General features: G+C 43.7%; 65 protein-coding genes and 1 long non-coding RNA gene across 129 annotated transcripts; 29 read left to right on the top strand and 37 right to left on the bottom strand.

The window, feature by feature from the left end:
• The first annotated feature begins 534 nt into the window (after positions 1-534).
• Positions 535-2047, top strand: LOC122617432 (palmitoyltransferase ZDHHC6). Its single transcript, XM_043793286.1, has one exon. It carries the CDS (start codon positions 616-618, stop codon positions 1942-1944), a length of 1329 nt encoding a protein of 442 aa, XP_043649221.1. The 5' UTR covers positions 535-615; the 3' UTR covers positions 1945-2047.
• Positions 2048-21849: 19802 nt separating this feature from the next.
• On the bottom strand, positions 21850-25233 carry LOC122616377 (sodium-dependent nutrient amino acid transporter 1). The gene is made up of 6 exons (XM_043791813.1): positions 24909-25233; positions 24405-24479; positions 23925-24252; positions 22655-23719; positions 22351-22527; positions 21850-22285 (listed from the first exon to the last, which is right to left on the bottom strand). Exons 2-6 carry the CDS (start codon positions 24465-24467, stop codon positions 22029-22031), a joined length of 1890 nt encoding a protein of 629 aa, XP_043647748.1. The 5' UTR covers positions 24468-24479; positions 24909-25233; the 3' UTR covers positions 21850-22028.
• A 3213-nt stretch (positions 25234-28446) lies between these two features.
• LOC122616116 (proton-associated sugar transporter A) lies at positions 28447-34321 on the top strand. Of its 2 annotated transcripts, none has more exons than XM_043791422.1 (4): positions 28447-29320; positions 31897-33318; positions 33625-33799; positions 33862-34321. In XM_043791422.1, exons 2-4 carry the CDS (start codon positions 31916-31918, stop codon positions 34081-34083), a joined length of 1800 nt encoding a protein of 599 aa, XP_043647357.1. In that variant the 5' UTR covers positions 28447-29320; positions 31897-31915; the 3' UTR covers positions 34084-34321. The 2 variants fall into 2 exon arrangements, with proteins under 2 accessions (XP_043647357.1, XP_043647358.1); XM_043791423.1 differs by lacking the exon at positions 28447-29320 and adding an exon at positions 30731-31015.
• Positions 34322-56386: 22065 nt separating this feature from the next.
• Positions 56387-92461, top strand: LOC122617871 (gamma-aminobutyric acid receptor subunit beta). 4 transcript variants are annotated; one of them, XM_043793895.1, is made up of 11 exons: positions 58707-58861; positions 59704-61500; positions 68084-68181; positions 68499-68566; positions 74977-75203; positions 76602-76684; positions 79961-80098; positions 82685-82969; positions 86194-86495; positions 86580-86813; positions 86964-92461. In XM_043793895.1, the coding sequence occupies exons 2-11, from the start codon at positions 61361-61363 to the stop codon at positions 87123-87125; spliced, it is 1737 nt and encodes a 578-aa protein (XP_043649830.1). In that variant the 5' UTR covers positions 58707-58861; positions 59704-61360; the 3' UTR covers positions 87126-92461. The 4 variants fall into 4 exon arrangements, with proteins under 4 accessions (XP_043649826.1, XP_043649829.1, XP_043649830.1 ...); XM_043793891.1 differs by lacking the exon at positions 58707-58861 and adding an exon at positions 56387-56414 and having other exon boundaries at positions 86194-86813; XM_043793894.1 differs by lacking the exon at positions 58707-58861 and adding an exon at positions 56567-56584 and having other exon boundaries at positions 86194-86813.
• A 90-nt stretch (positions 92462-92551) lies between these two features.
• On the bottom strand, positions 92552-100565 carry LOC122617068 (protein nervous wreck). Of its 16 annotated transcripts, none has more exons than XM_043792749.1 (13): positions 100538-100556; positions 99706-99818; positions 99401-99630; positions 98807-99334; positions 97531-98419; positions 96802-97459; positions 96460-96516; positions 95633-95665; positions 94915-94940; positions 94568-94691; positions 94367-94492; positions 93939-94303; positions 92552-93839 (listed from the first exon to the last, which is right to left on the bottom strand). In XM_043792749.1, exons 2-13 carry the CDS (start codon positions 99727-99729, stop codon positions 93783-93785), a joined length of 3117 nt encoding a protein of 1038 aa, XP_043648684.1. In that variant the 5' UTR covers positions 99730-99818; positions 100538-100556; the 3' UTR covers positions 92552-93782. The 16 variants fall into 16 exon arrangements, 14 of the variants coding, with proteins under 14 accessions (XP_043648684.1, XP_043648686.1, XP_043648680.1 ...); XM_043792751.1 differs by lacking the exon at positions 95633-95665 and having other exon boundaries at positions 96802-97221; positions 97291-97459; XM_043792745.1 differs by having other exon boundaries at positions 94367-94691.
• A 708-nt stretch (positions 100566-101273) lies between these two features.
• Positions 101274-102752, top strand: LOC122617764 (vesicle transport protein USE1). The gene is made up of 3 exons (XM_043793744.1): positions 101274-101682; positions 101787-102143; positions 102558-102752. Exons 1-3 carry the CDS (start codon positions 101331-101333, stop codon positions 102599-102601), a joined length of 753 nt encoding a protein of 250 aa, XP_043649679.1. The 5' UTR covers positions 101274-101330; the 3' UTR covers positions 102602-102752.
• Positions 102723-103908, bottom strand: LOC122617765 (dihydropteridine reductase). Its single transcript, XM_043793745.1, has 2 exons — positions 103578-103908; positions 102723-103479 (listed from the first exon to the last, which is right to left on the bottom strand). Exons 1-2 carry the CDS (start codon positions 103659-103661, stop codon positions 102856-102858), a joined length of 708 nt encoding a protein of 235 aa, XP_043649680.1. The 5' UTR covers positions 103662-103908; the 3' UTR covers positions 102723-102855.
• Positions 103909-104407: 499 nt separating this feature from the next.
• Positions 104408-137913, top strand: LOC122617766 (protein boule). 7 transcript variants are annotated; one of them, XM_043793747.1, is made up of 9 exons: positions 109613-109744; positions 110952-111236; positions 121639-122082; positions 122351-122504; positions 126987-127046; positions 127110-127227; positions 127470-127561; positions 127805-127838; positions 132446-137913. In XM_043793747.1, the coding sequence occupies exons 3-9, from the start codon at positions 121961-121963 to the stop codon at positions 132565-132567; spliced, it is 702 nt and encodes a 233-aa protein (XP_043649682.1). In that variant the 5' UTR covers positions 109613-109744; positions 110952-111236; positions 121639-121960; the 3' UTR covers positions 132568-137913. The 7 variants fall into 7 exon arrangements, with proteins under 7 accessions (XP_043649684.1, XP_043649685.1, XP_043649681.1 ...); XM_043793749.1 differs by lacking the exons at positions 109613-109744; positions 110952-111236; positions 132446-137913 and adding exons at positions 104408-104879; positions 132402-132424; XM_043793750.1 differs by lacking the exons at positions 109613-109744; positions 110952-111236; positions 132446-137913 and adding exons at positions 104408-104879; positions 128026-132256.
• On the bottom strand, positions 122108-123730 carry LOC122617769. Its single transcript, XR_006325969.1, has 3 exons — positions 123529-123730; positions 122310-122540; positions 122108-122171 (listed from the first exon to the last, which is right to left on the bottom strand). It is a non-coding gene; the product is annotated as an uncharacterized LOC122617769 (long non-coding RNA).
• On the bottom strand, positions 137735-138339 carry LOC122617768. Its single transcript, XM_043793753.1, has one exon. It carries the CDS (start codon positions 138195-138197, stop codon positions 137988-137990), a length of 210 nt encoding a protein of 69 aa, XP_043649688.1. The 5' UTR covers positions 138198-138339; the 3' UTR covers positions 137735-137987.
• A 1956-nt stretch (positions 138340-140295) lies between these two features.
• Positions 140296-142140, bottom strand: LOC122616881. The gene is made up of 4 exons (XM_043792465.1): positions 141859-142140; positions 141437-141547; positions 140959-141372; positions 140296-140580 (listed from the first exon to the last, which is right to left on the bottom strand). The coding sequence occupies exons 1-4, from the start codon at positions 142036-142038 to the stop codon at positions 140425-140427; spliced, it is 861 nt and encodes a 286-aa protein (XP_043648400.1). The 5' UTR covers positions 142039-142140; the 3' UTR covers positions 140296-140424.
• A 997-nt stretch (positions 142141-143137) lies between these two features.
• LOC122618492 lies at positions 143138-152977 on the bottom strand. Of its 2 annotated transcripts, XM_043794958.1 has the most exons (17): positions 152834-152977; positions 152055-152625; positions 151811-152005; positions 151411-151656; positions 150881-151357; positions 150263-150817; positions 149880-150122; positions 149353-149817; positions 147980-149296; positions 147459-147923; positions 145296-147401; positions 144836-145227; positions 144623-144778; positions 143782-144562; positions 143623-143715; positions 143448-143531; positions 143138-143385 (listed from the first exon to the last, which is right to left on the bottom strand). In XM_043794958.1, the coding sequence occupies exons 1-17, from the start codon at positions 152879-152881 to the stop codon at positions 143249-143251; spliced, it is 8331 nt and encodes a 2776-aa protein (XP_043650893.1). In that variant the 5' UTR covers positions 152882-152977; the 3' UTR covers positions 143138-143248. The 2 variants fall into 2 exon arrangements, with proteins under 2 accessions (XP_043650893.1, XP_043650894.1); XM_043794959.1 differs by lacking the exons at positions 147459-147923; positions 147980-149296; positions 149353-149817; ... (3 more) ...; positions 151411-151656; positions 151811-152005.
• A 382-nt stretch (positions 152978-153359) lies between these two features.
• Positions 153360-154544, bottom strand: LOC122618493 (cytochrome c oxidase assembly protein COX18, mitochondrial). Its single transcript, XM_043794960.1, has 2 exons — positions 154005-154544; positions 153360-153950 (listed from the first exon to the last, which is right to left on the bottom strand). Exons 1-2 carry the CDS (start codon positions 154467-154469, stop codon positions 153360-153362), a joined length of 1056 nt encoding a protein of 351 aa, XP_043650895.1. The 5' UTR covers positions 154470-154544.
• A 299-nt stretch (positions 154545-154843) lies between these two features.
• LOC122617196 (F-box only protein 33) lies at positions 154844-160514 on the top strand. The gene is made up of 5 exons (XM_043792934.1): positions 154844-155222; positions 155813-155968; positions 156027-156131; positions 156190-157006; positions 157064-160514. The coding sequence occupies exons 1-5, from the start codon at positions 155080-155082 to the stop codon at positions 157193-157195; spliced, it is 1353 nt and encodes a 450-aa protein (XP_043648869.1). The 5' UTR covers positions 154844-155079; the 3' UTR covers positions 157196-160514.
• A 1376-nt stretch (positions 160515-161890) lies between these two features.
• Positions 161891-179169, top strand: LOC122617174 (arginine kinase). 2 transcript variants are annotated; one of them, XM_043792905.1, is made up of 4 exons: positions 161891-162036; positions 163167-163220; positions 165286-165840; positions 177580-179169. In XM_043792905.1, the coding sequence occupies exons 2-4, from the start codon at positions 163177-163179 to the stop codon at positions 178661-178663; spliced, it is 1683 nt and encodes a 560-aa protein (XP_043648840.1). In that variant the 5' UTR covers positions 161891-162036; positions 163167-163176; the 3' UTR covers positions 178664-179169. The 2 variants fall into 2 exon arrangements, with proteins under 2 accessions (XP_043648840.1, XP_043648841.1); XM_043792906.1 differs by lacking the exons at positions 161891-162036; positions 163167-163220; positions 165286-165840 and adding an exon at positions 176677-176804.
• Positions 179170-179260: 91 nt separating this feature from the next.
• Positions 179261-180562, bottom strand: LOC122617175 (arginine kinase). The gene has a single exon (XM_043792907.1). The coding sequence runs from the start codon at positions 180490-180492 to the stop codon at positions 179320-179322; it is 1173 nt and encodes a 390-aa protein (XP_043648842.1). The 5' UTR covers positions 180493-180562; the 3' UTR covers positions 179261-179319.
• A 2590-nt stretch (positions 180563-183152) lies between these two features.
• On the bottom strand, positions 183153-187118 carry LOC122617167 (T-box transcription factor TBX6). Its single transcript, XM_043792895.1, has 6 exons — positions 187069-187118; positions 186413-186813; positions 185931-186096; positions 184453-184720; positions 184249-184386; positions 183153-183872 (listed from the first exon to the last, which is right to left on the bottom strand). Exons 2-6 carry the CDS (start codon positions 186501-186503, stop codon positions 183354-183356), a joined length of 1182 nt encoding a protein of 393 aa, XP_043648830.1. The 5' UTR covers positions 186504-186813; positions 187069-187118; the 3' UTR covers positions 183153-183353.
• Positions 187119-210201: 23083 nt separating this feature from the next.
• Positions 210202-216631, top strand: LOC122617393 (T-box transcription factor TBX6). The gene is made up of 5 exons (XM_043793240.1): positions 210202-210318; positions 211139-211295; positions 214510-214777; positions 214858-214995; positions 215882-216631. Exons 1-5 carry the CDS (start codon positions 210228-210230, stop codon positions 216629-216631), a joined length of 1404 nt encoding a protein of 467 aa, XP_043649175.1. The 5' UTR covers positions 210202-210227.
• A 3046-nt stretch (positions 216632-219677) lies between these two features.
• LOC122617265 lies at positions 219678-221018 on the top strand. Its single transcript, XM_043793035.1, has 3 exons — positions 219678-219947; positions 220002-220523; positions 220580-221018. The coding sequence occupies exons 1-3, from the start codon at positions 219771-219773 to the stop codon at positions 220808-220810; spliced, it is 930 nt and encodes a 309-aa protein (XP_043648970.1). The 5' UTR covers positions 219678-219770; the 3' UTR covers positions 220811-221018.
• Positions 221019-222391: 1373 nt separating this feature from the next.
• LOC122616995 (T-box transcription factor TBX3) lies at positions 222392-225155 on the bottom strand. The gene is made up of 5 exons (XM_043792623.1): positions 224288-225155; positions 224048-224213; positions 223640-223907; positions 223361-223498; positions 222392-223294 (listed from the first exon to the last, which is right to left on the bottom strand). Exons 1-5 carry the CDS (start codon positions 224376-224378, stop codon positions 222659-222661), a joined length of 1299 nt encoding a protein of 432 aa, XP_043648558.1. The 5' UTR covers positions 224379-225155; the 3' UTR covers positions 222392-222658.
• Positions 225156-227229: 2074 nt separating this feature from the next.
• LOC122618178 (ubiquitin-protein ligase E3B) lies at positions 227230-231620 on the bottom strand. Of its 2 annotated transcripts, none has more exons than XM_043794398.1 (7): positions 231193-231620; positions 230647-231136; positions 230205-230585; positions 229524-230149; positions 229344-229462; positions 228020-229197; positions 227230-227961 (listed from the first exon to the last, which is right to left on the bottom strand). In XM_043794398.1, the coding sequence occupies exons 1-7, from the start codon at positions 231345-231347 to the stop codon at positions 227677-227679; spliced, it is 3234 nt and encodes a 1077-aa protein (XP_043650333.1). In that variant the 5' UTR covers positions 231348-231620; the 3' UTR covers positions 227230-227676. The 2 variants fall into 2 exon arrangements, with proteins under 2 accessions (XP_043650333.1, XP_043650332.1); XM_043794397.1 differs by having other exon boundaries at positions 227231-227961; positions 228020-229200.
• Positions 231621-231816: 196 nt separating this feature from the next.
• Positions 231817-239344, top strand: LOC122618177 (protein Smaug). 3 transcript variants are annotated; one of them, XM_043794395.1, is made up of 4 exons: positions 232869-233136; positions 234440-236900; positions 236963-237545; positions 238461-239344. In XM_043794395.1, the coding sequence occupies exons 2-4, from the start codon at positions 234538-234540 to the stop codon at positions 238500-238502; spliced, it is 2988 nt and encodes a 995-aa protein (XP_043650330.1). In that variant the 5' UTR covers positions 232869-233136; positions 234440-234537; the 3' UTR covers positions 238503-239344. The 3 variants fall into 3 exon arrangements, with proteins under 3 accessions (XP_043650329.1, XP_043650328.1, XP_043650330.1); XM_043794394.1 differs by lacking the exons at positions 232869-233136; positions 238461-239344 and adding an exon at positions 231817-232258 and having other exon boundaries at positions 236963-238424; XM_043794393.1 differs by lacking the exon at positions 238461-239344 and having other exon boundaries at positions 232842-233136; positions 236963-238423.
• A 421-nt stretch (positions 239345-239765) lies between these two features.
• Positions 239766-240824, top strand: LOC122618180 (UPF0193 protein EVG1 homolog). Its single transcript, XM_043794400.1, has 3 exons — positions 239766-240069; positions 240146-240517; positions 240580-240824. Exons 1-3 carry the CDS (start codon positions 239865-239867, stop codon positions 240753-240755), a joined length of 753 nt encoding a protein of 250 aa, XP_043650335.1. The 5' UTR covers positions 239766-239864; the 3' UTR covers positions 240756-240824.
• An 11-nt stretch (positions 240825-240835) lies between these two features.
• Positions 240836-243166, bottom strand: LOC122618179 (protein phosphatase methylesterase 1). Its single transcript, XM_043794399.1, has 6 exons — positions 242933-243166; positions 242655-242853; positions 242489-242598; positions 241902-242213; positions 241619-241843; positions 240836-241556 (listed from the first exon to the last, which is right to left on the bottom strand). Exons 1-6 carry the CDS (start codon positions 243004-243006, stop codon positions 241247-241249), a joined length of 1230 nt encoding a protein of 409 aa, XP_043650334.1. The 5' UTR covers positions 243007-243166; the 3' UTR covers positions 240836-241246.
• Positions 243167-243839: 673 nt separating this feature from the next.
• On the top strand, positions 243840-246940 carry LOC122616067 (N-acetylgalactosamine kinase). Of its 4 annotated transcripts, XM_043791333.1 has the most exons (8): positions 243879-243974; positions 244456-244541; positions 244651-244676; positions 244729-244907; positions 244973-245146; positions 245391-246124; positions 246330-246534; positions 246591-246940. In XM_043791333.1, exons 4-8 carry the CDS (start codon positions 244735-244737, stop codon positions 246775-246777), a joined length of 1473 nt encoding a protein of 490 aa, XP_043647268.1. In that variant the 5' UTR covers positions 243879-243974; positions 244456-244541; positions 244651-244676; positions 244729-244734; the 3' UTR covers positions 246778-246940. The 4 variants fall into 4 exon arrangements, with proteins under 4 accessions (XP_043647265.1, XP_043647268.1, XP_043647267.1 ...); XM_043791332.1 differs by lacking the exon at positions 244651-244676; XM_043791330.1 differs by lacking the exons at positions 244456-244541; positions 244651-244676 and having other exon boundaries at positions 243840-243974.
• Positions 246941-246953: 13 nt separating this feature from the next.
• Positions 246954-248259, bottom strand: LOC122616068. 2 transcript variants are annotated; one of them, XM_043791334.1, is made up of 2 exons: positions 248174-248259; positions 246954-247352 (listed from the first exon to the last, which is right to left on the bottom strand). In XM_043791334.1, exon 2 carries the CDS (start codon positions 247344-247346, stop codon positions 246966-246968), a length of 381 nt encoding a protein of 126 aa, XP_043647269.1. In that variant the 5' UTR covers positions 247347-247352; positions 248174-248259; the 3' UTR covers positions 246954-246965. The 2 variants fall into 2 exon arrangements, with proteins under 2 accessions (XP_043647269.1, XP_043647270.1); XM_043791335.1 differs by having other exon boundaries at positions 246954-247380; positions 248174-248194.
• A 1976-nt stretch (positions 248260-250235) lies between these two features.
• LOC122616034 lies at positions 250236-252655 on the top strand. Its single transcript, XM_043791274.1, has 3 exons — positions 250236-250755; positions 251443-251732; positions 251795-252655. The coding sequence occupies exons 1-3, from the start codon at positions 250467-250469 to the stop codon at positions 252593-252595; spliced, it is 1380 nt and encodes a 459-aa protein (XP_043647209.1). The 5' UTR covers positions 250236-250466; the 3' UTR covers positions 252596-252655.
• An 8-nt stretch (positions 252656-252663) lies between these two features.
• Positions 252664-255027, bottom strand: LOC122616032 (signal recognition particle subunit SRP68). Its single transcript, XM_043791273.1, has 4 exons — positions 254869-255027; positions 254411-254760; positions 253686-254348; positions 252664-253619 (listed from the first exon to the last, which is right to left on the bottom strand). The coding sequence occupies exons 1-4, from the start codon at positions 254966-254968 to the stop codon at positions 252915-252917; spliced, it is 1818 nt and encodes a 605-aa protein (XP_043647208.1). The 5' UTR covers positions 254969-255027; the 3' UTR covers positions 252664-252914.
• Positions 255028-255473: 446 nt separating this feature from the next.
• On the top strand, positions 255474-258213 carry LOC122616036 (protein Pixie). The gene is made up of 5 exons (XM_043791280.1): positions 255474-255597; positions 255909-256122; positions 256185-256795; positions 256851-257567; positions 257632-258213. Exons 2-5 carry the CDS (start codon positions 255910-255912, stop codon positions 257924-257926), a joined length of 1836 nt encoding a protein of 611 aa, XP_043647215.1. The 5' UTR covers positions 255474-255597; position 255909; the 3' UTR covers positions 257927-258213.
• A 299-nt stretch (positions 258214-258512) lies between these two features.
• On the bottom strand, positions 258513-261777 carry LOC122616372 (myotubularin-related protein 9). The gene is made up of 7 exons (XM_043791807.1): positions 261249-261777; positions 260894-261144; positions 260433-260823; positions 259895-260370; positions 259423-259835; positions 259272-259369; positions 258513-259215 (listed from the first exon to the last, which is right to left on the bottom strand). Exons 1-7 carry the CDS (start codon positions 261405-261407, stop codon positions 259138-259140), a joined length of 1866 nt encoding a protein of 621 aa, XP_043647742.1. The 5' UTR covers positions 261408-261777; the 3' UTR covers positions 258513-259137.
• Positions 261778-262197: 420 nt separating this feature from the next.
• LOC122617052 (uncharacterized Golgi apparatus membrane protein-like protein CG5021) lies at positions 262198-263487 on the bottom strand. Of its 4 annotated transcripts, none has more exons than XM_043792711.1 (4): positions 263329-263487; positions 263101-263183; positions 262800-263034; positions 262198-262750 (listed from the first exon to the last, which is right to left on the bottom strand). In XM_043792711.1, the coding sequence occupies exons 1-4, from the start codon at positions 263341-263343 to the stop codon at positions 262421-262423; spliced, it is 663 nt and encodes a 220-aa protein (XP_043648646.1). In that variant the 5' UTR covers positions 263344-263487; the 3' UTR covers positions 262198-262420. The 4 variants fall into 4 exon arrangements, with proteins under 4 accessions (XP_043648646.1, XP_043648648.1, XP_043648645.1 ...); XM_043792713.1 differs by having other exon boundaries at positions 262198-262735; XM_043792710.1 differs by having other exon boundaries at positions 263320-263477.
• Positions 263488-263922: 435 nt separating this feature from the next.
• Positions 263923-265447, top strand: LOC122617238 (spermine oxidase). The gene has a single exon (XM_043792998.1). The coding sequence runs from the start codon at positions 263965-263967 to the stop codon at positions 265393-265395; it is 1431 nt and encodes a 476-aa protein (XP_043648933.1). The 5' UTR covers positions 263923-263964; the 3' UTR covers positions 265396-265447.
• A 95-nt stretch (positions 265448-265542) lies between these two features.
• On the top strand, positions 265543-269060 carry LOC122616245 (valine--tRNA ligase). The gene is made up of 5 exons (XM_043791630.1): positions 265543-265825; positions 265894-267647; positions 267704-268153; positions 268213-268842; positions 268903-269060. The coding sequence occupies exons 1-5, from the start codon at positions 265732-265734 to the stop codon at positions 268957-268959; spliced, it is 2985 nt and encodes a 994-aa protein (XP_043647565.1). The 5' UTR covers positions 265543-265731; the 3' UTR covers positions 268960-269060.
• A 364-nt stretch (positions 269061-269424) lies between these two features.
• Positions 269425-271642, bottom strand: LOC122617179. Its single transcript, XM_043792911.1, has 3 exons — positions 271170-271642; positions 270397-270555; positions 269425-270339 (listed from the first exon to the last, which is right to left on the bottom strand). Exons 1-3 carry the CDS (start codon positions 271381-271383, stop codon positions 269465-269467), a joined length of 1248 nt encoding a protein of 415 aa, XP_043648846.1. The 5' UTR covers positions 271384-271642; the 3' UTR covers positions 269425-269464.
• A 1516-nt stretch (positions 271643-273158) lies between these two features.
• On the bottom strand, positions 273159-273983 carry LOC122617294 (54S ribosomal protein L12, mitochondrial). Of its 2 annotated transcripts, none has more exons than XM_043793093.1 (2): positions 273863-273983; positions 273159-273810 (listed from the first exon to the last, which is right to left on the bottom strand). In XM_043793093.1, the coding sequence occupies exon 2, from the start codon at positions 273797-273799 to the stop codon at positions 273251-273253; it is 549 nt and encodes a 182-aa protein (XP_043649028.1). In that variant the 5' UTR covers positions 273800-273810; positions 273863-273983; the 3' UTR covers positions 273159-273250. The 2 variants fall into 2 exon arrangements, with proteins under 2 accessions (XP_043649028.1, XP_043649029.1); XM_043793094.1 differs by having other exon boundaries at positions 273867-273969.
• Positions 273984-274220: 237 nt separating this feature from the next.
• Positions 274221-275800, bottom strand: LOC122615615 (gram-negative bacteria-binding protein 3). The gene has a single exon (XM_043790624.1). The coding sequence runs from the start codon at positions 275746-275748 to the stop codon at positions 274276-274278; it is 1473 nt and encodes a 490-aa protein (XP_043646559.1). The 5' UTR covers positions 275749-275800; the 3' UTR covers positions 274221-274275.
• Positions 275801-276542: 742 nt separating this feature from the next.
• LOC122618276 (translational regulator orb2) lies at positions 276543-297901 on the top strand. Of its 7 annotated transcripts, none has more exons than XM_043794583.1 (11): positions 276543-276820; positions 281032-281134; positions 281517-281926; positions 282756-282817; positions 294051-295568; positions 295630-295837; positions 295897-296169; positions 296232-296423; positions 296519-296599; positions 296690-297264; positions 297344-297901. In XM_043794583.1, exons 2-11 carry the CDS (start codon positions 281110-281112, stop codon positions 297768-297770), a joined length of 3771 nt encoding a protein of 1256 aa, XP_043650518.1. In that variant the 5' UTR covers positions 276543-276820; positions 281032-281109; the 3' UTR covers positions 297771-297901. The 7 variants fall into 7 exon arrangements, with proteins under 7 accessions (XP_043650518.1, XP_043650517.1, XP_043650519.1 ...); XM_043794582.1 differs by having other exon boundaries at positions 276543-276914; positions 281041-281134; XM_043794584.1 differs by having other exon boundaries at positions 276543-276914; positions 296522-296599.
• Positions 297902-298778: 877 nt separating this feature from the next.
• Positions 298779-318747, bottom strand: LOC122617511 (tetraspanin-18). 5 transcript variants are annotated; one of them, XM_043793401.1, is made up of 7 exons: positions 318502-318747; positions 318215-318298; positions 304702-304819; positions 304094-304192; positions 302716-302844; positions 300090-300449; positions 298779-300029 (listed from the first exon to the last, which is right to left on the bottom strand). In XM_043793401.1, exons 3-7 carry the CDS (start codon positions 304765-304767, stop codon positions 299880-299882), a joined length of 804 nt encoding a protein of 267 aa, XP_043649336.1. In that variant the 5' UTR covers positions 304768-304819; positions 318215-318298; positions 318502-318747; the 3' UTR covers positions 298779-299879. The 5 variants fall into 5 exon arrangements, with proteins under 5 accessions (XP_043649336.1, XP_043649335.1, XP_043649337.1 ...); XM_043793400.1 differs by having other exon boundaries at positions 318215-318309; positions 318528-318747; XM_043793402.1 differs by having other exon boundaries at positions 318528-318747.
• Positions 318748-319173: 426 nt separating this feature from the next.
• LOC122618549 (fer-1-like protein 6) lies at positions 319174-325370 on the top strand. Of its 7 annotated transcripts, none has more exons than XM_043795067.1 (14): positions 319174-319466; positions 319518-319876; positions 319929-320031; positions 320095-320293; positions 320343-320791; positions 320854-322106; positions 322160-322331; positions 322388-323594; positions 323659-323795; positions 324038-324219; positions 324323-324443; positions 324556-324846; positions 324905-325005; positions 325070-325370. In XM_043795067.1, exons 1-14 carry the CDS (start codon positions 319287-319289, stop codon positions 325245-325247), a joined length of 4932 nt encoding a protein of 1643 aa, XP_043651002.1. In that variant the 5' UTR covers positions 319174-319286; the 3' UTR covers positions 325248-325370. The 7 variants fall into 7 exon arrangements, with proteins under 7 accessions (XP_043651002.1, XP_043651001.1, XP_043651003.1 ...); XM_043795066.1 differs by having other exon boundaries at positions 319929-320052; positions 320116-320293; XM_043795068.1 differs by having other exon boundaries at positions 319929-320052; positions 320116-320293; positions 325073-325207.
• A 1040-nt stretch (positions 325371-326410) lies between these two features.
• On the top strand, positions 326411-336486 carry LOC122618550 (transient receptor potential cation channel subfamily A member 1). Of its 3 annotated transcripts, XM_043795074.1 has the most exons (18): positions 326411-326535; positions 327503-327731; positions 327896-328051; positions 329339-329530; positions 330181-330337; positions 330393-330483; positions 330569-330764; positions 331103-331210; positions 331967-332155; positions 332539-332767; positions 332832-333412; positions 333478-333792; positions 333892-334002; positions 334519-334739; positions 334794-335271; positions 335325-335487; positions 335546-335818; positions 335882-336424. In XM_043795074.1, the coding sequence occupies exons 2-18, from the start codon at positions 327597-327599 to the stop codon at positions 336175-336177; spliced, it is 3891 nt and encodes a 1296-aa protein (XP_043651009.1). In that variant the 5' UTR covers positions 326411-326535; positions 327503-327596; the 3' UTR covers positions 336178-336424. The 3 variants fall into 3 exon arrangements, with proteins under 3 accessions (XP_043651009.1, XP_043651011.1, XP_043651010.1); XM_043795076.1 differs by lacking the exons at positions 326411-326535; positions 329339-329530 and having other exon boundaries at positions 327582-327731; XM_043795075.1 differs by lacking the exons at positions 326411-326535; positions 327503-327731; positions 327896-328051; positions 333892-334002 and adding an exon at positions 334225-334332 and having other exon boundaries at positions 329345-329530; positions 335882-336486.
• A 68-nt stretch (positions 336487-336554) lies between these two features.
• Positions 336555-339253, bottom strand: LOC122618551 (DNA replication licensing factor Mcm7). Its single transcript, XM_043795077.1, has 5 exons — positions 339073-339253; positions 338640-339009; positions 338078-338579; positions 336953-338010; positions 336555-336892 (listed from the first exon to the last, which is right to left on the bottom strand). Exons 1-5 carry the CDS (start codon positions 339101-339103, stop codon positions 336691-336693), a joined length of 2163 nt encoding a protein of 720 aa, XP_043651012.1. The 5' UTR covers positions 339104-339253; the 3' UTR covers positions 336555-336690.
• A 404-nt stretch (positions 339254-339657) lies between these two features.
• Positions 339658-404311, bottom strand: LOC122615881 (division abnormally delayed protein). Its single transcript, XM_043791047.1, has 9 exons — positions 403294-404311; positions 353991-354134; positions 344528-344651; positions 343956-344429; positions 343654-343843; positions 342810-342985; positions 342097-342301; positions 341895-342033; positions 339658-341781 (listed from the first exon to the last, which is right to left on the bottom strand). Exons 1-9 carry the CDS (start codon positions 403568-403570, stop codon positions 341627-341629), a joined length of 1884 nt encoding a protein of 627 aa, XP_043646982.1. The 5' UTR covers positions 403571-404311; the 3' UTR covers positions 339658-341626.
• LOC122615882 lies at positions 342346-342802 on the top strand. Its single transcript, XM_043791048.1, has 2 exons — positions 342346-342505; positions 342568-342802. The coding sequence occupies exons 1-2, from the start codon at positions 342422-342424 to the stop codon at positions 342694-342696; spliced, it is 213 nt and encodes a 70-aa protein (XP_043646983.1). The 5' UTR covers positions 342346-342421; the 3' UTR covers positions 342697-342802.
• LOC122615880 (probable isocitrate dehydrogenase [NAD] subunit alpha, mitochondrial) lies at positions 393209-395557 on the bottom strand. The gene has a single exon (XM_043791046.1). The coding sequence runs from the start codon at positions 395462-395464 to the stop codon at positions 393308-393310; it is 2157 nt and encodes a 718-aa protein (XP_043646981.1). The 5' UTR covers positions 395465-395557; the 3' UTR covers positions 393209-393307.
• Positions 404312-421404: 17093 nt separating the features above from the next.
• On the bottom strand, positions 421405-422392 carry LOC122616503. The gene is made up of 2 exons (XM_043791978.1): positions 421829-422392; positions 421405-421760 (listed from the first exon to the last, which is right to left on the bottom strand). Exons 1-2 carry the CDS (start codon positions 422353-422355, stop codon positions 421595-421597), a joined length of 693 nt encoding a protein of 230 aa, XP_043647913.1. The 5' UTR covers positions 422356-422392; the 3' UTR covers positions 421405-421594.
• An 862-nt stretch (positions 422393-423254) lies between these two features.
• Positions 423255-424117, bottom strand: LOC122616535. The gene is made up of 2 exons (XM_043792018.1): positions 423474-424117; positions 423255-423411 (listed from the first exon to the last, which is right to left on the bottom strand). The coding sequence occupies exons 1-2, from the start codon at positions 424013-424015 to the stop codon at positions 423255-423257; spliced, it is 699 nt and encodes a 232-aa protein (XP_043647953.1). The 5' UTR covers positions 424016-424117.
• A 47-nt stretch (positions 424118-424164) lies between these two features.
• LOC122617422 lies at positions 424165-424924 on the bottom strand. The gene is made up of 2 exons (XM_043793273.1): positions 424410-424924; positions 424165-424352 (listed from the first exon to the last, which is right to left on the bottom strand). The coding sequence occupies exons 1-2, from the start codon at positions 424910-424912 to the stop codon at positions 424226-424228; spliced, it is 630 nt and encodes a 209-aa protein (XP_043649208.1). The 5' UTR covers positions 424913-424924; the 3' UTR covers positions 424165-424225.
• A 494-nt stretch (positions 424925-425418) lies between these two features.
• Positions 425419-426816, top strand: LOC122618037 (spore coat protein SP96). The gene is made up of 2 exons (XM_043794159.1): positions 425419-425868; positions 426232-426816. Exons 1-2 carry the CDS (start codon positions 425428-425430, stop codon positions 426814-426816), a joined length of 1026 nt encoding a protein of 341 aa, XP_043650094.1. The 5' UTR covers positions 425419-425427.
• A 55-nt stretch (positions 426817-426871) lies between these two features.
• Positions 426872-427918, bottom strand: LOC122617849. Its single transcript, XM_043793867.1, has 4 exons — positions 427837-427918; positions 427673-427778; positions 427065-427614; positions 426872-426998 (listed from the first exon to the last, which is right to left on the bottom strand). The coding sequence occupies exons 1-4, from the start codon at positions 427876-427878 to the stop codon at positions 426872-426874; spliced, it is 825 nt and encodes a 274-aa protein (XP_043649802.1). The 5' UTR covers positions 427879-427918.
• Positions 427919-428420: 502 nt separating this feature from the next.
• On the top strand, positions 428421-429140 carry LOC122617121. The gene is made up of 2 exons (XM_043792828.1): positions 428421-428496; positions 428552-429140. Exons 1-2 carry the CDS (start codon positions 428467-428469, stop codon positions 429005-429007), a joined length of 486 nt encoding a protein of 161 aa, XP_043648763.1. The 5' UTR covers positions 428421-428466; the 3' UTR covers positions 429008-429140.
• LOC122617119 (A-agglutinin anchorage subunit) lies at positions 429087-430162 on the bottom strand. The gene is made up of 3 exons (XM_043792827.1): positions 430027-430162; positions 429360-429975; positions 429087-429296 (listed from the first exon to the last, which is right to left on the bottom strand). The coding sequence occupies exons 1-3, from the start codon at positions 430154-430156 to the stop codon at positions 429155-429157; spliced, it is 888 nt and encodes a 295-aa protein (XP_043648762.1). The 5' UTR covers positions 430157-430162; the 3' UTR covers positions 429087-429154.
• A 310-nt stretch (positions 430163-430472) lies between these two features.
• On the top strand, positions 430473-431085 carry LOC122618308. Its single transcript, XM_043794663.1, has 2 exons — positions 430473-430517; positions 430574-431085. Exons 1-2 carry the CDS (start codon positions 430488-430490, stop codon positions 431006-431008), a joined length of 465 nt encoding a protein of 154 aa, XP_043650598.1. The 5' UTR covers positions 430473-430487; the 3' UTR covers positions 431009-431085.
• Positions 431086-432210: 1125 nt separating this feature from the next.
• Positions 432211-433926, top strand: LOC122618306. Its single transcript, XM_043794661.1, has 5 exons — positions 432211-432358; positions 432444-432596; positions 432658-432921; positions 433198-433719; positions 433808-433926. Exons 1-5 carry the CDS (start codon positions 432211-432213, stop codon positions 433924-433926), a joined length of 1206 nt encoding a protein of 401 aa, XP_043650596.1.
• A 139-nt stretch (positions 433927-434065) lies between these two features.
• On the bottom strand, positions 434066-473824 carry LOC122618304 (FH1/FH2 domain-containing protein 3). Of its 7 annotated transcripts, XR_006326016.1 has the most exons (20): positions 473711-473815; positions 468854-468904; positions 465299-468795; positions 464777-464852; positions 444812-444921; positions 442402-442460; positions 442154-442338; positions 441855-442078; positions 441570-441791; positions 441254-441513; positions 441057-441194; positions 440162-440872; positions 439786-439987; positions 438141-438507; positions 437929-438075; positions 436929-437267; positions 436137-436852; positions 435582-435808; positions 434973-435128; positions 434067-434654 (listed from the first exon to the last, which is right to left on the bottom strand). XR_006326016.1 is itself a non-coding variant. In XM_043794656.1 (19 exons), the coding sequence occupies exons 1-19, from the start codon at positions 473729-473731 to the stop codon at positions 434581-434583; spliced, it is 7626 nt and encodes a 2541-aa protein (XP_043650591.1). In that variant the 5' UTR covers positions 473732-473819; the 3' UTR covers positions 434066-434580. The 7 variants fall into 7 exon arrangements, 5 of the variants coding, with proteins under 5 accessions (XP_043650591.1, XP_043650593.1, XP_043650594.1 ...); XM_043794656.1 differs by lacking the exon at positions 434973-435128 and having other exon boundaries at positions 434066-434654; positions 473711-473819; XM_043794657.1 differs by lacking the exons at positions 434067-434654; positions 434973-435128 and adding an exon at positions 435151-435471 and having other exon boundaries at positions 436929-437269; positions 437928-438075; positions 473711-473820.
• LOC122618309 (acyl-CoA-binding protein) lies at positions 438840-439326 on the top strand. The gene is made up of 2 exons (XM_043794665.1): positions 438840-438966; positions 439028-439326. Exons 1-2 carry the CDS (start codon positions 438958-438960, stop codon positions 439265-439267), a joined length of 249 nt encoding a protein of 82 aa, XP_043650600.1. The 5' UTR covers positions 438840-438957; the 3' UTR covers positions 439268-439326.
• Positions 471081-472291, bottom strand: LOC122618307 (CCR4-NOT transcription complex subunit 2). The gene has a single exon (XM_043794662.1). It carries the CDS (start codon positions 472055-472057, stop codon positions 471257-471259), a length of 801 nt encoding a protein of 266 aa, XP_043650597.1. The 5' UTR covers positions 472058-472291; the 3' UTR covers positions 471081-471256.
• A 4498-nt stretch (positions 473825-478322) lies between the features above and the next one.
• On the top strand, positions 478323-479198 carry LOC122617729. The gene is made up of 2 exons (XM_043793699.1): positions 478323-478451; positions 478509-479198. Exon 2 carries the CDS (start codon positions 478528-478530, stop codon positions 478810-478812), a length of 285 nt encoding a protein of 94 aa, XP_043649634.1. The 5' UTR covers positions 478323-478451; positions 478509-478527; the 3' UTR covers positions 478813-479198.
• Positions 479199-482890: 3692 nt separating this feature from the next.
• Positions 482891-495377, top strand: LOC122617532 (paramyosin, long form). Of its 2 annotated transcripts, XM_043793426.1 has the most exons (9): positions 482891-483249; positions 483904-483960; positions 485843-485929; positions 485996-486162; positions 487864-488735; positions 488796-488923; positions 488993-489105; positions 493430-494045; positions 494157-495377. In XM_043793426.1, exons 1-9 carry the CDS (start codon positions 483127-483129, stop codon positions 494631-494633), a joined length of 2640 nt encoding a protein of 879 aa, XP_043649361.1. In that variant the 5' UTR covers positions 482891-483126; the 3' UTR covers positions 494634-495377. The 2 variants fall into 2 exon arrangements, with proteins under 2 accessions (XP_043649361.1, XP_043649362.1); XM_043793427.1 differs by lacking the exons at positions 482891-483249; positions 483904-483960; positions 485843-485929; ... (2 more) ...; positions 488796-488923; positions 488993-489105 and adding exons at positions 489340-489471; positions 489541-489648; positions 490196-491254.
• Positions 495378-495666: 289 nt separating this feature from the next.
• LOC122617536 (chorion protein S16) lies at positions 495667-496290 on the bottom strand. Its single transcript, XM_043793432.1, has 2 exons — positions 495914-496290; positions 495667-495813 (listed from the first exon to the last, which is right to left on the bottom strand). Exons 1-2 carry the CDS (start codon positions 496230-496232, stop codon positions 495728-495730), a joined length of 405 nt encoding a protein of 134 aa, XP_043649367.1. The 5' UTR covers positions 496233-496290; the 3' UTR covers positions 495667-495727.
• A 1339-nt stretch (positions 496291-497629) lies between these two features.
• On the bottom strand, positions 497630-498465 carry LOC122617535 (chorion protein S19). The gene is made up of 2 exons (XM_043793431.1): positions 498311-498465; positions 497630-498221 (listed from the first exon to the last, which is right to left on the bottom strand). The coding sequence occupies exons 1-2, from the start codon at positions 498323-498325 to the stop codon at positions 497715-497717; spliced, it is 522 nt and encodes a 173-aa protein (XP_043649366.1). The 5' UTR covers positions 498326-498465; the 3' UTR covers positions 497630-497714.
• Positions 498466-499236: 771 nt separating this feature from the next.
• On the bottom strand, positions 499237-499930 carry LOC122617537 (chorion protein S15). The gene is made up of 2 exons (XM_043793433.1): positions 499795-499930; positions 499237-499722 (listed from the first exon to the last, which is right to left on the bottom strand). The coding sequence occupies exons 1-2, from the start codon at positions 499804-499806 to the stop codon at positions 499366-499368; spliced, it is 369 nt and encodes a 122-aa protein (XP_043649368.1). The 5' UTR covers positions 499807-499930; the 3' UTR covers positions 499237-499365.
• A 797-nt stretch (positions 499931-500727) lies between these two features.
• LOC122617534 (chorion protein S18) lies at positions 500728-501669 on the bottom strand. Its single transcript, XM_043793430.1, has 2 exons — positions 501514-501669; positions 500728-501329 (listed from the first exon to the last, which is right to left on the bottom strand). The coding sequence occupies exons 1-2, from the start codon at positions 501526-501528 to the stop codon at positions 500817-500819; spliced, it is 528 nt and encodes a 175-aa protein (XP_043649365.1). The 5' UTR covers positions 501529-501669; the 3' UTR covers positions 500728-500816.
• A 576-nt stretch (positions 501670-502245) lies between these two features.
• On the bottom strand, positions 502246-507086 carry LOC122617531 (erythroid differentiation-related factor 1). The gene is made up of 6 exons (XM_043793425.1): positions 506761-507086; positions 504243-506709; positions 503937-504186; positions 503568-503879; positions 503311-503504; positions 502246-503247 (listed from the first exon to the last, which is right to left on the bottom strand). Exons 1-6 carry the CDS (start codon positions 506779-506781, stop codon positions 502862-502864), a joined length of 3630 nt encoding a protein of 1209 aa, XP_043649360.1. The 5' UTR covers positions 506782-507086; the 3' UTR covers positions 502246-502861.
• A 96-nt stretch (positions 507087-507182) lies between these two features.
• On the top strand, positions 507183-508044 carry LOC122617533 (guided entry of tail-anchored proteins factor 1). The gene is made up of 2 exons (XM_043793429.1): positions 507183-507367; positions 507423-508044. Exons 1-2 carry the CDS (start codon positions 507296-507298, stop codon positions 507885-507887), a joined length of 537 nt encoding a protein of 178 aa, XP_043649364.1. The 5' UTR covers positions 507183-507295; the 3' UTR covers positions 507888-508044.
• Positions 508045-508115: 71 nt separating this feature from the next.
• Positions 508116-509382, top strand: LOC122617284 (signal recognition particle receptor subunit beta). Its single transcript, XM_043793082.1, has 3 exons — positions 508116-508287; positions 508373-508679; positions 508737-509382. Exons 1-3 carry the CDS (start codon positions 508182-508184, stop codon positions 509056-509058), a joined length of 735 nt encoding a protein of 244 aa, XP_043649017.1. The 5' UTR covers positions 508116-508181; the 3' UTR covers positions 509059-509382.
• Positions 509383-550867: 41485 nt separating this feature from the next.
• LOC122615609 (protein hairy) lies at positions 550868-554445 on the bottom strand. The gene is made up of 3 exons (XM_043790619.1): positions 553853-554445; positions 552682-552777; positions 550868-552539 (listed from the first exon to the last, which is right to left on the bottom strand). The coding sequence occupies exons 1-3, from the start codon at positions 553949-553951 to the stop codon at positions 551718-551720; spliced, it is 1017 nt and encodes a 338-aa protein (XP_043646554.1). The 5' UTR covers positions 553952-554445; the 3' UTR covers positions 550868-551717.
• Positions 554446-557654: the final 3209 nt, after the last annotated feature.

Raw genomic sequence — 557654 nt, 5'->3', positions numbered from 1 at the left:
TTAAGCCACACGGCGTCAGCAAATATTGCTATTAATTCTTAATAATAATAATAGCAGCTACGGCAGTGCTCTGCAGTGGAGGAAACGTGAAAAAAGCGTCTGGTTGTGTGTCTGCCATGATGACGACTGTGGCTCACTAAGGCTGCATTTTATTTATGGCCTGCATTTTGCGCTTTTATTGTTTTTAAATTTATTTACACTTTTTTGTATGATTAAAATATTTTTCATTTGCGGCTTAAGAGCAAATTTATACTCGCACGACAGTTGCCCAGCCTGTTGCCTGTTGCCAGTTGCCAGTTGCCGATGCCTTAAATACGTTTTATAAATTATCCTGGAATGGCCGCGGAGTTTTAAATAGTTGTGCTTTATTTAATTACACGCAAACACCGCGGGCATTATATGAGCCCAACAACATGTGGCCGGCTCTTTTAATTAATCCTCCATTTGGCCAGAAGCATTTCGATTGGGTCAACTGGGCCCGTTTAAACACTTAACTACACTAAATGCGAGACTCAAACGATTTCCAGTGTCGAACGCAGTCAGCCCGGATTTTTTACTCACTGGATAATTGCAGAATTTACGGAATAATCTGAAAAGCGAGGAATTTTTACAAAAATGAGCAACGAACTAAAGGACGATCTGCGGCGCTTTCTGCACTGGGGTCCAATCACTCTACTAACCCTGACTCTGATTATCACCTGGACCGTCTTTCACATGAACTCGATGTGGTGGCCTCTGGGCCAGAGTCTTGGATCCGTGGTGAACTACACCCTCATCTGGGCTCACACCTTCGGCACCCTGTACAATTTCATCAGGTCCTTGATGGTTGGTCCTGGCTTCGTGCCACTCAAGTGGTATCCCATGGACATCAAGGATACGCAGTACTTGCAGTTCTGTACGCGCTGCGATGGCTACAAGGCGCCCAGATCGCATCACTGCCGGCGTTGCGATCGATGTGTGATGAAGATGGACCATCACTGTCCCTGGATCAACACCTGTGTGGGTTGGTCCAATCAGGATAGCTTTGTGTACTTCCTCCTCTGCTTCCTGTCGGCCAGCATTCACGGAGCCATCATAATAGTCGGCGCCGTCGTACAAGGAATACAGAAGCGTTGGTTGATCAGACAGGGATTGCGACACATGGCCAACGTGCATTTGACCCCCACAAATCTGATGGCCTGTGTATTTAGCCTGGGAGTGATCATGGGCACGGCTTTGGCCAGTGTGAAGCTGCTCTATATGCAAATGAAGGTGATATTCAGGAACCAGACTGAGATCGAGAGCTGGATTGTGAGGAAGGCGCTTTTTCGTCGCAATGCATATCCTGGAAACAGGATAAGGGCTTTCGTTTTCCCCTACAATCTGGGCTGGAAGGCAAATCTTTGTGAGGTTTTCCTAACCCCTGGCGATGGCATTTCCTGGCCCGTTCTACCGGGATGTAATGAATACAGTCTCACCTGTGAGCAATTGGAACAGAAGAAGGACAAAAGGGCTCGCACTCGGCTCTTTAGATGCATTCGTCCTGCCACGGGACACTGGGTGCCCATCTTCTCCCAAGGACTGTGGGTATCTCTGCAGATTCCCTGCACCGATGATCCTCGTATTGAGTTGAAGCCTGATGATATCATACGTGTGACTCGCATCCAGGAGTACTGGCATTATGGCGAAAGAGTGATCTCGAAGAAAATAGAAAAGAACAGGAGGAGAAGGGGTGCTATTAGGGGATGGTTTCCCAGCTGTTGTGCCGTGGAAATATGTGAAGATTCTGGCAGTGAAGATGATTTGGCTGGTGGGGAACCTGTGAGGACGCAGGACTCTCCAGCTAAAGAATCTCAAGAGACAGAATGGGATAAGTCTGGTAACGAAACTAGTAGCAAGCTCGAGATCTTAAGGGATTTTTCTTGCAACGATGTGAAGCATAGAAAAAGCCAGCTTGTTAACTAAAGTGTATGTGTCGGGGCGACTTAAATCCAGTAGAGAAATCCGTGGCTTTCGCCGCAATGAAATTGCCTTGGTCAACCAGCGCATTAATCTCTTAAAGCTTAATGCTTTTCAATAATGCATAAATAAATAAATCGCTGCGGCGTGAAGCCAAATGAGAATGTTAATGTTAATGCCGCCAGATCGGCGGCAGTCGATAGTCGATAGTCGGTAGTCGATTCTATGTCCCGTAATTGAGTTGCAGGCCCGATTTCACGGTACATTGGCTTTAAAGTGACGGCAGCAGCTGCTCTTAGCCAGTGGGATGTGTGTGCATCTGCTGGCAAGTAATTTGCAAAGCACCATTGTTTTTTTTACACATATTCCTTTTTTTTCTACATCCCCCCAGTTAGGTATCCGTGACAGGAAACAGGAACACACACGCTTTCGCACAGGACATAAAAAAATAGTGGCGGCAACGGCAACCAGGAGGAGCGGCATTGAATGCGCCGGCATTGGGAATCAATTGAAATGCACGACCTGAAAAAGTTTAGCCGAGTCGCGGATTTGCCATTGTACTATAAACACGGCCATGCAAATCAATACAACTCCTATATCCTATATCCTATGGATATCCTATGTATATCCTCAACCCTCTGAATCCGTATCTGCATAGTATTGTGTGGAGTAATGGTGTATGAGTAAGCAGACAAAAAGTGAATGCATTCCGTTGATTCATTAGCGTGGCGTCTATTAAATTTGTAAAGCCAGCCAGATCAAAGGGGTTTCTTCCATCGAACGCCATGCTACTGAGGCTTTGAATAATCACTTACAGAAATCCTCATCACTCCTGGCTTTTGCTCATGTTTGGCAACAGGATCGACAAACAAAGCGGACTCGCTGGGGGAAATAGATATTCCGAATGCCATGTTGTCCAAGTCCAAGGCTGCGACTGCGTGTTAAGCTCTAAATTAGATAAATGCAATTTGAATTTGCGTGTAAGTTGTAGGAAACAGGCCGCTGGGAAATCAGTTGTCGTTGTCATGAGTTAATAGGCGCTGGGAATTGACGCTCAAAATTGTGGCGATGCTGTACAGCAGGTCTCATATGACAGGCGGCGGTATGATAATTCAATGCAAAACAGCACTCAGTACTCAATAAATACAAGCAAGTGTTGGGACTTGGGGGAGCATGGGTTAGACTGTCCAGGATTTGTGTTTCAGATGCCATCAGGAAATTCCAGGATCCCCATCTAAGCACATCGTGCTGTTTTTTTTGGGGTCATTTGGGTGACGGTGTGGAAAATGCAAAACAAATAATCGCTTCTGGCCAGTGGGAAAATCAATAGAAAAAAGGATTTCATTTTTGTTCGCTCTCCCTCTCTCGGTGTCTGTGGGGAATTGAGGCTAGCTGTCGAGCAGCAGCTGAAAAGTATGCAGTAAAAATAGCCATAAATAAATCTGCGTAAAAATAAAGCATGTGCCAACAGCTATAAACATAAACAATGCAACTTTCTGCACCGCTTTCGCAGCTAGTTTCCTTGTTTTTTCTTATTTTTTCTTATTTTTTTTTTCTTCTTCGGTTTGCCAACACTCCGAATGGCTTTTATAAAGCGGAAACAAAATAAATTTTACATAAACATTTGCCACATAACAAAAGGGAACTTTAATGACTTTTGTCGTTGCAAAATAATTGTGCGTGAATTTTTCGCTGCCACACAAAAATCGTTTATTTTTTTTTGTTGGCTGGGGGTGGCGGAGATAGAGACTGGCAGGACTCAGGACTCGGCTTCAATGTCCTGCTAGCATTTAATTTCACGGACTGTCGTCCATTTTATGCTTTGGCAACACTTTTGACTTTTATTTTTGAGGCGCTTGGCACTGGCTCGTTTTTTTTTTGTGTTCAACTCCTATTCTGTGTATATAAATCCCCGGAGAATGCCGCCTCCTGCTTGTTGCCAGTTTAGGAGGGGCTGTCGTGATTGAAAGCTGATACCCTCGCTATGGAAGGCGCTTTAAGGACGCCGCTTTGTCCGCCCTGACAATTATGTGCACTATGACGACTCGGCATTTATCTGCTCGACAATGACAAGCCAAACAGGTGGGCTGGTGGGCAGCTGGGGGGTGGGGGGTGGCACTCGTATCACTTACAGTCTGGCAGGCAGAACAAAGGCAATTATGGCATCATTAGAGCCAGATGCAGCAGCAATTGCATCGGCAGGAAGCACTTATCCCATATCGGCAGCAACCAGAGTGCCAGAGTGGATAAAAGCACAGCAGCACTGCTCGGCTCATCAGTGGAAGCAGCAAAAGGACGAACAAGTGCCACATGCCCAACCACCTTGAGCAGGGAGGACCTTCTGGAAAAAAACCAAAACATATATACTTCGTTTTTAGGACGAACCACTAAGCCACTTAAGACTAAACAGCAAACAGCAGTTGTCATTTACTTATTATCTTTAAACATATCTTTAAGTAAAATAAAATCAAAGATAGTTCCCACATTTGAAGCAATAACTTAAAAAAATATATATTAGAAGGTAGAGCAAGGAAATAAAGTTACTTAAAGATCTCTATCGACTTTTCTAAAATACATGGCTTTTGGAACTTTGCTGCTCCATTCGCATCAGAAATGAACTCTGAGAAAGCTGCTTAGGTTAAGAGCCGCCTTGGAAATCAATGACGGCAATCGCAATCCAATCAGGAAGTTGTAAAAATGTAAAAATGATCAAATGCGCCGAGGCGCTGAAGCGTTTAGAATAAAACTTGGCGATGGAATTCAGCAGCCAGCAATGTAGCCACACATTCGAGACTTCAATTTAGTGCACACTCGCTTTTTGGCAAGCTATAAACTCCCAGAATTGAATTGAATGCCACCGCCTGCGCTACTCCAACCATCGTTCCTTCCATTCACCAATTTCCATTCACGTTCCGGATCGCATCGCTCATCCGGCCGTGCTTTCAATCAATTCAAATGCCAAACGTCTAACAAATTGTGCGATTTTCGCGAGGCACTGGGCTTTGGCTTTGGCTTGGGCTTGGGCATTTTGTTATTAATTTGTGCCCCCGGCGATTCGCAATTCCGCATGGATTAGCGCATCGCATCCTGGACGAAGGACCTTCTGGCCATTTCTGCTTCACTGGCGTCCCTGATCTGTTGTGGATCATTGAATGGACGCGTCGAACTCGAATGCTGTCGAATGTTGCAGTTGCAGGAAGTCTGCATTTGGCTCCTTCGCTTTGTGCACAAGTTCGCGTCCTGGTCGTCCTGTTCGTCCTGGTCGTCCTTGTTTATTTATGACGCTGGCCGAGAGCTAAAGCAAAGCAATTTTTCATTATTTAAAATGAAGTGAATTGCAGTCTGCAGTCGGTTGTTCCTGTTTTCGTTGGCCCCGTCTTGGCCGCGTCTTTTCATTCGTTCTTCATAAATAATTTATTAATTATAAAAGTTTCTGGCACTCTGGGCGCATGCAAATTCATCCTTCGTCCTGCCGAGTGGCAACAGTTGCAAGTGAAAGTTTTGGGCCAAATATAGCCAAAATATTACTTGCAATGTCATTTTGCGACTTGCCAGCAAAAACTTTTTATTAGTTGGCACTGCCACTGGGGCTCACTGGACTGTTTGTCCAGCACCAGTTTCAACTCCATCTCCATTTACATCTTCGTCCTTTGGACAGGCTGGCGTATTTTTCAGATTTTAATTGACAAAACTTTTGGCCAACTGAAGTGATGGGTTTTTGCTTAGTTTCTGTTACAGAAGTCTAATCAAACAGCACCTAGGAGCCCAAGAAACACATCTTCAATCAAGTTGCGTTTGCATTTAAAGTTCTCAGTTAATTTACAGGCAAGTTTACTAATCATGACAAAAATAAAAATATATATATAAATGAAAGTTAGTTAGTTTATTTTATCTGTAGGTTATCAAAGTGAGTCTGTGGCCAAACTCAGGGCTTTAAGTGTCTGCCATTTAATGGCGAATGGCGTGCCAGTCGACTGCATTTCTGAGTCATGTTTGATGCATGTGGCAACAGCCAGCGACCGACTACATTTCCATCATCACTCAGGCTCAGGCACCGGGCGCAAGGATTCAAGGCTCCATCTCCGAATCCTGTGGCAGTCGCGCACTCAAATTGTCGCAGTTTCTAGACCACCACCTCCTGCAAGGACCCCCTATGCCTGTGTGTGTTGTACTATATGCGTGTGTGTCAAGGTTTGTGTCTAAATATGCAAATACTGCAACATTAAGGGTGTCTCCCAGTGAATGTCTCATAAATTCGTGATTAATGTGGCGCACTTTGATGCCGTATGCCAAATCGGGTTTTAAGGCAGCTGCCACTTAGACATTGCATTTGGTAGTCTGGATCATGCAACTATAATACAAAGCCCGCAACACGGAGCGTACTATTATTGGCTTAGACTTCGTGTCCTTAATGTGTCAGCCTAACGAAATTAGCATTAAAATTTGCCAGATTCCATGTGTGACTAAGTTAATTTTCGTCACCCAGTCGAGGTATTTTGCGGGGGTGGACTGCTTTTAGTGGAACAAAGGACATTGATTGCCGACGACAGGCACCTTATGAGGTTCTCAGCTCACACACAGCTAGTTAATGGATATGGAAGAGCGATCCTTTTGGCCACGTTGCCCATTAGCCATTGCCCAAGATTACATCGTTAATGTGCTGTCAGCTGAGAGGTAAAGGATTGCGATTTCCCATGTTAATTAGTTGCGGCACTCGGGCTAAAAAATAAATAATAATAGCCATAACAGTTACCATGAATATTTATGAGATCGATGCCACAGTTTCCGTTGCGATTTCTTTCGTTCTTTCTGTATTCCATTTCCATTTGATTGAAAACAGTGCAGAAATCGATTAAATTAACTGCTCTATCAAATTACGCATACGCCGCATGGGCGGCTTTCATTAAATTGCATTTAATAGCCCATACTGAGTGGCGAGTCAATATTTATTAACGACATAATCAATAATTTTCTCTGCGCTCCCCTTAATGAGATTAAAGTGCAGGCTGGCGGCTAACAAAAAAATGAAAAAAAGTTAATGCATTTAGTTGTGTCACGCCCTCGCAACTTTTTTCCAGGCTTTTCCTTTTCCGCCTTTCTATTTTTTTAATATTTTTTTCCGCTTTGTTTTGCCCACTCTGAACTTTTCTGCACGATTGCGCCAACTTTCATTTCCTGCAGAACTTTTGAATTTTCAAGTAACCATAAACTGGCTAAGCTAAAAAATTGGTTATATACATATATATATATATATGTATGTGTGTGGAAATGTCTGGCTTTAGAAAATTTGTGTGTGTGCTACTGCATAATTAAGCTTCGCAGTTTGGTGACATTAAGCGACATTGAAGCGACAAACTCCGCTGGCAAAGAGGCTTTTCCAAGAATTCCGTATTTTTTTCCGGCTTGCCAACTTTTGGCCAATTGTTTTTGTAGTTCTGTTTGTTTGTTGGCTGCAAACTTAAGCCGTCTGTCTGTTTGGCATTTTGTGTGGGGGGCCACGAAAGTTAGCGCGACTTAATAAATTAATAAGCCCAGCCATAAAAACATAAGATGCGGCTGAGCCATCAGAGGCACCCAGTTCATCATCGGGATCCGCAGCATCTGGCCCGGCTAATTTGTCGCTTTTGCCTGCTGATAACCATCTGAGGATTAGGCCGCGCCCTTTTCTGTTTTTGTTTGCATATAATTACCGCGACTGCTATGTGAAAATACTGTTTCTGGCGGAACCCCCGGCTAACTGCTAAGCGACAAATGATATGCCAACCCGAAAAATGTGTGTGTACTTAAGGGTTATGGGGTGGAAGTAAATTATCATAAGCTCATTGCTTTTGATATGTGGTTTATGAGTTTTTGAGGTGTTTGTTGGCCAGATTCGGTTTATTAAATACTTCGAGTGCGCTTGTTCATGAAGAGAGACGCCATTTATGGCCCTCCTTTCGAATCATTTAAGTCTTAGGGGTTCCCAAACGCCAATTTGTGGCTTTGAGCCATTGAAAAAGAAGGGTGGTTGACTGACTGACTGACTGGCTGAATGATTGGTTGAATGACTGAGTGAGAAAACTGGGGTAGTGGCGAAATTGCTTGGCATTCAGACGCTGATTTGGCTGCGGCTTGCGGGCAGAAGAAGCCGGGAAAATCCTGCTTCACTCTTGGCCACAGTTGCGGTACTGAGGTCGAGGTCAATCACTGCAATTACTTTCGGGAATTCGGGCTGAGTTGATAAGCCAAAGAAAGTTGATTTCTGGCCAACCGACCAATTACAGTTTAAGGCGGATTACAATAGTTGCAATTACCATTCATTTAATCACCTGTCAACTGAGCACTTTAAAAACCCATTTACACTATTCTTATTTACACTATTCTTATGCGCAAAAATCCAGCTTGAGCACCTGTCAAGCAAATTTGCTGCGCATTAAAAGTTAACAATGCTGGAGGAGATATTTCAAATGTATTAAATGAATTCCAACACAAACAGCAACAAATGTGTCAAAACTTTTGGCAGTGTGCAAAATTTATGGCCATAGACTTGCACCCTCATTTCACAACTATGTATGCCGTACGAAATGTTGACAAACCAAATGAGTAAAATGAGCAAAAATCTGCCAAGTTTTTGGACACATACCACCACCGCCACCCCCACCCTGCAGTGGTACCCGGCCTATAAATAAATAATCCCAACATGGGTAACACATTTCCCTGGCAGCTGCCAACTGAAACCGACAAAAAACAAGGAGAACAAGAAAAACGAGAGAGGATGGGGAAAAAAGCCTCAACATTCTGTCTTCTGGTGTCCGGTGTCCGTTGTCCGCTGTCCGTTGTCCGCTGTCCGTTGTCCGGTGTTGGCCAAGTTCGAACATGGCCGCAATTGTTTGCACGTTACGTGGTCATGTAGCCCGGTCAATAATTGGTTTTTTCGATAGCAAACAAGTTGATTGTGATTGCCAAATGATTACACGAATCACACGGAGCGGAGCAAAGGCTCCTGGCCAATAGCCAGAACTGTAGCAAAACCGCAGTCGAAAATTGGCTCACAGCTGGATCCTCGAATAAGCCTTAATCTTTCAGTCGACTGTATCCTGTAAATTGCAATGTGTAATTATGTTAGCTTCCTTCTATCTGTGGCAATATTAAAATTTTGATAAATTGTTCAGAGGCAAAGTTGGCTCCATTCCCAGCGCTCTGTGTTTGAGAACCACAGTCTAATGAAGTTTGCATTCCTTCGGTGCAAATTGTGTGTATACCTTTTTGGCCGCTTTTCCGATTGTGATTGCTAAATCAGTAATATTCGAAAGGCAACTACTTTTCCATCATTGTCGAGCAATTTCAGCTCTAAACGGGGGCCAACTTTTGAAGTCCCACATAAAAGCCAATTGCTCAGGGGATAAGTTGGTGGGTCTTAACTGGAACTGCTGCACGGGCAAAATAACTGGGAGAAAAAGAGTTACGTTTCGGTTTTATTTCATGGCCATTTGACGGAAACAACAGCACTTTTTGACTATGTAATTTGGCTGACATCTTTACGAGCCGGAGCGCAACTTGAGCGACTTTAAACGACATCAATAAAACCTGCAGGCATTCAATAAAAATTTCTAGGCCGTAGCACATTTCGGCGCCCGTTTCCTGCCACTTGACATTCAAAAGAGTGCAAAAAACGAAAAAATGAAAAAAAAAAAAACCTGCAAAAGAAAAGTGAAAAGCGAAGGAAACGAGTTGCAAGCTGAGAGTTTCTTTCGGCGATTTTCTTCCTTTTTTTCTCCTGGTTCAACGTGAAAATGCTTTTTAGCCCAAACTTTCGATATGTGTGTGTTGCCGAGTGGCTTTTGCCTTTTGCCTTTCGCCACTCACATACTCATTCTCCAAAAGGCCAAGAGGTGTCAAAGTGCGTGTGCTCATCGGGTGACGTTTTCATTGGGAGTGTCTTTCGGCGTGTCCTTGGGGCTTTATTGCCCACGAAACCTGACTGAAATCGGAGCAGAGTCATAAATAGAACGGTGGAGATACTGACTGCGGCCACACATCTTTGTCAAAGGCTCATTATGCAAATTGCGCACCGACCACGCGCCAAGCTAATTTGTCACTGTCTTCAGTTGTCAAGCGTCACACTTTCCCACTTTTCCAGTTTCCCAGCCACGCCCACCTTTGACTGGCCAGTTGGCAATGGAGGCGGAGGGGAAGAAGGCACCATGTTAACCATGGCCCAGAGGCACTCACTCGACCGGTGGCTGCTGCTTTCAGCTCTATCACTTTCATTTCCTTCACCATAAATTAGCAACACGATGCGCCACCCACCCGAACTCAATGTATGTGTATCCCTTATAGTCCTTCGTCCTGGGAAGTTAGAAAAGGTAGCCCATATTTCCCAGCCAACTTCAACTGGCTTACGGACTGCCGACTCAGTCAGTCAACCGCTGACTGACTGACTGACTGACTGACACACTGTGCGAAATATTATGCCGTTTTGTCCAACTGCCGGAATGTGTGCGGAATTTATGATTACTTCCGGGTATAATGAAGCAGCCACGTGCGACCAACTCATCCCTTCCGGCTTGGAATAGTGGAGCAGTCCGCCCTCTAGGAGGAACTCTGTGTCCCCGCCAGACGCGTCTAAACAACTAATAGCTGCGAGTTCTCTCAAGATCTCCACTCCTATTTTTTTTCTCACTTTTTTCATCTTTTCTGCGATGAAAAAGTGCAGCTGCACCAGCATCTCAAGTGGCCGTGGCCCATGCACTGCACTGCACTTCACTTTACTTCGCTGAAGTCTGCTTTCCCGGCAGACCCTTCTGCTTTTCGCGCTTTTCCTTCTGGATGCTGCTACTGCTGCTGCTGCTGGTTTTCCCCGCTTTTCCGCTGCTGCTGCTGACAGCGGAGACAATTTTCAATTAAATAAATGGCTCGTTTTTTACGCCAGACGCACAATGGGACCAAACACTTCAAACCGCGGGTTAATTGGGTAACCACAATGCGGATTAAGTGGGTCGCCTTAAATATTTAATCGCTCGCTGTCGGCGATTACTAGTTTTATGAATATCGTTTAGTTGAACTCATACTTTGTTGGATTTAATTGGTTTTGGCTGCAAATTTTGTATGGTATTAATGAACATTTTTTGGTAGTCTAAGAAGTGATAGCTTTTACATAAACGAAAATCAACGTCGTAAAATATGCAAAACTTTCGGTATTTATTTATTACAGTTTTATACTTGTCAACAACTTTTCCAGTCACTGTGTCACTCTGTTAGCTTTCTGAAAGTTTAGGCCCAATGTCTGTTTTTCCTCTGACAAGGAATACAAGTTATAATTTTTAAGCAATTTTGCAGCTGGAATGTCTGTGAATTTTTGCATAGCCAGCGATCCCTCGGGCGAAACTCAATTAAAATGCGGCCGACTTGTGGTTTTATTGGGTGGCTCGGCTAGGTTTAAGGTCACGCTTAGTCGAGTACAAAATAATTAAAGTGCAGCACCTCTTAACGCAAAGTTATGGCATAAGAAAACCCATTGCTCACCGTCAACAGCCCAGCATCACCTCCACTGCTACTACTACTACTACTACTACTACTATAGTGACCGCCCACAGATACTCACTGATTGCCAACAGGAACTTACATGGGTTGGCCATTTACCGGCTCCAGTCATAAGCCGCATAATCTATGAAATCGAGTCCTGCGCGCAGGAAGGGATCAGAGGAGGAGCACGAGGAGGAGTCAGCGGAAGGAAGCTTAAACGGACGCTCCTGGCTGCTAAGTTAAAATTATTGTACATCGGCTTAAGCCCTTCGACGGAGCAGTTGGCTCTGTTTAATTGGGAATGCGGATGGGGGTCGTCAGCTGGAAGTGAAATGGAATGCTTTTAGCGCGCTCCATTAAAGTCCGACGACTGCATATGCCCAGATTGCCAGTGAGAGATAATGATATATGGACAGCAGCATGCTGGCCTCGACTAATGAGCCAAAATGAATTGTTGCCACATCAAAAATCAACGCAATTTGGCTGGCATTATGTAAAGACCCAGAACGCTGGCAGAAAGAAACGCTGGCAAAAGGAGAACGAAGGAGCCGAACGCAGCAGCATAGTCAAGCAGTCAGGAAAGTTAATTTCATTAAGGAAATGAAAAAGTCATATATCATTTTTACCATCGTCTAACATGTCCATTACAAAGGCAAACGCCCGGGACACATCCACATCCACATCCACCCACTGGCCCAGACTATCGTATCCCATCCACATCCACATCCACAGCAGCTTGTCGGCTAGGCATCTTGGGCTGGGCACTGGGGACTGAGGATTGGGGAAAAGAAATGGCCAAGAAGGAAATGCAGTGCCCGAAAGTTAAATTAAAGTGTTGAAAATAGCCAAACGCCGAGTAATAAATGTTCCATGCCCGTGCCTTTGACGTGCTGCCCCGAAATTAAAATGCATAATTCAATGGCCCAAAGTTCGGGGGTAAGTTCTTTCTGTTTTTTTTTTCCTTTTTGCAGGGATCTTAGCTTAGCCGGGCATTAGCAGCCATTTACATGTGAGTTTAGAAAAGCCAAAGACGCCGTGCCCCTGACTACGGGCAGATAGCTAAAAGTGTTTCACGTTTCACGGGCCATTAAACGCCGAGTTCGTCGAGTCATTTTGAGCGACTTATCGGTCGGTAGCTTGCCTGCATTGTGCCGCCTGATTGATTTCTTTATGCGTAGCCATCGCCATCGCCACTCGGATTGGGAATGGGAAATCGAGGGTCCCAGATCCCAGTTCACTCCCACTCACCCATTCTACAAAGCCCGCTTAAAGCGGCCTGCTGCTGACAGGCAAGGAATTTTTTAATAAGGCTCAAAAGGAATTTTTATATGGGTCTATGAGTGGATATTTTAAGCGAAAGGAGGGCTGGCAAAAACATAGGCGGAATAATAAAAAATTTTATATAAATAAATCCACACGTCCTGCTCAATGCGTTGATGCGTATTTCGAATTCAGATTGCCTCTCTCGATTATTATCCAGTTTTGAGTTATGAGCCCCAGAAATTCGCTATGCCCAGTGCGCTAGAATAGAACATCTAATTCCAATGGCAGCAACTCACTCTATTTCGCGATTCGACTATTTGGCATTTCCTGCATTTATTCAGCGTAATTAACAAAATTCCCAGGTGTATACCGGTTTTGGATCTCTCATTTTCAGATTCCTATCTGCGCACAGAGCTTGAGCTCTTGCCCAAATTTCGAGGGGCATTTAAAATTCAGGCTGCGTAAATCTTTTATTGGCACGAAATGCCTAGGCAAAAGGTCCGCCAAACAGAGTTGCATAATAAATTATCGATGCGCCGCTAGGAATTTTAAGTGCGGGTCCCTGTTCGGGCGCTAATCAGTGGTCCCTGTTCGGGCGCCAAGTCGAGACCAGTGGCCAGGCCATTTCAGCACTTCGACGAGAGCTCCTGTAATCCGGGGGACAAGCGGCAAAGTCAGTCCGCTATCCGGAATCCGGAATACGGATAGCTCGCAATCCGCTCTATATCTCCCCTCAGACATTTCACTCGACCCCACTTGTCGCTGGTCGCTTGTCAATACCCGCAGACAAATAAATTCTGCTTATCGCTCGACAAACCCTTTCTGCACTTTCTTTTATGCCGCCCGTTTTACAGCTCTCCTTACAAAGTGCACTTGGCGGTGCTTTTGTCCGCCCAAGAATCATCCTCCATCTCAAACTCCAACTCCATCGCCATCGCCATCTCCTCCGTTGGAGACTCTTTTGATGTTTTGCCTGCTCCTGCTGGTCACAGTTTACGGGAAGTACTATATAACAAGAAAAAGGTCGGGGAAAACGCAACGCGACGAGAGATAAAACTTTTGCGCACCTTGGCAGCTCTTAAAACGAGCATTTACTTTGAGTTTTCATTTTCTCTTTTTTGTTATTTATTTTTGCTTATTTTTTTTTTGTTTTCCTCGTTTTTTGTCTTCCTAGTGTCGTGGCAGCTTATTGTTTTTATTGTTTGATAATTATCGCAGGAATGCGAACTGCCATCGCCCCGGTCAGTGCAAAAAAAAAAAGAGAAGATGATATGCGGGCGGGCAGCAGGGGAATCCTCACAAAAGGACCTTTGTCTGATGACAAGAGATGAGCTTCAAATTCAGCATCCGCATCAGCGCCAACACCTTAATGTGCCTCAATCTGTACTGACATCTAAAATCTCAGTGAGCTGAAAAAAATATCCTTGAAATTGCGCAACAATTCTAGGGAATCCAATTTGTCTTGGGAAGAGACAGAAAATGTATATAAATACGGTTGACAGTTAATGAATGTGTCGCCATGCCTTCGACCGCCCATCAAATGTGGAGTGGGCCATGCGGAGCACATCTGCCACCCGGAGTGGGATAACTCTGCGTTTGATCTTCAAATCCCCCCGTGGGAAAACTGGGACCCTCCGCTGCTCACGTATGCAAATTCATTAGACTAAACATGTGTACGGCCCGTACTCAAGGACTGGTGGCATATTTAAATGCCGGCGAAAGTTACGCGGCGCCCTGACTTTTTTGGAGATACGTTTGATATGTACTCTTCTCAGTTGATTGATAGCTGTAGCTGGTAATGAATATTTGATTGTGGCAAGTGTTTTGATGGCGCTCTAGTTTCGCAAGCTGTCTGGCTCAATTGCAACCCAAATAGTTGACAGAACTGTCGGAAATTTGCCGCAACCAAGACAATGTATAAGTATCTCAAGCAGTGACATCTCACCCAAATAAATGACATAATTAGCCACAAAAGGCGAAGGGATATGGCCCAAAATCTCGAGATATTTTGTCAGGTAGCAGTTGAGAGATGGTAAAACAGCTTTCAATTTGCCCAAATGCACTCAAGTTTCTGCCTCAAGACAGGCAACTGGCAATTGCTAAGACTAGCAGACTGTCAGGCGACAGCTAGTGTATTGTCGTATTAGCCATATTGACGGGCTGCCAGTCTCTCTAGAGTTTGGCTTCTTATTGGACAGCAGCAGCCTGCAGCCGTTGGACAAATATTGTGCTTCTTGGTCTTAATTATTCACGAGTTCACAGATCCAGGGGACGAGAGGGAAACGCCCACTAATCAAGCCTTTGGATTTCCATTTGATTGAGTGCCCTGACAGGGGATATTCATACTAGAACAACTTATGCATTTGCAACTAATTTATTGATGTGCTGCATTTAATAACTGCAATTAAAGCAATCCGCATCCAAAGTTTCTGCTAATGAGTTTCGTTGCCATCACGTGCAGAAGGTGCCATTACATTTTTTCCTTTGAGCCAACTTCAATTAGCTGTTCAGTTGCAGTGTTGCAGTTGCAATCCTGGCGGCGCATACGTGACTCCAGGATTTGGCAAGCAGGATTTGCTGCAGCCCAATGTCGTTTGCCATATGAAGTGCTTATGCCGAATAATTTTCATGGCGCAGATAACACGGCTTACATGAAGTTCTGGCAACTCCACTTCTGCATTCACATTCAGCTAATCCAATCTATTAATTTGGCTTAACATCCGCAATTATGACAGAGAAAAAAAGGTGTAATTTGCCAGTCGGGAACGAACAAAAAAAAATGCTGGCCATTTGGCACGACACAATGATGTCGCCGGCTTTTGTTAATATTTATTATTTATGGCGACAATTTGCCAAACGTTTGGCCATGCTCGATAAGAATCGAGTGCTCTAACTGGGCGGCCAGAGAATGTTTTCAACTTTTCCGCAACGATCTTTCAGCGCAACGCGGTGCTGGAAAAAGTTTTTCCACACAAACTTCACTGTACTTTAAACAATTTCACGCCCTTCGTTGGCCTGGCTATAAAAGTGCAGCGTTAGCAGAGATATCGAGTCCGGTGCCGGAACAAATGGCCAACTTAAGGAATTCCTTTTCGCTGCCGCATTAAGTGCAGCCGGCGGGGACAGTGTATAAAAGGCAATAAAATGCAATTATCTCAAACGGCATAACTGTCCCGTTTTTGGCAACGCTTGCCGGCCCCATAAATTGTCAAAGCGCTTGCCAAAACTGAGAGTGGGAAAGCGGCGTGGAAAAGCGAGTGCAGCTTAAAGATGGGAAAATGCGTTTTAAAGCGGGACAAGTTGTGGCAACAACTCCTTTACAGCCCCACCCCCCACCATTCCGCCCCTTTTGGAAAATGTTTGCAAATGAGCACGCCGCCATTTTCCATTGCACGTTGCACACTTTATTAGTTTTCATACGCGCTTCGTTCGCTGCTGCCGCCCGTCGGCAAAGGTACAAAAGTTTTCCACCCGCTCCGCGAATTTTCCCGCCCCGCCTCCGTTACTCTACGTTTTCCCGCCCACCGACCGTGTCAACCGAGCGCAAGTCAAATGCAAAACATGTAACTTTGGGCCCATGAAAGTTTTGCAACAAAAGATGCAAATTTTGCCCCCCATTCTACCAAACGTGAATTTTCCGAAAGGGGAAATCGGGTGCTGGGTGGAAAATTCGCTGTGTGGCAGAGCTGTTTAACGGTTTAATTTTGCATGCAAATAATTAGTGAACCCAGCGTCGAGTGGGTGGCTTTAAGGCAATTGCATGGAGTGCAATTGTAAACTTTTTTTATAGCCATAAAGTGAATGCTCGGATCGGTTATAGTTGCCCAACCCAAGCAATTAGTTTTGATTTTCTTCGGGTTTTGCTGCCACGTGTGATTCCAACTTGGGGGCGAAACTCAAAAAGCGTTTTCCCCAAATAGACCCGCTTAGGTAGACCCAACATTGCGCATACGCCGCGTTGCCACGAAAGAAGTTTAATGCAGGCCATAAAAAAATGTAGAAGTTGGCCCCGAAGAATAGCCAGGGCTAACCCTGTGAACTTTCTGGTCCATTTAGCAGCTGCTAACTGGTGTTCCCCCTTACCAACCGAAATAATCAAGGGAAGTTGTTTATTGAAGCGCCGCGCCCAAAGGAATGGAAATGCCCAACTGGCGGCATGTAATGTTAGTTTTATGAGCACGTGTTGCCATTTTTATGGCTCACCCCAAATCCTATTGCTTTGGCAAGTAAACAATGTGGGCGGAAAGCCACAACAAAGTCCAAGACAAAGGCTCATTCAATTAGAAGGCTGTAGCAGCTCGTTCGGAAGTTGCAAAATTTAAATATTTTCAGCTCAGAGCAACCGCAGACGCAGCCATAAAGAAATTCTTTAATATTTTGATTAGAAGTGCTTGCGGTTTGCCGCTAAACGCAGTTCAGTTTTCCTTCTCTCCTCAGTTTTCTTCTTTTTTTTCCCCATTCGTATTTGTGCAATGCAAAATGATTTTATTTGACAGGCATTGTGCGGTGTTGCCACAGGAAGGGCAAATGGGGAAAGGGTTAGGCAAATGGGGTGGAAGTGCCCAAAAGTATGCAATGCATGTGCTGGGCGAAAATATAATTTTGACTCTGTGCCTGCCTGCCTGTGTGTGCATGTGTGTGTGTGTGTGAGTGCAGTTGACTGGGGAAAAGCGGAAACGTCTGTGCCACATCCGTTTCCGCCTTGATGGTTATAACTTCTTTTTCCGGCGCTGGCCAATCAACGTTTCTGTGGCCAGGATCACACAACCAGCAGCAACAGCAGCAGCAGAACACAAACGGGAACCAGCTGTTGCAGCTGCCCCAACGCTTTTCCCAGGCTTTTCCCTGGCTTTTTTTTCCCGCCCTTCCTCTTACACATTTGTTATTTCAGTGCGTTTGGACAGTATACTTCTTTCTGACAGCTGCACTTGTTGTCCTCCAGCTCGGGCTTAGCTGCTGAGCCTGAGACTCCCAGTGACTTCCAGTGACTCCCGGTGAAGCCAAAGCTGGACCCTGCAACTTGGTCTAACTGGTGACACAAACAATAACAGCACAAAGGTGCAAACAAAGCGTGCGGAAACGGAGTAAACAAGTGGCCACCTGGACAAGGATCGCATGTCCTATAGGACTCGGTGATATGGCTGGGCATTAAGCGATTGATAGAAGCCATATGTTGTCATCTGTAAGCTAGGAATCGGAACAACAAATTGGGCATTTGGCTGCTCAGACAGGTTATCAGCCCATCATTTAGAAAAGCTTTGCCGGAATGACACTGGCTGGCTTTCAATTTAGTAAACGAAGTCAATCCAATGTTAATAAAAGTTAAAGTTCGAACTGGATGTTCTTTTATTAGGAAAACAATTGTCAGTTTAGTGTTTGGAAATAATAAAAATAAATAATTGAAACCCAAAATATGTATTTAAATAAAAAGTATAAGAACTAGTAAAGAAAAATTCAAGAGCAGATCAAACTTTCAGTTCCGTCAGTTCTTTTGTAGTTTGTATTTGAATTATTCAATATGGAGCATTATTTATTTTCCTATTGCAAACTTACTTGCCAAGCAAAAGGCTTTAGTTTTCCTCAAGCATGTGTCGTTCACTAATATTGTTGATTTTTCACTTTCGTGTGCCGTCAACAGCATTCTTAAAAATAAACTCAAACTGGCAGGACTACGCACTCAACAGGATTTCTGGTCAGGCACTCAAATATATTTTTGGGACAGTGAAAATAAATTTCGGCACTTGCTTTTAAATGCCGGCAAACAATCAGCATTCAGTTGTGATGACGTCTGTTTGATCTATCCATTTGCATTTGCATACTGTGGCCTCACCTCCGATCCAACACCTTCCCCCTACATACATACAAATACGAGTATGTATGTATGTATATATATGCACATATATGCATTTCTTGTGGGCGTTGGGGGCGTGGCCGAGCTGCCTAGCCCGGCCAATTCATAACAATTGCGTTTCATGTGCCGGGAACTTGACACTCAAGTGCGGCATGCCAACATATTTGCACTTGAATTGCCGGGGAGCGAGTTGCAGTTTATATGGAAATTTTTACGTTCACGTTCATATTTGCATGCACTGGAAATGCTCCCCAAAAAAGAAAAAAATAAGAGAACAAAAAACTGAAGGAGGGATACAAAGGTCGGTGGAGTTGGAGGCGTTTTCAGGTCAAAGGCTGCATTGTATGGAAATGGCAATGGAATGGGGCAAAAGTGGGGGAAAAGCGGGCGAGTTACGACCCACAGATGGCAATCAATTTGCCGGATGCCGAAAGTAATTCGCTTGCAGTCTGAAATTCAGAATTACAGTTTGGCAGGCACTGTACGAGCGGTGCCCAGAACGGTTCTTAAAGTAGAAAAGCATCTTTAACTTTAAAGTTGGCCGAGATCCTTTGGGAATCCGTGGTGGGGAAAATTGCATCCGACCCTTATCTCGCCCATAAGCGTAACGAAAATAAAATTGTCTGGCAATTGCCGGCAAAACGGCAAAATGTGAAAATGGCAAACGGTGCTCGGCAATCGCGTCAAAGTTGCATATTAGCATTTCAAACGAGCGGCAGTTAGCCGAAAAATTGCTGCCAATGGTCGCCAAGAAAAGTGCGCCAAATTGGAAGGTGCAAAAGGTGCTAGAAAAGTAAAAAAAAAAGCAAAACCGGAAAAAAAAGTGAACAGAGCCACAAAAAACTAGTAAATTCCCCATACCCGCAAGGAGCACAAAAGAAAGCCACTTAAATGCAGATTACAATAAAAGGTTCAGCGTCAAGCTTTTGCCCGCTGACGACTTTGGATTTTGACTTTGGCATCGACTCCAGCTTTTGCCATTTGGTTTTGGCTCTTATTTTTCTTTTTTTAAGAGAGTTTGCATCACACTCAGTTTAGTGTGTGTGTTTGGCCTACAAATCAAATCGTCAGCGGCAGCTCCTTGAATGGCCGCCACATGCGAGGTCTCTAAAATAATTCCCTAATGCTTGTCACAGCCATTACCAGCAGCTAACAGCCAGCAGCAAGGACCTCCATGCAGCCTCGCCGCCATCAGGATCAGAAGTTGCTCCAGCATGCAAAATGCAAATGTCGGCGAGCAGCTGAATCACTCAAGCGGCTCACGTAGCCAGGTAGACGCTGTCTGCACTGCACCGCTCACGATGACGATGGCGATGAAGGTGACTATGGAGATGGAGGCCAAAGGAGGTGGAGGACAAAAAGGCGGAGAGGGAGGAGCAGGACGAGACGGGTACGGACGAAACCCTGAAGTTGGCAGAGTGTAAAACAAAAACGCTGAAAACGTCACAGAGCGATTCACGATGCCAGCACGCATGACGAGCAGCTTTCGCACTCCCGCCGTGAACAGCACTTCACCTCCTTTGGTCGCCTAAAAAAGCAGAAATCCTTTAACATAGTCCTGGGGACTTAAAGAATGCAAGCTGCGCACATGTACTTGTTTTTATGGCACAGAACCCAGTTCTTTTAACTTATTTCGCTTTTCTTTAATTTGTTTCTCTTTGAAACTTGTATTTTAATCTTTAATACAAATCTAAAAACTTTTGACAACTTACAAAATTATTTAAATATTAAGCAGCGTTACAAATTAAATCTTTTATTGCCGAAAAACTCAATGTTACAACGGGATGCAAACGTGGTTATAAGCTGTTTTAATCCATAGAAATAAAAGTGCGACCTTGGATTTCCATCTCAATTTGTATCATTACCAGCTGCTCTCAAAAACAATAATCAAATATTATTGTTCGGAATATTTAAAGCTCTGGCAGCTATCCCGCATACTCTGCCGCATTTCATTAAGTTTTATTAAAATATTCATAGTTGATAGTCTATGAAAATGAAAGTTTAAAGCATTGCTCTACATACCGCGTTTTTGTGTTCTCTTCTCTTTTGCGTAGATTTTTTCCGTACTCGTTTTGATGCCCCACAATGCCCCAATCCCCGATCCTCGATCCCCTATCCCCAACAACTGTCCGCTGCATGCTGCGCTGCATGCACCCGTTTAATAAATTGCCCTCAATTGTTTCCTCTTTTTCGGTTACGTGCATCACTGCACTGCACTGCAACACCAACAAGCCACGCACCGCACCATTGGGTTTTCGGCAAATTATTTTCGTTTATTGTAAATGATTTGCCAGCGCTTAAAGTCCGCCAAAGTTTATTTACCCCGTTTGCACTGCTTAAATATTTCGAAGCCTTTGATTGCCAGCGAGTATCTTGGCAATTTTATTTTATTTGCGCTTTAAGCAAATTCCGGCAAGGCAAAAGTTGCCACAAAGTTATTTCATTAGCTGCAGCCGTGCCGAGGAGCAACCTTCTCCTTAAAGGAGGATTTTATTAAACTTCAATGCTTGTTAGTCGCCTGTTGTTGCCAAGGTTTTTTTTTTTGTTTTTTATTTGCCCCCGTTGATATTGTTTCTTGCACCTTTTGCAGTGGAAATCGGAGCGCAAGCCATTTAGCGGGTAACTTTTTTAATTTCCTCGCCGTTGTCACTGTGCATTTTGTTTTCATTTTGTATAAGCAAACCACGCGGCGTATACGTAATGCGCCTGTCAGCGTTGAGCTCAAATGTCAAGCGAATGCAACGAGTGTCCTTGACAACACTATGTGCATTTCCTAAAAAGCATTTAGATTCCTGTTACTCCTTCCACCGCCCAACCAGCCCACCAGCCAGTTGGCAAAAATGGGAATAGCCAAAAATAACTTTTAATTACGACATTTTCAGGTCCAGAGAACCGACATATTAATTTGCAACTGCCGCAAACAAAACAGGCGAATGGAGATGGCCAGATGGACAGATGAACGGAGCAGCAAAAACAGCAACAATGGGGCCAAAACTATATGCAAAGTGTGTCAAACTTGCAAAGCAAATTGAAACTCAAATAAATGTCTGTGCAGTGAGAAGTGTGTTGAGAGGCGGAGACAAATGCAGCGAAGAGTGATGGGGCTGCCTTGCTAATTGTTAGTTTTAAATATTGAACATTTCTCAGATAAAGTTGTCTTACCTTCGGCCAGTCGAAGCAATTTGTTGCCGTCTGGCCAAGAGAAAAAAACTAAACCACTGACATCTGCAAATATGAGAAACCGAAACTTCAAACTGCCAGCAATTGTAGTGGCTTAAAAGTAAACTTTCGACTTAATTGATTTCTGTTTGATTTCATTTCGCATAAATGAAAATAAAAAAGTGTATATCAAATATATTAAGTACAACTAAACAAGTGCCAAGCAAGTTTCTAACTAGCAATAAATAATAAAAAACGCAATGCTTCAACGGCGACATAACACGATTTAAAAGTAAGTTTATACCATTTTTGGTTAGCCGAAAATGCGATCACCAGCTGTGTAGCAAACACATCGGCGATTGACATTTTTGGAACTTTCCTCCTCCTTGTTGCGCAGAAACATCTGGTAATCCATCAGCTTTTTAGGATCCAAAGGACCCCAATCGGAATGCGGCTTAAGGGAATTGCTAATGCGGCTCTTCAAAGATCCTTTTGGCTGCTTGCAGTTGGCATAAAATGCCCAGTAGAACAGCTGGCCAATAATGCAACCGGAGACACACCAACCAATAACTATAAGACAAATATTTGTGATATCATTTTCAACAGAAATTATTAAGCAATTTAACATTTCTCACCTCTGTATGCCAATGGAAACTCCTGACCATTGTAGCTGAGGGGACGCATGGTGAGCAGGCTGTACACCAGGATGACCAGCATGACCATGGGAGTGACAATGGACCAGCAGATCCGGTAGTAATTCGAAGTCTTGATGTTCAGCATGTACTCGGCATCTTGGCAGAGTCGCTTGGTGCCTTCAGGTAGAAAAACCATATTATACATACATATATCCAGTTTAATGTCACTTTGAACACATAGGTACTTTAATACTTTAGAGAGAAAGTACTAAGGCTCACATATGTATTTTCTTTCAATGCTCACCATAGATCCAGCCCACGGCAATGAGCTCAAAGATGGCCGAGACCAGGGAGACAAAGGTGACGCCGTGAAAGTCCATCAGCGTGATGATGTGCTGTCCACCGGGAGTGATGTAGATCAGTCCCACCAGAAACCCTATCACCGAAATGCTGACCACTATAATCCACAGCTTGACGTTCACGAACTGATCTTTCAGCACGGTCATTATGCAGCTGACCATGCCCACATTGCTGCCAACGCCCAGCATGAAGAGCATGGCGAAGAAGAGCAGCGAAAACACCTGAGGGAACATCTTGAACTTGGCAATGGCATCCGGATAGGAGATGAAGGCCAATCCAGGACCCGCCTTCACCACACTGGCTATGTCCTTGGTGCCCGACTCGTGCGCCAGGTTGCCCAGTATGCCAAAGATAATCACACCCGAGAGCAGTGACGTGAACGTGTCCAGGGTGGTGACTATGTGGGCATCCCGGTAGACATTATGGCCGAAACGGTTGTACGAGGAGTACATGATGATCACACCGAAGCAGACGGCCAGGGAGAAGAACACCTGGGTGACGGCATTGTACCACACCTGCGGCTCCAAAAGTTTCTCCCACTGCGGAGTCAGAAAGTACATCACTCCCTCGTAGGCGCCTGGTAGAGTGAGTGCTCTCACGAGCAGGATGAACATCACGATGTATGGAAAGAGGGCCAGGACATAGGACGCCTTTCCTGAACTCTTCACACCCCGAATGATGATCAGAGTTACGGTTAGCCAGGAAATGCCCAGCATTAAGGCCAAACTGCCACTGGGATATCCGATGCCCTGCTCCAGGGAGTCCGTCTCATTCAGCACGATGCGTTGCAAGTAGAGTTGCGTGGAGGAGCTGAAGTTCCGCGACAAGGATCCCTGAAGGGGCTGTGCTCCAGAGGCACTCACGCACCCGTCACCCCACTCCTCGCGACAGAAGCTCCAGGGCAACTCCGCTGCGAAGGAATCGAAGAAGTAGCGCAGGGTTAAGGCCATCACCGAGGCGTAATACGTGGCCAAAACGCCTAGGGCCAATAGCTGGGCATAGCCCACACCTGGAAAGGGGTAAAGTAACAAGAAGAGGAATTAGTTTCTTAATCAATGAAATGAGTTTTTAACAGGGTAACATTCTAGCTGGACTTAGCAAGTTAGGAAATATTTCACAACTTGATGGCAAAAGATGACTATTAAGATGAAAGAAGAAACCATATACAGTTTCAATTCCACTAAAGTATATGTCATATTCCTTAAACTTTTTACCTCGCATGAGGGGCGCAAAGTCAAAGACCTGCACGATGCCACGACTGGAAAACTGTCCCAGCAGCATCTCCATGTAGTAAATCGGCTTTCCCACCACAAACAGGACGACGAGGTAGGGAATTAGGAAGGCTCCTCCGCCGTTTTCCAGAGCCGTGAATGGGAAGCGCCACACGTTGCCTAATCCCACGCTCAGGGCGATGCAGGACATCAGGAACTCCAGCGAACTGCCCCAACTGTCGCGGGCTTTCCGATCCGGAGACAGCTCACACGATTCCAATGCCATGGGCAGCAAGGATGGCTTTAGCAGCGCCTCGCCACTGCCGGCACACTGAAAGAAACAATTACTCGCTTGCTAATTGAACTTAACACTGGGAAAGAAATTTAAATGTTACTGACTAGCACCGTAATAAAGAACATGTTTATATGTTGGCCCTTTAAAGAATCAAAACAATTGTGGGAAATCGTTTTTGAGCAACTTACCCTGCTGGTCTCCAGTTCCTGCAGGCCGCCGCTCACTAGGATCTCCGTTTTCGAATCTTTCATCGTAGTGCGTTGCTAGAAACAAGATAGGGCAACAATTTAAAGAAAAGGGGCAACAAATTCCCAGACGCTCCTCGAATTCAAATTGACGCCGCCGGCGCTCTGAATTATTGAAATCTGAAGCGCTGAATTGCAGGACTGAGTACAGTGGAATGTCGCTAAAGAGGGCGACACTTAATCACTCCAAACTGTTTACAATTTACGTGTAAATGGCTGGAAAAGGCACTTCGCAGTAAGTTATATTAAAAATAATACTATTTTATAAATTAATTGAAAACTTTTAAATTGGGAGTTCAAGTTGGCAAAGTTCCTCTGTAGATTTCTCAGCTTTCCAGCTGATGCAATCGCATATTACGATTTCAGCAAACTATATATTAATGTTTATCCAGCGGCAATTGAAGGGGCCAATTGTTTGCCAAGGCACAAATAATATAATATCACTACCTTTTAAGTATTTCTTGACGTGAATGAGGTAGACGTGATTTTGCAGAATGTTATCAACCGGCACCATGGACACACAAAATACACTTTCTGAACTCGCAAACAACGACTACGAAAGCACACACACTCTTCTTTAAAAACAAACAATCAAGTTTTTGCGAAACTTTGTAATATTCAACTGTTTAACTGTTTTACGCGAAATAAAATCACAGCAAGCCAAATGCACCGATCGAGAACCGTTCCATCAACATTTCCCTTCGAATCGATGTTTATCTAGGTTTGTTTATTCCCCTCGTTTGTTTGCCAGTCTGCTGCCTTTCCTGGGACACAAGATTCTGAGGTAAAGTGGAGAGCTGCGACCGGCTTTTATAGAGCCTCCTCACTGAAAACTCGGGCTTTGCTCAAAAGAGACTCAAGAAAAAGAGGGTCTTCAATCAGCCGTTCAATTTAGTTGATTGAAGTCCGAAGCGGATTTGGGCGGTCTGCATACTTTGATTTGTGCGTTCCGAGTGCTTAATTAAAATTCATTTTTGGCAATGTTTGCGTTTAAGGGAATTTTACTGGAACTTTACCTACAAGCAGAGGTTCAAGGCCCACGAATTAAAATGTCTGTCAATTTGAGCATAATTGATTCCAAATAAATCATATATCGAGCTCAGAAAATTCTTATGAGAAATCTCAAAATATGTTGCCTTCTTTTAGGCATTTCGCAACCGAATTCATTGGCAGCTCTAAAGCTGAGTGCTATAACAGACGCGATCGGTTATGAAGTTTTATATCAATCAGCTTTGTGTAGACCAACACATCTAACGGATTTCCCCAATTCAAAAAACCAAAATAATCTTCATTAATTTATTTATTTCCATACAAAGTGCTGGGGCTTAGAGCTTATCAAACGCTTTAAACTCTTTATTTATGCGCATCCGTTGCTGTGTACTTGCCTTAGACCAAATATAAACAAAACAAAAAGATTTATGGAGATAAGCGAACAAACGAGAAGTTTTGCTCGTGCTTATCGAAGATCCACTCGCAATGATAACCTTGCAAACAATGACGGGCTCCGTGCTATCAATTCTGCTCGACTTTCTGCAACGCCTATCGCAAATGGAAGCAGTTCATCCAAAATATTGCTTCCATAAAAGCACATATGACCCATAATTGTCATATCTCAAGAACACTTTTTACAGCGACTGATCAAACATGAATATGACATGCAAACATATCAATAAAAATTATCATAAATATCTTAGCTAAAGTTCATAAATAGCTATAATTATTTATGTGCTTTCAATTTGACTTATTTATTCCAAGATTTTGTTGCAAGACAGCGTAGATAGCGATAAATATAACACGAGCTCTATTCTCTAATTTTCCTCAAACAAACAAAACCTTTTTCTAGCTGTTGCATTTATTAAATGTTTGAGCAATGTAATATTTACCAAGAGACTTAGTTAAACACATTTTTTCTGTGTGCACCTAATGAGAGTAGGAGTTAGGTAAGTCAATGACCCAAAACCACTGTGACACCACTCAGTGGTTTTGATAAACGCACCGCCCGACTAGGCTTAACCACTATTTTTTTTACATAATTCGCTTCGCTTTATTTGATGCCACACACACGCTTCAATTGCAGATCTTGTCGCTGGCAAAAATCGCGCGTTTCCGCTAATAGTTCCTGTCAACGACTCATCCAGCATATAACAAACTAATGCAAACATAACCCTCGAAATCTGAGAATCCGAATCTAAACAATCCAGCTGGCACAATAAGTGAAGCATTGGGGCGGGGTAACAAGTTGCCCGTCATTCTGGGCGAATATTTTAGCATCTTGATGAGGCCGAAATGAGATGGAAAGTTTGTCATAAACGGTAGTCGAAACAAGAACAAATACTCGCGTGTTATACGTAAATAACTGCCTTGTATATATGGCTGATATTGCCATTTCAAGGCATCCAAATGTATAATTTGACTTGGAATATGTTTATTGTCTGGCAACAAGATATGCCGAACAAAACTTGTACCATTCCATCGTTGAATAGATTCTAAACGGTTGTTAAAATATTATAAAATCCGAGGTGAGATACGGGACATCGTCACTGTTACTACATCGAAGTGTTTCCTCCAAGTGCTACATAACAATTATCTTCTTTGGATGCGCAGTTATCTGGCTTCTGAACAAAGCTCCAAACTTGAGGAAAATTATAAAATAAGTCTGCAGCTGAACGACACTTAAGCGATCGATAAATTACTATTAAAGGATTTTATGGCCAATTAATTATAGTCACTTGACTAATTCGCCTTTCGAGTGCCGCAGACGGCTGAGATTTGATAACCGACACACACCGTCCACACACCGAACACCGAGTGTGATAACGTGAAGAGCTAAATAAATAAACCGAAGAACAAACATTCGAAATCAAGTGGAATTTCCCAGCATATGCGGGCAGTGTAATCTAGGATTTCAATCCACCCTCGGAAAATCACCCGAGAATCACTGTGCATATTACTACATCCATGAATGCCTATGCTTTGAAACCTGTCGCCTCTCTGTCGCCTGTGAAACAAGTTTCATGTGTGTTCACTGTTCACTGCTGTTCCCTGTGGCCTGAAATACAGGTAAGCAAGAGTGTTCCACTCAGGTGCCCAGAATCTACAGGCACCTGCAGCAGGGCTAGATCAAATCTCTTGAGATAGGTTGGCGCAAGAACCAAGAACCAGGAACTGTGCTAATGCTAATTAATAATTAACATAATTACACACAGATTGTGCTATGTCGTCAGATAAAATGCATTGCGAATGAGCTGAGGCGAGGCAAAAAAAATAACACCTAATATCAACATCAATATTTATGGCGAGATTTGTGTGCAGAGAAAAAAATGCAGACCATTTAATATCTATCTAATAATTACAATGTCGGGTACATGAATAAACATAAGCTTACACTCAGCTGAAGTTTTAGCTGCAGGCAAAAGTATCTTAGAACACGCATATGAATAAAAAACAAAATTGTAAAGTAATATGTTAAGTAGCATAATTAAACAATTTACTTACAAATAACAAGATAGTTTCCCATAATGAATAAGAAAAGATTAATTAGTAGTGCTAATGAAATCAAGCTATAAATGATATTAGCATTGTTTTTGAGTAACAAATTCAGTAACTAACTAGTGATAAGATATAAACAAAAATAGCATAACCCGACTTTTTATTAATATATTTAGACTAGAAACGATTGAAAAAGATACAGGTTCTTTGTGCATTTTGATAACTTGGCAGGGAAACGATACTTATCTTTTCTCTCCGTGTGGCCAGTGCTCCTAAGACAAAGAAAGGAAAGGCCCGACCGGACCCGATACGATAACACGTCGATCGGAGGGAGAGCCGGTCGGAATATAGAGGCCGCGATATAGAGGCCCGATCCGGTGAAGAGTAGACTGGGATGCGAGCGAGAGAGAGAGGCAGCGCTATGGGCACCCGAACTGCCACCGCCACTGCCGACACATATGCTGTATAAATTGGTGCGTCCAGAGGTCCACCACTCAGTCGCAGAGCGAACCAGAGCAGACCAAGATCACCACGAGTCGTCAGTCGTCAGATAGAATCGTTTGGGCCATCCAAAAATAGACCAAAGTCATCGGAAGTTGAAGGCAGCGCACGCAAAAAGTTCTGCAAAAAATAGAACATAAATTTTCCATTTTCCATTTGCTGCGTATCGATTTGGGGGACACAATTCGGAACTGCGTAGTTTGTCGGGAAATTGTGAGGAAAACTCTGCTTTCATGTCTTGCCAAAATCGTCGCAGCGTTCAGGCCAAAGGAGTAAATAGCTGCCGCGTTCGACAAGCGGCAATGTCAGCAGTTTAACAAGAAAGCAAACGTAATATAACCGAAACGAATAACAAATCCGTCGGGCATCGCGCACACATATAGGAGATATATCATTAAAATACATAATTCGCCAAAGTGCAAGTGCATCGATAGAGACACAACTTTCCGCAGGAAAACAAAAACAAAAATTGATTTCGTTAGCCTTTTGCCAGCACCAACTGCATGGGTAAAGTTATGAGAGTGAATTCATTACCGCCGCCCGCCCACAACTGCCACGCCCACGCCCGCTCCAAGCAACAACAGCAGACGCAATTGAAGTTGAAGAAAATCGAAATATATTTTATGTTCAACAATTTGTGCAAGAGAAAAACTTTAACGGAGTATAATTTATTGACACTAAAACAGAGCCGGGAGTACAGTGAGTGAAGCGAACCGCAAGCGCAGTGACAGTGATCGTTAAAATTTTAATCAACATAAAAAATATCACAAAAATAAATTAGTCGCATCTCGAAAGCACAATAAATAGTTAGAAAAAGAATTTGTGAGGAGCGTGGGCTGTCAGCAGATCAAGGATTGCCACACACAGAGGTGAGTTTGAGCCATTGCATTGGGTATTTGTGTATCACCCCATAATTTAGATGTCTTTATTTGGCTTTAATGGTTCTATGATTTGAGTTACAGCTACTTAAAACTATGTAGGTTGTTTCCTAGAATATTTTATTTAAACCTGTAGGGGGTTTTGCTTTGGAAATGCGAGACACTTAAAACTCCAATTTACGCTAGTTTCTAAGCTCATTAACTGTGGAAGTAATTGCAGACTCACTTTCAGACACTGTTTTTCCAACTAAAAATGAAATTACCAAAAAAAGTATAAATGTCTTAAATACTTTACAATCGAAACTAAGACGTCAATAAATGAATTGCCTGTCGCATACACAGTTTTACGCAATTAACTAAATTTCGTTAGAATTTCCTCCCATAATTAAGGGAGCCATAATAAAGTAATAATAACACAGTTCATGCCTCTCCACAATAAGAGGATCAATTACGCCTCGATTGTCGGTCAAATAAGCTGTCTATGTGCTGAAAGCTGAAACCTACCTTCATATGTACTTGTATATGAACAGCACAACCGGGTTCACACCCCCACAATAAAGTAATATGAATTTAAAGCAGCAGCAGTTTAATAATCATGTTAATTACAAAACGGTTTAATCGCCATGAAGTCAACTACGAAAGCAGCAACAATGGAATTCATCCGATTATTCCGACGAAGACGTGTGAATTTAACATTGTGATACTTTGCTAACGGATAGCTGTATGTTAATTATTTCCTCAATAATTCCCCGATATACATATGTGATGACCTTGACCCCTTTGTATTCTGATTTTTCCGAATGATTCACTCGCGAAGCCCCCGAAGAGTTGTCAACTGCGGAATGCTTATCAGGTGACTTCCTAATCGTAACCGGCAATTAAAGCCAGCGGCTACTTAATTAATGCCCCAAGCTCATCATTTTGTTGCTATTTTGTTTATTTAAACATTTATTGACCTAGTCTGCGCCGATTTAATTACCAGCCGCAGATTCGGTTTTTTTTTTTATTTTGCGAGAATATTTATACATATTCAAGAGCGGTCATCTAACCGGTGGCTCAGATGGGGCTTGGATTTGAGATTCCAGGAGAAAAAGATAGTATCCACACCCACATGACCTGCAACTTGTCTCAATTACCACGAAAATGTGACAATGTGAATGACACTCGAGCCGGCGGCGTACAAATTAGATGTTTTGTATTTTCAATTTATTCGAGCTTTTATTATGATTATTATTCTTGTTGTTAGTGTGCCTCACGTATGGAGCAGATAGGTTTTGGTCAATGGCTCAAAGACAGCGCTCGCCAGCCAGACTTGTGATTAAAGATAGAGAAACCCGGAGACTCGCCAATTCGAAGACCCAGACTCAGTTGCGATTTGGACACGCGACGTTTTGGTTGTAGAAAAGTTTTTGGTGCCGCCTCGCAAAAGCCGTTTAAAGATCACCCGCAAAGATACAATTGAACCCAATATAAACCGCTGATCCGATCCGATCCGATACGATCCGTCAATTTGCAAAAGTGTTCGCCTGCAATAGTTCGAAAATGTGGCTGATTGTCAAGTTCAAGCAAAAGAGAAATTGAGTGAAAGATATTTGCCAAGTGTGATAGTAGCTGAAGTACGAGAAAACCAAAAAGAGTGATTAAATAGTAAAACCAAATAGTGATATTAGACAATTAGGAAAATAAGTAAGTTTGGAAGCTTAAACGTTATGAACACGTTATTTATTAGTAGTGTCAGAATAATATCATGTATTTTTTGTGATAAACACCTACCTTCCACATAAGCAAAATTTGATATTAACCCGAATGTTAACGAATTGAATTCCAAACTGTACAATCTTTCGCAGAAAGTGTGTTTTATTTGTTTATTCCGATTACATGACTGGGTTTGTGAACCCATTTCGGGACTTCGATTTCGATTCCGCTAACCAGATAAGCCTTCGAATCACAATTCACTCTCGTTTGTCTTTCGCTGTGATTGAATTTGTTTGTAAACAAATGGCGGTCGCTCAGTGTTCGCACTCGATAGGCAGTGACACAAATTGCGAGCCTCAGTGCAATTGAATTGGAATTGAAATTCACATACATTTTCATATTCATTTTCATATTTATATTTCGCCACTGCCCCGTGGCCGCGCAGCTCAATTAATCAGAGATCTTTGACGCTTCTTTGCATCTTCGACGTGCCGCAGCAGATCCAGATGTTTCTACTTTAATCGGTTCAATGTCTCTGTTCCCGGGGTGCGATGGCAAACAGCACGATCGTCGTTTGGTAATTAAAGATTGAGATAGGGGAATTAAGCCCAGATGTGACCCAATCGATTCACATACATATGTGTGCTGCACCCCAGCCGTGGAAAGTTTTCGGGAAGTCGGCCAAATCTTACGACTCTGTAGAATCGGACTTGAGATTTTATTTCCCTAATGATTATTTTTAATGACGTACCCCGGCTTAGATTGAAATGATCCATAAAATGTTTAATATGTTTCGTTCTGTAATATACATATATTTCCTAGCATCTGCTTACATTTTACTTACATTTTATTTAATTTATTTTCTGTTACAGTCAGTAAGACCGAATCGAAATGGTTGGAGTTACTGCCGACGCCTCGCAGGCGAATCAGCTGTCCTCGGTGCGGAACCCGATGATCAAGTACATGCTGAAGACCCGGGAGAATCATGCACGGGATCAGGACCACGACTACTCCCATGTCTTTCGCCGGAAGACGCGGTTCGAGATGTTCCGCCTGTCCGCCATCGCCATGGCCATTGAGTTCGCCTACGCGGCGGAGACGAGTTTCGTCTCTCCGATTCTCCTGCAGATCGGTGTGGATCACAAGCACATGTCCATGACCTGGGGACTGTCGCCGCTGATTGGATTCTTTATGTCTCCGCTGCTGGGCAGTATTAGCGATCGCTGCAAACTTCGGTGGGGTCGCCGACGACCCATTATCTCGATTCTATCCTTTGGCATAATGTGCGGCTTGATCTTGGTGCCATATGGCAAGGATCTGGGTCTGCTTCTGGGCGATGCCGGGTATACTTATGCTGAGCCCGCCTTGAATTTCACATCTTCGTCAGCGGGAGCAGTGGCTGCTTTGGTTGCGGGTGAGACCGCGACTGGACCCTCTGCCTCCGATTTCAAGTTCGCAGTGATCCTTACGATTTTGGGCATGGTCCTGTTGGATTTCGATGCGGATACCTGCCAGACACCTGCTCGCACCTATTTGCTGGATATGTGTGTGCCAGAGGAGCAGCCAAAGGCCATGACCATGTTTGCGCTCTTCGCGGGCTTTGGCGGAACCATTGGATATGCCATTGGAGGTGTGGATTGGGAGACAACGCACATTGGCAGTTTCATGGGTGGAAACATACCCACGGTGTTCACCCTGGTCACCATCATATTTGCGGTGTGCTATGTGATCACGGTGACCACGTTCCGTGAAATTCCACTGCCCTTGATCGAGCAGGATGAGCTGCTGCGACCTCTGTCCGAACAGGCCATCAAGAAGGAGTTGAACAAGAAGAACAATACCATTTACTATATCCAGGAGACCACACAGCTGGAGCTGCAGATGGCCAGTGATGATCCCAAGCGAGTGGAGGCACTGCAGGGTAGCTACCAAAATGGCTACTCACCCGCTGTGGAGAAGCAAAGGAAGGCACAGGACCTGGAGACCCAGTCGGACTACGAGGCTCCCGTCTCCCTGAAGGCCTATCTCAAGAGCATCTTCATCATGCCCTACTCGATGCGCATGTTGGCCCTGACCAATCTCTTCTGCTGGATGGGCCACGTCACCTATTGCCTGTACTTCACGGACTTTGTGGGCGAGGCCGTTTTCCGCGGTGATCCCACGGCTGCTCCGAACTCGGAAGCGGCTCTCAACTACGAGGCTGGCGTGAGATTCGGCTGCTGGGGAATGTCCATATACGCGTTTTCCTGCTCCATTTACTCGCTGTCGGTGACCAAGCTAATGAAGTGGTTCGGGTAAGTCTGCCAACTTGAATACTTAATGCCATCGGAATTTGTTCAAGTGTAAGCATATATTTTACTTGCTTTGGTCAGCAAATTCAGATCTTGGTTTAACATTGACACATGGCCAACAGCGCTCATACTTCTCAGCCGCCAACTGTCTAGTTTACATTTTGAATTCTTAAAGACGGTGGCTTTGGTTAACCCTGAACTATAATATGCTTACGTCTGTTCTCTAATCAAATGTTAATAAGAAATCCAATTAAATTAAATATTTTTGAATTTTCTTACTTTTCTCATGATTATCTTGCCTCATTCTAGAACCAAGGCCGTCTACATCAGTGGAATGATTTACTACGGTATTGGAATGCTCGTCCTGGGCTTGTGGCCAACTAAATGGGGAGTTTTGGTATTCAGCACGTCAGCAGGTATTCTCTATGGAACCATTTTCACGGTGCCTTTCATATTGGTGGCCAGATATCACGCCAAAAATTGTGTAAGTAAACTGAAAGCATACTTTTTAAATATTACTTTTTAATTATTATATTTTCACTTCAGTTCTGCATAAAGAACGGTGAGACAGTGCCCCTGAAGCAGGCTCGTGGATTGGGCACTGATGTGGCCATCATCAGCAGTATGGTGTTTATTGCCCAGTTGATTGTATCCCTTTCCGTGGGTCCTTTGGTGTCCTGGATGGACACAACGTGTGCCGTGCTCTACGCCTCCACGTTTCTGTCCTTTTTGGCGGCCATTGCAGCCATGTTTGTGTTGTACGTCTAGGAATCTACGGATTTATGAACACAAATGTTACATGATTTTACGTAGCGTAAATGTATCTAGTTGAGTATCTTTGCCTACTTTCTGGCAGTATCTGCGACTGCACTCACAATGTTGTGGCATACTTTAAGGATGAAGCGTATATTGTACTTGTATTCATTTAAAACATTTAATTACCTTTTTTTTTTGTTAACTGCATGAATTATATGAATTTAAATTAGTAAAATACATTTATTTTCTACCCCAATTGACCCATTCTTGGCTCAAGAAAATTTATTTCTTCAAGCAAAACAATAAGCTGAAGGGCGGATATTAGTTTTTACGCTCGTGCGTGGCATTCAAATGCAATTTTTAATTTCCTCAAGTGCACTTTTTTTCCCAGATGCTGCCAATTTCCTTAGCAGCTGCACATGCCACGCCCCTGCCCTCCCCTCACCGCCCTTCCCAGGGCTCTCTTGTAAGTGTCAGAGACACATTTCCGTTGTCGCCTGAGTGATAAATAGCATTTAATAATTTCCCGTGCGCACATTTCAGGTTCTCTGCGCTACGAATAAAGCAATTAAATTCGCCTTTCTTGGCGGTGCTCGCTTCGTATTTCGAGTGGCGATGAAGGTGAAGGTGGTCGAAATATAAACAATAATTGGGGAATAAGAAGGTATATGGCATAAGCTAAGGGCGGGTCGTAAAAGAAGCTGTCTTAATAAAAGTAAAGAAAATACGGCAGAGCTCACATGCAGAAACAATCGCAATAGAAAAGACATGAACAGTGCAAATGGGCGACAAGAAGTGAAGTTCTCGTCAAATTGAAAATAAACTCTTTACGACAACTCGAGAGCGGCACTAGCGCATAAGTATCGGCTTTAAAAAACTTTGACAATCACCATCTGCGTGGGTAGGATGGCAAATCGGGAGTCACAACACGGCGTATGCGTAACGTGAGATCCTGTGAGCAATCCTCGTTTCAGTTTTCCACCCCCCTCAGCCCCCAGTCCACTCGCACTTAAGAGCAAACAAATTGAGTTTATCGGCGGCTACAAATCTACAGGAAGCTTACAATCATCCATCATAAGACCCAAGCCAAGGGACAACCCTCCCTAACCACGAAACTCGTCCCTTTTCCCGGGAAGCTCTGAAAAATATTTACATTTGTCTTGAGCTCATTTTGAAATCCGAGCGAGCAATCGCTAGGGGTTTGCCAGCAAATCAACAAGCCACGTTAGTAGTGTTTTTTGTTTTTTGTTTTCCGCCCCGCTGTGTGTATGTACTTATACTTATGCAATATACCAAATGCCGTCGCAAATCAACAAAGGTAAATTCATTTCAGATTTGATTTGGGGCGGCCTGAAAAGGGAAACACGTGCACCATTTATCCACCCCTTCCAGGCCTCCAAAATCTTAATCTCCATCTACATCTCCATCTGCTTGACGCTGACGAACTGTGACGTAAGAGCGCCATCTCAGCCGTGCCGGAAGTGCAGCTCCCACTCCGCCGGAAGCAATTCACCCGGATTCCAGCCAAAAGCATATGCATTAGCATTGTTTACCTGCTGCGCACGAGGATTGCCGATGAAATGGGATGCCCTGCTGCTGACAAGCGTACAGGATATTGCGGCGGCACTGCCAACACTTACGCGAAATTTGCAACATTACACGTTACTACAAAATAGGAATAATAGAAAAAAAAGGAATTAAAATATTGTTCATTAAAATATTTTATACCTGATATAAAGAGTCATGCCGTTTCAACTTTATTTGGACTTCATGTGGAAATTATGCAATTTCTAGCCATATCTAGCAATATCTACCAAATGATTTTCTGAGTGAAACTTGCTGCTGTTGCCGTGACATTTGTGGTCACAAGTCAGCGGATTCTGGGCGGGAAGTTGTTGAGATATTTATTGCTGTGCTCCCACAGCGGCGGATCAGCAGTTCACCAACCTGAGCTGCAGATGGGCAGCTATCACTATTTATTGGGATCTGGGATCGGGCGAGCGTTAAGACCGCTTCCGTGGAACTTCACTTCAGTCAACACGCTTGACAGTCAGCTTGACACCTTTGGCCCCGCACGCTTTCACTCATAATTTATATGCAAATTATTTTGGTATAATTTTTTCTCACCAGCGACGCTTAACTTGTAACTCTTTTGGCGATGCCCTTCCTTCCCTCTGCGATGTGGCTGCTTCTGCTGCCGGAAGCGGAGCGCCATTTTATAAACATTTCACAAAAATAAAAATGGCAGTCCAAGCAGCTGAGGAAGAAAATGGTTGGAGGGGGTGCAAAAAGAAAATGCCAGAGAAGGGTGCAAAAAATAAATGGTTTAAGGGTTTCCGCTTTTCCTCCTTACCCCCCTCCACGCAAGTGATGGGATGTCAAGTCGGGCGACATGTGCAATAAAAGGGAAATAATATGCAAATGCAATTATAAGCAACTGGCTGCGATATGAGCAAGACATCCGCATCAGCATCAGCATCCGCTTCAGCATCCGCATCAGGATCCGCATCAGCATCCGCATCCGCGTTGCCATCAAGTGAAGCTGACGCGGATGTTGGAGCGACGTCGCCTGCCAAGCACAAAAAACCGCAAAAAGTTTTGCATTTTTTTCAGTTTCAGTTTGGGGCGCACTTTCAGTAACTTAATTTTCATAGCATAAACAGGCTGTATAAAAAACTGCTCGAAAGTAATTTGATTGGAATTTGAATATATGAATTTGCACTGCATTGTTGGATAAACAAATGCGGGTGTGGGGAGGGGCGGGGCGGGGGACATCGATTAATCCTTGTAACAATTACATTTTTAAATTGCAAGTTGCAGGAGCAATATAATGCTTCGATAAACTTTTGCCTGGCAAATCAGAGAAACTAACACGAGCCATAAATTAAGAAGACGACAGTGTCGCCCGTTCAAGCATTTTCAGTTTTGTGTGGCCCGGTTGATGGGAAACTTTTGCTGACCCAAAAGCCGGACGTGGCCCAAACCAGGACTCGTTCCAGGACTCGTTTCAGGACTCGTTACAGGGACCAGAAGCAGGACTTTCGCCCGGCTGTCTGCCAGCCGGCCTGATACATGAAATGTAATAAATTTCGTTATCTATGCATTATTTATGTCGTAATTTGGTATTTTAGCCCCCAAAACAGAAAACAGAAAAATGAAAAGCGTCGAGCCATGGCTGGCAGGACATCCAGCAGCTCTAGCGCTGCTGGCCAGGACATCCCTGGCATCGGGTCAACATTACACATTTTCACTGGGCGAGTGTGTGAAGACGCATAAATTACACTTGCAGTCTGCCGCACTTGTGTGATGTGTGCAAAATATATATTTTAAATGAAATTTTTCGCCACGTCCAATGAAATTTGTCCAACTCACCCTGCCCCGTGTCCTGTGTCCTGTGGCTAAGCGCTGCTAAATTGGCCTGACCACCATTGCTCATTGCCTCCCCTTCGGAAAAAAAACCCGCTTCAATCAACTTTATAGCCAAAATCTTCATATGCGAGAAACTTCAAAATGTTAAATTTCACTACATGTTCGGGAAAAATCGTGCAGAGCCACGCAAATAGGGGAATAAATTAAATTGTATTTGATCCAAAATTAAAATTTATTCATTGCGCCATCAATCTGCATAAACATTACTCGGCATTTCAAAGGACGCAAAGTTTGTGCATCGATTTGGGGTAGCCAAAGGTTAGGTGAGCCACAATTAATTTGTTGTTTACACCAAAGAGTTCTCTATTTACTTGTGTCCTTGGCCCAGTTGATGGTCCAGTCCATGGGCGAAGTCCATCTTCGAGTTGAGTGCACTTCCACATTGCCTGACATTTAGAAAGCCAATTGATTTTGGCACTTTCTTGGTATTGTTTATTTTACTTATTGAGTGTCTTAGATATGCATTTGCCACAAACACACATGCCCGCCCACTCTCACATATTACAGTGTTAAAAGGGGTGGGCTGGGTTGAGGCGGCAGCATAAGCCATCAGTTGGCCAAAAGGAAAAGACCAAAAGAAGAAGAAGGAGAAGGAGAAGCGGGAGAAATTGAGGAGGCAGAACAGCTCACTCTGCATGTGAAAGCGGTGCGAGGAAAATTGCATGAAAATTTTATTGGAATTTCTAGATGTTTTATATGGCAACGCTCTTACATGACTGCCTGCCACCGCCTGAGCCTGAGCCTCAGCCTTATGGCCATGTGTCTACCAGCAGGGGCGTTGGCCTTTTACTACAAAGGGGGCTGATTTAAATTCTAAAATGTGTGAAATTAGTACAAGAATGATTAAAAAGAAATAAAGTATTTATTTTAAATATTTATATAATGAATATTTAAACCCCTTGAGGACACACTTGCAGCTACACTCCTGTGGGCTGCTGTGTCTGCCGTTGTCTTCTTTGCTGCAGGATGAGGGTGCTAGCAGGAGCTACTTGAATTTCGCCTCAGATGCACTTACGCAATGTTTTTCCAACATAAATTGCATTTTCTACTATTGTCAACGTGGCGTATGAATAACTTTTGCAAATAACAACAACACCAGCAGCAGCAGCAGCAGCGTGCAAAGTCGCAGGGTGGAAAGTCGGTTATTGGAGCCACATCGGGCCCAAAGACATGCAATCGAAGTGCATAAACACTTGCTGCTGTGTGTGTATCTGTGTATGGTGGGTATGTATGGTGTGTGTGCGGTGTAATTTTAGTAAGTACATGATCTTTAAATATATGTATGTAGAACTCGGGTCTGCGGCAGCATCAAAAGGGCAGATTGCCGCTCCAGATGCAGCTGGAGAAGCAGAGATGCAGAGATGCAGAGGATGCAGCTGCTCTTGGCCCTCTGACTCATTTTTTGCTCTGCGCTGGGGATTTTCTTTTCAGTTCGCAGGGCTGTGTTTGCCAGTGCCGAGAGTACTTCTCAAAATGCATTTAACTCACTTTGTCATAGCCCGTAAATTTGAAATGTCATGGCGACTGTCGACTGTCGACTGGCATACAACCTTGTGGCTTTCATATGACATGGATGTGCAAGTAAGTCCAGTCCTAGCTCCGATTCTCCGCCTGTTGCACTCCGTATTCCGTCTACCGTCTACCGTATACTGTATACCGCATACCATATTCCCTGTCTACTAAGTACATGAGGGGGGCGTGCCCCAAATCCGACGGACAAAAAAAGTATACACATATATAGAAAAGAAATAAAGCCAAGCTGAAAACGAAAACGAAAACGAAAAACCGGACAGTCAAAAGTCAGTCAGTGACAGCTACGTTGGGGACATTTAAAAGCCAAAAGGCTGATAAATGAAAAAGTTGAAAAGCGAAATGCAATGCGAAATGTGCTTGCCCTTAGACTATACCAACTGTACCTCCTCCTCCTTCTTTATTTTCAGTTTTACCCCCGCATTCCGCCATGCAAATGCTCTTTACGGTTTTTAAATCAGAGATGTAATTTAAACTTGCTGCCGGGCAACATGGGGCAGTGATAAAAAATAAAAATAAAATTATAATATGCGTTGTGGCTAAAGTGCAGTGCAGGAATTTAAATCGTTCCCACTTTGTTCAATACGACACTCAACATTTGCTTAAACGTATTTATTCTGCAGACCGCCTTTCAAGCTGATTTTCATATAAACATTTAAGTGTCCGGTTTAATTCTACTTAATTAAGCAAAACGGGCCAAAGTGCCTGACCTTTCATCACATTCAATTGGTCGCTTCCGATTATTTTTTTAAGTCCAATGCCAACCTGCTGGCTCACCTATGTATGTATGTAAGCAGCACTGACCGCAAATAAATTATTTCTTATCAAACCGAACTGGCCGCAAAAGTTTTTGTCTACCCGCTTTTCATTCCATCCATCTGTAGATTCTTGGCCACGTTCTTTTCCTTTTTTGTCACACGATAATTTGTAGAAGACTGTCGTCGTGGCCGTAAATTGTCTTTGGCAGGCGGGATGTCTGGTTTTCCCTTGGCCGGGGTCATTCTCAGTCTATGCCAAAAGTTTTAGGGCCATCGGACGTTGGCCAAATGCAGGGTGGGCAACTGGGCACTGGGCAATGGGCACTGGGCAATGGACACTGGGTTCGGGTCAAATCAACAAGCAATTGTTGCAGATAAAACACGTTCCTTGGGCTCTCCTGCTGTGCTGTGCTGCGTGGTCGAAGATTTCAGCAGTGGAAGTTTTAATTTTATAAAAACAAACTGCAGTCGAACTCAAACAAGGGACAAAGGTTGGATCCGGGCAGCTTAAAGGGCAGATCTGTGAAGCAAAGATTATAATGATGAACCGCTCGGGGAAAAGAAGAACAAAGGGAGTAGGATTATTAGCAGCAGTTTATATTCACATAAACTATTTTTCTTTTATATTTATAGTTGTGTATAAAGGCGTTTCAATTATTTAAATTCGTCACTTACCAATACAATTATGGCACCCGACACATATCATTTTTAATATGTTGATTTTTAAATTGCAAATTTTCTATTAAAGATTATATACATATAAAATATTTTAAGAAAAACATTGTAATGATCTGTTAAATTAATATTCATTCATTATGTTATTAACCATTTTTTATCATTTAGAATTTTAATGTTCGGTCGTTATTTTTAAAACATTTTAAAAAGCGTCACATTACTTAATGTTAAACAAAACACTTGTAAAGCTTTAACATATTAAATAGACAATTTCACAACAAATTGTCCTTTCAAGTTCATAATATCCTTGGAGCTTTTTGCAGCTTTTATCCAAAGCTCTTTGCTTTTCTCAGCAAAAAGCTTTTTCAGAGTCTTTGGTTGTGTAAAAGTCATGTAAATTTTGGCACAGCTAAGAAATATTAAACTTTTGATATTTTGTTGTATAATCTTGTAAGTAAAATTTGATTTAGTACAAATGTATGTACTTTGTAAACTTGAAGTCAAGAACATAAAAATTGTTTATAAAACAAAACAAGCTGTAAAATTGTGCAGAGAGCGTAAGATATGTTGTAGCTAAAATACCTGAAATGTGTCTGACATTTTCATAAAATAAAATTTAAGAAAAAGATAACTATTTTCCACATAAAATTTGAAACCCAAATTCCAGGGCATCAAGAATGCATTTCCGGAGAAAACATTTGCCCCTGCCCAAGGCGCGACTTTCAATGTGGAGAACCGCGCTGGAAAATCATTAGACGCGGCTGCCATTCGGGTTTTGCACGTTTTTTCCGCTGCTTGGTGTTGTTTTTGCCACTAATTGAAATGCTTCATTTATCAAGCTGCCATTGATGCCACAGCAAAAGCCGCAGTGCTGCACTGCCGTCTGCTGCATCTGCCAGTCAGCCGCCAGTCGCTCAAAATCCAAAAGCAAAAGCTGAAGGAGCAGCAGGAGCAGAAGGAGCAGAAGGAGCAGCAGGAGCAGGACCAACTCCCCATCTCGTTTAGCAGTTAGCAGTTTCATTTACTATTTGCTCGCTTTTTGTTTTTCAATAGCGGGGGCGCGAGGGGCGCTTTGCAATTTCCTCTCGCCACACGAGACAAAGGAAAAATTGTAATGAAATTCGAAACTGCAACAGCAAACAGCGCCGGAGACCCAGTGAAATAATAGATGAATGGGTGAATGGCTGAGAGGATGAGAGGGTTCGCATAGAAATGTCATCTAAAATTTAAGCGAGTGAAAAGCAAAATTGTCGTCAGCTCCCCGGCCATCATATATGATGATATGTTATAGTTTGCAGCATAGCCTTGATTTTGGCATATGCATCAACAATTTGCATTCGGATCTGTATCTCTGTATCGCTTTCAATCAGAAAATGACACCGAAATGCAGTCGCGATTTGCGGTGTGTGTGTTATTACTATGTATATACATATGTGGGAGAAATTTCCATTTGATTTCCATTTTAATGGAGATATTGATGTGTTACTGCCAAGCGGAATCTCTGTGTGGCAGTGCAAATAAATACGTTTTATTTTTAGCCCATGCAGAAATGTCATAAATTATCTGACACCAGCATTACACATCATCATTATCACTGGCGACAACCGAACATTCAAACAACCACACAACGCACTCTTAGCCAAAAAAGCCGTGTGAGTGGAGTGCTATCATTATAATCGTCAAATATTTGTGTATTTGCTTGAGCAATATCCTGTGAGAATGCAGAGAGCATGAAATTTAAATGGAAAAAGGCAGCTGGCTATGGCCTATGTGTGTATCGCTTGCCTTTATCCATTATATTGTGAGTATCTGTGTTTGCAGCAACTGTCAACCTTTGTCACTCAATTTACTTGTGAAATACTAATCCAGTTAGGGGCACTCAGCCCCCTTTGGCTGCTGGCTGCCTGGCTGCCTGGTTTAATCAGTGAAAATGAGCAGAGACAGCCAGCGGAAACGTGTGCGTGTGACTGCAAAATTCCATTTCCGGTTGCCCCATACACACACACATGGAAAGCACCCACGCAACACACACACACACAAACAGCACCCTTTCAACGAGCCCGCAATTAACAAAGCTAAGCTGCGCTAAAAAATAACAATAACAATCGCAAATATACGTTTGCCTATGAAGAGGATGTGGCCTCGTGAGTTTATGATGACTACGCAATGAAATGAGGCCAACCAGAAACTCATTCAGCCATCAATCAATCAAAGCGCGCGCCTTGCTTCGCAGCTTGCTTTTATTATCATCAGTGGGCTGGATCGCTGGCTTGGTGGGTCGGTGGCTCGGTGGGGTTTTTGGTTCACGAAGGTCCTGGTGCGTCCTGGAGCGTACTGGCTGGGGGGCAGGTGGGTACTGGTTGAGACCCCAGCTCGAGTCTCATCATCATCCCGCATAGGCAAATCCCCGCACGCTCGCAAAACTTGCCAAAGCAGCGCACAGTTTAATAAAATATTTATAAATTCTTCAAACGTAGCCCACGATATAACAACTCACTAGGGGATGAGCTGGGTTGGCTCTTTCCTTTTTCCTTTTTTTTTCTTTTTTCTGCCCCTTGTTTTTCCTCTTGATTTTCCTCTTTTTCCCCCATTTTTGTATTTTCCCTTTCTTTTTGTGTTGTGTTTGTTTGACCGCCGCCGCTTCTTGTTATTAAGCCCGCTTTTGTTGTTGGCCGCCGATATCGCTTAGGTGTCCGCCGATATCGGGAGTCGGTTCTCGGTTCTCGGTTCTCGTTTCTCGTCTATTTTTAATATTCCAGCAATGTGTCAGTTTCGCCGGGAAAACCAAACCAACGTTGGTCTCCACATAATTGAAAGTGATTAAACGCAAATGGATGCATTAAGGGCGCTGTGCATTAGGGAAATTGTTTTTAAAATTTGATTCGCCTATCTCGGTGATTTGAAAAGGATTTTCTTGTCGATGCTGATATTAGGGAAAATAGGGTTTTTATTCAAATAAGTAATGACCTATGAGGTCCGTACAAGGAAATTTTCTTCCGTAAAATAGCAATTAAGCAATTAAAATTGTTCCATTGGTATTTAAACTACTTACAAATTGCTTATTCTCAAAATGAAGCCCAAGGATATTTGTTACTTTAAACAAGGACCTGATTAAGTTAAAGTTTCATTCAATGATCCCTTTAAAGTGTATATGTGAAAAATGCAAAAAAAAAGGGTTAGTAAATATAATTTACCCAAGGTATATAAGAGCTTTTCAGATTGATTTAGGTATTCGGGTCTCCTAGGGGAAAACTTAAAGGACATTTCTGGACCGGCATCTGGCAACGCTGTCAACGGCCATAATCTGCAGAGATCCGCACTATACCACATGCGAGTATAGTAGCACGTGTGTACTGCCGTGTGTTTTGTGGCACACTCATGATGTGCGCTGCCTCATCATTTGCTCGTTTTATATTTCAACGCCAGGTCGGGTCTCCGTACCCGGGTCTCTTCCCGGACGAGGACCCGTACCCGTGTCCTTACCCGTAGCCGTAGCCGTAGCCGGAGCAGGCCCATTATGGCATTACGGCGTTACACACACGCCTCCACCGGCATACTAAGCAGCCGCATCATCATTAACACTACGCCAGCGAGGCGGCGACATTGGCCAACTATACAGCTGGCTGGCTGGCTGGCTGGCTGACTGGCTGGCTAACGCCTTACACCTTTGTTGCCGTCGCTGCCAGCGGCATAAATTAATAAAAATTTCATGTGCCAAATAATTACAATTAACATGAGTTCTTAATTAAGAGCTTGACGCAGCTTTGCCACCCCTCCCCCTTCACTTACCACCTCCATTACCTGATGTTGCTGGTTGCTGGTGGTTGTGGTTGTTGCTCTTGCTGTTGCTGTAATCATTTGCTGTCGTCCTTGTTGCCGTTAATAGGCTCGTTCATTTGCCGCCCCCGTCCCCGCCCCTGATGCCCCTGCTCTATCCTTGTCCTGGCCAGGACCTCAACTCACCTCACCTCACCGCACCGCACCTCAGCTCGCCCTACCTCACCTCACCTTAATGCAATACAACACACTCGGCTGCGCTCGGTGCGGTTCGTTAAATCGCCTCGGCTGATGTTGCTCCTGTCGGCTGCTTTATGGCCAGTGTTGTTCTTGTTGTTGCCAGGCATGGGCGTGGTCCGCTGAGGGGTTCCCCAAGGGGGTCAGTCAACATAATATCTCCGACTGATCAACAAATCAAAAGAATTGTAAAACATTTCTATTATCGGGCGAGCTATATTAACAACAGCACAAAGTCCCAATTTTTTGGGTTACATATAATTAATGGTAATTAGTAGATACTTTCCTCGATGAACCTAAAAGTTGATTATTTTAATATTTAAATTAAATAATCCCCTCTACACCTATGATTTGTTTTTGCTACTGGCTGCTTAATTTTCTGCCTGCCATCTTTTTTTTTTTGCAAATTAAGTGTCGATATTTTATGCCCTGTTCGTTTAATTAAAAATGCCAAAGGTTAACGCATGCGGCCCTCGACTCGTCGCCCTTCTAACCTCTACCCCTGCCCTTAGCCCCTGTCCCTGCCACTGCCTATCCCCCCCCTCTCGCCGAGGGTCCTGCCCCTTTGGCGACCCCATCACTCGATGCTGGCGTTTATGAATTTTATTTATTTTAAGCACATAACTTTGCTCGGCTTTGTGGAGTACAATCTTGTTACTGCTCTTGCTTTGGGGATTCGTTGTTGCTTTTGTTGCAGTTTTAAGCAGCTTTGGGAAAAGGGTTAATCAAAATCAGAGAAAAACGAGTACGAGAAAGTGGCACTCTGCAAATTAACCCATCACAGCAATGTATTTTTCTCCCCCTCAAATGGAAGACTGCACACATATTTGTAGAGCCCACAAAAATGTTAACTCCTACGAAAGGCCCTATCAACATGATGTGTTCACTTTTCTCTATACTCTATCCTCCTTTCTCATATTCATTTAATTTGACGCTTTGGTCAAGAGCAGGTTAATGGACGCCAAGCTGAGAGGCACCACAGTGCGGCTACTTGATTTTTAATGCAAAGTGAAAGAACGCTTACCAGCAGGGGAAAGCCCACAAAAGTTACGTTTTCGAGTTGAGTTCATAAAAGTTTGACACAGGTTTATTAATAGCTGCTGGTCGTTGAGCTATTCCATCCCATCCATCCATCCCCATTACCCCTCCTCACCTTTTGGGGCCAACTATTTTTGGGGTTTTCATCCTATGTAGGAGGATAGCTGGAAATGAGTTTTGACAACTGGCAACTGGCAACTGCTCCGTGTGGCCTAATGAAACCGGAAGTGAAGCCCGTGTATAATAAAGCAGTGCGCGGCGGGCAGAAATCAGTTTTATTAGAGACAAGCCCAGAAGTCAGACGGTGGTCGTGGCATCGGGAAGGCGGTGCAGAGTTCAGGTACATAATAAACTTTTTAGAGCGCACATGCGGGCCTATATAATGCACGTCCTTAATGGGCATATGTATGGATGTATGGATGTATGGCCACTCACATGTGTGTGTGATTCGCCCATAAAACTGTCCGTTGCTCGGACGCTTAACCAAAGACAGGACCTCAAGCTGATTCTGATGCTGATGCTGAAGTCGATTCGGTGGATCCTGGTGCTATATGCTGGCTGCTGGATACTGGTTACTGGAGATGGAGATGGAGATGGAGCTGACTCTGCCTCTGACGCTGACGATGATGAAAGATCAGACAACGCCCACACCTAACGCTGCCCGGCTCTGATGGCTGAAGTGCAGGCTGCAAAATAAAGCTGCCATGCGGGGTGTGAGATGCTCAGCGTGGTGATGATGATGGTGCACCAGCAGAAAAACCATCCTAAAACTATAATCTGTTTTTTAAGTCTTTAAGACCTTAGTTACTATCTAAGCTAGCTGCTATAATAAGCTAAGATTTTCGAAACCTATTTCTATTGTTTTATCATACCAACTCATTCTTAAAAAATTAAGGGAATAATTGAGATTATTAAATGAGATTTCAAGTCTGGAAGAAACCAAGATTGGGTGAGATATTTTCCTATTCCACTTAAGCGGTTGTGTTATTGAGCTAGTTTTCCTCCGTGTAGGCACCCCGAAGTGAGGCAAGGCAAACACAAAGGACCCAGGACCAACACCAGCCGTGGGACAAGGGACTAGAAGCAGGAGCAGGGAGCAGGAGCAAGAGCAGGAGCGTCAGGACCCAGTAAGGACAGCCAGCGGGCGAGAGTGAATGGCAGGCAAACACAGAAAAGGAAAAGCGGCGACTGCGAGATGTGAAATGAAGTGAACTGAAGCCAAAGCCAAAGCCACAGTGGGGAAAAGTGAGATGAAAACGGGAAGTGGTAGCGCGGAGAGGTTGGGATGCAGACTGGAGCTAGGCAACCTAGCGACCAACTGACTGACATAAATATGTAAACAAATGTCAAAACGAGAGACAGGAAAAGGGGCTGCGACCAGGACATGGAAGGGGACAGACACAGATACAGATACAAATACAGATAGATATAGGAGCGGAGAGAAGAGGCGAGGAGCGGAGCATAGAGGACATATTTGAATGGTGAATGGTGGTGTGGAGCTGTTATTGTTGTTCAAGTGGCGACGTTGACATTTTGTGTGCTCTGCTATGAAAAATGCATGACAAACGGTCCCAAGCACGCATGGCCCAAAAAGTGAGCTTAGGTTTTTGTGCTGCCAAAGTGATAAAATGCCAGGAAATATGAGTAAAAACGCGCAAATAATTCAGGCTCGCACACATGCTCAGGTATGAGTATCGGGTATATCCTATGTGGCTCTAGCATGCATAGTATGCCCATGCACGCTGGCTAACAAATAAAAACCTCGCAAACCTGGCATGGCAAACCATGCAAACCTGGCAACCAGCGGCGACATCTCACAGATGCCAGCAGGCAGGGTTTCCGAGGTTTCCATTTCGGCCGTGGCTGCTTGCTATTTCATATTTGAACAAGGTGAGGCTGTGCGTTTTAATGACGTCATAACTCAAACACAACATCGCGTGCAAGGGCCGCTAACCTGGCTACAAGGAGAGCACTTGCCTCTCTCTCCTTTCCTGGCTTTCTCTCTCTCCCTCGCTCCCGCTGGCTTGCAGCTATCAGTTTAACAAAGCTTCAATCTGATTATCTCGAATGCTGTGCAGCCTGCGAGAGAGCATCCTTCGCGCTCTCTCTCTCTCTCTCTCTCTCTGTCTTTTTCTCTCTCTCTCGCTCACTATCTCGCGTACTCTCCTTTTGCACCTGTACAACAATGCGTATGCTTGATATCTCGCCCGTATTCCAGCGTGTACGTGTGTTTGTTTACACAGCCATATATTAGTTTTTATTATGAGACACTTTTGATTTTTCACTTGATTTATTAATGAGAATTTATAGCCGACAGGCGGGAAAAGGTCGGATGCATCTAATGAAAGCAGCGCTTTTGCATATTTATGGTATGAATTTGGGTGCGCAAGAATTATGAGGCTGTCATGGATACGGCAAACGTCTGGCCAGCTGGTTTATAGTTTCCCTGGCTAGCAGTGATATATGTGAATTGGGTTTAATGTTTCCAACTTGGTGTTAGCTATAGTAAGCAATGCCAATCTTAAATAGAAGACATTAATAGACATTTGTGTTAATCAGCTTTTCTGCGTACATTTCACGTGAAATAGAATACAAGTTTGAGAGCACACTAAGTACGAACATTTCAGATAATATACAATGATTAAAATGATATCTTATTGCGCTTAGTAGTAAAGTAATTGGAAACCATAATAAATGTTATCCCAAGTTGCTACTTTTTTGAAGATTAAAATTTAAACTTTAATTGAAGTATAATTCACACAATGCCCTAAAATTGTGAAAATGGATAACAAATATCGAAATTTTGATGCCAAACAAATCATCAGCTTATCAGCAATCTTCCCCTCATTTCAATTTCGCTTTTTAATTTCGGAAATCAACTCAACGCTTGCGACCAAAAAAGAGACCGCATTAGACTAATTGAACTGCGGTCGACTCAATCGCAAATCAAAGCTCAAACATTTTGATTTTAATAAATTAAAATGCCACCCCCCACCACTCACCACCCACAGCGAACACACAACCCACAGACAGGAGTAAAGAAAATAAAAGCGTTTGCGGTGCCACATCCTGCGGCCCCAACTCACCTGGCCAATTAATTAAGCCCAATGATTAGGCAAATGTGAATGCATATCGTGATTAGGGCCGCAAAACCGCAAATTATATGGGCCAAAAGCAAAAGGGCGCTTTTCGGAATGCCGGTGTTGATTTTACAAAAGCCAAGGCGACGAAGGCGATTTTTGACAAAAAAAAAAAGAGACGAGAATCCATTATGCTAATTTGTATAAGATCTTTGCTTCAGCTTCTGCTTTTTGCTTTTGCCGCTTCAAAGACGCCAGAGATACAAAAGCAGATTTTGTGGTTCGCCTGCAATGAGGCGCAAAAAGGAAAATATTATTCTCACACACACACACACACAAGAAAACGCAGGAATAAGAAAGAAAAAAAAAAGAAAAAAAACAGAATACAAAACAGGAGAAACAACAATGCTGATGGCAAGTGAATGTAAAAATGAAAGAAAAGGTCACGCACTGAAAGCTAAGCAGCATATAAAATGAAAATGGCGCATACACGCACACACACTGGCACACTCGCGCACTCACACTTCTACACACTTGTGCAATAACAGTAAAAATAAAAATGGCAACCACAACAACAACAAGAACAACAGCCACCCCAACTAACACATGTATTTAACCTCAGATTAAGCAAAAATGGGCGAAAGGGGCGGTGGAGGTGGAGATGGCGGTGGGTGGTTGCCGCTCTTCACGGGTGGCACGAAAATATAATGTTGCAACAAAAATTAAGTTGAGTGCTTGGTGCGTGCGAAATTGTTTGGTCGCGAGGTGTGTAAGGAAAATGCACACAAACAAACACATGTACCGCCGAAGACAACAACAGCAACAATAATACGATTAACAACAAAAACAGGGAGATGGAAATCTACAAACCAAACAGAGAAGATGAAAAGCGAGGGGAAGTGACGATTTTGGGCAGACACAAAAGCGCCAAAACGCACAACAAAGAGACAGAGAGACAGAGAGAGAGAGCGAGAGGAAAACTCGAAAGTGAGCGCAGGGAAAACTCTGCTTCTGCAGCATCCTGCCAACAGGACTCTCCATCCATCTTACTCTCTCGTAGCTTTTCAGGAAATTCCCGGGCAAACGCTTGCGCTGTAAGCTCTCGCTGTGTTTCTTGTTGCTTTTGGCCTGCTCAAACATTAATAAGTGTTGCCATTTCTGTTTTACTTTTTGCCTCTTGGACTTCTTTTCTTTTTTTGTTTTTTGTTTTTTTTTTTTTGGGCTACCTGCGCTTGGGCGCTTCGCAGCTCGCTGGTTTAAAAATTCATGCAGCACAGACGAAATTATGTATACGACCCCTTGCCCACCGAACTTCCGCCCACTCAAAGTTTTCTGTTTTTTTTTTGGTTTTTTTTACTTTCTGGCTCGGACTGGCACAGGACTAGAGCCAATTTTCACGCTAATGGCTCGTCAGCTGTCCAACAAAAATAGGAACAGGGCCGCGCCCATAACGCGACTTGGGCAACCGGATGCGGATGCGGATGGGGATCTGAATGTAGATGTGGATGGATAAGTTGGCAGTGGGTTTTTAGAAATCTGGAATCTTTGGCGGTGTCGCGGCAACACTTTAAAAATGCAAAATGGCTGAAAGCGAAACTAGCGGAAAGTTCAGGCGCCATTTTGTACACGTTTTCCCCAACGCAACTTGTTTGTTTGCTTGCTTCTGTGTGTTTGGGTCACACTAATAATTTAGTAACAGGCAAGAAGGACGAAACATGCGAAAAGCGAAAGAAACATTTGCACTTCCTGCTCCTTTGCAAAAGGCAATTGCCATTTTTTTTTTTGCTTTTTTGTCGTTGTGCTCCACTCACTTCGAATATTGCTGGGCGGGTCGGTCAGCATCAGGAAAATGTGCCAGCTAAAATGATATTTTTTGCCATCGTTTTGTTTTGCTCTTTTCGCTCTTATGTTGCCCATCTTTTGCTCCATTGACAAAGCTAAAAAATGTTGTTGTCGCCTACATTTCGTGTGCTATTCTCCATTTTTTTCCAGGATTTTTTTTCTGGCTTTTTTTTGTTGGTGGTGCGCCTGTTTTTGTGCTGTGCACATGCATTTTTCACTATGTCCAGCTGCTAAGTGCGCGCAAAGGCGTTCATGTCCTTGCCACGCCCACCCATCAAGAGGCGGCAGCTGGCACTGGCAAATGCTGCTGCTGCTGCTGCTTCTGCTGATGACGATGATCATGATGACCATGCTGGGAATGGAACCCAGAATGGGATTCAGAATGCGAATGCGAATGGGATTGAGATGGGCTGGGATGGCATAGCAATGAAACGGGCCATGTCGGAGTTAGGTGTATGGCACATTAAAAGATGGCACAGAACCGGCAGCCAACACATGTTGGATATCTAGGTAAAGGAGGTTGGGCCTGGGAATAGGTATGGATGGGCATGGCACTGGCAAGGGGATAGGAATATAGGGATAGGGAGAGGGCTGGCATGTGGATGTGGTAAGTGGGAAGAAGAACGTTGGAAAACATCCTCTCAACGCCTTCCTATCCCATGCAGAGAGTTGGCACTCACATGGACACAGAGACACATTTATTGCTTATGCTGCACAGTGGACGAGAAAAATACAGAGCTTTGATTAATTTAAATCAGGATATCGTTTACGAAGTTCCCTTGGCCTTATCAACAGCTTAAATGGTAGTTTACAGAATAGGTTTAGCATTACCCAATATATTTTTAAGTTTCCAAATAGGTACATACATCTCTTATCATGGACCTTCCATTAAACTTCATACTTTTGCTTCTGAGAGTGTTAAGCACTTCAGAATCAGTTGTAAGATCTTTACAAATAACCCTTTCATATGCACTATTGTTTAAGTCCATTTAAATCTCGGCAAGTTAATCTAGATACTGTTTGTATGGAAATTTAATCCTTGCAGCACTTGCCGAATATTGTTCACTATTTAGATTTCGGCGAGTTAATCTTGATACTGTTTGTATGGATATTTAATCCTTGCAGCACTTGCCGAATATTCTCCTAATCAACTCACTTCATTTTGAGTTAAATCAATTACCTCCACAATGGTATAGTGGCGTAGAAATTTGTATTCCGATCAGAGGTCCACTGTTTCGGGGCTAACTGTGTCCTGTCGCAGGAGCTGCCGCTCCTGCTGTTTTACAAATGGAAATATGGCAGGGTCCCGCCCCTTTTGCCCATTACGAACACTGTTGCTGTTGCTGTTGGTGTTTTTGTTTCGCTTTTGTTTCGAACATTGTCGTTGTCGGTGTCGCTGTATTTGTATTTTTCGTTGTCGTTGTCGTTGTCGTCGTCATTGCCCCTACTGGCCCAGTCCCAGAAAAAGGCATTGTTGCGGGGCTGGCCCCGATTGTCGTTCTGCGAACGCCCCGAGCATAGACAACTTTAATGAATTTCCAGCGCTTCTCATGTGGCCTCCCTGCAGCATCCAACCTCGGAAAACCCCAAGCCCCACCTCCCCGCCCATCGCGCAGTAAGAGTAATCTGCCGCAGAACCAACAGCAGCAGCAGCAGGCGCAGGAGCAACGGCAATGGGGCCAACAGAAGGGTTAAATAAGCGGTTAATTATGTGTTTAAAATTTCTGACATGACGCAGTGCAAATTATTTATTCACATTTTATTTTTAGCGCACTCGTTGCGCGGCTGCCATTTTATTTGTGTTGTTGTCCGTGGCTCACCAGCGATTTATGGCCATGCAAAATGCTCCACACTGTTCCACAGCAATTTAGATACATAAATTCACAAAAAAAACAACACCAGCAACAATAGTAGCAATAACAAACAGAAAAGTAAAAAACTTTAAAGGGAGCAGCAACGCGACAAGAAAAACAACTGAAAACTGCCTGAAACTAGGCGGCGTATACGTAACGTGAACGCAGGCAATCGACCATGACGTATACGCAACGTGTGCTGCGCGCCACCTAAAATGAACAGGCGAGGTCCTGGCCAAAAACTTTCGCAAAAGTATTTATCTTTTTAGGTCAAATTTGTAGCTGGCATTACGTTTTATTTGTCGATGGCCAATGGCTACGGTCGCGGTCATTTTTCGGCCAGTTTTTCGACGTTTTTCAACTTTTGGCCCCCCTTTACACTGGTGACCACTTAATTTGTCCTTGGGCTGCAGCATCAGCATCGCCATCACCATCACCATCAGTCGCCCCAACTAGCGGCAAGTGTAATTAATAACTTTGTTTGCATAAGTGACCCGAAAAAAGAGCAGAGCAGAACAGAACAGAGCAAAGCAGAGCAAACGAGAGAATCCGCACTGCCCCCAAAAAGAGGAGAAAGTCAGATAAAACATATAAAAAATAAATGGAAATGGAAGTGGAAATGGAAAAGGAAGTCAGTGGGGAAACGAAATGAATTTTCTTCGGGCCACTCGCACAAAGTATTTCCAAAGACATACACAAGTATATGTAAAGTCACCCAATTAAGAATGACATTTTCAGGCGGCGACGGCAGCGGCGACTGAGGAAATATTAAATATTTGTTAGCGGCAATAGGTCTTTATCTCCGCGTCGGCCCAATTAGTATGCCATATGGGGGCACATCCGGCTGAGCTTCTTGCATAAACAATATGCCGGCAGAAGGAAACACCACAATTTCCCCACCAACTTGGCCATAACTCAGCTAAGAGTCTGAAGTTGCTGCTGCTGCTGCTGCGTCGCAATCGTCGATAATACAGATTATGGCGAAAATATGCAAAACAGCACCAAATATCGCTGCGAATGAAAACAAATGCCGAAGCGAAATCACACAGCATCCACAGGAGCTGGAGGAAAAAGGAGCTACCAAAAAAAAAAAATAAAGAAAAGAAAACCAGAGCAACTAACGCGCAGTATTCGAGGCGCATTCAAATGAGATAAGGCAGCATTTTTGGCAGCATCATGCATGAGTTCATGTGTGTTTGCTTGTGGTGGTGTGTGTGTGTGTGGGTGGTGCCTGCCTTGTGGATGTGTGCGTGCCCCATTAGACGGCAGCCAGCAATTGTACGCAGTTACGTTTCTATTAAGCCAAGCAACATTCACATCCCACTTTCCGTATCACTTCCCCACGCCACGCCACGCCACGCCATGCCACGCCCCCTCATCCTGCGCCTTCGTCCTTGTCGAAAAGCCAACATTTTTCGGGCGCATAAAAGCAAATGGAAACAAGCAACAATGCCACCAAACTGCCAAAAATCCAGCTTTAAGGGATATTTAGCTGGAAGAGGTTCTCTTGGGTACCGCTTGCTTCTTCGTATATTAAATTGATATTTTTGTATTTATAAAATACGAAGCGAAAGCAACAAGAAATCAAGAATGTTTAAATGAAATATTATCTTAATTTATTTCTGAAATTTGTAAAATGCATTACAATGGTGTTTAAGTGCAACATAATGTGAATTCCATTCACAGCTTGCTTTTGAAACTGTAAGAAGTGACTTAAAACATTCACGGAACAAAGGCAGAATGGTGTTTTAGATATTTTCATTTCTGGTTGAAGTCCTTTCTTAACCAATATCCCCTGCGATTTACGGATATGCATAATGCATACTGCTTCTCCCAGACGAGAGTGAAATAACACACACACACACACACACATCCATGAGGACGCGTAAATGGAAATTGTGAGCCTTGGCTGGCATTTTTCGGTTGGCAATATCATGCAGCGTCTTTAAAACGCCATCCATTCCAACGCCAGTCACATTTACATTCCCAGTAAGAGTCACAGTTACAGTCACAGTCACATTCTCCGTCACAGTTAAAGTCACAGTTGGAGTCACAGCACCCGCATTCGAGGCGAAGAGAAAATGACATAAATCGCGGCGTGAACATTTTGTTTGGCTGCCTGACGTTAAGATTTCCGTTTAAATAATTCAAAAATTTGTCGAAATGACAAATTACGCGACTCTGCATGTGTTTCATTAATTTGACACTGCCTTCAGCCTTACCGCACACACACACACACACACACCCACACACATTGAAACGGATATACAAACATACAGATTTCCACATACACACACGTGCCGAAAGCGGAAAAGCGGAAGAGCGGAAAAGCGCTGCGTGGCATTTCATTTTCATAAATTTTGGGACCGCCACAGCGACAAATGACAACGGCAGACTCAATCAATTTGCGCCCTTCGAGGGCAGGGGGGCGTGGCAAGTTGGGGAGGCGTTAGTACGGTTAGTAGGTTTGCTTTCCTATATGAGTGTGTGTGTGTGTGTGAGTGCGAGTGTGTGTCTGCGGCTTACCCATATTGCTTTACGTGCCAAAATTTATGCTTATTAAAAAAAATCAGCAGTGCGCATCGAAAAGTCAACTTGGTTGACATCGCCGGCAAAGGACTCGCTGGAAGCTCCCACATCGTTGTCCTGTGGCCACAAAATGGCCGCCTGGATGTCCATTTGCCAACCGGTTTTGTGTGCTAACTCTGTGTGTATAGCATGCATGAGGTCGGGGCCCCAAACGGAAATGTATTTAATGGCCGGCTATATATATTTTAAAAGCCATTACTGCATATGACAGCGGGAGATACATTGGGATTGCGGATAGCGCGACATTTAAATCTCTTTTTCGTAGCACACTTTAATCATTAATTGGCCTGCAAAAAAGTTGCATTTACCCTTCAGTAGGATGGTCTCGATTTAGCAAACGTTATACTTCAAAGTAAAAAGGTATGTTTTTTTACAAAAATATTTTACAGCATTGTCTTATTAAGTTTTGTTCAAATTTATGTATAAATGACTGGGAAATGTATTTATTTATTTTGCATTTACCAATCCGTTTTTGTTTTGTTCCTTAACAATTAATTGTCGCAGCTATAAATCAAAAAATTTATAATTTAAATGAGTATATGATAATAATAAATAGTGCCGATATGCCAAACTGTCATTCAGTGGGTTGAACAAATTACCAATTGCAGACGTTTTAATTAACGCTGAGCTCGCGATGAGATTATAATTTAATATTTCAATAAGGCCGGATTACACTTGCCAAACATCAAGTTCAATTTCAGGCTAAAATGAAGTTTGCCCAGTCAAAATTTGCTCAGTCATGGGTAAACAGATTTGCCCATCAACTGCATTACGCATACGCCATGAGATCCAGCCACTAGTCACTGCACTCTATGCAAACCAGCAAACCAGCCCTGTGCCTGCCGCTCAGCCTTCGTATGTTGCTACTAATACAGTGCTTTAGCGGCAGGACTACATGTGTGCGTATGTCTATGTATGTATTGGGCGTATGTGTGTGTGTGTGCGTGTGTGTACTTGTATCCTGACGATTTAGCTGATTTATGTTGATTTGTGTGCGAGAAAGTTGGCAGTGGGAGGCAAAACGATTCCCGGTTGTACACAAAGCGCACATATACAGCGAAACAGTTGCGTGTGCTTAAGGCCTGCACCAACAACAATCCCACACATACTCGTACGTATGTATATATGTATGTATGTGTATACGTATGTACATATAAATATAGGCTATATCTACAGGAGCAGAGCAACCAACTGAGACCTACAACAACTGTGCCAGCAGTGCGATGCCGAAAAGCTCTCACCTCGAAACGCGAAAGACGAAATGCGAAACCCCAAAGCCGAGCTCAATGTTCCCCAGCCGAGAGATCCTGTCGTATCCTGTCGGCTCCGCTCGGCCGACCGGTCGCACCCTGAATTTTCGCGGCTTCGTGATGTAAGTGCCACTGTGCCAGTCGGTCTCGGTCTCCGCAAAAAAATCAAACACGCCCGAGCTGAGTCCGTGAGCGAGTTGAGTCGAGTCGAGTCGTTAACGCCGAGCGGATAAAATTTTGTTAAAAAAGCCCAGATACATAGATACATTTTCCACATCTTTTTTGGTAACCGACAAAGCAATCAAAGCCACATTAAATCTCCTAAATATTCAACCATCCAGTGACCTCGATAACACCAAATACATCAAAGTCAATCGCGTTTTTGGCCAATATCGCGAAAAAAGGCGTAACTGCTGCAGTATTTGTGTAGGGAGAGAGCGCGAGTGTGTTCGTGTGTGAGTGTGCTTAAAAAATCAAAGCACGGAAAAGCGAGAGAAAACTAATGGATATGTTTCTAAAATACAACAAATACGTTTTGCGACAAATGCAGATAAATTATGAAAATTATAACCAAGTAAAGTCGTGCAAAGGCAAACTCAGGAATTAAGTTCGTCTGCTGTGAAATAAAGGCTAAGAACTTGAACCACCAACACGCACGTACGCACACATACACAGGCACACACAATTTGGCCGAGTTTGGCTCACACATACAGGCACACAAGCAAAGTCAAAGAAAAAAGCAGTAAATAAATACAAAAGGCAACGGCAAAAAGGAGTCTGTTCCTTCTGCTGCTGCAACGTGTGCTATATAGGTGTGTGTTTGTGTGTGTTGGTGAGTGGATTGGTGGGTGTAAGCATGTGAGGGTGAGCGAATTTCGCTGCCGTCTTTGTGTGTGTGCGTGTACTCGCTTGTTTGCTTGTGGTAGGCACTGTGCTTCGTCTTCGTGAGCTTCATCGTCTTGGCAGCTGCCACTCCCCCGCCGCCTTCCCCCCTTTCCGCCCCCACCCCGCCGCTCACGCCTTGCTCCTCCCTTTGCTTTGTTTAATTTTCAAGCAAATTGTTGGGGCGGCCTCGTTGATTAGCCCCGAGGAGGAGGCGGCCTAGCCCGCATATGCTTTTAATTGCCAAAAACGTGCCCAGCCACACATCAACAGGGCGTCAGAGTGAGACAGTGCCAGATGAGTGGGAGAGAGAGAGCACTGGGGGCACAGGCTGCTGCCGCTGCTCCTGCTGCTCCTTCGCCGCCACTGATGATGACAGCGGCCACGAGGTTAATGGCTTAAAGTCTTAGCCGATTCCAGTCCTGAACATGAATATTTCAATGGCAGTTGACTATGAAATCTGCCACTCGTCTCCGTTAAAAACACCGAAAGAATTTGGGAACGTTTTCTAACACGAATTTTCTCACTTCATTTATTTTAAACCAAATGTTTTTAATAATAATTATAATTATACAAAGCTAAGCAGTATTATATCAGCATATTTATCGGAAAAGTTATGATACTTTTTAAGATAATGATATACTTCATTGTTTTTTTTGCACTGTGAACATTCTGCTCAATTTGGTTCAGCTTTCTAAAGGAACCCAAATTTTCATTCCTGATGAACGTCGAAATTTTACATTTATTGAGCAGTTTGGGCTAACGAAGTAAAGTCCTCTAGTTTTATTGGCTGATACTGAATCACTTTTTAGAAAAGTATTTTCAAAATGCAAGGGACGAATGAAAATGCCCATGAAAACGTGGCCTGTAAAATCGGATTAAGTAATTAGAAAGTTGCCAAAGCATTTAATATGCAAGTTCAAGTTAGGGACTGCATATTTAAAAGCCCTGTTGTGGGCCATCAAATATGTAGTAGCGAAAAGAAGTGGAAGTGGAATGTAACTGGGGCCAAAACTCATTAATAACTGTCGTCGTTTCGTATACAATATGAAAGCATTTATGCACGCCAAACAAAAGCCGTTTTAAAAACATCGAGGGGCACGGCATAAATTTCCCAAGCTGCAAGTGAAATGTAAAATGTCGAATGTGAGCACCGCACACACGCAACTCTTGCCATTTTAATTAATGTCAAACTCTTATCATTGAATATAAAATATGCACACACACACAGGGGAGGGGAAAGAAAACGCGAAAGCGGTTCGCTCATATATGCATATGGAATTTACATACCAGCCCGCTTTTCTTTGTCAAGTTGAACAGGCTGAAGGAAACAATGCTCGTTTTCCCCTTCCCTACCCTTCGTCGCCATGACAAATCCTTTCTGTTTTTTTCTTTTTCCTTGGCTTGCCGCAAAAAGCAATCACAGCGAAGGCACAAGAAAATTCCCAGGAAAACGCATGCTTACCAATTAACGAGATATGTGCGAATGTGCAAGAAAGCGCGAGAAATTTAGCAAGAGGACAAAAACCCCAAAGAAAGAGAGCCCACAAAAAGTGGCATACAAATCAAATGTGCTTAGAGAAAAACGCATGCGAAAAAGTTTATAAAAACAAAAACCCAATACAAAGGCATGCCGACACACACACACAGCTAGCTGATAGACTAGGTTGGGGACAAATGTGAAAGAGGAGCAGAAGGAGAAGGAAAAAGGACGACTTTGGAGCCAAGTAGCAAGCGTTTATGCTAAACAGAGTGTAACTGCCGGGGTTGCCAAAGCTGAGAGTGCACGGTGACATTTCTGCAAAAAGCCCGAAAGGATAACAACAAGGCAACACCAGAGCATACAAAAGGTGCCAGCCGTCACACACACACACACACACTTGCACTCTAGGAGCTCCGAGAGCGAGAGAGCTCCTTGGCTCTTTGCAGAAAATGTAGCACACTTTCTCGGGCTCTGGCTCGGGCTATTTTTGGCCGAATCCCTCGCTCTCTCTTCGAGTCTTTTTCTCTCTGTCTCTCTCTCTCTCGTCCTGCAAGGCCTGCTCGGCTCCTAGCTGGCCAACTGACTGCTAGCCAACTGGCTGTCCTGCCAAACGGTTTTCAAACGCTCAGCTGAGAAAATGTAACGGACGAACGCGGCTGGCAAAACTCACAGACGGTACAGGAGAACCAGAAAAAAGGACTCCACAAGAAACGGCAACTCGACAAAATCTATACAAAAGTGTCTGCCTCGACTGTGTGTACGTGCATGTGTGTGCGCTTCTGAGTGAATGCCTGTGTATGCGTGTATAAATTAGTTTGGTTGTGTGAGTGCGAGGATGTTCTTTAGCAATAGCGTGAAATTTTCAAGTAAAACGCGACGCGCCCTGATTCCTGTTTTTGCACTTGACAAAAGAGAAAATATAAATTACTACAAAAAATTCTAAAAATGTGCAATCAATTTAAAAGCAAACTAATAAGTGAAATGGCGGAGAACTGAGGTTCCTAAAATATTAACTCAGAATAATAATTGAGGAAAACTACATAAATAATTAAATTATTAAAGAACAGACGGATAAAACTAACCCAACTCAACTGAAAATATAATTCGATCTCATATTCCAAATATCCATAATTAGACCATACTTGTGAAACAAATTTAAAAATCTAAAAAGTTAATTTAATTTTTTTCCATTCATTTAAATCCTTTCAGTGTTAGAGTCAAAGAACTAAGATAAGACTTTCAGATCTAGCAAATATGTCCCATAGTTCCCCGAGAAGCGTATCCACAGCTGTAGCCACTTAACGAACAATGCCCAAAGTTAAGGCGCTAGGAGTCTCTAACAATCGAAACCAATAAAATGAGCCCCGTTGCCTGCAACACCAACACTAACATCGGTCACATCGAGCAGGTTGCAGGCACTCAAAGGACAAATCTAGCTGGGATAAGATCAATCCGCATCGGAACAACCACAATCACAACGATATTGAACCAGCGATGAGATGGAGCGTCCGTTGGGATGACGAACTCAGAAACTCAGTAAGGGAGCTGCAACTGATACTGATACTGAAACTAACCAGAAACAGAAACAGAAGCCACAGCGGCACTCGGAATTTAGTGGCGACGAAAATAGAAAATCTGTGAAATTCAACCCAAAATAAACGGCAGAGGCAGCCATGAACAGTGCGGATATATTGTAATTATTAATGAGCGCATAGAGCGGGCAGAGTGAGCGGGGTGACGAAGCAGCAGCAGCAGCAGCAGCAGGAGCAGCAGCGACGAACAGAGCGATACGTAGCGGGATATCACGATGTACACTCTGCTGGAGCTCGACTAACACACTGACACACACACCCACCCCGGCCCAGGACCCCCAGGACCCCCAGTCCCGACAGATTCCCCACAGGACGTAAGGACGACGGCAGGCAGGAAAGGCAACGAAAGGCTCAATTTCAAGGAATTTGCAAAGCGCTCGCAGACAAGCTCACCAGTTCACCAGCTCACCCACACACACAGAGACACACACACACATGAGCGGGCATCTCTCTCGTCAGGATAGAAGTAATTAAAAGTAAATAAAGGAGGCAAGTGAAGACCAAAAAAAAAAAAAAAAGAAAAAGTCCCTAAAGCGTGAAGCGCTGGAAAGGCAGGAAGTAACCTGATTACGGGCAGAGAAGCAGCAGAAGCAGCAGCAGCAGCAATTAATGCCGCTGGAGGAAGGAATCCGATTCAGAACCAGAAGCAGAAGCAGAGGAAGCGCATCAGGATCTGCTGCCACTGGACTGAGCTCGACTCGATCTCCCATCACGCGGACGCGCACCGAGGATTGGAGAAAGGAACAGAAGAAGAGAAGAAAGGAACCACTCTCTAAGCTCTAAACACCTCCTCACTCAACCATACACATGCACTGAAGTACTGACTGAATGCCTCGCTGCCTAAACAACCAACTAACTCACTGACTGAGAGACTTCAACAAGCGGAGAAGTACGGAGAAAGCCCTGACTAGAAGCCCAAGTAGCCGAGCGGATAAGAAAACAAGAAAGAAAGGGGGAACCAGCTAGCAACTAAACTAAAGGAGCAACCTTGACTAATAACTGCAACCACAAGAACAGCAACAAAACAACTGCAACTTACTTTATACGCAACTAAACAAGAAACAAAACAAAAAAAGGAAAACAAACAAAAAAGAATAACCAAAAAACAAAGAAACTTCGATTTTTAATGCAAGACTACGAAAAGCCACGACAGCCGTTTTAAATAAGCAACTTTCGCACCCTCCCGAAATTTCAACTTCCAACACCTGCAACCAGAAACCAGAAACCAATCAACACACAAAACAAGCAAAAACAACCAAACACACAGCACCACCATGAGTGATTCAAAAATGGACAAGCTGGCCCGGATGGCGCCCCTGCCCCGCACACCGCTGCTGACCATCTGGCTGGCCATCAACATGGCCCTGATCGCACAGGAAACGGGCCACAAACGGATCCACACAGTGCAAGCGGCGTAAGTATCAGTATTATTCAGTCTGTAATTATGCGAAATCATCGGGATACCATCGTATACCATCGGTGCCGCACTCAATGGCATTTACTCAATTAGTGACATTTACAACTATCAATTAGGCTAATAACATCATAGAGGGCCGTGCTCGCCTCTAATTCGCATTAAATTATGGCCAAATAATGGTTAGCACGGCCGCATGGCACCTCCCCATTTTCGGAACAGAGCAGAGAACAAAGAAAAACTACGGTTTGGGGCAGTTTGGGTAGTTATAATAACAATAAATTTGCTTTCGCTTTCGGGCCTGACACTTTGCTGCAGTGACCAGCCCCCTTAGGTGCGACAGGTGCGTGCTATGCGAGTGTTTTTTGTTTTGTGGCGCCCAACGTGGGGCCCATAATTTATGGTAATTTATGATTATTCAAATCATTTTGCTGCAAAATGCGTTCGAATTTTCCCATTTTTTTTTTTTTTGGCTCTAAGCCCCAGCGCTAATTAGGCCGAATGACAGCCAGCTTGACCTGGCAGTGAATAAATGTTGAGCTACTAGACATTTTGACTAAGTGCAGGCAATTTATTAGGGCCCCCCGACTCCGTATCTACATCGACTACATCGTCATTGTCACATTTGCATGTGGCAGTCAGCAAAATGGCGGGTAGCGACTGAAAAATGACAACTGCCACTCGATGGTCTTGTAATTACTCACCCGTCAACGTTCGCGTTGCGATGTTTATGTTTGTTTTTGGAAACCCTTGTGCAAGGATTTGACCGTTGGGCCCTCACATACCCACAACCCAACTGACAGCTGTCAGCGTGGCAGCCGCTGAACCAATACACCCGCCGTTACCCTGGGGACAGTGCCATGGGGGCAAAAAGCCCACCGCAACCGCATACAACACACTCGGACAACGCAAAGAAATTGCCACAATTGTGGCATTAGTTGTCAGCTACTGTGGCGTTCTGTCAACTTAATCACACAAATTATGCAGAGCACAGCTCTGGTTGCCACTGCCTGCCCTTCCTCCCTCCCTCCTGCCTTCCTGGTTTTTTTCAGCTTTTTTGTTCCTTTTTGGGTTAGCGCTCATTAGTAAATATTTAGGCGGCTCTACAGAGCCACAAACATTTGCATAACATGGCAACCTGGCAAATTAGGCAAATCAAATGGGGTCTGCGAGACTCCCAAATCCGGATCCCAATCCGAATACGAGTCCAAATGCGACAACGACAGAGGCTACGAGAGCCGAGTACAAATGCACGTTTACAGGATTACAAGATCGCGTGCTGGGTACGTAGACGAGGACACGGAGATACACGCGACGTGGCATGATGTGGCTTACACTCGTATAGCGTAGTATAGCATAGTATAGCGTAACAAGAAGTCCAAAATCGAAAATGTCGTGGCGTTAAGAGAGACGGCAAAAGTCAAGCGACTCCAAGGCGGCACACAGCTGAGTTGTTCGTTTATTTGGGGCAAAATGGCAATGGCAAAGGCAAAGGAACGAGCCATGGCAAAGGAAAAGGCAAAGGCACATTCAGCGGAGCAAAGTTTACGCCACTTTTTCATGCAACATTGCACAGGCGCCGCCACAAAGTATGCAACACAAAATGACAGCCTTGCCGAGTCAAAGTTCCAGGGCGTCCAAGCCTCCAAGCCTCCAAGCCTCAAAGCCTCCTTCCTTACCCCCAATCCCAATCCCATTTCCAGTCCCAGTCGCAATCCCAGTCAGTCCCTGGCCCAGCAAAAGGTTAAAGGCCAGAGCGACACAGTTTGCTCACTTTACACGCTGCCACTTCCTGTGCGGCATGGGCTGCTGGGCTGTAGGGCTGTAGGGCTTTGGGGCTGCTAAGACCGCCCCCCGTTGGGCGTCCCGTTGTGCTCCACTTGCCACACAAGTGCCCACTTCACTGGGAATTTATTGATAGCAGATAATGCTAAAGTGGCAGCGACAAAAGCAAAGACCACCCGGGTTCGCGTCCAACAAGGAGACTGCCTGGCTGCCTCACTGCCTGACTGCCTTGCTGCCTGACTGCTTTGCTGCCTGGTTGCTTGAATGCCTGCCCCACTATTTGAGTTTGCCAGCTGCATCACTCGGGGGCAGGCAGCAGCGTCAACAGCTCGCCGTCGAGTGTCATTGAGCGTAAATTGTTGTTCCTTCACATTTTGAGTATGATTGAAAATATCTACAAACGGCAGACAGGCAGGCCAGCCTCCATTTTTTTTCCCCACCCAGCCTGTGTTATGTGTGTATGTATGCGAGTCTGTGTTTTGCCAATCGCCATTCCACTTGTGCTTCCATCTGCTTTTCAAATATTTAATAAAGCCCCGACACAAGGCAGGTCTAATTTTTTTCACATTTGCCCCGGCAACAAATACAACTCGAGCGGCCAACTATTTTTATTGGCAGGCCTGGAGGCGAGAGATATCCGCGCCTTGGCCATCTCCATCTCCATCGCCATCGGAGCCACCATCGGATTCACCATCGCCATCGCCTGCCAGCCTGCTGTTTATTTTGCAAAATGTCAAGGACTCGCCAATGCAATTCAATTTTTTATGCATTTACCTCGCCTCGTCCGCTCAGCTGGCGCATAAGCTCGAATTTGGTATAAGGATTGGGTTTAATTTAATCAAAGGCCAAACGAGTGCATGTTCTAAGAAAAAGTAGAAAAATATATTTGCAGCCGAACGGAAGAGACAGCTATTGATCTCGAAGGTTCAAGCTTAATTTAAGAAATAAATCGAAACCACATTCTGCTACTATTGAAATATGTGAGTTTAGGTGAATCAAAAAAACAAGTGCTCTTAATAGAAATCATCCACTAACTGATATATTCCACCTACAGAAATATACTCTTTTATAGTTCAAACATATAACATTTGCAAATTTAAACAATAACCAGCTTGCGAGCTAAGTGACTAGAGAAATACCTCTGATCATAGCACATAAAATATATGGGCCAATGGGCAGCAGCTATAAGCCATTGTGGGGATACTTTAGCAATTCCCAGTGTGTCTGAAATTGGCTTTAACAAGTCCATAAAGCGGGGCGTGGCCCAAACTGCTGGCCCACTGCTGGGCTAGCTCATAATAGTTAATGTTTCCATGTCCGAGCGGCTTTCCTGTGTGTCCCGGGAGCTGGCTGCTCACTGGCTGCTGGCTGCTGGCTTATTAAGCGGATGTGTTTATTTTTAGCGACTGTCAGGCGGCTGTCAGGCATCAAGTTATCACTTTATTAAAAAACGCTTACTCACACTTTGCCCCGGCGAAACCAGAAGGAGGCTGAAATCTGGAAGCTGGAATCTGGAGGCTGCAGGCTGTAGGCTGAAGGCTAAAGTATGGGCGACCCATAGACATTCGCTCGAGTTCTTTACTGCGCAGCAGAAAGGCCTAAACCAACTTTTGCTTATCTCGGCGTAGGCGTTTGCCTCAGTCCCTGCAGCTGTCAGGACGAAATGCTGGCTGGGAAAACGGGTGGGGGGGGGAAACAAGGAAATGCGGGGAAATGGGGAAAACGGAGACAGCGGAGATGAAGACAAAGACAGCGAAAACGCTAAGAGAAAGATAATATTTGCTAGTAGTTTTCGCATTTCCGCTTTGTTTTAACGTTTCACTTGAATTTATGCAATGGCGCGTGTCCAACGCAGCGTATACGTAATGGCTGGCACTCAAAGTGCCACTAAAAACGACAGCGACAGCGAGAACGACAACAAACAATAACGACAATATTTCCCACAGCTTTCCTTTTGCACACACACTCGCACACTGACCAGCCACACCCACCCACATATATACACGTACAGTACATACATATACACACCTCTATATATGTGGGTGTGTGTGTGTGTGGAAACGTGCAGTGCCTCAAGATAAGGCAACAAACTGTGGCCAGCGATAAGATGGCGTGGCACTTGAGGCGACACGTTTTGGGCTCGGCTGTCGTGCGCATGACTTTGCATTTCGGTTTTGTTACAGTTGGGGCTCTAGTTTTGAGTTTTGGTCCTGTTTCTGGTGCTGCTTGTGGTCCTGCCACTTTAGCTCCTTCAGCTCCCTCAGCTCCCTTAGCTCCCTTAGCTCCCTTAGCTCCTGGCACAGCCGTCTTCCCCAGTTGTTGCTCCTTTTTTGCTGTTTTCGTTGGCCAAGTCACTCTGCCGACGTCCTGAGAGCTGGCTGGAAAAACTCAAATTGTTAGCCACTTACGTGCAAGCGGCTAATTGCAAGCTACACAAATGTGCACTTACACAGTGAAAATGCACCGACAATTGGGTAATTTTCCTAACATGAATATTTTAAGACTGCTATTGACTTTGCCTGCCTTCGAGAGTTTTAAGACAATTGAAAAAGAAAATCAACTAAAGGGAGTGTTACCAAATCAAATATTAATTTCTTTGAAGGTGGCAATAAATGTAATGATTTGAAGCTTGATTCATTAACCTTGGTGTAATATTATAAAAAATAATATATTATATATATAATAGATTATATTATAATAGTTTAACTTTCTGTGTAGTCATATGAGCGGCGGCACATCTGGCAACCGCCAAGTCAACACGAGGTTCTTCTCATATTTTTGTGGTCTTTAGTTGCCCTCGATCAATAGGCAAATATTTGACGCTTCAAGTACGACCTATTGACATTTTCTAGTGCACTTAACGACAAGCATGCCACACACACACACCACATACACACACACACACCGACTAGGGCTGCATAAATTATTTGACAATACGTCGGGCATAATATTAGTTTCACTTAGCCGTGGCAGGAGCACATTTGCATATTACGTATACGCCACGTTCCGCTTTGGGAGTGGCATAAGCGGAGCAATCGGAAAGTTTTTGGCGCGTCCTTCAAGTAATTTTTATTGCAGGCTGTCAAAAACTTATTGACAGCACCTGCCAGCAAAAGTAGCAGCAGTGCATAAATTAAACTTTAATGGCTAGCGAGGCGAGAGGCGGAAAGTGTTGGAAGTTGCCAGTAACCGTAACTCGTAACCCGTAGCCCGTAACCCGTAACCCGTAACCCGTAACCCGTAACAATGAACATTGCGCATACGCAGCATTGTACTCGTAAGCAGCCCACTCACACTCACACTCACACACACATAAGCCCAATCAAAAACTCAAATCAAATAGCAATCAAAACTTTTTCATTATCAACATCAGACAAGAGAAGAAGCCCGAAATATAAAACCGCATAGAATGGGTGCGTACGGGTATTTTCATACATACTTATAAATAGGCTGCCATTTTTGCCGTCGGCTTTCGCTTTGATGCCCACGCTGCGTATACACAATGGGCCCGCCATCGACATGGCTTTAAGCTCGAGCGTGGCCAGAGAGGAAAACGAGGAAAACGGGGAAAAGGACGAGAGAAATTTTGGGTGGGGGGGAGTGGGGAGAGCGGTGAGAGAATGTGGGCCACGGCACGCCCAGGCTTGATTACAAAAAATTATGCCCAACTTTTGTGAGCTGCAAAATTAAAATCACATCAAATCAGCAAACCAGCCACAACAATTGACATGCGAATGTGCAAATTGGGCAAAATTCTCCCACATAAATAGATGTTCATATATAGATATATATATATATATATATATTTATATATTCCCGATACAAATGAAAGGCAAACAGGATATACGAAAGCCAAAAGAGACACTGAGCTCCGGAAAACGCGCAGGCGCACACCGAGAGACAAAGTCGGTTTTCTGTTTATTTGCAGGCGCAACTTTTATTAAATTGTGATTTTGCTCACCCCGGGTCCTGAGGCCCGTGTGCTGAGTCCTGAGTCCTGGGCACTGAGTTGTGAGTCCTGAGACCTGAAACCAGAGACCAGAGACCCAGAGCGCTGTGTATCCAATGGCTTTCGCAGAGCTGGAATAACAACAAACGCGCTTTAATAGCACAGTTTAGCGTAGAATAGTCGCAAATAAACAGGCATTGAAGTGCCTGGCGACTGCCAACTGGCAACTCGCAACTGGCAACTGGCGTATGTGTGTGCCTTCATTGCCAGGCACATGCAATAAATAATACATACATACAAGCGCTCGTGTTGTTGGGGGGCGCACTTGATGCCGCATAAAGCGAAAGTGGCACACCCACACAGAGTGCCACATGAACACTTAACCTGCAACGACCGCCGAACGCAATGTCTGTGTCGACTGTCAGTCGCTTTTCCAGGAAACACTGACGTCCCATATGGAAATGATGCACAGCAACAAATGCCACGAACAAATGGCCAATCGACCCCAATACATATTAACGCCGAATATCTATAATTTTGTTAAATATAGATGCACAAAGCAAAAGCTTCTTTAAATAAACGATTTCTGTCATGTGTAGAAATAAATTTCTTACTTTGATTTACTTTATAAAAATAGGTTAAGCTCCAAAATGTCTTACTAAAATGCCGAAGTACTAAAGTAATAGTAGTAAGGAAGTATTGAAAAATAATAGATATGAACTTTATATTTACATATATGTAACACCAATTTTGTTACACAATTAATAGAACTTACCTATTCCCTTTGTTGAGGGACTTAATTAACGTATAACTATTTCCAACTAAATGATACCCCTGTTCCCTTTTCAGGACTGGCGGTGGCAGCATGCTGGGTGACGTAAACATATCCGCTATACTCGACTCCTTTAGTGTTAGTTACGACAAAAGAGTAAGACCCAATTACGGTGGTAAGTAGACCAATCTCCGGACACCCCATCTCAATAGTTACACTTACCCAGCCAAAGGCGAAAGCTAAAGCTAAAGCTAAAGAGCAAACCCAAAACGCAACGCGACTTGAACGAAACGCAATTGGGGGCACAGCCCGGTATCCAAACTGTATCCAGTATATACATATATATATATAGGGAGGTTGAGGCGCAGTGGGATCTGAGATCTGGGATCTTGGATCTGGGATCCGGGATCTGAGAACTGTAACACTAGACTAACCCTTTAAACTTAACCGTACCTAGCTATATAACACCTACTATAACATACGTGTTTGCAGGACCTCCTGTCGAAGTCGGAGTCACCATGTATGTGCTATCGATCAGCTCGCTCTCAGAAGTGAAAATGGTACAAACTAATTGAACTTTGTACCTTTCTATTATCGTTAAGCGCTCTCTCGCATTCTATCTCTATCTATCTACTCCTAAATCTATCTCTCTGTCTTTGGTCTTTGTTGTTGGAGTTTTCTTTCGAATCTTTATTTCTTTTCGTACCACTAAACGCATTAGTTTGTTGCTCTCTCACACTCACACACACCGTAACACACACAAAGTCTTGATTTCCTGATTTCCGTGGTACTACCAACTACCAAATGTTTCAACTGTTTTGCTTTGTATGAACTCTCTCTCCGAACACTCTTTTATATTTACATATATATATATATAGATAGAACGATCTATTATTTCTAACCGTTGACCAAAGTACACCAGTTGAAAGCGTTATTTGCGAGTTTTATCCACACCCGTACCTATTGTGTTTCCTTCTATTTATATGGTTTGATTTCCTAATCAGTTACCCTTTTGGTACTAAATCTCTCAAAAACTCTAACTCTTCCGAAATGTTTAGTTCGTTTTATAGCCGCTGTGTTTTAGTGTTTTTCCCAACAATTTCGCATTCATTTCCTCAAATGAATACTTTAGCCAAGGTCTTTGTTAGGAGCTGACGAGCCATACGAACCCATAAGCCAGAGTAATAGGGCCAAATGTTATAGTACTTGCCACGATATTTCTCTCACATCGTCAACACATTGTAAACTAAATGTCAACTCTCAAATCCATCAAAACCAACGATTGGCAAAAAGCTTTTTATGTTCCTTAAGCTCTACAAAATGACTTCCTCCTGTGCTCACCGTTACTTTTAACTCTGTGTGTGTTTGTGTATGTCTAATTGGCCAAGCACATCGAAATTACCCCACAAAAAAAAAACAAAAAAATTCTAATGAAAATGAAAAACCTCACACATACAAACAACAGCCACAGTAACAAACAATCCATCAACATTGTAAACCTTCCGGATCTCGAAAACCCCTCACATTCCAAGCAAAACTCTTGCCTCTCACTTCATGCGTATTGTTTCGTCTTCTTCTTTTTTGTAGGCCCACATAACTCATAACAAGCTTCAAGATAAATTTCATTACCCAACTGCTGCCAAAAATCGCAATACCCACAATCCAAAAAATAAAAATCTCTTTCCAAATATGCAATGCAAAAGAAAATGGTGTGTGAATCCGCTATTCAAAACCAAATAATCCACTAGTTCAAATAAATATTTATTTACTAGGCGCCTTTGTTTTTTAAATACTTTCTTTTCGATTGAGCTACTGCAACTCCTATTCGTATAGCTGAAAATACATGCAAAAAATATACAACATTAATGTGAACCTCGAGTAGTCAACTGATTTGGTTTTCATTCGGCGCGTGCAACAAACAGAAGCAAAAGCAACAAACACAAATTTAGTTAGTCACCATAAAAAAACAGTACAACAGCAAAGCAATGCACATCGCTTGCCAATTTAAGTGTTAACCGTACCTTATATATTTAATTTTGCTAATGGAAATTAAACAGCACCCGACAAGCCCAAGGAAGGGCGCCCGAAAGTAGGCAGCGAAAATAAATTGTGTCAACGTACTGCGTCCATTGTTACTACTGCTCGTACCGCTGTGTGTGTGTTTCAGTTCTCATATTTTGGGTTTTAGCCACATCTAACATGAACAACTACAATAATAATAACAATAAGAACAACAACTACAACTACAACAACTACAGTATAACCATACCAAACGCAAAATGAAAATTCCATCAATCCGTGTGTGTGTATATGTTGCAGGTCCCCCTGTGGAGGTTGGCGTCACAATGTATGTCCTCAGTATCAGTTCGGTTTCGGAAGTTCTAATGGTACATACGTAAAAATATATGCCAAAAATACAAATAAAAAACCAAACTACAATTAACCACAGATACAAAACAAATGTTCATTATTTTTTTTTTGGTAAAAGCAAACAACAAAATTCATAAATCTACTCGTATACTTCTTAATTTCTCTCAGTCTCTACCTCTAACCTGTAACTATCTCTCGCTCTCTCTCTCTCTGTCTCTATAAATATCTCTGCCTCCTTTACTATGTGTTTCTATCTCTTTTTCTGTGTCTGTCTCTGTTGCTTAAAGCTCATTTTGTGTCTTTGCATTTGCTCTCCTTTTAATTTCGCTAATTGGCAACAGACATACAAATTTATTACAATTACTTTGATTCAGTTAAGATTGTGTTTGTTTTCGACCATTCAAAGCCAACTGCAAACCAATATCTATATACATATACCAATATATATATATATACAAAGTTCTGCCAATTAAATGTTGTGTGAAACGAATCGTTATTGCAATGCAATTGCCAACTATGAAATTCCAATGTTGCATAATCGTTTTGTGTTTATTGTTTCAATGTTAGCCAATAGGCCATGATGTTCGCAAATTGTTTGTTGTTCCGTTTCAAAAAGCTTCTCGGCCAGAACAATGCAAACCGAAATATATACAAACGTACTTACATTGAAATGACCCCAAATTATACACATTTTGAGCTAATTTTTGAGCCCAGACCAAGTGCTGCTCTCTCTTTCACCCACACTCGCGCTATCTCTATCTAATATTCAACTACGAGTATGACGCTTTGAAATGCCATTTCCATTTGTTCATCCTGAGTTTGTTGCCTTTTGCGTTTCTTTGTCTCCATCGCATCCATCCATTGCCTACTTCGGAATTTCATGGATAACATGGATAACTGCGATAAAGTCAATCAATCTAATTGCTGTATAAATCTTTATTTATCGCCCCATCGAGTACATTACGGCCAAAGTTCATCCATTCCCCCAACCCACATACACAGCGACACTATGATGGGTCCCCTACACCCTCCACCCCAGAGAAACGAACGAGAGATATTTATGCCATATTCATACATAAGTCCACCATACCTATACTCTCATATAACCTTTATTATCTTTGTTGTGATCTGGTCAAATGCAAAAACAAAAAAAAAACCAAAAATTAATTAAATAAAATTAATCACAGCGGCCGCATTGACAAAGGCTGCGCGCATGCGTATTTGTTAACAAGATGAATATGAATGAATATCATAATCCACACAGCATATAATCCATAGCATATACTCAAGCTCGGTGTCGATGTGTTCGTCAAACAAAATATATGGACTTAGCCATTCTCGTACAAGGGACTACGTATTTACGTATTTATGCCTGTTTCTGTGTTTTCGTTTTCCTTAATTTCTATCTCTCTCTATTCGCGAAGTAAATCGGGAAAGCCCTTACTACCACTATCAATCAATTTCGATTATATTCTAAAACTTCTTCCATAAAATATTATTGGATATTCCATTATTTTCTAAAATATTACCATAAAATTATACATTTCTTCTACGTTGCACGTTTTTATTGGTTGAGTCATTTCTTTCCAAGAATCTTTTCGAAATCATTTAACAAAATACAAGCCTCTGGGATAGGTTCACATTAATTACCAAATCTTAGGCCTCAGGAGACTCATTTGTTTGGTTTAATCCTTGTCATTATTTCTAGTATTGTATGTTTTTATCGTCTGACTTTCTCAACACATTTACATGTATCATTAAGTGTGACAAATAGAGAGCATCTGACAGATGGAAAATAATCACTTCAATTGGCACACAAGAAAATTCGCAGATACTAAAATACTTTCGTTGGAAAAGATACAAAAACCAAGTTGCAACAACTGCACTTAATAGGGCATAACTCACACGAACACAGAGTTTTTGCTGCACTTTTGCTGCATACACGTATAAATAAAACACACTCTCACTGTTTTACCTTAAGGAAATGTTCGTATGACACAAAACAACCAAGACAATCGCACAGTTTGGCTTTGGCAATCAATTTATGCGAAAATAACATGCCCAACAGGAACGTAAACACGAACATACTGCCGAAAACAATCTAGCACAGAAAACACGTTAACAAGGATAACAGCAACAACAAGAATGCAACAACAACATCAACAACAACATGTTCACTTCCAGCCCGATCATTTCTTACATGACAATTTTTCATTTCCACATTTTGCGAGCCGGTAACAAAACAGAATCGCTACGCTGCTAATGAAAATAATTCAAAAATAAACTGAGCCAATGCCAAACCGAAACAAGAACAACAACACGCGTACACACACATAGACACAGTAACAGATTCCCATGCAAATACACTGAGAATATCCTTACTGTCGAAAAAGGGACTTTAATTATAGCTAGAAATATTCTAAATTCGCCTGAGAAATATATCAGTTCAATGGATATGAAGCAATGCTAATAAAAAAAAGAACCGCCATAAAACTCATACGGACGGACAGACTAACGGACAGAAGTATAAAGCTACATATGAATAGTACAAGTATAACAATTTCTTAAATTAAATGGAAAAATATTTATTGGCAAAAATATTTGTAGATCCTGAACAGCTCGTACAATTTTCCATCTGTAGAATCTGTGACAAATTTACATAAGACAACGCGTCCAATTCACTCCAAACTCAGGCGAGCAGCGAGCCAGTTAAAATCAACATGACATGAGGTTACAAGCAACAAAAGCCAGCGAAAAAAATGGGAAAATACATACAGCACATACATGGGTATACATATGTAAATTGTAAATGGTATATTATAAAGAGATATATAAAATGAATACAAACAACTCGATAGACCCCCTCACGTTCTGGGTTAATTGTGAACCATCTATAAATACCGTCATGCACATAAGTATTCGTATTTAGAGTTGATTTTGTGTGTGCCCAGAATATAATAAAAGTTCGAAAATACAGGTTGACCCTTTTAGAACCCTTTTTGCAATGCAAAAACCCCACCAACCCAAAAACAGAGTTATGGAAATTGCTTAAACCACACGAAATTTTATTTTCCTTTTCGATTACGCTTGAGTTTTTGATTCGTTTTTAAGTTGAAATTGTGTTTGAGTTTTTGTTCTGGGCGCGCCAGAAGCCGAGTGGAAACCAAATCTGCTAGAATAAAGCCGGGAGAAGATTGCAGGCAACCCACGAGAACCGTGTGCAATTTTCACAGCATAAATAAAACACATAGCCATGTAGAAAATACGTATACGCCATGTAGACTCATATCAGCTAGCACCACTTAGCGTGCGTTAAAGTACTGGCAAAGTACCCAAAAAGCAAGCAGTGTGCGCGCCCTATAAATATTTATAACTACTTACAAATGTTATTACCTGCTACTACTACTACTACAACAGCAACAACTATTATTATTACATTTGCATTTGCATTTACCTTTAACATTTACATATACATTTACATGCTTTTCTGTTTAATTTTTGGTTCCTTGTCGGCCACGTGACACGCTTGAAGATAATGATATGCAAGACTGAGAGAAACAACTCGAGTAGTTGTCCTTTTCCACCCCAAAACCCCAAAAAACACTATCCATACACACACACACAGCCGCCCATCCACAGATACAAAGCACACGGATACAAACAGAGCAAACACAGCCAAATTGTTTGTCGTTTTACAATCCAATCCAATCCAATCCCCCTATCGACTCCGATTCTAAACAATCCAATCGTAGCCAAAAACGCTTAGCTTCCAGGCACAAAAAGCAGAACAAGAACAGCTGAAACAAAAGAGCCAAGCCAAAAAGCCAACGATTTACAACTACCGTAAACTGTATAAAGCGTACAAATAACAATCTGCCAGCCTGTTGCCATAGATGCCGTAGTAGTCTAGTAATAATAACCCAACAACCCCAGTTTTAGTAGCCAGAAACAAGCCAAGCTACTTCACAATCACAGCAACGAATCCATACGAATATTTGTGAGAGGTTTCTGTACTACTTATATGCTTTATCCGATCCCAAGACCCCTTTCCCTTTCTAATGTAAATAAGCTTAGTAATTTCATTTGATTCTGTTTCTCTTTAGTTTTATTAAAGATCTCAGAGCCGATCTCCCAAAAAACAAAACGCTGTATAAAGATTCAATTCGATGTTATTGCATGTTGTCTGAAGTCCCGCGTCCTTATGTCCCATCTTCCTGCATAATTAATTAATTGATAAATTAAAATTGTTGCACGTTATGAATTCTCCTCGTTTTCCATTTGACGCAAGTTCTATCCTCGCGTGTTTGTTAAGTGTATCTGTTGTGCCCAAAATGAATAAAACTTTCTGCCAAGTTTTCACAAATTCTGTCTATCGATTTCTCTATGAATTTTTTCTTTAGTTGATTGGAATATATTTTTAAACACACAAGATATTTAGTTAGTAGTCGTTTAGTTGACTAGTTACGTAAGTTCTCACTGCCAATGTTTACTAATATAAATTACCTCTCAATCTCTTTTTGCTACCTTTCCCCCAATTAACGAAAACCGTATCGTATCGTATCGAAACGAATCGAATTGAATCAAATTGTGAATTGAATAGGACTTCACATTGGATTTTTACTTTCGTCAATTTTGGACCGATCCTCGTTTAGCGTATAGAAAACGACCTGGTGTAGAAACACTATCGGTTGGATCAGAGTTCATTAAGAATATTTGGGTACCTGACACCTTTTTTGTAAATGAAAAACAATCATATTTTCACATTGCAACAACCAGTAATGAATTCATACGTGTGCATCATTCTGGATCGATAACAAGAAGTATTAGGTAAAAACCACCTCAACTACTGCAACTCCAAACTTTACTTTCTCAATGAAAGCGAACATTAACATTTTTAATTGTCTGTATATGTGTATGTGTATTTAACTATTTTACAACTAACCCTACATCCAACACAAAACCAAAACAAAAACCAAAACCGAAAAACTAACCTCAAACCTACAACCTACAACCAAAAAAAAAATACTTCAAACATTCTACTCTATCGTTAAAATTATCGTTTTTGGCCCTTTTTGCAACTAACTCTTTTTTTTCTGTGTGTGTATAAATCGATGTTGTAATTTACTAAATCTAATTGAAAATGGAAAATTTCTACAGAACGAAAAACAGTTTTCTTCCAAGCGATTAAGACTAATCAAGTGAGTTCAATTGGCAAGTGAAAGTGAAAGAAAGTTGGCACATTTCGAGCGAAGCAGCTCTTAATGATTTGTACATTTCATGAAAGTCATCGGTTAGAGGTGCAAACTGTGCGATTGTACTCTCGATGCTATCGATTTGATCGATTTTTCGTCTGGAAATCGTTTTGAAATTCTATTTTAATTTTTATTTTATGTGATGGTTCGAAAACTGCATCTGTCCATACTTGTACTCGATTGGCTGATGAAAACATAAATCACTTCATAACATCGATAGAATGGAACTATACTATCCATCACTTCGACATCCCCAATTGTGTGGCTCATGAAAGATACAAACGCATTTCCCCCATAACAATCACAAGAGTCTCAAGTTCAAGAATCGTTAGACGACAACCATCGAAATCCAGGGATTGCATGACTATCGACGGTACCTTCTTCTGTCTCACGTGTTTTTGACACCGCAAAAAGGTTTGACTGGCCGCAGTAGCTCGGCTACTGGGCTCTCTTTTTTCTACTACCTTTAAACAAGAATCTGTCCAAAATCGCCACAAAACCCCAGAAGCCGACCAAACAAAAAACCAAAATAAACCAAGCAACAGCCACAAAATAAGTATGAGTAGCGTTTAGTTTTCGTAGCTCTAAGCAACTCTAAGCAACTAAACCAACGACAACTAAGTAAGCCAATTAATGTTAAACCCTGCGTAAGAGCCAATCGCCTCACTATCTACAACCAAACTGCCACTCAAAGTATCTCTCACTTACCAAAAAAAAAAAAAACAGCAGCAAAAATATATATAACAAATAGCTCATATCCAATTGAACTCGCTCTGTATGTAATGACTTGAAACCCCTCAGTCCCCAGAACCTCGTAAATGTTGTGTGTATATAAAATAGTATGTAATTTTTTATGAAACCCTCTGCTCGTTTGTTTGTTGATGTACACCTGGTTACCCATGAATTCGCTACTAATCGTATAATCTCTCTTTCCCCAAAATCCCCAACAAAAAATGTGAAATAATCCACTTAGATTGACTATTACCGCATCGTGTCCGATGAATCTACAATATTTCCCCATGGATCGCCAGCTGTGCCACATTGAAATCGAAAGCTGTAAGTACATTGATCTGATTTAACTGATGAATTTAAAGCCAAGTAATAAACGAAAACAAATGATGATGATTAAGCTGTGAAAATTGTCAATAAACCATATGAAACAGAAATAACCAAAAATGTGAACAAGAAACCAACTCATTCAGAATGTCGGCAGGGGAGTGGCCAAAATAAAGTGATTTTTGGCCCAGAAAATTGCGCAATTATTCAGTGTTGTCGAGAGCTTTGCAATTACCTGTTATTTTAGCCAGTAGCCTGCACCTTTTAGCCACCATCTGCACTCCGTTTTGGCCACTCCAGAAAATGCCGAGCTCAACTCTCAAGCAAAGGCCGTGCGCTGTTTGTTCGGTGTGGGCAGAAAATCGAAAACAAGCTTATGTGAAAGAAACCAAACCGAAACAATTAAAATGCAAGCAAGTAAATTTTAAGTGCCACACATACAAAACACACATACACAGACACACTTACACGCCCGAAACAAAGTCGATTGAGGAGGAAAAAGCAATTAAGTCGCCTTTTGATACTCGTATGAACAATTGTGAACAGAGCAATTATGTTGCCACAAATAGCAGGAAATCGAATTGAATTAAAGTCATTTTAATTGTCCTTAGACAGAGGTTAGGCGCCAAGGAGTTTACTTTCAATCCTAGCTCTCAATAGATTTGATTTTGATTTCGATTTCGAATATCTATTTTAAGTTCATTGTGCATATTTTGTTCAATCAAAATTGTCCCCACGCCCCACCAACGAACCAACTCATGCAATTACTCAAATAGTTCAAGCCCCTTTCCACCCTCAGATACTTTTTGGTCATTTATGTTTGTTTTTTGAAACCACCGAAGAATAAAAGTTCAAGTGTCACATGCAAACCCAGTTCATGTGCATTGTAATCTGCATCTAGCATCTCTACCCGAATGTTCTACCCAACAGCTATCAACCAGTAACAGTAACTATAAAATATAAACTATCACTATCCACAGTTCACAATATCATGGCGCTAAAATCATGCAGAAGATTGGTTGGTTTTCGGTCGCCTTCTCAATTTCAGCAACCGCAGAAGGTTCCAGCGCATGAATAATAAAATGAAACCGAAAATAATACATATATTTTGCCTCTGTCTTTAACTTGAATTATGGTCCTTAAGCCCCTGTAAGCCTAAGTTAATTATTATACTACATATACTGTAAGTCAAAACCCATACACAGCACGCTTTTGCTTAAGATCTATCCATTGTATATACGTTCGATATAAATTTCGTTGTCAAAAAACTCGCCACAGAAATCGGTTTCGAGATATGGCACATCCACACTCACCCTATTTATAAGACTCTCTTTATTCCGAAGCAACATCGAGTGTGTGAGTTACATAAGTATTCTGTGTATAAGTCCCAGAAACCCAGACCCAGAAACCATCCAACCAACACCAAACCCAAAACAGAACAAACAAACAATAACATCAATTAATTAACTACTGAACCCCCTTTTTGCAACAACAACAACAACTACTACTACTACAACTCAACAACTCAACAACAACCCAACAACAATGTTCGCCAACAACATGCAGTCGGTTACACGATGCGAGATATCCGATATTTCTGGAGAGATGGACTGAGTAGTGTTGGCATGAGCAGTGAGGTCGAACTACCGCAGTTCCGAGTTTTGGGACACAGGCAGAGGGCGACCGAAATAAACCTAACCACAGGTACCCCCATACATTAAAAAATCATACCAAATCAAAAAAAAAAAAATCTATATCCATATATAAATATATATATGCAAAAAAAAAAAACCATGAATATAATCACATTACCATTTCCTTTGTTTTTGACAAGCATTTTTCAATGAACTTTTATCCGTTTTGCGTTTGTCGTAATGGATTTTCGTAATCGTATTTTGATTTTGTGTTTCCGATAAACGGGTTAGCGCATATCCAAGTACCGAAACACGCACCTCTAACCAAGTTTTCAAGTTTTTTGTTCATTTCCGTCTACTTCTACTGCTCCTTTCACCGATAAATATATTTACCTATACTCGTATCTCTATTTATCGAGTGCTAACTGTAACTTGTGCTACTAACCAGAAACAATCGAACCAACCAACCTCCCATCTAAACCACATATAAACATAAATATATATATGTATATTTTGTTTGAAGTGTCCTCTACTAACCTCTGTTGTGACTACTCGTTGATTTGTTGTTTATCCTCTATTCATCTATTGTTTGGCTTATACGTTCCTTTCGTTTGATTAACCGATCGATCAGTAAAGCAGCAGTTAGTGACGTAGTGAGCGTTAGCTAGGCCCAGCAGTTATGATTTCTGGTTCCCCATTTCCGTTTCCGTTTCGATTTCAGTTCGTTTCGAGTCGCAAGAGAGTCCAGTTTCGTTTGCTTGGGTAGGCAAAAGCAACTAAAACGCTAATAAAAGCTAAGAAACTACTTAAGTAAAGGCCTAAAAACCATGTAAAAGCCTTAGACTTAAAAAAAATGCAACAGAAGACACAAGAGCACCCATTTCTGACACCGAAACAATTAGATATGCTAAGCCATAAGTTTTCTAGTCTTAAGCAACTAAGCAACCCTACTACTGCCAATAAGAACAAACAGTAGCTGTAAGTCGTAATAACAGAGCGTGCCTACTGAAAGCTCATCAAACTTTATACCATAGTTACGCTTTGCCAATGAAAATCTAACAATTATAATGCATTTTTAGCGCAATTGTAATATACGAACAATCTTTAAATGCTCTTAGAGTTTCTTCTCGATGGAATAAATCAAAAAATATATTTTTGAACAACACTTAAAGCGACAAGTTCTGAATGAGACTATTAATGCAACCAAACCGAATCAAAAATGTTCCACCCAAAAAAAAAAAGGAAGACAAACCAAACAATGAGAAAAAAACAAAAATAAATGAAAACACACTGCGAATGAATTGTATTGAATTGTTTATGAAATTTTCTATGATAGAATAGAACTTATTAATAGTCTCACGAAATGTATTTTTTGTTTTATGCATATTTTTCGTCTACAACAACGACAACCTCACCACCGAACTGTGCCAACAACAACAACAACAACTGTAATATAAACTCGCCTAAACAAATACAAAAACCAAAAACCAAACACCAAACTGTACAAAATGCAACTTGCAAACATAACTACAACCTACAATCTACAACGAATACAACTACAACGAATACAACTACAACCACCAACTACAACAACCAACTACAACAACCAATTACAACAACCAACTATATACACCATATATAGTCGGCTACACGATGCGTGACATCCGCTATAAATGGAACGAAGGCCCCAACTCGGTCGGTGTCTCGAGTGAGGTTTCGCTGCCCCAATTTAAGGTCTTGGGTCATCGGCAAAGAGCTATGGAAATCAGTCTTACCACAGGTACCTGTAGACGGTTACCGATTTTCTTTCAAACTTTACTTTTACCTATATATATTTACGATAATACCGATGATGACTTATCTATATATATAACTACTATATATAAATATATCGTTTTGATTTTGCGTTTTCGATTCAATTCTAATCTTTAGGCTTTTCGTTTCAATGATTTCTTTTACTCCTTTCGTTTCTCAATTCGAATTGATTTTGAAGCAGCATTTTGTACAAAGTTCTCCAAATTCAAAAACTAGATAAAAAACAATCTTGGGCTAACTATCGGTGGAATTGAACCCAGCTTCAAGCACCCAATGATTGAATCAATCATATTGATTGTGCTTCAAGCAGGGTTGCTCTGCGATAGGGAAAATGCATGTTAAGCATCTTAAGATTTTTTACGTCATTTATTTTCCATTTTAGCTAGCGTTTGTTTCATCAACTAATCTAATCCATAGCATACCAAATACAAAAGCAATCAAGTTAAAAATAATATTATAATTATATCAACAAGTGCATTCAACATTAGCCCACTTCATAGTCTAGAGTTCAGACAGCCTGATATGGATTGAGACCACGTCTTAGTCTTTTCCCACTTTTACTCGTACTCGAACCTACCGGATACTGTTCATATATCTTTTAACGCAAATTCAACGCATGTTACAAGCTAGCAACAATTTTCCGATTTATTTCGTTCATCATATGAGTTTCCTTTGTGCTTTCTCTCCTTATTTTCAAAATCTCAGTTGATTGTGCCTTGATTTCAACGCTCATAAGTTCATACTTTACAGCGAACCATGACAAGAACCAAAAACAAGAAACCAAAAAAATATAAACGAAGCAAACAAACCCAATTTTAATCATTGGCAATGCCAAAAACAAAAAAAAAACAAAAATCGAACTAAATTAAAGAGAAATCAATATGAGATTGAAAAACCAATTCACCTAGCGACCTTTGTATTATAAAACCAAACAAGCAAAGTGAAAATCATATGCAAAAAACCGAGAACATAAAGTAATCGAACTGATATAGCAAAGCTTAACTGGATATGGCTTTTCCCTAGTAAATCATGCTTTTGATTTATGCCTGACATTATTACAACATAATCAACCAATTTTTTAAGCTGCCAAAACACCCAAACTCATACTCACACACACACACTCACACCCACACATGGTACACATAATTTTATTAACTAGTCACTGAAATTAGTTTTTACTACCAACTACAACAACAGCTATCTACAAACGTATTTACCAGTAATTTAAAACGCTATCGAAACTCATTAGCATAATCAAACAAAAACTAACAACAATCGACACCAAACATTCTGTATTGTAAATCAACAACAACTACAACAAAAGCATTAATATTTAAATCCAAAATCGAGAAAGTAATGCAACATAAATTCAAATTTCAATCAACTCCCATACGCAAAAAGCATTCAAACGTTTGCAAAATTAACGAAAAAGCGACAATGATAAGTTCAAATCCATTTATACATATTAAATATATATATATTTACATATGACCAGTTTAAAATATCCAACAAATATATATATATATAAATATATATCTCGAAAATACAAAACGCCCTCCCAAGCATGCTCTCATCTTACAAAGTTTCTTTTACCAAATAAATATAACTATAGACAAATAGCCACCAATTGCAGGCCATTCAAATGCTCCTAATTAGGTCTTAGACTAGCTGCCTCCATTTTGTATACTTTTATTTATCTATTTTCTGAGATCTGCGGTCAGTTTTAGTTATTTTAATGCAAGCCACTTCTATTCCTAAAGTATTTGTGACTAACCATCTACCTAATAAAACCTGAACTAATTTCCTAATAACAACGATTATTGCTTCGGTTAAGTCGAAGCGAGGACATCCTTGCAGAATAATCCTTAAAAACCCTAAAGTAAACTAAATATTTAAGCAACTCAATTTGAAATGCAATTTTAAATGTGGAACTTCTGCAAGGATAAATGTGGAATGCATAGAATGATACTTCAAGTTTAGTTCTTGACCTTAGCTTTGACTTGACAATTTGCCATTTCGTTTATAGCCCATATTTAAGTACTTAAATATATTTGTTTATGAAGTATTGCCTGCCTGATAACGAAGCGTCGCATAGATCGAAACTAACAATGTTTCCAGGAAGGTGCCAGCCAATCATGATTTCATATAAAAAGCGCTCATATATTTTAATTATCTATTTTATTTTCAAAGATTACATTACCTTTTTCTGGTTGAGTTTCAAGTTAATTTGTGTGTATTTTCTTTGGTGATGAATACCGATTTAATAGAGTCGACAAAGAATCAGAGGCTTTAACTTAAACTGCAAACTTAAAATCTAAATTTATAACAGAACCTCGAATGCCTTTGATTACTTGCCTGCTCTATTGCCAATATTGTTTGTAAATATTTGCAAATAGAATCAATTTCAGCGAACCTATTACTAATAAATTTGTATACATCTCTACTCTCTCTCTCTTTCCAAAAATACAAAAAACACGCTGATGCAACGAATCAAAAATCCAAATTGAAAATAACAAAATAAATCGAAAATAATCGCAATTGGCGCGGGCAGGCAACTATTCGCGTTTAGCCTGCGAAATACAGTTCGTGCGCTCGATGGGCTACTACCTTATACAAATCTACATACCCTCTGGACTGATCGTTATTATATCATGGGTATCATTTTGGCTCAATCGCAATGCAACGCCGGCGCGTGTGGCGCTCGGTGTGACAACCGTGTTGACAATGACCACTTTGATGTCGTCAACAAATGCAGCGCTGCCAAAGATTTCGTACGTCAAGTCGATTGACGTCTATCTGGGAACATGCTTCGTTATGGTCTTTGCCAGTCTACTGGGTAAACAAACAACTACCGATTCCCCCCAAAAACCAACCGATTCCAAAAACAACCGTATACCCGTTTACCCATTGAGCGAAAATCCAACCAGTAGCAAAACGATTTTCCCCATATATCTCTCTCTCTCTCTCTCACACACCAAACACACACTCACACTCACAGGCAGTGAATCCATAAATGGATTCCGAATTTATCATTTCTTATATAATTTTCATTTCAATATTACTGGCCAAGTTGAAGCGAGCCAGCTTTCAGTTTTTCGTTACTTCAACCACACTTTTGCCAGCTTTCTGTGCCACGCTTAGCGTTGAGCAAATCAATCTTGCAGATACATCCAAAAATGAAAACACACTAGTTTCCTTGGCAAAACGATCTGCGTTTTCGGAAATTGCGTTCTAAATATTCAACTCATTGGCTTAATGCGAAAACGCAGCTGAGTTTTGTCGCAAACCACAGTAGTTTAATATCTATTTAAACTTAAACTTAAAACTATTTCGCATTTCTTATGGAGCCAAAGGACCAGAAAAGTCCATCCATGGGGATGCTGAAATGCACTGCACCTGAGGCACTGTAAAGGGGTCAAACGCCTGAATAAAATGAAGCTTGATATATGTCTCCTTAAATTCTCCATCAATCAAATTTGTACAAAATTTGTATATTTGAACATTTCCATTGTATACATACGAGTATATGTATATATCTCAAGTTTCGGTGGTGACCTCGAGTAATGCTAACTTTAACTTTCTCTCTAACTATCTAACAACTAAAACAATTCTCAAGCAACAACTTACACCCACAACTACAACAACTCCAACAAACAGCAACAACAACAGCAAGAAAAGCAAAAAAGCAAAAAAATAAAACAGATGATAATAAGAATGAAAAGAAACTGCAAAGAAACAAATCTCTTTTTTCGTATTTGTATGTTCTTGTTAATTTTTCAATACAAAGAAATACTATCATCCAAAGAAAATGTATGCAAATTCATAGATACGCGCCTGCGAATCGAGCGTAAAGGCACGAAAATTTACCCCCAACGTCCCACCTGTCTCCCAAACTGTTTTGCACCTAGCACCTAGAATCGAAGCATGCTTCAGCCAAAGTAAAAAAAAAAAACAAAAAAAAAATGAAAAGATACACAAAAATAAACCGAAAACCATCCCACAAAAGCAAAGCCTCTCCATGTGTACGAGCTCGTACACATGCCCATCTATTTTAATAGCCGACTCAGGTTGAGTTTGTGTTCGAGCACCCGAGACGAAGAAATCGAACACACTTCAACCTGAAATGGTACCCAGATATCAATATACGCCCAGCTTCCGCCAAAATGCAAAAACTGCAAGCTGCATAAATCGCAAGCCGAAAAAAATGTACAAACAAAATAACAACGCACCTTAACCAAATCAAAAACCGAAACCAGGGTACGTGTAGAACGATCTAAAAAAAAATCAAATACATCTATCACCAAATAAAAATCATGAGAGGGAGCGCATCAAAAAAAAAGTAAAAACGAAACCAGCATGCCCTGCGCCACACCTGGCTTGACTCGCGATTGAATTGAATCAAAAAACAAGTACGAAAAAATATGAAACAGACACAAAACACTGTAAATATGGTTCAACAAGTCGTCGATCAACAGCCAGAAGACGCAGCCCCCGAAGAATCTGCAACACAACTGAGCCCCGGTAAAAAAATGCAAGCGACTCTAAGAAAGTGCGCCTAAAAGTATGACAAGAAAGTATCTTACAGATACAAGTATCTGCGATTTGGAGCCCTTAAGTTTGGGTCATTTAAAGGGGTGACCCAGACATGAGGGCTGCCAAGTTGCCAAAAAAAACCAATATATATATACAAAATAATCGCACCCGATAAAAAAACCTTCAGAGGTTAGGTAAGATATCATTCGTAGTCTGCTTTCTTTTTTGTTCTATTGGCTTTTTGCAGCGATTGGTTACCTTGTTACGCTGGTAAGTACTCTCGTTACTAGTTACTCGTTACTCGTTTCTGTTCCGCCTCTGTTCTATCTACCTCCATCGGCGAGTATGCGATTTCAAAGAACCCCTCTTTTGAAAATACCCTTCACAAAAAACACCGCTCAATTGAAATCTGAACCCGTAATTTCCGAATTCCCAAGGATAATGACAACTCGAGAGCAGCTGAAAACCAGGAACAAAGCAGCTCTACCTAAAAACAAAAAATCGAATAAAAAACGCTGGAAATTTTCGTGTCCTTTATAACTGGCGACCCTGTTCGATGAATTTGCATTTAAGGCACGCACATGAACATTTTCCTTGAATGATGGTCTCAACTGCAGGAATAAATGTGTACATAAATCGTTTGGCTTACAAATGACTTTTTCCACTCATTTCACAAAAACAACAAAACAACTACAACCAGAACAGCCTTAAACACGGACACTCACATTCTCACTCATATAGACACTCACACAGCAACAAACACACACATACACACACTTTGTCTCCTTCTCTGTCTCTCTAGAATATTGCTAACTCACTCACACACACAAGACTTGCTTTATTCGAATTTTCCTTTGCCTGGCTAAAATGGAGATACGAAAAGAAAATCACTTTCATTTTTGATTCCACTTACCCCAAATACCCAGAAACACTGCAATATTCGCCCTTCAAACGACTCTAAATGTTACTTATAGTCAGTCTATATAGTCCCCCGATAAGCCCCATCCTTAATCCACCCCCAATCTCTACCCCCCACCCCCCTCGCTCACCTCTTATAGACGTTGTGCAAAAATGAACTGAAAATTGATTGCGAAATTCTTGATGGAAATTAAATTTCTTTTGTTTTTCTATTTGTCTTTCCTTGTATCCGACATTAAATCGAAACCGTATACGAAAACCCACCCGCACCAAATTACCAAATATACAATGCTACAATCTATCCAACTATATATATATATCTGACAACTACTACAACAAAATATATCATCCGAACTTCATGCGGCAACCGACCACGACTCAAAATTCTTGAACTGCATCCGCATATCAACCTATTCTAACAATTCAAAAACCCCTCCTCCAAAAAACCACCAAATCGTATGCCAAACCGTCCATCACCAATCAAAAACTATCTATTCATCGACAAAATTCCAAAATCTGTACGAATATTCGAAATGCAATCTGTTCAATCAAAATCGAAATCAAATATCAACTATCAAAATCGTTATCGTATCGTATCGCAATCAATAGAATACGCCACGGTCGGCTACATGGCAAAACGAATTCAAATGCGAAAACAAAGATTTATGGCGATCCAAAAGATAGCCGAACAGAAAAAGCAACAGCTCGACGGAGCGAACCAGCAGCAGTCGAATCCCAATGCCAATGCAAATGTGGGCGGACCCGGAGGAGTGGGCGTTGGACCCGGCGGACCCGGAGGACCCGGTGGCGGGGTCAATGTGGGCGTCGGTATGGGCATGGGACCGGAGCATGGCCACGGGCATGGACACCACGCCCACAGCCATGGACATCCGCATGCGCCCAAGCAAACAGTGAGTAACCGCCCAATCGGCTTTTCCAATATCCAACAAAACGTTGGTACGCGCGGTTGCTCGATAGTGGGACCCTTGTTCCAGGAGGTGAGATTCAAGGTCCACGACCCGAAGGCCCACTCCAAGGGCGGAACGCTGGAGAATACGGTGAATGGCGGACGCGGCGGTCCGCAATCGCATGGACCGGGTCCGGGACAGGGCGGCGGACCGCCCGGCGGTGGCGGAGGCGGTGGAGGCGGGGGCGGACCGCCCGAGGGCGGTGGCGATCCGGAGGCAGCGGTTCCAGCCCATCTTCTGCATCCGGGAAAAGTAAAAAAGGTAAAGGTAAAGATCGTACATGATGCGGCGATTTTAAAAGGTTGATCCGCCCCAGCAACAGTTACTAATCTATTCCATTTTACCCCCAACCAACCAAACAACCTGATCGATCCTTGATACCCGCTTCCTGATCCTCGTTCCACAAAACAGGACATCAACAAGCTGCTGGGCATCACGCCCTCCGACATCGACAAGTACTCACGCATCGTGTTCCCCGTGTGCTTCGTGTGCTTCAACCTGATGTACTGGATCATCTACCTGCATGTCAGCGACGTGGTCGCCGATGATCTGGTGCTCCTGGGCGAGGAGTAGGGCGTCGTCCTCAAGCGCCGCAAGCGGACGAGGGCGTGGCCCAAGGACACAGGAGTGAACAGCGCACGAGAGAGTCAAACTTGGCAGGGCGCTGAAAAACCACACAAAAAATGCAAAAAAAAAAAAAAACGCAGAAACCAAAACCCGCGAAAAAATACAGAAAAATAGGCACAAAAAAATGAAGCGGAAACAAAACTAATTTTAACTAGCGATATGAAAATGCAGAGGCAAGAGTTTATTGTTTAATACAAATGCGGAAAGGACACACACACATATTACAAGGTCGAAAGCAAAGAATATTGTTAAATAGATTTACACAGAATATAAATGAAATGAAAAGATAAAACAACATTAGAATTAACAACCAAATGAGTATAAATGAATGAAGAATAATCAAAAGCAACAGATTAGCAAATTGTAGTGAAAATTATATAACGAAGGGCATAAGTGAAGGAGTTGAGGGGAATTATGAACCGACAACAAAACCATTTCAACCACAACAATTATAACGATCAAAAATCATCATACGCAACATAGGCATTAGACGGAAACGAACGATGACTTTGAGATACCCTCGAAATAGCGCAGTCGATAAGTTGATTTCAACACACCAAAATATTATACTAGACGTTAAATAATTTCCATTATCTTTGCGGCGTTTTGAGTTTAAGTTTAAGATACGAACGACCTTTGCTTCCCACTTCAAAAGCAAAACACCCGGAGAGTCTTCCTCTAATTTAAGTGCGTTCCCCTTTCAGCTGCACGCTCCCAGAAACCGAAATCCAAACAAACACCAAAACCAAACCTGAACTTAACCGATACTTAACCAGTACTTAACCGGAACTCACAATGCTGATCCATTGATTGCCCATTCAGTTGGTTGATTTGTTTATTCAGAACTGACTTAGCGCTTCCAAGTGAAATGGCCAAATTTATTAGAAATCAAAATGTAGTAAAAAAGGAACAATTTCGACAATTGCAAATCAGTTTGGCGAATTATTTCGTTAAGTTAACTTTAAATGTAAATCGAACACGAGGCAGTCACGTAAGATCGAGAGGTTTTTTAATCATTTGCACAAGACACAAAACCAAACAGACTCATTCATTCACACCAAACTCGACACGAATGTTATGAATTATGAATTACTTTGGAGCGCACCTTTTATAAGAAAGCATCGGAGATAAGTCATACAAATAGTTAGTGCAATTGACATAGCGAAATAATAGTATGAACGATAACGATTCATTTTAGTTACACCAATTTTTATATCAACTTTAAACTAACAACAAATTATTCAATATGCACTCACTCACTCACGAACACAAGAATCAAACTGAAACAAAAAACAAAAGCAAAAATAAAAACTTTTCGAAAACAACTTTGCGGCACCGTAAGAAATCAATCTAAAGTCTAAGTGAAATTTTCAAACGCAAGTAAGCCCAATAAATACCAGTTAATTAAAAAACGAATACAAATAGAACATAGAACATAAAGAGTACACAAGTATGAATGAAACTGCCTAAGAAAAATAGCATATAAGTATAACAAATAGTTGCTAAAAACATGCAAGAAAAACCAAAAACTTTAACGAAGACAATTGATTTTCAATTTGTAAATACAAACAGAACAGTCAGTCGGAACATTCTCAAAGCAAAGTAGGAGCAAAACTTCGCAATTAAACTTAGTTAATGTAATCGGATCCGATTAAGCGATTAACTCGGATGCGTTCAAGCAGTCAATAAAGCGATAAGCAAACAAAAGATAATTATACCTACGATGCACCGTCTTAAGTTAGCCTAATGTCACACACAGATACACACCAACACACCAACACACTGACAGGCGGACAATGAGACACAGATACTCGACGTATATATCGACATATACATACATATATATGTATACATATATATATATTTGAATTTTCGCTCAAGTTCCTCGATGAATCACAGACACAAAGAGAAAGAAACAAAAGAGTCAAGTTAATTCTAACACATAAATTAAAGGCAAGTGAGTTTAACTTTAAACGTAAAATAAAGAAATTAAAATACAATTTAGCACAATGGAGATAACTAAGCAAGCCATACCAAAATATCATCAATGAATTTTAATTTAGTGTTTATGATTAGTGCAAGTGCAGATCAGATCGTAAGGCTAAAGAATTTTGTACAGTTAGCTAAAGTTAAAGCTAGGATTTAGTTAAGAGCCATAATATGGCCAGACACACACACACACATCCACACACACACACACAACCACACGTATATGTACATAGAGTATGGCTTAAGGCGACACACGTATATGAGATATATATATATTCATATAACATATTTAGGCACCAACGTATATGTAGCACGAGTTTTTTATATGTAAACCAAACCAAACCAAATTGAACCCTATTCCAATGGAAAACGAGAAACAAAAACAATTAACTGTATATACGAAAAGTACTTATGAACGGAAGACAGGCCGCGTGGGCGAATGCCTACATAGGTGGTGATCACCTATGCTATGGATCAGCTATGGAACCCTAGATGTAGTTAAGATGAAACCTTTAACCCTTCTTAAGGACTACCTAACCAATTCAGCAATTCAGCAGGACGACTACAGAAGAGAACCCAAGGAAAATTACTTTATTAACGATCTAGACAGACACAAACACTCACTCACTAACACAAGCACAACACTTGAAACAATTATGAAATAACAGACAGAGTCGAGCCTCGACTATTCGATACCCTTTAGCCACATCCCCCATCGTCTGTCTGCTCTACGGAAAACGCCCCCACATAAGTCCCCTTACCCATTTTGTACCAACCGTTGGCTAAAGAGTATCCCAAATCCTAAATGGGAATCTGAGCGAAAGAAAGCAATATAAGGTTTACCAATTAATAATTGATTTACCAATTTCATTTATGATTTACTGAGCCAAGTGAAACGGATTTGAAGCAAACTGCAATTGATCTACGAGCCATACAAAACATTCCCCCAGAAAATAGTTATGACCCGAGAGACGCGGCAACATAAAAGTGAAATCGGTGATAAAGAACATAAATAATATATATATCTGCGCTTATATATAAAAACACAAAAAACAACAACGGTCACACACTTAAATATAGATATATTTTGTAGCTATACAAGTCATAAATCAATTATGTTACCGAAGACAGAAATCAAAATGTTTACAAATGGCTGAAGTTCATTCGTAAAAGCTCTATAAAATAAATAATCCCTATAAATGAGGTCAAATAAATTTTTGATGCGACAACAACAACAAGAAGGAGAACAACAACAAATAGCTGCTCAACGGTTTCGGAGCGTATTTCCAAAGAACGTAAATTAATGATGAAAAAACCATTTAGTTGTAAACAATGCAAAGGCGAAATAGTTGACAAACATTTTTAAAGAATAGAAAACAACACACTTAATGGCAAATCGATGCGTTTAATTTTTCATATGGAATTTTTTACTCTACAACCTAGTTTACAATATTATTTGTGGTAATGAAAAGCCAACAAATTTAGTTGCCCATAGTGAGGACTTTTTTATAAAAACAAAAAACAAAAGAACAAATTAACGACGCAAGACGATGATATGCATATGTACGTGCTGCGTATGCAAGAGCATTTAGGACAACAACAAAAACAATGAGGACGGAGCATTCAAAATAAAAACGAAATGATGAAAATATGAAAATATGTAAAATGTTAAATTATACACACAATGAAATGTTTGAAGCATTTTTGGTGTCGCTGTTTAGACGGCGGCACCAACACCAACGTTTTATAAAGCAACCGAAAGGGAGAAATAAATAAGTAAATCTATATTGGGGATCGATATATACGTGATGCGATGTAATAATTACGTATGTATGTATATGATGTATATTTAATTATATATTATATATGTATGGTGGTCTCAAAAACAAAACACGCAAAACCAAAAATGAAATTCTAAAGTATTTAGATAAGCAAACCAACAAGTTGAGAGCCCTAGATTAAGTTGAACCACACCACACACAGATGCTGATGCAGATGCAGAAGCAAATACAGATGCAGATACAGATACAATTACAGAAACTGATACAGATACAGAGACACTGACACACTGATAAAAAAAACCGGACCCCAGTTCATGCAGATTGCACCGAAAGCGTAATTAACAACATTTTTAAAGTGAATTCAAAGTTAATGCAAGTGAATATTATTATTGAGAAATAGTCTATAACCCTAGGCAGCAAGACGCGATATTGATTGAACCATGAATTGTTAGAATGATAAAACACACTAATCACACACCACAACACACACATACTTACGGTTGTACGTTGCATACTCTTAGTTTGTTATTACGGAGGGTTCATTTTGAAATCATTTTGAAAGTCCCCAAATCCGCATCATTATCCGTTGAATCCTTTGCTCAAGCAAATTAAAACAAAAAAGGCGAAAATTTGTTATTACATTTTAAGATGAGGGACGACACCAGCGCAACCCAATCCCCGAATAGAGAATACCCTTCCGCGGGCCCTGGCTACTGAAATATATATATATGTGTGTATGATTTGTCAGCCATCAACTTACCAGCTTTTCAAGTCTCATACTACCATCGTCAAGCAGTTGCAGCTTTCGAAAGCTGATCAAGGAAGTGGGGGGAGTATTTCTATATAATTTTTGGTTTTATCCGTCCATCAAAAAGAGTTCCTAAATGCAATAAATGAACATGTTTTATGATTACCAGCCAGCCGGCCTGCAATCTGTTAGATCCCCCGATTTCCCCAGTTCACATTGGTCTGCTGTCAATTATTGGTTCCACAGCCCCTCAGACGATTATTTCCGAATCCCAAAGTTTCGGTTGCTCAACCCATCCATCCATCAGCCTCAGAAACCCCGAAAATGAAACACCCACATAAGTATATAAGCAAGCTATGTTTGCTATGTTTGAGGAGCCTCGGATTGGGAGGCAGATGCAAGAGGAATAATTTAAAACGTAATGCGTATGTAATGATTGATCACTGATCACAAATTTTGACTGTGTTAATTTCGTTATATAAAATGAAAAACAAAATTAAAGATACAAAATACAAAAAAAGAAAAAGGAAAAGGAAAAGAATGAAGAAAAACTGAAATGAGAATAATTATCTATAGCATATAAATGATAAACACACACATAACAAACATAATTAAAAGGGAAAATAATAAGAGATGAGTGTTACAAGAACGTAAATGATAAAACCCAAGAAGGAACCTATATTATTAAGTTAAATACTAAAACTAAAAACATCCAAAGGGAAAAAATGCAAACCAAGAAGGAATATTATAATATTGCAATGAAGTGAATATAAATAAAGATATGTAAAAAAATTACAATCCCTGGAGTTTCATTTTAAATACCCTGAAGAAAACTCGGATCAATTTTTCTTGCTTTAAAGTGGAAATTTTATTTGTTAGTTGTTCGAACAGAAGGTTTTTAAACTATGACTTAAAACATTGATTAACTCACTGGGCGGGGTCAAAAATTACATACAATTACTTATATTGGGTTTTCATCATTGTTGTTGTTATCTATGTATGTTCGGTAATATCGGTTATGTGTATATGAAGTTATCCAATTGGTGAGTTATGAACTTTACTTTTTCTATTCGAGTATCGCAAACAAAGTATCGCATTGAGTAGGCTTTTAGGTATTACTAATTTCAAATATCTTCTTTCTGGCATCCAACATTAACTTAGACCATTTGACTAGACACGGAAAACATTTAACTAATTAGGCTAGTGTTTTGCATACAATTACAACAATATATATCTGCCGGATCCGCTCGTACGACTCGAATACATTCGTCATCGGCTTCGATTGATTGATTTACTATAATGTGCAGGGATCCTAAGACTAAGTGGAGCGAACAGAAGCGGTAAAGAAATCCAACTGAATTGACATTGAAGTTGATTGGCTTTTGTTGGCGGCAAGTTCAAGCGAATGGCTAACTTAATGCTGCTAAACTGGATTCTCTAATTTACTTAGATATATATACATATTATTGCTCGATTAGTTGTGGATGCTGATATTCGAAGACCCGTGTCTGAGTGCTACATAAGTAATTGTCTTTCAAAACGTTACAATATGCCATTTATATATACTCGTAATGTATTCCATACGCGTCTGAGGGTATAACACATTACAAACTAACATAATTATGTATATATTTATATAGTTATAATATATCGTATGGTGGTTTTTGTTTATGAAGGCCCAGTTGATGTCTAACTATAACCCCAGAGGCAGTCAGAAGAAGTGTTCAAATGGATGTACACAATTTGAGCGCTGTACGTGAAGTTGGGAGAGGGATCCCCACCTGAAATACTGAATTAAGTACATATATTCTATATCCTGCTATTGTGTCGTTGTATTTTAAATCGGGCGGCCGAAAGAAATCCCTTTTCCTTTGATAGGAATAGGGAATTCCAATTGGATAGGGTTTGCTACAATCTACATCCGCCACCCGATCGAGAAGTTGCTAGTCCGTCTGAGTCTGGCTATATCATCTGTGTGTTTGGATTTGTTGGATAGGTTGTGGGATGATGAGTGTGAGATCAAAATGCTTTCGAGTGTTGTGGGATTTGGTTGTGGTTGTGGCTGTGGTGTTCCGCTCATCCGCTCTATAACTGTCCGTGGCTATAGTCTACATAGTATATATCATGCTCATGGTAGTGTGCCTAAAAGAACAAAAGAAACAACATTCAAGTGCCGACCAAGAGGTAGAGACCGGAGCTCCGAATCTAAGCGTTCGACTCCTTCAGATTTTGTAAACGTGCCAATTGATTTGAGTCCAATTCCTCGGGTATGCTAGCTCGCCCACCGACCACCTGCTTGGGTGCCTCAATATCCTCCTCGCCAGCCGCAGATCCAGATCCTGCTTCTCCTGCTGCCTCTCCGTTGATGTCCAAGTCGTTGGACTGCTCCCCACCTCCGCCTCCACCGCCCCCACCTCCACCGTTTCCGGCAAAGGCGTCATCAAAGTTGGCATCGAAGTTGGCCTCAAAGTTGGCCTCAAATCCCGATTCGCCGCCGCCAGACTCGCCCTTGGCCTTCTCGTTGAATGGATCCTCCGCGTCCTGCAGGACCGGCACATCGGCCACCGAAGCCGAATCGGTGCCCTCCGAGAAGGACTGTTGGTCCTCTGCATCACAGGATGGATACTCGGTCAGTGTAATGCTCACCACGGGCCGCACTCCGGCATTACCTTCTTTGGCCGGCGCACTCTGTGGCGCCACCTTGGCCAGCGGCTTGGGCGCAATATCTGGCTTTTTGGCCACCTCCGCCGGCGGCTCCTTGGACACCTGCTCCTCCGGCTGCGCATCGCTCTCGCCTACTGGTGGGAAAGATTTATCGGCACCGTCTTCAACCATGGGGGTTGCAGCGGTAACAATTATTTGTGCCATACCTAAGTTCAGCGTGTTGGCGCCACCTGCCGCCGCCCCCTTTTCGACCTTGCTCCCAGCTCCAGGAGCGGATCCGCCCGCCTTCGCTAGTTGGGGCGGCGGCTGCCCATCGTCACTGAGATCGTCCTGGAAAAGTCCCAAAAATCATTAGCTGATAGGATAACAAAAACATGTTTAAATTAAAGGAAACTATAAATTGAAATTAAGTTTATCTTATGTTCATGTTATGTTAACAAGTTTAAAAAATATATTCATCAATAAAAATTAATAAATAATTAAATTTCATTTGATTTTCAATTACTTAGAAACAAAACAAAAAGTTTGGTATTTTATTATGTGAATATTTTACCTCCATGCCAGGCTCTTGGATGAGTACTGAGTATGCGTTAAAAATAAATGAGAGAAAATTCGTTGGCTTAGTAACAATCATATCTTCGGAATATCATATCTTATATGAATACATATTATAGATCCAAATGTTATAGAGCGGTGAGGAGGAAACTAAAAATATTGGGGATCAAGTCAAGGCAGCCTTGGAACAAAAACTATCTAAGTACACGATTAGGAAAGTGGATTGGGAAGTGGAAACTAAAAACACTGAAAACTATAGCCAAAGTAATAGTTTAAGTTACATTTATTCAAATTTGAGGCTGACAAGCATGCGGGAGATCGGTAGAAAACTAGGGTTTTATATAAAGTCTTTGGTTTCCAAATTCAGTCGGATAACTACTGAACTACAGGTGTAAACCGATAGGATTGAAATATATATAATACATAGAACAAGGGCTTTTCTTCATTAAAAAGTATGTATAGATTGTTATTAAAAAGAGTTTTGGGAAATAGTTGTAAACAGGCTGATAAGAACCTAATACTGAATATATATATATTTTTTGTCTATATACCAAGAAGAAAATCTCATTTTGAAAGTTTAACAATAGTTTAGAGGGGTTGGGACATGCTCTCAAACAGTGGAGTTGAAACAGATTTTCCTACACTAAGAAGTACTGAATCGGGAAAAGTTTCGGGTATAAGATAGTTAAGATATAAGAGCATATTTATCAAATTACCCTTCTTGGCAGTGGTTTGGCTTTCTTTCTGGCCTTAAATGACACAAAGACACAATTACACTGAGAGAAAAACAACGAATGCAAAACGGCAATAAAAGAAAAACGTGATATTCAGACAAATTAATAACCAATCAAAGCATTAAATGCAATTAAATTGAAATATCAGTGCCAGACACACACACATCACAGATATATCATCGTATATATAAGGATATATAAAGATAAAGAGAAGCTGCAAAAAGAAATAATCGAAGTTGGAGAAATAACGGTAACACGGCACGACACTTTCTGACACAAGCAGCCTAAGAATAACACTGTAAGAAATCGTAGGGCAATTCATCGGTTGATTTCGTCTCGGCTGCGGAGACTTGCGGAGACTTTTGGAGACGAGAGACAAAATAGCACATTAACGGAGAGTAGTGGAGAGTGGTTACAGTGAGTGATAAATGGTGGTAATTCGTGGTAATTTTGTGGGTAACTTTTGGTGACTTAGTGGTGGATTGGTGGTGGTAGTTAGTGGTGGTAGTTAGTGGTATAGGTGGTATAAGTGGTTAGTAGTTAGACGAGCTGCACTTTTGGAGAATAGGTTTACCTCTAGAGAATATAGAAGCAGGTATAACGGTACTTTTGATTGGAAATTTTAGGTTTTCATGTTCTTGCTTTTTTTTTTGATTTTTTTTTGATAGTGGAAAGTTGAAAATTATACAAATGTTCGGTACTATAGGAATCGATATCGAGTGACAGATACTGTATAGTTCAAAGAGAGATATAGATAGGGAAAACAAGAGACCAGGTGATAGGGTGATAGTGTGAGATGTGACATTTACCTGGCGGAGGCATACTCGGGGCAGCAGCGCCGTTGGGTATATAGCCGCTATCCTCATCTGTCGAAATCGGGGTAAACGATTAACACTCGGAATAACATTCAAAAATATGCCAGTTAAATGCGATTTTAAATACTATATAGTATGGTATATCCTTACAAAAATAAATACAAATGATAATGCCAAGGAGTTCTAACATTGAACATAAAATGTGTATAGACACTTAAGAACATTATAATTTCAGTAGCCCCATTGATAATCCCTTATCCTAACTATAAAATCTTATATGTTCCGATCTACTGGAGATGATACTTAGCAGTATTTGGAGAGTTTCCACAAGCTTACCTGCCGTGTCCTGAGAACCGAACATGTCCTCAGTGAGCTCCAGTTCCAGTTCGTGGGCGTACTCTGGCGGCAGGGCCGGAGCGGGGGGCAGTGCGAAAGTGGGCGCTGCGGTGGGCGGAGGTGACTCGTCGCCACCCTCGCTGAGCGGTTCGCCCAACTCGTCGCACTCCTCGACGACCAGCGAGGGGAAGTTGCCGAACTTGCCATCCAGCTCGCCCTCCCACCAGCCATCGTCGACGCCATGGGCGGTCTTGGTGATGATCTTGATCTTGTCGCCCTCCTCGAAGGTGAGCTCATCCTCGGCGGTGGCGTCGTAGTCGTACAGCGCGATGCACCACTCCACGTCCGATTTGACACGCTTCTGGGGCGCCATGATGACCGAGACCTGGTCGGGCGATTGCATCGAGTCCACTGTCTGATCTTCATTGTCAACGGTATAATCGACAGATGAGAATGAGATTTGAGAGCGCAATTGATTGCCTGAAGTACCATTAAAGGCGCTGCCCGCTGTCTCCTGGTCGATGTCCAGATAATTGTGCGGCACGTAGCCCTCCTCGCCGCGATAGTTGCGGGCCCTCAGCCAACCATCGCCGTCGCCCTCGCCAACCACCTCGAGTTGTTCATTTTCGACGATGGTGAGCTCGTCAGGATTCTGGGCCTGTGGAGAAAGCGCAGGATATTAGATTTTATGTTTAAGGAATCAACAGACCCCTCTAGAGATTTTCATACTGTATAGCTGTAGAGTGCAGTGCACTTGAAGATCGCCTCCTTGGGCTCCGGGACAATCGGTTCGTCCTTGTCCTCCTCCTCCTCGGCAGCGCCCCAGTTGACCTCAGTGGGATCATCCCAGCCACCAGCGCTACTGGCCATCATCGATGAGGAGGCAGCAGCTGCCGAAGAAGTGGCCGCAGTTGAAGTACGCACTTCGGGCTCGTCCTCACTGTCGCTGAAGGTGCGATCCCTGGATAGCTGCTGCTCCTGCTTGGGCTTCGTTTGGGCAGATGCCTGAGCCTGGGTCTCCTCCTTGTCGCTGTCGTAGAAGGAATCCGAACTGGGATTCTCGCCCTGGCCAGAGGCGTCGGTGCGCATCGAAATGGAACTGGCCGAACGCGTCAGCTCCTGCACCCCCATGATCTCGGCCTCCTGCACCCACTCGTCCACGTTGATGCCGCCATCGCGCAGGCACTGCAAGCATGCCTCCGCCTTTGTCTTCTCCGTCTCGGACCGACGGATTTGATCGCGGAACTCCTCGATCTTGGTGTCCAGATCCGGTCCATTGGGATCGTTGGGATCGGTGCGCTGGCCGGAGTCTCGCAGCGACTGGCACAGCGCCAGCTTCTTGGCATTCTCCCGGATCGAGGCATTCTCCTTGACCACTCTGCCGGCCAGATTCTTGGCCTCCTTGGTTAGCGTCTCGGCGGCGGACTCGTGCTCCGCGGTCACCTTGCGCACCGGATCGTTGTCGCACGCCTCGAAGTCGTATTGGATGTGCTGCTTCAGCACCGGATAGAACAGGTAGCAGCACTGCAGGTTGTACTCCCGGGTCAACTGCTGCGCCTGGTCGCGGATCTTCCCGAAGCTGTTCTGCGTAGCCGAGCAAGTCAACAGCTCTGTGCGGCTGGAAAACAAATGTTTATTTTTATTAATAGGCCAAATTATAGGAATATAATTTTATGCAGACTTCCAAAAACAGAAAAGTTATTTATATGACTCATGATTTAAATAAAATAAAATTATCTATATGATAAAATGTATAGTAACCATATCTAACTTTGTTATAATCCAGTTAAGTCCCTGTGCTACGTAAGCTAAGCTAACTTTATGAGCAATATCAGTGTCACCATTTTTATTATCAGAATGTAATTGCCGACATGAGCAAACATTGATTAGGAAATGGCATTGGGCTTGTAAAAATAATACGTGATTTACTGATTTTGCACTTATAGATGATTAATTAAATTTATGAGGCTCTTTGAAAACCTCTGCCACTGCATTACACACTTACCCCATCAACATCAGGTACTCGGCAACCCGCTCGAAGACATAGTTCTCCATGGTGGTCATCGTGGTCTGCAGATCGACGGTGAAGTAGCGATTCTGATGGGCGTTGGCCGCCGCCAAGCTGAGCACGTAGTCATTCCGGGCGCCGGAGGACTTCTCCTCCAGCAGCTCCTTGCGCGATGTGACCCGGGCGCTGTTCTTCTGCAGCGACGTGATTGATTGAAAGAAGGAGCCCTTCTTCTTCTTGAGCTTCTCCTCGATGTCGCGGGCTTTGTCCCGCACATCGTGGGCACAATGCTCTTCGTCAAAGTATGATTTCTTGGTCTTGTCCACATCACCCACGCTCAGGTGGAGTTCCTTCTGCACATTGACAATTCCGGATAGCGAGCGCTTGGCTATGGCCAACTTATAGTCCCGCAGAACCTTGGCCTCATCGGCGATTTGCTGTTGGAACACCTCTATAGCGGCCAATCTGGCGCGAGCCAGTTTCTCATTCTCCTCGAGCACAGTGCGCCAAACGCTCCACATGTTCCTATAAAGGTAGGTAGACAAGTTGGGTTTGTAAGTTCACGCTGGGAAGCTGGAGAGGAATACCCACCAGCGCTCCTCCATGCCATCCATCTTGATATCTGGTATATTGGGTATCTTCTTGTTGAGATACTGCGACGAGATCTTGAGCAGCGACTCACTGTACGACTTCTCGACGGCGGAGCGCTTGATGGTGAACTGCCGGATGTCCTCCAAGAGGTCGCACTCATGCTGGTTCTTCAGCTGCAGCTTGGCCACCTGCTCCGTGTGCAAATTCTTTAGGAACTTCACATAGTTTCCCTGGTGGAGCACAAGGTATCATACGATTGATTATTGGGGAACTATCTTATTCGATGGGGTTTATTCAAGCATTACCTTTCGCGGCGGCGGCTGCATCATGGGGCTTTTTCTACGGCAATCGGGTCACTCTACAAATTGCTTTTTTCTATTTTAGCTCCGAACTAATGGCGTTACATTACCTCTAGCAACTGTAAGTAGTATGATTTTATGATATGTTTTAATGGTTATTATAAATACATTCAAATATATCCTATCTACATTTTTTTCAAACGAATTTCTACATCTGGTGTGGTTTTTTCAGAGACCCGAAATGAGAGATTTATGTATATTTCATATTGCTATTTGGACAATTGCTTTGGGCAAGTTTTTAAATTGAATAACTTTTATCAAGGAATTTAACATTATCAAGTGAAAGATTAGATAAAATGCTGCCCCACTGATATTTATTGCACATATTTTCACATTATTTTTGGCTGTGTAGATGGGTGGTGGTACATGTGGGTGGTTGTGTGGTGCCTAAGCCGTTAATGGATTCGCTACGCAGCAACGGTTCTCAAAACTTATGTAACGAAAATGCAATGATAACGGACATCAAAACGTCAAGGAAAACAAGGCTTTTCTTCAAGCTCGAATGTAGTGCTATTTATAGCTGGAAATTTTCACTGGGCAGCCCACGCAGCAGCCCCCCTTTTCGGGTATCGTATCGATTTCTCAGGCCCCGGACTAGCTTATTTTTTTAGGCAATTCGACCACTACGATATTCAAATCACTTGGCTAACACTTTTTTTGGACATGGCCGGGTTAGTTGGTTGGTTTTCAGCTGGATTAGTACTTTTTGGGGCTCTTATCGCTGGGTTTTCACCGAAATTTGTGGACTTTTTCTGGGCAGCTAAAATCCGTTGCTTACTTATCGATTTCGATTTTCACGACGTTTGTGTGGGGACTTTTCAACATGCACCGTTAACTGCTGCTGCTGCTGCGCAGGAAGAGACCGCCAAAGAGAGCGGTGAGAGAAAGTCGAGAGAGAATGTGGACGCGTTTCATTCATGGCTTCAAGTACCGTTGACAAAGAGGGTGAGTTTTATTGTTTTTGCCCCGTCAGCTGTTTGATAACACCTCACTTTGCGTGTAACGGCACTTCAAGGGAGTTATCAAAAAAAAGCTATAGAAAATCAACCTTTAAATAGTTTGCCATTTGATCTTGACACCTGGCGTACGACAACTGCTAACCAAAATGTGCGTTTGCGTGAAAATACTCATATGCTGTGGCTATCAAAATCGGTTTAATTGATAACTTCAGATATTGGCCAAGAGGCTTGATAAGATTTTAGTGTCGCGCCCAGAAGTATGCATGAAAAAAATATAAATGAATTACTTTATTTTCAAACCTTACCCTTTTATTAAATACCGCTCTCAAAAGCTCATAAATAAAGCATATTGAACGAATTTGATTTTTTATTTAAAGATCTGTATAAATGTTATTTTTTTAGTAACAATAAATTTTCCCTGGATTTAAAGTTTTTTTTAATTTTGTTTTCTACGTTTAACTTACATTTGACATACATATTCCCAATATTTTACAATAACTGCTCACGACAAGCTATCGATAAGATTCTATCGCCACTATCGACGATAGAGTGCGACTTGGTATTTTAATTTAGGAATTTGTACTTTGTTGTTTTCATGTTTTCCCCTTGGAAATGGCCACGAAGCTAAATGTAAATATCCGCACCCTGCTGGCCAACTGCGAGGAACTGGCCAAAAGCGAGCAGAACTTCTGGCGGCTGCAGAAGTTCATCAAGTCCCTGGACACAATGCTCGCCGAGCTGGAGGCGATGGACGATCCGCCGAGTGCCACCCGTATCCCGGGCTACTTGGAGCGCCTAAAGGTCCTTAAATTATCCACCGGATACACAGAAGCCCCCAGTTCCACAACAAATACTCCCTCACAATCCGCGTCCGTCAGCGAAACAGGGGAAAATGCACTGAAAGAAATGAGGCAACTGCAAAACACCAAACATCACAACGAACTGCGAAAGGAACTGCTGCAGGGTAAATTAAGGATTCATTTGAGGATACTTTTACTATTGCATTATTCCTTCTGAGGGCTTGATAAATTTTAGAATCAACTTAAAGCTTAAAAACTCCTATTTTAGATGCTGATGCCCTGCGAAGACGTCGTGGAGCAGATGAGTCCTCCTCTAGTCCTGGAGGCTCAACCGTACAGGGAACTGCTGGGGAAAACATAAACGAGGCTGCCAAGTATTATACGAATGCCCAGGAGAAGATCACCGAGCACATGCTGTCGCTGACTCGGAACTTGAAGGAACAGACGGAGACTGCCAACAAGATTATCCGGAGAGATACGGAAGTTGTATCTCGCTCCGCCGGAATGGCGGATCGCAATATCAATTCCCTAGGAAAAGAGGCTGAGAAACTGGAGCAACATTCGAAAAAAGCGTACAAGTGCTGGCTCTGGCTGATGATTGTCTTTGTAATTGTCACCTTTATAGGTGAGTCATTGTGTGTTGTGGAAATTTTGTGCCAGCTGCAAGAAAAAGAACCCCCTTTGAAAAAAACCCAAATTAAACATACAAATTGTGTTTTCTACTTAAGAAATATAAGCTGAAAGTTTTCCACCTCAACAGTACAGATTTAAAACCGTTTATGGTAAAAGTTATTTGAGTATGTTAAACTCAAGATTATATATTCATTATTAGAACGAAAACAGATAATTTTGCTTTACATAAAAAATGTAAGACTTCATTAAAACAGTATCAGAAAACACTGCGAGTCACTCAACTTGATATAAGTAAACAAGTTTGCCGTGACTCAGTTTAAAATTACATTTCTTAATTGGTTCGATTTGTTGCAGTTCGACTGTTGCTTAATCATACTAATGAGTTTATTCCCCTTTCAATTCACAGGTATGGTGTTATTCATGAAGATTATGAAGAAGAAGAAGGCGTAGAAACTGTTTCCAAACAAATCAAACTAAAGATTGTACTCCAAGCAAGCTTTAAACGCTCGTTAAGCTCCCGAGTTCAGAAGGTTATCCCCAGAGCCCCCCAAATCGTGTATACAGAACCACATTAAACGATCGAAAGCCGCCCAGCGATTTATTTATGAATAGTTTATGTACAAGCGAAAGCGTTTAGATTATAGTTTTTGAGCATTCCTGTTCCATCAGTAAGTGTGTTTGGATCCGTATCCGTATCTCTAAACCTATTCGGCGGAGATAAGCTCCGTAACGCCGTTCTTGGTGATCAGCTGCAGCAGGGATCCAGTTTGGGGCCTCTCCTGAGCTTGGGTCCACTTAAGGAAAAGTCCAGCCACCTCGGTGAGTGGAGTCCAGGTGCCAAAGTCCGCATCAGGCATCCATTTGCGGTTCATGGGTGTATCCAGAGTTACGGGAAGTATGGACACAGCCAGGGAACCAGCTGGCAAACCGGATTTCTCAGCACCCAGCGATCGGGTCAGCTGGTGGACAGCTGCCTTGGCCATTCCATAGCCGATCATACCGGGGGTGCCCTCCAGAGCGGGCTTGGCTCCAGTGAGGGCCAGCACTCCACCTTCCTTCAAATGCTGGGCTGCCACAGCTGCCGAAATGGCTGAGGTCCACACGCTCTGCTTCCACATGAGATCGGCATTCTTTGCCAGATCCTTCTTGGCATTACCACCTGCCCAGCCGCCAGCCACGCAGATGACGGCATCCAGTTTCTCGCCGGCAAGGGATTCCCCGACCTTGGAGACCACCGTTTCCTCCTGTTCCGCCCACGCAGCATCGCGTGGCACCACGATGCTAACGTCGGCCTTCTCGTTCTCCGTCAGATCGATGCTGCCAACCCACTGATGGATTACCCAGGTGAAGGTCGTAGCCGCCGAAAAAGGGAAAACAATTATTAATGAGGCAATTGTATTTAACACTTAAGTGAAAGGTAACTCACATAATTGTTGGCTTTAAAGTGATCGACACAGGCGGAACCCAAGGCTCCCTTGCCGCCGTAAATAACCACTCGACCTGCGGACATAATGCGTGCTGCCAGTTTTGAAGCTTGAATTCAACTAAATGCGAAAAAACACGAGAACTCCGATTCTGGGTGAGTCAAAATCGAGCGGGAGCTTTGAACGCAGCTGGGGTTTTTAACCGCGAGACCAGTTCTACCGGTAATATAATCGGGAGAATAAATTCCAAGTCGGGTTTAAGCTTCGGCGTGCAGATATAGCTTTTTATTCGCTACACAAAGATACAGCGGCAGCAACAAGTGGAAAATCAATAAGATGGCCAGAGAACGTGCAGCAAGGTCACACTGGCGCGAGTAACGCGTTAGTTGGTATTTCTTTTGGTATCCAACAGCTGTTCGCCGCCAACAGCACCCGTCTCGCTCTCGCACTCGCACTGCTCGCTGCTCTTTTTTGAAAAGGGAAATGCGTTAAATTCGTGCGCCGCATTTCCACCAGACCAGAGTTACGCGCCGTAGCTGTGTTTTCCACTCAGTCCCACCAGTCGCCGTCGCGTTACGTCACGAGAGCAGTTGTAGAACTAAAGTTGTTGTACTATATCGCTAAACGGTGAACGGTAAATATTGGAAAGAGTTTTCCTGGCTTCAATTTTCCTTTGCAATCGCCCCCACCATCCTTGGATATTTGGGTTTTTCGGGAAAGAAAGAAAACACATGTGTGTGTCGCCACAGTGTGTTTTGGTTTTTCTCGGCCGCCCAAGTAGACGGCGCGTAGTTTTTCACTTTGACGGGAGTTTTCCTTTCGGTCGTCACCTCACACTCATTTCTAATTGTGATTCGTAGGAAGTAAGTTGTCTAGTGCAAAATATATATTCAAATAAAATAGTTATAAATCGGAACACACAACAATAAAATACAAGCAAACACCACCAAATATCGGAAAAGAAAAGAATAGAAAAGAGAGCAAATAATAAAATTACGAAAGAAACCAAGAGAATATCACGCTAAAACCCGTCATCCCATCGTATTTGGTCTTCTGGTTCTTGTTCATCACAAACGTCCGTTAAGAACCACGCATCGATATTGAATAATCTGTGGATATTGAGATACATATATACGTACGTATCGTATCTAGGATAAACGCTCACCAGCACGGATATTAATGATACGCAACGGATGTAACTGTAAACTGTGTCCCCTCTCACGTAAGAAGTAACGTAACGCAGCCTGTGGAAACAACGTAGCTTGGACGCATTCGGAAAATCTCCACGGAGGACGCAGCTAACGGTGAGTTCTCCTGATGACAGATGGAGTGGGGGTACTTTTAGTGGGGGGAATGTCACTCGCAGGGAAAATGAAAAATGCCAGGCGAAAATTCTTGGCCGTGCAACTCGTTTAGCCGCTCTCCCTCTTTCGCTCCCGTGTGCACTTATGTGTGTGTTTATGCAGCGGAAAACGTGTATTCTTGAGAAAAACCAGAAAATCGAAACCCGGAATTGGGTCAGTATGTCACACGCCGTCCCGCTCCCACCAATTCCAATTCCGATTCCGATTCGAGCTGCTAGTCTGGCTAAAAACTCTGGCTAAAACGTGTTTCGTGCTTAGTCAATTTGTTCTTTTTCATCTAGTCGCAGCTGCCTCTGGCTCAGCCGCAGCCGCAGTCGCTGCCTCAGTCGACGTCGCTGCTCGGCCACTTGACTAAAAGCGGCCTAAACAGCATCGCCTCCAGAATGCCTAAAAAACAAAACAACAAGCCAATGCACGTGTGCGAAAGAGAGGGCGGCGGAAGGTGGGAAAAAGACAGAATGTCTGTCACCCGCGCGGCCAACTTAAATACCCTGTACTTAAGTGGGGGATGTGATAGAACAGCTTATGAGTATATATAGTAATACAAAAAATATTTATTTAATCTACTATTTGTCCGCATAATAAATGGTGGATTTTTCGTAGGCTTTAGTTTGGAAATGTATGCTAAATGTAATTAAACGATTTTCCTCTAGAAGGGAACAAACAACTGTTTTATTATGGCAAACATTTATCTGAAATTGCTGCATTCTATCATACGTAATAACTTACTTTTTTAACATACATACATATGTAGGTGCACATGTACATCCATATATTTGTATGCTGAGTACCTTCTATTCGGGAGCTTATCTTTTTGTAATGTAAAAAAAAATGATAAATGGCCCGCTCTCTGGCTGTCGTTGTTAGTTTGCCTCTCTCTAGTTTTTCGGCCACTCGCTTCACTTGATCTTGCACTCGGATTTCGACCGAGGTGCAGTTGACAGCGCTGCCAGCGTCGACAGCGACTGTGGCAGCGGCACTTTTACCTTGAGCACGCCTGCACTTGTCGCAGCCCCTCCCCCCTTGGCCCTCCGCCCGCCCACCGCCTCACACGCCGTTTGAATTTGAACTTCTGAAAAAGCCAACACCTTTCGAAATTGTAGACACTTTTATTTCTTTTTCTTTTGCCTCCGAGCAGCGGCGTTTTTATACATATTTCTGATGTTTGCTAATAAAATTATTACGACTTGGCCGACAGCGGCTGCTAATGCGTTTTAAGGTCGCCGCCGCTGCTCTTGTTGATTTTGACCCAATAAAAAATATGATGAGATGGCTCGCTTAGATTTCGCGGTCCATTTAACATGTGTCCATTGGCCCAGGATCCGATTTGATTTATTTCAAAGTTATTTATTATACAGCCAGGCGGAAAACAAAACAAACGAACAAACATGAAAGGGGAAAATGGGCGGCGAATGGCAGACAGCTGGTGTTCATTTTCCGGGATGCGAAAAAGGGATACAAATGGGAAAGTGCACTGAGAAAATCATGTTGAAAGTAATGCTTGGAAAATGTTGGCTTAATAATATATAGTTTCATACATGATTTGTGATCATAATTATCTAGTAATTTACATGATACATATCTATCATGAATCACATTTCATCATATTCTTTAATACACATTTTTTTGCATCTTAAGAATCTTGTGCTACGATAAATTTTCGAGTAGAGTTCAAATGGAAAAGCAAAATATACTGCTTTTGTGCATGAGGTAAATGTAAAACTGCCTATAGGTGGAAATTTATTCTAGGCAAGGTGAAGAGCACCGCAAATACGTATCCAAAAGCAACTCCCCAGATGATCCATCATTACATCATAACCGTTGCGAATTCATGACTAATGGCCCATGATTTTTCTCTCTGTGGGGAATACGCGACGTGGGATAGGGATAACAACGCGGAAGAGGCTCCATTATAGGTTGCTGGTTTACTAGTTAACTGGGCCCCAGTCAAGGGAGCGAAAGGGAAAGGTGGCGAGTGGGAGAGGGAGAGGGATAGAGCGAGAGAGCCAGGGGGAATTGCGGTGAGTGGGCGGGGGGTGGTGACACTGACAGTGGAACACCTTCGTCATCGTCAAACATTCGGGCTGTATAAGAGCAATAAATAATGCACACGAAGAGCAGTGATGAGAGCCAAAGATATGGCAAAATATCGGGCGAGAGATGCGAGAGAGAAAGCGGAGAGAAATTGGGATTGGGGGAGTGCGAAAGAGATTCGCTTTGGGGGGTTGCTTGCTTGTGTTTGATTTTTGCACTTAAGAGCGCAAAAAGTGGCTTTGATTTTCCGCCTGCCCTTCTGCTCTTCTCACGCAGTTTGGGGCATGCCAACTTTGTTGGCCGACTTGACCAACCCCCAGGAGGGAATTCCCAACTTGGCTCATTAAATTGATAACGTTAAGTGTACGGTATTTAATTTGATTTTCGGCGGACTCAAACAAGGGAATGCGATATAACTGATACTAAATTGTATGAATTTCTCACTATAACTTAAATAGTTCCAGCTGTAATGATTGTTGATTCTTTTTGGAAACAAGTTAAAAATTTGTATTTAGTATAAAAGTAAAGTGCGTAATACCTAATACCTTTGCTAATTTTAGTTGTCGTGGGACTTAAATGTCATAAATAAGCACGACAATTTGTCAAAGTGCATATATTTCTTGTAGTGCATATATTTTTCCCGGAGACCATCCACTCAAAAATATTTCCTTTTTCTTGGCAACATTGTTGTTGTTGGTTGGCGGTGGGTGAGTGGGCGGAAAAGTGGGTGTTGCGTGGGCAGTCGCCCCACATTTGCATGTTCCCAACACACATTCACGGCACACATTTTCTCGCTTCTCTGCGCCTCTCACGCGCCTCTCTCTTGCCGCTTTTCCCTCTCTGGATGCTCTCTGGATGGATGCCCAAGTATATAGCCCGAGTTCCAATTGGGATAGGGATGCGAAGGCTATGGCGCTAACCTATATAATTTTTTTGTTCCGCTTCTAACAACAAGCACATCCTCTCGTGCTCCAACCAAAAAACAAAAAAAAAGGAAGGAAATCAAAACCTCTGGCAGTTGAAGGTTCTTTTTTTGCTACACACTTTTAAAGCAGTTGCTGATTTTCATATATATTTTTCCACGATTGTGGGGCAGAGCAGAGCGCAGCGTTTTTTGCTTTGCTTCTGGCTTTGAATTTAATGTTAAGTATACGCATCAGTGAACTCAATTTAATTATCATGATTGTTTCGTCCGCTGCCTGTCTTTGCTTTCGCTTTGCATCGCCGTTGATGAAATTCAAATTTTCCAACTTCACAAACAGACGCTTCTCGCAATTTTCCAACGTGTTTTCCGCTTTTTCTCAGCTTTGGTTCTTTTTTTTATTCAGCTTATGTAAGTGAAGCGCTGAGAGCTGATAAAAATGAAATGAAAAAAAATTACCTAGCCATAATTACGAGCTTTAGACTCGCTCGCCCTTCGCCCATTTTTTATCAGTGGCGTTATTTATGCGTCCTCCCACAATGACAAAGTTTCACGGAGTGGGTGGTGGTGTGGTGGTGTGGCGGGGGGGTGTAGCGGTGGCGGGGGCGGGGTGTGCGCCTTTGATAGACAACAATTGAGCATTTGAAGTGCAGCGTAGCGCAAAGAGAGCTCAAAAGTGGAAAATATATGGAAAAACAAAACTGAACCGAACAGAACTAAACTGAACGGGCTGCCATTCTCGTCGCAGCCGAAAACCCAAACGAAAAGCAATTAAGTTGCCTCGGATCATTGCACAATAAGTAAAGAATCAAAAAACTCGAAACATAACTGTGTTTGCCCGTCCAGCCAAAACCGTTGACGTCGCTGCCAACTTCGCAGTCGCTGCCGGCGCTGCACACTGCTTTCGGCCCATACATATGAATAACAATAGGGCCGGTTGGTTGATCGGCCAGAACCCACCGAATTCGGCTAATTAGTATTGGAACTAGAAGCCCCAAAAAAAAAGGTGTTGCTCACCACGCCTCTTGGCCTGGATTTTACACAAAGCAGATGCAAACAATTCGCAGTTTTATCGATTAAATGGCTTTATTTATGGTATTACGATTTAAATACGAATTTAGGAATTTTAAAAAGAGGGGTATATTTTCAAATTGAGTGAGATATGGAATATATTCTAAATCAATAGAAAGCACTTAGTTCCCAGCTGGACTTGTGCCCCCAAGCATTTCCAATTGGCATTTGCCGAAGCAAAGGCACAGTGCCAATCAGATAATCGCAACCTTAACCGTTATTAGATCACTGTACAGCTGCGTCGCAGTCGCTGTCTCTTTCTATGGCGACAGCAACTCTAATCGGAACGGGAGATTGTGCGATTGAGAGAGTGGGTTGTTGTGGGCGGTGGGCGGTTGTGGGCAGTGGGAGGTGTGTTTAATAAATAGGCCAAATATGTAATATTGCTAAAATGTGTTTATTGTAATCTTTTCCACCCACACCCACACACAAACACACACATCCACGCACACTTTAAACAACGCACGTGCATCATTGCATCCCTTGGATTTCGCTCAAAGAGAGCAAGCGCGCGGCAACAAAGAGCGCCAGAGAGAGTGTAGCGTACTGTGCTGTCGCAGCCGCTGCCGCCGTCGACGTCGACTGCGCAGTTGGGGGCCCCCAAATCGGGAAACTATATTCGTTCGACGCTGAGTCGTTGTTCTACCGTCGTTGAGATTGCAACACTTCTCGATTTCGGGCTTTCGGAATTACATATACAAAATAACAGAAATTCGCCGTTGCCGCCGCTCTCCGCTTATTTTCGGCCAAAATACACAACGCTCGCGTCGCACGTAAAGTAAAAAAACAAAAAAAGAGTTCTACATTTTATAACGCTGTGTGCATGTGTGTGTGCGTGTGCTAGTTTTTCATGCGTTTTCTGCCGCTGCAACAACAATTAACAACAATAACGACAACAAACAGTTACCACATCGCCTGCCATCTCTTTCTGCCACCACTCTCTCCCTGTCTCGCTCTCAAGCGCTTTTTAAACTGCTACCATGTATTTTTAAACTGCGTTTTTTTCGCCAAAAAACCCATAAAAAATATAAAAACAAAACAAGAGGGAAATGTAAAGAAGCCAGAGTTTTATGTGCTGGCCGCTGACAAAAGTCAACGACTACTACTATTTTGGCCCGAAACAAGGCAAAAGGTTGATGTGTTAGCCATAATAAAAGCTGTACGTTTGTATGTATCAAAAACTATGTGTGTGCGAGTGTGTGTGTGGAAAATCGTGTGAGAACGTACTTGATTTTGGGCTCACAAGGCGGCAGTTTGGATTTTTCGCCAGAAAAACAAATTATTATGGCCAGAAGGAGAGTTTTGTTGGCCAGAAGGGAGAATTTGTTTTTTTATGCGTGACATATACCACTTGGTTTCTTGTTTATTGTTGTTATTGTAACGGCTGGTGTGTTTTTTTATGGTGTTTTTGGCCAGTATTTTTTGTGTATACCAAACCATGGGCAAAATCCGCCCACTTCCGCTTTCTCCTTGGCAGCCCCATCCTTCTCCGTACTTCATACTCCGCACTGTCCCTTTATAATCTCCGCTTTTCCTGCCCCTTTTTCCTTTTGGCCACCTTCAAAAAAATAGTCACAACTATATCAACGAATCTCTCTCGCTCGTTTTCTACCCCCGAACTATGGCATTGGCCTCCCCCACATTTTCCTCGTGTGTTGCCTTTTTCGCACACGTTGCGTATACGTAATGGCCATAAACAACAACAAATACAGGAGCAGCAGCAGCAGCCGCCGCAATAGCAGGAAACTCGCATAGTTACAACCCTTTGCCCACATTTCCCAACTCAAACCCACAATTTTCCCATTCAATGTGCGGCAGAGAAAGCCAGAGAATTTGTTTATTCAAATTTTTCCTGGTTGGCCTTTTCAACTGCCATTTGATGAGTGGCTAAACGATATGGCAAACAACACCAGCCACCCAAATAAAAAAAAAAGTAAATACCAGGAAACCCAGATCTAAATCCCACTATTCAATTTGCCTTGCAGTAGCCCAGCTGAAAAACGAGAGCATCAAATCATCGAAAAGTGATAAACCTAATTATGCAAAATAATTGTTGAAATTCACAAAGCGCAAACGTTCCGCAACAAAACAGGTGCTAATTTATATCTTTAAAGATCCAATTGTTAAGTTTGAACAACGGCAAAAAGCAACAGCAATCCAGCCAATAAGTGAATCAAAGTCGAAAACGAGAAAAACCAAATCGAGCGGAAAGTTTTAAACTTGATTTGTTTTTCGGTTGCTGCAAACGAGACAAGGAAAACGGAAAAGAGGTAAAATATATACATATGTGTAATGTATTTTTAGTTGCATTCTGTGATGAAATGCTCGGGAATCAAAAAGTCGCATAAAGAACTGTGAAAAATGCCAACGGTTTCGAAATAACCCACGCGACGGATTTACTCGCGAGCATCTTAAGACAAATCTAATGGGTTCTTGGGAGCACGGGGGGAAAGCGGGAAAAGTGACAGGGAAAACAGAAAACCGAACCAATGGGAAGTGTGTCGCCTGGGGATACAGATTTTTCCTTAAGACATTTAGCCTAGTAGAGGGTGCCCCACCATCCCGATTGATTTGTTTCCCGGCGGAAAAACATTTCAATTAAGTATGCTAAAGGAATTTCTCGAAAAATGTAATCTGGGTACCATTTAAGGATTTTTGGAGTAGGGTTTAAATCAAGTTAGAGCTTGATAAATACCCAAACCATATGTATTACAATTTAGCGATGATCTGTAGATAGAAATATTCTAATATTCATAAATTAAAAGATTACAAGCTATGGGATTAATAAATAGGAATAAACAGGAAGCTAATAGAAATCTTCCTCAAGAGCTAAAACCCAGCAGGACCATATTTATACTTATTACATTTCTGCTCCCAGAGCAGTCATAAATTAGAAAATGCAAATTTATTCAACACTTCTTCGATATAATTTTAAATACTATGCATTTCCGCTGTGTACATTATGAATGGGATACGCCGCCAGGCGACATTTTCCGAATAGCAAGCATCCTCGGGGTCTTGGGGGAGTATCATTCCGTGATCCAGCTTCTCGAGCCCTCAAGCACTGCTTTAAGCTTTCAATGCCGTAATTCTTATTTTGGCAGTCCGCCTGCCTTTTCGGCTTACATAAATATGTATAAATAAGTATTCCCCACGGCTGTCATGCTGATGCCGAGTTCCATACCATCCCATCCTCTCAGTTCCGAGTAGCCGAGTTCCCTGTCTCTGGGACACCCTGTACATAAATCTAAAATTATAATGCGCTCCGCTCTTCAATATTCATTTTCATCCGTGCCCCGTCGCCGCCTTTTTAGCTCTTTTTCCGTCGCCTAGGCCACAAGTGAATCCTCCGCCTTGTTACTCGAGAGATTTTTCTTTATAAGCGGCGGCGACACACACACACACGCGGGCGAATGCCAAAAGAGCTAAAGTACTTTTGCCTATATAGTATAGTATGTTTTCATTTAATTTTCTCGCTAAAGATACAAAAATGGCGAAAAGTCTTTTGCTTAGCTGCCATCATTGTCGACAGCTGTTCGAGGGCGAAGAAGAAAGGGGGGGAGGGGGTCCCATTTTTGACGGCGGCTGCCGTTGGCAATAAAAATATATAATATGCCCGCCAGGCGCTCGGTTATCGAAACGATTCGCTGGATATAGCCAGCTACAGCTGGCAAACTAAACTTGGTGCTGGCAGTCTGCGAAGAAGAAAGTCGTAAACGAAGTCAAAGTTCAAGACTAAAAAAGATGGGGCCAAACCCGGCGGGGGGGGCATGCATATATGTATACATGTCGCAGTGGTGTGGTGGTGGGTTAAGGCCATAAAGAAAATCTGTGTCAAAAGGAAACAAGGCGAGGAAATGCCTTTAAGCTTTGACTTTTCACAAATCAAACTAATCCCCCCGCTATGCGTGATTTCAGCTTTTGCTTACACAATGGAAAACCCGTCTCCAGTTTTCCGACATTGAGTTCTTTGAGATCTTATCTCTACGTTCGTAGTTTCGTGTAGATATTGCCATTGTGTGTTTCTAATAAATACATAGATACATTGCTGTTAATGAAGGACCACATCTTATGGCATTTTGCAGTGCATATAAAACCATAGTTCATTTATTTAGCTTTCTCTGTAGTGCAACGATGTGAGGGTTCACGTTTTTCGTTTTTAGTTTTTAGTTTGGGGTCGACGCGTTAGCCCACATGCAAAATGGTCACCAAACGGTAACCAAACTTGCACTCTACCGTGGCGCTGGCCATTTGGACCGCAACGCAGGCAGGCAGGCAGGCAGACCCACAACCGCAAAATCGGACTACAGACTAGAGAGCACTCTACGGGCTCAGTCAGATTCCGATGGACGCGTTCACATACAGATGCAGATACAAAGCTAGGGGCTGAGATACTACAGCTACAGCTACAGGCAGCACAGCCGCAGCTACAGCTACAGATACAGATACGAAATACAGCTACACCATTTGGACACACCCACCTGAATAATCTATATGCTAAGAGGGCCGAGGCCCCATGTCAGCATGTGTGGGTCAACTGCGTGCGGCTTTTATGGCCGCCGTTCGTTGGGATTTTGAAAAGTGTGGCCATAAATAGAACCGGACTGTGCTGCACGCACTGCTTTGCTTTGCTCCGCTCCGCTCTGCTCTGCTCCCAATTCCAACTGCTCTTCACATCGGCGGGCCTCAAACGGAGCAATAGCAATTATTTTAGCTTTTTGCATATGCTTCGGGGTTCGAACCCACTGGAGCTGCATTGAAGCGAGTCGTGGTTCGCTTCTCTTCCCATTCATTCATTCATTCATCTAACGAGCTGATTTTGTTTTTTTTTTCTTTTTTTTTTACAACTATTCCGTTTCCACGCTTCATTCATGCATTCGAACAAAAAGTTAATATTAGTTATCTGCATATTTTCACGGTTCTCAAATCGTTTGCACTGCCCACCAGCGGATGCACACACCAAGACGCAGATAGCGAGATTCAGATACAAATTCAGATTCAGATACAGATGCATAATGCATATGGAAATTGAGTTTGCGCCACCTGACAAAAGTTTCCACTTGGCTAATGTGAGAACTTTTCGTTCAGCTCCAAAGCAAAGCAATTTGCCATCGCGTCGGTGGACAAAGTTTTGATGCCTAACTGCTTATGATGCGTAAATTATAGTTTGCTAAAAGAATGCATACTTTTAAATTGAGTTATCATACAGCCAAATTCATCGCTTTAGCAATTAAATACTCATTTAAAACATCCCATTTTGTATGGAAGAGAATTGTATATTTGGAAGTATCGAGCGATTTGTTATCCATTAAATAGTAATAATCTTGGTAGCTGAAGGGAATTTAAAGTGGGGAGAAAAAGTGATTAACAAAGATTTGTTTACTCATCAATTCAGTCGTTCATTCATTGAATTGGTTTCCTGTTCTTCAAAGGCTAATTGAGTGCTTTGTTTATTTTGTTTACAACTCAATGATATTAGGCAGCTGCTAATCGACTAAATTTCACGCTGCTCGAAATGATGATTGTTATTCCCCGGGTGAAACTTTCATGGCTTTGTCGCCATCTCTGAAATGCTTGGCCAGGCAATGTAGTTAGGCCAAAAATATCTTCACAAACACGGCAACTACAATACATAGCACACACTCACGCAGATACACGAAGCGTTCGCTCGGATATTGCTGCACATGCAAATGCAGATACAGACATCGGTTTTATGCGAGTTGGCAACTTGAAATATTTCATTAACTTGAGAGGAAACGCACACATTTGTGTGGGCGCAAATGCCAATGGTTGTAGGTATGCCGGGCATCTCTCGGATATTTAGAAATTTCCTTATCTAAGCTGCAATTCATGTGCGAATCTCATTTGCATAACTTTAGATGAATTAGTATTTTTCATTTAATTTAGATCCCTTAACTGGGTCGCCGAACGTAGCTTAACTAAATTGAATTTAAGGCGCAATTCGGGCGAAAACGTTGCCAAAAAGAATTAAGCAAAGGAATGCTGTTCAAAACAATACAAAAAATGTTGGTCGCACATTTTTCAAGCATCTAGAAAGCTGCAGATGCAGATACATTCGCGTTCTTTCGGATGCAGGTACATAGTACTCGCATGCACATGCATATGGATGAAAGTTCTCAAACGAAATGATTGAAGTGAGTCAAAACCAACAAAAAGCAGAAGCCTGGAGGTGCACTGCCTTTGAGAATGACGTGCTCAGCTGCGCTTTTTCACTTTTACACACAAATACAGTCAACAGTCCGTGTAGATACGCGAGTGCACTCGGAAAAAGTTTTTAAATTGCTTTTATATTAATCGTATAGTACTTGGTTAAAAGTTCTCATATTCAATTAGAAAAGTTGCTATTACAGTGGGTCAGAGCTATAAAAGTAGTTTACTTGATGAAAATATCTTTAAAGAGAACATTTATCTTGAAATTGCTTATTTTCCGAGTGCGGCTCTTTATAGCTATCGCCATCTCTTTCGGTCGAGCCATTGTCTGCATTTTCGCATTTTAATTTCATGCTTTTGGCCTAGGAAACTGCGGCAACAAAGGAGGCAGCAGCAGTGGCACATTCAGCTGCGTCTACAGAAATAGTTGGCACCGTCTTCACGCCCCCAACTATGTATACACATTCACACACACACACACAGGCACACACAATCAGTCAAAGCCCCCCCAAAAAACCCTCCAATTTGGAAACCCACCCGTCTTTTGAGTCACACTTTTACGTCACTTCTTTTCACTTTTTCTTTTTCGGTGGCCGCCTTTGGCTTTTACATTTCCTTTGGCTTTTCTTTTGCTTTTTGTGTGATTGCATTTTTATGGCTGTCTCCACTTGGAAAGTGCCGAATTTGCATATTTATATTTTGGCAGTTCCACCTGCTTCATTGGCAAATTGCGTATACGCCCCTTTTGCTGCTTCAAAAATTGTTTTTTAATGACTTAATTTGCCGTAGCATTTAATGGATGGCTTCGCTTCAGCTTTCGTCCTTCGTTCTCCGCTTGCGGCTGTATCAAATTCCGCTTAAATCCTTTGTCAGCATAGACAATAATCCGAACTGGGAGGGCATCAGCCATCGCTCATACGCAGCGTTGTCGGTCTCCCGCAGCTGAAGTGGCAATAAATCATCCGACCGAAACTTTTTCCACACCACACAAAAACACACACTCACACACACGTTCATATAGATTAAAGGACATGAGTTGGCATGAGTTAGATGGGATTTTGTGTATATACATATTTGCTTGAAATTAATTCCAACAGACTTTAAGTTACTGCGACTCGGGGCAAATATTGGACAAGGGCCAGAAATAAAACTAACACAAATACAAGAAGTTGGACATTGGCGAAGCACAACACACAGCACAGCACAGCACAAAAGTTTCATTGTTTCAAACTAGTTTTTGGCTTTGCAAATATATCTGTATATACTACATATATATGTATAGTATGTGTCTATGTTTACAGAACGAGGATATATGTTACGGACATATGTGTGAGTGGATTTACTGACACAGTGGCAATTTGTGCTCGCGCTTTTGTAGTTTGGCGTTTCCCTTTTGCTGCTGCCGCTGCTGCTGCTTCTGCTTCTGCTGCTTTGGTTGCTCCTTCAGCTTCTGCCGAGGATTATGGATTTTTCTGTGCCACATATACATACGAATCAGGGTGTGGGTGGTATAACGCTGATGTGGGATGGATACCCTGATGGCAGGCCATCAATTTAGCTGCTGAGGCCGCCGAGCCTGCAATGATGACGATGATGACGATGATGACGATGATGAAGATGATGAAGATATGATGATCATTATGATTTTTGTCTGTTGGTTTGTCTGGCCCTTCGTCTTCTCCTCTGCCCATTATCAAAGCACACGCCCAAGCACCATCCCCTCGCTCCTACATCCTGGTGTGCTACAATTTCCTTTCACTTGACTGACACCCAAAAGCTTCGTCCTCGCTCGCCGCACTCAAGGATTGTATAACATGTAGGCGAAAGGCAGCCAGCAGTTTTTCCTTCTTTTATTTTTTTTCTTATTTCTGCCAGGTGAGGGGATGGGCGCGGGGGGTGCACTTCCACTTCCGGCGCACTGTCAGTCAGTGCATCCTTGGCTGTACGTGTGTGTATCTGTGTGTGTGTGTGTGTGTGTGTTTGAGCCTGTTTTGCGCTTTCCCGCTTTCCACTTGACTTGGCTCCTCTGACTCTTGCTCTTTCGCTGCCTTCTCAAAGTTTTAGCACCGCAACTTCAATTGACCTTTGCTTTCCCCACAGCCAACAGCCCACAATCCACAACCCACTCACCCACCCATCTGCTCTTTTGGCCCCTTTCCTCTTCAGTTCATCTTCACCCACTGACTTTCTTTCGTTTTAAGTTATTCACCAACACGTACGCTTTAACGTCATCGTCATGCCTCAGCCATCAACATGATTTCCTCGTCCGATTTTCCCGCCCGCTCCTAACATCCACCCACCCAACCTCCTCCCTCCCATTGGCTTATCCCACCATGTCGGCAGTTATGGCCTCTTAAACTCTTTGAGCCTGGGCTGGCTAATTGTCCTTATGTGACTTGGATACGCTTATCTGGCCAACTGAGGATACGGGAGTCGTCTGCGCTGCTCGTCCGCACCTGGCGAGTTAAAGGATTTATCCTGCATCCCCGTTTTAAGCCACCGCTCGGTGTACTGCAAAAAAAGTTCAGATAAATATTAGATGCAAAATGGGGTCTTTTTATTGTTTTGGCAATAAGAAAATACATTTACTCGTAAATGTAATGTGATAATTTACATACATCCTTTTTTAAGCATGTTTATATTGCTTTAAATATATGTTCTAATAAATTATATTTAAAACTCATGTGATAAACATTGACCACTTTATATAAATCGTTTTGCACTTTGTGCTCTTAGGAAAGGAAAATATATTCTGTAATGGGAATCTACACAGCAAAAGGCTGCAGCACTTGCAATCGATATCCTTTCGCTTTTCCCTGTGTACGCTCCATATTTCGTCCTGTTTCGTCCTTTTTCGCAGAGGTTTGGCTCTGCGCTTTCGCTGTGTCAGCGTTTATCGCTCGCCTTGGGTTCTGCTCTTTATTGTTTTTGGCAAGGACGCCTGCTTACACACTCACACACACACACGGAAAAGGATGCAGGTGTGCATATTCAACTATAATGCGATACAGTAGGAGCACGGTAGGGAAAACTCGGTTCGTTCTTATCTTTTTCGGCGTATGGTTCTCGGGGTTGCTTTCCCATGTGGGCAGTTTAGTTTTAAAATAGTTCCAACGCCTTTGGAGTCCTTTCCCCGCAACGCCTTCCTTCCGGTTTCGGTTCCTGTTACGGTTTTTACCACTTGCCTCACCCTTTCCCTTTAATTTCCTTCCCTTTTTCCTCGGGTTTTCCTACGTTTTTCTTGCCACAGTTGTGTGCTGGCTTCATTTCCCTTTTTTTCTTGCTACTTCTTCGTATCTGTGCCAAGTGAAGCGCGCCCACGCTGCCTTTTTATAGGTCAAACTTGCACTCTCTTCAGCAACTGCTTTACGTCGACTTTCCCACTGCCCCGCCCACTTTTGCACTCTTGCCCACCGCCCAATTTTCACCCGTTTTTCACCAGCCATGTGCTACTCTGGCTACGCAGTCTGGTTATTCAATAGTTTGGCGCTCACTAATTGCATTGCCCTAATTGCCCAAGTTACGCTTGAAATGTGCCAAAAACGGACCTAAAAACGAACAGAAAATTGGAAGCAGCTAGCAAAATGTTTTTTTAATCCCTTCGATATCAAATATTGAACTGCAGATTGCTAACGATTTGGGAATCATTTCTCCATTTACGCTGATGCACTCCCCATTGTTGTATCGTTATGAATCTTGTATTGTCCTTTTTTATATTACCAATTAAATTATAATTAATTACAAGTAATTACACATTTTTTTTAGTAAAATTTTACATTTTGCATATTCCTGGAATTCTTATTACCTTTATGAAATGACTGGTTGTACAATGATGTGCCATAACTTTTGACAGTATGCCATAGTTTTACGCTTCATTCTCCAGTAATTCTGGCATTTTTCCCCATCCTTTCATAGCATAGCTGTGGTTTTTTCAAAATTTCGTAATTAAACGCGATTTTAAACCCCCTAGGGAAAACAAAATTCTCTGGCTGTTTTTACTCTATACATCAACCCTATTGTTCAGACCGTAACTCGCATCAAAATCGCTGAGCATTCAGCAGTCGCATCTCTGGCACAAACTCGTTCCCTCTTTTTGGTAATATAAAATTCTTTGACGGTTCCTGTTTCCATTGGCATTACTCGCGCAATTTTCGCACGTGGAATTTTGCAATATTGTTGAGCACGAGAACGAGCACCTCAACTGACTGAATGACTGACTGACAGCTCTGTGGGTGGATGGCTGGATGAACGGATGCATAGATGTGGGCTGTTGGTGGGGTGGAGATTGTGTGAGAGTTTTGAGCTGGCGGCTGCCGTTGATTAAATTCCATTGATATCGCCGGCGTTGTCATGCTGCGAACGAACAGTAGCTCTAGCACTCCGGACCTGACTCCGTGATTTTCCGGCTGACCTCAGTTGCTGCTGTTGGCACTGTGTTGCCATGGCCGGGAGTAATGAAGATTTTAATAATTCAGCCGAGTGCCAGTGCTCGGCATTTTCTCTATGTCACCGTTTTACTATCCTGCCATCATCAATTCTGCTAATGCGCTGGAATAAAGTTCTCAAAAATAATTTCATAATATTGTAAATAATTAAGAGCCGCACATAAATCATGAGCACTCTGCTCCCTGCACCCGGCGCCCATCCTGGCTCATCATGAATCATGTCAGGGGCACTTAGCCATCGGCAAATCAGCTTTCGCCTCACCCACTTTATGCTGGCCACATCCGCCCGAGAAGCCAAGAAAATCTTTGGCGAAGCTTTTAGATTTTCAAAATTTTCTTTTGCCCAAAGCCAATATAGCATGTATTTATATTCGCCAGACGGAAAATACTAATGTATGTACCCTTCTATATTTCGGCGGACAACGTCATTTGATTTTGTTTTTCTCATTTCTAAAAATATGTGTTTTTTTCAATTTTGGAATGGTGACGCGTTTTAATGAGCGGAAGATATATCTGTTAGTTGGCTTTGCATTTATGCATATGTGCGGATTTAGTTTTAATTGCGCCTAAGAGAATTTATTGCCGTGATTTATACAAGCACTTATATTTCGTTAATTTATTTGTTTGAGATACGGAAAATGGGTCGAAATAGAGCCATACAATCACGTGTTGCCAACAACTTTCCCACACAGTCCATTAAATAGATATCTCATACGTGCATCCGACTTTCGGTGTACGTACTATATATGTACATATGTATAAGAGCACATATATCTTTAAATCGATCGGGAAGTCGGACGTACAATTGAAATGCCTGCCTGGCATAGCAGAACTTCAACGCGAACGCAAACAATTTTGACATTTTCATTGTTAATGAAAATTTAATTATGTTTTCATTGCTATGTGTGTGTGTGTGTGCGCCAATCGAATCCGCCCGTACACACTCCGATTGCCGGACATTCGGAGGCTATCAGACCGCCGGACAGTTGTCAATTCCACGGTGGGCGGTGGGCGGGGAGCGTAGAGAGATAAATGCCCGGCGATAAGCGACCAGCACGGCGGGCAATGGAGCGCGTCGCCCATCATCGATGAGCCACGGATTGAGATACAAATGACATGATATGGTCAGGGATACCTACATGCTATATGGCTACTCCGTACTCGATACCACTTGCATACGAATACGATATATGGGGCCAACAAACATGCGACGCCCAGAACATGCAAACACCATCCACAACAAGCCCCCCATCTACACACATCTAAATGAAATGTTTGACGAAGGCTGCGAATATGTATTCAACTCGAACTCAAATAAGTGCATGTAGAAGTTTCCTCGATCGGAATTATAATGGGCATCTGCAGCTCATAGCAACACGTATGATTTTCGAGCTGCACAGCGAGAAAATTGTGGTCAGCTAATTGGTTTTGATAGTGTGCTGCCAATATCAAAATGCCTACTAACTAAATCTAGTTTGCAAGTGAAACACGGATGTCCATTTAATATGCATAATCTTGCTCAAATTAATAACAACTGATGTAGGAAACTATTATAATATATTGTGCTATGTGCACTTGCCTCTCGTGTGGCCCGAAAAATTGTTCAAACCGTGTTGTTGACAAGGCAAGTTTATTGTTGCTGCTGCGGCTGTGATGTTGCTGCTGTTGCTGCTGCGGCTGCTGCTGCTGCTGTTAAAATTAAACTCTCTGTGCTATTTAGTTGTCTCGCCGCCGCTTCTGAAGGTGAATTTATGGTGCACACATGGTGCCCGACGACTACTACCTCTAGTTTTCGCTGCCAGTGTATGGGTGCGTATCTGTGAGCCTGCCTGCGCTGAGTTTTCCTCGTGTGACATATGTCGGCTGTGCCAGAAATAGATTCGTTTCGAAATGTAGGGGGCAATTCTTTACGTTTTTTTTGTGTGTGTTCTTTTCCCAAGATTAAAATGCTCTCTTCTTCACTCGATTCGTTTTGCTAGCCATGTGGCTGATTATTTTAATCGTTTATTAATGAGCTCAACTAATTTTGTGTTTGATTATTTGCCTCTTTTTCCAGATATCAAGAATCAGCAAGAAGCACATCCAACTGTATACATGCGTGCTACAAGTAAATCTGTGAAAGCCATCTCAATAGCCCCAGCCGTCGCATAATCGCCATCCGATCTGATCCGAACCGATTCGATTTGAGTTGATATAATCCCATCTCGGCCGTACCGCAAACGCTACAAATCTCAAACACACCGGAGCCGCTCGATCCAGCGAACGGCAGCGACAAGAAGAAGTTTTTTGGCCAGCGCGCACCCCCAAACTCCAGCAACAGCCTCAAGATTCTGCCATTCGGAGCACTCAACTTTCGTCCGGAGACGACACCCGCAGAGATGCACAAGATCGCAGCAGCGCCGCCTCCATCGGCCACGCCCGGCGGAGGACTGGAGACGCCCCTGGCGGCGCCCAAATACGGCACACTAATACCCAATCGCATCTTTGTGGGCGGCATCAGGTGAGAGTTGGTCTTCAAAGAGCTGCCCCTCTGTCCTCTGTCCTCCGACTCCAATTTCGATTCCCGGAAGCCTTAGAAATTCTTTAGTTCTAGGAGGAAAATGTTTATTAAATTTTACTCTGAGAAATATTTCTAAGAATGAAATAGCTAAGGGATAAAGTGATTCAGCTTTAAGCGTGTAATGAAGCCATGATTAAATCTGAATCATTTTCTGATATATAAACAACCTTTTAAGTAGAGCCAACTAAACCAGATCTTCCCTATCTAGCGGCGATACCACCGAGGCCGATCTGACCCGCGTCTTCAGCGCCTACGGAACGGTAAAGAGCACCAAGATCATCGTGGATCGGGCCGGCGTGAGCAAGGGCTATGGATTCGTCACCTTCGAGACGGAGCAGGAGGCGCAAAGACTGCAGGCGGATGTAAGTAGTACTCCAATGACCTGTTGCTAATGTCGCCTGTTGAACGTTTACCAAAAAACCAAAAAAAAAATGAAATGCCAGTATTATAATTTTAATGAAGCGAGCGTAAACATCACCTACAACCTACGAACGATTGAACGAACCAACCAAACACCTTATATATATAGAACTCTTTCGATTGTCGCGTTTCGAAAAGGATATATGTACGCAAATCACACGCAACTTAAAATTGTGCTCCGATCTTTTAGGGCATTACCTGACCCATCACACACAAGTACCAAGTACTACTACTATGAGACGTCGGTTCCTCCTACTACTACCGATACCACTACTACTACTACTACTACTAGTACTACTACTACTACTACTACCACCACCAACACTCCCCGCGGGGGGGTCCCCACATAAGAAATACCTCATATGATTGTCGCCACTGTGCGATATATGATATATGATAAATGATGATCAGATGTACCGCCTTAGGTACGGACGGCACTTTGTTCTTTTATAAATTTCTTCTTATTGCGTTTTTGTTGAGTTTACGTTTCCGAGTTACGTTACATTTCCGTTGCGTTGCCATTCCGTTACGTTACATTCGATTCCGTTGCGTTCCTTATATCGTTTCATTGCCAGAAACCAAACCAAAAACAAATTACACATTCTTACAATACACACCACTCACCCACACCCACCTAGTTATATAACCCCACATTACCACTTTACCACTTTACCCAAGCGTAGGCAGCCTCCCTACTTTCCTCCTATATATCTCTGTGATCCCACAAACACCCACACGTATCCAATTGATATCCTATTGATATAATAACGAAGTTTGCCCGTTAAGCTAAATACCAAAATCAAATGCAAATGCAAACAAATGTTGAGTTCGTTGCACCGTTTTTAATGCTCATTTTATGCAATCAATTAAACAATTAGCGAATTTTGCTCTTTTGGCTCCGTTACACTGGAGCGCGGTCTCCATAGACTTTTTAATAGACTAGACTACTATATATATAGACAATACCTTAGTGCGTTGCCTTGTTGCCTTTGATTCTCGTTTGATATCCAAGTCTTGAGTTCCGTTTTGAGTTATATTTTCGTGTAAAGTTGCATTGTTGGCACATCTTTTCCGTTCTTGCCTAATTTGCTGATTACAAATCGATTGTGTATTGCACATTTTTCCAATTGCGGAATAATTAACGAACCAACAGCAGCAGCAGCAGCAGAAGCGGCAGCAGTAATAATAATAATAATCCAATTCCAATCCCCAGCAAAGTAAGTGCGCGGCGTAAAAGTTCCTAGGGAATACTATATATCTATATATATATATGTATATATATATCTATAAAACCCATACTTAGCAGTCCAATCACCTGCTCCCCAGGGCAACCCACGCTCTGTCTTTCAGTTTAACCGAAATACACTGGGCAAAACAGAAGGTTAGGGAAAGGGAATATTCGATCATCTGTTCAGAAAATAGATAATGTAACTTCGTTAATATTTTAAAATAACTATAAGCCTACTAATGTGCATCTGTTGAACAACAACTACTAGTTATGTACCGATTTTTTCCCGTGTAGCAGTTGCCTCCCGTTTCTTGACTATATAGAGTAAAGATCTGGGCTAGGTTCACCGCGGACCATAAAAAGTTCAGCCTCCAGGTGGCTCATTACAAAATGAACTTGTCTGCCATATTTTGTTTTGGCATACTAATTGATTATAATTATTGCATAAGCACTGCCACTGCCACTGCCACTGGCACTGCCCGGCCAGGGTGAGTGATGCAACTTTTACCCATTTCTGGGAAAATTCCCATTTACCTTTTACCCTTTTCTGCGATACTCGTCGTATACTGTGCTGGTGGAGGCTGAAGCTTCCGCCGTGCTCTGTGGCATATTAAGTGAAAAACTTTTGCCGCTCGTCATTAATATGCATTGTTGTCGTTCTGGTTGTTGTTCCACCTCTTGTTGCTACTGCTGCCGCTGGTGCTGCTGTTGCTGTTGCTGGTGGTGCTGCTACTGCTGATGCCCGAGACTGGGACACGAGTGTCCTTGTGAATGCAAAAGGGAGAGAGCAGAAAGCAGAAAGCATAATGCCCGCAGGCAGAACAAGGATAACAACGACCATACTCTATGCAAAAGGCAAAAGCTGAAACGGGCACACACAGAGGCAACGTCAACAACAATAAAAACAAGTCCTGCCAACGTTTAACCAAGTTTTATAATTTACACACACACACACACACACACTCGCACTCACATAAAAAGTTACATTCACACCACACCCCAGCGAGAGGAGACAACACGCATTACACTAATTAAATTTCATTTAGAAAAGTTTAGCAGTTCGAGTTTTTTTTTTCGACCACGAGCTCATCAAAAGCCACAGCGTTCAACAAAAAGGTTAAGCCATGGACCACAATCCCGAAAACACATTCCCGAATAGAGAGAGTAACACATATATCATATCAGTTCACCGAAACCAAAGCCCACACTGCGTATACTAATTTCTGTGTATATGTTCTATGATGGCCAACTAATCCCACCCATCCGAAACCATTGTCACCTCATACATGCATTAATAGGCAACACATATACTACATATAGATTAGAGCAAATTTGGGTCCGTAAAATGAGCTCGGACCGCACATTTCGAATGTATGAGATTTGCCTACTCCATTCCAGGAGAAGAGTGGACTCTATGTATAGACTCTTCAATTTTAAATCATCTTGGAGTGGAGCACGGCACCGTTTTGTTGTCCTTTTTGTGTGCCGAAACAAAAGGCCACCGCCATCACCACCGTAAAAGGCAGCCAGCAAAAGGATTCTTAATTAAATTCAGTCAAGACAAGAGGTGGTTAAGAATGATGGTGGGGTGCCTCTTTTCAGGGCTCCTTGCCATACGTTTCATCTTTAGTTTACTTTCTCAACTGTTGGCCCTTTGTTAGGGTCCTTATTCGCCATGTCGCTGGCCGAGGACGATGGCTCGAGGGCGGCCAACTCGAACATAAATGAAAAGAATGTTTGCCCAGCGGCGGTCAGAAAAGGATACGGCGGCTCAGGTTTTTCCGTGCCTCGCATCCTCCCTACCCCTCCCCGTACCCGTCCACGCCTCGCTTTTCATTTCATTTTCCACGTTATTTTTCCGTATTTTTTTTTTAACGACAAAGTAGCAGCATCTCCGTGGCCCGCAAACATTTGCTTAGGTTAATGGTTATTACCGCTGCCAAGAGGGGTCACCACTCGAAAACGCCACTCCCCGGCCGACTCTTCCTCAAGGAGTCTGGGCTTATCTCTTTGTGGCGTCGTGTCCTTTTCATGCATTTCATGCGAAAATCACAAGGGTATCAGCCGGGACTAATTGGCAATTAAAGATGAACTGGCTGCCAGACGGCCAGTCAGCCATTTGGCCAGCTTTCCATCTGCGTTAGTAGTTGTTGGCCGGAAGAAAAGGTATTAAATGCAAATTGGCTGATTTATTGGGTCGAAGAGATGCTAAATGCATTTTTAAAAAGGGTTTTTTTTTTGAGAAGAATAAACTTGTGGAAAAGTTCCTCATAAAAGGCTTTGTGTAAAAGAGGCTTATGAGATTTTAAACTACTGACCTTTCTCCAAAACAACTTTAGATATATTTTATATACACTCTTTGAACTTGGTGTTGGTGTTACATAATTATTGGTTTTAAAGTTTTATTGTTTGTTTTTATATTTAATTATTCAGTAGGAAACACGAAACGAGAGAAGAAACGAAACAATAAGCAAGCTTTATATTCCAAATTGAATTTTGTTCTTTTTTTAACAATGCTTTTGTGCCTTTTTAGTTCGTATACTTTTTTAAATGAGTTCATTATTCTGGTTAATTAATTTTTGTGTTTATGTTTGTTGATTAAAATAAACATGTTGTTAAATTTTGTGCCGCGTAAATTGAATATGATAATTACGAAACAATGAGAGCAATAAGTTGGCGATTGGATTTGCTTTTGAAGCCAAATTTAAAAGCACAGCAAAAACAGCGCAAATCTAGTTATGCAACATATGTACATGACATTTTGTAATAAACTTTACCTAATTTAATCACACACACACACATACAACACTACACCCCACAGTATAAACATTTACACCTATATACTTTATATACATATATATTTAACTTCGGTAATGGTATTTTGCCTTGGCACGTGTTTCTCTCTCTTAGCCATGGCCGTGCCATAAAAAGCAAAAAATGAACAGAAGATTTAAATAATAAACAAAAAAAAAAAGACACAATAAAAACCAAAAGCGTTGCGCATTAATTTTTAACTATTTTTTGAGAATTTTTGATGCTGCTGCGTTCGATTTGAATTTGAATTTCTTCGTTCGGCTTGTGTGTTGATAATTGCAATGTTCTGATATTAATGCTCCTCTATTTATGCTTTCTCTCTCTGTCTTTCTCTTCCATCTCTCTCTATGGCCCAAAACCATTACAAAAAAAAAACAAACAGGGTGAATGCGTGGTATTACGTGATCGCAAACTGAACATTGCACCGGCCATCAAAAAGCAGGTGAGTGCTTATTATTCGCTGTGTAAGTGCAATAAACTAATAACGAAGTGCTTCATCTCCCAGCCCAATCCTCTGCAGTCAATTGTGGCCACAAACGGAGCCGTCTACTATACCACCACGCCGCCGGCACCGATCAGCAACATACCCATGGATCAGTTCGCAGCCGCTGTTTATCCGCCAGGTGAGATATGGTCGTTCTGGTGTCCGAACTTCAACTTCGAAAGTATTAATATGTATATATTAATCTATGCGTTTGATGGGTCTTCATCGTTTCTCTGAGTTTCACTTGGTTTTATTGACATTTGTTTTTCTTTTCTTTGTATTTCATTACGCTCTCTCTCTACACTCGAAATACACTTCATCACCACCAACACCACCACCACTACCACCACCATCAATTGGGAAACAATTAACCAAACCTAGTTACTGACTTTACAGCCGCTGGAGTGCCAGCCATCTACCCACCTTCAGCCATGCAATATCAGCCATTCTATCAGTACTACAGTGTGCCAATGGTGAGTGCGACTCGACTTGACTCGACTCGATGCGATGCAGATAAGGTCAAAGTAATAGCACTGATAGTGATTCACATTTTTGCCACGATTTCAGGCGAATAACTACATTCTCAGATGTACTTAAAAGTAAATGCATTATTGCATTACCTAGATTTTGTCCACTTTTAGTGCTTTTACTTTGACCACAACTGCAGCCAATAGCGTGTATCTGTAAAATACTTATTCTCGAATCTTTCCTTGCAGAATGTACCCACCATTTGGCCTCAGAATTACCAAGGTGAGTTTCGTTGAGCGCCCAGCCTCACAGTATCTTGTATCTCGCTGGCCATTTTGTCGTTTGTCGTAGCCTACACATATCGGTATTTGCTTTCTTTTCTTTCATTTTTTCTTGGCGCACCACCACCAACCACCACCAACTACAACTACAAAAACAACAATAACCAAAAATCAACCACCACAAATAGGTTAAATCCAAAAAAAAAACAAAAAGAAAAACATAAAGTAAACAAATTTTCGTAGTCGCCAATTTTTCGTTGAGAGCTGCCCTGAATAATAAAATCATACCAACAACTAAACTGCAACAACAACAACAACAACTGCAACGACAACTACAACTACAAACTACAACAATCTGCGACAACAACAACAACTACAACAACAATACCACGCTATATGCTATATATGCCCCTCAACTCTGATCGAACTGCAGCAGCAGCCGCACTCTTAGTTTATAATTTTAGTTGATTACGATTATGTTAATATGCCTATGGTTTAATTTAATTTATGCTAAGTTTGGAGCTTTAGTTTTGGCCACACACACACACACACATAAATATGTATGTACATGTAATGTAAATTAGTTGAATGCCATAGCGAGGGAAAAACTAAATTTATATTATTTAATCTTCGATTTCTTTTGATTGGACTCATTTTTTTTCTTTTTCGGTTTTGCTTGCTGTAAATAGCAGAGAATGAATGTAAATAGTAGTAGTTGGCACCAATCACTTTGCTTATAAAAGTATATAACAAATACCGATATAAATCATATAAATTCCTAGGTATACATATATGTATGAAGTTTTTGCCAACAATTTTTTCGATTACTTTGTAGGAATTTATCCATGTTAACTTTGAGGATGCAACAGCAACAGCAACAATAGTGATGCTACTACTACTACTACTACCAAAACAACAACAACAAGAAACATGCAACAAAGAGCCACAGCAACAAAAGTAAACTACAAAGCATAAATAGAATTTATATAAGCGCAGACACAGAAATACACGCACCACAGCTGCAATTTCGGAAATGTTTAGTCAAAGGAAATCGTATTTTGAAGGTAGAAGCTCTGGAAGGACACTCACCCACACAAGCGCATACGCACACACACATACACGCATACATATACAATAGAGCGCAAGGAAACCATTGCAAAATGCTGTAAAGTAAGCTGCTTATGTTATTAGGGATGTTGCAAGCGGGAGTGTGAGTGAGTGTGATGAGTGATGGGGGATAAAATTTTGGTAGAGGAAACATTTATGATGTGCAATTAGCGGTGGAGCAGGGGAGGGGAAGCGGGGGAAGGGGCTATACCCATAGGGACGTCGACAGGACTGCAGTGTGTGTGTGTCTGTGTGTGTGTGTGGAAAGTCAGCAAGTGAAAGACAGAAAAATATAAGTAGAGGCAGAAGAGGAAAACTTAAAACCATATTTAAACCATACCATGTAGGAAACATCATGGTAAACATACAGAACTGGATTATACAGATGCAGCAGATGTGGAGAGCACTCACTCAAACCAACAAACACCCACAACACACACACACACACACACATGTGCAGGACGAACACACTTATAAATATACTATATAGGGAATAAACAAGTAAAATTGCATAACACACACATATACTATATATGGTAGCTAAGAAAGCGGGGCAGCGATCGAAGATTAAAGACATAATATTATGCATAAATTAATTTATATACATATATACAATACATATAAAGCGTAAAGTAACTGTAACTCGTAACTGTAACTGTAACTGTCCCACACAGACACATACAGCAATACAAAGCAAAAAGATGAATAAGCAAAGGAGACGACAAAGTCAAGCAGCAAATCAAGCACACACTAAAACCTTCACACAAACACACACATACACACACACAGGCGCACACCCACGAGTCCTGGGCAGAAAGTCAAGGATATGTTATGAAAATTCCCTTAACTTTCCGATCAGAAATCGTGTAAAAGGAAAAGGAAAAGAAAACCTAACTTGTAAGCCAAGCAAAAGAAAACTGAACGAAATTTTAGTCTAAAAGAAAATACTAATGGAGGAAAAGTAAAAATCATGAAATCTAGCCACATAAGCCAAGCAAAAAGTGAACTAAATACAAAAAGAAAAAAACAAACAAAAAAACAAAACACTACAATAAAGATATTCAAAATATGCTAGCTGAAAAGGCGACAAACATACACACAACTCCCGACTATTATAAACGGGAGGCATATATTAGAGAGACTATTAAAGGAAAGCTAAACTCAAAGCTCTAGCGAAAAGAAAATAGATAAAAAAAGAACTCAAGCAATACATAGACACTCATAGGTGTGTGTTACACAAGAATATAGTTAAATATATACGAAAAGCAAGCAAACGTAAAATAAAATAATAATTTAATAAACTAATGTACAAGCAAAAAAATGAAGCAAAACAAAAGCTCTGCGAAAATGCGAAATGTTGATTTATAATTTCTGTTTTTCTACACTCACTTAAGATTCTGTTGTATCTATTGTTATGATGATGGCATCAAAACTAATCAAAAACACGAACAAGAAAAGCGAGATGTGTTAACCAAAATTATTTAAAGTAATACGAACGCGATGGCCAAAAACATTTGCGGGGGCAGCCGGCGACCTGCGAGCGAATTCCATTCAAAATTGGTGCATAATTTGGCTGAAATATGAAAATTCGAGATAAATATTTACATATACGTATAATGCCTTATTGAACGAAACTAAATTATTTGCCCACTAAATACTGTTATCGTATTGTAATAAACCAACCCAGAGGTTTCAAAAATACCTGCTAAAACAGATGTCGCCGAGGTCGCCCACTTTCACATCCCAAAAAATAAAAAAAAAAAGAATTGGTTGAGACTCGCTGCCGCCGCAAATGGACTTCGCTGCGAAGTTGTTGACAAATTTTTACTAAATTGTTAAATAGTTAAATACAAAACATTTTTAAATCGAATTGTAACAATAATTAGACATGAAAAATTACTCTTTGTTGAAACGAAGCAACACAAAATGTAAATGTAATGAAATGGAAAGCAATAATTCACTTAGGCATGCTCTAGTTAAAAACTAAACTAAAACTGAAATCAAGTCGAAGAAGCAACATAGAAACCACCAACCAACCAAGAGTACTTACATGTATGTCAGTCAATAGGGATTTTATTCAGTTCGAAGGCCGGGATTTGCGCACTGGGATCATCCATCTACCCAGTTGAATCCAAATTGCTGGGTGGTGGATGGTGAGGAACGGGAATTTGCAGAGAGATATGTACAAGGTCTAATTTCGAAATGAGTTATTCATTCACTCTTTTTCAACCAGCCATCCCAGCAATTTAATCTTCCGCAGACTAATCAGACACAGAAAGAACAGATCATAACTAATAGATCCAAGGCATAACTTAAGTATATACGTGATATTTTGAAAGCGAAAATTCATAAATAAATTGTTTAGGTTTAAAACAATATTAAATATATTATACAGATATATACATATATACATTATAAAGATAATGCCAAGGCATAATTAAAACCATAACGATTAATTAATTAAAGAACGAATGAACATTTTTGCTGACAAACAAAAAACCAACAAAGGAAAACCAAAAGAGAAACAAACAAACAAACAGACAAATGAGACGAGAGTAAAATGTTTGTAAACTCAATTTATTGTACGACTTGAATGAAGGAGAGCGAAATATGAATATGAAGTTCTTTAGTTTTTACTGAACAGCAGCAAAGAGCAGAGAGCAGATTGTCCCATCGTAAAAATCTATTTAGTTTATATATAGTGAATATTTATATTATATATACATATATTAAATGAACAAATGGCAAGTAACAAACAAACCAACAAAAAAGAAATAGCAATTAGACGAACGTAAAAGGAAAGTGAAAAATTATATATATATACAATACATATATATCATAGCGCAAAGAATAATATATATTTTAATGAAGGAACATCAACTGATTAAGTGCAGCTCAACTAAGAGCACAAAATGTTTTTAGACTAAGTACCTACCTACCTAAATGAATTCAGCAATTGCATATACATAATATACAAGAGATAGACGAGAACGCTGAAAATGCGCCAGGCCCAGAGAAGGGACATAAGATTCCACTTCTGCGGAGTCCGATTTGTATAATTATATATACGTGCATATTACGAGGATAATGCCCCATGATCATCACAAAAAGAAAATTTAAACAAACGAAGCATATTTAACCACATACAACCACAACCACAACCACACCCCCACACACACACACTATACTACCTATAAATATAGAAATGAGAAAGAAGAAAAGAACGCATAAATAGCAATAACAATAAAGCAACAGCTACTTAATAATTTTAGCAAAATGCAAAAAAAATACAAAAATATGAATAGCAAAATATTTGGTTTGCGTTTATTTCTTTTCCCCCCACCCGATTTTGCTTTTCAGTTGGTTATATTATATTTGACTTTTAAATATATCTCGAGTGTGTTTCCTTTTTTGAACCCACCGCATTGCTCTCCCCTCTTCCTTTCCCCCCTCTCAGATTTGTAATTCAGGGCACCATATATACATATATATTTTATACAGAAAACCAATCGCCATTGCTGCACTCGCCGTCGTCGAACCCACACTCACCGCACTCCCAGTCGCATCCACAAGCCCCATGCTGGAGTATCGAGGATCTGAGGGACACCTTGCCGCGGGTATAGCTTCCGATTGATGGATTATCGGAGGGCATAGCAGCAGAGGCTGGACCAGTACTATCACATTTCATAGAGGGCGCTGCGGCGGAGAAGGCACACAGAACTCAGAATGGAAGACGCAGTTGTTCAGTAGAAATCAGAATCGGAAAATATGAGGAGGAAAAGAGGAATGGGAGGAACCGGGTACTGGGACTGGGACTGGAGATCCTTTCCTGGAGCAAAGGACATGAAGCCAAAGCGATATAAGATAAGATGTGTGATCCTGGCGACAAAACCCCATTTTGTTTTTAGTTGATTTTTTTGTTTGTTACTTTCGAATTCCACCCCACCAACGCCACCATCGCCACCAACGCCACCACCACCGCCCTGAATACCTTCACGCTTGCCGCCCCATTGGGGAGCTCACTTCTCGTTCCTGAGTTATTATTGTTTATAGTTTTTCGTTTTGTTATCTAAAGTTTTTTGTTTCCGGGCATCGAAGGGTGTGTGAGCGAGTGAGCAAAAGAAAAAAAGAGCGAAGGGAGTGTAGGAAAGGGCGCCAATATTAGCAAGCGGAATGAACATCATCTCAACGTCGTTTCCCATCACATGTGAACCCACACAGCCAAAACCCGAATCGAACCGAAGCGTAACCTAACCGAAGCATATCCAAGACTTCTTCAAAATCGGGCACCCCCGCGGGAACAACCCCAGTTAATAGTTAATACCGCAACATCATCAACCGCAAGAATCCGCTTTACCATCAGCTATATTATCGCCCGATCCGAACTCATGGCCCTAAAGCAAGCGTTTTGACCATTGGACCAGCGCTACATTAGCATTGCAAAATGTTTTGGGCTCTGTTCTTTTTCGGGTATTATGCCGATTAGATCAGTTTATTTTTTTCCAAATTTAACCAGTTCATCGTTAAGGCTTAGGTTTTCATTTTTCTGACTTTTCGAACCCAAAGTATTATCCAAATATGTTATAGTTTCTGTGTGTAATGTATTGATTCCAAATTATTATTGAAGTATTAATGTTCCGATTTAGATATGTCATTCCTTAAAGAAAATAAAAAAGGAGCCCAAAACAAAAACGAAACTTTGTTTATTTTATATCGTTTCATATATGTATCGTTTGGTTTTTTATTTCCATCTTCGGTTCTTCCTCATTATTATGTGTAGCATAATTTTTAGGTGCTGCGAAATACAAAAAAGCAACGAATCTTTCAGTAGCATGGCAGTCGAAAAGCTAATCGTTAGGCAGATAAACAATGATAAAATAGTTGAATTAAACGGTTGTGTCAAATTAGCTCTAATCTCAAAGTGGAAACCCAAAATGATAACGAGGAAAGGCGGAAATTTATTAGGACTAAACTTGTCTAAACTCTAAATGTAGTTCAATTACGATTGATTTGCTAAGCTCGCTCGTCTTTGAATCCTATCTCTCACTACCGTGTGTAAACTTTAATCTTCCCGAATGCGATCAACCAAAGTAATAATAATAATAATCTATATACGAGGCATACAAACACATACACTTAGGCGATGGTTAGTATATGCGAAAATATATACATACATGTATATATATACATAAATGTATATACATAAATGTACAAGAACAATATCTCGATGGCGTCTCAACACAAATATAATACGGTAATCAGATACCACGTTATAATATTTATGAAAGGGCCGATAAGAAGAAAGGGGAAAGCCGAACATTTTTACATAAGAAAATGCATTTTTTAACAAACGTCTACGTGTGAATTGAATAAACCTTATATGTGTATACACGCATATATTATATACATTTTATTAAATATATATATATATATATATGTATATATATATATATGCATATGTAAAGCCGAGCATCAATTTTTTATAACAAGAAGCGGCCCGAGGAAGCGAAATGAACAACCGATTCAGGAGGAGAGCAGCTGAAATCAACTGCCCAGTGGGCATTCGTGCCTCGAGGCTTCACTGTGCTCCGTGTGTGCGCGTTAAAACGTTTTTTGAAGTAAAATTTAATTTACACAAGACTGACGCTAAAAAATAACTAAGAATATTAAAAGTGTACTAACCGTTTACGAATTTTTCAAATGCCACACACGGAGTAAGTGAAGGTCAGAGGTCAAGGGGCCCACGCAGGATGCAGGATGCAGGACGACGGATGGAGGGCTTGTTGGGGGGCAACGCTTTGTATATGGTTATATTATATTGTACTTAAAAATGGAAAACCTGAGATATATATTATATATATTTATATTTACAATAAAGAAAAACCAAGCGTAAAACTAAAGCGAAAAATACAAAGGCATAATTTATGAACAATTAAATGAAGCGAAATGAAATTAATGGTAAATAACAAAATATACAGTGTTATTTTTATTTTTATGATATTGTACCTACATTAGTAACTAACAAAGTAACGGCGCAGCAATAATAACTAAATTAATTAGCAACCAGAACTAGGCAAAAAAAATACCCCACAAGAAAATGTGATGAATATTGTAGAAAACAAATTGAAATTGGAAGTCCCATTATATCCGGAAGACACGATATCTGAGTTTCGGTAGATCATTATTTGGCAGAGCAATTGAATCGCTAGACGAGAGATCTCCCTGAATCGGACGAGCCTATGAATACAATAAACGTGCAACGAACTCTTTTAGATTATCGAGGATTTACCTTAACGACACATAGGTGCATTACGTAGTTCTCGAACCGAGGTGTTTGGATTATTATTGTTGTATTTAGTAGCCATCATTACAGCCCGCATATTACCAAATTTGTTTTGGGTCATTGTTGTCAGCAAAAGTATCTTTTTAAATTTACGATTTCTAACATATACAGAGCAATTTCTAGAGCGAGATCTCGATGTAGAGGCAAAACATGGCAAATGGTGAAAAGCAAAACGACAACAAGAGCAAAACAAATCGGTTTTTCTATCAATGTTGAATGGCGAATGTGTAGGAAATATTTAACCATATATACAACAAATATAAATTGTAGCTAAAATGGTTTCATGTAAACGAAATTGTTGAGTATTTTTAGTCACGAATGAGAATCGAAGTAAACACAAACACCCCAAAAACGACCGACAGACAGACGAATTGAAGAATTTACAATAAAATTGTGCAATTTTTACGCAGTTCCCCTGCAATCTTCTCTGATTTAATAGTCCACCTTGTTTCCACAGATATTTGCACAGAATTTCGTTTATTGCCTTCTGCTGACAAACTGTCCATTTAGCCTCTTCCACTCGTTTAATTTACATCCCCTAGAAAGCCGAAATTCTGTTGCAGAATATATAGAGATTAACATTAAAATTAATTCGAAGTGCAAGTTGCACATTGTGAGAATCTGTGCTGAAGCCGATGCAGGATAAATAAATACACTTGTGTGAAAGGATAACGATGCCGCGATACAGATACCGATACACCTATGTTAAGCCAATTAAAGCGCCCAATGAATGTGCTATAAAGCGAAAGATAGGATTACCAGAAAAATACATAGCAATGATTAGCTGAAAAGTAATGAAGTAATGAAAATATTAGACAAATTATACTTTTAGCTAAAATCAAGTGGAACTATGAAATTGTATCCAAATTCTTCCGTAAAAGAAAACACATTTCTAGCAAACAATTTACCATACATAAGAGTCTAATATACGAGTACATATACTATACTGAGCAGCATAAAAGTAGAGTCAAGGATATACGTAAATCAGACGACACAAATATAGATACGCCCGGAATCCAGAAAAAATTACAGATCAAGCAATTGCAGCCCACTAAGGAAATGATATCAGCATGAAAAAGTGAGATTTAAGATGGCATATAGGGCATAGATGGAGTATGGATTAGGATTAGCGATAGCAAAGGGCCCGATTATAGAGAAAAATCCAACTGATCTCTAATGTGTTCTATGCTTTAGAGAGGACATACGAAAATAAGCAAAGTAAATTTAACTTGAAAAACCAAAGTATTACCATTTTGAGCTGCAATATTTTTTAATCAAAAACCCAAATGAAAGATGGATTTAATAATAGTAAAATACAAAGATAATAATTAATACATATTTTTCTCTTTTGAGATAAACCAAACGGAAACTGTTTTCACGTGAATTGAGTTAGGCAACAAATAAACGAGGTCATAAAATAACATAACATATTTCAGAAAAAAGTATCAAAACCAAAGCTAGCTAAGAAAATGCACAAAGTTTTGTGTGTATTTTTTCGGTTTTTATTCATGTGTGTAAATCTTCCGTGTGCAAAACAAAAACAATGAAAAGAAATATGAAACCAGAAGCAAACCAGAACTACACTACACTACAAAAGCAAAGCCAGACACTAAGCCCAACTGAAATTGTCAAATATAAATTAATATATATGAGGTCTATATGAGTATATATTTAGATAACAATTATATTATATATATACATATATATTATATACATACTGTGTGCAAATTATTCAGATCCATCAAAATACGATGCGGAAAAGTCTCTATATATATTTAGTAAAATTAAAAAACGAATGCGAATGAAAAATGAATATGTAGTACAACGGCAAGCGAAATAAAAAGTATAAAGCAAAAACATATAAGAAAACACAAAATTTGACAAAACGAAAATTAAAAAAAAAATCTATGAATAGCATATAAAAAATAATTATTTATAAAGGCTGTAATTTTAAGTAAAAAGATCAACCAGATAAACATAATAAAACTCAAAAATAAAACACAAAAAAAAAAGACGAAAACCAAACAAAAAACTTAACATAAACATATTTCACCCACAAAGCAAATTAAATTAACTAAAACAAAATGTAAACAAAACGCGAGAATATACTATAAAACATAAGTAAGAACGATATCTAAAAACGAAATTATAAAGCTAAACGAAAAAATTATATGAAGTAATTACATACAACCAAAGGAAGTAAAGCATAAACATAAAACCCCAAAAATTATATATATACGAGAACTCAATGTATGTAATAAATATAAAACTAATTAATAAAATCTTAAAAATGGAATAAACCGAAGAAACGAATTGGGCTTTCATTTGGAACACAAAACACGGATCACTCGATGAATATGTGATTTAGATTTAGGTCATTGCTTCTCAAGCTGATGACGCATTTGGCAGACCCTCGTCAGACTTCGATCCAGTAAAAACGAAAAAGATTCTCTTATCTACGCGCTAGAATGCATTTATTTAATCTTTGCCTTTTCTTTTTTTTACAAATATAAAATGCCAAGGTACATGAAAAGTCGTAGCGCCAACTTCGTTTGGATTCGATTAACTCTAATTCGCACGATAAGAACTATCGCTTTGGAAAATACTCTTATTTAATAAATACAAAGTGCACAAAAAAACTACATATGTCTAGTGCGACATTAGGAACATGTCAAGGTCGGAATGAAACTATACAATTCCCTAATCACGGCTGAAAGTGCGATCGTAGTTCTGCATCCGCACACTCTGAGGCGCCTTCTGGGAGCGATCGAAGTTCTGCAGCTTGTTGGTCTTCAGTATCCGGGGATTGGGTCCGGCGGAGGTGCGCCAGTAGACCGTCTGCACCGCATTCCGTCCGGCGATGTAACGCGTCGTCGCTCCGATCAAATGGTTCACCTTGGTAGCAGACATCTTGGGGATTCTTGGTGTGCGATGTGTGTGTTCGTTGGGTATCACAGTTGGGTTGCTTTCGCTATAGAGTCGGCTCTATATTTGGGTGTTCTTAGTGGATCCGTGCGATCATTGGCGCGCTTGTTTCGTTTCTGTGGCCTCACTGGACTCCGGATCCGGTATTTATAGCGATGCCTTATCAGCAGTTTTATACTGGCGCATGTATGGCCATTATCTTGCAAGTAGTTGGGGCTTATCAGGTGTTGCTCAAAAGGGTTGCCAATTGATTGGCTTACGACCAGGCCTTTATTTGCGGCCCATGCAACCGAATGCAAGGCGAAATGCGACGCACTTTTGGCCAATGTTTGTTATTCCACGTTTCAGATTGTTTTGTTTACACCCATTGACTGGTGTCTAGACTTGTATCCGTAACAAAAATGGAGAAATAGCCTTCACAGCACTTCCCAAGTGCGGCTCAAAGTCCAAAGACTGATCTCTACAGCCGTGTCATTATTGCACAATTAATCAAATACCCCGCATGCGATGACGTAAATCCTTATACAAAATATGTACAGTCGAGCATGTGCCACTGGAACTGACCCAATTAAGAACTTAGATCTATTTGCACTGCTTCCGAGAAACATTATTAGATTAATTAAAACCACACACATTTTGTAATCATTTTGGTAATATTACAATTATGAATGCATTTATTGAGGATGCACTTTTGTCGTCTTGAACTACAGCTAATCGCAGTCTGAGATATCTATCTCATGCTAGACATGTTGATAATGCACCTGATGCCTTGCTGTCTAAAATAATCTTAAACTAATAAAATGTGTGCTGTAGGTCATGGGTTCCGCTTTCATTGGAGTTCTTCTGTAAACGATTTCCAGGCCTGTGTACTCCAAGATTGAGTACATCACATTAGTTGCATTAGCGTGGTTGAAGGCACAGGCTCCCCAGCTGATTGCCCAGTTGGACCGCGTTTTAAGATATGTTCCGCCAGCTGGGTTCTTCTGTAATACATACTATCATGAGCACTCTACGTGTGCGGCGAGCTCTTATCAGCGTTGTGAGTAGGCGACTGCCTGTGAATTATTATTTTCAAAACAAAACGTCAAGCTGGCACACGGTCTATGACTGCAATCAGCCGTTGTAAAATCCGGCAGAAAGTGTGCGGGTGAGGAATCGTTAAGTCAACAATAACAAAAAACCTCAATAACCATTCACCGCACACTTCAAGTTCAAGTTCGGTTCAGAACCAGCGGGGGCCGTGCAATCTAGCCCTTATCTAGCCCTAGCACGCTGTCTGCTAGTGCTTGAGGAACCAATGCATTCGCTGGCTGTAAAGAAATTAATCATCGCGATCTGGGGGAATATTTTGCTGCCGAAACTTTTCCACGCAATCTTGGAGAGCTTGTTTTCTTTTTACTGGTGTCCAGACCTTTTAGTATTTCCCTAGACTTCTTGTATGCCTGATAAGAAAGCGAGTTTGTTCCCATTTCTGATAATAAAAAAAAAAATATAAAAAAAGAAATGTTTATAAATAAAGCAATCGCCAGACTTTTGTACTTCGGCATGCAAGATCCCCGTGAAATCGCGTGAGTATCAAAAGCTATCGACCTGATTTTATGGTCTCGATATTGGGGGTCCCTCAACTTTTTTATTTCGAAACAAAATCGCACGATTATGCCAGTTGCCGAGGCCTGATAAGGATCATCTGTTCGTTTTTCGGCAAGTGCTGATTGTGTAAAAAACTAAACGTTAACAACGTAATCAGAGAGGCAAGTGGCATTGGCTTTCGATGTGTGTAACTGTGTCACCATGGCGTATGAGTAATTTATATGTATTCATTTCGGCAGTGCGTTCTGGTTGCCTACTTTTGGGGGTTGCAGATCCATGCGGTGGGAACGTTGCAGCTATATTAACCGAATTTGTTCCGGAATTAGTGGTACCGAAATTCCAATGAGCGGGTGGAGATCCCTGCTAATTGAATTAAGCAAACACTTAACGCCTACAACTAGCCAACGGCTAATGCCCACTTAAGTCAGCCCTGCCTTATTCGTAATTGACTTTAATTGACAAGACGGGCAATTAAAAGCGGTGGCAATGCGAGTTAGTTTTCGGGGAGAGCAATCGGCGATCTCGCTCGTTTGTGTATTGCTTAAGAAAATTATACATAAATTAACGTAATATGGCTGGACTCATTAAATACGCCGCCTGCACATCGGCGATCCCCTCCAGCTCACTGGCCACGCCCCCAGGCCAAGCGTGCGACCAGCAAAAGGGCTAAAAGGGCGTAGAGGCTGCCGCCCAACCGCCCACATCCGTTGCAGACCTTGCGAATGGTCTCCGTGTAGAGTCCGCGGCGGGAGAGCAGGTTCCGGATGCTGCGCAGCTCCTGGAAAGTCGAGAAAATGATTCATTAGTTTTAATTGAAATGCATATGACTTATTACCACATATACGTAACTTTGTAAGCGATATAGCCTCTATCAACCTATTAATATACATTTGCTTATCACAAACAATATTTACTAAATAAGTTATTTGCATGTTAATACTTGACGCAGACGAAGGTAAGTACGTCATTTAGGTAACTTGTTAAAAACATGAAAAACCAATTGTAAACAAATACTAAACTTGCTTAAAAAGCAAACAAATTTTAATAAAAATAAAGAGCTCTGAGATCAATAATGAGTGTTTTTCAAACGTAATCAAATTACACATATGAAAACATTACATTCTCTCCAAAGCTATATAAAAATGACTTTACTCACATCTGAGCTGAGGCCAAGGCGATTGCGGGTGAGAACCACCGTGTATATGGTGCTCTTCACATCGTTGCCGCAGAAGGTCAGCACCAGGTGATCGTTGACCGCCTTCACCACCTGGACGGTGCCCTTGAACTGGGTGTAGGAGTTCAGGGTGACCAAGGAGCCGCGCTGGTCGCCGATGTTGGACCACTGACCAGGTGCATTGGTGGTGTAGTTGAAGGTATACTCCAGATTGTTGTCGCGCTCGCTCCAGATCAAGCGGAGATACTTCTGCTCGCGCTGAACGGATCTCGACTGGTACTCATCGCTGTCCAGATAGGAGGATTGAGTGGTGCTGGTGCGTCCATAGTTGTTCTGGTTGCGGTTGTAGTCCGGATTTCCGAAGCCATAGCCGCGATTTGCCTGGCTCAAACGGATCTGTAATATTTTATATGATTATAATCTAGTATTTTAAAGTGTTGGATTTCCTTTTGCTACTGACCTGATCGGTGGCATCGGATAGATGGATTATGACACATGAGTCATACTCGTATGTGCCCGGAAAGTCTTGGCTGTGCACGATGATCTCGCTGCCGTACCACAGGCCCATTATCTATACGTATATGCAGAGAGGCTGGGCATTATTACACACTCGTATAGGAGCGAATGGGGGTCATTTTGTGCGATTTGCATGCCACTCGCTGTGCGTTCAATTAAATGCCCACAATGAAAAAATAAATGAACAGGGCTTCGTTCTGTACAGCATTGACATTCGGCGCACTCAGGGCGCAAAGGGTTAATTAGAACAAATCGACTATAATTGCATTAGCCAGCCATTAGCTCTCCGCATTCAAATGAGCTCTCCAGTTGGGTGTATCTGTTAACTCCCAATTCTCAAGGATATTATCCAGTATCCTAGCTTACCTGCTCCAAGTCCACAGAGTTCTGCGGATTGATGTTCATGCAGCGCAGCTCGGCATTACTCCTTTCCGTGGTGGTAATCGGCGAACCGCCATACATTCCAAACTGATCAACTGCAGTTCCCGCAATCGAGCACCAAAAGAGGCCAAAGATCGCGACGTATGTCAAGGATTTGGTCGACATTTCGGACAAGTGCTTCTGTTTCCACCGATAAGCCACGGAATGCGATCTGCTCCAGATGAAATCTCCCAATCAACTAACAGAGAATCCCAACGTGTAGTCCGCAGATCGCACTCAGAGAGACTGAAACACTGAAATACCCGTAGGAACCGCCCGTGCGCACTCTTTCGCTCAAAAAAAACATAACAAGTCGAATTGGAAAACAACCAGTCGCGTTTTACACTTAAAAAAAAATATTTTTATAAATTTTACTAAATATTATTATACTATTTGTAGAGGGAATTGTAAATAGTACTTTTCTAACTAATCAGCAAATGAAGTTATTTCAAATAAAATTCAGATTGCCAACATTTGGTCCATTTCCGGAACTGTTTATTTGCAAAACATAAAAAACTTATCATAAATTCATATACTTACAACAACAATTGCCACTCAGATTGTTTAAAAGTATTTCATTGCTATCAGACTGCAAAATCTATTGAAAGCTGTCCCAAAATGTTCTCAGTGCATTGTGGCAAATTGTTGGATTAATTAAGTTAATTGTAGCGCTTTCCGAGCCGATCATCCAATCGCGCGTGCAACGCCCGCACAATGCGAGCTGGGCGCGTAAAGAGCTCCGTTCCGCCCGCGCAGCTCGACCCTTCTCCTGGCCACCGGGTTTGACCCCTCAGCCGGCTGTGGTGTCAATTGAGTGCGTGTTCCGCTCCTCCGGTTGGGCAACACAATTGGTCGTGGAAAAGTGGAACGGAGCAGCCAGGAGGAGAAGTCGGTGAGAACCGAGTGAACCGAGTGAATCCAGTGGAACTCTCTGCTGAGTGGGGGATGAGTGAAAATAGCATTGCAGACTTGTGAATTAAATCATTGTCGTCGATGTTGTTGGTTGTGAGCACGATTGTACGGATTGTTGTATGCCCGGCTAAAACTCGCATTGTTGTTGTGCGTTTTATTAGCATTGATTATGGATTTAATTCATTTTTCTGTGTGAGCAAATAAATGACGCGTTCTGCTTTGCAGTCGCTAATGGGTAGATGTAAGCTGGAGTCTTTACAGTTTTTAGATTTTACAACTTTTCTGTTATGAAAGCTTAAAAAAACACATAAAATTAGTTGCTGGTTCTAAAAAAGTCTGCTTTATTTGCAAGTTCACTACAGAATTCTTATAAAATAGTAGTCATGTAACAAGGTGGATATTTAAGTGTTAGGATCATGCTGCCTTAAAAGCGCAGCAAGCTCTCATTGATCTTCTCGTAGATCCAATCGATGTAGTGGTTGACACGGACATAGACACCCGGCCGGTTCTTGAAGCCGCAGTGCTGACCCCACGAAATCAGACCGTACAAAGTCTCGCCATCTAAGAACATAAATTTGTGTAAAAATAGTAAATGTCTCAGAACAAGTGTAAGCTGTTCATACCGTCATCGGAGCAGACAAGCGGACCGCCTGAGTCACCTTCACAGGCATCCACACTCTCATCCATGGAGCCAGCACAGAACATGCCTGAAACGAGGTGGAACATGGGGGTTATTTCCTGCACATAAAAGTACTATCTAATGGTTAATTAACCAAATAAAACTGAAGTGGTACACACCTTCCGACATTGCTGATCCATACACATTAGATTGCTTGCACACGTTATCTGCCAAAATGGGCAGCTCGGCAGATCCCAAAACTTGCGCAGGAGCTACACAATTCGCAATAAGAATCATATTTATTGGTGACCAGGATCGTTATCTCATAAACTACTTACTGGACACTCCCGACTTTATAGATCCCCATCCGGATATGGTGCACTTGCGGTCCTGGACGAGCTCAGCATTCTTGTCCGGCAAGCAAATGGGCTGGACATAGTCACTAAACTTCAGCGGAGTCTTCAACACCACCAGCGCAATATCGTTATTCATATGGGTTCCCTTGCGGAAGTTCTCGTGTAGGTACCAGTTCTCAATGAACGAATCTACCTCGGAGGACTCGGCTATGTTCGCATAGTGATCTCCGACACGGACAAAGTACGCCCCTTTTGGACTGCCATACAGACAGTGGGCAGCGGTGAGGAGATGGCGCTTGGAAATCACCACAGCTCCACACCAATGACTGGAGATGCCCCCACGTCCGCGGGTCCTAATGGTAGCTTGCCAGGGATGACGACCCCTCTGTGCCACATTTCCCCTGACCACGCGCTCCTCTCGGTGGGCGTACTCATCTTCAAGGTCGTCCTTGAAGATGCCGCATCGACGAGGAGTATGCACGGCCTTGCTAGATCGGTCCCACAGTCCAATTTGTGAATAGGTCTTGGGCGACGTTTCCCGTCCAAGAGATCTACCTCCTTTAATCTGGGTCTGGGAATATTTCTGGCTGCGAGGTGGTGGCCCAGCGCTGCAGTGGAGCGCCACATCTTCGGTGTGGTTGCAGTTGTGCTCGCCCCAGTTCCAGTGGTTACATTGGTCAATGCTCGTCTCGTTTCCAAAGCACATCACCTGGTCGAGCCAAATGGGTCCATTGCCGTTGCCAAATATGTTCTTCTCGATTCTCTGGGACATACAAGAAGTAATTTAAGATTATTCATATGTAAATTTAAGATTATGTAATACCGCTGGTCCAAAGAAGCCCATTGAGTTGCAGGCAACTTGGGCAGACTTAAGGTTGAAGTCATCATCGCAAACACTGCCCCACACACCATGGTGTTTCACCTCCAGGCGGCCTTCGTTTGAATTGCGACCTCCCTCTAAACGGTATTGAACGGGCGCCTAAGGGTGTGATATGGATTACATTATGGAACATGTGGAAACTTTCAATTAACCCACCTGACAGACGGCTGCACACTCATCCGACTTATCCGCACAGTCTGGGGTATTGTCGCACACAAAGGCTGGTGGGATACATTCCTTGGAAGTGTGGCACAGCCAGTAGTTATTTGGACACTTCATCACCGGAACTTTGCAGGTCACGCCCGCCACTTCATCAACGCCGCAGTTGTGAACGCCCCAACCTTTGAAGGCGCACTGGCTGAGTTTGGTTTCATTGCCATGGCACTCGACCTCATCCATCAAGTAGTTAAAATCCTGATTTGGGGGAGCATAAAAGGAGCTGCCACGCACCTCTTGGGCGCCCATCTGAAAGCCGAGTTCTCGGCAAACGACATCTGCATCCTTCAACCCGAACTTGTCATCACACACATAGCCCCATTGACCATTAGCTGGATAAGGTTTAGGAATGATTTTATGTTAATATGATAATGTACTGAGATTTCTAAGAACCACTCACCCTTGACTTCAATGCGGCCCATGTTTGGACTCTCGCCCCCTGATAAACGCACCTCGTAGTCAGATGGCGGGCAGTCAGCCTCATCTTTGCCATTGGGGCAGTTCTTCTTTCCATCGCAGACCTCCTCCTTCTTTAGGCATTGGCCATTGCCGCAATCGAAATCGCATTGGTCATCGAAGCTTGAACGGGTAGCTAGTTTGGGAGTCACTTCCTCAGCATTGGGATTGGACAGCAGGTCCCAGTCTTCGTTCGGATCCTGGTGTTGCGGAGTGTCATCCTTTTGTGGAAATGGATTGGGCAGCTCCGGATGACGAAGATGGAAGTCAGCGCTGTGTTCATGGGGGTGACGGTGGTGGTGGTGTTGGTGGGGAGAGGAATTGGGATGGTGCTCGGAGAACGGATCGGGCAAATTTGGATGACGCCGGTGGTAGTCACGACTGTGACCGGACGCAAGCCAATTACTTTTCATTGTAGTTGTGGTTGGGGGGGAGGTGTCCGGAGCTAACTCAGCCCTGCGGGTGCTCCGTTGAAAGTCTGTCGAGGTGTACGTGGTACTGGGATCTAGGGTCTGCTCGGTTCGGGACGTCTCCCTGGCATCTGGAAAAACATAGTCGTCGTCAACGGAATCCAGGCTTTCCTGTTCACCCGCCTTAATAAGTTCGGCGTCAAAGTCAGGGTCTGTTCTACGTGTCGTGGAAGTTCTTATTGTAGGCATTGGTGTGGTGGCTGGCGGCTTACTAATCACAGACACTATGGCTGACTCAGCCTGCTGGGCCAGTTGCTCTTGGGCATTGCCACTGTGATTGAAATAGGGACGCAGCATAAGTTTAAGAGCCTCTTTAATAGCCAGTTGGGAGTTGGGACCCGAGGCAGATTGATCTTGATTGAAACTCGGTACTGTCGACTGGGGACTATAGAACTTATGGTCGAAAGGAGGTGGCGCCAATACATTTCTCACTGTTGTGGTTGTGAAGTCGTCGTCATCGTAGAAGGGTTCATCCAATTCAGGATTAAAGGGATCGGGCTCTTGGGCCGGAGTCGTACTAGTCACAGGCACTTTGGCCCAAGAGGCGTTTCGAGAGTGGGCAATTCCAGCATAGGAGGGACTGTAGTGGGGCTGTATGGGATTTTGGAGAGAGTTCCTATTATCCACTGGTGGATAAATGGGAAATGTGTGCAGTCGATTGGCCAATTGCGGCTTTGGAGTCTGGTCAGCTGAAGGGTTGGGAGGTGGAGACGGCTTTGTGTTAACCGAGGGATCTGGTTTCGGAGGTAAGAGCCCACCATAAAGGTTGGATTCATTATACAAAGGAAGTCCAGGATTAGGGCTATGTCGGGGGGGAACATTTGATCCGTGGAGCCTATTGTCAGGATGCAAAGGTGGTTGCTGGTCTGGAAAACCACTGGAGTCGAGGCGGGACTCAACTGGCTGCTGTCTAGCAATTGGTTGTGAGCCACTGGGCAACTGATCTGGATAGAAGCGTGGTGGCGATCCCGGATAGGGCTGTAGTCCGTTGTGAGGATGTTGTGGTGTCGGTTCCTCGTCATAGTCCAAGTTAATGGGTTTCTGTCCGGGCAGACTGTCTTGGGATTGGGGCTCCTTGGCACCAGGAAAATGGGGGGAATAATCTAGGTTTAATGGTTGCTGTCCACCCAATGAAGGCTGTGGTGGTATAGGTTTCCATCCATTGCCAGGCGGGCCGTAATCAATTCTGCGACTATAGTTCTGGCGCGACGGCACCTGTTCTTTTTCTTCAACGGGTTGGGCGTAGTAGACACTTTCTGTATTGGTGGGTGCCATGGGGGCCAGTGGAGTCTTATATGTAGGATAATTACGGTTCGGCTGCAGCGATCCCTCCACATATAGAGTACTCTGTGAAGGGCCACGTTGAACGTAGGATGTCTCCTGGCCAGACCAACTCGGATTGTATCCGTGGTGATGGTGATGCGGGTTTTGCTCCAGACCCACACCTGAAGGTCGCTGCATGTCCATATCCGCCCAACGGTCTCCGATCACTCGCGTTGTGGTGGTAGTTCTGGTTGTATATCGGTTGCCGAACTGATCCCTGCCAGATGTCTCATAGGAATTGGATTGGATTGGATTGCCTGTAAGCAGAGAAGGGGATTTAAAAAAGGGCGAGACTTAAACCAAAGGTTAGTAACCATTAGAGGGAGCTATCCAACCGGAATCAACCCCCCGAACCAAATAGTCGGTGCGATCGTGGCTGGGCAGTTTGTCATCCAGCACGCACACTCTACGAGAAACGCTGAATATCTGTTGGCTGGGACAGTCGTACATCTCCGCCTGGCCTGGTCCACACCGTAGGTACTTGGTGGGCACCCTCGGATGTGGCAGGGTTCCGGTTATTCCTTCGGGACAGGCAGTGACTGCACCCTCTATCATCATTTTCTGTGTCCACTCGAAGATGATGTGCAGTTCATTGATCGTGTACAGACGATCCTCACGCTGCACCTGGTCAACGGGCTTACAGAACCCATGTGAGATACTGTAGTGCTGTTCACCCGGACAATTTAGCAATTGCATTCCGCTGGGGCCACAGCTCAGGTACTTTGAACAATCGAAGGGATACACGAAGAAACCAACGAAATCTCTAGGACAGTCCAAAGCTGCAAGGAAAAGTCTAAGGATAAAAACACAGAGAGTCCACAGTTTTTTCACTCACAATTATCCTGATAAGTTTGCGTTCTTTCAAAGGGGACGCGATCCGTTTTGGGTACATGCTGTTCGGGCAAGCAGTAGCCTTGGGAAACACTGAACATATCGAGGGGCTGGCATTGCCTAGGTAACGTATGACCATCGATGCAGGTCAGATAGCCTGAAGCGTCGAAAGGATTTGGAAAGAGGCCGCTAACCCTTTCTGGACACATTAGAGGAGTTGGAATAGCATAAGGCGAAGCTTGCGCAGAATAAGGGCCTGAACCAGTTGATTGGTTAGGTGGCTGATATCCACCAGTTGATTGGTGTGGTGGCTGGTATCCACTATTTTCTTGAGATGCTGGCTGGTATCCCCAATCTCTTTCTGGTGGCTGGTAGCCTCCGTTCAACTGAGAATGTGACTGGTAACCTCCGTTTGACTGAGAAGGTGGCTGGTAGCCTGGATTGCCTTCCACACGTGGTTGATACCCTCTATTCAACTGAGGAGGTATCTGGTACCCTTTGTTGTTTTCCGAAGGTGGCTGGTAACCTCCATTTGGTTCGTAGGATGTCTGGTATCCTCTGTTCAATTCAGAAGGTGGCTGGTATCCTCCATTTGCTTGAAAAGGTGTTGATTGATTGGGTTGATTGTAACCTCCATAAGGTTGATTGTGAGGCTGGTAGCCTCCTTTAACTGAATAGGGTGGCTGTAAACCTCCAATAGTTTGTGAAGGGTTGTGGTAATCTTGATATGTTTGATTCGACTGCTGGACATCTCCATAAGTTTGAGAAGGTTGTTGGTAACCTCCATAGGCTGATAAGGGTGGCTGGTATTCTCCGTTTGCTTGAAGTGGCTGGTGACCTCCATTAGCTTGGTAGCCTTGTTGGTAGCCTCCAATATTTTGGTAAGGTGTCTGGTAACCTCCATTGATTTGAGAAGGCGGCTGGTAACCCCCAATGTTGTGAGAAGGCGTCTGGTAACCTCCAATGTTTTGAGGAGGCGTCCGGTATCCGCCACTTGAATTGTAAGGTGTCTGAAACTTTCCAGGCGGCAGATTGCCTCCGTCCAGGGACAGGCTACTGTCCTGTTCTGAATGCTCCGCTTCGTGACTTAACTCATGCTGCGTATCTTCTAAATACTCCACGCGATCATAGGCTTCGGTAATCTTATCCCTAGCCACACACTTTTGCTGCGATATGCTAAATGCTTCACCCTGCCTACAGCTTTCTACATGTGTTTGCCCACTGTAGCACACTATATATTTGGTGCAATCGAAAGGATGTAAGTAATAGCCCTGGGCTTGCGGCGGACAGGACAACGTTGTGAGGTCCTGAATAAGGACAGCTGCGAATGGGAAGGATCACGTAGTATGCATTTGATGGTCTTATGAGAAGTCTTACTCGAAAATTGCACACTAATGTAGGCATAGTCCAGGTAGTCATGGGGCGAAAGTAGATGTCGGCCTACACACTGGCGTTGGGATAAACTGTATAGAGCTGTTGGCGGACAACTCACAATCTGTAAATGCCCATTTTGGCAGTTCACAAAGTGACCGGCATGGAAGGGATAGGGGTAGTTTCCACTAAGCACGGATGGGCACTCCTTAAGTGGGGACTGATGAACCTGAATATCCTGACTGCTATCAGTCGTCTGGATCTGCATTTCCTCCCAGAACCTTACACGATCTTCTCTTGACACCAGACGACTTGGCCGGCACGCTTTTTGGGAAAAGCTGAAGGCCATTTGGCTCTCACAACTTTGAATGGACATCTTGCCGCCCTCAGCGCAACGTACATATTTGCCAGCGTCGTAGGGATAAGGATGTAGGCCATCGGTGCCACCCGGACAGGCAGACAGGATCATAGCTGATAGATTTAGGTGTTGTGAAATATTTACTTTAAGGATAGTAATCCAATGAAGGACTTACTCTGGTCGATGCTGATAACAGATACCTTATAAGTAACATAGTCGCTGTAAACCAACTGGGTCTTAGGATGGCAAGTACTCTTAGATATGCTAAACACATATCCAGACTGACAGCCTTGAACCGCCAGTTTACCAGCCTGGCAGAGGAGGAACCTTGTTTGGTCGAAGGGGTGAACAAATTGACCGCTCACTCCGGAGGGACACAATAGATCTTCCAGGTACTCAGGAAGTGGGTATGAAGGGTCTAGAAAAGGTTTAGTCGTTATATCTTAATCTAAGGAGGCAAGCAGAGAATGGGTAGCAAATGGGAAACCAAGCCCGAAATGAAGAAGCAGGTGAAAAAAGCGAAGTAGCCAAGTACTAGATCGTACGAGATCGACTTACGCGATGACTCTGGTGGTGGGAAAGTATCCAATGGTTTCGATGGGTAACTATTACTTGTATCGTGCTGGCTAAATTGGTTTTGTCCAGGCAATGAACGTCTACCACTGCAGTCCACCTGATGGGCATAATCGCAACTGTTTTTCTCGGTACTGAAAGCTGTGCCCGGACCACAATCCATTACAAAGGTTTGTCCATTTGCACATTCCAAGAACTTCGTGCAATCGAATGGGTGGGCGTGAAGTCCAGAGGCTTCAGGTGGACAGGAAATGTCACCGGTTTTACCGAAACTCTTTTCGGACTCCGGGCCATCTGTCTCGTAAGTGGTAACAGTCGTAGATTCAATTAAATATTCGACGTGATCGGTGGGTCCTTTACACTGTTCCTTTGGCACGCATTTCTGATTGGAGAAACTAAAAATCTCGCCCGGGGTACAACTCTCAATGAAGGTCTGCTGATTCCAGCACCTGACATACTTGGTGCAGTCAAAGGGATGCAGGTAGAGTCCCTGGGCTTGTGGAGGACAAGTAAGCGTCGAACGATCCACCATAAATTCAGCTGTGAAAGAAAACGGGCTTTCAAATCAAGTCTATCCGAAATACGATTCCGTGAGATGCTTACTGGAAAGCTCAGCACTGATATAGGAGTAATCCAAATAATCATGGGCAGCGAGAAGTTGACGAGCTACACATTGCCGCTGTGCAAGGCTGAAAAGCTGTCCAGTGGGACAGCATATGATCTCTAAAGCTCCATATTGGCACTTGACGTAGTGACCAGCATGGAATGGATAAGGGTAGTTCTTCTGAACATTGGGTGGGCACGACCTGAGTGAAGACAGCTCGCTTTGAACACTTCCCCTACTCTCTTGGGAAGTATAAGTGGTCTGAGCTTGGACTTCCTCCCAGAACTGCACCCGATCAGAGCTGAGCACTTGAAGACGTGGAAGACAACTTCTTTGGGATACACTGAACGCCATCTGGGGGCCACAACTTAGGATAGACATCCTACCATCGGACGAGCACTGAACGTACTTCTCAGCATCGTAGGGATACAAGTAGATGCCGTTGATTTTATCAGGACAGGCATTAAGGATTAGGGCTAATAAAATATTATGATGAATTCTAGTGTACAGAGATGAGGGAGTAACTTACAATACTCGTAGCTGATTTCGGAGATAATTAATGTGACATAGTCGGTGAAGGCTAATTGATGTTTTGACTGACAGTAGCGCTTCGAAATGCTGAACACATAGTTGGGAAGGCAGTTCTGCACAGCCACCTTACCATCCTTACAACTAAGGAACTTTGTTCGGTCAAAGGGGTGAACAAACTGGCCAACGGCTCCCACTGGACACATGAGATAATTAACCTGAATCTCAGCAGACGAGAAGGCGGAAGCTGTTACAATTCAAAAGGATCAGGATTAGCGTCTATCAAGTTAGGCAGCAAGCAAAGCATGAATAGCGTAATATGAGAAAATAAAACCCAAATGGAGAAGCAGATGAACCAAGCGAAACCAAGCAGTAGGGATAAGAAATTAAATGGCACTTACAGGAGGTCCGAGGGGAGTCAGAATACACACATACCGAAGAGAAGCCATCGAAGATGTGTCCCGGGGGACACTGTTCCACCTGAGGATTAACACCAATCCCGCACCTCAAATACTTGTGCACGTCGTGAGGATGTGGACGAAGACCACGTGTACCTGGTGGACAGACCAAGTCCGCCAAAGGCACCGCAGAGTAGCCTAACCGAGTGTTAGTCTAGGTTTTTGAATTCCAATCACTTATACGTACCGGGGCCAAAGGTTTCAGCTCCTCCTGCTCCAGTTCCTGTTCCACTTCCAGTGGCGCATTTGGCCAAATCCTTGTGCACACATACCAGCGATGCTGGACTAAAGGCAGTTCCTGGTGCGCAGTCCATAATAAAAGCCTGACCATTGGCGCAGTTAAGGAACTTGGTGCAATCCGTTGGATGTGGTTGCAAACCATTCACGCCGGGTGGACACTTGGGCTCACCATCTAACTGCCTCAGTCTGCCCAGTCGAGTAGACGGGGAAGCCGCTGAAGGGCAAACCACATTGCTAGGATGATCGCACACCAGGGTCCTGCCATTGAACAGAGTTCCGGGCGAACACGTCTGAATGGTGGGGCTTCCATTGAAGCAGTTCACATAGCGATGACAGTCGTGGGGATATGCAACCAGACCCGTAAAATGCGGCGGGCACGCCGAATCCCGCTGGTAAATAGGCTGCTGTTGGTCGCCTCCGTAACTCGAGTGCGCGTTCCCTGCCGCTGATAAGCCGACTTGTTCCGACTGCTCGCTCCGGTAGCCATTGCCTGATCGATAAGCTTTAGCCCCGGGTCGCTGTCAAAAGCGCAATTATGAAATATTATTGAACAACCGTAATAATTAGAAGCAATATTTAGCTAATAGCTTTTTATTAAGTCCAATTAAAATTTAAGTCTAAGTAAGCTCTTTTTACTTTAACTTTAAACATTTGTTGTTTCACAAAACTTTTGAAATAACAGAAGTAAACACAAACTTAAATTATTAATAAATTTTGTACACTAACATCCACTAGCAGGATCGCCAGCCAAAGGCCAAGAAGCCACTTGGCCATATTACGTTTCCGCTTTACAAATATTTGAATTTAAATATTTCTTTTAATGCACCGATGCTGATAGCAAAGCAACTCAATTGTTTTTCTCGCGCTTTGAATTTTTCGTTGTGATCCCGTCCGACTTCCAGGCTCGACTGACCCACACCCAGATCGCATTTCAATTCAATTGGACTCGGGATGAATCTCTATCTCTGCCGCTGCTGATAGATGCTCTCGTTTGTCGCCAAACCAATTGAGTGGACCACTATCAGGTCTTGTAATCTCAAGACATTTTTGCTGTCTTATCGCCTTGTTTTGTTTGCATTTCTTTTGGGGGGTTTTCACTCATTTATTTACTTCTAGGAATCCGAGATGATGCAGCTTAAGAATGATGATGATGATGATGATTTACAGTGGCGCAGTCGCATTTAAGGGTTGTCTATATTTATATATGTCACCCGTAAACAAACAAAACGTCTCACCCAAATTAGGCTACAGATTATTTGGCTGCCGGCTTATCAGCCGGTGGCCTCTCGGCAAGTCTTAGCCTCTGCTGTATTTTTAGCCAGAGCAGATCGTACGGCTCACAGAGTTCCGTTTGCGTTTTGGGAATTCCCACAGATCGTCGCACTTCCGGCGAGAGGATCAGCAGATTTTGAGCAAGGCCAAAACTGCTAGAAGCCACCCAGTATACACATAAAGCTGAAGGCACAGTACAGGCTACTGGGACCATCACAACACTCAATCCACGGAACACATTGTTGGCGATGTTTTGCAGGCGAGTGGAAGGACGGGTTCGGGACATCGCTTGCACTTCAATGATGGCCAAGTTGATGAGGCCTAATGTTACAGGCAGGATATAAGAGTTGTCAACCACCGTGAGGTTTGGTATCCAACCAAATCCGCCAATGGTCATTTCGGTGGTCACAATTTGAGCTTGGATGGACGTGGGATCCGGCAGCATGTATACTAAATTGCGCAGCGCCACGGACTGAAAGATCCACAGGGGTATCTGACCCCATAGCACAATCATGGTCTTCATGGGATGGCAGTTATCCCGAACTATAAGGTTTTGCCACTGCTTCTTGATCTGTAAGATAATTGGCATCAGTAGTGACTCGAGAACATTTTCATTTTAACAAACCGAACGCCGATAGACTATCTGAGTCTGCTGTTCGCTCCACTTGAACTTTTGCTTGGCCATGGCTGCCTCTTTTTTCAGCTCCTCCACAATGGCCGGCATCTCCAGCGCTATTTTCTCGATTCTGGCGGTGATTTTGTGCTGGTAAATGGTCAGAGGTAGGGTAACCACGCTCCGGAAAAGGAAAGTGGACAGTACGATGGATGCCCACCAAGGCAGACCGCTGTAGTCGTGGATCTTAATGAGCACATCCTGCATATAGGCCACTGGGGTGCTATTGGACAAGGTCTGCCAATATCCCACCAATCCACCGGCATTTGCCAATTGGACACTTGCGGCCGCCGCTTCTGTGGAGGCAAGACGACGATTGTACTTGTGATTGGCAATTGTTGTTCCTTGGTAGGTGTACGTATAGGTGCAAGCAATGGTTGGCCTTCTACAGGTGCGCAAAAGCAGCAAAGCTGCCATTATAAGGTAATAAAAAGCCAGTAATCAACGTAAACAACTAAAAGGAATCAGCAGTGCTCCTGTTATCATTGCGAACAGCTGATTGTTGCCATAACACGGATTTAATCAGTGTGACCGTGGCTACGTTTTTTGGTAGCATTAACCCTTAGCCAATGATGCAATTTTTGACTACCCAAAAATATAGAACATTAATATTCTTTTATTAATTGGAATTCATTTAAGGGAACAACAAATAAATATATTTATACAACATTTTCGATACAGTTCAGTATATCAAAAAAAAACATGTTGTTTGATACGAAAACAACACTTGTAATTGCTTTTCCTTTTCAATCATTTTGAAATGTCGATATTTCTAATTATCTCGGCTTACTAAAATGGCTCAACGTAGTTTAAGTGCACAAATTGTTTTTTAATATAAGTTTTATTTCATACGCATAAGCTTAAGATAAAATTGTGTTTGTATTATTATTTGTTCTCTCGGTCTTGGCATATTTGCTACATCGTCCGACGGTCACTCTAGTTTGGCATTTTAAATCGTTCAGAGTACTCGGCTGCTGCACTTGCAACTTTTCATTGTTTGAAACGCAATTAATATTTAAATCGAGTAATGAATTTTAGCCAACGCCAACCAGAATGGCACACAATACCATCGGTGGCACTAACTCACATATTCGACTATCTGGATACCCAGGATCGTCGGTCTGCAGCGAGTGTATGTTATTCCTGGAGACTTGCCTTCTTTCAAAAACGGTAAGTTTGTCACTGTGTGGGTGTGCCCGTGTCCGTGTCAGTGAGGGTGTATGTGGCTGAAATGCTTAAGTTCAGTGCTTATTGGGTATATTTCCTTTGTTGTTACCCCATATATTATATATACGTGGATTAATCGAGCGCAGAAAAACATCTGTGCAAGCAAGAACAAAACGTAGACCCCAACAATTGTTGGATGCTTTCGTGTGCCGTTGCTGTATTCTTCGCATTTGGCAAGCTTTCAATGTGTGGGGCAAACACCTCGGCCCGTTTGTTTATATTAGTGTTGAAAAAAGGGGAAAGTCCACGATAAGAGGAATTCCCCCTGCCAATTAATGCAATTAATTAAAGTAATTGATGCGATAAGCTATGAGCTGTAAATTGCAATCTTAGCGATTGCGAGAAAGACACTTATTTGTATTGCTTGTATGTACTTTTCAATACGGATTCATTTATTTTATTTATAAGAATTTTCTCACAACGTTATTTTATGTATTTATTTTGGCTTGTTTATTTTAAACTAAAATAAAGGAAAGAAATAATCTCTTTTAGTAAATTAAGAAATTAATCATTACCTTTCTTTTAACCCTCAGCTATTTTAGAAACTTTCGCTTTCAATTGGATGTGGGATGCGATGATCAGTTGGCCTTCTTCCATCGCTCCATGGCCAATTTGGCCAGGGAACTGATAGTAGTCTTCGACTTTCAAAATGCATTTCATATCCAGAAAATGCGACGACTTCTTTACAAGTAAGTTTGCTTTACTAAACCCTAAAAGTACTCAGCTTAATCATTTTCCCTCCCACAGAGTGGCGCGCTGTGATAATATCCAGAAATTGCGTTTCCAAACCCACAATGTGGGCCTCGTTGCCATCGGAAACATGCACAGTGAGCACTTGTTGGCCATCGAACAGTATGTACCCTAAAAGTTGACTTAGTTCATTACTAAAATATCCCAACAACCCTAACAGATGTTTTGTGGAGCCGCTGAAATTGTTTTTGAGCCGTAAACGTCAGCCATGCCAGACTTTGGACCTTGGTGCCATCGAGGCCCTGTCATACTATGGTCATGATTTCCTAAAGGCTATGGGAAAACCACAGGAACTGCTGCAGTTGACGCTCGCAAGCATCAAGTACGATCCTAGTCACTATCCCATCCTCTCGCTGGACGCGACCCTGCTCCAAAAGTGCGCCGCCCTGCAGGTGCTCTCCCTCGACTACGACACACTTTCCGACGAACTGCTGCACACTATCCAGGTGCTTCCGCTGCGGAAACTATTAATCGCAGTGCACGGCCTGGATAGCGAAGAGCATCCCGACGTGTCGGAGACGGCCTGGTCCCACTTTTCGGGCCACTTTTCGAGCATTGAGTTGGTGCTGACCCTTGTGTATGCCTATGAGGCCATCGAACTACTGCAGCATCGGGTGCTGCGTAGCAATATGCCTGTTACCCATGTGCGATTGCTATTCTGCGAGCAGATGAACGCCGAAGCCTTGGACTGGATGTCGTTGCATCACAACGAAACGCTGCGCAGCATTCACTATGTGGACTCGGCGTACAAACATTCCAATCGCATGAACTACACTCGCCACGGCTTCTTGCGGCAGGACCCATTCGTGATGATGGCCTGGCGCTGCAAACAGCTGGAGGAGATCGTAGTGCACGGGTACTTGATGGATCCGCACAATCTCGTGGGCATCGCCCGGCTTCGTGGTCGGCAGCTAAAGCGTCTGGAAGTCTCCATGATCGATTGGTCAGGCGCTGCTTCTCTGAACGCCTACAATGAGGTGAGTTCTTTACAACATCCCGTAACTAAATGAGTAACCTAATTGTTTCTCTTGCAGGAGATAAGCACCTTACTGGGACAACAATGGTCGCCCATCAGCCCTGACAAGATGCCGCCATCGCTGGCCTACGACTACGAGCTACGCGATCAGTTCGTGTACGAAATGCTGCGCCAGGATCTCAGCCAGTAAGTGGTCGAAATAGGAAATTACTCAAAAATAACCAAAAATTGAAGCAGTCATCAAGTGAACGAAAGAAATGCAAACATGACACGTGATCAACTCGAGCGCATAGAAATTAATTTATAAATTGCAAAACCTAATTACGTAGCTAAAACAAAACCCAAAAGAATAATGTAAGCAAAAAGAAAATTGAACCGTCATAATAAGTTTCCAAAATTTATATATGTATGTAAACCAAATTTTTTTTTAATTGGCAAGCATTTTATAGAAGTTAAATTTCCTAATTTCTTAGCCTTTGTAATCAAAATCGCGATTAGCCCTTGTTTATTAGTACAAAAGCGACAGATCAAGAGCGACAGGAATGTTAGGAGCAAAGCAAAAGACTTGAGCACTTCACAAATTTATGTAATTATGTAACGGGGCGAAATGAGTTTGTTGAAACCTGCTAGAGAAACATCATTTTATAAGCAACAACAACTGTGATTCAAACGAAATGCAAAAGCGAATGCAGATGCAAATGCAAGCCAGTGTGAGCAAATGGTATACCAGCTCTCATGCAAAACATAACAAAAACGACAACAGCAAATTGTTAAGCGAATTGTCTAGATAGCTAAGTTTAAAAGTAACAAAAAGTGTTGAAAATGTTTGTAAAACCAAAACTACGACCAATGTCAAATTGTTTGCTCAAAACGACGCAATTGGCACAAATTGTTAACCTTTGTAGTAGTGTGAATAAGTACAGAATCTGGCGCTCAATTGTGATAAACCAACAAACAACAACATAAGCAAATGTAACAACAACGAGAGCTAGATCCTCGTTCGCTAAGCGCCGCCATTTGTGTAGTTTAAAGTGATATTACCAGCAACAGCAAAGCAAATTGTAAGCAAATACAAAACACCACACAGATATATATGTATTGTAATAGCCAAATGGAGCTAAGGAAGTAGCTGTCGTGCGTGGTGCATGCGTTGTGGCCAGATAAACGGGCCAGAAAGCCAGGCAATTGTAAAACCCAAATCCAACTTTTAAGTATTTCGTAGCACAGGCATTAATTATACAACTATGTACTATATTTAACCTATGTTTGCACAAAACAGCAGCGTGTTGTTACGAACCGCGGTTCATCCTTCCTCGATTTGCTTGCCGACCAACGAGTACAACAGTAATAATGACAACATCAACAGCAACAACAACAAATGGTACCTGAAGATCATGCCGAGCATTTAGAGAACAACCGAACAACAACCACAAAGTACTTGCTCAAATGTAACAATCTAAACAAACACAAAATCTATTGAAACAGAAGACTGAACGACGAAGAGGGTGTTGACCTTGTTGTCACAGCAAAACGGAGGATGGCCATTGGTTTCTGGGACAAGTAACAACCGCAAACAAAATGCGATCTCAAAGACAACTCTTACAACTATCCAATCGACCATCTATATTTGTATGTATGTATCTATATGTAACCAATGCATGTAATCATTTTTTATGAACTGCAATAGCGAATATTAATTTGTAACACAAGTGCAAATCATGTGTAGAGCGAAGCAAACTAAGAATGTTTGTCAAACAGCAACTGCAACACGGCCACAGAAAAGTCAAATCAAGAACGGAGTCTGGGGTCATTAAGAGATTGAAAATCCATGGCCTAAATATGTTACCAGACCTGTTTTTATGTGGCTGTGCATTTAATTTAAGTCTAGTACGTACCAACACAACAACCAACACCAACAACAATTGTGATAAAAGTGTCATGCTGCTTCCACGAACAACAGAGTGTGCAAAATGCGACCTAAGATACTGCACCATTGAAGCAATGAGAACGGTAGTAAGCATAGAAAAGGCAGGGTATATGGGCTCTGTTTTATAGCACACTGACACACTAGCTTCTATAGTATTCTTTTCCAAATTAACCGCCTAAATAAATGGCTATTAGGAAATTCGGAATGGCCTTCAGAAAGTACTCACAGAACATTGTTAAATTGATAAAGAAGAGTAAACTCCCAATATTGTTTATCGTGGAGTTACATTTGTAGAAAGTGGAAACTAAAGTGCTATTAACGCTATAACGTTACCCAAAATAAAGGGTCAACAAGCTATAAAATAGAGCTAGGACCGTTAGATCAGTATCCAGCCCGAACTAATCGTCAATCAATGGATTCATTCAATTACAATCAACGTATATGAAAGAAGTATTAAGTTTTTTGGTTATACTAGAGTCACTTCCAACGCTGCTGTATATGAGTAACGTTCTTTTTGTATACTTACTACAAAACAAATATATTTTATATGCCATTTATTGTATTTAAATTCGAAGAGACCGAAAACCATTTTGTAAACCATTCCACAACCATAAGAAACCAATGCGATTTATGCTAACGTATGTACTGATCCAGTAGCAACACTACAGAATGAGGGAAAAGACCAACCAAGTTTAAGATAAGTGTTGATCGAGAACAACAACAAGTCAGGGTGTTAATATATGTATGTAGGGTATGCTCGATGTCGACACTCAGGGGAACAACAAGTGTGACATGGGCGAGGAGGGTAGAGGCGAAACAGGAAGGCGATATGATACAGCCGTGCATTAACAACAATGTTTATATATGTATATGCAAGTTATGCTTAAAAGTTATAAGAGCAAAAGTGAAGAAAGCTGTGATACAACAAGATCCAACAAAAAGGGCAAACGACAACCGACAACACACAAAGATAACACCAACACATTAAACTACAAAAACCAACCAACAGACAAGCCAATTCGAAACGTGTGCGACCAACAAAAGAATGTTAACAACCTTCCCGAGCCTGAGATCCAGGAGAGGGACCATCTGAAATGGCCAACGATAAGAATTCAGTGTGAATTATAGAAGATCCGATCAGATCCAGTAGTAGCTAGCTTAGCGGGTGAACGAAGGACGAAGGACGAGCAGGGGAACCAAAGTTTAGAACCGAAGTGTTTGAGTGAATCAACAGCGTGCGGAATAGAAATGATATTCCAGTCAGGAAGGAAAGCGAAGAGAATGATTAATGATTCAAATGTTAAATTATATATCGATATGTAGTAAAACACACATAAAAAATGCACATATGTAGCTTGAAATATATGAAAGCAAACATTTTATTTAAAGTCAATTTCCATTTGATTTGCCATGATTATGTTTTGTGCAAGATTTTAAAGCTTAATCAATCGAGGCCAACGACAGTTTGCGTGGCATATGCAATATCATTACCATGTAAGACAACCAATAAATATAAACCAATTAAAGCGTAGCAAACAAAATGCATTCAATTGAAAACCCAATAAAAACGTTTGAAACTTAATTCGAAGCGGTGTTCTAAGTTATTTAAGGAAGGGGCTCTTTTTACTACATAGTTTATTGTTTAGTGCCCTGTAATGCTTCCCAAGGGTGCAGAGCTTTATTTTCGTTGCATACTTTGTGGGCGGCGTTATACAATAGGCCGCTGTGAGCCCAAGGTAGCCGATTAAAAGTACATAATTCGCGATAATAAAAACTTAGTGTCAACAAAAACAGAACACCCACACTCGCATGAACTTCCGCTGAGCAACGCAAGCGCTCCAGGATGTTGCGAGCTTTTCTCAGTCCTTGAACTTTTGACCTTGTTTCTGGTCGGATTTCTCGCTGCCACCGCGGTTATGTAAGCAGCTGCACGTATCATTATGCAACCTGTCCACGGATTCTGTGCGCTTGCCATTGCATCTTTGGCGCCTCAGTGGCTCCCAAACTGCCGAGGCTTCGTCGAGCGATAAGAACCCAATCCTCATCACCCAGGCCAATTAAGTGGGCTTTGCGAAATAGATAGCGCTATTGTATGAATGACTGAACAGTACGGCCGAGTTTATTATCTGGATTTGTTTGCCCACGACAGACAACCGGCGAAAGGCGTCAGCAGCGCTTTTTCCACAAAATGTGATAGTTTTGGCCAGGGCCAACCGCTGCAGTAAGCCATATAAAAAGTAAACGGCGAACTGATAAGGCCAATTGGAGGAGTGACTCGTCCAGTGTCCAAAAAACTATTTCAAAAATTTCTATTTTAAATGTTGCTTTTATTGATTAGGCAGCCTTTTGGCCAGGTTCAACTCGATTATTGACACATAGCGGTGGCATAGCGTAAGCCTATGAGTAACATAGCGAACCGGAGAGTACACGGAAATAAATATTGAAAAGGTGCACAGGGAGAAATAGTGAATTAGTTACAAAGCAGATCCATTAAACTTTTCTGGAAAGTTCCTTGATAAAATATTAGTTAGTACAACATTGAAATATCTAAATTGAAATATTTGCTAGTATCCTTCTTATAGTAGTTAATTATGAGCAATCCCTGCTAGATACTGACTAAAGTCTTCTAGTTTTTTCGGGTGTACCTGGTACAGAACCCGTGGGTTCGGCGGGGAATGAATCTCGTGAGAAAAGCTTCGTCGCAAGTGCAGCCACAGCTAGGAAACATTGGCGTCGGCGCTCTCCGTGCTCCCCATTCTCTTTGGGGCTCTCTCGGTTGGATGCCGTCGCAACCGTAGTCTCGTCGCTTTTGCCGCCAGTAGAGCAGTCGATTTTCGCACGGAGCACGACAGTCGAAAAAAACTTGAAAGAAGCATTCAACAGCAGAAGAGTGCCAGTCGAGAGAAAATTAATTTTGTACCTTTACTCAAAATCAAACAACACACAATCGAGACCAGTCCTCGATATTTGACCAGCTGTGAAGCATTTATTCTATTCTACGAAACGAAACCTTTTGATACACGAAAAAGCCGAACGGAAAACCCTCCGGAAAACCACTTGCAACATTTTTCTAGTCGTTTTATTACCCAACACAGGCACAAAAGGTGAGTGCACGCAGAAGGGGTCATGCTGCAAGAACCCAGTTGTTTGTTTTGTGTGGCATGCTGCAACTGTGAGTGAGTGCTATGGGAATGGGTCTTCTTACCCACCCACCCCTTTTCCCATCCACGCCCCATCCGCCCACTCATTCGTTTGGCGTGCGGTGTGACGTAACTGTCAGAGTCTGAGTGTGCTATTACCATCGCAGATTGCTCATACGCCGCGTGTGCAAAAGAAAACAAACGCAGACGGAGCTTCATGGTGAATTTTGTTTGCCATTGCTCAAATCCGAGGGATAAACAAAGCTCAGGGGTCTGCAAACAGTGCGAAAAACATTCATAATTAATTGATCGATGGCAGCATTATCTAAATTTAGAACCCTTTCGACCATTGGGCGCCATCCGGTGCACAAATGTTCCCCTTCTTCCGAATTGATCTGCAGCGCACAGAGAAAAATTTGCAATGTAATAACGTATTCCATTTTATAACATGAAAATAAATTTAGCAAAACATATACGGAAACAGTATTACAGATGCCTCAAATATTTCAGATGAAGAGACTTCTATTAGTTGAAAATTGGTGGAATTTTAAAGAACTAAGAAATGACAATTTATGAAAAAATATTTTATTATTTTCCTTTTAATCGCGTTTTTTTCTGTGCACTGTGTCCCATCTCTGGCCGATTGCCCAAGAGTCTCGACTTCACGTGCCTTGGCGCTCAGCGTTCTGCGAATTTGGCATTCTGCATTTTGCATTCGCCAATCCATGCGCGCTTTGTTTATAAATAAACCTTGAATAATGCCGGCATATTTTCACTGCTGTCTTTTCGTTGCTGGTTCGCCTGTTCGACTGTTTTTTATCTGTGTGTCTCGGGTCTTAATTGAGCTCTGACTCTCTAGAACTTACTTTTTTCTGATGAGCACCTCGCTCGATTGAGTTTTTGCATTGCCTGGCGGCAACGTCATTTGTTGCGCTTTTCGAGGTCGCTGGGTGATTCAGATTCAGTGTCAGTCCAACAAGTGCATGTGGTGTGGAAATTGCCATTTATAGTGCAATTTATTCGTATACATTAGCGGCCACATTGCTTTGAAAATCACTTAACTATTTACTCATTCGATTTTCTCTTGATTTCAGCTAATACAAAATGTTTGCTTTGTGGTATTTAACTTTTGCTGTCGATGAAATACGGTAAGTGCAAGGGGGTTTTCTCTACAGTTTGGCAAGCACTGCAGTGCCACAGGGCGGATGAACGTTTTGTGTTGCCTACTTTTCGGCGGGGCCGTGTTAATGTAGAATAGTACTTTGTGGCGGCAATGAGATCCTTTTTGGGGTTAGGATTTCAAAAATTCGTTAATTCCGAAAAGGAATAAAACAGATTAAACTAGTTTCTCGGCATAAGTGCAGAGTATGTAATTGGTATGTATGGTATGTAATTTGGGCTTTGGGGTTTTGGTTAATAAATACGTTTCTGTACTTCAGGGAAATAAACTGCCCAGAAAGTAATATAAACCACAAATATAGCTTTTAATGGTTATAAAAATTTATAAAATGGCCTTTTACCAAGAAAAGCAACTTTCTTGCATTTCATAAATCTTGGCGATAACAATTGTCGCACTTTTGGAACGCAATCGTTGCAAACCCGATAATCTAATCGCTATCAGTTGGTGAATAAGTCCAATCTAACTCTCTGTTTCCGTGATCGTTACGGCTTGAAGGTGCTAATGCGACTGTGTGTATCATTTCCCTGCATTTGGCAACCGAGTTAGTCACCGAGCGGTGTCACATGATGAACTATCTCCCCGTTTTCCCATCTCCTACTCCCCCGATCTCGTCAAACAACCTACATAACAACCGGCTTTGGTGGCTCTAACTCTCATTCGTGATAAGTGCAATTCGCTGATCACACACACACACATTTAAACATTCTCTCATTTGCACATGTGCGAAACGAAATTCGCATTTTTTTGGCAAACAAAAAAAATAAAATAAGGCGTCCAGTTGTTATCTGCCGGCAATTAGCGTAATAACGAAAGTGATAATTGAAGTTTGGAGCGGTATTCGTTTTTTCCGTTCTCATCCACACAGCCGGCGTTTTGGCCTTTATTTTGCCTATTTGCCGATTTTGTGCCGGGTGGAGCTCGTTTGTGTTTGCTTATCTATTGGCCGAGTTGGCACGAGTTTTTCGCCAGCTATTGCCGATTTGGCCTACGTGACAAGAGAAATGACGACGCCTACTCAAAGAAATGGGGGAGTGGAGAAAGTAGTTTCGTAACTCAAGTGGGTAGATGGGTGGGAAATAGGAAATGGTGGTTACGGTTCTAAATTACTGCCATTTGGGGGCATTAAAGCACTGAAACATTTACGTCTGAGGAACACGCCCACCAATAGGCTAACGCCTTATGGCAAACTAGAATAAGTAACTGCCTCTATTTTGTTGTACTTTATAGGGAACTTTGTAAGAACTAAAATTCACTCTTTAATAAAAGCTAGAAAGTGAACAAGAAGGTTCTTTACATTAATACTTTTGAAATTTAGACCAAAATCAAAAGCCAGGGCTACGGTATATCCTCCCAGTGTGACTCTACGTACTAAAAGCCTGAACTTCATTTTAAATATATCAAATATAAATATAATAAAACAATCGCAATACTACATGTTGAAAAATCTCTATTTAAGCCAATGATGTATCTTTAAAATTATTTTTATAAACTATTAAAAATAGTATATTAGTATATTACAATGTTTAACAGAGCTGTCATAGTTTTGAATGCATTTGGGAGTGGTCACACTGCTTGTCACTTTGCATTGTCCCTTTTACTCTTGTCATTTGGCGAATTTGGACGCGTAGATCGCGAATGAACTTTATTTTTCGTCTAAATAGCCGTGTTTTCCAATTGTTATTTATTGCATTTCAACGGTGGGCGGTGCCTATAGATAAAGGTGGGTAATATATTCATGGAAAAACAGAGCTAAACGTTAATTTCCTTGTTTTCCGCTTCGCTGCGTTTATTCCGGAACATTCTGGAAAGTGCAGTGAATAAAGATGCTACAGTAGTCATTGCCTATATGCGCTTTAGGCTCATGTGATATGCAAAATGCGAACAAAAATACAATTCCATACTCTTATCATCGTATATTTGCCAATTTGTCAACCTTTTGTTATTTTATTTGTAGTGCACTTTAGTTTTTTTAATTTCGTAATTCGATATTTATTTATTCTCTTTTGTTTTGTTACTTCCCTTTTCATTTGTAGCAAACGTTTAGCTTGGTTATTTAGTTCTAACAAGCCCGCAGCGCCAGCGCTCGACAACAAGCCAGCGAATCCAGCTCCCGCCAAGGAATCCGCACCAGCACCTGCACCCGCTCCGGCTCCAGCTCCAAAGCCCGCTGCTGTACCTGCTCCGAAACCAGCGCCAGTGGTAGCCAAGCCCACTCCCGTTCCAGTTCCAGTTCCTGCCACTGTTCCCACTCCTCCGAAGGAAGAACCCGCTCCAAAGCCCAAACCGGAACCTGTGCCCGCACCCGTAGTTGCACCGCCAAAACCAACTCCTGCACCAGCCAAGCCGAGCAGTCCGCCAAAACAAGCCGACAAGATGCCTATTCCACTGCCAAAATCCTTGACAGAGGCCAATACCAATGGCCAAAATGGCAATGCAGCCAACGGCGGCAATGTGGATGAGCGGGTCTTCGGTGGCCAGCAGGCCGAGAAGGTGCTGCCAGCGGCCAAGGAGGCCAGCAATGACTTCATCAAGGGCGAAACCAATGCCTTCATCCAGTCGATTAAGGAGGCTCAACAGTTGGGCGAGCGGTAAGCATTAAATCCTTCCGTTTTATGTAGTAAGCTTTATTTATATCTTTACTTTTACATAGTTTTTACCCCATACAAGCTTTTTCTAAACGAGAGTTCGAATTAGGGATTCATTTAGCTGGTATCTCCCTTTTTCGGGCACTTCGCTGCAACATTCTTCATTTAGTTCCGAAAATTATGTATTATTTTTAAATTTCATTTTTCCTCATCTCCCATGGCGAGAAGTGAGTTCAATGCACTCTGGTGACTTCTCGGCGAAAATAGTTGCCATGCGGCAGAAAGTCAACCGCTTGGCGACACCAGTGCTGCAGCATCAGCAAATTCGTTGGATCACCATCACCATGATGATGATGACGATGACGGTGGTGGTGCAGAGATGGGTGGAGACCACAATTTGCTGTTATTTTTGTCTCATGTTCGCTGCTTGGGCGGACAGCTCGGCTCACATGGCGTCGGGTCTTTGGGATCTTGTGCTGGTGCTGCATGTGCAGTCTACGATTTATTTATGAACCCGAACTTTGCCATGTGCTTGTTCTCCACTTCCTCTAATTGTGCACAATTGATTTCCCATTAATATTAATCGGCGGCAAACCTTGGCGCACGCAAGCCCTGACCACTTTTGTCCTTGCCCAGGTGTTCAAGGATCTCTGCCCGAACAGCAAAAGGCAGGTTCATTGGTTTTTGGCAGCCTGCCCAAGTGAAATGGAAATGGAATTGGAATTAGTGATGATGTGCCGGTGTCGGGCCATTATGAGACCTGTCGCGTCGCTGTTGTCAGGTCACATGATCTCCCCCATGCAAAGTTTATTTATATTTGGAAACGCAGCCGAATGTGGCTGCTGTGCCGCCACAATGTATACATATTTCCTTGCGATTCATTGTTCATGTGCAGCAAATTAGCCCGACAGCGGCAATATTTGCCTCCTGCAGCGAAGGGATCCCATTTTAGTCGGGCGTCATGCCTCATATCTGATCCGCCATCGCGGCCTCCTTCATAATGCCAACTCGTTCTGATGGACAGAGGTCTTCATTTAGGTGTCTCGTTTGATGTACCCCTTTATCCCCATACACATATATATTATATATGCCTATTATACATATGTACGGATATATATTTTAAGCACTTGGCTCGCGTCTGAGCAAAAAATTGCTTTTGGCAAGCGTCGCTTTTGATGTTGTGCCAAAATATTGTTTGAAAAGTTGACACCGCTAGCAGAGCTTTCAGCATATATGCGTTTTTATTCTATATCTATGTACATATGATCTGTTGCAATCCACGGATAATTAGCTACTGCTAGCAGCTAGCTCCTCCTCTAATTTCGAATTCAAGCAGTAATTTCACAGCTAATTGCCCGGCTAGCGGGCAACGGGCATTAGGTTGGACTCGTGCTTGGCTGGCCGCAAATTGAACTAATTAATAACACATATTTCAAATGGTTTACTCATTTTCGGCTTTCGTTTTTGCAGCCGTCGAAAACATATTAGCGCTCCATTCTCGATCGCTGGCCACCAAATGGGCCGCAATCAGTCAATGACTAAAAGTTCCTATAAACATTGACCACCATTCAAACATACGTTCGCGAATGTTATGCAAGATTTTCCGATTCGTCAGATACAAATCGTTCGGATACAAATCGTAAGCCACCGCATCTGGAAAGTCAGGCGGGACTTAGCTCATCGTAGACCCCTCACATGTAACCCCCTGGATCAATACTAATCTCTCGAAAAGAATCGTTAACAGAAGCGGGTATTGTTTTAGATCAAAGACCTTATAAAAGTATTTATAACACCTTTGGCACAGCATACATTATCGATTTTGAATTGCATTATGAGTCACATGGTCAGAAATATTTACCCATTACGTTACACTTTCTCACGTAAGGGTATGGTATATTATTATACTAACTCATAGTAACTTCTACACTTCTACATTTGATGGACATATCTATAAATGTGACCCGCTCTGTGCGTTCCACACCCCACCATGCTAAGTGCTTTCTCAACTGTGTGTCAACAGTAACGAAATCGCCAGTGGCTGCCATTGTATCTACGTATCCGCGAGCTTGTTTCGCAAGCTTTTCAAGGTCAGCCCTTTTCGCTTTTCCCCCACTTGTCAGTGGGGTTTTAGGTCCATTGTTCTATGCGAATATGCGAAATCCTACACGGCACCAGCCCCCAAAGGCTGCCAGCTGGCTGATTCGCTGTTTGGTTGGCTCGCTGTTGGTTATAGGAGTCGTGTTGTTGGTAAAGAAAAGTTGCTGGGCGCATTTACGTAATCTCAGCGCCACTCGACAGCAGCAATTGAAAATGAAAACGAAAACGAAAGCAGGCGGGCCTGAAGTGACAGCAGCTAGCTAACAGAAGCAAAGTAAAAGCTGAAAATGCGCAAATTTTCCAAGGGAATGAGAAGGCGACGACATTTCTGGATTATATAAGCCTGCTGCTGTCGCTGTCGCATGGCATCCGATAAATATGTATCAAAAATTAATCTGCACATATTTTTGAAACGTATATATAGTTTGATTGTAGGAACGACGGTTTAATATGTATTTTTAATGGCAACGCATGGAAAATTCGTGTGCCGATGAAGAGCAAAAGTTCGTTTTTTCTGAAAAACAACACACGTAGATAGATGGGTTAGGTATCGTATATATCGTGCGATGTTTGCTGCGCGTTGCATAAATTTCGTTGGCAACTTTTCAAATATTTTTCCTCAGTTTTCATTTAGTAACAAATGAATATGTTCGCTTCGATGAGACAACATATGTACCTTGGGCATATGTAGAGGTTACCCACAAGATTCTCATGTTTTGTGCGAGAATTCAAAATCAAGTTCAAGACTTTTGTTAAGGATTGTGTAAACGATTATATTCGTTTTGTTTATTTGCTTGAAGTATGGAAGGGTAAACCTGCGGGCATTCGTGTAAATTAGGTATTTGTTTAATAGATATTTTAGTTGGTAAATCTATCTCTAGCATTTACCTCATCTCCCACATTTTTGTATAAATCTTACATTTAGCGGCACAAAATTTTCACATTTTATACTGCGGTATTAGTGCCAAAATTTATGACGGCTACGTTTGTTTGTTTTCTATCTGGCCAAAAGCAACAGATTTTTTATATAGCTGTATATATTGCTTTATTTGCATCAGTCAATTTTCTAGAATTAGGAGGTTATACTTTGATAATAAAACAATATGATTCAATTTTCATTCTCTGATGCTGAGTTATACCACTTTTTCTGGTTGTATTTAAGCATATTCATGCTTATTTTATTAGATTTTGAAAGCAATATGTTTGCAAAAAAATTGGAATCGAATGAGTAAATATTCCAAGCTATGCAAATTCTGTTGTATTTTGTCATCTGCTTGGACAATTGCCTTCTCTGCTAGTTCGTCTTGGTTGTTTATTCATCACTTTAAGCTCGGATCTTGTGAGTCGAGCTCCATTCCGAGTATTTGGGTTCTCATGGAGGGAGCGACTAGAGCGACTCGTTTACTGCTGCAATTGTGCCACTTGCCTTGATTACTTTCAACGCCCAACATCATGCCACACCATATCGTATCATTCCGTTCGCTATCGGCGAAGTCTAGTCATAATTAAGCGATGAGACCGCTCCTTGGCGTGCGGTTGTGTGAGTGTGTGTGGCACACACCCATCGAGTGCAGCACAAACACGCGCACACACACTTCATAATTTTGATTTGCGGCTGCAAGAAGTCGGTGCTCCTCTCTCAGCCCTCTCGCTCCCACCATCGCATGGAGCAATGCAGTTTTCTAGCTGTTTGCGAATCGAACACTTTCCTTTTCTTTCTCTGGCGGCAGGCAAGCTTTCCCTCCTTGTGGGTGTGTGTGTGTGGCTGTATGTGTGTGTGCGAGAGAGCTTTACTTTGCTGCTTTCTAGTCGTACGTCACGTCCTACGTCAATCGTCGGCGTTTACCAACACAAAGACACACTTCCTGTGGGTGCACAGAGAAAAATGTTTACATCTTAATTAATTCTTAATTTTTGATAAGATAGTTAAAATTTTTTTAGTTTAGTTAAGAAACTGCTGTATCTACGCTCTTACAAACTTACATATTGAGTTAGTAAATTTTTCTCTATTTAGTTAGCCATCTAATGGGCGTTGGGTCATAAATATCATTTTGATTTAGTATCGCGCTTTATTCCCAGTGCACGCCACTGTGCCGGCAGAGGAGCCAGGAGGCAGGCTTCCTCCGCACACACACAGACAAACAGGGGCCGCAGCTTTTGCGCTCTCCGACTGTAGTATCTGTGTGCGAGCGCTCATGTAGTTTATGTTCATGTAGTTGTAGCCCCTTCCTTGAGCTCTGCCGCAGTCGCAGTCGCTGGCGCTGCCGGCGTTGGCGCTGCTGAAGCACCGACTGCAGTCAGTTGGGCTAAAGAACAGAATATTCCGATCATTGTATCGTTGGACGTTGAATTCTACGGTTGCAAAGGTGAGCCGTCCTCCAAAGATAATATTTGCAAATCAAGTGAAAATTTCACACGTTCAAGTATCTCACAGATACAGTGTCGATATCTTAGATTTTAATCTTTAATTTAACAGTTTTGTGGCATCCAAAAGTCAAAGGAGGCAATTATTACGAAGTGAATTCTGCTTAAAGCTAATTTCTAATTATATAAAGTGAACCAGTATTAGAATTGAATTTTCACGGGTTTTGTGGCAAATGATAATGAAATTTCACCATTTCGGCTTTTTAAACAGTGAACGGCTCTTAAACTGCAATAACATTTTAAGAGTTTGTAAACATTTTTGCGGTAATTAGCCCATAAATACAGTGAATTGCTTTTAGATTTGTTTATTTAGTGGTCATTAAAAGCGGTGTCCAGATTTTCAATAAAATTTCAGTTGTTCGGGCTTCTGCATTATATGACAACCAATTTGTGAAATTCTTATACAACTTCTACCCTTTAATAAGCGGCAAGAAAATTTATGGTTGTAGAAATTAAAAAAAAGGGGATAAAATACAATTTTAAAGTTGTTTGTGATTGTTGTTTTCTTATTTCTTAAATTATCCTAATTTGTGCCTTAATTCAATTAGAAATACAAATATTTAAAATCAGATTCATAGTTCTTAAGCCAAATGCTCAATGAATATAACAAGTAATTTATTAATTTTCTGTGCCGTGCGCTTGTTGCTGAGCTTGTGTTAAAATTTTCACATCCCCAGTTGAGTCATGCGATGCATTTTTGCAAACCGAAACCGGTTACCGGCGAAAAGAAATTTATACGGGCGGCTGTAAGCTGTAAGCTATAAGCTATAAAGCTTCAAGTTTATAGTTATGCAGTTTCAGATTTTAGCCAGCCAGACTGCAGAAACTTGTTTGGGCCTCTGCTGTCACGGTCTGGCAACCGCTGACGATCCGTCCGTCCGTCAGTCTGATGCATTATTTTGTATATCATTTAGTTGTGCAATTTTTTGCGGCCAAATGCCAATGAACGGACGACTGTACCGCTTGCCAAGTGCAATGGATGGAGGGAGGGTAGGGTAGTGTAGTGGTATTCTGGGGGCTCGATGTTTGCGGGGGTGCAGTTTAAGGTCGGTCGTTTGTTGGCTCGTAGAAAGTGTTGTGAGTAGCGTGTTTCAGTATCGATTTCGATAAGATATTGGCCCGTGTTAATACCATTCAAACTAGCTGAATTGAATGATAGATAAGAGGCGACAAAGCGAGCATTCAGTTAGCACTTGTGTGGCTTCCTTGGTTCTTTGGTTCTTTATTTTCTGTTTTATTTTTTTTTTTTCCACTCCTTGAACTTGCCTCTCTCACCCAACGACGGCTATAAATAAGAAAAAGTTCTTACTCGGCAGTAAAGCATTGGTTTTCACGGCCAATGCCAGGCAGTTGCATAATCACAGATATGTAGGTGTGTTTTATCTAATAATTCAATCAATTTAACCAGTAATGCTGGGCCAGCAGAAATCAGGGCAACGCCAATCGACAAAAAAAACGACAATTATATAAGGCCCAGTTTGAGAGGCACTGGGCACGTCCGATCGAATTTACCCGGCCAAATTTAGTTCGGGTTGATATAATGCCGGCTGCTATAAATACAACCCCGCCAAAGCAAATAAGCAAAACAATAGCACCGGGCACACATCGGGGGATACAGATGGATAGGGTAGCCATGTATAGGTAGGTATAGGTAGTAACCTAAACACACGAAAATTCCAAAGGAATTTTATATAGGTGAGCAGCTGACAAGTTTACGCGGCTGCTTGTATATGAAATTGGGCTTTTGTATATCATATGGTTTGTTATATTCAGCAAACAAATCGCGCAAATTTGTTGTACAAATTGTATGCCCCTCATAGTCCTCAGTTGTTTTTTTTCTTCTTTTCCACTGGCACGTTGCTGTTAATTATTCAATTGAGATCCATTAAAGCGCTCGACTTGAATAGGAACGGAAAAGGCAGAGTCGGAAAAAAGCGAGCGAGGAGAAGCCAGCCGTCCGATTAACTTGTCACAAAACAAAAATGAAAAAAGCTGGGAAAACCGCATTTCCCGTAGTCTAGATAGTTAACTGGGTAACGCTTCTATTTTCCCTGGCCAAACAAAAGGCTGCATGTTGCATAATCAAAGCTGGGTTGGGTTGGGTTCTCTGGCTAGACAGGAAATGGAATCGCACACATAAATCAAACGAGAGGCGGGAATGGCAACCCACAGTGGCAGCCAATCAATTTCGAACAACACCAAGCCGATTTGCTTCGCAAATCATTTAGCCAGTAAATAAACAAATATTTGGAAACGCTTAAGTTTCAGAAAAAAAACGTAAACAAATCGAATGGTTCAGGTTCTTTCGGGGAACGAATAGGCTACTCAATATTTCTGAACACACTGTTACAGAATGAATAAAAGCTTTCTGGCCCTCTTCAAAAAGTTGTCAAGGACTTCTGGGTGGTAAAGCTTTTGAAATTGTCCTTAACTGTGGAGCAGTTTTCTAGTGTATCATTTAACATTTTACATGTAAAAAGTAATATACATTTTACATACACGTGATGTAGAATTTACTAGAGGGCGCCAAAAACTATAGTAGAATAAAAGTATCAACTTAAAAATCCAGTTAGGGAAAGTAAAACACTTTTCTCGTTTAAAATAAAATAAGGCAAATAAAGTTCGCGAATGCTGCTATTATTTTTGTACCCTTTTTGTACCCAGATCTTTCGGAATCTCGGGAATATATGCATCCTACTTATAACCCTTTGCATTCCCTGTGTCTTAATAAAGCCACTTCTGATTTTCGCTGATTGTCTTCCCAGACAGCGAAAAATTTAAATCAACGACATCCGGCTAGTGACTGCAGCACATATTTTTCGCCACTTGCTGCTGCTGTACAAAAGATATATATTTTCTTCATCTTCAGCAGTTTTTCATATATTTATTTGCTTATATTTCTCAGCATGCTGTCTAATTGAGTGTAAACTGCTTTGACGTTTTGCCAAAAGAATTTTAATTAAATTAGGACCGCCAGAGAAGAAACTATATGAGTAAAGAGGAGATTCTCACCATAAAATGCGGGTGACCATCAGCAGCAGCCCTATTACTAATAATACTTCTCTATCTCCAACTCACCCCTAATAACCCGGACCCCTATGAGGCCAGATATTTATTAATAAGAGCTTCATGTCGAATTCATGTCACAGCCAGCATTGTTATTGGCAGAATACTGCTGGCGAATACTGCTGGCTGGAATTATTGTTTTTTGGAGAGGGTTTCCTTCCCTGTCCATGTCCATGCCCAGATTCAATTAGTGTCGAAATGAGTGTCGCAATGAGTGTGTGAATGAATGCATGTTGGCTACACTCATTTGGTTTGGTAAGTTATCAGCTATGCTTGTGATTGGGCCCAAACTTTCCATTCCCCTTATCAAATCCCGATGACCAGTTTCGGAGTGACTGCCCGCCGTTCCCAATTTCCCGTTGCAGTCGCTCACGTCGGCCAATTTCCCGAAATACATTGGCGAATTATTTTCGTACACTTGCCAATTTCTTTGTGCATTCGACTGGCCAAAATCGCAATTAACGAAGGCAACTATTGCAGCGATTTCTCGGGTGAATGACCAGACTGTTGGCCATAAACTTACCCACTGCACTGGTCGTTCAGTAGTGCTTAAGTGTTGCCTTTGCCAATTTCCCCACATTCATTTCATTGCGATTTTTATACTGCAAGCCAGTTTTATGATGGCCAAACAGCCCCTTCTGGCCAAAATAACTGAGTGTTTAGCCTAAGCACGGGGACTAGGCTATCTTATCTTCATCTCTATTTTGACTGATCATCGCTGACAAGGGAGACGTTTTACGATTTGAAGTTTAAAGCTTATCAACTGCGCTGACTGACTTATCTGGCCAACTCTCCTGGCCAATATATGCAATATTCACTTCTCTCCACGCTCTCACCAGCTCTCTTGCTCCAGCTCCAGCTCCAGTTGTTGCGGCAGGTGAACTGCTGTATGCCTACTGGCAAACGCTGATTTTCACCAGCCATTCGCCATTCGCGAATTGTTGCTAAGCCTTGACGGTTGCAAAAAATCCGTGCGTGATATTGTTATAAAACGAAGGCTCTAAGTAGCCCAAATCGAATTAAGCCGACTTGTTGGTGGCGCGTGTGTGATTAGAGCCACCCCAAAAGTGCTAGAGCTGCTCTGCTGATCATCCTGCCTCGGGGTCATCCTGTCTGGAATCCTACCCCCTAGCATCCGTTGCGCTCATCAAGGGTTACATAATGAAATCAGTTTTTTTTTGTCCAATTGTGCGTCAGCTTAATTTGATTTGCCGGTCTCGCTTTTAAGTGCCTTTGAACTGCGGAGGGGGGTTTTTCCTCCTGCCCTGCATTGCATAGTCGTATTTGGTGTTGTGCTCCAGTTTCAGCTTGTCTATCGGGGCGGCACTTGAGTTAATTGATTAGTTTCAACGCCTTCCAGACAGGCCAATAAGTCATTACTATTATCTGGCATGATTCGGAGCCACTTAAAAGCTAGAAGTTGCCAACCAACGCCCCCTTTGAATACTTTGGGTACATTGCAATTCGCAAAGCTCACTATCTTTATGAGGCATTAACAAGCCCCAGATTACTCATGTGGAGTGCCAATACGCGGTACCAAATGAAACGGCTCATATGACTCCGCAAACGGTGTAGAAATTTCCACAGCAAATCAATAAACACTTGCCACCGGAGTACCAGTTAAAATCGCCAATTGTTTTCAATTCGCAATCAATATTTACAGAGCCAAAGCCAAATGGCAATGGGAAATGGGAAATGGCCGGAAAAGTAAGTGATCGACTGCGATTACTCACTCCGACTACTGCCCTCCACTGAGTAATTGAAGCTGCAAAAAAAAAGAATTAGCCAAAACAAAACAAAAGACGGCAAAATATGGGGGGGATAGTATTAAATGAAACTTTTATTTCACAACCTAATGTGCATTGGACATGCAATGAGTTGTTCGAGTCTGACGTGCAATTGGAACCAGTTCCCTGCACTCAAGTTCGATTCAACCCGCAATGGGTTAATTCACAAGCCTCAAGTGCCCGTGTCCTTGTCCTGGGAATCCTGCAAGCTGGCTTTGATTTCCATTTGCCGAGTAATTGATTTTTTGTACACACTCAAGAAGTCCTTTCAAGGGGAGTGAGTGGCGGTAGTGTACGTGCACCCGATTCCTGTCATTACCAGAGCACATTTCACACTCTAGCCCGACACTTGAGTTTGACTTGACCGCCCTGACTGGAGGCGCAACCATTCCCAGCTGCCAGTCGCGTGCTATAAACTTTATTGATTCGGGGAGAGTGGAAAGCGGGTAAGGAGGTGGCATAGACCAGGGCATTGGGTGGTGGTTGGTGGTGGGTGGTGGGTCCAGCGCATCGTGTAAATATATCCTTCCGCATTATGTTGCCGCTCATCCGGCAACAGTTTGAGCCGGCGCCTGCGGGTAGGCAATCCTACAATCCCACTGCTGCTTCAACCCTCCCTCCGTGCGAGACCACCACCCTCCCCGGAACATTCGGCAAATATACTAGTACTATACTACTTCGATTGAGAGCACTGCTTCGATGAGAACTCCGGCTAAAACTCTCCCAGCGGAGAGCGCTGAATGCGGCTTGATGCAGGCGATAAAGTGCGGGCCCGTGGGTGCGACTCCTCTCAGTCAGTTCCTTTCGATTTGCCGATTGGGTTTGTTCCCGTTCGTCCTTTGCCGATAGTCCCGTCCAACGCGCTCGCGAGTCAAAGGCGCGCGCTAAAATATTCTGCAGACCAAACCAGAGCAGACCCAGACCCAGAGCAGAGCAGAGCAGCTCCAGCAGTAGTCAGCCAGCCGAGCAGCAGTCAGCAAGTCCTTTGCTCCCCCAAAATAGCATCGCGTAGTGTTTGTTTAGTGTAGTATACATTTGGGCGCGGCAGCAGCGAAAAGCACAGTCGCCGCCGGAGTCTCTCGATAAGGATATAAAATATACAACATTGTTGCGTCCGATATTTTGATACCAACGAAGAAGACCACCAATCAAACAGAGAGATATATACGCTAAAAGAAAGAGAATCAATCAATCACCAATCACCGAAAATCAAAAGCAATAGCGTTAAGCCAAGCGTGTGTCTGTGTCTGAGTCTGAGAACAAGAGTGTGTGTATGTGTTCTACTATAGGGATCCCCGAACGAGATCCTTGAAGAGCTATAGCTGCATTGTGATTTCATTTTACCTGCAAACGCAACCAAACAAACGAAAATTGGTTTGTTTTATATACAAAACACCGATTTTGTGACCAAGCAAACGCCAAATTTTTAAACGTTTTTTGAAAACTTTACATCAAAACCCTATTAAAAACCGCACGCAAAATGGGTCTCTGCGCCTCCAAGGACAAAAAGGAGAAGGTGATCGAGGGCGAGGTGGCCAATGGCGAACCCAATGGCACCGCCACGGCAGCTGGCGCTGGAGGAGATGGAGATGGGTGTGTATCCCGGAGTTCCGGGCTCTTCTATTTTTTGTAGTGGGCCTACGACTCCTAGACAGGAGTTGTCTGTATATCCTGGTTGGGTGACCAAAGGGGGCTGACGTCATGTGTGTGTGTGTAAGTGCATGAGCCATGAGCTGCTCTGTCGGAAAAGCGCCCAAAAATAAAGTGCCATAAAAAAATTATTATTGCCCCGGTCCTTCGTTTTGTCCAGGACTTCGGCTGGGTAGCCATGTTGTTGTAGTGCGCATGTCCTTCAACGGCGAGAAGGCAGGGGGCGGTGGGTGTATAGTGTGCCGTCGATTTGCGTATTCAGCGGCAGCCGGCAAAATTTTATAGTCAGTCAGCCACCACCGAAAGCAGGACACAGCCGAGGAACAAAACCAGAGCCACCACCACTAAAAAAGGGGCGTTGTGGGATCAGGGGTGATGGGTGTTCGGTTCTGGGTACTGGGTACTGGGTACTACTGGGTGTAGTGAGCTGAAGGGGAAAGGGAGTGGGTGTGGGGTGGGTATACGTAGCAGTCGCGTGCCAGAGGCCCAAGTCGGGTATGAGCACATGGCCATAACCCGAAACTAATTGCGGGGCAAACAGGCAGGAATTGAGGAAAACAGAAACACAAGAAAACATGTTGCCGACTTTTGGGCGCCACAAAACGGAGATAGGCGAGTTCGAGTCTATAGCAATAAAATGTTGTACTGTCGCCCCAGCCACGCCCTTTTACTAATGGTCAACACCCCATTCTCCCCATCTCTCTACGTGTTTTTGCAGCAAACAAGACACCATGGTTGATGCCGCTGTTCTCGCTAAACTGGAGGAGGGTTACGCCAAGCTGGCTGCCTCCGACTCCAAGTCGCTGTTGAAGAAGTACCTGACCAAGGAGGTCTTCGACAACCTAAAGAACAAGGTCACGCCCACCTTCAAGTCGACCCTGCTGGATGTGATCCAGTCCGGCCTGGAGAACCACGACTCCGGCGTGGGCATCTACGCCCCCGATGCCGAGTCTTACACAGTGTTCGCCGACCTGTTCGACCCCATCATCGAGGACTACCATGGTGGCTTCAAGAAGACCGACAAGCACCCGGCCTCCACCTTCGGTGATGTGTCCACCTTCGGCAACGTTGACCCCACCAACGAGTACGTGATCTCCACTCGCGTGCGTTGCGGTCGCTCCATGCAGGGATACCCCTTCAACCCCTGCTTGACCGAGGCCCAGTACAAGGAGATGGAAGGCAAGGTCAGCAGCACCCTGTCCGGCTTGGAGGGTGAGCTGAAGGGCAAGTTCTACCCCCTGACTGGCATGGAGAAGGCCGTCCAGCAGCAGCTGATCGACGACCACTTCCTGTTCAAGGAGGGCGATCGTTTCCTGCAGGCCGCCAACGCCTGCCGCTTCTGGCCCAGCGGCCGTGGCATCTACCACAACGATGCCAAGACCTTCCTGGTCTGGTGCAACGAGGAGGACCATCTCCGCATCATCTCCATGCAGCAGGGCGGTGATCTGGGCCAGATCTACAAGCGTCTGGTGACCGCCGTCAACGAAATCGAGAAGCGTGTACCCTTCAGCCACGACGACCGTCTCGGTTTCCTGACCTTCTGCCCCACCAACCTGGGCACCACCATCCGTGCCTCCGTGCACATCAAGGTGCCCAAGCTGGCCTCCAACAAGGCCAAGCTGGAGGAGGTTGCCGCCAAGTACAACCTGCAGGTGCGCGGTACCCGCGGTGAGCACACCGAGGCTGAGGGTGGTGTCTACGACATCTCCAACAAGCGTCGCATGGGTCTGACCGAATTCGAGGCCGTCAAGGAGATGTACGATGGCATCACCGAGCTGATCAAGCTCGAGAAGAGCCTGTAAATTTCCCGCCAACCGCCGAGCATCGTCCCCCCGGCTGGAGGTGCATCCCCCGGAGCTAACATCTTTCCACGGGAGCCGCCAGTTCGGGGCACACGCAACAATCAAGAACAACAACAACAGCAACACTTAGAAATCTTCGGCTCGTCCGCCTTGTCGCTTTTGGGCGGATCGGACTGCAAAAATGTCTAGTTTGTAGCGATGGTGTGGAGCTGCTGTCCCAGTCCGGCGACCTTCGGCATTTTCGTATACTTTGAGGGTCGCGGGCGCAGGCAGGGATCCCACCTTGCAACACCACCAACAACCACAGCAGCAGCAGCAGCAACAACAACAACGGATAACTATTTGACAAAAAACATTTGCTTAATTACAACCAAACAATGTAAAACATTTTGACATCTGTGTCAAGCAAAAACAAAAAAAGGAACTTTAAATACTTTTATTTAAGTCTTAAGTTTATAAAAGAATTAAAATTATTAAAAAAAAATACAAAAAAAATTAAAACTCAACGAATGTTTGTATTCTATGGATATAGAAAGATGCCCCAATTATGATACTCTCTCTTTTTTCGTTGTTTATTTAAGAAGTAAAATTCTTAAATTTTTAAGATTCCGAGCTCAGACACAGCCTTTATTTATTGTACACTTCCAGCTGTAAGACTAAGATGACTTTGCCTTACACTCGGCTTCTATGAGCCCCTTGATGCCGTCGTGCATCTCCTTGATGATTTCGTATTCGGTGAGTCCCATCCTGCGCTGGTTGGATATATCGTGCACTCCGCCCTTGGCCTCTGAGTGCTCCCCCGAGGTTCCTCTGATTTGGAGGCGAAACTTGTCGGCCAATTTCTTCATCTCCTCGGGCTCGCACATCAGGTTGGGCAGCTTGATGTGCACCGAGGCGCGGATCGAAGTGCCCAGATTGGTGGGACAGAAGGTGAGATAGCCAAGCCGTTCATCCCTGTGGAACTGCAGCTGCTTGCCGAGTGCCTCCACGCCGGAAACCATGCGATCGTAGACCTTGCCCAGGTCGCCGCCCTTCTCCATTGAAATGATGCGTATGTGGTCTTCCTCGTTGCACCAGACCAGAAAGTTCTTGGCCTTGTTCAGGAAGATGCCCCTTCCGGCTGGCCAAAATCGAGAGGCTCCAGCGGCAGCGAGAAATCGATCACCCTCCTTAAACAGATAGTGATCGTCTATGAGCTGCGTCTGTAGGGACTTGTCCATTCCGGTCAGTGGCATGTAGGTGCCCTTGTGCTCCCCGGTGAGTGATGACACTGCCCCACAGATCTTACTTTCCAACTCCGCGTAGTCGTCCTGCGTCAAGCAGGGATTGAAGGGGAATCCTTTGACGGCTCTTCCGCATCGGACACGCGTCGATACGATAAAATGGCCATCGGGATCCAGGTTTTCAAAGTCTGCACCCTTGCCAAAAGAAGTCGCCGGCTGTTTGTCCGTCTTCTTGAAGCTCTTGTGGTATTCCTCGATGACGGGATCAAAGAGATCGGCAAATACCTTATATGCCTCCGGATCGGGGGCGTAGAGTCCAACGCCGGAGTCATGATTGCACATGCCCGAACTGATGCAGTGCAGCAGCGTGGAGTTGAACGAGGGCGTGGTCTTGGTCTTCAACTTCTCGAAGATCTCCTTGGTGAGATGCTTCTTCAGCAGCGACTTGGACTTGGACTCGGCCAGCTTCTTGTAGCCCTCCTCCATTTGCGCCAGCACCTCCTTGTCCACCTTCCCGCCACCTTTGCTGGCATTGCGACTGATTGCCAGCTGTGTGCAGCGGCCCAGCAACTGAAGTTCAAGACGGGGTTTTAAATGTAACAGCATTTTAAGTGCTCAATTTGGAATTTGGAGCCAGGGTGACCGTAAGCTAGAAAGCGACACTAAACCGAAAGGCTATAAGAAATCTACTAAAGCCATTCAGTACAAACAAAAGTCGGATGGTTGGGAACTCCGCTTAAATCGACACGGGAAGGGAAATTGCTTAGCACAGATTGCAATACATGGAAAACTACATTTTTCGTTTAATATACATCAAGTAGAAATGGTTGTTTTGAAAACTAAGGATTTGGTTTAGAGAACAAAAATCATATTTAACGATTTCAAACGAACCGTTTATTAATAACTACTTAATGGTTTCTCGATCTAAATAATGAATTTAGGGAACAGTTTTGTTTGATAGTGTATTCATGTAGCACGGCTTCGAACCATTGTACATGGCAAATGTAAAATATTGGGTGTAAAATATAGAAAATATTATATAGGGAAGGCAAATGTTAAAAAAGGATGCACAAACTATAAAAAGGATACAAGATAATCTACTGGATTTAAAAATTTACGTTGTTATGTTTACATTTATGCTCTAGAGCTAAATCTCCCCTATATAATTACAGTTATATTTTTAATATGAGTCAGAACCCATCACAACCCCTTCAAAATTAATCCTGCTTTATTAACTTTAACTGTTATTTCAAAAAAATGCGATAAACATTAAGAAAAAGGTGTGTTAACTATGATATGTTTCCACAACCCACCTCGACCTGTTCCCGTTCGCACAATTTAATTGAATATTTGCAAGCTGTTGGCTCGTAAAACAGAGAATGCGAACATTTTTATAGCTTAAAGCTTAAATACCAAATCAAATATATTATAATTAGCAATAAAGAACAACAAAAGCGGCAGCGGCAGCGGCAACAACAATACGCTAACATGTGGCGCAAATAAAATTCAAATCCGAACGGCAACACCTTCTCAATAAAGCATCGTTATCCTCATTATCATTATCAACAGCTTCGAGCGAGAACCGGATTTGGATTTGGGCATATTGGATATTGGACCAACCTACACATAAAAATTCATTAAGTATATTAAAACAAGCGCAAATTAGAAATGCAATGCCTGACGGTCTCCGATTTCCATTTTTATCTCATAATCTACGAATTTTGACGCTTTTTGCCACCGTTTTTTGTTTCAAAAAGTAGCCAGCAGCGAGTCAGCAAAAATACACCTAGCATTTAAAAAACACTTCTGAAGCGCAGACGCCGCCGACAACAAATTTTGATTTGATGTTGTTTTGGCCCCTTTTGTTTTTGGTGAAAACGTGCAAATCCCATAATTTAATTGTTTCAGCATTTCACATGTAAATTTATGCGCCAACAAATCCAATCGAAGACGAGGAGAAACACAAAGCGCTAATACAAAACTAAGCGCAAATTAGTCAAAAAAGCGGCTTCGTGTGGCTGGTGAATTATTTCGCGCTGATTTGGCTTACATTATGCATAATATATGCATGGGTTTCTATGAATGGAAGCCAAACCGACTCGCTGGCCCTTTGAACTATCCGCTATTGGGCCATCATGCTAGTGCCTACATAGATATTCTCTGTGGTCCCATCTCCTTCTGGGTGCACTTAAAAACTTAATTAAAAATATTAAACACGAAATGTTTGGCGCCACCGTTTAGGAAACGCTCAAAAGTGGACCGCACACATCCACGGAGCGCCGAGTTATCAGCTCAATTATGCAAGCTGAAAGGCAGCCGCCGGCCCACAGACAGATTTGTCGCATTTGACACGATAATGCACACAAGGAGTGACCACACCAAAGTCTCTCCATCGGTTTCTGTTTCGGTTTCAGTCTCGGTCTCGAACTCGGTTTCGGCTTCTTGGCCAGCTCCCACTTCGTTTTGGCCTGGCCAATGGCCATAAAAGGTGCGATAAAACGAAAATTTCACAAGACAGCAGCAGCAGTCAGTGCACTGAAAGAAAAGTGCTTGGATATTGGAATGGTCAGATGAAGGTTGCATTCTAACTTTGCAACTTTAACTTTAACTAAACAAAACATTTCTATTAACTTAGCTTATCTAATAAACTAATATCTTTCATTTTAATCGGTTTAAAGAATAAGTTAAGCCTAAAGTAAATAAATTGCCTTTTAAAATTTTGAAATCATTGTGTTATATTTTAGTAAATTTAACTAATACTGAAGAATTTGCGGATGTGCTGTAGTTAAGGTTCTTTTGTCCTCTTATTGGCCTCCTAGAACACAATGAATTTACCACATATTGCACATAATGATTCCTATCTGCTTGTTTAAAATAAAGTGTAAGATACTTCTTTTTCTCGCAGTGCACCCACCTCTGCGTCATCTCCGCGTCCCAGAGATGTGGATGGTATCGCAGGGGAGTTGGGAGTTGGGAGTCGGCAAAGACCAAACAGCCTGAAAGCCGTCAAATCGCTGCTCATAATGGACGCCTTATCTTTGGAGAATTGCTTTAACTACTACCGGAGTTGGATGTCTTTCAGATACGTGTGGATCGGATCGAGAACCGACTGGTCACCATAATGGAGAGCATTAATTTGTCTTAGGCCCGCCAAAGCGGTCGCAGAACTGCTTTTGGCCCAGGCACTGCGATATGGCCAAAACCTGTAAAAACGGAAACGCTGAAGGTTACTGTTGACCCCCAACCCCCCCGCAAATAGTTTTGCATTTTCTACGGATTCGATGTCTGATTTGTTTATTTCAACCAAAGACTCTTAAAACGAATTAACAAGGTATATGATTGCAGCTTGGTTCCTAAACGATCTTATATGTAGCATAGAGTAGCTTACAAAGTATATGCACACGTTTCTCACTAATCACAACAGATGATGACTCCAACTTAAGTAGGTTTTCGAAATATGTTATTATTCAGTAGGCCAAAATGGCTGAAATGCTGAAGCTATTTCTTTTCGTGGAGGTTGAAGGTTTCGGTGAGGTTGTGGGTGTGCTGGAGCCAACTGGCTGCGAGGGCACAGGACTAACAGGAGCGGCAGTTGGCACATATGTTGCTGGGTGCATTGGCAGCATCTGTGGAGGAACTCCACCGAAATAGGCAGCTGCAATGCTGGGCGGCAAGCCGGGAGCTCCACTGGGTCCATAGCTCAGAGGATGGCGGAGATAGACGGATGGCGACATAGAGCTGGTCACTGGATGAGTTGCTCCATAGTAAGCAGGGGAAACACTGCCCGTTGAGTCCTGCTCAAAGTCCTGGCGCTGGCGCTTCGCCTGCGGAGAATCGCAGCTGCTCACACTGGAGCCATCGTCCTCCGACTCCAGAGTGGAGTTTCCGCTGCTGTTCAGCTTCCTTTTGCAGCGGGATTGGCCCGACTCGCGGAAACCCTTTGCGAAAGGATTGTTGTCGATCTTCAATTTGGTGATGCGATCGTTCTGCAAGGAAAAGAGAAAATGTATAAATTAATATGGCCACATAAGTTATCCTACAAACTAAATGCATTTATGGTCATATCAAAACGATATGCAGCTTCAAATTAAGCCCATGATTCAAATCTACTTTCAATTATATGAAAAACGATCTCTATTGTTTCTGTCTGGTGGAAATTTGATCTACGAGGCGTCAGTAAGTAGCCGTCTGCTGTGTGGCACTTGAAAAGTTCCACTATGATCCTAGTTAGGATCCATCTCAAGTGGCTGGCGAGGCGACAAATTTGGAAATGCCTCAATTAGGCGACGACTCCCGCAGCGTCTTTGTCCTGTCAGACATGTCCTCAATGGATGGAAGAGAAGGATGTTGTCTTGAACCCACCTGATATGCCGTGACAGCTACGAACTCCGTCTCCGGGAAAACGAACGCCTGCTGCGGAGCCCAGGGCAGTTGGGTGAGCTCGCTGCTGCGGATGATGTGCAGGCGTGGCTGGTACTTATGCATGCTGGCCAAAACGATCTGGAAATGGTAATGAAAACTGTAAGTAACCCGTTCGAAGGATTCGATGAGCGCGTTGAAACTTACATGTCCGCTGCTGTCCAGGGTATTGTTGGTCAGTTTAACCTTGTTGAAGAGCAGTGCCTGCGATTGCCAATGGGCACCGGTGGCCGGACTGTCCGGATGCAGATACATGCGCTGCGGACTCTGCGGCTCGGCTCCACCGGCCGGAACCCACTGGGATCCGGAGAACTTGTAGCGGCAGTCGCCAATGGGCACCATCTCGAGGAGCACACAATAGCTGGCCTCCTCCTCCAGGCCACTGAGGGAAACGCGCATCGAGGGGAACATGCGTCTGCAAGGATGAAAAGAATAGGACTTGATTAAGTGGCCTGCCACGAACTGCATATAAATCAGGGAGGGAGCATCGCAAAAGAGGGCGTCGCCGGAGCATCTATTCTATTTTACTTCACTATCGCCTGTGATTTGTTGCCCCGGCTAACAAGTGTGTAATTATGGGCCAAAAGTAGAGGGCAGCGGGGAGTCTGCGTAGCGCATCGCATCGATTTAAAAGGTAACGCAAACAGATCTCGCCAGCCCAAAACAATATGCCACCGGCACATGATTAATTGTGCGGCAAATCGCTGGATCGTTGCTGCATGGAGATGCAGGGGAGCCGGGGGGATCAGCGGAGTGGAGGAGCTGGGGGAATCTGGCGCCAAGCAATTAGACAACATCTGGGAGTCGCCCTAACGGCTTCCAAGCGTCGAATGCATGTCTAATGAGCCGAGAAAGTGACTGCTATCGCGGATTAAACAGCACCGAAAACCATTCTTGTACTGGATTATTATTTTTTTCAACAAAATTCGAAAACATAAATATTTCTAATAATATTTTTAAAAAGCGTTAAGAAATGCGATTTTTCGGGAATTTTAGTTTTGATTTGCATGATACCTAGGCGCGTAGTTGCCCGATTTCTTGCCGTGTACGTTGCAACTTAAACTTCGAGTTCAGATGTCCAGATCATAATTATGTAAATTCGCCTCGGCTCCCGCTCGGTAGTCGCTGTTCGATGGTTTCCCTATCTGAGATACCTTTGGGTCTGGTCTGGTCTTCGCTTTGAAGAAGGGTCACCAGCAGGGCAGGGAATGGTATTGGTATGGTATTGTGGGCAAAGTGTGAAAAGCGCAGGTAGATCGGACCAAACCCGATTGTCAACGCCGAAACCGAGAGAAGAAAGATTTTTATGAGCGGTCCGGCGCCAGGGCGGCGTCTTCCTCTTGTCTTCTCCTCCGCCGGCTACGCTGCACTTGTTCATGTTGTCACTCCGACCCAGAGCGAGAGCAAGAGCGAGAGCTCCTGCTGCGTTTTGAATTATGGCCAGGCGCCACATTAGGCCCGGCAGATCGAAAGGTTCAGAGGGTATGGGAATGCGGGAAAGTTGGCCCTGGGACAGGAGCAAATATTTACATAGGCCGTGCGACGCACTTGACTTTTGGAACATTTTGGGCTATATTTGCATAGGATAATGGGTTCGCGGGAAAAAAGGAAATGAGGAAACTTACCGGCCGCTCTTTGTGATGATCATTTCGGTGCCGATTTTATGGAACTGTTGCCACAGATCGTTGTTCTCCAACTTGGCCTCCACGCCGGGCAGGCTGGGACGACTGGGCAGCATCATGTGCGGCTGCTGGTGGGGCATGTTGAAGGGTAACATCGAGGGAAAGGGATCTGGAAGAAGCGGTTTGGTTAGTTCATTAGCACGGGTTTGCATTGAACCTCTTTTGGGAGGTGGGTCGGCAGCTAGCATATTTCTAAGTTAGCTGGAATGTCGCTATTCACTTCATTTCGGATATGTTTGGCAGTTCAAGATTACAATGAAGATAATGCATTTATGATCAAAATTTTGAACTCTTTATAATGATTAGTTAAGTTGAAGTTGAAATGGTAGCACTCCCTTTAAGACCATGTTATATAGTTTGAAAATCACATCGCCATTTGCCGACGGCACTCGAACCACATCCATAGACCTCATGGAGAAACCCACCTGGAATCCGCTGCATGATCTGCTGGCGGTAGATCTCGTGGGCCAGCTGCTGCTGCATCCGCATATCCATTAGCTCTTGCATGGAAAGCATTTCGAATCACTTGCACACTTGGCGTCTAGCACTCGGTAAAATGTCTTAGAACTGTTCTGATATCAACTGATAGAGTTTGGAATGCTTCACTGTTCACTCGCCGCTCGTAACTGAGGATGAAGATGCGCTCTGAGGTTCTTTCACGCTCGACGTTTCGCAACGAACTGATCTCGAGTAGCTCCGCTCGAGTGCTAACTCGCCGTGGGTCGCAGCCAGTTTTTCCCGATCCCAAGCAGGTAGCTAGCTGGTAGCCCGGAAAACCGGTTCTCCGTGGTGGGCGCCTGTGATTGGCTGGCGGTGGACGCCTACGCTATGTGGACACTAGTGTTATCCCGCTCTGGCGAAGATCGGTGCACCGAGGGAGGGCGCCATTTTGTGCGCAGGAAGCGGAGGAGCGGGAAAAGCGAGCTGCGTGCAGCCGAGTGGCGAAGTTAACGCTTAGCCCTGTTGATTTTCATCAGCCGCAGTGTTTTTCTGCGCCACTGCCTCCGAGCCGTCCGATTCCCTGTCTCCCTCCCTCTCGATCACTGTCAGTTGGGAGACTTGTCTCTACATATGTACGTACGTGGATGTGGATGTGCATCTGGATGTGGATGTGGATGTGGATATAGCCGGGCTATGGCGTTGCTTGTAATTCAGAAGTGAGATTTTCCACAGCGCGCCTGTCTGCTGTCTTCAGCTGCCGTTGCCTTTTCTTCTCCTCTCGGTTTATTCTCTTTTCTTGTGTGTCTGTTTCGTTTTTTGTTGGTTTTTTTGTTTTTTGTTGTTTTTTTTTTGTTTTGGCGCTGTCGGAAAATGTCCATTGCCATTTCCATTGCAGCCGTCTTCCGTTTGGGCCCTGTCCCTCACTCCTCCGTTTGCCATGCCCCCGTGTAATTAGCTGGGTTCCCTATCTTCGACATTGTCTGGCATTTCTTGGGTACGAGTAGAGTATTTATGTACTTTTGTTGCAGACAGGTGAAACATAAATTTTGTTGGCTTTGTTAATTGCCCGTTTTGGAATTTCGATATGCCCTCGCTATTGATTTGCCCAAAGAAAAAAAAATTAAGAAATGGAAAACCGAACTGCATATGTATACTTTGTTTTTGGGTCTGGCTCGAGGGCCTATTGATTAGTGCTTGTCAGCATTGGAAATTGAGGGCTTAAGTGCCCGCGGGTGGAAGTAAATTGAAATGCGCATTCCAATATTCACAGGAAGTCTGATAATTGATACTTAGTGAGCCATTGATCATTTAAATCGCATTTGAATGAATAACACTTTTTCGTTGTGCTAATGAATGGCTCTAAAAACCTGAACAACATTTTTAGATTTAGTTGTTTAACTTTTTTATCAAAGCGAAATAAAAAGAACACGCATGGGTTTTTAATTATTGAAAGAAGAATAACTGTCTCATAAAATCACATTAATACAAAACACGATTTATAAAAAAAGTTTGTTTAAAATGGTTAAATATATTTCGAATATTTCCGATTAATTTTTTATGATCTGGTACATAATTTGGTTATTAGATCATAAAGGGATTTCTTGTATTGGGATAACTCTGTGTAGATTTATTTACAGTTCCACAAACTATAACATTAATAATTATACAGATATGATGTTAGTAAGTATATTAATCAGTATAGCACACCATAGAGTTTGAAAAGTACTCAATCGATTTCCTGTCAATACAAAATACTTTATAATTCGTTAAAATGCCATTGATCTTGAACTTGATTTTACTCGCATGATTTACTCCCATCAGACCTGAACTTGCAAATAAAATAAAAAAGTGCAATCCATCGACAGACATGCGTGCTTATCCCTCGACTTGTCGCCAGCAGATAATTTCAGGCTTGAGTTCGCCTTCAGTCGACTAGAAAGAAAGTCAATGTCGAAGAGCCTCTATTAAATTAGCATTTCGCCGTCGCCATGGCACACTCTTCCGATTCCCATATTCCATGTCCCATACTCCACTCCACTGCGACTCCGGATCCGGACGAGACGGCATATCTCCGGTGCGTGGCCAGCTGATGATGATGACGATGACTATTCGCAGCAGCGAACGGCGCCAGAGAATCGTAAAATATTTTTATACAAATAACGCAGCAGTTAGGACAAAAGATTTGATTTGAAAATGTAACGCTTCACGCCTGCAAAAAGACCGACAAAGGGATGTCATACAAAAGACGGTAGGATGCAAGCAGATCTCAGTTCAGATACACCAGAGACCTTCGGATAAATCAGGTGTAATTGCGTCATGCGGGTGCAGGAAAAACTAGATCGGCAGCAAACCTAATCGAGACAGAGACACATAAGTTGACGCGACACCGGCACAGCCCACAAAGTGACCACGCTCCGAGGATTCGAAAAGAATCCAAGGATTCCCAGGACAGGTCGTTTTGCGGTGTGTCTCGCCGCGCTGGGTGTGAAGTGTCCCGTGGGCGGCGGTGTCTTTAGTTGCCCAAGATGCACGTACCTGCACACAGTCGTCTGTCGCCAATTGAAGTAATAATTTTCTATTGTCCTTCGTCGCGCCTTCCTCCATAACGCAAAAGGACTTCAGAGCACTAAGCACTGAGCAAAGACGCGACAAGTGGCTGGCTGGGTACTCAGTTGAGTTCAAGTAGCCAAGTGGCGCCAGACGATCCAAGTCCCTCGTCCAGAGGACATCTTTGTGAGCCGAGTGCGCCGCTATCTGCCGCCTTGGATCTGCAGATGCTGAACGGTAGCGGTCAAGCTGCCAGCGGTTGACGACGACATATGTTTGTGCTGGATAAGATTGGGCCAGAGGAGATTAGCCCCGGGGGCGAAGGGATTTGGACTGGGTATACGCTATATGCTATACGGGTGGACGGAAGCTCTCGGGCAACCCACACAATCTCTATGGCAATGGCAATTAACATATAACCCGCCCATCAAATTGACCAGCCATATTCATATATTAAAAGACCATCAGCTTATAAATGCCCATAATCATTGAGACAGGTTACATTTCCCCCCCTCCACCCCAGTTCGACAGATCAATAAATCATGGACAACCCTAATTAACCAGTTCGTGGCCACGGAAAACCCGTGTGTCACCTGCCTGGATGCTCGAAAGATCTTTCGGTTGATCGTGAGCTGCCAAAAGTACACAAACTACAAGTTACACATAATTTACCACGGACAAAGGGCAAATGTCATAAAATAATATAAATGATATAAACGACACTGTCTGCGCCTAATAAGCCAGGGCGTGGCTTCGAGACCCATCCCAGTCCAGAATCCAGAATACAGAATACTGCATCCATAATCCTGGGAAAACGGCAGGGGCATCAAGATGCAAACTACACGATAAAGTTAGCTGGTTAGGCGCCTGCAACTAAATGCTAAACGAGTTAACCCGCTGATAGAGATCTTCACCGTTTTTTTTTCTCTTGGTTGTATACCCAGGTTTTTTCTTGGTTTTTTGGGAGATACTAAGCCAGTGCTCAAGGTGCGTCGAGAGCATCATTAAGGCAGGAAGGCAGCGGTGACTACGGGACGGGATGGGATGGGATGGGATGTCCAGACCACAAGCAACGATGATTTAATTTTCCAACACGCTTTCTACCACGCCAGCATAAACCATCGTTGAATCTCAAAATCTCTGGTTTTGGATTTGGATTCTTCTCGTTTTTTTGTGTTTTTGAATTTCTGGGATGATCGATGGCCTGTCGTTGAGATGATCACTTTCTGTAGCTGCCTAGCGGCTACTAGTTGAGATACTTAACGACGAGAGGGCCAAGAGGGCGCCACTCGGACCTTGTAATTTGTTAAGATGTTTGGATCGATGGATCGATCGATGGATGGCTGTATGGCTGGATAGCTGTATTGATTGCCCTTTCTCTGCATAATATTTATGTATGTATATTTCTCACGGCGAGTGTGGAGCCGCATTCTCGGCTGCATTTTGGGCGCCCAAAAGTGCTTTACTGGGCTACCGATCATCGCGGCGATCATCTGGAGTAGGAGACGCCATCATCGCCTTATCAGCGACTCGGCATCTGGGAACATTAAATAGCTACTTAAGATACAGATTCCCAACGGCTACAGAGGTATCACTTCCATACTATGGCATGGTATGGTATGGTATGGTATACCATATCGATTACCATTAAGCCGAGGGCAATTGACCTGAACCCAACAGAAGTCGAGCGGTGTAATCGATACGATCGGCAATCGTCGGTTGATCTTTTGCCAGGCAGATATTTGCAACTTTTTGTCGGCATTTTCAGCCTGTGATCACTAAACACTGATCAGCCAGCCATGAGATCTACGATTGCCCCCGGCTGTTTGCCATTTGCCAAATGCCAGAAAACCCCTTAGCTACACACATATTATATATCCACCCATTTCTACGGACTCATTTGGCATGCGGCTCACAGCTCACTCGCACTAATTAAAATAAATTCTGTCAGACATTCTCGTTTAATTTTTTCGCGCACCTTGTTTCTTTGTTTTTTCGACCAGATCCATGGATGCCAAAGTTAAAGCGAGAAAACAAGCAATAAATACGTCAGCCAATACGTCAAAGGCATTTCGACTTGCAGACTGACTGACAGACTGACTGCGCTTGCAACTTAAAATGCACATTATTAATTAGTTGTTATAATTGCATTTAAAAATCCATTAATATTTATAGAATTCATAATAAATAATGAGGCTCGGTCTGGCCCGAACCAAACTGGAGCTCTCGAGACGGCGACATCGACGCCTCCAAATGCCAAAATGGTCTCTTTCGATGGACAGGACGGACTTTTGAACCAAGTTTGGCAATTTATGCGGCCAGATTCGTGATGTGTGTGGCATATTTGAAGCCAAGTCACCAGTTGCCTTTGACAAATTCTCCAGGAATGTGTCCGCCACATTTCAGGTGATTGCAGCGGGCATATCAGCAGGGTAATGCGGTTTGTCTTCACTTTAATCAAGGATTCAGTTGATCTAGAAATAAGTAGCCTTCTCTTGTTCATTATAAGCAACATATATACAAGTAAATATTTCTCAAAACTTGTCTTTAACTTAATTAAATCAGATTATAAAAACTAAGACCTCAGTAAGCATTCATTCCAGGATCAGATACTCTTGTTGTATGGTTATGATGCCAAATTGTACCTTAAATAATATAATTGCAAGGCATATTGGCCAGCTAATGAAGTTTGTCACGGCAGAGACTGTGTTCGTGGAAACTTAGGGCAAGGAACATTCGATTTATGGCTCTATAATTGCTTATCTTGGGGCCTATCTTCGAGAGTCCGCTCACACCTGATACTGATATCCTGCCGTAAATCTGTAGCGCACTCCATGGCCGCAGATACCCTGTGATATCTCCTACAATCGTGCCCATTTACTGGGCGTTTTTCTGGTCCAGCGAGCCTTCATAAATATTTATGTCTCGTCATTGAGTCCAATTTTTTATAACGCATATTAAATTGTAAATTAAAAACAAATTTTTGTTGACTTTTCTACACTCTGGGGCAGTCGTGTGTTTTATTGCAGTGATATATGTACGTATGTTTGTGTGTGTATCCCCCGCCGAATCTGAAAAACGAACCCCGATACGATCCGATCCGAACCCATAATTAAATTTTAACATTTCCACCTTTTTATGCTCTGGCTGTCCAATGTTCCAGCTCGCGAGGCACAGATCCTAAGATCCTCAGATCCCAAGGTTCCAAGGTCCGCACATCCAGAGTTTCTCAGGCCCGGGTTCGGGTTCGACCCACGCTGTTTGGTTCCAGCCGAGATCGGTGGAAAAAGTGGAAAAGGGTGAAATATATCACTGGCGCCAGGGCACCGCCCGCTGGTTCCCCAATGTGGTAAATTTTTTATTGCAGCCGTTTAGGCGAGCGTTTGACGGCCAAGGACATCAATCAAAAATTGTGAGATTCGGCGATGGGGCGTGATCTTGGGGCCTTTTGTGGGGGGAATTGAATTTTACGATCGGTTGAGGGGATTACGAGCCATTAGAGTGGCTCTGTCCAAAGCGTTAATATGATAATACGCACCTCTGTCTCTAGTTTTTTTTTTTGTTTTGCTATTTGGGAACCTGTTGCATCTTTCTCTTTTATGGAATAAGCAATTAAAATTGAATTTGAGGCAGCAGCATGCTGGCGCTTTAATGGCCGTCATTTAATTGGATTTCAATGTCTCTGCAGATCGTCGTGCGGTGGGTCCCAGGTTCCAAATCACAGATCCAAGATTCCCATATTCGCCGGGGCTCTGCGATAGTAAAGAATAATTAATTTAAACATTTATATTGGGAGTTTATTAACCCGCCACAGGGCGTGGGCCTCCAGCTAGATAAGCTAGCCAGTCTGTTTACGATGTCTGATTGCTGATGTCTGCTGTCTGATTGAGTTATGAATGCTGCAGATGACAGTTGAGAGCCCAGGGCATCGCATTTCTCATACAGATGGAGTTGGGTTACCGCCTCGGTTCGCTGCATCTGCAAATGTCAGTGTATTTTGTCAATTTACATGACTACCAAACACCCAGAAAAGTAAAAAGTAGCTGTTCCACCCGCAACAGAAGTGTAATACTAGCCAGACATACTTGTCGAAGTCCCCACATTAGTCAGGCCAATAACTAGACAAATCCATTTGTAACCTAACCAGATGAGAATCAGCCCGTTACACCCATGCACGCCCCTCTGGGATTCCAGAGGAGAAAGAGAGCCCTTCACTTAGAGTCGAGCAGACAGGCACGCACAGTTGGTCAATTTTCAGTGTTCAGTTTTCAGATTTCTGATTTGGAAAAGGGACGACGGCGATGAAGACTGGCGACTGACGCGACGTCTTCAGCCACGCCCCTGTCTCCCGAACCCAAGTCCGATCCCAATCCCAATCCGAGTCCCAATTCCAATGCCGATCGAGGAAAGTGACTCACCCTGCTATCTTTGGCCGTCCGCGGCGACCTACAAACTTCGGAGATCCCACAAGTCGAGTTTAATATGTGAATGCGCTGATTGCCTCCGCTTTTTAATAAAATGATAACTTTTAGACCAGACAAATATTTCATTTCCTTTTCGACGCTGGCGACGCCGTAGAAGCCAGACCCACAAACCAGAACCCCAAAGTCATCATCATCTGGCGGGGATCGGTGGTAAGTGGGGAAAGGGGGCAGGGCAGCGCGGTGATGACGATGATCGCTCTGCAGCACAAATTGGAGACTGGCCCGAACGTATTTGCACCTCCGAATTCCGTGTGGGCAATCCGGACAAGAGCCAAGCTGCACTCGAAAAAAAAAGTGCCTAATTTACCACCTTGCTACATATACATATGTATGTATAAGTTGACCTTTAAAAATCTAGTGAGTAGGTAAGTAGGGTATTACAAAGAATTAAACTTAAACTTTGGCTTAGGTAATTTAATAAACTTTAAAAACTAATGAAATGATAACTTTCTACATTTATGGGACATTGATTGGTCTTAATTAACATAAAATGTATGGTTTATTTTCGTAAGTAGCTAACTAATAATAGCGCCACTTTTTTTTTGCAAGTGTAGACGGCGTTAGCGCCAGTCGGCTGCCAGCCGGTGAAGGGCCGGGCTAACAAGCTGGCCAAGTTCGGAGTTCGTGCGTGCCCCTTTTGTTTTTGTGTGTGTGGCATGGTGTGGACGGGCGGTGGCAAGATCGTTTAGCAGCACAACGGCGCACTTCATTGCCCCAAGCCCGGTCCCCTATCCCAACAGCCCCTGTAACCTCTTCTCCAGCCTTCGGATTGCAGCCAAATTTGCTCGCAACATGTAGAAATTGCTGCCCATTTGTTAGGGCCCTCTTGCTGCAGTTCGAGCCACGTCCAGATTATATGGCCATGGCCTGGCGCCAACTCTCGGGCTGCCCAAATGCGGCATTTAATGAAATCTTGCGGTGCAGCTTGTTTTTGGCCGCACAGTGGATTTGGCAGCCCCTCGGGGTTCCGTTCCCGACTGCATCGCCTCATCATAAGCTGGCCTGTGTTATTTGGGTTGTAGGGGATCCGGGGCTCCAGTGCGCTTATGCTGACTTTTGGGCCAAGTTTGCCGGTGGCCTGATAAATTAGCAGAGTTGAGGAAGTCGTTAAGTTAAGATTGGACTAAGGAAGTAGGGCGACTTTTTAGTGATATCAACCATTCAGTATTACATATAAAACGGTATTTTACTTTAAACTCTACATTGTTAGTAATTGAGTATTACCTTTAAAACTTTACTTTACTTTAGGATCTACATTGTTAGTAATTCAGTATTACCTATACAACTTTACTTTACTTTAGGATCTACATGGTTAGAAATTCAGTATTACCTATAATACTTTACTTTAGGATCTACATTACATTTTGGAAAATACTTTTAAAATTATGGCATAGATCTAAATTGACTAGAACTTATATCCATGATAGCAGGTCATGAGTAATAAAATCTTTGCTTACAGCTCATTACCAATTCGTTTTGGCCCGATACAAACGCGATGCAGGGAGAGATGGAATCTCCTCTGCTGTTGGCGTTAACGAGACTTTTGACAGGTTGATTCATGCTCACGTCTCTGACTTGGCTTATTTGACCCAAAGTAGGGGCTGGCCGACTGGACCCACCAAACAGTCTTAGCCCCAGATCCGGCATCAGCTTCAGCTCCAGCTTCGGCCTCAACTTCAACTGCTCGAGCTGTCCGAGGCGACCGCCCGTCCATTTGTTTGTTTTTCTTATGTTTTCGGGGAGTTGACCAAGAAACAGCACAGGGAAAAAAACATTTTTATTAATGACCACAAGGGCCACGCAATTGCAATGGGCGCCAAAAGGGCCACTTGGCTGGGAAGCTCAAATGGATGGGGCTGCGATGGGCGGGGATCAGTGCTGCGCAACAGCTATTACAAAAAAAGCTAAATGAATCTAACTGAAACAGTAACCAGTATCTGCAATTTGTAGTATAGATATAGTAGTATATGTAGGTATTGTAGTATAGGTATTGCAACCTTAAAGGTAATTAAATTAGGTAATGTACGATACAAATCGAAGAACTGGCACATAATAATAGAATTGTGAACTTTATATACATATAATTTATAAACAAATTAAACAAATCAGCTAGATTTCATCTAAGACAACACTACCCATTTATACTTTCTTATATTAGATATCATTTTTTCAAATCAGCTGTAGCCAGCTATGTTTTAGCCAAGTGGGCATCCCTCGTTGGAGGCAATCCACACACTTGCACTGGGGGCAGAGCCCAGCGCCAGTTTTGAGTATGTGTTGAAATGTGGTAATTTGTCTCGCTTAGAGACGAATGTGGCCGTTTGCCCCACCGAGTGGTGCCCACACTGTGGTGGCATCGTTTCATTAATAAAACATTTGTTCGCCCGAAGCTCGGCCAGCTGATGGATGCAGTTGCTCCGACTGCTCCGACTGCTTCGACTGCACCGACTGCGGTTCTAAGCTCGGTTTTCCATAATTCATAAATGCCAATGCCAACTGTTAACTCAACTACTGGTATTGAGTTCTTGTCAATAGTCCGGGATTAGAGAAGCAACAACAACAGCAGCTGCCGCCAGCATCTCCGGAGCTTTTCCTCGGTTCTAGCAGTTTCAGCCCCATCTGCGAACCAGCACCTCATCCTCCTCCTCCACCGACCCACCCGTATTGTGGCCGGGCAAACAATAAATTTCACAGGTTAACGCGATCGCATAATGAGCCACGACGTCGTCCGAGTTGCAAACAAGCAAACAGCAGCGGGAGCAACGGATTCAACACTTTTTTACCCCCATCCCGTGATCCGGACTTGGGCCGCCGACTGTTTGCCTAGCCGCCAGTTGGTTTTTTCAGGGAACTGCCAGCGATTCAATAGAATTAATTTACGCCTCACGTTGCAGCCACCACTCGCAACCTGCAACTTTTGTGCAGTAGCTGCCGTTGGAGAACTCGGGTTTGGAGCACCAGTTCGCCCCACTCGGCCTGCACTGGAAAAAATACCATCGTTCTTCGCAGCTAGTTTAGCTAAAAGGTGGTTTAAAAAGTAAACAAAGCTTCAGTCATAAGTTAAAGCTACCAAGTAATATATAATCTTTTTTACTGACAGCCTAACCTATACTTATACTTTGCCCTGAGTTACTAATCACAGTACTGCGATGATACATCGAACAAAGGAGTTCATTATCTTCTTGTTTCCAAGGCATTTCCAAGTTGAGAGTACTCGATATGTGAAAATTAAGATGACAATATCAAACGCAGAGCCCCTTTCACCTGCGATCATTTCTCGGTGTGTAACTTTTACTGGTAGCTATTTATAGAAGTTATCAATATGATTGTAAGCAGTTGGAAAATATTTGTGTCCCAAGGTGTTAGAATGCATTTGCATAAACACTTGAAGCGTTGTCATTCGTCTTTCAGAGCCAGCAGCTAATCGAGTGATAGAGCTTCCATCACCCGTTCCCTGCGTTCCCTGAAAATTCAATTACCCTTAATTTCCAGCTACCGTGCGTAACAAAAAAAAACAATGAAAAATTAGGGAATTAGTGAGGTATCCTGCACAATACAATAGGTCCAAAGGTAAATCCCATTACACAGCAGTAGCTCCACGCCTGAAAAGAGCACCGCACTACATGTTACCACTTCACACTGGGCCATTGAAGAAGTGCGTCGAAGGACCCCTGACATTGGCACCCGGTTCCAACACCACTCCGCCCAAAGGGAGGGATCACAATCGGACACGGCTTCCCCAGCGGCAGTTCAAGGGCTGGCAGAGCCTACCAATTTGGCTTAAAATCACGCTACACCGATCAAAGGCAGCTGCGCCCCCGATGACGAGATGTCTGGCGAAAGTGCAGTGACGTGTGGAGCGGCATAGGGCTACCTTTTGGGCCAGGAGATAGAGATCGGAGATCAGAGGTCGGGGCCGCTGATGATAAGCTGCTGGCATTGATCTCACCTCCGCAGCAACGACGCAGCATCGTACCTGTGATCCAGTTTACAAGCCAACATCGCTCCAGATATTCCAGCCCGGCTTGTCAATTGGGCGGACAACGATATTGTTATGCTTATTACACCGGCACAGCTACCGAAAGTAGTACTCCTCCTACTCCGTAGGAGTGTAGGATTGTAGAAGTGTAGGAGTGCGGAGTTCTGACGACCGACCGACTGGGATTATCTCCTTATCAGCCCTAATCTCAAGTAGTTAATAAAGTGCGATGCTTTGTACTCGCACCGCGTCCATTGTTGGCCAGAAGACACCGCCGAGAGGATGCTGCCCGGATCCGTTGAGTGTGCGCCGATGCAGATAATCGTTTGTGGTATGCCGAAAGATGCGCGCACTCGAAGATTTCGGGGTACTGTCCAACAAGAAAAAACTCGGCCGGGCGTGATTATCATATAGGTAAAAAGTGGTCTTTGGCCTGGGAAACTGGACACTCGAATGGAATCGATACTGCCAAGCGGAGAGCTTAACTCAGGGCAAAAAGAGTTTTACAACATAATGCTTTTCCCATCACACCCAAGGAATTATATCAGTTTCAATAAATAGATAAACATTTTGAAATCACATCGAGGAATTTATTTATCTTGCCTCATAAAGGTAAATTTAAGTGAAAGCAATCAATTGGTTCAGCGTTCCCTTTTATAATTTGATTTAGGATTAAGTTAACAGTTCTATTGTTTTTGAAGAATTTCCACATTTATCAAATTTTAATTGCATCTTTTAGGTATATATTTTATTTCATTTACCATAAATACTTGGTATTTGTAAATTTTTGCTTTCATTAAAAATTTTTGTTTGAACCAATTTGTTTTTATATCGCTTGTTTATGCTACATTCAAGGATCCCATCATTGGCAATTTCAAGGGTCGAACCTCCGTCTCCCGAGATGCACAGATAACACCGACTATATCAACACTCTGATCCAGCTGCAGGATAGCTGCCACTTAAGCCAAACAAGGGGAGTCCCTATAGGCTATAGCCGAAATCCAAACAGATATTGTCAAACAGATGACAACAGTCCGTCAATTGTCCCCAGCTTTTATTTTTGATGGGAAATGCGAACAAGGAGCGATATGCTATCGACAATGGCAAAACGATGTTATCCTTTAACCAAGCCTCTTGTGGTGAACCCAAATCCCATTTGGCACAAACAATTTAAGCGAAATTGTTTAAGCAGCAGTAAAAATAAACCACAAGATGTTCGCATATGGAGGTCCCCTTTGCCCAAAGCCCATTCTCCGTAAGAATGGAAAATCCTTTGAGCAAATCTTTGTGACAAACAACAGTGCATATGTACATATCGTTAGGGAAATGAAAACAAACCGATGGAAAATGGGATCTCCGGGGCTGCGACAAACTGTAAAAACAAATTGCGCTTTGTTTCAATTATACAAGGATTACATGGGTAAGGAAAGTGGATTGGGTCTGGGAAGAGGACGATCCTCGAAGATCCAGAGGCATCCATCTCAAGTGGTTCGACGGTCGGTCGGTGGCGGCGGCGTCTGTCTGTACAATTTGCACTTGATTTTAAGTAGGCGATTTCTATTATGCGAGACATTAGCTGTCATACAAACGCCCTATTCAAGCCCAAGGGTCCCGGGATATCGATCCTCCCAGTCGAGCACTTGATTAGCATATGAACACCCAGGCGTGGTGGTCATAAAATCTCAAGTACCCTGGCCATTGTGCCCGTAACGCCGGTGCCTCCTTATATACATACATATGTATGCACATACATATATAGGTAGCCAGGTAGGATGGGCAATAAAACCGCAGGTCCTGCAGCTTTGCGCCGGATTTTCCAGCTACACTCGTCAATGGTCGGGATGCGGGGAAATTCGCTGGAATTTCCTAGCCAGCGGCCGGTTGATGTGCCATAAAATTATGGCGGCTCATAAAATTCATTAATCGCTGCTAAATGCGCGTCATTAGTCAACACGCAGTGGTTCCTGGTGGCTCTGGTGGCTCTACTTTGCTATTCCAGCCCGCTTCTAACCATCCAGAGTGCCGACTTTTCCTGGAAAAACACACCGCAGGCCGCGGTAAACGTGTCAGTCAGGTCGGAGGACTAACGAGTTGGATTGCCGGGACGAAATTAGAAGGCGGGCCAAGGAGCAGCAATCGTGGCATCGCATCGGCGACAGCGAGTCGCGTGAAAATGGTGATTAATGCCTTTAGTGCGTGGATTTAATATGGAACACCGCGGTCCGGCTAATCAGCGATCCTCAGGTAGCAGCGCCCAGAATGAAAACTCCGCATGGAAAGCCCCGCAACAAGTGCGATTGATAAAGATTACGTGGATGATGGTGGGTGGCTGCAGGGCACGAGATGGCTTAATGAACTTAAAATGGGTAATGAAAGGAAGTTTTTCAATATATCAGTGATATAGATATACTGATATACCATATATATATAGCTACTAAGAAACTTAGAACGCATTAAAAACTAGAATGTAAATAACTTTATTCAGCGTTCGTATACATACGTGTGTAATCATTGTTTAAGCTGAAAATTCCACTTATATTCGTTGCAAGCTACACTTATTAGACGAGAATTTTCAGCATTTTCCAAGGCGACCTGTTAATTTGATTTTAATAACTTAATAAATGCAAGAACTTTCCGAGAAACCGATTATAATGACAGCCCAAGACGACAGAGCGACGCGATTCCGGTCTCCGGGCGACGCTTGAGACAAACCTCAGAAGGCAAACAGAAGACTATGGAGTAGGAGGAGGAGAAGGTGGATGAAATGGAGGTGGAGTTGAGGCTGGAGTTGGGGAGATGGGGCCCACAGCACCGACAACTCAAAAATGTGTCTACTTCATTCATAAGATTTTTTAGTGGCGCCTGGCGCCAACATTTTTCACTTGCGTGCAGCAATCGTCGCTTGGGATTGAGTGTGTTTTGTGGGTATTACACTGAAAAGGTTACCATATGCCTTAATTAAAGAACAATTTGGCTATAAAAGAGTTTTAATAATTCCACAGAAGAATTGAAAGAAATCTTAACTAAGACAAAGCTACACATCTGACTTCGTTATCACTTTAAGTCTAAGCTAACAAACCTTTAAATAGATCTAAACCCATTTTTTTCTGTGTATTCTAAAAATGATACTTATTTGTACGGTTGTTTGGCTTCGGCTCGAAGCACTTGACTTGCAGTGCCAACATTTTCATTAAGTGAAATGCCCAAATGCCCGAATGCCCGCCCGAGATTATTGTTCCGTTCGAGTGCATCTGCTTGATTTAGCGTATCGCTCATAATTTGTTTTTATGGTTTTGCATTTAGATTCTCGGGCCTCTGGGCACGCGGCTGATAATTCTCCCATGACGCGGCAGCTGCCTTCCAATTTTCGCTTATCAAGTTTCCAGTTTAGATGGCTTCGAAATGGAAAGTGGCTCAGCTACGGACTTCCGAGTGGCTGTGACTTGGAGCGCGTGTCGAGTGCCGGGATTTGGCTGTACAAAATACGATAGATACGAGTGAGTATATAGCCAACAGCCAACTCTCACACCCGTCCATTGTGAGGCTGACAGTGGAATTCCTATGGATGGCCCACACGATCGGGAAACGTTTCCATTGCGGGCATGTTAATTTTAGTACAAATTCGGGCTATTTTGGCTGTGGCCAAAATGCCCACGCAAATATTTTTCATGCCATCTTCGCCAAGTCATTGTGGGCTATTAACAGATCGAGTGACCACGAGCACGATGAGTCGGTGGGTTTGTGGGTTCCGACATCCAAGATCGAGATCCGCGGATCCGCGGACCCGTGGAGTCGCTTTTGTGGGTCGCCGAGTTGCCGAGTAGCCGCCGTCCGACTATTGACAATTTCAATTTTGGTATCATACATCCAGTCTGCTCGTCAGCTCGTCTGCGGCTGCTGTTAAATATTTTGTTATTTTCATATGTAAATCTTGTTTAACGACTCTGTATGAATTCGTGTGTAGTATGGGTATATTTATTGTGCCGTTGATTGAATATGCAAATGCATTTTCACACTTTGGAGCCGCTCCACTCCACTCCATCCGCATACTCGTATATACATACATACATACGTACATCTCCCGTCTCCAGTCAGCAGACAAAGGCGCACAAACAGTGGGCATTCGTTTTTGGCCCCCAGAAGGGATCAGCGATCTCCCAAAGAGTTCGCTGGAAGCTTCTGCCTGGCTCAAGTTTACCTACAGCAGTCGCAGGGCCAGAACTCTAAAACCCAAAACCCTGGGAGGTGATAATGGGAGCGAGAACTCCCTAACCCAATCGCACTCGCACACACACCTCTTTTCCAAAATGCCTGATATAAAAATTAATATTCCCTAATAAATCTGTCAAAAGTTATGGTCAACTGCTTAACAGAAGAAAAGGAGGACGAATAAAAAGAAACAAAAATTAATAAAAACAAGATATAAAAACGAATGAGCAGGGCAGAGAACACCGAAGTGGTAATGCTCTATTAAGTATTTTATAACTATAATTATGTGCTTTTTCATATAACTAAATGACATGTTTATGCTAAAAATGGCACAGATGGCATTCTATTTAGCCAATATCATATCAATAATGATATATATTTACTTATAGTAGATATTCTAGTAATTTTACTTTGAGTACAAAAGGGGTTTTATTCAACTACCTATGAAATACCATATAAAACCTTTAAATTTAAATCTATTTGATTTTCTCAAAAACTGTTAATTTAAGGGTATCAAGTAGAAGGCTGTGAGTGGTTTTCCCTCACTGGAGGGCGCGGCAGCCAGTCAGCGGCGTAGTGGTTCTGACTGCCTTTTTCCCAGACATTTACCTGTCAAATGTTGCACTCGCACACGAAAATGATGGAGTGAAGAGTTTTAATTTTATGACGCAGCAAAGGAGGCTGTGGCAGGGAACCCACGGCGAGAAGGGATCAAGTGATGGCGCCAAGAAATTAAGGTAACGCGCCAATGCAATCAACACAAGCCCGACTGACAGGATCGCAGTCTTTCAGGCCATATACTCGTAGTCCTTCGAGGTGAGTTGGCAGCCAGGGAAAACGAGTGGAAAATATGCCAAAGGGGCGTGGGCTTTTTCTCATGCGTCCGACTGGAGTCATTAGTTATGCAGCTCGTTGGCTTATCTGCAACAGCATCGATCTTGTTAGCCGCTATTAATTGGCTGTGAAAGGTCCGATTCATTCAATAAAAGTCCCCATAATGTAAATGGCTCAACACTTTCCCACCGCCGAGGAAATCAGGTCCATTGACATCCGATGCTGCGCATGCGTATCCCCGAATCTATTAGGCCCGATACCAGATACAAGATACACGATCGTATCGCTCGGAAACAAGGGAACAACCATTCCAAGACGGTAAATTGCCGCAACCGCAACGCATTCAACAGATTGGTACACCGAAAGAAAATGCTATGTACTAACTTAACTTCTAACTGCTAACATAACATCGTATTACAAATGAAGTTGAAGGTATTTCCAACTTGGAATGCAAAACAAATACCCTAACTGTACAAATAACTATTTAAGTAATGCATAACCTTCGAAAATACAAATATTTTCCTCAGTGCAAGTGGTGCGGATCGATTCAGATCGGATACATAGTTAATTATGCTCCCAAAATGAAACAAAAAAACAAACTAAACATTTTTACGAGCGAAATTTGTAATCATTACCACATTCATATGCAAATGGGGGCAGCCGGCCACTACGTACGAGTATCTATATCTATCTGTAGGGGTATCTCGTATCTTGTATCTGTAACTCTTGGAGTTTTTTTTGTGTTTTTTTTTGGCTGTTTGGGCCAGCTGCTCGAACGGCAGCTACGCGTCTGTCGCTTCTGTGCTGTCTTGGCCTTTGTTTAGGATCGTGGGGCCCTGATTTTGGTGTTAAAAGTACCGTATTGTTTGCCATATACGAGTATAGTGAAACAACATGCTGTCCACGCCGCGATAACGAGCTCCCAGACTCTAATTTATTAAAGACATTTTCCTGCTCTTCTTGCTCTTGCTCTTCTCCCTTTCGCTGCCGTTCATATATACATTTTGAATGCGACAAGTTTTAATTTCTTCAGTTCGCTCAGTGTGTTTGTGGATCCTCCGATTACCAGTTTTCAGCTCCACAAGCCCCTCCAAGACTTTAGTTTGGTAGCTCGGCAGTTCGGTAGCTGGTGAGGTTGTGAAAAAGCTTAAATTTTAATCAAAATTAGATCTTTATCTTCCGCAATTTATTTGCCTTTTAACAAATATTTTTCATGCTCTTTGTCCGCTCGCTCAGTCTCTAATCTCGTTTGCTTATTTTTCTGGTTTTCTCGTTTTCTTCTGCTGTTTGTCGCCGTTTGGAACTGTAAATATTTAAGCTTTTGACGCCTCACATGGCTCCAAATTGCTGGGAGGGAGCCATGGAGCAGCCCATGGGGCAGCTCATGGTGGCTCCATTGCAGAGGTAGCATAAATTTTTCTCGCTCTTCGCCGCCATTGAGTAATGGCCGTGTTTTTGTTTGACTTTGCGCCATATTTGTTTGCCGCTTTTCGCTGTATGCGTGCCGTTTTCCACGAACCACCTCAGAAAAGGGGGCGGCAGGGGCGTGGCAGGGGGTGGCAGCTTTTGGGGAGGGGGCTTTGGCTGCACTATCTAGCGTGTAACGCGGTTGCCAGTTCTTCGAAGATTAGCATTTTGAACGACAAACAATTGCAGTTGGGGCGAGATCTCCAGACGCAGTTGGCGCCACAATGGAGTTCTTCAGAACTTCCAGAATGGAAACCTTAAATAAATAATAAGGAAAAATTAAATATGGTTGGTTAAATTAAATATATTCTTATTTTTGAAACTAAAAAAAACATAATCTTATCTTATATACTAATTATATATTAATTGTAAGATATTAGGGCTTGCTTGATTTTAAATTCTTACATATGCATTAATTAATAAGATTCATTGTACAAGTGTTATCTGTTCGCCCATTGCCTTTTTTCGTTTTAATCAATTTCAGAGTGTTTTGATTGCTCAATTCCCCTTAAGTTCCAGCACTCCTTTCATTACCATTAAACTGCCATACGCCTTAGAATTTCCCGATAATTCCAAAGCAACTACATGGTGTACACATGCCAGAGAATTCCACATTTAAATGAAGTCGCGGCAAGTGCTCCGCCGCTGATTAGGATTCGTGGAAGTGCAGGCACCATAAAAGCGAAAGTCTTGACGCCATTAGAGTGTAATCAACGCAACTGGAGGAACTCGAGAAACTGAATAAACTGAAGCAACTGGCGGATGAGGAGGGCAGGCAGCTCATAAAGTGTCAACTATGACTGGTGCCATGAGTACACAGACAGTCGGCGATACGGGGCCCACATAGACAGCTATGGCTATGGCCAGATCCACATCCACATCCAGAACCAGAAACAGAGCTCCTATAGTATGTACGTACATGGAGCTATGCGATGCCCAAACTCGAATGGGAATCGGAGACAACGCGACTCTGTTCGCTATATTTGGGCCCATGACGTTATGGGGCAGCACACAAATGCGATGCAAACCATCGTCAGGTTCCTTGTGCACTGGGAAAAATATACAGCACTGTATTATCTGTGAAGAATATTCAAAATGCAACCTCATCGATATGTATTCACAGAGAAATAATTCCTCAATGGATCAATCTTAAGTATCAAACAAAAAAGTTAGAATTTATCTCGTTCAGTAACTCATCAAAAAGCAAACATAACTGTGATACTGTGAGCGTAAGAACACCTTCCTGCCTTTGTATATTTAGTACCCTATTTTTCGCCAGTGTATACTGCGCAGATAAGGAAGCCGTGGACTCAGTGAATGCGAAGGAGGAAGAGCGTCGACGAAGGCCTGTTGTTGTCACGAGATTAAGGCATTTCCTCTTTGACGTTAGCGCTAGACTGACTCGCCCATTGCCGCTCTCTGCTTGGATGCTCTATCCATCACGGCCATTGTAATTGCGCACTCAGGCCAGCTCCGTTCCGATCCATTTCGATTCCCTCCGATCCCATCCCATCCCATCCAATTCAATCCATAGCCATCCCACTCCATTCAGTGGTCCAGTCGATCCGGCTAGCGACAACAATTACCCCGCGGCTAGGCGAAGCCATCTCGGCCACTCAATCAAAGGCGAAAGCCGAAAGCCGCCTCGAAATCCATAAGGCAATCGGTAGCCAAAGAAGCCGTCAAATTGTTACGCATAATGGATGTTTTTATCAGCGAAATGGTTTCTTCTGGCCGGCGGACTACTCGACTACTGGACTACTGGACTTGGGTTACTGGGTTTTCTCCTTTTGTTTTGGCTGACTGTCGGCGATCTTGGGCACTCGTCTTTGATGTCACCGTTTTGGCCGTTGAACTTTTCTGGCTCTGTGGCGTTGGCCACATATCGCCACCATTTTACCAATTTTGGTAATGAAATGCAGCACCAATATTCGAGAATCTAGTGGTTTTTGTTTAGAAGCGTTCATTCATGTGCTAAAATATGTTCATATTAAGCATTAAAAATCGTATAAAACTAAATTACTATTTTTGAATATGAATAAAATAAATTAAACAATAGCTTATGTAATAAAAAATTTGACTATTTGTGGGTATAAATACAATATATTAAATAACACTTTGCGTTATTTGCATAGAAACAATGTGGCTAAACTAAGTTTGATTTTATTAGTTTTTGAAAAATGTTAAAATGAATTTAACGACCGAGAGGTGGAATTACTACCACTATTAATTTTATAATTTAATAATTATTATTAATTAATTCATTAAGTGGTTTTAGGTTTCAGAAATGAAACACCATTAAAGTTTTAGCTCTGAACTTAGCACCTCATCTTGGCCATTCCATCACAGCTTGTTGACCACATTTGGCAATTGTTTTCGAACGCCAAATTTGAATCCATGATCTTGTTGTTACACATCCCATTAACACGCATCTCCGAGTGCCAACTCAATGAGCTTCGAAGGCAAACAACAATACTTAGATGCTATGGAAAATATGCAGATTCTTCGATTCGCTTCGGCACCCAGATACCCAAATACCCAGTTATACCCAGATACCCATTCACGGAGGCGACGATCGGAGACGATCGGAGAGTGGAGGACCGGCGAGCCAGTAGCACTTGAAATTTGAATATAATATTGTAATAACTCAAGGGTCTACACAACAGAAGCGCCTCTCAGAGCGTCGCGTCGCCAGCAACTTTAGCACTTCAGTTGAAGATGGGGTCTGAAAAGCGTAAAGTAGTCAGAAACATCGGGGGGATGGGGGAATCTGAATCTGAATCTGAATCTGAATCCGTACCCGAAACTGAATATGATTATGATTATGAATATATGAATTCGAATCCAGTCTGGTCTGGCGCATCTCGGGCCCTATTTGCTTATGATAATTTGAGAGCAAACAGCGATCGAGTGGATTGGTAGCCGGTGGAGATGGAACACACATATAGCGAAAGGCCTACAACTACAACTCGGTGGTCGTGAGTGTGCAAAAAAACAAAAACGAAACACACGATTAAACACCTCTCAATTATTGGAGTAGGTCTGGTCCCGCGACCATTGAAAGCTGTCAAGAGGTCCGCCATGGACACAGATGATTATGATGCCTCCTTTGGTCATCGTTGGTTCACTTGGGTTCCTCGCTGCCTCACTGCCTCACTGCCTCGCATTCATATTGATTGAGTCACTTAATTTGCATAGCAAAGTAGATTTGCATGCCTCGGCAGAAGAGCAGCAGACGTTGGTCGTGTTGCAACAATGGATCTACTCACGGGTACGCAAATACAAATATCCACCATCTACCCATCCATCGACAATTCACAATCGGAGAACCGGAGATCAAGTGGCAGACCGTTAATAGTCGCATATAAAGGCGCTAGGGCTTGTTCAAACGAATGCGAGCTAAAAGTTTAAATCAATAAATTGCGATGGCCGCTTGACATGAGTGGAGGGCATATTTTCCATGGAAAATTACATCGCTTTCATAGACGATTTATGCTAATTTTAATTTGAGCAGCCGTGCGAGAAAGATGCCGAGGGCTCGTGCTCCCACCTTCCCCCCATACCCTATATAGCCCGATATACCCATCGGGTATCGGGTTCATTTCGCAACTGCTCGTACTGGGTAGCACTTACAATGACGCTGGAGGACGGTCCCTGGTTCAAGGCTATTCAATCTGTTTGTCCTCCCTGAGTCACTTGATCGGCGGCTGAAATGTATATCTCTGAAATGTATACCCAAAAACATTGATAAGCGGGAGATATGCAAGTACACGCAGAAAAATACTAGAGTTGCTAGTAAATTCCTTTGACCATGTGTCATAGATGGGATTGATTAAATAAATCTGTTGCTGAACTTAAAGAAAGAGAAGTAACTCCTTAATTTCTTTAGTTATTTCTTTAGACCTTTGCAAAACGAAGTTTCTGCAGGTCATAGAATCTTAGCCAACACTTCTTGCTCAACTGTTTTTCGAGTGCATCTTGCATCTTGCTACCTGTTGGCCCGTTTATCCGGAACCGAACGGAAGTAAGCCGAAATGCATTAGTCAGACAGCAGGCACAGGGGCAGCACCAATTAGCTGGGTGCTGACAAATTGCACAGCTATTGGCAGGGTCTCTCTATGGGCAGGGTAGGGTCTCTGCCAGGCCCTGCAGGATCGATGTCTAATGGTTTGACGAACGTAGTCGAGCTGAAAGACGCGGCAACACGGCAGCACGGAAAACGCAACCGGAAATGAGCGCGACCAAATGTGAAAACGCGAGGCATAAATTATGTGCAGACGGCGCATGGCACATACACTCATACGTGGCCAGAACGCAATTTGGGCGAAATGGTCGCTTTGGGCTGGCTGGTAATTGTAAATTAATTTCAGCCGCTTATCGCCGCCAACTGGGCTGTGGCCATAGCCATAGCCATAGCCATAGTCAAATGAAAATAATGCGTGGATGTGTCAGGCCAGCAAAGTGCTGTGTAAATTAGCTCGGCTAACTACATATTTACCCATCGAGAGCCTCAGGAATTTCGCAGTAATGCAGGTCAGATAAGCCGGGCGAGATGGGCTTAATCTCGAAAGGAAGTGGCCCTGGAGGCAAACACGAGACCAGACCGTTGACCAAAAAAAATAGAAAGACAACACATTAAAAACTGAGCACGTTTCGCCGTCGTCGGCCCACATGGCGTATGCTTAATTTCAGTCAAAGTTCAGACCACCTCATTGGGGCTTAATTAGTTTCGAATTTGTTAGCAAGCAGCTCCGACACGCGTTTCCGTCGTTTGAAACAAATGTTTTGCCAAGCTCTCTAAAAGGTCAGATCGACAAACAGACACCACACCACCTGCATCGCCGGCAATATCTGTAGACTATAGCCTTATAGCCTCAAAGCCTATGGATATTCGTGTACCAGCAAGTGGAGACGCCATATCGGGCCTTTGGATGCCGCCATATCAATGCCTGAATGACGCAGCGTCAAAGTCGAAATACCATATAATTACACAGAGAAAAATTTGTTAAAAGGAGCACGACTTCAATAGTAGAAGTCCTGTGGAGCATATGGAGCATATATCAAAGTAACTATTTACCAGAGCTTTCCTACTAAAACACTCTAAAATTTGTAGAAATAAACTATTGCAACGATGATCGAGCAATTTCAATCAACATCCTTATGCAAACAAGTAAACAAGGTACATTCAAGTAAGTGATTGGAATTTTTACTGATACTTAGATCAATATCTTATACAATACGCGGCCAAACACACCACACTAAGAGTCAATATTTTTCAATAAAAAACCATCAAATTGCTGAGCAAACAGCATCGATAAATTCTTTTCTCTGTAGTGCGCCGGGTAAAATGTAATAAATGATCAGCAAAACGACAAACACACACGGCTCGAAGAGGCGGCCAGACAAGAGGACCACCATGATGGTGATGTAGCAGCGGCTACAAATGGGCAAAGCATAAATACACAAAAAGATGCCAAAAAGCGGAGACGGAGAAAAAACAATTTCAATCATCATGATCATAATTAAAAGGCAGCCAGCCAGCCAGCTAACACACACACACACACACACACTCAGAGAATGGACACACAGCAGCAACATGTTGCTCTTGCTGTGGCAGTTGCTCCGCTGACTGTGCAACTTCGCACTTCAGAATTAAACGCAATTAGAGCGAGCCGGCAACATGCGAAGAGAGAGAGATGGCCAGTGCTTCGTGGGCGGAGCCAAGGCAGTGGGAAAATCGAGGAGATTTTTCAAAATGGAGGTGCCAAACCAGAGCGGGACGGCTAGCTCCCGATCCCACAGCCAATCGATGGCGAGCAGCAGGTAATCTCGATCAATGGCTCAAGACGGAAACGAGTCAAGCTCGTTCCATTCAGCTGGATATCGAGAGATCGCTCTGCCAACGGAACTTGCTCAGTTGAAATGCGAACTTGGCGAGCTCAAGACACGACCGTCGCCCAAATGATCACAGAAATTCCCTCTATATACGAGTATGTTGTGGTAGAATAATAACCCACATACGCGACACCGGGCCTAATCAAATTAACACCCACGCACATGAGAGACTTTTGTGTGCCGTGATTTGCATAATTGACGCTAATCGGCGGCGTCTCGTGCTCGACTAAAAAGCAAACTCGGACTCCCCAAAAAAATAAAATAGACACCGCCATATGTTGCGTGAGTGCTTTTAGTGTGTGGAACAAGTGAGCAAGTGACAAACGCCAAACAAAGCCGTTTTGGGCACAGATTTGGTACTATTTTCGGAACCACCACATCACCATGATCACCATGAACGAGCTGGTGGATCTGCGCATGCAGCAGCACATAGCGCACGAGATCTATCGCCAGCAGATCATGCAGCGCATACCAGGTAAGCTCTATGCCCCCACATATCACGCATACGCCCCGTTAAGCAGGCGGCGAAACTGTTGGCCATCATTAGCATTAATGGCCGTAACTTTTGGCAAACTGTTATTTTGGGCTTTTGCTTTTGTATCAGCCCACCAAGGCTGGCCAAGATCAGCGGGGTGTGTGCGAGCAGCAGTTTTAATGGCCAGCCGATCATAAAGCTGAGTAATGTGGGAAAGTGATCGCCGATCGTGAAACTTGACATCAGATGCATTTTGCTTGTTGTCGACGCTCGTTAAACTGCGGGATCAGCGTACCCCTTATACAAAATCGTTGTCTGTAAACACATTTGCCAAAGTATGGCTCTGTATTTTGTTGATCCCTAATGAAGGCCATTACGTTTGGTAATCGGCAAAGAATCAATGTTCCTGGTTCGCCAAATGAGCTTTCTTATATCGCCCCATATTTGTCAGTCATCATTTGGCTTTATGTCGTAAGATCTTTCTGGATATGACGGAAATATCACACTTTAAATCAGAGCGTGGGCTCTTAAACTAATGGCGACCATTGAGTTATTCAAATGGCTTTCTTTTTTGGCACAATACCATCTTAAAAGGTCTCTATAAGGGATGAACTTCTTTAGCTACAAAACCTTATTTACAAAAATTTAAACGTAATTTATACTTTTCGTTAGATAGATCATTCAATCGATATTACAAGTTTAATATCATCATTTTTTTTTGATGCTTATCAAAAATTCCTTTCACTTCGTAGAAGATCAAGTTGTTTGTTAGATTTCTTAAGCTTTTATCAAACCTTAACCCTGCATTGCCCCTTTTCAGATCCTTTTCCGCCCATGCTGCCGATTCCGATGCCCAGGCACGTGATCATGCCACCCCGAGTCACGCTGCCCGGCGTGGAGATGACCCTGCAGAACGACGATCTGTGGAAGCAGTTCCATCAAATTGGCACGGAAATGATCATCACCAAGAGTGGCAGGTATGTACATAGGTTCAGAACAGAGAAGAGATCTTTCCTGATGAAAATTAGAAACCAAGAGTGGGGGAATCTCGAGATACAGACTCTAGAGATCGGGAACAAACATAGATCGGGCGATGCATTAGCACGAACATGAAAAGTAATACTCCAGACGCAGGGCAAAGAATAATAAACCAGCACTTAAAGCACCCTATAACGATACCTAGCCCTAGCCCGATGCCGATGCCGATGCCGATCCCGATTCCAAACCCAAGCGATCCGATCCGATGCGATGCAGTAGAGTCCAGCGAGGATCTGCTGCTGTTAAACGCTCATTAGACGCAGGCGCCTGCAAAATTGTTTACAGCGGCGTCGCGACAACGATTTTCACAGGCAAACACGGCGGAAGGATGCACTTACAGCGGCAGGATGTGAAAATCGAAAATCGGGAAATGGAAAATGCGAGTGCGAGTGCGAGTGCGAGTGCGAGTGCGACTGCGACTGCAGGTACAGGCCCAGTTGATGCGCCATGGACAGCGACTATCGCGCGAGGCGTAAAGCGGACAAGTTCGCCGGCACTTTGCGTGCCCAGCCATCCAGATTGTAGATTGTAGATAGTACGAATCAAAGGCATAGCGCGATCGCCCGGAGCTAGGCTATGGTGTATCTATCAGCCGATGCACGACTACCACGACCAGGTCCCGAAAGCGACTACCTAAAAGTGTCCGGCACTTGTTCGAATGTGCGTAAAGTGGCGTCATCGTAATTTATTGTAGACCGAGCAAACCGAACGAGCCGATCGGGCGAACGCCGAGCTCAGTGGGACGTCCTGTCGGCCGGTGCGGCGGCGCTCCTTTATGCCTCGGCTGGCATAAATCTTCGCGTCAAGGATACTTTGTCGTCATCTTTGTAGCTCTTAGCGTTTTTATTGTGGCGCCTGTCTGCGCTGCCTACAACCTGAGACCCCGAAATATCTTCGCGTTCTGGCATTGCCATAAGATGTTCGTACATATCTGTATCTTTTAGCGGTGACAGTGACCACAGCTTGTCGACAGATACGAGCAATTTCACACTTGCCCTCAGTTTGGAAGCGATCGAAAAGGGTTCCCGTTCCCAGTGCATTAACATAAACTTTTGGTCTCGAAATGCATTGAATGAATACTCTTCGAGCCACGAACAACCCTTTTGTTTTTATATACATATGAGTATATGCCATGAATTATTCATAAAGTCTGCGTATTAAATACTTTTTATGCTCATCAAAAATGTTTTATGGCCAACGCTGGAGAGGTCGCGATGCAATCGATTTGAATTTTTAATGATTAGGCGCCAGAGTGCCACCGTCTGTCCAATCGCATCCCAATCCCCATTCGGACGTTTCATGTCCCATTCCGATCGGATACGATCCCAAGTCCAAACTGAAACTCAAACTCAAAACCTATGCCTCTATGCCAAGTGGCGCTCATAAAAACTAATTAGTTGCTTGTCTGGGCTCCGCTTGCCACTTGAACCGTTCCATCTTTTTGGGTGGTAAAAGCGCAGACGGCCATTAAAGTTAGATAGAACAAACCGTATCGCCTAATGCCCGATACTGGCGGCAAATGAAATGACTTTGTCACGATGCTTTTAGACTGTGTGGGCTCCCACTCTCCAACTGGGCCTCCTCCTCGCCAACTGGGCCAAATGAGAAGCGCCAAGAGAGGCGGCAAACAGAAGCGACACGGTAACCTCGATGGGTAGCGCAAAGATACCCAGGTTTTTCAGTTGGCCTGGAACTCTTAGTCGCAGAAAGAAGAAAATAAATGCATTTACCCGTTCATTAACATTTTGTATAAAATGCAATTCAAATGGTCTCATACAAAAGTGGCCAACGATCTGAAGAGTTCGAAATTTATATCGTTTCCCTTTAGTTTTATAGCTGTCAATTAATAAATAGTCTCACTCTTAATTTCCTAAATATGCTAATTCCTGGCATTTCAAGCAGCTATTTATGGGGCATTGTAGGGTAAACATTAGAGTGAGTGGTGGATATTTCCAGGGTGCCCTTCGGCAGCCCGGGATCCGATCCCACGTCGCATTCCTGGACCGTGTCCCTGCACCTGCCAAGCGTCAAGTGGTCAGCATGCGCTCCTCACTCGCAGTGGAGAATTCCAGTGGTAATTATGCGCAGACGCGCCAAAGATATCGATCTTAACAAATCGTTTGTCCAAATCCAGACAGCGGACTCTTGCCAAAAATAAAATACGTACAACAAAAAAACGCAGGAAAAACAATAAACAAAAAGTGGGAGCAAGCAAATTGAAAATGAAATTCTAAACCGCACAAATGTCGAAATATTTCGGTGCTGTGCTCTAATGGAATTCAACAGAGCTGAAAAGGCAGTCGTCCCCGAAGCCAGAATCAAATTAAACGTTAGCAAACCAAGGCGCTGTGGCGTTCAATTAATTAATCATCGGTTGAGGGAAACACGAAATCATTGCCAAAATAACAAGAAACCACTCCGAAGATGAGGACGAAGGGCAAACATTTCTCGAGCTGGCGCCAAGTGCCGTGACCACCTGCTGTTCCTGCGGCAGCGACTTGGAGTTGGAGGCGAGGGTCAGGGCCTCGCATCCTTGTTAGCACAGCGGACTAAGGGCCCTACTCCTCCGGGCAATCTCTATTTGAGCAGGCCTAATTACATGGCGCATGGAAGGAAAATCTCGCAATTAAATATTTGTAACGCCCACGCGGGAATGAGAACGGGAACGGGCATGGGCATGGGCATGGACATGGACATGGGCTCGGGCTCCTTTTGTCGATCCAGCATGACTATATTTGAGTTTGTTCGGTAAACAAAGGCTCTAAGGTTTTCCAGGCGTTTTCCTGGACTTCCCCCGCCCGTCTGGCACACAAGAAATGTTGTAGGAAAACAATATGCCAACGATTGGTAATTTTAAGCAGCGAAATATCTGGTATCTCATGTCTACTATGTTTTATATAACAGGGTTTGTTATTTTTCGTAACTAGTTTGAAATCTCTATTATCAAGAAAGCCACAAATAGTTAAGATACTAAGTTCATATCTGTATTAATATTATAATAATCTATGAAAAGAGATTTTTTAATATTGGAACTATTCATTTCCTTTATATTCATTTCCCTTATTCATTAGGGTGTATTTTGATAGTTTTGATGAGTTTTACATAACCTTCCTGATTAAACTGATAAGATGCATTTCACGTTTTCCCCAACAGACGCATGTTCCCCTCGATGCGACTGAGTGTCTCCGGTTTGGAGGATGAGAGCAGCTACTGCGTGCTCCTGGAGATGGTGCCCATGGGCGACTGCCGCTACAAGTTCTCCGGCTCCCAGTGGGTGCCGGCCGGAGGAGCCGAGCCCCAGAGTCCCCAGCGGATGTACCTGCATCCGGATAGTCCGGCCACCGGTGCCCATTGGCAGGCGCAGCCCATACTGTTCAACAAGGTCAAGCTGACCAATAACACGCTGGACAACAGCGGCCATGTAAGTGCGGCCGAGGCTTTTGAAGTCATCTCCAGTTACTAATCCAAGTGCAATACCCTTTCTCGCATCCCGAATCGCAGATCGTCCTGGCCAGCATGCACAAGTATCAGCCGCGTCTGCACGTCATACGCACCGCTGATCTGGCGCAGATTCCCTGGGCTCCCCAGCAGGCCTTTGTGTTCGCCGAGACCGAGTTCGTGGCCGTGACAGCCTACCAGGTAAGTGGTGCCATCTCCAGCCCGACTCTGTTTACCCTCTCAAGGGGCGCCACTCCTTGAGCAACACGCTTGTGAAAGTCTAGTTCAAAGTCTGATCAATACTCTCAAGTAATATAATCCCTCGATGAAGATCCTATCATTGATTAATTCACGTGCTTCAAACAGACCTATCCAAGGTTGTCTAAAATCGCACTATTAGGCATTTAACGAAAATGTTTCGCCAAGAGTATTCAAGGCATGTGTCCTCGAAGTTAGCCTTCCCACTTGTGTGCATTTCATTTTTGTTTTTTTTTTTTGCCAATTCATTGAGCAAAGAGACTGGCAACGATCACACTAATTGGTTAATTTTGGGCAAACGAGCGGCGATCGCTCACGCCGTGGGTAGCTTGGTCAACGTCTCGAATTAGCATGGAACGCCTCCGGGATCCGGGATGCGCCATGCGAGATGGGAGATGCGGGATCGTAGATCGTAGATCGTGTAGTTGGTGGGCAGGGCAGGCAGAAAGTCAGCGGGTCGGATTGTTGTTTTAGGAAGTTGGATAGCCACATCCCTGTAAATTTGAGCGCCTCGCTGTGTTTTTGTCTAGGTCTGGGCCCATTGACAGCCGACGCCAGTCTGCCTCTAATTAGCAAGATCGCCGAGAGATCGGAGATTCGGGTTGAGAAATCCGACAGATCACAAAGTTGTCAAGTCATCTGGAGTGGAACTGAACACTGAGCACTGAGAACTGGAAACCCAGTCTGGTGTCAAGTGGCCATGTTACTTAACGCCAGCTACTGGACGCCAGTGACTTATGTGATGAGTCTCCGTCTCCATTCCCCCGTTGCCCAAGATTATGCTGGCTATCGTCATATTTCACGCTCATCTTCTTGCCTTCTTCCGCAGAACGATCGCATCACCAAGCTGAAGATCGACAACAATCCGTTTGCCAAGGGCTTCCGCGAAACGGGACAATCGCGCTGCAAACGCAAGATGTCTTCATCGCCAACAGGCGAGGATCAAGATCAGTCGCCGTCCCTGTCCCATTCCCATTCCCAGTCCCAATCCGAGTCGGACATGTCGCCAACGAAGGGAGGCGGTGAGGCAGCCGGTGGAACAGCGACAATCGGCGATTCGGATGGTCCGCAAATTAAGCGCCTGAGATCAAATGGCTCCGCCTGCTCCTTATCATCATCGCTGGACGAGCAGTCGGTGCCTGGCGCCAGTTCCCTGGCCCTGGGCTCCCCACCGCCCCATCTCCATCCGCATCCCCTCCAGGCGAGGAGTGCCTCCAGCGTCTTCATGCAGCACTTTCAGCAGAACATGCAGAGCCTGCTGCAGCCTTCGCTTGTGGACTTGGCATGTACCTACTTCGGGCGACCCCATGAGTACGCAGGAGCGGTTCAGGCCTCACCTCTCTATCCACCAGCAGCCATGCTACAGGCTGGCCTGGGCCCACATCCTGGCCTGAATCTGCCCACCGGCGTTTCCGGTGCGGAGCTCATTTCCGATGAGTCGGGAGCGGAGGAACTCGAACTGGATGTGGGCAGTGAGACGAGCACATTGGAGCAGTCCACCCAGGAACAGCCACCGGAACAACCCTCTACCAGGAGCAAGGGCTTCAGCATATCGGCCATTTTGGGGGGAGGAAGTTAGAATACCTATAGTGCTAAGATCAAGATTAAGTTCTCACAAAACATTTACATTTACTCATAGTACTCATTTTGATATTATACAGATTGTAGCCTGATTAGCTATTAAGTACCGCTTAACGTTGAGCCATTAAAGTTAGCCTAAAGTATAAGAGAATCAATTTGTTTTATTTCAATTAGGATTATAGAGATCCTCCTGCTGGGCTGAGCCTTCAAAGCCAGAACGCCCAACCATCGCTGTAGGTAAATGAACATATCGGAGAGGAAAAATACTACCGCCAGTTGGCCCTCTATCATTGGCCGATCTTCGGCTGGAAATCACAACTTCCGCCAGACATTAATCCCAACCAATTTACAAGATAAACGTTCGGGTTTCGACAACATCATCAGGGCATCCTACGCCGCAACATCCATTAGCCACACAGAGATGCGACTGGCTAGAACATAATTTGTTTGCAATTAAATAGCTCGACAAGGCATGAAATTCGGTTGCAGCCCTCTCTTCGTCGGATGCTAGATGCTAGATGCTACCCTAGAGAATCGGATCCGGAGACGGAGGACCATGTTATTTATGAAATGGGCAGAGACTGAGACGAAGCCAAGGAAAATACACAATGCGTTATGCAAGTTGCCGCAGATCTGCAGGGCTAAACAGCCAGAAGAGTCAAAGAGCCAAAGAGCCGGAGGATCTACAGCCAACTGCCGAAGGCTGAAGGGCTTAACGGAGCCAGTGATGAAGTTTACGATGACATGCGTCACCACCCACGTCTCGTCTGGATTCGAGGGCCAAAGGGGCGGTGCAGACACCGCTGCCCGCCCAGCCATCGGAAAAACAAACACGGTTGAATCAATTTAGCACACTGCGAGAAATGAGTTCCAGAGACTGAATTACAGCGGCTAACATAGATGTACAAATAACAAGCGGTATACACTTGAAAATAGGAAGTATTAAAAAATATGCTTGCAAAGATAGAAGTTATTATCAATTTCGAGGTTTAGTTTTTCTTTATGCTTAGGTCCTGAAATGGTATAAATTAACAGGCAAGTCTTAAGGGTATTTCCACTAAATATTTGTATACAGAGTCAATCATTTTCTGTGAGTGCACCAAATCGATTTGAAATAGTTGCCGTTCGAAGTGCTGTCGTTCTATGCCACTGGGGATCAGTTCGAATCCATTGGCCTGCGGTTTTATAGGGGATCCCCGACTGAAACGGGTGACAGATGTCGGCCGTGTGTGCGAGTGAGTGTGCGTGTGTTGACAGGCGCAAGGTTGCGAGTGCAATGAATGCCTCATTAAATGGACGTACCTCCCTCATCCGCACCCCCAGATGATGGGGTCCCCATCCATTGGCATGATGAGCAGATGTCGCAGGTCCGCCGGATAATTAATGCACTATGGCTGTTGCTTTTTACGCTGCCACATTTGTTGCCCGGCCGCTGCAAGTTGCCTTTTTTTTTTTTGTTGGCCTATGAAATTAGATACACTTTGTCGAGCAGCATTTTTGTTGTGTAAACACACACGAATTTGGGGAACTCGAATTTGGGCATAGCAAAAGGGGAAATTGTTGCCTAAACGAAAGTTAATTAGTTATTAGGGGGAACTGGCACTGTCGGCGCTAATGAGTTGGAAAAGCATTTTACACTGCGCACGCGTGGCTGCCACTTCAAAGTGAGACTTGATTCGAGGAAGAATAGGGACTCCAATGGCTACAGGTTAGGTCCTTGAAGGAGCCTATCATTCATACAATACATTAATTAATATATTTCTGATTCTAAAGTTTAAGAAAATATATTTAAGATTTCCTCGTTGGGGATTAAGTCTAGGCACTTAGAACACAAGAGTAGATCCCTAATGCAGGAGAGCCAGCGTCTGAGCCGATCTCTGAACTGAACTTCAGTGTAGTCTGCGCCCGGCGTTAGGCAAACAAGATGGCAACAATGCGCTGGTACTTGAGATTTTATTGTCGGCCAATGCAAATATATTGGTCGCGAGGAGAATGCAACAAAGCGTGGCAAAGAAAGGTTTGCCATGTCGCCGGGGCCAAGCCATAAAACGGATGCACCGACCCAGGTCTTGTCTGGGTTCCGAAATCGACCTGTGCCATGCACCATCCAGCAGACAACCCTACTAAGCTGGGGTTTTAAACTAGAGCAGAACAAACCCACCACCACCAAGATGAGGCTCAACAGCAGGAAGATTGGCCACCGGACAACAAAGGCCGTGAAAGCAGTTTATGCAAATGGGCTCACATGTGGGCTGGAAAATGCATACTTTGCATACGTATATGAGGATGGGCGACCCTTTTGGGCTGGCACAATTAACAAAGCGTGTAATTTCTCAAACCTATCGCGTGAACAATGGCACAGACAATTAGAGGATAATGAAAATCACCCACATAAGCAGGTCCACTACAGTGCTCACCGGATGGGTTGGTGCATATATGATCATATGGCCAAATCTGGGGATCAGTTCAAAAATACTCGAAGGGGAACAATCATAACCAGAGCATAATGGCCGTCGTCAAGTACGCACGTCCTTTGAAGCGGTCCATTTACATTGTCCTGGCTTTGTTTACAACTCTATTGAGTGCAAAATGCAGCAGCATTGTTAGCGGCTAGATATTTGCATACTTGTCTTGTCTTCCGAGACAAACCACAAAATCAAATTCAAATCATTACGCGCCATTTAATAAGAGAGTTGCCAAGCTCGTCGAAGTAGCACGTAAGTATTCATTACACTATGTTAAATTTTAATAAATCTTGAAAGTGGTAATTATATACATATAATCATATTTAGCAAATTTGACAATTTTAGCGGTCTAACCAGCGAACTTTTTAAATTGATTAATAAATGAATGTTAAATCTATAAATAATGTCCGTCTTATTATTCATACTAACTCTTCCCTTTTTCCTATATATGTTATTAAATTTCTATATGTAATTTAGGAAGTGATTTATTACAGTAAGCTGTTAGCAAATCAAAGCTATGTTAAAATCTGATCGTGTAGATAAGCCTTTTGGGGTATGACAAGTGTAAGGCTCGGCAACCCTGGTAATTGTCATTTTGACTATTGCGCCATTCAGATGCATCTTATTTACAACTAAAGAAATTAAATCATTTACCGATAAGAAGCAAACAAAATGAGCGATCTTGTTGAGAATAATCACTTGGACACCGACGACAATGATTCCTTCCATTCGTTGGACCAAAGCGAGAATATCCTGGACAACCTGAGCGCCTCGCTCTCGGAGAGCGACTGCGACAGCGCCGCGGACTTTGATTCCGGGTCGGAGGATGAGACCTCCACGGAGGAAATGGCAAGTGGAATACGGGTTTTAAATATGACATAGTGTTAAGATAATCCCTTCTAGATTGAGGTACCCGCCCAGCTGGCCCAGGGCGCTGAGAACACTTGTATGACCCCGCTTTTGGGCGCCTTTTTGAAGCCAAAGTCGCCCGGTTTTGAGGTCTATTCCAGCGACTCCTCCGCCTGCGATGGCGTCTCCGCCGGCCAGCCACCACAGGATGCGGGTCGCTTCAAGTCTCCCAAAAAGTTTACCATCTCGCCGATAAGTCAGCAGAAGCCGAGCCCCGTGCCCTGTTGTCCCAGAGATGTTCCGGAACTTTCCTCGAAACAATTGCCCTGCAATGAACTCTTCGACCTGGACCATCCAGTAACGATCCGGAAGGAGCTCCTAACCACCAATGCCAAAACGGAGGCCCTGCAAAAGTACGCCTTCACCGAGATTTGGATCGATTCGCAGCAGAAACCTTGCCAGGCCAAGGTTTCTCGCTTGCGCGAGTTTTCCATGGCCCTGGAGGCCTATTTTGATACGGATTTTTCTAATAACGCAAGTGATGCTAATTTGGAGAAGGTCCTCGAGCCAGCAAAAGTATGTTTAATAATTTTTTTTCGTTTAAATTATTTTCCTTAATCATTATCTTTCAGACCATTATGGCTCCTCCGAAAAGTGAGAAATTCGTGGAGAAAGAGTATGTGTCTCCCTTTCCGGACATACCCATTCCACCTCCAGCTCGACTGGAAACTCCTCTGTTGAGCGGAGTTAAGCCGCCCATTATAGTGCCAGCTGGCTTTGATTTGACCCGATTGGTGGAGTACAAGAATCCCAATCACTGGCACCGTCGTACCCACATGCGCACCGGCGATCGCATATACTAGACGTTACAAAACTTAGATAGTACATCATCTGGATCAACACTCAACTACCTTCTTGCTATCATAATCACCCCCCAACTTTTATTGCCTTATACCGATCTATACTGAGCTATTATTTTCATGGCATCACCTGCGCTGACCGATTAGACATTCTTTTTGCCCACTGCAATGATATCTTTCTGCAATAAAGGATTCTGAACTACCAAAGCAATTAGAGCGCCAAACATATGCGACTGTCAAGCTGCGGCAAAGACATAATATCGCCAGCGTTGAATGAGAACGTCGTCGCCGGCTCCAAATGATTTCATTGTGCTGCCGATAAAATTGTCGCCAGCGAAATATGTTGCCCGTGACTTTGATTTTGGCCGCCGCAACATTAATTTCCAGGGAAATTACACATGCCCGCTGGAGGGGATGGCTTATCTGGGCTGGCAGATCGCCGAGTGAGCCCGGGTCGGTGCTCATTTGCCGCTGACATGCGAACGTTTGCTTTGCTCCGGCCCCAAACATGGACTCTCTCTTCTGGGCCCAGCCGGCGGATGCCCCCAAATGAGAATTCAATAAATTTCAGGTAAAGGTAAGGGCAACAACAACAGCAACAACAGCAGCGGCAGCAGCATCAGCAACAACACAATGGACCAAACGTTGTCGTTAGTCTTTTGGCGACGTTTAACATGAATATGCAGTGTGGCTAATGTGGAGCCCATAAACACTTCCAGCGGCAACATGAATGGGCCAAAAAACAGGTTGCAGCTACGTGTGTGGGTATGGCTATCGCATGGGACTCATTGTGGTCCTTGCTCTTAACAATTGTTTCTTAACGCGAATTGAAGCGAATGCCACCGTCGAAGATTGCCTGTTTGGCCAATCATCTAGCCGGCTCTCTTTTGGGGGCAACACTTGCGACTGGCGGACTGGCCCATCAAAGGTGCCGCCTCGTTTCCGCTCGATAGCATGGAGATGTGTGATGGGACACCCGGACAATTGCATGTAAATGGCCACAGTTTCGCTAACAACTACAATGTGAAAACATCAATTACACGGCGGAGTTGGGGGTATTGGAGATTGTCGACTGTGGATTGGGTATTTGAATCGGACTGCTCACCAGGATTGCCGGTGATCGTGGCGCTCAATCAGCGCATTTAACTTGGCGCCGGCGCCAGCGTTTAAGATGCGGCTCGCTCTGATCTGCTGATAAGCCCATGTCCATGTTGTTGCTGGTTTGCCGGTGGGTTGTTCTGCTCTTAGAAAGAGGGTTCACAAGAAGGTGGAGCAGAAGAAGGAGGAGGGTGTGTGGAGGGTCTGGAGGAACTGGTTCTTATGCCTCGCATGCGGGAGATATGAAACCGAAACCAAAGGCAAAACCACGCCGAATTATGTATTCGGTGAGGACGGGCAGATGGGGACGCATGCAGCACACAAATTGCTGGAACAGGATTCGAAGCGCAGTCATGGGAAGTTATTGGGGAATTTATTCAGATCTTCGGCCTGGAAGCTCTGAGCATCTGTCTCTTCTAATTGCTCCACATTCCAATCCCCGCATTGTTGCATCCCAGAAATAACTGCCATCGAATTCATTGGGGTATACGTACAATTTTATTATTTATGCCGCATTAAAATGCCAAAGACAATAAAACCATTACGAAATCATGTGAACAATTAAAATTGCATAATAAATACGATAAATACTGATGGCAAATACCTGGAAATCCTAATTAACTGCAAAATATCACAATTCAGCTTAGACACTACGCAGACGATGGCAACTAAACGCTAATTAAATGTACAAGGCACCGATTCCAATCCAAACGGGAGCACATGCACCCATCTACACTTGATTTAAAAATGGTTTTAAATGGACGAGCTGGTTCCCAATATGTCCGAGATGCTGAAGCTGCTGCGCTTCGGCTTGGCCATCGGATCGCTGGATGACGGAGCAGCAGCAACAGCAGTAGCAGTGGCTGGCACAGGCGGAGAAGGAGCCGGAGGAGCAGATGGTGCGGTTCCAACCACATCTACAAAGGTGTCGGCATCGGCATCTGCCTCTCGTTCGGCAGCGGACTCGCCGCTGGTGGAGCCCGCTGAGGAGACGGAGACGGATGAGACGGAGGAGGCCGGCGATGGCGGGGTGTAGGCCCAACTTGGATAAGCACCGCCGATGTGCCTGGCATACTCGATGGCCGGCGGCGGTGGCGCTGGCACATAGAAATTGGCCTCCAGAGCATCCAGCAGATAGTGACGCTGCATCGAAGCACTTGGATGATTCTGATGACTCTGATGATGGTGATGGTGCTGGGGAAATTCCTCCACGAGTCGCAACCGTTTGGCTAACGGCGATGTCACCGGACTTTGGTCCACCTGGTTCGCCTCTGGCTGCGATGGCGGTGGCGAGTCATTGATCTTCCTTTTGCATCTCGACTGACCCGACTCACGGAATCCCTTGGCAAAGGGATTGTTGTCGATCTTCAGCTTGGTGATGCGGTCATTCTGCAAAGCAAACAAGAGGATTAGCTATCACGTTCCATATTTAAACAGAGATATAGCTCCACACACCTGATACGCCGTAACGGCTATAAACTCCGTCTCCGGAAAGACAAAGGCCTGTTGGGGCGCCCAGGGAATCTGGCCGAGATCAGAGGTGCGTATGACATGCAGACGCGGCTGATACTTGTGCATGCTGGCCAAGACGATCTGGAAAGAAAAAAAAATACAAGGTCAGTTTCTACTCAAGAACAAAATGTTATTAACTTCGTATATAACTGCGTTCATTTTCAGTATTTACTAAAGAGATCAACAAATTTGGTTCAATATTTCTTGATAATGATTACTTACATGGCCATTGTTATCCAGCGTGTTGTTCGTCAGTTTCACTTTGCTGAAGAGCAGAGCCTGCGATTGCCAGTGTTTTCCCGTGGCCGGACTCTCCGGATGCAGATACATGCGCTGGGGGCTCTGGGGCTCGGCTCCTCCGGCCGGCACCCACTGGGATCCGGAGAACTTGTAGCGACAGTCGCCAATGGGCACCATCTCGAGGAGCACGCAGTAGCTGGCCTCCTCCTCCAGTCCACTGAGAGAAACGCGCATCGAGGGGAACATGCGTCTGAAGGAACGGAAAGTATGGTAAATGGTTGTTAGTGACACGTTTGCACCATAAGATTTAAGAAAGCAGAAGGCTTATCAATGGGAGATAAGCTGAGCTGATGGGGGCGAGCAAATAGTTGAATTTAAAATGGTACCAACCTGCCGCACTTGGTGATGATCATCTCGGTGCCGATGCTGTGGAACTGCTGCCACAGTTCGTTGTTCTCCAGCTTGGCCTCCACATCGCCGGGCAAAGTGGGTTGCGGTGGTGGTGGCGGTGGCACAAAGTGTCCGGCAAAGTTGGGCAACAGGCCGCATAGGGGATCTATGACAGAAACGATGGGTGGTTAGCCGACGGCAAAAACACGGGAGTGCTCCCCATGGGAGTGCTCCACTTACCGGGTAGACGTTGCATAATCTGCTGGCGATATATCTCCTGGGCGATCTGCTGCTGCAGACGCAGATCGGCGATGTTGGGCAAGGTCAACATGTTTTGGGGTTTTGGTGCAGATATGTGCCTAATCTTTCCGTCTGGCGATATTGTAAATTGATATTATTCCGTGGTAAATCGACGACGTCTGGAACACGAACTGATCGCTTTGCTGTCCAGATTGAGACTGTCTCTCGGCATCTCAGAGCGGGCACTACTTCAGTTCTGCCAGAATCCGGTCGGTTGGGTTCCTCCCTCTCTCCCTTCGCTCTGCGCTCTTGGCTCTGCCGATCCGATCCGTTCCGATCCGATCCTCAGGTAGTTGCCCGACCTGTTCTCATGCTCATGCTCAAGTGGCTCTCTCTCTCGCTTCCACTTCCTCGGCTTCTGGCCATGTGTGTTTCTCCCTGCCATTGGTCGCTTATCAGCGAGCGTTACGCCATCCCGCTCGCACTTGCTGCGCCAGAGGGCACGCCATTTTCGTAACGCCGTGGAGCGCTTGTGGTGACCTCCTCCCACGAAACTGGGGGCACGGCACCCATCTTGCCGCTGATAGCGGTACGTGGAATGGGAACGGCTATGGGGAATGGGGCTTTTCCTCGTGGGTCTTCGTGGAATCGGGGGAGCGCTCTTTGAAGTCGCCTAATCGCTTGTAATATTTATGGAAGTGGAAAACGTTTTGGATATGGGCCAACCAATAATGTTCGAGATTACGTTGTCCCAGAAACGGGAGGCTGTAATTTTGGAGGCACGAGGAGGAAATTCAAAAATACCTTTTAGGAAAAGAATTTGCCTATAAATTTTCCAATTTTGTAAATTTTTTTAAGTGATCAGATTCGAAATTTTTCGTTACAATCTGTTCTTTACTATCAGTTTGTCACAGTCTGAGTTGAATTTACAAAAGTATCTTCAAACAAAGCATTTTTGTAAGATTGTATTCACGCTTATCGTTATAATAAATTGAAATGTATTAATGAAAATATACGAACATTATATTTTATTAGTTTGAATTTTACTACTCATTAATGTGATCGAGTCTTGGAAATAAAATAAAGATTTAAAAGTCAAGTTATTCATTGAAATATAAGTGATAATATTCAAAGATAAGAACGAACTATGACGTGTATGTTGGGTTAGAACTCGTGTATATTGATAAGACTAGAATTTTCAAAAAAATATTTTAGTTTTGGTTACTAACTGATGTACGCTACTATAAATATAACATAGTATCGCTTAATGAATACTTCGAACCGGCCGGCATTTTTCCCACAGCCTATCCTTCAGTTCGAATGCCGTACTTATAAAGTATCTTCCAAATTAATTAACATTTTGATCATCGGCATTTTTTGGGACAGCACTTGAGTGTCAAGCCAGTTCATACTTATGTATATCCCAACGTCATGATCGCAACCCATCTGTTCGGGAGCATTTAACTTATCTGCAATCTGCGTGCATCTTGTAGATGCAGCGAAATCTCGCCGCTACCGTTGCAGAGGGCACAGAGAGATCCAAAGAGATCCGCCCCTTGATAAGTCCGGCTAATCAGACCTTTAAATGGTACTTGTACTCGACGCTGGGCAACTACAAATTGCGGCAGCCGGGCGGGAGCGACCATCAAATCAAACTGGCGCCAAGCCACTGTCGCCTTCGAGCCACTTGAGCATCGAAGTGAGATGGGATGGCATGGGATGGGATGGGATGGCTGGAAAAGGGATACGTCTAACGGATCAGCCACTTGTTGCCACTTGTCCCGCTTCCCGGGTGCCGCAGCGGCACCAATGCCGGTACCAGGGCGACATTGGCGGCACAAACTCACAGGCGAGTCATAAAAATCATCACACTTTGTCCCCGAGCTGCTGCCTCCTCATCGCCGGGAACAAAAGCGAGAGCCTCGATGATGCGAGGATGCCAGTTGTATGGCCTGGCTGGATGTGCGACACGACCGCCGACTGTTTGTGCGTCTCTCGGCAGTTTCCAAAATTATTGTTATGATTATTGCCTGTTTGTGGGTCTGCTCTACAATTTGTTTGCTATTGTCTGGTCGTCTCCCGGAGGTTGGAGACCAAAGCGGGCCGACAAAACCGCAAAAGGACATCGCTTGGGGGTATTCAAATGGGAACCGGAACGGCGCGGAGGAACCCATAAAGATCCTTAACGATCGATGACCAGGATAACAATCTCAAATTACCTCCGGGAATGAAGATTTAGTGTTGAGATAAAAGTATGTTATGTTGCGAAAAAGTACCAAATGCTTACACTTATTCTCATCTACAACTTTATTGCTGTTTCAATCTATTAATGTTTAATATCATTTTAAATTTGTTTATAAAAGTCCCTAAAATGACTTTTGAATGTCTAAATAATCATTGATCCTGATCCTGATATCTCGGATCGTCTGGGGACATTTGAGGATCCCAGCTTAGTCCCTGCTCGCATTTCCATTACCCGTCTCCGGTCATTAGTCATCTGCCAGGCAGATATGCAATTTCCGGTAATTCGTAACTCGACTAGCTTTGCATAAACTCCATAAACTGCCATATTTCCGCTTATTCACCAGCGACCGGCAACAGGGTCGGTCTAAGTGCCCCTGACCCAATCCCAATCCCAATCCCGATTCCGATCCCGACGACGACCCTCGACGAGTGTGACTCAGGCAATTAGCGGAGGAAGTGAGTTGAGGAGTTCAGGACAGCAGGCCCCGTGCAGACGGATTTGTGTCATTAGCGCACTCGCGCAGCTCGCCACTCGTGTCCGGCTTCATGTCCATTTCCATGTTCATTCAGTTTTCGGGCTGGAAAAACCCGGGGAAATCTGAGCAGCGCTCACTAATTGCAAGTTTGTTATCTTTGGGAACGCGCTTAGGCGGCTACCTTACACGCTAGATAAATCTGATAAACAGGCTTACATTTTGCACATGAATCAGACACATAGATTTATTGTTGCTGGTTTTCTTTTTCATTCGTGGTTTACATGTATGTAACTTTTGGCTTACACCGTACGTGGGTTAGATATTTGTTGTGTGCCATGCCACAATTTACAATATTTACGAGACATTTTCTTGTTTATCATCAAGATCAGACACCAAAATGGATTGTTCGTTCCAGTATTCGTAATTCAGCTTGCTATTTCTTGTGTACTCTTCGTTAGTTTATTATAGTTTTATCACAGCTATACGTTTATGTTTATTTGTTAATAATTGTGTTTCATATTGATTAAATATGTTTCTCAATCCGTTTGTGATGCGGCCACAAAAATATTAGAAATTCATTTACACCAAATTGCCTACGAAAGAATACTTAAGAATGAATAATAACATGTATTCAATAAGGTAAGAAGTAGGGGAATATTTCAAGCTGTTTTAGGACAGCTCGAATCCGGTGTTGCTGCTCACAGCATAGCGAAGTTTGTCCCTAAGCGTGGACTTCTTTTGGTAGTTGGGCAGCTTCAGCAGGTTGAAGCAGGTCGACGAGGTGGGTAGGCGGTTGAGTGGATCCTTTTTGCGTATGGTAAAGAAACCGCGAAGCACACTTCCGATTGTGTCGCCCGTATCCTCGTCATCCCCCACCTCCACGCAACGAATCGAGAACGGTGGCTCCAGGTGGGCAAAACCCAGAAGCGGAGGCTTTGAGCAGCTGGTAACAAACTGAAAAGTTTTGTTCAGTTAGTTATTTATGTATGTAGTAATGTTATGAACCACATACCTTTAGGAAAAGCTTGCGTTCCTCCTCCGTAAAATCCTTGGCCAGGATATCCCAGAGCCAACCAACCACGCGATGGGTGTCGTGGAAGCCACCGTAGTAATGTGTATGCTTACGCAGGTCCTTCAAGTCCAAAGGACTAGTATCCCCAGAAATAAGGCGCTGCAATTCCGGTGGCGAGAAAAGGGACAACCATTCTGGATTGACGATGCTGCGGAAGCCACGATTGAAAGCTATCGTCTGCTCACGGATCTGGGTGTTCATGTGAAAGAAGGCCATGTAGTGTATGTAGACCAGCTTGTTGTGGTCATTAACCACACGCGCCTTGCCACCCGGATGCAAAGCGAGAGTGACAATTTTGCCCATCACATCCTGGTCCACGGAAAAGGTAAGGTTCAGATCGGACACATCTTGCTTATAGTGTTTGATGAAGGTAAGACTGCGATATAACTCGTTGTCCAGCGACGGCAGCTCGTCCATGCAGGAGTACAGAGCCTGTTGCGTCTGGCCGAGAAGCTGGGAGAGGAAGAAGGAGGCAAACGGCACGTCCACCACGATGCCTTCGTACACCGCCTTCCCCAGCATGCGGCCCACGAACTCGAAGAGCTGCAAATGATTGTCCTGGACGTAGGAAATGGGCGAAGGATATAATCGCTGATCCGACGTGGTTTTGAATAGATTCAGCGACGGGTCGAACACCTTTTTGATGGTTTCCTCAAGGAATTCCTTGAACACTCCATCCTGATCAATTCCCGCCTCGTGCAGTCCTTGTTGATTGATAAAACGCACGCGGATAACCCCTTTTAGGGCTTGCGTGGGCTGGGCGGCCAGTTGTCGGTATCCATCCTCCACAATACGATCTCGATGAATCACAATCAGTGCGGAGCGAGGCGAAGCGCAAGCACTCTCCGTCAAACCCATCACCGCCTTCTCATTCTGCACGAACTTGCGGAATAACTTCACCCGATCCTCGTGCGGTATAATGTGAGGCATCTTGGCGAGCAGCAGCATGGCGTTCCTCTTGGCCTTTTCCAGGTCGTTGATGAACGTCGAGGGTTTCACCTCTGGTATCAGCCAGTGGTTGGGTGGCGTGAAGGGGCGACGGCAATCGCGGCGGTACAAGCAAAGCATTAGAGTGTGCAGCGAGAGGAAAACCGGATTCTGGACAATGTTCTTGGCACCTGCTGGAGATCGAAAAGTGCATTATACAATTTCATTTAATTAAATATAATTATTGTCTGATTCTATTAAATATTAATTGCTTATTTATAAGTTATTGGTTTAGATTGACATGGAAAAAGTAATTATCAGATTACAGCAGACTTACCCAGAAGATTATCGTTAATAAGTTTGTAGAGAATATTATTTAGGAAGTAGGTCAGCATCACGTAGTCGTTAAGTTTAAAAGGATTCTGCTCCGTGTACATTTCGTATTCATCCAGAATTCTACAGAGATGTTGTTAAAGGTTTAAAAAATTATTGCAGTTTTAAAACCGAATCTACATACGTTACGTAGTGCGTCATGCAATCGCAAAAGAGCATTAGCATGGCGGTCTGTGGCTTCTGCATGTTTGTCTCGGACTTGAGCAGCTCCAGATACTCCTTCATGCCGCAGTTGGGGCCAAGGGATGTGATCAGCAACCAAATATCATATAGCACATTGTCGTTGTAGCAGATGCCAGTCAGGATGTCAAGTTTCATTTGAGAAAGGGTGTTGAGGGCGGCATAGTACATGCCGCAGATTCGGGACACCTGCACCACCGCTGCATTGTCCAGCTTGCGCCACTGCTGCTTAGCCTGCTTGCAGCTCGCCACTCCCATTAGGTTAACACCTCTCGTGGAACTACGCTCTAGGGCTCGACGCAGAAGATTCGATGTTGATGGTTGTTGGGGAGATTGGAACTCGATCCGCTCGTAGTTTACATTGATTTGCTTCAAGAGGTCTCCCAGCAACAGCTTTATGCAGCGATGATCCCACAGCATGTGAAACTGCTTCTTAATCAGGGCCACATTCTGATTCTGTGCAGGCTCTGGACCGGGAGTATGCCATCCCAAGAGCTCGTGCCACTGAGTGAACACTCCCTTGGTGGTCACCGTGTTGGGTATTAGTTCCAACAGCGATGTGGTGGTTTCCTATAAGGATTAAAGTATAAGTTACACAGTAGAGAAACGTTAAACTACAACTTACAGTCAGTAGTGGATAGGCCAACTCCTTGGACTCCCCTTGGCCATCAATGTTGAACAAATTCACTATGTTTCCCAGAAAAGCCAGGGACTTAGTGCCCGGCATGCTCGTGCCGAATTCATCGAACCACTGCACGTCCCCCGAAATGCTAAGAGCCTTTTTAAGCAGCCCCAGAGACGAGAACTGTTCCAGACACTGCGGTACACTCTGGTGCAGATGATAGATTAAAGCGGGCACAGAAAGAATCTCCGACAGAAATTTGGCCAGTAGATTTCGACTAAAGTTGCCATCGATCAAAGGACGAAGGCAAAGCGTAATGATGGCCACCAGGGTGACGGGCTTCACGGACAACTCCTCGCGAACAGTGCCGCGTAGCAAAACGAGCTGTTGGATAATATGAAGTCAGTTAGTAAGCATAGAAAATAATAATAAAGTGATAACCCACCCGCATCGCTTTGTAGAAATCGTGCTGCACCAGATGACCTTGAATATTACAGCAGATTTTTTGCATGGCCGGCTGCACTTTCTCGAACTGGGCATTCCTGAGTATCGCCCAGGATTTGGGCGCCGTGAAGACTACTAGTGTGTGCAGGAAGAGGGCAAGGGACAAGCTGTCGGCATGGTTCTCCGGCTTCAGCTCGGGCAGCAATGTCAGGCAGTTCGTGAGCAGTATCTTGATGTGCGCAATCCAGGGCAGGCTGCGTTCCTTAAAAAGACAGAGGGCGGCATAGGATAGCTTGGTGTTCTCCGTCTCCATTGCCTTGATGATGTAACGACAGATGCGCTCCAAACGCTCCCGGGCAAGCACATCGCTCTTGTCCAGCTTGATCTGGGTGAGGTAGCGGCGGAGCACCGGATAAACGTTGCTGGCCACAAGTTCCAGTTCCGCGTCCTTATCGTCGTTATGCTCAGTGAACATGGCATCGAAATCGAGTCTGCAAGACAGGTTACTAGTAAGGTGGTTACGCTACAAAAGCAGGTGGGCACTTACATGATCCGTTTCTGGTACTTCCTGCGCGCCGCATACCCTTTGAGCGTGGACTGCAGCAGGATGGCCGCCAGCTCACGGCGCTTCTCCAGCGCACGCTCCTCCCGCGCCGCCTTCGTCTGCTCCAGGAAGCTGGTCTTTTGGTTTTGGGCAAACATTTCGCACTGCAGCAGGTTGATGTTATGTTGTTGATGATGTATTGTTGTTGGCGAGGGCGTTTGTTTTCGTTGGGATTGTGGCTGTTCCGGGACGTATTTATCGTCTCAATCACTTCCTCGAGATGAGCGCTATCCCAGAGCCGTGATTCAGTGCATCGCTAGATTTTTTTCTACATCGTAAATCCAGCAAATTGCAAAAAGAAAATATCCTTATTTTGTTCCAATTGGTCTTGCAGTGTGACCGCCCCTGCTTCCTCTTAAATAACCACATATGAAGGCCAATATAAAAAGATCATTTTGGTTGGCTATTTTCTAGCTGAAACAGTGGCTTGTGTCTGCGCTGCTTTAGCACGGCTTCGAACCCAGGGCAGCATTGTTGCACTACTAGGCAACCATCTCCAAGAGAAAGCAATCGATAATTGCTGAGGAAAGACATCGACTGTATCGAGTACACATCGATTTTTGTTCCAGCACTAGCAACGCTGCGTTCGCGTGAATAAATAATTAATTAATTGCTGAAAAAATGGATTAGCTGGCGAAAACATGCATCCGACCAAGTGCAACAGCAGCCGTGCGCAGTACTCAGTAATCGGGCGTTTGTGAGCGTAAGCGCCAGGAAATGTGTGGCTAAAAAAAGTAATGGTTTAGCAAAAACAACAACGCTAAAGCCCAAAAGTGCTAATAAAAAGTACACACATACGCACACCAACCAACACACATAACACACACAGACGCGCGCGCGAGCAAAGGTGAAAATTATAAATTAATAAATACGCGATGCGATCCCATACGATCCGATAGCATATCAAATTAGCGAAATATGCTCGATTCTCGTGCTGATCGAATCAAAACTGTGAATTGCAACAGAAAATAATTTCAAGGTTTGCAGCAGGCGAATAGAAGGCGAAAAGGTAATTGAAAAATAGAACGAATTTTGGCACAAGCGCACTGTAGCTATATATTTTTGTTGTCTGGCCGACCGTGGCTGGGTGGGTGGGGCGTGATTTTGGGGGCCAATCTTGTGTGTTCTGTGTACTGTGAGCTCCTGGGTGTGTGGGGAAAACAACAAAACCCGCTTACCCCGCAGGAGCCCCCTACCCCTCTCCATCGCTCTTCGATAGCCCCACGCCTCTGCACGAAAAAGACGGCAAAGCGGAAAGTGAGTGCAAACGAAAACAATTGAAAGGGGAAGGAGAGTGTGTCAGAGGGAGGGGAACGGGCGTGCCAAATGCCCTGTAATGCTGAGCTCTCTCATGTAATTTACCGCAATTTTGCCCGTGCATTGCTCAGTGTGTCACTCTTACTCGCACACACACCAATGCCGACGAGCGCAGCAAGGTCTCCGTCTGTGTGTGCGTGTAAGTGAGTGCTCTCCCCATTTTCTTGACAGCAGCATCAGCAGAAGCATCATTCCTTTTGGGCTGTCAGAAAAAAAAGGCGCGCGCTCCTTTTCGCCCGTTTCGCTCTGCCTGTCTCGGCTGCATCAGCAGCTCCACCATTTTCTTTCTAAATCGCTGACGCCAGCGCCAATCATTCGCCATCAGCCGCTCCTCCTCCGCGGTGCTCCCCACTGCAGCTTCCAGTGCAGTTCAGTCCAGTCTCGTCTTCAGCTGAGCTTCGCATTGCTAAACCAATTCTTTTGTTCTGTGTGGTTGCCTCTGCAATTTTGCAGATCTAATCAAATATATTCGCAACGTATATATGTAAATAAATGCGTTCGGAATATGCTAAGCGCCTGTGATCGCGACTGCTAAAAGGGCAGCCAAAATACGAAAATATATAAGACCGTGTGAGTTTCCAGTATCCTGTGCGTGTGCGTGTGTGTGTGTGTGTGCTTGCAGTCTTCCAGTCGCGTTTGTTGAACTTCGGTCATTTTTTTTTTGTTGTTTTTGCAAGCCGGTTGGAAAACAACAGCAATTGCAGTGACGCATAACCTCAAAGATCGACCCGGGCATGCACAAGTACCGTTAGATCAAGGCGGGCCAAACTGCTCTTTTGCTCTCTCTCAGTCGCAAAAAAATGAAATTTCATATAAAACGATACGTTAAATAGTAAAGAAGTTAACATCGGTAAATTCCAAAGCATTAGCTGTGCTGTAAATGCAGTAATTGGGTTCCGTTATGTTTTACTGCTTGTTCACACATACAAATATATGTTTGGGTACCACTACCCAGTCAGTTACATTGCCTATGGATTAGATTACAGTCAACCCTCGATTTTGTAAACCGGGACAAAGAATTTTACGTATTCCTTCAAATTTGATTGAAACACTATTTTCGATTTTTTTTAAATAAAATATACTGCTTCCTATTGCTACATTGACTCTCGTATCTAGATTTGTTCAATGTTTTGGGTGCCTACTGTGGAAACACAGTTGAAACACGACAAGAAAAATCGAAGAAAGTCGCCAGAGTAAGAGCAATAATAACAACAACAGCAACGGCGGCAGAAGAAACAAGATTCGAAATGGGCACACACAAGCGATGGCAAACGAAACTAAATGAAAAGTGCGAAACTGTGCAAAAAATAAAACCTAACCAAACTTCTCGCCCCCGCTCTGCTTTCCCGCCCGGAAATCGAAAACCGAACGCCAAGTCGAAATCAACGATTTCGTATTTGAAATGTTTGTTATTTTATTGATTTATCGTCCCTCGTCATTTGCGCCATCAAAGCGAATCGAAGGTGTTATATATTTGTTGGTTGTTTATTTGCTTTCCTGATAAGCCAGCCGACCAAGCAAATGCTAATTTCCATTCGTCAATTACAGATAATTGTTGTTGCCATTGCGCTTGTAAATTTAACAAATTAGCGAAAACTGATTTGATTAAATTCGAACGTTATTTGCTGCTTAAAGTTTATTTTATTATCGCTGCACGGCACTCTAATCCCGAGTGGAGCAATGGCGACAAATCCATGAAATAGGGGAGAAGTGATTGATTGGATCACGTGGTTCGGAATTGGGGTATTTTCCTTTGGAACTGATCAAGTCTGGCTTAACTAGGCTTTAAGCGAATGATACAACTCTTCAACCATAAACAATTTTAACACAATAGCTCAATTATTAATACCTTCCCGTTTTTTTTTACTTGCAGCAACGCAACCAAATAACCACAAAGAAGCCGTAACAAATACAATAACATAAATTATAATAGGCAATATCCCCAAAAAATAAGAAGCAACTAACAACGAGATGAAGTACGCAACTGGAACTGACAACGCGATGACCTCCGGCATCAGCGGCCAAACCAATAACTCTAACAGTGCATCCAACGAGATGCAGCCAACCACATCAACGCCTACTGCAGTCCACAAGGAGGCCACAGCCACGACAACGGCGACATACGCCAATGGCAATCCCAATCCTAACGCCAATCCCAGCCAGAGTCAGCCGTCCAATGCGCTGTTCTGCGAGCAGGTGACCACAGTGACAAATCTCTTCGAGAAGTGGAACGACTGCGAGCGAACCGTCGTGATGTACGCGCTGCTTAAGCGACTGCGCTACCCGAGCCTCAAGTTTCTACAGTATTCCATCGACAGCAACCTGACCCAGAACCTGGGCACATCGCAGACCAATCTGAGCAGCGTTGTCATTGACATCAATGCCAACAATCCGGTGTACCTGCAGAATCTACTCAACGCCTACAAGACGTTCCAGCCATGTGACCTGCTCGACGCCATGTCCTCCTCGTCGTCCGACAAGGACTCAATGCCATGCTACGGCAGTGATTTCCAGATCACCACGTCGGCGCAGTGTGACGAGCGTAAGCTGTATGCCCGCAAGGAGGATATTTTGCATGAAGTACTCAACATGCTGCCACTGTTGAAGCCGGGAAATGACGAGGCCAAGCTTATCTACCTGACCCTCATCCCAGTGGCCGTCAAGGACACCATGCAGCAAATTGTGCCCACGGAGCTGGTGCAGCAAATCTTCTCGTACCTACTCATCCATCCGGCGATCACCAGCGAGGACAGACGATCGCTCAACATTTGGCTGCGTCACCTGGAGGACCATATCCAAGCGGCTGCTGCGGGCCTGACAAATCGCAGTTACTTCCTGCAGCCCTCGCCGCAGCTGGTCGCTGGTGGCAGTTCAACAGGCAGTGGCAGCTGTTCCTCTTCGGCGACCAGCTCTTCGACGGCCTCGTGTTCGTCGGTGGCCTCATCCTCGATGTGCCCCGCAAGCGGCAGCCGTTCCTCACGCACCAACGACTGGCAAACAATCGCCCCGCCCAGCAAGCAATTGCAAAACAAATTGGCCGGTGATTGGCGTGGCAGCGGAGGCGGCAGCTCCAGCGGGTCGATTAATCCACTCTGTGATAATCTTAATGGTATTACCCTGAACGAATTAGCTTCTAGTCAGAATAGCCTCGGCCTGTCGCTGGAGGGCAGCTCTTCCCTGGTCAACGGTGTGGTCGCCGGAGCAGGCTCAATGCTGGGAATCGGTGGTGGCGACGATCATGACACGTCATTTAGCAAGAATGGCACGGAGATTATCGATTTTGACCCTGTCACAGCGGACATGGGCGAGGCCTGTAGTCTGGCCAGCAGTAGTCTTTGTGGACGAAACGGAGGAAATCCTTTAGAGGACCGAACACAACCTCCGCCGAATCTTCAGCAGCAGTTGCTTCAGCCTCCTCCCTACGCCTCGATCCTTATGGGAAACGTGGGTGATCAGTTCGGAGAGATCAACCGGTGGAGCCTTGACAGCAAGATTGCAGCACTGAAGACGCGTCGCTCTAACAGCCTCACCACACAAACGATCTCTAGCTGTTCCAGCTCGTCTAACTCATCGGTGATCACGGTCAATGACAACTGCTCCAATTCAACGGAGAACCTGGCACAGTTTGCCAACAAGCCCCGTAGTTTTTCCTTATCGATTGAGCACCAGCGCGGAGCCTTGATTAACAGCGGTTCCGATACTCGGCTGGATGAATTCAAGCCCAATTATATTAAGTTCCACACGCGCAACGTGGGCATGTCGGGTATTGGACTTTGGCTAAAATCCTTGCGTCTGCACAAGTACATCGAGCTGTTCAAGAACATGACCTACGAGGAGATGCTCTTGATCACCGAGGACTTTTTGCAGAGTGTAGGCGTCACCAAAGGCGCATCCCACAAGCTTGCCCTCTGCATCGACAAGTTGAAGGAGCGGGCCAATATTCTTAACAGGGTAGAACAAGATCTGCTTACGGGACAAATGGAGCTGAGCACGGCTGTCGAGGAGCTAACAAACATTGTGCTGACACCAATGAAGCCTCTGGAGTCTCCGGGACCCCCGGAAGAAAACATTGGATTGCGTTTCCTCAAGGTCATTGACATTGTGACCAATACGTTGCAGCAGGATCCGTATGCTGCCCAGGACGACGAGACATTGGGAGTGCTTATGTGGATTCTGGACCGCTCTATCCACAACGAGGCATTCATGAACCATGCCAGTCAACTCAAGGACCTGAAGTTTAAGTTGTCCAAGATGAAGATTTCCATGGTTCCCAAAATGCATCACGTTAAGCCAGCCGGTGTCGGGCCAAATAATGGGAACATTAACAAGCCAAGGTATGTCTTTGGATACTGACAAAAATTTTAAAAGTTATGTAACAATGCATTGTGTTTTTTAGATGGAATGGTAAGACTCGCAAATGCGATCCCAAAAATGGCAGCAACGATAGGATTAACAACCGCAAAAACTCCAACGACATGCTGAACTTCTCGCTAAATTGCCTGCCACACCCGCTGCCCCATCATTCGCAGCAGCCTCCGCCGCCTCTGCCACAGTTTGACTACAACGGCTATGGCGGGGGCCCATCCCATCAGCCGCAGTACAAGAGCTCCTCGTACCCAAGCTTCATGGGTAATCCCCAGCAGCAGCCACCACCACCGCCGCCCAGTAAGGCGCACCATCACGCCCAGCAAATGCAACAGATGCTGCAGCAACACAACCACTTTCCAGCGCTGCCTCAGCAGACGCCACCACAATCGCATCGCCGGTCGCTAAATAATCTTATTCTGGTGGCCGGAGGTCCGCAGCAACCGCAGCAGTTGATCTTCAAGCCCGGTCAGGGTGTACTCACCAATAACGGATCAAACGACAACCTGGGATTGGAACGTAACCAGCAGCCGCAGCCGCAGCAGAGAAAGCTTAGCGGAGGAGTTTCCAGTGCAGAGCAACAACCAAAGAAGACAATGGCCGCTGTTGTGATGGTTAGTAATCCAAATCAGAATCAGGACCAGCACGATCAGCCCCAGCTCCTGATCAACAACAATAATAACAACAGCATGCTGAACAACAATTTAATTAATCAGCAACAGTTGCAACTGTTGGCAGCAGCTGCCGCCGCCGTGGGCAGTGGCAGCTGTCTGTGCTCCAATGGTGGTGGTGTAACTGGTGGTGCCTGTGTCCACAATCTCTGTCACCAAAGCAGTAAAAACAACAACCGTGCCGTAGATCATTGCCTGTCACAGTCACCATTGGTCACCCTGGGCATGTCGCCCCATGTCACCGAGTACAAGATGAACGACTTTAAAAGCCTCGAACAGCTGGAGACGTTGTGTCGCCAAATGACTGAACAGGCAATGAACTGAGAATGCTTCTCGGCTATCTGAGTTTTAAAATCATCGTAATGGCGTTAGATTGAGGCTGCCAGCAGTTTTTGTGTTCACTTAGCTTTGAGCCGTGTTTGAAGTTTGATTTCATAACGAACATAAATGTTTTTATATCTAGATATTTAAGATTCGTGTCTATGTTTGTGTCGCGTCAAGTTGTCCACCCTGCGTCTCTTTTCACATCCCGTTCTATAACCGTTTTTAGTTAGTAAGACGATAGTTTGTTTTAATGTTAAGTTTATTAACTGTGTGTCAAGGCGCCCCCAAAGATATGATCAACTGACTCGGGCTCGCAGGACCAACGGCTGGCCGATGGACTTGTAGAGCCCATTCTGCACTCCCCGACGGAAATTGCATGTCAGCTGTCAGCGGGGGCGTGGCATCTTACTGTCAATGTTATTAATGTATAGGTTTCGTAAATGTTGTCGCCATTTGTATAGTTAAACTAACAAGCCACGCCCCACAACATAAACACATCGCAACAACAGAATACAGTAACTTCTCTCTACCTAGGAAAATTTGGCCAAATTTGATCAACATTTTACGCTATTCTAACCCTAATCACAACATCGACTATTTCACTCACTATCAACAACGTCGCCAAATGAAAGAAATACCCCGATCTAAACGACGACGAAAAAAGTTTATCTAGTAAAAAAAAAATTATAAAATGAACTCTGCATCGTGACCATGAGACTGACTAAGATTACTTTTCGCAACTATAAAAAACTAGAAGGAAGAAAGCTGGATGGAGAGGGAATTGAAAAGTGAGAATTGAGAAACGAGAGCTGAGAATTGTTTGCGCGAATCAAAACTAGGCTTGCTGAATGAAGTAGTAGTCACATAATGGATATGTTTATATATACACGTACACATTATTTATTTTAAATTAAAAGGAACATATTTGCTGAACCGTAACTGCACCAGAGGAAATCGCAACGGCGGAAACTACCACTAGACTAAACTTTAACAGAAAAGAGTTTCAATGTTTCACTGTTTGTGTTTGAGAATCGGAACCACATATTGTATTTTGTATAATTAAGCGTAAGCCAAACTCATGTATTGCATACCGATCATGATCACCATTGTCATTAATTAGACTATCTCTACTATTACTATTATGTTTGCTTTAGTCAATTGTTTATCATGTAAATGGCAAGCCAATCACTCGATATGTTACGTTTTAGTTGTTTTTTAAACATTATATATATATTTATATATACAAATGTATGTCGCTACGCTTAGGTTCAAACAAAAAAAAACGACGATGGGCCAAGCTGAAAAAAAGAAGGCAGCCAAAAAATATTTACCTTAAGAGCGTAAAAAACGTAAAAAAGTGTAGTCTAATTGTAAATGTATAAAACCGAACAAATGCATGTGTAAAACTTGGTTGGAAATGTTTTTGTTTTTTTAATTTTTCGTCGATATTTCCAAGATTAATTTGTTATCAACAACCGCAACACTGTAAATCGCTGATGCTTTTATTTAATAATAAAAACCTATTGTACGGCCAGTTGGGATACAAAAATAATCGAAACCTAATTGTCAAACTTTAGCGAGTTCAAAACGATCCACAAACTGAATGGTTTATTGTAAAGTGCAACTACTCGTAGACGAATGTGCATAAGTCAGTTAAATGTTCGCAAACTTATCAAAATGCGAGCATAAACCAAGCGTGTACCTACCCACACATATACACACATACAATACCTACATATATTTATTTTCAATAAATTATTTCGAGATTTAAAAATACCCATGCTGTTTACCTAACAACCCAGGTTGCCATGCGTCTCCACTTTTGTTGTCCGCCGTAAAACAACTTCATACCGAGGCCAGCCTTCAAACACGTCAAACGATTTTGTATAGTACATACAAGCCTAACTTTTCCGGAGCAAAAATTATTAGCTTTACAGAATGAGCCGACATCGCTTCAACAACGTGCAGATCAAGGCTTTGCCTGGAGGTCTGATGGCCCACCACGAACCGGAAACGGATGGCGGGCCGTCCAGTTCGCAGAAGCTGCCCATGTGGCCCAGTGAGCGCATTCCTCCTGGCGGCGCTGGGGCCTTCCACTCGGCCAAGGTGGAATATAGCAAGGAGACAGCTGATCTGATCCGATGTAAGTGGGTTTTGGGCATGTCAAACATCTAAGGCTTTCCGAAGTGCACTTCACGTACGGATAACCTTTCACTTAGTGCTTGTCAAGGAGTCCAAGATGTCGATGATGGTACGCAAGCAAATCGATGAGAGCCTGCGCAATGGGGAGCCATTGCCCCTTCCCGAGCCGCCGCGTCCCAATACCAATAACGATCCTGACAAGGAGACACTAGCTATTTTGGATCGGGCGCGTAATGCCAAGCGTAAGAATCTACGGCAGATCGAGGCGAGCGGAGCTTACAAGCAGAGTTACTACCGCCCGCCCGCGGACAACCGGATGCAGGGAGAGAAGGCCAAGTCACAGCTGCAGTTCACCATGGCCGGGACTCATTTGCCGGATCCGGCAATCAAGCCGCGACGTCGTCCACGTGAAGAGCAACTGGTGACGGAGGAGGATCTCATAAATGAGCGTAAGTTGGAATATTTACAAAATTAAAAAATACTCATCCATTGCGATGCGATGATCTTGCAGTTTTGGACCAAATCAACGAGCGTGCCGAGTGGTTGACGGAAATGGAGTCCATGGGCCAGGGCAAGAAGTATCGTCCGGAGATTCGCGACCAGATTTCCGAGCGTCTACGTCGCATTCAGGCGCTGGAATCCAAGATGAAGATGAAGTCCGACGGCGGCTTCCGTTTCGTGGACTAAATGTGTTAAGGTTTTATGATTTCTTTGGGGCGCGCAAATCAAATAAATAAGTTCCAAGATTCACTTGAATTTTACGGGAATTTATGGTAACACTCGATTAATAAATAGCTTTATTCAACTTATTCGCATTCGTATAATTTGGATTTCGTTAAATTTTCCTTCGATCTGGCACATATTTAATACACACTCATTATAACAATGCAAGAAGCCCAAACTCAAGCACCTTTGACTTCAGATTTTGGCAAAATGAGTATAAAGTACAATATTGAAAATTCAAGTGGTTTAATTAAAAGTACCGAATAAATTACTGGATTATTAGTTTATATGTATATAGAATATACGGCCGTATATATCTGGACCTACGCACTACATTTTGTATATATATATATATGTGCACTCATCTGTAAGTTCAGAGTAATGCTCCTCCATTCAAAAATAGACTTTTGTGACCTCAGTTTGTGCTCAACCTCGGATTCAGGGGATGGTTGTGTTTAGCACGACGGCATGTGGCACCGAAACTCGCTGGCTGCTTCTGCAAACCGATTCCGGATCAAGTAGCCGCTTATCACCTCAGCCACCTCGTGTGGACGGTCCTCGTGTACGGCATGTCCGCACCGGGCCAAAACCTGCATCTGGAAGCGACCCTGCATCTGTCCAACAGTCAGGGTGCGGTCCAGTCCATCGATGCTGGCGAGAAGCAGTTGCTTGGGCAGGCGCAAGTTGAGGAACTTATCGCTCAGCCCCGAAAACCAGCCCACCCAGTACTTCTCCGACTTGGACAGATCAATGCGCCAGGTGTAACTGAGAGGCAATCAAATAATAATTGGTTATTTGCCTAAAATTAAATAAAATGGACTACGTACTTTTTGGCCGCTTCGGTTGTCGATTTGGTCGTGTTGGGCTTCTTGAATTCCGTGCCAGCTGCGGCACTATCTGAGGAGCCATCGGCGGCGTCATCGCCCGGCGGTGACGATTCTTCATCCTCCGAAATGCTAAATGGATTGGGAAACATACTGTTGTGGTGGGCCTCCTCCAAAACATCATCTGGTAATGGCAGATCATTCGTTGCCAGTTTGTTCGTTGTACAGCTGCGTGGGAGAATTGAATTATTATTATTTTTCTGGCAATTCCGACCGTCCCACTCACTTGATTATCTGTCCCGGCATGGACACTTTGGCGCTGTCCACATTGCGCACTTGGCCGCTTCGGATGCACCACTCGATGGCATTCGGAATACTCTGGAAATACTTTGGACGGGAGCGCAGAAAGCTCTGCATGCTGGCCAGTGCCTCCATGGCAGTGCCCTCCACAACATCGATGACGGTTATTCCAATCAAGTTAGGTACCAGAGCCATGTGGGCAAAGTGGACGGCGATGGCGCCGCCCATCGAGTGGCCAACCACAAAAAGCTGCGGCACTTCCTCGGGATAGAGCTTCAGGATTAAGTCTCCGATGTCCCTGTTCAGAATATTGTAAAAAGTATTATAGATATTTTCAAATACTTAAAGTACCTACAAAAGCTTAATAAAATACTTAAAATTAATAACTTAGTTGAAATATTTAAAGTATCTACAAAAGCTTAATAAAATACTTAAAATTAATAACTTAGTTGAGTAATCATTCTTAAATAAAATAAATCGACCTCATTTAAGTACGATGCGCTACTTTTATAAATAAAGAGCTTATGCAAGTTTACCCTGATCGTTCATAGAATTGCGAGGAATTAAACTTACTTTGCCAGCGTATCCGCGGAGAGATCGTCCTCGTCGTCCACCTTGCTGTCCCCATGACCTCGCAAGTCGATGCACAGGCACTGGCAGTGGATCATGCTGGTCACCTCAGACTTGAATTGGATATACATATTAAGTTTAATCAATTGAATATTAGCGAATTACTCACACAAAAGTGGGCCCAGGTGAGGGCCGAGTAGCCACCGCCGTGGAGCAGTAGGAGAACTGGACCCGGCTTCTCCGGCTGCTTGGTCCGATAGATGCGGAAGGTGCGATGCTCATCCACCGTGACGTCCTCCTTCTCCGCGAAGAACTCGTTCCACATGCCCGGCTTGTAGTCGCGGATGCGCGACTTCTTGAACGAATCCCTGCAATTAGACAAATTAGCCAAATTGGGTAGAGATTGCGTACTCCCCATTCCAGTCGCAGAATCTCCCCTGCACTTACGCTCTGCCAATGCGCCCGCCAGGAATTGTGGGTGGCAGCTTGCCCTTCAGCATCGTGCGCTGTAAACTCGACATTGATTCGATTGTCCTCGCAGCGGGGTCAACAGGTGGTGCTGCTACGGTGCAGGTGCAAGTGGTTATTCGCACAGTCGTTTCTCGCAAATATCCGTTTTCGAAAACAAAAAAAATAGTTCCAATCCAACGATGATATATTGCAGTGTGACCGTGAGCGAGAAAACCGACACTGACGCCAGCTGGCAGCCCTGTTTCAAAAGCTTTATTTGGCAATGCCTTTGTCTGGCAGCGCTTCACCCTAACAGTCAACATTTCAAATTCCAAATCGAATACATATTTTTAGCTTTTGCAATAAAACACGAAAAGCCTTATACACACTGAAAAGATCAAAACCCTGATTGAAGAGGCTTTATCGTTTATTATTTTAATTTTAATGTCTGTACATTTTAAGCATTTATGTATTTCAAAAGTTTATCTACGGAAAAAATGAAGAGCAATACGAATATGCCCCTTATCAGCTCAGTAAATACTTCACATTAATGGCAAAATAATAATCAAGGTAATGGCCTTTCGTTAAGTGGATGCCAAAAACACCTTTTCAAGCCGACGAAATTTGAAAACCAGTTTTTTGGAATGCAAACAAGAAAGAATTCATATTTTATGAAGATGTTTGACCCATTTAACGGTAAAGACAGCTACTTATAAACAAACAAAGTTCTCAACAAGTTGCTACTGATATACACAGTGCAACCTCGCTAACTGGGAATCTGAGGTTTCTTAGGAGTTCTCCGAGAATCTTAAACTGAGCATCCATGTTTAAGTACATCTACAAGTGTGCTTCCTGATAAGGAAGCACCACTGTATTGCTCGTAGTATTCTGGACTAAGCAAAAACGGAAACGGCACGGGCCGGATTGCTCAGTTGCTTGATGGAACGCGACGTGCTCACACCGAAAACTAGAACTCCCCTCTGATAAGACAGCTCCAAGTTATTTTGACCTCAAACGGAGAAAGATAAGACATTCTTGGGTATGTATCGGCAAAAGTGTAAAAATCTTAACTTTACCCCTTATAAATCTGTTTATTTTGGTATGTAAACAAAAGGTAAACTCAATACAGGTTAAGTTTATGGTTTCAAGATAATATGAAAGTCATGTTCGTTATTAATGGTCTATTTATATTATGCGGCATTAAGTTTAGGCGGTGGTGCTTACGAAAAACAATTACCAGCTAGAGACTTGTATGAAAGAATGATTTACTGATTTAGGACTCGGGCCGGTATTAATAAATATATATAATTATAGATAACTATACAAAATAATATTCGTATCCATTCCGCATTTCAAGAGTTACGGCTTTTGCAAACCTGGCAACTCCTAAATAACAGCTGTTGGCTGTGGCCCTCTCGCTCCCGCACGCCCTTCCTTTTCATTTGCCGGCAGAAATTGCACTTTCGTACTTGTTTTTTGCCCAATTAAGCGCTCAAATTGGCGTCAATCTAATGTTTTAGTGACTCTGACGCCGTTTCCCCAACTGATAACCGGAATGTTAGTACATCACTTTGTGTGCTAATAGCTGTTTGGACATATTGATAAGGTGAGATGGGTTGATAAGCTAATTTTTTGCACAACACAGGTGCAATTGTTTTTCCCTGGCTTCGGCTATTTGTTTACGTATGTAAATTTGTTTTTGCCCATAAATTTAGATTAACCGAGTTGCGACACGTTTACGGTTCGTCGACTGCGAAAATAATGGCCATTATTAATGTTTCGCCCGCCCGCAGGTGAACATGACTGCCAACGGGAACGGAACTGCCCAGGTCTTGGGTGCCGGCATTGAGATCGTGGCCCAGCAGAAGCTCCAGCCGGAATCCAAGATTTACGAGCGCGTGCAACAATTGAGCGCCTTTTTCAAAGAGCAATTTGGAGCGGATCCAGAGTTTATCGTTCGCGTGCCAGGAAGGTGAGCAGTCCCACTGGTGGTGCACATCCATAGAACCTTATCGATACCATCTCCTCTGACTGCAGGGTCAACATCATTGGCGAGCATGTGGACTACTGCGGCTATTCGGTGCTACCCATGGCTGTAAGTCAGAGCATTTTCCTGGCAGTGGCCAAGAATCCGAGTGACAGCCAACTTCAGCTTAGAAATCTCGAGGCAGCTAAGTTTACGGGCTACGATGCGGATCTCAAAACGCTCAGGTGGGTGAATCATAAAATGATAATTACCGGCCTTAGGCACTAGAAATTTTTCCATTTAATTTGTTATAATAACAATGTCAGCTTTAAAGCGGTATCTAATCGAACTTAGTATTGATATGTCCAAATAGTATTATTCTTGTATGCGGATTTTAAAAATGAGATTATTCGTAATCCCTTGCAGGATTCATATTTTTGTTGAAATATATTTTGGAATCTTAATAGCTTTCCTTATTTGCCATTTTAGAATCGAGCTTCCGAAAAGTGGTGGACCCGCTTGGTACAACTACTTCTTGTGCGGCATCAAAGGAATACAGGAGAGTCTAGGCAGCCAGTGGAAGCCCATAGGAATGCGCATTGCTGTGGACGGCAATGTGCCCTTGGCGGCAGGACTCTCCAGTTCGAGTGCCATGGTCAGCTCCGCAGTGTTGGCCACCGCCCACGTCCAGGGCAAGAAACTAGATCGCAGGGAGCTGGCTTCCATTTCGGCCATGTGTGAGCAGTATATTGGCACGCACAGTGGTGGCATGGATCAGGCAATAGCCTATTTGGGCAGAGTTGGCTGCGCCCATCACATCGAGTTCCATCCCAAGCTGAAGGGCACTCCGGTGACCTTGCCAGCGGGCAAGTGCTTCGTTGTGGCCAACAGTCTGGCTCAAAAGAACAAGGCTGCTTCGTCGGACTACAATGAACGAGTGGTGGAATGCCGACTGGCCACTAGATGGCTGGCCAAGCGCAAGGGTTTGATCAACTGGGAGGACATTGTGCGCTTCATCGATCTGGAGGAGGCGTGCCAAATGGATAACGCGACTTTCGAGAAGTTGATTAAGGACAACTTAACGAAGAGCAACTACACGCGAGCGGATATCTGCAAAGAGCTGGGAGTCACCGAGCAGGAACTGGAAACAAAGTTCCTATCCGCCAACACTCGGCACATGGAGCAGTTCAAGCTGCGTCAACGTGCTCTGCATGTTATTCAGGGTAGGTTAATCATTCACAATCAGGATTTCAGATTTAATCTGAAATATTGCCTGTACGTTAAGTTTATTGATCACCAAATGAATAATTACGCTCAATTAATAAGACGTTGACATTCATTTATTGTCTGAAAAACGTCAGATTTTAGCAAATAATATTGAATTACAAGATTCGTTTTCAAGTTTGTAACTTTGTTTCCGCCTTACAGAATCCGGTCGCGTGGCCAAATTCCGGAAAATTTGTGAGGAACTGGCCGGCGGAGCCAACAAGGAAGGTGCAAAACAGCTGGGTGAACTTATGCGGCAATCCCACGAGAGCTTGAGGGAGCTATACGAATGTTCTCATCCGGATGTGGAGCGCCTAATTGCCATATCAAACCAGCAGAACGTTAGCGCGCGAGTCACAGGAGCTGGGTAAGAAAGCTTATATCCTAGTGGCACTCCAAACATAATCAAATGTTGTTTTTCAGTTGGGGCGGTTGTATAGTGGCCATGTGCGATTCCGTACAAGCAGCTGATGAGTACATAAAGGCTTTAAAGCGCGATTACTACGCTCAATTGCCAAGCCATCTCCTGGAGCGTCATCAGCCCAACAACTTCAGCGAAGTGGTCTTTGCCACACTCCCAGGAAACGGAGCCGAGTTGTATATACAATGAACGCTTCTCTAGCATTTTAATCCAACTTTTATACCAAAATCACCCTATCAGTCACTATTATCCAACGGTCATTTATAGAAAAAACATTTAATATGTATAGTACTATGTACAATATATTAACAATTTACGAGCTAAAATACAACAAGGCACGTGGGGAACGGAAGTCATCTGGCTTAGTGAACTGCTATCTATCTGCTACTCAGGTAGCCGGCGTTCTTGAAGAGCTTGTACACCTGTTCGCGCGGAATTTTCTCAGCCTCGCGATGCACCACCGCCATTTCCTTCTTCGTAAGCAGGGATTCCTTGGCCAGGTTGGCGGCAATCACGGGATCATTGTAGAACCGCGCACTCTTCGACAGCTCAGCCGGCAACTCTGACTCCCACTGGGCATTTCGCACCACCGAGGGATGGGCATCGGCAGTGGCATATCCCTGGTACTGGTTGGCCGGCTCGTAAGCGTGCGCAACCGGCAGACCCAGCGCCTGGTGGTAGAAGAATTGGGCCCGAATCGAACTCATGGCCAGAAGCAGGCATCCAGCGAGCAGCGTTACTTGGCAGGCGGTCGGCATGATTGACTGCAGGAGGGGAGAAAAGGAGCAGGAGCTGGCATTATTGTCCAACGTTCTAATAAAGCGATACGGACAGATTTATTGCCGCTGGTCAGTGGCAGTTTTTAATCTACAAGTCGGCTGTCAGTTTCGTGCGTCATAAATTATGTACGGGAAAATCAATTATCGCATATGGCCAATGGCCAATGGAGTGGGCAACGCGGAGATCTTGGCTCAAACTGTTACAGTTGCTAATCCGTGAACTTTTTTTTGCAACTGGAACTGGCTTTTTTATTGATAAGAATTGGACTGGCCGCGAACTAAATGGCGAGCTTTATTTGTCAAGCGTAGAGTGCTCCAATTTGGTCTGAACAAAGCAATCGTAGCTTGAGATAAAAGTACAGTGGTCTCGCTAGGACTCTTCTTGGGTTTTAATAGCCTCTTGGTCTAAGGTACAAAAAGTACACAATATTATTCTATATTCGGTTTTACAAATTAATCATGAATCTTAAATGGTGTTGAAAGATATATTAATGTTTGTTATCTAAAAAACGTCATTAGAAATGAAGTTTATTTACATCAAGATTTGGTTTGATATATTTACTTCGAAATCCTTGAAAAGGTGACATTCGTTAGATATTATACACTTTCTAATTCTTTCTAGTTTTTAACGATCACAGCCACTGTACTTGCATTTTTATTATGCGCCATTAAATGCATTTACATATTCCAAGTCCAAATTGATACGTTGATTCAGCCAAAGTCAAGGTTACGATCCCACACAACCGAATTGGATATTGGTTCTCCAAAAGCACCCACTCGCACAGCACAGCACACAACACACTCACTTTGATATGGACTTATTTCAGGGGCTAATCCTCGAGAGAAGCACTTCAAACGAAACTGAAACTGGAACACCTGGGTGAAGTTGAGACTGTAAACTGATCATAGAATATCGAGACGGCGAACTTTTATTCGCTTGCCGTTGAATGCCACAAAAACGAGTTGAACTCAAGTTTGTGAGTCAACCGATTTTCGAATACCGCTCAACGTCGCTTCTGAGCGCCGAGAATGAGTCAAGTTTTTTCAGACCAGGCTGCTTTACATTTTATTAAATTAATTATGGTCGAAGCCGAGTGGAGTGGAGAGTGGAATGAAGTGAAGTGGGGGGAGGGACTGCAATCTGGTACAGACTGACCTAGGCCTAGGCGCTCAGATCGGGCAATTAAAAGCAATGATATCTGTCTCCGTTTCTCATGCTCCATAAAAGTGCCCCCCAAAAAAGGTCGGATTGCCAGCCGGCAGCGTTACGCATGGCAAAAGTCGCACAGATATATATCTTCGTGCACCATACACCAAATACATATACTCGGAAAAACAATGGCTCGACGAGAATGGATAACTCAATTGGGTTTGCATTATTCAGAGGTTATTAAACACAGCACAGAAGTTAAGTTAAGAGGATACTCTTAAACTTTCATACAAATAAGAAAACTTAAGCTTGCTATTCGACTTTTTGCAGAATTTAAGATATTTTCAATTGGCATAGTGCTATGTAAGTATTCTTACAACGAATGCCCGATTTCGTGCACTGTACAGGTAGTACGGCGATTACAATGATTGACAAGTTTGCTCAGAATCCATGTCCGACTCAATCCGAGCTTTGTGCGATTTTGAAAGTGCCGATTGACCCTGAATTTAATGCTGAATGCTGACTGAGCCGAGCTCGCTGGCTGCACATGTTTGACCCTAATTTGCCACGGGTGTCGGACCAGCATATATCTGGGGTTATTCAACCGATCAGCTTAGGCGGAAGCATTACCCCGGAGTTGCCTGCACTGGATTGGAATTGCCATAATCACATGCCGGATGGCAGCCTTGAACTTTCCCGATCTCAGGTGCGTATCTAGCTTGGCCTGCGATTGGTATTTACATTGTTTGGCTTTCGAGTTCGCCTCGTCTCTCTGGGAGTGGTCTCGCATTTATTGGCCGTGGCAGATTTGATATTTAATTAATGGCCATTTAGCGGCTTTGTAGATGCATATTAAATAAACAAATTGCCTGGCCCCTGCATTGTTGACTGCGGCCAAAGTTAATGAGCTTGGTCTTTGAACTTTATTAGGCTTTGTCTGCGACCGAAATTTCAGCGGAACTCTGTGATTGTACGTAAGATGGTTATTTGTAGAAATTATGAATTCATATATATCGTGGGATTTGCTGTTCACATCTCATAATCTTGGTTTCAAAAAGGTCTTATTCCCAAGTCAACATTTTACAAAATAGAATAAAGTTAAAGCTTTTAATCATGAACCAACTATTTGAAGTCTTTTATAAATGTTAGATGTTATTTTTAGGCAATGACTTAAGGACCAGCTTAATTTCGGCCACTGATGTTTTCTAGTTACAGTGGCAGTACTGTGGATGCTTCCAAAAAACGAACCCCTTTTATTACATACATATGTATGTGCTTTTCGCTTAATTTTTATGCGCATTGCCTCGACCCACACGCAGTGCCTGCCAAGGACGGCCAATGCAATTTCAAGTGCACGAATTGGTGGGCCAATGCAAACGACTCTCGACTGCTCGGCCGACGCGGCGTATGAGCAACATCCGCTTTGGCGGGGCGGCGCATTAAGTATACGCACCCGAATTCGAATCCAAATCCGAGTCCGAGTCGAGTGAAAGTGCATTGCGGTGACCCTGAACGAGAGTCAGCCTGCCACCTCCTACCGGCTTTCAAAATGCAATTTCAAATTTAGAACTGAACGACGGGCCGAGAGAATTGAGCGCATTGTTGATTCTCCTTCTCCGCGGGTTCTCGCTGCGATTCTCACTGCTATTTGGGGCTCTCTAGTGGGTTTCCATTGCACTTGGACTGGCAGTCGACGTTTGGCAGTTTGGCGGGCGGTTGGTTTGCGGCACATTTCGCACACGTTTCGCATAGGTGTGCTATAATCAACTTTTTGGCCAGCGGAAATTGTATAATAATTACGGAAAAAACTGACCTGCACTCAATTTGAATTTGTGTCAGTGCTAGAAAGAAAATGCTGCAGCGGCAGAAACCAACTTCTAGCAAACGATTTGGCAGCAGCCCTCCAACACAAACCATTCCTCATCGCTCAGCCAAGTGAAGTGGATAGCATGGCTTTGGCAGCGGCCCCAACTGCAGGTCCTTCGCATGGCGGCTTGGCAATGACCGTGAATTTGGCCGGTGGCTATGATGGCACCAATCAATACGAGGAGAACGCGGAGCACCTGCGCCAACTGTTCAGCCAGAGCAAACTGGTGTCCTTTAGCATTGCCCACATCGCGTGCTCCGCGGGCAGCAGCAGCGGCGACAACTACATGTCCGTGGTGAAGCGTGTTACCATCACCCAGGCTCCAGGGGCAGGCAAGGATCAGGATCCGGAGCTGGCTGGCAGTGAAATCGGTAAAATAGTTTATAAACACTAGGCGCCATTGATTTTCTTTTTTCAATACCCTGCAATCGAGTTTGAATTAGAGGTAGTACTCTTTGCTTGCTCGCATAGTTTGGAAAATGTTGTTTCACATTGTTATTTAGTCGACGCTGAGACGTTGTTGAAATATTATGTGTACTTGTAGTTCATTAAGTAATATTTATTTTGTACCCTGCACAGAGTATAATCCAGTTCAAACCTTAATTGCAGCGATATTAGCTCAAATGTTTGCCCGCTGAGCGGCGGCGTCGAGTGGGTTGACCTTGTTACGCGCATTCTAAATGCATTGCACCCATACACCCAGGCGTATAAGTAATATAGATTTGCTAAAGGTCAGCACGCACACTCACACAATCGCGCGCTCGCGGTAGAGAGAGAAAGAGCGAGCAAGAGTCGCCACTTCGCTCTCACGCACGCAAGGCCAGCGCAATTCATTCATAAATAACAATTTTAGCTGGCGACGTAAACAAAAGTCAGCTGTTCGCCTCAGCCGCTCTCACAGTTTGTTTTGCTCGGCATTTCCTCCGCACTCCCCCCCTTTTTGCGGACAACATTTTTCAGATAACACATCTCTTTGATGATTTAATACATGAATCCTTGTAGAAAGAACGCTGAATTATTTAGCTTTTCAATTGAAAATTTAACTTTTTTATGGTTAGTCACGGTCATTGTCAAGCGGCAGATTGCGAGCCTTTCGCGCCGGCAGCTCTACCGGTGCGAGGAGGCCTTCAGCAACGAGATCAACGCCTACCGGCATTTGGCGCCCCTGTTGGCAGCCCACAGTCGCCACCAGCTGTTTCCCGTGTGCCACATAGCGGAGAGTCAGGATCGGAGGGGTCCGGAAGGCGGCGAGCCCATCATTGTGCTTCAGGACCTAAAAGCGCTGGGTTTTCGCATGAAGGATCGTCTGGCGGGCTTGGAACTGAGCGACTGTCTACTAGTGATGAAGGTGAGTAAAAGAATGTACACATAGTCAGCAAGCCATAGTTATTTAGTGTCAACTATTTGCAGAAACTTGCACAATTCCATGCTGCCTCGCTAGCCGCCCAAGAACTGGAGTCATCTTCATTCACCTTTCATGCTGGACATCTGCAAGAGATTGTCTACTGCGATGAGGCGACGGACTTTTACGCCACCATTCTAGACACCTCCGTGCAGCAGGCCCTGGAAAGTCTAGACGGCGCCAATGCAGACGACTGCTTGACCAAGCCCATTCGCTTGCTCAAGGAACTACGTTCCAATCTGTTTGAAAAACTAAAGCACGAGATTAATGCCACTGCGGCGGCTCCAAACAGTGTGATCTGCCATGGTGACCTTTGGGTAAACAACATTATGTTCCGTTCTGAGCCAGAGGAGGTGATCTTCTTCGACCTGCAGGCCATGCGCAAGTCGTCACCTGTTTTTGACATTCTCCACTTCATTTACACCAGCACGAGAAGGCCACTGAGGGATGTGCACACGGACACCCTGCTGGCCGCCTACTCGGAGGCACTGAGTGAAGAGCTACGGCACCAGCTGGGGAATACAACCGCTGCGGAAAGGGTAGAAGAGCTATGCGAAGCATTCTCATTGCAGCGTCTCAGTTCGGATTATGTGCGTCAGGTGCACTATGGACTGGCCATCGGCATGTGGATCCTACCAGCTGTAACCTTTGATCCGAATAACATACCCAATCTGGACGTGATGAGTGAGCAGAATCTCACGGGCAAGGAGATTAAGTGCACGCAGATGCTGACTTCCGAGTACCATATGCGCATACGGGAGTTGGTGATGGAATTCTACGAACTCGGCTATCTTCACATGCAAAAGTAAACGTTGTAAGAGTATTCATAGTAATTTAGTGATAGATTTAACTTATTAACTTTAGTGTTCGCAAGAAATAGATGCTAGATTTGCCCTCGAGAAACTATAGCTCTCTCTTAAAGGTTCCTTTATTACCGAATAGTTGTTCAATTTGTAACTTACAAAAGTTTCGTAGAAAAAACAAATCTGGCGGGGGTAAAAGCCAAAACAAATAACTTATAAAAGACAACGGACATACCGCAGCGTGGACATGGATCTGAAGGCTTTATAAGTGCAACATGGATGCGTGGAATTCCAGAAGAGTGCGTCGCTGTGGCTAGTATCCATTTCACTTGTTTCCGCCGCCGCCCCATCCAAGGAATCCCTTGACAAAGCCGGTAATGGAGGGTCCTTTCTTGCCGGGCGATTCCAGTTTGTCCTCCAGCGAGGGAAGCTCCAAGTAGTTCATGGCCAGGTCAAAGAAAAGCGGTTTGCAGGGTATGGGCTCCATATCAGGGGTGAGCTTAAACACATTGGGTGTCTTGGTGTGCAGGGACTGATCCTCCTTGTAAAGCGACAAACGCTCATACAAAGGTTTTGTGGTCTTCTGCGATTTGGTGGTGGTTCCGGCCTCCTCGCTGTTGTCTTCCTCCAGCACACTGTATGCATGTGCAGAGAACTTGCAACCGTCAATGGCGGACACAACCTTTTTGAGTTCCTCCTCCAACTGAAACTCCGGACTGGTCTTGCCTTTCAGCGCCTCGGTGGCGTAGTTAGATGCGCGTTCGTACAGCGCCACGGCCTCTTTCCATTTCTTCATGTCAATGAGTGTGAGCGCAATGTAGTAGCAGCGGAAGGCCTTGAAGGTGATGGCTAGGTGTTCCACCTCGCTCTGGTACTTGGCGTCGTCCTCCAAACCGGAAATCTGCTGCATTTCGGTAACGTTCTGCAGGATGATCTCGTACAGACGGGCCAAATCCTGGGGTCGGACGCGTTTGCCGTCGCCCACATTTTGCTGGGACTGCTGGTTGGGATCGTCGAAGTTGAGCTTAGCCTGATAAGTAAAAATGGATGCGTAAGTTTAACACGCGTAAAAGTAACACTATTTTTACGAGCCTACCTGCTCCACAAGGCAAAGATTACGCTGTAGCGTACGGCTGTGGCGAATATAGCTCAAATATGCCAGTAAATATTGCACGCCGGATACGGTCTGTCCTGTGGTTAACGAACGCAGCTTGGGGTCCTGCTTGATTTCGTCGCGAACGGCTTGGATGGCATCCTTGCAGTCCATCAAAATGCGTTCAATCAATTCTATCTTCGCATCCTGCTTGGTGGTCTTGGCCAGCGACTTGTCCAACTCCTGGGCACTGAGCAGGAACAAACGCACCTTCTCCGGACGCACGGTGACCTTGCGACCGCGCCAGTCGATCGTCTGCAGGCCCTCGCTGCTCTCCGTCTTCGTCTGACTGACCAGTACATCAAGATTCTCTAGCACTCCCTGAGCGCGCAGCTCCAGGATCTCATCGATCTTGCCGCCACTGGCACCACCGCTGATGTTGTAGGCGCAGTAGCGCAGATTGGGAGTAAATTCATTAACCTTTGCGCGGTAAAGCTCCTGTTCATCATCGGGCAGTGCCTTGCCCAGGTTTTCGTACACCACCTGAGCGCGCTTTAGATGCTCGCCAGCAGTTTTCCACAGCTGCAACTCGAAGTGCAGGGTTCCGTGCATCCAGGCAACATAGGCCTCGCACTCTAGTTTAGTGCGCGCATCGAAAGCTTCCGTCTACAAAAAAATCATGAATTATGATCAATATATATTAATTATTAAAGTGGGTTACAGCTTACATTACACAACTCCTGGAGTTGCAGGGCATAAAAGCAGGCCCTGCGCAGCTTGTTGACCAGATGGAAACGCTTTCGCGGCTCCGTATTGGACTCCTGCTTGAGCTGCATGGCATACGCCCAGGCCCGCTCGGCGCTTATCAATGGGATGTGGATAAAACGCTCGTCCGCCTTCTTTCCGGTCAACTGGCCAATGGTCACATCGCGTCTCTTGAAGTGCCGCTTGTCGCCCTGGGGATACTTCAGAGCCTTCCTCAATCGACGGATGCGGCGGGTGCAGTATCCGCGGTACCTCTGGAAATCGCCGTGGCGCAGACCGTGCTGCTGCTGGGCATCCTTAATCTGGTGCAGAACTGCAGCGAGAGTGAAAGTTCAGGGCATTAGCATACACACTTTTAGGTTAAAGGGAGCTGCGCGTCTGGTCCACCTGGCAGTGGGGTGGAGCCGACTGGGCCACTTACTCTCCACCGTAAAGATCTTGGGCGGCTCTGCTGCCACCGGAGCACTCTCCGTCTTCTCCAGAACGTCCCCAGTATTCGGATTATCCTCTTGGACGACCATTTTCTTAGCAGTCCACACAAATCAACGACGTGTAAAAATTAGTGATCGCAGGCCCATTGGGATTGTGAAAAACACTAAATTATCGATATTATTGTGAACGGTTCACGTGCGATATATATTTCTATATATCTTTCAGATATATATTCAGTCAGGAAATTGCATGTTCCTCTTTTTAGGGTTAGCATTTTTATATTAAGCTTGTTTGTCAATAAACTATATAAATCCATATTCCAAAAAAATTCCAGAAAAATTATTATATAAACAAGATTTATAAAAATGTCCTAAAATGTTAAATATTTTCGTCCTCATGTTTTTAAATTTTTCATACACCTTTAATAAAATATATGCATGTATGAATGGTAGAGCGTATTATTAAAACGTATTTTTAGATTTTGGATCGTGGACATATTCAAATATTAAATAATATATTAATAAATATTAAATCTTAATAATAAAACAATAAGTCATTATAAACAAATTCACTTTTAATATCGATAGTTTCGATTGCCCATCTCTATTCGTAGTAGTGTTGAGAAATTCATCAAAGCTCCCCCCTTTTGAAACTTGTTGGCTGACACGCAAGAGCGTGCCTTCTGTCTGTTTTACAACAATTTCGGCCTAGTTTGCAGGTAAAGTGCAAATATTTCAGTACACTGTCAACGTGAAGTTGAAGACCAACGCGTGACGCATGAGGGACAATAGAAATTTTCGCTGCAAACCCATTGTTTTGGCCACGCTTTGAGGTTATACTTTCACTCGCAGGCAAACGCAGGCACCTCACCCCCGCTCTTCTGTCATGAATCGGTGCACCAGATTTGTTTTGACGGTCGGGGATGGTGATTTGCAACGTTGACAGTGGAGTGATTACCATATAGGTGGCTGATTAGAGTAGAGCGAAGCCAATACTGATTAATTTTGTTCATTTGAAAACTATCAACAGCATGTCGCGCAGAAAGGAGAACGAGGAGGTGGACAAGCAGACGCGTATTGCCATCGTCAGCGATGACAAGTGCAAACCCAAGCGGTGTCGGCAGGAGTGCAAGAAGACCTGCCCGGTGGTGCGCATGGGCAAGCTGTGCATCGAGGTGACGCCCACGTCCAAGATAGCCTCGTTGTCCGAGGAGCTTTGCATCGGTTGCGGTATCTGCGTGAAGGTGAGAGTGTTTAGCTGCAACTGCTGTAATAGACGGATTAACTCGTGCTCTTAATTCCCCAGAAATGCCCCTTTGAAGCCATCACAATCATCAACTTGCCCAGCAATCTGGAGAAGCACACAACGCATCGATACAGCAAGAACTCCTTCAAGCTGCATCGTCTGCCTATTCCGCGTCCCGGTGAGGTGCTCGGTCTTGTGGGACAGAACGGTATTGGCAAGTCGACCGCTTTGAAGATCCTCGCGGGCAAGCAAAAACCGAATCTGGGGAAGTACGCCAATCCGCCCGACTGGACGGAGATCCTTAGCTACTTCCGCGGCTCCGAGCTGCAGAACTACTTCACTAAGATCTTGGAGGACAACCTGAAGGCGCTGGTCAAGCCGCAGTATGTGGATCAGATTCCCAAGGCGGTACGAGGCGCTGTGGGCGATCTTCTGGATAAGAAGGACGAGAGGGATCTGCAGACCAAGATCTGTGAAATGTTGGATCTATCGCACATCCGCGATCGTGAGATCTCTCAGCTTTCTGGTGGAGAATTGCAGCGTTTTGCCATCGCCATGGTGTGCATACAGAATGCAGACATCTTCATGTTCGATGAGCCGTCCTCGTATTTGGATGTTAAGCAGCGTCTGAACGCTGCCTTGACCATTCGATCACTCCTGCATCCCACTAAGTAAGTTTAAGAGTTTTTTTTTAATTGCTTAAATTCATGTCATGGTTCTATGCAGGTTTATTATCGTGGTGGAGCACGATCTGTCTGTGCTGGATTACTTGTCTGACTTTATATGCTGCCTTTATGGAGTCCCCGGTTGCTACGGTGTGGTTACTATGCCTTTCTCTGTGCGTGAAGGCATCAATATTTTCCTCGACGGCTTTGTGCCCACCGAAAACATGCGATTCCGCACAGAGTCACTTACTTTCAAAGTATCTGAGTCCGCTACGGAGGAGGAGATTAAGCGCATGAACCACTACGTGTATCCCTCAATGGTCAAGACCCTGGGCAAGTTCGAACTGACGGTGGAAAAGGGTCACTTTAGCGACTCCGAGATCCTGGTGCTTCTGGGCGAGAACGGTACAGGAAAGACGACGTTCATTCGTATGCTAGCCGGTAACCTCCAACCCGATGGCGAGGTGGAACTGCCTATGCTCAATATCTCGTACAAGCCGCAGAAAATTTCCCCGAAATTCCAGAACCATGTGCGCCATTTATTGCACGATAAGATTCGTGACGCCTACGTGCATCCTCAGTTTATTGCCGACGTTATGAAGCCCATGAAAATTGAGGAAATCATGGACCAGGAGGTGCAGAACCTCTCCGGTGGTGAGTTGCAGCGTGTGGCCCTGGTTCTGTGTCTTGGAAAGCCAGCGGATGTCTACCTCATCGACGAACCCTCCGCCTACTTGGACTCAGAGCAGCGTCTGGTGGCCGCCAAGGTTATCAAACGGTATGTTTTATCTAGACTTTAAGTCCTCCCACAAAAATTGACAAAAATTGGTTTCCCGTTTTAGCTATATTCTGCACGCGAAGAAAACTGGATTTGTGGTGGAGCACGATTTCATCATGGCCACCTACCTCGCCGACCGTGTCATCGTGATTGAGGGTCAGCCTTCAGTGAAGACGACAGCCTTCTCGCCGCAGTCGCTGCTGAATGGCATGAATCGCTTCCTCGAACTGCTTGGTATTACCTTCCGTCGCGATCCCAACAACTTCAGGCCCCGCATCAACAAGAACAACTCGGTCAAGGACACAGAACAGAAACGCTCGGGCCAATTCTTCTTCTTGGAGGACGAAGCTTGTAACTAAGACAGGATCACGGACAACTTCGATTGGACTCCCTCTTTTCCCTATGTTCTCCTCAGCTTTCCTTCGTTCATTTTGCATTCTTTGGTTGAAAAACACATTTGCTTTCAAATTATTTTGTTATTGTTGTCGAGGATTGCGTACAATCGAAAATTGGGGATTAATTGTACTTGATTAAAGTGAGTTTTATATACGTTTTTACAGCGAAATAAATAGTGAACCGAAACAACAGAATGTTGTTTTAAATGAGTCTAGCAAAAATAAACAAATTTTCTTTGTACAAAACTGAATTTGGGAGTTCTTTTTTCTCATGTGGTGCTGACTAAGATTTGTAGTTAATCTGAAATTAAAAACGGTTGATATCTGCAAATTAACACGTATTTATTGCACTTAAGCGATAATTACTCAAAATACGCACAATACAAATGTAAATATGAATATAAATTACATACAAATTTTTGTTATTCCAATTCGATCACAATTCGAAATAAACACACAATGGATAACAACTACAAACATTTATAAGTATATAATTTACAATATTTGTTTTTGGATATACCAACGCATGCACAGCATATTTTTAATGTAAACGCTTTTGAAGCTTTAAATTTATGCGATTTAATCAAATTTACATAAAAATTTTTCGAAAAAGGCAAATCTTTTGAGTTTATAATACTTAATTTGATCCGTGGCTTTTGGCCACTAAATAACTGACACAAGTAAGTACTATAAATAGGTAATTTTGGAGACTTATGCGCTAAAAATTCCATAAAAGTAAATGCGTCAAAAATTGACCCAAATATTTGATAGTTGCATTGTGCAGTTTCGAATCCTAATCGGAGTCTGAGAGTAGAGAGCGTTTTACAAGGAGAGTTTTCAAGTTACAGCAGTTCCTTTTGAAATTGTTTGTTATATATTAATTACGTTGCATAACTTATTCAATAGAAGTATAGTTAGAAAAAATGGACACACGTATGTCTAAAATTGAGTGTTGAGTTGATCCAAAAGCAGATCCTATGGTTTTCCAATAATTTAGTTACCTTGTTTATTTTCGTTTTCCTTCAGCATAATTTCTTGTAAATGGAACTTTTAGTGACTTAACATTAGTTTCGCTATGTGCTTAAATAATTGTCGAAATCTTGCAACAGAACGTATCAAAAATAAGTGTATATCATGCAGGAGATTAAAAGATAGAGAACATCTGAGGTAGCCGACTATGTATCGTTTCCACTTTTCATGAGGGTTGACACTTCCTGTCCGAGCTCCAAGGCTTGTTTTCGCAGTTTCAGGGCCTGAAAGGTAAATGACATAAGTTTGCATTTCGTTATCGGTACTAAACTGGACTTACCTGAGTTCTAAGTTCCTTCTCGCGTGTGACAAGTTCCTGGATTTGCGACATGACTGTGGCTGAGCTACGTTGATCTATCACCCACCGCAAATAGAGATCTAAAATGCATTTTTATTAAACACTATTTAATTTGTTAAACTTTTAAACATACCACTCCACAGCTCCAAGCTTATGGGCGCCACCGATGGCCATATCACATTGGCATTGGGCTCGTACAGCGGATTCAAGAGTGTCTGAAGGACATCAGGTCGGTTCAAATAAGACCACAGGCTCGTCGTCCTGGTGTGCACGTTCAGCTCATTGCGCTCTCGCTCTGAATCGCAAAGGAAAGTTCCGTACTGTGAAAAGTGGCTGTGCTCGAATAGAAGGATCAGCAGTTGAGTGCTGAATTCAAAGCTGCAGGGAAACTGTGTGTAAAGCTGATAAATGCAATCCAGAAAGAGGACGAAGGTGGCACCAGATGTCTTATTGCGTGTCTGATTTGGTGTATAGCATGAGAAGCGATGACGGGAGGCGAACGGATGTCCCGCCTGGATCCACTCGCGCTCTATCAACGCCTGTAGGCTACAAAGAAAATACAACATAAATAATGTTATCATGGCAATTAGAAGATGATGTCTTACCCCCTTACAGTCCGGCAGTCGGGATTAAGAATTATCTGCACCAGTGAGGTGACAATAAGCGTAGAATCCAAACCCTTAGCACCGTGCACCAACACTGGACTTCCCTCCTGATCCAGGCATTGCGCCACCACACAAGAGGCGTTAAGTGAGTTCAGCACGAGATTAAGCCAGCCGCTGCTTTCCAGTCGCGATAGCCATTTATCCGTACTGCACCCCAAATCGTTGCAAGCCTCAATCAGTCGAGCAAAACTGTCCAAGATGGAGGCGGGCGAACTGACGTTTCCAATCGAACGATTTACCTTCTTCCACTGCGAGTAGTGCAGGTCAGTTTCCGTATTCGACTTGCCCTTTCCCCAAGTGTCCACGATGAACCCCTTTCGACTGCGACCCAGCACCAGATTTAGAATTGCCTCGTCAGCTCGACAGCGCTTGATGCCCTGAATGGACTGCGGTTGGGAGCTGCGCATCAGCGTAGCCTGCAAATATGATTCATTTAATTAATTTAATACAATACGCTGGTGTAGTTGCAATGACTTACGCCATTTTCATGCCTGTAACTGAGCACGGGAAAGCGACCGCCATCCCGGAACGCAGCTGAGAGCACTATCTGCTCGTCCGTAATTGCTTTAGGTACAATTAGCGTGGCGCCATATGTGGCACAAACGCTGAAGTCTCTGTTGACGTTGGTGATGCGCCACTCACAGGAGGCCTGGGGACCTTGAAGCGCTCCACCTCCTACACCACCAACGCCACCACCCGCAAGGGCGTCTATCGCAAAGCCATTTTGCAGAGGGTGGGGAATGCCGGCGCCCACAGTCAACGTTGATGTCGAAGTTGATGGCATGCAAATTGTTATGTTGGCCACATTCGGCGAGGACCCACCGCCCATACCCACCCCGCTTATGAGTTTGGCGAACTCCAGCTCGGGCCTGTCGTTTGGATGGGGAGGTTAATTGAATTGTAGCCAATTTGCCAGTTATGGAGAAGGCAAGTACCCACCTAAACATCGTGTAGCCGTCCTCTAGGATCGAGTACATGGGCCGGTAGAAAAATGGATACAGCAGTTCGGTGTTCTGAATGGCACTGAGAGCCTCCAGCGATGCCGCCACGTTGAAGAACTCCTTGCCGCACTTAATCTCCAACGAAATGATGCGCAGGTCCTTGCACTTCAGGGTGATAAGCCCACCGACCACGATGTTCTGCGACAAACTAGGCTTCTTCTCCACACAGTCGATGTTCTTGTGCAGCAACTGAAAACGAGGGGGGTGAGCATGATGAATTTCCAATTCAATTATTAGCGCTCCATTGAAGCCGAAGCACATCGGATTAGGGGAGCCGGTCTCAACCCACTTACCCATAGCTCCTGGCTGGTTTCCTGGCGGGCGCTGAGCAGCAAATGGTGCCCGGTGATGCACAGTGTGCCAACTGTTGCACCCGACGCCCCCGCATTCGATGGGTCGTGCAACAGGACTCCGTCCAGCTTGGGGGTCTTTATGAGGTCGGCGAATTCCATGGCGTCGCCCACGGCGGGGTGTCCGATTTGATTTGGCCCCGACTAATTAACTTTTTGCATTTTGCCCCGGCTATCTCCTGTTGCCACTTGATTGCCTCTGTCGACGCCGCCTTCCACCTCCGCCCTTCTTCGCCACGGTTATCCCGCCTTTCGAGTCCCCCTTTTTGAACCCACAGCAGTGCGTACTTCACCGGCTCCGGCGGGGATTGGGCGTATTTTCGGCACCGCTGGTCTGCAGCTAACAATGAAACTTGCTCCGGGCTGTCAAAACTTTTGATCCACGCCCCCGCTTACGGCACAGATTGCATTTCTTTCTTTCTTTTCGATTCCGTTTCAGTCCGACTGTTCTGTTTTGTGCTTTGCGCCAGTGTGCCCGTCGCTTGCTGAGCCCTAAAGCTCAGCTGGGCTAGGCACTACCACACTGCGTTTCGGCTAAGCACCGTTATTGCCATTTTCGAAAGAACTACCTAATTTGCAGTTTTATATACATTTATTTACATATGTACGTATATAGTCGTATAGTAAGGATCAACTTTTAAATTTCTTTACGTATCCTCTTAAAATATATTGCCCAAACATTTATTAAATACAAATAAATAAAATGAGAAACTTCGATCAATTAACAGAATGTTCCTCATGGTTTACAAAATTAATTAAACAAATTTTTGGGTACTTGTCTTTTGTATCCACTGCATCAAAAGAAATAACCAATTCTGAGACTTGAAATCTTTTAAAGATCTACAAATTCTTAAATACGTTATTAAGCAACCAAAAATAAAACTATGTTGCATACTGGTTGCATGTCACACGCACATGCGGTCCTTTAATCCAAGTAAAAGTAAGAAATGATTATGATAGATCGAAGTATGGCTAAATTAAGTTTTACATATGGTACACAGACAGCGATGCCGATCCAAGGTCGTGGTCCGGGCCAGAAGAAGCGTCAAATACTCTTTGGAATGCTCTGCAGCAGACGGTGGCAAGGTGACTTAGTAAATGGAGTCTTCTCCAACTTAAACGACTCCCGTCGGACGCACATTGGTTGGCGGCGGGGCGCCACTGGGCCTTGTCATGATGTCCACGGCATTCTTGAAGAGCTGCGTTTTCACAAAGTCTGTGGCGGCGGAGTTCAGATCCTTGCTGGCGCCATAGTTACACTTGACGTAGCCATACAGGTTGGCGGCATTCAGCGCAATGGCGATCATCACCAGCAGTAGCCATTTGAACTTCAGGCCGAATAGGGCAAACAGGAAGAAGAGGCCCCAGAAGACGGGACAGAGTATGAGTCCCAGCCAGAAGATGCGCTGCTCGTTCTTGTTGACCCGGCTCTGATAGGATTCAGACTGCGTTTCATTATCAAGGGCAACCTAGTTAGCTTATCTCGTGACTCACGTTCTTTGACTCAAACACCCAGTGCGATACGCCATCGTCGTCGACATAGTTCCACCAGCGGAGACCGACCAGCAATCTTCCCGAGATGTTCTTCACCGTCCAGAAGTCGGCAGACAGGAAGAGCACCACAAAAACGAAGCTGGTGATGAAGGAGTCGCTGAACCAGCCACAAAACATATAGATCACAATGGCGGCGCCCCTGAAGAACAGGTGGAAGAAGGTGACGTACGGGTGCCTGTGGAGTACACACGTTGGCTGGGGGTTAATGGAATTGATGAACAAACACCATGGTTCTGCCTACGTGTATTTCTGGCCCGCGCGACTGGGATCCCGCATGTCGTCCTCCTCGCCAAAGGGTATCGTGTCATCGTCGAGCAGCGGCACCTGTGTAACACGTATGTGGGATTAGATCGGCTTGCCTCGATTGAAAATATGAGTTTTTCGTGGAAAACCTCGGATCGTATTGTCAGAATGGCACCTCAATAAAGCTGGTTGTTAGGTGTTAGTGCGGCATACATACATTTCTTACCGTAGCGGAGGCCATGCTTGTGTTGGGCGTGACGTTTAATTCCTAGTTGAGTGCAATTTTCATGGATTTTCTAGCTTTTTCAAGGGTTTTAATACATTTTCTTTGCCTGGGACGTTTTTGTTGTTTCTGCCTGCGTAGCCTTCTATCGTTATCGCACTAAGTCGATAGCTTCCAGGGCTGACATGGTTATTTCACTTCGATTGGGTTGGCAGCACCAAAAGCTATCGAGTTTAAACCTATCGTATTTGAAATCTTTACTATCATGCTTATTTTAACAGGCAAAAATATTAGAGAATATTACAGAATGTGGTTATATTTGTTATTTATATACCCATGTCATAATAAATGCCACTTGGATTATTTATGAAACATTAGTTTTGACGGAGCATATTAGCCAATAAAAGCAGAAACAATTTTACCTTAGACCATTTTTATGTTGTGTGACCCGGATTCTCAATGTTACATATTTGTGGCTCAAAACCAGTAAAGTGTGCAAAAAGTTGTGCTTCAACCGCAGAGGAAGCCATTGAAATGCCGCATCCAACAGTTGCCAAGTTAGCCCACTATTTGAAAACTTCATCAGTAGCTCGTTGATCGTCTGCTCTTTCGGTCGAACTTCACAGCCAACGTTTCAGGATGGAAAAATGCCGTGCCTCCTCTAGGATAGTAATTATCGGGGCAGGAGTTTCGGGGATTGCGGCCGCTACACGACTCCTGCAAAACAATTTCCATAATGTCCAGATCCTGGAGGCGGAGGATCGCATCGGCGGGCGGATTAACACCGTATATTTTGGTGACAACGTCATCGATTTGGGAGCCCAGTGGTGTCATGGAAAGAAGCAAAATTGTGTGTACGACATGGTCAAGGATATGGGTATCCTGCACGAAACTGGCGACTACTACAGTCCCATCAAGAGGGTGAGATCCAACAAGGAGGTGATCCCGCATGAATTGGCCACCAAAATTCACGACATTGCCATGAATAGTATGCCGAGTGGTCCACATCCGGTTGTCGGTTCCTTTGGCACCCACCTGACGCAGGCCTACTGGCGCAAGATCGAGAGCGAGCTGCCCCAACTGGATAAGGCGGTGGCTAGTGAGTCCTTGAATACCTTTGCGAAGCATGAAAGCTCTATTATTGGAGCGGACAGTCTATTCGAGGTCTCCGTGAGGGAGCACATCGAGTACTACGAATGTGATGGCGACAAGCTGCTCCACTGGGGAACGAAGGGGTATCGGCGCTTCCTGCGCCTGCTCATGAATGTCAGCGAGGATTCGCCAGAGGAGCTGGGTTTACTGGAAGGACGCATTCAACTAGCCAAGAAGGTGACCAAGATCGAGTTGGCGTGCCCCCGTAAGGTAATTCTGCGCTGTGAGGATGGGGATTACTTTGAGGCGGATCACGTCATCTGCACCGTTTCCCTGGGAGTCCTGCAGGAGCAGCACGAGAAGCTGTTCATCCCACCGCTGCCGGCAGCCAAGGTGAATGCCATTCGAGGCCTTACCCTCGGCACTGTGAACAAACTGTATTTGGAGTACGGAAAGCAACCTCTTCCCGATGGTTGGGTGGGTTTCTTCTGCCTTTGGCTGGAACAGGATCTGAAAGAGCTGCGAAAGACGGAACATTCCTGGGTGGAGGGCATAACTGGTGTCCACATGATCACTTGTCAGCCCCGAATGTTGATGGCCTGGGTGAATGGCCCGCATGGACGCCACATGGAGAACCTGTCCGATGAGAAAGTGCTGGAGGGCTTGCAATGGCTCTTTCAAAAGTTTCTCACTTTTGAAATTCCGCCGCCGGAACGTTTCGTCCGCAGCAAATGGTTTTCGAATCCGAACTTTCGTGGCAGTTGGAGTCATCGTCCCACCAAGGCCGATGAAAGGAATACGGGCCCCTGGGATCTGGAGTCGCCTGTGCTGGGAGAAGATGGTCACTTGGGCCTGCTTTTTGCCGGAGAGGCGTCCAGCAGGAATTACTTTTCCACCGTTCACGGAGCTGTTGAGGCTGGCTATCGGGAAGCAGACCGCCTGATTGGACATTACACCTCATGCAGCGTCAAGGCCTGAAAATTATCATGTATTTGTTTGCTATGTACTTTGGGTTCGTCAAATTCGTGGTTTCTTAATAAAATTATTCCATGTTTTATATAAAAAAAAATGAAACTAGCTTGTATCATGATTTTCATATACGTAGCCTCTGAGTTATTTTAGTTACCTTTCTTTTCTGACAAACCAAATAAATAATAAAAAGTTTTAAAAAAATTGAGGAGGAAAGCTCTACCGTTACCTCATTTGAAATTGGCGCCCGAAATCCGCTTATCGATTATTCCACAGCTGTTTTTCTACCATCACCGCCAAGATTACAACAACTTTTTTTGACATAACATAACACAGCATTAAAAAATGCAAATAATTAGGAATTGCAGCAGTAAACTACTCAGACACAAGTACCTGTGCCAGCCAAGGGTGTACGCCGTATACTACAGTACCCTAAAAGGTGCGTTACCTCCAGTTTCATTCAAAAACCCAGTACCGGCTGAGGGACTCAACTTCTTACCCTTTCAGATGCGGCTAAGGAGCTTCCATTGGCAGCAGGATACCAGCCACGGCCAGTGGAAAACGCGTACTGGGAGCGGGAGGAGCGCCAGGCCAATCTGCCCAAGGCTTCGGCCAGCAGTTGCAAGCGGGGCACCTATCGCATGCTCCTTCCGCCGCCAAATGTAACCGGGAATCTGCATTTGGGCCACGCACTGATGGCCACCGTGCAGGATGTGATCGCCCGCCAGCGCGAACAACTCGGTTACCAGGTGGACTGGGTGCCAGGCACCGATCACGCGGGCATTGCCACCCAGGTGGTGGTGGAACGCACGATTGCAGCTTCTCAGGCGAAAACACGTCAGGAACTGGGACGCTCGGCCTTTCTGGACGAAGTGTGGCGCTGGAAGGCGGAGAAGGGTGCAGGTATCGTGCAGGATCTCCGACAACTTGGCTGCAAACTGAACTGGCAACGAGAATACTTCACAATGGACGAGCAGCAGGCGCATGCGGTCAACGTAGCTTTCGAACGACTCTTTGACGAAGGTCTAATTCAACGGCGCAACTCGCTTGTCAACTGGTCCACCACTCTGCGTTCCGCAATATCTGATATCGAGGTGGATGTTGTCGACATCAAGGAGCCGGTAGAGATGGCCGTTCCCGGCTACGAACACAATGTGCTCTTTGGCAGGATCTACGATTTTGCGTATCGTGTTGTCGATGGCGAAACGCTGCCCGATGGTTCAGTTGAGGAGGTTGTGGTGTCTACCACTAGACCAGAGACCGTTTTGGGAGATGTAGCTGTTGCAGTACATCCGCTCGATCCACGCTACGTCAAGTATCGAAACCTTGATCAGGTGAACCTAAAGCATCCCTTCCGCGATGACACCATTCCACTCGTTTTCGATATCTCCGTGGACCAGGAGTTTGGCACCGGTGCAGTGAAGATTACACCTGCCCATGACAAATTTGACTTCGAGCTGGCTAATCGCCATAAGCTTCAACCTCGCCAGGTGTTTAACGAAACGGGCCATGTGCTGGAGGCGTATTCTGAGTTCAAGGGCATTCCGCGCTTTGAGGCGCGCGAGCTCATCGTCAATCGCTTGGAGGAGATGGATTTGCTGCGCCAGGTGCGCTCTCATACCATGCAGTTACCCATCTGCTCGCGCTCCAAGGACGTTATTGAGTACATGATCTTGCCGCAATGGTTCCTCAAGTGCAAGGATTTGGCAAAGGATGCCTTATCTGAACTCCATAGCGGACGTCTGCAAATCCTGCCTCCGAGCTTCGAAACGGAGTGGGAACGCTGGCTGCAGGACAGCCGCGACTGGTGCATTTCCCGGCAGTTGTGGTGGGGCCATCAGGTACCCGCATACGAGGTGACCGACTCCCAGGGAAAAAGTCAATGGGTGGCTGCCGTTAACGAGAAGGCAGCCAGGCAGAAAGCCATACAACTTGTGGGTAGCGAGGAATTTACTTTAAAACGCGACCCGGATGTTCTGGACACTTGGTTTTCTTCGTCGCTGCTGCCCTTCTCCACGGCCGGTTGGCCGGAGGAAAGCTACAAGGAAAGGTATCCTTTGGACATAATGCAGACTGGCCACGATATTATCTTCTTTTGGGTGGCGCGCATGATGATGATGGGTCTGAAGCTGACGGGCGAAGCACCCTTTCAGAGAATATTGCTGAACGGCATTGTGTGCGATGCCCATGGCAGAAAGATGTCAAAGAGTCTCGGCAACATCGTGGCCCCACAGCAAGTGGTCCAGGGCGCCAGTTTAGAGGTAAATGAAGCCATTCTCAGCAAGAATCATATTTAATATTTACTTAACATCTGCAGAGCCTGAAAGCTGGCTTAGAGCAATCTTGCGAGGCGGGCATCATTAAGCCTGCAGAGTTAAAGACCTCCACGGCTGGAATGACGAAAATGTTCCCCAATGGGATCCAGGAGTGCGGTACCGATGCGCTTCGCTTCACCCTGATGAGCCACAACATCAAGAGCCACTTCATTAGCTTCGATGTGAACGCCTGCTACACCAACAAGCTGTTCCTAAACAAGATATGGCAGGCGATGCGCTTTACCCTCGGCTCTGCCAAGGGGCTGGGCATCTCACTGCATCAGTTTGAGACACTTGAAGGTGTGAGTCTGGGCATTTGGGATCGCTGGATCATCGGACGCCTGGCAGAGACCTTGTCTGTCTGCTCGCAGAGCTACGGCAACTACAATTTTCACTTGGCCACAGCAGCTCTAAAGACCTTTTTCTATCAAAATCTCTGTGATACTTACTTGGTGAGTGTGTTGTTATTTAATTGGTAATGTACAACCCCAACAGCTTTTAAAATCGACAGGAAACCACCAAAACTGCGATAGCAAACCGCACTACCGATGCCTTCATCCATGTGGGCACCCTGACCGCGTGCCTTAGCTGGGGTCTGCAGGCCATGGCCCCATATACTCCCTTTGTGGCTTCCGAGCTGCTGCAGCATGTGCCCCTTAATATAGAGCTAAAACTGTCCGACTACAAGGATGAGCAGTTGGACGAGGAGGTCAACGAAATAGTGAGCATCTGCCAGAATGTGCGACAGATTAAGAGTCGCAATGAAATCAGCAAGCGGCACCAGCCGCACCTCAGTTTGTTCGCCCAGAATACGGACTCGGAGGGAGTGCTTCGTCGCCACCTAGCGCAGATCAAGGTGCTCACTCGCTGCGAGGACGTGGAGCTGGAACTGCTTGACGAGAGCTCAAAGATTTCAAAGCAACTTAGCTTCTTCTCAACGGCTGGGGCACTCTGTTCCTTTGGCTTGAGGGTGAGCGATGGATTGGCCGTGACGGCGGAAAAGCGCGACGAGATGCAGCTGGCCAATACTAAAAAACTTAAGAAGCTGGTCACCGAACTGCAGCGGTATCGTATGCGTCTGGATAACGAAGCGTTCCAGCTGATGGCCGACAAGAATGTTAAGACGCACTTTGAAAATAAGGTAATGTGCCATAATTTTTTGTTCTCCAGCTAAATTATTTTTACTGGTTTTTTATTGCAGGTCAAAGAGTTGGAAGCGGAAATCAGCAGTCTCACTCGGCTGGCAGTGTCGTCCTAATCCACTGCATAGAAATAAGCTTAGATAATGCCTTTCTTGTTGTCTTACAACCTCCTAAGTCATCTGTTTGTTTAGAATTAAAGACTGCCATAATTATTAAATGCGCAAAGTACCTTGTAAAGGTATTAAGCCTTAAGATATTAAACCATTGCCTGTAGTCTAATTCAAATATCAGCTTCTGTTTGGAAAATTTCGACATTTCCGTTTTAAACCGCTAACTCTTTTGTCACATAAACCGCAAAATAATATATATTTTTGTTGAATTTGTTTTAAATTCCCATTAGATCATTTTTGCTAATTGCCAAGTTCACGAAATCAAACGAATATTGGTTTAAATCGGAAATGGTTATAGTTTTTACACTTTCCAATGTTAATTAAGGTTTATATTTACCAAATGCTTTGCTCAAATTCCTCGAAAGGATCCCCAATTTCTCTTTACCAGATATGTAGCCCGGTTTTTTTTTGGTTATGCTATGATTATCAAGTCTTTTATTTTATACCATATTTACAGAATTGGACAGGCGTTCTGCGAATACGACAAGTAGAAGCCACGATTCGAGATGTCCATATCCTCATTACTATCGGTGACTGTGTATACAACGAAGGGCTTCGCCGATGTGGTCGTGGATACCAGACCCAGTCCACAGAAGCGATCGCTGGGCATTGAAACTCCGCCCTGCGTTGGCGCCGGAATGATGATGTAGTCGGTGGTGCATTCCTGGCTCTGCACAGATGAGGTGGCCAGCAGAGTGGGATCCACTGCACCCACATCGTTGGTCAGCGTAAAGGAGTACGTATCGGAGCTAACCTGGCTGTAGGTGATGGAGCACATTCCCGTTGCCTTGCGTATGCAAATACCATAGTTGGTGTTCGCCAACTGCCTGGTGCCCTGCACTCCAATGGAATTGAGGGCGGACGCAGCTGCCGAATTGTAGTTAAAACTGGCCAGGGTGCCACTGCTGGGCATGTAGTATTGCAGGCAACCGGCCGGAGCCAAAGTGGCCGACGAGCATCCCAGCATCCTGATCTGGAACTGCCAGTTGCGATTGAATGTATAACTTCCGGAGGTGGCCACTGAGATGGTGATCGGATTGACGCCATTAAAGTCCACATACACATGCTGACCGGCGTTCTCGCCACAAATGCTGGGCACTTGCGAGGCTCCTCCAGTGATGGTCAACGCATCCGTGGCGCAGGATCCATCGCCCGACGGTGGAGCCAGCGATAGCGCAAGGAAGTCCACTCGCAGCTGGCAGATCGTCGAATCCGGTGGAGTGACCACAATGGAGCACCGTCCGCCGCCGCCATATGGAGCCGGATAATTGCTGTTGTAGAAGTACGTATTATTGTAGGTGGTACTTGCTCCACATGTCCTTTGATCTGCAGGGATAATTTGTTATTGAGTACTTGATAGAGGAACTTTTCGAAGGTACTTACAAATGCAGCAAATGGCCTGCGCTGTGATGGAGGAGCAGCTGCCCGCCGCCACTCCGCTGTTGTCCGTGCACTCGCCGTTGATGACGCAGGTGCCCAGGAGCAGGTTGTTGCCAATACAAATGTCGTTGGAGAAGCGACCGATTGTATAGAAGGGAAACCCTAGAAACAAAAGAAAAATGGTCATTGAAATAACACTTAAAAATGCTCTGTAAAATCCGGGGGAATTATGACCGAAGGGATGGGAGATGGTAACTTTATTATTCTACGAAATTGCTGTCAGCCCTTTATCACTGTTTGTAAAAGCCAAACAGATAATTTTAAAGTAGTAATAAGTAGTTAAGTTGTTACAAAAAATTTAGAAGTGATCTAAGAGCTAATTGGATTAAACTTTTCTTTGTCAAAGATTTCTAAAACACTTAAGCTTTGAGCTTAAATACTTATATTATCTAACAACTTTATAAAGCAAATAACTTTCTTATCAACTAGAAATGAACAACTAGAAATCAAATTGCAAACTAGGCAAAAATTACTTAGCGAGGCTCCACTTTACACTTTAAAATGCAATGCGCAAATGGAAACGTTTTCCGCGGAAGCAATGATGATTGTAGGGCATGGGGACAGCTAAGACTGAAGAATCCACCTGCGGTACATGCACAGTGGGTGATAATTGAGGCCTGACCCACATACTTCCACCACGACGGAAAAACAAACTGCCGGCATTCATCCGGTCAGATCTCGACAAGAGTAACCCGCTGTGGGGAGCTCAAACTTACAGCGAGGATGTCGTGATCCACTGCGGGCCAAGCTGGAGTTTCCGTCATCCGATAGCAGGGTATCATTCCCCAGGATCAGAGATTCATTAACCATCAACTCTGAAGTTAAGGACAAACTGCTAGCACGGGCCGCACTGTAGATGCCCACTATGTAGCTGCTGAAGAAAATGGCCACGAGGACCAAAAGCTGCGAGGAACGGCCACCGGCAGACATAGTGATCGGATGTCGTACGGATCACTTTCGGTTTTCACTCTGGGAGCTGGAGCTAGAGCTAGAGCTGTGGCGGATTGGCTACCGATCGAGAGAGACGTTCACTCGCGCGTGTGACACAATGGATACTGAGCCGCTGGAGACCCCAGTTTTGGGGGCACAGTCGGATGGGCCAGCCCAGTGGGCTGCTCAGGTGCTAATTGAGAGAACCCGACAGCCTATGCACCGAGTACAGGGACGGCTCCATATCTCCTAAAGAAAATGTGGAGGCATTTCTTATCTGCACTTAAGCATTTGCACTTGTGTTTCCCATTGTAATTTGTTTTCAAAAATCTTTCAATTCGTTGTTTATAAACATCAAAAACCTGATCCTATAAAGCAAATGTAATCAAAATATTTTATATAATTCCTTAATATCTAATCAAATATTATATATTTTCTTACAATACAATACTATCTTATAAAATCCAATATAAACTAATGCAATCTTTGATCTAATATATTATAATATAATCATATAATCCTATAATATAATCCTCTCTAATCTACAAAATTTGAGTATAGTCCAACACAATCTAATACCAAATTATAAAGAAATATATAAAGAATATAATTATCCAATCTTATAATAAAATATGAAAAATATGTGTTTATCACGTTACTTTTAAGGACATGGAAGTCTCTATGCTTCGTGACCCATTTGCTGTTCTCAATGGGCGAATTTCACCATACGATCACCACCCCGATCCGCCCCTGTCCGGAGATCGTGTGGCGCCTATTTCACCTGGTCCGGGAGAGAATGTGGAGCACTCACGCATGCCAAGTGCTCGGCTTCTAACTCGTATTGGCTTTATTGGTTACCCGAATTCACGCGTACCGCTTCTAGACAAAAACAAACCGATTTCTGGCCGAGGAAAGTGATAGAAATGCCTGGCACTGCCACTGACACCCAATTTGGCGGACGGAGCACGCGTGCAGCGCCGCATGATTCCCCGGATGGGATAAAAGAAAGTGTCCGTATGTTTGCTCTGCTCTGCTTTGCTCTCCTCTGCGGTATGTAAACCCAGCTCCGCACTGGATCCACATACATCTTCTTTCCGCTCGAGCCAGTTTTAGTGGCTATAAATAAAAGCGAAAACTCGGCTCCATTGTGATCCATCCGTTTACAGACCCGATCATGATGATGTAACGGTACCATCTAGCTGGGTTTGTGGGTTTGGCGCGTGTTTTGGAGTCAGCATGGGCTGATTACTGATCTGCTTTGGTGCACTTACTAGAACGCAGCACGACACGCACGACGCCAATTAGCAGGACACCACTAATCGCCGACTATGACACTAATTAAGGTTTAATCCCAAAAGGAAGGTAAAAGTGGATTGGATTGGGTTGGATTGTTTTCCAGGGCGCAGCTTAGAAAGTTGCAAGTGATTGGTGATTGATTTGCTGCGTTGCCAACTGCGAGCGGTCTATATAAGTAGGGGCTTTGTGAACTCCATTTTCAAACATCAAAAATATATATTTAAGGTTTAAAAAAACAAGAAATTTTTTTAAAATAGGTTTTTCTTTAAAAGATCGTAGTTCGTAATTATGTAATTGCATTTTAGAGTGAACAGAAAGTCTGAAGAATGTAATAAAAGGATTTAGTGAACAATATTAATATGTATACTTTAAATATGAAATAAGGATTTCATAAACTATGTTTTACTTCTCTTGGCTTAAGGCGTGACTTCCTGCTTTGCAAAATATATAATCATATCATAAATCAATATAACAAAACGTAAAGTTTACAGCAAATGTTGCCTGGCATTTTATTAAAACAGTAACTAGCAGCTAAACGCAAAATGGGAAAACGAAGGCACCATTGCCGCTCCTACTCGATCTCGATGATGGCACCCGCCTTGGCCAGGGCCTCCTTGAGCTTCTCAGCTTCCTCCTTGGGGATGTCCTCCTTGACGATGGTCGGTGCGCTCTCGACGAACTTTTTGGCCTGGACTAAATTCATGCCCTCCAGTAGGTTCTTCACCTCCTTGATCAGCGCCACCTTTTGCTTCTCGTCGAACTTGACCAGCTTGACCTTGAAGGAGGTCTGCACCTTCTTGGGCGCCGCTTCCTCCTCATCATCGGCGGGAGCAGCACGTGCCGGCCCAGCGGCGAACTGTGGGGCAAATGCGGTCTCGGGCAGGTTCAGTTTCTGTTTGAGCAGGGTGCTCAGCTCGGAAACCTCGAGCAGATTGAGGGCGGCGATGTTGTCGACAATCGAGTCCAATTTGGGATTTGGTGGCTTGGCGGCTCCTTCCGGCGTGGGAGGCACCAGTTTTTCGGCTCCAGAGACTGCGGCGGCCGGAGCCGCTGCACTGTACATGCGATGCAGCTGCACTTGGCGCGAAATCTGACGCAGGGCGAGGCGTGTGATGTGCATCTTATTGGTATCTACAAGTTTTAAGTTAGCAATGTGTTGAACTATCACTTAAAATCCATTTACTTGCGGTTTTCGGGTGACAAAATAAATTCTTTGGGTCGCAGCAGCAGGTTATGTGAGCAGTTTATCGATAAACAACCAGGGCTGCAAACATAAGTTGGATGAATGGCACTGCCATGCTTGCCTACAACCATATGGTGCATAAAGTAACGTCAAAATACCGCACAACAAATTATTTATTTTAAAGTTATTAACTTAAAGTTATTAGCTTGTTAGATATTTTCATAATATTGAAGAATAATCGAAATTGATTTTTAAAAATAAACAGGACACTCACATTTTTGGATTTCGTTTGAACGTGTACTCCCACCTAGTTTATTCCTTCTAAAAATGTCCTAAAATAAAAAATCTATTCTTTAAATTTAAATTTAAATTTTTTAACTTTATTTCTTAAGTTCGTAATTAAATTACAGAAATTACAATGAGTACACCTTGACGTAGTCGATCTTCAGGTGGCCCTCGTCCAGCCAGTGGTCCCTGTCCTTCTTGATTTCCTTCCAAAAGGCCTTCTGTGCCTGCGGGGCCCTCTCGTTCCAGGGCTTGACCTCGTGCTGGAACTCATTGAATCCGCCCACACTGAGTCCAAAGGTCAGGTAGAACTCCTGATCGAAGGGCGCCAGGCCAGAGCCCTCCTCGAGTTTCTGGGCCTGCGGCAAACTCTTTCCGCCGGCTTTCGTCTCGCTGAAAGCTCCCTTGGCACTTCCCTGGACGCACCACTCCTTGCCGTCCACCAGCCAGCGAAGTTCCCTGGGAGTCCATTCAAGGGTGTAATTGTGGAAACTATCGCTCCAGTCCTCGGAACTATCACCAGTACCTGGCTTCAGGCAATTCTTGACCGATCGCAGGGGCTCATCTGCGTAGAGCACGGCGGCGCCATACAAATCCAGATTGCCGCCATTCGGACGGGTATAAGCGACTCGCAGTTGTCCTGATCGATAGTCATCCACTCCGTAGATCGGACGCTTGGGCTGTAGCCAGATTTGTGGGGTTACCCATTGGGCCCGCGGCATTTTGGCTCGCACCTCCACGCGGCCGTACTTGAAGGAGAAATCCTTGGAGGAGAACTGAGCGGTGACCATTGGCGGCAGTCCGTCATTTAGTGTTCGGCCATTTCTTACACACTCGTGGGTATGCGCCTGTCCAGTGCACTTTTCACCCAGATCCAAACTTTCTCCTGATCCCTTCCTGAATTGTTTCTTCATCGTGTTCGTAGAGAGAACCACATGACCATTGGCCAAGCACAAGGTTTCCGATGCATCGTCCACGTAAACATTAAACTCGTAATCGGGTTGAGCGGAAAACCTGCGTTCCGCTTTCCACTTATTGGGATCCAGTTTGGCAGCGTTGAACTCATCCACGAACACCAGCTGTCCGGCACAGCGAGTGGGTGCTCCATTGACTTCGGTCTTGGGAGTAGTACAACCGAACCTTATATCGATATCAGGATCGGCAGGTGGAGTCCAGGGTGTTGTGGAAACGGGTATCACAGGTGGGCGTGGTGAGGCATTATTTCCACTGTAGCTATTGACCACAAACGACCCGTCGTCTTCGCGATAACCCAGTCCGTTGTAGATAACGTAGGTCCAGTAGTACAGCGTATCGCCGGGCTTCAGTGCCGTAGTCCGATCCCGGAAGGTCCAGCGGCCGTTTTTCGCCTTGACAATGTCGCGTGCCCAGGTGCCAGCCTCCAGGCCCTCCATCTCTTCATTCAATTTGCCATGGAAGGCGAACAGGGTGATGCCCTCCTCGTCGGGAATTGAGACTTCGAATCCCTTCGGGTAGAATACCTCGATCTTAGCCTTGGTTACTTCGTATCCCTGAGCGCCAAGGAGCAGGAACAGCAGTTGGAGGCAGCAGCTCCAGGCCACAAGACGCCATGCATCCGCCATTGTGAGAATTACAAGCGAAACTGCGATGAGCAATCAGACAAGTCGGGCTGGGAAGTCTGAGAAGCTTATCAAGAACCGGTCGAGGCTTTGTTTGTTAATAGTGCACTGCGAAAAATCGTAACCCTCTAGTCTTGATGTGCTATCGCGTATTCTAAAGTCCAACACCTTGGATGCAACAATGCTAGTATGTGGCATACCTATATTTCCTTTATAGCTTAATAAAGCAATCCATTGATCTAATAAAGTTTATATGGTTGTTTACTGAAAATAATTATAATAAAGTTGTTTATGCTTAATTAGCATTATTTTTTCTGTGTAATATTTTATTGAGTGGGTTTGCCAATCTCTAATGAAGAGGTACACACCTATAAAAGAACTTGGGGCTTACCCCAAGAAACTTTTATGAGTATAAGTAAGTATAAAGAAGGGCATTAAAACATACCATCAAAATGAAATATACCATGTTCTTAGCTAGATTTTAAATAGCCCGCTTATTACCTGCAAGCTTGCGCAACACTGACGAGTCAGCTGTTTGTGGTCCATCGATAGTTTTGCGTATGGTATATCGCTGTAGGGCATTTAAGAGCATATCAGTAAAAGAAGAAACTGCTTTGTTAACAGTAATGGTTAATCATTTTGATAATATTTGTATCCTAAATATTAACAGTAAACAACTTTAGCTGGGGTATTGTAGAAAAATAATTGATTATCCTTCTTGTGCATACCACATGTGAAGGGTATTTAACAGTCGTCACCCAAGCCACACAATAAGCTTCGCCGTGTAGCAGGCGACGAACGTTCTGAGTCTCGTCCGTGTGCTCGTCTGATTAGCTTTCGTTCTCTCGGCAGAAAAATTTATAGAAAATATCACACACGGGAAAAAACAAAAACATGAACATATTTTTGTAAAATATTTAATAAGCGAGCAAGACACTGCGTACACGTATATTTTGTGGTTTCGCATTTTGTTCGGCAGTGTTTTTGTGCAATTATTTGAAAGGTTTGGCCAAAAGCGAAACGCAACGCAAAGAGGAAAACAAAAGACAATAACAAATTCGCAGCGCGTGTGTTGGTGAGTGTGCGTGGCTGTGTGCGTGTGTGCTGCTGCCAAAATAACGCGGATATAAACAAAAATCCAATTGCATCGTTGGAGCTGTTTTGTTATTGTAAGTAATGCAGATTTATGTAATTCGCTTGTGTGTGTGCTCTTTTTGACCAGTCTTTGTTGTTGTTTCTGCGCTAGCAAAACAGCTGTAGCGTTGCCAGATAGCGTATCGCTTTATGTAATTCCTTATCGAGCCGAATTACGCTTAATTGCAGTGCTTAACTTAATTGTTACAACATTGGGAAGGGGGCATTATTTATTTTCCAACCCAATTACGGGTGACATGTAAAGTTATCGATATATCGATTGCTGCGCTTACATGGCCACACTGCGCCGTCGCCACTGCAGCGTCCCAAGCAGCTGTTGTTGTAAGGCTGTTGTTATAGTGGGGGGTTGGTGGAAACGTGAAGGGGGTTTGAAAAGCACAGAGCACGAAACACCGCACGAAAGCAAAACAAGCGAGAATGATTGATTTTTCGTCGTGCGTCTTCGGGAAATGTAGGCGAGTGGCAGCTTCGCGGAAAAGCGGGCAGCAGTGAAAACTTTTGGTATCACAGTCGTTGCTGACGAGCGGAAGGGACCGCAGCTCGGGAAAAAATCTGGAAAAGAAAAACACGCGAGGGCGCTCTGCTTAAATTTGAAAATTAATTGGAACCGAATAGCGTAAAATAGTTAAAAGTGTAAATAGTTAATATCGTTTTCTACCCGAAAGTTACCAATGGGTATGGCTTATTAGTGCTGTGTTAAAAATAGTTACCGTTGTACGGAAAGAGAGAATCGAGTGCAAAGGAATTTTCCTACGTCACAGGCTGTGCGTTTGTGTGAGTGTGCACCCCCGGAAATGTAACACGCACACTGGCGCAGTGAAAAACTTGCACCTGAAAGTTTTCGTCGTGTTTCCACCTTCGTGTGCTCTCGGCATTCGACATAACAAAAAAAACAAAAAGAAATTGAATAACGCAGCAAAAGGTTAGTTGTCCGCTATTCAGTGCACCTGTCAAAAATCCTATTTAAAATTCGGACTTATTTGCCCCAGTTTTTATCCAGGGCTGGCATTATCTACCGTTAGCGCGTGTGTATATTATGTGAGTGTGCGTGCTAGCGTATGTGTGTGTGTGTGCGAGAGTGTGTACGTAACCAATTGGAACTGGGGCAACTGGCAAATACGGCAACGAATCGGTGGAGCAAAGCAAACGCCGCAATAAACCCCTAAAAAATCTCCAACCCCGTGAAGCAAGCGCGAGAAAAGCTGGCTGAAAGCTGCAACTTGGCCCAGTTACTTTGGCTCTAATTGCAGACGTGATAATAGAAGTGCACACAAAGCATAATATTTTAAGGGGTGGCTGTGGGGCCAAACCAAAAAGAGGAGAATAAAAAACAGCAGCAGCATGACAAACAAAAACAAACTTCATTTGCCAAGAGTCTTTCAACCAAATTTGTTTGCCCACACACTCGTAGATACAGATACACACAGAAAGATACAGAGATACAATTAGTTTTACAAATACTTTTCCAAGTCTCTCGGTTTCTCGAGTTCTTGAGTTGGTAAACAAAGTTTATGATTTTGGGGGTGGCAGGTAGAATAACTGGTTTTTAAATTAACACTTGGCCACATTCAGTGGTAGTTTTTAATGGGTTTCTTCGTTTCACTTTAAAAGCATTATCACCAAATACGAGTTAAGATTTCATATTCAGAGCTGCACACCCTAGTCAGATACATTTAAAAAGGTTAACTTTTCCTTTTACTGAAAAGTGGTTAAAACAGAAATGGATAGGTTTCTTTACTTTACACAAAAGTTCATGAAGAAAGTAAAACTCCTTAAGATAGAAAAACAACAGGTAACAAGAAAGATTGCTGATCAAAAGAACTCTTTAAATACTGCCAAGTATCTTTGGCCGCAGAAGCTGCGAAACTTGAGAAAGTACCCCTAAATTGCCCCAATCCTAAACCGCCGCTCTTTTTGAAGCTGAGCCAAGCAGTCTGTGCTTTTGGCGGCACATTACACTTGTTTACTTTTCCAGTGTGCGTGTGTACGCCTCTGTGTGAGTGAGTGCTTCATGGTGTGTGTCTGTGTGTGCTCCATGGGGGCGTTACTGTCTTTGTTGTTGTTATTGCTTTACCTCTTCGTCGTCGTCGTCGTCGTTTCTTCGGCTGTTTTTTGGGGGTCGCTCTGGTCTCGTTTGTAGGGCAAAATTGTGTATTGATTATGCCAGTTTTATTTTCCTTTTGGACACATCCCCTGCCCAGATTCAAACTGGAAAAGTGCGGGGCACCTGCGGTCGGTTTATCATGCTCGACTGAGCCATTTCATTGGCACAACGATTTCGTTGTCTCTCTGCATTTAACTAATTAAGAGACCCAGTCTACCCATCTCCCCCCTTTTTTCCGAACAATAGAGGTTTTCCGGTCGCTCGGCCCAAAATGAAGTGCGTGGCCAGGGACAGACGAAAAGCTTTAGAAATTGGATAGTTTGGTGCACACGAGAAAATGTTCAGATACTTTGCATATTTTATTTGTAGCCTAGAAAAAGTATAACTAAGTTTCCGTTGCCAATATCTCGCCGTGTACCATATAAGAATAAAACCATACAGTGCTTATGTAAATTATCTTTAAAGTATGCAACACTTTGTCCAACTACTGTTTTGCGAGTATTACGAACCCTTTCTGAATTAAAGATTGTCGTATATGTATATTTAACACATTTTTACAATTTATTTTTATTAAAATATTTAAGACAAAGTAAGAATGCAGAAAACTATAAAAAATAAAACATAGCAAAGTGTGACACCCATTTCTTTTAGTGTCCCTATATGCTGTGCGTTTTATATGCAAAATGGGTAGCATATTTGACCGACATCGGGAACAGCGGGCTCTGAAAATCGTTTGCCTCCGGGGGTGGCTTTTGTAATTGGAAAAGCGATCAATTGTAATCCCCCAACCAGGCGGGTTTTCACTTGAATAGCGCTACAAATTTAGAACTCGCTACCCCATTATCAGGCCATATCTACACACTTTTATTACTCATGCACAGAATACGAAAAGCAAAAGTTTAGAATAGCACTTGTTTATTTGTTATTTTTGTGTCGTCGCTTGCAAAGTTGCCTTTTATCAATAATATGATTGATTGCTGTTCGGTTCCATTGTTTTTTCAACTTTTTTTAATGTTGTTGCTCTCACAACACGCATAGCACATTTTGTGACCCATTTTATCGTTGGCTTTTCGTTGTTAGCCCGATTAAAGAACGTGAATAGATAGTGAATTTTTTGTTGGCCATAAAAATAGCTTAGTCACATCGGAACGCAATTACCATTGCCCTCTTTGCAAACTGTCCTTTCTTTTTCCAAACGATCAAGCCAATTTAGAATTTAAAGTTTAATGGAAATGTATATTGTTGCACGGGTAAGGATATTATTAAAGCATAGTATACCAACTTTTAATAATATTTTAGTATTGAAGGGGACCTATAATAAACAGTCCTTGCATTGGCCTAATTGGTATCCGAGCTCCCTAAAACTTCACTTCACTTAATATGTGATTTTTTCATTATTCTTTTTCCATCTTTAGAATATTCGGCGAAAATACATTTTCTTAGAAATGATTTTCTGATGAGCTGGCGAAGATCGGCCAAACGGTCACTGGCAAAAATGTATTAAGGGTTTTAAAAATAGGAAAATAAAAAATAATGTCAAATAGCTATTGCTGCTTCTGCTGGTGCTTCTGCTGCTTTGTTGTTGCTGCCACTGCTGCTTTTTCGCCTTTTCCCCGTACGATTTATTTATTTTTAAACGCAATTACGTGCGGGTCTAGTGCTGCGATGGCAAATGGGAAAGGGGGTGTGGTGCGGCGAAAAGTGGGCGTGTGGAGGAGGTGGAGGGGCTCGTTTTCCCCAACAAACGCATGACGTTGACATTTCGAAAACAGCAAGTGTTCAGGCCAAAATATTATCAACATATCGCCCCTGTCGACGTCTGACTATATGCTACCTACCTACCTACATACATATGTTGTATATACCCGCCTAACGTTTCGCCTTTCTCCTTCACTATCTTTTCATGTGCCGCTGATTGATGTTTTGGACACTCGGATTCCGATTGCGCGCTGCTCCACCACGATTCCGATTTCCACGTGCTCCAATTTTCACATTTTCCCATTCACCATTTCCCATTTCCCATGAAGGGCATCTAGGGCAGCAGCGGAACTGAGGCGCAGCGGAGCCGCCCAAGTGCAGCCGTAGAAAGCGTTGGTGCGGGCACCATGGACTCGCTCAAGTTACCAAAGGGTAAGTGTCCGCACGCGGAGATCTCTGGGGAATGTAGCCTGCTCAGATGAAAATCCCATGGTGTCACACAGTTTACTAGGCGTGAAGTTAAATAAATCAATGCCAGTACTCAGTCCTCACGTTTGCCAATTAATCTTTTGCACAAAATGTTGTTAAATCGTATTAAATTTGATTATATTAGATAAATGTAATTTAAAGTCTATTTGGTCTGACTGATTTAAAGTAATTGAATTTTTCACGACAATTAATTACGATTCATGAACTTTGGCTATATTTTGGCATTTCAAACCGATTTTAATGAGCTAGTTATTCATTCCCAAGACCTCTTTATTAATATTCCTGTCGATTTCTTGGAATCTAACATATATTTTCCATTCAATAGCCAACAGTGCCACCAGCAGTGCCAGTGGCAGCAACAGCAACCTGTCCGGTTCGACATCCGCGTCCGCATCCGCAGCCACATCGCCCACATCGTCGGGAACTGCGGTGGGTGGCATTCTATCCGGTGCCCCAAAATCGCCACCTGGCCTGAGCAGCAGCACACCGATCACGGTGCGATTCAATGCCAACGAGGAGTCCCTGGACGACATCCTGCAGTCCTTCCACCACAGCAAGCACAGTCCCAGTGGAGGAGCGAGTGGCGGCGGCGATGCATCGCCCACATCGAATCTCCTCGGGATGAAGAACAACGGATTGGGACTCAACACCGGACTGGTTGTGGGCAACTGTGACTCCCTCTCCAGCAGCCCATCGCAGCCTCAGATGCAGGGCGGATCCTCATCCCTCTTCGGCGTAAGTAGAGAGTCACGGAATGTGGCACAGAAATATTAGAGTATCAGCTTAGCTTGGGAATCAACTGAATAGGTCACTGCCAAAAATATCCAGCTATCACATATAGCAGCTAGCAGTTTGAAACATGCTTAAATAGCCATGACTTTCTAGAAATTTGAATAAATACAAAATAGTTTGAGTAGTGCAAAGTGATAAGTGAGTATTCTACGATTCATTTGTCGCTGTATGAAATCCAACTGGAGTGGAAACTGTCTAATCTAGAGCTGTTGTGAACTTGATACTATATTTACTTTCCGCACCGTTCGCCCTCCGTTAGCCCCCTTATCTTTTATCGAAACAGGCCGCCACAAATTATGATTCATATTCATCCGTCGCGAGTCCAAGTTTGTCGCAATTAAATATAAATTGTACAGAACGCGCCGCATTCGTTCGCTGATCGTCGGTCGCCAATTAGCATTCGCCTGGCCAAATTAGTGGAGCACTTATCATTTGATTTCTGTGTACGGCTCCGAAAAGTTTCACTTTTTGGCTGTCCGATTTGGGATACGGATTCGTATTCAGATTCAGATACGAGTACGGATGCGTTGGCTTCTCAGCGATCGTCGCGTGTGGCTATTTCGGTAGTTTAGGGGCGGCATAAGTATGTGACTTTTGTTGCAGGCACAGAACACTTGCCAAAATTTGCAACAGATGTGCCGCTGGCGATTGCAAAATACATTTGGCATTATTACTCACTATTGCAAAATGTTCTTTTCGTTTCGTTTCATCTCTGCCAATGACAATGCCCCAACTGAAATGATGACGGTGTTGTTGATGATAATGAACACAGAACGACGAAGTAACTCTGCGCAATAATTTCATGCAAGCCGGTGGTTTCTTCAATCGAAAAAGGTGAGTGCCAAATTTTGTACAACACTTTCCCGGGGGGGGGTATGATGTGTGTGTATGTACACTGAAAGTCCAAGTGTGTAGTTAACAAAGAAGCGTCGTAACATAAATGTTGTTGTTGTTGCTACATATGCGTCATGCCAGCTAATACATATCCCACATAAGATATATCCATAGTTCAGCCCACACAAACCATCGGAAATGCATGCAATCGACACAATTTCTTAGTTACTCACAGAAAGCCAATATCAAATTGTAATTTAAGCTTCTATGTAAAAGAAGGTGCTAATTTCCAACTTTAAATTGGTGTACAACCCTCTTTGTCCTGAGATATTGTTTGATTTTCAAGAGTTTTCGGTTTGCAAAGTCATTATGGGAATTATAAATATTGGGTTTTTTTTTTCGATGTGAAACCCGCATTTAAAGTGCTTGGAATTACTTTATTTTCCTGAAACCTACTTCCCTTGAACAAGTGTTTTTTTTCGGTCCCAAGTTCGTTGACCGTTGACCCTACAACAAATTACTTGGCTGCAGTTTTGTGACTTTGATTTTGTTTATGCGCGCACATACATACATACATATACATATATATACATACATATACTTGCATACGTATATCCTGCACCATTCGTGCATTTTTAATGCACTCCGGCTGCAGGCGGCGTGTGCCAATGGCCGTAAACTTGCCCGTCCGTCGGTCTACGCTTTTGTTGCTTTTGTCACCAACAACTGCATTTCTTCTTGTTGTTGCTGTGGTTGTTGTTGTTGTTGCTGTTTGGAGCATCTGTGGAGTGCACTAGCTGAAGGATCTGAATCAGCAGCGCGGTGGTGGATGCGCTTTGTTTATGCTGCCTTGCAACATGCAACATATATGTATATACGTGTGTACCCTTTTCCTTCTTTTTTCTTTTTTTTTGTGTTGTAGCCTATGCCCGTCTGCAACTTTCGGCTCAAGTGCCGCCCCGTCTGGCCCAGTGGGCGGTGGTTAGTGGTGGGGTAGGGTGGGTTTGTCGTCGACGGGACATCAACGTCACCACCGCCACCGCCACCGCCACGGCTTCACGTTCCGCTCAAGTTCTGTTTCAGTCTGCTCTCCATTGCCATTTGCGGCTCTTTTTCACCACTTCGCTCGCTTTTAAATATTAAAAAAGGCATGTCTAGTTGGGATTTGGTTACCTGAGAAGAAGCTATTGCCACCTGCTCGGGTTTGACGTCATTGCGCCCGCTTTATTCGCTTTATTGATTTCCGTGAGCTGATATCGTATGCAAACACGTCTATAGCGCTATAGAACTGTCTATATGGACGGTCTTGAAGAGCGTTTCGTTGTCCGATTTTCAATTTGGCCATCAATCAGCGTGACTATTTTGTGTCGCCTCGCACTCGCAACTCACTGTATTCATTTCCGTTGCCTTTTTTAATTAAGTTTCCGGGGGCTAATTGCATTTTATAATTGCATTTTTCAGCACTGCCTTGGTGTCGGTCGCTATCATCGTCTCCAAAACTTCCCGTTTCGATGATGTTGTCGTTGCTGTTGCCTTTCCGTTGCTCATGTTACGCGTGCCCTTATCATTCGCCTTCATACTACCACCATCCCATCCATCCCAACCATCCCATCCATACCAACCATCGAGTTAGCCACCCACGCAACCACCCACCCCTTCCAGCCTTTCCATGTTGTTGCCGCTTTTTATCTATTTACACTTGTACACGTTTCTACATGTTTGTTATACACACATTTCATCATCATTTCGTCAGCAGCAGCAGCATCAGCAGCATCATCATCAGCTGCAACAGCAGCCACATTGGGCTGTGGATGCCACCTTAAGCCACCCATTTTACCGCCCCTTCCCCCTGCATTTTCCCATCCCCCCTAGACACCGCAGGCCTCCAGGCAACGCAGGTTGTCTCGTCGGCGACGTTTTAAATTAAAAATTTCCATGCAATTTCATGTCTCGGTGGCCTTACAGTTGGGCATGCACTGCACTTGGCCCAATCAATTAGCATGTACGTGTCAAAGCATCAACACTAACACTTACACACCAACACACACATGTAAGGGACGGCAGCAGCAGCAGCAGCAACAACAACAAACATAAACGTAACGAATTGATACACATTTGAACAACAAACATAGTTCAGTTTTCTATTAGCGGACATGTGTACTCGTACCCTAGTATTAACCCCTTGCCGCCCACTGTGCCGAGCGACTATTTTTCGTTGGCTTTCTGTTGTTACTTTATTCTAGAGGAGCATTGATTGTCCCTTTTTCGGTTTTCGTTTGTTTTGCTGGGCAAATTGTTGACTGCCCCGAAACGTTTGTTGTGCTAAGAAAGTGTTGGGATTTCCCTATCGTATTGAAAAATCAAAATGGATACAGATACATACATATGTATAAAGCTCTCGATCGTTCGCGGGCACAGTGCTTAAACCGAACTAACTAATCCAAAAATATACTCAACTGCTGTGCCTATATAACTGCGCCTCTTTCAAAAAGATAAACTGCTAAACCTTCGCCAAAACAAAAATAAACCACAAAGCGCCAGCGTAACTTGAAATTTTCATTTTGATTGGATGTGTCGCCAAAGAACCAAGCCACCACAAAAAATAAAACCACCAAGAAAAAACTCGTTCCACCACCACCACCACCAAATGCCACCCACACCATTTACCACAGCAACAGTAATCCTACACCACAACCGCCAACAACAACAACAAAAATCGGGAAAATTATATGTATAACAAATAATATCTAAAACGAAGCAACGTCGAGCATAAAGTTGAATTAAAAAGGAGCAATTTAGGATACGAGGAGACTCGAAAGTTCAGGATAGTTCGGATGGTTTAGGAATTTAGTTAGTAAAATTCATAGGTTTTTTTATAAAATAATATATTTGAAAATCATATAATGTTGCCTAGAAATTGTCGTCAAACTTCCCAGGCTAGATATCAAGTAGGCTTTTCGAATAATGTAGTAATTTGCTGACCTGCCATCTGGGCAGTGAAATTAACATAAATCATTTCTAGTTAGTATTTCGTCAAAACGTTTTGCCAAAATTCCTGTATGTGAATGTGAGTGCTCGTGATAATGTATAATAAGTTTGTTAATTTCATGTAAGTTCCGCGACGTTTACACATATCCCGTAATACTTTCAGTTTTTCAATGTTTTGTTTTGCAATACTTTTAATTTTGTGAACGCCGGGCGGCAATGGGTTAAGTCTACCACCAAACTAATTGCATTATGTACCTAGACTAAACCGAACCGAACCGAATCCGAAGCAAATCCTTGAACAAATTGCTCCTTTTTCATAATGCAAAAATTACACAGACCTGAAATCAATCAGAATCACAATATCAGTCCAAAATCCAAAAAATCATCCACTAAAAGTTGCCAATGTTGTAAAAGCCTCTTCATCTTGTTGTCCCTTCTTCCTGCAGTTGCGGCGGCCTGCCGAATCTCAATCTCAACAAGCCGCCCCAGCTCCACCAGCAACATCAGCAACATCAGCCACATCAGCAACAACAGCATCAGCAGCACCAGCAACATCAGCAGCTGCAGCAGCACCAACAGCAACTGTCGCCGAATCTGAGTGCCCTGCACCATCATCATCACCAGCAGCAGCAGCAGCTCCGTGAGGGCGGAGGATCACATAGCCCCTCGTCGCCGGGCGGAGGAGGAGGAGGAGGTGGATCGCCGTACAACGGCTCTCAGGCGGGCTGCAGCAGCGGCGGCATCTCGCCCATTCCTCCCCAGATGGGTGTGTCGCCCAAGTATCGTCGCAGCATATCCTTCCCCATCAAGGGAAACTCGCCGACAGCGCTCTATGGCAATCCGCACATGGACGGCATGGGTAGTGGGCACATGAATATACCAACACTGTCGATTGGAAATGGTGGTGGTGGCGGATCTGGTGGCATGGTCTCAGCAGGAGCAACTGGTGGCGGAGATGCGCCCTATTTGGGCAACAGCTATGGCAACATGATGACGTCCAATGGACAAATGCACCACGGTGGCATGGATACCTCACTATGCGACTACATGCGCAACTTGTCGATGGGTGCTGGCAATGGTGGTAACGGTGGTGGCGATGGCAGCAACAGCATCGCTTTAATGCAGGACAGGATGCGCGTGATGGGCGGTCCGAAGCATCTGAGCGAGGCCGATGCCATGGCCATAGCAGCCAGTGGAAATGATCCATCCGTCTACCTGAATGCCCTCAAGATGGGCTCGCCATCCAGGCTCTCTCCACACTCGCCGCACTCACCCATCCAGGGCGGAAATGGCGGAAACGTCGGCGATGGCACGGCCCGCTTCTCCCGGAAGGTATTCGTGGGCGGTCTGCCCCCGGACATCGATGAGGATGAGATCACCACTTCGTTCCGGCGCTTCGGGCCACTGGTCGTCGATTGGCCACACAAGGCGGAATCCAAGTCGTATTTCCCGCCCAAGGGATATGCCTTCCTGCTGTTCCAGGACGAGAGCAGTGTGCAGCAGCTGATTGACTCGTGCATCACGGATGAGGACAAGCTGTATCTATGCGTCTCGTCGCCGACGATCAAGGATAAGGCAGTACAGATTCGTCCCTGGCGTCTGGCTGATGCGGACTATGTGCTTGATGCCACCATGTCCCTGGATCCACGCAAAACGGTGTTCGTGGGCGGCGTGCCACGTCCTCTGAAGGCCTTCGAATTGGCCATGATCATGGATAGGCTGTACGGTGGCGTATGCTATGCCGGAATTGATACCGATCCGGAACTAAAGTATCCAAAGGGCGCTGGACGTGTGGCCTTCTCGAATCAGCAGAGCTACATAGCGGCCATCTCGGCCAGATTTGTGCAGCTTCAGCATGGCGATATAGACAAGCGGGTGGAGGTTAAGCCCTATGTCCTCGACGATCAGATGTGCGACGAGTGCGAGGGTCAGCGTTGCGGTGGCAAGTTTGCGCCCTTTTTCTGCGCCAATGTCACCTGCTTGCAGTACTACTGCGAGCACTGCTGGGCCGTCATCCATTCGCGACCAGGACGCGAATACCACAAGCCGCTGGTCAAGGAGGGAGCCGACCGGCCGCGTGCGGTCCCCTTTCGCTGGTGTTAACGGCGGCGCTGGTAGGCCGCGCTGCACGACGAGAGACGCCAACAGAGGGAGCAACGACACCGGTTGTTGAACGCAGCGCTGGCAGTGCCCAGAATCATAACGGAAGCATCAGGATCGGGAGGAGTTGGAGCAGGAGCGGGAGTGGCAGCATTGGGAGCCGCTGGCGGAGATGCGGATCGAAGGCGGAGAATCTAGTAGATTATCATTACGAGACAACACACGCACTCACACTCATTCACACTCACACACACGCTAACACGCGGATACACTCACAAGCAAAAGACAATTGCCCGGGGGAATCCCCCAGTCCGAAAGGCCAGGTGCAATACAGCGGGGGCTGGTGGACGAAGGTGTCCCTGGAACAGCCACCAGAGTCTACAGTTTAGATCCGAGAAACGAAAGCCCTCAGAAAGCAACATAGTTTTTAGTCCTTATTTATTCGGCAATCAGTTTTTTTTTTTTGCTTTGCTCTTGCTAGCTAGTTCTATATTTGCGTAACCGAAATTTTAGTTTTGTTCTTGCGTTCGATGCCTGCACAGTATTTTTTGTACTTTATATTTTTAGCAACATTTTTGTTTGCTCGTTAAGAGGAGGGATTACCCGAATATGCCATTTAATCTCACAAAGACCACAAAGAAAAGAATAACGAAACCCTCGTAGTCAGCCAATATCCTCGCAAAAGGCTTATGAATTTTTTCCCCCTCCCTTTACATATATTATAAACTTTTTGTAACTAGATAACTTAGTAGCCATCTTGTATGCCAATCGAGGCTAGTCCTAAAATTATTAGTGAGCTGCTCTCCCTCTCTCGGAAGGCTTTTTGCTCGAGTGGGCAGGGGCTGTCCTCAAGTTCCTAAATTGTGACAAAATCAAAAAAGAAAAACACATCGGTTTTTGTATTAGCCCTTTCCGACAATTAGAACAATTTATAAAATTCTTACAAAAGACTTTAGAAAAGACAATATGCAAAATGTCTGACATTTGTATGCGAGCCATTTCTTACGCCACAATTGGTGTCCGAGTAAGAGATCGGTTAATCATATCATATCTACATACAGTTAGTGCGGCTCAAAAAACTAATATTCTTAATCCCTAATTACTTTCATTTAAACCTTATATAATACGGTCCATTCGTATTCCCATTGAAGAATCGTATATATTCTCTGTGCAATATATGCGATTGCTTCCCCATTTATGCTGCTTATTCTTGCTTATCGTAACACTAATTTACTTTGGGCATGTGAAAATCGTACAAAGCTTATTATAAACACACAAAACGAAGCATTCAATACACTTACTAAACGATTCTTAACTTGTTACCAGTCCTGCCAAGAGGTGGCTTTCAATACGATTTTCACATGACTCCGTTGTAATGCTTACAAATGGAAACTAGTTAAAGCGATCAATCGATGATACATCACACTAATTAATGAGTTACAACAAAACCCCACACTCTGCGAAAGGTTTTTCTTTCCTATTATCGACGGCTCATTTTTAATTTTAATCTAGTCGACACTTACACACACACGTACGTACACAGACCACAACACATTTACACTGAAAGTTTGTTTGCATTTGTTGCCATTTGGCTTAACAAAAAAAAAATAATAATAAAAATATACATATAATTATAACTAAAAGGTAGAAAAACAGTCAAATTGCTTGTGTTCAGTATTATGATTTATTTATGATTTTCCACTGAAAACGTGTTAAATGTCATATTTTGCTTATTTATTTACCAATCGTTTTTTGTTATTTAATTTATGGCGTGTTGCTAACTAAGGGACAGCGGGCTCACCTCCCGAAGATATAGAAGACCGTATATATTATTGCAATTTGCAAGTATATAAATATATCTGTAATGTAAAAAGTAATTTTTATATACGACATACATCTATTAACACTATGAATACTTGTATTAGACAACTTTTTATATAGAAACTTTTTGTATAAACTTTTTTTTATTACTCTTATAATTATTCAGAAGTTAGTTTAGTCCAAACAACTAAAGACAAAAATAAAACCAAAAAATGCGAAGATAAATAGACATGCTAAAACATCTAAAGGAAATTTAAATATATACAACTTATGTGCAATACTATTTCGTGAACGATTCAAGCGTATTATTAAATACCAAATATATAAACAACTTAAAGAAGATATGTATCTGTACAAACATAACGTATACAAGATAATTGCAATCGTATAACCAAAGTAGTCAAATATTACCAAAACCCAATGGTTCCCAAAACTTTCAACTAATTGGCATGCGTTTTTTGACATGCGAACAGGGCTAGAAGTTCGCGTTTGGTTATTTCCCTGAAACCTAGCTATAAAAATCAAATGGAATATCTATACCTAGGGCAATACTTACGAAAAATTATCAAAATGTAAAACGAGCAAAATTATTTTGTAAATTATACGATTTGAGGGACGAGACAAAATTTGCTACGGTGCATGCAAACAATATGATATTTTTTCTATACTACCAGCAAAAGTACTACAAATCTAATTCAAATTGATAAACCAAAAAACGTGAAAGGCCAAGTCGCTTTGGACTTCTATGATATATTAATAAATGATAGTCAAATCTATTAGCAAATTTTTGCTCGCGCTTTCTTTACAAGACAACAAAAAAAGCAAAACGAAATTCAAGTCATGCAAAGTTGTAACTCAAGTTGATTGCGTGGCACTTTCAAAGAAAAACAAGTTTATAGCAATTTTTCTAGAATTTTTATATTACAATGAACTAAAGAATATGTAACATATATATATATATATACTTATATATTTTTTAAACCGCAAAACCAATTAATTAGAGGACTCGAAGCGTTCGTTTGTTTTGGTTATAATTTAGTACTTTTAAATACTTACCGAAATATCGTGTATTAAAAGCGAAAGATTCTACACAAAACGAAAACCAAAAAGCCCAATTAAATATTATATCAAATACAGCAGCCTGCTCTATGTAGTGTTAAACAATTTGTGCAAATATGTAAGCAAACGCGTTGTTCTAAAACTTTCAAAGTAATTAAATGCTAGTCTTTAAAAAGGCAAAATCTGTTACAAAGCAAACACGAAACGGAAACGGAAATCGGTTAGCGGTAAACGGCAATCGGTCAATGGCTATCGATAACTGTGCGTAATGATGGTGTTTTTTAAATGTAGTAAAATTTAATATTTTATAGATTTTTATACTTTTATATAACATATACTTTATATTTTACCTGTTTAACAAAAACTCAATGAAAATGTTAAAAAAAACTTAATGTGCTATAAAAGAAGTAACTTATCAAACAAATATTTTACTATACCAAAAAAAGATGATAGAGATGAGAATTCTTTACGGAAAACCGCTCAATGTTTTTGCTGCTAACAGCGTAGAAATCTGGAATCTTGTGTAGCGTATTAAAAAATACTTATATCAATAAGCAATCCTTTAAACCTTTTTGTTTTGTTTCATATTTCATTTTGTTTCCCGAGTATTCCATAAAAATTAGGCAAAGACATTTAATTTATCCTACTTCTGAGCTTGGATTACGCATATAAGTCGGATTGACAGCTTTAGTTTTATAGAGAATCTTGTTATAGATAAATGTTTATGTTGATTTTTATACGGATCCTGTTGTTATACCGATAATGACAATGAAAATTTGTATGCCTAATTCTTAAATATATTTTTGTATCTTTTGTAGTTGCTAGTAGTTTCCTGGTAGTTTTAAAAAAACCAACTCCGTTGAGACATTTTTATACTTTGTTTATTCTTTTTATACGTATACATATTTTTAAATAAATATGACAAAAAACAATATTTGATATATACACTTTATACAAAATAATTGAAAATGAATGAAAAAAAGTTTTTGAAATTAATAAACGGACATAAAGTAAATTGTGTTTTATTTATTTTTATATATATCTTGTATGTAATTTTTATAACATGTAAATAAATAAATCTTTTAACTTAGCTGAACCACATAACAAGAAATAAAAAAAAAACACAAAACTGTTAGTACATACAATTAAGAAAGACTCTGAAAAGGAAAGTATTGAAATTCGAACTTATTACATACTTACATACTTAAATATGTTAACTGAACATCTAAACAGCAAATTGGTCAATATGTGTTTTTTATACCAAACGAAATAAAAAAAAATGAAAAGAATTGCATAAATATATGAAATTTACACGTAGTACAATTCAATAAATTTAAAACATAAGTTAATATTTTTGACGAACCCCAAATAAATGCTTCAAGTAACTGCTAACGAAAGATAAAACAAAATATATAGAAAAATACACTTAAGTCAAACCGTGCGTAGTGCATTATGCATATTTAAGTCGCATTTTGATTTTGCTAGTGAGAACTCTTCTAAAATAAAATTGGCAACTATCGATGAAAATACTCCTCATTTCGGGTTGGAGCGGTAACTGATAATGTGGAGAGAGAAATTTGATTATTTTTTGAGTATTTTCATAGCACAATTTTTGTACAGTATATGGTTTTGTAGCTAGCGAAAAAAGTAAACCAAATGCGTTTTAAATAGAAAATTTTTTAGTCTCAAACACTTGAGCTACAGAACGATGTGGAAACAATTTCAATTTTACGCTAATTGGATCAAAGCTTAGATCGCCGTAAAGAAAAATAGATTAAAAAACAGCAAAACAAGGTTATAAATGAATATTAAAAACAACATTCGGTACCTTTTAAACATAATTAATGAATTTTATAAAGCATCAAATTGATACTGGAAAATTGTAGCCTATAAAGCGGGTGTACGGCACCTGCACTTCCATTTTAATTTGTCTTTGATCGTGTGCGCTGAAAAAAGAGTGACATATACGCCTATACATATACTTACGTCTATATATATATGTATATATAATGTTTAGTACTTCGAATAAACTGAAATTGAGCGCCCTTACTAATGTATTCCTTTTAGCAAAATATTCAGAAAAAAACAATAAAAACCAAGCAAAGGCATATAATTTTTTAGCATTATACAAGTGGAAATATAACTGACAAACCATATAAATAGTAAACCAAAAACCAGTTGGCAGATATGAAAACTATATAGTGAATCAAATAAATATATATATGACACGTAATCTATATGAAGCGTATAAAAACAAGAAACTAGCGAAATATTCCATATTTTATAGTAATTTTCAATAAACGTAATTTTTTTAATTTTTACAAAATTAAAGTTGAAAAAATGAAAAATCAATAAAAAATATTTGTAGTTTTCTAAAGCCCAAAAAATGAATCTGAAGGAAAAACAACTGATTAAGCATAATATTTGTAAGCAGTTTCGATTTCCTTGCGTGTTTTTGCTCCAGACATTGAAGCGTTTTCAATTGAATTACCAGAAAAGAATGTTTTAAAAAATGTTACGAAAACCAAAACCGAAACAGACCATAGATTAAAAGTATGTTATAAAATAAAATAAAATAAAATAAACAGGAATAGCAGTCAATGACGAAATCCAAACCTAAAACATACATATATTAGACACATTCGCGAAAAAGTTTTTTCAAAATAAATAATAAACTCAAAAAATTGAAACTGTAATAGCAAACCAAAATATCAGCAGTACTTCAATGCAATATTTCAAAGGAAAACGAACAAGGATAACGAAGTAAACAAAAAACCAAACCATAATTCCAGCAAGTCAAATATGAAATAAATTAATACAAATATGTAATTCCGTACAGAGGAAAGTATACATATAGGATTATATTATAAACAAAATGTATTCAAGAACAAGGTCGTTTTTTAAGCGATTATATACGACAAAACCAAATTCGAATAACACTAGACACCCCACATAAACACACTCTCAGTCACTGAGGCAAAAATGCAGGTTATGAAACAAGTAAATAAAACAAAAATGACAAAAAAAACATATATCTTCATTCAAATAAATAAAAATACTTTTTCTGGAATAATACAAAGCCAACGTTTTTCTGTATCCTTCGTAGATTTGGGAAAAGACTTGCACTTGATTGAAATTCGTAGCATACTTTTTGGGGTAACGTTTACTTGCACCTCTCCGTTTCTTTACTCAATAATGACAAAGCAAACAATGAAATTATCGAGAGCTTACAATAATGTAAAAAAAAACAAATTCAAAATTTCAGATCCGGCAGCATTGAAGGTGTATCACCGACGTCCAGTGGTCCCAGTCTCATATCCGCACTTTCGGCTGCCAGTGCAGCAGGCGGAGGAGGCGGCTCCGCGGGAGGAGCTGTCCCCGCTGGCGATAGCAGCTCTAGCGGTGGCACCTGGCGGCTGATCAAAGGCAAGGTTACACAAACCATCGAGGAGATCAAGTCCTCAAAGCTGCCACCAACCGCAGCCATACCTATTATTGTGGCTGATCCACCCTCAACTGGCTGGAGCAACGATCCCGACTCGGACACCGAGTGCCTCACAGTGAACACATCCATCAGCGAGGAGCTGCCCCTGGACCAGGAGCACAAACAGAACTCCGATTCGGAGGTGGAGGCCGAGCTGCTACAGCACGACAGCATAAGTTTGGGCAGTGGCGACGTGCCACCAACGGCAGCCACTGGCCATTCGGAGCGATCTCGTCTGCGTCGTGGTCTAGCCCACATTCGATCCAAGGTAAAGGCCAAGCAACAAGCGGCAGCGGCCATGAACAAGAAAGATGTCAGTCCCAGTGGCTCCACAGTGCCGCCAGCATCCGTGCGCACAGGATTTCTACGACGGCGCCACGTAGTGGAGGCAGGCAGTGAGCCCTCCACCAGCCAGCAGGCGGAGATTGCGATCGCGAGTGGCAAGGTCAAGAAACGCGGCATCCTGTTGGCCCGCAAGGACGTGGAGATCGAGTCCGGCGTGGAGGTGCTCGAGGATATGATTCCTTCAACTGCAGTGCAGAGCGATCCCTCAAATGAAGTCGCTGATAAGCAAGCGGAAGAAGTGACCGACGCTGCATCTAATGCCGATTCTCGAGCCACTCTAACTCTTCCAGTGGCGCCGGGCGTCAGTCCTCTGGCTTTTGCCAGCTCATTCGTAGCGAAAGAATCGCATAATTTGCCAAGGGACAACCGGAGCAGGAACAGCTTCTTCTCCCACCTAAGCATGCTTAGTGTTTCCCAGTGGAGGGAGAAGCATCAGGGCGCCTCGGAATTTGCACTGCCAGTGCTACTCTCCGTCTTCCTGATTTTGCTGATGATTCTACCAGTGCCTGATTTTCTGCGAGGTGTATTCGCCACCCTCTTGTTCTTCACGGTGATGGACTGTTGTGGCGGTCGTCTGAGAGCTTTGCTTGAGGACTTCCTGCTGACCACGCATCCGGAGCGAGTGGCCTTCGCCATTCCCAATTACAAATTCATGCCGATCTGCGAGATTCCTGCCGTGGAGGAGCACAAAACGATTAAAACATACGCGGGCTGGATGAATGAGATTAACAGCTATGACCCCAATATGTTCTCCTTCAGCCTCACAAGAGCTGTTTATATCCGATTGGATGGAAGTATCCTTAAGATGTCCGGTACGAACGCCCGGATTCCCAAGCGGCGCATGTGGAACGAGCCGCCAATCGATCGTCACAAGATCCTGTTTACTGATCATCGTTCTTATGATCTCAGAGACTGCCGGATAGAACTGCTGCCTTTGGGTCTCGCCAATAAGCGGTAAGTGCTTTGGCCTTAAATTATAGTTGGGTTACTCACAGTATTTCTTCTTCCCCTTCAGTTTCTTTAATCGCAAGTATCCCATACAACTGATCATCAAGAGTAGCAGGGATGTGCCCGAAGAGCAAAGCTCCGTGGAAAGCCAGTCGGAGCCAACGGTTAAAACGGATGCCAAAGAAGCTAAAGCCGGCTCATCATCGGGAACTACGCCACCCGGAGGAGAAGAGGATAAACTAGTGGATTTTGCGGGCACGGTTATGCAGGCAGATGTGAGTTTGTCCCCAATTTATCCAAAAAACGGCAGCTTTTAAATTATTATTATCCACAGTTACAGCAACTGCGAAACACGGTCAATCCGGACAAGGAGCTGAACGATATTACCGTGCCCTGTGGCGATGAGGTGCGTTTACTGCTCTTCTCGAGATGCGATCGGGAAAAAGAAGACTGGTATCGACGCTTCACCAACGCCAGTAAGGGCTTCGTTCACGAACAGGACCTTCAGGTGCCAATGGCCCGATTCGTTGAGGATACTGATCTTCAGGCGGCGGCCGCTAGACAGGCCTTGCTCCTGGTCACTGGATTGGGAAAGGGTACCGTCAAGGTTAGCAATCCCGAATAGAATTGAAGAATATTTTCCATAAGCTTGATTCTATGCCGTTCCAGCCTGAAGATGACATTTCGACTGGGAAAGCTAACGATGAAACTGATCAGCAGACGCCAGATGGACAGTTTGAGACTGTAACCGAGGAGGATTTACTCGACACACCCAAGGAGGAGTCCTTCGATGGCATGATCATGAGTGCCAATGTGGCCAGGAATCCGCCGGACTACGTTCGATTCATGGCCGTTTATCAGGTACTTAACTGGCTACCCTGTCTACCTATGTTTGCAGTCCTTTAGCTTTGATTTATTTATATTATTATTTGTTATTTCTAATTGGCTTTTGGTAGAAGGCTTGTAACCAGAGCTCTATTCCCGTTACCCGAAGTTCCGTTGGAACTATGCGTACCACTGATCGGCGACAAAGAAAAGTATGTTTTTATGGTTTTATTTCTTTTTTTTGTATATTATAAAATTTCTTAGTAAAGTACGCAGGAAGCTAATCCATGGTTTACTTGCAGTCTCGCCGTGCCAAACGTCAGGAAGATGAACTGTGGAAGGGCATTGACCAGTCGCTCTTCCTGGGTCCTTCCGGCAGCATTGTGTGGGCTAATGTGCTCCTGGGACGATGCCTATACAGCTGGCTGCACGATGCCACGCTGCACGAGAAGCTGAAGGAGGTTTTGCAGAAGAAATTAAACTCCATTAAGCTGCCTAGCTTCATGGAGGAGGTTATCATCACAAACATATACCTGGGTGAGTCGCCATTACTATGTCATCGCGTTTCCCAGCCGATGCTGGATGAGCGCGGCGTGTGGGTGGATGCCGATGTCACCTACGAGGGATTGGCTCACATAACAGTAACTACAAAGCTGAATCTGCTGCGCATACGCAGTAAGACAAAGTCACCAATGGCCACCGATAATGTGCCCACCACCTCGGTCCTGCCGGAGCAATCGCAGGACCCGCGCAGCCTTTCGGAGGTTAATTCGGAGAACGTCATCTATGACAGTGATGCAGAGAGCTCGGGCGGTTCATCCACTGAATCTGAGAGCCCACCGCCGGGCAATGCCCCAGAGAATGCGGCTGGAACGGAGTGAGTATAGAAAATATGAATATATTACTGGTTTGGTTAGTGCTTAAAATACTAACACAACGTTTTTATCTGTTTTCAGATTCTTTCAGAATTCTCCCGGCAATGCGCGGCGCATCTTTAAGATTGTCGACCGGATAGCCGCCTCCAATCTATTTCAATACGCCACCGAGCTGCCGTACGTGCAGCGAGCCATGGAGAACATGAACGCGAATATCACTTTGCGCGTAGATCTCAAAGGTTTGGTGGCACGTGGAACTTTAAATGTGCCACCGCCACCATCCGATCGAGTGTGGGTTAGCTTCCGCGGACCGCCTCGCCTTTGGATATCCACCAAGCCCCAAGTGGGCGACAAATCCGTCGATTGGTCCATTGTGACCAATGTCATTGAGAGCAAACTGTGCGAGGCTGTTAACAAGTTTCTGGTCTATCCAAATATGGTAGACTTCTCCATACCATTCCTGAGCAACCCCAATTTCGACGAGGAGCAAGGGAACGCAGCCAACTAAATACCAAAATATAGAGGAAAAGGCAGGGAATAAGAAAAGAGATACAATTTATATTCGATGAATTTAACACAAAGTGTGAGCGAGATTTTTTATGTTTATGTTGTTTATTTTTGAGATAAACTTCAAGCTTAGATTAGATCTGCGATCTCCAGTTCCGGTTTCGAATACTTAATCGCATAAAGCGATGAGTACAAGGGACATCCGATTCCGAATGACAAGTTACAAAACGCTTATTATCATCACATTCTGTTGAAACTCCAGAACAATCCCAGTTTTAGCTAACATATTTTCACTTATGTATATCAAGGAAGTCTTATAAGATGAAAAAAGCATATTGAATATGCTGCAACAGCCGCTCTGTGAGGTCATCACGACAAGTATTCCAATAGGATAATGCAGGCATCTATAGCTCTATAACCTAACCACTATTCTATACGAACAACTACAATATACACACCTATATATATTTATATATTCCAAGTAGATTAGTCTTACGATGCGTGTGAATTTTAAATAAGAAAATCTAATTTTATTTGCGGTATGTGGTTGGTTTCTTGATCGCTGATCAACCATGAAAAGTATGTACTTAAGCGTTTGCACTATTTAAAAGAACGCTACTAAATTATGAAAGAGCGGAAATGAATCCGCATATTTTGCCAAATGAGAACAAAACTATTTTCTTGGGTTCCAATTTATACAATAACTACGAAATATCATTTACACGGTTGTCTTCAGGCTACACAACTAAGTAAATCATTTTAGCTCCACGTATATATATATATAAAATATATAAAAAACGTCTTTCGTAAATAAATGATTGCAAAGTGCTAGCACAAAAATGAGTTTTTTCTCTTTTTAAAGCTGGCGCCTTCCCTTTTGGAGCTTTTAAGCTCTTGCTAACATACTGTTACCATTTGTGTGTCGCTGTTATTAACAGATGCTCGAACTTCTGCTGCAAAAACCGGAAATGAAATATATTTTCCATACTAAAAAACCATCAACAAAACATTTATTTTACTTTTTCTTTATTTGATTTACTTTTTCGTTCACGTTCAGAAATGTACATCTTTAAATGGGTTTTTATCGTTTTTGTGTGTGTTTTAGTTTCATGCTTTCGATTTACGGCTTTTCATTGCGCTGTTTCCAAAAAGTACGTTAAGTAAACTACAGACATACGTGTATATAATATGCATTAATAATAGTTATATATGTATATATAGAATTCAAAAATGTACAACATTCATTTTTAACAAAAGAGCCGGGACCACGAAGTTGCATGCCCCGGCATATGTAGTTAAAAACTCGAAGATAGCCATAGCAAAAAACAACTAAAGTTACAACTTAAGGTTAGAGACTTATTAACTAATACACATACTAGTACAATGTCAATGCCATTTCATTTTTGTATCATTTTCAATCGATATTTGTATATATGCATGCTTGTATTTAAATGGGCGTAATGCTTTATGCTTCTTTAAAAGTTATCATTCAAAATTGATCTCACTATACGCTCAATCTTAAAAGTGTGTGTTGTCTTTCGTCTTAGCTTATGTGATTTCTGTGATGTTTTTGAGTGGTTATCGAATGCCTGCCTGATGCATAACAAAATCGTAATAGACTAAGAAAAATAGTTACAATATTACGCATATTGTAGTTCACTACTTAACAACTAAAAAACTGCTATCAAAACAGATTTACAAATAAATATTCCAAGTGTGAGTTTCATTCGTAAAACCTTCGCGATCTTCCCGACCATTCGTTTGCTGGCAAAACATTGAGCAACATTTCTTGTAAGATATTCTTGAATATTATCGGTAAATGGATTATGCTGGCTATGATCTTAGCTTATTGTTAGAGTAGAGCTGTATTAAACTGTTGTTTTCTGTTCTCGTATCTGTCCCGTTCCATGCGGCAAATGCATTTGAATATATCATTTATTTCAGTGTTTCCATTGAGCACGTCGCGGTGTTCGGTAGGGTGCTGTATTTTTTGGGGGAGTTCTAGGAGGGATCGTCGCTCTTCACTGTCCTGCTGTTTTGGCTCGTTCCTACGTCTACTTTGCTAACTCTGAAAACTGTCACAACATCCGCTGTCATCGTCATCTCCGATTTACAGACGCATATCGTTGTATTTGGCAAAGGCCTTGCACAGGGCAAAGGCCAGGATAATGAGGACCAGGTGCACAATGCCCACCGCAATAGCCACGATGACCAGTTCACGCTGCCGAATCAGCCACTCGGTGAAGACCTCATAGCAGCCCTTAAAGGATATACAGTGTTATATACGATTCAGTCTTTATATAGTTGTAATATTGCTTACCTTCTTGTAGAAACTGTTACTGTCGCTGGGGTTGGTTGCACAGTCCTCGTCGCGTGGCACCAACTTGGCCACATCCTTAAGGATACAGCAGGCATCCGGAATGGTGCGGTTACCCTTGCCGTTCACCCACGCGGGAGAGGCATCGAAGTCGTGGTAGTCATTGATGCCACAGCAGCCGAAGTTGCCCATCAGCTGGTTCCACATCAGGGAGGTAGCATCCACATTCTCGCCCAGCGAATAACTGGTAATGGTCGTCTGCAAGAAGTTTTTGCTCTCGGCACGCACCTTGTCCTTGAAGAAGGCGCCCAATCCTCCGGCAACGATCTCGGCAATCAGCAGCAGGATCAAAAAGGTTCCATACTGTGAAGAGAGACAGTTTTTTAATGAATAACTTATAACAAACGCAAGTCCTTTTAAACCTATTTCCAACTATTCCGTTTCAGAGATATACTCGTAATACTAAAGTAATTGTAAAGCTAATATCACATCTTTATGGCCTCAAATATCGTCTTCAATTTGCTCGCATTAATAAAAACATCACGTTTAAATTTATGTGCCTTCATTATTGTATAATACATTTATTCAATGATTTCTTGTTATGGTTGCTTGGTTTATTTATAACGCTCGCACACAGTTGACCCAATTCGTTGGGCACTTTGTGAGCCGTGCAGAAAAATCTAGCCGTTTGACCCTGAGCCAAATGTGCAGCATTTGTCGGCTGCCGCTGGTGGTCAGTTAGGCCCAAGCACACACTTAGCCGCAAAAGTCCACGTATAGATACAGATACATATTTCGTTGAAATGGCGAATGGGCGAGTGGGGGTTGAGCGGATGGTGGGGAAGACCGCAGCATGCAGCACAAATGCTGAAGGTCATCTCTCAGTGTTTTGTTACATGTTTCGAAAAGCTCTTGTGGCTTTTCATTCTTCTATTATAGCAACAAAAAAACATATCATCTTTTATCTGATATAAGATTTATATATATAATATAATTTTTATATAATATGTATTTTATTTATGCACATTGAATGCTTCACTGCAAAAGAGGTACAGCTTGTTGCAGAGCATCTTTCTCAATCTGAGACCAATTAAGAAGTCTTTTTTCCGAGTGCCTCGGTAATGTTGTCGCCCTCGTGATTGTCGTTGTGGTTGTTGCCCTGATAGGCTGCTCTGATATGCTCGGTTTTAGCTGGTTGTGTTGCGGCTGTTACGCCTGGCAGCATTTCATTTTAGCCATCGTGGGCGTTGGTAGCTGCCTGCTTGTGTATCTGTCAGATACACATGCAAGCTCACCGAATTGCGGCCTAGCAGAGAGCAGCTTCACTTTGTTTGCATGCCAAGTGTAGCGATTTGAAAACCGTTTAGCTACGCGAGTGCCTGCACTCTTTCAGCTAAATAATAAATTGCCGTCTTAAAAAAATCAATGCTAAGACATGTTAGCCATGCCAAGAGTTGAGCTGGCCTTCAGATGCGTTAACCAAGCGACCTTGGCTAATTTAAGTGCAAAACCCAAGAGGGTCGCATGCAGGTCGCGTGTTCGGCACCGTTGCGCATGCGCAAAGCCCTTCCCCCCTGGCTGATTTCCCCCCTCTCGTTCAGGTAAATTAAATTCACCTGTTTGTCGCTGCAATTAAGCTGGCTGGCCAAGCCCAGAAATGTGGGCGCGTCCGGGTTAAGTAATGCAGGTAAATGTGATAAAACGGTTTATTAATTACCACAATCGCCGCGAGTGCTCACTCTCGACCATAGAAAGTCCCTCTGGCCGTCCCTCCAGGCCACTTGAGGTGCAAATGTAAATTATTTTCTAGACCAAAGAAATTACAATTCCACTCACAGCCCCAGAGACCACAGAGACATGGCCAAGTGAAGGGCTTGTCGCCGCTCAACCAATCGTTCAAACATGCCCTGGCCTCACGATATGGATGTATCCAAGTACGATAATTCACCTATAGGCTATAGATACACCCGGCTATGCACAACTTTCTCTCGAGTGCCGTCAATAGTTAGTAGTTTTTCCAGACAAGAGTCAAAGTCAAATGGAAATCCTCTTCAACGGCCAAAAGTTTTTCGGTGGAAAATGCAAACAAACGCTTGGCAATCCACCAGCTCGACTCCCAGCTCCCCGGAGCCGTGAATCTTCGATGGCTGTCAGTCATCCATTACCATGTACCCGATGATGCAAGCTCGTAAAACTCTGATTGGACTCATTGATTGGGCGGGGGAAATGTAAATTTGTGACAATGCGTCTCGGCACTGTATGGAAGCCACTCGCTAATGGAGAGCAAATAAGTTTCGTCTAAAGAAATCTATTTTATTTCCACTATATTCTTGGTTACATTTAAACTTGCTATTTGGTTTTCACTTTAAATGTAGTTGTGTGGAATTAAATATTTACTGAACTCCTATGTAGTTGCTTGATTTAGGATAGGAACTTAGCGTACCCATACCCATTTCATATAGATAGCAATCAAAGAATAAAATAATCATTTTAGATTGCACAGCAAACCACTTTCCCAAAATCAAAAAAAGAGACCTGTAAATGACTTTCAGTTTCGAGCCGGACTGTCAGCGGGTCCGGGTCTAAAACCTCCAACCCAGATTCCATTCCATTCCATTCGATCACTTACCGTCGACAGCAGACAGCGGGACTCGCGCATGGCTCCCAGATAGCCCAAGAAGCTCATGAAGAACATGACGGCTCCGATGACGAGCAGCACATAGGCCAGCTGCTCTATGGCCTGTGGCTGTGTAAATTGCTGTAATGGAAACGAAACAAAAAAAAAGAGCAGAACAGAAACAAAAGTCAGAAATGTGTGGGTAAATTCAGATTCAGTATGTGGTCTACACTGCGTATACGTAATTAAACTTTGAACTGGCCAAAAATTGTCTCCTTCCTCATATTCGTATAATTGAATTATGTGCACATTTTACCCAATTGTCGTAGGCAAATTGTCAGATCTCAGATAAGTCTTTCGTGGCCAGAGTGCAAGTTCATTGACCAAACGCCACCCATGGAATACATATGTATATCAGCATACTGAGTTCCGGGTAAAGGTTCTCAATTAGGTTTCGCATGTTTATCCTAGGTGACCCCACAATTAGTACCCGCATGGACATGCACTTTTCATTTGTTTTGCCTAAGCGAAAAACCCCTAACGTCCAGTCGGAAAGCAAAGGGAATTTTCACTAAAAACTACAAACTTTAGTTAACGCTGAACATGCAAACTTTGATGGAAATTGTCATAGTTGAAAAAGTTTATCTGTGTGAATTGGGTAGAAGACCCCGGAGAGTGGCTTTAAACAACGATTTGTACATTTCTGAAAGTTCTGTGGAGTAGTGTGTATATTATAGTTGTGCAGACACTACAAAAAATGCATAACCAAATTTAACAACTTTTTATTCTTGGCTTTCTATACTTGCTACTCGTTCTTCTCTATAATTAAAATATATTTTTAATTGGGAAAAATATTTCTATTTATTTGATTTCCGTATGGATATTTCATTATATTTCTGCCTGCCGCCCTTTTTAAATTTTAGATGCCATTACTTGTAGTTCCATTGTAGTTTTGCTGCCCTATATAGAATTTCAACCCAATCAAAGTGGCATTATTAGCCATCCCCTATTGTTTGTCAGTGTGTCAGCACAATGCATCGTGCACTTTGATTAGCGTTTTCGTGCCTTACATTTGACCATTTCCACCCGAGCCACATGTTTACAATATAATTATATTTTTCTAATAATCATAGTACTAGTGCCCCACTATTACTGAAGCACCTGCACGTGAGGTTGATCCATATTTCGGGGTTGATTTACCACGGCTTCGATATGTGAATTACACACTTCGATGGGTTGCGTATGAATTGCGTTGTAACTGGGTGGAATGCAGTGGTTTCTTGGGGCCTTTGGTAAAAAGGGGGTGTGTTTCTGCGGCAACACTTTCACCAGGAGTTGGGCGTGTTATACTGGGGGTATACGGGAAACCCCCGTCTTCAGTTGGTCTTACCTCAATGCGCTCGCTCTCGACCAACTTGAGGAGAGCAATCAGCGAGTGCTTGTCCACGGCCAGCCAAAGTCCGACTCCGAATATAATTGTGCCTAGCAACTGCAAAAGGAGTAATAAAAAAATATACATTAAAATGTGCCTGTGTACAGGTAGTGCGCATTTATGTGTTTACACTGAAACACAAATCATTAAACATAAAAACACAACACTGTTCGCCCCGCTGGACATGCAAACGCAGTTTGATGATTGTTATTATTATGACGTTGCCCGCCCATCTTGATTGCATTCGAAAATGCCGATGATGACGTTTGGCAATCAACACGATGGCAATGATGATGACGTTGATGATGACGATGATGACGATGGTGGCTGAAAGTCAATGAACCGCTGCCGCTGCTGAAAATGCGGGAAAATGCAAAAAGCACCAGCGCTTGCGCAGAGATTTGCTTGATTGAGTTGCAATGGAATTTGGATGGATGGGCATGGGATACCATAGGATGACATGATGACATGAACGCACCTCTATGCGTTACCCATATGCATTACCTGGTGCACAAGGCACAATACCCCCACACACACAAACACATTTTTACTTCATCTGTACTTACGAAAAATATAAAATTGAATATGCAAAGCAAATACTTTGCACACCAGACTCCGCAGTCGAAGACCATTTTCGTTGTTTTCGAAATCTTGGGGCTGTTGTCCTCCACGGAGCTCTCTCAACTGCAATGACAAAGGGAAATTCCACAGTTAGCACTCTGCGTTGTGAGGTTTCTAATTGAATTAAAATATTTTTACTTAATTTACTTAATTTCATGTTAAGTGCCGCACACTCGGTTGGGCACAGCACACCACACACACAAAAACTACAGAAAAGAAAGTGTCAGAGGAAATAAAAAAAACAACGAACAAACGACATAATAACGTAAATACCAAGAAGCGTATGTAAACAAGAAAAGTATTTCTAGCCAGGTTGCATTTCTTATCGGCCATGTGTGTACGTGCCCCGTGCCTAACAAATTAACATGTAAAGTTGGCCCTTCAAAATTGGTAAACGACTTCAGCAGAAAATGTGCGAGAAGAAAGAAAGTTCAATTTTAAATACCTTAAATATATAGAATTGTAATGAAACTTTTTGGCTGACAGAAGACAGAATTAAGACCTCTTAAAGTGCGAGTTTTTTATTATTTTGCAGCACGCAAGAATTTGTTGCCTATTTCATTTATAATTTAAACAAGTTCCTAAAGAACTCTTGATTGCGATTTAAATCTAAATTAATTACAGTTTCAGTGTGTGCTGCGCACACCGCCTGTCGTCAGCAGATAAAAAGATACGTTAATTCCGAGAGCAGCTAAAAAATGGCTCAAGTAAATTACAAGCTTTCGTTCATTCATTAATTCATTGAGTCGGCGGGAATCTCAATTTCCAGCATCTTGTTCCACGTTAACTTTCTTATTAGCAGTAGAACAACTTCCCCGCTTTCTCCGCACCATCCCAACACCCCTCCTCCCATTTCTTCCCACCGCGCTTAGCACTTTTCTTTTCAGATGACGCTGTTGTTGTGGCCATCTGGTTTGAGCCAGGTTCTCAGCTGTACATGTGTGCCTAGTTATTTGGGTAAATACGTACGTATACATACAAATGCACACACACTCGTACACGTACACAAACAATGTCACGAGCTATTGAAGTTGGAAAAGTAGAGCACTCGGCAGCGGAGCTAAGCCCTCAGACTCTGCGTTTTTCAGTTTCGATGCTGTTCTGTTCTGTTTGGTTCTTTCCTGCTTTGTACTGTTGCCAAGTCGCGGCTACGGGCAAACATATTCCTTGCCAACATTTTCGTTCTCATTCTTTTGCCCGGGTCCCTTTGAGCCCGGTAAAAGCTGGGATCCACATCCCGCCGACCCTTCCGCAGCCTCCCTCCTCCTAATGATGTTTTGGCCAAAATGTAATTGTGTTCGCACACCCACACAGTTGCGGTCAAAGAAATAGCACTTTAAATGTCAATTTATTTTCGAACCCAAGTGGTAAAAGCAAAGCAACTGCTTAAGCATTTATTTGATAAAAATTCGATTTCTTGGGGTTTTTAATTTTTCAAAGATAAAGTTAATGGTGCAAATATTAAATGCTATTCTTATGAGTTTAGCTTTTAACCCAGAGAGGCACTGAGTGCATGAAGTACTTGAGTGCAAAACGCTTTCGAGACCTATATACTCGTATATGTATATATTCACATAAGCCGAGTTTCTGTGGGCGCCACACTCCCCACTTTAGCGTCCCCCACCTCCCCCCGTTTCAAGCCGCACAAAAACCCTTCAACACAACAAAAGTTTATCACAAAATTTTTAATTGCTTTTCCATTGTTTCAGGCATCCGACGTTCTGGCTTTAAATTAGTTTAAATTTTCTGGTGATAAGACATGCAAATGACTGCCTAACGGATGTGCATATGGTGCTTAATGGTTGTGACATTGAATTTATAATATGGGCTTAGCCAAAAACAAGGTATTGTTTACGAATATTGACGCTTAAGTCATTTGTTTGCGGGCGGCTTAAAGTCTAAAAGAATTTGTATTTGCATTCTAATTTGAATTTTATCCCTGGGATTTCAGTATTTGCATAAAACCGGCTTACTCGATAGCAACGCAAGTGGAAGGCTTTAAACAATGCTATAAATATGAAGTATTTGTGTTGCTTATACTCAGTTTAAAGCTCCAAATTTAATTTAATATCTATCTCGAAATGTTGTGCACCTTTGCCCTTATCTATTCATTAATGCTACAGTTTGTCTCGGAGCTTTAATTAATTCTTTGGCTGAGTGGAAAATCGGAAAAGCTTCGAGCAGCCACCCACTAAGTTGCCACTGCTGGTTTCTCGTTTCTGGCTTGCGATGCCACATGAGCCCCATACAAAATTCAAAAGCTTGCCATTAGCACACACACTATTGCTGGGCTTCGTGGCTAACACACAAACACACACATACACTGGCACATGAAGGGGGCGAATCTTGTAATTAACTTTCAAGTGGCCCATGCAAAATATTGGCGAAAATTCAGCAAGCTCAGCATCAGCTTTTCATCTAACTCAAATATTAAGTCTGGATATCTACTTAGGAAGCATGTGTACGCAGCCAACTCAAATATCTGTTTGAAAAACATAAAATGTTTCAAAAACAAATAAAACAAATTAGCTTTGCATTTTTAAGGAGCAACCGTAGTGGAGCTAAAGGTATTTATATAAAATTTATAGAGGCACATCAATATATACCAGTATTTCGGAGTTTTTATATGGTAATGATACTAAATCAGATTATTGAAAACATTCAAATAAAATTCGAAACACAATTGTGTGTTATAAAAATACTTTCGTTGGAGAGCAGAGATCAATTTACATCTCATTCAACGCATTTTCATCTATACGATTTACGATACGATTAGCTTAATAATAATAAAAACCGCCAAAAGCGGCAAAATAAATGGCAAATTTATGGATCTCGCCGCTGACTTGCATTCGGATTTTAACTCAGGCTTTGTTTATTATTTGCGTAATTAAATGCTTGCACATGCTCGTGCAGCATTTTTTTAACGTAGAAAGTTTTGTTTTACCGGCTGCTGTGGAAGTGGAAGTCGAGAGCTCTCCAAACAATGCACATTTTTTTTTTGGCATCGCAACGCTGGTGATTAAAGCATTTTCTATTGCAGAAAGGAAATTCGAGCGGGTCTCAATTGTGGGACTGGAAGTCATTTTCATGTACTACCAGCCGCTCTTTTCGACGCCAAAATGGGTTAAAGAAAGTCGTAACATGTATTAATTAAAAACAAAAAAAAGAAAAGACTTAAGGGAAAAAAGAAGCTGCTGCGCTCGAACTAAAAGGCCAGTCGAAAGCTTTGGCCATAACTCTTCTTCGACCAGAGTTGCTATACATACGGGTATATACTCGTAGCCAGTTCATTTCCCAGTTGCACTCTCACATATTCGTATTGATGTGTGTTTCACACTTGTCACGTTCGCTGGCTTGCCAAGAATTTAGAAATTTCATTTATTGCCAATGCTTTCTGTTTCCCCGCTCCGCTGGCCGTTACCCATTTTTCTCGGCACATCGATTCTGATTTGATTGGCTAAGGCTCTGCAGATGGGAGATGGGAAATGTGAAATGGCAATCGAGGGAAAACCCATCATGCTGCAAACCAAAACTGCCGCCGCAGAAACACAGAACCACAGAACCACCGAGCCACTTTTCCATCTGTCAAAGCGTGGGAAAATTCTCGGCACTCCGTTCTTCAGCTGCCAAGCTGCGGCTTCTGGGTTCCGAAACTCCCAAGTTGGGTAATTAAATTACAGGGTAATAAGCCTCAATTGGGTCACCGCACTCTCCAAACAGTACTTAAATGCAGGTGGGTGGCTCAGCCTCCCATTTGCTCGAGATCTTAAGTATGCATATCAGAGTGGCTGTGTGGGAACTACTTGGCTGTAAACGGCTACGGTAAGTGGAATGTTAATGGCTAAATCTGGGGGGTAGCACAATAAAAGCCAGTTGCATCATTCGCAAAACTCATTTGAGCATTGCATATTTTCTAAATCTGTATTCCAATGGTTGAAATGGGTTCTTATAATCCTATTATTGATACTGGCTCTATTTTGATTATAACTCCCCAATATGATATCCATGCTAAATAAATCTCGATTACCAACACAAAATAAACGTATTACTATACACAGATAAATCGTATTGTTGCCGACATAGAACAGGGTTTAAATTTAATTAACAATTATTTTAATTTGTCCGTTTAAAACCCTTTTATCAATTAATCCGGATAATATTTTTGTGGCGTATCATATTTCTCCCATCAAATAGAATACATTATGTGTTAACCCTAACCAACTGATGTCCCTCGAAAAAGTTTACCCAACAATTTGCCTCTTTTGTTTGTCTCCCCTGAATGCTAAATTTGTGCCTCCTATAAAAAAGGCTTTAAACCCGAACTTATCCAACTGGAATAAAAATCCATTAATTGAGCAAAATATAGCGCAATATTTACGCTCTTGTTTTTTACTTTTGATGTTTTTTTTTGCACTTTTTTCACTGCCGCACGAGCCACACAATCAATTTATTTTTAAATTTCGCTTAATTAATGCAAATATAAGGCGAAACGAGAAAAGCCGGGCGAATAACTTCGTTAGCGTTTGGAGCGGCAAAAATTTCAAAAATCTACACAAAGGCAAAGCATCTGAATTTTACAACAGAACCCTGCCAAAATTATACCTTGAAAGTGGTCTAATTAAATGAATCTTACGAGCCGACAGCACCGCACATTCATAAGGCCAACTGAGTGTCGTTCAAATTCAGTTTTGTTAATTTCATTATTCACTCTGCGGAGTCATTCAACTCGCTGGCTGTTAGTTTTGTTAGTTTGCTTATATAATCACATGAAGTGCGTTAATTTGACATAATTAGTGGGCTCCGGCACGAGACGAAGTCGAAACCCCAGGCCAAAAAGCCCAAGCCCAAGCCCAGCTGTATAAAGGTCTTCGAGTTGAAGAGTAAGCCCCTTTGTCTGACTCCGCTCTTCTATTTTTCTAGTTTTTAGGTCAATGGTCTTCGCAGCGGCGATGTTTGTTGCCATGTTTGCTGCCATTTGATGGCTTGCCAATTTAACACCTGACAGCTTCGTTTGGGCCATGTGCACTGGACCAAGCCGTGTGCCATAAGCGAGCGCAGATGCCAACGCCCCGGTCCCAATTCCCCTCGACCACGCCCACCACGGACTCGTGTTACGAGAGCAATACCACTGTGCACTGTAAGCAATAGCGTTGTAGTCCTGCATACATTCGTGTAAAAAGAAAGTTAATAAAATATAAGGTATGGGTATAAGCTGATATCCTTGGTATCAAAAGCCAAACACATAAAAGTGTAATACATAATAGTTATTTTGCGAACTTTGAGCCAAGTTTTTCTCACAGTGCAGCACCCCAATCTGGTAGCCAGGCAGTCGGGTTGTCACCAGCCAACTACTACTATGGCCAACCGGCCACGAAAGACCCAGACACGTCTGGCCATTTAGCAGAGTTATGCGATACATTTTTGCGAATTTATTTCTAGTTCGTTGAGGAAATTTTCCAGAGTTAAACTCTAGATTTGATTACGAAAGAGCGGGTGCAGTGGGTGGGTGGAGTTGATATGCAAATGGCATCGACAACTTTTTGGTGACATAGGTAAAATGTCAAAACTTCAATTTGCTGCGAGAGATTTTAATCAGAGATTGTCAAAATTTTGATGAACTTTGCGAGCACTTCATTTAGTTATGCAAAGACCATTGATAGAACGCAAACTTTGCTAAAATGCATTTTTCCCCATTTTGGAGATAAAATATCTTTGCAAGTGAAATTCCATTAAAATGATTTGGCCAATATCAATGCAAACGTGAAATTCTGCATTAATATTTGACCGCAAAAGATAAAAGCAATTGCTTTTTTATACCAAACATAATAATTTAAGTGCTTCTTTCACTCGAAACATTATTTATTTGACCCACCCAAATATTTTCGCTTATGCATCAAATTTTTGTCAAGAACGCGAGAAGTCGAATAACATTTCAGACACTGACCTACTTTAAGGTAAATATCAAAGTGGGGGGGCTGGAGAAAAATGAAACTATTTGGGGCCAATTACCATCGCTGTGGACAGAGAAAAGAAACTTTGCATAAACATACATATATTTTTACTTAATTGAGTAGGTACCCCCGCCCTCGGTCAACCCACTCCAGTTCTTTATTAATTTTTTTTCCTTTTTAATTATTCAGTTTCTGCCTCGTCTTTTTGTGAAAAGTGAAATGCTCCGAACCAGAATTTGTTCAATGTCTCTGGCTTTTTGGTTTATTATTGCCCATTGCTCCAGTTAAGCTGCAAGACGGGTAATGTACTATGTCTGTATCTGTATGTAGATGTATCTGTATCTGTAGGAGTATCTGTATCTGTGGCTGTCTGCTTGAATTACAGAGCTTGAACGAGGTTGACACACTTACATTTATTTAGCTCATAATGAGCTGGCAAATGATTTGGCTTTGTCTGAATGTCTGCTGCTCGCAGGTTTATTGTTACTGCTTTTTTTCACTTTTCATCAATAAAATAAACTGATGAAATGCTTTAAACTGCCTCTGTTTGCCCAGCATAATGAGGCGTTTCGACAAAGATAAACAAAAGAAGAAAGATGCTGCAAAGTCAAATCAAAGTTGAAGGAGAATACAAAAGTTTGGAATAATAATGGAAGTCAAGTTATATAACCTATGCATATAAATAAGTTGACAAGAACGTCTGACTTCAGTTGGTTTTTATGCAAGTTTTCCATGGAGCTGAGCCAGGACCTCTGAATTCTGTTTATGCTGAAATTGTGCATGCATATACATTTTTGATGATTTAAGTTAACTAGATTATTATGCTTCCGGCTGGTGAACGAAAACGAATACATAACTTATTACCTAAAATATATACATATATAATACGATAAGCTAATGGGCTGTAATGTACAAATATTCCATTCCAGCTTTAAATAAACAATCCCACTTCATTTGTGCTATTTAAGAGACAGTCCCTATGTATTTTCATTAATCTGGACTTTTGTGTTTCCAATTGAGAATGCATAAGCCATTGTTATGGCGAGATTACACATACGCCATGTGTGCTGTGTGCTGTGTGGAGCGGCAATTTCCTGCCTTTGAGAGACAAAACATAGCCGAGTGGAGCATAACCAACGCCCGCTGTCACTTCAATTCATAACAGATGCAAATAAATTTCCATTAAAGTTCGTGGGTCTCCGCACATTACCTTTTTCGGCGCCCATTTTCTGCGTGGGCGGACTACAGGCTAAACAGATGCTAAGTTCGGAAACGAAGCAGAGATTCATGGGGCCCGGCGAGGGAGGCATTAAGGTATGAAGGTGCCCCCCAGATTTAGATAATGACCATTTCGAGTCACGAGGCGCAAATTGCGGACCTAAACGAGCAGCGGCTGCAGCAGAAGCAGCAGCAGCGGCAGCTCAACTCTCACACATTACTTTTCATATGCTTAAATGAAATAAGTATCTGGCGGATACATATTTGCAGTGACAGTTGCATCCACACACGCGAGCTCAAGTGCGAAAAACCGAGGATCGTGTTGTGGCACTGGGATCTTCGCTGATTACTTAACATATTCAACTTTCTTTTGGACCCCCAAGGGGCCAAGTTCAATGCGCTTAACTTGCGGCTAACTTACGCCTCTCCTTTCGGCCGAGCTCAACTTTCACATTCACATTTACAACCTTTGGCACTTCCTCCTCCTGCTGCCACATGGAAAGATAATTTTCCCTGTAACATTGTGTTGGCCAAGTCGATTCACATTTGGCCATTTGGCAATATGCTGGCTGCAGTGCAATCAATGCTTCTCATTCGATATTTAGCAAGCTCACTCGACTCATTCGACTGTGGGGCAAGTTTTTCATTTCATTTCTATTCGCTTCAGCTCGGTTCGGTTCATTTTCAGACGGGCGAAAAAGTGTAGATACACATGCTACTCCCAACGCATGGGAGTGCAAAAAAAAAGTGTAGAAAAAAATGCTTGCCACCGCCTATGCAACTATGAAATATCGCATCGCTCGGCGAGAGTACGGCTGTACGCGCATATATCCCACCCAGAGCTGGAATAAATTTATGTGGGAAGTTTTTGATGACGTTCGTAATTTCACCCCTCCCCCCCAGCAGACTATGCAACTTATCTAATAACGGAGACAGACTTACTACTTCCTGTAAGCCTGCCGGGAATGTGAGAACGCAGAGGGAGCCAGCGAAAAAAGGGCTGCATTTATGCCTGCTGATATAATCTGCACCCAAGATTTATGCTTCGGATTGAATATTCTTTATATTTCCAGCGAGATAAGGTAATAAGTTTGAGAATCAGAAAGAATGGGAAGTTTTCTTTCATCACGAAATGGAAATAACATCAAAACTGATAAAAACTGATTCGACCTAATTATATGAATGGAGAATCTTTAAATTAAATTCACAAAAATAAACTTTAGAGTTCTCTATATAACGCAGCTTTCGGGCCTTAAAACAAACTTATGCAATCGTTTGACTAGACCAAATTGAAGGCGAATAAAACTAAACCAAATAAGCAAACTAAACCTCTACTCTATACTCCAAAATAAAACCCCCAGCAAACTGGCTTAGACACCTGCTCTTATATCCCAAAACTTGTCCGTTTCTGCGTTATAGACCAATTGCATCAGTTATAAAAAATCCAAAAGTAAAGGCAACAACCAAAGTAAACCTTTGCCTACTTCTGCTTTGAGCCAGGCATGCGCATTTGGCCAAGAGGGTGGGCTAAAATTGGTTAAACAATTGCCAATGCGCTCTTTGGCGTAAATCGTTTTGCATATGGGAGGCAAAGAAAACTCCAAAATTCAGCCAGAGGCGTGCCATCACAGAAACTAAAAACAAAAGCCGAAAAATTAATATGCATTGTTGCAGCAGCACGTCGCCTTGCATATTTGGACTTTCACTTTTGTTTTCTTTTCAAAAACTGAAGAAAATAAACGTCCAACGTAAAAAGTAAACAAGATTTCAAAATGAACTTAAGACGCACACTCGATCCACGTCGACATATCAATCAATTACAAATGGTTAACACAAATGAAAACATTATGTATCTTTTTATTGGGGGCTTCCGAGTTCGGTGGGCGAGTAGCGATTAAAGTGGGTAACTGCGTTAATTGCTGATACCCCTTACTTTCCCTTATTTACTAGCCACCTCAATTAAGTCCAGAAATCACAGTTACGCATTTCCAATTGCGCAATCGTCACAATCTTTTTCATATATTTTTTTTCATGCTGCCTGTCTGGAGATTTTCATGGCTTGCGAAAGTAAACATTTTTACAATCCGCTTTATTTTTTATTTTTGGCTTCCCGAACAATGCGTGCAGTTATTACTAGTTTCGGTTCATTAATCATGTGTCGGGGAAACACTTATGTATGTGCACCTGCTGGGCATAAGAAATGAGAAAATGGGACACACAGACACCGATGGGAAAATTGCCAAGGGCTTCGAGGGGTGATTATGAATTGACCACATGATTAAAGGGCAAATTTATCATGACATAAGAAGATTTTCTCCTCGTGTTTCCCTTTGAAAATGTAGCTTAGATCTGATGGCATAATAATCTAAGCCTTTGTAGCTTGGTCAAGTTAGAAGTCGATTTACTTTCACAAAACCAATCAGTTGGTTCCATTTAGGTTAGTTTGAAGTAACATATATTACATGGTTCCATTAATGATGCTGCATTTCTATGAAACTATACTAAATCTGACCTCCATAGGTAATTCCTACTATAAGCCTATTTTAACTGCATAACTGGATTAGTTTTCCCCCTTTGTGTTCGGCTCCAATTGGCTGGCTTAAAGTTTTTAATTAACTTAAATCAATGACAGTTTACATTGCCAATAGAAACGTTTGCGAAATGGCCAGCTAGGGACTTCAGTTGGTTTCCGATTGAGCATTGTTGCATTGAGACAATGACAAAGTAACTAGCCACCAATCGATCGATCGGAGTGGAAAGCCGCAGATGTGGCCAGGGCGATTAAGTATCCCAGGCCCAAGGCGGATGGTCGGTCAACCAGATGGACAGCTGGATAGCTGGACAGCTGGACAATTGCAGCAAATCACAGTGGGACAGGCATTCGAAATATGTGTACTCTTTGCCTGCCGAGTTTCCGCTGAAAGTGCAGGCAATTTAAGCCAAAGAGGCGGAGATCTAATGGTGGAATGAAGTGAATGAAGTGTTGCCCGGTGAAGAATTGCTGGCTTGTATTTTAATTGCCACTGACCACCGACTAGAAGCAATGAACTTGCCACCACCAGGCGGACGTAATTCGAGCCACAAACAGAAAGCCCCTGTAACACAAGATGGTTGTGGGAAATTCCAAGCCACCGGACCAGCGAAGAACACCACTTGAGGGTGGTGGATGTGTGTGAAAGTCCAAGGCGGCGAGTGGATCAAGTTCGAATTACCATAAAATATGCAGAGACAACGCATGCGCAACACGTATGTGGCGTACACGTAACCCGATGCATATACATTTTAGTGAACTTGCAGATACAAATACAGATTCAGATACAGATACTGTCCAGTTCGGCCCTGCTCAGGGTGGCTCGTTCACCTTGGAACGGCGCTCAAAAAAGTCGTTTAATATCGAGTTTTGGTGGCTAAATAAGCTAAATAAGTCCAAGAGTCGCTGGTCTATATTGCGAAGGGCTAAACGCATATATGAAAGGGCCTGGTCTATATCCATTGGCCTTTGGCCAATTTCATGCTCGCTGAGGCGTCGTTTCGACAACCTACTGTTTTGTACACTGCTCTTGTTGCACTAATTGAGTTATGTTGCACATTTCGGCAAGTCAGCTTCATGGTTCTCCGACTGCTGCGGATATTTGCCAATTGAGTTATTGCCTTTTTGGTTGTGCATTAGCGTGCGCTCACCTGCGATTTCCCAATGGAAAGTTTGGCCAACTCTTTAGACCAAGTTCTGTGTGCTGTTCGCTGTGCGCTGGCACATCAGCCAAAAACCGGGTTGGCTTGGCAAACACGGTTAACGGTTTTCCGAGAGCTGCGAATCGTTTTGTCACGCCTTCGATTCGAGGCAGAAGCAAGAAATCCCTACTTAAATATTTATCCAAGCTTCTGGCACCCAGTTGCAGGTCCAGATTGCAGCTGCAATGTACGTACATAAGTTTTTAGCTCACCACCCGCTTAAGCTAGTTTCAGTGATTTGTTACCCTTTTGGATTTCCATTTATCCAGCAGATAGACAGCCAGGGAAGCTACTTTGAAACCAATCCCCATTGACAGGTGCCCTACCAAACCCAAAAGTCTTAGGGATTTGAGTGCAAACATGGGGGAAAAGGCTTTTGCATATCAAATATTTTGAAGAAATGAAAAGACAATATTTTCTTTTTGCCTTTGGTTAATTGTACAATGTACGTTAAGGAACTTCATCAATATTAAAATGAATAGAAATAAGCTGGTAAAAATATTATGTCAGTTTTCCCATACCTCATTGTTAATTTAAGTTAAATTTTGTATTTTTTTCGTTTTACATACGTTTGCAAGCCCCCACAGTTCCACAAGCTGTAAATGTTTAATTTGCTTGCATTTTGAAGCAGGTTTTACGTGCATTTAAATAAAAATGTCAACAGAGCTTGCGGGCTCTTCTATCGTAGTTTTTGTGAAATATTTGTTGTTTAATTTATTCAATGAAATTCAGTTTTGTACCTCTTATGAGGATTTAATTTATAAGCTGCGAGAGCAATTAATTTTGCACTCTCAATTCCAGGTTTCGATTTAATTGAGTATATTTTGAAATAAATGGGATCGCTTTTAACCCCCTTAAATTTTAATAATGCAGGCAGTCAGACCGATTTAAAGATAAGTATCAAGCCTGAATTAATAGTCACGTAATGTTTATATAATTTTCCACATTTCCGTGCTGAGATAAACATTTTCGAATAATTTAATTGGCAATTTGGCGAGCAAATAAACTAAAGAAATAAAAGTGAGTCTGCAGTTCTGCAAAGTAATCATAATCAGCCTCGTAGCCCCATTCCCCCATTTAGTGCGATATCAAATACGAGATTTGTGGGATTTTGTTCTACTGCTCTCGCTCCTTCTCCCTCTTGCAGTGTTGCCGTCCCGCTTCTTGCTCATTTCCAATAAGCAATTCTACTTGCTTTATTGGTTTTCCGGACAAACTTGTTCGCAAGCCTCGTGTGGAGCGGACAGGTTGCTCCGAGGGGAGAGAACTCGGAGTCGGAGTCGGAGTCAGCATGTTTTCAAGATCAAAAAGCGAATGGCGGTGGAGCCGAAGAAATTGCAGAAAAATTTACACACTCCACAACAAAAGCAAAACGCGAGAGAGGGAGCGCTACAGAGAGAGGGAACAGCAAAAGGGAACCTTTCAATGCAGGTACACTTTAAAAAATTCTACAATAATACGCTTATTTAAGGTATTTGTATAGCTAGCTAACACAAATCAGTTATGGTTGCATTTGATTCCAAAAAAACGAAAAAATAAGCACTACTTAAATATCTGTGTTATTCACTTTGGTCTATTATTATATTTGTATTTGAAATTAAAAAAATCGAATAAAAATTGTAAGAAATTTACATCCGGTCTATTGCGAAAAAATATAATTTAAAGTACTTTTGGAATTATTGATAAGAAAAAACTGCCTAAATTCTGTGAAAGATGGTTTCAAAAGCATGTTTTAGAAATAAAAAGAAAAATATTTTGTATATTGGCATCACATGACTTCCGTTTCATAACTTTCGAGGATCAAAAGTCATCTTTTGTACATGACATCCGGTCCCTCGCGAAAAAACATAATTTAAAGTATTTGTGGAATTATTGATAAGAAAAAACTGCCTAAATTCTGGTTTCCTAAAGATGGTTTCCAAAGCATGTTGTAGAAATTAAAAAAAAAATTGCCTAATTTTTATCACATGACTTCTGTTTCACAACTTTCGAGGAACAAGAAACTACTTTTGTACATGTTGTACTACAGTTTTTAGTTTTATAAGTAGTCAAACCCGGGATACTGTTCCCATTCCCTTTCAGAATTGATTATACCAGGTGCACCCATTTCTTTCCGTGTCCCGTTTTGGACGGGCAAGGTGGAATTAGTGATGAACGTAAAGAAAGGCCGCGCAATTGAAAAGTGGCACAGATGCCAGGGCAGCGGCCCCAAAAGGCAACGGTACCGGAGTGCAGGAGCGCCGAAGGGAGTCCAGGAGCGGAGTGGGGGCAGCATCAGCAATCAAGGAAAAGGGGGCGGCCGCGTGGAGGTGGCAATGGAATAGCAGCAGCAGCAGGAGCGACGCAAAAAATGTGTGTGCGTATCAACAAAAGCGGATGGACGAGAGGGCTGGGCCCGGATAAAGATGTGATGCCCAGGGGCGTGGGCGGTGGGTGGTGGGTGGTTTTTGGGTGGATTGCTGGCTTTTCTCTGGAAACAGTAGCACTCGATGGGCTGATGCTATTTTGTTTTTTTGTGTGGCGTTTTGAGAAATATGCGCACTTTGAAAAAACTTACCTGTAAAATATGAGCACGCTGCGTAGCGAGCTGCTAAATAATTTACGGTTCGTCGAAGATTTACGACCCACTGGATGTATCAAACTGCAATGATTCTGGAATATTTGATTATTCAAGAACTTTGGTGGAGCGACAAGAGAGCACGTCACTTTTTATTTATATTTATTTTACTCTTGGTTTTTTTTTTTGCAAGCGTGGAGTTATTGTTGATGCTGGCAAGTGAACGGGTAGTACGCAGCACTGTTTTGATTGAGCGCGCGCAAAAAATTATACACAAAATCACGCACACTGCGAAATCCGGATAGAGACGCACCGATGGCTTGAAACTGGGGCCCGCGAAGAGAGCGTAGGGTGTGTTTGGGATGCCTCTGCTTCCAGGCACCGAACACTGCGTTAAATGCTGCGCTCGTCACTCGACTCAACGCGAATCGTGGCTTAAATCTCACTCGTCACTCACTCGGCTGCCAATCGGAATGTGCGACCGTCTGCTTGGAAGCGTGCTTTCGAACTGAAGCCGTTTTTTGCGTCTAAACTGCTGAGCTGCTCGTTGCTGCCACAGCCACCACCAATACATGCGCGGAAAGCAGGTTGCTCCAGCTGAAAGCTCGGCTCGCCAGCACCTCAAACAGCAAAAGTCCAATGGGGAGCGTTGCCAGATGGGTGGATTTCTTTGGGCTCTTCATGCAATAGCGCCATCTAGGTATTTGTTTTTTTTATTACTTTTAAATGAAGCCCATCTATAACTGAAAAAAATATTTTAAAAATGTTTATAATGATTCAAAATTAGTTTTCTTAATTACTCGAAACTTGTTTTTTTGGGGTAAAGTCCTGCCTAAAGTTACTAGCTATAAAACCATAACGTACAAGAAATTTATTTGGAAAAGAATCGTTACTAAAATGATTGATATTTGATAAGGTTGGTTACCCAATGTTGACTTGAACGTACCAAGCCATGAGCCTTTGCTCATACAGAGCACTGAAAAGCCGTTGCACTTGCTTTCCACTCAGATTTCGAAGCGATTTCAACAATGCCCATTCCCGTGACCCGTTTCCCAGTCGAGTTGGTCAGATAATGAGTTACATGGACGACTGTTTCGCAGGTGCCCCGCAGGAGTTTCTCATCTGCATCACGGTGCACAAGGCTGTCCAGGTGGGAGTGACTTCCGGCGAACTGTACGTGCGGATAAGCCTGGACAAAATGACCAAGAGCACCAAGTCCTATCCGAATACCGAAAATCCTTTCTTTAACGAGGTGTGTTTTTACTGCAATTATGTATATACAATTATACTTATCCCTTCTCAGTACTTTGTTTTTGAGTTCCATTGCACGTTAACCGAACTCCTGCGCTTGACGATCCTCTTTGAGCTGAAGAAACACATGACCTATAAGAAAAATGTGGTGGTGGGTGAGCTCCTGGTGGATCTACACAGCGTGTGGAACCAGACCAATCATGGTTACTTCAAGAAGTGGGGTCGCCTGGAAGCACCTATTGGCGAAAACCAAACCCTGGAATACGCCGTGGCATCTCACGGCTACCTGCAACTGGATCTGGCCATCGTATCCCAACACAGTCCGGTGTCTTTTGGACTTGGATCTGAGGAGCAGGACACCCAAAATCTGAACAAGTGGACGGTGGACCATGATTACGATGACATCGAGCGGTAGGTATATTAACATAATTAGCAATGTTTCTCTTAAACCGAATACCACTAGAAATCTGCTGACCAATGTGAACACCTTTGCGCCAAGTAACATTCGCTACTTTGTCGCCTTTTACCGGGGTTACTTCATCAGGCAGAGCAACTACATGATTCAAGTATCGTTTGCCGGCTTCAATGTATCTGGCTCCCGGCATTGACTTGTGTTTCCGTTTCTAAAGTACAGATTCCATCCTTTCAAGGGCAAAACGCCGGTGGCCAAGAACACGACGACGCCCGTGTGGAACCACGAGATCAACTTTGCCTGGATGTATCCGTCGGTGGCCCAGCGATTCCTCATCCTAATTTTTGCCCACGAGCATCTGCAATGGAAATGCGTGGCTGAGTTTGAATTATCCCTCGAGGAGATCGCGTTCAAGGGTGAGTCATGTGGGTCGCTAAAAGCAGACTCTGTATAACTACTGTATAGGAACTCCTTCTCTGGGACCCACCTACTTGCACCTCTACGATCCTGTCAATCCCATGATCTATGTTGGTCGTCTTCTAATGGAACTGCGGTCGGAAATGCTCACGGATTCCCAGCCCACCCACACGCTGTCCTCCAAGACGGTGCCTGGCTTGGATGAGACCCGTTTCTGGCACGACGATGTCTATCTCATTGAGTTCCTTCCGCTCATGGGCCACCACATCCTGACCTCGGGTACGGCGTACAAGATCTCTGCGAGATTAGCCGAACACAGCTCGAATGTGCTGGAAGGCCAGCTGAGAGCACCTTTGGATCGATTCCGGTCGGCAATGAACTCAAAGAGTTTCCGGCGGGAGGCACCTTTCCGCTCCTGCATGTTCCGTGTCCGTTTGCCGGACAATCGAGCCAAGTACGAGAGTGATTTCTTCATGCTGGATGTAGTCAATAATATGGTAAGTCTATTGGCTAATACCACCTTACATTGTATTTGACCATCATTTGATTTAAATGACAGCGTTCAGAACTGGACACCTTCAAGCTCTTTCAACGAAAATATCCACACCAGGATGAGGAGCAAGCCAAATGCCTGAAGGTCATTGTGGGCAGCATTTTGACCAGAATCAAGGAGGGCCTAGATGCCCACCGTTTCGACCACGACGTGCAACCACAGCGCACCACCTGGGACATCAATCGGCAGCTGTACCTCCTGGACTATTTCGCCAAGTTGCCACTGGAACTGCAACATCTTAAGCAGAGATTGCGCAGCTGCTTTCTGGAGCACCTGGACACCTCCATTGCCGATGTGGTCAATGAGCTGCAGCGTTTGGTGGCTGAAATCGGAGCTCTTTCCAGTATGGCCCGCACTCAGGACGAGTGGCCGGAGCTGGTGCTATCCTTGAGTGCAGCCGGTAAGGATGTGGGTGTCTGCCGATTGAACGCCAAGCTCTTTCTGAACCTGCGAACTCAGGAGACGGATCTGGATCGGGAGACCCTTTGTTGGCGTCTGAAGAGCTTTGCCTTCAAGTCCCCTAGTTGCACGCACACCTGCCCCAATTGTGGCTGCACCACAGCCATAGTATCTGGATGCTTAGCCATTGTTGTGGAACGGGAGCGAAAGGAGTTCCTTTCTGTTCACAATGAAGATTGGACCAACATTGAGCCCATGCTGTGGCACCTGAACTCTGGGCAGACGCATTTTCTCTGCCATGTTTACATACATCAGGCCAAAATTCGTCCTGGTGGCGAGAAAAAGAACATCTGTGACCCCCATCTGAGAGTCCTGTTTGCCGACCAGGCCTGTGAAACGTATACATCCCCCGGAACCCTGTCGCCCATTTGGAATGCTGTGATCACCTTCAACTGGGTGTCACTACCAGGTGGAATTGGTCTATATTTAAGGAACCCTCCTCTCCTTTCTTTGGAGTTCTACAACTCGGAACGCAGTCTACCGGAAGACCTTGTGGGCATGGGAAGCGTGGCAATGAGTGTCATTAGCGAGGATCGTGCGAGTGATTCCAATTGGGACGAGGCTGGGGTATTCGGCCTCTCAAAGAATCCGTTGCGGAAGCTGCAGAGATTGAAGTACCTGACTCCACCTCCTCTTAAATGGGTGTCGATTGCCAGAAAGGGAACTCTTCAAGCTGAGGTTCTGATGTCGGCCGAGATCATTGAACTCTCCGTGGAACCCACTGGTCAGGAAGCCGCAAAGGAACCACAACTTGCAACGGGCATTCCAATGGCCATCAGGCCAAATATGCAGAACTTTGTGTGAGTTTGGTAAACATTTTTGGACACTTGACCCCATCTATTGCCCATAACAGCTTAGAGGTTTTCTTTGTGGGTCTGCGCAATTACTCCAAAAGCAGCATGAGTTCCGCGGGTAAGCGGAAGATCATTGTGATGATGGGTGATCTGGTCTTGGCCAGTGGACCATCCACGGCGCGCATCCGGAACAGCATCAATTTTTTGGTGGCCTACGCATCTGGAGTGGTCGTGAGTTAATGTCGTAGAAATGTTAAGTCCCGCCTATAACAATAGTACCTCGTCAGAGTTTGCCAGATCAGCAGGACTATTGGCCAGCGATTATAGCCACCGATGTTCTCCTCTCTGGATTCAGCAGTGAGTCCACGCTGGGCGCAGCTCTCATACCAAATTCCTCGAATTTCCTGCAACGGGACAGGACCCTCAAGTGTGTGTTCAAGAAGGAGCAGGCCACTGGAGAGGCTTCCACCACGGTTAGTCTGGATGAAGATGATGAGGGCGAGGAACTGGAATGGGAGGAAGAGGAGACCAAACCCTCGAGGATCAGCAGCTGGTGGATGCGACTGCTCTTCGCTTTGGGTCTGCGGCCAGCTCCCTATGCCAATCGGCACTCCTTAAGGTTCCATGATGACTTGGATGATCTCGAATTGGTGGAGGAGCGGGAGTTCACCTGGTGGACAAAGTTCTACAACTCAATGTATTGGAGTGCGGCGGAAATGTCCCACGAGCACAAGCACCGCCTGGTTATCTACCACGAAGAGCTGGAGAAGCAGGCCCAGTTTGGCTACCTCCAGGATTGGGCAGTTCCCGTCCAGTTGGTTCATGGCGTGAAGTTTAAGAAGCATGGGCCACCCAAAGAAGATATCTATGCCACCTTGAAGCTGCAACTCAAGTTGACCCCCTGTCAGTGCCCGGTTCTCGAGGATCTCGGAGGTGGTGGCGACATGGTTCGCAACATGTCAAATCCTATACATCCTCGACATCAGTCCACGCTCCAGTCACTGGGTGAAAACGTAAAGCTATTAGTACGTGTTTACGTAGTCCAGGGCGTTCAGATGCGTCCTCGAGATGTGAAAGGGGACTCCGATTGCTATGTAAAGCTGTTCCTCGGCGGCAAGACGGTTTCCGACAGAGCCCATTTCTCACCCAACCGCAGTAATCCAGTTTTCGGACGTCTGTTTGAAATGGAGGCTACACTACCAGGAGATCACATGCTCCAAGTCATGGTGTATGATCATGACAAGATCAAGGACGAGGTGATCGGCCAGACAAACATCGATCTGGAGGATCGCTGGAGAACCAGGCATCGTGCCACAGTGGGCTTGGCCAACGAGTACACAAAGAGTGGCTATAACCACTGGCACGATGTGAGATTGCCATCCGAAATTCTCATAGATCTCTGCCAAAGAAGGGGCATTCAGGCGCCCTACTATTATGGCAATGTGATTGAGGTGGACGGAATGCTCTTTGGAGACGAAACTGTAATCTCAAAGGGTGGGTTACTACTATTGGCTCTTTTAACAATCATAAGTTCTTGAATCCCTATATAATTTGTTAGATGAGGAGCTGCAAGAACGACTTAGCTTAGCGGTTCTTAAGAATATGGACAAGTTGCCATCTTTCGGATACAAATTGGTTCCCGAGCATGTGGAAACCCGCTCCCTTTGCCGCGATGATTTCCCAAATGTCGAACAGGTAATATGAACCAATTACGTGCTAACCTATCCCAATGAAATGACTCATTTACAGTAAAAACATGTAAAAAGTTATACATTTATTGCCATAAAGAGTCTAGACAGCCATCATCAGAATTAACCAGCTTATCTGTGACAAATGGCATTTTACCTAGCAATCATTGATAACATTATGTAGTTTAATATTAGATATAAATTTGTTTTTTTGGTTAAGTAAACTTACTAATGCCACCCATTGTGCAGGGCAAACTGCAACTTTGGGTAGAGCTGTTCCAGGCGAACATCTATGTGCCCAGTCCCATCGACATAACGCCTGTGCCGCCCGCGGATTTCGAGGTGCGTGTTGTGGTCAAGAACCTGGTCGGGATTCAGGCGGGCGATAAAAATATTTTTGGCAAACTAATGAGCGACGTTTACGTGATAGGGTGAGTGGCTATGTATTGGAGGGTGCTGCTTATTACCCATGGGTTACAAGCGGATCCGAGTAAACGATATGCAATTACCGACGTTTTTCGGTGTACTTGGCAGATGGTGCGAGGATGAGGACAAGCGCCAGTCGACCGATATCCATTACCGCTCATTTGCAGGAGATGCGGCATTTAATTGGCGCATGGTCTTCGGCATGAAGTATTCCCCCAACGAGGACCTGGTAAGCCGTGACCTTGCCTAATTGGTCAGGGTAACCAATACGCCAGCGCCATTTTCCCATTAATTACACCGCGGACTCCCATTTCTTTTTATAATTTATATATATTTTGCAGATGGTAATCCGGCGAAAAGCGGGACTGCTGGAGGAAATGGAGTTCAAGAAGCCGCCCATTATCTATCTGCAGGTGTGGGACAAGGATGTGCTGTCCAAGGATGAGTACCTGGGCGCCCTGGAGCTGAATCTCTCCAACATGCAAGTGCCGTATCCCGTTGCCCAGTTATGTAAGCCCTATCCCAAGAAGCGAAAACGTATCAATCTCTTCAAGCGAAAGGTCATCAACGGTTGGTTTCCGCTGCAAAGCAATGCGCATCCATCGCAACGCAGCCAGGCCATGGTTCAGAATGTGAGTATTGCTGGATTTATCCTTACTTGGTTACTCCTGACATTCTGAGTTATTCCAGGGCAAAATGCAGCTGAGCATCGAGGTCTGCACGGATGTGGAGGCGGTCAACCGGCCGGCTGGTCGGGGCCAGGATCCACCGATGGCCTTGGAGCCGCCTTAGTAAGTTTCCTCTTGTTTTTAGTTCTGTTCAGCTTGACAATGTTTTCTTTAAATTATCCTGCAGCAGACCGGACAGTTCTTTCAATCCACTAACGAATCCTTGCAAATCCTTTCGCCACATCCTCTGGCCCGCCATTCGGAAGTATGTCCTGTGGACTTTGCTCATATTGATTGTTATCCTGGGACTGGTGCTCTTCTTTTCCAATCTGCCTGGCAAACTCATGACCATTCCACTCGAGTGACGAGCACTTTTTATTCCTGTTTGTTTCTTTCCTGTTTGTTTAATTGTTTTTGTTTATATTGTTCGCTAAATTGCATTTTACCTTGCGTTTTGAAAGTTTTTCAATAAATTAGCTTCGTTGTTTCTATGCCCTGCTACTTCGTCACTTAAAAAGTAATTCATTTCATTGGCTAATAGCCATCTCCAGTTCCAAAGGGGGTGAATGCCATAATGGCTGGGACTAGGACCTAACCCCACTGAATTGTTATGACGTCGGGGTATATGAGAAGTTAAAAGGATTACATATAAGGATTTTAAGGTAATCAATTGTTTAAATGTCGTATGAAGTGGATAAACAACTAGCTGTGTTGAGGCAATAGAAGTATGTTTCATATCCCATCTTCTACATGATTCTGCATAGAAAAATCACTTCTCCAGTTTCCTATCTTCTACATGATTGTGCATAGAAAAATCACATCTCCAGTTTCTTCTGGCGCTGGAAGCCCTTTAAAGCATCCAGAACTATCCCAGAGGCTCTCTAGTATTTCACCATGTGGGTGACACAAGTGGCGATTCGCATGTTTGTGGATGTCCATGTGTGCATATGGTATCTATATCGGTTCGATTATGCCGGAGTGTTAATGTGCTAATGGCGGCAGTCGCGGCAAAACGAGACGAGAGTGACGAGAGTGACGAAAGGCTGCCATTGCTTATCAGGACCGCCCCGAACTGGTCTGAACCGTTCTGGCCGGGAAACCTATGGGGCCCAAAGGCTGCCACGTTCAGTTGGTGTCCAGCTATCGAGGCTGTCGGTTCGCAAATCACTCAGCAGGAAACTCACAGGAATATCCAACCCCCTTGCACAAATTGCCCATCAGAAGGTGCCAATTTAGTTTCATAATTAAAGTGTCTGATGTCCATCAGAGTTGTGAGAGTTTCAACGCAATTGAGCTATATCCTTTAGCTTCAACCCCTTGCCGTTGCAGGCAGAGTGCAGAGTCCTTGCTCGCGTTCTTGTAGTGCTTCCTCCACGTCGCAGGAAAGGATCGAGAGTGAAACATATGGCAAGCAGCCTTAAATGCGGCTAAACTCAGTGCGAAACTACTCGGAAAATTCCTGCTGCTGTCGCAGTTGTGCCTGCTCCGTGTGCTCCGTTCTAGTCTTGGCCGAGATCAAAATCAAGTTCAAGTTCTTTAAGTTCAAAGTCGATTGAAAATGTAAGTGCCTCCTGTCCGCTGCTCACCAAGGAAATATTTAACGCGCTGAGTGGAGAAACGAGCTAGGGATCAAGTAGTTGGAAGATAGCTAAGGTAAGACTAGCACTTTTATATAATTTAGCTATACCAGTTATCTGAATAATACATCCGATTTGGCGAGACCATGTTTATAATGGACTCATAAATTCTACTTGGTTTGACCCAAAGTAACCCCTTAAATACCCCTTTAATTAAGGGATTTATTTACCCGGTGGGCGGTCAATGTTTGCGCTGATATTTGCCCACCATCACCACTTAGACTAATCGAAAGCCTCTAGTTTCGTCAACTCATCCAACTGGGTGTTGAAATAATCAGAGCTTTCTCTTACCTGAGGCTCCGTACCTCTAATTTCATTAGTCCGATATCGTCCGAATCATCTGATAATGTCTCTTTAATGTAATTAAAAGTTCGACACTCGCCTAGAAATATCTGCGTACTTTGAGTAGCCTTGCAGTTGGAATCCTTTGCTCGGCGAAAGCAGTTCGAAAATGGGCCTGCAGGAAGTTGAGTAAGTCTGGATTTACAGAGGCTTGGCATTATGCAAATTTTATCCGTCGAGTGGCGAAAATAAACAAACCATTAATTAGACAGTTCCAGTTAATGGGCTCGCGAAAGGGAGTCCCGGGTTCGATTCCCTCGGGCAGGGGCTATACTCGTCACTGTGGAGAATGACAAATGGCCATTGACTTGGTAGCCAGCCAAGGTATATTTACATACATGTAGATGGCTCAGTGCGTGCAAATTGGCCAAGGGTTCTAGAGTGCTTCTAGATTAGCTCTAGTTGCAGTTACGCTTCAGTTCTAGCCCGACACAGTTGTATCTCGTAACTCGTCCTCGCTCGTATCTCCTTTATCGGGCGATATCATGTGGCAGGCGGGTTATCTAAATTGGTTTGCTGTCGGTTTACGCGGTTTGCAAACCGTTTAACCCAATCAATATCTAATTAGTCCACTGATTGTCCCGCCCCATGATGTGTGATAAGTTGCGAAATACAACCGGGCCACTAACCACCGCGTACAGTCGCGACCAGCGGCCCTTTACGATTACAGCTACAGCGGCGGCCACGGATCGCAACCAGAGTGCCACGAGCACCAGCTCCAGCACCAGCTCCAGGATGCCCAAGCTCTACAACGGCGTCTACAGCGGCCAGTGCGGCGCCCTCTCCCCACCTGACCTCATGGAGGCCCAGCCGAAGCTGCTGCCCAAGCCAAGGAGCAACAGCAGCGGCAGCACCGGGCGGAACAGCAAGGTGGGTGGCTTCCAAATGATAGATGTATATTATATATTAGGTATATCTAAGTTTTAAAGGAACTTCTGTTGAAACTCGTTGTATAAAATTTAATTTTATAATTACCCAGCACATATAAGTAATTTATGACTTAACATAACTCAACTGGCTTAACAATTTTGCAGTACTGGATATTTTCAATGATAATCGAGCGCAGCGCGGGTCCCAAGCGGATGGAAATCGATGGCGATGATGCGGACACGCCGCTGGAGGCCATCCTGCCAGCCGAACCGCCGGCGGAGGTCTGCCTCTTGCGTGACAGCCCCTTCAGGATATTGCGGGTGAGTAGATCCCAAGGTTGGGGTCCATGCAGGTGCGGGCCGGCAATTCTCCAAAGTGAAGACCCGAGGCAATTCCCGCAGCGAGAGCCATGATAAATGCTACTCGATGTGCTCCTAGCCTCGTGCCTTGAATGTTCGAGATTATTCCATACAAATGTCAATAGGTTTTATACAAAGAGTCAGGCACTTTTATCCCATTTTTAAGGGATCTTAAGTTATTTAGTGCAATTATTTATAATAGGCAGTTTACAGACCTATAAAGAATATTTGTAACTAATAGTAATTGGCGCAACAAGTCCTTTGCACGCATTCAGCGCATGAGAAGAAAGATTGAAATTGAAACCAATGTTGTCGACTGACTGGCGAGTTCAACAAAATAACACGAAGCACATCCTTTTCCAAAAGGACCCGTGCCACACGCACCCGAAGCTGCCACCAGTTGGCTATAAAAGCGAGGCAACTTGGTCCGAGATTTCAGTCATTCAGCGACTCTTCCCGCGTGGACTCGACCTTCCTTTCCTCTGGCTATTTACTCTCCATCGAGCTTACCAAAAATCAAGTTAACTTGGCAAAAAATCAGTGGCACAGCAATTTTATTCAATACATTTGTGGCGGTTATCTAACTCAATCGAAATAGAATTGAAAAACATTCAAAAGAAAGTATATGCAGTAAAAAGTGAAGGCGACTTTACAAAATAACTTCATAAATTCAACAGTACAAATATAACATTAAATATACAAACTATTGCTCATTTCGAGATAACAACTGAACTTGTTATTTTATTAAGATTTATTATATATCAAAATATATTGAAAACAAAGCTATAAAGATTAAGCAAAAACAAAAAAATGTTTATTGGATAAAAAACTGAAATTTAAAAAACATACGCATATCAAAGCTAAACATTTTCTGATTAATGCAATCTAATTGAGTTTCGATCGGAATTAAAAGCCCAAACAAAATTACAGCAAAACAGAGCTAAATTCATGAGAAGAGGAGTAAATTTAAAAGTTCATATAACCAAACTACAAGTTTTCGCAACAGAAGCGCTATTTCTGGAATACAAAAAGCATTCAAATTGAATGTCCACTGGAATTAAAGCCCCATTCATTAAAAAAGGCACAAAGTCGAAGCGGAATTCAGAAGGCACAAGCCAAACGCATATGGAAATCATATCCGAAAAAATCCATAACAAGTCAAGGCTCTCTCGAAACTTCTCCCGATGCCAACGAAGCTGTAAGGACAATAAGAGTTAATCCACTAACTAAACACAAATGTAATTAAAGTCGACAATGATTTCGGGCGACAAGGAGACTCCTAAGGGGGAAGACTTCGCCAGTGCGCTGCGATTCTTGATGGGCGGCTGTGTCCGCGAATCGGAGATGACTGCAATGGCGCCGCTTAACCTGCCCAAAAAGTGGGCACGCATCCTGCGGATGTCCTCGGCGCCAAAGATACCAATCGTGGACTATCTGGAGGTAAAACTGCTGGCGGCGCACTCATTCAATTAGCCACGAGCGAGTCACAAAATTCGCTCTCTGGGGGCGAAAAGTTTCATTTCCCCCTTTAAAATTGATTCACAGAATTTTACTCGCGGACATTTCCAGAAAACGCAGTTCAATAAAGTGTTTTCAAATTCATTTTTTTTTATCAAGAAAACGGGAAAAGCAATAAGACAATCAAATTACTCAGTCGCCGGAAGGCGTTAATGTCCTAAACTCTATTGACATTTTGCAGTAGGACGATGTTTTGCACTTTCTCAGCTCTGCACTACGAAAGGCAAACAGAATGTTCTTAGCGAAAGTAAATGAAACTTTCGCCTTGAAACAGCAGAGCACCTTTATAATAAAAAAACTAAAGGGAAAATTAAATTGCATGCAAAAGAATTTTGTATTGTCATGACCTTTAGATTAATTGAGTGGAACGAATTCTACGACTCGGAATATTAGGTTTTTAATATTTATATTTTTAAATGTGTATTTTTGGAAGGTGCATTTAAAATTTAAATGGTAAAAATAGTTAATTCCTTTGAGTTAAGTATTTCTCTCAGTGCTGGCAGACCAAACAAAGCTTTGTTTTTTAATTGATGTTGCTGCAAAGTGAGAGACACCTGTTCTTCCTGTTTCAGGCGGCTGAGTCCGGAAACCTAGACGACTTCAAGCGACTCTTTATGGCGGACAACTCGCGCATTGCTTTAAAGGATGCGAAAGGACGAACGGCTGCTCATCAGGCGGCTGCCCGTAATAGGGTTAACATTTTGCGCTACATTCGCGACCAGAACGGCGGTAAGTGCGACGATAAAGCAATTAGGCAGGACTCCTCATCAAGCGTGATTTACAGACTTTAATGCGAAGGATAATGCCGGCAATACGCCGCTCCACATCGCCGTGGAGTGCGATGCCTACGACGCTCTGGACTATCTATTGTCCATGTAAGTGGCTTAACCATGGTTGACTTAGCCCGATTGAACTTACAAATATCTTTGCCGTCCTTTGCAATCCTTACAATCCTTACAGCCCAGTGGATACGGGAGTGCTGAACGAGAAGAAGCAGGCCCCAGTGCACCTGGCCACCGAGCTGAACAAGGTGAAGTCCCTGCGGGTGATGGGTCAGTACCGCAATGTCATCGATATCCAGCAGGGCGGCGAGCATGGACGCACTGCTCTGCACTTGGCCGCCATCTACGATCACGAGGAGTGCGCTCGCATCCTGGTAAGTGGTGTGAGTGCTTGCCAATCGTTTGATTTGATTACTTTTTACGTTCGGCCTTGCTTTTGTATTCACTCATGCATTTTATTTGCATTGCTTTGATTTATATTAAGTCATTAATCAACGCCGTCCTCTCGAAAAACACTCATCCGTACAAAAGTTTAATTTATCATAGAGAACATGAAAAATAAAGGTTTGTATGCTCAGTAGACTCAATTGTTTTGCCTGCTTTCATACTACCCCCAAATACTGAAGTGAATACTGTGTGTGTGTGTTCTACTGCTAGCATATTATATTAGACGCATTTATATTTGTTTACCATAACTCATCGTATCTTCCAGATAACTGAGTTCGATGCATGCCCACGTAAGCCCTGTAACAATGGTTATTATCCCATACACGAAGCGGCCAAGAATGCCAGCTCCAAGACAATGGAGGTCTTCTTCCAGGCAAGTAATTCTCTCCTTTCCCCAATTCGCACTATTCCTAGTTGCATGCTGCCACTATGTCATCTCATCCAGCTTTGATCTTCTTGTGGAAGCTATCCCCATTGGACATTGAACCGATTTGCTTGATTCCTTTTACATACCCCTCTTACTCAGCCCCATCACATCCTGAACTTTTGTGCACTCTTTACGGGTTTAAGTTTATTTTTATTTGGTTTTTGATTTTGCTTTGCTCCCTGATTGACGTTGCGTATACGCCGCGTTGTCAGCGTCCGCTTTAAAAAGTATCAAATTTGTTATGGGTCACTCTGGCTGTCGAGAGATGGAAGGACAATGGAATGCCATGTTTTCCACAAAATCTTAAGCTGTAGAAAAATATCAGATGTTGGATAACTCAGGCTGGGTCGGTCATTCACTTTGGCCAACAGTTTTCGGGTCGCTTTCAGCCATTTCCAGGATACGCCAAAGTTAAAGCTTTGTAGATAAAGATTTATATGTTATTTTTATAGATTTGCTTGAGTTGGTTTATTTAAAACCTAATCTTTAGTACAACTAATGTTCTACAGGTATAAGCACTATCACTTTATAGAAGTACTTGTTTAATGAATTGTTATTATTAATTAACCCTGCTTTTAAATGCTGACTTAAAACCTTTGAGGATTAGTACGAGAACGGTGACGCGAAGGACTATTCATTTTTTTTTGTACGGAAAAATCTCAGCAGGAATGAGTTTGTTTAATGTTTTCTTCTACTTTACAGTGGGGCGAGCAGCGCGGTTGCACCCGCGAGGAGATGATATCCTTCTACGACTCGGAGGGCAATGTGCCGCTCCACTCGGCTGTCCATGGTGGCGACATCAAGGCTGTGGAGCTCTGCCTCAAGTCCGGCGCCAAGATATCCACGCAGCAACACGATCTCTCGACGCCAGTGCACCTGGCTTGTGCCCAGGTGAGTGGATGCCTTGGATGCACAGGGAAATCCTTCAGCGGCGAACAACTGACAGGCTGCCAAGCAATTGAAAACTCTCAAATTTCCACGCGGAGTTAAGCAAACAAAGCGTTCTTGGCCAGTAAGCGAAAGGAAGGAAAACCGCATTAAAGCATATCCAATGGTTGGGTTTCCTTTCGTTTCCTTCGTTTCGCCTCGTGTCTTGGTGTCCTTAGTTGACTTTAATTTGACAAATTCTTATGCAAATTCACTAAGAAGAACGTGACTTTGTCGCTAACAAAACAAAGCACTTTTCATGTTGGGGAAATACATACTACGTATGAATGATTCCGACATGGTTTTCCATTTACATTGCCGCTTCTTGTTCCCTTCTTTCCTTTTAGGGAGCCATCGACATTGTGAAGCTCATGTTCGAGATGCAGCCGATGGAGAAGCGTCTCTGTCTGAGTTGCACGGACGTGCAGAAGATGACGCCGCTGCACTGCGCCTCCATGTTCGATCATCCGGACATCGTGTCCTATCTGGTGGCCGAGGGAGCTGACATCAATGCCCTGGACAAGGAGCACCGCTCTCCGTTGCTTCTGGCGGCATCGCGAAGCGGTTGGAAAACAGGTGAGGAAATTGTATAATGATTATTAAGAAAATAAGCAGAATACCTTTAACTCTTGCCTTCCAGTCCACCTGCTGATCCGCCTGGGGGCGTGCATTAGTGTCAAGGACGCCGCCGCCCGCAACGTGCTGCACTTCGTCATCATGAACGGCGGGCGGCTGACGGACTTCGCCGAGCAGGTGGCCAACTGCCAGACGCAGGCGCAGCTGAAGCTGCTGCTCAACGAGAAGGACAGCATGGGCTGCTCGCCGCTGCACTACGCCAGTCGGGATGGGCACATCCGGTCGCTGGAGAACCTCATTCGACTGGGCGCCTGCATCAATCTGAAGAACAACAACAACGAGAGTCCGCTGCACTTTGCCGCTCGCTACGGAAGGTACAACACGGTGCGGCAGCTCCTGGACTCCGAGAAGGGATCGTTCATCATCAACGAGAGTGATGGGGCAGGGATGACGCCACTGCACATATCCTCGCAGCAAGGACACACACGAGTGGTGCAGCTGCTGCTCAATCGAGGAGCCCTGCTCCATCGGGACCACACCGGACGCAATCCTCTCCAGCTGGCGGCCATGTCCGGATACACCGAGACCATCGAGCTGCTGCACTCGGTGCACTCGCATCTGCTCGATCAGGTGGACAAGGACGGGGTGAGTGCCAATACTTGGCAACTGGTTAATTAAGAATACCACTGAGAATGTCGAATCCCCTTCAGAACACCGCTCTCCACCTGGCCACCATGGAGAATAAGCCCCATGCGATCTCCGTGCTGATGTCTATGGGCTGCAAGCTGGTCTACAACGTTCTGGACATGAGTGCCATTGACTACGCCATCTACTACAAGTATCCGGAGGCAGCCCTGGCCATGGTGACCCACGAGGAGCGTGCCAACGAGGTGATGGCTCTGCGTTCGGACAAGCATCCGTGCGTCACCCTGGCGCTGATTGCCTCCATGCCCAAGGTATTCGAGGCGGTGCAGGACAAGTGCATCACCAAGGCCAACTGCAAGAAGGACTCGAAGAGCTTCTACGTAAGTTTGTCGTTTTCCCAGGGCCAAACCCCAATCACCAACTCATTCCATCGAAGCTAATCGATTTCTATTCGCCCCCATTGACATCGCCGTGACCAGATCAAGTACTCTTTCGCATTCTTGCAATGCCCCTTTATGTTTGCCAAGATCGATGAGAAAACCGGAGAGTCGATTACGACCGCCAGTCCCATTCCGTTGCCGGCTTTGAATGTAAGCGGAAACGGGAATCCTTCCCAGATCTGTTGCATGCGTGTTTTTCTCAGTGTTGCTCCTCCTTCCTGGCCTTGAAACATGATCTTGGGCTTACTGTAGGATGGGATGTTGCACATAATCAGTTATAGAATGAGGGTTAGCGGGCACATCATGATCCATTATCATCATAATAATGGTTAAGATCATACATCGATACTCATTCACTTGGTTACCATCCAGATAAAATATTCGTTCTGGCCCTACCAAAAGACACCCGAACAGATTGAGGCCAAGCGCAAAGAGTTCAATGACCCCAAGTGGCGACCCGCGCCTTTGGCCGTGGTGAACGTGAGTGTCCCCGAACTCTCTTAAAGATCACAGAGCTCTGCAATTGTGTATCGTCCCCCAAAATAACCCACTAACCCACTAAACCGACTCACTTTCCGGCTTTTGTATCTTGCATGTCGTGTGCGTGTTTATTCTACTGCATCCTTCACATTTCTGATACATGTTATCCTATAATCCCTCGATCAGACCATGGTTACCCATGGCAGGGTGGAGCTGCTGGCCCATCCGCTCAGCCAGAAGTATCTGCAGATGAAGTGGAACTCGTACGGCAAGTACTTTCACCTGGCCAACCTGCTGATCTACTCGATATTCCTGGTCTTTGTAACCATCTACTCCTCGCTGATGATGAACAACATTGAATTGAAGGCTGGCGACAACAAGACGATGAGTCAATACTGCAACATGGGGTGAGCTCAGATCCATGTTACCCAAAAACATATAATATCACCTCCATATTTCAGGTGGGAGCGGCTGACCATGAATCTCTCCCAGAACCCGTCGGTAGCATCCCAGATTCGTTTGGATTCCTGTGAAGAGCGCATCAATAGAACCACTGCAATACTTTTCTGTGCGGTGGTCATTGTGGTCTATATACTGCTCAACTCGATGCGGGAACTTATACAGATATACCAGCAGAAAGTGCACTATATCCTGGAGACGGTTAACTTGATATCCTGGGTGCTGTACATCTCGGCCTTGGTGATGGTAACGCCGGCATTTCAGCCGGATGGAGCAATCAATACCATCCATTACTCGGCCGCTTCAATCGCCGTGTTTCTGTCCTGGTTCCGCTTGCTGCTATTCCTGCAAAGATTCGACCAGGTCGGCATCTATGTGGTCATGTTCCTGGAGATTCTGCAGACGCTCATTAAAGTGCTGATGGTGTTCTCCATACTGATAATTGCCTTTGGCCTGGCTTTCTATATACTACTTTCGAAGGTAGGTGGTTTTCTATCGAACTTTCAAGTACTCATTTCCTACTTTTCCCTTAGATTATTGACCCCCAACCGAACCACTTGTCCTTCTCCAACATACCTATGTCCTTGCTGCGCACTTTCTCCATGATGCTGGGCGAGCTGGACTTTGTGGGTACCTATGTGAACACCTACTATCGGGACCAGCTGAAGGTGCCCATGACCTCGTTCTTGATTTTGAGTAAGTACCGCTTATGCCATTAGTTTTCCTTTAACACATATTGTGTGTTTGCTGCCAGGCGTTTTTATGATCCTTATGCCCATTCTCCTGATGAACTTGCTCATCGGTTTGGCCGTCGGCGATATCGAGTCAGTGCGTCGCAATGCCCAGCTCAAGAGGCTGGCCATGCAGGTGGTGCTCCACACAGAGCTGGAGAGGAAGTTGCCCCATGTCTGGCTGCAGCGAGTGGACAAGATGGAGCTCATCGAGTATCCCAATGAAACCAAGTGCAAGCTCGGCTTCTGCGATTTCATCCTGCGCAAGTGGTTCTCGAATCCGTTCACCGAGGATTGTAAGTTGTCTGGTAAAAGATCTGGTACTAGGTCCATCCAATACACTTCCTACTTCTATGCAGCTTCCATGGACGTCATATCCTTCGACAACAACGATGACTACATCAACGCGGAATTGGAACGGCAGCGGCGAAAGTTGCGCGACATTAGTCGAATGCTGGAGCAACAGCACCAGCTGGTGCGGCTTATTGTCCAGAAGATGGAGATCAAGACGGAGGCGGATGACGTGGACGAGGGTATATCGCCAAACGAGCTGCGCTCCGTAGTCGGCCTGAGATCGGCGGGCGGAAATCGATGGAACTCACCACGAGTCCGGAATAAACTAAGAGCCGCATTGAGCTTCAACAAGAGCATGTAGATCCCTTCGTTCGGCGGGACTCTCGGCATTATAAGAAAATCTGTGTATCGTCCTTAGTAGAAAATTGCACCTTTTTAAATGTATCTCTATGTGTGTGTAAATCGTTGTCCCACAGTGACGTGGCTCGTGTGTGTGTATGTGAAGATCGTAATGTGTGAGGTCCTAAAAGGAATAATACATCGAATTTATAGGCAAGGACCGTGGGCTGTTCTCGTAACTTGATTAAGCTGTGGATTTCAACAGATCTATTGTAGTTTTAAATGCAATTTGCAAAAGTGTGCATTGTTATTTGGATGTCTTTTAACAAGTATATAATAAAATCATATTAACCAGAAAAACAGTTTACATTTTGGAACACAGGATACACAGTCCTTAAGTCAAATACAAAATTCTTATTTATTTATGACAATGATAAATGGTAAAGTGACAATGTATGAGAGTAGAAATAACGATTGGCGATAAAGAGACATAAACTTATTCACTAAATATAAGATGTGCGATGAAGCGGGCGATCTACATGAATGTGATCTTTGTGCGTCCCATGTTGACCTGCCAGACATTGAGCTCCTCGTAGTCATCGATGCATTTGTCCACCTGGTCGGGCTTGAATCCTTTGGTTGTGCAGCGGTCCATGATGTCGGCGATTTTGACTGCCTTTCCAGAGCCAGCCAGTTCACGAACGATCGCAAAGATTCGATCCGAGGTGTTGGGAACACTGAAATTAAAAAATATCTGTAAGCAAAGGGATTTACCCACAACCTTTGCAAATACTTACTGTCCCTTTTGGTGCTCGTGGATTTGGTTGAGCGAGTCCTTGGACATCTCAAGCAGACGCAGTGCTTCAGCCACATCATCCTTTTCCACGCTATCCGATAGACGCAACCTAGCCAAAGCGGTGGACAGTCGCAGGATTCCCAACAAGTTACGGGCCGAGGTGAAGGTCATATCCTTCTGGTTGCGCGCCTCCCGACGCAGCTCCACATAAGCGCCCACAATGTAGTCGGTGAGCTCATCCGGAATGGTTGGATTCTTGCGCTTGCACAGGTTGATGTAGCGCCGCATAAGATTCATATCCAGAGCCTTGACTCGAGTGGGAGGCTGTTTGCTGTGACTGTGCACATAGGTGATGTGCTTGGCCAATCGCAAATCATTGTCACGATCCGGTTTATCCTGGATGAGCCACAGCAGATCGAAACGCGAGAGCAGGGCCGCAGGAAGCTGAATGTTCTGCTCCACGGTGCGACGAGGATTGTAGCGTCCAAAAGCGGGATTAGCAGCGGCCAGGATGGAAACGCGTGCGTTTAGGGTCGTCATGATGCCTGCCTTGGCTATCGAAATGGTCTGCTGTTCCATCACCTCGTGAATGGCCGTACGATCCTGATCCGCCATCTTGTCGAACTCATCAATGCAGCAGACTCCCTGATCGGCCAGCACAAGAGCTCCTCCCTCCAATGTCATCTCGCCTGTGAGGGGATCCTTCATCACTGCAGCCGTGAGACCCACCCCCGAGGAACCGCGTCCTGTGGTGTACTGCGATCGCACAGCCAATCGGCTAATGTAGCCCAGCAGCTGCGACTTGGCCACACCGGGATCTCCCATGAGGCAGATGTTGATGTTGCCACGAATCTTCATGCCATCGGGACGTTTGTCAACTCCTCCGACTAAAAGGAGCAGCAGTGCTTTCTTCACATCCAGATGGCCATAGATTTCGGGAGCCAAGCTGGTGGCCAGGCGCTCGTAGAAGTCATCCTGGGCCAATTCTTCCAGCTCTTCCGGAGTCAGCTCGGCATCTTTGTCCGAGATCTCGTCGTTCTTGTTGATACAGATGATGCGCTATTGGGAAAGTAACAATAGATTAACCAATTTTCTAAATTTTTTGAATTTCAATAAGGTAACTTACGTGAGCTTGGAGGAATGTCTCTGAGAGCAGACCTTGAATCATTTGAGCGAATCCGGTGCGCATCAGCGGCAAGAACACTCCAGAGACCACAATGTGATCTCCAGGCTGGGCCATTCGAGTGACCTCACCCCTGCACATGATGGTCATGCTGCGCGGAATGTGGCCCACGGGCACCTGGTCGCTGTGCTCCTGCATCTTGACCTCCTGGAACTTGACGAACTTGGAGCCACGGGTTTGCAAATACAGCCGTCCTCCTGCCTTGTTCACTCGGCAATCATCCGAAGGACAATCGTGCACGGGCGTGAAGGATAGCGAGTTGACTGGCTGATACGTCTCCGAGCCACAGCGATCGCATGTGTAGGTGGCCACCACCATCATGGGCTTGACCTCTGTGCAGCGTGTAACGATGCCACGAACGGTGACCAGTTTGCCAATATGCTGGGCCTTCACCTCGCGAATAGAGTGCGCCTTCTCCGTGGACAGGGGTTTGAAGCCCACCTCGCTAAAAGAAACGAAAAATTTAGTTAAATTTGCGGGAAAATTGCGAAATAGAAACACTTACAATCGCTTCATCAGCTCCGAGGGGAAGGAGTTGCGCTCATCGCGCTGTTCCATGGGATTCCGGGTGCGGGACTCCATCATCAGGCGGTGCTCGATGTACACATCCAAGGCGTCCTTCGCGTGGACCTCCTGCTGTTTGTAGCTGGGCAGGAGTTCAGCAATCACATCGCTGAATATGGCCGTGTATCGCCGGCAATTGTCGACCACCGCTTCTGCGAGACTTTCGTTGAATTCGGTCAGATCATCCAGATCGATGGTGATCAGTACTTGCTCCCGATGGGCCAGCTTCACCAGCTGGGATCCGTAGACGAACTCCTTTTTGCCATCATCGTCGCACTTGCAGAACTCCGACAAGAAGGTCTTGATAGATTCTGCAAATCAACAAACATTGGATGCGTGATGCCTCGTCGAGATTAAGACAGCTTTTCACTTACCGCGGTCTTGGGCATAATCTCGTCGAGCCATTTTGCGCTTGCTTCTATTGTGCTTTCAACAATGGACCACAAATTGAGGACAGCTGCTTGCCAAAGGTGTTTTTTGGGACGCTGTTTGCTGGGAAATGCGGGGAAAATAATGAAAATGTAAACGCTTCCCGCCAAAAACGCGTTTGATTAGAGATGGAACTATAGTTAGAGATGTGAGTAATATTTGAAAGTAGCAATATATCGTTATTTTTCTAAAGAAATACATATGTAGAATGTATATTTTTGTATGTAGCAGTTCTATATAATCCTATGTAGATATAAAACAACTATTAATTAATAAAAACCGTTTTATTACAGAAATATTAAAAGAAAAAACGGTGATCTTAGATGTCTGGCATTTATTTTGTTCTACATGTCAAGCAACCGCGGGTATTGTGTAGAATATTTTCATACATTCCGAAGCTGCTATTCTGTTTTCTACATATGTCAGGAGTTGCCACTCCGATTTCTACATATGTGTATTTGTTTCTAGTCAACAGTGCTGCGTTTGTTTGATGACGTTGCCACCTGCTTGCATAAATAAAACGCGCGCAATTCGAATTTCAAATATTGACGTTTATTCAGGTTTTAAATGAAATTTACAAAAGTTCTCATTTTCGCTTGTCTGCCTGTTACACTCATAGCACTATTGCGTATCGCTTTCAATAAACTTGTTGGACTTGCGTTTCTTGTTTCATAATTATTTATTGGTTTTTAGGCATCTAAAAGTAGTACAATTATTTTTAGTGCAATTTTCGATTCGCATTCGTTATCTCCAAATAGATTTACAACGATTGATTTTTTTTCGCACATTGCGGCTGCTTTTGCGGTATACATAAGTTACAATTTAATATGTTGCGTTTACGTTTAACTTAAATATTATTAATCACATGCAATAGTTAAATAATAATGATACAAATAATAATTATACATAGTTCAACCAGCGCGCCGGCACACCACGATCTAATTTCGATCGGATCGAAGTGTATATAGTGCGATATATGCAAGTATATGCCAATTTGTGTGCGGCGGCAATTGGCGATTCCTTTGTTAATTTGCTACTAACTAAATTTGTTGTTTTCGTTCAACTGTTTGCTTTTTACACATTACGCGCTAATCGTTACGTTTACGCACTAGCATATAATTACGATTTAATTAGTTAATTCATTTATGTGTATATATATATATATAGACTTCATTCTTATCGCTGGCGCCATACTCGTATTAATGCATATTTCATATTCATTTGTATATATATATTTACTTGTTGTTTTTAGAGTGCCGCCAGCGCTGCTCTCTGGATTTGATTCAGCAGCGCTCTGCCCCACTGTAAAGTATCCGTAAGATTGCAACATTAGTTTCGATTGAAATTGCATATTTGCGAACTGTGATTTGTGCGCTGAACTCTACATTTTCTGAATTCTCTGCGTTTTCTGCACTCTCTCCCCAAGAAGAAATCCAAGTGCTCTGTAAACTCTAATTAGCTGAATGCATTTTATGACATTTTCCATTTTACGCCAAGGTCGTCTTCCCTCTTTGTTCATATAATTTAAGTAATGCTACATATAATTATACGTATATATATCAATAGATTTTCATCGATTTTCCTTCGTTTTTCGTTTTGTTTGCGTATAAAGCTGTAAGTCTTCTAGTTTTTCCGTGCGTTTACTCAACTAAATTCCATTCGTATGCATTTCGCGTCGATTGCCCAATTGATCAATTTCTAAATGGTTTCGCTCGCATTCGTCGTTCAGTTCGAAAGGTGTAGACAACAATAATTTCGCTTTAGTTTAACATTCACTGAGCTACAGCTAACAGATTTATATCCTTTACGTATATATACTATTTGTGTGATCGCCCCAAAAAAACTAGCCATTGAATGTGGTGCCACGCCTCTCAGATTTCAGATTTCTTGTTTCTCGCATCTATGTATATAACTTGTGTAATTACACCGAAAAGGAACAACTTGCTTTGAACATTGAGCTTTGTGTACTGCACGCTATATACGCGTATATATTAACATGTATCTGAACAAACGGCACACTCTATGGAGAGGGATTCTGCTTGATGCCGAGCCTATTTAGTTTAATTTTCGTTTATAGTTAGTTGTGTTTAGCAATTGCTCGATTCGTATGCAAATATCCAACGCATTTATATGGCACACAAGTCTAGTTGGATTCGGCATGGAAATTCGATGAGCTTCAAATTTGGAAAAGCTAGAAGGAGAGGTGCGCTCCAAGGGTTTCAAGTTTCAAGGGTATCAAGTTTCAAGTTTCGCTGCTGCTGGTTGTGTGTAAGTTGTTAGTCGATTGCTAGATGAATGCGCTTAGGGCCTATAAATTACTTGTAACAACTTAAGAATTACACAAATAATAATAATAATGATAATAGTTATTAATTCATGATTTAACTCGATTCGTGTGCATCTGCTGTTGCTCTTCTTGTGGTTACATCATTCACCGCCCTCGCACAGTGGGGCGCATTGCGTTTTTTGTGTTCACTCCCTCGACTGGGGGCAGCATCCTTAACTACAACTACTAAAGAGCATTGTGACTAGAGCGAGGAGCATCCACGTCGCGGTGGCCTCCAGTGGGTTGGACCCACTAGGCTTGCCGCTGTCCCGCGACTCCACTTCGTTGGTGGTGGTGCCTTCGGATTCCTCGATGGGCGTGTGGGGTCCTGCAAAAGAAAAGAAGAGATATTTTAAGTAGGATGTCTTTTACTTAAGGAATCGATCATGAATCATCGATCAGAATAGTCTAACAATCTATTGAAGATTTCTAGCAACTTACCATCGCCGGAACCATCTCCGGAACCATGGGCGCCTCCGTACTCCTCCTCATCGTCGCCAATCTGGCCCTCGCCGCCGCCGGAGCCCTCACCCATGTCATTCTGGATGTCGTGCGACGCCTGTATGCTGTTGGAAGGTGCCTGTTGAGGAATATACCAATATGAATCCAGTTCCCATGTGACCAAATGGTAGTCCAAACTTACCGCAGCTCCAATGCTCTTGCGGATCTTGATGAGTTTGTCGACCAGCTCGTTCAGCTCGCCGGTCTGTGCCTTCGCATCGAAGGGCACCTCGGGATTGTAACGCTGGCTATCAGTTCCCGGATTGATCAGCAGCTGGGTGTAGTCCCCGAAACGATCGCCTGTCCAGCAGGAGTGATCCTCGCGAGAGTGCTGCTCGTCACAGAAGCTGATGAATGAAAATGTGTTGTGGGCTCAGTAAGCTTGTTTTTTTCAATTCACCATTTCGTTGTTTTAATATACCCCCAAAAACCACTATTGTATACTGAATAAAATAAAAATAAACAAAATGTTTAAGGAGCTTGTACTGTGGATGCATCGTCTGGCCCACGACTTTTGTTTGGCCCGCCCAATTGCACCGATACCTCGACATGTAAGTTTGAAAACAACATAAATATATTCCATTGATATCCAATTTTTAAATTCCATTTTCAGGGCTGTCGTGTGCCAGTTAAGAATGGATTCTTCGCCAACTTGATTTTCTTTGTGGCCATTGTGACGCCGCTGTACTTTTGCCTGCTGAAGGACGTGATCGCCATGATCACTAAGCCCAAGAAGCCCTAATCTTCGCCAGAACCCTTTCCCTTTTTAAGTCATAGTTTGGTCAGTCAATGTAGTGTAGCTAGTTGAAATCCGCACCCAATCAATACAGTTTGTGGCATCGTCTCAATACTCACTTGTCCACGATGGTCGTGTAGAACTCCTTGCTCTTGTCGATGGTGGACAGGAAGAGGACCATGCCCGGGTCCGGGTCAGTGGCCCACTTCACGTTGTTCTTGTGGGGCGGTGGCCGCGCATCCGGCTCTCCGGACGAGTAGGGCGTCAGGCTGGGCGTGCCACACGTCTTCTTAACCTGCAAGACAATGGGGAAATAGGGGGAATGTTAGCCATGTGGAGCTACGGTTTAGGGGGCTCCACTTCCACTTGCTAATCGCCGCCGCTCATGCAAGGCACACGTGCCTCCCCGCCTCCCATCCTGACCCATTATTAAGCTGACCAGGTGCTCATCGCCCTGCATGTAAATTGCCACTTTCTGGTGGCGAAGGGACTAAGTTGAACTGAATTTAGCATTTTAAATTCCCAGCAACATGCCAATCGTGCGAAGGGGCATCAATTGGATGTCATGTGCATGTTTAACAAGATCTCGAAATGCCAAAGATACTTTTTAGAGACTGCTACTGCAAACTCGAAGGCCGGAACTGAATTCCGATTCATTAAATTCATTTAAAATGTTCATAAATTAACTGGCAATTAAACCATTAAACGATCGTGCGTCCTTGGAACGCCATTTAGCGAAATCGATCGCATCTTCAGATAGATGTCTGAAAATCAGAGCTGTGTCCTTGAAATATTTTGCACTCATACAGCCTATATGTTTATGCAATAAGAGCTAATGCGATTTAAAGTGAATGTATTTAAAGCAAAATAGGTTACTTAATGAATTAATTATGTACGCAAGTCGATTTAAGCACCGCTTATATTCAATTCATTCATGTAGTTTGTTTAAAAGGATTTACTCACCTTTTGCTCCAGTTCAGGTCCATTGTGCATGGCGGCCATGATTGCATCGGAGAAATAGTTCTGCAGGTGCTTGATGACGTTGATGATGCCGCTGTCCGAGAGAATGTGGGTGGTGACCAGGTTGTTCAGGGCGTCCACTACTCCCGACCAGGGACTGTCCAGTAGACCAGCGTATTCCGCCGAGCAGCCGCTGAAGATCATAAGACAAATGCATATTAAAGTTTGGAAAACATATTTAAGTAGCTTGGAATAAGGTTAAGAAGTCTTAAGCCATCGAAAGTCCATTTCGTATTCCAACTTACCGCATCACGTTCTTGCAGTAGCCGTAGCACAACTTCGTTTCGCTCCTGCCACTCGAGTGGTGTCCATTGCAGTTGGGGCAGTAGTGCATCTTGAGGAGATGCAGCTTGCACGTGTCCGTCAGTTGCTCGCCATAAAGGGCATCCGCCTCGCTGAGGACCTCGGCTGCCTGGAGCAGGGCGTTCATGAAGACATTGGACATGTGGACACTCTTGCCCAGGCTGGACTGCACTTGCTGGGGAATATCGCCGAATGGATGCATCTCGTCGAAGTTGTGCTGCAGACAGTTGACGTAGTCCTCGTGCAGGTCACCCAGATTGTTCTTGGACAGATGGACCATCTGGTGGTAGGCCACGGGGAACAGCTGAACAAAGAACCGCTTCACAGCCTCCTCCAAGTTGCTCTGCACACTTCCGATTCCTCGCCTGCCCAGCTGCCCATTGCTGTTCGTATAGTTGGAGGTGTAAATCAGATGGCTAAATAGGAAATTACTCAATTAGATTAGAAGTTCTGTACTTTAATTAATTAAATATAGCTAGTTGGTAGTTTTATGCGAGTAAATACGACCACTTACTTCATGATTTCGGTGTACAGTTGATGGATCATCATCCGCGATGGAGGCACCATGCGGGTATAAACCTTGGAGAAGAGCGAGTGGGTCATGTTCTCCGAAATCTGCGCCAATTCCACGACGTGACCTGCCGCAATGAAATCAGAGAGAAGGGCATCCATGAATGTGTTGTTAAGGTTATTGTTACGAGTATTCCTAGCGAAATTTAATCACTTTGCCGCTAAAGTTTCCCCTGCTGGGATTTGTGGCAACTTCTGCCCTAATGGACGACTGGCTGGGACTTCCGCCCACTTGGAGAGAGGAATTGTTGCCATTGCTCTTTATTTCTGGGCCGGAGTAAGCTTTTAGTTAATGAAATACAATTTAATGCGGCTCTTATCCTGGCCACGTAAAGTAAAATATGAATAAAGTTGGGCAAATAAATGCGGAAGTTCACTTATATAAAGAGATAACATAACTGGCATTGCTACGTTCAGAAAAGGGTAAAGTGTATACATTATTTAGAACTATAACATTTGTATACGCTGTATATATTGGTGTGCTTCAGATATGTGTTTCATTAGAGCCCCCTTTTAATTACCACTTATCGACTGCTATCTATAATCTGTCAATCATTTGGCGAATCAGGCGGTACAGGTTGTTAAGTTCTCTTTATACTCAGACACTAATCACAGAGCTGAGCGTAAGAAAAAGCAAAAACCAAATGTGACACAACGTTATCTGTCAAGGTGTCAGCGGCAGTTGTGCGAATTGATTTGGATACACAGATTGGCTATCGATACTCAGAGATACAAAAGGCAAGCTCGGATACACAGATACACAGATACACTCCTCTGGCAGCCTGTCATTAGCGCAGATTACAAATGGCCAAGGCCAGATATCGGTCTTTATATCCAGACGAGTGAGGGGGTTATCTGTTTAGCATCGGGGTAAACTGTCAAATCGGCGTGTGATTTCTCACACACCGAAGCTTTGCGAGGAACAACAACACACACAGGGACCCGCCTTCTTTTGGCCCCTGACAAATTCTAAATTGCAATATGCTGTCTTGTATATCGTTTTCAAACGAAAGTGTCAATCTTTCTGTTAATTGGCAACAAAAGAATGGAGAGACCAGAACAACTGAATACACACATTTCGACAGGGCCAAAGTGTTTCCAGATTTGTTCTCTGATTTTCTTTCATGTTCTGTATGTTCTGTATGTTCTGCGGCTCATTTTGATTTCGATGTTGGAGCATTTCCGTTCTCAGCGTTTGAATAAGTCTTTGTGTCTGGTTGTTTGGATGTCCGCTTGTCTGGTTGTCTGGTTTTTGGGCTTGGCTTGGAGCCGCTGTGTCGATGTGTCAGATTCTTGGGGTCTCGGCTCTGCATTTATCGGCTAATGGCCTTTGATGCGTCATCCCGGGCGAGCGGCGTTTACCCTTTTTAATTAGCAAAACTTACGAGTTCGGACTCCGCTATTTGGGAAACCCAATCGTTCAGCAGAGGATCATCAATTTGGCGGGGTTTCACATCAAAATAGTTTAAAGTGAGACAGATCAAGGGTAGCTCTTAGAGATCACATAAAAATATTTACCCATATTCAAAATATAATTTTAGATTGAAATACCCTTGAAATATTCAGCTTGCCTATAAAATATTTATGAGTGCTATAGTGATTTATGGCTACTGATATGCTCAATTGATTTTATGTTTTTTATAGATATGGGAATTATGATTAATTCTATCCTACTTTCATTTCTATTTTAACTGCTTGCTAAGGGAACTAAAAACCATTTAACATTAATTATGTGTTATATTTATTTATTTAAAGGTATGGGAAAGAGCGAACCATCTGCTGGCATCGCTAATCGCTCGGCAATTGCACAGGATGCGATAAACAATACCAGGCAATTGATTTAACGCGTTTGCGATACACAACAACCATAATAACGTCGGATACCAGATAGATAGAGAGATGGATAGAGATCCACAGGGGGGATTCACAGGGGGAGTGGGGATGGAATGGGGAGCTCGCACATCCTGTCGCTAATCTCATTGACGTGGCACAGTTAAAATGGAGCGACGACTAGCGGAAACATTTAATTATTAACACGCCGCGTCGAACGTGTTGACGCGCTGGGATATACCAGTAAACGCGTATATACTCGTATATTCTCACACTGGCGACATGGGGATCCCAGCTCGATTGGCTCATTAAATCGGAAAGGGTCGCGAGAAGGGGCTCCAAATGAGCCATTAATGGGGAGCTGGAACTGCTGGAGCTGCTGGAGAGGAAGTGCGGATGCAGACGATGCAACAATTACATGATTGACATGCCCAAAATAGCTTCTATTGATTGCAAATGTATCTATCTATTCATGGCAGCCTAGGCAATTTCCCCTATCCGGATTCCCAGACTCCTTGCGATGGATATTCGTTGCAGTGGCATTTCCTACGACTGCAATGTGTAATTGCAATTTTAATGAACTCACTGCGAGCTCAATTGTCATGGGGAAAATGCTGAAAGCAGCCAACGCTGCGTATGCTTGATATGCATTATTGCAGCTGCTTTTGTTGGCTTAATACGCTCAATTAGGTTTGGGACCCACAGAGAAACACAGAGCCGCCTCAAATGCTATGCATTTGTATCTTTGTATCTTTGTATCGCATAAATTGTTAACTCAGCACTTCACCTGCGGGCACACACAAAACTTCATATATGCAATTTGCTGGACTTTTGCTGGTTTCTGCAACTAATTGCAATTTCTGTCCGGCTCTATCTCGCCATCTCTCTCCCTCCTTGTGCCCTCTCACTCCCACACTTGCACTCGCACCTTTGACAATTAACCGAGGGAATTTTTATTGTGGCTGCCAGGAGTTTACCCGTATCTATGCTCGACCAGCAATCAAATCTAAAGCAGGCCAAATGGCTTTCCCAATGAAACATGAAAATTTCATTAAGCTCGGGCACTCTCTTCTATTTTTTTTCTTTCGTTTTTTTGTGTGCTTTTTAAAGACCTTCCGGGTGGGAGGAAAATGGCAAAGGGATTCACGCTCGTCACACATGGAAAGTCGCACTAATGGGCAAACAGACAATGAAATTGAATTAGACAACAAAGTGCGGCCAGTATAGTTCAGGTGGTAGAGGAGAGGGAAAAGGGCTCCTCGGACTCTCAGGGCAAAACGAAGACCAAGCCCGTGAGCAGACACTAAATATCCATTCTTATGAATGGGAAGTTTGGGACTTACACCGGGAGAAAGTTAACAAAAGTTAGATAAAGTTAAGTAGTTATGTATAAACGAAGTAGGCACAGCTTCAAAGAGATTTAATAAATTTTTCTTTTAGCCGGTTAAAATCAATAAATATATAAATAAGTATAGATACGATATGGTATTTTTCCAAAAAGTTTCAGTGTTTTGCTTAGCTATGCGCAAAGAGTAAATATCGGAAAAGACAGCGACTTTGGCGTCCCTGGCTTCATTGCTTCATTAGAATTCGGCGGCTGGCTGGCAGGAGCGAGATTAGCATGCCAAGTTCCAGGGAGCGACCGGTTTGGGATTCGCCTTCGGGAGCGGATGGGGCATTTCGATGGGGATTCGTGGCCCGGGGCAAGCCCCAAAAGTGGTGCGAAAGGCGGGGGCGGGGGATCGGGGGCGGGGGCAGTGGCAGATGCGACCGCGGTCCACAAGCTGTGTTGCCGTTTCCCACGCCTCGGCAAAAATATGCAGCACACACACTCACCGAAAGCGAGCACAGCCCACAGGTTTAGTTTTATTTTGCCCGCTTTTTCCCTGCCGCTTTTGTATTTTTTATATATAAACACATATATATATTCCTTTATTTAGGTTTTTTTATGCTTTTTGCGGCCGGACTTCTTTTGCTCCTCGGGGCACTGGGAACATTGCTCGTTCGTTTATTTGTATTTTGTTTGTTGCCTGCGTTCCTGTGCGGATATTACAATTTTAGTATCTGCCGCATTTTTATTTGCATTTTATATGCATGTATTTTGCCCACTATCCCAACTGCGGTATCCGTTTGCCGTTGCCGTTGCCGCTGCTGTTGCTCTTGCTCTTGCCGCCTTATGAATGCCCCAGCAACTTTGTTAGTGCTCTTCATTTCTTCTCCACTTCATTTTTGTTTTTTTTTTTGCCTTTGCCATTCGGCGGCGGGCTTAGCTTTTTAGCCGCGTTTAGCTTCGCTTTTGAACTGTGGCAACTTTTTTCCCGGCCGGCCCTGAAGTCGCCTCCTTGGTCGTCTGTCCGTCTGGAGGGAGCAGTTCTCCTGGCCTGGCCACCAGCAAACCAGCAAACCAGCAACCAACAAACCAGCAAAAAGCAACCGGCAATCGGGAGGAAGTGGAGGAAAACACAAGATAGGCACAGTGGCTTGTGCTTGCAGTTTATGACTTTAATCACTTCAATTGATATAGTAGTTTGTTTCTAATACATATTTAACCATATTTATTTTCTGTATTCTATAAATTAAAACTGATCTTAGTCACAGCACATTATACAATAGACTCCATCTCTCTTTGTGATTATCTAATATCAGTGATTTATGAATTGGTAATTTAATTTTTTGCAAAATGTGTTGCTTCTAAGGTAGGTGCTGCATATTGTTCTTATAAATTCCCTCACCCCCTTGAGCACTGCTAGCTCCACTGCACCATCTGGTGACCCAACCCTTTGCTGTCCACCTAAGTCAATCCAACCCAATCCAGCCCATTGTGCGTGGCAGTGGGCTTAAGTGCATGTATTGTAACTAGCTATCTGCAGGCGTGCCAACTCGGCACGCCCCTTCACCGAAGTACCCGACCATCCAGCCATCCAGCTAGCCAGCTATCCAAGCATCCAAGTAACCAAGAATGCAGCCATCTAGCAATCCAGCTATCCAACTCGCCACTCCAACAGCTGTGAGCCCTGCGGCAATCTGCTCTTCGCAGGCAGACTCATCTCAACCTAACCCCGTGGCATGCCCCATACCATTCAATAGCATCCGATCCCAACCAGAGGGGCCTGGACCAGAGCCCCTACACAATGTCAAAGTAATTGGATGACTTTTCATTGTTGGCGGCGAGCTGTGGAGATGGAAAACTGGAGTTTTCCGAGCGTGGGTCGACCCTTTTTCGGCTTAGCTCCGCTCTGACATATTGAAACGCTTCAGAGCATATGCATCAATTGGCCAAGGGGGCATGGGAGTTATTTGATCTGACAAGAGTTGGGGTTGCAATCACCCCATACCAAATGTGGAAGGAACCCCTGCTGATTTTTGCCGAGCGGCATCGAGTTGCCTTCCGTTTTTGGTGGCGCGTTAATTACAAGCGCGAGCTTTTAGCGTTTAATTTGCCAAGCAACTAATTATGGTAATTATATATGCACACAAATGGCGATATTGGAACGCAATTGCCAGACGAAATGGCATCGATGTTGTATGTTGTTTGTTTTTCGAGACGCTGCTAATTAATGAAACGAGTGGAAATTAAAGTTGCTCAGGCAACAGCTCCATTAGTAATTCGGCATTTGCTGTTTGTTGTGTTAAACACGCCAATATTTAAAGATCTTCGCTGCCACATAGAATGACAACTGGTTTTAGTTCGGGGGCGTTTTCAGCTCCACAATCTGCAGGTGTTCCTTGGCTCTGAACTTCGGTTCCCTGTCGATTTCATTGAGGAATCGAAGCTGGAGTCCGAAGGTCGCAGCTTAAAAAAAAGTGGAATATATCAACGAGAGATACAAACAAGAATGGCGAAGATCTGAACGAGTTTGAGCTAAAAATAACCATTTGGCGTTGGGATGCTCGTAATTTAGTTAAATGTGTTTTAGTTAAGTGCCTGATTAGTCAGCTTAATGGGTTCTATACAAAACGGTAGAATATCTTTTTATTTACCAAATAAAGATATAAGAGAAATAATACAACATCGTAAGAATAGCTTCTAAATCCAAAACCGTTTTCAATAAGTGATGAGAAATGCGCAGCTTTACATGGTGTTGGCCACACCACCCACATAGCAAAAGCAGTGTCGCCTCAATCATACTAAAACCTAATGACAACAACAGCAGAGTTTTGGACCTGCCACTGCAACAACTTGCGGCAGAGACAGAGGCAGAGGCCGAGTTAGTTGTTGCAGTGGCAAACAAGCTCGCACAGCCCGCACTCTGTGACAAGACAAACAAAAGCAGGCTAACAAGCGATGGCGGCCAAAAAACCACTTTAGCCGTAAAGACAAGAAGGCAGCCCAAAAGCCAGCAGCCAGCAGCCAGCCAGGCAAAGCACGAGATATGGCCGAAAAGACTTAAGCCCGGCCCAAGTTGCGAAATTGGGTGGCAGGGATGGGCTGTGGATGTGGAAAGTTGCAAGTTGCTAGCAGCTAGCTGCTTGCTAGTTGCAACTTATGAAAGTGCACGCATTGCTGCTGCAGCTGCCGCCGCCGCTGCTGCTGCCACAAAAATAAAGAAATAATTTTTCAAGATCCCATTTTGTTTTCGTTTTTTCCCCATTGCCGTTTGTTTTTGTTTTGCTTAAAGGGGCAAAAGTTGTGCTGGCAGAGCAGTAAGTCAGCATTTGGAACTTTTATGCTGGCGCACGCCCCTGCCCACAAAGGAGGGTCAAAAGGGGGAAAGGGGGCTTAAGGGGAGGGGATCTAAGGGGGCGGGAGCCAGGTGACAGGAAGGGGAGTCGAGAGGTTTTGCAGCGAAACGCATTAAGCGCGTGAGCAACACACCAAAACGACAATGACGTTAAACAGTGAAGAAATTTAAAAATAAAAATTTACTATATCTAAAAGAAATGTAAACTAAAAAGTCTAAATATATCTTTTAAAAACAAAGCTATACTTTTGTATATACAGCTATACAGCTAATACTTCTGTAATTCTTGCCAATTGGAAATTGAAAAAACAATGATACAATTTTATGTTGGTATTTGTATGTTTCTAGAGTAGCTTTTTCTCATATTTAAATGAGCATTTCTATAATTCATTTCCATAAATAATGAATTTCTATAATATTTTTTCCCAGTGCAGCAGCGACAACGAAAGTAGCTGCCAAGATGACGATGATGGTGATGATGATGATGATGATGACTACGATGGTGGAGACGGCCACGTAGTCGCAGTGAGTGCAATGGGAACGCAGTGCGTTGGTGGTTGACATGGGGAATTGGGGGTCGGGCAGATCTGCGGATTGGGGTTATTTGGGGGCCTGGGCAGCCATATAATTCGTAAGCTGCGAAACGTGTTTAAACACGCAAATACTTGCTTAAAAATAATACGCCAAACAAAAGAAGGCAGCCGCACAAAGCAGCGGGGTTACAGGGAGAGAGCGAGAGGGCAGGAGTTGCAACAATGGGCGCTGCAACGGAAGGGGCGTGGCACGGGGGCGGATGAGCTGCAACCGGAAGGAGGCGGCGGGTGGAGAGGTTGGGGTTTCGGTATTCGAACAGGAAGGAAGCCTGTGGCTTGTATTGCATATGCCACAAGCTGTTGTAGCTGGCAAGTTTATGGCACAAAATAGAAATATGCATTTATTTCGCATACCATAATATTTTATGCGTTAGCAGACCAGGAGAAAGAGCAATAAGACCAGCGATTGCCAAGAAATGCATAAAGTTTTATAGTTGCGCTTTTTTTCGGGGTCTGTAGTGCTGCTGCCTTTCTCCCAATGGCAGAACATTACGCATACGCCGGGTGCGCTGCCAAGAAAGTAAATCAATTTTTATGGCCACTCTGCTGCAAGTGGAGGAAACGCGTGGCAGCGCAACGACGCGCCGATAAGCACAAGAGGACGCCATTTGGGCCAGAAGTTTTTGGCCCAAACAAGGAACCCGTTATCAGCGACAGACAAGATACCCATTAACTATCAGTTACGGCCATAGCAGCAGTAACAGGCAACTATATAGTATATATTTAAACAATTAGCCAACTGTTTCATAAATCTCTACTACCATTAGCTGCACCTCATTAAACCATCAATGGAAATGTGTCATTTTTAACCTGGCTCGTAAGGCAAATAAATTGCACTGGCTATTGGTTTTAAATAATTATAAATTGCTTTATTGCTCGATTGTTAGGCTAAATGACTTTGCCGACTGCATTTTAATTTTTTGCATGTTCTGTTTACCTAACAAAACGTGGGACCCATCGGTGTTTGCCTTGTGTGACATCATTGAGTGCCGAGTTCTCCAATGCAAATTGAATGCTAATTGTTAGCGGAATACTCTGCATTTCGAGTGTTTTGGAAGGGATTTTAGCTAGAAATTAAATAAAGAATAAGTAAGTTCCTCTCACATTAGAACCGATAACGATATTGCAGCTTTGATCAATTTAATTTTGCGATTTAATCATATGATTTGCTCAATTACCCATTTAGAAATGAATAATTTAATAACCAAGAGGCGTTCCACTAACTCCAAATGAATTTAATGAAGATTTCGTTTGCCGCACTCATATTGCCGAAAGGAAGACTCGCAACTTAATGAGCCCCCATGCGAATGAATCAATGGGCTTGCATAAATTAAGCTGATGACAACACACGAAATGCAAACAAATTCGCCAAAATGTATTTATATATAAATTGTGAATCCGCATTCGGTATACGAGTATATCCCCTATATTCGTGTGGGCATGTACGTACGTATGTACAACGAGTGGGGCGTGTTTAAAGTCTCTTTGAATGCGCGCCCATTTCCAAGAACTGCGGACTCAGACTGGCGAGAACAACAATGAGGCAGCAACAGCAGCAGCAACAACATCCGCAGCAGCAGCAACAACAGCAGCAGCAGCTGCACCAGCAACAGCACCCCAAAAACCTGCCTTAAAGTGAAGCGAGATTTACAGCATGTACGACAACAATTTGCAGGCATTGTGTGAAAGGGGCAGCTCCCCAAAAGGGGGCGTCCAGCCCCAAAACGTGACCCAGACAAAGTTTGCGAAATTGTCTAAAAAGGGACAGCGGCCACAACAACAACAATAACAGCAGGGACTACAACATTATTTAATGCTTTTTTAATTAGATGCAGTCCGAAGTCCCAGCCGCGTTCGCTGCATTTTAAAACAGCTCGGTTATGGTTATGATTCCTTATATACAGAGAGATACATACATATGTACATATACTTTTATATCAGTTTATTATACAGTCGCTTTGATCTGCATACAAATTCAAATTACAAATCAATTTCGCATTTCGCATTTCGCGTTTCAAGTTTAATTTGGTTAGCGCACTTCGCAGATTGCGAGGCAAAAGCTGTTTTTATCCTCATAACTTTGTGCCGAGCCCGATGAATTTGCATATGATAAATTATTTATTGCCACGAAAATATACTTTGGTCTAACGCCCGGCAAACTTTTCAGACTCTTTGCCCGCAGATTTGCATAGAAAGGCATGCTGCCTCTTTTCGATTTCACTCGACCGACCATCCAACCCCCCACTAATCCTTTCTGCTGTCCCCCAAAAAGAGATCCAAAGACTCGAAGATGGATACTCACTCTGGAACTGTTTGGCATTCGTCTCGAGGACTCCGCGCAGGCTGCTGGTGTGGTGATGGAGCAGTTGCTCGAACATTCCGGCGGCTTTGTTCCGCAGCTCCAGCTCCGTGGCATTATTGCAGCAGCTTCCGCCGCAAATGGCGCCTGGAAAATTGGGAAAATAAGAGGAGATTTTTAGTATTATTAGGCAGTCAGAAAATCAGAGAGATTACAAGGCATTTTTATGAAAAAGATTGGTGTACATCTATAGAAACTGGATAGCCCATCCTCTGCAATGCATGTATTAACTCATTGTGATATAATATTTCCGCAATATGTTTAAATATCTTTGTTCATAAAATACATTTGCTGAGCCGTATCTTCATGTAAATATTAAGAGTAAGATAGCATTTAATATACTGCTGGCTAGGAATAAACCCCTCTTATCGATCAACCCAACTCATCTTCAGTTGCATCATTTTGAAACGCCTGCTGCGCCTGTATCATTTTCAGATTATCGCACAAATCAAATATTTACTCATGACTTTGCGGCTTACTGTGTGTGTGTGTGTGTGTGTGTGTGTGGGTTGTCTCGCTAAATTGTTTATGGCTTTAAAATGGCAGTGGGCGTGTTGGCCAGCTCGACTGCAACAGCAAAGTGGCCATAGTTTCCGATTGGCGGCGTGGGCGCAACAATTTACAGTGTACAAATGCACAGACCAGAAGTAGGAACCAAGTTTGCCGGCTTGTTTCGTGATGGGCGGTCGCGTTAATAACTTTTAAATTGCTCATAATTGCAATAGTTTTTTTGTGTTTGCTATTTATCTATCCATAAGACTCGCAGCGGGCATTGATTGTGTTTCCAGCTGCCTCTAAAATACGAGCGCATTCCACTAATGACAATGGATAGGGGGGAAAGTGGGCTAAAACGATTTTCAGCTTACTAATCGCTGTGGCCCAGAAAATCCGGTCTAATGAAAGAAACAGGAAAAGAGCAAAAAACAACCGCACAAGCTAGGACAATAAATATGTGTACAAAAGACCGTTGATTGCCAGGGCTTATTGAAAGGAAATTGTTTTCCCTCCGGTATCTCTAAGATACTTTTTCACTTGCGAAGTCCCCGCAGCGCACATGCATGTGTGTTAATGAGGGGAATCCCCCGCAGTTGCTGCAGTCATAAATTAGTGGGGAAAGAAATCGTGTGACAGACTTTTTATGACAACTGCAATGACAACAGCAGATACGACTTCTATGGATATCCACACCGCCCCCCCCCCTCGGCTTTGTAGCATATAATTTAAATTAATGGCTTTTACACAATGTTCGAAGCGTTTACAATCGCTCATATGCATATCGCTGAGTGCCCCAGATGTCGGCTGTCGTGAAATTAGCCAGCGAAATGAATGAATTCGAGAAAAGCCAAAAGTGCAGATGCAGTCAGCGTCTATTTCGGGTTAACTAATGGCAAACATCGATAGCTGCAGTTAATCGCTGGGGCCATGACACGCTTTTCCCGCCTGGAAAATGAAATGGAAAACGACAACAGACTTGGCGCAAAGCCATCGCCCCAGAATGCTATCCATATCCCCTCGAAGTGACCTGCTGCCAGTCAATCAAAACTCGACAGAGACGAAAACCAAACAGATTTTAGTTATGTGCCATCGATTTGCGAGCTGTTTGTGCTCCTCAAGGGGGCCGAAAAGGATTTGGCTTCCCTATTTCTTGCATTGCATTGTATAAGTTATCGATTAGGGGCCGTGTCCTCCAGGCTCCTTTGCCAATGATGTGTTTATGCGTTTTTGCCACTGCCATTCGGCCATAAATCGGTCCAGAGCAGAGTGCCAAGAGGGAGCTCCACTTCCCGCATGGCAGTTGGCCAGAAACCCAGGCGTCACTCAGCCAGCGAGTCACTCTGTCTGGGGGAAGACACAAAAAGAAGGGCACAAATGTGGGGAAAAAAGAAGTGGAAAACGGAGTGGAAAACGGAAAAGCGAAAAAGGGAAGCCAGTGCAGGTTAAACCTGCACTGGGAATGTCGGAATTCTTCGCTTTCAAACGTTTAGCTACCACCTCTTTTCTGTGGCTCAAGAGCTCAAAACTCGAGCAGCAGAAATTCAATTCAATTGCTGCAACGTGCATGCACACATACCAGCGCACTGCCAGGACCTGCATGCATGCATACATACACATGCACATATATCATGCCGTGGCCCAGAAAAGTATGCTATGGCAAACTGTTTCTGGCAACGGACTGCCAAATTGCAAAGGGAACGTGAAGGAAGGCCCAAAGCGGAGACGGCTAAAGTGGAGAGCTGGGATGCTCCGAAAATAGAGAGATGCATCTGCACTGGGGGAAAATGTGTCACCTAAATACCATAATACATAATCACCAACTTAAAGTTTATATCAGTAGTGATGGGCAAGGAAAAGAGATTAAGTAATGGAAGAATTTCAATGTACACAACCATTTAATTATTTACATTTTGTTGACATACATTTCTCCATTTACTATTGTTACTTATTTTCACTGTGCATCAATGGCAATTGGTGGAGTGGGTGTAAAAAATGCAAATCTCATGCATGGCCCGAAAATGCTCTGCCAAAAATACCAAGAAACGGCCCTGACCGCAAAAAGGGGGGCACAACGGGCCAAAGGGGAGTGGCAGGGGCGGAGGCAGGGGCAGTGGCCCCATTACGCCTCCGAAACAGAAGCCCCTTCCCCTCTATCCCAAAAGCTACTGTGCTACTGTCTCTCTATATTTTCAGGCCTTGTTTTCCAGCCTGTCACCGCAAATGCAACTGACGACGTGTGCGAATTTGTTTACTGTAATTGTCTTCACTGTAAAAAGGGGCGGGGCGGGGTGGTGCTGGTGGATTGCACACATACGACACACACACAAACCACATATATCCACATACTCGTATATCCACTCAGATAGGCTCTGGCTCTGTGGTTACTTGTCTTTTGGCATTAGCCAAGTTGGCTGGCAGCCAAGAAAGCGCTTAGCCCGCAAAACACTTGCGTATGGGAGTGGATTTTGCATACCTTGACATATTTCGAGTGTCCTTACTCCACCACATCCACTCCCCCATTTAGCAAGCCCCCTCTCCTCCCCCTCCCCCACGCAGAGGCATTTCCCAGTGGCATATGCAACTTGTATGCGTTTTCAATTTGCACAATTTACTGTGAGCGTGTTGATAATAATGAAGCCAAGAGCCAGGAGAATTTCTGGATGCTGTAATTAAAACAGATCCCTGCCATGTCTGCCGAAATATTTTGACATGCATTGTGTAAAAAATAATTTAATTACAAAGTAAAGCATAACGAAGTGAACAGCAGGCAGCTTGTCTGCCCTATAAAAATAAACTTTATTCAATTTTAAATTTGTGCAAACAATGGCAACCTTGTTAAAGTCGTTTTTTTACCTTTTATACAGCTTTTTCACTTATTATTTTTATTCCTGTTAGAACGAACTTAAATTCCACTGAAATCAACTCAAATATTTATCTAATGAAACATATATAATCCCCCCAAAAAGGGTGAGTGATATATTTTGAGTATAATTTACGGCATTGATTGAAAATCAATTTAATTTCTCCTCAGGTCGCAGCAAATAGTCCAAACGATTGCCCAAGGCCATAAATTCCCTAATAAATTTACGAACGTGCAGCGACTGCAATGCAAACCAAATAAAAACATCCGTCGCTGCTGCCACAGGCTTCCTATCAATGCGGCAAGGGGGGTGGTGTGTTAAAAGGGGGGGAGCTGGGTTTTTGGGCCTGCATGTCACACACAATAATTTCATTTTTATTTCAGCTCTTTTTTTATCAAAAATTGTTGACAACTACTTGTCAAACACGAACAATTTGTGCAGCGGCGGCGGCAGTTTGAGGGTGATAACAATTAAGTCAACAAATGGCTCAATGGGCGGGGGCTATGGAGTTCATGGGTTGAGGGGTTCAGGGGTTCAGGGGTTTGGGCACCCCAAATCAAGGTGTTGTTGGCCCCTTGTTCATTTTATGGTTCGTTGCTTTCTGTTTGCTGTTATGACACGTTTGTCCCGAACATAGATCACCATCAGATGGCGAGGTCGTTTTCCAATCTTTTTCCCCTTTCCGTTTCCACATTTCACATTTCCCCATTTTCCCCATTTTTCTTAACCATAAAACTACCTTAACTTCTGGTTCGTTGAACTATGCCCGTCTATATTTACACACACATTGTTTATTGGCCACCATTGTATGTTTTTGCGATTTCCATATCTTATCGGAGCTGCTTCACTTTGAGCCGAATCAATGTCGGGAAAACCTATCCCTGCCTGCCCTGAAACTGATATCAATTGTGGGAGCTGCACAACCAGCCAAATCCTGCGTGTAAATATCCTGGTAAAACAGTGGTGGGGATTCAAGTTTCTATTCCTCATTTTATTTTGAATTTTAATCAACACAAAAATGTAAAGTTTTATTAGAATTCGTCGTACACATAGACTTGATTAATGCCAAAAAATATTGTTTACATTTCTGAATAATGTTTTGTGTTATTGAAGCCGATATAAACTTTTTGCAGTCACTGTGCCACTGCTGTGGCATTTTCAAATATTTGGTATTTTGCATATGTTTGGCAGCGATTATTTGGCGTTGCAGCTGCCACGCGGGAAAATCCCAACAATTCTGCTGGTAAATTGTTAATGTGCCGCATAAGTTTTCAATTTGTGTGGCAAATTCCGCACGGATGCTAACTTGCAACATTGCCGTTGGTGTTGGTGTTGCAGTTGCATGTTGTTGCTCTGCTGACATCGAAGCTGGCAGATTTTGGCGCCACGTCTGCGTGGCATGTAAAATTTATTGCGTCGGCTGCAGCGACAATCTCTTTGCCGTTTATTTGCATTCGCATTTGAATGCACACAAATGTATCTCGCCGTAACTGTATCTGCATCTGCATATGTATCTGCATCTGCATCTGTTTCTGCATCTGCATGTGTATGCGAACCTGAGCTTCCTTCGGCCTGCTGCACGCACTGCACTTTGTGCTAATCTAGCGATGAAAACGTCAGCTGCGATTATGCGTGCCACAGAGTGGTAGTTGCAATCTGCTAGTTACTGGTTGCATGCCCCCATATTTGGCCAGCTCTTTTCGATTGCACTGCGAATTCGGCAGGCGCCAGGCAGACGCGAAATTCCCGTTGTCTGCACCAGCAGCAGCAGCAGCGGCCTCAAGAAATGTATTAAAAACTTAATTGAAAAGCATTTTAGCCGCAAATTGCAGTCGCCGTCTTCGGGGGCAGTGACAATTATTAATTATTTAGATTTATGAGGCAGCCCCAAGAGAGTTGTCTGTGCGACTCGAGTCGCGTTGAGTTGAATTGAGTTGAGTCAATCTATATGCAAATTGCAGCAATATGTGCAGAACTAATGGAGCTGGATGGAAAGTTTTTGGCCCGGAGAATCTTTGAGCATTAATCTCTCAGATCCCGATCTCTGCACTTTATCTCGGCAGACAGATTGCAAAAAAATATCTCAATAGGGCGATTTCAAATGCAGCGAACAAAGAACTTAATGCCAATGCACGGCATCCATCAGAAATGCCGAAGAACGGACTATTAATAAAATCCCCAGAATGCATATCCTCCCATCAGCATCAGCAGCATCATCTTCATCATCATGATTCACCAATCAGCCATCTTCGGGGATGATGATGAAGTGCAGCACCCAAAACACAAAGGAACCGGGCATTAAATATACTTGTGTAAACAAAGAAATCAAATTACAACGCGCTGCTCGCAAGCAAATGTTAAACACACAAATCGAAAATAAACGAACAACAAAATTGTTGAACTTATGTGCATTTCTTATTTGTTTCCTTTTTCTGTTGCCTTTTTATTTTTTTGAAAACAAGAGAACAACAAACGAAGGCAAATAATTGAGGAAATCGCTGACAACGACCAAACACGAAAAAGGAGCCTCCGATGCAGCAGCAGTTTTATAATTAAAACCAGCTCAGCTGCTGCAAGCTTCTGTTGCAGTTGCAAGTAGCTGCTGGGCAGCAACACATTCGCATTCACCATTCCGAGGGCCTGCAACAACAAGCCATTGCAAATTATACAACTGGGCGCCCAGCAAATGAAAGCCATCGAAGAGCGTAGTATCGAGGCATTCCCCGTGGCTCTTCAGCGTTTTTTGTACTTCTTTTTTTTGTGATTTTTGCATCGCAGTTGTGCAAACATCGGCGTCAAACAAAAACAGAAGCACAACACACAAACAAATAAACGCGATCCAAGAGCCACCAATTCTGCTCGCCCGGTTGGCCGTTGGTCGTGGCCAGCTGTCCGATTCCGATTCGGATTTCGATTCCATTACGATTTCCCAGCTGCCACAGTTGGACAATGGGGCACTGCGATTTCAAGTAGCCTCTTAGGCAATTACATTCAAAAATGGCTTAAATGTAAATAAAGTCTATTTGTTTTTCAATCAGAAATTTATATTGATCTTTTAACCAAACCTTTTGAAAATGAAGTGACACTTTTTATAAAACAATGTCTATTTACAGTCACTTTTAAAAGGATATAAGTCCGAATGTATACTGTAGACTCTACTAATTTTAAAAATTGGTTTGAAGATAATGTATTCCCCCTATGCTATTGTTTTCTCTGAGTGCACTACCCGCTAATGGCGATCTAGTTGCCAGCATTGCTGCCGCTGCTTTTCTGCTGCTGCCGCTGCTGCTGCAAATTGCGGGTAATCATAGTGCATGTTGCATGCAAATTAACGCATCAACAAGCCCCCGAGGGGCTGGGGGCTGGTAGGGGCAGGGAGAGGCGTGTGGGGAATGAAAATCCGCACGGGACCCCGCATAAATGCCATTTTATGAGATTATGCCAATGGGAAAATATGCGGCACGAACGGAAGGCCAATGGGCAGTCGTAGTCGCAGTCGTAGTGGCTGTGGCAGCCCCTTTGTTTGCCGGGTAATCCTATTGTAATTAACTTGTTTTTCAGCCGATTCAGCCGTTTGCAGCCATTTCAGCCGGCAAATGTCATGCCGGCAATAGCAGAGCAAAAAGCTATGGTCTTAATGTACGCAAATTTCTACTGATTGCCGTTGGCTGCTCGTAACTACAAGTGATGCGTATGGGAAAGGGAGTTTGCAGACTGGAAGATCCAAAGAATTCAGTATCATTAAGTTCGTTATCAGAAAAAGAAGCGTAAGACAGCTAAATTATTGAGTGCTGCTGACAGCACCTGGCATTAATGCTAGACTCAGGAAATTGTTCCATCAAATGGCTGCTAGCTGAATGAAGCTGCAAGAACTGAACATTAAAATCGCATACTAACTGCCAGATTAAGTGAGCTAAGCTAGCCCCATTTTGCTCTGTTCAATGTTTATGCTGTAAAAAGTTAATTGCGCCACGGATCATTAAGCATTTAAGTTTATTGCTGACAGAACAGATTTTTCAAGCACATGTTCTAAATTTAATTTAATTTAAGGCTGCTGTCTCTGTTGCTAATGGTGTTCTAGTGTTCTGATGTTCTAGTGTTCTGCTGCTCTAGCTGCTTCAACTGATAACGATTCCAATTTACTAAATATGGGCCATGCCCAGCGAGTCATTATTAAGTATAATTGTTTGACATCGGGGCAATATATGCATATATATGCATATATAATTACGCTCTCGCAGCGATTGTCTCGTGTTTCAAGTATTTTAGTAATGCCAATCCCATGAACGAAAACTCCGGTTACCGGCCAAGCAAAAAATAAGTGCAGAGCTTGCATAAAATGTGGAGCAGCCCAAGTGAATTATGACAACTATTTCAGAAACAGAAAACCCCCCAAAAAGCACTGAATTAGGTCACTTTTATTACCGGACAATCAGATTCAGCTCTTGTTGTTGCATGGAGCACTTAAGCAGCACTTGTTGACGGTTTTCTTATGTTGTGTGTGTGTTATAATTGCAACGCACCATACAGGCCATTAAAATGGAGCCAAGACCCAGACTCAGCATAAAGAATACAAAACAATAAAATAAATATAATAAAACCCAGCATGTTTTGCTTTGGGCGTGAAGTGGATTTTTGGGTCAGTCCGACGGCAGATAAAACAAAAAAAAATAAAATTAAGGGGTGGTATGGAATTTCTAGGGGCTTAGATGCTGAAGAACCCAGCCCACTTTGCATTGTGTAACGACAATATAGTTTGCGTGTAATGTGTTGCATGTTAGTAGCTTTTAATTATATGTTGATTATGTTTCCGAGCTATATCAGCAGCAAACTAGCCAGCAACAACAACATCGTGTCAACTAGGAATCGTGGCACGTACGGCATAGACAAAAGGCCCCCTTTTTCCCACCGATTTTCCAGCAATCCCCTGGCAGCCAACGCCTCTGCTGACTTGCAGAATGGCGAGGATGGAAAAGAGCTTGGAAAAATTCAATTAGTTTTGTGTTTGCGCATTGCATGACAACAATGAGAGCTTCGGCTCCCCCACAAATCCCCTCCTGCCACGCCCACGCCTGCCTTTCGGTTGCCTGAACTCTCTCGTAAATGTTTATTAAATTGGGGAACTAAAGGTGCCAGGCGATGAGATAAGCCAACGATCGGAATTGTTAGCATTTAAGGGGGTTACTTACAAACAGATGACTAATTATTGGATTTTAAGGCAGAACAATTGCTTTTGATGGCCAACTAAAATGCAAGTAACTTATTTGATTATTAAACAGCAATTGCTTTGGTGAATGCTGATTAAATCTTCAAGACAAAAGGAGTAAAAGGAAAATGGAACACGTTTCAGTGTAATAAAATGATTTCTAAAAGGGAAATTGGTATTTGCAAATCCCCATAACCATATGCCAAATGTCATCCCGACTTAACGCCAGTAATAAAAGCGTCCTAAGCCGAAGCACCGAACAAAGCCAAAAGGTGGAACAATAAAATTGCAATTTGCTTGAAAACGTGTTCTATGCTTCAATATTTGCCTAACTGTGGCCAGAGACACCCACCCACCCAGTTTTTCCCATCAGGGCAAAGAAAATCGAATCCATTGAAACCTTGGCCAGTTTGTATGTGCCAAGCTCGAGCGTTTGCCAAATGGCCGCAAGTCTTTTTTTCGACATTTTTATTTCGAGGGTGGAAGCGCTCACAAGTGCAGCACAAATTGCGCATACGCCGCATTGACCGGCCACGATTTATCCCAACGCCTTGAGATTGAGGGGGAATTTCGGGGTCTGCTTCATGGAGCAGTGAAACCATCACTAAATAGTTCCTTACACATTTAGTTGTGGCCATTTCAGCGTCGGGGATTTTCAATTACGCCCACAAACAAGCCAGATTCGGCCAAAAGCCAAGAGCCAAAAGCATTTCTGCGCTTTACGCTTTCGCCATAAAAATAAAACTTAATGCGGATACACACATTCGGCCGGGGTTGCCGAAGATTCTGCGGAGTAAAGGGGGTAAATCGAAAAAAAATAAATATTGAGTCTTGGCGTTAGGGCCGCCGAGCAAACAGAAAGCCAAATAAAAGACGCCGGCTACGGAGGGCAAACATTGGCGGAGATTTTCATTTCAGGTTGCCCTCCCCACCTAACTTCTCCACCTAACTTCACCGCCGACTTTTCACTCGTTCTTGGCCATTGTTTTACCAAGTGTATAGTAGTCAGTCACTCAGACAGACAGCCATCCAGTCATTGGGCTTCCCATTCATTTGCCGGGGCAAACACTTCGGGATCGTTGGGAATCTTTTCATGCTGCTCACGTAGGTCGCTTGGGGCGAAGAAATTTGCAAAGTTTTCCTAGATGATTTCGCCCATACATGTGTATTTTCTCGCCTCGTTTTGTTTGTCGATGGTGTGCGATTTGTTTTCTTTCATTTTGCATTTTTATAATTCACGTGCTGTTTATTTATCAGTTTACTTTAGACAAAAAAAGAAGGAAAAAAAGGAACAAAATACGCAATACCGACCTCCGACGTCATCGTTTGGTTTCGATTCTCTGGACTGTACAAGTTTCTGCCGAAAATCAGCTGCATATATTTTCGCCTTTCCTTGGCATTGCTTAAATTATACGAAAGTGTGCGAGTATGTTTTTCTATGTGGTTCCTTGGTCTGTTTCATTTCACGGAAGCAATTAGACGTACTTATATTCAGTGAAACGAATTCTCTGTCTTTTCCAGCTGTTCCTGGTTTTTTCCCTGTTTTTTCTAGGCGTGGGTTGACTTTTATTTTTAAATGTACGCGAAAACTGTAAAAATTCAGCGAACTTTTACGTACTTTATATGCATAGGCCAAGTACTCGTACAATGGAATGAATAATGCATGCGGAGCAGGGAAATTGGTTCAATCTAAGGCGCAACTCGGAATGTTTCAGCAAAGCTAATACTGAAAGAATTTAAATACTAATCCGAGAGTTTTCTTGGCTCTCAAATGTATGCCTAAATTTGCCATGCAGAAATCATTCCAACTTGCAAGAAAAACGGAAATTAAGTGTGTTCTTATGCATTTTTCAGTAGACTGCGAGTTTCTTACAAAGTTACGCTTTAAATTCATTTATTTATGTTCTCATTTGGCTATCAAGCTTTTGTAATCGAATACAATAAACGTTATATTAAAATAATGAAAAGAAAATGTATTAAATAACCACGGAAAAAGTGCAGAGCAATCAATTGTTATACTTTACTTCGTTGCGCTAATGATGTAAAGCATTTCAGTTTAATTAAGTTATTTAAATATTTCATTACAGAAAATCGATTTAGTCAAAGTATTGAAACTTTATTTGCCTGCATTAAAGTCGATTTTCATTGAATGCTAAATTTCCAAGTAACTGCAACACTCAGTCTCCAATTGCAAGACACTAAACCAGGTTTAATTCCAATGCACTTGGCCAATTACCGAGTGCCGGCATATAATTTTCAATTTAATAGCTTCATCATCAGTGGTTTGCCGTCCGAGCAGCAAGTTTTCCCCGACTTCTGCCCACTCGCTGTCGCTGTATGAAGATATACATAGAGATATATACATAGACAGCCAGGCTTCTCTGGGGATTAGGCCTAAAGTGCAAACCGTTGTAAGCAAAGCTGTTGACAATATTCTGTTGCATTGGTTTTGCTTTTTTGTTTCTTCGGGGCGTTGTAACGCCTCTCTTCGCACCTCATTAGATACGATTGCAAAATGACGGCTTTTCATTTTTCTCATATATGTATGTTTTTTTCAACCCATTTTCGGGCGTGGGTCGATCATCCAGTTTGGCAACCGCACAAATTTGTTGTGTGCTCGAGCATATTGATTTCAATTGCCAACACTCCTGGCAAGTGTGGCCCAAAGGCAACTGGCTTAAAAACTAAAAAAATTAGGAAAAAACAAAACTAACTGACTGACTCAATGACAGAGCGTCTGAAAGTGCAACTGCAACTGCAACTGCTGCATTATGCATTTCGAGACTGTGGTGTGTGTGCGGTCGTGTAATTGTTTTTCGTACACATCCAGCGGCATTCCCATAAATTTGTAATTACGTATACGACACGTAGGTGCCCAACTTCCTTATAAAGTTTTTGGTCTCTTTTTTTCGGGTTCGATGCCAATTTTGGGCAGTAATTTATGCGATTTTGTTGTGCCTGTAATTGCTGGCAAAGAGTTCTCCCTGGGGACGAGATGTCAGCTTGAATTACAGCCAGTGAGTGAAAGTTGCCTCAGTTACCGAGTTGAGTGCAATTATTTCTGTGTTCGTTGCAATTAAAAGCGCATTACAGGCTACTTTCCCACGCACCCGAAACAGTGAAACTGATTAACTTGGTACCCCAAAAAATATTTCTCCCACTTAAGCGAGTGACTCACACTCGGACACAAGCAACTCATTAATCAAAATGAACCTTGAACCGCGTATGACAGCCAAACCATAGTTTTCTGAATCGAACAGGCCTTGTCACTTGATAAATATAGAACGGCAAAATGAAAACTATTTCGAACATAATTGACAGTGTGGGCGTGCAGTGCTCCATGCTCATTTGAATGTTAAGAATTTTCCCCCTCGCTGCTGTCCACCCAAATGCAGGCACAGTGAAGACTCAATTTGTGCGCCCTTGTGTGACAGCATTTAAAGTAACATAACATAAAATCAGCAATGCACAACGCTTGAAAAACTGAATGAACTGAATGTATCTGGATCTATGAGTGTGCGTGACTGAATGAATGGGGTTTTCGCTGTAAAACTATAGCCGATGGCAATGCAGCGACACGCTTGTCTGCCCAACTGACTGACTGAATGACTGAGGCATTGAAGGACTGACTGACTGACAAACGGACGGACAAACGGACAGACGGACGGACAGATGCCGGTTCCACATGGACGTGTGCTACATATCGCACAAGGCATAATAAAAACAGACCGACAAACAATATGCGAGCGAAAAAATTTGCATTTTTAAAGAGAAACGCATAAAAAGAATAGTTTGAAAACAGCAATGCGTGCCTGTCTGCACTGCATCGCAAATGCTCTTAAATTAATGAGTGCGAAAAAAGAGCGAGTATGCTAGCCAAAATAAATAACAAAAACATAAATCAATCAACTGAATTAATAATAACACAGATTATGAAATCAGGCTGCAAACATATCAATGCATTTTATAATAGACATGGCATACGAGTGAAATTAATTTCATTTCTAAAACACGCCTGCATTTATTGTTTACCGCACTTTAATGAACATTTATAGTTTGTGATGCGCTTGCATTATTTGCTGCATAAATCTGGCCCGCATTTGCATTGCAAAATGCAACTGTCAATCAATCTATCAAACTGTCCATTGGGTGCATGAGCTATGTAGATATTTATCTTGAAACTTCTAGATGCACAATCTGCTTAATAAAATCTGTATTCACTTTGCTACTCATCGTTTATATGGCAATGTTTGATTATTGAAAAAGTGACATACCCAAGAACCAAGTGCATTTCAGTTAAATGACCCGTTTTCGATAAAGTTATGAGTTACACCCCAGTTGGCGATCATGGCTCTGCAATTTGCATGCCCACTAATTGCTGGCACTAAAAAATGCTAAGCAGTTTGCAGGAACTACGAGTATCATCTGGAATTTGTATAATTTTTAGGTTGGATGGCTGCGCATGCTCCGCCTGTCGCTCACTTGCCCACATAAATTTCACATTTGACACTATTGTGGCAGCCGCCGCTCCACATGCAACACACATATATGTGTAGATATATATAGCCATATCTGAAGGATAGGATGGAAGGCAGGAAGGAAGGGGCCACGTGACATGCGTCGTTGGCTGTAAATTTATGCGCCAAGGTGTTGGCGTTGCTGCAGTTGCTGTTGTTGCTGCTGCTGCAGTTGCTGTAGTTGCAGTTACTGCTGCAGTTGCTGCTGCTGCGGGGAGAGGGGGGTTGCTGTTGCCGCTGGGCGTGTGTGTCTGTTGACATGTAATTAGTGCGATCTCAACACTTCTGTTACAGATTTTTTCGCTCCGTGGCTGGTTAATTTGCCCATGCCAGTATTCAAATTCAATTGCCACACTTTGCAGCTTTGTGGGTGGCATGCAAATAAATGTGAATAGCTTGCAATGAATAAATTGTTGTTGTGTCAAGTCACAGGATCAATCAATCGCCCCGATGTGAGTATTCAATTCCACCAGAATGGAAACCAGGTCTAGTAATTAAAGCTGAAACTGCTGCCGTGATTAACGCTGTGTGCACAGCACACAAAGCTGACATCTGGATGGCAAGCCGAACATTAATCAACCGACATAATTCTCCATCTGGCCGGCCAACCAGACCTCCTTAGAAACAACCATAGACATACATATAGTACGTACGGTTGGGTTGTCAAATGTGCATGGGGGATATAGAAATAGTTTGGCATAAATATGATGTATGAGCACTCGGCCCCATTATGGCGAGCATGTGAAAAACTGCACGCGATCATTAGACAAAGGCATCCAGCATCCAACATTCAACATCCAACACATCCAACAGCACAAAGCCTTGCCATTGAAAATGCTTTTCACAGTTTTTGCCATTTGGGCGGGTGAGCTGTGGAGCTGTCGAAAGATTAATGACAGCTCCAAACAGCAGGCATGCACATGGATGTGGATATGGATATTTATGTGGCTATGACTTTGGCTCTGGATATCGAGTTGGATAACTATTACGCCTGTCTGTGCATTATGCGCCTATATGTGCCTACATGTGACTATATTTTACTATATGTGCCTATGTGCAAGGCCTTGGCACAGGCTCAAATTAATGATACACTTGCAGTTTTGTTTTCTCGTTTCCATTTAATTGAATTACAAACGAGCGGATTACCATCCCCAGAGTCGTCGGGTATTTATCATGTGCCTGCTCTCTCAGCTCTCTGAGCTCTGAGCCGCAATGAGGCATGACGACAAGCCCACTGAAGTAATTGCATGTGGCCTGCGCCGAGGCGTCCTAGTTGCACTCCAGGGGTGACTTCGCCGGGTTCAAGGATGATTGAGGGTCGGAAGGTCAAAGGAGCTGGCGGGAAACATGTCGCATGTTAAGTCATGTGGTGAGTAAATGAGGGAAAACTCTATGTGGGCAAGCATTTTAGGGGTTCTGCAAATTCCAAATTTGAGTTCATATGTTTTTAAACTTCTAAAAGTCTTAGATATAAATAATCTAATATTCAACAAGTAGGTAGCAAATGTAAATTAATCTCTATTGACATACCCATAAACATATTTAATTGTTCTGTCATATCTCTCAGATTAAAATCCTAACTATGCGCAAAGTACTAGCTATAAAAATCACTATCCACCTGGTCAACATGATATACACTACAAAACGTTCACATCAGCATCTCCTGCGCTCCGCCAGCAAAAGAAATTGTATTTTGCAGCCGAATAGTGTGAGATAGTGAGAATAGAGGGAACGGAAAAGAAAGGACTACTGGCTAAGGACCTTCGTTAGCTGTCAAGTTCTCTTGTGCAACGCTCTGCAGACTGCAGTTCCTAATGAGTTGCGAAAGTCAGCAAATTGTCTTGCTACATCCACAACCTAACGGTGCCTGGATGGATCCCCCACTTGTCGGCATATCTGGATTCACCTGGTGGAGGAATGGAAACCAGTTTTCGGCCTGTGGTCACATACACACCTGCAAGAGAGGAGACAAATACAGAATTAATAAGTTATGCGATGGTGCAAATTAAGATGAATGTCATAATTTCAATAAAAATGAAATCTATTTTCGAAAACGACGAAACGACCCCAAGCAGAAACCAGTTACTGACCGCAACTCGGCGGATTGTCTCACCATCTTGACTTAATGTTGGCCCCAACACGCGCCCACACAGCCACTAAAAAAAATACAAAAAATTAAAGACCCAACTTTGTTTCAGACCTGAATTTGAAATGGGGCCGAAAGACAGCGATTTTGGATGGCTTATCGCGTGAGGCTTGCATAAATTGCGATCTCTTGAATTTTGACACTTTCTACGCTGCATTTTCGTAGCCATTCTTTATGCTGGCAAACTGCTTGTTTGTGAAACTGTGTGAAACTCAAACCCAAAATAAATATTCGAAAAGGAAAGCGCACACTAGGCAAATTCGCCAAAGTTCATGTTTCGAACCATTTAACTTTTGTTTTCGACTCTGCACCCCTCGAACGAAGAAAAACAACCGCAGACGCGTAGGCCGATTCCGTGGGCCGGGGGGGCGTGGCAGCCGTCGCATATAACTATACACTATATGTTTATATATGCCCTGTGTCTGCTGGCGGCTTGCTTTGATATTAAATCGTCCGTCCAACAACAACAACAGCAACAACAAGCACAAGAGCAACAACAACCACAATGCCGGCATGAGGAATGGCCAAAAAAGCGGGCGAGCGTGCGAGCCACTCGTTTATTTTCTTTTCGAGAAAATTATGTCAGAGGGAAGGCGAATTTTTTTCGCCATAGAATATAAAAGAAATTCAAAAAAGAAATAAAAAAAAAGGCCATAGAAATTGCCAAATGAAATGCCAACAAAATCGACAAAAATGCTGCCAATGGATGCGGAAGTAAATTGTAGAAAATGTTTAACCCCCGAGTTGATTGGATCGAAAGTAATAAGTCTAGATAAATTCTAAATTCTAGTTGTGCAGAAAATCGCTATGCACAAAAAAAGAAACATTTATCATATTATATTACATTTTTGAAAGCACTCAAATCGTATATAATTTATAGTTTCGTTTTCTTTTTATAGTGATTGCTTTAATTTTGGCCATATTTTGCAGAGTAATAATTGCTTGAGATGCTTTTGCCTCGTTTTTATGAGTAATAAAACAGCGAGGAGTGAATACCTGTTTTTGTATAATTCTCTGGGAACTGACTCGCTTGCAAAACAATAAATTAAAATATTCCCAACCAAGTTTTGGACTTTGGCTAATAACTGAGACATATTCAAAGCGTGTCAACCGGACAGAGATACACAAAATAAATAGTTTTGTCAAAAGAGTGTTCCATTCAAATTCATTCACTGTTGTTTGTCTCAAGAATTTGGAGAGGCTGTCACATAATAAACGTCAGGGGAAGCAATTTATTTGTTAATTATACACTTAATTTGCCAAGCGAACATAGGAAAAATCATTAAAGTCGAGCATGAACAAAGACTGGATGTTCTCACAGCGATGGAAAAACTAAATTTGAATATTCATAGGCCTGCTGTTGGTGGTCACTCGAATTGGCTTGCTTTGGATTGGATTGGTATTTTGGATCGTTTGCCTCGGAAAGTCAAAGTCGTGATATATCAGAGCACCCTGACCTCTCCGCCGTCCCGCTGCTCTGTTTTTTAAAATTTTATTTTTTTTTAACGGCGAATAGTCGTGCCCATGTCCCCTGTCCATGTCCAAAACTCATTTGCATGTTACAAGTGTATACAATTAAAAAATGCTACGAGTAACAACAACTATCGGCGGCGCACAGGCTGATTAATTTTCATTTTTTTCTACGTCAGAAGCGTCTAAGTTGTATTGGCTGGGTGTGGTGCCCCTTCAATAATTGATGTCAATTACGCATTGTTGAACACTGAAAAGCATTTAGGCCAGAAACGGCCCGATGTCTTATTACTATTTGCAGGCGGCCATAGGTGAACCTTGTAGACAGGCATTATTATTATTGTATCTTAATCTGAGGCTCATTGTACGCAAACACACTCGCACACACTGCGGCCAATTTGTATTCATTAGCTGGCCCCGCACCGCAGACTGTAATTTAAAATCGTTAAAAATTTAATGAGGCGTTAATAATACGGTTTTTGTTTTACTTATAGCCCGGCTCTCGCCCACCACCACAATCCCCCTTGCTCCTGCTCCTTCTCCTGCTCCTGCTCCTCCATGAGGTCTTGTGGCTCAGTGGCCATGGTTTTCCAGTCCACGTCTACGGGGTCTGTCTTTAATTTTCTTGTCGCAGTCGTTGTCGCCGACATTGTCATTGCTTTTTACTGCAAATGAGTGCCGCGGTCCGTGTTAGTTCCTTCGCACTACCAGCGGTACACTGAGCGAAACGGGCTCTTAAGATGTCACCAAAAGGATTTTTAACTAAGAGAAATGTGCGCTGAACTGGCCAAGAACCACTGATATGTTTGTGTTTAAGATCATCAATACAATTTTTTTATTTTATTTTTATATTATGATAATTTTTGGCCAGTGTTCATGTAGCATAAGTTTTTAGTTCAAGGAGAATTAGTCCTTCGTTCAATGCACACGTTTTCCTTCAAACTTTTAGCACAAGTCATGTGTTTTAGGAACGAAACCTAATATACTAATCGGGTTTTTTTCGCCGTGGACTCCGTGATGTCCCCGTCCCAGACGGTGCCACAGGTATCCGTGAGTGTGTCTCCCCCATCATCGTCATCATCACCATCGGCACCCAGCCCCCAACGCATGGGGATGTGTGGCAGGGTGTCAGGGGATGGATGTGTGGCATTGGGGGATCTGGGGTTTCTGGGGTTCCTGGGGGCATGTGGCAGGGAAGCCGGCGTTCTGTTGCGGTTGGCGCGCTGGGAACTTAATTGACTTGCAAGTGACTAATTGTGCATGAGTTCGACATGGGAGCAGCGGTGGAGAGGTAAGGATCTACCTTATAGCGATGTAGTCGATGTCGATGGCGACAGGCAGACGGTGCGTGTAATATGAGCTATGCCAAGAAGAGCGGTGCAAATGAAGTTGTTGAATGCCCCGGCTGTTATTGTTATTGTTGGTGTTGCTGTTGGTGTGGATGGATGCCTTGGCCTTTGTTGCTCGTCAGCTGCTAATGCCGTTGTTGGTAGTGAGGCGTGCCGCCTAAGCAGCTTTAAAAGGATGACGATGACAGGGCACAGACAGCGGACAAAACAGCCGCAACTGGCTAACTTGGCCAACACAACCTGGCCCGTTCGCTCGATCGCTCGGTTGGTCGATCGCTCGGTCACAGGCCATAAATTAGCAGTCGGGCACGGGGAGAAAAGATGAAGCGGCCAGAAACTTAAAGCTGATTGCGATTTATCTTAGGCATTGGTTTGAATACACGTTCGGCTCCTCAAACGAGTTTCGCGAATCAGGTGTGATTTATAGATATTTCTCTAATTCGAACTTAATTTAAGTCATTTCACTGAACGTACCAATAGGTAAGATATAATGAGCCAAATGAAAAGCAACATAACTTAATTAATATATGGTTAATGTTTTAAGTGGCAATTATCAAAATTATAAAATTACTGACTACGTTATTGGAATGGCTAATCAATTAATTAAAGACAAGTCTCTCTACTATGCCTGCCACTTATTTCTCGCCGTGTATGGCGGTGACTTGCGTTTGACATTTTGCATCATGACCATTTTTGGGCAGGCAGCAAAGCCAAAAACGCGCAGAAGAAAAAAGTTGGATGACAATTTCTCAGTTTTGCAATCTCAGAATTAGCCAACAAAAGCAAACAGAAACCACAGCAAACTGACATTTACGATTGTGATTTTCAGCAGCCGCTGTACAAAAAAGTCCAAGTGTGTTGAGAGAAAAACCCGAAAGTAGTTTGGCAAACTTTATGCCAAATGGATTTCGGGCAATTGCATTTTCCATTTTCGTTGTCATTGATATGTCCAATAAATTGTCACGAAATCGGCGCCGACATTGCCATGTGTCATATGTGTCCTTATATATGCCCACATCGCTGCATATATCGAAACGTACAAGTCGTTTTGGTTTTTGTTTGTATTATTATTTTTATTTTTATTTGTATTTATTTGACTGGCGGCCTGACTGGCGCAACGTGGGATCACAGTTCACTGGCTAAATTAACTAAATTTAACTAATTGCTGTTAATAAAGTGCCAAAGGCGAACGGCGGCACCGCAAGCAATAATACATTTAATTAACTAAATTAAAGCTAATTAAAATCTAGCCAGAGCAAGAAGATGCCCGAAAATAAGAGAAACAAGAGATGGAAAACACACGAAGGGAAGAACTACGGATTAGGAACTACGGTTTAGAAAACTCCAAGATACAAAGTTCAGCTAACTTTGAGATCAATCAATTAGTGTTTAAAACTTTGCCCAACTTCATTAGAGAAGATTTCGTATACCCTTAGGTGCAAGAACTCATCAATCTTTAAGTTTTCCCTCGATTACAACATAACTTCTGCACTCATAACCCAAAAGGGCTTTAAAAACCTGTGCAATTGGCTTTTAAAAACATAAACATTAAATTGACAAATTTATGGCATTTCAGCAAGGTCTGCGAAAAAACAAAAAAACGAGTAACTCAAAACACAAGCGCAAAAGCCGCTGATAAGGCAAAAAAAAACTTGAAGAGCATTTATGTAAGGGGAAATAATTGCGATAAAGCGATAATGTTATATATTTTACAACGTCTCGAGTTAAATGCAGCTGACAGTCGGCTGTCAAAAGGCGGAAAAAGATAAAAAATACAAAAGATACAAAAAATACAAAACTCCGCCTGGAATCGAATGTTGTGACTGCTGTCTATGGCCCGAAGCCTTTTGGCAGTTAGGCAAATGAGTTGACTGAAAAAAGCGCCGTTTATTTAAATTAACACCGCGAAGACCCCTCTCGCATTTTTCCCAATTTGGTTTTGGATGGAGAGTCTTGTAATTAGCCCGCCTCAAATTGCCCGGCGGTTAAATATGCATTAATTAAGTGTTAAACGCCGCGACCCGGGAAAAGTTTGTTCAGCTGCCCCAGTCGAGCAGCGTGTCAATAAATACATAAATAAATAAGCTAATGAAGCTGCCAGCCAACTGGAGACTTTATGGCACCAACTTTCTATTGCACTCCTCTCACACGGTAGGTGGAATTTTTTAGTGCAAGCTATTTAAAAAGCAATTACGTACACACTCCCCGTTCAAACCCACCCACGCTCGAATAATGTCATAAAAATGCATCAATCACATGGAACATGTGGCGCGCTGACCGTCCGTTGGTTAGTCATTAAATTGGTTAAAAGCCAGCCATGAGTTGGCAATAGATGCGCTGTTCGGATTTCATTTTCAGAAAATCCCGCAGACGCATTATATTTAATTGCCTTTCTGATGTCACTTGGCCAACTGCGAAACGGGGCAACTGCAATAACTGACTGTGATTGCAACTAGCTGCTTGTGTAGTTAATGCTGCTGCAAGTTGCTGCTACTTCAATGTTGCAGCTTTGATTTCATACTTTCATTGCAGTCGTCCAATTGTCTGGTGCTAACAGTTTCTTCTCCAACTTAAAAAAAACGTATCTCAGACCTAAACAAGATAATATCCATTGGATACTTGTGCAAAAAAGGGTTTTTGTTTATTAAATTAGAAGTTGTAGCAAGGTGGTGCAGTTGTAGACTGTGTTGTGGTTATCAAAAACTTATGTACATTTCTTACATACATTTCACTTTTATTATCAAAAAAATTCGTATCTCTTTATTGCAGCTCACAATCTTATCGCTGTTTTTATTAAAGTGACATTGAACTTGAAAGTTGCACATTACGTGAGTGAAGTGCCAATCCGGGACTTCCCGCTAAACAAAAGAGCAAACATTTCCAAGAAAACTAAAACCTAACGAGTTTACTGTGGGCTGTCAAGAATATTGTTTGATTGGGTAATTGAGAGTCCTCACAGCAAAGCGCTTGTGTAAATAGTTCTTTATCAACACTCCGAACGCGTTTAATTAGACAGTTCAAAGCTGCTCTTGTACAAATCCAGATGCCCGGATTCTTCCACTATTAAAGTATTTTCTAAAATGTATACTTTTTCATTTAGCGCTGCAGTTTGATTTAGCGTTTGTAGCGTGTTGGCTTAACAATTAGCACAGCACTCAATTGCTATTTGTATGATATGTACCCAGTTAAATGTTTGTGTATATTGAATTCTGGCAGCGTGTGTCGATTTTCAATTGCATCATCAAAAAGCACGTGCATTGTATATATACAAAATAAAGATATAAAACTGGATACGCCGTAGAGGCGGGAGCAGAAAAACCAAGTAAATGCAAACTAAAACGCATTCAATTTAGAAACAAAAGGCCATGGAGGAGACTATTTTCAAAATCGCATTTGTGTGGAAATTGCCAAAAAAAAAAAATATAAAAGAGGCGACTACAATTGCATTTGGCTGCTCTTTTTCCTCTGAATATTTTTTTCTTTGGTGTGGCATATAGAAAAGCGATTTTCACAGCCAAATGCACAAATGAAAATTAAAATGCAAACTGCTGACTGAGACGTCGACACAGAGATGCGGCCTGACTCATCGGCAGTGGCAATACTAAAATTGCAGCAGTTGCTGCGAGTTGATGCGAGTTGATGCGAGTTGCTACTGTTGCTGCAGTTGCTGCAGTTGGCAGCCAAGCGAGCGACAATGACGACCGGCGACCGGCGACAGTCTGTGCTGAAAGTCTGCGGCCCGTTAATTTGGCAACTGCAAAAACGTGTCTGTGCTCCGCGGTGCCTCGTATTCGTTTTCGTTTTTTCCCCATTTATTTCTTACCCATTGTCGGTGGGAACTTAAATTTATGCCAGAAGTTTACGATGACGTACTAGTATTTTTATATTCAACTTACCTTCGACTTCTTAATATTTTGCTTTTTACTAGCTTTTTTATCATTTGCAATCTTCATTTTTAACAGCTTTTGCGGTTGCATTATTTTGAATATGTATATGCAAATTTATCGATCTGCAGACTGGTAATAAATTAAACTCCTTTCCGTACTAGTTTAATAGCATTTTTGTTTATTACCTCTGCTGCTTGCCCTGTTGTGAATTCGTTGTGAATTTAAAATTTCGCCCATTTTGCCTAATCACTTGCACATTCCTGTGCATTTTTAAATTTTCCTCTTCAGTTTTAATACACATTTCAGTACCAGCGATTGCACTCAAATAAATAAGTAAACGGAGGAATCTGGTTTGAGATTGCCCTGCTGCCATCCAATTGAACGCAATGAGGCGCTGCACGATGAAAGTTGCCAAGTTGTCAACATTTCATTTGATATTTTATTTCTCTTTTGATTTCCCACTCTGGTCCACTCGGTCACAGGGTCTTTGACACTTGGTAGCTGAGGCAATTAAACGGCTGGGGCACCCCGAAAATATCCCCATGCCCCATAGATCCATTCTTGCCCCATCCCCATCCGAATACCCCAGCATCCACCATCCACCATCCGGATTGCGTTGCATAAGCGGTGGGCTTTGGCTCTGCTCTCTTTGCTTTGGGCCGCAAATATTTGCCGGCTAAATTTAGCAGCGCGCCAAAAAATAAAACATAAAAAAGGCAGCGGACCAAGCGTTTCAAATATACATTGCCTATTTTACCAAGTTTCCTCTTTCCTCCCTATATATTTTTTAATGCTGTAAGGATTGGGTGCCAACATTTCGGTGGCTCGCTTTGGACGCGATATACAGTTCGGTCAATATTTATATATAGCTTATATTTATTACAACAATATTTTCTTGTTTTTTTTTTGTGGGCATACCGCGGTATTTTCCGTCAATTTTATTGGTCAAATATTTGTTTCATAAATCAGCAAAGGGAAATATTTCGAAATTTTTAAAGAAAACATATACACACGATGTTCACAATAAATACAAAAAATATGAGAAAATTCGGGCAGGGAAGCAGTCGGAATGCATTTCCATGGAGATTTATGTGTGCCCCAGAATTAATTAATATTTATTTATAGTTGACTTTACTTGAGGCACGAAGAAAGAGCCCTGGCGACACTTTGCAATCGACCCATTACCATAGATATTTATTTCAGATACGGCGAGTTCACACACTTTATTTAATGCGCTGTTGACTGAAAGGCCCCAAGGGGATTTGTGGAATGCAGCAGCTTGATGTATTTTACGAGCTGAATACTAAATATTTTGGTGTGATTTTATGTGGTTTCGTTGAAAGTCGAGGGCATAGCAAATTCTTTCCGCAATATTTGAGTTGAATATGCCGTTCAATCGCACATTTTACACACTATATAATTCTTTTTGTTTCAAAGGAATGAAATAGTGCTAAATGTTGGCTCTCTTTTTAGTTGGTTATAAATGCCACATAATACGTCAGCTATAATAAGGCTGATTTGCAAAAGATAAATTTGCAAGAGGGCAGCAAAAACAACAGAGAATAAAACTCAATTAATTAGTGTCAAAATGGCGCAAGCCGTAGCCGAATTTGGGTATTCCTGGAGCTAATGGAGCTCAGCTCGGATCTCCGGATGAGGGCAGGTCAGTCTCCAGCTGCTCCTGCTTCTGATTTTCCTTCGATGCTGTCAGTGGGCAAATTAATGGAATCAGCGACGCTATTAGCCAACTACGGCCGCTGCCCCGTCCCGGCCATAACGGCAATTTATCTTTTAGCCCGAATTATCGATCGCATTTCATATGGAGCGACAGGCAGGGGCATCGCTTGAAATTTAACTTTTGTGCTTCGTTCGGTTTCCTTTTTGTGTGTTGACTGGGTCTGGGTTCCCCCGAAAACTTAATGGTTTATCTATGTTTGCCATTAGGTAACTGTCAGTTCCGCAAGCAACAAGGGTAGTAGTGGTAGTACACACACACAGACGCAAGCAACAAACGGAGTCGATACCGAGAGTCGACTGTTAACTTGGCTTATTGAGTTGTACGGCCCGAGTCGCGACCTTTTTATCGCCGGCCAAGTATCTGCAAGTCGCAATTCGCAAGTCGCAAGTCGCGAGACGCAAGACGGGCGGGTCTCGAGTAATTTCCTAGTGCCAGTTTCTGGTAATGAAAAAGGGGAGCGCCAAGAAAACGGACGGCAACAAGAAACACAATTTTTGGCACGCGAAACTTGCGCTTATTCAATTTTCAAACATCGCCCCACAGCCAGCCAACATGGCGTATGAGCGCTTCCGCTCTGCTTCACTTCCGCTGCGCCGCACAAAAAGTCCGAGTCCCGCCTGTCTGTCCTGCGTGCACCGGGAAAAAATTTATGAAGTTCCTATGCTATGTACATCTGTAGTGCCTTGTTCAAAATCAACGCTTGATGCATTTTTAATGAAAAGAAAAGCTTCAATCAAAATATTGATCGTACCAGCACGACAGTTAAAACGAAAGAAACATGTTTGTTTAATTGTTTATTTGGGGTGCAGTTTTTGCCCAGTGATTAGTTTGCAAACTTGAAACGAACATGAACAAAGCGCGCCGCGGCAATCATTCATAGTGGCATTTAGGCGGCATTGTTGTTGCGTCGGCAGGGTGGACAGGAATTTAGGGTGGCTCAAAATCTAGGGGCTGTTTGCTTCTGCGGACAAAATCCTTTTCGTGTGTGTGTGTGGCCTTTTTTGCATGCGACGTCAAAGCTGGCGTCGGCAAACTTTTTGGCTGTTTACCCTCGTACACTGAGCGACATGGCCCACCTGATTCCCCTTCCTTCACCGAGTTTGTTAATTAAGATGAATGCGTTGTGCGTTTAACGGCTTAAATGGAACGGAAGTTCTGGGCTCCGTTGGGGGGCAGTCCGTCTGTCTGCTGCTCCTCCTGCTTGATTTTCTTGCAGTGCACTTATTGAATGGGTTGGCCATTCTCATATGACAAAAAAGCAGAAGAAAGAGGCAAAAAAAACTGGGAAAGTTCAAGGAAGCGACAGACCCCCTGCGGCCAACTAAAACATCCCATCCGTTTGCATAATCTTTAATATTCAAATGCGGGTTGAGTGAGGCGGAAAGGAAATGCTGCTTTACGACCATTATATAAATAAGAAATCTGACATAATGTCGGGACGACAGTGTGAATGATAAGTGAGGTTTGTCACGAAGGATTATAAAGGGAAATGTTTCACTTTAATGTGTAGTCTTCCCGTGGAAGCCTTTTCCCCGACATTTGCCGTCTGTCACGAAGGATAATAAGCCAAAAGGTTTAGCTGGAAAGGTAACGTCAGTTTTATCTGCTGTTAAATGGACAATTTGCCAAAATTCCCAGCATAATTTGGCACAAGCCCATAAAAACGAAGCGAACGATAAATCAGCCCAGTTTCGCACTGTCCAAAACTAACAAATATTACTTTTTTAAGCAAATTAAGGAAAGGCTGTAAGGGTGTATATATATATTACCTAAACTATGAATATCTGCTTGTTGAACTGCTTTGTGTAATTAGACTTCCTGGAATTACCAAACATCCTAAATCAGTCTGTAAAATCCAATTAAAATGCCCCAAAAACGCACTTTGATCTGCCATGTCATCTTGAGGGCATAGTTGACTCTTGGCAATTTTCATTAATCGATACGACAACTGTTCCCTTTTCGGGCCTTAAAGCGGACCACCCCATCGCCGGTAATCCCATCAGTTAAATATTTTTTGTTGCGTGCCAGATTTATGCAAGCACGCAATCGGAGTGACTTGTTCGTGTTGCGTGTTTGCAGTTAATGCGACCATAATTTAATATTTCTCTGTGCAAAATGTTACAATGCCCTCGACTGTATCTCTCCGCGTTTCTCCGCCCGTTTGTGGCAAGTGGTGCGCCCGTTGTGGATCATAATCAACCCTCATCTAGGGCAGATTCCCCGTTTTGAGGGATGGTTCCGTGGTCCGTGGCAGCAACTTGTGTTGCAATTGTCTCGCATTTGACTGATGAGTTTCAACGCCGCCATTGAAAGAGCAGGGGATTGCAAGATGGAAAGTTGGGGGCACAGCGAGCGGGGCAATCAACAACCCTCTTCAGAAATTAAGTTGTGTCGAAATCGATGCCGCCGCTGCGAGGGGAGGTTGAACGGAACCAAACCGAAACGTCGACGCCAACCGCATGTCAATCATAATTAAAACTTTTCCCCTCGGGAGGCAGTCAGGTTGAGTCTGCTGAGCTGTAAGCGGTGAACTGTAAGCTGGCTTCGGGCTTCGGGCTTTTGGCTTTGGGTTTATCTTATCGCACGCTTGATTGCTTTCCACGGCCCCCAGGAAAACTGACGGGGAGTTTGTGCACCATGCCATATCATGTGATATGCTACTACGAGTATCTCTGTATATAGCATCTGCAGTTGGTCAGCCCAGCAGTCATTCATGCAACTCCAGCCGGCCATTCATTCAGTTCCAGCCATCCACAGGGAGTATCGGACATTTGCTGCCAAATATGGCAGGCAGTGAAGTCTGGTCTGCGCCTCATTATCAATTTTCCATGCTGCAGGCCGTCCGAGCAGCGCTGCTAGTTTAGCTAGAATGTAGCTGAAAATCGTCACAAGCCCAGCAGATTTGTAAGATTCCAAGAACATTTCCCTTTTGAGAATAATGAGCAGATACCTTTTAACTTAAGCTGCCACCCGCTTTACATTCATATAAACATTCAAGCTGAACAGTTTATAATCTGAGTTATGTATTTGAAATAGCATAAATTGTATTTAAACTCGAAACTGTGCTGCTTGCAGCTATTTTCATCAGCATTGCCAAGTGGAATGTGCGTTCAGTCGGTCGTGCAACATTCGTCTGTCAGCGGCAGGCCAAGAGATAAAGAAGAAGCTGGAAAACTAAACGCAAAAATCCTACAACTCGCCCCCCGCTGCTCCACCACACTGCTCCTTGAACCCCTGCCAAGTGAGTTCCTTCCTCGTTCCTCGTAGTTGCTGCCGTCAATGTGTCTGCAACAATTGTTGCCATCATTTGTTGTCAAGCAGCAGAATCCGCTGTCCGTAGCCCTGTCTTTCTATCTGTATCTGTATCTTGTCTCTGTCCCCGTTTGCCGTTTAAAGACTTTGCTGGCAATTGTTGTGATTTCCTTGCTAACACTGCTGCTACTCCTTTTTATTGTTTTTCTTTTTGCTGAAAGTTGTTGTGTGGGGCATTAGGACATCAAGCAGGCAACAAGCAGCTCGCACCACTTGCACTTATTTGTTGCGTGTCTGGCAAGCCAAACTGCGAGTGCCAACTTTGCAGATACTTATACTTATGTGTACTCAGCCAGATACAGATACAAACTACAAATGCGGTGCCAGATGCAAGCGGTTTTTACCTGCAAGGAAAGAAAAGAAAGTAAACAGAGATTTAGTCAATGATTTGAAAGGGATTTTGGTATAATAAGGATAGATTCCTTAAGAGATCTGTTTTTATTTGGATGTTTTCCTTCCTCTATATAGAATGTATCAAATTTTGTAAATTACCGATTCGAGTGCATTTCAAATCTTCCTCACGCCGCATTTCACATTAACTTCCCCTATCTATTTACAATTTAGCCGCTCGTTTTTACATCCATCCGACGCCATAAAATACTTTGAAATGTTTAGCGCGATTTGTTTGAATTCAGATTTAATTATGTGGCAACAACGAGCCAAACAACAGGAGCACAGCTGAAATAGTGGATGCATTTGACTGACATCGTGACGGGGAAGGCGATCTGATGGAAACGGATTTGTTTATACAACTTGCAACTTGTGCGTGAGGGAAGAAGATCTCCACCATTTTCCCCCATCGACCTCTAGAGGTAACTTGTTTGTTTGCTTGTGTGTCAAAGTTCAACATGCGGCGGCGTCTATTTTTAGTGCAGTTTATTGAGTGAAAATGTTTGGAAAATGCACTGCCGCACCTCCAATTACCTCTTTATCGTCTCGCCTGCATGGCGGCAATTAAAAGCCATTTACCAGCTGGACATGGCCAATAAGGGGCAATAAGGCAATAAGGGGGCGGAACAGGAGGAGCAAAGCAGGCGCTTTCCTATGGGGGGGTCAGAGTTCATGCCTGGCCAAGTGGAAGTGGCATAGCAATTCACTCACCGACCGACTGACTGCGTTCATGTGCACATGACACTTGCCTTGAATAAAATATGAGGAGCCACGGCAACCCCGCTGTTGATGATGCGCCGTGTCGAAAGACAAATAACGCATCGTCAAGTGGTTGGCTCCACCACCATCGACCCACCCCCACCACCGCCGCACTGCACCACATTGCACCACCGCCACACGCACTGCAGTTTGTCAGGCGGCGAGACCACGGGTCGTGCCACATGGCAGCTGACACAGTTTGCTAATACTTTTCCAGCAGAGTTGTCGACGTAAGATACAAAAAAGCTAAATACTTTTTTTTGATACATTTTTAAAAGTTGGGCACCTTTCAACATGCAACTTAAATGTAATGTTAATGAAGTATCTTTAGAAGCAGATGACTCAGTACTGTGTACCCAATTTTGTATACCCCTTAATAAATAGTTTATTATTTTATATCTGCACATTTATAAACTCCAGGTATACTTCTTAGTTTTTAGCTAGAAAGCATCCGGATTGGAAACATTGTCTGTATTCGATGGCAGCGCGTTGACATGCAACCAGAAATGGGGTGGCAAGCGTGAAAAGTTCTTGACAAAAAGCAATGTACAATTTTGAAAATGTTGTGGGGGAGCTGCATCCGGATTACGGAGTACGGATTGGGATGGCTGATAGCCACTTACCAGATGCCCTGCGCAGATTCCGGATTTACTGAGGGGCTTATTGGAAAAGTTTGGCAGGGGTAACTGTCTCTGACAGCGGAAAACCCCAGTGGTTTTGGAGTGCATGGGCAAAAGTTATTAATCATTTTATTCCGGCTTTCCATTCGACAGATGGAAACTTTCAGTGGCCGTCACTCGATTGAATGCCCCCATTTTGAGGGGCTATAAGCCAAGTGCCAAATGTGAGTATCTGGGTAAAATGTGGAGAAAAGGTACTAGACTAGACTAAGCCCTAGTAATGCAGAGTATATAGCCATTACTGTGCGCCAAGCATTTTAAAACCAAGCAGTACATATATATAAGCCGCATAAGATGTGATGCTCGCCCCATTGAGTGGCGCATTAGACTTACGGATGATGATGCACCAGTCGAGTCGCTCCTTAATGCCAGCACCCATGCCAGATGCCTGCTAGCCGCGTCAAAAATTTGTTCAGCATTTTTCATTTTTCAGGCTCTTTTAAATCAGAGTAATTTGTATGCATTAAATGCACGGCGACAGCAGCCAGCTAGCTAGTCAGCCAGCTCGTCTGGATTTACGTAATGCCCGCCCACATGAACGGCATTACAGACAAATATCCAGACAGCCCCCAGGTCCCCACTTAGCGCCCCACACTTGGCCTTCTCCATGCGGATGGATGTATGTATAGCTGGGGGTTTATGCTCATCCCCGGACTGTCGAGGTCGCAGCTCTTGTACAGTTGGCGCGATTTACTTGACATTTGCCGAGCCCACAAGGGGTTGGATATGTCATATACGAGTATACGAGTATGTGTGTCCACCCACTGGGATCCCAAGCAGCGCCGGCGGAAGCTCCAATCGAGGGACACCCACAGAGGTCAAAGTCAAGAGCGAAAATGTTGATGATTCTATTTTGAGATCTTTGCGCTGTCTCGCTTTGTTTTCGCCTATGACAATTATTAATCAACTACCAACTGGGCGATAAATAACGATGAACCATGTTGCTCTTGCAACCCATTTGGTGGCAATGAGGATGCTGCTACTTGAGACTACTTCCCTGAATATATATATTCCACTCAATGGGTGTCAAGTGCAGGGAATTCGGTGATTGTCGAGTGCGATCTCCAGATACCGTTTCTCGACAACCAGTAAAAAGCAATAAATTCGCCCAGTCAACTGCATAATTAACAGCACCCGAAGGCAGCGGAGATATTTTAAAATCAAGCGGCTATTGGGGGTCAGACAATAAATGCTGCAATAAGAACAGTAACAGCCATAACAGCAATGACAACGGGAACAACAGGAACACTTACACCACTAGCAACAACCAAAACATCAACCAAAAGTCAACAAAAACAGAACCAACAGTAAGAGTAAGAGAAACAGAAACAACAACAAGGCATTGTTCGACTTTTGTTTTATTGCAAACATTCATCGCCATTTGCGTTTTTGCCATAAAAGTTGCTCGTGTTTTGCGGATTGCTGATGTTGCTCTTGCTTTTGCCGTTGAGCAGCGATAAAATCTCTGAAATAAATGCCAAAGAATGACGTTCAGCCAAGGCAGAAACTTGAATACCCTATATACGGAATATCTTGATTTTTTGAAGGTCAAAGAAAATTTCAAAAGAGCAACTGAAATGGATGTACTATAAGGCAGCTTATACTAAATATTACATATTGACTAAATACATACATATGTACATTAACTTTATGATGTTTCAATTACTTTCCCAAAGTTATAATGGAAATTTGAAGTGCATAAATTCGTAGTTCTGTTGGGTTTTATTTTGCACACAAAGTGCCTTTGATATGCTGTCCCCCCTCACGTCAACACCACCTCTTTGATCCTGCTCCACCTTAAAGTTAATTTATCCTGCGCCCACAACAAAAGGCAAGCACAGCTTGTTAAACATGTAAAGGCAACACCGATAAAGCCACCAACACCCAGTGCTATATGTATACACATGTATGTACGTGTTTATATGTATTTCTGGATACAACCCCCAACCTTAGTCAGCAATTTGAAGCGATTCCATGACGACCCCAATGGTCTCGTTTACAAATTAAGCACTTCCAAATGGGCAGCAAATTAATTTTTATTGCGCACAGAGTTATGTAAATTATGGCCAGCAGTTCCTGCGCTTGGTGGAAGTAATGTTGGCCTCTTGTTTTCCTTATAGACTAAACATCTGGTGAAATACAGAAACTTTACCAAGTTCCCGATACTCTGCCTAAATTCAGTGGGAGTCTGGAGCCATGGAAATTGTCAAAGTTTGGCCAGTTGCGAAATTGACTGGGAATGGAGGATGTCACAGGACTACCGCAGACTGAACTGCCAGTTATTTAGTGCAGAGATTTAATCGATATCAGTGGCTCTGTTAGTCGCATCATCAGCGCCAACCGGAAACGGAAGTGGCCAACACTTGCCGGCGTCAGTTTCCTACTGTGTGCGCATGTGTTTGTGCATCTGCGATTATTCGAGGGAGGCTGTCTGCGTGTCTGTGTGAGACTTGAATTATGTTGCCAGCTTAACGTGGCTGAGATAAGCGCGGCTAGCTTTGATTTTCTCCGCAGCTTCTAGCCAAGTCATTAGCCGGGAATTATGTGTATGTAATTGCAATCATCAGCGGGAAGATTCAACTGGAGCAATGCGTGTGGTTGGGAAAATGTACATTTAGTTGAGCCAAGTTTATGCTGAACAGCTACCATGTGTTATTTCATTAACTAACTCAACACAATATATAGACTAAGATGCAAACAATGAGTATAGTATTAGAACTTTATAATTAATACTATGTAATTGTTTAAGCAATCATTATTATGCTTGCTCATGGCATCATTAAAGCTCCTATTCATTTTCAAACAATTCAATGCTACCATCACTTATTCTTCTGATATGCATATCCTCTTAGCACTCACAAAAACCTCTTTCAGAGCAACTCCAACCATATTTCACCGTGTTGAGTATTACAGTTTAGGTGGTACTACATTTTCTGTTCCCATTCCGATGACATTTCCATCTCCCTTCGTGACGTGTGTCGCGTCCTTTTGTGCATGTGGCCGACTTATCATTTATTTATGTGCTTTATTATTATTGTTGCCATTGTTTTTTTTTTTGCCATTGGAACAATGATCCGCAGAGGAGGAGGAGGAACTCGGATGATTTTCTGTCTGGCTTGCAAATTGAAGTGGCTCCCGGAGCGCAAAAAGTGGGTGGAATGGGTATGTTGGGCTGGCCGACATTTCGGGATTACGAGTGCGCTGCTTAAAGTGTCACTGCTGCCATTGGGCATGCTCTTTGTTTAATAAATTATTTATGGGGCAGGCGGAGAGAGGCAGGTGTATTATTTCGCTCCAGCTGGCGACACGTGGCAATGGCCTTTGATGGACCAAAAGGAGAGAAAAAACAGGAAGTTTGCATAAACATGGGGAGGACACTTAAAACCGAAACAAAAAACCAAGCGAAAAACAAAGTATTATTGTGTTTGTCCTCTATTTTTGCACTTTTCCTCTTCACTCAATGACAGCCCAGCAATCGAAAAGGCTCATTAATATGAATAAATACATTACCATCGATTTTGGAATCCACCGGCAATTGCACAACATCAATCAAGCGGTCGATAAAGTAAAAAAATGTATTTGCCATAATCAATCAAAGAATATAAATTGGCAATGCAAAGAGTCCATGAATGCCAAGAGGTCAGAAGGTTTCTGTCCCCTTCTTTTTCTTCACACCCTGCGCTAATTGGCAGTGCGAAGCGGGTGTCCCTGCACACCATTAACTGCCCCACAATCCCACCACCCCACATCGCACCACCCACAGCTCCACCATCTCGGTTGGAATCTGCATTCAATTAACGCCGGAAACGCGCGCCAGAAGGAAAAGGGGGAAAAGTCGCTGATAAGGACACGGTCACCCAGGAGGAAAAGAGCGTGGCCTGCTGCAGAGACATGTAATAAATGTTCAACATTCTCGTGCTGCTTTAATTAACACAATTAAATGTCGAGTGTGAATAATTGAAATTGCACGAGCTGATGAAGGAGAATCCCATGAAAGAATTACGCATCGCAGTGGATATTCGATATGCCAGCTTACTTATGTTTTTCCACGTACACAAAAAGCGCGAGTGAATATAAACATTTAAGCGATGGAGATGTTTGCTTGGATCAGCTGACAACACATTGGGTATCAGCAGTAAAAATCAACAAAATTTATGTTTATACTCGAATTTCAATCGATTCGTTAACTGAATCAAGGTTAAGTGCCATTTGAGATATGCTCCGATTTAAAGTTCCATTTTCGCCATAAGATTTCAGGTCTGTCAATAGAACCACACACTACAGGGGACCGATTGTGGTAGCCCTTTCAATGGAAATTAAATTTTATTTACCAATCGTTGTAGTTATAAGTTCGGCAACAGCATTCAGCAAGTTTTTAATTCCCCAAGTGCTCTTGCCCGGCCATTTCAAATGTTTTGCGAAATTCCAAAGAAGCTTAAGCAAAGTTGTAAACGCTCGCAAGTCAGAGCACTTCAACTTGCTGGAACAACCCGCAACAAGAGAGCAGCAACACGAACCTGCCAAAGAAAACTTACGCGTTCCGAACTCCATTGTTGTTGCCCTTGTGGGTTGCTGGGTGGTTGGGTGTTACACTGGATTTGGTGGGGCTTTTGTGGGCGTGGCCGAGACACTAATTGCCGCCTGGTTACCTGGGACTCAGTGCAGCCAGTTCCGGTGATTAAGAATGTAAACCTAAACCAAAACCAACTAGCCAACCAGCCAACCAGCCAACCTCCGGAGCTACGTGACACGAGCGAACAGCGGACAGACAGGACAGCGCAGAGTATCTGCACAGTCACCTGTTGCGCATCAGATACATCCGTGTATATATGTGCACGTAATTAAGTATCCGAACTGCCGCAGTCATATTTCATCTCGAAATCCTGCTTAGTGTTTTTTCAATTAAAAGTTGTAAATTTTAAATGACGCGACAGCCGCCTCTCCTGCGCAGCGGTGGAGGCCATGGGAAAAGTTGGGCAAACAGGGCCGAGAAAGGCATATAGAATCAGGAGCAGTTGGAAATTAATAAACAGTATGCAACTTTAAACAAGCCAGGCCCAAAATTATGCTCCAGCACCGGCTGACCTGCAAGGCAATGAACCCCGACTAAGGTCATCGTGCACCTAGAGTTCCATGCCACTTCGCATCGGGTTCGGCTGGACGGAAAATCTATTATGCAGCGGGCAAGTGGGCCTGGGGTTTTGTTTGCAAGTGCAAGCGCATTATGCAAAAGTTGTTCCCCTGTATTATATTCCATTTTCCGTGCTATTTTTCCGGTTTTTCACATTTATATGTTTTTTTTTTGGGCCAGCATGTAAGGGGCTCCGGCTCTTGACGGCGGCTCATGTGGAATAACTGGGTCGTGAGCTCCGGGGAAGCCAAGCTTCCAGCGTGAAAATTGCAATCAATTTTATTATGCTTCCCGCTTGCAGAGCTCTCCTCCACTTCAGATATGTAGGTATATGTATAGCTGCACAATTGGGCAAATCAGGCAGAAGGGCAGGATGCACGGCAGCCATCGCATCGCCATACATGTAGTATGTTCATAGATGTGAATCGCGATAGTTGGCGGAACACCGGAGACCCCAAGCGGGTTTCCTGTTTAACACGTGTGCGGAGGGGCGGACAGCCGGAGTGAACGGATGCCACGCCGATGGGGGGCTTTGAACGCGATTATCCTGGAGCAGGCCAATTGGCTGCCAGGAGTAGTGGATGCAGAGCTCTATCTTAATCGGGCGCTTCAGTTACAGCAAATTAAAGTTAAGTCAAGTCGAACTAAGTCACTGATTGAGTCAAGGATATGGTGTGGAACAGCGCAGTGGGGCCAAAAGGTTGCACGAAGCAAAGGAGGTCGAATAGTGTGACCATGGTAAACAATAAAGCTAAATTAATGCTTTGTTTAGCTAAACTAAGCAAAAGGTTAAGGTAAGATTAAGGTGAGACACGTTGAAACTTAAGAGCGTTCATAGCTGCTTTTCATTTAACAAAACAAATATCTTTTAACGTTATCTCTTTAACCGCAAAAGCTTCAAGTTTCGTAACATAGAGTTGAATAAAAGACAATGTTATTAAACGAATATTTTTGAAAGACAAAGTTGAGGCGCCATGCAGCGATTATTATCAATCTTTGTTATAAATAAATTGTAAAACTAGTTTCAGCTTTAAGAATAGCTATAGATTTTTGATATTTATGAGCGCAATAACTGGCATTCAAGTTTATTCAAAGCTCACACTTAAAAGTCTTTGATTGAAGCTAGTTTGTTATTTCCACCACTTTGAATGAAGCCATTCTCTAATGGGACTCTATTGCTGCCAAATATTTCAATTAATGGGGATCCCAGCAAACTCAGGCAGCAAACCACACTCAATTTGATCCCAATTAACTATCGTTTTGTTGGCAATTGTTACGTCGACACGAAGGCCTTATCGATGACTACCACAATTGCACGCAAAACCCTCGACACAAGTACAAATAATAATAAAGTACAACCAAACGCATTATCAAAACAATAAACAATTGATGGTATTTGCCGGCGTTAACAACAACCACATCACCACAACCATCTTCGAGGCACAGAAATCAATAAAGCACAAGCACACAGAACACAGAACGCAATTGCACGATGCGGAATGGAAAAGAAACAACTGAAACGCAAACTCAAACGCAAACGGCAACAAACTGCTGGCAAATAAATAAAAATTGCTTTATTTATTAAGCATTAAACAATAAATGGGATTATTTTTATCATCGCCGCATAGAAGTGCCTGGGTGGAGCAGGGCGCAGAATGGCTCCAAATGGAGTTGGAATCGGGTTGATGAGCTGGAAGGAGGTGGACACAACAATACGGAGAAGTACCCAACCAAACCCATACCCAAGCCAAGCAAACCCAACTCGGAGACCTCCGGAGTGCGAGAATAATAACAAATTCAAACACAGAAGCAGGACGATGAAGAGCCACCAAGATAAATAAATGCAAATCATTTTTGTTCCTCTGTTTCTTATTGTTCCATCTAGATGGAGAATGGCGCACCCAGTGTGTTTGCTCTTCAGAGGGTGTATTGGGTTACATCAAATGTGGGGATGGATTGATTAAATAATAAATTAGAAATTGCAATTTCACTCTCTGAGTTTGAAAGGGTGAATGGTAAGAGGGTTTATAAATATTTCAATATTACACTTAATTAATTTAATGGCTTTACTAAGTAAAAGTAGGAGAAGGAGTGGCATACAGGGTACTTAAGCGCCTACCCTTTCTAACAGCCATCCCCACTTGTCTCTGCAATGGAGTGTTTAGCCTCCCTGGGATTCGGGGATTGAAAAGGGCATTGGGAAAAATGTTACAAGGGTGGCGATTTGGCCAAGACAATCCAGACTTGGCAGTTGGGACAAACGAACACCTAGGTGTGGGCAATCCCATTCATTTAAATGGAACGTTTCGGTGCATGCCCCGTATATATAGGGTCTGCTACTTTTGCACCACCAACCACGTTGTTGTTCATGCCGCATTTGATTTCAGCAAATTTGTAACTGCCACTTTGCATTACCTTTTTTGTGCCAGAGTCCGATGGTCCGACCTTTGTACCGAAAAAAAGGTAGCCAAAGTTTTGCAAGTGACAAATAGATTTAAATTCGAAAATACTTTCTTTTTTTTGAAGCCGACGCTGTTTTGTTTCTACTACCGGCTGCCAAGTGGAAGTTTGTGTTATGCAAAGCTCTATTGACAGCGGTCGTAAATTTTTGTAAAAGTGCTCGGAACCCATGTCATGAGGGGTAAAACACTGGTGGGTCGCGATGGCGATGGGTTGGGCGTGAAAATGTGTGTATGAACATGGAAAATCAGTTTTCAAGTTGGGGTTAACTCCGCAAGCCATTAAACTAAACCCCTTCTCAAGCAGCCAACTTGAGTGAATTTATCGGCTAATGGAAAAGTAAGCCGAATGGAAAGGAATTCACGTTGAAATATATACAATATAGATGGAGAGAAGCCAGATAACTCTAAATACCAAGGCCTTGGACCTGGTAACCTAACTAATTTGCTGATTATTTTCGTAATCAATATGCGCATGGCATATGCTAAAAATATAAATTACTTTGCTTATCTAGCGATGTGACTCGCTAATTACCTGGTAAGATGGCAAAGTAAATATTCTTAGATAAAACACTGCTCATATCTGTGCGATTAAATTGCTACACTTTAGTTATTCCTAGAATTCCCTGCCCGGTATGTCCGTGCCATTAGCGGTCTATTTGTAGGGAGAAGTGATCTCATTTGGCTTTCCACTGCCTCCATTAAAATCTGTTTACATTGACTGGGCTGGCTCTAAACGTTTATGTATATGTATATGTATATAATTCGCTGGCCATCATTCGTGGGACTCGGATTGCAACATTTCCAGGGAAATCAAAATCACCGGGGGCAATTACGAGGGCATAAATGTTCACAGCTCCGGGGAAACTGACGGATTGCATTTACAAATTAGCATTCTAATGAGCGAAGTGGCAGTGGCAGTGGCATGGTGCATGGTGCATGGCAATTATGGCGCCCAGTGTTTTTCTTTCCAGCTGCCCGTTGTCTATTCGCAATTCGCAACTGGGCCAGAATTCGCTGGAAAACAAAAAGTCAGCAGAACTTGGCCTTTGCGTGTTTTGGCCAATTGAAATTGGGCTACACTGCAGTTGAGCGAGGGCCGCTTATGAATGGAAGACAGCGACAACTAGGCCGCATCCAGTTGCTGGCGCCCCCCTTCCTTTTGCGAGGCCACCCCCTTTTCCGCTTCCTGACCACGCTCATGGTGTCAGCTTCAGAAGTTTTCGGTTCTTTTTCGGGGGGGTGGAGGGTGCTGGAGCGCAGGGGGAAATGGAACCGAAAACCGGTTACTGTGCGTTGAAAAATTCTCAACTTTTGTTTCACATACACAAAACAGAGTTTATCTTTCGGTTCTGCTGGGGTCCTCCAACTCTCCCTGTCTCTTTTCCTCCGACGGTTTTGTTGTTTATCAAAATTCTTTGAAATGCACTCACACTCACACACTAACACTCATACACACTCACACACACCATTGCTTTGTCCCGCTCTTGCACACAAAATTAAATTTTTTCCTTTGGTTTCTTTTTAATTTTTATATGGCTCTTTGGCCGATTCTGTGGCATTTTCTTCCTGCTCTTTTTTCTTGCACGCTCCACTGAACCTCGAACCAAGGAGTGCCCTTACGTGTTGTTCTTTCCGCTGGTACCCAGTGTTTCTGGCTCATAGAAGGGGTATATTCCTTTAAAGTCGCCTTTCGTTAGAAACTACAATTGGTTTTTTATCTTAAGACATGTATGTAACTTCATACATATGTATCTTAAGGTGAGAACTCTTTGAAGGGGAAAGATACAAATTAAGAAAGATACAAATAAAGAACTCCCTGATACCTACAAGTCTAAGAATTCTCCTAACCTTTGAAACTTTAACCATGGATGTGTGTTTAAAGTACCTTAAAGGGAAATCACATGGAGTCTCATTGAAGCGCCTTTAAGTCTGCTGCACATAAAAATGCGCACAAAGAAGGGTATCTCCAAGTCGTTTCCCCCAGTCTGGACTTCCTACTTGTTTGCCTGCTGCTGTTGGCTAGTAGTTTCGGTTTGTTTAGGAGCGGGGTCGGTTCTTTTAAACGCAGCTCGCCGAGAATCGACTCCCAGTCGCAGTTTGAGTTTGAGTTTTAGTTTGTGCTGGGAGCCGGGCTAAACAGAACATGCATGTAAAAATGCAACGTAACTTGGCCAGGGGACAGTGGAGTGGGCTGGAACCAGAGTTCCCAGTTGCCAGTTCCCAGTTCCCCGTTCTCCGTTCCAACTTACCAGTTACCGACCATGTGCTGCGGTTGATGACTTGCATCGGGCCCAGAGACTGACTGACTCTGGCTCTGGGACTGGCTCTCTGCCTCTCTGGCTTTCTGGCTTTCTGGCAGTCCGACTTTGACTTTGGCACTGGTTAGACTGGCTGGCTGGGAATTTGTCGGGGTGGGGCAGCTTCAGCAGTTTCCAGGACAGTCGGAAGGGGTACTGGGACTGGAATCGGAGGTGGAGTGGCATTGTGGTCTCTGCTGATTCAGTCTGCTTTGGCTTTTGACTCCTCGTCCAAGAGCAGGCGGTTTCCTCTGATGTTTGGTTACTTCATAGCCTGTTGCAAAATTAGTGTGATCAGAGCCATCAGATAACTCATGCTGGGTAGGGATGCTTTGACAAAGTCATTTGGCACGAAAGGGAGTCTCCTTTATTGAATTTCCAAAAATGTTAAAGTGCTAGATGGACTGAAGCAGGGGTCGCAAAGCAGAGTAATCATTTGAAATAAGAAACAATTATCCATGTAAATAGAATGTGGCATTCAAGGACCGCTTGAACTTTAATAAAGTTTTACATTCAGTTAATGGTTAAAAGAGAATTGCAGTCATCAGCAGTTAACTCGATCACTTGAGGTTTTTGATGAGGGCATCGGTGAACTCGGAGCACTTGGCCTTGCCGCCCAGGTCCATGGTGCGGACATTATCATCCCTAATGGTCTTCAGCACTGCCTTCTCTATTTTGTCCCCATGCTCATGCAATCCGATGTAGTGCAGCATCATAATGGAGGAGAGCAGCAGCGCCGTCGGGTTGGCCAGATCCTTGCCAGCAATATCCGGAGCAGTTCCGTGAACCGACTCAAAAATGGCGCCATTGGTACCCACATTTCCCGACGGCGTCAGACCCAATCCTCCAATCAGTCCGGCGCAGGTGTCCGAGATGATATCGCCGTACAGATTGGGCAGCACCAGCATGTCGTATCGCTTGGGATCCTGGACGATGTTCAGGCAGACGGTGGTCATGGTGGACTCCTCGTATTTGATGCCCGCCTGGTCCATTTTGCTCTTATACTTGGCTGCCATTTCCCGGACGCACTGCAGGAATAGCCCGTCCGACATCCTCATCACAGCCGACTCAGCCACGGCCGTAACCTTCTTCCGCTTCATGGCCAGGGCGTACTGGAAGGTGTACTCGGCCACACGGAGCGAGGCATTGCGCGTGATCAGCTTGATGCTCTGCACCACTCCGTTGACCAGGGTGTGCTCGATGCCCGAGTACTCACCCTCGGTGTTCTCGCGAATGGTCACAATGTCCACATCGCCGTAAACGGTTTCCACACCCGGCAGAGATCGGCAAGGTCGGATGTTGGCGTACAGGTTGAACAGCTGGCGCAGGGTTAGGTTCAGGGAGCGGAAGCCAGTGCCCACGGGCGTCATCAGTGGACCCTTGAGACCAACCTTCGTTCGGTTCATACTCTCGATGACCTGCTCGGGCACCGATGTCTGACCCAAGCTATTCATCACTGGGGTCACGTCTACAGGCTCAAAGATTAGCGGTGCTTTTGCGGCCTCCAGGATCTTTATGACTGCCATCGAGATCTCCGGTCCGATGCCATCGCCAGGCATTAGGGTTATGACCCGCGGTCCACCTGCAGCCTTGCCAGACTTACCTCCAGCTCCACCCTTCTGACCTTGACCTCCTGTTGGTGCTGAGGGTCCTGAGGGTGGGGATTTACCAGGAGGCTTACTTGCTGTCGGTGGTTTACTGGCTGACTTTTTCTCTGGTCCCGCTGGTGGTTTACTAGGGGGCTTACTGGTTTTGGTTGGTTTTTTGGGCGGTGTGCTGCCTGTTGGTGGTTTTGTGGCGGGTGTACTTTTTAATGGAACTTTCCCAGGAGGTTTACTTCCGAAAGGTGGTTTCTTAGGCGGTTGGGTTCCCGTTCCGCTAAATGGATTATCCTTTCTAGACGGTGGTCTTGAAGGATTGCTTGGTCCTGTCGGAGTACTGGGTCCAGTAGGAGGTTTGGTCGGTGGTTTTCCTCCCGTTGGTGGATTACTAGCACTTTGGCATATTTCGGGTTGCTGGGAGTGAATACCTGAAGGATTTTTTGGTTCCCACTGCGCTACACCTGTTGAGTTGATGTATTCTGAAAATGATCTGGGCATATCATCTTCATTCCAATCTTGTCCCGATTGATATGAAGCCTTTGTGGTACTGTTGTCTGAAGTTGTATCCTCGTCTGCGGTCTTTTTTGGTAGTCCTGATAAGCAATCGGACTGCGATGATGATTCTTGATCTGGTAGCTTAGTTGTTTCAAAACCCAAAGGTCCTTTTTTGGATGTTTCAATCTTGCCCGTCTTCCGTTTTGCTATACGAGAGCCCACTGTAAACTTAATAAGCTTTCCATCGCGATTTTCCGGTGGTTCGCCAGAACCTCCTTCACTCGAGGAGCTTCCAAAGAATCTCGTTACTTGGAAGCCCATTGAATTCCGAGGTGGCTGTATGCGAATGGGAACAAGCACTTCACCCTTTCTAGGAAGAACATCTGGCTTTTGGCGGTAAGGATTTTCCTTGGCCTCTGGAAAGCGATTGTGCCGTATCCTTGGAACCTGCTGTCGTACTGGGACATCTCTCTTTTCGTGGTCTTCAAAGCGCCTGCGACGCCGCCAAGATTCGAAAAACGGCTGCCGAAATCGAACCACGGCATCGTCCAAAAGCCGTAGAATCCTGCCATTAGTTTTTAAGCCGGCGGTTCTTGGCCATTTGAACCAATTGCCGGACATGGTGAACTGGAATTTTGATAAAATTACAGCCCGGAAGTGTGTTGTTGAGTTATTGAAAGAAAGGTGCGATCAATTGGTAGTCGGATGACGTTTCGAACCAGGAGATAGTGTTTAAACCTATCAACTGGTCAAGCAATTTTCAAATTTAGGATTTTTAAGAACAGATCTGAGCCTAAAAGCTCTGAATATTTTCCCTAAAGGCCATTGAAATTTTCAAAATTCATTTGCCAACGACGGAAGTCAACACTTGGCCGAATTGCCGCGAGTTCTAGTTCCAATTTGCATAGCTTTTAGACTCCCGTTCTCATTTTATTTCTCTGCCATTTGCTTTTGGCGCCTCCAAGTTTGGCGACTGGCACTGCTGCCAAAACCGAAGTGAAACTTTCTTGGCCAAAAAAGCACGCGACTGGCGATGGTCTGCACAACCCTTTCGTTTTTCACTTGGAGACGCTGCGGCGCATAGGACTTTTCCGTGAATCGGTTTCGTTTTGTTTATTCCTATTTGGACTAAGCTAATTAAATTACTTTTTCGCCAGCAATTCCATTTTCGAAATTTGTTTGCTTTGAAGGTCGACTCTCCTTTAATTGAAAAAGTTTCACTTCCACGCTGGCAGAGAAGAACGCGCAAATGATTTAATATGAAAATATGAAATTTCCGTCATGTATTTAATTAGACGAGAGTGCTCGGCACTCGGGTTTCCCAGTAAACGAAATTAGCTGCGAAAGGCAATCAAATTATGCACAAAACCCTCGTTTTAATGGGCACACCTGCCGACATATATGCGACCGATCCGCCAGACCACGCCAGACCAGCCACGCCCTCCGCCCCCGTCACGCTGTTGTCACTCGGCATAATCATATTTCAACGGATTAGCATAATTTTAAGCGAAAGAATACGTATATATTAATAACGAAAAGTGAATGGTGGCATCGAGTTGCAGACAAAGCAGCCCCCTCCCTCTCCAAAGTTTTTTTGTTTTTTTATTAAATTTTCCTACTGTTCTGTTGGAGTTAAGCTCGCATTTATATTCATATTTGGTGGATTTCTGTAGCGCTCAAGCGTAGGGGGATTTTTCATAACGCTTTTGGATCGCCTTTGTTTTTATGATTATTTTTGGCTTTTAGTTAGTCAGTCAGTGGTGGGTTACCAACGCGCGTTGGCGTTGAATCGCGCATTTATTATTAAATGATTGATGATCCCTGGCTGGATTTAACTCATCCACACTCGAACACCTCCGGTGTTTTAATTCGCCATGGGGTCGCATCGCCAAGCTGTCTAGTTGACTGCGCATTCGTGCACCTTATCTGGACACGACCAACTTACCCTATATCTATATCTATGTATCTGTATCTTCTACATTGGTGTTTGCCCGGCGAAGGCAAACATTTGTGCAGATAACATTTCCCTGTTTGTTTTGAGTTTTAGTTTGAATGGAGAACGCACCTGCAAATGGAGAAGAACAAATAGATATTTCGAATTAGTCAATCATCAATGTGTGTGAATTGGAGTGCTAAACTTTGGAGCCTCGTGCTAAACTGCCAAATGCCTGAATTCGGGGAATGGAATATTTTTCTAGCACAACTTTATCTTCTTTGGTTTATGGGTGCTTAAGAAGATTGTAGTTTAATATCTAGTCTATTCATACTTTGATAAAACAGAAAAAAGATTTCGGATTAAAAAAGAGTATAGTTGGCTTCAGAAACTCAAACTTCTTTGTTAAAACATAATTTCAGTATCGGCTTATAATATTTCTTTTGATTTTTTTTAATCTTTACTCCTCTGTCGCCCTCTAAATATATTTAACACTTTTGTTATTGTTTGCACTTACTTCCATTCTTGTTTACACTTAAGCTTAGTGTGCATAAAAAAAACCGGCTAAGAACGAAAAACCTCAGGCCAAAGTCAATAAACCGTATAAATGTACAATAACAAAAAGAGGCAGGACAAAAAGGCCGAGCAAATAGGGGAACAAAATAAAAAGAGCGCGTCGGATGGCGATTGAATGGAGTCGAATCGAAATACTCAAGAAAAACAAAACAAACCGGGCTTAGCGAAAAGCTCTACCAAAAAAATCAAAGTGCCTTAGGTCATTTTGAGAAATCATTCACACATATGATGTGTGTGTTTTCATGATTTTGTTGTGCCCTTTCTTGATTCCCGATAACCAGACAAGACCGCCAACGCCATATTAGCCAGGCTTTCAGGGCACTTAGGACCAAAAAAAAAAGAAGAAAAACACAGAAGATTGCGAAAACAAAATCCACTCTGGCAATTTGCTAGCCTTTTTGGCTCAGTGGAGGGCTTTTCGTGTTCCTCCCCCTCTATCTGTCTATATGTCTGGCCTCTTTGACCAGTCCAATGTTTGTCTTTTGCTGTAGCTCGTCATAAAATGATTTATGGGCTTTAGGTGCAAATAATTGATTTATGCGCGGTCCCAGACATGGCGCAATGTAAATACGAGTTAGGGACTAGAAGGCGACTTAGAGATACATATTTGTTTGAGCATATCCAAGGCATAGAAATCGCCCGAGCAAAAAGGTGCAAAAAGAGTTAGTATTATCAAAGGTGCCAAAAGTGTTTACCAAATTGAAGCAACTGAATGAGATGCTTTCCACCGACAAACCGAATCCGATTACACGCATTATAAAAGCCGGGGTAACGCCACTCGGAGCGGAAATGCCAACTAGTTAGTTATGTATCCAGATATCCAGATTTGTATATGTATCTGTATCTGTATCTGCGTTTGGGCTCAACTCGAGTTCCCCCATTCTATGCCGATGCTGTGCACACTTCACTAGGCATTAACCTTTACCTTTTCCGTGAACATAACAATCCAAAAGTAAAGAATCAAAAACAACAACGCGCCACTGGCATCCATGAATCAAAAAAACACAAAAACGAAAGAATCCGGCGACGTTTGTACCTCACAGTGTTTGTGTGTGTCTGTTCATTGGAAACAACGATTACGCAGCACAAAAGACATGGACAAACAATGAGCCAAGAACTCTAAACGATGATGGAGATCCAGCAGAGGTATCGAGAGCATATAGTATCGCATCCGAGTACGAGTATTTGGGACTTTCGGGACGGGGCTAAGTGTTCCCAGTGAGTAAGAGTAAGTCGTCGGCGAATTTGGCTTTGACTTCACTGCTCGTGCTGCTGCTGCATCATCGTTGCATAAGCAACGAGTTGTCCCGACCAACTTGACCGGAGCAAATCGGTCAAAGGGAGTGGAAAATTGTATCTGTATCGCCCATAGATGCAGATATATGTACAAGTAGATACAGATACATTTGCCGATACAATTGCCGTCTGCAACCTCTTGGCGTTTGTTTATTTGTTTGACGAATTTCCTGGCGTATGTTTAAAAATAGATGCTGGCAGGTACCGACGAACGTGAGATACAAATGTATCTACTACCTGTCCATCCGTGCTGGTGCCCAGACGAATTTCACACATTTTATGGCCCCTAAGAGGGCGCATCCAGCAGACACACACACAAAGGGGCCAGTGCTAAATGTTTAATTGGTTGCCGGTTGGCACTCGAAGTTTATCTTATCGCCGCCAACCTACAGGTTGTCTTATCGGAAAATGCATTCCAGCAATAGCCATATCAGCAAGGGGACAGCAGGAATGAGACAGCAGGTATCGCAGCAAGTCCGAGCGGAAGAGTCCAACAAGTTGACAACTTCCTTTGGACAAGCTTTGTACATACTTAATTGCTTCCAATTCGGCTTGATTCTAATTAAAATGTGCGGACAGCAAGACGACCTCTTGATGGCTGGACGCAGCCAAAACAGGTTCAGAAAGTCAAGTCAGACCAACATGAACTGAGCTGAACTGAACTTGTCATGTCTGAAGTTCAGAGTCTCGAGGCATGAATGAAAATGAGATATGTATTTACAGAGCCGCGGACAAAATTGTCACTACCGCTCATGTTTTGTTATGCAGAACGGCGTGTTCCTGGAAATCGTTTTGTTCCCCTCAATGAACACACCTGAGAATGAATGAGAGTTAGCCGGATGATGATATGTGCTTAACCAATTTGAATTCGAGCAGCCGACAACATCTGGATCCATGGATCTCAGAAAACTACAAGATACTTTGCGCACGCAAACCCAGAAAGCCAATCAATGACATCATTCCGCCTTCGAAACAACCATCTGAAATTAAACAGAACTCGAACACTGAACTGAACACTGGAAACCGAATCGAGCCACTCTCAAATTGCCTTTTGTATCGAGGTCAGATGTGTAAAAACACAAATTTAAAGCAAACATTAAGAAAGTGGCCACATACAAAGGCAAGATTTTCTGTTTCGCTGTCTGTTTTTCAGCTTTTTTGCCTTTTTTATATGAGTGTGAAATCGATGGGCGTCGTTAATTTTAATTGAAACTAATTAGCGCAAATATAAAAAATCTAAAATAGTTTTGGGCATTTCGTAATATAGGCAATGGGTTTGAACGCTGATGAAGACCTTTGTATTGCATCAATTTATAGGAGCATAAAACGCTTTTCTCGGATTGATGATAAACTTTGAAGTATAAAGGTGTAGGAAGCGGGCTTATTGTATCTTATCTATGGTTAAGCTTTATACCATTTAATGATTTTATGATGCCTCATAAATGTAGGATGTTGTCCTTAATAAAGATTGCATTGGCAGAGGTAGTAAATATATATGAGCTAGAAAGAAACTATAAAATAGAATGTAACTTCTTTATATTTATTCTATTACTATAAAATAGAACGGAAGTTGAAGTTACATTCTTTTTTATAGTTTCTTTGCATTTGAAAGTGTAGATTTTACAATGCGTAATCTTTTCGAAAATAATTTAATTGAGTTTTATGGAAACTAAACGCAGAGATCATTAAATCCTTAGCCTTGATTTATGGATGCCAGACGTATTTTACAGACTTAGCCAAGTGCTTTTCCCACGTCCCAGCTTTTCTGTGGCATTAAACAAAGACGTGCCGCATTGAATGACGATTAAGCCAACTTTTAAGCCCGAACCGAACGACTATTTCCACTTCATTCGGTGGACAGTGGAGTGGAAAACTCATTTCTAGCTATTAAGCAACTGGACGAGACCTTCGTAAAATACTTAAAACGCAGTCGTAATTAGTTTTGCGTCCAGCACCAAATCAATTAAGAATTTTTTCTGGCTTAGAGTTTAATCGATTGGGAGAAAGAGTCGGCAATTAAACTCAACTGAAAAGAACTTAGAACTTAATTGATGAGATAAGTTCGAGATGAGAGCGTTGTGTTCTATGCTTGAATGAAGGTGGGATTCGAGTAAAAGGGTAGCTCAGACTGCAACTGGAACAGAAATAAATATTTAATTATCTACCAGATATTCCGGATAAAACATGTGTATCTCATGAATAAAACAAAATACGAAACGAGTTTTGGGCCATCGGAATTTGGCTGACGAACTTTACGATCGTCGCGACATAAGTGTTATGGATCGTTTTCGGTTCAGCTTGATGGTTCAGCTTTTGATACTTTTTGATGAATTTCGCTTAGTTGAAATTTGGCACATTAATGTTGGCAGTTAAGCCTTAAGTGGAGTGCTATGCCATCTGCCATCATATGGAATGGAGCTTCAACTTTTAATTGGCAGTGGCAAACGAGTGATAGAGAGACCTGGAGCTCTTCCTCTAACCACTAATGAATTGGGCATATGCGCAGTTCTCGAGTTAATTAAAATTTTTACTCGAGGATGAGCTCCTTTGAAGGCAAAAGCAAAAGCCCACGCACCCAAACTGCAGGCATGCATACCTATGTATGTACGTACCCACATATGTACATATCAGGGAAATGGAATCCGTTTGAAAAGTTGTCTGCTAAGCAGTTTTCCCCGCTCAAAACGAGTCACGTTTGCCTTTGCCTTCTCTATTTGCACTTTTCACTTATCTAGCCAGGCGGCACACAAACACTTGCTGGCTGGCGGAGGAGATACGCGGATACATGGGCTCATATCTCATGGTTTGCTCTAATTTCTGTTGCGAGTTGCTTAAATATTTAGTAACACGGTCGGGGGCATTGGAACTGCTATGCCTTAGGCATAGATACAGATACTTCAGATACTCGCAGGTAAACAGATACAGATACTGCGCGATATGATTAGATACTGCAGCTACGACTTCCTGTGCGTCTTTGTAACGCGCCAATGTTTATGCTCGTTTGAATAGGCAGGGAGTATCACTGTTTTTTGGCCCAAAGATATAGATGGAGATACGGATACGTACTGTACGGATACAGATACAGATATAGATACATTGGCGGGCCATAAATACCACTGAGGCGGAGGCAGGCGCAAGTGGAACTATGTAAACAGTAAATAAATGTCGAAAACAAGGTTCGGCATACTTAACCAGGAGCAACGACCAGAGATACTGGGATACATATGTAGGTGCTGATCGGAGATACGCCGCCTGGCATTAGCCAAATTGAAATTCCTCAAAGCCAGCGCTAATAACTTCCAGCTACCAGACCAGCTCAATTGAGCATTCTGGCATTCAGGTGGATAAGTCTCTGCTGGGACACACAAACATGCACTTGTAACTCCAACTCTCGGCTGGCTGGCTATTCTGTTCTTCACACTTTGATGCCATGGCAATGCGGGCTGCTCAGCAATGTATCTCATAGATACTTCTTCGTGGCGTTAACTACCTGCGTGTGGGAACGACTGAACAGAATGAGCCAGACTGAACAGAATGGAGAACCTCTGCAGACAGGTAAGCATGGGAGGGAAAAGTTGCAACATCATTGCCAGATACATTTGTATTCCAGTCGAGTTTGCGGCTGTGTATCATGTAATTGTGCGTAAACGCGTAAATACCAAGTCAAGGTCGGATAATCAATAATAATTATTTTTCACTCAATTACACGGCACAGATATATATGTATATATATACTAGGTACATTTGCTCGTTTTCGGCTGATATTCCGATCTTATCGGATTGTATCGCATTATTTGGTTATTCGGTCTTATTTTTGACTTCGAGTGTGAAATATGCATAAACAAAAATATGTCGAGTATCGTGGGGATATCGGTTGAGGCATATATAAATACACCTCCCATAGCCTTCACACAGTTTGGCCTCAGATGCGTGCCACTTGATATGGCAGTGTCGAGAAATCAGAATAACAGATGATGCCGCCGCCTGTGTATCTATGTATCTACGTATCTCTGCATCTGCGAGGTGCCAGATCCGCGATGTAATGAACCTGCCGCGACCAAAAACTTTATCCACGGCACGTCGAAAACTTTTCCGAGGCGTTGCTCAATGCGCAATCTTCTAATTGCACACGGCGCCCGGCTGTTCGAGTGGTCATAGTTCGCCTCGAGTGGCTGCCCGCTCGAGGGCTTCACTCAGTTCAATGAATTTGCATATGCTTCTAGTTTCTGGAGGGGATTGGGGATTACGGCGTGGATGCGGGCTAGAAATAAGAAAAGCTGCAGCTGGAGGATGGCGAAAAACTTTGGCTGACGCGCGATTTACTTGGTTGAAGTATTGAAGCCTGATGGCAAAGTCCGAAATCGAGGCAATGAATTTTCCGCAAATGATAGGGTTTAAAACGGCTTGAATGCTAAAGTAATTAAATTGAAAAACCATTTGCTCTAATGACAATTTGCTTACTTGTTTCTTATTTGATGGAGTGGATAACTAACATTTGTGACCTGGGTACCCTCTGAATAGTTTAAACTTACAGGGCTTGCTCCTAAGGGGCCTAAACCATATTGGTAGTTTAAACTATTTTCCCCGGCCCGCATGTCCAAGTGCATACTCGCTATGATGAGCCTACGGATGGCGTGAACTTTACCTTTTTCGCTGTAAGTCCCACTCGACTTGATGTCGATCGATTCGAAGTAGCTCTTGACGGCATCGCACTGGTGGGCCGATCCCCCTGCCCCAACGGCGTCCTTCGCCCGCGAGTCCCGCTGCAGGCGACGGCGGTGGTGCGTGGTGGCGCTGTGCAGGTGGTGCTGGTGGTGGTGGACCCCGTCCAGGTCCAGGTGCTTGGCGGCTGACAGGCCGGCGAAGCCGCAGAGCAGGGTGAATAGCAAAAGCTGCGTTAGCCGCATGCTCCTGGCCGCCATTTTAGATGGGTGTTTTCGGTGTGCGGACACAGTGGATGATGGGGCTAAATTGGATTTGCCTCTGATTTCTTCTTATATATTTCTATTTTAGCCGGTTATTTGATTTACTTTATTTGCAGCGCACTTTTTTTCGTATTTACCTCTGCATGCTGTCTGGGTGAACAGCTGTTCGCGGCAACACACTCAACACACTCGCACTCACACAAATGCACTTGCCGGCTAACACGCACACACACTGGCGCACACACGGCCACAGACACGAGCGCACAAAACAAAAGGCCCCAAAAACACGCGTGAGCTATAAACGTGGTAGTAAACGTGGGATGGCGATTGTGGGTGGTGGTGGGTGCTGGTGGTCGAAGAGAGAGCGCGTGTCTAGCACTTTTTGTGTTTCAATTCTCTAGTTTTAAAAGGTCGCACAATTTCACACAAGTATTTTCCTAACTTATTCACACACTTTCCATGACATAACAACGAATAGTACTCAATTCCTTTAGCATTGATTTGCCAGCGATTACGTTTGTTTTTATTTTTTTTGTGCTCTTGTTTAATTTCTCCTACGTTTTGTGTACTTAGGTCGGCGAAAATAGATTTAATTACGAAGCTTATTGGCAACCTTAGCAGCCACCGGCGTTCTGAGGTCGAGGAAATGCACTCGCCTTCTTTACTAGCGCTTTTCCGCTCGAATTTCGCAGCGAGTTTTTCAGTTTTTCCGCGCGCGCAACGAACCTTCCACGACGAGAAACCCGAACAGATTGACTTGCCTTCGAAATCAACCATCCGCCGTGAGTGCTTTTGCGATGCGACCGCAGAGAGCCGAGCGGACCTTCGGCTTCGGCACTTGACAGTCGGCGCTAAGAGCGGCACCCGAGCGCTCTCTTTCGAACTCGAACACGAACAGATGTTGGCACAGTGGTGCAATGCATAGGTGTTTATGCGAACGCAATTTAATGCACCGGTTAACGCCGAAACAGTGGAGTTCAGCTACAAAGGCATAATCTTAGAAATATAATTAATATAAATCTTTAAATTATAAAAAATTGTAACTTGACTTAAGCAATAAACTTATGTAAGTTATTATAAAGTACTGAAAATTAAAAATCACTCACTACCCTTTAAAGTAATCACATTAAAGGATACAATTACAACTAATTTCTTTTTATAAGTTATTTTTGTAGTGTATCATATTGACAGATAGAAGTATGAGTAGGAGCGAAGTTTAATGATTCCCCTATAGCTATCAATATTTGTAACCCCAGCTTTGCATTCAAAAGCCTGCGATTCTTTGAAGTTCTCGACAACGAACATGACACATATCCTGTTTTCGATTTGGATACTTATTTCAATAATGATTCAAATTTATTTATGAGTTCCGACATTCCTCAGGACCAACTTCGAGTCACCTGTGTCACCTGTGATTCATCCGCCAGGAGCTGGCTCGATTCTGATTATTTTTTTCCGTGTCTATTGGGCCTAAATATTTATTCAAATTCTCGAAATGCTCTTCTAAAAGCTTTCAACGGTGGCTCGCTGCAATTTGCATATTCTACGTAAATCAATCCATCTCACAGTGGTCTTCTCGTGTTCTTGGTGGCTTTCAATCCGGGCTTTTATCGATGCCGCTGCTTGAAATTTGCATGCTCGCTTCTAATTGATGGCTGAATGAGTTCTAATTTTATTCCATAGCCTGTGCTTTACGATCGGCTTGATGAACCCGTGGAGCAGGCTCAGATTTCACGCCTTTGAAGATCTCAAACTCTGCAGAGCGTTCGGCAGCTATTTTCCTAGGGCTAAATGTTTCTGTTCAAATGGATAGCCGTGTCATGACCTCGCACAGCACGTGTGGTTGTATCTTTTTTCCCATTTCTTCTATTGTACACTTTTTTCCCTTTGCCATTTGCGAAAACGAGGCGATTGTCTTGAGGCTGCAGCGGTGTGGCAGACAATGCACGACCCGAAACCATCACCAGCCTCATCTCCCCGGACTTTCACTCGTCACCCCGTGGGCACCGACCTCGATCTTAAATACCTAGGCGTCTCGGGGCGTCTGTGTATCTATTTCTTCATTAACAAGATACTATATAGCCGGCCGGGCAGCGGGCAGCGGGCAGCGGGAACTTCATGGTGGTCAGTTGCGGGCGTCCAGCTGGGCGCAAACGCCCTCCCACCCCCCATGGATGTTGTCCGTTGTCCGTTCCCGGTGATATGTTCATCACGAAATGGAATCCTATTCAAATTAGTGTGCGATAAAGACAGACCTCCCAAAAAATAAGACAAAAATAAAACTAAAAAAAAAACAGGAGAAGACTCAAGACCCCGGGGCAAACGGCGAAAAGTGAGTCATGCGAAGCGGAAACAGTTCTCCAATGAAACGAATCCACATCAGAAACAACCGTGATGATGATGATGATGATGGTATTGGTAGTGGGGATGGTGATGGTGATGTTGATGGGATGGCGAAACGGCAACAAAAAACAAAAACGAGCTGGAAAAGGTGAGGTCGAAAATTAAACACCACCACATCGTTTAGATAAAGTTATAAATTATAATGTACACTACGGAACGATCGATGAGAGCGAAGGTCCCAAAGAAACCGAAACCGAAAACAAAACCAAAACCGAAACCCTTTTACTTCTCGCTCTCTCGCCTTATTTTCAGTTTTTTCCTCCTTATTTTTATTTTTTTGTATTGTACAGGTAAACCATAGGCATATGTATTTTGTAGGTGTGTGGGTAAAGGTAGGACTGGAATTAAACGAATTTAGTCAAACGGCATCTATAAATTATGGTGCTTCTTTTTGGCGATCTGGAAAATATGAGCGCTTTGAGCTCGAATTTCGTTTAAACGCTTGATTTAGTGCACCGAAATATGGCCAAATGTTGGGCTATCTATGCAGTTGTATCTGTTTCTATGTGTGGTTGTGTGTGACTGTGTGTGTGTGTGTGCGCGCATTCCACAAGCGACAGCGTTTTACACTTGAAATCCTCGGGAGCGGGCGGAAGAGAGATGGATATATAGGAGTATAGCCATGGAGCGACCCGGCTTGCCTTTTATCCTGGCACAAACACGTTGGTGGCATTTGCTCGATGGTGTGCGTGACTGTGTGTGTGACTGGTCCAACAGGTTCCACGGAGATTCTTCTCCAGCGCCGCTTCCCTGCTGGCCGAAGAAGAAGGCATGCAGCATTTCTCGTTCTCGGTCTCGTTTTGCACATTTTTGAATTTTATTTTAATTTCTTTTTATTATATTTTAGCTGCCAGCCTGCCCCTTTTCGGTGGGCGCCCCCCCCTCCTTCTCCCCCTTCCGCTACGCTTTTCTGGTACTTCGCTTCGGGTTTCTTCTGCTTCGAGTTTGGCGTTTGTGTGCAACTTTGGGCCTGCTGCTGGCTTTTCATTCACCAAAAACTGGTTCGACGTTTAAGTTCTTCACTTGGCTTAGACCGGGGGTTTTCAAGGAAGTTCTCTTCGATCCCACACCCCTCTCGTTCGCTGTGGAATGTGTGAAGTCATCGAGCTGGGGGCAGAGATTTGAATGCCAGCCTCGTCTTCTTACACTTTAAAAGACCTGGGCGGCACTTGCAGTAACAGGGACTTGAACATTCCATGCCCCCGCACACAGGCGCACATGCGACGCGCACAGATACTCTCACTTCCACACAGAGATACGCACGCACACACCTGCCGTCCCTCGAGGGCTGCTCGTTTTTCCATCGAATCTGAGAATCAGTCAAACGAAACAGACATCGATAGCACTTCATCATGTAACAATCAATGCAGCAGGGGCCCTACACTGCGAGAAATGTCACCCGTGACCCTCGACACACTCAACCTCAATCACAGCCCGGTGTGTGGCAATTATTTTTGGAAATCACAAATTATTAGCAACTGTGGCCGTGCCACATCGCATAGTGTGCACCGTGTAATTGTGTTTCATTGCAGGATATTGGATTTTTGTGCCTGATTTGGCACATTGTGATGCGTGTGCCACCCCCAGCTGCCACCCACCACCCACCACCCCCATGACCCTGGGCAAGGGTGCCAGCCCAGTTACTTGTGTCAAAAAGTGGTGGTCGTAATGCTGGTTCGTCGGTTCAGATTGCTAGCATTCCTCCCTTGGCCCTTCTGCCTGACACACACTTGTCAATGGGCTAGATGAGTGTGCGCCCAGCCCCCTCGCCACCCACTACCCCCCGTACACCATCACCTGCAACCTTAAGCGTACACTGAAGAAATAGGATCATTATTATTAAAAGTATTTCGAGATCTGATAAAGTATAAATGCATATGCTTTTTTGTTTATTAAGTAGTATCTGTGTCATATCAGAACAACACCACCAAAAGCTGTTTAATGAAAACATGACTTTTGTTGGGAGTTCCAATTCAAAGCATTTTCCTCAGTGTATATTCCTCTATGCAGGTGCTAGTAGCTCGGATGGCAGAGCTTTGGGCCATGGTCTGTCAGTGGCAGGGATATTTCCAGAGCAACTGGAAAGGGCAGCGTGGATCAGCCTTTGGGGGGAAGGGGGGGGACTGGTGGATCCCACTTTTGGGTTGGGGTGGGGTGGTGTGCAGCGGGCGAAGGTGCAGGGGGTGGCGGGAGGAGGGCAGCGAGAACGTGTCATTGACAGATTTCAACGCAATTGCGTATGAATGAAATCGATTTTTTGCTGCCTTTGTTCTTGCTCTTGATGATTGGGTCTAGGTTGCTGATAGCTCCAGTCCACGACGATGATGATGATGATTGTTGCGATGATAGTAATGACAACGGCTTTGAATGGAAGCACGGGTGCCAGCAATATAAGTTGGTCGTTGATGTCAGCATGCGGTGATAAGCTGGAGTTTTAATCCTTGTTATAAAATTAATGTTACATACTGTGATACCTTTCAATAAACATAAGCTAATCCATTACATTTGTTTGTTTATATTAATTAGTGGTTTGATTGCCATTGTGATAAAACCACAAAAATCAGCATTAAAATTAATTACGAAACCGAATTATAACATTGCATTTCTACCCACACACACTTATAAATAGAACATTTACAGCCATTACATTTTAAGCACCCACACCCACTGCCGTCACGAAATGGAGAACATGCCGAGAACCGCAGACACTTTCCCACCGTTGGCCCACTCACTTTTTACGGTCCCCATCATATTTGTATTATCACTTTCGCATCTCGACCGGCGGCTGTGGAGTGGAGTGCAGTGGAGTGGAGTGCAGTTCCCACTGCACTCAACGGGCCCAACGATGCACTCCTTCTGACCGGGCCCATAAACTAGCCCTGGGCGGCCGATATCGCATCGAATGGACGGAACGACGATGACTGGCCGACGGACTGCACTTGGCAACAGGGCAGCCAGGGCAGCAAGGAGGACTCTGCCACAAATGAATACAAGCATGTACAGATGCGGCACATATAAATGCGGGCACAGTGGTATTTATATTTGCCCTACCCATGGCGACTCACTCGATGCATCGGATGGCCAAAGCCAAAGTTAAAGCCGAAGCCGAAGCCGAACCCAATACCCATTCCAATCCGAGGGCCTTGGCCAAGGTAGAAATTAAGCGTCCCACCGCGAGTTTACACATCATCATCATTATAGTTGCCATTGCCTTTGAGATCGGGTCGCCCTGCTGCTGCGGCTGCTGCAGTTGCAGTCGTGCCTTACAGTAAGGCATCCCGAAGTGAGGCTCGCAACGTGTGCGAATGTGTTGCACAATAAATAAAAATATTTATACATGAAACCTTAAATAAAGCATGAGCGACAAAGATGCGAACCAAGTCATCGCTTTGTGGCCGGGCTGTGGCTGTTGTATAGTATGTGGCACGTTGGATGGATGCTGGATATTGGATGGCGGATGGTGGATCGGCTCCCATCGGCCAAGTGGCAAAAATAATGTCGTGGCATCTGCATTTGTGCAGCCAACAACAACGAGAACAACAACTGCAGCCAGCAGGCAGCAGCCAGCAGCTTTTGCCTACAAGAATCTGGTGTCCCTTTCTCTTCCCCGTTTCTTAAACTGTGCGGGAATTCTGGGGCAGTCAGAGAAAATACTTTTAAAAGCAAAAAGTTATCAATAAAAATATAAATGCATTAGTTATAAGATAGGTATAGATATAATAAAAAACTTCATTAATTACTTTTTCATATACTTTTTAGTGGTTAGTCGAATTTGGAAGTGGGTAGGGTATTCCTGAGTTCTTCAAACTGCAAGGATTCCCCTTTTTGCATTTTTTACGTTGCCCTCCTGGACTTCTTTTTGTCTGGCCCCTTGTACTTCTGTGTTTTTGTATTGACTGAGGCTGGCAGATGTAGATGACGATGATGTAGGGGGCGGGGACAGGGACAGGGGCAGGGTGGGGGAAAGGGGCAGGGGGCGGGGGCTGTGCCTCGTCATCGTTGTCAGGCGTCGCAGCCCACCATCAAGATCAAAGCGAAGCCATGCAGAGCCCACTAACTCCATCGGTCGAGGAGAGCCAACTGACACTGAAGCTCGAGGTGCACAGAGAGAAATCCTGGGATGCTTGTTATATAGTACACTATTAGGATACCAAAGGATTACCAACTTTAAGATTAATTTTAAGCTTTTAAATTGCTGTATTTAATTACTATTTAGTTTTACATTAATATACAGAAAAGTATGCTTGACTTTAGCAAAAATACAAATTGTTTTGTCAAATATGGTGTTGCTTAGTTTCCACAACAATGAAACACATTTCTACCAAAATGCATGTGGTGCACATTGTTTCTCTCTGTGTACTGCTGAATGCTGCACTCAGTTCGGGGCTCAGAAGCTACTGCCGTGACTGCCTCCGTTGTGGTTTCTGTTGCTGCCGCTGCTGCTGCTGCTGCATAGTCAAAGTAAAATAAGAAATAAATCAGTAAATTGGATTGCTTTCTGCTTTTTGCCCGGCTCGCAGTTTGCAGTTCGCAGTTCGCCATTCGCCGATTTCGCAATGCCAACTCGCAACTGCAGTTGAGCTTCCTTTGGACGGGCTTGTTTAGTTTTGTTTTGTTTTCTTTTTTTTTTTAATTTTTTTGCTGGCTTTTTGTTGGTCCGACTGTGTGTGCGGGTATGCTGGAATTTCTATGCTTATCATCGGCTCGATCTCACCTGTTCAATTCATTATTTTCTATAAATAAACGACAGGCGTCCGGGCAATTTACATTGCTACCCGGTTCGGCCGTAATTAAGTTGAGCAGACTTGCATTCGCTTTACTTGTTTAATAACTCGGCAAAGGAAGCGAAGATCCTGGGCTTGGCTTCTTTGCTTTTGGGGTAAAGGTCAGCCGGCAGCAATGGCAATCCATGAAATTCAATATGTATCCCGAGATCCGTGGCTCCCGTGGATGCTACTTCTGCTGCTGCGGTGGCCAATTTCGCGAATTCGTGCAACTTTTCTGCCTGCGCGTCTGCGCATGAAGAGCTCCCCCAAAACCAACACACTCGCAAATGTACTGCGAGCATCTGTATCCCCGTATCTGTAGCTGTAGCTGTACCTGTGTATCTGTATCTGTGTAAATGTATCTGAGAGCCTGGGCGGCGGCCTCTTTGGCCTGGAATTTCTGTGGCTCGTTTTCTTTCATTTCGGTACCTAAACATTTTTTGTTCCCCGGTCTTTTTTAAATACGAGTTTTGCGTTCTTCTTATGCGGCATCACTCGTTGCCTCAACTCCTTCCCCTTCGCGTCCTGCACAAATATGGGCCTATGATAACATTGTCTTCGGCGGAACGCGTGAAAGTTGCTGTGGCCCAAAAGGGTTTCAGCCAAAAAGTCCTCACTTTCCACTCAGCCTGTGTGTGTGTGTGTGTTTGTGTGTGTAGTAGCTCAAACATTAAACATTATCCATGAGACACAAATCTTCAGCGGTTTTTATTTATGCCGACCCGGGGTCGTCTGTGCCATTGTCGTGTGTCGCAAGGATCTTATCGCGGATCCCATCTCCTTTGACTTTGCAGGAGGTTGGTCCGCTCAAAATTTGTTGAACCACATTATGTTGATGGAATATTTGTATACGCGATCGGAATCTTATCCGCCAAATGTGTTGTTCCTTAAGGTAAAGGCTGGAATGTCATACAAATTTTAAGATTGCCTCATATCAGATTTAATAAATCTGCGCCTCACATTGTTTGCTCCCTGACAAAAGCATTGAAATGCCTAAAATATTTCCAAATTATAGCTAGTCATAAAGTATTGGTCCAAAGGGATCACATAGTTAATTTTATTTTTGAGCTGAACATGTTTTCTTTCTTTCATAAGTAAACACTAAGTGGAATAAATATTTCGTGGCTTAAGTAAGGAAGCAAGTAAGTGTCCTACTAGCCTGAAAACTATGCATAACTACAGATTAACTTTCGCTTAGAAAAACCGAAAATCCTTGAGAATTTTCAGTAAGTCCGTCGAAGCTGCCGAAAAAAGATACGAATAACTTGCAGTTGTAACTTTTCTGTAAAAACTTTGCGATCCCTTCGAAGAGACAGCCATAAATTCTATGAAATTCCTTTTCCTTACTGCCAACTGCTTCCCGCCTGGAAAAAGCAGGAAACAAGTTTAATAGTTGCCATCGGTGGCAGCAAAAAAGGGGGCTTAGAGCTCAACAAGATTTTTGCGTACTGAGGCTCCAGCTGGGGGAAGAATTTCGAGTTGTGATGGCTAGATGGTTAGATGGCTAGTGAAGTTTGTCATGAAAAGATTGGCATGCGTGGCTGCGAAATGCGAAAAGTTTTTGGGGCCAGCCAACTGGCTAACGACCCCATCCTGATTACGTATACGCCCCGTTGTTCTAGCTTTTTCATACTGCTGCGGCTGCGGCGTGGGAATCCAACAGATTCGCGACACCAAGAGGGCAAAGTAAAATAAAGCGAGGCGAAACAAAGACGGCCAAATCGGACGCTGCCGAGTCTGGTGGATGGTGCATGAATCACCGCGCCTGCATCGCAGGAATCGGAGGGTGAGGAGGATGAGGCGGGCAAACTGGTTCTGCTGGAATGCAGATAACTTCTTGCCCAGCTCCAGACTCCAACCAGAACAGCCCCGGCTGCTTCAAGTGCGGCAATTTCATGCCCGTCCGCATCGAAGCTCTGCATATTAAATATTTAAGGCAACGGCAACGGCAACAGGCAGAGCCCAGAAACCAGAACCAGAACCAAACCCAAACCCAAAGGCGAACCCATCCAATCCAAAACCAAACCGAACTGTGCTGAACTGAAGAGTCCGCACTAATTTAGTGAAATTCGCACACTCAGCCAACGGCATGCATGCGGCAACCACAAATTTTAATTAACCGAAACAATGGCGGTGTTGTTACATCAAAGGCAACAACATAATCAGAACGCAAATGCCAAGCGGGGGATGCAACCGCAATCCTCTGGCGGTCCATCGAACACCAACTAAATGACCACGAAATTACAGATGCAGATGTACATGTAGATGCAGATGAACAGGGTCAGTAAAGGAATCAGATTTGGTGGGGCACTCAATTTCACATACATGTTAAGACCTTACCTTGTAGGGAACTCGAAGATATAGTGCTGACGAACCACCCTACTATGAAAGTAAAGAGTATTTCTAAGAATTCTAATGTCTGTTTTAAAAATATATTTCTGAATATTTCTCTCTCTTTACTTCATTAGGTGGATGGTGACACTATAGAATATTTCTGAGAATTCAAATAAGTCAGTTTTTAAAGCATATTTCAAAATGACTCTCCACTTTTTTTGGTAGTAAAGATAAAAGTACTTACAAACATGCTTTCTATTCGATTTCGTCACCGAATGAGTCACCCAAATCGACGACCTTTATCTGCTTTCGCTGCAGGACAACAAACTACGTACCTACATACTAGACACTAGACGGGAGCCCTGAAAAATGCATTACGCAGCTTCAATCGATATTTGGCACTGTCGCCCATTTTGCTGCTGCCACCGATGCCACTGCTGCCTCTGCCGCTGCTGCTGCTGCTGTGGGGCAAGGTCGTCTAAGCGGGCGCTAGATTGTGGGGTGGCAGCAGCCCGAAATCGGTGACCCAATGGCTGGCACACAACCTTGGTGCTTCCTTCTGGCGCCAATTGCACTGCCAGTGCTCAGCGGCGTCATTGTAAACGAGGAATCCCAAATGCAGAAATGCAGGCCATGACGTCAGTCGCCGGATTGAGTCAGCAAACGGAGACAATCAATCCACAATGCCACAATCCCAATGGGAGACGTAGCGTGGCGATTCGAGTGATAAATGATTGAGGCCAAGTGGAAAAACATCGCACATAGTTGGATACTAATACTTAATTTATGACTTCGCAGATGAGTCGCGATACAAATTGCATTTAAGTACCTCACGTTATGCAAAGCAAATGCTATTCATGGCCACCAGCAACAAAGTGCCAGACAGGTGATATTCTATTGTAAATTAATAATGCCTATGCATTTATTGTTTAGCAACGTGGCTTTAGTTTGTACTTTGTCAAATGAGGAAGCTTTTACGGAATATTACAACTTAGATTTTGATAGAAACACATTTTTTGTATAAAGAGTTTAAGTTCTTCTTGTTTGTTATAAAAATATGCCTAGTACAAATGCAATTAGTTTATAACTAAGTAAACAAATGTTTGGTTCAGTAATATAAAAAGAATCAAGCCAGAGTCAATCTAAAAATCTATTAATTTAATCCTATTTGATTGCATAAAAAGTGACTATATTAATTACTGTTCAAGTGCTGTTTGCTCTCTCTGGTCAATGCAAATATTAACCTGCACCAGTATGTATTTATTACGTATGCCACCCCACGACAGTCAGTCGATTCAATCGAAAAGGGGCGGCAATGGCAGATGGCATTTACATTGATTGAATATTTTGTACGGCCAATAGGTATTTGACCGTTTCTGATTGAGTACTCGGCAAACAATTGGCGATCAAAAATTGGAGGCAAGCGAAACAAAATGATATACATTTGCGGTGTGGCGGCGTTTTAATTTAATTCGCGCTCATTGCATTGCAATTTTCACAGCAAATTGCAATTAGCGGCAATTTAAGCGCATTTCCTACGCACGCAGCATAAAATTAAATAGGAGTCCGCCGGATGGAGAGGTCACTCGACTGGGTGACCGAGTAACTGGGTAACTGAGTAACTGACTGACTGACTGACTGAGTGACTAAGTGACCCACTGGCGATGGGGCGGAACTCCGAGGAGGCCAATTGGCCGCCCTCGAGAGCGTCGGAGTGTCCGGCTATTTGACTAATGAAAGTATCGCAGTGAACGGCGAAAGTGGCCCACTCTCTCAGGCCACTTAATGGCTCTATTTTCCCGAGGCAAGTGACCCACTCCACCACCATACTCACTCTACAAACCTCCCACCACCCACTTGGCCAGCAGCCTCCTCCCAGGGCGGTTGTGCAATGGGATTGTGGGTCGACGGCTGCCGGACGGCGGTCAACTGCAATGCTGCAAATTATTGCAATGTGGACACCAGCGAGTGCTGCCCACTCTCGGCTATTGCCACATGATTTATCAACTGCAGTCCACACGCGAATAGAACTTATATGAACTGCGGAAAGTACACAGGGAAGTGTTATGAAAAGACAGATATTTCTGACTATTCTGATCTTCGACATTTAATACAAAAATATGTTAAATCTCTTGTCAGCTTATCAGACCTTTATTTGATACTTTTATATTTAAAATAACAAAATATGTATATTGATATTCAAGTGAATATCATCCAATTAGGTTATTAGAAATATATTTGCCTGTGTTAATTACATTAAAGTCATTACAAAAAACTTCTCTGGCTTAGCATTGTCTCCCTTTTAAATAATTATTTTGACGTAAATTTATAAAAAATTTTATTTTTAGCGAATGTGTTATTTGAAGTACAGATTTTCTCTCTCTGCACGGCGATTTAGAAGTGGCAAAAATGGTTATAAATCTACCCACGTTGCTGCCACAGATTTGGCGTTGTGCGGGCTAAGCCGAGAAAAAGTCCAATAGATAAGACAGATGTATATATAACCATATGTATATCGGATAAGTGCCCGTTGCGATAGCAGCCGTCACAATGTTTGACTTTTATAAAATAATTTACTTACAATTTGCACATGTCAATCGGCAATTGGCTGCGACAATTGTCGTTTGCCAGCGGCAATTAGCGATGGCTGAGCATCCATCTAACATATAACATATAGCAATTTGTTCCCACACCGCTCGGCTGATTTATGGATGGTCAGATGGATGGTCAGCCATCTGGGTTCCGCATTCTTCCAACGGGCTATCGTGCGTTATTAATGCCCATCTGTGAGTGATGCCAGTGAGCTTTGGCCAGGGAGGCGAATCTCTTTAATGGAGCACCCAACTCCATCCATCCACTGGCTGAATTACAGTCATTTGCATGGGCTATTGCAATCTATTTTAATTGACGATTGGAATTAATGTTGGGGTGCGGAACAAGGGGCGTTCAGAAGGTATTTTTTATACATAATACAATGCGCATTTACTTATTAAAATGAGCCCAATTAAAGTATTCAATTAATGTATTTAAACTCGCAGTAATTCTATGCGCAACCTAATTAACTGCTGCTCAGCATCGCTTTCATTTAAAAACCAGAGAGATCGCTTAGTAGGGTTCCTCGACTACATTCCACACTCTTTTTGGCATATTCATAGAAATTGACCACAAAAAATATAATTAAGATATTCGATCGCATCCTAACTTAATTAATTGTTTCAGAAAAATGTCTGTAAACAATTTGCCACTGCAAACTGCATCGCACCATAAATTTAAGCAGTTCTCAGTTACGACGAGCTTTAAAAAGCGAACAAATCTGTGCATAAAAAGCGAAACAAATTGGCACCAAATGAATTTGCATCAAACGGCGCATTAAAGGCATAAAAAACTAATGGACTTGAATAATTAAGAGCTGACCTGCATTTGTCCGCTAATCACAGCCCATTGCAAATGGTTGGACAGCCGTGCCACGCACTCTTAATTTGGTCATTTGTGACAATCGCATGAAAAAAAACAACTATATAGTTAATGGGTATACATTAGCACACGCACTTTAATGACATTATACGAGTGAGTTTGCAAATGAAGTTATTTGTGTACAAAACGCCACAGTAGCTTCGACATCAAGCTATCAAACTTGCAGTTAGATATTCCACGTCCACAGATATTTCTTTCAATTTAAGCAACTTTTATTTAATAAAGACAGCCCAAAGCAGCCAGCGTTTAAAGTGTGCAAAAAGTGGAATTAAATCGCTGACAATAACATAACACGCTTTTAAAGCAGCTTATGGCGGTCGAAAACGCCATAATCGGAATAATATTTAACTGCATTATTTACCTTCCCCTGGCAAACAGGCCGGAATCAGTTGCCGGATGAAGGATTTAAAATGGCGTGTGCATTTACGATTCATTTCCAATATGAAAATCCATCTGTTAAACTCATTTCGGTGAAGTATGCTTTTTGAGGGATTTACTTAAGTTTGCATTAACTATTTAGGAATGTGTTTGCCAGTTCATAGTCGTAATTCCACCTGGTGGATTCGGTGGAGGCGGAGGCACTGACAGGTCAAAAGATACGACTCTGTGGCAGTCTGTCATCCTGGCTGCTGACAGCTCCCTTTGCCACACAGCACATAGTTCACAGCTCACGGCATGTGACGCATTTGCCACTGCGCTTCATTATGCAGGTCCTCCATCCCCACCACCCATACTCAGCCCATTCCACCCATTCCACCCAATTCACCGGGAATCCCTGGCTTGCCGTACACATATGCATCCATCCTTCCTTCCTGCAAGGCGCCACATGCCTGTCATTCCAGCACTCGTCCTTTGGAGCCAGTGATGGGCAGTTAACATGGGGCTATAGAAGGTACATATCTTAAGATGTGGTAACATGAATTTATAATATTACCTTTTGTTTGGTTTTCAACTTTTGCTGCTTTTACAATTTTTAAAAGCGATTCCGCAAATAAAACTTTGAAATTCGAAAAATGAATATTTAAAAACAGCGTTTTTTCTACATTTATAATAATAATAATTAATAATTTTTATAGGTTTAATTATCGAAACTAATCAATATTTCAACACAGCATTGCCAACTAAACCAATGGTCCAAAAAGTGAGGTATTGTAGGATGAATATGTTCACAGTGTACCACGAATTCATCAGATTCGGAATACATTTCTTATTTTCATCAATAACTGAAGCGTCGCTGTGCTGCTACCCTGTACTTTGAGTAAACATGGCACCTTTGCCACCTCTGTTTGCCACCTGGCCACACCCTTTCATGCAGCTCCCCGGCATTGTTGTGGGTGGCAACACAGGCGGTGGGTGGGGCAGCTGCATGGCCGCATTATATAATAATGCATGGGCGTTTGGGCCGTGGCCTCGTTGACCTCATCGCATGGCAGTGTCAAAATTGTTCGACAAGCTCGTGTACTTGAACTGTCAACCTATTTGTGTGTGTGGGTGTGCGTGTGTATGTGGGTGGGGCATTGGGGGCCCGACATGATGTTGTTGTTTTCGTGTTTACGTGTTATGTTGCTCTTGTTTTCGGCGGGACAGGATTAACTATCGAGCGGTTTGGCGCACTTTTGCATAGTTATAATTGCGGGTCACGTTTAGTAGGGTCCAAGTTTGCCACGCTTCAAATGGTTCTATAAAGTTGAAGCATTTTTAAATGCTTTAAGTACTTTGCGGTCCTTACTCTGAAGGTGAGATGGAAAAAGGTACTTAATATTTTAAGACTTTGCTGCTTGCCATTATACCAACTGAAATGTTTTACAATTTAGAGTATATATTTGGGATTTCATTATTATGGTTTAGTTGCTCGAATGCTTAGCTAATATATATTTTTATAAACCAATAGTCGTTCAAGGTTATTACTAAGTATTCTTTTTTTAGCGCCATTAAAGTTCCACTGAAAACTAATGCTGCTGTGTGCTTTCTGAAAACAAAATCTATTTCCATAGTTTCATCGCAATCACAAGCAAAATAAACAAAACTATAGTTCGATGTATTTGGCAGTAGGGCCAGGCCAATTAACCCGAAATTAATGGATAAACAAACTAATAGGCAACCTGCCCATTGGAACCGAGAAACGAAATAAATTAATTGCAGTCGCCAGGGGCATCGCCGCAGGTGGGCGTTGCTATCTGTCGATGGAGTGGGTGGTGCTTTGGGTGGTGCTGGCCTGGTGGTTCAGTTATTCGATCGTTGGCTGGTTGGGTGGTTCAGTGGCTGGGTGGTTGGGTGGTTGGGGTGATGCTGGGGCGTAGGCCCAACAGGCGCCATGCCGCAATTTCGGCCGACGATTCGAAACAACAGATGGAAATAGAACTTTAATTAAAAGCCGAGAGCCAGCGGCAATGCTCGGAGTAGCGCTGCAAGGGGATTATAAAATAAGCCAGCATTCTAATATGGAACATGGTTACTCACACACACACACCCACAAGATGAACTGCATACTGGGAGAAAATATTATAGATTACTTTAAAGCTCCTCTAAAATCACGAAAGGCCTTTGCCAGTAGCTGGTGCAACAACTGCCTCATTAAACATTAAATAGAGTTTTCAAAGGTGCATTAATTTTCTTTTCATCGTCGGCAATTTCTTGCAGTGCCCTCGCAGACACATGCACCAACAGGGCAAACAGCGGGTGCGCTCCGCTCTTTAAAGCCCATTTGCAGTTGGCCTTGTTTCAGTGGGGATCTGGGCCCAAAGAGGCCATATCTGGCGCTTAAAGGCGTTCGGGCCAACCGCATTCGGATGCGATGATACTCGTACGTCAGCCGCCGACTGAGCACGCTCCAGATGCCTCCAAGGCGGTGCGACGAAGCCTGTTTTCGCAGCTGGCTCACTACGCCGACTTGGCTGCATTAAAGCCAGCTTTATAACATGGTTAAAACTAATCGCGAGGACACTGAAACGGGCTGCTTGGCAAATACACAGCCGGCGACAGGTGAAAGGACACCTCGAGAGGCTGCCATTCAAGATTTTTGCCTAGCAGGGGCCTTAAAGTTGGCGACGGGCATTCATCAGCAGATGGAGTGGTGTACTGGTGTTTTAGGGCCTCTGTGCCATACAATTTAATTAGTCTAGTAAGACTTCCCCGTTTCCTCATTCTATTAGGGGAAATAATTAATGGATTCATCTGGCCTAAGTGCAGTGCCATTATACTTATATTCATATACATCCACGCCGGCGTGGATAACTATGACGCGATGAGAATGATGACGACGTCGTCGCTTCTGTTGATTCTTGACGTTGATGAGTCGCTGGAACAACAGAAACTTATCTCGCGGTTGGAGATTTGGGGACTGGTTGGTTGGTGTGGCACATATGCCAACGGAACGTGAGCACCATGATTACATAGCTGATGAAATATGCATTATCTGCTGGTTTTTTGGTCTTGCGACAAAAGTTTTCCGTGAAAATAAAAGTTGAGAGCGAACTGAAAGCCCACAGCACTCTGTATTTGCTCCACTAAACGAGGGAAAGTTTTAAGAAGATTCAGACATAGCTGCATCAAGGACAAATAATTCTTAAATTCACAAAATTATTGAAGCGCGTAGTATCATTTTGATATAGAACTGACATGCAAGTTTTTCATATACTTAGAAAGCAATTTTTAAATGTTCTTTTGTAAACAAAATAACGATATAATACCTCACCCGAATCAGGTCTAAAAATTCCACAGAAAAATATTGTGCCTCAAAGCTATTCATAATCTGTAGTCATCGCGGATTTCGCTTAAGTGATTCTATAATTCGCCTGGCTTCCTAACGTATCTATATTTGTTCTAGCGTCATAAATCTAAATTAAAACGTTTAGGAAGCGAAAAGAAATCCAACGCCTACAGCGAGATTATCACCCTGGTCAAAAGTATATAGCATCGCTGGCATATAGATATTTGGCCAGGCCTAAGCCGATATATGCCGATTATAAATACACAGATTTCACCAAGTATGCGGTTTGCTGTTCGCTTTAATGGAACTCGGGGATTACCTTAGTGGACCGCAGAAATTTGCGGCCACCGTGTCCATCAAAGTGTGTGCAATTGCGAGTTCCTGTGCAACCCGAGCCCCTCCAATCAATTGCACATTGTGCACGTAGCCACAGGAGAAACTATGTGCGTGTTTTGGTTGAGTTTTTGGCAGGGGAAAATGAAGAGAGGTCGTAGCCAGGATTTTGGGTCGTGTGAAATCGAAACCATTGAAACCGAAAACACTGAATGAAAACTTTGTGGCACAGCCTTGGGATCGAATTGAATTTTCGGTGGCATGCCACCAGGCCACAAACTTTTGCGACCCTTGTGGCCATGTAGCTGACCCACATCAACTCGTAGGAAGAGTTGGGGAATGAAAAGCGAACGGAAAAAATTTGCGAAAAATCTGTGTCTGGCAAAGATTTTTATGGCATGTGCTGCGCTGCTGAAAAAAGGGAAAAGCTCGGAAAACTTGTGAACGTTAAAGCTACTGGGCACACTTCATAATTGTATGCGAGTTCTCTCCAAACTTCTGCCTGCGAGGCCAGCAAAAGTTCCAAGGTGCAAGTGCCAACGTGGCGTATACGTCATAAAGGGCATAGACCACTAGACCACAATTTGGCCTGGCTGTGCGAGTGGTTGGTTGTGGATTGAATGTGAAGCATCTGTGGGGAAAAATACTCGCGCAAATTGAATGGCTGGAAAAATCGATTTAAGTTGCACTTTGTTCATTAAGCCACGTTCTGTTGATGAACTGCAAATGTAATGGGAAATTTGGATACTCCTGAACTTCAATTTCCTTAAATCACCAGTTTTAATGCATAAATACATTAAAACTACATTAAAGCCATTTATAGTATATATGGTAGTGCCATAAAGTTTAATCTCACAAGCTAATTAAATAAGGGCTCTCGGCAGCACAGCCTTTGCTTTTCTAATGCACTTATTTGGTTATTTATTTGATTAAGATACCCTCGCCCTGTGATAATTACCACCTTAAAGATACAGATACATACAGGCCCTGAGAATCTTCACTCTACGGCAATACTCGGTCTTTCAGAGTCAGACAAGATACAGTATCCGAGCATCTGGCCTGCGTTTGGGTGGTGCAGAGTTTGGAGGTGCTGTCGAAGTAGGTGAGTCCGGGACAGGTGTACACATTTCCATAGAAAACACCAGCAGCGGTGTAACAGTTCACATATCTGGAATGGAAATGTATTAGCATTGGATATGAAATTAGCACATATGCAATTTTATGATGTGTACTCACTGCCTGCAGGTGGTGGAGGTGGCTCGGCCATAGGGATATTTGCCGGCTGTTTGAATGGTTCGACAATACTCGTTGGCATCTGTGATGGTCGTGGAGTCACAGTCTGGCGTACCTGATCCGGAACAGGATACTGCGTAAGTGGCGGGACTACCGCAGATATTGGAGTTCCCCACGTTGCATACGTATTCAGTGCCACAACTTCCGCCAATCGATGTACTGGGTGTAGAACTACCTAGGCACAGTGCAAAGGTATGGCTACCGGTGCAAGCGAAACGATTATCCCCGCTGCACTTATTGCATCCTGTTGTGCAACCTGCCGAAGATGCCACCGAGCTGCAAATGGGTGTGCTCGCGGTGCAGTAGTATCCGGTGGGGCAGGTGTAGAGGGTTCCGATGGGTTCGCTGTCGGAGGAACAGAACTGGAACTCCGTTTCCGAGATGCAGGACACGCCATTGGTGTTGCACGTATTGCAGGCTGCCTGGCAGCCCAGGATGCAAGCTCCCATAATGATCAGTAGGCGCAGCATCTTTGCATGGAACTGAGAAAATGGAAGCCCTGCAACCCAATTTATCTACTGGGACTTATCTTTTCCCTGTGCAGTTTGCTAATCTTGTTTTTATAGACCCGTTTTAATTGTAGTGCCTGCATTTTATTCACGTGACTTAAAAACAAATTATATAAATAAATTGAAAGTTCAAATATCACTACTACAAATATTAATCGCTTAAGCTCGCAGGTTTCAATAAGTATATTTTTGACCTTTTAGAATGCCAGTTTTAACTTTGTTTTCGGTTTCTCACAGAAGGTCACGTTTTACTAAGCTGATTTGATTAGTTTATCAGCTTATCTGCATAATAAAACTATAGCTTTTGCATTGAAAGTAATTTAGACTAACATGCCTCCAATGACGAGGTCAACTGAACATCCGTTTCGGTTGTGCAATCTGAAACTCCGTTGGTAAGAGACAGGACACCCTAGACTTTGATGAACACGAATTGCAGAGAGCCTGACAGCCGAGGACTCCTTTTGCCAGAAAGACCAGTGGGTCTTGCCATTTTTCAAAGTTAACAGAGTTTAAGCAAACGAACTTGTTGAATTGCAAGCTTATCTTATCAAAGGGCTGATTCTATATTTAAATGTTTGTTTGTTAGAAAAAAAACTAATTCGTTTAATATAAAATAGAGAGATCACGGTGTAGTCGAGTGTTGCAAGAATAAGATACCCGAATGTGATTTAACTGTATGCTTCAGCACGCGTTGGGAATATGGGTCTATAACTTTTATATTACTTAACTTATAAAGTTTAAGACCACACATTCTGGGGAGAAATTCTTAGCTTCTTTTATTTTTATAAAATGTAGAAACTATTGTTATACAGACTCCCAAAAAGTCTTAGACTATACAGTTTATATATTTGCCCCCATATTTATGGATTGGTAAGTGTCAAGGTGGCGACTCCAGTGGTGCACCTGGCTGGCACTGCGCTGCCGCAGTACTGCGATGAGCTATTGAAGTACGTTTGTCCAGGACAGTCGTAGAGGCCTCCTGCCCAGTTACTTGCATTCAGAAAACAATATATGTACCTTATTATGAAATAAGCGTATTATAGTTAAATATAAGAGTTAATAAAGCTTCAAATACTTACTGCCTGCAGGTGGTGTTGAGATCAATGCCAACGGGATATCGTCCTTTCTGCTGGACGGTGGAACAATAGGTGGTGGGTGTTACTGTCGAGACATCCACTCCAGTACTAGTGCTATCACCCGGACAAGTGGCCTGGAATCCCGCCGCTGTACTGCCACAAATGTACGGATTATTGAAGTTGCAGACATAGCTGGAGCCACAACTTCCGACGAGCTGGGAAGGAGTCGATGTGCCCAGGCACAGGGCAAAAGTCGTCGCGGTGAGGCACGCAAAAGTGTTGCTGCTGTCGCAGGTGCCACAGCCTATACAGGATCTTTGTCCCACATCTGTGTTGCACGTAGCGTCATTTGCCGTGCAATAATATCCCGTGGGACATGTGTAAACGGGACCAAAAGGCAATGCGCTCGAGCAGAATTGAAACGCGGTGTTCGATATACAGGCCACGTTGCTCACGGAGGCGCACACATTGCAATCCGCACGGATACCGAGGATACGGATCCCCAGGAAAACTCCGAGTGGCAGCAAGATCAAAAAGCGCAGCATCTTTGCTGTAAACTAGCGATATTGGTGTCAACCAGTTGGCTTTATGCTCTCGCAGCTATCTTATCATCCGGCGAAACTGGAACTTCCAACAAAGAGTTAGAAGCTTGTTGACGAATTAATAAAGTCAATTTGTCCAATGATAAAAAACGGTTCAGGTTTTATACTCTATTCAAACTATCAAATTATAGTATTACTTTTTATAATAATGAATTAGGTGCATGTTGCCGGCTTAGTCGCTACACAACTAGAAGTGGTGGCACTGAAGTACGGTTTACTTGAAGGACACTGCCAGATATTGCCGGACCAGGTTGAACCCTTGCGAAAGCAGTAGACATATCTAAGACAAAGAATTGGATTAAAAATTAACCATTAATATTACTAGCAGACTACTCACTTTAGGCAGCTGGAATCATTGGGATAGGGATAGCGACCCGTGGAGGCCTTTTGGGTGCACAAATCATCGACTACGGCGTAGTAGGAACATGAGGCACCTGTGCCGTTCACAGAGGCCACACAAGGATTGCCAATTTGAGAGAGGCACACCTCTCCAGTCAAACAGGAATATTCATAGCTTGTTATTTCATTCACAGCATTGCAAAGTGCAAAAGTTGTGGGACTCGTACATGCGAATGGTATAACCCCGTCACACTTTCTGCAATCATTGCAGGATGCAAAAGCCTCGGTGGCACTGCATTTCTCTGGCAATGCCGAACAATATGTGTTATTTGGACAAGTATAGACGGTACCTGTCGGAATAGCATTCGCCGAGCAGTTTTGGTACTGGGTTTTGGATACGCAGGCTACATTGCTCTCGGAGGAGCAGATATTGCAGTCAGCCTGGCTAAATTTCACTAGAATAGCCAACAAAAATACGAAATGGAGCAGGTGGCACTGCATTTTCAAGAGTAACTGGAGCTGTATCCAAGCTGCAGCTAGATATAGGTATCTGTCTTATCCAGAAAGCTATTTAAGATTAGAGTATTTAAGCAGTAAAAAGCTAGTCATATCTGCTTTTATTTGTCACCTAAAAAGTTGTATTCACTTCAGTTTCATATATCGCATTTAAATTACAATGTAAGTTATACAACTGAATAACATATGTGGTGAATAAAAATGATAATAATAAATTGACTATTGATTCTATAGTAGATTTCCTCTTGTGTTGATGCCCACAAACAACCCATCACAAAATAAGCCAACGCCAAAAAGTATGCTACCAATTCAATCCGTCAAAGCCACAAGAGCTTATCTAAATTGGAGCAGTAGCCAAGGTCCCGCCTGCCGAGGTCTTTGTGGATTAAGAGCAGTCTGCAAAATAGTCTGCTCCAAAATAGCGGTCAAAAAAGAGCTCTATTTAAGCCGCATGCCTGCCAGCCACAGACATCAGTCGGAAAAGACAATTGCAACCAGAAATGTCGCCTAACCGTGTTTGCCTGCCACTTGGCCTGCCGCTCCTGCTATTCCTGCTCGGATGTCTGGTGTCCTCGACCCGGGGCACCTGCAACGTCTGCAACACCGTCAACAACCTGACCTGCTACTCCTCGACCCAGATGCAGGCCTGCCAGGTGGACGTCGTGTCCACGGCCACGCCCACCGATTGCCCCAGCGGCTATGTCTGTGTCAGCGACTCGAGCGGAGTGCTCTGCCAGCCGGAGGACTCGACATCCGGCAGCCAGGCGGACTGCCAGGAGTGCAACAGGTGCGATGAGACGCAGACGTTCGCCTGCACCGGAACCCAGAGCTTCGCCCTCTGCCTGGGCACAGATACCGTCCAGGATTCGGTGGGCACCTGTGCCTCCGGTTATGTGTGCAACATCAACGACACCCAGATATGTGGCCTGCCAGCGGATGGGGTAAGTTTGCCTTTCTTCTGCTGGGTGGAAATGGGATGTTTGCCAAAGAGCAGGTGCACCAGGAAGCTGAGACTCTGAAAGGAAATTAAACTTTCAAGAAATTCTATTCATTAAGATGTGACAGCGGAAAATAAGCTCTTTGTATGCAATCTAAACTGTTTTGTTGAAGCTTGAACTATTATAATTGATTTTGAGGAAGCCAAGCGGTTTTCAGAAACTAACTACACTTATTTCTGAGAAAGTGAACCTGTTAGGTTTTCCTGGGATATGTCTCTCGCTTGAATAACCTTTTCAATAAGTGCAGTCAGAATATAATATTTTCCTCTGCCCCGGAATAAATATTAAATCTGCACAACTCTCCAGGTGATGGCGACCTGCTCGTACGCCGATGACTCCACCACAACCACGGTGAGCAGCACCACCAGCTCCACCACAGCGGCACCTTCCACCAGCTCGGCATCCACCTACTGTGCGGCGGTTCAGTCGCAGGGAAAATATGCGGTCGGATATAACGCGTATACGACCTGTCGCCAGTACATCTACTGCACTCTGGTCGACGGAAGCTGGATTGGCCAGACCTACACCTGTCCGGGATCCATGTACTTCGACAGTGCTTCCAACATGTGTGTGTCCACCATGCCGTCCACCTGTTCCACCACTGCCCCCACCCCTGCCACGACGACGGCTGCACCCACGACCAGCAATCCGGCGGCATATTGCCAGGCGATGCAGTCGGCGGGCTACTACCCGGTGGGTACGGATGCCAGCACCACGTGTCACCAGTACATCGAATGCTTTCTGAACGGCGGCACTTGGGGTGGCAATATGTACACCTGTCCCGGCAGCCTGTACTACAACAGTGCCAGCAAAACCTGTGTATCCTCGTTACCATCCACTTGCTCCACCACAGTGGCCAGTTTGTCCCTCAAGGGAGTGTCTTTGGAATAAAAGCGGTACCTCACGGCGAACAGTATTTGATCGTTTATTTACAATGCGTTGGAGCTTAAAGACAGTAGCCGGGATTTACGTAGACACAACTCTGAGTTTCAGCAGCGAACCAGGAATCCGTGGGACAGTTGTATTCCGCAGATTTGATAAGAACGTTATTTTTAAAATAGCAACTAACATAGCTGTAAAGATAAGGGGTTGAATAGAATGAAAGATGTGGAAAATTTTTAGCATAATTGTGTACGCACCGCTGACAATAGGAATCCGCAGGAATGGTGTTAAAAAGACCAGTGGCATTTCTCTGGGCGCACATCTGGGCGGGTGTTAGAGGTATCACTGTAGTGGGCGTCTCGGTGGTTACAGTAGAATCAGTGCTGTTTTCAGTGCTGCTCACAGTGGTGCTTTCAGTGCTGCTTACAGTGGTGCTTTCAGTGGTTCCGTCAGTGGTCACGGGTGCTGCAGTGGTGGTGTCCACCAGCTCGTCATTTATATCACAGGTCAGCGTTTGATTCGCCACCTCGGGCACACAAATCGCAGTGCTGCTGGCATCACAAACCGTGCCCGTGGGGCAGTAACCGAATTTCCCAGTGGGCCTAGTGGCTCCATAGCACATCTGGAAGATTCCACGACTGAGGCAGGCGAACAGGTAATTCCGATTGGCATTGCACTGGCCACATTGAGAGGTATCTCCGCAGCTTGGAGGCCGCTGGCTGCTCTTCTGAACACAAATGGCCGTGAGATTGGTGCAGTCGAATCCCTCCAGGCAATGGTACAGCTGATCACGATGCGGGGTTCCATCTGAATAATCATTAAAAGTCCATAAAATATTTTAAAAATATTTTCTGCGTTTAATTACCACCAAAACACAAGTAAAAGGAGGTGGAGTTGATGCAGGCCACTTGATTGGATTGGCAGACATTGCAATCGGACACCGTTTGTGCCACCATGAAAGCCAGCACCACCTGTGAAATACATTAGTTTTTCACTTTTCCTTTTCGTATACCACAAAAGCCGTATTACCAGCACTACTCCTTTCACGGCATTTTCAACCCTTTGAGACATTTTTGGACTTCCGAAGTGCTACTGCTCACTGTCAAGGTTCTGTTGGTACTAAAGTTGGCTTATGATAGCTACATGTCTGGTCTGCTATGTTTATCTACTTTTTACTTTTCTCTGCTAATTGCTTTATTTGCCTTGGCTTTCCACATGATTGCGGTTTCGTGGTGTATCATTCTATGATGGCCATGTTTCCAGAGATTCTGATTGATATGTGGGTGCGGACATTGAGCATAAGTCGAAAACCCCTTTAATTACCGGACTTCAGATAGGTGAAGAAAGTTTTCACTAACTGATGTCAATCCTAAGGTTGATGACTGCTCATAGTATGTAATTGATAATTAAATACTAATATTAAAAGGTTTCTGAACTCAACTACACTGTTGTCGAATCAGGGGAATAATTTGATTGTTTAGCTAATATGTGATGTCATTGAGTGCATTTTCCTCGTACTGTATAATTGGGGTCATATATTAGGAGGTAAGAACTCATAAAACAGATGCAACTATTTGCACATTGCGCCCATTTAAAAAAGCGCATGATAGCGATTGCAGTTAGTCTGAAAGTTAGTTTGAACTACTCAAAGCCTGCAAGATGCAGTACCCTCAGCTCCAGAGACTTTTGGTAACATGGTACAGCAATCCTTTCAAATGATGTTCAATCAAGTTGCTTTCCTTAGTGCGCCTTCGTGATTATATCCTGTGTGGCAGTCCTTGTGCTCGGGGGTCCGGAATGCAATCAATGTCAATTAAACAACAACGTCAGGTGCCTGAACGAGACCCACTTTAGTTTTTGCGCGCGCAACGTTTCTCCGGATCTGGTGCTGCAGTGTCCCGACGATCAGATTTGCACCAAACTCGCGAAGATCTGCTTTCCCAAGGGATCGACTGATGCTTCCTGCACTCCAGATGCCGAAGTATCGTGTCCATCCTGCAGTGGATCAACACCATTCGTCTGCACAAGTCGCACCACCTTCCAAATGTGCGATGGAGACAAGCTCACCGGCCAGGTAATAAAGTGCAAGGATAACACTTTCTGTGCCATGAAAGACCACAAATATTGTGTGGATCGGTGTGAAATAACAAAGTCAGTAAATGGATTCGAGTGCGACAGAGAGGCACCTTTGGATGCATGAAAATATAGCACTCCAAAAATACTGAGATGCAGGTTGAAATAAATGTTATTTAACTATTTGCAGAGAAGAATAATTTCCATTCAAAGAAGTTTTGTTTTTATTAAATAAAATTGCGTTCTATTTATTAAAGTAACATATTATGTTGATTTAGGCTAAATTAGTGCACCCGGCATAAGATGGTCTTACAGTACCACAAGTGAAAGAATCAGCATCGAAGTAAGGTCTCTGCGCGTTGCAATTATAGACTAATCCTGCCCAGCTTCCACTCCTTGGAACACAGTAGATGTAGCTGGGAAAACCGAGAGAAATAATCATTGGGAAGGCCATTAAGTAAATAGGATGTGGTAATTACCTAGTGCACACTGTGTCACTGGGTATGGGATAGCGACCCGTGGAGTTGATTCCCTGGCAATAGGTGACTTCATTGAAGGCTGGCGTGGTTGCAGTACTTGCGGTGGTGCTTCCTGGATCACTACCAGTCACTGTGCTATCCGTTGAGCTGTCCGAAGTAACGGAAGAAGTTACGGAAGTGGATCCAGTGGAGGTATCCCCTGTCGATCCTGTCGAGGAGTCAGTTGTGGCTGTAGATGGTTCCGTAGCAGTCACAGTGGGAGTCACTGATGTCGAGGTGCTTTCCACTTCGGTGTCCAAGATTCGATCACATATATCTGAGTCGGTAGAATCGCAACGGGAAACACAAGGATTTCCGCCTGCTGCACTGCTAACACTGCAGACATAGTCATCTGCACAGTCGAAATTATTGGCGGAAACTCCTTCACTGTTGCAAACAGCAAAGGTGGTCCTCGAAGTACAGGCGAAAGTTGAATCTCCCGAGCAAACTCCGCAATTGGAGACATCGCCACAGCCGCGTGCTATACTTGTGTCATTTGGCATGCAAATAATCCCGTAGGTCGTGCAGATGGGCTTCGATTCGGGGCAGGTGAAGTTGATAGTCTGGTCCCGGACACCTGTAGTGGGATCTATGAGTTGGATGATCATTGAACAACTTTATAACATACCATCGTAGCACAACTGGAATTCCGATTCACCGATGCAGCTGTGCGCATCCTCACACGTGCCACATGCGGCGCTAACAATTGTCGGTGCCACAAGAGCACCTAGGAGTACGGTCAATATGAACACCTTCATTTCGAAATAACGATTAAACCTGTAAGGAGCAACCGCCCTGCTTTATAAACCCCGGACCGGAGTCATATCTCTACGATGATCTCGGGGCCATAACATTTATCTTTCAATGCCGTGGGATGCCATAAACCTGCTCTTCCGAGTAGCGCAATCTGCGAGTAGCACGGGAGCGCTACGGGGCAAACAGTATCATATATTCAAAGATCTTTAGCATACCTAATCCGCGGCATAAAACGCTGAAGCTATCTGCTGTTTTCTAGAGCCAGTTCTTATAAAAGCCCGGTAACATTGGGCTAACACACTTAGTCCGTTAGTCACAGTCAAAATCAACATCATGCAACAGTCCCAGATCCTGAAAAATCTAGTAAGCGTACGATTGAATTTCCTGGGGAGCACACTTAACATATTCATCATTTTCAGTGCCTCATTGTGGTTGTCAGCTCCTTGGTAGTGATGGCCCAAGGAGTGTGCAACAGTTGCCAGGCCAACAACAATGTGAAATGCCTGAATGAAACGCACTACAGCTTGTGCTCCGAGAACGTGGCGCCCAACCAGGTGCTCCAGTGTCCGGATGACAAGGTCTGCACCGACCTGGCCATCATCTGCATGGACAGCGGTGTGGTGGAGCCCTCCTGCTCGGCCACTGCCGATGGCTCCTGCCCCACCTGCGATGGAAACAGCATATTCGTCTGCACCAGTCGCACCACCTTCCAGATGTGCGACGGCACCAATCTCACCGGCCAGGTCACCAAGTGCAAGGACAACAAGATCTGCTCGATCGCATCGGGCAAATACTGCGTGGACCTCTGTGAAGTGGGTGACTCCGTCGAATGCGACAGGGAGACTCCTCTATAGAACTTTTGAATTAGTTATAAACACCTTTACTACCTCATGTGTAAACATTATAATAAACAAAGATTTTTTAAACTTAATTGTGTTAAAGGGTTGAACATTTTCGTTTCAGTGAATTAAGGTGAGTCTTATTAGATAACACTGATCATTAAGATGGAATATTAATCTTACCTAGGGAATATACATATGTATGTAAGTAACATACATGTATTTACATATATTTATGATTAAAAATTAAAGTTTATTTTTCAATTCGATGAGATTCACGTGGTAGAAGGTGTTACAAATAGAAATTCCCTGAAATATAAGTAAATGGGTATTTTTAATGCCGCTCTTCAATTCATTTTGCATCTGCTATTCATGGCTTATACCCAACCGAATTTATTGTAAGTAGACAAGTCAACAGTCGAAAAAAGTTCTTAAGAATCGCAGCACTAAAACACTTTTATCACTGTTTAGCTAAAAGCTTATCGTTGTTTTGCCATCTCATGTTGGCCGGGTCAAAAGCATGGCAAATTCTATTGCGAAGGTCAGTTCTTTCGCCATAAAAAAGTGAAAACAAATTCGGAGGTATCTTCGTTTATTTTGAACATGCCTTAATTAAATTAAGCAATTTAATTGACATTGACCCAATTGCGTGAGTGCTGCGTAATCAAATTAGTCACTTGAAGCAATGACGTCAAAAAGGTGTAAAGCTGTGTTATATACCAAAACAGTTTTGTGACTGTGATGCCGTAAACAAATTGCTCGGCACTTTCATGCTCCGATATTTGGCCTACGGGTGGTGTTGCTCCACATTTAATGGGCGCCCAAAGGTGTGGAAAACAAATTCGCAACAGGAAACAAACAGTGAAAAGCGAGAGCACAGAGATGAAACCACCTCCCATCGCAACCATCCAAACCATCCAAGCCATCCAGCCATCCAAAAAACAACCAAAACATCAAAACATTGTGGCGCATCTAATTGTTGCGACTGTTGCGTTTTGTTATTGTAATTAATATTTAGCTAAACTCAGCTGCGTTTGGGCTTACTAAAACTAAAAAGCGAAAAGCGTTGAACAAATTGCGGTCATTAAACTTTTTGCCGCGCCAAGTGAAATAAATTGTCACCCACGCAGTGGCTGCCTTTCATAACAAAGTCACAAATCAACGCGAGCGGATCTCCTCAACTATCTTCCAACCGATCTCCCAGTGGATTATTCATCATGTTGCACATGCAACTGACTGTGCTCTCCTGCCTCTTGGTCCTGGCCAGCTGTAAAATTCAAAAACAAACTCCGACAAACAGTTGGCGGGACATGCTCTTCGGCAGCAAGTGGCTAACTCCTGCTCCACGTTGGCGCGAATCCAAGTGTGGGTCTTAAAGCTGGCTCAGCCCAGCAGTTAGTGCTGACAAAAGAGGAAAATTGAATTTAATTCTGTGTAACATCCCCATCAGTTTTGCCCATTTTTGCCCTGGTGCCCATCGGTCCTGGCAGCTGTTCAGCGCCCTCCGGCGAACAGGGAAATTGCATTCCCAGCAAGGATTGTGTTCTGCGGAATGGCATCCCCGCAGGTCCTTGTGGCGGCGGCTATGGCGTCTGCTGCATCTGTGAGTTTCGCACCTGGTAGTAAAAGTAGGAGGTAGCACCTCTTCTAATCCCTTCGTTCAGTTCTGCAGACGTGCGGCGGTATCATACGCGAGAACTCCACCTACTTTGTGAATCCCAATCACCCGGATCTCTACGACGGCACCGGAAGCTGTCAGGTAACCGTGCAGAAACTGCATCCGGACATCTGTCAGCTACGCTTGGATCTGGATATGTTCTCGATAGCTCCCCCAGAGGCAGCCAATCATCTGTGCAACCAGGATCAGTTGCTCATATCGGGCGGCAGTCCCACGCCCACCATCTGTGGCAGTTCAACGGGAGATCACAGTGAGTTTTCGGCATGCTTATAAATCCACATAAGTAAACACCGTAAATATATTAAAATTGTTCAACTGTGAAACATTATATTAATATTTGTCTAAATGTGAAGATATTTATTTTTTTTTAACAAAGTAGAAACTATTTTATGCTTCCATTTAAAGCCTAATCATGTTGAATTAGAAGAAACGAGTGCGTAAATATTTACTTTTATGAGCACACTTTAAGATTAGCTCCGTAAACAAAACCGTCTGCCTTCTCAATGCCAACCTTGTGTTTTCGCAGTGTACATTGACGCGGGCCTTGGCCAGAGCAACCCGATTGTCTTGTCCGTGATCACCAGCGGAAGCTTTCCGCGTCTGTGGCGCATCCGCGTCACCCAGATCCACTGTGGCAGCATCAGTCGAGCGGACCAAGGCTGTCTGCAGTACTACACTGCAATTAGTGGGCGTGTGCGCAGCTTTAACTACAACACGGTGGGTGGAAGACAACTGTCTAATCAGGACTACAGCATCTGCATCCGCAACGAGCGCAACTTTTGCGGCATTCAGTACAACGCATGTCCGGATCTGGAGAACAACAGATCGAGATCGTTCACACTTACTGGGAATTCCAACAATCCGGTGGCCACGATGGTGGGCGGTGGGGGGGGCATGCCACCCAACCTGAACGGTTGCATAAGCGATTGGCTACTGATTGGCTGCATTCGATCGGCGGACAGGATTCCACCTCTGCCAGGATGCGAGGATCGCGTCTGCGGAGGGACTTTTAGTGCGGAAGCCGGAATGCTCGCCAAAACTGTGCAATGTATGTTCAACTTTATTTAGATCACTGATTTTTTATTTATTTATCCCTGATAAAAATATGAAAAATTATTTTCAATATATCCCCACAGCAAGTGTTCGTCCTTTCCGTCTTTATTTCCACACGGACGGAGTAGAAGCGCCCAATGATATAGACAACCGAGGCTTTTGCCTTGATTATGTTCAGCAGCCGTGCACAAATGGCTTTTAGACACCAGCCCACAAGTATGCAATACTCTTCAACACAAAATCCACACGAGTCCCACGCGATTAAAATCGCTGGGAAATTGTGATCGGCGCTGCAAAAATCGCATGCAAAACGCACACATTTTTCGTACGTAATAAATATGTTTTATTTATTGATTTTCGTAATTAAGTTAGACATAACATTAAGGCTTAAGATAATTTAGAAAGCACAAATCGTGTCGTATTTTGGTACAAATTTAATGATGTAGTACAGGATATCGAAATTTCTTGTGATCCAAATTCTAACATTAAAATCGTTTTCAACTACTAATACAGGTTTATTGAATTACGTTTAATTAATAATACTTAGCAGAAGCAAAAACAAAAATTAAATAACAGAAAAACACGATGAAAAACGCTTTTGTTTAAGGACTTTCTCGTTGCAGTGTTGTTGTTGTTGGTACTCATTGCTGCCGTGGCAAATAGAAAATATTAAAACAAGTACTAATCATGCGCACGTTGTCGTATAAAAGGGGTAATTTCTGGGTTCGCTTGCTCGCCTGAGATCGCCAATTTCAGTCTGTGCGCGTAGTGCCCGACTTGTGACGTCACTGGGGATGGGATTATCTCGGATGTGATGCGGGTATCTACGATGCGTATATACTTGTATGTCCTAATCCTAATAGGTTTGTATTAAGGCAGCCACGTGCTGTTTCTCCTCCTCGGTCAGACCGTTTTTCAGCGTGCGTCGTACTGCAAAACATATTAAATATTATAATAAAGACTTAAGAGGTGAAGATCTGTTTTCAGTTAGGCATCGGTTGTCATTCAATGTTAGCTCTAAAGGGCATGCTAGTTAGTTGCCTGAATTTTTGAATATCCATGCATATGTATTTTATCTATACAATTTTCCAGGCTTTTTAGATTAAGTGTTCCCATGCATAAAACCCGGATCTTTATCAAAAGTCAAAGTTTCCAAAGTAAAGCTGAATACATGTAACAGCCAAAGGTTTTCAACAAACATATCAAAAGAAAAAAGGTGTAAAACTAAACACAATTCAATTCACTAACCAAAAAAGGTAAAACCTAAAAAACAGTTGGCTGTTCTTTTGGCAACGGTTTCGGTTTCAGATTCGGATTCGGATACGGATTCGGTTAACAGTAACGGTTTCTACGGCGATGGTGCTCTTTCAACTGTGAATCCTTCGCGCGTGCGGCTGCGCTTCACTTCGATAGTCAATATATCAGATTGGTTGGGTTCGGATTTATTTTATTTTTTTATTGGTTTTGTTGGATTGGTGCGTTAATAGTAAAAGAACGAAATGGAAAAAAATTAAAACCCAATATAGGCAACAGATTCGTAAGCTGGCAAAACTAGGGGGACCAAAAGCTGCGTAATCGGGAATATATTATAAATAAGTGGGGAAAACTGCAGGTATTCGTGTAAATTTGGAATTTTGTGTGGGAAATAGGTATTTGTATAACTATATATAGTTTCTCTGTGGAATTCTTGATGGTGTAGTGTGTTTCTGGTTGAAAGTATCCAGCTAGAGGTTATAGACATAGCGCGCTGTGTGCGATTCGAAAAGATATAGACCAACACCTTTTCATTAAAACGTATTCTCACTATCGGAGTTTTGGACGTGAATCTCATTCGAATTACTTGTGCGACCAACTTACATGATTTGCGATCCGCGTGGCGCGTCCGTTTCCGCTCCCTCGGCGTTGTCCGGGTTCCTGGAGCCTTCGTGGCGGTCTTCACCAGGGATTCCAATATCTCATCGTCGCCATCGGTGAACTGCTCCTCGCTTTGGCGCGTAATTGGAGAGCGGAGCTGTTCCGCTCGTCGCCTCCGCCAGGTGAGTGTGCCATCGGCTTGGTCGGCACTCGAGGTGTCCAAAAGTTTTCTGGAACATTCATTTAAAAGTTTTAACTAAATATATAATGCTTTTTGGGAAGCATAACAACAAGAGCGAACAATTGCATAATTAAACGGTTGAGGTTAAAGAACTAGAGACCCTTTGACGCGATAAGAAAACTACAATCTCCCAGCTGTAAATCACTTTAAAGTGTTCATCAGAAATTCAGGTCACTTTGGTGGAGATAAGATTTCCCCGTGGTTTGATTTATCATATCAAATATGTTTAACACATCAATATGTATACTAGATGTCATGTTAATACTATTAAACGTCTTCCGATAAGACTTGAGACTAATTAAGTCTAATGAACTCACTTCAACTCATCGTCGGCCACGTCATCTTTGGTCTTGAACTTGGCCATGTCGATGATCAGCTTTCCACGCGTCTTGTTCCGCTCCCGGTGGTTGGCCTTCTTCTCCAGCTGCTGCTGCACCCGCTCCCGAGTGGTGCGATACTCCAGGGCGAACTCGGAGAGTGTCCGGCAGAATTCGTTGGGACGCGATTCCGCGACACTGTGCTGCGGCATTCCCAGCCACAAGAGGAACTTCCGGTAGCGATTCATCACGCGTCGATGGACGATTTGCAGGATGATGATGCGCTCGGCACAATCGGCCAGGAAGTCCACCAGCTTTTGCTTCAGTGGCGGCGGACAGTCGTGTTTGGCAATTAGTTTCAGGCGATCCCAGCATGCCTTGCACTCCGCCTCCAACTGATTGAGATTGTGTGCCAAGTCCGTGAAGTCCGCCTTGGAGGCTCGGGTAATGGGGCCAATCTCGGAGTACAGATCACTGGTGTCACTGCTCGACTCCATGACCATGTGGCAGAGGTGGTGCAGCAGCGAGTGCTTGTGCACCGTGTCCTTCACTTCCGGCACCTTTGCCAGATACTCGATCTGGAATCCCTTGACGGGAGCTCCATTCAGAAAGATGCCCACGGATAGCAGTGTTGAGAGGATGCTGCGGAAGGTGCGATTCTGACGCAGGATCTCAATGCCTTGCTTGAGGTCCATCAGGGGTTCCGCAATCTCTTTCTGTAGATTAAAAACGGGAATGATGATGTTAGATTAGACACTTTCAATTTTTCTTATCTCCAGGGTTCCAACTTACCTCACTGTTGTCAAAGTCCAGACGGAAGGCCCACAACTTTAGGCGCGCTTCCAGCTCCGAAATGGAGGCCAGGGTCAACAGGAACTGCTCGGCACTGCCCAGGGGCAGCTCTGGGTTGGATAGCTGGGCCTCCTGGATCTTGCCACGCTCCTCGTCGGTGGGCAGCATATTGAGTAGCTTATCGATTCCCTCCCGAGTGACCACGGTGGCGTCCATCTTGAGGATGGCCGTCTTGATGGCTCTCGGTGGTGGCAGCTTGGTGATCGCAATGTTGATGGCATTGGAGCGCTTGTGATCAAGCACGATGATCTCTTTGCTCTTGTTCAGCTCTTGTTGTTTCTGCAAGGTCAGCGGGATATAGTTAATACCTTTCGATCAGGCTGCGATCGGTCAGAGATAAGAACACAGTGGTGCAAAGAGAAAACGAGAGTGTGGGGTGCAGAATTGGAAGTGCGGAATTGGAGTGGAGTTTTTGTGCTGTTCTGTACTGTTAGCAACTAGATCGTTTCTTCGAGTGTACGTGGATGTGAAAGAGTGTATAAGAAATAGTAATAGTAACCAACACCAAAACACAAAACATAATGGGCAAAATAGATCGTGAGTTATGGTGAGAGACATATGTTTGTAGAGAGATAGAGAGACAAAAAGACAAACAAATTTAATAACGTTTTGATTGGCACTCACCTCCTAGAGACATTGGAAAACATTTGAATATTTGAGAATTATTTGCATTTTGGTTTGAGTTTAGCACAACATTTATGTAGATTTATCCGCAAACAGACCGTTCGACATTTAGGTATTAAGAATTATACAAGATATCCATAAATAGAAGGGGAAAGAAGAATACAAAAATCATTCGCATTTGGTTAACGCAACACACACTTAAAGAAGAGCCTATGACTAATTTAATCACAATTATCGTAGATCCATTGAATTTCGAGAACCTTTGACCAATTGGGTGTTACATGAGGAGAGGTGTTACTGCTTAGAAAGAACGAACCTTGGTCATCAAGTCTTTGGCCCGCGACTCAAAGAGATGCTCGAGCTTCTGGGTGTCCACGTTGGCATCGGGCAGCTCATCCCAAATGGTCTTGCCCACCACCTGCGGTATCATGTCCTCGCGCACTTCCTTCCAGAAGAGCTTGACCTTAAGGTGTATTAAATACAAATGGTAAATCCCCTTTTTATATATCAAACAATGATCAAACTCACCGTTTTCTTGTTCTTTTTGATGGTGTTATTGCCATTGACCAGTTCCCCGTTTATAGATCCATTCAGCGAGTTAAAACTGCTGGTTAGACTGCCGCCATAGCCGTACATGGGTGGAGGCGCCAGGCTGGGGGGCATCATGGGCGGTGGGGCAATGGCTCCACCCAGCGGGGGTGGCGGCGGGGGTATACCTGCACCCAAACTGCGAGGGGCCAGCACATCCTTCTCGTCATCATCCCTGAGGTCCGTAAAGTCCAGATCGCAAAGATTCAGGGGCCTTGTCATATTCCTAACTAGTTCCTCCCAGTGAAGTTCGTTCTCCGACTTCTTGGGCTCAGACTTCTTTATATCCTGATCGACACTGGAAGATCTGCCAAAGGAAAAAGTTTATGTCACCATTATTATAGCTTTTATCTCTCTTTCCTCCTACCAACAAAGTTTGCTATCGCGGTAAAATGTACAGGGGACCATAAATGATAAACTAGCGCCTAGCAGCACCTCATGTATACATATACAAATGATAAGGAATCAAAAATCAGGCAACGAGGGGGAAGGCAAACTACTTTCTAGGGATTTGAGAAAGCCGATGACGAAGTTTGATCAGGCTAGGCGAGAACCTGAACTCTTACGAAACTGGTACATAAATCTAATCTATTAAATTTGCACAATGGACTCTCACATTATCGCCCTGCAGTGGTAACCGTTATCGATTTCTTTATAAAGATAAGCGTTGTTAACTACAACTCCCCTTTTTTCGGGCGGTATAAAGGCGGTGCACCGACGGGGACAAGTCACATTTGTCACGCAAAACTCAAGCAACATGGCCGATGTAAGTTAATGATCGTCAGTATCGGAACACAAAACTCACTAACTCCCTTTGCTATCTGCAGTTCAACGCTATCCTCGAGAAGACCAAGGCCTTCAGCAAGAAGCCCCCAACGGAGGTGTACCTGGAGTTCTACGGCCTGTACAAGCAGTTCCAGGAGGGCGACATCAACATCGAGAAGCCCGCCGATGCCGAGGGTGCCGCCAAGTACGATGCCTGGCTGAGCCGCAAGGGACTGTCCGTCGATGACGCCAAGGCCGCCTACGTCGCCCTGTACGAGAAGTACGACCCCATCTACGGATAAGCTACAGTTTACTGCCCCTTCTGATACCAACCAATAAATCTTGACCATCTGTGAACTAAGTGATTGTCTTTTTGGTGGGAGCTTGTTTCAATTCTGTTTTATTTGTTTAGCGATTACCAAACCAAAGCCCTAAAATACCTTGTATCAGATAGCCGGAAAGCAAGACACTGCTTATCTTTAATGGCTTAGCCGGATTTCTTATCTTCAGCTGGTGGCGCCATATATTCTCTTAAATCGTAGCTTGTAAACTATCTATCAATTTCTCTAATCTAAAGGGGTTAGTAGAATGAAGATTTATTGTAAGTTAGTGGAAATCAATTGACTTTGATATGGGAGGCTATAAAAAGGTTTCTTAAACTAATCTAATAGCTCGATTACCAGAAAGACGATAGGCGACTAACGCAGCTAGCTAACAATTTTATATCTGACCAGCTATGGTTGGAACTCAAAAATGCAACTAAGTAGTAACATAGCCAATAGCTTTTGTGTATATAATGTAAGGGTTTATATTTTCTTACCTGGATATCTCCCCCTTGCTCTTGCTCTTGGCCAGACCCTCCTTGGCTTTCGAAATCAAGCCGGACATGTCGCCGACGAGGGCGCGATTCGCGGACTCCTGAGTGGGACTCATGGGCAGGTTGCTCAGCTTCTGGGTGAGATCCTTGACCGTGTGGTCCCGCTTCAGTTGGAGCAGCAGCTGCTTGTCCTCGCTCTCCATATCTGTGATACATAACAAGCGTAAGGTTAAGCCCATTCATCGAATCGTAGCCCTCAAAAGTATGCAGCGGCAGATGCGCAATGCAATGTGGATGTATTGGCGGCGCTCGCAGGTATGCAACACACAGGTGAGAGACAGGTGAATGGAATGGGGTGAAGGTTTAGGTTGAGACCCACCTGTAGGATCCACAGGATGCGGTAGCAGCTCTGGGTTAGTACTGGTTAGGGTTCGAGCTGGCGGGCTGTTGTAGATGGGGGCGTGCCACCACCCAGGGGGCGGTGGCGGTGGAGGAGGCGGTGGTGGGGCCGCAACGGGTTTCTTGACCGGACTCAGTGGCTCCGGTTCCGGCAGCACATCACACTTAACCGGGGTGGAACTGAGCGGAGCGGGCGTGAAGTCAAACCCAGAAGCATTCAGCGTTTTCTTGGGACTCAAAAGGACCTCCGGCGTTGGCTGAATGGGCTGATGGATCTGGTGTTTCGGCGACTGACTGTAGTAGTTGTTCAGCCGGTTCGCTTCGTTCTCGTACTTCTTGTAGGCACTATCGGTTTGCTGGATATTCTTCATAATACCATTGATCACAGTTGAATTGCGTTCCCGGAATAGGTTCTTCTTGGTCAGGAACTCGCTCTGATTGTTGTTGCTCGCCTTATCGAAGCTGTTGTTTATGATCGAGATGCTGTGGCTTCCAGTGAGCAGTTGCTTGCTGGGACTCATCACCAAGAGGCTGTTGTTCGGCGTGTCGTTGCAGCTAAGGTTGCTGACATTGTTGTTGCTGATGTTGGTGATGCTGCTGATGTTGTTGCACGGTGGTACCTCATGTTGCAAGGACTGAGGCGGACTGTCGCCGGTTTGAATGGTGGCGGGTATGGCGGTTACAATTTGGCCTGTTTTTGGCATGGTATGGTGTTGTTTGTTTGGTTGTGGTTAGCATGATCAGCAGGTGAACAGCGGGACAATAATACACACAGTGATTAGCGTTTCGGTGGGAGAGAGAATCACAAGTCAGTTAGTCGCTCAAGTCAAAAGCAGCTTGTGTACATTAACTAGGACTTCAAATCGAGAACTTACCCAGTCCCTCACGCTGCTCGAGAGCAGCAAAGATTCCATTGGCCGCCGCCTCCTGCTGCTCCTTCAGGAAGCTCTTGTGCCGCTCCGCCCGCTCCCGTCTTCTTCGAAGTCCTGGAGTCACGCCTGCACCATCGCGAGCTGGAGAAGATTAGAGTGAGGTTAGTTTTGAAACACTATTGCTCCATTTGAACACTTACGTTTCTTCTCAGTGAAGAGACCTCCGCTAAATTCTGTAGAGTTGGTGGACCCGGAACTATCCTCATCCACGGTGGCTTGTGTGGGCGTCATCCGGAGCACAGTGGTGGGCAGGACCTTTGTGAGTGGTGCGGGACTATTGTCTGTGCTGTGGCGACGCGACTTGCGCCGTTCAGTGGTGTTTGTTCCCGGACGATAGCGTTGCGTTTTTCGCATGGAGTTCTGCGGCAAACGCTGCCCATCCGACTCGCCATCCTCAAATCTAAATAATAAAGTACTTATGTGATTCATGCCCATACAATGAAAATGTTTACTCACTTCAGCACAGCCTCGTACAGTTGCAACTGATCGAGCAGATCCAAATCAGTGCCCGGCTTGGACATATAACGCTGGATCACAGTCTCCATGCCCTGCTGCTCTAGGAGATCGCTTTCGTCATAGAAGCTGTCCTGATCATTCAGACCCGCTAGGGTTTTGTTTATCAGCGACGTGGCATAGATGACCAGCTCGGCATCAGCATTGTCATAGTCCTTAAGCAGTCTGAAAAAAAGTAGTTCATTTTTGAATCCTCCCAAAAGTAGGCAGAAAGTCTGGATGACTTACCTCATTATGTTTGACCACGGCAGTGTGCCCTGGGAGGCGTCCACCGCGTGAATGGCACTGACCAGCACATAGCAGTTGGACTCGGCGTACTCCACGAAGACCAGCAACAGTTTGAGGGCGGTCTTCACCACGGATCGGTAATTGGAGGCAATCAGCGAGTAGAGCCACTGCATCGTCGGCTCATGCTTCATCACGCCGTTCATGCCGTCCACATAGAGCATGACCTGCCGCCGCGTCCAATGACATAATTAGCCAATGTTTTCCCATCGGGCGATCATCTCCAACTATTGTAGACTCACCTGGCCAAGGGCTCGCAGAATGTAATTCTGATAGTTTTGATCCGCACAATTGCCCACGCGCACCAAGCAATTGAGGCCGCCGAGGGCCACGAAGGCGTGCACCAGATCCTTATCCTCCTGGAACACCTGCTTCAGCGAGAAGAGAGCTCGCCGCAGGTCACTGCCCTGTGCGGAGAGCAGTTTCTCTGCAAGATCACAGTCACTCGGTTACACGGGGCGTATGGGCAATAGGCAATTGATTCACTTACCAATTATGGCATGCACGCGCACATTTAACTGCGTTCGCACCACCAGCGAGTTTTTGCGGCTGTGGATTGCACATTGAAAAAACTTCATTAGTTAGAGCTCTGAACTTAAAGATTAATTCTTATTAAAAAAGACTGTTCTCTCATAAAATGAAAGTAATAAACGCCGCACGATGAACCACTTTTCACCATGTGAAGTGCCAAAACACAAAGATTAGGGCGCCCAATGGGGAGCTGGCACCTCGAGCCGCCACTCCTGCCCGTGGAGCTAAAACCCGGTTCATTGACCAGTTAAGAACATTGATTACCCGCTGGTGCCCACTACGCCTCACCCCGTTCCCAGGCCCCAGGTCCCAGGTGGTCATAATAAAAGTAATAACAAACGACGCAGATAATTGAAAATGGACTATGGGGCGGCAGGCAGTCGGACACCGACACCGGGCTCATATACCACTTCTCATATAGAATGCCATATAGACAAAGGTGAGTATCCGAGTATCTGAGTGTCTGAGCCGCTGCCGTCCAAGTGGCCAAGTGTCCAAGACACACCTGTGTGTTTGTTGGTAACGCGTCTCTTTTCGTCCCTTTCTGCAGATTGACGGGCACCTTCCTCGGAATTTTGATGCGAATTGAAGCGCATGATTTGCATGCGAGCTCGCGCTGCCATGACTAATGCGATAAGCATGATTAGTGGCCATCGGACTGCGCCAAGTTCCCATTCTAACCATTCTGGCCATGGCCAGAAGGAAAGCACTCCGCTGCCTGTGGCGCCACACCACTCGTAAATAGAGTGGGGACGAGTTTGCGCCGCAAAGTGGCGGCAATTTGCGCAGACGCGGCGACATTTACGTTATAATTTCAAAGACTGCAGATACGGCTTAGATGGCTGCTCCGCCCCACTGATGACTGATGATGATCATGGATGCGGATGCGCTGCAGAAGTGAAAGTCAGAGCACTCGAGCAGTCGAGGGTGAAGCAACTCCAGAACATGGACTGTGAACCTGGCATGGTTATGGCCATCTTTGTTGCCAACATCTTTTTTAAGGCTGATGCTCTTACTTTGACACTTGTGCCCCGTCGCGTACGTCGTTTTTCTTTGTGCTCTCAAGTTTTGTGAGTTCTGTGGAGTTACTATAGCGCCTGCCTATGCCATGACATCACGTTCCCCAGTCTGGCCGCGAAAAGTAAAGAAAAGCTAAGAAGTGGAAAAGGAAGAACTAGAATCGACTGAAAGATACCTCAAAAAGAGTAAGAATAAAATAACTGCACATAAGCAATTAATATGTTTATACTTTACAAACGATTTTGTATCAACAGCTTGTCTTTTCTATTGTAAGTATTTTTATAGAGATTTTCGTTGGTTCCTTCATTGAAATATTATGCATCCCAAATTTGAAAGCCAGAGCTTCATTTAGATCCTAATAACATCATTTGTTCAAGCGGTATTTAGATGTACTCGTGCACAAATAACATGCATGCCAGTTATGAGAAAAGAGCACAAAAAATGTAAATATAACCACTGCAGAGCTACGACAACGACGACTCAAAAGTGACGTGGCGAGCGTTTTTTTATTTTCATATATTTTTTGTCTCTGGGCTTCTTTTTCTGCGGCTGTGCGCGGATTAAATGCAAATTAACTGCAGAGTGCGGCAAGGCAACAAGCTGCACGTAGCAATGTCGTGGCATGCAAATGTCTTCAAACAATCCACTGAGTGCCGGTCAGAGCGACAGAGCGACAGAGCGACAGAGTTGCATAGTGGCAGAGTGGCAGGCAACTAAGCAGGTAACCAGCCAGGTAGGCAGATAGCCAACTCGGTTTCCTGTGCCACAGATAGCGACAGTTTTTTATGGCCCGGCCAAATAACTTTATTAGCGAGAGCGGAGATGGCGATTCCGATCGCGATGCCGATCGCTATGTCGGTCCAGGCGGTCCCACATGGCGTATGTGTAATATGTTGCATTTTGGTGAAAGGCTGACAGAGCCACCCACGATCAGTTGCCCCAATAACCCAGAGGGGTTCGACTGGATCGGTTTCCCAGAGTGGTCCTATTTAAGTTGGCCACTAGAGATCACAAGGAGCTCTCAATTTTACTCGATTACATTTAATAATATCTAGCTGCTTCTTTATGATTTGGTTTACCACTTTTATGCTTGATATATATATTCTTTCTTTCCTCAATTGGTATTTTAGCAGCATCGCATCGTTCCCGAAACTACGAAATGAGTTCAAGGCAACATGCAGCGGCAACAGCACCACCTACAGTTGCAAAAGTGAAAACCCCTGACAAACGGTTGCGAGTGGGTGAAGTGCACCAGGTGTGCCCCTGATGTGGGCTGACAATTCTTTTCTGTCCAAGCTCATTAGCCATGGCTTTGAGCCAGATGTTGGTTAGCTTGGCACCACACTCACCTGACGTTGACTCCCTCGATTTCCTCGGTCTGCTCGGCCAGCGATGACTCCAGATCCAAGTAGGCTCCGTAGTCGCCATCCTTGTACACCTGAATGGCTGCATCGTCGATCTGCAAGGGGAATGGGACAGAAAGGAGAAGCTTAGTTTCGCTGGCAATTATAATTAAAGTCTGGCTAAAAGTAAATGGCAACGCCGCCGATCTTGCCACTACCGCACTACGCAGTAAAAGTTGTTTATGGTCTCGGCTCAAGCCAAAGAGAAAGAAGCTGATGGAGATGGAGATGGTGATGGCGATGTGGTTTGAGTTTGAGTTTGACTTTGGGCCACAGTTGTGGTTGGAGAGGTTGATGTGCTGCAGCGGCGTAGAACGTTTTGAGGCACGCAGAGAAATTTTACTGCACCTATCATCATTATTCAAAACATTTGACACCTCTAAACATAAATCTTTGTGTTTTCTACCGCACTAAATATTCAATTTGTGGTCTCTGTTCGGTTCTAGGAATATACTGTTTTCTGTTGCGAATATAATAGACAGTTTGATATTGAAGCTTGGCAATTAGTTGTAGTACTTTAAATATTATACATAAGTGGGTATGTATATTTCTCTCAGTGTGCAATGACGGACGCTGCATTGCAAGTCCGCAGACGATTTCGTTTAGGCGCACATTGAGGACGCCAGTTGATTGGTGGCCAAGACCAAGATGACGCGTCGTCGCCGACTGGTCACCTACTTTTCTCTGCTTTCGGTTTTCAGACATCAGACATCGGACATCAGACATCGGACATCGGACTTCGGATTTCAGTTTTCCGTTTTCCAGCCGCTGATTGATCAAGCTCCTGCTGCGTGCGCACAAATGCGCTGATTGACGGCGGTCGCAGATGTTGTTTTATTGGCGCATTGAAAGTAATTATTTCTGCATTTACAGAACAATTACCGGGCAACATGGAATTATCTGTGTCGACGTCGCTTGCTTAATGTGTGAAAAAGTAAACAAAACGTCGGGAAAAGAAAGACCAAAAATACTGCCTGTCATCCGGGTGGAAGATTACACATACGCCCCTTTGGACACGCCCTGGCCTAAGCAGAAAAAAAACGCAAGTTTGGGTTTGGGTTTGGTGAGTTTCTTTTGTTTGGCTTCTTGTCAGGACACACCCTCAACTAGATAGAAACCCTTCGCATGTCCTGAGGGATTTCTGCGAACAAAGAACATTTGCAACATTAAAGTATTGACCGCGTATTGGTCAGTGACTTTTCGTGGAACTATTAAATAACTTTTCTATAAACACTTCAACGACATCAGCTCAGTGATTAATTCAAGTTTGCATTTCATTGAGTAAACACGAGCCATGACGACAGAACCAATTCAAGATTTCCCAGGTAAATGACTCGCCGACTCTCCACTTAATATACAAAATATTTCTTAAAGTGCCAGGCTGTCTAGAGAGTCACGATTTCTTATCAAAAAGAGAGCTCTCGACTTGCCGAACGAATTTCGCCTTCGGTCAAACTTCCGCATGTTGATTCAGCATTTAGGCAGGGAAAAACTTTCTAGACCAAGTTGGGCCGTCATTGTTTGCCCAAGCTGGAAATTCACATTCAAATTATGTGTCAAATGCGTGCTTAGTCGCTATTTATAAACGCCACTTTATGTAAGCCAACGGGCAATTAAAATCAAAGCAAACATTGGACCAAAACTAAATCCATTTCGGCTCGCTTCTATGATTTATTTATATTTCGCCTCGTCTTTTACACTCACATTCATTCATTCATTCACAACTCTATGCAAATTTTATATCGGTGGCTTTTTGATTATTTTCTTTGACTGAAGCATGACAAGATTTTTAATCAAAGTGATTTTTGGCGCACACATAAATGTGGCTATTGACACAGTTAAGGCGGCGAGCATCAAATTCGACGAGGAGAAAATGTAAAATAGCTAAACAAAATCCAGCAGAAACCGCATATGGTTAGGCGAAGATATAAATATTTTCAAATTATTGGCACGCGGTTAAATGTTGTTGAAAAAGTTATTGATGGATATGACAAATTCCAAATTAATTTTCATTAGTTTTTCACATTTTCAACGACCATAAGGGGAGTTAAATTAACGTGGAATTTTAATTGGATTTGGAGAGAAACGTTTATACAATAATGAAGGCAATTTATAATCAGTAATCACTGCATGATATATTTTTGATTATCTATGTCTGCCAAAGGTAATCAAAATAACTATTTAAAACCTGATGGTCGAGTAATACGTATGATATTATCAGCGGTTCCTAACAATCTAAAAATAATAACACAAACATCCATAAATGCCTGACCTTGTTTCTGTGTGCTGATTCAGGTGACTAACACTTTTGCTTTCACATCAATCAAAGTTGATTGACCCTCATCTGACCGCAAAATCTGATGGACGGCTCTGCTAATTGAACTTAACCAACTTCAAAGAGAAGTGGTCGTCTTGTGCGAATTATTTTTGCAAATAGCCAGAGATGCGTAAGTGTCAACGTGGCTCAAATATTTGGACGACGTGAGTAAACCGTAAAATGGATAATGGAAATTTTCCTCGCTCATTCAAGCGGATAAGCTGACCTAAACTAATTTGATTAACTTTGAATATTGCCCGGTCGTGTGAATGACATATGTAAATGACGCAATGCCCTCAATACAACGATTAATATAATTAATTAAATTAGTTTTTTTTGTAACCATTACTTGCTGAACCGCAAAAACATTTTAAATTGATTGCTTGGTGGCTTTTCACTTCGGTCAGCTTTTTTAATACTTTTATCGATCTTTGTTTGGCTTCAATTGATTGGTAGAACTCCCGATATGCCTATCTAATTCTACGAGAATAGAATATATGTACTTTTTTGTACTGAGCGGACCAAAGCAAAAGTAACGCTCAAAAATAATTGGCAAAAAGAATAACATTCAAATTGAAATCAAAACAAAGTGAAATAAGCTTATTTTTGTTAAGGAGGGCCGAGTGTTTTATACCCTAATTTATTTCGAAATAATTGGTAATAAACTTTAAGTGTGCTTAAACCAACGGACAAGCATAGTCATTTGTTCAAAATGACACATCTACTACAACATTATTTAATATGCAGAATCAGAACCAAATCAAATTTACAATTTATTTTGGCTGACTTAACAATGAAAATACCCTGAACAGCACTAGAAAAACTTATTGAGTCTCGCCTTTTATTGGCCGGCAATGATTATTTATATTTTGAACATTGTTGGCTTTCAATCAGTTTGCTGGCCTGATGTCTGATGTCATCGAAAACACCGACGACGGCACTGGTTGGAGATTAGTGATCGGTGCGGCGAAAATTTATGAATCTATTGTAATGCGCTAAATTTAACAAGTTGCAGGGGAGCAGCGAGCGAGCAAAGTTCTGTTCGCTGACTAATTGGACAAATGGCATTTACAGCTGCCACTGGTCCGCCTGCGGCTTTCCAGATCAGCAACTGCCTGCCACATAAATCTGGTACCGACGACAACATCCTGGGATGGGGAGCAGCAGCCAGCAGAACTTCCTTTTGCGATTTGCTCATTAGAATTTATTGCCGCCGCTTGTCAAGATTTACGTATCCTTGCGGTTCCACCGATTTCCAACTACCCAACTCCCCAACAACTTCCAACATCCAACTGGATGACAGATGACAGGTAGAGGGAATGGGGCTGTTCGAAGCTCCTTAGTGGCCTTTTTTGCAAATTAGTCAAAGTCAGGCCCAAACAATGGCAGGCTTAGATAATTGCTGGCTAGCTCACTAGCTGACTAGCCCGGCTTTTACAATGCACTCCAAGAAGGAGAAGTTGCAGTTCTTCGCTCCGACTTCCTATTAGTTGCCACAGATTGCGCGATAGCAATAAGTTAGCCCAGCCTTGGGCCAACTCCTCTTCCCCCAGTGGATCCAGATGTGGAGCCAGATCCAAACCAAACCAAACCAAAACCAAACCCAGCCAAGCCCTCGTCGGATCCAGAGCCTCCGGTGGCGAGGTGCATCTGCCATTGTCTTCTGGGTGGAATCTCCTGGAGGAGCGGGTTCATTGCCTTGCAATGCATCATTTGTTCAAATCGCTTGCCACACAATAAAATATTGCAAATAGGGCCATAGAAAAGAACATGCTAAACTCTTTATTTTTGTTTCCTGGAAACTTTTCCCTTCATTATTGACCAATTACCACTTTTGCAGATTCTCGAACAACTTTACGTCTATATGTTTTAGTTGTGGCTTTTCCAATTCAACGCTCACTCAGCTGGCCGCAAATAAAACTTATTCCGTTTCAATTGACTTATTTCCTTCCCTTTACCAAACCAAACCCATTCGACCAATGTTCAGCTTTTTTGTGGGATTGTGGCCAAAGTTTAATCTTTCAGCTTTCATGCGAAATTTTCTCAAATAAATCAATTGTGGATTCTGTGTACTTTTTCTGTGTTTTCGCCCCAGGGCAATAATGGCTCATTCTAGCCCGTGTTGAACGAGTTATGATTCTTTCATTCGCTTATTTTATAGAAAATGTGGAAGCGATGTGGAGCGCTAAATGCGTCTAAACACGCTATGCAAATATTTGAGTTTGTCTGCAAAAAACAGACCGAAAATATGCGAATTTTGAATTTAACTTCTTGCCTTCATTTGGCTTGCCACTAAAATATTATAAATACACGCTTAGAGCGAAATTTAGCATCAAAAAGTCAATTTTATACAAATTCGTGGTTTATTTTCATATTAAAATACAAATCCCAATTGATTGGAGATTTATATTATTTTCGCAAAACTTAATACAGCTGCAACACATATTATTTTATTAAAAATTTTTTATTAAATCCGAAGTAGAAGTCTGAATACTTTTATCGGTAGCTGTTTAACTAATCAGCAGTTTTATCACTAGTTTGACGATTGGCAAAAACTTGTCGTCATGGCATAAAAATACATTTTAATTTAGCAAAACCTTCGAAAACTTTAATGAATAAAAAGAATAGTTAATTTGAAATCTTGATCGCGATAATGCTGCTATCCACCTATTAATGTATATAAATGTATCTCGTAAATGCGCAGTAAAAGAGTTAATGCCTTTTCATATTTGTATGCGTGTTGCTTGGCTAATTTTGCGCAACGGCAGATTTTTTCGGCCGAAAGATTTAGCCCGTGATAAGCTGGCCAGAGATAAGCCAAGCCAGTTAAGACCGAAAGAGAAAGAGTAAACACACTGTTGTGGCCCGTTTTTTGGCCAGTTTAAGTATAAACAGGGTGAAAAGTAAATGGTTTTACAGAACAAGTAGGGAATCTTCTAATGAAGACACAGAATTAGTTTATATTATCAATTTACACTAGCATTAAATAAGCTATAAATAAAACATATCAAGTAAGTTATCCTGAGCTCTTGTTCAAATGGAGAGATATGAGTTTAAATAACTAATAAAAATCCTATTGTATGAAACACCTTATTTCTATCTGTGTAAAAACGGAATATCTTACGCTTTGGGGCGCGTTGAGCAGCCGCAGGATGGTGGCCAGCTGGTTGGCCAGCGGCATGGTGGTGGCGAAGGCGTAGGTGGGCGCCCGCACCGGGATGGGGAAGGCGGTGCAGGCGGAGAGCGGGTCGCTGTCCACCAGGTACTGGACACGGAATGTGATCAGTTCGTCCGGCTCCATTTTCACAATCATTTTCGACGCCGCTTTCAATCACTTTTGCACATTTGTCTTACTTAATTCGGCAGGGTCTATTTACTTTTCGCGATTTTCTCTATATCTCGCGCGCTATGATTTATTTACATTTTCACTCGACCACTCGAACACTTGAACACTGAAATGGATTTTTGGCATGAGATTTGTTTGCTTACAGCCCGCTTGCAATTTGCCTTAATTTCGATTTTGATGGCTCTTTGGGCCAAGCTAAAGCCAAAGCCATGCCAAGCCCCACAAAAATAATAAAAATTGTTGCATAATTGTACACACGCATGTTGCGCAATTTTATGCTAAATATTGCAAATTGTTGGCACGCCACGCCCACTCCGCCCCTCCTTCCCCTTTCCAATAGCTATAGCGACGAGATATAGCATAATTGCTATGCCGAACCGGATCGCTCGCTTTTCTCTTCATTTGTGTAAATATTTGTCTTTGGATTTCTGGTTGGACGGACGACAAAAAACAAGCCTTGGCTCAGCTCATAACGTCATGATGATGGCTGTTGGCTCGGACTGTTGTGTAACTTTCAATTCAATGTCAGTTCAGTATGTAAGAAACAACATAGACAACACAACATAGACAACACAGACGCCCAAAATAATCAACATGCAGGGCGCACTGCCTCCAATCGAAACCAAATCAGGCCTCAAATACTCAAATACTCAAATACCAAGAGGGCGACTTCTTTGGGGCCCGCTATGTCTATTTCCCCGAGGTACCGCTAAATGTCAGACGTTTATGCAAATATGCAGGAGAGTCGGAGCTGCAGAGTGGCGTTTTTGTGGTTTATGTTTATGGCCGAGGAGGGTTTGTTAACGAGGTTCTTGAGTGTCAGTCGGTAGCCAAAGTCTGTGGTTCTCCCCCCTCGCATAAATGCTCATAACGTGACTCTAATGTACTCCGTTTGGCCCGGCGGTGTTGCTCTTGAAATCGGACTTGGAGTTGGACTTGGACTTGGACTTCGGATTTAAACTTGGACTTGAAGACTCGGCTCAAACACTTGTCGCACACCGACATTGAACTCGCCGGAGGTCCGAAGACGGTTGGGAAATGGGTTGAAACAAGATGAGATGGTCGCGGTTTAGAAAGTACTTTAATGAGTGCGCGGAAGAGAAAAACAATTAACCAACAATTAGTCGAATCAGTTTTCATAGTCTTCTACACTTTTCCAACTCATTAGATAAACCATTCTACTTAATAACAAAGTTATTATTTAAAAAACGTTTTCATATAATCCCATAATCTGCGGACCCCCAAAGACATTACTCAATTCTATTTCCATCCATGCATTAGCTTTCTTTTGCCTGCTGGCCAATTAATAAATTCCACTAAAACCATTTTTCACTTAACAGATTCTCTGTTGCTACCATTTGGCAATAAGTTAGGTTCGCAATTTGCACTATACAACATGTAATTATTTTGTATTTTAGCCACTAACTCAACACACATTTTTCACAGATGCCAAAAGTGGCGGCTCTTAAAAAGCCACAAAAAGCGCGCTTAATTGCAATAATTCATTGCGAAGCAACGGCGAATGGCAATACGAAATGAATTGAGGAAAACAAAACAACAAAAATACAAAAATACAGAGCCATAAAAAGGCTAATAAAAGCGGTTAACAAAGGGAAGACAAAAGGCCAAGAATATTGTGTAAACGTAAACAGCTGTTCCAAAGACTCGCAGCTCGAGTGCTCGACTCGATTCTACGGAATGTGAAATGAAATAAGTCCAGTCATTAAGCGTTGAACCGAGGTGTTTTCAGGCTGGCTTTAGGGCCGGGCCAAGGGTTCAAAAAGGAAGTTAACAACAAAGAGTTAGGGTTTAATTGAAAGACTGGGGATACTGAATTGAAGACGGACCTTGCCAGGCTTCCTTTTCCTTTTCGCAGCAGGCAGGTGTGCCAAAATACAGGAAAGAACCGGCGAAAACTGAAAAAAGCGAAGTAACGAAGTTACCAAACTACCAACAATCAGCAAACCGGCAACAACTTGTTCTCAGCATGCGAAAGTCAAGTGGGCAGGCTGTCTTTCGGTCTTTTGGTCTCTTGGTTTCGGTTTCTGAAACTGAAAATGAAAATCGAGTCGAGTTGGGGCCGCAAAAAGAAAAGATTTACTTTCACGCATACGAAACGTATTCCTGCTGGCCAAAAAAGGGTTTCGGCCAAGTCAGAAAGTTAAGTGACCATCAGCGTAAATCGTTTATGTACATATGTATATGCAACATTTTGTTTGTCTATGGCTTCCTCATTGTCGGCGACGTGCAGAAATTTAATGAAATGAAATAAATATTATGGAAAAACTAAAAGACATTGTAAATGCTGGCTGTTTCACTGGTTGGCTGCTTGGCTTGGCATATTTAGTTACAAATTACGACAATGGCGCCGGACGGCCAGGCCGATGTTGGCCACATTAAAGTGTAAATAATTTATGCAAATGCTGCAGTCAGTCGGGCAATTTGGCAGCAGTGGCACCCCCAACAACAACAGCCAGCTACAGTAACAACTGGCAGGTAATGAAACCCGCCCGCTGGCTCAAGGAAACTCTTTTTTTCTTTTAGCTGACGCTGCTGGTCTCCTCTTTTTGGGTTTTGCGTTTTTTTTCTCTTTCTTGGCTCAACTCGCCTTGACTTGCTTAAATGAACTTTCACTTTTTAGTGCCTTGTGGTCTTTTACTCGGTGCACCCGCTTTGTGCCTCCCCCAATGTGCAATCACCATGTTGCAATCGCTCGAGGAGCCGCCGCTTCTTCAGTTTTTATGCCATCAATTATGCAAATTTTCCTTACCACGATGGCTAATAACTTAACAATTTCCTAAAGACGCTTAATTGACAGCTACTGTGCAGTAGTCTTACCCACGGCACTTCCCCTGATTCGCTAAATATGGCCAGATGATGATCACGATGATCCCATCGAGAGCATCGACATTGATGTAGTTCAGGTTTTAGAGGAAGTTCATTAAATTTAAATGATTGTTAAATATCTATCTATTTCGCAATGATCTCAGCAGGAAGTGTTGTATTTTCAATTAGCATGATTAATTTATCAGTATCCAGCGAAAGACCCTATTTCTTATCTAAAATAATTCACCTTAATATCACACGAGTTATTTAGTTAAACTTGTAAATGTCAAACATACAATCGTAAACATTCTCCCACCATCTGCAAAATACAAATATTTGCACGTGACACTTGATCGATTTCAAGTTCACTCGAAGTCAAGCAATTTAATTTAGTGAGCATGTAACTTTAGCTGTTCAAACTTATCTAGTGCCAAGCTACGAAGTGAACAATCCCAACCACTGTACGTATCAGTTAAGCATTTGCGATACTGATCGCTTACTTAATAAAGACATAAACCCAGATAGGTTCAATGGGTCCGCAGAATGCGCAAAAAAAAGGAGGAAACCAGCTGAAAAAGCTTCCCACTTTGGCTGTGGCTATGGCTCGCTGAGCAGCAAATATTTGGCCATACAAATTCGAGAAAATACAGGAGTACACATATGTACGAGTATATACGATCATGCGAGCATGGGATTGTGGAAACAGTTCCACATTCCAAGACGATTTGTCACGCTAGGAACTGTGTGCTGGAGAAAACGAATCCAAATGCGTTTTCCAAGACACACGAGTAAACAAATAATTTGAGCGTGGCTTCTGAGATGGGGGAATCGGTGGGGGTTCTCTCCGGCAATCATCAGAAAAGTTGTTTGACCTCTTGACTGAATGACTGACTGACAGGCGGATCGGCGGACCGGCTAACAGACTGCAATACATAAAATTGTTAAGCGACTGCATTTAAAAATAATTTCAGCTGCCAATAAAAAGACACGGCAAACCACGATGATTGGCCCGGTTGCAGGGACTGAAACTGGGATTGGGCTTAAATGTGGAACTCTAGAGCCAAGCTCGACACTAGTCAACAAGGAAATTGTATGTGGATACACACCAAAAGAAATATGGTATATGTTAAATATTTTCTAGAAACTGTACTACGAAGTATTCAACTATTTGCTTACTAAGTATTTAAAATATGTATTCAATTTCATAACTAAAGATATTCTTCATTCATTTACAGTACAAAATATGATTCAAGCCAGAAAAGTAGAAAAACTTTATGCACCTAGTGTTGCAATTACTTGTAGGCGAGTGTAATGGGCCGCCAAACAAGATTAAGCCGCACAGAGACAGAAAATTGTGTCACGTTTGTGTTTGAAACGGTTAAATGTTTGAGGAAAACACTGGAGCACATTAGGAGGGACGAACAGAGAAGAAACCCAAGATCGGGTTATACCCAATCCAAACCCCAAACCGAAAGCCGCAAGTCAATGGATCGGTGGAAGACACACGTGCATACCTAGGCATAATGTGCGTGTGCGCTTGATTTATTGAATTCTTGGCTCGGACACTGGCCAGAACCTTGGCTTATTTCGTATGCAGCGGATGCCGGGCCGAAGCCAAAGTCCAGGAATGCCAACTCATTATGGAAGGTGGTTCTTCACAGTTAATTATAACAATGCCAGCAAATCGCCTTTGGCCGCTTGTAATTGTCATAAGCCCCCGGAGAACGGAAATGGAGAGGCGACACTACTAAGACCAGGAAATCGCCGATGGCGTGTTCATCTGGAAAATTCCCAGCTTACGGGTTGCATATGGAGCGGTGCGATTCGTAAGTGTCAATATGTTAATTGCCAGCGGCAAAGAGGTGGGAAAAGCTGGGGGAATCTGCGGATTGGGGTCACGTCAGAAGTGGTCTACTCTCGCGGCTCGAGTGTGCGTGGAAAATGCATCGGAACGGTAGCCACTCGAGCAGAAGAAAGTGATTTAAAGAAAATAAATAGAAGCAATTTAAATTATGCATGTATATTACACAAAGGAAACAAGATGAAAGTGTCAGAAGAAGATTCATCGAACGAGGTCAAATGAAATTATAGGGTTGAACACTACAGAATCATTTATAAAAACATTCTCGCTGCAAACTAACTTATCGGATTATTCAAAGCAAAGTAAATCAATTCTACGGATGAAAGCAAGGCATTTAACACTTTCCTATGATATATATTTCGAAAGGGGTCTAGTAACTCTCACATTAGACCTCACCTTCGAGGGGGGATCGGTGGAGAACATCATAGAAATTAGCATTGAGCCTAATACAAAGGTAAACTACAGATAACTGCGCAAGATAAAGGCCCCATTCCAACGAACGTAATGTGAGTTGTTTTATAATTTATGTGCCTCATTTGGTCAGATAAATGTTATGTGTTACGTGGGAAAGTCACTTTGAAATCTCTCTTACCCTAAATTACGCGCTATCAAAGGCATCTTTTGATCTACCTGAAAGGAATGCATCTCACACGTGAGTTTTCCCTGCAATCTGACATAAGAAATGACAGAATCTTCGTGTTGAGCATTTTGTCATTTTGATAGATCACCCGGCACATTCCCCCGATCGGCTCCCTTTACACTCGGATGTGTCATATGGCGATGTTGTGGCCCGGTTCACAGGTCCAATTCCATCTTGCGGTTATTTTTGAAATGCAGGCGACATGAATTCTTACAAAATATCTGCTGACCGAAATACACACAATACTCTCTAGATAAATTTAAACAGATAGATCGTATATACGTATAGTTCTTTTATGTGGATTTTCATTTGCTCTGCTAATTTGCTGGTCTGTGTGAGTGCGTGACTAATATTTTGAGTGCAGCGAAACAACTTGGCCACGATTTTGATGGTTATGCAATGCAAATGACAACAAATGGCAACAACAATCATAATAACAATAAAGTTAAAATACTTTTGGCCAAAAGGGAGAGAGGCCCAGAGAAGGCAGGCAGTGTAAATGGCCCAGTTTTAGAGTCTTCTGCTCTCAGCTGCGACAATTTTCTGCTTGAATTCAGGTCAGACACTTAAAACATTTCGATATTTATATGTTATTTTTATGTGGCGCATTTTCGGAATTTTCCGATTTATATTTGATTTAAGACAAGCTAAGACTGATGCATTGGACATTGGTAAAGAATTTAGGTTGGATTTCGTAAGACGGTCCAATAAATTTATCCGCATCAGATAGGGTTCGTGGAATTTGAAACCCCCCGAGCTCTGAGCTTGCAAAGATCTGTGAAGAAGAAGTGACAAAACCAAAAGCCCCACTGAAACGTTAATCATACGCCCCGTGCGACGGATGTTTGCCCTGATGTTCTGCTCAGCTGATGATGAATGGAAAGTAAATAGCTGAAGTTAAAGCTGAAGCAGAAGCTGATGCTGAGACTGTGTGCCCAACGTGTTTAGTCATGGCTTATGCCCAATTTTCTTTATAAGCACTTTTCACTCAACAGCCCATCCCATTTGAATAACAATATTAAAGCGACAGCTGCGTCTTTTATTTGATTTTTATAATTTCTCGGCCTAATGAGCGACGCCAAGCCGAGGCTCAGCCATCTCATCATTTTATAGTCTAATAAACAATGCGCTTTATCTTCGCATCATCTTCTTCTTCGTCTTCGGACGTGTTTTCACTTTAGCCATGATAAATTGCTTACACACAAATTTTTGTATTTGAACATACTCTTTTTCGGTTTTTTTCTTCACTTGCCGATTGCATCTGCCAAGACAGGTATACAAAAAATAAAAATTAAAAAGACGGAGAGCCTTGCATTTTCCAGCATAAATCACATTGACGACTCACGACGCCAGCGTATATACATTTATCGAAAAAGAAGGAGGGAAAATCAACAAAACCCCGTATTAATTTTATGCAGATTTTATGCAACCATCCCGTTTAAATGTTGCACACGCTTGATAAATTGATGATGGTTTTCGGCTATCTTCGGTTTCGGGGGAGTGCCAGCCATGCCAGTGCAAGTCCCAAAAACTTAGTTTGAGTGTTAAATTATGGGGTTTGTGGCAAGGTCAAGTTGAGGTTGATTGATTCGAAATGCAATTTCAAATACCCAGAAATGTGTAATGTAGAAAGGTATACAGAGCCGAGATCCGCCTCCTTTAACTTACAACACAATCACAATCAAGGTCGTTATATTTCTCAATAACCCGATCGCGATGCTGTAATAAGTTTTTTATTTATCGGCATTCTGCGAGACACAAAACCGCAAATTGTTTCGCCAACCAACCTCAAGCCAAGCCAAAGCAAATCAATTCAAGGCAAAGCGATCCCTTACAAAAGATCTCTGATCCACAGGCAGAAAATCGGATTTTACATGAGCCCAGCTTGTTTCACCTAATTGCTGCTGCCATAGACATTTCCTTTGCCATAAACATTTTTATGACGGACAATCAAACCACTTTGCATTTTACGAACCCTTGTGGTGCCACACGGGTGCACCAACCGCGAACAGACATTGGATTTTATGGCGACCATTCAAAGTCATTGAGAAGAGCTTTGAACTTGTGATAAAAATCACTGAAAATTTGTTGGGCTACTCTGATAAGGCCGCCCAAAGGCAAGTTATCACTTCATTAGAGTTAGGCAGATGGTACGGGGGCGAAAAGTATGAGTTGGGTCTTAAAAATAAATGGAAGATTTGAGTGTTTGATTTACTCAGAAATGTTTGTTTAGTGCAGTAGAAATGGACAGCCCAATTAATGAAAATGTGAAGGTTTAGAAGGCAAGCGTTAAATCAGATTGCTTTCCATTAATATTATACCACTATATTATTACTACCTCTGCTTATCTACAATGTTCTGTATAACAAATGGTATTTGTATTCTTAGGCAAGAGAATCAATAAATATATATTCTGCAGCCCTTGAGCCAGAAACAAACTGTCAGCCAAGTTTGACTGCAAATATTTTGTAGTGCAACATGTCAATGTTAGAGAGCTGAAGCTTCAGAACTTATATTTCTGAAATCTATGTCAATGAAAGTGAGAAGAAAAACCGAGGCAGGGTGGCAAATAAATCAATAAAGTTTAGTGCCTCGGACCTTCGTGCTAATGGGTTATTTATTTTCCAGCCTGATGTGCATGTAACTGCGGAGGCCTGTGTGTTTAGCGAGTGCTTTTGGTGGCGTGTACTAAGCAACTGACCTCAATAGCATTCAGCATTCAGTATTTAGCAAGAGCCAAAGAAACCGACAGGCAGCCAACACTTTTTACCATTTTTAAACATTTTTCGGGGCGCGGTTGCAGCGCCAACACTTTCGTTGTTTGGCTTTAACGCTTTATCGGCCCAGGCAACAACACACATCCATCACAAAGATATTCGTATGTACAATGGAGGGGAAAAATGCAAAAAACAAAGGGTATTACTCACTAATGCGCATTGTCGGCAAACTTGATTGTTAGTTAATGAACTGAAAGACATTTTTACTCTACTCAGATAACTGATGGAACTTTGAAAAGACTTTAAGTAAGCCAAGAGTAAGCATTTCCCACGCAATTAGGCACTGGTTGTCGGCCAAGCCGATTACAGATCATCTAGTACACGCAGTTGATCATTCGACTTAATTTGGCATTAAGTTGAGAATTATAATTAACTGTCAGCGGTTAAGGCGAATTAGATGCCCCCTCCCCCGAAACTGAAACTGAAGAGAAAAGCACACCTGAGCTCACCTTGACTTTGCATAGCCAGCCAACGACTTCAACTCGGTAGCCAGATAAGCGCTAGAAGATAACGCATAAACTAAGCGAAAATGTTGAAAAAATAAGCCCAAGAAATGGCAGGAAGGCAGTCGGCAGACAGTGAGATATATAGGAATGATGCCGGACTTTTCCTCCTGCTTAAGTCGGTGTTTTTCACTCCATTTTTCCCCCCTCTTTTTCTGCTTTGGAAGACTAAGTGCTGGACGGTGTTCGGTCTCTTCTGGCTGCGGCAGCACAGTTAAAAAAATTGGATTAGCGAATGCAGCGCGAAGAAACAAAAAAGCACAGCGGCGGAGCAAAGAGTGAAAAGTCGCCGAAGATGGAGCGTGGAGCTGAAAAACCCCGGCCAAAACTGAAGTGTCTCGCGCTTGGCACGTCAACAGGCGGTCGCTCGCTCGACGTCGACGTCGGCGCTGGCAGATTACGCCGGCAGATAATTAAAATCGTAACTACGTTTACGACGTACCGGGCACAGTGGGTGCGTCAAGTGTGCCAACACATTTGGCACTGCCACCAAGCGAAAATTGGTACCACTTTAGCAAGTTGTCTTATTAATTTCGGGTTTTAACTGCGGTGCATCGCGAATTGGCTTAAATGTAGTTCGGATGAGAAGCTTTATGTTTTAGCCAATTAATTTTAACACTCTCTTGAATCTTCACTACTACTTGAAATAAGCACAATAACTACAATAGTTGATCCCGAGTTATGTACGTTCGTTCTAAGTTCTCATATTCCCATTGCGAATTTTCGCACGTCTTTTTGCCAAATCAGTTCACTGAATTTCACAAGCGACTGTAATTTGCCATGCTTGTGTCTATAACTAAATAGAAGCTCTAGTGTTGTACTTCGTACTTAGCGCACTAACCGCGTTGAAATGGGGTTTGCTCACCCCCCGCCCCCTTGGCACAGCTGCTCTTTTATTTTAGCCTTTTTTGCACAGCAGATAGAGCTAACTGAATTAACTTATTCCGTTTCGCCATAATAAATTCCACGGCATTCTTTATTTGCATATTCAAAAGTAAATAAATGCCAGCAGAAGAAGAGCAGACTAAGAAGCAGATCTAGAGTATGGCTGGGTTAGATTTAGTTGAGTTGGTCATGTGCCTGATTGTACTGCGAAATATACATATCTACATATATAGTGTGTATATAGGTACGGTGTAATATAATGCAATCAAGTCTAATTGAGCGGCAGTCGAGGGCCTTGGTATTTGGAGCACCACAATGGAGCTAATTTGCTGTCAATAATTTGTGGGTTACCAGGTGACAGATGGCAGTGCATTTTACTAATGCCGAGTGCTTTGTGCAGAGAGAGAAAGGAAGAAAGCACGATCATTTATCGCCTTTGGGGGCAATTTCCACGTAATGGTCGAAAATAAACAATATTTCCCAGCTCGTAATTTGGCAAAATCTTCACCGAAGATTTGCTTCCTGGCGGAAAACGAGCCAAAGCAGAAGAAAGAAGCCTGGGCCTCGACTTTTATCGAGATTTATTTGCACAATTCCGGTTTTGGGCTTTGCACTTCCCTCTCTCTCTCACTCACTCACTCGTTTTCCGTCTCTTTTATTGTTGTATATTTCAATTTTTACTACCACTATTTGCTATGGGGCTCCCTCTGCTTCTTCAACTTATTCTTCTTCTTCTTCTTGTCCGCAGGGACAGATCCTCAATAGGTGTGAGTTGGTGTTGTCCTTATCGAATAGGTGAGATGGAGTTCGGGACAGAGGGAGAAGGAAAGAATGGTACATATACAGAGGCGAGACAGCTGTTTCCCAAACTGAAGAACTTTTGACACTGAACCAACGACGTGAAGTGGCGCCCACAGTGGGACCTCAATTAAGACGAATCTCTCGGATTATGCTGTCCATTGACACTGACACAGTGACATGCCATAAATCGATAGTCTGTCTTTAAGGCAAATTGCAATCATATGTGGGCTAGTTGGCTGGTTTGGGTATTCATTATTATTATTAACGATGTTTCCGCCTCTTCCACAATTCGTTTCGCACAATTATCGCCAGTTTTGTTTTCGTTGGCTTAATCACTGGGGATTTGCTTAGCATTTCCAATTACCAATTGTTGTAGCAACTAAGGCAGTTTAAATATATTATAAACGTTGCCCTCAACAACAACAAATGCACACACACAGGGCAACGCGACGCGCGCAGCTGAGCGAAGTTTGGTTTTCTGATTCCACGGTGATTGTTTCACCCGCGACAAAATCGAAGCGACCGAACCTGAGCGCGTTCGCAAGGCAACTGAAAAGCCTGACAAAAAACGCGAGCGCCAAAGCGGCGAAGGAGGAAGAAGAAGAATAAGACAGTGTAGCAAGAAGAAGGCAGCGCCAAAAGTGCAAGAAGAAGAGAGTGGGGACCACGTAAGACGGAAAGAGAGAGCCACCGCACTACGTAAGGCTAAATGCTCAGGTACAAAAACACCGGTGCACAGTGGGCCATGCAATTCAAATTTATGTATTTACTTTAGTCACGAATATTGAGGCGGTCTAATTAAGTTTCAATGGTGCATGTGTTACCTTTAACCAAACCAGATTTTGGCCAACGTGGCGGATTAGTGATATTCTTTTTCCTTATAATGCTTACGTGCTTAGCTTGTCATGTAATACCATATCTTTAAACTAACAAACAAGATGCTGATTAACTTATAGAAAAAAAAATAATTTTTATATTTTATTTTAATTATGTACTGTTCTCATCCACTGTGTGATTTGTTTTCAATATATCGTAAAGTCCCTTACGCAGTCGTAAGATCTTAAGACGTAAGACACTTGGGGCAGGTTGCGAGCGTGGTGAGTTTCTCATGACGTTGGTAAGTTGCACGCTTGAGTAAGTGTGGTCAGGTATACACCTATAAGTGTCTGCAACATTGTTGGTGCTTGGTGTTTGTCTCTCTAATTGAGCATGCACTACAAAAAAATGTTGACTTGCTTCTTATTTTATATGAAGCTTATAAGTAAGTGTTCCAAAGTGGTTGAGAAATATTCTCTAATAATATTTATAGAAAAGCACTCAGTAAAGAGAAACATTGATCTTTCCTCAATTATTAGTGATTTTAATTCAATATTTTGGCACAGTGTGCTTTGCAAGTTGCAAGTGCTCCCATGCGAGGGCCTAAAAATAGCTCGACGGGCAGCGCGTGTGCCACAATTTGGCCTTATCGTTGATGGAGCGTTAGCCTATCATTAGCCGGACTTTATGCAGCTCACCCGCTGCTCGATGGGCGCTGACTTTTCGCGGTGGGTGTGTGGCAGCAAGGTTGCGATTATGGGCAATGAGTTTTGGGTGCAGGCAGCAGATTTACAAGTGCCATTGGGTGGGAATGAAATGGGGGAGTTGGCCGACTAATGGGCGCACATTCGATACGCTACTTAATTGCAAATCGATAGTGCCGAATACCAATGGTTATAGCAGGCCATTAAAGGAGTGTATTTATGTAGTTAATTATTTATGGAATTGTTTTAGTCTCAATACCACGAATTACCCTTTTAATTGCTTTTCTCTAGTGATTACCTGTAACAAGATCGTTGAAAAATACCTCACTTAACAAGAATAGTTATGGGAATTCCCGACTTTCCCAAAAATAAAACTCTCCTCTTTTTTACACTTCGCACGGAGGTGTTTCCCAAATAAAATCCAAAACCTCAATGCTCAACAATCGCTTCCATTATCAAACACCGATTCAAGCTTAAAAGTGAGTAACTCCCATAAAACAGTAAAAAACAGTACAAGAACTGATAGTATAGTTGTCCCGCCCAGGAAAATAAGCACAACAATTGCCTTGAGAAAAAACCAAGACAGCATCCGGAGATTGGGGATGGGCGCACTACGTATGTACATACATATGTAAACCTGAGTCATCCGCAGATTGTCGCAATGTATTTCATGTGTTCATTAGTTTTTTTCGCAGCTGCGATAAATGAAACTAAATGACTTGTATAATGTAATTTGGTGATTTTTTGTGTGTGCTTTTGTTTTGGTTTTTACGCATCAATGCCATTTGCTATTTTTGGTTAGCAGACTCATCGTGGGTTCAAAAGGTGAGAACACAGATCTTTTCTAGGGTATCTCCGTTAGTATTTTTTATGGCGAGTTGAATGGACTTTCGATTTTTAATGTACGGCGACGTTTTTTATGGCCACATTTGGCAGCACAAAGTCAACAATTGCTTTCAGGTTTTCTGTACACACGGGGCGAAATGAATAAACAAATATTTGCAATCGAAATTTGCCCCTCGCTTGACTATATTATACATATATTTTTACAGTTATCGCCCAGGCAGCGTCTTCCTACCCCTCTCGATTTGGCTTTATGTTCATGTTAATTGCATTATGACCCATTTAGCCGAGAGTTGTTCTCGTTTCCCGGCCCTTCTTGGTGTTAATGTGCGTTGTTGTTTGTTGCTTGTTGGCCATCAAACTGGAGCGCGACTCTGGATCTGCATCTGAATCCGAATCCGACACTTCAATCCAGGGAAGGAAGCCCCCAAACCGCCGACTGAATGTAATTAAGATAAAATTTGTGTGCTCATGTTTTAACTGCCTTTGCTGTTCCGCATTTTGTTCTGGCATTGCTGCGCTTTGTTGAATTTGCATTTACACTCAGTTTTTTTTTTGGCTACTACAGGGGTATATGAGAGGTCTATGGTCTTGCTAAAAACGGTTATGCCAAAAGAGCTTGTATTTAAAAATATTTCCCAACCCTTTACTTGCAAAAATCACTGCTTTTTATAATGGCTTTAGATAAATAGACAACATAATCATATAAATATATTTTAATACATTTGAAAAAGGCTGTATTGCTGGCAGATAGTGTACTCCGTAAAAAGGTAATAAATTGCAGAATGATTGCTGAATTAAATAGATTTTTTTAAATAATGGGTATCAGAAAGTCCACTACTTAAAGACGAGGTTCTCATTGTTAGTGATATTTCTCATTTTCAGAATACCAGAGAGCCCGCGAATCACGGCTGAGTCACAGAACCCGACTGCTTGGCTGCCGCAGCCACTTGAGGGCTGTCACTCAAGACCGAATCTGGACGGCGATGCCGGAGGTGATAACTGCACCACTGCACCACAGCACCACCGCCTTCAATTGGGTGCGGGTGTGGGTGTGGGTGCGCAACTCGAGTCGAGCCGCCCTACCTTGCCCTTTGTCATTCCAGGTATTAAAGTCGAACGCCCAGCTGCAGGTAAGCGATACGGAGCGGTGAGTGTCAAAAGTTCTGCGATAAGTGAAAGGCAAAGGGGCTTTATCTATATATCTGCCGATAACTGGGGTGCATGGGTGCTCAGTTGTTGGATATAAAGAAAATAAAGGTGTAGATTGCAGAGAAAGTTTGGTAGGCATCTAAAATATCAATCAATAAAGGCGAATAACTATTACCTAATATAGGAAGTGGTTGAAATATATTTACCCATTTACAATAATTTATTTGAATTACGTGCTGCCCATCAAAGCAATACACTCTATCGGCTATATACCCCTCCAACCAAGGGGTATCCGTATAAATAAACCAAAAGTGTGGGCGGCAGTCGATGTATCGCAAGAAGACGGGCAGGCTGCCAAAACGCTTGCAATCTGATTCGAAATCAGGGGACTCCGAGGGGCTGGTGGTTCAGTGGGTGGGTGGGGGTGGTTGGACACTTACCCTGCGCGGCGGCTGGTGCTGTTGTTGTTTGGGTGGCTCGTAAAAGTTGCTGCCGTTCTCCAACCACTCGACATCGCTGCAAGATCAAAAGATAGCGATTAGCAACCACATGTTGAGCGAATTCACCACACAACAAACGAAAAGCTCTCTCTGAAAGCTCAATCGTCGGCATTATTTTCCCGAGCATGCATATTTCATGAGTTTGATGTGCCAAAATATCGCACCTGTTGAGACTAGCACCTATTTGGTAACATTGATTATTGCCAAAAATAAAAAATGTTAAATGACAATTTATTTTTGGCAATGCTATTTAAATATTTAATTTATCACAAATTGTATTATTTTTATATCTTCAAAAAATGATTTGAGTTCCTTATTTAAAGATTGAAAATTGTTATTGAAAATATATTGATATATCAATAGATTAAATCTCTTAATAATACGATACATATATAAATGTTTATTGAAAACAAAAAAAAGTCGTATGATTTACATATGTATGTTATAAAAACACAAACTTACCGCTGCATTCTCTGGATGACCGGCAGCTGGGCGGTGCTGTCGTGGATTCGCACCTGGTCAGGTGTCACCTCCTCGAGCAGGAACATGTTCTTGCCGGCTAGAGGGGTCAGCTCGGCCTCCGCATGATTGGTGTTCCCATAAAAGAGCGGGCTGAGGGGGCGGCATGCACCGCCCAGCAGCTCATCGATGTTCTGATGCCGCGAAATGAAGAGCTTTTCGCCGGCTCGCCGTGTTTGGGGTGAAAAGCGCGGTTGCAGGGATGTCCGAGTGGGAGGGGGTGGTGGTGGCTCCTGCAGTTGCGATCTTGGAATGTTGTCGTAGGGCGAGGCGCAGCGGATGGGACTGGCACATTGACCCAGTGGAGGAGGTCGCTCGGAGTAGGCGTTGAAGTCGAAGGAGTTGCTTAGCTCCTGGGATTCGAAAGTGGGTGGTGCCAGCCTTAGATCCACTTCATCCCTAGACTCCTGCTGATTAATCACCACCATAACTGGCTGCTCCTCATCGTTGCTGCTGGCCTGAGCAGGGAGTTGGGTGGTTTCCGTGTCCTCCTGTAACCACCAGGCGCGCTCCCCGGACTCCCAGTGCTTGATGATGCGCGGTGGCGGAGTGGGGGGCTTCACCGGTGGTGGTTCGTTCTCTTTTTCCAATTGCGGTGGCTCCTCGGCTTCCTCCTGCCACCAGGCTCTTTCGCCCGACTCAACGCGTTGCACATTGAACATCTTCCTGGCTGGTCCGGATAGCCACCAAGGATTGGAGCCACCATTCTTCGGATTGCTTCCATTCTTGGATGCACTACTTTTGCTGCTCCTTTGGCTGCCATTCGATGGCAATCTTAGTGTCACCTCCACATGGGGCTCGGTATTGTTATTGTTGTTCAGATCACCATTTTCTCTGGAAGAATCTTGAGCTTCATCCTCGTCCTGCAGCCACCAGGCATCCTTTTCCGGCGTTATTCTACTCCTGGGCATCAGCTTCACCTGACTGCTGGAGTCCTGATCGTCCTGGCTCCACCAGGTGCCTTTGCTCGGCTCTTGCAGATCATCATCCAGAGTATTGAGGGTCTCCTCCGCCAGTGTGTCATCATCATCGCCATTTTCATCCTGGCGCAGCCACCAGGCCTGCTCCTCACCAGAATCAATGTGCCTCAGCCTGTAAGAGGGCATTTCTCCTCTATTATTTTGATCCAAAGCAGAAGCCGTGTTTATCTGTAAACTGGTATCCTGCCACCAGCTGGGATCGTCCTGCTCGGAGGTGGTCAAGCTGGCAGTGGTGGTAAGACTCGACTCCTGGGTGGTGCTAGTGGTGCTGCTGGGTAATCTTGTACCCGTTTCCGTCGTGGTTTCCCGCGGGCAACGTGTGCTCGAACTTGGGGAATTCGTTGGGGGTGAGGGTTTCGCTTCGCTCGACGGCGTCGTTCGCGGTTCGTTCGTTCGCAAGTCTGTGGTCAGACTGATCCCCGAGATTTTCGAGATCTTTGAGGTGCCCGACAATGCCGAGATCACTGGCAGCGAATGGGCCTCCGGTTCGCCCGAACTCTCAGAGCTTTCGAGGAAGATCGGTTCGTTATTTGCGTCTTGCTGACGGCTGGCGAAAAAATTCGACACCGCCGATAGCTTCTTCAGTCTTGTCTGTGTCGCTGGCACCACCTCAGCCACGGCTGGCGGTGATTCAGTGGTGCTATTTGTCTTGTGGGCGTTGGCGACCTTGCCAGCACCGCCCTCTTTGTTGGTGGTCTTCTTTTTGGCCTGCTTTTTCACGCTCTTGACCTGCTGCTCACTGTCCGACGCGGAGGCGGTGGCCGAAGACGAGTTGCCAGTGGTGGTTTCGCTGCAGGACTTGTGACTCTTTACCCTCGGACTGCCTGGCACCTTGCCATTGCTCAGCTTGCTTGATTTCTTTGAGGAACTACCCGATGCTAGACTTCCTTCGGACCCGGCACTTGGTGACCTTTCAAGGCTACTGCCATTGGGTAGATCCTCGGACTCTCCGCCACTACTAGGAGTTCGGGACTTCCGTGGACGATCCGTGGGTCCCACATTTAGAGAGGATTTGCGGAAGTCTTTGTTGGGCCATTTAACCGCCGAACTTCCCGAACTGGAGCTGCAAGTCTTGGTGGGTGAATCCGCCTTGCTGGGAGGGGCAGGTGGTTTGTTTACTAGATTCTCCACCGATGATTGTCGCGAGTTCAAGCGTATGGCCTTCGGCGGTGAAAGTTTGGACTTTGCGGACTTTGAGGAGCTCAAAGAGCCATTTGTCTTGGGTGGCGATGCAGCATCTATGGATTTGGATGAGCTTATAAATCCATTACTTCTGGGTGGCGATAGCGCTTCAGATGATTTCCCTGAGCTCACATTTCCATTGGTTCTCGGAGGGGATAGCGCTTCTGAGGACTTGGCTGAGCTCACAGAGCCATTGGTCCTTGGAGGGGATAGCGCTTCTGAGGACTTGGCTGAGCTCACAGAGCCATTGGTCCTAGCTGGGGAAACAGTCTCTGGGATTGGCTGAATCTGCTTTCCCTCACCCACCGAACTGGATTTTGCCGATCCTGAACTGCTCAAGGGGCTGGCACTGTACCGCAGACTGCTGATCCTATCTCTGTGTGGACTATAAGTAGAGCTTATACTGCTGCCGCCACTGTATCGAAGGTATCGGGTAGAATCGTCTAATCTGTCGGACTGAATCTCCTGGTCACTTGTCTCACGCCTTTTGGTGGATCTTTGGATGGTCTTCTCTATGGTTTTGGCTGGATCAATGCGACGAGTGCGTTGTACGGTTGTGCTGCCCGGCAGAGTGGGTGAAGTGGCTCTCGTCACTACGGATATGGTGATGAAGGTTTCATTCGGTTCTTCATCATTTTCCGGTTGTTCTTCCTGCTGCTTTGCAGGAGACTTATCCGTGCCATTAGATGCCTCACTAGGTTTCTCCTCTATCTCCAGCTCCTTTTCCTTCTCCTTTTCCCGCTCCCTTTCCCTGCTGGCCTTGGCCCTGCTGGCAGTTCTGGCATGAAAATCACTGGTGGTCAAGTAAGAAAGGGCACTTCCATTTCCCGAGATCCGAGAGCCCGCTCCATAGCGACTGCTGTACGCGTTCCTGGTGGCCGAGGAGGATGAACTGGAGGTGGTGGGTGTGTTACCTCCTCGATATGTGGCTCCCAATTTACTTCTGGCACTGTCAATAACTGGACTCGGATCCCGGGACTTTGTGCGATTAGTGTGCTCCAAGGCCACTGGACTGGGATCGCGAGACCGTCCATATTTTCCGAGGGAACTGGTAGTGTTACCCGTATACCTCTTTACTGGACTACTCCGCTCACTCGGAGCTGCCTCCTTGGGCTCTGTCTTTGCATAGCGACTAACATAGCTGCTGACTGGAGTTGTGGTGGCTGATGGTGGTGGATCTCTTTTGAGGCGGTACGTTCCTCCAGAGAACGACGGTCTGTAGGAGCTCGGGGTGGCCAGTGAAGTGTAGCGCGATGTGGAGTCTCCGGAGGTGCCATACTGTGGATGAGTTAGTTAGTGAGACAAGTGTTTTAAAGAATAGTGAAATAATACGCACCGAAGAGCTGCCAGGCTTGTAGGAACTGCCCAAGCTCGTTTTCCAGGGTGTCTAAAAATTAAAAAAAAATTAAATAAATAACTTTACTTGAATATGGAAATAGAGGCAAGATGACAAAATTAGCCTATTCGTTAGATAAACGAATAAAGTGGATGATAATGCAAATCTAAATTTATTTAAAACGAAATAAAATGAAATGCATGATTTTGCATATCTATTTTTATCTAGGACTAGGAACCGATCTCCCAGTAAATCTAACAAGCAGCCAGTGAGTGATTTCTTTATAGCTCATTGTGATCTCTGAGGTTTCTGGCGAGATGTGCATGCACTCATTCATTCAAAAGAAATTGAGACTGATAGTCAATCACATGGCTTTGATTGATTGGCGCTCTAAGAGGCCGAATGCAATTGACTCCAGCAAAATAAGACGAATACAGAGTGCTGCCCCACATTCCACCCCCTTTTCCGACTGCAGCCCCAGCTTTTCTCTCCATATCCTGGGGAAAATTTTCTCAATGAGCTGTGCACTCGACAATTATTCGCACGCATTTCATCATCGTCAGAGGCACCGCAGAGGCACATCAGCAGCAACCTCAGCACATCACCAACATTGAATGCCAAAGAATCCCACAGCCCGCCCATGCAACCATAGCACCCATTTTCCCCCAATGGACTTTCTGTGGTGGGGGAACTGGTGCCTCTTTGAACTCGCCCATTGCATTTTTCATCCGATTCGGGTTGGGATTGCTGCCGAGTCTATTTCGTTTTCAATTAAATGGCGCTGTTGCACGCGCTTTTCAATTAATTTGGACGTGTAAACAGATTCATTTCGATTATTTCAACATCTGCCTTCTAATCTCGGCCGCAGCGCATTAGACGATTGCCCTCGTCCATCGAGACACGTTGAGTTTTCCTCGGCTATAATGAAAATTGCGGGGGCCCCCAACCACTTTGCCCTTTCTTAATTGGGGATTGCCGGGTGGTTCGTGGGGGGCTGTGCTCTGACTGTGGGCACTATATCTTTGAGGATCACCCATTTAACATTGCAAAATTCGTGTTGCCAGTTTTCACATTTTTGGCAACTCAAACGGTGCAGGCTACTTATTGCAAATTATCTTTAATTACGAGCTAAAAGCTGTTTAACCAAAAAATAATCACAAAGCAATCCCACTTATCTTAGCCCTATATGAACTCGCATGACTCTAGTGGAATTCGCCCATGAAAATAAAATACTTTTCAGGAATTTCTCTATTTAAATCACTTAAAGCATTGCCCTTCCCAAGTGGCGCCCATCCCGGTGAATGACAACTATCCGGGAATAAAAAATAATATTATTACACTTCGCAGCGCCCGCCCAATGTGAAGAATTGGCGAGCGAGCGAGAGGGAGCGAGGAAGAGAGAGAGAAAGACAGACAGTCGCGGCTAATTGTTTTCGCTCAGTGAAATGGAATGCCAAACACACAAATAGCCAACAATGTGCAAAACAAGCAAACGGAGACACTCAGCCGGAGGAGAAAAGCACTGGAGGATCGCAATGGTGTGGATACAGACGTACTAGATGTAGATGGGTCTATGGATCTTCTCTGGAATGACTTCGCCATGTGTACTTTGTTCACCGCCGATTCCAGCAAAGTGCTGCACTTCTGACAGCATTATTATGCGGTCTCAATTAGGAGATTGCAGAATGGATCACGGGCTCCGCAGATCAGGAGCAGGATGCGCTATAATGCGCCTGTCTGTCAGTGGCCACAGCCCATTAAACGCGACCAGGAAAGCCATCCACTCGCAGAGTATTTAGACTGTGACCCCAAATGATTTGAAGTGGCGACTGAATATTCGCGTGCCAGACAAGTGATTTATTTTTAAATGCTTTTTCTAGTTTGCTCTGTCGAAAGTGTCGAAAATGCGTTTCAGGAAACTAAAATATGTGGAGATCGGCGCTGAAAAGGATAAAGAAATATTCAAACCCAGAAAGTCAATCAAAAAAATTTTCAAAAAAACCTTGCAATAAAATTTAGGATTCTAAGAGAACAAAAAAAATGTAAGGACAATTTTTGGAAAATTGCAATTATCTAGAATTCGATTTTTTTCGAATTCGTATACGTTTTTTTTAGATTTCACATTTATAATATTTATATGCACTCATCTAGTAGATATACTGATATTGAGTATAACCTTATTTCTGACCAACTAAATCGCACTTTCTTCCCTAATAAATAAGACCCATTTTCACTCCTAAGCCAATTCTATATTTAAAGCCAAACAAGTTCTGTTATAGAAGGGCTACCAATTCACGAAGATCAACAATTTTACCAAGTATTCAAAGACCTAACCAACTGCCAAATCGCTATTCTATCTGGGGCTAGTCTTTCATTTTATCCTTGGCGCCGATTCCAAATGTGTTATCTATCCTGATTATCTTCGCGATCCGTTTCCGGATCTTCAGTCTGATCAGTTGCTGGCGGTGGATCCGTATCCGTATCTGGATCGGATTTCTTTATCTCCTCCGGTTCAAGGCTGAGCACCAGTCCCAGATTTCGCGACTCTGGCTCGAATGGATCCCAACAGGGAGCCTTTGGTGGTTCATTGATTATCGAATCACGCATGGCACGCATCCCCATCTCGAGGGCGCAGTCCATGGAGCTCCTGTCCGGCGGTTCGCGGGTCAGAGGCCCATTGAAATGCACATAAATGTCTCCCTGGGCGGCCAGATCCAGTCCGTAGGTGGTCAGATCCTCGCCAAAGACCAGCTGCGTGGCGCCCGGATCCGTGTGCGTAGTCCTCATGGCGGCCAGCAGTCCGATGATCCCAAAACGATCGGCCAGCATTGTGGCTGGAATATTGGTGAATTTCCCATCCCCTGTGCTATGGATACCCGCCGCATTTGTGGTGGTGGAGGAGGTGGATGCCACCTCGGGTCCCTGCAGCACCAATCCGTAAGAGGGCTGACCAAAAACATCAGCAAACGTGGGCACCGACGGCTGGCGATCGTAGAGTTCCGGGAAGAGTTTGTAATCCGATTCGATTTCAGATTCTACGCTCGAAGTGCTGACGATTTCCGGCGGCTCTTCGCTGGGCGGATCCGGTAAGGGCGGTGGACGTTGGGGCTCCACCTTTTGGGCAGTGGGTGCGGTGTCCTGGTTCTTCTTTCTCAGCGCTATCGAGGGATTCACCTTGCAACGTGGACGTCGACGCCGTGGCATTTTTGTCTTTTTATCAAAAAATGTCCTTGTCTTGTGTCTGTGTGTGTCTGCGGGTGTGGTGGGTGGTTTGGGTGGCAGTTGGGTGAGTGTGCGTGGATAATCTCGGACTCAGATAGCTTGATTCAAAAATCCTGATCTCGAAGCCTATTTGAGAAGCGCCTAGCACCGCCTTCCTTTGTGCTACACTACAAAAAATTTGGATACGTTTTGATGAGTAATTCAAATGGAGACTGATTGTGAAAGTTTCGTCTGAGTAGTAAAGATCTTGAATTGAAAAAATACGTTATAAATATATATTTAATTATTAAGTTTACAATTTTTGCTCCATTTCAGCTTCTTTTTTTCTCCATCACCGTTCCCTAACTTTCTGGCTTCAAAAACAAATTGCATGAGAATTCACACTTTGTTAATTAATTAGGTGGTGCGTGCTTTCACCGGAGAACTTTCAACTTTATGCTTGTCATAAATATTTACAACTTCCTCCTGGCCATAAAAATCCTACACAAAGTACCAACTCCAATGAGGAAAAAAGACTGCGTCAACGTGAACGTGAACGAAACAGAAATCATTTTGCTTTACTTCCAACATTTTTAGAAGCATTCTAAATATAATTGGAGAAATGACTCGGGAGAAGATGAAGTGGAAGAAGTGCTTAGGATGGGGTGGAAACTTGTTGTTTGCCGGCCATAAATTGATCAGTTTATTAGATTCTGAGAACCGAAAAATATTTAATTGATTTATGCTCAATGAGTCAAAAGTCAGGCTGAAGTCATAAACTCGCTGCCTGGGAACAAAAGGATATAATGAGTTGAACATAAAGGGGATTAGTAGAAAGCGATCAAAGTTGGGGAATTAGAGCCGAAATTAAGTGGTTGTATCGAGATTATAGCAGATTATAGATAGTATATATAGTCTAAGGAATAATGCACTTTTCTTTATAAATTTTACGTCATGAGATAACTTGTTATCTAACAAAAATAATGGGTGTACAATTTAAATAAATATGTTGCAATGGTCAATTAATAAACCAAAATATTTATTTGGAAAGTGTCAGTCATTGGTCACTAGCAATCTAGAATCTGCCATAAAATCTGTCAAATAACTCAGAATGAATTCTTTTGACAACTGTGCGCATATACGCAATCACTAGCATAAATCAAGTTAAATAGGTTTAAAATTCGGCATTTAACCTGCTTTGCCAAAAGTAAAAGCCATTTATTCATGCATTGGTTTGCTATTCAAACACTAAACAATTCCTTCATTCAGTAGCCACACCTCGGCCATAATTTGAGCTATTTGTGTGGATAGGAAACTGGAACAATCAACTAGACACAAATCCCAACCAAGAACCAGACAATGAGCAAATTTGTATCCAAATTGTTTATCAATGGATCTGGAGCCAGCCACATCGAGAGCAAACTTTCAGATACATTTTATCTGCCATATAAAACATGTACGTATGTATCTGCGAAATACTCGTGTGTGAGGTAAGGCAACAAATTAGAAATAAACAAAATCCGTGGATGCGAAGAATTGCAAAAAGGCACAGAGCGAAGATACACAGATCGAGATACACACTATATAGTACGAGTACGAGTAGGTATTATGCAGATACAGATACGGATAGTTGGCGCTGCATTAACTAGTACTTACATAACTGCGGTAGGACGACATTACGTTGCTTTTGGCAAGAGATCTTCAATCGCAGCTCTGATCAGAATTCGGTCACAATATGTTTATCACCCTTTCAAAAATGGTGTATAATTTATTTTGTTATGGCCTGGGTATGGTAATCCAATCTGGCAAACACTCGCGCGAGATCGAAGCGGAGGAACTCGAACCGCTGACGACAATTACGAAAACGTATCTGCCGGATGCCGACTCTCAATTGCAATAGATGCAAAATAAATTAGATGCACTTACTGAAATCGCGCGCGTGCGACAAATTTCTACGACACTGTCTCTCTGCATTCCCCTTCTTCATTTCATTTTATTTTACTGTATTTACTTTGTATACTCTTTGGTAAACTATTATTTCCCTTGCTTTTATTCGCGCTCGGCGATACTCCGAGATCGGGATCGGCCGTGTGCCACTTTACATAATCCACCGGCACGCACCGGGTAGGTTTGGGATATACTGAGTAGTGGCGGTGCCTATAGGGCATACGAGCAGATATAGCCTATAGCAGCCCGATCTATTTGGGAATGCAGCCGGCGAATGCGACAGAATCGGACGCGAGGCTCGCGCTTTATTTATGCGTTGATATTTTTCTTATTTTTTCCTATTTTTCCCATTTTCCTCATCCAACGCCTGCGTTTTCCGTTTCACGACGACGGACGCATATCACTTTTGCTTTTATTTCAATTTACTTTGGGAGCAGCGCACAACTTAAGCTGTTATTTATAAATTTAGCAACATTCACACACTCGCTGAAAGACTTTGTCGCATGCAAACGCGATTTTTGTTTTCAGTTCTCGATTTTTTCTTGTGTTGGCCCACAGCGAAATCGTTTCGAATCCGGCCGAGAGGAAAATCATGTGCGACTCGGCGCGTTGTCAAAGGAAAACTGTCTGGCCGCTGTGAAAATATTTTTGTGCCGAGATTTTCCCTCGCACCGAATTGCGTGAAAAGCTGAGTGGAGGAAAATCTCCGCCGCTCTCGCTTTGAGTGTGCGTGTATTTTCGGCAAGCGAGAGATTCGATCGGAGATGAAGCTCTCGGAGATTCTGCCGGCTCTCCTCGGTCGGCGATCGCATTTGTAAATTGCAATCGAGAAACAAATAAGAGTTCTTAACATACCCTAAAACAGGGTAGCATTATTAGTTCCAAAATAGCTTAAAGACTGCACTTCAAGCGTTTCGACACATGCATTTAACGGACAGTTCTTTTCGGTTTTCCCTTGAACGGACAAAGAGTTTCCTGACCTGTGGTAGCAAATTGAATTACTTGCCTTATATATTCTAGTCAGAGCATTTGAAACTGAGTCTTATAAGAAACTGAAATACATTTTGCAATTTCTGGCAACAAAGAATACCATAATCATAACAAAGAGCATTAAAGGCTTCGTGTCGTCATTGATTCATCATTTCCCATTCCCGTGTGTATCTGGTCCCCATATATATCTGACAGAAATCGGCCAACCGGCTATATGTGCCAGCTTCTCGATTTCAACTACCGCAATGTGAGGAAATGCGTAAATATTCTTGTAATGCTCACAAAATGCAACTCTAAAATATTTTGCATCTAAATATTTGGGCTGCTTTATTCCGTCGTAGCTATTTCGGTCTATTATAAGTGGAATAATTTAATTTAAATATTTTTGGCATCGGTGACTAATCGATGAGTGGGAGCATAATCGGGGGGCGGGGAGCATGGGGTATCCAGAAAGTGACACAAAAAGTGTGTATGATGCAAACAATAATTGTCAGCTACAGATACAGATGCGGTCTGTCATGTTCTCATGAATGAAAGACAGCGGAAGGCAGGCCAAAGATCACGCGGGTCTACAACCTGAAGAGGTGTCCCCTTGGATTATTTGTGCAAGTAGGAAGCAGTTTAAAATTGTTCTCCACTATACAAATAAAATAGATATCCATATCTAATATACCCTTATCTGTATATATCCACATATCCTAATACCATGGAATGCCCTGACTTATTTACTTACCATCTGCGCCTTGCATTCATTATTCGGTTAATTTGTGTATCAAGCCATGGCCGGGGAAACTATCACAGATATCATGCAGAAGACAACGACACATATCGCATATTTGTTCTGGTTTTAAAAATAAAATTCGTTGTGCCACTTTTGCAGTTGCCACTGCTGCCGGCAGTCACCGGAAACGTGTGGCTAAAAAGATGACGTCTAAATACGAACGAAAACTGGCACTCGTTTCGGCTTTACTAACAACATTTAAGCTAAATATGCGCAAAATGCCAAATAGCATGCTAGTGAAATAGAATGCTTGCGCCATAAATCAGACAAAGATGCTAAATTACAAGAAATGAAAGGGCGTGGAGTGGAAAAGCCAAAGGCATCGGCAATGGGCATCAATGGGCTAATAGCCCATAGCCAGCCAGCGCGGCAAAGTGGCTCGACACTTTGACGAAAGACACGCAGGGGCGGCGTCATAGTCTTAACCCAATCTGACCGACAGATACAAATAGCTTTCAGCGGTGCATTAAAAAATATAAAAGATCCACAACAGGCGTGCATTTCGCATGCTTTCCACAAATATTTTCCCAGTGCGTGCTGCCGCCGGAGACGCCAACGCAACCCAGAAAAAACGCTGAAAACACTGAAAACGTAGAAAACCGAAATCCGAAAACTGAAAAGCTGAATGCAAACAAATCAAGAGGAACGGCGGTGGCGGTGGAAAACTAGAAACGAATTTGGGCAGGCAATAAAAAGAAATACACCGACAGCCATAAAAGTCAGACCCGGCAATCCCCGGGAGCAACGGCGAGGTGCACCACGCAGTCGGTCAATCATGCTGGCCCATGCCAACCCCGTTTCCCAGACGCTCATCTGCACAGAAAGAAAATACCAACAAACAATTGTGCAAATAAGGTCAATACAATTGTATCATTTATGGAAATAATAAATAAAAACTGCTTATATCATTTATAATCGTTACCTTCAGAAGGATTTCCACTGTTGAAGAATCGTATACATCGATCCAAGCTTACATTTAGCATATGCCAAAGGCCTTAAATTATCGAAACTTAATGCCTAAAGACTTTTTCCTCAGTGCTTTCCCGGGGCTCCTTTGCTTGCGATCTCCTCGGCGAGTGCAGCTCCAACTTCATCCGCATCCCAGTGGCCAATCTGTGGGCCTTTCAATCATTTCGTACGATTTTCAAATTTGTAATTTACGAGTGGCCGTTTGGGGGCGTGCCTTAAGCGACATATTGTGCAATAAAACGATGCACACGCTAGTTAATAGAACGAATAGAGTGCGAATAGAGTGCCTGGGGGAGGAACCCCAATTTGGGGGCCCGGGAACGGGGATCTGGAAGAGGGATGGCGCCCCAAGCAGAAGCGATTTGTTTGCGTGCTCATAAAATATAATTTTGTGGTCAGATTTTATTAGAAGAAGATACAATGAACTTTATTATGGAATGGAATTAAGTTTACAGGTAACATGGAACTTTTTGTTTTAAATAAAATATTATTTGTCTAAATGTGTATGCTTTTTTAATTCTATCGATTTAGTAATTGTATTTTCTTAAACACATTGCTCTATTGGAATTTCGATTTAAAAGGCGGTTGTTCGCCCAGAAAGTCCATAAAAATACACACACCATTTTTTTCTGTATAAACAAAGTAGAGAACATCAAACATATTTTTAGTTGCCATGTCACAGCTAAATACAATGAGCCCCAATTTGCAGTTAATAGTTTTTTGGTTCATGTTTTGTTCATTTTTTTTTTATTTACATCTCATTTTCCGCTCGGCTGTAGATGGATGGCTATTGCCACATATTCGTCTCACATTTTCCCCATTTCCAGGCAGCGATCTGCTCCGTTTTGGTGTGCTAATATTTAATTTAAATATTGTATTTTGCCGCCGCCTTTTGCTGTTGTTCTTAACCAACCTCACTGCGTGTTGCAATCTTCAAGCGGATTTGTTTGCTTTTTTCCGACAAATATGTGGGGATGTGTTGTTGTTTGGGCTGCTCTGCGGATTTGATCGCTGTTTCAAGGTTGCATTGCATGGAGCTGTTGTTAGAAGTGTGTGCCTGGGTCTCAAGTATTTCTCTTTGTTTCGTTCACGGGAATATTACGTATACGCAATGCGTATACGCAGGGGCGAACGCAAATGCTGTGGAGGTTTTACTCGTTTACTCTATTTTCACCTAAGGAAATATTTTTGATGGTCCCATCTGTAGCTCCGCCCCTGACAACATCGATCTTAAACGGATGCAGCCTGTTGATTTTCGGGTTATTTTTTATGGCCGTACTTAGAGGCAGTTTATTTCGGAAGCGCTGATAGCTATCTGAAGAGGTATGCTCCATCTGAAGTGGATTCTGATTCGATTTGGCAAGCACTGACAATTTTTGGAAAGATTTGCTTGGATTCATTGCAACACATAAATAAATTTAAAATTCTGGGCTAACAAAACACATTTAAATTATTTACCGCCAAAGACAAAGAGCTTTTTGAAATGCCTTTTCAAAACTATTTAGTCTTAAAAACTTTTGGCAAGCGTTGCCAGCACAAATAATTATTCGATTTCTATATATAAATCCACCACAGAGAAAGGCGAAAAATGCGACGAAAACAAAACGACAAGGTGGAATGCAAAGAACTGCCGTAAATGCGAAAATAAATCGAACGCTCTGCGGTAAATATTATCTTGTAAAATCAGGAAATTACGGAACGTTTACTGAGGTAAAAGCCATTAATGAGTGTTCCATAAGTGATGAAAAATTAAGTTGACTTGTGCAGATCGCCGAGAAGTGGAATAATGGTTCTGTTACTGGTGCACCTGCGGCGCCTCATTTTGCTGCTGACCGTCGTTTACCTGAGCGGAGCGGTATTCCGCCGCCTCCTCACCGAGCGGCATCACGCCCACATTCTGCAGGGCAATGGTTACATGGGATTCGGACGTCTTCGTGGTGGCGCTGGATCCAAGGAGCCGTATCACTTCCAGTGGTGGGCCTACATCTACACCTGTTACGCATACGCCGTGTTGGTCAACTACGTCAACATGCGCCGGCTGACCAACCTCATCGAGTTCTTCTTGAACTAATGTTTCGACGATTCGTTTAGAAGTTAGACTAATTTGCGCACTAATTTGGCGATTATATAGATACAAGTTATTTAAAAGTTAAACAGAAATCGATCTTCCTACACCCATTTATTTTCCCCCATAAGGTTGTTTTGAAACAAACAATTAAACAACCCAATTTTGTTTTATATAAAATAACCCCAATTTATTATTTACTTATTAATATTGGATTTTCTTAAATATAAGTTAATACAAAATGTCTACATTTACCATACAAATTACAAGTGCGACCTCTATACGATGAACACTGGATCAGCTCCGCTTGAAGCGCCATCTATGTGTAAGCTTGTAGCAGGTTTGTGCATTGGCTAAGATATTTCTGAATTACTTTTTCTTTTTCAAAGTAAGTGAGTGTGTTTCTATTTTATGAACAATATATACAAATAAAATTTATTTATTTTTAAAATGAAACAAATTAAATAATGCTTTTCTTATTTTCATAATATACTTTGTATATTGTTATATATTTAATTATATTGCGGAAATATTCAAACCTATAATATGTGTTTCTCCTATCATAATGAATACCGACAGCAAAAGTTGCCGATGACACCGCTGCTAAGAATATGTACATTTAACACAGCAAATATTTAGCGCAAGCCTCACACAAACATTAAATTTTAATTAGAAACGTCAAATGTAATTTTTTCACCGGCTACAATAATTAAATTTCGATTGCATTTAGCATCACGAAACGCAAATATTTTTGATGATTAATCGCTTAGACAAAATCGTAAAAATCTGATACACGAACATAAAATACTCTGACAGGCATAAATATTTTCATTATTCAAAAACTATTAATTTACGTCCCACCTTTTTTACTTTTGATTGTAACTTACAAGTATATATACATATATAATTAGCCTTTTATTTTGCTGACATGGTGCATACAGTGCTGGTGAGACTCTGGCATAGAATAAATCTGTCAACAACCCATTTCATTGGTAAGATCAACATGCAAGGGAAAGAGTAAATGTGTAGATACAAAAATACAGACTTAAGTATTGGTAATAGTAGTTTTATTTTGGCTGTCTATTTATAAATGCTGTATCTAATAATAAACAGATTACGTGCTTCCTGAAATTCTTGTTTATTACTCAGGGAGAAAACTGTGTTCTGTTTGATTATAGAATCCCAATACCTTATAGCGCAGGTATTATTTTTTGAGCACAACTCTTGAGCTAGATCGCCTACGAATATTATAGAATATTTCACGCTTTCGTGCACCCACCAGCCCATATATCTTGCACAGCATATATCCCAGCATCTTTGCCGTATTTTTCATCCGTATGAGTCAGATTGTGTGCCACGTCACAGCCCGATGTCGATGTCGATGCTATGTGGCTAAAAGGCCAACGGATAGTGGGTGCCATCGGGACATGCGAAATCCCAGATTTGTCAACGGCCCATATTCATTGTCATCTGCAATGGGTTTTGACGTTATGAGAGCGGCGTTTGTGAATCATCAGCCAGATGATTGCAAGTTGTCAACGATAAGTGGGAAATTCGCGAAAACTCAAGAACCGGGAAGCAAAGTGGTCGATTTTCCAGGGAACTGCAACGCATTAGAGCCCCTTTGTTGTTTGTTCCGAATGCATTAGGGAGCTATTTATATGTATACCACCCGATGGCTGGCAGTTTTCAGCGCCACCCACCGCGTTGGAGCCTCGGATGGCGCCCACTTGAGCTTATCTGGCAGCCACTCCACTGCACTCCACTGCGATCCACTCTGCTCCACTGCTGGGCAAAAAGAGGAGTATCTTGCGGAAAGTGGCTGCGCGTCAAGTTGGCACACACTCTATAAAGCTGAAGTCGATCTATATATAGCTGCATAGCAGCGGGGCCTGAGATGTGTGTGCCTGTGTGTGCAAGTGTGTATCTGTGATCATAACAATTTTGACCTAATTTTGTATAGCTGGCACACGAAACATGAAAGAATTAGAAGACACCCAACGGCCGCTGAGTGATTTCTGTCTTGAGGTGGAGGTAGTAAACTGGGGAATGGGTATGGGATTGGGGTATGGGGACTAGGGATTGGGGATTGGGGAGCCAGGAGATCCTGTTCCCATCACTGACCTCAGTGCAGCTGTAAAATGATGGGCAATGGGCCGGAAAACTCACACAGACACCTGGCAAGCGGGCATCATCTTCGCAGAGAACCGAAATCGTGATGAGAATGGGATTCTTTTACTAAAGGTGTCGTTCTTGTCTGGCTTTGTGATATTTTTGGCTGACTTATTTATCGGCGAACGGCTTGCTACATATTCGCCAGGTTATTTTTAAATTATTACACATTCCAAAATGTGGCAAACACACAGAATGTTAAATATTATTCTACGGCTGCCTGGCGCACACTTATATATACAGAGATGTGTAGCGGCAACATTGTATATATGCATCCATAAAATAAATAGAGTTATGGCCAGCAAAGAGCAAAGTATCTATCAGATACGAAAGCGAACGGAGCAAAAAACTGCTCTAATATATAAGGATGGTTAGCCCATCTAGAGCTCTGGATGTGTGCGTCAGTTGGCCTCAGGTGAAATGTGTGTGGAAAATGAACACGATTATGAGCAAGCCGAGAAAAAAGGCACAAATAACATGAAATTCGGTTGCTAAAAATAAGCGAAAAATCATTTTTAAGTATAGTTGGGCAAATGTGTGTCTGTGTGTGGAGCACAGGTGGAGGAGATCACTCGAAGACCAACGAGAATTTTCACTCAAAAAGCTTTGGTTCCTTTGGAAAACTGAGCCAAAAACCGCAGCACGAAGCGTGTTCGCCGTGTAACGAAAATTATTTACACAATATGTATTTACTATGGGGCACATGGAGAGACCTGACGGGTTGCCAAAAAGCCAAGATATAATACTGCGACAGCCATCTACGTGACCATTGAACAACAATTGTTAGATGACATCGCATTGTCTGTGGCTGAGCAGACTGCTGTCCGCACGGCCAAGGATTCACTCAAAATTGTATATTTTTGTTTATTTCGCACACTTTTTTTCACTCTCTACGTCTATTTATTTATGCTGGCGAATAACACGTTTCGATGCCAAAAGTCAAGTATTTTTAGAAAACACTGCTGTAATCCTAATTGGCTGTTAGCGAATAATTTAGAAGGCATATCATAGAAATTTTGACACTTTTATGATTTTTCTGCTTGCTCAAAAATGTTGTAACACCCCTGAAATATGCATAGCATATATATTTGGGCCTATAATTGGCTGGCCATTCTGTACTCTAGCCTCTTTTCTTGCTAATATAATATAAGTAAAATCAATTTAAAATCCAATGACTCAAATAATGGTATATGCAAATAAAATGATTCAAATTCAAATCATTCTACTGGAATGGAATTCTATTCTATGGAAATACACCCAGTTCTTCTCAATCTATATAATGTAGGGACTACGTGCTGGAATACTGGTTTAGCGGTACCTTTTAAATAATATCCGAGGCCCCTGAACCAACCAAATGAGCCAATAAATATAAATTATGAACTTTATGATCTGCAGAAGCTGCCAAATATTTCAACATGACTTATATGTACGTTCGAGAATTGGAAAAAATTTATGTGTAGATACATGCTGGCCAGACGCTAGATACACAAAATGAAACGCACAAATGACACAGGCTAATTACAGGTAAGCAATAGAAAAGAAAAGAATCGAAAAGAAAAGAAAAGCAGGCGTACTTCGTGTTTTTGAGTTTATTTTCGTAGGGGGCAAGCTCTCAGGCAAACTAGCGTGAAAATGTGAAAATGCGTTCACACAAGCTGCGGCCAAAGTGAAATGAAAAATCAAAGAATTTTCCACACAACTGAGCAATTAACACAACAACACGGCCGCGTGAAAAGTCACTCGAAAGTTTCACTCACATAGAAGAACTTGTAGATATATCTAGCGGTAAATCCCACTCGGTTCCGTTCGGAGGAGAGCCGATGGCGCACGAAGTTAGCCGAAGGCGGCCGAAGAGGGCCGAAGGGAGCCGAGTAAATCGTTGAAATAGACGAATTCAGCTGGCAGGCCACACCAATTCAACGAAATACTCTTTATTCGAACGACAACGGGATCTCTTGTTCAGTAGATCACCAGCCTTACTCCGACGTTTATTACGAATTTTCTCGGTGACTCGGTGACAACTACAAAACTGCGTGCGGTGCTGTAGAGATTTTCGCTTGAGAGGAAACACAAATCATAATACTAGAAACGCGAACCGATCGCAACATTAATTTAGAGAAACAGAATCGAAAATCTGACCTAGCAAACATGTCGTCATCGCAGGCTGTCCGCTCCTCGAAATACTCCTACCGGGCCACGTCCACCGGACCCGGTGCCGCCGATGTGAACATCGAGTACATCCAGGACCTGAGCTCGCTCTCCCGCTTGGAGGTAAGGATCGTCCCGTCCCGTCTCGTCTCGGAATCGAAATCCAAATCGAAATTGGATGCGGACCGGTATCTGTAGCGGTTGAAAAATCGGCATCGGATTAGAGCCCGAAATCCCAAAATCCCCAAAGACGTTGGAATTTCGACCAGGGAATAGGAATACGAAATGCGTGTGCGCCAAATTTCTTCAAAATCTACGAGAATTTCTCTCTCTTGTTTCGGTGTCTGTGTAGAGACTGAAAAAGAATCAGAATATAATCAAGAAAAAATAAGAAAAACAAACTAAGAAACCCGAAAAATTCATCTACACTCTATATCAAATGCACATATATACCGCAGATATATATTCGTGTGTTAAGTTCTCGGCGCGTTCTTGTGTGTGGAAATATAGAAAATTCGGTGAAGCAAAATTCTAGATGTCTATATGTATCTAAACGTGTCTGTATATACATATGCATTGCTAAAAAATTATGTAATGGCCACCTCTGGGCAGTACATATACTCGTACATGCGAAAACATCGAAGAAAAATCTGTGAAGAAATCAATGCTGTGCTGTAAAGTGCTTTTTAATGAAAGTTTCAATCAAATCATATGAAATAGAAATAATGAGCCCATAAAAGATCTCACTCAATAAATGTATCCACCATTTTCTTGCAGGACAAGATCCGTTTGCTCCAAGATGATCTTGAAGTTGAACGTGAGTTGCGTCAAAGGGTGAGTAATCCCAGATGGAAATATTAATAATTTTAATTATTTTTAAATACACTTTTGTTGTAGTATTTTTAAGGCATTAGTATAGATTTATGTGGAATATTTAATATAAAGAGTTTGAAGCTTGTTTTTCCAAGGGTTATTGGGCTTTTTTAGTAAATAAGATTTGCTGATGAAATCAGCTTGAGAGATATGACATATCTAAAGGAAGTTAGAAAAGATCAGTTCAAATTCCACGAAACCCAATGGAAATGAAAGCGCCAGGGAAAAGCATTTTTTACTTTTTCGCCTCGCAAATGTCACCCTAAAAACAGCATAAATATGTGGAAAGCCAAAATAAAATCAAAATAGAGAAAAGTAGCAGAAGCGATAGAACCAATAGAAAAGTCAGCAAACAAATGCAAATCTAAGAATAAACTACCCTTCGTAGAGTTGCGAAAGTGTGAAAGTAAATGATAATGATGTGCATTGAACTTCAATCGCTTTCGTTTTTGGCTTTTCCTTTCTTGCGGAGCGATGCATTGATAAATGATTTTTCCCCTGACTTTGCAAAGACAGCGGCCGCCGCAAAGACAGAAAAGTCAGGAATAGCCAGAGAAAAGTGGGAAAATTCGCAGGCCGAAAGTGCACTTCATTCAGCGCGATCCTCTTGGGCATTACAAATTTAGAAAATGCGAAGAGCTCTTGCCGGAATGGAATGGGCTGGCCAGGAATGTTCTTAAAATTTGTTAAAAAATCAAATTTAATTACTTTGTGCCTTATGGATTAGCACGCACTCGCACACAGATACACCGCCCCCAACACACTCGCAAACAATATATGGAACAAAATGGCTAAAATTAGCGCACGACATTCAATACAGAGAAGCGAATGATTAACTTGAAAACAACCAAAATATGAGCAGAGAAGAAAAGAAAATAAAGTAGCCAAAAAGCCATCATCATCACCATCTTCATGATCAGCAGCGGCAGAGAGGAAAATTCGCTCACTCGCTCACTGCGGGAAAATCTTCCAATTTTGTCTGTGGGCGTGTGTCTGTGGGAAAATTAAATAATTTTCATGCACATTAAAAGTCTTCACACCGCCTGGCATTTTTCCTACATATCCAAACATGCATATATAGGCGGCAAGAACATGTATCTACAAGATACATATGGCGCAAATGGATTTACGGCCCGTACTTACGTGGCCTTTGTGGCAATCGGCAACTTTTTGTTATGCCAAATGAACGGACAAACACATGTTCGCCTAGGTATTATCATAAACATAGATGTAGCAACATATTCAGGGAATGATCCTAAAAAGATTTATCAGGCCAACGCGCTTTTAATTTAAGCCTTGTGCATTTTAGTTGGCTGATTTTTTATGATTGCTTTGGACAGCTCCAAATACTAGAAATCTCACTGGCCGCATCTAGCACATAGCTTTCATAAAATAGCATTTAATTGCAATTCGCAAAATTGACCAAACGAGGTCGTCGACAAAGGCGAAAAGCAAATGTTTAGATTCCGAGGGAGCCAACAAAAAATGTTTCTGTTCAAGCGAAAAATGTTCGAATGCCTTTTTGGAAATGCAATCTAGAAGAGCGGTGTGCGACCGCCCACAAAAGATATATACGCATATATAGACGCCTATATCGTGGATGCAATCGGACTGTGGCTACACACCTCTGCGTGGAAGATTTCTTGGCAAGATGCCATTGTTATTTTAGGTGTTGCATGTGCATAATTATTTTTGACTGATTAATGTGATTTATAATTTTTATTATGGCCCGTTTGAGTGGCCACAGAGCATGGCTAGCGCAGGGTATTTATAGATATTTTGGATTATACCGAGCCCGCAATGGAATCTCTCCTAATCTCTGCTTATATTCTTCCAATTTCAGATCGAGCGCGAGAAAGCCGATCTCAGCGTTCAGGTCATTCAGATGTCCGAGCGTCTCGAGGAGGCCGAGGGTGGTGCTGAACATCAAGTGAGTACCATGTGCTATACCGATAATATATATCCAACCAACTGATATATCCAATTCCAATCCCAGTTTGAAGCCAACCGCAAGCGCGACGCTGAGCTGCTGAAGCTGCGCAAGATGCTTGAGGATGTTCATCTTGAGTCGGAGGAGACCACTTTGCTTTTGAAGAAAAAGCACAACGAAATTATCACGGATTTCCAGGAACAGGTTGAAATCCTAACGAAAAACAAGGCCAGGTAGGCATTCTAACAGACTCTGGCCATCGCCATCGACGTACCCATTTCCATTTCCATTGACCCAGAAACCATAGCATATCCAAAACATAAACATCTCCATCCCGAGCTGTCATGCATCCGCAGAACATATTTATTTGCCCCCAATGATGATGATCAAGTGGCGTCAGCTGGCGCTCGCGGACATTTCAATGTCTCAAGATCTCGTGCAGTAACTAAACAATACAATGCCTAACCTTGCGCTGCCCCGCTGACCCAAAAGAAAACAAAATAACAAAAACAGAGAAAATCGAAGCAGATTATAAACCATTCATCAAAATGCCATGACATGCGAAATGCAAAGCACAAAAATTAAGAAAACATAAACCTGCATGGCTTGCAAGTTCTATTGGCGCAAATTGCGGCCAAAAAGCCAAACGTATGGGAAAAAATTCGAGAAACTTTCGGTTGCTGGCCGCCTCTCATATTTCCAAATCGATGCGAGCGATTTCCAAAAATAAATTCCCAGGAATTTCGAAATCGCAGCAATTCAAGGCTATCCAAGGAAAACTAGTCTCTCAGATTAATCAACTTCCGAATAAATCGAAATCAACTTTGATCCCAAGCCTTAGTTCCCTTAAATCAAGTTCAAAGTTGAGTTTCTTTGCGATCTTAAAGATTTCCACCTTTAAAATAGGTGCGCCCGAGTTTGCGCACTTCCGTTTCACGACAAGGACGGAAGGTCGGAAGATCAAGCAGCCGTCCCACTCTATCGAAAAGCTTGGCAAAGCTTTCGCACGGCGAAACTTTCTTCCATATGTTATGCCCACCATCACCACCCATACCATATTTTCTTTCTGAGCGGAAATGTATTTATAGAAATTTTGAAATTTTCATCCACATTCTTGAGCAGAGAGGCTCTTTGTTGCTGTTGCCATTCCGCTCCCACCGCCTCCCTGCATCGCTACCTCTCGCTTCCTCTCACTGCCTCTCGCTCGCACCAATGCTCCAACCCAAATATGTCTTTGATTGAATCATATAGAAAATGTGTTTATTGTTTTTGTTGCTGTCCCGCTCCGACCCAACGCGTTTTATGGAAATCCGATACGTTTTCTGGCTGGCTCCTCGACTTGTGGGTGGGAAAGGTCGGTTGCACCGACTCTGGCCCCCTGACAGGTGGAAAAGTTGCCAAATGCCATGGGTTGCACACGGAAAATTCGATCGATGCTCAAGGCGATGTGTAATGAGATTACTTTGATCAATCTTTAATATGATTATAATGACTATCAAAAAGAACTATAAGCCTAAGGTATTTGGTTCATATACCAGATAAATTCTCAAATTGACCGAAAGTATCGATTTAATTGAAATTGCAAATCGATTTTTGCCAAGCATACGCTGATCATATTAATTCTTATTACATATCCCAACGTTCCGTCCCAGCTTATGCACATTTATTTTACCAATCAATTATCATAGCTTGCTTCCAGGCAGACCCAACATGATCTTAACCCTTGGCCTGCTGAGCCTTCGACCACAGATCGATAATCCTTCGCTGAACTTTCGATCGGTGGCCGAAGGCTCGCAGATCCACCCAAGCTTGCTAGCGATTCACAGCTCGGCCGATCTCACAAACCATGCCTAAGTATCGGGAATGTGATCATAGACCCCAAAAAGCTAAACTGGAGAAACCTCTTCTCCCTATTTTTAACCGAATGCTTGCAGAGCCGAGAAGGACAAGGCCAAATTCCAGACCGAAGTCTACGAGCTGCTCTCCCAGATCGAGTCCTACAACAAGGAGAAGATCGTGTCGGAGAAGCACATCTCCAAGCTGGAGGTCTCGATCACCGAGCTGAACGTGAAGATCGAGGAGCTTAACCGCACCGTGATCGACATTAGCTCCCACCGATCCCGCCTCTCGCAGGAGAACATTGAGCTGACCAAGGACGTCCAAGATCTGAAGGTCCAGCTGGACACGGTCTCGTTCTCCAAGAGCCAGGTCATCTCCCAGCTGGAGGACGCCCGCCGTCGCTTGGAGGACGAGGACCGTCGTCGCTCGCTGCTCGAATCCTCTCTGCATCAGGTTGAGATCGAATTGGACTCGGTTCGCAATCAACTCGAGGAGGAGTCCGAGGCCCGCATCGACTTGGAACGTCAGTTGGTCAAGGCCAATGCCGATGCCACCTCCTGGCAGAACAAGTGGAACTCCGAGGTGGCTGCCCGCGCCGAGGAGGTCGAGGAGATCCGTCGCAAGTACCAGGTGCGCATCACCGAGCTGGAGGAGCACATCGAGTCCCTCATCGTCAAGGTCAACAACCTGGAGAAGATGAAGACGCGCCTGGCCAGCGAGGTGGAGGTGCTCATCATCGATCTGGAGAAGTCCAACAACAGCTGCCGCGAGCTGACCAAGTCGGTCAACACCCTTGAGAAGCACAACGTCGAGCTGAAGAGCCGCCTGGACGAGACCATCATCCTGTACGAGACCAGCCAGCGCGACCTGAAGAACAAGCACGCCGACCTCGTCCGCACCGTGCACGAACTGGACAAGGTCAAGGACTCCAACAACCAGCTGACCCGCGAGAACAAGAAACTGGGAGGTGCGTTTACCATTTCTATGCTGTAAAAAGACTTTTATACTTACTTTCTCAAACCACCAGATGATCTTCATGAAGCCAAGGGCGCCATCAACGAACTGAACCGTCGCCTGCACGAATTGGAGCTGGAGCTGCGTCGTCTGGAGAACGAGCGCGATGAGCTGACCGCTGCCTACAAGGAAGCCGAGGCTGTAAGTATTCGCAATAATTAATAATAATAATTAATATTAATTTATAATTTGTGTAATATCATTTTGTAGGGCCGCAAGGCTGAGGAGCAGCGTGGACAGCGCCTGGCCGCCGACTTCAACCAGTACCGCCACGACGCCGAGCGTCGTCTGGCCGAGAAGGATGAGGAGATCGAGGCCATTCGGTAAGTCACTGATCAGGGATGGGGAACAACTTGAATTGGACCCCCCTTTTGGAAGTAGCCCCACGCCACTGAGTGCCACGCGAGTGACAGCGAGAACAGACGAAGGTTTTCGCTTCCCCTGCCAAAGCGGAAGTCGCGAAAAAAACACAAACACCCCTCAAGGCCCCAAGGGGGAGACTATTCGATTGATTCGCTTTCCAATCGCTTTCCACTGCCAACACAATTGATAGTGAACTGACCCATTTAGCAATTAGCAATCAGTTCGAGTTCTTTAGTCGCACAAAAAGCAACGGCATTAGTTTTCTATTTCGGCAGCCAGGCAAAAGATCCTGATCCCCCGGAAGGTTCACAGGCTCAGCTCAAGAAGTGGGTTTGATCCATCTGGTTTTCCAAACCACACCGATTTTCTAAAAATCCGTATCCAATTTCCCGCAGAAAATTGCGCAGTTGCTGTGATTACACAATCAAAGTGGGTTCATTGTTGAAAATCGAAAGATCCCATTGAGAAGACTTTCGAGTTGCAGAGTGGCTCTCCAGCAAGTGGTAGGTTTTTGGAACTCTTATCATTCGCGTTGGTGGTCAGTGAAGCTCTGTGATCTTATATCTTTAGCAGAGATCTGTACTATCTTACTTATGAAAAGATACGTTAAGTGTGCATAATGCTTAATTTTATAAGCTAATTTTACACACGTTTCCGGTGATTGAAAGCTAATGTCTCTCAACTTGTACAAATTCAAATATTTTGGCTCGAAATGTTCAAATAACCTAACAAAGCTAGATAAAAGAATCTACCCAAGAAGAACACTTATAGTATGCATTTTTGAACATTTTAAATGACGCTTTACAATATTTAATTCGTGATAACATTCCCTAGTACTTTTGAGTCCTCCATGGCTATTGCATAAAATGCCTTGCTATTATGACATTGTCTATGAGCACTTTGCCAAAATGAATCAATCATAGCCGCACATTGACTGCCAACAAATGATGATGATAATGATAGCGATGATGATGTTATTGTCGTCATTATTATGCTCATACCTAGCCCGATGCCAACAGCTGAAAGAAACGAAATGCAATCTTTTTATAGATTTCGACAAATTTGAAAATTTATTTGCAAAGCAGCAGCAACTGCCACTGCCGCTGCCAACCGAGGAGAACCCAAGAGACCCGAAGCTACAGAGGCGACAAGGCGACACACAGAGGCGGCGACAATTGTAGCTTTAATTAGAGTACTCTTAAGAACACCCATTAGTCCACTAGACCATCGCAACCCCCTTAAAAAAATCCCCACCCCTTGAGAATCCCCTTCCTAAACCATGGCCCTAGCCTTAAAGCAAAGACCCTCCCGCTTCCGTCCGACGACGACGACCTATGAGGATAACTATGGCTACACGATGAACTTCTACCAGCCCATGCTGGACTATCTGGACGCCAAGGCCAAGGGGCTGGAGGTCAAGAAGCCCCACCTGCCGTGGGTCAGCGAGAGGGGGCTGAAGCAGTACCGCCCCTCGAATGCGGTGCGACAATACAACGCCGACGAGATCGTCCGACTGTCGCGCACCTGCGCCGCTCGGGCCGACGAGATATTGCTTAGCTTTCGGGCCCAGAAACGCTCGCCGTTCAGTGTACAAAAGTTGGTCGACGCATCGCGAGTGACCAAGCACCTTGAACCGGACACAGTTGTCGAAAGATCGCGCCAGCGCCGCCGCCGCCGCCAGGAGGAGCTCGAGGATCTGATCAAACGCGACACCCTAAAGATATTGCAGCGCATCCGTAAGATTGAATTGGATAACGAACTCGACCAAATGTCCGACGATTTCAAGCGCTCGATTCGCGGCAAGTCCGCCAGTGCCATTGCCCAGGCGCTGCTCTCCGAGTCGGAGAAGAACATCAAGACGGCCAAGAAGGAGGAGGAGGACTTCATCTCCCAGTCCCTAGTGCGCTCGAGTCGGGCAGTTTCGCGTGCCCGTTCGCGTTCCTCCTCCCCCCTCGATGGCCAGTACCGCGCCCATGCGCTCCACATCGAGCTCATGGACGACCGGCTGGTGGACAAGCTGGACCATCGCGTCTCCTCGTCGCTCCACAATGTGAAGCGCCAACTGTCGACGCTAAATCAGCGCACTGTGGAGTTCTACGCGGACAGCAGGTGCGGTATACAGGATAAGTGCTGGATCTGTCGCAAGGTCCTGCGCACCCATCCCAAGCTCAAGGACTATAGCTACGTGTATTGGAAGCACTAGGTCCAGGTCCAGCTCCCCAATGTCCCCGATCCCAATCCCCATCCCCATCCCAATTCCAGTCCCTGCTTTCGCTCATATCTTCATCCGATATCTTAGATTTCAAGCACTTGGTACTTCATCTTTTCTGACGATCCCGAATGTATCTAAAAGGATATATTTTCGAAGAGGGGGAAAACCTTTTAAAAATCAAATATATGATTTTTAGAAGCCTCCATTTCTTTCTTTACAAATACGAATAGACATGAAGTGGTTCAATATATTTATCTCGAGATATTAAAAGATCCATATTCAGAAAGCCACAAAAATGTGTTAATATCAAGTGGATCGATCCGTGTTCCTCCGCGTACTTCCCATCCGGGCAATTTGAATAAATGCGAACATTTTTGAATTGCAGCTCAATTTTTTGTCTGAGCATCCTAGAATCCCCTCCCCCGCCGACCAGTCAACTTGCCATCTCTATTTGTCTGTTGTGTCGTTCCTCGTCTGGCAGAAAATGTATTTTTGTTTCAAGAGTCTTTGCGATTCGCGATCTTGTTTTCTTCCACTATGTTGGCCACCTCTCCCATTGTGTCTGTTGTGCAGTCATCTGAAAATTATTTATACAGAATTATGCGCAGCATATTTGTCCACAGCTAATTGCAGAAGATCGCCAGCAATTTGGTCATTAATTACAAATATTTTGGGTTTTTCCTGTCTTTCTTGTGTTGGGCATCTAATCAAGCCTTTGAGTGGGAAAAATCTTTATATTATAATCTTCCATCTAATTGGGTGGATAATCAACGCTCGTATCTTTAGATTATTTAAACTTATTAGAATCCCTAAATGCCAAGTTAATCCAAATCCAAATCTATTCATCACTTTCCCCTGAAACGAAGACTTTTGAACCCGGTGCTATCATATTTCGCACCCGCACCTCGGAAATTTCGAGGCTGTCAGTTTGATTTGCGCGTAGATGGTCCGACCAACTTTTTCTTTGGGTTTGTCCTTCAAATCGAGATTTATTTTATTTTCAACTGAAAAGAAAACTGATGCGCATGACAGCAAAAACAATCACAAGAAGAGGCGGCGCACAAAAAAAAGCAGAACAACATTTAGACATAGCAAATATTTTTGCGTAAACATTGAAAACAATGGTGGGGAAAAATTAAAATCTAAATGGGAATGCTTAAGCTTTCTACCTAAGACACTAGAAAGCCAAATACCTTGGCAAAACGACAGCAATGGGCACACACACATGATTTTCAGATTAAGTAACCAACACAGGGGCGGCTATAAGAAAACTTAGTATTCAACTAAACCAGAATAATCGGCGGAATTAGGAAATACGGACTGATGGGGGAGGCCAACGCTAATATGATTATATAACCAGGGAAGTGGACACGATTCTGCCAGTTGGGCATTATAAAGTTACTCCTCCAAAACTCAAATATTGTTAGAAATAGTTGTTGTACCAACTATGGTTTCAATGGTAATATGTTCCATTACCACATTATAAAATGACTTATTGCCACTGAAATAGAATTCAGCAGTCATAGTTCACTTATCACTAATTGCAACAGGTACACCTCCTTAAATGAAATTAGAAAGTGAATCAGGTAGGGTATCAGAAGCGCAAACACTACTCAAATTTAGTTGGCATCGGTGCACCCTCGCCCAAGAATAGACGCATGATGCACTTACCCCAGAAACAAAAAAAAATTGAATTTAGGGGGAGAAGGAACTAACATAGTCGGCAAATAGTTTGGCATGTTAGCCGCAGCTATTTGTGACAAGTTCGATGTCTTTATCATGCGTAAAAATACACCGAAATTCGCGAATGCAGCAGCCAGCGAAACAATGCAACATTTTTGACAATGCCAGAGCACCTGAGTTGAGTTGGCTTGAGTGGTTGAGTGCTCAATTGCTGAGTAGTGCGAAAAATGTGAAATTGTGGGTCAGGCATTGGGGCCAAAAATAGAGCCAGCAATGCGAATCGACGGAGGGTCATTGTGTGGCAAACTGGGGCTACTTCTTGGTATCAATTCAATCGATTGACGGGCGATAAATGTGTCAAAGTTCTAATGAATGCATCCAATTTGTAGCAAGCAGACCTCGATCGAGATCGAGCAGCTCAATGCCCGCGTCATCGAGGCGGAGACCCGGCTGAAGACCGAGGTGACCCGCATCAAGAAGAAGCTGCAGATCCAGATCACCGAGCTGGAGATGTCCCTGGACGTGGCCAACAAGACCAACATCGATCTGCAGAAGGTGATCAAGAAGCAGTCGCTGCAGCTGACCGAACTGCAGGCCCACTACGAGGATGTCCAGCGCCAGCTGCAGGCCACCTTGGACCAGTACGCCGTTGCCCAGCGCCGTCTGGCCGGTCTCAATGGCGAGCTGGAGGAGGTGCGCTCCCACCTGGACAGCGCCAACCGTGCCAAGCGCACCGTGGAGCTGCAGTACGAGGAGGCTGCCTCCCGCATCAACGAGCTGACCACCGCCAATGTCAGCCTCGTCTCCATCAAGTCCAAGCTGGAGCAGGAGCTCACCGTGATCGCCTCCGACTACGAGGAGGTGTCCAAGGAGCTGCGCATCAGCGACGAGCGCTACCAGAAGGTCACGGTGGAGCTCAAGCACGTCGTCGAGCAGGTGCATGAGGAGCAGGAGCGCATCGTTAAGCTGGAGACCATCAAGAAGTCCTTGGAAGTCGAAGTCAAGGTGGGTGTCTGGGTTTTCGGGTATCACTAACATTGCACTGGGTTACATTTGCTTCTATTCTATTACCTATCTGGCACTATATGACTCTATCATGTTTGTAATCCCCCCCAGAACTTGTCCATCCGCTTGGAGGAGGTCGAGCTGAACGCCGTCGCCGGCAGCAAGCGCATCATCAGCAAGCTGGAAGCCCGCATCCGCGATCTGGAGCTGGAGCTGGAGGAGGAGAAGCGCCGCCACGCCGAGACCATCAAGATTCTGCGCAAGAAGGAGCGCACCGTCAAGGAGGTGCTGGTGCAGTGCGAGGAGGACCAGAAGAACCTCATCCTGCTGCAGGACGCGCTGGACAAGTCCACTGCCAAGATCAACATCTACCGCCGCCAGCTGTCCGAGCAGGAGGGTGTTTCCCAGCAGACCACCACCCGGGTGCGTCGCTTCCAGCGCGAGCTGGAGGCTGCCGAGGATCGCGCCGACACCGCCGAGTCCAGCCTGAACATCATCCGCGCCAAGCACCGCACGTTCGTGACCACCTCGACGGTGCCCGGATCCCAGGTGTACATCCAGGAGACCACAAGGACGATCACCGAATAGAGCCCCATGCTCCGCACCGAGATCATTTCATTATCAAACGCCAACCGAACCGAACCGAACACAACACAACCCATCCGAAACCCAGGAAGAAGACCATCTGGCGGAGGGCAGAGTTCAGAGTTCAGAGTGCACGACGAGAACGAGATTTGCGTGAGAAAGTTTTTATAATTTAAATTTTTTGTCAACCCCCCAACGCCGCGGCAGCGACCAAGAACCCAGTGGACTTCGGCGGGGGCTCGTATAGGCTACACACTATAAATACATAACACTACACATCCTATCTATATAATAATAATACTATTTTGAAGTTCATGTAATTTAATTAAAATAATGAACCTGAAAACCTAAAAACAAAATAAAAACAAACCAACGAAAACTTGGCAGAGTTTTGCTAGCGATAGAGATAAATACATATACCACATACGATATATGATACTTGTACGTAGAGAGATGAGAAATGAGAAATGAGAGATCCACAGAGTTGGCTGAACAATAACGTTTGATGGAAATGGAGCCCATTTGAACGAAAAGCACTAAAACTTAATAACTTGAACTGGAAATGGAAATGATAATCGTCACCAAAATCCCACTAAGCACGCCACCATCGCAGCATCGAGTTAACCGAGTTACAACAACCGCTTCTACTATTTGTTTTTAGTTCACTTTATGTTTAGTAGGTAAATATCTGTGTGCTCGTAACGAATTTGAATTTTACATTAAATCAGCATCAACAAAACTGAGCAATTTTCACATTTTTTACTTTGTATCTTGCAATAAAAACGAAATTCTATTCATAATAATAACAATAAGAAATTGTCAGTGAAATTCGGTTTTACTTCACGGGGGTCTTTACTTCATTTCTACATGTTGTAGCTGCGAGCCTCAGTGTTCAAGTTTTGCAGTTTTTCTTAGCCAGCTTGAGTACTAAGCAGAACGTAAGAATGGTTTTATAAAATGCTCACTTTTCTTATGAACTCCGTTACGAGTTCCAAATAAAGTTTGCTTTCCCAGCCCAATAAATAAGTTCCATTGATTTATATTGCTTTAAGCTATCACTATTTATTCACACTTTATGAGCTATACAATCCAAGCTCTTAGATGGCCACAACACCCACTTGGGATGCGGTTTTCAGAAGCGCCTTCTCGCCATAAGATCCGCCGTATGGGCTCTTCGCGAAGACTGAAAGTTAGAGATAGAAAAGAAAGTAAGTACGGTGGCATAGGAAAATCAATATAATCCGGGCATGAACTCCATATGGTTGCTTAGACTGGGAACCCACCTGGATCGATATCAGCCACGAAGGAGCGTGGTGGCAGGGCAGCAGCGTAGAGATTGTCCAGAGGGCCGTAGGGCTTGGCCAGAAGAGGACGACCCTGCTCCCATCCGTAACGGTTGAGGGCATACCAGTCAGCACCGTCCAGCTTGGCGGCGGAAGCAGCTGCTCCGGCGGCGTTGGTCAGGGCGTTGGCCTGAGCCTCGGCGGTCTCGGCAGCCTTGACCACATCGCCGTATCCGGATCCGCCGTATTGCGGACGATTGGCCACGGCCAGGGCGACGCAGCAGGCCATCAGGCAGAGAAGGCGAAGGGTGGCGGACATTTTTTTTTGGTGGTGGTGCGAGGAACGGACTGTTTCGAAAACTAATTAACCAGAGCGTGTGTCCAAATTGCTTTTATAGCAACACCATTTGAGCTGCTCCGCGATTTGTGAGCTCACCAGACGTGACCAAACCACCTCGATGACCAGTCACTTTCGGGGGGGCCGCCACTGGCAGCATCTCCAGCCCCCTCCGCACCCCCCGGGCCCAGGGCGATAAGGCCACGGGATCGTCTCCAATTTCTATGCTCATTGAAATTGCGCGCCAAATTGCGGCACTGCCACAACCCCGGGAACCCCGAGAAGCTGCTCCATTGATAGCGACTTCCCCCTGCTCGGCACGCTCCGTTCGCTTCTGGTGTGTGCGGTATCGGGGCTTTGGCCGTACTCCACGGCGATCCGGCCCATGCACGCATCGGAAATCGGGCCAACTGGGGTTAAGCCACCGATCAATGAACACTAACCGGAACCAGCAACGGCGAAAAGTCTTTCGGGCGGCGGACAAACTCATTTTTGGCTGTACAATATTTCTGAAAAGTTCGTGGATCTTAATCTCGATTCTATGAATTTATATCTCGCATAATAACAAATTATTTCAGGATAAGGAAAAATTTTCATAGCAATAGAGGAGATTTTAAGTTGAAATCTATATTAATTTGTAGTATTACGTCAATGTTTTAAGGTAGGTATTTCGATAAGTACTTGGTTCTTATAATAATTGCGAAGTGTTCTTTACAGCCTTTGTCTCAGTTGTTTAATCATAGTTTGGTAAAAATATAGTGACTTACTTTGCCTAATACAAAAGTATCTAAGACATGAATTCACTTTCATAATAAATGAAAACTATTTAAGCAAACCCACTTCACATGCTATTCATTTCACCGACAAGTTTTCCCAAGAATTGTGCCGCACTCGAAGCCAGAATTCTTGCCGTGATTCACCGCTCGACTCGAATGTCAAGCGATGGCCAGCAGCATTGAAGCTCTTGGCCAAGAGTTTGGCCCCAAACAAGTCAGCAGATGCGATTGCTTAGCAGCCAGAAAATATAAAAATAAGCGCGGCAATCTGCAATCGGCAAACTGGGCAAACTCGGCGAACTGTGGCGCTTTCTGGCCACAAGATTATTGACTGACTGACTGACACAATAAATAATTGAATGTTTATGGCTTTGCTGACACTTTGGTGAGTGATTTGCGAGCGAACCGGAGCAAGCAAATCCGGAGCACGTTTCCGCCGAGCCACTCAAAGACATTCCCGGTGGCGACTGCAATCAAATGAACCATGCTCCACCCGCTCTGAACAGCTGCTGCAGCTGCAAATGAACTCGAAAGCCCCGAAAATTTGTTTGCCCATAGATATAAACAATAGCTAATAACCCCAAATAATATATACTCAAAATATTATGATTTTTTCCTCTGGTTTATTATGTACACGATCAGGCTGAGATCAAGCATCCGCCAGGTTGGCTGGGGATCAAGCATGCGCCTAGTAGCCGCTGCTGCGGGGTGCGGAGTACTGGCTACCGTACTGGCTGCCATACTGGTTCTCGGGAACGAAGAGCTTGGCCACTGGAGCAGCGGGGCGGATGGGCAGGATCACCTTGCTGTACTCCGGGGGCGAGACATAAGCCTTGTAGTTGTTCTGGCCGGGGTACAGGAGGGTGGCTCCGGCGGGCTGGACAGTCCAACGGGGTCCGTAGCCGGCACGACGGTAGTTGCCACCGTTGTAGCCACGTCGCTCACCGCCATATCCACCGCTGACCTGGACGGGGCGCAGGATCTCGGGGGCATAGCTGCCGCGGTATCCACCGGCAATGATCTCCACGGGGCGCTCGTAGCGCTGCTGACCCTCGGCTCCAGCAGCAGCTGCTGAGCTGGCGGCGGAGGCAGCGGAGCTATCCTGACCGTAGGATCGTGGTCCGTAGCTCTGCTGGCCACCGTAGTTGGCGTAGCAGCTGCCCACGATGCAGGCGCAGAAGATGACGGCCAGAGTCTGCAAAATGAGGAAAACATCCAGTTAGCATAAGTTCGGAAAATGAAAGAGCGGCAGGGAATACGGAAGCGGTATTCAGGGACACTTACAGCGAACTTGTTCATGGCTATGATGTATGGGTTTTGGCACAGTTGACAGAATTAACATATTAAATGGCCAAGCACACTTCTTTATATAAGCAAATTCATTGTTGCATTCGAAACGTGATCTCGCCCAGAAATTTATCACGGCTCAAGAGCTGGCTTCGCCGTCTCTTCTCGGCCAGCTTGTTGGGGAACTTTCTGTGGATTTCTAGCTTTTCCTAGCCAGATATCGGGGCTCCACGTCGAGCTCGTTTCGACTCGAGCAGGTTGCTCACCGCAGCATCGTATCGCCCACATTCGGCGGTCGACCTTCGTTGGGGGTGGCCGATGCAGATGCTCCAACCGAGGCCCAAAATCAATGGTGGCTTAATGGCTGGTTATGGGGTGCGTGAGGGAACGCAACCGGGTTAGTGGGATTACGGGCCAACAACGGGTTCCATCAACGTGCCACCAAAGCTTGTTTGATTGGTAATTAAAACTGATATGGATTTAAAGTTATTTTTTGTACCTTTATATAAACAAAACCATCTACTTTCATGATTGCTTGCAACGTTAAAATATCATAAACTGAACTCATGAACTATCATAAACTTATTTTCCTCTAGTTTAGTTATTAAACTCAAGATCTTCGTTTTGGTCGGAGAATCTTTTAATGAAACTGATTTTAGAGTATGCAAACAATACTGTTATTTGTGTTTAAAATGATTGGACAATGGATAACACCTATGATACTGATTTGAGAAGTCTCTAAAACTCCACTGGTCGACTTTGTGCCTTGAAGTGCACAGTTACTCTATAAAGTGAAATACGCTGAAATGTGAGAGCTGCCCTACTTAGAAACCCATTTTGTGTCTGGAATAGTAATGACCCACCGCCAAATCGTTTACCCAAGTGCGCTGAAAAGTATGTCACAATGCAAAACACAATACGGATTTCTGTTCGGTATTTTCCATTGCGTTCAAGCTGCTTTTATTCACTGATTCTCAGAGCTTCGCCATGACAGCCACTCGAGGAATTGAGCAAGGAGTCGATAGTTTAATTCACTGCCGTGGGACCGGGAATTAGTAGGCACGAGGTCCGTAGCCGTTTCCGATCTCGTAGCCGCGAGCACCGTCGGTCTGGTAGGAGGGAATGACGAACTCGCGGTAGTTTCCGGGTTTCAGGGCAGCGACGGATGCGGCGGCGGCGGCAGCGGCACTTCCTGCATTACCCTCCGATACCAGGCTGCGGGGTCGGCTGTTGTAGCCACGGGCGGGTCCGTAGGCGGGTCCGTAGGCAGGTCCGTAGGCGGGCACCTCCTCGTAGACGACGCGCTGAACAGCACCATAGCCACCATAGCCGCCACCATAACCTCCACGGTTGCCGTACGCTGGGCTGGCGTTGATGTAGGCGAACAGGGCCAGGGTAACACAGACGATCTGAAGGTGGAAAGGGGGAAATCCGGAGGATCAGATGGCTGCCACTCCTTTCTGTGAACTCGCACAACTTACCAGGTACTTCATGGTGAGTGCTTAGTTTTGTTGGTTTGGGGTAATCAATCAAACTATGATTTACCGACCAGAAACGCCCGCTTTTATACGCGAAATTTAGCCTGGACATTTACGTGACCTATATACACTAGTCATTCTTTTTCAGCCCAGAAATGGCATTTCATAATAGTGGCATTGCCCGTCTGGAATATACTCACATTTGATTTATGTACTTCCATATACTTGTTGTCGGGCCATTATAAAATCGCTTGGTTACGCGATGTGCTGTTCTACTGGGGTTTGGTTAGTGATAGCTATACGAACACGCGACTCTCTCAATTGGGACCCACGAACGCGTTTATTTTCGAATGCACTCCAAAATTTGTTGAAGTGAACTTTATGTTTTCCACATTCTTGGGGGTAATGGTTTCCAGGTCGGTTGTGCCCGGAACTGGGCTGCCCTAAGGGAGGATTCCTCTAGAACTGGTTCGAGCCGGTTTTCGCCACAAAATATTTAGTCATCCCTTTAAGGTAATAGAACAATTTAATAGAACTTAGAATTTTACTTACAATTTTATAATAAAATCAGTCATATAAATTAAAAAAAAACATTTTAAATAGTATTTCATCCCAAACCATATTTTCTATCACATAAAAGTTATCATATAAAAGTTTCTTTTCTTATGGGCCCTTAAAATATTTAAAGCGAAGTATAATTGTAACTTGGCTCGACAGATGAAGTAATTTTAGCTTTCAGCTTAATTTGACTTGGCAATTTTTCTTTGGTACTTCAACCAGCATTTTCAGTTCACAACGAGACCAAGAAATTTTTGCTGGCTCAAAGTATCGCATGGCATTGCAATGAACCGCGAGTCAGTGCCAATTCAGCTAAGATATGCAGATCCAAACTCTGGGCCCGAAACTAGAAACCCAGCAAGAATGAAATACTCAAAATTTAAGTCTTGATGTTTTGGCTTTTATTATTATGACCTAGTTCCTTATTGGAAGGTAAGTTTTTGGTTCACTGTTCAACGTTATCCCACTTAGTAGCTGGGCTTCTTGTAGCCCTTCTTTCCGCCGGCCACGGAGCTGGCAGCAGCGGCGGCCGAGCCACCCTTCACCTTCTCGCTGTGTCCGTACTCCTGGGGCACGTAGCTGGTGGGGGGATAGACGGGCTGCACGTAGCGGGGAGCCTCCTTCCAGACCAGAGGAGCTAGGGGGGTGGGAGCGGCCAGGGCGAGCTTGGCGAGGGCAATGGCCTGTGCGTCGACTGGTGGGGCACCGCCGTAGCCGGAGCCGGAGTACTGAGATCCCACATTGGCACCGCTGTAGGCAGAGGACACAGGCACAGGCACCGACTCGTAGGCACCGCCATATCCTCCCTGGTTTCCGCCGTATCCACCGCCGTATGAGGGAACGATGGCCTTAACGGTCAGGGCAGGCTGCACCTGGTAGGCATAGCCGCCGACTGGGGCACCGTAGCCACCACCGTATCCACCACGGGCACGTCCATAGGCGTTGGCCGAAACGGCAGAGATGGCGCAGAGGCAGATGCACTGAGGGATTCAAGAAAAAATTCAATTAATGTGGGTATAATTTTTAATTGGAAATGCATTAGGAACCAAGAAAAGAAAACTCACATGATATATCATTAATAATTATATTTAGTGAAATACCATTGTAAGGATCATTCCGGAGTACCAAAGAATCATTTGGATGTCAGTAGAATGTAAGACTTACCATGAACTTCATCATTCTGAGGCTGAGTTGGTTAGTTGATCGATGCGAAGGTAACTAATGTCGCATTCTGGCGCAATGTTTTGTTTTTATACCAGATCCAGGCTGAAGTCCGACTCTTACGTGACGAATATGATGCAAGTTTCGGCTCTCCGGGTTCCCGGAGACGCAGTTCCAGGCCTCGGCTCTTTGTCCAGCAATCTTGAGACGCCGCCGGAGACGTGCAGCCAGGCCGAATCCGTACTGGCCAAAATGCTGGCTCTCAATTCGGGCCGGTCCAGATAGCAGGCGTCTGTGCTTACGCCATCGTCTACCGGAGACGAGACCCCATTACGTAAGATTCCGACCGCATGACTCTTCGTGCTCCGGATCCACATAGTTTCGAGCACTATTGCAGGTAGTTTGCCCCACGGTGCGGACAACTTGACACCGATTTTTCAGTGACACAGTGAAGTCAAGGCAGTGGCCTGAAACTTCTGCTGCGTTGGTAGAATTTATATACAAAAGCAATAAAAAATTGAGATAAAATTACAATAAAATTATAAACACTTAACCGTTCCACTTTCCAAACTGCCGCACTAAGCTTTTTATAATATTCAAGTAAGTGGCGCTACACAAATTGTGAATGGCTCATGGGCGGGCGCAAACGTTTAATAATGAATAATAAATTATTTAGATGTTGGCCAGGCTCAGGGTCCCAGCAGCCAGTAGCCAGAAAACGGGGTGAAAACCATCTTTCTCCGTATGCAGTTTCTCTGCCAGATTGCTTTATTGGGATTTATACTAGTTGCTTTGCTCTTAGGAATTAAGTAAAAATATTATTGTAAGACTGGGAACTGGAACTAGCAAACGACACGATAAATATTAAATAGTAACAGTATTCGCAATGTAATGCAAAAGTAAGTCGGCTGAAACCTCAAGCCAAGATTGACGGATCTGAACATCCATCACAAGTCCGATACAGCTAGCTTGTTGAACAAGATATTCAGCGGAGGCTAATCTAGATAAACGACACGTTTGAGCCAGGGCCCTCAGACTTTATAAGAGCCAAGCTGCCGATGACCAGATCAGAAAACTGGCTCCAAACGTTTGCAAAATGAGTAGTCTGCGTTGCAAGGTGAGATGAGATGATTATGGTTTCATCGGGATGGGTGCATTAATGGTAATTTCGATCTGTAGGTCCTACAGTTGGCGGTGCTGCTTGTGCTTGCTGCTTTGCAGATGGGAACAGATCATTTGGAGAGCGACGATAATTGCGGCTGCGGGCGGCGGGGCTGAGATGAGACATCAATAAACAAGCGACGAGCAATGCATACAATTCGAACTGTTGTGGGTTCTGGGGTAAAACCTATCAGAAGACACGTACGGCTGGTCGCGGGGCCAGCTGTGTTTCGCACATGGCCCGTAGCCGGGCGAGCAGCATGTGCAAATGCTTTAAGCAAGCTGTCGACGATTGCTGGGCCCCTAGGCCATGTTTCCCAGTCAAGGTTTCCATATACATGTGCTTGTACAGCTTTGACAACTGCTTGGGATCCTTGCCGGCCAGCGTGAGCTTCGTAAGCGTCTTCAGCGCATTCTGCAGGCGGCTCTCAAAGAGCGTCAAATGGCCGGCAAACTCGTCATCGGCCACTTGGCCACTGTTAGTATCGATGACGTGGGCAAATATGAGCTGACACTGTAAACAAATGTCCAAAGCCGCTTGCATTTGCTTAATCTTCTGTGCGGTGTGGGTGGAAACTGCCGGAAAATGGAAATAATGTATTTCTTAACTCCTGGTGACCTTAACAATTAAATACTCACGTTCGGCCAGAAATTCGTGAAGCGAAATCCGTTCTAGCTGCACCACCAACAGGTCTCCCACCTCCTTAAGGCTCTCAAGTATTTGTGTGGCCTTCTCGTAGTGGTACTTACAGAGTTGTAGAGTAGGTTTCGGCAGCTGAGAGAAATCACAACAGCCATGAGAACGCAGCTGCGAGTAGTGGAAGGAGGCAATCCTGGAAGTCAACATTTGTTTATTTACAATTAACAAATATTCCTAGTCAAAGTCCTTGACCTACCGTTTGTGTATTAAGCCCGATCGAAAACTGTATAGTACTTGGCGTGCCCCAGCGTGTTCGACATCGCAAAGTCGCAACGATTTCTGTAGCAATTCCAGCACTTCTTTAGAGGCGTCAACGAGGCTGGATTTGTCTGCTGCACTATGGTCCTGAAGTTGTTTGGCTAACGTAAAAGTGGCAGTGGATAGTTCCCAATGGACGAGGTCCCATAGTTCGGGGTTTGCTTTTCGAGTATCCAGACAATCCTTGGCCTTCTCATAATAGCTGAATGCCTCGTTATAGAAGGCTTTTTGGCTATCTAAGGTAATAGCGCTAAATGAAGATGATACAGAATGAGTTAAAAACGAAATGGGTATATTAATACACTACCTTTCATTGGGCATAGTAAGATGGGCGCGCAGGCGCATAAATCGACCAATATTGCAATACAGAAAGGCCAAATTGACATTATCTTCTACGGCAGTGAAGGCTTCTACGCCTCTACGTAGGCAATCATAAGAGTTCACTGTTAGCTTGACATACAACGGCTCGGAAGGATCTGCAGTTGGACTTTCATCCTTTTGGTCACTTCCAGCGTCTTTTGTGGACTCCCTCTTCTTCATTAGCTCACTGTATTCCTCTGAAATATAGAATTTGCATTAGTTTGTTTATGTTTCCAATAGTTCTGCTACGTACCTTGAGCCCAGTACATGTACTTAAGACCTAGCTCGTTCCGCACGTTTCCTAGTCGCCGAAGCAGTTCATTGCTTTCCGCTTTCTGGGCATGCTCCAATGCTTGTTCGTAGCACTTGCAGCTGTGCAGCATCACTTGCTCTACGTTGTTGGAAGGTGCCAAGGAAGGCAACTCCTCATCTTCGCCATCCAGCTCCTGCGCCAACTCGTCGCCAATGACGTCCATTGAGGCATCCCGCTCCTCAAACTGCTGCACATACTCCTCAATGCTCTCCCAGTTTTTCGACATCTGGAAAAAGCAGTCACCTGCCCGGCCTAGCAAACAACTGTACTGTGAAACCACATTGGCCATATACTTGTTGAGCACCTGTTGGCAACGACAGGCCAGTTCAATGGATCGCAACGTAGATCCGTACCGGCGAGATTCGTAATAGTGCTCGGCCAAGGTGGCAAATGTCAGGCAGGCCTTCTCTAACAGCAGAAGCTTTAGGTGGACGTTCCAGGAGCCAAAGTGCTGTGTGTTAAACTTGGCACTCATCTGCCGATTGCTGGCATTGACGGATTTGGACTTGGCAGTCGTGACAAGTTCCTTGGACTTGCTGCGTTTGGCCCTGGAGTTGGGTTTCTTCACAACTTGTGCCGGCTGCTGGATCACTTTAAGCTGCTCATATGGTAAAGGAATGGCGCTACAAGGCTTCGCCATGTTCGGATTTTGCTCCTCGTGCAGAATGCGACGCTTCTCCTCTTGCTTGGCATTTGTCTCCGACTCCTTCAGTTTCTCCTCTTGACTTCCATTGAAATACTGCAGGCAGGATAGTCCAGCACTAATGTGCTCCAAAGAGAAGCTACACCGCTCAGCAGTTGTCGCTATTAGAGGAGCTGGCTTGGACTTCTTGGCATGAGATTTAAAGTCTCTTAGGGCATCACAAATATGACGCACAGCCACGTTAGCTCTGCCACCGCCCTGCTCGCTACTTTGGTAGCTCTTCTCACTTGGGTAGTCTAGTAGGTCGTCTTCATAGTCCTCCTCGTCCTCCTCTTCATCGTCATCATACAACGATTGATCATCTGAGTCTACTTCGTCAAACTTGGGCGCCTTTGGATCGATGCCCGCCGGCACATGTAGATCCGAGAGTATGTAGTGGGACGAGCTCACGATTTGTGGGTACTGTTCCTTGGGCAGGAGCTTGATGCAGTTATCCAGCAATGCACGTATGTTGCCCGCCGCCTTGGGACTTATGTGCGGCAGTGTGTTCTTCATGTTTCGAGCTACTGAATAAAGCAGCATTCCCACCGGGACGGTGAAGGGATTAACCTGTTGCTGGGGCGGATCTTTCTCCGACTTCTCAGATGCCTGACTTTGGCATAAAGTAGTTAGATCGTACAACTTGACTACGTCGTCGTTGCGCCCCTTGAAGAGCCAATAGGTGTGACCCGCCTTGGTGGCATTGGCCTTAAGAAAGGCCAGAATGTTCTGCGCAACGTTGCGAACCACTTGGGGTGAAAACTGCGAGTTCTCTAGGTACGGCAGGTCCTCAGTCTTGATGATCTCGTACTTTTGGACAATGCCATCCAGATGATAGCACATCACCACCTCGGGCACATTGCACATAAGATTGTCCAGCCAGTAATCGATTCCGGTTAGCACATTTATGGGCTGAGCGGCATCCCTCAAACGCAAGCTGATGCACGGCCTGTTGGGTCCTCCAAATATGGGCATATCCGTGCCGATGAGCATGCGTATATCCTCAAATGTCCATACCACATTTCTATTAAAAGCATGGCTGGACTTTGGGTCTGGCACGTTCTCTTCTATCTTCGGTTCTGGGAGTACTGGTCCCGTGATGGGCAACCCCTGTTTGCGGCTGGTTAACTGTGTGGGTGTAGTAGCCACATCGTAGTCCAACTCATCACCAGTTTGCTTTAGGCTGTGATAAAGGAACTTGGAAAGCAAATTCTTTGTTTGCAACGCCTCGCGGGACCGCTCCTTCAGACAGTAGTTGTGCTGTGTATCCCCATAGGTCAAGACGTGCTCCAGAATGAAGGATCTTAACCACTTCCAGTCGTCGTCCGCCTTTCGCAGCAGATACTTCTGGATGTCGAACTCATCCAGGAGCAGTGTGTTGCCCACCTTGTGCACAACCATGCTGATGGCGCTCTGCGCACTATAAGGCAACTTAAGCAGCTGCTTGATGTTTTCCGCGTCGCTGACCACATCCACCTCTCCCACGCAGTCCGGAAACATCTGGCCCAGTCGAAAACTGGCGAATCCGGCACTTTGATAGAGGGCCTGATGCAATCCATGGCTGCTGTGCGAAGTGGTTAGCCAGTTGAGAGGCGGAAGATTCAAGTTGGTGTTGCACTCCAGCCGCTTGAAGTGGGCGGGCACTGGGACGGGAGACAACTTAATCACCGCCTGGCTTTTCACCACGTCCAGCTCGTGTGGCCCAATACTCCTGCACGGTTCAATCTATCGCAATACAGGTGTTATTTATTACATTTTCACAGCTCAAGGTCTCACCTCTTCATTTCTATCTTCCATTGTCGCGCTGGCTCATTGGAAACTCCCTGAAAATCCAATCCCGTCGAATATTCAAGAAACTTCGAGCAGATGTGTTTTTGTTTTGCCGGCTCAGCTGAGGGCTGCGGAAGTTATCCAACACTAAAGGTCCGGCGCTGCCAACTTAGTGTAAGCACAGTTACATGGGAGTAGCAAGAGTTGAAACATTTACAGTTACAGGGTTTTACTAAATAAGCCGTGTATTCAGTTGGCAAAACCAAACTCTTTCCCAACAAATGTTCCACTTACACTGACTTGTGTTGCAGTGCTAGCTCATAAGTTTAGCATATTTTTCATATCCATAATTCTTTGTGGAAATACTTTTCTTAGTTTAAAAAATCGACCCCTGTCCTACACCCCTGACCAATGGCAATCAGCTGACTTTCTGTCGGTAGTTATCTAGCACTGCCATACTATTTTGTTTTTCATTAGTAACACGATTTATCACAGACTATTGCAAATTTGCACAATTTTGACCTAAAACTGACATAAAAGCATGACGCTGTTTGTGGTCATCGCCCTGCTCAGCCTGCTGAACACAATCCTGCCAGATTTCATAAGAAACTACGTGAGTACCAGCCATATGAGAAAAACCCGGTGCTCAAACTTACCCTGACCCGCAGCTCAAAGTGTCGCGATTGTGGGGCGTAAGGAACTCCTCGGAAGTCCGGCAGTTGCAGACAGAATTGGACGCCGCCCGGGAGCAGGTGGAGGTGGTGAGCAATGCGGAGCATTCCGGAGAGTACGCCAGGACCATCAAAATTATGCGCGCCGAGCGCAAAGTGTCGGAGGCGGAGGCCAAACTGAAAGCCGCCCGGGGAATGGAGAACTTCATGCGGATGAGCATCGATACGGCGATGTTCTACGGATCCAAGGTGCTGCTCTCCTTAATAACCGTGTTTATCAGCATCCGGAATCGTGGAACGCCCGTCATGATCATCGATGAAGCGATCAGCTTGGCTCCGTTCACTGGTCTCCTCAGTTTTCCTACTGGCGTGGCCAATGCCATTTCTGTGCCCGCCTGGGCATTTTCCTGCAACCTGACATTTCGCCTCATCTACGGCTTGGTAAAAAATCGTGGGGCGTGATTTAATCTTGGCGAAATCCCTCCTTTTCATTTAGCTCTTATAAGGCGCTTGAAACTATGTACTATGTTATGGCTTGCTAAGCTTCATCACGCATTAACTCTTGAATGTAAAGGCCCAATTTTATGTAAACCCATCAAATAAATGTATTTTCACACAAGATTCAGTTTAAATCACGCGCCTTGGTCTGGGAGTGTTTTTTAGCACTACTCGTAAACATAGTGTTGCACAGTGTCCGCTCTAGATGAGTGCGTGTCATTTTCCCTATCCAATTTGTTTGGTGTTTTGTTAGCCGAAATGGACAAACTAAATGAAAATGCACGAGAGCGGAAGCAGATCAAGCTGGGCGAGATCGACACGGGTCCCATATTAGTGGCCCTTCTGCTGGGCTTCATTGCAGTAGGTGAGTACGCCACGTGGAGTTGGCCTTTTGTCCCCGGGAGTCTCACCTGATGTCTGAAATCCTATTCACACGTTTTCTCTTTTAGCCATCTTTGTGATCCTGCGAAGGCGCTCGGCTGGCCGCAAGGACTTTCTGCTGACTGGTCTCAGTGAATCCGGCAAAAGTGCCATCTTCATGCAGCTGATCCATGGCAAATTCCCGGCCACTTTCACGTCCATCAAGGAGAACGTGGGAGATTACCAGGCGGGCAACACGTCTGCCAGGCTAGTGGATATACCCGGACATTACAGGGTGCGCGACAAGTGCTTGGAGCTATATAAGCATCGTGCCAAGGGCATTGTTTTTGTGGTAGACTCGGTTACTGCCCACAAGGATATCCGCGATGTGGCCGAGTGAGTTTTCAAGTGGTTTACAACCCAGTTCCCATGCTAATGTCATTGGTTTTCCAGTTTCCTCTACACCATCTTATCAGACAGTGCCACTCAACCCTGCTCTGTGCTAGTCCTTTGCAACAAGCAAGATCAAACCACCGCCAAGAGCGCCCAGGTCATTAAGAGCCTATTGGAATCGGAACTCAACACAGTGCGCGACACCAGAAGCCGCAAACTGCAATCCGTGGGCGATGAGGATGGCAGCAAACCCATCACATTGGGCAAGCCTGGTCGGGACTTCGAATTCTCACACATCGCACAGAATATCCAGTTCGCAGAAGCCTCCGCCAAGGATACCGAACTAAATACCCTCACCGATTGGCTTGCTCGGTTGCTGTGAATTGGGTACACAAAGCTCTCAGACTGAGAAAAACTGGATTCCTGAAGGAAAGAATGCGGAACACAAAACAACAGATTGATATTTATTTTACTGCTTAAAGCCATCAATGTCGTATATATGCTATGCCTATATATACCGATGTTAGAGTATAAATCCGTGCATTGTTAAATATCCTCTTCTCCAATCCTTTGCCTTCTACCCATTTTCCCGTCTAATTTTAGGTTATTGTGGAAATTTTTATACTTTTAGCATTAATTTGTCGGTAGATATGTGATAAAGTCATCTATAAACCGATTAAAAAAAGAAACCCGAATAAGTTATGAACTTTTTGGCGCAGATACTGATTGTGGGTTCACTAAAGGCGTAACAGATAAATGGGTCTTAGCGAAAGTGTTATCTTTAAAAAATAGAATGGCGGAAAATGTATTTATTCATTTTTAGCAATACCGCCAAAATTCAAACTGAGTTTATTGACTATCGATAGCTAGCGATATGTTTAGTTCTGCAGTTCGATTTCCAAACACAGTTTTGGGGTGGCGCCACTTTTAAAGCATGTAAAATGTTGCGTAGAAGTCATGTAGAATTATCACAACGCTTACTTATTATAATTTTGAATGAAATAATTTAGGACGCTAAAAAAATTTAAAAAAAATTCAAATAAAAATAAAATTTTACCGCGGCTTGTGTCTTATGGAATAACAATTTATTTTAAATCGTTATAGAAATATCAACAGTCTCATCTCATTTTATTAGAACCCACTTACATATTATTTAAAAAAACATATTATTTGAAGAACAATGGTTTAACTGCTGCAACAATTTGCCTTCATTTTTTTCAACAGCTGTATTTGATTTGACTATCAAAGACCGAAGTTCATGAAAGGGGTTAAGCCAGCTGGTGGAGCTTGTGCTGCTTTTTGGATCCCAACTAGCAGTTGGCATCCAGTTCCAGGCAAAAAAGCCATTCTTTTGGCCAACTGTCCCAGAAACGAGAATTATTGTTAGATCGCTGAGCAAACGTTTGGCGCATGCTCAAGCTTTCAAACCTTTTTCGCGATTTGAGACCTTTGGCGAGGCGATCCAGCTGAAACAGCTGTCGATGAGCTCGGGCCAGCCAGCCCATCGAGTCCATCAAAATCAATCCATCGATCGAACGGGCCAAGATCAAAAAGCCGCCTCGAAAATCAATGAGCTCGCCTGCCCTCGGCTCCGCTGACTAGATAGAGTTTCTAGGCTGGCTAATTTCTAAGAATCGGTAGCTTTTATGCCTTTAAGATTTGCCGAATTTCGTGGGGAAGCGGATGTCCCTGCTCGCGATCCTCATCCTGATCCTCAGATCTTCAGATCCTCGCCTGGCAGCTGCCATCGATGCTGGAAGTGGTTAACTGGCCAGCTTCGTTGGTGGCCACTCGCGGCGGATTGATGATGGACAAAGCTGTGAATTTCGGGGAAAAGTGCGATTAAGACAAAGGCGGGCTCGCGCATTCTGAGTGCTCAATGGGCTCGCCTTATCTGGGGATTGTGACTGAGTTTGGGCTAAACACTGAGTATTCCCCACTTCCTCTTGGGGTTTTTCTTTCATACATAAGTCATACATATATGAAGCGTGGGGTGCCACAGAATTATTGTGAATGAGCAGAGTGCGATAACTCATTTACGAGTCATTTACGAATGAAAATACAATGTGGCTTTACTTTCTTCTAGTGTTACTACTACTACGAATACTACTACTTACTTTTGGATAAGAATGTCGAGTCACATGTTGGTTAAGCTTTCGGCCGACTCCTTCACTTCCTGTCTAGACTCCTCGATCCCAAAAATCTGATTCTGATTCGGTGTCATGTGCATTGAAGCACGTGCTACACACGAAAAAAAGAGCAGCAGGCGCAAAAAGTGTACGAGAAATGCAAAGTGCAGCCAGAGCCAGACTTTTTACAGCTGCAGACGGGCTTCAAGGAGTCAGAGTTGGAGCTGGAGTTGGAGGCAGAGTTGGAGGCGAAGGGAACCATATGTTGCAGACACGCTTTAGCCAAGCGGAAGGAGTGCCCCTCTGATCCTCGATCCGAATGCCGAGGCGTACACAGTAGCTGCGAATTATTCACGACTGATTAGGCTGGAAATCGCAACAGGCAAGTCGAAAAAATACATACGATATCCTCGAACAGATCCAGTTACCAGAAATTCAGAAATCTTTTTTCAATTTTTTTTTGGGCCAGAGGTGAAGCAAAATTCGCTGGAAGGCAGACAGACATTTTTGAGGTTAGACGGGGGGCCCAAAATATTGAATTACGATCGCATCCCCAACCGTTAGTTGACCAAGAAATAAGAGAAAAAAAAACGAAATATATTAAGTTGAACTTGACTGGGCAATAAATCTGCGATTTTTAGAAAGTCTTTATGCGATTTATGGCCGGGCACACGCCTCCCCCTTCAAGCACACCCCGATGTTTTAATAAGCCCGCTCGCAATTACGGATATAAAGTGGGGTGGGCAAGGTCTATAGGGCACACCTACCTATATGGGTATGGGTATACGTATGGGTATACGTATCTCGGCAGATGCAGCAGGCGCCCATTAAATTTTTATGTACACAGGCGCGACGTTTTGTGGGTTTTCACGGGCGGCCAGAATGGAAAAGTGAGGAAAGTGAGTGCGAAGCGGTCGCTCGCCGTGCACATATGCAATTTATTTTAACACATCGTTAAAGCTCAAAAAATAAATCTTGACGCGCCGGACACTGCAATTATCACCTCTGCATAATCAGTACTGCCGGACAACCGGACAACTGGACCGGTGGACAAGTGGACAAGGGGACAGGCGGACGAGTCAACGAGGTGAGCACATCGAACAAGGAGAGCAACGCATGCCCCCGGGTGGGGCAGCTCCTCCGACAGCTGGTTGCAGCACAGCACGGCAAGCTTTCATTTTTTCGGTAACAGGAGCGGCATCGTTAGACTGAGAGAAAAATTATTAAATTAAATTATTTAACCAGCTAATCTTAAACTATGGAGAGTTGATTATATCCATTATACAACATTAATTTGCCATGTTATGTCTATAGGGGCTTCAATTTGTATTGCAACTTATAGCTTAAAGATGGTTTAATGCGATATTTTCTCGCTGTGTGGTGCATCCGCCCAGCCCACGCGGCCCAACGCTGTGGCAGCAGCATAATGGCAGCCCATTTAGCACCTTGTTGACGCGGCATCTAATTAAATGGTGCGAGACAAGAGGACCAGCCCATCTTTGGATTCGGGTTCGGTTTGCCGGCTCAGTGCGGATGGATGGCATGGGTTGGGATGTGATGGGTTGGGTTTGCTTTGGGTTCCCTTTCAGCTAATATCGAGTGCAATTTCCATGTAATGCCAAATTGTTGCGCCTTGTTGTTTGGGCTATCACGATGCTGCGAATGCTGCGAATGCTGCTGATGCTGCTGACGATTATGATGATGATGATGATGATGGTGATAATGGCGGACACTTGACGCCCGGAGTTGGCCGTCATCACGGGGAATTGGCTGTGGGCAATGGCTTTCAACAACTGCAACACTTTCTCATCGCATCACAAAGGCATTGATGATTATTTTTGATTTCTGTGCATACATCTCTTGATTAATTATAATGCCCACCGATCCGAAAAGGGGAGACCCACCAGCGGCAGCTGCGAAATCAGCCTGGCAAATTGGAGCTTTTGGCGTGCCATAAACGTTTTTACTTCTTCTCATGTCACGACGCCTGTGCTCATGGATAATTATGGGTTTACTCGCCCATTCCCCGGGCTTCAAACTCCACATCCCAGATCCCAGATTCAGTTTCGGTTTCAGGTTCAGGCTCAGGCTCAGGTTCGAATGGATTCAGTGCGTGCAGCCAGTAGCCGTTGGAATCTGTGGGGCAAATTGTTCGCATTGCCGCAGTACATATCCATTGGCTGCATAAGCCTGGGATCCAACATCGTGGCTCTTCGTGTCAATTGCACATCACGCGCTGTTTCATTAAGTTTATTTTTAAAGGAAATTATTTTTAAACGCAATAATTTGTTGCGCCGGCGTTTGAGGGGCTACCAAAATGAATGTGGTTAAGGGTATTTCTGGACTGCCCCCCATACTTTGTTCGCGATGGGGGACTGTCCGGCGTGGTAAATTTAGACATTTCAAGGTTGGTATTATCTGCCACGGAAAAGAAAGTTGGCTCTGCAGCTGGATAATTATGGGCCCTTGGCAGGGAACAAGAATTTCTGGCGTCCTGCGAACCTCGGAAGAGTAATTGAATTTCGTTCTATATATCCATACAATGTCATATACTTATTATTGTTAATCAAGGAAGCTGGTCTTCGATAAATGAATGTTGAATAAATAAGGCTGCAATAATTATAATAAATATATTTTAGACAGCGATAGTATATCAGTGCTTAGATTAGTGATAACGCACTATTCTCGATCGAACATTATAAAATCGAACCATTTAGCTACATCCATTTTACTTACACTCTTAACCCAACACCATCGAAAGTGGCCAACGACATTCTACCAGTCGGGTGGTATTGGCCATAAACAAGTGCGGCCTCCGTCATCTAAATGCAAATGCGCAACAAATTCACTTAAACGCGAAGGACAGACTTTGAAGGGGGGTGGTGGGGTGGTTGTTGGCCAAAACAGAGCTTGTGGCATGGACTCAGCGTTGCGGCACGCCACTGCTATCAAAGTAAGTATTTTGCCTTTGGCAAATTAATCACTGTAACAGGGCCAAGAGGGGGGCGCAGCCAAGACGAGGTTACGTTCAGCTGTCCAAAGCGCCGCCTAAACTATACATAATAGATGAACGGCCAGAGGCGGTGGTGCCAAGGGATATAAATGAGAAGCATAGTGCCATCAATGCCACAGTAATTACACAGGGTAGTATCCAACTAAGTGCTTATGCAACAATGTTGGCTATTTTATATAGCATACTTTTAGACACCTTCGTAATTGATTCGAAAACTGTAGTACTACTGCAATACTTATGATATAGTGAGATATTCGTAGTCCTAATAAATAACCTAAATATTTACAATATGATGATGATCAAGAACTGAAACTTTGTGATTATTAATTGGCATAGTCAAAAGTATATTTGATGCTATCACTTGTGGCGATGTGTGTATCAGTCGTAGCCCCCATTAAGAACCCCCCAATCAATCCGCCCCATCTTGCCACACCTCTGTGCCGCGTTCTTCGCTTGTGTTTGTGCAGCGGTCACACTTTTGGTTTTCTATAATTTCAGTTTTGAAACGAGGCTTGGTCGCTCGATCTATAAGCCCTACCTGCGGCCCCTTTTCGGCTGCTCCGCCAGTCGAAAAAAACATGCGCGGTCAGTCGTGTGCGGCGTAAGGCAACCAAATGTATCGAAATGCAACCGACCGATATAATTGCGTTTTTTCGTGAGTGTATACACAGCACATACATGGTATACGGTGGTATTCACTGGAATACTCGTATCGCACATTCGAGTGTATTCACATCGACTCACTCACATGGTTGGCCGAGCGACACGCGCAGCGGCCTTTTCATATGTAAAGCACATGATTTTCCAATTGGAAAATTAGTCGTGTGTGCTGGGTGGTTCGCGGGGGGTGTTGCGGATGAGGGGTGGCTCGGTTCAGGGATGCCGAGCGAGGGGGCTGGTGGTGGTGATCCACCCGTGATCCACCATTCGGTAGCGCACGCGTGGGCAAGGCAGCCAGCCCAGCATAAAGGAGGCCGGCTAGCGAGGCGCAACCGAAAACCAAGCCATGGAAACGGGCTTAATGCCTCAGTAATTATAGACAGGCATTCGCCGAAATTGGCTAAGCCGGCCAAAAAAAGCATTTTGGCATCCGTGCCGTCCGCAAGAGTCCCGATTTCAGCTGCTGACCCCCAACAAGGACCACACACACAACAGAGAGTCCTAGGCTCGGGCTAATCGCCTCCTGGAGCTGGCTAATTGGGGGCTGTGGTCCGCTGTTATGAATGGTATGTTGCCCAGGTCCTTCGGCCATTCGCATGATTAATGCCAACGCAACGTCGTGTGAGTTCTTTACCTGTACACTGAAAGAAATGGTAGGATAATATAGAACTTTTCAAGTAAACATGGTACTGACAAAAGGTGAATTACCTACATTTGTTAACAATTTTGATGCAGTATGAATGATTGTTTAACGAACACAAAAATATGAGGAAAACCTTTTAATATATAGTATATATAATATTTAATATTTAATAATAAAACTCTATTTTTTTGATGTAATTTTTATTTTTCCAGTGCACTAGCGACTTCAAACGTAAAACTGAAAGCGAAACTCATGCCCACCCAGGTGGTCGCCGTAACTCAGGGGAATGAAGTGCGGAGCAGGTCGCACGCCAGATACAGCTACGCAAACTGAGATACAGATACAGCTACAGATACAGCTAAAGATGCTCTTACAGATACGGATACCGCGCACGATTGATGGACTTCACACGTTGGTCGAGAGCGAGCAAGATGATGGCTATCGCGGCTCACACATTATCATCGGACATCGCATCGCTGTGTGGGTCGCTCATCACTCAAATTGGCCATTCCATTCCATTCCTACGGGCAAGCCAACATTGTTCCCAACGATCTCTGTACAAAAAGGGCCAAAATAACGAAGCGAACGACGCGCGGTTGTGCAAGAGGTCTAAATTATCGTCAGGGCTGGCAAGGATTAAAGGGATTGAGTCATTTGGCTTAAGGGACTGCAGATAGGAATCTTTAGGGGCTTACATCCTCAGGCTATTATATCCCATATACAAAAAATATATACATTTTATAAATTATTTATATAGTATGATTGTTGATTTAATTATAAGATATACAAGCTTCATTACCATAAAGAAAATCACTTTCATTGTTACAAATGGCTTTACCAAGTCAGTTAAGCAATTTAATGAATTGGATTCCCAGTATCCATGGTAAAATACGATGATGAATTCGATTTGAATTGTATAATGGTAAAGCAATATAATTTAATCTAATTTGGCATTGATTACAGTAATTAAGTTGGTTTTGCGTGTGAGTTGAAATCAACTTATGCTACACATTTTTAAAGGTTAAAGATTTATGTATGATTTATTATAATCATAAAATTTGTCTTGCGTGTAAATTGAATTCAATAATGGTGTTTTTTTTTAGTTACTAATAAAATGGCAAGCCATCCCTGGCACTTGAACAAATTGTGTGGAAGTTATCATCAGCATTTAGCATTTCGCATTCGGCATTTCGGCATTGTGGCATCCCACATTGGCGTCCTGCCGATTTCCGTTTGTTTCGGCTTGAGTGCAACATGACACTAATTAAGTTCTGCGGTTTGTGACCATATCCCCAGTATCATCCAATCCAAGGCTCTTTCTTTTTACAGAGAACCCCGAAGAGTACAAAATGCGAGTGGCATGCGCGTGATTTGTTTGTTTCGCATCGCCGGGATGCTTTTGCAAGTTTGCCGACTCGGCGAGTGCATTTTTCTTTTTTCGGGTGCCTTTTTGGTGGCATATTTGTTCGGTTAATATGTAAAAATCCGCTCGATGCGGACTTTGCATCTGTTTCCAGTTTTTTGGGCCTTTGTTTGCCATTTGCCGCCACGGCACATTCACTCGCTTGCAACTGGGTGCTGTGAACGCTAAGTCTGACAGACCTTAATTCCTTTTTACGGTCATTTTAATATCCATCAAATCGGATCGCTGCCTCGCTTGCAGCCTCTATACGCTGGCTGCCTTTCCGCTTCTGACTCCGATTGGCACCCCCCTCTGAAGTGTACCCCCGGTTTTTCACGGTGCAGCATTTCGCTCACTCGCTCGCACACTCGCTATAATGCTGTCGATTTTCCATTCTGCCGATTTGTATGTGTCTGATGCGTGCTTTGCCGCTGTCAGTGGAGCGTTAATAGTGGCACGATGTATGTACTTAACTTGTACTTTCGGCACTGAAAGCGAACTCAACTCAGCCGGCCAGGGCTTACGTAAGACCTCGCGATCTGGAAGTGGATGGATATGGTGGAGATGGAGATGGAGTTGGAGTTGCAGCTAGAGCTGGAGTTCCTAATGATATGGATCTCGGCGGCTACACGATCTGACTGACTTGGCACGCCTAAGTAGCATGAAGCCTCAGAGGAGAGCGCACTCTATCATCAATCATTCAACCTTTGGAGGCTTCTTTCGGTGAGAACTCAAGGCAATTTCTGCAATTTGTAAGCCCTAATTCATTCAACAGCGTGCACTTTGAGTAAGTGTAGAAAAGAGGTAGCTCAGAGTATTATTATATTCGTTTGATATGCCTAAACTTATATTCAAATGCAATTAATGGCTGGAAATATCAGGAAATCTGAAAATTCCATTCCACGTTTTTAACTTTACTCTTTACTTATTCAGTCCAGTTGTTTATGTAGTATTTTTAACTTTATAATTCTGAACTATTAAGTTAAATCTACATACAATAAATCGCATTCGTTGCTTTCCTTTGTTGAGTAACCCCCAAAAAGTATGCTACAATTTCCGAAGTGATGTATTAATTTTAAGAATTTTTGGGACATGTTGCTTCAGACCTTACCATACATTTCTATTTACTTAACGTAAATACTCGAGTGCATATAGGATGATCTTTCTTTTCGAAAAAAGCTGTTGCGTGCCAACTAAATTATTAATTTAATTTTAAAGTGTGAAGCCCTGAGATCATTGGCTTCTTGGCCAGTGGCTAGTTTCAGACCCCATCCCATGGCATCTCGGCGTCATGCTCACGATAGTCACACCGTAATAAAAAACAAAATTCCTCAGCCAAGTAAGCCTCGTTTACTTACCGCATTTAACACGAGCTCCGAGTGCCGGGGTGTTGTTTTGGTTTTGGCCACGTTTGACTGCCGGCGAGTACGAGTGCCGAAATGGCAGCCAAGCGTGAAGGACGTACGCGCCACAAATTTGGTGGCCCAAAGCCGCAAATGGCCCAAATCGGTACAAATGGTAAGCTTGAGCAGCCAAGATCGTGTGGTCAATGGCTAATTCGGCTCTAAGGTCTCCGGTTCACGCGAAGTATGACCGATGAATATTAATGACATATTATCAATTATTCTGGTATTTAATATGTACATATTGTTTTACTAAACTTTATTAATGTGTTTGGTGCTATTAGATTCTTAATTATTTGTCTGATCGTTATTAGAATTAGTATAACAAAGCTATTTTATCTTCTTTATTACAATCTTATTACACAATATTGAGTTGCCTGATTAATTTATTTGTATAAACTTGTATGGTTATTCATATTCTCTCCGTTATGACCTCTACTTACTATAATAACTATTAAAGATAATAACTTGAGATTTAGTATGCAGATTCCAGTTGAAGATTCAATCTCTATTTATTGAACTCTTCTGGCTTTGGAATTTTTACGATTGCCAATTGGTTTTTACTTGCCACCATCGATACTCGAACAGCGAAACCCCAACAATGTTGCATTGCATTGGCATTCCAAGCCGTTGGTCATTCCCACACAGCAGAAATATTCCACCGCCAAAATGCAGAATCCGAAACGGCGGCGGATGATAATGAATGGGGCGAAGCCAAGCGAGAAACCAACAGAAATTAGCTACGACTTGTGAAAATCGCTACAAATGCACTTGCGGTTTGGCATTTACGAGCTTGGCTTGGGCTTCAAAGGGCCGGATTCCGGATTCCAGCAACCCTCTTCGACCAAAAACCCCTGCACTGGATCCCCGAGCGTGTGTCCAAAGATATTTCGCAACATTTCTGTCGGGGATCCGGGCGATATGACCACGTCTGGCTGCCATGTGCAAATGCAAAATGTATGCAAATGAATGGAAAAACCGCCTCAAAGCAAAAGCCGCCGACAAACCGCGCAGATGACGAGATGACGCCGTCGCCAAAACCCAAAAAAAAATACAATAAATACGTACGAAAAAAACGTAAGAAAATGCCAGTAACATCAAAGAAAAAAAATGAAATGAAAGGGAAAAAAGGAAAAGAGCTGGCTGCAAAAAAGCGATGCGCATGCGTAACGAACAACTTCATAAAGTCGGGATCTGGTGGGACCTTCGGTTTTTTGGCGAGGCTGCGGCGTGAGCGGCTTGTTAGCTGATTAGTTTTGGCTGCCGCCGCCTCTAACAAGTACTATACATTCCACATAACGCCGACCGCCAGATATCCCAGAGTCACAATCGCAGACCCTGCCATTTGGCATTAATTAATAACATCCGGCGCCCCAATCGAATCACGGCGAGATTAAGGGCACCCTTGGAAGAACCGAAGTCTGAATGCTCTTAAATATGCGATTATTGAACTGCAACAGGAGCGTTTTTTAACAATATGAATGAATATAAATTAGTTCTAATCGTACAGTGACTATTTTTATAACAGCCTTTGCAAAAGATTTACTAATTTAGTAATTTACTCACCGTTAATCTGGAGTACGTGAGCACTTTAATGTTCCCCTATTATCATTAAGCAAAAAAGAAACAAACAATTTTCAAATGCTTAAATGCGTCAAACAGCTGCATCATAATTTCGCTGTATAAATTTCCCCTGTTAACTTTATGATACTCAACTCAGATTCTGATTAGATTTAGCAAATATCGTTCAATCATCATAAACAAATTATGCTGAGAAAAGGGGGTGGGCTTCAAGTGGACTCTAAAGCAATTGCCAAAATACGCTGCACTTAATAATGACCGTGAGTTAGGAACATTTGAAAAATAGCTATAGGAAAATGAACCTTAAAGAAAACACTTTCAGTCTTAAGATTTAAATAAACCATAGCAGGGAACGGTTGGCTTAATTGAAATACTTTTCTTGTGTAGGGCATTTTAAAATACATATATGTTAGCCCTTTTCTTCAAAAGATAACTAAATCAGTTTGTTTGTTTTTCGGGACCTGTTTAATTACCCGTCGCAGGGCGTCCAAAATCTCGATCTCGATGGCGAGTGGTGCCACACACATGGTGGTCCTCCATTCAGATACAGATACAGATTCGGATGCGGATGCCGCAGGAACAAACAGTTTATCGCTGGAATAACATAATTTCGCTTTTGCCGGCGACGCTGGCGATGAGTCTGCAACTGGAACACTGGGCCTCTGGTTTTTTAGGTTTTTTAGGTTTGAGGCGGTCTGGATGGTTGGGAGGTCGGATGGCTCGATGGCTGGAAGGCTGGAAGGCAGGCCAACCGCAAATCTGCGACCAAAAATTGAGCAATTTGAAATTCAATCAGTAGCCAGGAGACGTCTACTCTCTACTCTCCACTCGCCGTGGATGCAGGCAAATTATAGTAATTGAGTGAGCGGCATCAGACTGCAACTGCCACGATGCGGCACATGAATGGGTCCAGGAGTGCACTGCAAGAAATTCGGTGGCTGGGAAAGTAGAGTTGGGGCGGTAGAAAAGTCATCTATACCTATAAATGATTTCAAAAAGAAGAAGGAAATTAAGTGTATTATAAAAGCATGACAATTTTAATTACTTCTTAATTCACTTAAAATCCATGCTTACTCCGTCTTGTTGAGCTTTCACTATAGCTTAACTACGGTTATTGATTTCTCTTCGTGTAGCTTTGGGTCCTCACTTTCCGAGACCCTGTGGGGTCGTGACTGTTGGCGGTCGCCTCACACGAGGTCCAGACTCGGGAGTCCGGAATGGAGGCAGGATCCCCATGCAGCTGGTCGAAATATGGAAATGAGCTGCGGCTCCAAGCGAAAGCTCACGTAAGTGACGGCCACCGTGGTGGATGATGTACCATGTACCATGTACCTGTGGAATCGACATCGGTATCTGCTCCTCTGGCTGCACGCGATCTGGGATGCGGATCTGCAGAAGCCACTCCGATTTGAAGCCCATCAGGCTGCATTATTTATGGCCACGAGTGTCTTGTGGCTCTTATCGGCGTTTGGAGCACTTAGAAGTGGGTCAAGTTTATCGAGCGCCGTGTGGAAGGAGCACTTATCTATTACCGCATAGTGTTGGCTCAATTTTATGGCCGTGTTTATCGTCTATCAGCATTTCCCTATGATAATTCCGGCCTTGTGGCTGCGCGTGGCATCAAAGTAATTGCGGAATTTCCCCCGCTTGTAAATTGCTCCATTTGGTCGGAGTCGCGGCATTCCATATTCCATATTCCATTTCGCGTTTTACTCTGGGAAATTTTCGTAATCATTTTTCTCGTTTGCGGCTGGTTTTTATTTGGGTTATTCTGTCGGCTTTACTTTTATGCATATATTTTATTTATGCATGAAATTGTTAGTCTATTTGCCGAGTCTTGCCCTCCGTACGCATTTGTGGCGAATTTGTTGTTTTCGTTTTGCTAAAATAGCAAAGTCAATGGGAGTTTATTGCCCGAATGGAATTTTTTCGTGCAACGGACAATGGACAATGGGAATGAGGAAAACGAATTTAAAATAAAATAAATAAACTTATTTAAAACCGGAATAATATATATATTTATACTTGTACTTAAAAATACCAATTGCCATTTAAAGACGTATTATTATCAGCTCATACTGGATCTTAAGGAGAATCAAACTAAGTTAATGGTTATGAGGCATATAAAAGTTGGGCACAAGTTCTGAGGAAATTAAAGAGTATTTCTATTTATCAGCTACGACAACCTTGGCTTATAATTTCAATGTCACTGAACAACTATTTTTGTGTTGATAGTAGGCCTCCGAAGTGGTACTTCCAATGGTAGATTCCATCGATCTTGCAGGTGGCATGACATCACAGTGACATCAATCGGTATCAGGAGCCTTGGACGGAGCATTCCACCATTCCACAGACCTTGTATCTGATATGTGGTACCTCTTCCATCCACCGACGTCATAAGCAATAACAATTAAGCAGGCCATTCACTGTTAAGCGAACCTCAGAGTTATCAACACCACTTCACACCCAGCAAAATGAATTACCCAGAAAAGTGAAAAACAGAAAAATGCTTAATGGTTAATGGAAACTAAGGGAGCTCGCCGCTTGGTTGGGAACTTTATTCAAACTTATACATTTTGGGGCGTTAAAATTGACAACGTAAATTGCGAAAAACACAACGCAGAGCGGAAGAGGAGAGAGGAGGGGGATCCCCTTGAAGACCGGCGAACGTGCAGCGACTTCACACTTTCAAAGTAATTTTAACACATTTCAATTAAAAAGGGAAGAGGGCCGCCGCCTTTTGCGTCCGCGGGACTTGTAAAATTTAATTAAAAACCCTTTAAGGATAACCGAACCGGCAGTGAGAGCACGTAACGCCCGGTTATTTGGTGTGGCAGCCTTAATTGAAGGTGCCCCCGATTCCCTATCCCCAAACCCCGATCCCCCCGATTCCCGATCCCTGATCACCGATCGTGGTGCTATCCAGCGATTTGGCAGTGGAAACGCTATTAAAGGGGGCTGTCATAACCATCATAAGCAGACTCTTGGAACACCAGGACAGGAGTGTTATTGTTTTCGATTTACGACGACCATAAATCAATAGCTTAATTGATAACTTGACGCTATTTACGATGACACAAATTAGAATTTGTGCGGACAGTTTATGGCACGAAGTCAGTCGTCGATGTTCGATGGTGAATGGTGGATGGTTGATGGTGGGGGTCGGGAAACTGGGAAACGGGTGTTAATAGAGCCGACTTTTCACAAGTGCCCACACCGCTGGGGCATTGTGAGTGTCGAAATTTTTCCACACTCTTGGAAGCTTTCCAGCTGCCCCATCTTTCATTCTTTCATCGGCGCCAGTCACGTTTTCTCGAACCAAAAGCTACGGAAGATTTTCAGCGCACATCTCCATGGAACGTCATCACTATCAGCAGGGCGTTGCTAAGCAATCAACACACTCACACTGCTCCGTTGGTTGCCATAAATGGGCCTTGCCTTATCACGGATTCAACACCCACCACCCACAACCCATCCGCCCCCACCTTTGAACCGAAACGCGGGGGGAAAGTCGGCCGACTTTGGCAACCATCGCGATCACGACGCGATCGCCTGCAACACGTGATACCGCTGAAGGTCGCGTGACAATAACAAAATAATATAAGTGATTTATGTACGAATCGGTGTATCGGTGTGAGTATGGCTATGGGTATGGGTACTAGTATGGGTATGGGGTGTATGGGTGGACGTACTCGGCCAGTCATCGCTTGATAATAATAGTGATAATGATAGACGGACGGACGGGCGATAAGGCCGTCGGGCGAAAACAAACTGGCACAACAGCAGCGAGGCTTTTTATAGGGACCAATCAGCGGCTCTAAGTTGCGAGCGGCGTGCGGCGTGCGCGGCGATAAGGCCTCCAATTCAGACCCCAAAAAGAGAAGTCGGGGGCCCATCGAAAGTGCTGCGAATACTCTGACCTGGAAGGGGTCCTCCACTCGCAACTGGCCGCCAGATAGAGTCCCAGATGGAAATCGCCGCACTTTGATTTATTGCCTCGAGCACTTTTACCCCATCGCGATAGAGGCAATCTGGGAATGTGATTTTGAAAATCTACAATCACAGCTGAATGCTAGGAGGTTTTACCCAAGAATATTCTCGATGCCGATGGATTTCAGCTTTATGCAGATATAAATCACTATATAGTTGGTTTATTTCAAATTAGTTAATAAATTTGATATCGCAAAGTAATATCGCAATGAAATTACCAAATTTATTACCAGATAAGTACATCTGATATATAGCTTGATACTCAGCAGTTATATATATATATCTTATAAATTATTGGCCATAGAAGATGTCGTAATGCATTTAATTCCACTTTATTCTGCTTTATTTATTATGCGGCAGATAGAGCATTGAGCTATAGAATTTAGAATGGCTTTAGATAATGGTGTTATTGTTTTTGACTTGAGTGCTTTTACAACTAGGAAAGTTTCGCAGTAAGAGTATTTTAGCATCGTGTTATCAATAGCAAAACGAAATTCGTTTCATTTGTTGTGCGAAACGAACACAGGCAACAAGCGATCCAACGAAACAAACAAACAAATAAAATTTGAAATGCCATGGAAATTTCCCCAAAAGCAAAAGAATATTGCCCAACTGAGGTTTTCGGTGATGATTCTTCGGAAATCATATGCCATTTCCATGGATGCGGATGCAGAGATGTGTTGCGTTGGCGACTATTCAGATTTTAGATTCTGGAAAGTACGATATGTATACATTATCCAGGTGCTTACGATGTCACGGCTTTCGTGGCTCCACCGACAAATCCAACAGATCCGATCGATCCGACAGATACGATAGCTCCGACATTCCTCCAGCTACCGTTGAAAAGTCGTGAAGTTCGAACCAGTTTCGGATGATCGGTCTGTCACAGATGTTGTTGCTGCCATTTGGTATTCGGTGCTGGGTATTGGGTGTAGGGTATCGGTATCTGTATTTGTTTCTATAATACCATTGACGTCAAACGGACTGGAATGGACCATCAAAACAATTAATATGGAATTAGAAAAGTCTCGCGACGCTGTCCCCACATCTGGCACCAAGTCGGGGTTAGGCTGATCTATGCTAATTCCCGCCCGGGCGGCCATACAATATTTATAAGGCGAAGATGCTGAATATGCTTCCTCCCAAGACTACATAACTCAGGCCAGTTTTATAAATATTCATTGGACATAAAATACTCGACCCGTTGCTGTGGCGCTTCGAAAAATATTTGAAAGCCTTCTTGGGAATATTCCTAGTATTTGCGATGTTGATTCAGACATTACTGGCCTACATTTTTTTGCTATAACTTAGGCGGAAGTTGGATTTCTATCGGAAAAAGCATAGTTAAAAAAACTACATAGATTAAAAGGGGGTTCCTGCATATAACCGAGATTTTCTGCAAGTCATCGTTAGTAAGCCAGAAATCCCAAGCCTTTATCGGCTATGTTTATTCACTGGAGCAGAATACAAGTTATTTCTATGCAGATAAAAAACCACAAAATATTTGTTCTCATATATAAGAACCGAAAGCCATATATATTCGATAACTTAACAACTTGAAGCGAAACCCATAAATTCAATTCATCAACTCCACCCAAAAGCAAGCCAAAACTCTGCCTCAAAAGTGATTCTCAAATAAAATCGAGGATATACGAGTATGTGTGGATGTCTGGCACATATTAAAATGCGGCAGCGAGGAACCAGTTGAGAAATTAGACATCAAAAGGTTCTGGTTTATGGGGAATGTCGCGTGAAAAGAAATACATTTATGCAAAAAATCTGGGTAAAGAAATATTTGCGAAAAATGCAAAAAACCATTGAGGCCAACAAAAGGGGTGAATTGTTTGAAACTCGTTTGGCTGGCGCGGCCTTTTATTAATAAACTTAATGAATGTTAAACACTTTTATCACAGCAAATGAAACGGTGAATGGGGCGGGGGGCGTGGCGGTGGTGAAGGGGCGGCGTACAGCACGCGTCATTATCAAATGCTGGCGCTACAGTTTTTTTTTTTTCGCCGCACTTGCGTCAGTAGAAGCTTAAGGTTTAAGGTGAAGCAGCCTACTTTGGTAAATAATTTCATATACTATATACTATGTGTATTCCCTGTTCATATATATTTAATTTCCTAGACGCTTTGCTTGCCTTCCATTGGATTTCAGTTTGCACCCTTCATATCGGTCGATCTGTCAATATTTGCAAGTCACTTTCTTGTTTGTTTTGTTAAAAAAAAAGACAAAAAACGAGAAGGGGCATTAAAACAAATATTTCTGGAGATACAGATCCACTGGCTTGTTCAAGAGTCGTTGACGCTCGTCGACGCGACTCGTCGCACTGAACGCGGTGCGAAAAGCAAAACGCTGTCAATATTTGCACTCGGGCACTGGGTGTGACATTACTCATACGCACCGTTGGCACGGCCGGCCGCATTAGAACCTCCAACCTGCAGCCGGCTAATTAGCTGCCATTTCCGACTGCACAAACAGTAGGGCAGGCCAAGCAAATATGGATCCGTAGTCGTAGTCGCAGTCGCAGTCGTATTCCTATTTGTTTGCCCACTGATTGGCCCGATCGGTAGTTTGAAAGTAGTTCGCACATGCCACACATCCCAGGGCCCCTTTTTGAATTTACATGGAAATCAAGGCTGTACGGATATTTACATAAATTGCCATTGCCCAGCAGCCCAGCCAGCGGATGGTGCAGCGGATGAGTTGGCCTCAGTTACAGTCTGGGGATCTCATCTCATCTGGGTGCCGCCCTGCGATCCGAACCGAACCGATCCGATCCCGATCCTCTGTCCTCTGTGCCTGCCTTGTGTATTGAGTTGTTATGGCCAACGCCTTTGTTTGCCCTGCACCATCTTGGCCCTTGTTTTCGTTTTTTCATTGTTGTTGCTCTTGTTGTTGTTGTCGACGTCGTGTGCGGCGGCTCCTGTTGTTGTTTTTGGCCAGAAAGAGCCGGTTGGGCCCAAATAAACACCGAGTCCAGCAACTTACTCCACTGCATGGGCGACCCTGGGCTGCATGGTGGTGTTTTGAGTCATAAATTGCTCTAACCATTCAGTTTATATTTTATATTAGCACGACTGCAAATGAATGCATTTTAAAATAAAATTTTATAAACAACATGGTATGCAAGTCACTTTCGGACTTGTAATATTATGAGACTGCTTAAAACCACCGTGTTAACTAGGGAAAGCTATTAGAGAGTCATTAAAAATGTGGACAAAAAATCAGTATATCCCGCAATTATATTATTATAATTATTATTTCTGATTACATATAATTTCAAATTGCAAATAAGCAACATGCAATGCAATTTCGTATTATAATAACACAAATTCCCAAAGCATCCTTGGCTATGTGTTTCTTACCATGAACTGGTAGTATCACTTGTTTTGACCACTGTGACATCCACCGCCATTGCTGCCGTCCAGAGGGCCTGGTCCTTTGTGTGGATCGCAGACCGGTGGAGAAAATTGTTCAATTACACAGAGGCTCTCGATCGCGAGACAAGGGCTACTTGGGTAGTCGGAGCCCGGCGACGACTGCGATTTGCATTTGCAGCGAATCGAAGCACCGGGATGTCGAGATACAAGATGCAAGATGCATGATGCAAGAATGGGATGCACTGGAGGAGCGAACCCTTTGCATCTCATAATTGCATGCGACTTGATGCACGTTAAGCAAGTTAACACCCAAGTGCAGCAGCTGCTGCGACTTTAATTAGTTTTGCAGCCCGTGAGAGGGAAAGGGATGGCCTGCGAGCGGGATAGAGTCATTTTTGAATAATGGCCGCTGCTGCAATGCATTAAATTGGCCATCGATTATACGGCCCCATCCGAAAACCTGCTGGATGCCGCATCAAGAAAATGGCCACCAGGCCAGCTCAAACTTTCAAACTTTCCACCACTCAAAGATAAGACTTGGCAATACCCCTTGACAAGCACTACGAGCAGTAGTAGTAGTAGATAGTAGGCACTATGCCCGCACCGTAGCAGTTGGCCATATAGTTTTACCCCATGGTTACTGCGTCAATCAATTAACAGATAGTAAAAGCCATGCACGTCGGAGGCGATCGTTTAAGTGGCTTAGGTAAGGGTATGGTTTACATGGCAACAGTCGATCGATCGATCGCTGGTTTGATTGCTCTATGTGCACGGCAAGAACAATTGGATACAATGCTATACGTTGTATTGGGTTTACTGTAGATGTCGTAGATACATCTATACAAATGGATACATATTTTAATGTGTTTAAAGTACAAGTTACTTTGAATTATTACTGACCAAGTTGTATATGATAATTCGTACATTATCAACTACTTTCTGCTGCGACTAAAGATGCTGTTTCTTGGGGTATTTCTATCAAGAAATCTTAGATGTAGTTACCCATATTATTTCCCCCAGTGTAGATACTCCAGTCGATCGATCCGTGGAGCGATCGTGCCAGCCTTGCACGGCTAATATTGACTGCGACTGTCTAATTGGAGCGCCCATTGGAGCCCGGGCTCAGACGACTGTGCCTACGTGATTGTGTGTCTGTGTCACACGACCAGCCCCACCTCGCGATCCCCACCCCACCCCAGTTACAGCGCCCCACCGACGACCTCCCCACGTCCACACACCGCAAACACCGCAAACACCGCACACACCCAGCCCAGCTGCCACCCTACCAGCGTCAGGCGGTGATAAGAAAATCCACTTGACACAACTCGCGGCGAGCACAACAAAATAATTATTGATAAAAGCGGCTCTACGACACATACGAGTATGTATATACATATGTGTACATGGATGTTGCACAGGCAAACAGCACATATGTACATACTTACGTATGTATGTATGGTTACCCAGGGCGAAAATAAGAAAATAACAAAAAACTACAACGATTCATGGAAAATTTTTCAACAACTCGCAGTTCATTGCTTCCCCCCCGATGGGCGGTGGGTGGTGGTGGGTGGTGGTTATACGGTATACGGCATACTGTCGGTGTAAAAATAGCACTATTTAGCAGAGAGTAGAGTCCGCTACGCGGCGCATTCGTCATGGCACACGCAAAAAGTCATGCCCCTGCCAGCTACCTAGATATAATCTATTTACGTGTACGCCACCTATCTCCTCACACAGTCACAGTACACGCCCGATAAGGACGGCTGACGTCCCCCGTCCATTTCGAAAAAATATGATATATGTATATATATAGCAAATAGTGCCGTGGCGAGCACGGGTTTTGGATCTCATGATAAGACGGCGGCAAGGGGCAAAAACCTGCGGCGGCGGAACAGTCACGCTCCTTGTGATAAGAACTTCGGGGGGACTTGGTCAATTTCCCAAGTGTTATTGACTCGCTGCCGCGGATTGGCCCGGCACTCAAGTAGGCTCGACTGCCAAAGATAAACAAGCGTTTGGAGGTGGGCGGGAATGGGGTTGGGATTGGAGTAGTGGTTGGGGGTGGGGGTGGAGTGTCAATAGGGTGACCAACGGGGTCTGCAGAAGTCATAGACTGGAACGATAAAGAAAGACCCTGATAAGAGCCTTGAAATATCTAGAAACTAAATGGCATTGTCGTCAGCCCAGAACGCTGTCGTCTTTGTAGAACTAAATTAAATAAATACTAATGGGTATTTTTCTTACTTTTGTGTTTTAAACTTTAAAATAAAAAATCTACCAGGGACATACGTGTAGGATACATATTTATACAACATATAAGATACTCTTGTGCAATGATAAATGGTTGTATAAACGTAGTACAGAGATTCAAATAGATGAAAGCCTTATTTGAAGTAGCTTCAGTTGTAGTGCAGTGAAGGCATTTCCGCCCAACAAGCTTAACAGCAATTTTACTTTGACCCCTGATTATTATAACTTAATTCCTAATGTACGATAACAGCTAGAGCCCTGAACAGACCGATTAAACCTTCCACAGCGACCTCAATAACACCTTCTTTAACTGATCGCTGCACTGAGCAAAAAGGCGCCTTTTTGTGCCGCAAGTCACGTGGTGGCTCACATGGTTTTCCAGCAAAGAGCCGCCTCTACTGTAGTACGCCGTACGAAATAGATGAATATATCGCTTGTCGGCTGTCGGTTAGTATCTCAACCCCCCATATCGGAAATACTGCGGCAGCCGAGTAGACCCAAAGACCCAGATAGCCAAAGGCCCTCAGAACTCAAGTGTGCCAAAGTCCGGCGCAAAAGAGAGTAAGTGTAGTGTAGTGTAGTGTCTGCCATAAATTCGAATGAAACAAACAAAAAGTGGGCACTCGGCGGAAAGCTGATTACACGGACGGCACTCGAGGAGTCCAGGAGTCACGCTAAATGAATATTAATAATCCGAGAGCTACTAAAAATAAACCATCAATCATCAATCATGAGGGCATTCGACCAGCGGGCGCGATTTAATCTAATCGCATCTAATGTGGCGTCTAAGTAAACAACTGGAGTATTCGAACGCTAATTAGGCTGTCGAATGTCATAAAGCCAAGAGCCAAGAGGCACCGACTCGAGCCGAGGGGCTTATGATGTGTCCACTTCTTGCTGTGCTCGACCCCACAGCCCACAGCCCCCATTCCAAAAGCCAAAAGCTAAGGCTCCAGCTGCAAGAGCTCGGCCACTCAGCGCGCTTATCAAGACAATTGAGCCAGTTGACCTCGACCATTCCAGTTCCCCCCGGGTGGCGATCGATGATAAGCCCAGTCGAGCCGAGCAGAGCAGTTAGTTCCGCCTTCTGTAAGAACCCCTCCACATGGTGCTGGAACCCTTGGCATCTGGTCATCAGGAAGTCGATCGCCAGACGGTGACAAATCTCGAGTGCCGAGTGCTATGCTATGTCAAGTGGCGGGTTCCGAGAACTCAAGCCCACTGATTAGTCAGTTGGCTAGCGAAACCAGTCGGTTGGCGGTGAGATCGAGTCCGAGATCGAGATCCAAAGATCAACGGCAGGCACTAGTGGCTTCCAGCGAAATGCTGATTGATTCCTGCTAAACGGAAGTGCCTTTCCCCTAGTTTCTGCCAGTGTACCTCCCCTTCTTCAGGCGGGGGTCTGTCTTGGATTTTTGGATCCCCGAGTCGGGCGCTTGACCTTTGGCCAAAATGAAATGAAGGCAAGTCTGGCACGAGTGCGAGCGAAGCTTTGCGCTAATGATGATTACCATAACGAATTCAGAGCTCGACTGATCAAATGACTGAGTGACCAAGCGACGGGATGACTAAATGACTGTATGGCTGAATGACTGAATGACTGAATGACCGACTGACTCTGATCGATCGACGTTGTTATACGTTGTTATATTTGGACGGCACGAGCTGCCAGCACGAGCAGCACGCTCAATTGGGGCTGTGGCTCGTGTTGCTGATTGCCGGCGTACCGATCAGCCACCGATCACCGACCGCTGACCGCCCCTGCACCACCCCCCTCGTTCCGGCCGCACCGCCCCGCCTCCAAAAACACAGCCCTCTGATAATCATCTCGTGCGTCAGCAAAGCCCGAGCACTTTAGACTTGGAGCCGGTACTGCCAGAGCCCATGAAATGTCTGTGTGATGCCGTGGCTTGGCGTGCTCCCCAGTTGAGAAACACCGCCATCCTCCTCCACCAATCCACCAATTCGATCGGCCTATTGACCATTCACTAAGCTGCAAATTAACACTGGCATTTTTATGGATTTGAACTTTCTAATTACCACGGTACGCGCACTTCCTTGGGTGGGCCGATGGGTTTTGTTTTCGAGTAAGCGAACTTCGACCAATTAATTCCTCGAGTATTCATCGGGTTTTAATGTATGCAGCGAGAGGCCTAAATTAATTTCGGGAAATACTTAAACACCTCATTAATGGAAAACTCTGATTCCGCAACAAATTCACGTTCTCATTCATATTTATGCTCACATTCACACGGATGAACTGGAGCAGAGAGATACAATAACTACGAACCATTAATGATAGTGTGGCTGGAAGTTCGGTTTCAATTACCTTAAGGCGTAACATTTGTAAACAATAGATGTAGAAAGAATTAATATTAATAACACTATTAACTTGAGCTAGAAAACTGACTTATGTAGTAATATAAATGTAACTTTAATTAAAAGGGAAATTTATTTAATTAAATTTAATTTATACCATTTACTTGTTTTAAAACTGCGGTTGACAACGATTTGTTCAACAGAAAATACACAATATGCTAATAAATTATAATTGTCATAAATTGATAAATACATCAATGAATTGGAATTTATAATTCTGCCTTTAAAACCAGATAAGAGCAGCAGATTACGAATATCTATTGTTTTTCTATAATATTAATTATATTCTTTCATTTTTCCAAGTCCATAAAATTAGGAGAATGTGTCAAGTACACTTAGCCAGAAATTTTAGCCAGCAATAATTCAATTAATCCCCAAGTACATTTGCGAATTATTCGCTGTTTGCTGAAGCTATCGCCGTCGTTTGCCAGTGGCAACTCGTGATAATTTGTGCACCGCCCGGTGGCTCCGGATTCAAATTGGAAACGCCATCATGCTCCATTAACCCGCAGGTGCCCATCCCCCCCCGAAAAAATAGCGATTGGGGGGGCGATTGATTGATTGTGGCGACTTGAAGGGGCGATGGAGATGGGCGGCAGGCGGTGGGTTGGCGTGCGAAGCGCTTTCGCGATCAACTGCACGTCGCTCGCCTAAAAGCGCTCGGCACCATAGCGCCGACTCGCTCGCACCCGATTGGCCCCCATTTACCTTTCGCCGCTGACGCCGGCAGCGGCACGTGCCGCACAATCTTGGCGCGGTTCCATTGCTCCCGCCCGCCGCCTCGCCCCCCCCTTTGCCACTTAGCTCATCCCCTTCGCGAGCGGAGTGGAGCGGTCGCCGTTTCCGTCGCCGCGTTGTTTGTTGTTTGCTCATGAGCTTTTGTTATTTTTCCACCCGTTGTTGTCGCCATGCCAGATCTTCTCCGGCCTATCTGTATATATATATAAATATATATGTGCATATATTCCCCGATTCCCGGCGCTATCTCAACTTTTGGTAGCCCACTGGATAACTGTCTTTCGGACTCATCAGTGATGAGAGTAGAAGCACTCAGTTTTATTTTGAAAATATTATGATCTTTTTACAGATTAAAAATATTTAAAAAATCCAGAAATTAGTGTGAAATAATGATAAGTGAGTTTCAAAAGCTAAATGGATTCTAAATGGATTCAGTTTACATATATACATACATATGTACATTTGTGATATTTATGTATATTTTAAATAATTATTTTGAAGTGTAGTACAAAAGTTCTATTAGATTTATTTAAATATTTGTTTTAATTTATCTAACAATTTATGGAATATACATATATAATACCATTAATTATTATGATTATCTGATCACTGGGCATCACTAATCTGATTCTATGATGCAGGCGCGTGTCGAGAACAGCATTATACTCTATTTATTTCGGCGCACCTTACTAGGTCACCGCGTTGAGCAATTTTCCCGCGAAAAATTTCACTTTTTCAGCATAAGTATTTTCTTTTTATTCGCTGCCCTTTCTTTTCGGCTCGCTTGCGTAATTGGCGAGTTAAGTGACCCTATTACGTTACGTAAGCATTGCATTGACTTTGGATCGAAATTCCGACTCAGTTGACATTGTGCAGTTTCGATTTCGCTCATGCCTTTATTTGTTGTGACTTGAGAACTCATCGATCTGCAGTTAAAGGGGAGCAGACACCCTACACCCGGCTAAAGAGAAAGAAACTAAAAACAGAAATTTTAAGCTTTATGACCGATATTATTGTAGCATTATTTTTGGCTTAGATATCTTTGCATTACTCAGACCAAATTTAAAAATCAACATTATTCAAAATTATTCATTAAATAATGTCATAGAAATATTGTATTTTAACTTAACTTTCACTTAACTACACTTGACTACACAGTCAATTTGCATTAATATTCTATTACAGAATACGCTGATGTAATAGAAATTAGACTTAACGTATCAGTCATAGTGGTTATTCCATTTTAATTGCTATTATACAATAGCTTTCGTAATACAATTAAAACAATTATCATTAATTAAAACACGTAATGTAGAAAAAATCTACGGCAAAGTCCGTTTCTATTTAAAATTTAAATGATTCAACGCCCAAATAAAATGCTCTTCTGAGCCAAGGAAATTCGCAGGTAAGTGCTTGAAAATTCGTCATAATACGGTTATCCCCAACTGAAAACGCCTCTTCAGGTTTCACGAGCTCTTAAACGAATTCGGTTCAATAATACCATTACGTAAAACCATGGTAAAAAAACAAGACACAAGCGTGACGTTTACACGTGCCCATTTAAGCCGAAAAAATACGGGTCAGAAGGAATTCGACAGCCAAGAAAATTAAGCGGCTTCTTACGCAACATTCTGCACTGCCGCGCATTTGACAATAAACAAAAACAAAAAAGGGGAAAAAAAACTGTTGATACTGAAGATTTGTGGCGACACGCAGATCATACATAGCACGCGTTTGCGAAACTCTGAAAAAAGGGGTAAATAAAGACGCTCGAAGTTGTGGACTTTTGGCAGTGAGCGTAAACTGAGCCATAATTACCAAAACGTGCCACGATTCGCGGCTCACTAACTGATTTCTTCTTCCAAGAATTCGACAGTTTGGAGCCCAGGCGCGTTTCGTTCTCCGCTAATCGAGCTTTAGTTGGCCCAATCAATCACTCCATAAGTGCACAGAACAAAGTATCTCAAATGATGGCCAATTAGGTATCAGTTACTTGATGAATGCCAAGAGTGCTTGAAGTGAGCAAAAAACTTCTATTGGTTCTATAAAGTCATATCTTTTACCATCTAACTATAATAGAATTGCAACCTGATGATATTACCATTATTAATATTATGTTTTAAGAATATATTAATACTTTAATGTGCAGAAAGGCTATGGTCACGAGCTTCAATGAGCCAATAAAGGGGAACACACACGCGTTAAACTATTTACATTATTTACATGCTCTTGATTTATGGGGCGTTTTATCTGCTCGTGCAGCTACTTCAGCTATGTAATGCTGTGGGGAAAAACCAGCACGACTCGACTCCAAAGCGGGTGGCCATATCCACTCCCGATCCCATTCCAGCCCCCATTCCAGCCCCCATTGCGATCCCCAATGGCAGTGACACCTGTTCGGCAGTTGGCGGGTCGCCTGCATTATCATATTTGAGTATCGCACGGTGGCGGCGTTTCTAACATCAATCAAACGCCCACACCCACAGGTACTGTGCGATTCCATGGAGCTAATTGACAGAGCGTCAGCTGCAAATTAAGTGTCGGAAAATAGCAATTATCATAGGTATATTATATATGTAGATATATAATCTATTCATTCTCTCAACCCCGAAGACCAGTGAAATATTGCAATTTTTGCAGGCTCAAGGCGATAATCAAGGATAATATTAAGTAATTTATATAAATTATGTTGCTAGTGGGTTAAAACTTGGCAGAATAAAACATAAATTATAATTTATTATTATTATAATATTATTATTATAATTTACTGCCAGCTGACTGAACTTTTGTTCTTTAATACACCACCATTCATGATATACAACTACAAAATGTCCATAAATGATACACATACATAGTACTAATAGACCAAAAAAGAAATATTCCACTGTGACCTTTTAAAATCTATAAATTAGCCATAGGAATATAAGTCAAGATCTGATCAAATTGGTTAATTCGATGCAAATCTGATCCGACACAGGAAACTTAATAGACAAGAATGTCGCCCATTATCCATATATCCACATATCCACATGTCAGTAGACTACAGACTATAGACTATATACGGAGTGTGCTGGGAATGTCGCCGCGAATTCCACGAAGTGGAATACAATCAAATGGAATGGAAAAAATAGATGGAAAAAAATACAATAAACCACAATGAAGCGTGTGAATTCAGCTGCAGTCGCGTGGACTATGACAGGCTGATGACAAAAGCGCGGCGCGTGTGGCTCAAAGTGGCTCAGAGTTGCTCGGCGGTTCAGTGGCTCAGTGGCTCAGTTGCTCAGTTGCTCGGTGGCTCGGTTGCTCGGTTGCTTAGAGTGGCTTAGAGTGGGGCCCGTCTGCGGAACACTTGCCCCACTCCCCTGGCAGTGAACCACCAAGTCGGGCATAGCCACCACTTGGGGTCTCCAACGGCATCTCCGACTGGTTTTGTCTCAGGCGCTGTTTGCTTTATTTTCCAACCTTTATTTATGATTATTTTTAACTCTTAGTTTTTGTTTTTGCATTTGGCTTTGGCTTGGGCTTTGGCCAACACACGCTTGTTGGCTAATTTTTCTTGTGGCTTGCTTTCTTTTTTTGCGGCGGGGGAATTCCAGAAACGTTCGCGATGCGGTCTGGTCCCCCTTTTTTTAACCTCTTGGTGGTTAACATTTTAATGCCAAACAGCCAGACAAGCGACGACGGATGGCACAGACTCGACACGCTGCAAATTCTAATTAATGACAGTTTTAGACATTTTTGAGCTAGACGGCGCCAAAGACAAAGCGAAAAAAAATACGCCAAAAAGAAAAAAACTATAAAAAAAAACTAAGCCCGACTCGTATGAGCAGCATCTAAAAAATATCGATTTTGAGTGTGTGAGGTGTCTGTGTAGTTTTGAGACCCCAGGGCATGTCTGGCCGAAAATCTGTTGAAAGAAGCAACGGATCGGATAGGATCGGATGATCGTGTTATATAAAGAAGGGTTTTTCTAATGCTCAAGAAGAACTAATGATCGATGGGTAGACGCGCAGCTTGTGTATGGCTAAATATTGAAAGTTGAGCGATGTTTTAGTTTTGTATCTTTCGAATCCATCAAAAACAAATCACTTAAAGTCGTCACTTAAAGTTTGTCGATGCTGAAATGATATAGATACTGTATACATTTACCCAAAAGGAAAATGTTACTAGGGGAAATATTCTATGATAACTATTTTACATGACTTCATCAATGATCTAGGCAAAAGGCTTTGGGAAAATAACACCATAAATGCAGCCTAGTTCCGTGTTGTAATCGACTCGTAATCCAAGCCACTTCCGCATGCATTCGATGTCAATATTATGGCATTGCTCAGTGGTATTCCGAGATTCCCAGAAATCCAACTAAGTCGTCCCACATCCTGTAATCTGTGATCCGCAAGACTGCCAGTCATCGAATTAAATCTAATGGGAGTCACTGGCAACTGATGACTCACAATTCTCAACTGACAGCCCGTTGGACTTTATGGACTTTCTGGGTGGGTGGCGTGTGGGAGCGTCGGGAGGTGGGCCATACGATCCGACAAGGTCGTTGCGTCAGCGTTCCACGATGACGTCGGTGCGCGTACTTTGCTCCGCCGACTGATTGCAAGTGGCCGCCGGAGTCTCGGCCTCTGTCTGTGACAGGTTCTCAATCTGCTGGCCGTTCCAGCGGTTTCGACGGGTAACCACATACACCACATACATACATACACCGCCCGGCTGATAAGCTGTTTACGACGATCGACGTCGTGGGCCTCGGCAGACAATCAGTCATATATTACTTTATATATATTCATGTGAACAGTACAGTACATATATGTATGTGTGGCTTCTCGCATGCCGGCGTCTTATCGGAGTGCTCACTGTGCGAGGAGGCTAATGGTGAAATTAACGACGGGGCTCGTGCTTCGCACTGCAGCGCACGTAGACGCCTTCGAACTGTGCACTTAAAAAAACGTTTATACAATAAAAAAAAATACATTTCACCATGATAGAAAAAAAATAAATTATAAGATCAATAATAATATCAATAAGATAAATTTATAATACGATCAGTTAGCTTAGGGTATAAAACCTAAGTTATCAAGATATAAATCATATAATACATATGTTATACATTTTTAGTAAAAGCAAAATAAATGCATAACAGCATTATCGTATTGTCATAAATGTAATATAAAATATTTATTGTGAACACATACACATATTATTATGAACACATACACATATTATTATGAACACATACACATACTGCAAAAAAATATTGAAAACCCGTTTTAGAAATAAGATTTCATAACCTAAACTTATCGATGGAAGCGGAAAGCAAAAGGGGGAACTCCCTTCTTCGCGTTTGTTCTTTCTCATTGCTGGAGGAAATTTCTTAGAAGACCCGCCACTTTGATAAGCTTAAGCATAGTACGCCCCTCCTAGTTTCGCCAAGTGTATTCCTTACACCCCGTCAAGGAGTACGTGGTGCGGTGCATGGGACCAGCGGTCGGTTGCTCTAGCCTTATCTGGGTGCCCGGGCCGACTTTAGTCAGCTACTAAGGGCTAGGCCAACACTTGTGCTTTCAATGCTTGTATGTGGGTCACAGCGCCTCGACTTTCGATTAAGACTTTGACGTCAAAGCAGCTGGCTGCCGGAACTCGAGCTGGAATCGTGGAATCAGCCAACAGATCGTACGATGCATGCAATCAGCATGATTCGTCTGCGGAATGGTACACCCCCACCCATCCGATATCCCTTACGAACAGTCTAACAGTCCTACAGTCGCGAATCTAATCGCGTGACACTATAGAGAATTTCCTCTTTTCGGGGCTCGACTCATTTCCGGATGGTGATACCTTGCCGAATATACCCATCGCCCCATTTTGAGGTGTGTTGAATGTGAGTGCTAAAATTAAAATATTACCACGATACTAGCCTATCAATAACTATCACTAATGCCCATTCGTGTGACCTTATAAGGAGCACTTTTTTGTTTTGCGGAACCACTTAATGGGCTTATCAAGGCGAATGTGTAATTGATTTGCTGAGCAATTGTAAAACCACTAAAGGAAATGCCTCAGGGGTAAGAGAGTAGATAAAATGTAGGCTTTTCCATGACTTCATGCTACAAATACATGACTTTGAAATACATGACTCTTAATTGTGAGCTTGTCAGTCGCGCTGATTAGAATGTCATTATGAGGCATCAGACTGCACGTGGCCTATCTAAAAATAGGCCAGTCTGCAAGACGAAGCGGAACGAACTTCAAAAATACCTCCTGACACTCCAGACAGAGACATTCACACTGATATGGAAATTTTTGTTCATCCGCTAATTGTGACATTTAAATCAAATCTTATCAGGTGTTAAAAGTCGTAAAGCTTGTAAATATGCTGGAGCGAGTCTATCTAATGATAGCAAATGGGGGTCTGGGTCTGCAAGAAGCTCCCTGTAGTTTTCCATGGCGGAGGAAAGCAACAAATCTTCCGCTCTCGACGATCCAGGGTGTGAATTGTCAACATCGGTGGCCTTTCTCACGATTTTTTCTACTAGCAGTGGATCTAACTCCACCATCATTGGGCTACTGACTACTGGCTACTGGCTATCGACTACTGCATACTGGATGATGTCCAGACGTGAGACTTGCGTCATAAGGTCGACATGTCCACGATATCGCCGGCTGAGCCCAAGGCGCTAAGTTTGCGGTTAAGCCTCGGCGATTGATTTATTTTTGGCTTTCGCGCCATAGATTGATTGTGCCCACATGAAAAATAAATGTGACTGCGACTGGTGACTGCTTTATAAATAAATAAACAGTGCCAAAAATATCACAAAATAACAAAAGAGTTTCAGTCTGAAGATCGCGATGGATAACATCGTTGTTATTGTTGGTTCGGATGGATCGTACGGATTGCTTTTATAAGTTTTTCTGATTTTTTGACAGCTTGATTTCATACTTTGTTACTCATTTGTGCCCCGGAGTCGATGAAATAACGCCAAAGCGTGCCCCCAGTGAAGTTATTTTTATTGTTAATTAATACCTTTTATTTTTATGTGCACAGAAAACACTAGAAATCCACATACTCGTCTATAAGCTCGGATATGTGATCATTATGATTGGGACTTGAGGTCCGATGGCAAAGAATTTGCATTTCAAATTCGCACCCAGAAATGAGCAGACGGCGGAAAAAGTCACCTTGCTTGGAATTTTGCTAGAGGAACAAAAATATTTAAAATTAAAGAAAAAAGTTTGCACCATAAGTCATGATGAGAAATCTATAAAAAGCTGCAATTTAAATAGCAGAGTGTTTGGTTATAACTGTAGAGGGATTAGAAAAGAAAGAACCATGAAATTATTTTTAAACTTTATGGGAAAGGCGAAGTCGAAATGAAACTAATCACCTCTTTCGCAAGATGGCTTATCTTTTGTTGGCTTTTTATGCCAACTTAGCTGCCTATTTATATATTTTATAAGGTGTCTTTTTTTCGACAGTTGGACATCCAAATTGGAGTCAGTGGCAGAGTTGCGAGCCACAGAACCTCTCGAGCTGACGCACCTGGAATTCCCCATAAATCAATCGCAAATAACTAGAAGCAGCTTGTTTGTTTGTTTGCTTATTTGTTTGAATATTTTGTTTATTCTCTGTTATTCGTTGTTTTTTTCGCAGCCGGGAATTATACAGTAGCCCTACCGTACAGTAAGGCCGCGCCGCACAACAACAATGGGGCAAAAAGCGACAATATCGGTGGATAGACAAGGCGAAAGCTAAAGACAGATTGCTGATTTATAATTGACTGCGGCCGTACACTGGCTTCATACTAATAACTATTATTATGTATGGAAATATCCAAATGAAATCGAGCTAATAATTCGGTAGTCAACTTCTGGTGGCGTGATCATCTGATGATGATTAGATTGAATTTGAATTAGCATGGGTCAATAAAATATGACAGTTACTATGTTTATGTATAATTAGTTCCAAGAATCGAAAACTTAGAAGGAAGTTAAGCCAATTTTCTTGGTATTGCAAAAAAAGAAACAATGGAAATATAAATCATTTCTTTGCACCACCTGCAAAAGCAATCAAAACAACGTAAATAATTGGTAATAGCTCTCCATATATGGGCGCAATTCTTGCTTTTGTTATTGGCAATTGTTATTGGCTTTTAACGACGTTCAAGGTCGGCCAAGGTCGTTATAATCGTGCAAACTCAATATTTTGGCTCGTCCAATGACCCAGTTGATCGTCGAGTGTCGAGTGTCGACTGTCGATCGGGTTTGTGGAGTGTGCGCCAGATCACAACAAGGGAATAAGAGGCAGCGCAACAGTAAATAGCCATTCCCATGGCTCACGCGGCGTATGCGCAATAAAGTCTCAAAATGCGCCCAAAAACCGAAAACCAAAAACCAAAAAGCCAACCCAACCCACAAGGCGCGTTCATTGTACACATAAGCGTATGCAGCGAAAACATCACTTGAAGCTATGGCATGTGCGATTCCATTCCATTCGATTCGATTCGATTTGATGTCTGGCGCTCAGCCGGAACTTTGACTGTGAAAACAAAAATGTGTACGAGTATATAAAAAAAACAAAGTAATGCCTGATGCCAGCTTCGCGCTGCGCTATCTGGGCACGGAACTTAGGGAACTGTGAACTTAGGCGACTGGAACCGAAAACTGCGATTGTGACTGTGACTGGATCCGATCAGATCCCATCCCATGCCATGCCATGCCATCTGATGTGCGGGTGCTGTTTTTGTGGGCGGGGGCCAGATTGCAGCTTCAACATTCGAAACTCAAAAGCGAAACAGCTTTGTTTGACTGCCGCCGAGTTGTTATTGTTGTTTTTTCCATTTCGCCGCTTTATACAATTTATTTATAATTTTTTTGTTGCCTTTTGCTTTTTCTCTGTGCGAGTGACGCCGCCGAACTTGAACCGCTCAAGGCCAAATTATGTCGATACACCCAGAAAGCGGAGGGTGCGATTTGTGTTTGCTAATGTGCGTGCTTTCCGATGTTTGTCGAGCGAATCGAAGGCATTGGGGGTTGTTTATGAAAAATGTACTATAGATCCAGCACGATAAGCGGTCTCCCGATCCAGAATTCCACGGAAATAATTTACAGATTTTACAAATTCGAGTATGTTCCAGAATTAGTAACAACATATTAAGCTTATGAACCCCTGTTAATGCGTATTGTGAGTTATTTGTTGACTAACGCCTTAGCAATCGAAGGAGAATCGTAAAAAATCAGTGCTAACTTACATAGTTATAATAGTAATATTACTAATGGGAAACATTTTACACTCTTTTCTGATAAAAGCAGGCTTAATTCCAAGAAATCACTCGGAACTCTGCTTTCGCATTCTTGGAAAGTAATCTCCCATTACATTTCCGTTCTGTTACAACAGAGACCTTCAGAGGAACCAAAACCTTATCGCGAGCAGAGAGACAAGTGTAATTGCTTTTCGAGTGTGCAACCACCAGTCACTAGAGTTGGGCAAGCTTACGCAACTCACTTCTTGGCCACAATGCATGATGGGCCTACCTGCGGCTTACTGGTCTACTGGCCAGCATTGCCTAATCCTGGCTAAAAAAAAAAGGCGCCCAAAGGCTTAAGACCCGTGGGGATTTCCATTGTAATCCCGCTCTGTGGCGGCGCACTTAACACCTAGACCAGACTAGACTGGACTGGCTAACACCGAGGAGCCGGCGAAGGTGATCAAGTGATCAAGTGGACAGGGTGATCAGTGGTCAGTGGTCAGTAGTCAGTAGTCGGTGATTTGGCGGTGCTAATTACCCCTAAGCCAACGGCAGACATCATATATCAGACAGCGCGGATTGTCGGACTGACGCATCTTGCTGTTGGCATTGCGAAACCTTGCATAATCATCGACGGACACAAAGAGCGAGCGTGTCGCGTGATCACCGCTGTTGTCAGGCCGGGACTTAATATCCAAATCCGTATCTGAATCTGGGGCTGTAGCTTTAGCTGTACCCGTAGCTGTCGCTTCACGTGAAAGACCTAATCCTTCACGCCGTGTGCGAATCATTAGGAATTCGCTAAACGCAGTGTGTTAGGCAGCGGCGCGTCGTCGTTTAAATGTGATAATCGAGTGGTATTGCATTCATTATCATTCTGTGTCAATTCTCAGGCCCCATAATCCAGCCAGAAACTTTCCACCCGCCAGCCAAAGCACGGGATCCAGCCTTTCGAACTGAGATTCACATTCAGATTCAGATACAGATAGAGATACTGATCCATTGGAAACACGCTCGGTTCATTGGCGCGTGCTGCTCTAATATATCTGTGCGATTGCATGAGCAGCTTACGATTTACCAGATATACCCATATACCCATATATATTCCATTTCGAGAGACACAAACTCCAGATTTCAGTCACAAGTCGGCGACGTCACAGTCACAGTCACACGAACACTCGCAACAGCGGGGCATTCGAATTGTATTAATTTATTTGGCGAGTCGCTAATTCTGAGTGCTAATAAGCATTTAGAGACATCGTTAGTTAGTACGTGGCAGTCGGCGAGTGGGTCATTTCCGGCCAGCCATCAATATATTATTTTGATTGATTACCCCAAAAATTACTGGGCTGGTCAGCAGCCTGGCTCATCGCGTTATTATCTCTGCGATGCGTCACAAGTTATTCGCACATTTGATATGCACCTAAAACCTACTATATTCCCCAAGGGGCCATCGCAGGTTAATATCGGGTTAATATCGGGTATTTCCCCAATTATTCGACAGTGCCTTCGGTCTTGCCAATTAAGCTTTGCTACGAAAAACATCTCCGGCACTTTGGCAATGTCACCGGGTTCAGTATACAAATTGTGCGAGAACTTTTAGCGCCCTTAGAAGAATTTCAATAGGTTGCGCTAAGAATTTCAACAATGTCATTTCGGCAACGTCATTTTGCAATCACCGGTATTTTTCCCATATCTCCACACGGTTGAATGCCAAACGCAGGAATTTCATCACAGTTTTGGCCCATCTATGAGTCATTTTATGGGAATCTTGAAATTAGTGCGTTGAACATGAGTAGATTGATGGTATCTGCCATGAGATGATTTCATGTTCTGGCCAAGGGCTTTTATCTTATCACTGAACGCGTAATAATGGCAGCCAGATCTTTCGGCAAAAAAAGACGGATAATATTTGCTCCATTAATTGATCTATAAAACCAATTCACTCAGCTACCACCCCTGCTCTTCCATGTAGGCCTAATAAAACAAAGCCAGTAGCTCCTGGCTGCACTGATTTATGGTACTGCCATATTGCCCCATTCGCCAAATAATTTCATTTGTCAAAGTCACCTTATCAAGAGGATCCATCGAGTGCGGACATTGCGGACTTTGCATGATGGGAATTTCATTACTCATACGCCAGCGAGTACACCTGCACTTGAGTTGTCGCGCACTCGTGGCGGTGAACCCCATTTGAACTGTCCATCGTTAACACTTAAATGCCCCAAGCTGCCCGCGTGACCCGCTGGTGGATATGTACTCATAAGCTCCCCATAGCCGTTAGTTAAGCCCCCATCTTAAGTGCGACTATTTTTGGGGTCGGCCCGCTTCAAAGCGGATGTTTACCCCCCAAAATAGCTGGCGGATTTCCCCAGACTGGGCTGGCGTTTCCCAAAACATGTTATGGATTGCAGAAATGTAAGCCACGTGCTCTAGTGATATAATTGATGAACTGAAGCCGTATCACACGGCACACGCTTCGGAAAAAAATGAGGAACGGCAGCCACTTGAAAGATAATTGCTAACGAATTTATAGCCGAAAAAATTGTTGAACTATGGAGTAGATGGGAGTATATGTACATGTAGATCGATTGAAGGTATACTTTCAAACTAAATTATGATCGTTTATTTGAATGTTATTTACTTCCCAACATTACTTTCTGACCATAGCTGCCTGAATATATGTATGTATGGACAATAGGCACAAATAGAGACCATATGCATTTGAATGCCATCCATTAGATGACTCATCGTTGTAATATCGTACTCTATATCGATCCAATAAACAGCTAATGATAATGTCACTGTCAACTCATTTGCCGAAGTTCAAGTACCCGTCATTCATGAAAGCGAAACGCCAGAGAAGTCACGTTTGGAGCAACGCGATCGTCATCACATGGGCGCAATGCAGCTAAAGTGGGCGAGTTGGAGATGATGACCAGAAGGTAGGTGTCCAGGGTTCTGCGACTGAGTGGTCCAGTAATCCGAGCAAACACTCTGCGCTTTCGCACGCTCCAAATGGCTGTGTCAACAAACACAATTCGCGGAAAAGCGAATCACAGTGCAAAGTTGGAGCCCCACACCGATGGGCACGGGACAAGAGCTCACTTAGTTCGGCTGATTAGCGGGGCAATCAATCAGTTTTCATCGAATGGCTGATGTGTCCAGCTCCAAGCAAAAGGGGGTGGGGCTGTCAGAGAAAGAAATAAGAAAAAATATTATAAATATTTGCGCTCCTCCCCAACTTCGCCCCTAAAAAACTAACACAAAACTGTTGATCCATTAACACGTTTTGCGGCAGGAGGCGTGTGCTCTCCGTTGGTCGGCGGTTTTGGGCGTTTGGGTGTGGTTTTGGGGGGGCGGTGGAGCCTGGCCATGGAGGGTGGTGGGTGGTGGGGGGTCAGGTGCCAAGGGTGGCGGCAACGGCAACGGCAGCCAGTTAAGCAAACACAGCCGCGCACGCTGCAGTGGAATATTCCCACAGTTGCGTCAACGTCAATGCTCCGTTGTTTGGTGATTTCAATCAAAAAACACCGCGCAAATAAATCACAACAAAAATGTGCCAAGTCAACACAACAAAAGCAGATATCAGAATAACAGAAAGCAGAAAACTGGTAACCGCCGCACCGAATGGCAAACGATTCCCCGCCAGGTCCCCAAAACAAAGCCCCACTCCACAAGGAACACGGAAAAAAAATATTATATTATCAGGTTTAGTAAGCGCTGGGGAATTCAGAATAATACATAATGTAATTGGATATCAGATAAATCTTGTTTCGTCTTTGATTCTTCCTTATATCGAAACTGGAAATCTACAATTGACAAACTTAATACATGCCAATGATCCCACTTACTTTCAAATTTGTTGCAAGTTTAGTGGAGATGCTCACTATATCACTTCTAAACATTTGTTAGGTTATCACAAATTCTAATTATTATAATTAATGTGTCTGTGTTCTTTATTCGTGCATTTAAAATATATTTTAAATACATTTCAGCTTTGAAATATTGTGTGTAGAGTTACAAAGATTGCTTGTCATGGTCTTTAAATCACAACCCAGTTCTTTGAGATACTTTGGGACTTGGAATACTTTTTCTTTTATTCATTTTAATGATAGAAAAACCTTCTTACAAGCATTAATGTAACTAGAATTCGAAATTTTCCCAATTATCTTTGTCATTTCTCTCTGTGGAATCAGCAGACCTGCGGAGATGAGTGTTAATTTCCGGCGGAGCAGAGGGTGTCTCTGGAGTGGGTCTGCAACTGGCACTGGGAGTGGAAGTGGGATTGGGATCGGGAGTGGGCGTGAATTCCCCGGGGCCAAACCTCCGAGTGGATCCACAATTCGATGGCGAACGGCGACGGCGACCGCGTTTGGCACCTGGTCGACGATTGACGTCCCGTCCCCGAAACCGCGATGACTTTGGCGGTGCTAATCAGACGAGCACATGTTGACACTTCTCATTGGCGGGTCTCGAGCCGTTGATGTAAACCATGAAAATTTTCCACTTGCGGTGCAATGGGTCAGGCCCCAGTCTTCCAGCCTCCCTCCCAGCCTCCCAGTCAGCCCCAATCGCACAGCAATGGCATTTTCCTCTGGCACGCGCACCAGAGTTTTTTCTTCTTTTCTTTAATTCAGGGGCTTATGCTTTTGGTTCGCCGACAGTGCGACACCGATAAGAATGACGACACTCCACCTAAACCCGCGGAGCTTAGACACCTGTTAGCAGTTCCCAGCTGCGAAGTATTGCGATATTCTAAAGTGACACATATCGCAGATTAGACCAGTAATGCAGGAGCCTTAGTAATGTTAGCCAGCTTCAAGATTGCATACGTGGCGGATGAGTAATGTCTCCTGCGAGTTATTTCGTTTTCTTTCGAAACGTAAAAGTAATATATAAACGTTAAATACAACCATTTTTTTAGGTACTTCAAATACTTAAGACTTGTTGTTGAAGTTTAGTTTGGGAAACGCCATAAAATCCTCTGCACCTGTAGGAGTTCCATTAACATTCCAAGCATTTCACCAAAGATATGGCCAATTACCGATGATAACGTCTAGACTAAAGACTGTGTGGTTTGCTAACATGGCTAGAGCTGTGGCTAACACTCAATCGCAAATTGCCGAATCCGCTTTATCAGATTATGCGGCAAATGCTGACCACTATCAACCAGAAGCTGCCCATTCAATTCCCCATTTTGGACTTAACCCACTCCTGGGTTAACCCGCCTCTCCACTTGATAAGTCAACCACCGTTTGGGGGGAGGAAATTGAAGTGGGGGCATTGGGAGTGTGGAGCCACCAAGACCACATACTCGGTATACTGCGCCATTTCCATTTTCAAATCAGTTTCAATGAAAGAACTCAAACTGCGTGACAGAAAACGTGATTCGAGTGGGTTCCGTTGCCGTATTAGCTGGCTTGCCTTATTTATTTGTATATTTATTTACTTTTTCCACTTGGTATTGCTTGTTTCAATTTCCCAAAATAAACGGCTATATTTATTTATGTGAAATATTTTGCGTGGCCTGCAGTTTGCTATGCACGGGCTCTGCAGGTTTATGCAATCGAACAGCACAGAACGCAACTCAAAAACGGAATGCGAAAAAACACATCGAACTGAAAAAGAAGTGCACTGATAAAAATTCAACGTTTTCAATCGGAAACCATAAACATCGAGCTAGAAAAAATAAAACAATCATTAAAGTGTAATTTGGCATGGAAACTTAAAAGCAGAAGCCAGTGAATTATTATTATATTAGTATTACTATTTACTATTTTCCATGTTTATGAACTGGAAGAACATTTTCCTCTCTGCAAGTCAGTTTGGAGTGATACATGTATGTAGATATATCCAAGCACCGTTGATATTTACATCAGGTGAAGTCAGCCCCCACCCCAAGGATCCAATGGCATGCGATCAGGTTGCTCGGGGGAATTGGTTCGCACCACTATAACCACCGAGTGGGGCGGTCACGTGCCGCTCAAGGTGATAAGGTGGTGGTTCAACTCAGGTGTTTGGGGTGCCCTATCAGCGATAGAGTGTGTAAACACCCCCGCCGGAATTTTAATGGCGCAGTGTAAGGTGTAAAGTAGGTGAACCGCATGGCTGGGGTTGGTTAGAAAACTGACCTTGCTCAGTGGTTGGGATGGTGGTTCTGGAGTGGTTTGGCTAGTGCCACTTGAACCGCCGAACAGCGAGTTGAATGTCAAAGTCACCGAATTCGATGCCGTCGCTTGTCTATGCTGAGCACGTCTGCTAGCCCAGAAGCCCAATACAACTAAAAACAAAAATAAAAAAAAAACCAGCCGAAACCAGACAAAACGACCTTGCCGTCTGTGTAACTGTGTTTAGGCCCAGTTAGCAGCTAGAATCTCGTCGAATCACAATCTCCTTGAACCGCCGCACATGGTTCAATAGCACCTAACATTTCCGAGATCCCCGTTCGCGGGACTCGCGCTCATTTCATATGCGTTGCCTCTAATCAAGACTCGCAAAACGGGTTCAAAACAAAAACCATGGTAAACAAAGCTCGAAACACCGAAAATATACCAATACCAATAATAATCCAAAGAGAGTCAGTGCGGGTGTCAAGAGCAGTCGGCGAGTCATTAAACTTGGCTCGCATTTGACATTGCCAATTGGCTGGCAGGGAAGTGGAAGTGGATTTGGAATCGCAATCGGAATTGGCATTAGAGTCGCGAAATTCTTGGGTCATTCAACTTGTTTATGCGTACTCCCCGTATTCACCAGCTGCAGCCTCCTTATGCCAATGGCGACTTCAACTCCGGATTATCTGGGCGGCAATTCGCCGAAAAATCTGCGACGACGACGAAGCGATCTTCAATTACCATGAATGAAGTGGAGTGAAGTGGAGTAGAGTGGTGTGATGCGATGCGATGCGAAGTGAGCTGCTCCATGCCGCACACAATTCCACGGAATGCTACACGAGTCGTCGTAAACAAACAGCTTTGTTTTTTCATTCATTTTTGGGGTCATTTGTCAGAGCAAAACGTGACAACTGGCGACTGGCGGCATTCCACGCAGTCGCGAATAGCCTCAAATGTCGCACCAGACCCTGAGTTCCCTGACTTCTCTAACTTCCCTACCCCATAGAACAACCCAAGTAAAACCCACAAGAACCCAGTACCCAGTACCAAGTACCCCGAAGTTCTTTAATTTCGATTTCATTTGTGTGCAACTGTGGCAAATTCGCTTTGTGGAGTGACTGGTGGCGTTGCCAAGCAGATCAAATTGAAGGACCACCGACTTCCAAGCGGAACCAAAAATCGGACGACATGCTGACTGCCGTCGAAGGAATGCAGCAATGCAAATCGCAATTTGCACAGAGTGCTGATCTGGAAATGAGGTAGCATGCATGAATTATAGGGAGCACTTGAGGTTTTTAAAAAACCTTAAAAATGTTAAAAATATAGCCCACCAAGAAAGCAAACAAATGGTATAATATGTGAGCTAAGATTTTATATTTGTTTGTTGTCACCAGTTGGTACATTTCATTTTATTACTTATCGCTTTAGGAACTTAGGGGTATTACTTGCATTACTAATTCCATAAGTTCATAAGATACAAATGATGGGAAAATGATATTATTTTATAAGCACAAACACTGTACTTCATTTCATTCTGATTCAGGCTCCCTTGATTAGTCATATAATAAAACAAATACTTAAAGATCCCAAAAGGCTAGGGCCAAAGGGGATATTTTTTGGGGGTTTTCTGATTAGAAAATGTAAACAACAATTTGGTCCTTCAATGAAACCAGATTTTCGCCAATTAAAGCGAACGATGATGACTCAGTGGGCGCTTTATTATTCCTTCAATGGGGGTTTCTTTGTAAATTAGCAGACATGCTGGCTAATTTTTCGAGGCTATTTCCAGCTAGACGAGCCACGATGAGTAATCCTCATTAATGGGCCGAAAGTAGGTAACGCACAGTGACTAATCAAGTGCACTTTCGGTTCAGTGGGGCAAAAGCCTGGTCATGCAACCACCGAACCACCCAACCACTCAACCACCAATCGGACTTTTCTCGAAGCGTGTTTCCAGTGTACTGTTCAGATTCCAGAACATGCGACATCTGAACGGCGTCGGCTGTGTGCAATCTTTTTACTTAGTTTTTACGACAGTTTTCCCCCGGACTTTGAGGCTGCACGAGTTAGTTTTGTGAATAGCTGGCGAGTGAATACGGGATCTAGTCATGCGGCGAATGAGAGTAGGCCCAGATTCAGACGCATTGCATCACGGGAGTGGCAGGCGAGCTCTGCACTTGATTCACCAGCAAATGGGAAAACAAATTTATTCACTTATCCGCTTTATCGCACCCATATTATCAGCATGATGCGGTATTCTTTCCGCAGACTTCGCGGAAACTTTTGTCACGAGCATGACGATTAATGGCCCAGGGATTTGCTTAGATTAGAGTGGTGGGGGTGCTATGTGGATATGTGAATTGAAGGGCGTGACTCGGGGCTCGGTTGCCACTGGGCAACAGATTTCCCTAATGACTGATTAACTGTATACGAGTATATCGTGTAGCTAGTAACTCACTGCACCGGAGTGGAGTGAAGTGGATAAATCCAGGGAAGTTCCAACTGCGTCCGTCGCTATCAGCCATTCATGATCCATGGCGATATCCGATTGAGTTGCAACTACCGCGATCCGGATCGACTTTCCTGCGGCTATGGCTATATTGGCCAACCTCTTGAAATTCCATATGCCTATAAAATTCGGTATTCTGCCGAATCATCAGCCAAAGGAATTTTTGGCTTACTGCAATTAGAGCTAACCTGCGTTGAATTTCAAAATATACTCTTTTTGCGACTTAACTTTTGCTGTTCACTTCGCTGGCAAAGTCAATGGTTGAAATGCAAAATATTTTGAAATACTATTCGTCACAGCTGTTAGAATTCCTGGCTTATCGGACGGATGTGTGAAAATCAAAGCATTCCCATACAATATTTATGGCACACATATATCTATATCCGTTGCGGTCTGGCCACAAGAAAGCCTTCAACCCGTCGTGCCGATTACATTAGCAGAAACGGCCACAATCGAGCCCCTTAAAACGTAGTTGCAGTGCCGTATCGTCGATCCTCTCCAGCGGAGTGAATTTCACCATGGCCATGCATGGGCATTATAATTAGCGTCGAAATTTGCTACGATAAGTCATCATAATTCGTCGGGGGGCTCGATAAGTTTCTTGTCACTCTGACCGTTTAACCTCTAAAAATAAACAGCATGGGACTTTCACCCGAAAAAAAAGAGCCCATGGAAAAAAAAGATACCCCAACCACTAAAATAACGAAACAGTTTTGCGTATTTGATTTTTAGTACAATCTTTTAAATTTATTTCTTTTTAGTGTGTTGTTTGTTTGTTTTTTTCTTTCTTGTTGATTTTTTTGCTTTTGCTCGCATCAAATTCTTGTTTTGTTTTTCTTAGAAGCTCATTATGTTCACTATATCACGTGGCCTTACGAATAGAGTTTTGTGTTTTATAAATATAATTATTCTTTGATTAGACTTAAGAGCGAGAGAAAACCCTAAGCGGCTTAGCTTAGCTGGCTATGGTACAAAACCTATACTTAAATGGAGATGTACATACGTCTATGTGTAAGAGCTATATGCCTTTGCGTTTATCTTTTTCATAAAAAGTATTTCAGCTTTTCAAGTGTTTTTTTTCACATTTCGATTTGCGGTGAGTGTTTGGAAGACTTTCGCTGATTTGCTGTTATTCAAAGAGTAATACATGATACATGAGGCAATTCAACACCAAGTACTTGGACTGAGGTAGTTTGGCGATGTCCTGGTAGAATACCGTTCTCTCAAATCGATTACATAATATAATAATAAATAAATTATAACAACGTTTGTGTGTGTGTGTGGTTGAGTGTGTGTGTATGGGTGCGTCTGATGAAGGACCTTAGCCTCGCCGGCGGTTTCCAGGATATAAGCGAGGAAACTGAGCCGACGAAGCCGCGGACCGAGTTAGGATTCGCATGTTTGCAGCACTTCAAAGCAACATTTGCGCAATCCCGGCGAATGAAGTGAAATGTCTACGCGCATGCGCACAACGCCAGCGCCTGTGTGAGTTGGATGAGTTGTGAGTGGTGGGGGGGTCAGTCTTAAAAGCGGGAGATTCGATAGGGGGCTGTCTATCTGTCTGCATATGTGTATATGCAATAGACACCCTCTACCAGGGCCGCCAGGGCTGCTCCTCCTCCTTGATCTGCTTCTTGATCACCAGCGACAGGGGCTGCTGGTCCATGGGCACGCGCTGGATGACCGATGGCTTGATGTCCATGGGCTCGTAGCTGGAGTTGGCCGGACTGGGCGGGGCGTAGCTGCAGCTGCTGCTGCTTCCGGGCGCCGACTCGTAACCGGCGGAGGAGTGCGAGCTGGCGGAACCGGTGCTGGCGGTGCGCTGGGGCATGCTGACCAGCATGGGTTGCTGCTGTGCTGCTGCTGCGGCCGCTGCTGCTGCGGCGGCGGCGAGTTGCTGCTGCTGTTGCTGGTGCTGCAGCAACTGCTGCTGCTGCTGCTGGGGCAGGCTCTGGGGCAACACGAGGGCAATGCTGCCGTTGGGCAGCTTGGTGGGGATCACCTGCATGCCGTTGGGCAGAAAGTATCCGCTGGCCGTCTGCTGGATCTGGCCAAAGAGGTAGGGCGCCGCTGCCGCCTGCTGGCTATCCTGCTCCGGCGAACTGGGCGGCGAGGGCAGCATCTGGGCGTGGATGGACTGCTGTTGCTGCTGGCGCTGCTGCTGGTGCAGCTCCGTCTTCACGCCATTGATGCAGTTGCTCAGGTGCTGCAGCAGGCGACGACGCTGGGCGGGCTCGATGCCGGGAAAGCGGCTGACCTCGTTCACACAGTCGGCGAATCCGGCCTTGAATTTGTTCACAATCTTAGGATCGGCGGCCTGTTGCATGGCTGCCTGCTGGCGTTGCAGCTCCTGCAGATGCTTCACTGTCTTCTCCAGAATGTCGGCCTTTTCCAATTTGGAGTGGCGAGCCGGCTAAAAGTAGAGAGAAAATAATTCGGAAATTAGTAAAGTTAAGCAAAAGTAGTTGAAATGTTTTCAGAAATATAGTTTTCTTTATTGAAGAAATCTTATATTTAGTTGTTGTTTCTTTTTTGTATTCTTGTCAGATACTTACGTCTTTTTTGGTGGCATCCAGGATCAGAGTCTTGAGTTCATTGAGACAGTTGTTAATACGGGCACGTCGGCGTTTCTCCATGATGGGCTTGTTCGACTGCAAGAGGCAAGAAATGGAAAGAACATCGATTAGTCACGGCTTTCGCACGGCCAATTTGACCTCATGCAGCGACCCAAAAATAGAGTAGGCTGCATGGGTCTACATTTGGATTGGATGAGATCAAGGAGGAGGCGGCGGATGCGGCGGAGGCTGGTGAGGATCTGGGGGATCTGCGGTACTGGGAGGCGAATTGACTGGCTGGCGGCCAAATTTAGTCGCACGGCGCGTGCTCTATTTATAGCGCCACTCGGCCGAGGCATTTATTTAAAAATAGTTTGGCGGTTATAAATTACAGCCAGTGGCTATAAATAAACCAACCAGGTATGAGCGCAAAAAAAAAGAGAATGCGACAAGGTCAAAGCGGAAAATTCGAAGATGACAAAACTAGGTACATTATTATCTAGGGAGCACAAGCTGCCAAATTTGGACACGTATAAAGTCAGCTTTTTTTCTGGCCAACTCAATGAACCGGTGCCGCTCGAATGGCCAAAAACGGCGGCTGATGACCGACAATTGCAGCCACCACGCGACGCACGCGCCAAGTGGAAGCCGAATCCGAATACGAATCTGAATCCGAGTCCATATCCGAAACTGGGAAGCTGGTGGGCAGCTCCGCCAGCCAATTTTGGGCGGCACTCATGAATGGATGGAGCGTGTGTAGTCGGAGTAGTATGCCATATGCCACATAGTAAATGCCACCAACGCGACGCGAGATAAATTCGCTTTGTGTTGGCGCGCCGACGGCGGTTGCGGTCTTTTTTTGGTCTGGCTCAGGCGGTTTTTTTTATTTTTATTCCCAACCAGCCATGTGGGAGATGGCTAAAAAGGAAATGCATTTGGGCAGCGGGATTGATGGGGCCAGTCGCCGCCCACAGTCGCGAATGGAAATCAACTTGAGCTCGAAGTGGGTGGCTCTCAATTAGGGGAATTCTCGGCTTAGTTTGGTTTGGTTCGGTTCATTTAATTTGTAATCCACAGATTTCGGGGGAACTAGCGGTTCTGATTTAATCCATTGCGGGAGGGTTTGGGGTTTTTGGGTTTTTCGAGCTTGCTGTTCTCGATAGACACTTACCCGACGGTCACTTTTGAGCGGCGTCTCCTTGAGCTGGGCCGGCACAACGGCGGTGCCCAGAACGTTGGTCATGTTGGCTGCTGTTACGCCGGTAACCATTTCGGTCAGATATTGTTTGTTGAGTTTGAGGCACAGTTTGGTTTTCACTTGGCAGCAAATCTGAATTTGCTGCTCTTCGCAATATGAGTTCACTGCTTTTTGGCTTTTTGTCGAATTTCGAATTCAGTTGACAGTTTTTTAATATTCAAGTTCACTTGGTTTCACTTTCGCGCAGCGTCGCAGAGAAGCACGTAAAATGGCTTGGTATCTGAGTTCTCTTGATTTCGGTTCGGTTTTGCAAAGCGGAGCGATAGAACCTCACGCTACGAAATACGGCAGACGAATGAGCAGCAGGTTCTGGCTGCAGTGCGATTAAAAGACCGAAACGACTCGGCACGAAGCAGAAGGATCGATCGTTCGGCTTGCCGATGGTTGCGCTATATATACATATATGTGTGTGTGTATATATATAAACGTGTATGCTTTACTGCGTCTGGATGTTGCGGAGCGTAGCGGGACTACCTTATCGCTGGGCTCTCGGCGGACGACTGACGATTGATCGACAGGTTCGTGGGCTAAATCGCCGCTGCGAGACGCGAGCGCGAGCCACACGACCGCACCAATACAGTTGCAGTGGCAGTGCGGCTACCTAGGGGTATACTTCATGCGCTACCTGCTCGCACGAGTGTGTGCGTGCATCTGTGTGTCTGCTGTGTTCGTTCGTGTGCATGTGCGTGTGTGTGTGCTTGCGAGCGGTACCTAAAGTACACACCGCGTTACTCATACGCCCCCGTGGCTCGCGGGAATGGGCATTTCTTCCTTTTTGGAAATCACACTGCGAAACCCCCATTGGTGATCGTCGCTCGATTAGCGATCGGTTTGGCTTGACTGAGGGATTCACAAGAGGCTGTGTTTTCAGCCGTTGCTGATGGTCTTGGTGGTGTTGGTGGTGCTGGTGCTGTTGGTGGTGCTGCTTCTGCGGTGGTTTCTGTTTCTGTTTCTGGTGGCTCGCCGTTCGTGGTTTGCTGATTCATGCGGCCAACGCGACGACGTCCCATAGAAGGTGAAAATAGCTGGCTATATGACGCCACCCCAGCAGTGCGACAGGTTCGCTTTTTTGTACTGTGTGTACTGTGTGTATCTGCGGCTCGGGGGTCGCTAAACAGTAAACAAGATCACAAGGTTGTGCGCACGCCAGGCGGAAGTGGGTGGCTCGCTGGTTGGGTGGTTGGCTATTCGGGCAGTGGGTGTTGGGTGGTGGCTATAGTTATCCCCCCTAGCATTTTCCAGACCAGTCTGTACAACGGACACTCACTCATTCAGCATGCCGTGCGCCTCAATTAAGTGAAGGTCGCCCTTTTGGCTTTTGATCGATAGCCGCCGACGGGCTGAATGAAATGGAAATCGTTATGGACAAGGCTGCGTGGATCACACGTGCTCCGCCGGACGCTTAGATTCAGTTTGATGGCTTCTACGTGCGGCGCTGGCTTTTCACGTTTTACACATATTATGTTTTGTTTGGAGTAATGATTTATCGAAGGTTGGCTGTAATTACGCGACACGCGGTATAGTTGGGCACTAGCTAAGTAACTATTCATTAACAGAATGAAAAAAGGGTATTATCTGAAAACTCAGAATATTAAGGTGAAAATTAAGCTAAAGTTATTATTTATTTGGTAGTAAAAAGCCAGTGTGCGTCACACATATTGAAAGTGATATTTTAAGTAACTGCTTAAGCCCTCTATTATTTGTAAAATATGGATATGGTTTCAAGAACTGGAAATAAACATGCAATTAGTGTAACCAGGGTGAGATCAGTAAAGGTAGATGACATATATTTGGGTTACACGATCCTACAAAGGGAAATTACGTTATCTTTGACGTTTGCTTGTGGGAAATCATTTTAAAACCTGACTTGGACTCTGACCACTTATTAGTGAACTTATGCCGAAACCACAAATGGTCAACAAAGTTACATTGGAATGAGTCAGTCAGGCAAAAAACATTCAAGTCGGCTTAAAGCGGGTGTTTACCTTCTTCTTTTTACAATGAAAGCAGCTGGGAGTTTTACGATAGATGCTAATATAGCTGCATGTAATGAAAATGTACAATAAAAATGTACAAGGTAATACGATTTTACTACACTTCAAGAGGGACTTCTGCTAAATAACTAAATAACATTCTACTTAATCAACAAATTAATTCGTAAAATCACAACGTTTTTGGGGAATTTCTGACATTTTTGTGGACTGTCTAGTGCGTTGTGCGTTTTGTGGTCGCCGGGGAAGGTTGTTATGCCGAGAACACATGCCCCAAGAATATGGACATATATTATATATAGGCGGTAGTGGCGGACGTCGACAACACCTTCGCGTTCCAATTACAATTTGGCAGCCGATCAAAAGGCGGTCCGCCCGCGGTCAGCGTCGGCAGCGGCGGTGGCGGTGGCGGCGGCAGAGGCGGCACTTGTGCATGCCAATTTAATTGCAACGAAAAGCAACAAGAAAATAAACAAAAAAGCGAGAGGTACGGAAAACGTTGGCGGCGTTTTACATCATGCTCGCTGGCCAAAAACAGCCAAAGGTGTGGATGTATCTCACGGATACAATGCTAAAGATACAGTCACATATACAGATACAGATACACTCGCAGTTGTTTGTGCGTTGAACGCCCAATTTGACGCCCCATTGTTGTTGCTGTTGGCGGACCCGATCACATGCAGCTTCTAAAATAAACTGTGGCAAAAATTTATAGTCTAAAAGGCGCAAGCACACAAAAATGTGCGCATTGCTAATTGCGTCTAAAATTAGACAGCGCCAGATCCCCAGATTCCCCATAAACCCCGGGAGCCCTGATCACTGAAAACAACACAAAGACGTTGGTGGGTTATAAGAAACCCATTTAAGATATTTTGAATCGCTTTAGACCATGTAACTAGCTATTTAATAATCCTTAAAGCGATACTAAAAACATTAAATTAAAAAGAAAGTTAAGAAGTATAACTTAACTTGATTAGTATCTTCCAGATGTTATCTACATATCTAGTCCATCTAGTATCTATTGAACTATTTCTTTATCTGTTGATCGCAGGGCTCTGTTAACAGCGACGTCGCGAGTTTAACAGCGGCAGAAACGCCCACGCGCCGCTTTTAAGTCGGTAGGTCGGCAACAGCGGCATGTAACTAAAAATAACAGTACTTGGTGGGGGAAAGGGGAGGAACTGTTAAGCCCGCGAGTGGGGCAAATAGAGAGAGAAAGAGAGAACATGCGGACGCTCCATGGCCGCGGCGAAAATAAATTTCTAGCCGCGCGCGCCACTCTCGCGATTAAAACGCCATAAAAATCGCCAACGCTGTTAAAAACGCGCGCCACATTTGCGCTATCCGCTGTTGCGAGTGCACTTCGCAAAAATATTACATACTTCAAAAAAAGGTTTTTGCTGATGGGATGAAATAATTAAAACCCAATATTATGTTTTTATTTTAAAATATTTTATCATCAGTTTTTATAAGTTTTTTGAAAGGTTTCAGTTTAAATAATAGTTACAACATTGTCTTTTTTTTCTCTGAGTATGATGCTGTTGTTTTTGCAACTAATGGCGCTGTAAATTTTGGCAAGCCCGAGTGGGAGGATCAGCGAGAGTGGGAGCGAGACGGCATGCGTGCGAGTGAGTTAGCAATCGCATTTGTTCCCCACATTGTGCAAAGTATTTTATTACTCATTAAGCGTAACGACGCATTTTGCCCAGAATTTTATTTTCGGG

The sequence above is a fragment of the Drosophila teissieri genome, chromosome 3L, assembly GCF_016746235.2.
Source record: "Drosophila teissieri strain GT53w chromosome 3L, Prin_Dtei_1.1, whole genome shotgun sequence".
In the NCBI taxonomy this organism is placed as follows: domain Eukaryota; kingdom Metazoa; phylum Arthropoda; class Insecta; order Diptera; family Drosophilidae; genus Drosophila; species Drosophila teissieri.
The sequence above is the reverse complement of the archived record's forward strand: the minus strand, read 5'-3'. Positions and strand labels throughout refer to the sequence as shown.

Excerpts from the sequence above, each read along its gene's own strand:
- LOC122616995 (XM_043792623.1), bottom strand. The coding sequence starts at position 224,378 with ATGTTGACCTTGCCCAACATCGCCGATCTGCGTCTGCAGCAGCAGATC. Across the intron at positions 223,908-224,047 it reads ATCATCACCAAGTGCGGCAG|ACGCATGTTCCCCTCGATGC; the intron begins GTTGGTACCATT and ends CCGTTCCTTCAG. Across the intron at positions 223,295-223,360 it reads TAGCCGTTACGGCGTATCAG|AATGACCGCATCACCAAGCT; the intron begins GTGTGTGGAGCT and ends TTTGCTTTGCAG.
- LOC122617393 (XM_043793240.1), top strand. The coding sequence starts at position 210,228 with ATGATCACCATGAACGAGCTGGTGGATCTGCGCATGCAGCAGCACATA. Across the intron at positions 211,296-214,509 it reads ATCATCACCAAGAGTGGCAG|ACGCATGTTCCCCTCGATGC; the intron begins GTATGTACATAG and ends TTTCCCCAACAG. Across the intron at positions 214,778-214,857 it reads CGCTGGACAACAGCGGCCAT|ATCGTCCTGGCCAGCATGCA; the intron begins GTAAGTGCGGCC and ends CCCGAATCGCAG.
- LOC122617536 (XM_043793432.1), bottom strand. The coding sequence starts at position 496,232 with ATGTCCGCCACCCTTCGCCTTCTCTGCCTGATGGCCTGCTGCGTCGCC. Across the intron at positions 495,814-495,913 it reads CGTGGCTGATATCGATCCAG|TCTTCGCGAAGAGCCCATAC; the intron begins GTGGGTTCCCAG and ends TCTAACTTTCAG.
- LOC122617432 (XM_043793286.1), top strand. The coding sequence starts at position 616 with ATGAGCAACGAACTAAAGGACGATCTGCGGCGCTTTCTGCACTGGGGT.
- LOC122618493 (XM_043794960.1), bottom strand. The coding sequence starts at position 154,469 with ATGGCAGCTTTGCTGCTTTTGCGCACCTGTAGAAGGCCAACCATTGCT. Across the intron at positions 153,951-154,004 it reads AGATAGTCTATCGGCGTTCG|ATCAAGAAGCAGTGGCAAAA; the intron begins GTTTGTTAAAAT and ends ATTATCTTACAG.
- LOC122618178 (XM_043794397.1), bottom strand. The coding sequence starts at position 231,347 with ATGTTTGCCCAAAACCAAAAGACCAGCTTCCTGGAGCAGACGAAGGCG. Across the intron at positions 231,137-231,192 it reads AAGTACCAGAAACGGATCAT|ACTCGATTTCGATGCCATGT; the intron begins GTAAGTGCCCAC and ends CCTGTCTTGCAG. Across the intron at positions 230,586-230,646 it reads ATTTCTACAAAGCGATGCGG|CTCGTTTTGCTACGCGGCAC; the intron begins GTGGGTTATCAC and ends ATTATCCAACAG.
- LOC122617765 (XM_043793745.1), bottom strand. The coding sequence starts at position 103,661 with ATGTCCGCAGGTCGAGTGGTTATTTACGGCGGCAAGGGAGCCTTGGGT. Across the intron at positions 103,480-103,577 it reads ACTTTAAAGCCAACAATTAT|TGGGTTGGCAGCATCGATCT; the intron begins GTGAGTTACCTT and ends GTAATCCATCAG.
- LOC122617121 (XM_043792828.1), top strand. The coding sequence starts at position 428,467 with ATGCAGTACCCTCAGCTCCAGAGACTTTTG. Across the intron at positions 428,497-428,551 it reads CTCAGCTCCAGAGACTTTTG|TGCGCCTTCGTGATTATATC; the intron begins GTAACATGGTAC and ends TGCTTTCCTTAG.
- LOC122616377 (XM_043791813.1), bottom strand. The coding sequence starts at position 24,467 with ATGAAAGATTCGAAAACGGAGATCCTAGTGAGCGGCGGCCTGCAGGAA. Across the intron at positions 23,720-23,924 it reads CTTTGCGCCCCTCATGCGAG|GTGTGGGCTATGCCCAGCTA; the intron begins GTAAAAAGTTTA and ends ACCCCTTTCCAG. Across the intron at positions 22,528-22,654 it reads TGCCGTGGGCTGGATCTATG|GCACCAAGCGACTCTGCCAA; the intron begins GTGAGCATTGAA and ends TTCTACCTGAAG.
- LOC122616034 (XM_043791274.1), top strand. The coding sequence starts at position 250,467 with ATGGCTTTGGCAGCGGCCCCAACTGCAGGTCCTTCGCATGGCGGCTTG. Across the intron at positions 250,756-251,442 it reads GCTGGCTGGCAGTGAAATCG|TCACGGTCATTGTCAAGCGG; the intron begins GTAAAATAGTTT and ends TTTTATGGTTAG. Across the intron at positions 251,733-251,794 it reads ACTGTCTACTAGTGATGAAG|AAACTTGCACAATTCCATGC; the intron begins GTGAGTAAAAGA and ends AACTATTTGCAG.
- LOC122618180 (XM_043794400.1), top strand. The coding sequence starts at position 239,865 with ATGAGCCGACATCGCTTCAACAACGTGCAGATCAAGGCTTTGCCTGGA. Across the intron at positions 240,070-240,145 it reads GACAGCTGATCTGATCCGAT|TGCTTGTCAAGGAGTCCAAG; the intron begins GTAAGTGGGTTT and ends CCTTTCACTTAG. Across the intron at positions 240,518-240,579 it reads GGAGGATCTCATAAATGAGC|TTTTGGACCAAATCAACGAG; the intron begins GTAAGTTGGAAT and ends ATGATCTTGCAG.
- LOC122617167 (XM_043792895.1), bottom strand. The coding sequence starts at position 186,503 with ATGCTTTCCATGCAAGAGCTAATGGATATGCGGATGCAGCAGCAGCTG. Across the intron at positions 184,721-185,930 it reads ATCATCACAAAGAGCGGCCG|ACGCATGTTCCCCTCGATGC; the intron begins GTAAGTTTCCTC and ends TCATCCTTGCAG. Across the intron at positions 184,387-184,452 it reads CCCTGGACAGCAGCGGACAT|ATCGTTTTGGCCAGCATGCA; the intron begins GTAAGTTTCAAC and ends TACCATTTCCAG.
- LOC122618551 (XM_043795077.1), bottom strand. The coding sequence starts at position 339,103 with ATGGCTCGACGAGATTATGCCCAAGACCGCG. Across the intron at positions 338,580-338,639 it reads TCGGAGCTGATGAAGCGATT|CGAGGTGGGCTTCAAACCCC; the intron begins GTAAGTGTTTCT and ends CGTTTCTTTTAG. Across the intron at positions 338,011-338,077 it reads AGACATTCCTCCAAGCTCAC|CGCATCATCTGTATCAACAA; the intron begins GTAAGTTACCTT and ends CTTTCCCAATAG.
- LOC122618550 (XM_043795074.1), top strand. The coding sequence starts at position 327,597 with ATGCCCAAGCTCTACAACGGCGTCTACAGCGGCCAGTGCGGCGCCCTC. Across the intron at positions 327,732-327,895 it reads GCACCGGGCGGAACAGCAAG|TACTGGATATTTTCAATGAT; the intron begins GTGGGTGGCTTC and ends ACAATTTTGCAG. Across the intron at positions 333,793-333,891 it reads AGGACTCGAAGAGCTTCTAC|ATCAAGTACTCTTTCGCATT; the intron begins GTAAGTTTGTCG and ends CGCCGTGACCAG.
- LOC122617265 (XM_043793035.1), top strand. The coding sequence starts at position 219,771 with ATGAGCGATCTTGTTGAGAATAATCACTTGGACACCGACGACAATGAT. Across the intron at positions 219,948-220,001 it reads AGACCTCCACGGAGGAAATG|ATTGAGGTACCCGCCCAGCT; the intron begins GCAAGTGGAATA and ends AATCCCTTCTAG. Across the intron at positions 220,524-220,579 it reads AGGTCCTCGAGCCAGCAAAA|ACCATTATGGCTCCTCCGAA; the intron begins GTATGTTTAATA and ends ATTATCTTTCAG.
- LOC122618304 (XM_043794656.1), bottom strand. The coding sequence starts at position 473,731 with ATGTCGTCCTACCGCAGTTAT. Across the intron at positions 468,796-468,853 it reads ACAAGCCTGGCAGCTCTTCG|TATGGCACCTCCGGAGACTC; the intron begins GTGCGTATTATT and ends ACTCATCCACAG. Across the intron at positions 436,853-436,928 it reads TGGACTTTGACAACAGTGAG|AAAGAGATTGCGGAACCCCT; the intron begins GTAAGTTGGAAC and ends TTTAATCTACAG.
- LOC122616503 (XM_043791978.1), bottom strand. The coding sequence starts at position 422,355 with ATGCTGCGCCTACTGATCATTATGGGAGCTTGCATCCTGGGCTGCCAG. Across the intron at positions 421,761-421,828 it reads ACCTCCACCACCTGCAGGCA|ATATGTGAACTGTTACACCG; the intron begins GTGAGTACACAT and ends TTTCCATTCCAG.
- LOC122617531 (XM_043793425.1), bottom strand. The coding sequence starts at position 506,781 with ATGGAAGATAGAAATGAAGAG. Across the intron at positions 504,187-504,242 it reads GTACATGTACTGGGCTCAAG|AGGAATACAGTGAGCTAATG; the intron begins GTACGTAGCAGA and ends TCTATATTTCAG. Across the intron at positions 503,505-503,567 it reads TCGGGCTTAATACACAAACG|GATTGCCTCCTTCCACTACT; the intron begins GTAGGTCAAGGA and ends GTTGACTTCCAG.
- LOC122617768 (XM_043793753.1), bottom strand. The coding sequence starts at position 138,197 with ATGTCTGCTACCAAGGTGAACCATTTGATCGGAGCGACGACGCGTTAC.
- LOC122617533 (XM_043793429.1), top strand. The coding sequence starts at position 507,296 with ATGACGCTGTTTGTGGTCATCGCCCTGCTCAGCCTGCTGAACACAATC. Across the intron at positions 507,368-507,422 it reads CAGATTTCATAAGAAACTAC|CTCAAAGTGTCGCGATTGTG; the intron begins GTGAGTACCAGC and ends CCTGACCCGCAG.
- LOC122618492 (XM_043794958.1), bottom strand. The coding sequence starts at position 152,881 with ATGGCCAAGTGGCTTCTTGGCCTTTGGCTGGCGATCCTGCTAGTGGAT. Across the intron at positions 149,818-149,879 it reads TGTTATCAGCATCGACCAGA|CTATGATCCTGTCTGCCTGT; the intron begins GTAAGTCCTTCA and ends TAAATCTATCAG. Across the intron at positions 143,532-143,622 it reads TGGATCAGCAATGTCGGAAG|GCATGTTCTGTGCTGGCTCC; the intron begins GTGTGTACCACT and ends ACCTCGTTTCAG.
- LOC122615880 (XM_043791046.1), bottom strand. The coding sequence starts at position 395,464 with ATGTCCGGCAATTGGTTCAAATGGCCAAGAACCGCCGGCTTAAAAACT.
- LOC122616116 (XM_043791422.1), top strand. The coding sequence starts at position 31,916 with ATGGTTGGAGTTACTGCCGACGCCTCGCAGGCGAATCAGCTGTCCTCG. Across the intron at positions 33,319-33,624 it reads AAGCTAATGAAGTGGTTCGG|AACCAAGGCCGTCTACATCA; the intron begins GTAAGTCTGCCA and ends GCCTCATTCTAG. Across the intron at positions 33,800-33,861 it reads GATATCACGCCAAAAATTGT|TTCTGCATAAAGAACGGTGA; the intron begins GTAAGTAAACTG and ends TTTTCACTTCAG.
- LOC122617871 (XM_043793891.1), top strand. The coding sequence starts at position 61,361 with ATGAGTGATTCAAAAATGGACAAGCTGGCCCGGATGGCGCCCCTGCCC. Across the intron at positions 61,501-68,083 it reads ATCCACACAGTGCAAGCGGC|GACTGGCGGTGGCAGCATGC; the intron begins GTAAGTATCAGT and ends TTCCCTTTTCAG. Across the intron at positions 76,685-79,960 it reads CCACATTGAAATCGAAAGCT|TCGGCTACACGATGCGTGAC; the intron begins GTAAGTACATTG and ends CACCATATATAG.
- LOC122616881 (XM_043792465.1), bottom strand. The coding sequence starts at position 142,038 with ATGTCGACCAAATCCTTGACATACGTCGCGATCTTTGGCCTCTTTTGG. Across the intron at positions 141,548-141,858 it reads ACTCTGTGGACTTGGAGCAG|ATAATGGGCCTGTGGTACGG; the intron begins GTAAGCTAGGAT and ends ATATACGTATAG. Across the intron at positions 141,373-141,436 it reads TATCCGATGCCACCGATCAG|ATCCGTTTGAGCCAGGCAAA; the intron begins GTCAGTAGCAAA and ends AAAATATTACAG.
- LOC122618276 (XM_043794583.1), top strand. The coding sequence starts at position 281,110 with ATGGACTCGCTCAAGTTACCAAAGG. Across the intron at positions 281,927-282,755 it reads GATCCTCATCCCTCTTCGGC|AACGACGAAGTAACTCTGCG; the intron begins GTAAGTAGAGAG and ends TAATGAACACAG. Across the intron at positions 296,424-296,518 it reads GATTCATGGCCGTTTATCAG|AAGGCTTGTAACCAGAGCTC; the intron begins GTACTTAACTGG and ends GGCTTTTGGTAG.
- LOC122618037 (XM_043794159.1), top strand. The coding sequence starts at position 425,428 with ATGTCGCCTAACCGTGTTTGCCTGCCACTTGGCCTGCCGCTCCTGCTA. Across the intron at positions 425,869-426,231 it reads GTGGCCTGCCAGCGGATGGG|GTGATGGCGACCTGCTCGTA; the intron begins GTAAGTTTGCCT and ends ACAACTCTCCAG.
- LOC122616036 (XM_043791280.1), top strand. The coding sequence starts at position 255,910 with ATGTCGCGCAGAAAGGAGAACGAGGAGGTGGACAAGCAGACGCGTATT. Across the intron at positions 256,796-256,850 it reads TCACTCCTGCATCCCACTAA|GTTTATTATCGTGGTGGAGC; the intron begins GTAAGTTTAAGA and ends GGTTCTATGCAG. Across the intron at positions 257,568-257,631 it reads GCCGCCAAGGTTATCAAACG|CTATATTCTGCACGCGAAGA; the intron begins GTATGTTTTATC and ends TTCCCGTTTTAG.
- LOC122616032 (XM_043791273.1), bottom strand. The coding sequence starts at position 254,968 with ATGGTCGTCCAAGAGGATAATCCGAATACTGGGGACGTTCTGGAGAAG. Across the intron at positions 254,761-254,868 it reads CAAGATCTTTACGGTGGAGA|TTCTGCACCAGATTAAGGAT; the intron begins GTAAGTGGCCCA and ends CTCTCGCTGCAG. Across the intron at positions 254,349-254,410 it reads AACTCCAGGAGTTGTGTAAT|ACGGAAGCTTTCGATGCGCG; the intron begins GTAAGCTGTAAC and ends ATTTTTTTGTAG.
- LOC122615882 (XM_043791048.1), top strand. The coding sequence starts at position 342,422 with ATGTTTAAGGAGCTTGTACTGTGGATGCATCGTCTGGCCCACGACTTT. Across the intron at positions 342,506-342,567 it reads TTGCACCGATACCTCGACAT|GGCTGTCGTGTGCCAGTTAA; the intron begins GTAAGTTTGAAA and ends TTCCATTTTCAG.
- LOC122616067 (XM_043791330.1), top strand. The coding sequence starts at position 244,735 with ATGACTGCCAACGGGAACGGAACTGCCCAGGTCTTGGGTGCCGGCATT. Across the intron at positions 245,147-245,390 it reads GCGGATCTCAAAACGCTCAG|AATCGAGCTTCCGAAAAGTG; the intron begins GTGGGTGAATCA and ends TTGCCATTTTAG. Across the intron at positions 246,535-246,590 it reads GCGCGAGTCACAGGAGCTGG|TTGGGGCGGTTGTATAGTGG; the intron begins GTAAGAAAGCTT and ends GTTGTTTTTCAG.
- LOC122617849 (XM_043793867.1), bottom strand. The coding sequence starts at position 427,878 with ATGTCTCAAAGGGTTGAAAATGCCGTGAAAGGAGTAGTGCTG. Across the intron at positions 427,779-427,836 it reads CCGTGAAAGGAGTAGTGCTG|GTGGTGCTGGCTTTCATGGT; the intron begins GTAATACGGCTT and ends TGTATTTCACAG. Across the intron at positions 426,999-427,064 it reads GCGGATTCCTATTGTCAGCG|CTATGTTAGTTGCTATTTTA; the intron begins GTGCGTACACAA and ends TTATCTTTACAG.
- LOC122617238 (XM_043792998.1), top strand. The coding sequence starts at position 263,965 with ATGGAAAAATGCCGTGCCTCCTCTAGGATAGTAATTATCGGGGCAGGA.
- LOC122617532 (XM_043793426.1), top strand. The coding sequence starts at position 483,127 with ATGTCGTCATCGCAGGCTGTCCGCTCCTCGAAATACTCCTACCGGGCC. Across the intron at positions 483,961-485,842 it reads AACGTGAGTTGCGTCAAAGG|ATCGAGCGCGAGAAAGCCGA; the intron begins GTGAGTAATCCC and ends TTCCAATTTCAG. Across the intron at positions 488,736-488,795 it reads CGAGAACAAGAAACTGGGAG|ATGATCTTCATGAAGCCAAG; the intron begins GTGCGTTTACCA and ends TCAAACCACCAG.
- LOC122616535 (XM_043792018.1), bottom strand. The coding sequence starts at position 424,015 with ATGCTGCGCTTTTTGATCTTGCTGCCACTCGGAGTTTTCCTGGGGATC. Across the intron at positions 423,412-423,473 it reads CTCAACACCACCTGCAGGCA|GTACATATATTGTTTTCTGA; the intron begins GTAAGTATTTGA and ends TTTCATAATAAG.
- LOC122617119 (XM_043792827.1), bottom strand. The coding sequence starts at position 430,156 with ATGAAGGTGTTCATATTGACCGTACTCCTAGGTGCTCTTGTGGCACCG. Across the intron at positions 429,976-430,026 it reads ATTCCAGTTGTGCTACGATG|GTGTCCGGGACCAGACTATC; the intron begins GTATGTTATAAA and ends ATCCCACTACAG. Across the intron at positions 429,297-429,359 it reads AGTGACACAGTGTGCACTAG|CTACATCTACTGTGTTCCAA; the intron begins GTAATTACCACA and ends CGGTTTTCCCAG.
- LOC122617729 (XM_043793699.1), top strand. The coding sequence starts at position 478,528 with ATGGTTCTGTTACTGGTGCACCTGCGGCGCCTCATTTTGCTGCTGACC.
- LOC122617052 (XM_043792710.1), bottom strand. The coding sequence starts at position 263,343 with ATGGCCTCCGCTACGGTAAGAAAT. Across the intron at positions 263,184-263,319 it reads CCTCCGCTACGGTAAGAAAT|GTGCCGCTGCTCGACGATGA; the intron begins GTATGTATGCCG and ends CGTGTTACACAG. Across the intron at positions 262,751-262,799 it reads GGGTGTTTGAGTCAAAGAAC|TCTGAATCCTATCAGAGCCG; the intron begins GTGAGTCACGAG and ends AATGAAACGCAG.
- LOC122617174 (XM_043792905.1), top strand. The coding sequence starts at position 163,177 with ATGTTTGCTTTGTGGTATTTAACTTTTGCTGTCGATGAAATACG. Across the intron at positions 163,221-165,285 it reads TTTGCTGTCGATGAAATACG|CAAACGTTTAGCTTGGTTAT; the intron begins GTAAGTGCAAGG and ends TTTCATTTGTAG. Across the intron at positions 165,841-177,579 it reads GCTCAACAGTTGGGCGAGCG|CAAACAAGACACCATGGTTG; the intron begins GTAAGCATTAAA and ends GTGTTTTTGCAG.
- LOC122618306 (XM_043794661.1), top strand. The coding sequence starts at position 432,211 with ATGTTGCACATGCAACTGACTGTGCTCTCCTGCCTCTTGGTCCTGGCC. Across the intron at positions 432,359-432,443 it reads ACGTTGGCGCGAATCCAAGT|TTTTGCCCATTTTTGCCCTG; the intron begins GTGGGTCTTAAA and ends CATCCCCATCAG. Across the intron at positions 433,720-433,807 it reads GCTCGCCAAAACTGTGCAAT|CAAGTGTTCGTCCTTTCCGT; the intron begins GTATGTTCAACT and ends ATATCCCCACAG.
- LOC122617196 (XM_043792934.1), top strand. The coding sequence starts at position 155,080 with ATGAATTTTAGCCAACGCCAACCAGAATGGCACACAATACCATCGGTG. Across the intron at positions 155,223-155,812 it reads CTTGCCTTCTTTCAAAAACG|CTATTTTAGAAACTTTCGCT; the intron begins GTAAGTTTGTCA and ends TTTAACCCTCAG. Across the intron at positions 156,132-156,189 it reads CACTTGTTGGCCATCGAACA|ATGTTTTGTGGAGCCGCTGA; the intron begins GTATGTACCCTA and ends CAACCCTAACAG.
- LOC122617175 (XM_043792907.1), bottom strand. The coding sequence starts at position 180,492 with ATGCTGTTACATTTAAAACCCCGTCTTGAACTTCAGTTGCTGGGCCGC.
- LOC122618549 (XM_043795067.1), top strand. The coding sequence starts at position 319,287 with ATGAGTTACATGGACGACTGTTTCGCAGGTGCCCCGCAGGAGTTTCTC. Across the intron at positions 320,792-320,853 it reads TGGATGTAGTCAATAATATG|CGTTCAGAACTGGACACCTT; the intron begins GTAAGTCTATTG and ends TTTAAATGACAG. Across the intron at positions 324,220-324,322 it reads AGCGACGTTTACGTGATAGG|ATGGTGCGAGGATGAGGACA; the intron begins GTGAGTGGCTAT and ends TGTACTTGGCAG.
- LOC122615615 (XM_043790624.1), bottom strand. The coding sequence starts at position 275,748 with ATGGCGGATGCATGGCGTCTTGTGGCCTGGAGCTGCTGCCTCCAACTG.
- LOC122617284 (XM_043793082.1), top strand. The coding sequence starts at position 508,182 with ATGGACAAACTAAATGAAAATGCACGAGAGCGGAAGCAGATCAAGCTG. Across the intron at positions 508,288-508,372 it reads GCTGGGCTTCATTGCAGTAG|CCATCTTTGTGATCCTGCGA; the intron begins GTGAGTACGCCA and ends TTTCTCTTTTAG. Across the intron at positions 508,680-508,736 it reads GATATCCGCGATGTGGCCGA|TTTCCTCTACACCATCTTAT; the intron begins GTGAGTTTTCAA and ends TTGGTTTTCCAG.
- LOC122616245 (XM_043791630.1), top strand. The coding sequence starts at position 265,732 with ATGCAAATAATTAGGAATTGCAGCAGTAAACTACTCAGACACAAGTAC. Across the intron at positions 268,154-268,212 it reads ATCTCTGTGATACTTACTTG|GAAACCACCAAAACTGCGAT; the intron begins GTGAGTGTGTTG and ends TAAAATCGACAG. Across the intron at positions 268,843-268,902 it reads AGACGCACTTTGAAAATAAG|GTCAAAGAGTTGGAAGCGGA; the intron begins GTAATGTGCCAT and ends TTTTTATTGCAG.
- LOC122618307 (XM_043794662.1), bottom strand. The coding sequence starts at position 472,057 with ATGCCACGGCGTCGACGTCCACGTTGCAAGGTGAATCCCTCGATAGCG.
- LOC122615609 (XM_043790619.1), bottom strand. The coding sequence starts at position 553,951 with ATGGTTACCGGCGTAACAGCAGCCAACATGACCAACGTTCTGGGCACC. Across the intron at positions 552,778-553,852 it reads CGCTCAAAAGTGACCGTCGG|TCGAACAAGCCCATCATGGA; the intron begins GTAAGTGTCTAT and ends TGCCTCTTGCAG. Across the intron at positions 552,540-552,681 it reads TGGATGCCACCAAAAAAGAC|CCGGCTCGCCACTCCAAATT; the intron begins GTAAGTATCTGA and ends CTCTACTTTTAG.
- LOC122617422 (XM_043793273.1), bottom strand. The coding sequence starts at position 424,912 with ATGCAGTGCCACCTGCTCCATTTCGTATTTTTGTTGGCTATTCTAGTG. Across the intron at positions 424,353-424,409 it reads AATGATTCCAGCTGCCTAAA|ATATGTCTACTGCTTTCGCA; the intron begins GTGAGTAGTCTG and ends TCTTTGTCTTAG.
- LOC122617294 (XM_043793093.1), bottom strand. The coding sequence starts at position 273,799 with ATGCACATCACACGCCTCGCCCTGCGTCAGATTTCGCGCCAAGTGCAG.
- LOC122618308 (XM_043794663.1), top strand. The coding sequence starts at position 430,488 with ATGCAACAGTCCCAGATCCTGAAAAATCTA. Across the intron at positions 430,518-430,573 it reads CCCAGATCCTGAAAAATCTA|TGCCTCATTGTGGTTGTCAG; the intron begins GTAAGCGTACGA and ends CATCATTTTCAG.
- LOC122617511 (XM_043793401.1), bottom strand. The coding sequence starts at position 304,767 with ATGGTCTTCGACTGCGGAGTCTGGTGTGCAAAGTATTTGCTTTGCATA. Across the intron at positions 304,193-304,701 it reads TATTCAATTTTATATTTTTC|TTGCTAGGCACAATTATATT; the intron begins GTAAGTACAGAT and ends CTCCTTTTGCAG. Across the intron at positions 300,030-300,089 it reads GTAACAGTTTCTACAAGAAG|GGCTGCTATGAGGTCTTCAC; the intron begins GTAAGCAATATT and ends ATATCCTTTAAG.
- LOC122617179 (XM_043792911.1), bottom strand. The coding sequence starts at position 271,383 with ATGTCTGCCGGTGGCCGTTCCTCGCAGCTTTTGGTCCTCGTGGCCATT. Across the intron at positions 270,556-271,169 it reads TGGATCACGACATCCTCGCT|GGTTTCCCTTCTATACAATC; the intron begins GTAAGTTTGAGC and ends TTTTGTTTCTAG. Across the intron at positions 270,340-270,396 it reads GCAGGCCATTTGCTGCATTT|ATCAAAGGACATGTGGAGCA; the intron begins GTAAGTACCTTC and ends TTATCCCTGCAG.
- LOC122618179 (XM_043794399.1), bottom strand. The coding sequence starts at position 243,006 with ATGTCGAGTTTACAGCGCACGATGCTGAAGGGCAAGCTGCCACCCACA. Across the intron at positions 241,844-241,901 it reads ATGCCGGGACAGATAATCAA|CTGTACAACGAACAAACTGG; the intron begins GTGAGTGGGACG and ends TCTCCCACGCAG. Across the intron at positions 241,557-241,618 it reads ACAACCGAAGCGGCCAAAAA|TTACACCTGGCGCATTGATC; the intron begins GTACGTAGTCCA and ends ATTGCCTCTCAG.
- LOC122617068 (XM_043792741.1), bottom strand. The coding sequence starts at position 99,729 with ATGATGCAGCCGCCGCCGCGAAAG. Across the intron at positions 94,692-94,914 it reads TCCAAGAGCCTGGCATGGAG|GACGATCTCAGTGACGATGG; the intron begins GTAAAATATTCA and ends GGACTTTTCCAG. Across the intron at positions 93,840-93,938 it reads AATTGGACTCAAATCAATTG|GCACACTACCATGAGCATGA; the intron begins GCACGTTTACAA and ends TTGTTCTTTTAG.
- LOC122618177 (XM_043794394.1), top strand. The coding sequence starts at position 234,538 with ATGAAGTACGCAACTGGAACTGACAACGCGATGACCTCCGGCATCAGC. Across the intron at positions 236,901-236,962 it reads GGGAACATTAACAAGCCAAG|ATGGAATGGTAAGACTCGCA; the intron begins GTATGTCTTTGG and ends TGTGTTTTTTAG.
- LOC122617766 (XM_043793746.1), top strand. The coding sequence starts at position 121,961 with ATGCACAAGATCGCAGCAGCGCCGCCTCCATCGGCCACGCCCGGCGGA. Across the intron at positions 127,047-127,109 it reads CACCGGCCATCAAAAAGCAG|CCCAATCCTCTGCAGTCAAT; the intron begins GTGAGTGCTTAT and ends TTCATCTCCCAG. Across the intron at positions 127,228-127,469 it reads AGCCGCTGTTTATCCGCCAG|TTACTGACTTTACAGCCGCT; the intron begins GTGAGATATGGT and ends AACCAAACCTAG.
- LOC122616372 (XM_043791807.1), bottom strand. The coding sequence starts at position 261,407 with ATGGAATTCGCCGACCTCATAAAGACCCCCAAGCTGGACGGAGTCCTG. Across the intron at positions 261,145-261,248 it reads AAACCAGCCAGGAGCTATGG|TTGCTGCACAAGAACATCGA; the intron begins GTAAGTGGGTTG and ends CCTCGTTTTCAG. Across the intron at positions 260,824-260,893 it reads GACGGCTACACGATGTTTAG|GCCCGAGCTGGAGTTCGCCA; the intron begins GTGGGTACTTGC and ends TCCAAACGACAG.
- LOC122616068 (XM_043791334.1), bottom strand. The coding sequence starts at position 247,346 with ATGCCGACCGCCTGCCAAGTAACGCTGCTCGCTGGATGCCTGCTTCTG.
- LOC122615881 (XM_043791047.1), bottom strand. The coding sequence starts at position 403,570 with ATGGCGGCCAGGAGCATGCGGCTAACGCAGCTTTTGCTATTCACCCTG. Across the intron at positions 344,430-344,527 it reads CTGTACACCGAAATCATGAA|CCATCTGATTTACACCTCCA; the intron begins GTAAGTGGTCGT and ends TTTCCTATTTAG. Across the intron at positions 341,782-341,894 it reads CGGAGATGGTTCCGGCGATG|GACCCCACACGCCCATCGAG; the intron begins GTAAGTTGCTAG and ends TTTCTTTTGCAG.
- LOC122617764 (XM_043793744.1), top strand. The coding sequence starts at position 101,331 with ATGGCCACGAAGCTAAATGTAAATATCCGCACCCTGCTGGCCAACTGC. Across the intron at positions 101,683-101,786 it reads GCGAAAGGAACTGCTGCAGG|ATGCTGATGCCCTGCGAAGA; the intron begins GTAAATTAAGGA and ends CTCCTATTTTAG. Across the intron at positions 102,144-102,557 it reads TGTAATTGTCACCTTTATAG|GTATGGTGTTATTCATGAAG; the intron begins GTGAGTCATTGT and ends TTCAATTCACAG.